The sequence below is a fragment of the Macaca nemestrina genome, chromosome 8 (genome assembly GCF_043159975.1).
Source record: "Macaca nemestrina isolate mMacNem1 chromosome 8, mMacNem.hap1, whole genome shotgun sequence".
Lineage (NCBI taxonomy): Eukaryota > Metazoa > Chordata > Mammalia > Primates > Cercopithecidae > Macaca > Macaca nemestrina.
Window position 1 is genome coordinate 136,568,141 of NC_092132.1, and position 576,716 is coordinate 137,144,856.

At 40.4% G+C, this 576,716-nt stretch overlaps 5 protein-coding genes and 1 pseudogene across 69 annotated transcripts; 3 read left to right on the forward strand and 3 right to left on the reverse strand.

Moving 5' to 3' along the window:
- Window positions 1-1,805: 1,805 nt before the first annotated feature.
- Window positions 1,806-108,568, reverse strand: LOC105463730 (pericentriolar material 1). Of its 40 annotated transcripts, none has more exons than XM_011710960.3 (45): window positions 108,431-108,568; window positions 106,850-106,917; window positions 97,139-97,287; window positions 96,679-96,855; window positions 96,296-96,413; window positions 94,627-94,872; window positions 93,003-93,272; window positions 92,144-92,314; window positions 91,842-91,958; window positions 90,185-90,373; window positions 84,675-84,852; window positions 84,423-84,512; window positions 81,032-81,141; window positions 78,606-78,822; window positions 76,175-76,358; window positions 75,057-75,230; window positions 74,399-74,556; window positions 74,043-74,281; window positions 71,616-71,767; window positions 71,337-71,466; window positions 69,627-69,767; window positions 68,492-68,682; window positions 66,997-67,197; window positions 65,559-65,778; window positions 65,304-65,449; window positions 64,610-64,800; window positions 61,983-62,154; window positions 58,958-59,316; window positions 50,767-50,931; window positions 48,247-48,303; window positions 45,731-45,903; window positions 45,264-45,392; window positions 41,414-41,534; window positions 39,703-39,861; window positions 37,844-37,980; window positions 22,169-22,315; window positions 19,284-19,481; window positions 18,374-18,433; window positions 17,299-17,428; window positions 16,841-17,001; window positions 14,701-14,773; window positions 13,909-14,165; window positions 3,316-3,408; window positions 3,111-3,225; window positions 1,806-2,155 (listed from the first exon to the last, which is right to left on the reverse strand). In XM_011710960.3, the coding sequence occupies exons 5-45, from the start codon at window positions 96,389-96,391 to the stop codon at window positions 2,130-2,132; spliced, it is 6,543 nt and encodes a 2,180-aa protein (XP_011709262.2). In that variant the 5' UTR covers window positions 96,392-96,413; window positions 96,679-96,855; window positions 97,139-97,287; window positions 106,850-106,917; window positions 108,431-108,568; the 3' UTR covers window positions 1,806-2,129. The 40 variants fall into 40 exon arrangements, with proteins under 40 accessions (XP_011709262.2, XP_011709274.2, XP_011709269.2 ...); XM_011710972.3 differs by having other exon boundaries at window positions 93,003-93,173; window positions 96,679-96,860; XM_011710967.3 differs by having other exon boundaries at window positions 74,043-74,278; window positions 96,679-96,860.
- Window positions 108,569-108,920: 352 nt separating this feature from the next.
- LOC105463732 (fibrinogen like 1) lies at window positions 108,921-175,731 on the forward strand. Of its 2 annotated transcripts, XM_071068575.1 has the most exons (9): window positions 108,921-109,167; window positions 111,121-111,245; window positions 145,967-146,046; window positions 148,568-148,748; window positions 164,662-164,821; window positions 165,067-165,164; window positions 171,110-171,198; window positions 171,380-171,567; window positions 175,374-175,731. In XM_071068575.1, exons 3-9 carry the CDS (start codon window positions 145,984-145,986, stop codon window positions 175,531-175,533), a joined length of 939 nt encoding a protein of 312 aa, XP_070924676.1. In that variant the 5' UTR covers window positions 108,921-109,167; window positions 111,121-111,245; window positions 145,967-145,983; the 3' UTR covers window positions 175,534-175,731. The 2 variants fall into 2 exon arrangements, with proteins under 2 accessions (XP_070924676.1, XP_011709288.1); XM_011710986.2 differs by lacking the exons at window positions 108,921-109,167; window positions 111,121-111,245 and adding an exon at window positions 135,962-136,069.
- Window positions 175,732-233,991: 58,260 nt separating this feature from the next.
- On the forward strand, window positions 233,992-400,460 carry LOC105463733 (microtubule associated scaffold protein 1). Of its 13 annotated transcripts, none has more exons than XM_071068583.1 (15): window positions 233,992-234,095; window positions 286,117-288,364; window positions 298,315-298,510; window positions 320,345-320,506; window positions 328,520-328,654; window positions 331,190-331,228; window positions 359,375-359,589; window positions 369,066-369,132; window positions 388,288-388,490; window positions 389,677-389,782; window positions 390,837-390,910; window positions 391,058-391,153; window positions 394,389-394,505; window positions 397,228-397,325; window positions 398,157-400,460. In XM_071068583.1, the coding sequence occupies exons 2-15, from the start codon at window positions 286,271-286,273 to the stop codon at window positions 398,368-398,370; spliced, it is 3,816 nt and encodes a 1,271-aa protein (XP_070924684.1). In that variant the 5' UTR covers window positions 233,992-234,095; window positions 286,117-286,270; the 3' UTR covers window positions 398,371-400,460. The 13 variants fall into 13 exon arrangements, with proteins under 13 accessions (XP_070924684.1, XP_011709290.2, XP_011709289.2 ...); XM_011710988.3 differs by lacking the exon at window positions 233,992-234,095 and adding an exon at window positions 238,773-238,839; XM_011710987.3 differs by lacking the exon at window positions 233,992-234,095 and adding an exon at window positions 239,092-239,240.
- Window positions 399,215-467,649, reverse strand: LOC105463734 (platelet derived growth factor receptor like). Its single transcript, XM_011710994.3, has 6 exons — window positions 467,484-467,649; window positions 453,479-453,776; window positions 422,762-422,913; window positions 415,778-416,071; window positions 408,986-409,125; window positions 399,215-401,667 (listed from the first exon to the last, which is right to left on the reverse strand). Exons 1-6 carry the CDS (start codon window positions 467,536-467,538, stop codon window positions 401,479-401,481), a joined length of 1,128 nt encoding a protein of 375 aa, XP_011709296.1. The 5' UTR covers window positions 467,539-467,649; the 3' UTR covers window positions 399,215-401,478.
- An 8,380-nt stretch (window positions 467,650-476,029) lies between these two features.
- LOC105463735 (solute carrier family 7 member 2) lies at window positions 476,030-548,856 on the reverse strand. Of its 13 annotated transcripts, none has more exons than XM_011711000.3 (14): window positions 548,705-548,842; window positions 543,789-543,832; window positions 526,030-526,141; window positions 502,644-503,041; window positions 501,769-501,924; window positions 497,474-497,639; window positions 495,873-496,006; window positions 494,283-494,505; window positions 491,552-491,691; window positions 487,492-487,594; window positions 485,354-485,559; window positions 483,779-483,945; window positions 482,266-482,374; window positions 476,030-480,056 (listed from the first exon to the last, which is right to left on the reverse strand). In XM_011711000.3, exons 4-14 carry the CDS (start codon window positions 503,017-503,019, stop codon window positions 479,860-479,862), a joined length of 1,977 nt encoding a protein of 658 aa, XP_011709302.1. In that variant the 5' UTR covers window positions 503,020-503,041; window positions 526,030-526,141; window positions 543,789-543,832; window positions 548,705-548,842; the 3' UTR covers window positions 476,030-479,859. The 13 variants fall into 13 exon arrangements, with proteins under 13 accessions (XP_011709302.1, XP_011709303.1, XP_011709305.1 ...); XM_011711001.3 differs by lacking the exon at window positions 526,030-526,141 and adding an exon at window positions 539,662-539,748; XM_011711003.3 differs by lacking the exon at window positions 548,705-548,842 and adding an exon at window positions 548,370-548,580 and having other exon boundaries at window positions 543,789-543,829.
- A 4,506-nt stretch (window positions 548,857-553,362) lies between these two features.
- Window positions 553,363-553,787, forward strand: LOC105463737 (large ribosomal subunit protein eL32-like; annotated as a pseudogene).
- Window positions 553,788-576,716: the final 22,929 nt, after the last annotated feature.

Here is a 576,716-nt window from a genome sequence, read left to right on the forward strand (position 1 = left end):
GAATAAATTCTGAAACATAAGTGAGTATGTGAATTTAAATGAAAATACAATTCAGAGTTGTATACAGGATATATATTTATTACCAGTGAAAAAGCATTTACCCAAAGTCAGTGTTACAAAATACAAAGAGTACCTCAACAGTCCGGCCAGCTCATTATTTTAGGCATTATCTCAACCTGCATAAAATTCTCTCTCACTCAGTTTGACCTTTTCTCCCTCTATCTGTAACCAAAATTTTTAACTTCAAAATTAGGACAAATAGGAATATTAAATGCCTAACCCTTCAGCAATAGTTTACTAAACAGATTAAATAAATATATCTGCTCTCAAACCCTAGGTATTTTAAAACTAAATTATCTACTAAAATAGAAAAACAATAGACTTAGATTAATAGCAGCTGTAACACAAGTCAAATAAGCAATTTTGATAAGGTTTGTAAGTACTATGGTAATAACTAAGATATAAATACAATTTTTTCACTTTAATATGCATGCAGAGAGAGAGACACACACAATATGTAAGGCTTGGCTTGAGTACCAAAACAAAGTATTTACCCTTTCCTCCTTAAAGTCTAGAAAATAAAGAATTTGAGTATGCATGTAACATAACTTATTGTTCCAATTTCCCTGAAGTTAGAGCACCTGGATAAGAACTTCTAATTCTGAATTGGTAATTTTCTGAATAGGTTTTATTAAAATTGAAGATACACTGTCTTCCATAATTTAAGTAGCAATACAGTAAATGTCCTCGTAGAGAAATCCTCATTTAATACTCCTTGAACGGACATTACACTGAGGTATACAGCAACTTTTTTTTTTTTTTTTTTTTTTTTTAAGATGATGGAGTCTCGCTCTGTCACCAGGCTGGAGTACAGTGGCATGATCTCGGCTCACTGCAACCTGCAACCTTCATCTCCCAGGTTCAACCTATTCTTCTGCCTCAGGCTCCCAAGTAGCTGGGACTACAGGTGTGCGCCACCTCTCCCAGCTAATTTTTGTATTTTCAGTAGAGATGGGGTTTCACCATGTTGGCCAAGATGGTCTCGATCTCTTGCCCTCATGATCTGCCCGCCTCAGCCTCCCAAAGTGCTGGGATTACAGGAGTGAGCCATGGTGCCTGGGCAGCAAGTAACAATTTTAAAGGAATACTCAACAAGTTCTTTTTTTATGGGGTATTTTAGTTGTTAACAAAGTTAAAATACTTCTTGGAACTAATTCTTCGTATTCAAGGAAGAATCTATAAGGTTGACTAATTCATTGTTATCTGGGTTTTTGAAGCTTTACTGGGTATATGGAGAATCTGGGATAAAAAGTAAATCACCTTTCAAAGCTGATTTACTTCAAGTCACATAAACTTTCAATACTTCACCTGCAAATGTGCTTCAACCTCACTACACACAAAAGAAACTGCTATGCTTTGGCTGTAAATTACCATCTCAATAGCCAAGTTTATCAGAAGACATATAGAATCTTACTATTTTATTATAGAAATTTAGTTCTACTTATTCCCACTTGAAAAATGAAAATCAATGGATTAATAAATATTCTGTAACTTCACAGGTATCCTGGATACCCTGATAATCTGCTCTATTCTTATACAGGAATAGGACCTGCAGGTATCTAAAAGAACATCAGACCCAACAGCAGCAACACTGGCATTATTTGGAAGACTGGCCTAATAGATGGGCTTTATAACAAATAATATATTTCTCTAACTCTTAACCACTGCTCTTTTCTGAGCAGCCTAAAATTATATAAAACATTGACTTGCTGTATAGAATTCAACATAATTTCCAAAAAAGATACTTTATAGATGAGTCCAAACTTTATTTAAAACTACATTTTAAATTCGTTACCAAACATCACAATGGGGAAAAAAATCAAGACCAAAGAAGGAAAAAAAAAAAAAAAAAAAAAAAAAAAAAAAAAACGCCACAGTGTGTCAAGGCTTAAATCTGTCCAGAATTCAGTTTCTGATGTTTTATACTGTGGGGAGAAATGACCATACCTATCAAAAAAGCAGTGTCAAACTAATTTACATTTTTATACAGATCAGATGTTTATTTAGTATTGTTTTCATATATGCATTGACTATGTAAGGACAGAGTTAGATGAGCCTCTGAAGACATCTCATATACTCTGGGCTCCCACCGTTTCTGAAAAACAGAATAATAATGCTTTATAAATTACTTATCAAATTACTAGAATTTAACATTGTGCTCTGCCATTAAAGTTTTTACTTTTAATATAAGGTTATTATAAAAGAAATCCTAATTTAGCTTGCTAATACAATTCCCTAATAGCACACGGTAAAAAAAGAATAGGTGAGGTTTCTGATTCAATATGGCAGAGTGAGTACATCCTGTCTCTCTAAAAACACTGCACTAGGAATAGAAAAGAACTATAGAATAGAATAAATCTAGACCAACAAAGAAGACTGGTTGGGAGAAAACAGAACAGGGGATATCAACAAATTACCAGAATGCTCAATGCAGACGGAAGCATACCCAAAGAGAGTGGAGGAAGCTGCAGCTCAAACACTTGCAATAGGCTGTAGCTGAGAAGGGTACCATATTCTAACAGGTAGAAGTGGACTGAAAACTCAGAAATTAACTGAAGGTCTGATACCTGAAGGGTCTTTCCTTCTCACTCCATTTCCAGGAAAAACAAAAACAACGAGATATCATGTGATTTTCATCAACTGATGAACTGATGGAGAACAACAAAAAGAAAAAACCCTTTGACCCTGATGCAAGAAACACTGAATGGCTCAAGAGCTGTGTTATTAGACTCATACAGAAAGAAATCTGAGGCTACTGAGACTATTGCTTGGCTCTACAATGAATGATATTTATATAGAAGCATCCTCAGAGAAAGTGCAGAACCATTTAATTCTATTACAAAAACAAAATATTAGTATATTTAATAGCCTTAGTAATGTAAGAATATGGGTAAAACTGAACAGAGAACCTGGAAGAAAGTACAGGAGCAGCAGCAAGGGATAATGACCAAAGTTGATGGAACAAAACGCACATATACTTAACCAAACTAAAAAGTAAAAAATAGAACAACCAAAAATAATATGGCAAGATTTAAATAGATAACTCTTACCGGGTTCTTTTAGTGTCTGAGAATTTCCAGCTAATTCTTCAGTCTGCAGTTCACATATTTCACCAGATAAATGGTTTTTCTGTTCTTCTTCTACCATTTTCTTCCTTATATCTGCCTTTGGAATGAAAATTAAAAATACAAATCATTTTTCATTTTAACAATATTTGTTATATAAAGACAAGTTTAATTAAAGACAGACAAATACCTCTGAATATATTGTCAGTTTCAGTGGTAAATCTTCAACTTTTACAAAATCTTCTTCATCAGACTTTTGACTTATATTACCAGATTCTGCTTCCTGTAATTTAATGGAAAAAAAAAATACGTACTCTAGATCCAAACCAAAGTCACCCATGTGAAGAAATAGTGAATTATTTTATCAGTAATTCTATCATATTTCGTTTTCTTCTACAATCAGCTCTATGAATAATTTGGAAATAAGGAGTTCATAGGAAAAGCTACATATCACAGCTGTGAAACATACTGTCAAGCTGTTACCATTTTGTCAAAAAAAAAAAAACACAAAAATGGTGGCGGGGAGGGGAGGGCAGTTTATACATGCCGAAGAAACAGCAGTTACAACCAGGACTCAAAACACTAGAAAGACAACTCTTGTTTCTTCATACGTTTACTGAACACATAAGAGCCATATCCGGCAGAATGTAAGTAACCACTTACAAACTTTTCAATGTATCAACTCTGATGGCGCTCAGTTAGAAAGCTGATGTATGAATTCAGTAAGTGTCTTTTGTGATCACCTCAAACTGTTTTTCCTAAACTTGAACTTTTTTTTTTCTCCTAGTTCTCCCTTCTCATTTTTAATAGTATCATAATTCTACCAATTATCCAAGTAGCAATCGTAGGTTTTTCTTCTTCTTGCGGTATTTTTCACTCATCATGCTCCTGTTCAGCTCATATTTCATATTTATACAATAGTAGATCCCCTAATCTAGCTTGACAATATATCCTATAGTCATCAGATTAATCTTCACAGTCCATAAATTTGACCATTTCACTTCTTTGCACAAAAACATTCAGTAGGATCCCTGACTAAAATTCAAAGTCAAGAGCTTTTATAACCTACCTCTGACTTAATTTCAATTAAATATCTTCTATGGCAACTCTACACAATGATCACATGAAAAGAATAAATCTAACCTGTAATTGAAATTTCAGAGTTTTAAATGTATAATTGTACTGGTAGTGAGGCAAACAAAAGAGTTAAAAGAGTTATTCTTTGTACTAATGTTTTCTAAAGATTATAAGGCCCCTAAAAATTATGAAGTCATAACTGTAAATGTATCTTTAAGAATTTTTTTTTTTTTTTTTTTTTTTAAGACACAGGGCCTCACTCTTACCCAGACTGGAATGCAGTGGGGGCAATCACAGTTCACCACAGCCTAGAACTCCTGGGCTCAAGTGATCCTCCCGCCTCAGCCTCCTGAGTAGCTAGGACCACAAGCAAGCACTATCATGCTTGGCTAATTTTTAATTTTTTGTAGAGACAGAGTCTTAGTATGTTGCCCAGGCTGCTCTCAAACTCCTTTTAGTTCTATCCAACAAAAGCATTGATTGGAAATCACCCAAGTTAAGTTTCACTTATGTTTGCAGTTTTAAAACAAGTCACACTGTTTTAAAGGCCTTTGTTTTATGGGGGTTTTGGTCAGGGATTTTTCAGGCCTGATCTCCATTTTAATTTTGCTTTAACAATTCCCCCCTTTTGGCTTGAGGGTGGCCAAATGGAGTAGCATTATCCTGTTACCACTACTGATGCAGATGCTGGGATGAAAAGTCAGGTAAAGTTGTTATCAAAAGGTATGTTGAGATTCAGTCATGCAGCCTCCATCAAGATTTACATAGTCAGTGTTAATTTCCCTGATGGCAGTCATGTGACGTGTCAGTGGTTGCTGGAAAGCATTTAAACCCCTTGTGGGGATATAACGCACAAGGGAAGAAAACACAGTAACTGTAGCAAGAACTGAAAAATCTAAGCAAAGATTCCCAGGGGCCAAAATTTAACCAACCGAATAAATCAATGGAGGAGGCCTTGCTTATCTGATTAAAAAAATGATTTATTAAGATCTTTTAAATTTGGGGCAACAATATCTGATTAACATAAAAACAATACTTTTCACCAAAGCTCATCCCTGTGAGCAGCTAAACTTCTACTGGAGTTCCAGAAAGGCCAAATCACTCATCTCAGATTGTACTGCTTGAAGAGTATCGAAAGTATCATTAAAACTTTTTTTCAAGAGTTGCTGAAATATTCATAAGCGATTTTTCCAATTCAGAGGCTGCCAGCTAAAGAAAAAAGGATCTTAGGAAATAACAAAATCTAGAACTCCTTCATATATTTGAGTTTGGGAGATCACAGGGAATTCTTTTTTAAGGGGTCACTTTATGTACACACAATCCCAGGTTAAGAATTTCACTACCATTTCATATCTGGTCAGTTTAGGTAGGAAATAGCCCAAACCACAGTGTCCAGATCATATAGGTGAAAACATTTATATATTTTGTTGCCATACAAGATGAATAACTCAGTATTACTGAGAGAAAGGGGCAAAGGAGATCCTATTACCCACCAACTGGGAATGATGTGATTGTCATGGTTATTCTTTGTCATATCTGCATCTGCACATTGCCAGGTAGAATGGTTATGATTCTATTAATGGAAGAGGAATAAAAAACACTTCTATGTATTACATATGGGTACCATCACCAAATAAGGATGACTTACTTCCTTTTCAAATACGCCCTCAATATTGATCTAAAAAACCCTATTGTACATAGTGAAACTATAGGGGTATTCCATTTGCCTCTAGAATTTGAACCAATGTCAGTTTCAGTCAGTTCTCTACTAATACAGTCAAGGGTATTATGGTGAAGTTCTGATTTTAAATATGTGTCATTATACAGGAGAGCAGTCTCCATAATTTGTGTTAAACCAAAAAGTTTGACTGCAGATAGGGAGACTGGAACCCTGGCTAGATTAGGCCCAGTTCTATTAAGGTTTTCTGTCCATGGTGATAAAATTACCAGCAATAAAATCAATAGTAGTTACAGAACATACCTTTGCTTCTAATAACTTCTTCCTAGTGCCAAGTCAGTCAATCATAAATATCAACCAACCTGCCAGGGGAAGGATACCAAACCTCTTCATAAAACCAGTTTCCTGAACTGCTCACCCAAGTGTGTACGGCAATAGATTTCAGTATTATTTGTGATTCCATTCATCTACATGACTACATGGCCAGCAACTGCTTTGGTTGAGAGTGGCTATGCTTTCAACATCAGACCTTAGAGGATATTCGGTTTGAGTAGGAAAAGTTCCTAACAAAGGTTTGAACATTATGTGTTAATGCAAAACCAAAACAAATCTTAATGAGAAAAGTTATATGTAGTCTTGTTCCACTGTGGTGGGAAGTTGTTTACTTCGTGATGCCACCTGCTCCTAGGGAAGGCTTTCCCTTAGATATCTTTAAGTTACCTATAGGTTGCCAAGTCCAAGAGTCTAAGGAAGCTCTCTCTACTTGAGAGAGATGGACCCAAGGCTCAAAACCCTGAAGTTTTGCTGCATCGTGAGTAGTAAGAATCGTCTGGTACAGTCCTTTCCAATGAGGCTCAAGGGCTGTTGTTTCCAAAAGATCCAATCTCCACATTCTAAGTTATGGAAGCCAGTCATGGATCATCATTGATACACAGTTCACAAAAAGCCTCCTTCAGCTGGTGGAAATAGACTTTTGCATAATCCATTAAGGTCTTGGAGTATTGAGTCATTTCAGAGCTAACAAATACAGGTGATACATGGGGTTCTACTACTAAAGGCATAGGTCTTCCAGTTATTTCATAAGGGGTCAAATTTGAGTTTTTCTGTAGGGGTTGATCTAATTGCCATTAGGGCCAGTGGTAACATTTTTGACCAAGGTAATCCAGTTGACAGTTTTGCTCATTTTAGTTTCAAGATATCATTTGTCCATTCAAGCTTTCCAGAAGAAAGAGGATAAGGGCAATGGTAGTGCCACCGACTTTGAAAATCTTGTTTATTCGATAACCTGTTCAGGAAAATCAGTTCCCTTATCACTGGAGATCTCTCCAGAAATACCCCATAAAGGAAATACATTTCCTAAAAACCTTTTGCTACTGTTGTGGCATCAGTCTTTTAAGTCCCAATCTATCCTGAAAACAGGTACACTAACACAAGAATATACTGATATCTCATTGTGGGTGGCAAATGAATGAAATCCATCTGCAGACCTACAAATGGTCTAGCAGGTGGTAGAAATCTTAAGGGTCTTTCCGGCTTTATGAGTTTGACAAGTCACACTGTTATAAGCCATTTCTGCTTTCATCATCTTTTTCATCATCTGAACCATTTTTCTTCACCATGATAGTTGGTAGAGTGCAGGGCCTTTAATAATAATGGCAGTTTGAAGGACTCAGGAAGGACCACCTGGCTGTCTGGGCCTTCAGTAAGTTCTTATTGAGCATTAAATTTGCTTCCTTTAAGATTCCATTTTTGTTGTTTCAACTCAGGTGCACAGCATTGTTTACTGAACAAATTATCCTGAGTGATCTGATCTTGGTCAGTTCTGTGGAGTTCATTCAAAATGCACATTTTGTCAATGTCAGACTTGGCCATAAAAGTCCACACAGGCATTTCCTTGATACTCAGATTTAGTCCTATGAGCATGAGCATCATTTTTATTAGCTACTTGTGAGGGCAGCAGAATAGCTGAAAGCAGCTCATCTGGCAGAGGTCCAGTACTGATGGAGGTTCCACTACAAGGTAGAAACCCTCTTTGTTTCCACAACATTCCAAAATCATCACTCACTCCAAAGGCATACCAGTTATCTGTATAAATGAAGACTGATTTGCGTTTTGCTATATGGTAAGGCTTAGATCACGTAATTCTTTGGGTTCTCCTGACTTAAGTTGAGGAAGAGTTCCCTTTTCTATTAGTTCATATTGAGTTGTTACAGCATGTCCTGCTCAGTATTTCTCCTCTACAGTTTTATCATAGGATCCAACAATAAAATGTATTTATTCAGAATCATCTAATGAAGTTTTCCATAAGTCAGTGTGAGGAGTCAATAGTTAGGACACCACACATACACACAGTTATGGTCTTCCTAATGTTCGGACAGAGGCAGCAAGTGGTAGGGTTAAGCAGATTCACGTCTGAGATAGAGATTAGAAGGTGACAGGAGAAGGATATCATAAAATGTTAGTCTACTTATTAAGACATGTTGGATCTGACTGGAATATAATAAGCTTTCAACTGCATGTGAAACCTGTAGGTAACATTTATTCCATAATACTAGGTCACGTAAAGTTTCTACCAATTTAGCTGCTGCTGTCACTGCTTTTAGATGGTTTAGATATGCTCTGACAATTCGATTTAACTGTAACCTATAATAAGTAATGGGTCAATAGCTTCCTCCACATTTCTGAGTAAAGACTCCTAAGGATGGATTATCACATTTGATAATCACAAAGTGAAAGGTTTTAAATAATTAGGGTGTCTTGAACTTGGAGGAGGTTATAAGGCCAGTTGTATTTTATTGAAAGCTTGTTCATCATTATCTTCCCATGGCAAAGCTGGGACAGAGATTTTTCTAAGTTCAGACAAGGGGGAAGCCAGCAGAGAAATTTGGGATTCAAGATCTACAGTATTCCATAAGACCAATGAACTCCCTTAACTGCCTTAGTTGGGGGCCAAGGGAACCCTTGGATTGTTTTTATTATTTCAGTTAAGAGGAAAATTCCCTCTGCAGTCAGATCATGTCCTATGTAATGGACCTTTACTCTAGAGCAGGGATCCCCAACCCCCAGTACTGGTCCAGGGTCTGTTAGTAACGAGGCCAAACAGCAGGAGGTGAGTGGTGGGGGAGAGCCAGCAAGCCTAGCTTCACCTTTATTTAAACCTACTCCCATCACTCACATTCTCGCCTGAGCTCCGCCTCCTGTCAGATCACTGGTGGCAACAGATTCTCGTAGGAGCTCGAACCCTATGGTGAACTGCGCATGCTAGAGATCTAGGTTGTGTGCTCCTTATGAGACTTTAATGCCTGATGCTGTGTCATTATCTCCCATCATCCCCAGATGTGACCATCTAGTTTCAGGAAGACAAGCTCAGGGCTCCCACTGATTCTACATTGTGGTGAGTTGTATACCAATTTCATTATATAACACAATAATAGAAATAAAGTATACAATAAAGGTGATGCGTTTCAGTCATCCTGAAACCATCCCCCTTACCCAGTCTATGGAAAAATTGTCTTCCATGAAACCAGTCCCTGGTACCAAAAAGGCTGGGGACAGCAGCTCTAAAGTTTTGCCATTGAGGCCTTATGTCCCTCGTAAGCTAAAAGTGTAAAAGATGATCTACATATAGACAGAATACAATTTCTAGAGAATTGTAAGGTTGACAGGTCTTGGTATAATGTCTGAGAAAAACAAGATAGAGCTTCAGCGAACCCCTGTGGCATTGCAGTCCAAGTATATTGCTGGTTTTTTCAGGTACAAGCAGAGAACTACTGGCTTACTGGAATACTAAAAAAGGCCAAGCAAAGATCTATCACACTGTGAACCATTTAGAATCTGTAGGCACGTTAGAAAACAAAGTGTTAGGATTTGGAACAGCAGGAAATCTTGGATTGACAATTTTATTTAATGCACGTTAAGTCTTGAACAAATGTCCAACTTTGTCATATATATATGTATATATGTGGGTATACATTATATATGTGTGTGTGTATATTATATATGTATATATGTGTATATATATTACATATGTATATACGTGTGTGTGTGTGTGTGTGTATATATATGTTTTGTTTTGAGACGGAATCTCGCTCTCTGGCCAGGCTGGAGTGCAGTGGTGCAATCTCGGATCACTGCAACCTCCACCTCCTGGGTTCAAGCATTTCTCCTGCCTCAGCCTCCTGAGTAGCTGGGACTACAGGCATGCATCACCACACCCAGCTAATTTTTATATTTTTAGTAGAGACGGGGTTTCACCATGTTGGTCAGGATGGTCTCAATCTCTTGACCTCATGATCAGCCTGCCTCAGCCTCCCAAAGTACTGGGATTACAGGCGTGATAGATTTTTTATCCGCAGGATTAGAGTATTATAGAGACAAGTACAAGGAATTGTTTTATTAAATCCTCTTTAATTGGGTAAAGCCTTTGGATTGCCTCTGACTCTAGGGGGCATTACGGCAATTTAGGCAATGGCTTAAAGTAATATATTTGGATTTTTATAGGCTTACCACTTTTAACCTTCCCTTTGTCAGCTGAGTAACAAGTCCACAAACATCTGGGTATTTCAGAAAGGTCTGGGTTGGTATAAGAGTGAGTTTCAATATGATCAATTCCTGCTTGTAGGAAACAGAGCAGTTCAGGTTTAGAAGGGTCAGGAAGCTCTAAAATTAACTTTCCTTCCAGAGAGAACTTTACGTGCCCTCTCAATTTATTGTCATACTGTAGGAAGGCATGCTTTTCTGAGATTGGTCCAAGCGTCATTTGGACTGGTTCACAGGGGATTCTCTGAACTTGATTGGAAACGTGACATACTTTCTTTCCTCCAAGGGATTGGCTGATTTACTAGGATGGGGTTGAAAGTGGATAAGGTATCCACCAACACTGTACACGACTCCCACTGATGCTGATCTTAGTTTCCCCATGTTTATTTAAGGTCTTATGGAGAATAACATACCAGAGAATCCCTTGATGTCCCATTGGTGTTACTGTCTTCAGAGTCAAGCCCTTGGGAACTTCTTTTTATTTTTTTGAGATGGACTTTTGCTCTTGTTGCCCAGGCTGGAGTGCAATGGCACGATCTTGGCTCATGACAACCTCCACCCACCAGGTTCAAGTGATTCTCCTGCCTCAGCCATCCAAGTAGCATGCACCACCATACCCAGCTAATTTTGTATTTTTAGCAGAGATGGGGTTTCTTCATGTTGGTTAGGCTGGTCTTGAACTCCTGACCTCAGGTGATCCGCCTGCCTTGGCCTTCCAAAGGGCTGGGATCACAGGTGTGAACCACTGTTCCTGACCAGCCTGGGAACTTCATCTAATGAGGAAATAGTCTGGCTCAAAACGGGTAGGTCCATTAGAGGACTGGTCAAGAGTGGACAATCTTTTCTTCAATGACCTGTTTACAGACACTGATTTTTTTCTAGTTCTAACATTCTCTCAAAATGTTCAGCTATAGTGACTAATTTAGCCGTATCAGTGACTTGCCATCCAATCTTGTGTTTTTTAATCAAGGGACCAGAGTCTAGTCAGAGACTATTAATGAATAAAACCATAAAAACCATTTCAATTCCCACAGGAAATACTCCCTGCTGTATTTCAAGACCAGAATGTTTAAAAAATGAGATTTCCAATCTAGCCGTGTAATCAGAAACAGACTGAACTTTTTGGACTAGTCAATCTTCTGTGGAAAGACCATGGGATAGCTTCTAGATGTTTTCCGGTTGTTGTAGTAGCATCTTTTGGGCTATCCACAGAAGTAGCTCTTAAAGGGTTGGCAATACTCTTCTGAGGCTTATGCCATCCTGCCATAGTCATCCATTAACCTGCTTCCGCAGCGGCTAATATCATGCGTATCAACTGACAGAAATCAGGAAGCCCAGGGTCATTCTAATTCTAAATTCCTCAGCAAACTGTTTTGGATTTTCCTTGGGATTTGGAAAATCTTTTGCTATGGCTCTGAGTTCAGCTTTTGACCCAGAAGTAAAAGTAGTTACAGGAGCCAGACCTCAGTGTGCTGGCTGAGGGTCTAAGTAAGCAAAGCATTAGCCCAACTTCCTTTCTGTCACATCATCCAGAGTGAAAGGGTAATTGTGCAAAAGAATTAAGATGACTGAACAAATGGGTTATTGGATTCAGAATAATTAGAGGAGGATAAGCAGAGTAACAGGTCAGAGTGAAGTCACTCCCTACATATAATTCATTTTATTTTTGTTGTCAATTCATTGCTTAAGCTTTTCATCTGTCTTATTTGCCTTTAGTAAGGAATCTTTTACAGAGGCAATTTTGGAATTATGTCTTTTAGAAGCCTCTATACACAAATCAAAAATTGCTTCCCACTGTTTCTGAGGCGTTTGGGATCCCTTCTTTTCTAATGTTCCCATAAACAATTTTACCTAGATTAAAACTTCTCCACTGTAACTTTAACTCTTCTCTGATAAAGTGTAACCATTTCTCTAGAAAGGCAGTTTCATGTTCATAATTTCTAAACATAAAATTTGCTAGAGTTCTAGAAAGAGGGGTCCCAGACTCCTCAGGTGTTAATTAACCCATAATACTCTATTTTTCTAAACTTCACCTACCTGAGGCTACCAACTGGACCCAGTCTAGTTACTGTCAAACATCTAGTTCGACCTCTGGATCCAGTAAAAAATAAAATTACTCGGCTGGGTATGGTGGTTCATGCCTGTAATCCCAGGACTTTCGGAGGCTGAGGCAGGCGGATCATAAGGTCAGGAGATCCAGACCATCCTGGCTAACACAGTGAAACCCTGTCTCTACTAAAAATAGAAAAAATTAGCCAGGCTTGGTGGCACGCAGCTGTAATCCCAGCAACTCGAGAGGCTAAGTCAGGAGAATCACTTGAACCCGGGAGGCAGAGGTTGCAGTGAGCCAAGATCGCGCCACTGCACTCCAGCCTGGGCAACAGAGCAAGACTCCGTCTCAAAAAAAAAATAAAATAAAATAAAATTACTCAAATAAACTCAGAGACCTCAGGACATAAACTGTGGAGCCTGAAATCCGAGAGGGACTTACTCAGGACCTCCAGATGCAGCGAGAAAGCAGTGAGCACAATGGGCACCTTTTGCCTGGTTCCTTGATGCTTCCAGAGGCCACAGGGGGTCTCTTTCAAATCCCACTCTGACACCAAACTGTAAAAGACAAATCTGAGGCACAATAAAATTTTAGAGTTCATTTGAGTAAGAAGCAATTCAGGAACTGGGAACACCAGACCAAAAGAGATTTAGTGTTCCATTGACAAAAATATCAGAGACAAGTATTTATTTGGAAAATGTGGAAGTAAAATAAATTATTTGCTTGGTTTGCAATTAGAAAACTGTCTTTTATCAGGTACCTTCTCAGAAAGTCCCTAGTCATATCCGTATGTTAGCTGGCTACTTATGAGAGGCTGGGGTTAAGCTTTGGTTCTAACATAAGCATCTATCAGAAATGACCCAAGTGAAGTTTCACTTATGATTGCAATTTCAGCAAGATTAATTATTTTTAAGGCATTTGCTTTTCTCTGCTCAAATATTTTTCAGACCTGGGCTCCACTTGAATTTTCATTTAATACTATCATGAGTACAGATTTCCTAGTCTTTTTTTCCTTTTTTAATCACTCACTGTATAAAGATTGTGTTGTCAAACTGTTTTATTTCCTATCTCAAGTGTAAACCTTTAGGTTTACTGAAAATTTGCAATATATTCTAAACAGTTGAGAAGAATAGGTAGTGTAAAGGATAAACGATGATTCATGTACCATTACCACTTCAGATCTGAACTTAAAATGAATTCTTTTTATCTCTTTGGTTCTCAAAATTATAAAACATAAAACAGCTCGTGGGTTTTGAGATGGTCATCTTAATTCACTCTTACCCTTCTGCTAAAGTTTAAGTGTGAATTAGAAAAATGTTCCAACATGTTCTAAACCTAAACACAAAATGGTTTACATGCTGAGAATGCTAATCTGAAAAATGAAGAAATACGCACAGAAATGAAAAGTAAAAATATTTGGAAATGTAAATGATACGTACATAGTCATTCACTAACACTGGAGATTCAGTATCAGGACTTCCAGCCAGAGAGCTTTCAGGAGTTTCCTGAGCAGATTTAACTTCTTTGACTCTAGGCACTAAAGGTTCCATTTCAGGTAAAGGTAACGGCAAAGGGTTAGGCTCTGGAGTTGAATCAACAGTAGCAGGTGAGTCCTTATGGGAAGCACTATTTAAAGGTTGCTCATCTTCCAAGATATTGAGGTAACAGGGTTTCACAGGAGAGTTATCTTGGTCATCTGTCATCAAAAGAAAGTCTTAATATTAATGTAATGCAAAAAATGTTAAATTTTACTCTCTATTTTACTAATAAAGACAATATGCATGAGTAAGAGCAATCAAGACACTTCAGACCAAAGAGAAAAGGCAACTACAAATTTTCCTTATCATTGGTTCCCAAATTTAGTTGGTCAAAATCACCTGGGAGCATTTTAAGAATCAAATTCCTGAAATCCACATTTCTAACAAATCAGGACTTTCAGGAACAAGGCCTACAAATGGCTTTTTAAAATCTCCCATATTTGTATCTAAAAATGCTCTTTACAGAATTTTTGTCTGTGCAGGTAAATACTTGTCACCTTTTCTTTATTGTTGTTTAGAGAAACAAATTCTTATGTTTTCTACAAAGGATTTATACGGAGAAGAAAAATATACATCAGGTCCAAAGTACTTTCAAACTAAGAATTTGGTGTTTTCTGTTTTGTTTTTTTTTTTTAGCTTTTAAGCAAATAAAGGAAATTATCTTAAAATCAAAGACTTATTTAGATTTGTTACCTTTACTAGTGGCTTCTTGTTCCAGTGGGACATTTTTGCTTTCTGCTGTCTTCTGAAAGTCATGTTGTAGGACCTAAAAGGGAAAAATGTTTTAATAGCAGGGCCTGAAATATATGGTCACTATAAAAGAGATGATTACCAGTGTGTAGTTTTTGTCCAACCCAAGAACTTCATACAAACAAATTTAAAAGTATCTTCTAAAACTATCTCAAGAAGGAGGCTTTGGTTGTGATTTCAAGATGGCTAAATTAAAGGGTTTCCTTCTTTTCTTAAAAAAACACACACAAAAAATAATACAGCTGAAATAAATAGACTGCATTGTTCATTTTTTTTCAGACTCTAAAAGACACTTAATGCAGCCAAAAAGGGAATGAAGGAGGAAGTGAGGACAGGAAGATGAACAAAGTTAAATGCCTTCAGCAGGGAGAGGAAACAAAAATTGAGATTCACCTCATAACTGTAAGTAACAGATCTAGAAAGGAAGGCATATGATGTTCGGGCAGGAGCTGGTGATGAAACGGTGGTGGTGGTGGTAGTCGTTTAAAACTAAGGAACATGTGACTACGTAGGTTCTCTCCTTCAACCTCAACAGAAAATGGCAGATTATATCTTAGAGAAATTAAACTAGTGAGCCGCAGACCTGGGGCTACTGGGAGTAGAGACACATGAGGACACAGTAAAGTATCGGATTGGTGTAAAAGTAATTGTGGGTTTTGCCATTGAAAAAACGACCAAAACCACAATTACTTCTGCACCAACCTAAATAGAATACTGAAAACAGAATAATCTAGTGCATGCCTGTAAAACGGTGGGACCTCAGCCCCATTCCCAATCTAGCTTCAGAATACCAGCAGCCAAGCTTATATACTCCAGGCAGGACAGTGAAGGATCCTAATTTGGAGAATCTAAACCACCTCAAAGAAAAGACCAATAGATACTGACATTTACAAGTTTCTAGGAATACGCTGGCTGTCTCCCCAAATGCCCTACCTACAGTGAAGCCCAAAAGAGCCTTAACGTGCTTTTTGGTATATCATTGTTTAATATAAACAACCAAGGTTCAGCAGACATTTGAAAACAGAAGATAATGCTTCTGTGAAATAACAGGGCACTACAAAAAAGTAATTAAAAAAAACTGTTTAGAAGTTAAAAATATGACAGCTGAAATAAAAATAATTTCATGCAAGTATTAAAGAAAATCTCTCAAGGTAAAACCAAAAGATAACGAAAAGAGGAGAAAATTAAAAGATTAATCCATGAGTACTAATAATATCTGATAATATTAAGTACAGAAGGAGAGAAAAGAGAAAATGGTGTGGCAGTAATAAACAGAATTTAAAAATTTACCAAGTTGAAAACAATCACTGAGTATCCACTGCAAATAATGAAAAAATACCCCAACAAGGCACATCACAGTAAAATGTCAAACTCCAGAGGAAAAGATCTAGACTAGGGAGGAAAATAACATAAAAAAGTACCCCTTCATCCATAGAATGTATGTTCCAAAACTGTGGATAGTACCAAACCCCATTTATACTGTTTTTCCCCATAAATACTTATCTATGATAAAGTTTAATTTATAAATTGAGCACAGTGAGAGATTAACAATAATAATAAAACAGAACAATTCTCTTGTGCTTTGGGGCCATTAATAAGGGCTGTTTGAACACTGTGATACTGCAAATCTATCTGCTTACCCTAGATGGCTATTAAGTGATTAACAAGCAGGTAGTGTACACAGTGTAGACATGTTGGATAATGGAATGACTCACAACTCAAATAGGAAGGAGTGGGCTGGTGTGAGATTTAATCACACCACTAAAAACAGTGTATAATTTAAAATGTATAAACTATTGGATGGGTGTGGTGGCTCACGTCTGTAATCCCCGAATTTTGGGGGGAGGCTGAGGTGGGAGGATCGCTTGAGCTCAGGAGTTTGAGGATATGAGCAGTGAGCTACAATTACACCACTGCACTCTAGCCCAGAAGACTGAGCAAGACCCTGCCTCTGAAAAACAATTATAAAAAAACCCCTGGTATTTCAGATTTTAATAAGCATATTAATCAGGCTTCCATTCATGAAAGCTGAAAATTTAGAAGGATCTACTTTGAATAGTTAAAATAAGGCTAATGGGAATACCTGTTCATCATGTTCATTTTCTTCGGTAGCTTCAGTGTTAGCCTGAAGGGAAGTCTGGACATCCACGGGGCCTTCTTCAAATTCTTCCATTTCTTCCTCCTCATTTTCATCTTCTCCACTTCCATAATTAGTTAAAGCCTGAGTTTCAGCTTTAGACAAATCTAAGTTGATTAACACACAATTTTTAGTAGATTTCAGCACATAATCTTAACAACGGCTACCATTTATTGCATTCCTGCCTGGCACAGATGCTTTATATACAGTATCTGAAATCTTCAAACAGTATGTATTAGAAAACGTACAGTGCAGAAAGGCCGGATAATTCAGGGTTACAGTGAAATTCAAAATCAGAGTTCTTTGACACTTAATTCTATACTTGTTATACTCCACCAAACTGTTCCAATAAATGACCTACAAAAAACTAAAATATAAAGATATTACAGAGCCTTTAAACTTACTAATAGACACTGGACATCCTTCACTTTCTTCATCTTCCTCTTGATCAGAAATATCAGATCTTATATTTTTGGGACCATCATACACCTCAGATGTTTGAGTCTGCTTAACTGTTTCAGTTTCATCCTTGTCCTAGACACAAATATATTTGAGTAGTTAATTCCTTAAAGTACATGTGTAAAAGCTATATAGTAAGTCTATCATATTAATAATGATCATTATCTAATAAAAAACACAAAGAACCATTTTTATTTATTTATTTATTTATTTATTTATTTTTTAAATTTATTTATTTATTTTTTTTTTTGAGACGGAGTCTCACTCTGTCGCCCGGGCTGGAGTACAGTGGCCGGATCTCAGCTCACTGCAAGCTCCGCCTCCCGGGTTTACGTCATTCTCCCGCCTCAGCCTCCCGAGTAGCTGGGACTATAGGCGCCTGCCACCTCGCCCGGCTAGTTTTTTTTTTTTTTTTTTGTATTTTTTTAGTAGAGACGGGGTTTCACTGTGTTAGCCAGGATGGTCTCGATCTCCTGGCCTCGTGATCCGCCCGTCTCGGCCTCCCAAAGTGCTGGGATTACAGGCTTGAGCCACCGCGCCCGGCCAAGAACCATTTTTAATAGTCTAGTTTTATTTTTAAAACAAAAAAATCTGTCAGAAAAAAGGTCATTTGATGATACAGTCTGCTTTCAAACATTAAGGTAAAAGCTGTTAAAATACTTTTATATTGTTTCAAAAGCATTATTTTTAGGCTTTTTTTTTTTCTTTTTGAGGCAGAGTCTTACTCTGTTGCCAAGGCTGGAATGCAGTGGCATGATCTCAGCTCAATACCACGTCCACCTCCCAGGTTCAAGTAATTCTCCTGCCTCAGCCTCCTGAGTAGCTGGTACTACAGGTGCGCACCACTACATCTGGCTAATTTTTGTATTTTTAGTAAGGACGGGGTTTCACCATGTTGGCCAGGCTGGTCTGGAACTCCTGACCTCATGATCCACCCGCCTTGGCCTCCCAAAGTGCTGGGGTTACAGGCTTCAGACACTGCCCGGCCATATTTTTAGGCAAAAATTAATTAGCACATACTTTGTCTTCATCATCAATCTCTCCAGCAGGTGAGCCATGATCTTCAAGAATCCTTTTGGCCTTTAAAACAAACCAATTACACAGAATTTAGCAATATACTTAGACACATACTTACATATTTAGCAGTTCTCATGTCTAGTACTGGGATTATAGACCTGAGCCTATCCTGTATTACTTTCTAATCATTTATTACAGTATCATGCTTTTATTTTCTTCAAGCTCTTAGCAATGTCTAAAATTTATTTATATCCAGAAAATAAATATCATGAAAAGTGTGAAATGGATAGCTTGATTTTGTCTACTTTAGATTGTAAGGAAAAAGAGCCATCTCTTTCTATTTGGGTCTTGGCTTATTTCCTTCTCATAAAAGAGGGTCAGGAAAAGGCTTCCTGGTATGCCTCAAGTTGAGGCAGAATAGTCATCCAATCTCACGTGATCAAAATTAATTTGACAAGGTAGAACAAACTACAGGGATGTAAAACCAAAGCCCTAACTAATAAGCATTTGTGTTAACTGGGAGTGACCTCTGGGTAATGCATATTCTCCAAGAATCTACAGGGATTGATAACAACCATGGCAGGCAGCTGGGTCTGGTCCAGGACCAGATCCCAGTCCTCCTCTCCTCTTTTGAGACCTGAATACAGGACAGTAATGTGAACTAGTTATCTGACAATTATCTGACAATGTACATTTAACATCAATTTCTGTCTGCATTCCTGATCTTGAGCAACTGCTGTTACTCCTCAAATTCCATAAGTGACTAGCATATGTAATGACTTATAATGTGATTAACTGGTATTACAAAAAACAACTACTTTTGCTGAGGTAAAATGTGATTTCAGTTAATAATAATGATTAAGAACTGTATTTATGTGCCAGTTATCCTAAAATCAAAATGAATGTGATCTACCTCTTTGGCGTAAGACTGTATCACTCCAGCTGCTTCTATTTTCCTTTTGCATCTCTGTTTAACAGTTATACTATTATTATCCAAATCTTGCATAAGCTTAAAGAAAGCCAATTCATTGAACAACACTTCAGATATCTCTACAAGAAGATCTTCTCCACAGTCTTTCAGTTTTCTGCCAGCAAATTTTGCCAGTGAATCCTATTTAAACATAAACCAAATAATTTAAAGATAGTGAACTTCAATTACTTTTAAGTACTGAAAAACTTAAAACTAATGTTTATGATTACTAAGGAAAGATAGGTTAGTATTAGTAAAGAATACTGCTATATTACTAAGTAGGAATGTTGTTAGTCCTGCTTAAAGAGTATATACAAGGGAAGGACATATATGGTCATCTATATTTAGTCACTATTTGATGTAACTGCTGGGCACAAATGTATTCAGACAGGGATTTCTGATACCAGAAAGCTCCCTGACAGTACAGGAGATACTATTTATTGCTGTAGTATATGTGTAAGTGCTATAAAAGGAAAAGACAAAATCTTCCACCTCTAAATGTACCATTAGTATACTTTTAAAGATTCCTTCTTTACTTAAGCCAACCATTCTAATTTAAATTTTTCTTCAAAAGTAAACTTAAGTTCTATTCAAGTTGATGTACAGGATCATGTAAAAGAAAACAGGATTTCAAGACCCTCTACATTTATATTATATCAAGGAGGAAATTAAGCCCTGGCAACTTGAACGTTGGTGATTTCTCCTTCTTAGACAATACATTAACTCTCTTCCTCGTTGTTCTTGTTCTGTAAATGACTAGGAGACATCAGAGACCAGACCTCCTGCCTTCTAACCACTGATCTTTGTTACAGATTAACTGCCTCCTTTACTATGCATTAAGCCTTATATAGAAAGATGATGAAATTCTGTTAAGCTTCCCTAAACTCTCTCCAGATAAATTAGCAGTCCCCAACCTTTCTGGCACCAGGACCTGGTTTCACGGAAGACAATGTTTCCCTCAAACATAGGTTGGGGGAAGGTTTCAGAATGATTCAAGCACATTACATTGAGGTGGAGCTCAGGCAGTAATGAGAGCCATGAGGAGCAACTGTAAATACAGACGAAGCTTTGCTCACTCGCCTGCTGCTCACCAGTCTGGGGGTTGGGGACCCCTGATATAATGATCCCAAACTGCTGATGTCTATTCTTTGGAATCTGTGCTTCCCAGGCAGCTATCCCTCACACACTGCGCTTGAATCAACTCTCTTTAAGTAGATTCTGACCCTTTTGATTATTTTAGGTTGAGAATCTTCAAATAAGTATACTCTAAACATTTTTAGTAAAACCACTCCTCTTTTTCTTTCTAAAAATATGGACTACACTATTTAGCAAACAGGCAAACAACTATGATGTTCAATGCCTAACCCTCTCTCCCACCAAAAGACTATCTTATCTAGTACAATTATGGTAAAAACGTACATATGCTGGGTGCTTTGTGGGAAAAAAAATCCTGAACGGGTTTCAGAAGGAAAAATGTAGAAGACGGTAATTTAAGCTCTAGCTCATAAAAATTTTTCAACACTCTGGGCAATATTTAATATAAATTTACTTTTATTCTTCATGTATGTCCTCTTGTGGAAAAATCAAGAATGGGATAAAAGAAAAGCAGTCAAACCTCAGACTGAGAAAAAAAGTCTTATTTCCAAATTAATGCTTTGGGATCTACCCACAATTATCACAGAAGGCAAAACTGAGGAAGGGCTACATGGATCTTAATAAAAAATATTTAAATGCTTATTTATCTTTTAGTGTTATTCTAAAATGGAGGTTCCTACAATGCACAACACCACTGATGTCTTATAGTCCTTATAAATTATCTATTAGTACTAATTACTAATTAGTACTAATGGGGCCAGGACAATTTATACTTTAGTCTTAATACTAACAAAATGGAAAATTACAGCGATATAAATTTGCATCAAGCCCAAGGAAAAAGTTAATACCGATTATCTAAAACCAGTTTAAACAAAGAAATAAGAAACAAGGCAAAGTTTCATTAGAAAATTTTGTAATAAAGACGAAAAGAAAAATGTGTCACCTAATGTAGAGTAAAAATACGTATCACTGAACTGTCTCAATGGGAAAATACTCGGGTAAACATAAAGATGTTTGTCATAAGGAATAAACAAGGTAATTTTATTAACACTAACATGGGATTTCTCAACCTTGGCCCTACTGACATTTAGGACCAGATAATACTTTGTTGTGGGGGACTGTCCCATGTACTGTCAAATGTTTATCAAGATTCTTCCTGGTCTCCACCCATTAGTTGCCAGTACCTGTCCTCCTCTCAGCCCTCCCTACCTTCTTCACACCACTTGCTCTGATAAACAAAATGTCTGCAGACACTGCTAAATGTCTCCCAGTAGGCAAATTCTCCCCCAGTTACTGACTTACTATAATTTAAGCGTACTGATACAGCCTAAAAAGTCTCTACAACCAGCTGGTCTCTGGCTTCCGAAATTTCCCAGATTAGTCAAATTACTTTACCAATTATTTTAGAAACAGTCACAGAATACTTTCTAAACATTTCAAACTAAAAACGTTTTCATTGAGAAGATGAACCAACCAATAAAAGCTTGTAAGAGATATGCCTTAGACATGACCAAATTAAATGAAGATACTAACAGGGCCTAATAATACAATATTATTTTAACCAAGTGACAACCTTAAAAGTATTAAAACATCATCCCAAATGGATGCTAGATTGGATGTCCACCTGAATAAATTGTACAATGCAAGAAAAGGCCTCACTGCGCGCCCCCGCCCCCCACAAAAACCTTACCACATAGTACATATTGGTAAATCATACAAGTATAAACTCTTACCTGTAATATACTTCCAAGTTGCTTATGAAAGAACTTTACAAACTCTTTGCTCTCATCATTTTGCTGGGTAAGGGTCAAAACCATGCGCCTTACTGAAGTTAAAAGTTGCGAGGAGCATACTTCATCCATGTGCTCCTGAGAAAAATCCTAGTTGGTTAGAATATAAACTTACCTATTGTTTAAAAAAAGAAAATCAATCCACATAATATAAAATGTTAATTTTTAATTTTCTTGCACAGATGCTCCTCAATTTTCAGATACCCGTTTAGAAATATTCATAAGAAAAGCCAAACTCCTACTTTATTCATACACATTGAGAGGTTTGGCAATTTTGACCCGTGAAAGCAGATGATAAGCCAGTAAAAGAACTGGCTGATCCAGTACTTTTCACCACTTCCTTTCTGTACCTTTCTATACCTTAAGGAGAACTATTCATGCTACAGCTTCCATTTTGCCAATCTTTCTGTTTTCAGTTAATTTCAAATACTCTTACAAGCATACTCACCTTCTACCCAATTCCCTATTATTTTCTAACTCAGGGTTTCTCAACCTTCGCATTATTGACATCCTGTGCATTGCAGGATATTTAGCATCATCCTGGCCTCTACCCACTAGATGCCAGTAACACCTCCTCCCTACACCACCTCAACAACTAAAAGTATCTTTCGACATTCTGAAATGTCTTGAGGGTTAACATCACCCCCTTGCTACTTTCTTAACAAATCGCTTTAGTCAAGTGTCTCTTCTTAAACTTTCTTAAGAAACAGGTGTGAGCTACAAAATAATATGAATCACGGTTAAGTTTCTGAGGTCAACCCCATAAATCATCCATATCAAGTAATCTCAAGGTTCTAATCCTTCTTCTTCTTGTAAATCCATTTAAGCAAATCCTATAATCTTTTTCAGTTCCGTTTTCTCCCCACCCCATAAAATTTACAAAATAAGGGAGCCAAACTAGATGATGTTCAAGGTCCCTTCTCAGACTTAAGCTCATTTAAAATAATGTATGTGTCAAGACAGGTGACTAAAAAAAAACAAACTGTGCCTGTCTTCAGAGAGTCAAATACTAATGCAGGAGTCAGATATGTACATAAATAATCACTATAAGCTCTGTGCTGTCTGGTAGATAACACTTTTTTAACTGCAGGGATTCTCATTTATCACAAAATACAGTGGCTCACAGAAGACATTACTTACTGAACAAATAAAAAAAATTTTTTTTTTTTTTTTTGAGACGGAGTCTTGCTCTGTCGCCCAGGCTGGAGTGCAGTGGCGCGATCTCGGCTCACTGCAAGCTCCGCCTCCCGGGTTCACGCCATTCTCCTGCCTCAGCCTCCTGAATAGCTGGGACTACAGGCACCCGCCACCTCGCCCGGCTAGTTTTTTCGTATTTTTTATTAGAGACGGGGTTTCACCGTGTTAGCCAGGATGGTCTCGATCTCCTGACCTCGTGATCCGGTCGTCTCGGCCTCCCAAAGTGCTGGGATTACAGGCTTGAGCCACCGCGCCCGGCCATAAATATTTTTTAAAAGCACCCACCAGGTGCTCTAAGGAGCTATAGGAGCATATTGGAGACAACAACAAATATTTTTGAAAAAATATTTCAGTCAGGCAGAAAAGAGTTAAAGTATTTTACATCTTGGATAGATAAGACAACTTGTACAAACGGCTAATATGTGAAAAAGTAAAAGTAGATACGGGAAATGCTGAATAATGTGAAGTGAATGTACCTAGATGGAGAGTAGCTAGGACGGGAAAGCACACCAGATCCAGCGGTGAAGCCGCTTGAAGACTAAGGAGTTTGGGTAGGATATGGCTTAGTAAAAATGCACTTCATGCCTACTTCATGCCTATTAAGACAGGTAGTCTAAGCAAAAGGTAAGAACATGAATTTAGGTTATGCTACTGGAAAGAAGAAAGTGAAGTGAAACTGATGACCCAAAGGAGAAGAACACATTTTTGACTCACTAGTAATGGCATAAAGAGAGTCAAGAAGTCTAACTCAGGTGACTGGGTATAATGCTGCCTGGGCATAATTAACAAAAAAAGTTCTACAGTCCTACAAAAAAACTCAAGATTTGAAGTGAAATGAGACATCATAAATAGTTAAAATCAGATTATTAGTTCTACTCTGTTTACTTGCCTCAGAAACTTTTTGAAATGCTAAATTATTTATTATTTCATTTCCTCATGAAACGAAATCACTTAAATCAGGGCTATACAGGTAAAGTGAGGAGGAACAATTTAGATTTTAAACAAGGTAACAAGATAAGTCTTGTGTTTTAGGTAACTCTAGAAATGCCAGTAGCGCTTAAAAGGTCAAGTGGAAAACCTATTAAAGAGTGTCACTAGCCAATTTAGCCAGCTAAAATACCATTCATTTCCTAACATCTTAGACATTTAAGAAAAATCACTTTAAAAAAAATGTAATGCTTTTAAATTCAAGACTTTTTAAACATTTCAGAAAATCAAGGTGATTTCTATTTTGCTCAAGTATTAAATATTTTATTATATGACAGTTTCTGAGCAGGTAATATGTAACTTACATAATTTTTCCATCAAATCAGACACAAAATAGTAAAAACAATCAATTTCCTAATTGAAGGCTACACTCCCTAAGCATAAAGATAAATCATTCAGTTTTTTTTAACCCTTATAAAATAACTGTATATATCAAATAAATATTACAATTATACCTAATTTAGTTTTTAAAAGACATGTTTACAAGTATTTATTGTACTATTAATGCTAAAATTTTGGCCTAAGATGAAAGCAAGCAACAACCGAGAAAATTTAAATCAATTCACTTGAGGCAATGGTTTCAAACTCTGAGATAAAAATCTATTTTAAAAATCTACATTCTTAAAATTTATTATGGAAGGTAAATATATACATAGATTTATAAGTAACAGGAAATAAATTCACAGAACAGTTGGTAAAACTGATATATTTATGCCTTATCCCTCAAATTCTTTTTATCCAGTATCTTAAGTACTTCTTGGCTGTAGGTACTATGAGATATTATTCTAGGGAGGAGATACAAGTAATTATGATCCTTTGTCATAAGCGCTATAATGAAGGCATGAACCCAGTATCTCAGGAAGAGTGAAGAGAGGAAGGAATTCTGCCTGTAAACGCATGCAACAACATTTGCACTGGCTCCTGAAAAACAGGAGAAACTGACAGAGGAAGAGGAGAAGGTCATTCTCCGTAAAAGACGCAATGTGGGTGATGTGCCTTTTTCAATCATGTCAAGTAGGACACAAGGTTTAAGAGACCAGACCATGCTGTAAAAGGTTTTGTGAGTGATACTGAACCTGGTCTTTATCCTATGGGTCAGCTGTTTTCACACTTACAGAGTCTAAAGAGCTCAACTACAGTTGAGGGTTGAAGAGTCCAGTCATTTATTAATTCATTAATGTTTACTGAGTGTCTACGATGTGCAGTTATTATTTTCGGACAGTGACCAAAAGAGATCAACATCTCAGACGTCATGGATCTTGTATTTTAGTATGGAGAGGCAGATAAATATTACATAGGTGAAAGGTGGCATGCAAGCATTATGAAGGTAAAGGAAAGCAGGTAAAGGATAAGGGAGAGGTTTACTCAGCAACAGTTAACATTTGACCAAACACTTGAGGAGTTCAAGAGAACAAGCCATGCAGGTAGGTATCTGAAGGAAGAGCATTCCAGGTAGAGTTATTAGCAAGTGCCAAGGCCTTAGAAGTGCTAACAACTCTACTAGGAGGGTTGAAAGGTTAGAAGCAGCAGCAAAAGGACAGTAAGGCCATTTAGGAACTATTGCAATTGCCCAGAACAAGGCTAAGTGTTTCTGTTTTTAGATGGAATAATCTGGACACTATCAGCTGACTTTTTCCTCTGTTGTAAAGTCAGATACTCTGCTGTATCTTCAGAGAAAGCAGTTTGTACATGTGCTTTCTCAAAGATCTCTCTTCTCTCAAAACATTTCAAAAAAAGCAATTACTTCTGCCGAGGGAAGAAATATAAGCACACTGAAAGCAATTCTCTGTGGTACATGTCTTACCAAGAGAAGTATGAGTACGTTATACGAAACTAGCCCAGTGACAATGTATTTTGTAGTTTACCATATCTGGATGAAAAGATAACAATTACTTTTCACTTCTAATTGTTAAAATTTCCATTTTAAATTAGAATGTAATGAGTGCCATCTCAGAAAGAAGTCCTGTCTTCCTATTCCATTTGTTGCACGTCTCCATCTGCCCTGATCAATGTTATTAAATAAAATTAACAGTACTGCTTACCAGTCTGACACTTTCAATGCTGATGGAAATATAAACTGGTTAGTTTCTCTGAAGGACAATTTAGCATGTCTCAAAAGCTTTAAAAATGTTTATGACCTTTGAACTAAAAATTTTGTGTCTAAAAATTGTTTCTAAAGAAACAAAAGTAAACAGATTGTCCTCAATCATTGAAGAAGTGTTTATAATAGTGGAAAAGAAACCAGAATAAACACAAATATTTAACAATAGGGACTGAAAAATTAATTAATAGAAAATTGTATTCTATGACTACTTGACCTCATAGCAGCCATCAACATAACTAACTCCTTGCAGTCCTTCTTGGTCAACTCTGGCTCTGCTTTTGTACAACTTACAAATGCTGAATCACGTGGTCCCACTTCCCAGTTGAAGGCCTCTGTCTATTCTCACATCAAATGACCTGGCTTTAGGCAGCAGCTACATGCTATGAAGTACCTTATGTCTATCTCCAGCTGTGCCTGGAATTCGCTGAGTAACCAAATGACTACTTGACTGCTCTCTGGTTGTCTAAAAGTTCAATTTTAAAGTCCAAAATAAAACTCTCGGCTGGCACGGTGGCTCGAGCCTATAATCCCAGCACTTTGGGAGGCCCAGGCGGGTGCATCACTTGAGGTCACAAGTTCAAGGCCAGCATGGTCAACATAGGGAAACACCATCTCTACTAAAAATACAAAAATAAGCCGGGCATGGTGGCACGCACCTGTAGTCCCAGCTACTTGGGAGGCTGAGGCAGGAGAATCACTTAAACCAAGGAGGCAGAGGTTACAGTAAGCCGAGGTCACGCCATTGCATTCCAGCCTGGGTAATAGAGTGAGCCTCTGTTTCAAACCACCGCCCCCCCCCCACCAAAAAAGAACTCTTCATCTCCCCCTTCTCCCAAGCCTTCTTCATTTCAGTAAATCGTATTTCCTCCCAGCCAGTTTTCTCTATCTCCCGACACTCTAACCATTAGTAGGACCTACTGATTTCCTAACTATATCCCAATTATGTATTTCTTTATACCACCCGAATCTAAGCCGTTATCATTTCTCTTCTGGTCTCACTGCGCTCCTGACCCCCTTATAATCAATTTTCTAAAAACAAAGCAGACTTAGTTTCTCTCCTGCTTAAAACCTTCTAGGAGTTTCCCTTCAAACTTTGAGCAAAGTCCAAACTTCTAATCATGGCCTGTAATACTTTACACAATTAGCCCTCGCCTCCCTTTCAACTTAGTCTCATACAAATATCCTCCAACCATATAGGCTTTCCCTCTACTTCCTTCAACATGTGAAGCTAATTCCTACCTTAAGGCCATTGCACTCTGTCTGGAATGATCCTAGTTTACACTGGCTCCTTAGTCATGTCTCTGCTTAAATGTTCCCTCATTAGAAGCTTTCTCTGATCACCCAATATAAAACAGACACCATCATATTGTCAAATTTTAATTATGTGCATGGCCCGTATCATTACCTGATATACAGTTACTTAAATGTCTTATATTTACTTATGTTACTTCAGTCTATATTCCTACTCTAGCATGCAAGCTCCATGAGAGCAAAGGCCTTGTTCACTGCTAGGTCTGCCAAACCTGGCATTAAGTAGGCATTTTATAAATATTTTGGAATGAATGTTGTGGAACCATTAAAAAAAAAAAAAAAGACGGGGCGGAGCAAGATGGCAGAACAGAAGCCTCTACCAATCATCTTCCCCTTCTGGAACACCAAATTTTAACAACTACACACCAAAAAAAGCACCATAATAAGAATAAAAACCAGGTGAGTAATGATGGTACTTGCTTTTAACGTCGTATTGCTGAAAGGGGCACTAAAGAGGGTAGGAAAGACTGTCTAGAATTGCTGACGCCACCCTTCCTCCAACCCCAGGCAGCACTGACTGCAGCAGTGCAAGTGACTCCTTCTGCTTCAGGAGACGAGAGCAAGGAATAAAAAGGACTTTGTGTTGCATCTTGCATACCAGGTCAGCTCCAGCTACAGCAGGACACAGGCAGAGTCGTGAGGTCCCCATTCCAGGCCCTAGCTCCAAGATGACATTTTTAGACACACTCTGGCCCAAAAGGAAATCCACTGCCTTAAAGGGAAGGACCCAGTCCTGGAAGGCTTAATCTTGGCTTAATCTTAACCTGCTGACTAAAGAGGCTTTGGACCTTGAATAACTGACAGTGACACCCATGTAGTATGCCACGGGCCTTGGGTGAGACTCAGAGATGTTCTGGCTTCAGGTGAGGCCCAACGTATACTGAGCTGTGGTGGCTATGGTGAAAGATTCCTTCTGCTTGAGAAAAGGAGAGGAAAAAGGGGACTTTGTCTGGCACCTGAGGTACCAGTGCGATCACACTGGGGTAGAGCACTAAGCAGGCTCTTGGGATCCACAATTCAAGAACTTGGCACCTGCCCTGGGCCAGAGGAGAGCCCACTGCCCTGAAGGGTGAGTCCCAGGCCTGGCAGCATTCACCACAAGCTGACTAAAAAGCCCTTGGGCTTTAAATGAATGTTAGCAGAACTCATGGGCCGGTGGTGGTGGTGGAAGCCACCAGGAGAGGCTCTGCTGCCTATGGAAAGCAGAGGTAAGAGTGGGAAGGACTTTGTCTTGTGGCTTTAAGGCCAGTTTAGCCACAGTAGGACAGAATACCAGGTAGATGTCTAAGCTCAAGGACGGAATCTGTGGACCCGATAGGGACCTGGGGGAACTCACTGCCCTGAAGGGAAAGACACAAACCTGGCTGGCTTCCCCACCCGCTAATGGTAGGAGCCCTAGGGCCTTGAGCGAATTTAGGCGGTAGCCAGGTAGCGGTTACAGAGGGTCTTGGGCAAGCCCCAGTGCTGTGCTGTGCTGGCTTTAGGTATGACCCAGCATAGTCCCAGGGGTAGTCACCATACAGGTGCCTCCATCACCCCATCTCCAGCTCCAGGCATTTCATAACAGAGATTCCATTTATTTGAGAAAAAATAAAGGAAGAGAACAAAAGTTTCCGCCTGGTAATTCAGAGAATTATTCTGGATCTTATCCAAAATCACCAAAGTGGTACACCTCTACGAGTCTGCAAAAACCACAGTGTTTTTGGGCTTGGGACCCAAGTCCCTTTGAATACCTGGAAAGCTTTCCCAAGAAGAATGGCACAAACAAGCCCAAACTGTGAGGCCTACAAAAAATATCTAACTCTCAATGCCCAGACATCGACAAACATCCACAAGCATCAAGGTCATACAGAAAATCATGACCTCAACAAAGGGACCAAATAAGGCACTAGTGGCCAATCCAGGAGAAACAGAGAGATGTGACCTTTCAGACAGAGAATTCAAAATAGCTGTTTTGAGGAAACTCAAAGAAATTCAAGATAGGAAGGGAATTCAGATTTTTTTTTTTTTCAGACGGAGCCTTGCTCTGTCACCCAGGCTAGAGTGCAGTGGCACAAGCTTGGCTCGCTGCAACCTCCACCTCCCGGGTTCAAGCGATTCTCCTGCCTCAGCCTCCCGAGTAGCCATCATTATAGGTGCGTACCACCATGTCCAGCTATTTTTTTTTTTTTGTATGTTGTGGTAGACGCGCGGTTTCACTGTGTTGACCAGGCTGCTCTCAAATTCCTGACCTCAAATAATCACCCGCCTCGGCCTCCCAAAGTGCTGGGATCACAGGTGTAAGCCATAGCACCTGGCTGGGAATTCAGAATTCTGTATTCATAGATAAATTTAACAAACAGATTGAAATAATTTAAAAGAATCAAGCAGAAATTCTAGACCTGAAAAACGCAACTGACATACTAAAGAATGCATCAATCTCTTAATAGAATTGATCAAGCTAAATAATTAGCTTGAAGATAGGCTCTTTGGAAACACAATTTGAGGAGACAAAAGAAAAAAATAAAAAACAATAAAGCACACCTACAGGATCTGGAAAATAACCTCTATAGGACAAATCTAAGTTATTGGCCTTAAAGAGGGGGTAGAGAGAGACAGGTAGAAAGATTAACAACATTCAAGTACAAGAAGGTTACAGAAAACCAAGATAGTTTAATTCAAACAAGACTATCTCATGGCATTTAATAATCAAACTCGCAAACATGAAGGATAAAGGTCCCTAAAAGCGGCAAGAGAAAAGAAACAACATATAATAGAGTTCCAATATATCTGACAGTAGACTTGTCACTAGAATCCTTACAGGTCAGGAGACAGTGTCATGACATATTTCCAGTGGTGAAGGAAGAAAACTTTTACCCTAGAATAGTACATCCAGAAAAAATATCCTTCAAACATGAAGGAGAAATACCTTCCCAGACAAAAGCTGAGGGGTTTCATCAACACCAGACTTGTCTGACAAGAAATACTAAATATTAAATACTTTCTTTCCGTCTAAAAGAAGACATTAATGAGCAATAAGTTATCATGTGAAGGTACAAAACTCACCAGTAATAGAAAGTACACAGAATATTATAACACTGTAATTGTGGTGTGTAAACTACTCTTAAGTGGAAAGACAAAATGATGATCAATATAAAATCAAATACATATATATCAATATAAAATATATATTATCAATATAAAACCAATCAAAAATAGTACTACAACAACTTTTCAAGACATAGTACAATAAGACATAAAGAGAAACAACAAAGTTAAAAAGCAGGGGAACAAAGTTAACATTTACATGAGTTTTCATTTTGTTAGCTTGTTTGTTTATGCAGTCAGTGTTATCAGTTTAAAATACTGGGTTACAAGACAGTATTTGCTATCCTCATGGTAACCTCAAATCCAAAAGAATATATGTAACAGACATGAAAACAATAATGCATGTTAAAAAACAAGAAAAGCATGAGCAAACCAAACCCAAAATAGAAGAAATAATAAAGATCAAAGCAGAAATAAATGAAATTGAAATAAAGAAAACACAAAAGAGCAACGAAACAAAAAGTTGGTATTTTAAAAGATACATAAAATTGGCAAACCATTAACCAGACTAAGAAATAAAAGATAAAAAACCCAAATAATATCAGAGATGAAAAGGGAGACATTACAACCAATACCTCGGAATTCAACAATACATTAAAAAGATGATCCATCATGACCAAGTGGGATTTATCCCAGGGATGCAAGGATGGTTCAACATAGGTAAATCAATCATTGTAATATATATTGTCAACAGAATGAAGGACAAAACCCATATGATCATTTTAACCGATGCTGAAAAACCATCTGATTCCTGATAAAAGCCCTCAAAAAACTGGGTATAGAAGAAACAAACCTCAACATACTAGAATCCATATACAACAGACCCACAGCTAATATTATACAAAATGGGGAAAAACTAAAACCCATTCCTTTATGATCTGGAACACAATAGGGATGCCCACTTTCACCACTGTTATTCAACATAGTCCTGCAAGTCCTAGCTAGAGTAATCAGACAAGAGAAAGAAATAAAGGGAATCCAAATTGGAAAGGAAGAATCAAATTATCCTTGTTTGTTTATAATATATATAATCTTATACTTGGAAAAGCCTAAAGACTCCACAAGAATACTATTAGAACCGATCAACAAATTCAGTAAAGTTGCAGCATATAAAGCCAACACACAAAAAATCAGCAGCATTTCCATATGCCAACAGTAATCTCATTTACAACAGACACAAATAAAATTAAATATCTAAGAATTAACCAAATAAGTGAAAGATCTCTACAATGAAAACTATAAAACACTGATGAAAAGAAATTTTAAAAGACACAAAAACGGAAAGATATTCCATGTTCATGGATTGGAAAATCAGTATTCTTAAAATGTCTGGGAATAGGAACAGCTCCAGCCTCCAGCTCCCAGCGTGAGCGACACAGAAGACAGGCGATTTCTGCATTTTCAACCGAGGTACCGGGTTCATCTCATTAGGGCATGTCGGACAGTTGGCCCCGGTCCATGGGTGCAGCCCCACCAGCGAGAGCTGAAGCAGGGCGAGGCATCGCCTCACCTGGGAAGCGCAAGGGGTAAGGGAATTCCTTTTCCTAACCAAAGGAAATTGAGACACACAACACCTGGAAAATCGGGTAACTCCCACCTGAATACCACGCCTTACCAAGGGTCTTAACAAACAGCGCACACCAGGAGATTATATCCCACACCTGGCCCAGAGGATCCCATGCCCACGGAGCCTCCCTCATTGCTAGCACAGCAATCTGAGATCTAACTGCAAGGCGGCAGTGAGGCTGGGGGAGGGGCGCCCGCCATTGCTGAGGCTTAAGTAGGTAAACAAAGCCACTGGGAAGCTCGAATTGGGTGGAGCCCACTGCAGCTCAAGGAGGCCGGCCTGCCTCTATAGACTCCTCCTCTGGGGACAGGGCATAGCTAAACAAAAAGCAGCAGAAACCTCGGCAGAGGTAAATGCCCCTGTCTGACAGCTTTTAAGACAGCAGTGGATATCCCAGCACAGAGGTTGAGATCTGAGAACAGACAGACTGCCTGCTCAAGTGGGTCCCTGACCCGAGTGGCCTAACTGGGAGACATGCCCCACTAGGTGCAGACCGACACCTCACACCTCACACGGCAGGGTACACCCCTGAGACGAAGATTCCAGAGCAACAATCAGACAGCAACACTCGCTGTTCAGCAATATTCTATCTTCTGCAGCCTCTGCTGCTGACACTCAGGCAAACAGGGTCTGGAGTGGACCTCAAGCAAACTCCAACAGACCTACAGCTGAGGGTCCTGACTGTTAGAAGGAAAACTAACAAACAGAAAGGACACCCACACCAAAAACCCATCAGTACATCACCATCGTCAAAGACCAAAGGCAGATAAAACCACAAAGATGGGGAAAAAGCAGGGCAGAAAAGCTGGAAATTCAAAAAATCAGAGCGCATCTCCCCCTCCAAAGGAATGCAGCTCATCACCAGCAATGGAACAAAGCTGGACGGAGAATGACTTTGACAAGTCGAGAGAAGAAGGCTTCAATCGATCAAACTTCTCAGAGCTAAAGGAGGAACTACGTAACCAGCGCAAAGAAACTAAACACCTTGAAAAAAGAATGGATGAATGGATAACTAATCAATGCAGAGAAGACCTTAAAAGAACTGATAGAGATGAAAACCATAACACAAGAACTACATGACAAATGCACAAGCTTCAGTAACCGACTCGATCAACTGGAAGAAAGAGTATCAGTAACTGAAGATCAAATGAATGAAATGAAGCGAGAAGAGAAGTGTAGAGAAAAAAGAGTAAAAAGAAATGAACAAAGCCTCCAAGAAATATGGGATTATGTGAAAAGACCAAATCTACGTCTGATTGGTGTGCCTGAAAGTGATGGGGAAAATGGAACCAAGTTGGAAAACACTCTGCAGGATATCATCCAGGAGAACTTCCTCAACCTAGTAAGGCAGGCCAACATTCAAATTCAGGAAATACAGAGAATGGCACAAAGATACTCCTCGAGAAGAGCAATTCCAAGACACACAATTGTCAGATTCACCGAAGTTGAAATGAAGGAAAAAATGTTAAGGGCAGCCAGAGAGAAAGGTCAGGTTACACACAAAGGGAAGCCCATCAGACTAACAGCAGATCTCTTGGCAGAAACTCTCCAAGCCAGAAGAGAGTGGGGGCCAATATTCAACATTCTTAAAGAAAAGAATTTTAAGCCCAGAATTTCATATCCAGCCAAACTAAGTATCATAAGTGACGGAGAAATAAAATCCTTTACAGATAAGCAAATGCTTAGAGATTTTGTCACCACCAGGCCTGCCCTACAAGAGATCCTGAAGGAAGCACTAAATATGGAAAGGAACAACAGGTACCAGCCATTGCAAAAACACGTCAAAATGTAAAGTCAATCAATGCTAGGAAGAAACTGCATCAACTAGCGAGCAAAATAACCAGCTAGTATCATAATGACAGGATCAAGTTCACACATAACAATATTAATCTTAAATGTGAATGGACTAAATGGTCCAATTAAAAGACACAGACTGGCAAATTGGATAAAGAGTCAAGACCCATCAGTTTGCTGCATTCAAGAGACCCATCTCACATGCAGAGACACACATAGGCTCAGAATAAAGGGATGGAGGAAGATCTACCAAGCAAATGGAAAACAAAAAAAGCAGGGGTTGCAATCCTAGTCTCTGATAAAACAGACTTTAAACCATCAAAGATCAAAAGAGACAAAGAAGACCGTTACATAATGGTAAAGCGATCAATTCATCAGGAAGAGTTAACTATCCTAAATATATATGCACCCAATACAGGAGCACCCAGATTCATAAAGGAAGTCCTTAGAGACTTACCAAGAGACTTAGAGACTCCCATACAATAATAATGGGAGACTTTAACACCCCACTGTCAACATTAGACAAGATCAACGAGACAGAAAGTTAACAAGGATATCCAGGAATTGAACTCAACTCTGCACCAAGCGGACCTAATAAGACATCTACAGAACCCTCCACCCCAAATCAACAGAATATACATTCTTCTCAGCACCACATCACACTTATTCCAAAATTGACCACATAGTTGGAAGTAAAGCACTCCTCAGCAAATGTAAAACAACAGAAATTATCACAAACTGTCTCTCAGACCACAGTGCAATCAAACCAGAACTCAGGACTAAGAAACTCAATCAAAACCGCTCAACTACATGGAAACTGAACAACCTGCTCCTGAATGACTACTGGGTACATAATGAAATGAAGGCAGAAATAAAGATGTTCTTTGAAACCAATAAGAACAAAGATACAACATACCAGAATCTCTGGGACACATTTAAAGCAGTGTGCAGAGGGAAATTTATTCCTCAAGGATCTAGAACAAGAAATACCATTTGACCCAGCCATCCCCTTACTGGGGATATACCCAGAGGATTGTAAGTCATGCTGCTATAAAGACACACGCACACTTATGTTTATTGCGGCACTATTCACAATAGCAAAGACTTGGAATCAACCCAAATGTCCATCAGTGACAGACTGGATTAAGAAAATGTGGCACATATACACCATGGAATACTATGCAGCCATAAAAAAGGATGAGTTCGTGTCCTTTGTAGGGACATGGATGCAGCTGGAAACCATCATTCTCAGCAAACTATCGCAAGAACAGAAAACCAAATACCGCATGTTCTCACTCATAGGTGGGAACTGAACAATGAGATCACTTGGACACAGGAAGGGGATCATCACACACTGGGTCCTATTGTGGGGAGGGTGTGGGGGAAGGGACAGCATTAGGAGATATACCTAATGCAAATGACGAGTTAATGGGTGCAGCACACCAACATGGCACATGTATACATATGTAACAAACCTGCACGCTGTGCGCATGTACCCTAGAACTTAAAGTATTAAAAAAAAAAAAAGGTCTGTACTCCCCAAAGCAATCTACAGATTCAATGCAATTGTGATCAAAATACCAATGACATTCTTCACAGAATTAGAAAAAAGAATCCTAAAATTTATATAGCACCACAAAAAAAGCTGAGAATAGCCAAAGCTATCCTGAGCAAAAAGAACAAAACTAGAAGAATCACGTTACCTGCCTTCAAATTATACTACACAGCTATAGTAACCAAAACAGCATGGTACTGGCATAAAAACAACAGACACATAGACCATAGAACAGAGAACTCAGAAACAAATGCACATACCTACAATAAACTCATTTTCAACAAAGGTGCCAAGAACATACACTGGGGAAAAGACAGTCTCTTCACAGTAAACAGTGTTGGGATAAATGGATATCCATAAGCAAAAGAATGAAACTAGACCTCTATCTCTCACCATATACAAAAGTCAAATCAAAATGGATTAAAGACATAAATCTAAGACCTCATACTATGAAACTACTATATGAAAACAGTGGGGAAACTCTGCAGGACATTGGTCTAGGCAAAAATTTCTTGAGTAATATCCCACAAGCACTGGCAACCAAAGCAAAAGAAGACAAACGGGATCACATCAAGTTAAAAAGCTTCTGCACAACAAAAGAAACAACAAAGTGAAAAGACAACCCACAGAATGAGAGAAAATATGTGTAAACCATCCATCTGACAAGGGATTAATAACCAGCATTATATAAAGAGTTCAAACAACTCTATAGGAAAAAATCTAATAATCTAATTTAAAAATGTGCAAAAGATCTGAATACACATTTCTCAAAAGTCCACATACAAATAGCAAACAGGCATATAAAAGGTTCTCAACATGATCACAGAAATGCAAATCAAAACTACAACGAGAAATCATCTCACCTGTTAAAATGGCACTTATCCCAAAGACAGGTAATAACAAATGCTGGTTAGGATGTGGAAACTCACCAGAAAAGGAAACTCTCATACACTGCTGGTGGGAATGTAAATTAGTACAACCCCTCTGAAGAACAGTTTAGAAGTTGCTCAAGAAACTAAAAATAGAGCTAGAGCTATCATATGATCCAGCAATCCCACTGCTGGGTATATACAGAAAAGAAAGGACATCAGTGTATTAAAGGGGTATCTGCACACCCATGTTAGTTGCAGTGCTGTTCACAACAACCAAGATTTGGAAGCAACCTAAGTGTCCATCAACAGATGAACGGATAAAGAAAATGTGGTACATACACACAAGAGTACTATTCAGTCATAAAAAATAATGAGACCTTGTCATCTGCAACAACGTGGATGGAACTGGAGGTCATTATGTTAAGTGAAGTTAGCCAGGCACAGAAAGACAAACTTCTTTCTGTTTGTCTTTGTTCTCACTTGTGGGAGCTAAAAATTAAAACAATTTAACTCATGGAGATGAAGTGTACAAGGATGGTTACCAGAGGCTATGAAGGGCAGTAGGGAATAGGGGAGATGGTTAATGGGTACAAAAAGTAGAACGAATGAATAAGATGCATTATTTAACAGCACAATAGGGTGACTACAGTCAATAATTTATACATTTAAAAATAACTAAGAGTATAACTGGATTGTATGCAACACAAAGGTTAAATGCTTGAGGGGATGGATACCCCATTTACCATGATGTGATTATTACATATTGCATGCCTATATCAAACTATTTCACATACCCCATAAATATATACATCTACTAAATACTCACAAAAATAAAAAATAAAATAAAATAAAAATAAAGGTAATAAATCCTGAAAAAATGCAGTAGAAAAATAATGATCTAGAAAGAAGTTTACGGTACAGTAAATGAAAAAAGCAGAATATGCACATGTGTACAAAATATTACTGAAAGGTTTACAGAATGTTGGTACGGCAAGCAAAATGTTGGCAGGGTAAAAAAATTATGGGTGATAGTTTTTTTTTCTTTTGTTTACCTATACCATTGAACTTTATCACAATAAGGTCTTTTGTACAAATTAAAAAACAAAACACAAAGTTTTGTTTATTTTTTAAAATAACTGCTTACCTTCAAAAAGGGAATGACTTCTTTCATAATTGCTTTAATTTGCCGGTCCAGCTGCTGAGTATCAATTCTAGGACATGGGACGGTAGAAACTTCACTTACAGGTTGTTGTGAACTATGATTTTCAATAATGGGAGTTTCTAATTTTTAAAAAGAAAATGATACATTAGCATAAAAAAGCCTATTATATATACATATATGCCTTAATGTTGAAATTTAAAGAATATTAAATTCTGATTTTATGCTAATACAAAGAAACATGTTTGTACTTTTAGCACCCCTATCAATTAAAGTAGTAAGAAAACGACTATATCACATATTTAAAATTTTTATACAGAATTAGTACTTCTAATCAATAAAACATATACCTTCTAAATCGAATAACTGAAATCACAAAAATTCTAGAAGATAACACTGGAAAAATCCTTCTAGACACTGACTTAGGCAAAGACGTCATGACCAAGAACCCAAAAGCAAATGCAATAAAAACAAAGATAAACAGATGGAACTTAAATTAAAAAGCTTCTGCACAGCAAAAGAAATAATCATCTGAGTAAACAGACAACCCACAAAGTGTGAGAAAGTCTTTGTAAACTATGCATCTGACAAAGGACTAATACCCAGAATCTACAAAGAACTCAAATCAGCAAAAAAAAAAAAAAAAGAAAAGAAAAGAAAAAAAAATCCCATCAAAAAGGGGGCTAAGGCCAGGTGTGGTGGCTCACAACTGTAATCCCAGCACATTGGGAGGCCGAGGTGGGCGGACCACTTGAGACCAGGAGTTCAAGACCAGCCTGGACAATATGCTGAAATCCCATCTCTACTAAAAAATACAAAACTTAGCTGGGCTTGGTGGCACATGCCTATAATCCCTGCTACTTGGGAGGCTGAGGCACGGTTCAGCCTGGCAGGCAGAAGATGCAGTGAGTTGAGGTTGTGTGACTGCACTCTAGCCTGGACAACAGAGCAAGACTGTGCTCAGATTAAAAAAAAAAATAAATAGTAGTAGTAGTAATAGTAGGCTAAGGATATAGACTATTCTCAAAAGAAGATATAGAAATGGCCATCAAACATATGAAAAAATGCTCAAAATCACTAATTATCAGGGAAATGAAAATCAAAGCACAAACTACAATGTGATACCATACTACTCCTGCAAGAATGGCCATAATTCAAAAATAAAAAAATAAGAGACGTTTAGTGTGGACATGGTAAAAAGGGAACACTTTGACAGTGCTGGTGGGCATGTAAACTAGTACAACCACTACGGAAAACAGTATGAAGATCTACCATTTGATCCAGCAATCCTACTACTAGGTATCTGCTGAGAAGAAGTCATTATATGAAAAAGATACTTGCATGAGCATGTTTATAGCAGCACAATCTGCAGTTGCAAAATATGGAACCAGCTCAAATGCCCATCAATCAACGAGCGGATAAAGAAAATGTGGTATATGTATGTATGTGTAGATATATACATATATTTATTTATACACCACAGCATACTACTTAACCATAAAAAGGAACAAAGTAATGGCATTCACAGCTATCTGGATAGAGTTGGAGACCATTAATCTAAGCGATGTAACTCAGGAATGGAAAACCAAACATTGCACATGCTTACTCATAAGTGGTAGCTAAGGTATGAGGATGCAAAGGCATAAGCAGGATACAATGGACTTTGGGGTTTCAGGGAAAAGGGTGGGAAGCGGATAAGGGATAAAAGACTACACACTGGTTACAGTGTATACTGCTCAGGTGATGGGTGCACCAAAATCTCAGAAATCACCACTAAAGAACTTATTCATGTAACCAAACACCACCTGTTCCCCCCAAAACCTACTGAAAACAAAAATATATACCTTCTAAATTATTAACTGTAGTACTTGCATCAGCACCATCTTCATCCTCAATAACCCTGCAGGTGCATCTCATATTTGAGTTACTTTCAGCCTCAGTCTTCATGCGCTCATATTCCCTCATTCTGGCTAATGCTTGATCTAAGTGAATCACGGTGTTACCTGTATTTGGAACAAAAATATTTTGAGTATGTAAAAGTGAACTTTTTCATATACTCCTCAAAATGCATTAATTAAAAAATGTCCAAACAAAAGGAAGGAAAATTAGCTTCAACAAGTTCTACACACTACACTACTTGAGTACTTCATATACATTATCAAACTTATTTAATCCTTAGAATAATCCTATAAAGTACATGACATTACTTTCATTCGCAGAAAACCTAAGTGAGTTGCTCAAGGTTTCACAGACAGTTCAATGTAGGAACAGGGCTTTAAACTTAGTTATCAAACTGTGAGGCCCATATTTATTTCACTACATTTTGCTGTTTCATTTAAACAATACAAGTAAATTCCAAAATGTCATGCAAATTCTGATGAAAACAATGCAACCTAAAACAAGCAAATTAGGTAAGAAAAAGGCCTATCAATGAAATTTCCCAATTCTATGTCTACTTCAGACACAGCTAGTGGTGCAGGGTTGTAAGAAGAAAAAAAAAAAAAATCAATAAATGAAAGAAAATACATAGGAGTCAAAGTATTCTGGCAACTCAGAAAGGGAGGGACAACCTAAGGGAAGAGGGTTGGCCAGCTATACAGTCATTTTTCTCTGTAATGGGATGAACTCAATGCAGACCCAAATAAGTATTTACTTAGAAGTCAGCTAAGGCTCAGAGTCCTCAATAATTACAATAAGCAAAAGGAATACTTTTGTTTGGGCAAACAGCAGAAATGTAATGACAGGGCAAGGCTAAGCCATTTTCTTTATAGTGGAAAAATACCTTTGAAATTATCTAAATCTTCTCCTCATCACGTGAACAAACACTAGGGTAACAGGACATTTACATTATTTTATGAACTAAGTGCCCCGGATGGCAGAATGATTGAATTCTCAGGTATCTTTTGATTGGCCACAGCCCAGAAATGTATCAAGTATCTATATATTTTTCTTTTCCTTAAATTTCCTTTCCAAGTCTAGGACTCGAGTTTTTTCTCCTTTGGGGTCTGGCAACCCTCTAAACCTCTTTTGTTTTACAGCTGATGGGAGAGGAAAAAAAAAAAAAAAAACAAAAACCAACCATGTGTTATGCCTGAGAGTTACTTGAGGTTTTCACTACAGGTTATTTAAGAAATTTGACTGATTACCTCAAATTACAAACTTAACATTTTTATTAAAAATATGATTAGATGAGGACTGCATTGTTCCCATGAATTAACTAGATGACCTTAAACGATGACCTTTCCTTTAAGGAAAAGGAAATTAACATTTTCTGAACTCAAGCAAGTAAGTTCCATTATATTTTCACAAAAACATAGCAAGGTAGGTAAGATTCCCATTTCCTTAGTAGATGCAGAGAGTCAAAAATGTCGGATGATTTGTCCACAGGGTTGAGTCAGAAGATTTTTGATTTTAGACTGACAGACAATTAAGTCCATATTCTTTCAACCACACACACTTCACCTTTCTAGACTTTTGTTTCCCTATCAATGCAATTCAAAGACTGGACCAGATAAACTTAAAGTTGTTTCTAAGATTATAAAAAACCCTGCTTACCTAGATCATCTGTTGCAAAAGGCTCAAAATTTGATGATACAGACACGACACTAGCATTATCAGCATCATTCTGCTCACTTATTTTATGTGTTTCTCTTTCAAAGTTCTTCTCAAAAGTTTCCTAAGTTACAGTAAAACAAACAAACAAAAATCACTAGTACTTCTTTTAAGAATTTCACATTAAGGATTTAACAGAGATAACTAAGTATTTACATAAAATTGTACACCTAAAAGATATTCATAAGTTTCCTCAGTATTCTGTCCAAACAAGATAATATAACCAAAGTTATTAAATGTTGAATATAGAGTCACAGAGAACAGTAACAGAAGTAGCCTTGCAGAGTATTTGTTATTATGTAGATAAACATACACAAAGACAGCTACTGATTAAATTCTAATTTGGCAAAGTTAACATTTTTAATTATTTCTCTACTCTCAGGGACATTCTCCTATCTCCAAACGCTAACAATGTCTGGTAGCTTACTCTACCTGGCTGTCTCACATCTCTAGGAAAAAATATCACAACATCATTTGCATTTTTTAAAATAAACTTTATTGAAATATAATTTATATGCAATGCACTCACTTTAAAAGTACAGTTTGATAAGTTTTGACAAATATATACACTCATGTAACCAGATTCCCTAAAGACCATTTCCATTGGCCCAGGATGTTTCTTCACACCCCTCTACAGTCAATCTCCACCACACCCTACTCATGATTTCTATCACTGTAGATCAGTTCTGCTGATTGTAGAACTTCATACAAATGGAACCAGCCAGTATACACTCTTCGTTGTCTTGACTTCTTTCACTTAGTATGTTTCTGAAATGATTCCATGCTGTGTGTTTCAGAAGTTCATTATTTTTTAATGGCTGCATATATTCCACTGTATAGAAATACCACAGTTTGTTTATCCATTTATCTCTTGATGCTTCAGTTTGAGGCTATCATGACTAAAGATGCTATGAACATTAACGTACAGTGTTTTTGTGACACATATTTTCATTTCTCTTGGATGAACACCTAGAAGAGAAATTGCTGGGTCACATGCCACGTTTATGTTTGTAAGAAACTGCCAAACTGCTTTCCAAGTGGTTGTGCAATTTTACATTCTCATAAGGACTGTGAGGGTTCCAACTGTTCCACATTCTCACCAATACTTCTTATTGTCAATCTTTTCATTTTAGCCATTCTCGATGTGAAGTGGTATTTTCTGTGGCTTTAATTTGCATACTAGCCATTCATATATCTTCTTTCATTAAGTGCCTGTTCAAATCTCTTGCCCAGTTTTTAATGAGTTGTCTTACAACTGAGTTGTAAGCTTTATATAGTCTAGATACCAGACAGTTGTCAGATGTACATACTGGGATTATTTTCCCATAAGAGTATCTTTTGAAAACCAGAAAATTCCTATTTTTGTCAAGTCTAATTTATTAATTTCTTCTTTTATAGTTAGTGCTTTCTGTGCCCTAAGAAAACTTGGCCTATGTCAAGGTCATAATTTTCTCCCATTTTCTTTTAAAAGTTTTAATAGTGTTGGCTTTTACAGGACTTTAGGTCATTTCAAATTAATTTTGTTTATAGTGGCAGGGTGTCTCACTTACATTTTGATTATGACATTTTACATTTGTGTTCTTTCCCTTAACTACTGATCTTTTTAAAGTTTCCTATCTTCAATTATGAAATCAAAGATTCGTCCCTGATTAAAGGAAATGTGGACATTAAGGAACATATTTTAGAAATAGGGAAACCATTTTTTTACTTCTTCAAGTAAGACTTGAAGACAGATGTGTTTTTACCATTTTATTATCATCAGGAGCAGGAGACGCAAAGTGTGTTCTTCTTCCTAAACCTCAATGTCTCCACTCCATCCTCCTTGACTTAAACTCCCAGACACCTAGTTTCACTTTCACTTCTCTCTTCCCTGGGCAAGACAGGTATCTCTTACACATCTTAATATATCTTTGTAAAAGCTTCAAAAATGGAGCTCAAGAAGCATAGAAGCATCTAGAGAATGAGGCTCTAAATCTGCCCAATACAAAAAACACCACATGGCTATTTAAATAAAATTTAAAATTTAGTTCCTCAGTCATAATAGCTACACTTCAAGTACTTGCTAGCATGTGGCTAATGACTACAGCATTAGAAAATGCAGACATAAAATAATTCCATCACTATAGAAAGTTCTACTGGATACTGCTGCTTCAGATCTGTGAGTGTCAACACTGGATGTTGTTGTGCTGCTGATTAACCGGCATTAGTAAAGGGAAGATGCTGACCTTAATGCTGAGTTTAAGTTTTGGAAGAAATATCAAAGAACTGATTTAGTTACTTAATTAAAGTAATACTAAACACAATTACTATCCCAAGTCCTTACTTGTCAAGTAGTATAGCATCTTTAAATTTCATTTGATTTTAAAACCTTCTTAGGTTAACTTTATCCTAAATTGTAGCTCAACTTTCAAAATGTGCTATCAATGGTGAAAACCAATGTGCTACAATCTCTTAAAATAAATCAAAGTAATGCTGCCTGTATGAAACTTGGATAAAAGTGAAAGCACTGGAATTAAGGATATAAAATTATTGAAAAATACATCTAGGAATGGAGACTGTTCATTCTCTCTCAAGTTATTTCAATGCCCAATAAACCTTAATATAATTTAACAACTATTTTTTATGTATTCAAGCAGATCGCATTTCATTTCCAACAAAAAGGAATACACAATTTTCAATTAGTTGTAATAACAATCCAAAGGAGCAAATACTTAAACACTACTTCACATTTCACATTGCAAAGTTAATTAAAACCATGTAGTTTTTAGACACAGGTTTATGTTATAGTACTAAAGAAGTTAGAGTCCAGTGGGAAAACATTTAAACACAAAAGATGAGCTAGGGAACTATTATTTTAAATATGAGAAGTTAAAGAGCAAAAATTCAGAAAAACTCAGAAAATTACTGTATCTGAAGAGGCAAGACAATCCTTTGAGGAAACACTGTCTTCAGAAAAAATTTAGTATTAACACTTCAACAAAAGGCAGAAACAGTAACTTCCAACTCTCTACCTATAGCCGATATTTGCTAATCAACTATGGAACTCTTACCAGGTGCTAGAGTTGTCATTAAAAAAAGGAACGTATTTGCTATCCCACGACCACATATAATATTTTACAATAAAAGCAAGGCCTAAACCTTGAAATAGGTGATTCCCAAACACCTAGCACATTATCTCCTCAGTATACTAGCAGTTTTCTCACGGTTATTCAATCAGTGATGTGCTAAGTGCTATTTGGAGGACACAGCTTACTAAATTTATACCATTCTCCTCAGCACTCTTCTCCATTTCCAGGTCCTTTTTATTCTATTCAAAATTTTCTCCATCAACTGGAATACATCAAATCACAAGTTTTTTCCTGGAGGACTTTCTTTTGTCTAGGCTTTTTTTTTTTTTTAACCCAAAGACCTGATTTATCCTGTATTTATTCATTCAAGGGTTTTTACTATAATCTCATTGCTGTCTGTTTTACTGAGTATCTTAAATAAATACAACATACATTTGTAAACGTCTTTTAAGAGTCAGCCTCTATACTGGGTAATAATGACATAAATATGGCTATCTTAGACCTCATAATCTATCATACATACCTAAATTTTGGTGTCTGCTACCATATTTTGATTGCATATTATAACTTGCCCTCAAAATAAAATAACACATTATACCCAGGTTTTTAAAAAAGCTGAAAAACAAGTATATTAGGTCTACCTACAATTTGACAATAACCTATTTAACTTTTATTTGCTGCATACTAAAATTATGTCTACAGTTCACTAATCATTATCAGCTTACATCATCAGTAGTAGCAAGGCTCTCACTAGGAGTAAGTTCTGAGTTTGACGCTATCCAAGTACCAGAGTTTACTGACTTTACATTTTCTCCTTTTTCATGGCTCTCAGAAATATGTCTGGATACTATGTCCTAAATAAGAAAATAAGATCATTATTTACATAAAACATACATGCTTAATCATTCATTTATATTACAGATTCAAAAGTAAAAGCAGATGGAAGGAAAAATGTACTGTTTCTACCCTCACAGGTTAAGTGTGAAGAAGTAGACAAAACACTGAAAAGGTACTCAAAAAAATACTTTAATGCTACTTAAGCTATACAAAAATTTTAAACAAAATGTCAAGAAAGCACACAGAGAACAGATCAAAATTCATATGGTACATGCTTCAGTCTAAGAAAGCAACCAGATGTAATCATGAAGAAGGTGATAATAGGGTAGGAAAAATTATGTTAGGTACCAGATACCTGCAATGCATATAAAGCCCTCTGTCTCAAGTAGTCTGTATTAAGTAGCTGAAGCTCATGGAAGAGTTCAATAAGAAAATGTGGACGAGATTCATTTTGAGAAATTAACGTAGCTACTTCAGAATAAATAGTATCTCGCAAAGCTTCAAACATGGAAAAATCACTCCCAGTTTCTGGAATACATAAAAGACCAGAAAGTTAATATTGATGAAATACCTTCATGACAACTTTTATTAGCTAACATCATTACTCTCAGCTTTAAATTACCTAAAAATTCTATTTTAGACAATTCTATTTCAGAGCTTTTAAAGAAGAAAAGAAGCTTAATATTACCAATATAAATAAAATCTTAAGATATCAAGATATGTATTTTATACTAAAAATAAAATGTTAATGCATGAATAATATTACCTAGCATTATTAGCATTAAGAATCATATTTATTTCTGGTCATATAAAATATACAGAAAATATTATACATTTTATAGGAAACATCAGTGAAAATCTTTCAACACTAAGAAATAACCTAAGTGCTCATTTCTTTTTTGCTTTTGCTAATATGAACTTCATTACAGAAAAGGAAGTTTGTATATTTTGTTAATGTTAAAAAGAATAAACTGAATGTTGCCAACTAAAACTACTAGATTAAGGTTTATCCAATATAGTCTAATTATCAAATCTCATACATCACAAAGAAAAGTGCTATGCTGATGAGTAACCAAATTTGTAACCTAACATAATAGGTCAATTTCACTACTGTGTCTTATTTACATACTCAGTGTATATTGGAGCAGGCAAGTAACCCAACTGAAGTTTTCAGTTTCACAGAATCTAGGCATCACTCTATTATTTAGCTACAATTTGGCTATATTTACTTGTTGATAACACAAAATTATCACACTCAAAGGTATCCAGTTATACCCTTAATTTTAAGAGGGCAAATTAGGAACTGTTCCCATTTTGAGTTGTCTGTGGTATAAAAAATCTCAAAGTAGTTCTAGCTATCAAATTCTGTAAACTCTAGTTCAACAAAAGAACCACAAATAGCTAGTAAAATATTCAAGTTCTGCAAAAATCAATGATAAGTTTCTAAGAAAGAGAATTTAAAATACTGAGTATTTTAATATATTGTGCTTTCAAATAAGTATATATACAAGATTATAAAAACTCATTTTTGTGAGAGGGATAAAAAAAATGCAGAAAGAATGTGCTCTAACAGAAAAATTTTCCACTACTCGGCTAATAATATCTTCAGGTCTCAATTTCCACAAGCATAAAATAATAACATAACTAATACAAGGTATTAACAGAAAATAATTATATATAACAAATATGCAACTTCCCTATTTTGCCTCAGTTACAGGTATAAAATGCAGTGATACACTAAGTTCTCCTAATAGTTTTAAAGTATGAACTGTTACAAAAATAACACTTATTATAATAAGCAGGAACCAAAACTATCTCCGTAAGAAATCTCTACTAATGGGAAAAATCCAGGTAAAAAGAATTTGATATGCAAACTTTCAACTTGTATACTATAGTGCAGTTTAATCATACTTAATTTAAAAAATTCATTTCAAAGCCACAAGAACTGTTTAATGACATAATGTTTAATGACCTCTGTATGTGATAAAATTATCAATCTAAATTGCATATTAAAAATTAAATTATTCTCAAATAATGAATATGCCAAACACAAGCTTCATTCCCCCACCACTTCTGCAGTCAAGAGGTGGAAAGTTTATGCCAGTTTCTCCTCCTGAACTGAAATTGATTAGCTTTGGCTAGAAAAATCCCTAATCTTAATCAGGTTTCTCTAATTCCATCCTGTTTTTATATCCTATTTTCAGAGTTCTTTCTTTTCAAAGTGCTACTGATATATTCAGCTTTGTCAGTTATGGGTCCTTGTTTTATATCTTTAGATTCCCCTAAAGGTTCCATTCAAACTGGCTTTTACATTTCATTCATGTAAAGCTGCAGGAGGAGTTAAAAAAAATTTACATCTCTAAATCATAAAGAACCATATTTAATGAGAATACTTATATTAAAGACTAAAATAGTATTTGGGAATCTTTGTAATTTCCATGATCTTTATTTATCACAGTCTTTGCATGTAATAAATAGTTGTTTTGTTTGATGACTTATTTTTCTAAGATGTTGACTGAAAAGGAAAAATAAACTATAAAACTGTATTTCTAGTTCTAAGAAATATTAATGCTTTGAAGAAGTACAAAATAACCTCAAATCAAGTACTAAACCATAAAAAAGGTTTCTATTACACTTATGTGTTAGGTTACATACACTAACAGAATATGAAAACAAAAGCAGCCAATTTTACCAAGAATTATAAATGAAAGGCTTCAGAATTTTATGAATATAAATTATCTTTTACAATAGTCACATAACATATATACTCTAAGCTAAATCTAAAAAAGAAAAAAATCAGAACAATAAAACTTTTAGGACCAATGGGAAAAAATTAACAAAAGTGGACACCAAAACTACGCAGATTGTTACCTGGCGGTTCATTGCATGCATTTCTGTTAGACTGCTGTAGTATTCTCCTAGCATGTGCTGTAGGAAAGGGCAGACATAAGGATGAACATAAAATGTGTATGAGTAGTAAAGACAGGGTCTATAACATGAATAAGTGAATGAAAAAAAGAAATAAGCAAATTTCTTTAAAATTGTTTGCCTGAACTAAGGCTTATGCTCTACTTAAAAATAATCTCAAGGAAAAAAATCTCAAAAGGTTTGCTATAAACCTATATTAAGGCAACTTATGATGACTATCATAATAAACTTCTATCATTCATTTTTAGAAGCATACACATCAAGGTGAACCTCCCACAACACCCACGGGAGAAGAGGACTGCGTAATTTAATACTAGCAGTCATATTATGCTATACTCTAATAATCATATGTTATGAGTAGAGTTACAAAAAGTAACATGTCTTACATGCTATAAAGAATTCTAGGTTAATGATTAAAACTAAAAATAAATCTTTTCAGGGCTGGGTGCAGTGGCTCACGCCTGTAATCCCAGCACTTTGGGAGGCCAAGGCGGACAGATCACGAGATCATGAGATCAGGAGATGGAGACCATCCTGGCTAACACAGTGAAACCCTGTCTCTACTAAAAATACAAAAAATTAGCCAGGCGTGGTGGCACGCGCCTGTAGTCCCAGCTATTCGGGAGGCTGAGGCAAGAGAATTGCTTGAACCTGGGAGGCAGAGATTGTAGTGAGCTGAGGTCGCACCACTGCACTCCAGCATGGGTGACAGGGCGAGACTCCGTCTCAAAAAATTTTTTTTTAAAAATCTTTTCAGAATGTAAATATGTAAACTTGTGCATATTTATACTATTCAAACATTTTTTAATTCACCAAAATTCAATCATTATATTTCTCTAAGTAACAGTAATAGGGCCTGAAGTACTATGACCAATTAAGACTTTCAGTTTAGTGTCCTTCTTCGACCTCTACCTGACTGTTTATTTTTTGAAGATATCACTATTTGGTAGAGAGAGTAAAAGGAGATGAAAATTATAAAATTTTAGTAAAATTCTGGGATCAGGAGAACAGGATTGATATTTTTGCAGAAAGGAACACAGACTTAACAGAAGCCCAGCTTCTAAGTTCAGCTTTACCACTTCCTAGCAATGTGAGCTTAAGAAATTCATTTCAAAATGCAAACAAATGTGATGTTTCTTTTCTGATTACAAAATGGTAAATGCTCATGAGTTTAAAGATGATAAAACCACTATTAACATTTTGATGCATTTTCTTCCAGCCTTTTTGCATTCAAATTTCCGTCTGTACATAGTTGAGATCATACTGTTGAGACAATGCTAAATCTTAATTTCTTTTTTTTTTCCCCTTTGGTTTTCTTAGGTTGGATTACTACAAGTACAATTACTGGATTAAGGGCATGACTTCTGAAACTTTCCAGAAAAGTTGTACCAGTTTATATTACTGAGCCTTTATGAGTACTGAAAAACAAAACAAAAAGTGCCCTCTCTTTGACTATGTTTCCTCCGAAAAATGGAAATCAAACCAACTCAGCGTTATGAGGCTCAAATGAGATTTGTTGGTAATTTGAAAATAATGGAGCATGGCACAAAAGATAGCTGCTATTATTTTTAAGCAAAAAACGCATGCATTTTACACTGATGCCAATGAAAGCTACTAGATTAAGGTCTACCCAGTATAGTCTACTGTCATGTTATTGCCTCTCTCTCTCCATATTTCTTTGGGATATTCTTTACAAATTAGGAAACTACTGGTGCTTAAACTTAAGTATTATTTACTGCCAAGGGACTCAAAAAGTGACAAACAGGGAAATACTATAATAATGTGATTAAGGCAACAAAGTAGGTTTATACAAGCTACAAGGAAAACAGGAGAAAGGGGAAACTATCCGAGCTTGGATTAGAATGGAGTTCCAGAATTAAAATTGTATTAAGAGTCCAGCAGAGAAATGAACTTACAAAAAAGGTAGAAAGGACTTGAGATAGAAAAATAGCTACCGAGGCAAGAAAGAATGTGATAGCTATACAAAAACTTCAGTTCAGTACCACACAAAGAAAAAAGTGCAAAGCAGAAGGTGTTGAGAAATGAGTCTGGAAAGGCAGGAAGCAATCAAATCCCTGATGGCCATGTATGTTCCGTGAAGGCATTCAGACTTTATCCTGTAGGCACAGTGAGCCAAAGGATTGAAGCAGGGGATGACATGATTTCCTATCTAATTCTTAATCAGATAAGATATTCAGAATTTGAAATGAGGAGTTCCACAACTGTAACTATCCTTTGTTTAGAATTTTATTAAAACGTGTTCAAAACTATTAAACAGTATAACAAAAAATATTTTCAGTTTCTATTTCTCAGTATCAAGGAATGTGCACTATAATTTCCACTATAAAACCTTCCACATGATAGATATGTGTGATACACCAATTTTAAAACCTGCTTTATTACAGCTTTTCAAATCTAAGCTGAAAACCTCCTTATATTAATGCAAACCAAAAAAGAACATACCTGAAGATATTTCTGTAGACCTATTACATTTTATTATTTTTTCCAGTTGCTCATGATTCTTTCTGCTGAATACTTTTGCTTGAACAGGCTCTTCAGTCTGGGCTGAATGTCTGTTCCTACTTTTGCAAGGTTCACATGTGCTAGACATACTGGCACTTTCATACCCTTGAGTAAAAAAAGTGACAACTGTTATCAGTTGCAACTAACTCACACTAAAAGGGAAATCGGTTTCCACAGTCAAACAGTACAGGTAACTCAATTTAGAATGCTAGGAAGGCCTGGTATAAACAGGACACAAAACAGTAAATATGTCTTGGAGGTATCTTTGCAATACCCTTTGGAAGCATGAGGTAACAGTAATAAATCTAACCTTCACTGTTCTTTGATACTCATCTTAATGAGTATATTCCAATTCGAAGTATATGGCAGACCTTAAATGACCCCAAATCTCTACTAGAATTCCAAGTTAGCAATTTTTAATATTAGGAAACATAAGAATTACATCTGATATATACAAATATCCATTATAGAGGGAGAGTAGTCAAATATATTTACCTTTCTTATCTTTTATGTGACATGACTTAAGAGGTCTTACCCATCAATAGGTTATACATATATTCTACAAAATGTTCAAGTTTTTAAAATATTTTGGTATATACACAAGGTAGAAATTCTTTTTTTTTTTTTTTTTTTTGGTTCCACATGGATAGGTGGCTATACCTACCCTCTTTCCACTGAATTAAAATATACATCGGTCAATATACTAAATTCCAATAATTGGGGTTTTATTTTTGGACATTTTATCTGTTCAACTTACCTATTCCAATGCCATTTTCATTCACTTAGAAACACAACTTATACGGTATGATCAAATATCTGCTAAGGCAAGTCCTACTAGCTTCACTTTTTTCTTGACTATTCTGGGGCACCTGTCCTTCCATATAAGCTTTGAGGTTTTTATTTGTATTTTTTCAACTTTAAAAACCATCTCTGGGGACTCAAAATGGAATCAAATTAAAAGTATGTGTTCATCTGGAGAGAACTGGAATTTAATAATCTTACGCATTTCCATCTTTTCCATCTTAAGAACATGGTTATGTTTTTATATTTGTTCAATCTTTCTGACGTTCTTCAAAAATACAGCTTTTTATAGACCTAGTACTTTCCTTGTTAAATCTGTTCCTTACGTTTTACCGCCCCCCACTCAAACACTTTTGACTACTACTGTGAGAAGGGCATTCCTCTCCACTTTCATCCTACTGGATATTACAATAGAGAAAAATATTCACACACTTATTCCACAACCAGTCACTTTTAACAGTTTACCTTGTAACTCTAGGAGTTACTTTCCAGTATCTCTTGGGCTTAGTATATAAAAATGCCACTAGAAAAAACACACAAAATTTGTTTCCTTCCTTTTCCAATATTTATTACAATTATAATTCCAATTATTTGACATAATGCTTCCCAAATAATGATAAATAATGATGGTGGTACAGAAGGAATCCCTGTTTAGTTCCTAATTGAGACAGAAATATCTCTGGAGTATTTTCATTTACAATGGTGCACACTGGCTAACAGTCTTTACTACACTTAAATAACTGCCTTTGTTTTCCTTTTTTTTAATTTTCTTTTGAGACTGAGTCTCATTCTGTTGCCCAGGCTCAAGTACAGTGGCACAATCTTGGCTCATTGCAACCTCCACCTACCAGGCTCAAGCAGTCCACCTGCCTCACCCTTCCAAAGTGCTGGGATTACAGACATAACTATCTTCTTATACCCATTTTACTTCAAATTCCCATGAGAATAGCTTCAAATTTTATCTAATCTGCTATGATTATGACTTTTGTCCCTTTGCTAGAATAAATTATGTTGACAGATTTCCTGGTAACAAATCATCATTACATGTCTGTAGATAGTCTAGTGTAGATTGTCTAGAATTCTTTTGATACAATGGCAGATTCAATGTGCTAATATTTTATTTTTACTTTTGAATTTATATTAGTGAGACTGATCTACTGTTTCCTTTATTAAACTGTTCTCTCTTGTCTTTATCTTCCCTTGTATAAAGATCTCTTATGATTCATAGGTTGTTTCTTCAGGTTTCCTCAAATAGGATCAACTAGTATCTCCTTTTCATTCTGACACGTGGAGGGTCCTTTGGCTGAATACAAGGTTCTTGAGTTGCAGTTCTTTGTCAACTGTGTAGCGTCATTCCACCTTTTTCTACTTCTACTTGTGTGGTAAGGAAGATTGCCTGGTGTTGCCCTGGTTCTTTTTCTTTGTATGCAACTTGGTCTTTCATGTGGAAGCTTAGAGGATTTTTACTTTTTCCTTGGAATTCAGGGATTTTTACCAGACTCTGCATAGGTGTTTGTGTGTTTCCCTCACTTCTCTCCTGGCTAGACAACTGTCAGCTGTTCTGATCTGCAGTCTCAAGTCTTTCTTCATCCCATCTATTATTTAGTTATTGCTTGTCCACCTGTTTTGTTTTGTTTTTTTTCTCCTTTAGAACTTCTTGTAAGCCTCTAATTGTTTTCTCTTGATTTTATCTGTTAGTACTTTCTTTCCATTTAATGACATATTCTTCCCCTTGATTTTCTAGGCCAGTAATTTGGAACTTAATAGCACGTGTCCTCTTTTTCAAATAATCTAAACATTAAAACTTAGTTATTTTTTCTCTAGTTCTAAAGAATTTGCTATAATTCAATCTGTTTATGTGCCCTTATTATTTTGTTCAAGCATATTTGTTCAATATTTTGTTCAATAATTCTATTTTCACTAGGTTTTGCCTGTTCCAGTGGTCTACTTCTGTTTTCTCTCTGGTAACTAGGTCCCTTTTATATGCACTGTTATCTTCATTGGCCTAGTCATGACTCTCACCTTCTCTTAAGGCTGGACCCAAATGCTGGATAGCTTTAATGATGGCAAGATGAGGGTGCATGGAAGTCTCATTGCTGTGGTCAAGCAACATTTTCGCTAGCAAGTTGTCAGTCCCTCATCAAGACTATGGGAGGAATCTTCTCTACTGCTTAGTTTCTTCAGCTGTGAAGACTAATGCTCTCCCATGTACAGGGTTAAGGAAGGCTGCCACCTACTCACTCAATAACCCTTCTACCAACTAGTAGCTTGAAGTAGCAAAACATTGCTACTCTTGGGGGTAAGGGGAAGGGTCAATAATAGGAGGAATTGCACGGATCTCCTCCATCATAGCTTTCTCCAAGAATCATGGAGATCGGACTACGCTCCTGACACTCTAGGAAAGAGCCAGCAGACCCTAAAGCCTTGCTTGCATCTTCCAGATCACTGCAGGTCGACTAATAACAAATAATTTCCCAAAACACTGTCAATTTATTATCTGTGATATCCCATCTAGATTCAACCCTCCCTCTCTGTTTCCAAGGTCATCACATAAGACTTCATCATCTCAAATTTAGGTTCCAAGTTTTTTCACTGGTCTCTCAGACTAAAGTTTAGCCTTTGCCACCCAGTCTCCATGAAATTTACTAAAAGGCCTCTTGATTATTATTGATCTTAATATAAAACCAGCAATAAAGGGTACGAGTGCCAAAAGTAATATGTAAAATGACATGACTGGTAGTATATTGCTCACTTAATAACATACAATGATTCTAAAGAAAAAAATTTTAAGTATGTTATTCTAACATGAACATTTATATAAGTGAAATGAAACATTTAAATGCTGTTACTATATCAGATGAAAAATGCTGAATAAATTTTAACCAAAATTAAAATACAGGTAATGTGGTATATACAACATTCTCACTGGGGAGTCACAATAGGTACTTTAAAAAGGCATACACACAGTCATCCTCCAAAATAGCTAAAACTGTGAAGAGAAGCAGGCTATAATTATTAAGATGCTACAAAAAGAGAAAAAAAGAAAAAAAAAACCATGGTTTTATATATGAGTCCCAAATTAAAAACATCAAAGGCTACATTTCCAAAGTTAAGGTACTAATGTGTGACTGAATTCTTTCTCTCCTGGATACCTTGATAGTAATCATCTGGGAAGAGTAGAATTAATGAAGGTTAATAATACTTCTGAGAAACACTGGCTAGGCCAGAAAGTATAACAATAGCAAGAGTAACACATGATGCTTATTACTGAGGGTAACTGTGATGAGAGATAAGGATGTTATCTCCTATGCCACTTCACTACTCTTTCCCTTTCTCATTCTGTTTTTCTCAGCATGGGGGGCTGACATTACTAGAAGAAACAGTACTTCTACTTGGGCCTCCACTGAAGGGAAACAGATCAGCCATGGCACTCTAGAGACCTTGCACATGTGCAGAGAGGTTAAGGTCTGAATCACAGTACAAGCTGTCTTGGCAGAAGGCCACAGAATCATCCTGGAACATGGGCAAGAGAGGCTTGTGAGAAGTTGCTATGTGGATGAACATTTTCCACTCACCTCCCTCTTGCCCTGAGATGCTTCTGTCAGGAGAGTTTCCCATCTCCTCTCAGGTTCTAATGAAACATTAGACCTTTCTTCCTCACCCTTGTACAGTACATTTGCAGACTAAGAACAGGCTTAGCTGCAGTACAGCAATGATTCCTCAGCAACACGGTGTCCCACCATCCAAGGGACAATCATTAGCCAGCCCCTTTTATTTTGGTGTCACTCTTTTCAAGTGTGAAACAAGGGACACAGAGAAATGGCCCCTTGGACTACTCTTTTCTCTGCCTAAGTAATTAATAAATGACTAAATTCAAAAAGTCTACTGGTTGTTTACCAGCCAAATCTGTCAGGCCTTGCCTTGCCTAATGTTTCACATCCGTTTCATGTCCATCTTCATTAGCGAGCAACAGGAAAGGGAGGAAGGAAGAAATGAAAAGATTCAAGGACAGTAAGAACCCAGAAGTCAGTACCTTAACAGTTCTATCCAATTTTCCAAGAAAAGAGTGAAGAAAATCTAGGCTCCTACTCTCTAATATCATCAGAAGAGTACAGTGTAACCGAATAATACGTCTGGTAACAGAAAAACTCAGTAAGGCAGGAAATCACCTTCTACTCATAAGGTCTAAGTCTGAACTCAAGTTTAAAAGATGATTATTACATAATTTATATATTCTTAGCTCACATGCAATATGTATTTTCACATATAAAGACCTTCTAAAGATTAAAACACATTTCCATCATGGGAAACAAAGTTAAATGAGATTTATGAAGCTACTTCTGAAAGAATGTGACCATGCACAAAAAACACATATATATTTGGATCACTCTAGTAAGTATGGGACAGTATAACTGGCTGTACTGTATCTCTCAGGACAGCAATGTAATTCCCACTATGCTGAAATATTTGTCATATCTGTTCCCAATTCCTCTCCTCCTGCTTCTTTCCCACTCTATATTTACTGTAGTAACAATTTGAAAGGCTTTCTACACTTTTCCCCACCCACCTCTATTTACCACTTCCTTTAAGATACAATAAAAATTGGCCAGGCACAGTGGCTCACATTTGTAATCCCAGCACTTTGGGAGGCCGTAGGGGGCAGATCACCTGAGGTTGGGAGTTCAAGACCAGCCTGACCAACATGGAGAAACCCCGTCTTTACTGAAAATACAAAATTAGCCAGGCATGGTGGCGCATGCCCGTAATCCCAGCTACTCAGGATGCTGAGGCAGGATAATTGCTTGAATACGGGAGGTGGAGGTTAAAGATGCGTAAAAATCCTTTTTTCTAACAAATCTTGACCATTCCTATAGCACAAAAGGAATAAAAACCACATAAACCAGTGGTCCAGTTCAGTACTTTTCAGACTTTCAAGTACATACCTTCGTATCAAAAATCTTGCTAAAATGCATACGGAAGAAAAATACATACTGATTTAGTTGGCCCAAAAGCATGCATTTCTAATAATCTCCCAGATGATGTAACGCTGCTTGTCCACGGTTCAGATTTTGAATAGCAAGGATTTAGCTAATTTGATTTTATCCCATATTACTTTGGCTCTGCTATGTATAGTTTGATTCTGCTATCAAGCCTTTTATTTGTGTGTGTGTGCCTTAAAGCAGGGCACTCACTAACAGGTGGTCTTGAATGCTTGCTGAGCAAACTGACTCTATGTTTCCAGCAGGTATTTTCATACCTCAATATGAAGGAAAAGAGCACGAAGATCAGAATGTCAATCTTTATCTTGAAGTTAAAAGGCTGAACTACGTATTTGGAAAAGTAATTCCCCAGAATAAAGGAGTTTCAGAAAACTAAAAACATACCAGCATTTTTAGGGTTAGGTGGTCATAACCATAAATTAGCTAAGGTTCCTCTAAAATCTGCTACTTGAAGTATAGTCCACAGACCAATATTGGCAACACAAGAGAGTCTGTTAGGAAGGCAGACTCTCACGTCCCTTCCAAGCCAAATGAATCAAGAATCTGCACTTAAACTGTATTCCTAAGGAGATTTGTGTCAAACACTCAAGTTTAAGAAGTGTTGCCCTATCAGATTCAAATTAACTATTTGAATGAGACGATGCTGAAATTTAAAATGTCAGTTTTTCTTCATTTATTTATATGACAAAGAGCATCTTTGTGGGGGCAAAGCACTAGGAAATAGAAAGTTCTGAGTTGCGTAACGGCCCTGTCTCAAAATGGCCATTATCTACTTAAATCTTCTCTGGTAGCACCAAGAGTAATCTTGGAAAAGCACAGTAACTTTCTGAATAGCTTCAGATTACCAATTAATTTACTAAACAAACCAGCTTCTCCTAAACCTTTATAACCAGAAAATTACTTCAAGGCTGATAATGTGCATGCTAAGAAAAATGTCACCCCTTTCACTACTGTTCAAATTTGCTTTTTAAACCATCAGTCAGATTCTTCACATGGGCTTCAAGGCAGGAGCCAAGGACTTCAAGGATAGATGAATTACTGAAATTTTTAAAAATGTGCCAACATTCTCTTTTATATCTGTGGTTTTCATTAGATTTTTCAAAGGTTTCATTATGCAAAAGTGATTAAGATGAAGGCTGCCAAAGTTTACAAGTGTATTTTTTTACTACAGGATTTCTCAGGGCCTTTACTATACTTGTATGTGTTGTGAACTCCCAAGAAAGGGAGTTAGCAGTGTGCAATGCATTTCAAACTTTCTGATTATAAGCCTGGAATACTTTGTTCTTAAACACCAATTTTTTTTTTCCAGAGTCTTGCTTTGTCACCCAGGCTGGGCGTACAGTGGCATGATGTTGGCTCACTGCAACCTCTGCCTCCCAGGTTCAAGCGATTCTTATGTCTCAGCCTCCTGAGTAGCTGGATTACAGGCACGCCCACCACACCCGGCTAATTTTTGTATTTTTAGTAGAGATGGGGTTTCACCATTTGGACAGGCTGGTCTCGAACTCCTCATCTAAGGTGATTCACTTGCCTCAGCTTCCCAACTTGCTGGGATTACAGGCATGAGCCACCGCACCTGGCCTTAAGCACCAAATATTATCTCCTTAAACTCAGAACAACATTTCAAGGCCACAGCCCATCCTTTGCAAACATAAAAAGAATATCCTTCAGCTGTAACACTGCAGATTTTAGCTAATAAAACTATTTTTAACCTAGTATACTTCAGTAAATAATTCAAAAATCACAGAAAATATATTTTTCTAAGAGGTATGAAGCTAACACCATAAAGAAAACTTCAAAAAAAATTTTAAAAGAACTTTGATACTCAATGGCAAGATTGAGTAAAATATAAGTTTAGCTCCAGGAGGACTAAAGCCAGCCTGTTTTGAAACTGTTTTATCTATATGATATTCAAAAACTACAATATATTTAAGAAGACCACTTTTCCTTAAACGCACCAATCAAGAATCCATCTAAAAGTCATGACCAAATAGTTGGATGCAGGATCCAATACAATAGCAAAAGAGAAAAAAGAGTAAAATGCGGGCATTTTGGCAATTTTTCAAGAACTTACAAAATTGAAGCTTTAAGAAGCACCAAAAATAAATGCCATGTTTTACAACATTAATCCAGAAAATTAAACCCTATTTCAAATATTATTTTGTAAAAAAAAAAAAATTACATATAAAGGTAACTAAAAATGACTGTTCAACTAAGTCTAGCACAGCACCTGCACATCTAGCCTTTCTGAAACTATATATATGTCAACATGTCAAAGTAAGATTACCAACATTTACACTGATCAACATTCAACAAATTTCAACACTTACTGATGTTTTTAACTCTGCTCTTCAGCTGAGTAGAATTCCTCTTCTTACTTTTTGACTTGGGAGTTTTATCTTTAGATGCCAGGCTGGCCTGTGCAGATGCTTTTCTTGTCTTGAATATTTTAGTCACTGTTGTTGGATCTACTGGATCAGGCATACTGCTAAAGCTTTCCAATGATTCTTCATCAAAATGGCGTCTTCTTCCGTTTGTATCTACTTGATTTTTGCGGTTACTATTTGTAGATTTTTCTACAGACACTGCAAATCCAGTCTTGATAAACGGTTTCTCTACTTCACCTTCTTGATCATATAACCATGGTGTCCTACTGCTTTCCACCTCCTCTTCAGGCAGTTTTTTATTCCTTACCAACGAAAACAAGTTTTTATAAGTTTACAATTACAGATTTCTTTATTTACAAAAACTCCAAATATACTGAATTTATAGTCTACTCTTGAGCAGATTTAGGTGAATGAAACTGTCAACAGGCCACAGAAATGTTTTCACAAACATACACTTTAAATATGCAAATACCACATAAGCTAAGGTACTAAATCAGTTTTAATTCTGGACCCATCTCACTAAACCACTTTTACTGGCAAAAGTTCCTTATCAAAGATCTAGCATTCACAATGGAAAACAGTGGGAAAGAAAAATCAGGCTAGCTGCAGTGGCTCACGCTTGTAATCCCAGCACTTTGGAAGGCCGAGGCAGGAGGACTGCTTGAGCCCAGGAGTTCAAGACCAGCCTGGGCAAGATGGTGAGACACCGTTTCTACAAAAAATTTTAAAAATGAGCCAGGCACAGAAGCATGTGCCTCCAGTCCTAGACATTCAGGAGGAGGTTGAGGCGGGAGGATCCCCTGAGCCCAGGAATTCAAGGAGGCAGCTAGCTATGATCATGCCAACTGCATTTCTGGCTGGGTAACAAAGTTAGACCCTGTCTCTAGAAAAAAACAACAAAAAGAAAAATCAAAGGAGATGGGACATAAAAGAACAAAAAGCTAGAAGAACGGCTCAGAAAGAGCTACAGGAGAGGGCTTGGGAACATACATGGATTTGTGTTCACCTAAAGCAGTTCAAGCAAAACAAGAATTTGGTGAAAACAATTGGTCATTCAACCAGTAATTTATTTCTCCACTCCTTAAGTCCATAGTTCTATTAGTCTACTGTCATTTCCCAAATTTTATCTGCTGAACACTAGCATCCCTTAATGTTTAATAGGTACTCATCGGTCATCTAGGCTGGGGAGAAAACACGTAAAACAAAGTTAAACAGGTCTGTAAAGTATCTCAGAACTTTTAATATGCCAACACGCTTTATAAATCTCTTAAGAGTGCTAGTGAGCAAGAAGTCCAAAACTTTATCACAGAACCTAGCGTGAACACCACCACTGCTCCTAAGAATAGTCTGGGAGACAGTGACCTATAGGATTTAACTCAAGACAAGGGTTAGAAACCTGTAACTTACAGGCCAAATTCAGCCTGCTGCCTGTTTCCACATGGCCTCTGAGAGCTAAAAATGGCTTTTATATTCTTAAATAGTTGGAAGAAAAAAATTAAAATAAAAAAGTTTGTGACAAATGAAAATTATATGAAATTAAAATTTCAGTGCCCATAAATAAAGTGTTTTTGGAGAACACAGCCATACTCATGTTTACATATTGTCTATGGTTGCTATTGTGCAAAACTGTCACAGATGAATGGCTTTGATAAACACCATATGGCCAGCAAGGCCTAAAATACTAACTAGTCTTTTATAGGAAAAGTTTTCTGACCCCTGAGTAAGACTACAGGATTTTATCTGACTTCTTATCTCTAGTCATTTAATTCCACGAAATTACAATAGTTGAGATTTTGGGAAAGGAGGTCTAATCTGAAGTAAGCCAAATATCTAAAATAATTAGACATTCAGATCCATCCTAAAAAAGACATAAGTAACTAATTTAAAACCAGAGTAATTTTTTACTATCAATTATATAAAAAACATGGAAAATAATGAAGTGGGGACATTTTGGTAGGAAGGTCTATTCACTGAAGCTCTGAATAAATGTTTACTGCTTGTGATGGATATTCATTCAACAATCATTTCTGAATAGCAACTGTGAGCTAACACTGTGTTAGGCTTCTGACAATAGAATACCTTTATAGAGCAACGTGAGATTTAACAGGAAAAAACAGAACAACTAAAAAAAGGAATCAACAAAGTAAGGGATGTTAATCACAGGATTCCTAGTGGTGAATATAAAGTTGGAGTTCTCAGAGTTATTGGTTAATCAAGTTAAAAAAAAAAAAAAAAATCCCAGTTAATGATTAGGTAATTAAACAGTATCAAAATGCTAATGGCAGAGCCTGAGACAGTCCTAATCACACAGCTAAAGACAACTATAATGTGAATTATATATATTTTTACAGAGTAGAAAAGACAATCAGAGAGATATATCTGAGAGATTAAGTTCAACTGAGCCAATCTTTCACATTGAGTCAAAAATTGTGTTTCAGAAGATTATAGCATTAAAAAATAATAAATGTAAGAAACAGAGGAAAAAGAAATCCTAACTATGATTAATACCATGCATCCTCAAAACTTATGAGGCAAAAGTTGTTTTTATAATCTAATAGTACTCAACAATGTATTTGAATAGGCTTTAGGAAGAGATTCTAATCAAGAGCTAGGAATCAAAAAAAGGGATCATCACTTAACAACTATCTTCTAGCAGTTAATATTAGTTTCCAGCCCTAAGTCAGTGAACAGCAAACTGGTTTAACCTTAAGACAGGTATCAAATCAGAGACTAAAGAAATCCTATGAGTTATGCCACATCCTTTCAAACTGAACTTTTCGTGTACCAGGGTTACAAGGAAGTATCTGGCATCTTATCTACTGATACATCAAAGTTTCATGTTTCCAACATCATCAAGCCAAATCATCACAAATGTCCTCCCTAGTTGCGTTTTCAAATTACATATAATTAGATGTAATCACAAAAGTGAATGTTTAAGCAATGAAAGACTATGTTTACAATCAGGTACCTTGCTTTCTCTGCTCCAATAGAGGAACTGCTTTCAAAAGGTTTTGGAAAAGCCATATATTCTGTTTTTCCTGAAGAATTCTGGGCTAAGGGTTGCTGCTGTTCACTGGGTGTAGAGATATTCTGAGAAAAATCTCCGAAATTAGAAGGAAATAAAGGGCTGAAATTCATACCTAATCAGTAAAATCAATGGGTAAGAGAAAAATAAAGAAATGTCTTTAGCTTTAAAATGAAATTAAAAAACAGTTTTAATTAAATATGCCATTCAAATCCACCAAAACAAAAAATTGTTAATTAAAAAAAAAAGCTAATATTTATCCAATCACTGTTTACAGCTCAGGCCACTATGTTTTAGGCATTGATCACAGACAACAAATAATCCCCACTCCCTTAAGAGCTAAAAGTTAGAAATAATAGTACCTGACATGTATCAATTACTGGGTGACACACACTACTGCAGGCACTTTACATGTTATTTGGTTTAATACTTAAAACGTTATAAAATAGATACTGCACTCATTTTACCATTGAGAAACTAGGGTTAGAGATCAAATGTCTAATAAATGAAAAAGACGGTTAGATCTCGGGTCTGTATTACTCCTATGCTTATGTTGTTTCTACTCTATTTTTACTGGGAAAGTAGAATATAATTAAATACTTACCAAATACTGTTATGAATCAGAGGTATTTACAAGAGGCTACTAACAACGTGGGGGGAAAGAGACTGGGAAGGTTTCACAAAAATTGTACTATTTACAAACAATGAAGAGCCTTTATATACAGTTGGTGTGGGTATGAAGTATATTTTAGTAAAAAGGAAGAGCATTTGCAATTTCTTATTGCTTAAAAGTCTACTCATGTGATGTTTGCTGCCAATATTGACACCCAAGAACTAAAAAGCCTGTTAAATTTTTTATGCCACACTGTCTTGAAAGTCTCATTAAGAAAAAAACACTATGGTATACATATATATACACACACACATATATATATACACACGCACACATATACATCCATATATATACACATTGCTGGGCATAACACTATAATATACATATATAAGAAGTATTGAGTACATACATATTGTGATATATACATACACACACACACACTCACATATTCACAAAGCCCTCTCAACCTTTTTTCTCCTCTTGTATTCCCTGTCAACACCTTTAACTCCTCCTCATGATTCACCTCATATAATCAGTCACTTAACCTATTCACTCTATCACTAAAATGTCTTTCAGTCACTCCTTTTTCTTGATCCCTACTGACAAGGCCTAAGGCCAGGCTATCATTCTTTCTATATTATTATGACAGTCTTCTGTTCACCAGCTATATCTTCCACTCCTTTCCTCCAACTTCTGAACACTTTCACCAGTGTAATCTTTCTAAAATATAAATTTCATGTTATCCCTTGCTCAGTCCTTCAATGGCACCCTCGTCTGCAATGTAAAACCTAAGCTTCTTTGCACATCATAACATGTCTCTGCCACTCTTCAACCACATCAATTACTCTTCCCCTAAATACTAGCCACGCTTAAATACCTCTAAATTCCCTGAGTGATGTACTATTTCATTGCTTTATAACTCTAAGTGGTTTTATTTATTAGAAAGCCCTTTCATTTCTAATCTCTCTGGAAATAAATTCTATTCATTCTTTAGTTTAAATATCACTTTTTTTGGGGGGGGGGGACTGATTTGGTGACACTCCCCAGCATTTGCACCACTGTTATGGCACCCATGGCACTGTACTGTAAGCATTCATTAATAGCATCCTCACTAGACCCTGAATTCCTTGAAGGATCAGTTACTCATCTTCAGATCCCAGTAACTCACATCATGTCTGGTATGTAATGAGTACAGAAAAAAAACATCCAAAGAAAAGCTTAAGCTAAATGTGCTCTCCTTTAGTCTATTACTATCTACCTAACAAGACATGGTACTCCTCTAGAAGAGCACTGTCTTACTCATCTTTACTCTCCCAGCGGTTTACATAGTGCCTAGTATACAGCAGCCAATGAACAGGTTAATTCTCTTTCCTCTTAATAAATAGTTGAAGCAATCATTCCTAAGTAGTTTACTTAATTTCATTAGAAATCATATTATTAAAGTTTGGTTTAAAAGAAACAAAGTAGGCTGGGCGCAGTGGCTCATGCCTGTAATCCCAGCACCATGGGAGGCCAAGGCAGGCAGATCACCTGAGGTCGGGAGTTTGAGACCAGCCTGACCAACATAGAGAAACCCCGTCTCTACTAAAAATACAAAATTAGCCAGGCGTGGTGGCATATGCCTGTAATCCCAGCTACTTGGGAGGCTGAGGCTGAGGCAGGAGAATCCCTTGAACCTGGGAGGCAGAGGTTGCCGTGAGCCAAGATCGCATCATTGTACTCCAGCCTGGGCAAGAAGAATGAAACTCCGCCTCAAAAAAAAAAATATATATATATATACACACACACACATATATATGTATATGTGTATATATATATATAGAAAAGAGTTTGCAACTTTCTTTGCAAACATTCCCTACCCCATTCCAAAAGAAAATGTTAAAACATCTATGCAAGAGACAAATTATGTTCTCAAACACTGCTTTTATTTATTTTCTCTTCAGGTTAAGTCACCTACCTGGTGCAAATGATGAAAAGTTAGTAAATGCAGGTATATTGAAGAGATTTACAGGCTGTGTTGGAAAGCTGAAAGGACAAAACAGACTGGGAGAAGGAGGGTGCGATGCACTACTGCCTCTTTCCTTGCTTCCAGGTTTTTCTGGATGCTGATTTTGTTGGCGCATAAGCTCATTTAACATTTGTTTCAACCTACAAAAATTTAAGTCAGTAATCTAAAAATCAGTTATATAACCATATGTAAAGTACATTCAGGAAGAATACATGTAAAAAATGATTCAAAAGCATGCAGACAAACTGCTCTGATACTATAATAATATGTGCTTGGTCTATAGGCTTAATTCAATAACCTTCCCTCTGGAACAAGAAATGAACTTAGTACTTCTGTCCGACAGTCAGTAAAACTCTAAGAAACTCACTTTTTTGTTTGTTTATAGCTTCACTGTAGTACAATTTATACACTATAAAATTTGCCAAAATGTAAGTGTAAAATTTAGTAACATAAATTTATAAAAACAGAAATCCATGGTATTAAAAGGAAACATAAGGCAAATCACCACTCATAAAATTCTCAAGGGACAGAGAACGTCCAAATATGCAATTTGGTCTTGCTCTTTTCTCCCAGAAGCTAATTGTAAAACATTTGCTCAATGTTAGCTCTTACACAGTCGCAATACTTCTAAGAAACAGATTACCTCTGAACATTATTCTGTTGCCATGTTAGCTGAGTGTAGCACTGGTTCAACTGGTGCATTATGAAGTGTACTTGAGGAGATGCAACATTGCTGGGCATAACACTGTAAGGACCCGTGAGAAGAGTTTGTAGCAGACAAGATAGAGTCTATTGAAAGAAAATATTTGTTAATAGTTACTGATGACTTGAGAAAAATTTGTATTGCTTCCACAGTTATAAAAATAGAAGAAAAATATACTTTCACAGCAAATTTTACCTGCTGGTCTTGCATCAAAGTCTGACAAATATTGACACTAAAATCAAGCTGTTTCTTCAGTTGATTGATTTGTTCTTGCCATTGTTCTTTCTCTTCTACGTAAGAGAGCTCTGACACCCAACGGAGGTTTTCTTGCCGTTGCATGCTGATATTCTGTTGCCTTGTCTTGGCTAAAGGACGATAATTTTCATCTGCTGAAAAAGGGCAATTGTTCTTCCACCTAACAAAAGATTGAAAGCATTAAGTCATCACACAGAATAATTTGGTTTTAAAAATACAGCAATAAACTCTGATACTCTGGCCTACGGGCCAATATTCTCTTTTAAATTCCAAGAATATATAAAGTATTAAAAAATATAGAGGGAGGAGAAAGTCCCAATCTTTAGCTTTGTACAATTATCAGTTTTCATTAGTTTCCAGTCTTTTTCATTAATGTTTTTACACAGAAGTGTCCATATAATTAAGTATTCTGCAAAATAAAAATATTCATTATGTCACAAGTACTTTTCCATTCTTCATGCTTTCAGTTCGACCACATAGCATTTCATCAAGTGGACTACCGTCTACTTCACCATCTTTAATTCACGAACAAATTTTCAGTTATAATTATTAGTAACAATGTGATAATATCTTTGTTGACAGACCCTTTTCACTATCTACAATTTATTTTTGGTTAATTCTCAATAACACAAGTGAAGACTGATCCAGTTTACCTGTATCTATTGGAACAACATTCTTGTAGAATAATAAAGTATCTATCTGTTCTTTGTGCCTGGTTCCTAGCACAGAGTTTGTAAAACCCTTGGAATCCTCCAAGTGACAGTGTCTTCTGTTATACAAAACAAGCCCCTTTCAACCAGATCTGAATTTTTGCTAATGAGACCAATCACCAACAGTCAACAATTTTTATCAATTGTGCCTAAGCAATGAAATCTCCTAAAAAACCCTAAACAGAGTTCGGCCAGCTTCTGGGTCAGTGAACACATCGAAGTGCTGGGGAGGGTGCGACACAGAGGAAAGCATGGAAGCTCTGCACACCTGCCCAAAACATACATTGTCCTAATGCACCTCTTCCATTTGGCTGTTAAGAATCCTTTATAAGAAATGAGAAAATATAAGTGTTTTCCTGTATTTTGTGAGTTGTTCTAGCAAATAAACCTGAAGGGGGTTGTAAGAACTCCCAAATTTCTAGCCACGTTGGACAGAAGTGTGGGTAACATGGGGACCAAGTACTTGAAACTGAAGTCTGAAGTGAGGGCAGTCTTACCGAACTGAGCCCCTTAACTTGTGGGGTCTGCACTAACTGAATAGTTAGTGTAAAAACTGAATTGAATTGTAGGACGTTCGGTTGGCTTGGAGAATTGCAGAAGTGCTTGCTGTCAGTCAAAAAGACCTGGACCTCTGAAATTAAGCACAAAATTAAAATACTGAAACTAACCTATTTTTAGTTTCCTTTCCACTGTAGGAGTTATGATTCACACTGTTAGAAGGATACACAGAAAAGTTATCGTTGGAACTGGCATCTTGCTCTTCTTCCTCCTCTTCATCTGTCCGAACAATTCCTTCAGAAAGGTAACCGTCTTCATCTCCTTCTTCATCTAGTGCACACTGGGTAGACCCTCCCCAAGTTGCCATTGTTCTAGTGATTAAGAGACATAAAACAGATGTCATTCTGGAGATAAGCTAAATACTCTGCCACCTACTATATGCCAAACATTGTTTCAAACATAAATATACATGTCTGTATATAAAATTTCACTTAATCACAGTAACTATGGTATGGGTGGCATTCTCCCTATTGCTGTTAAATAGAATATGTTTAGTTTGGCTACCTGAAAACAATTCTTCCAACAAATTTAAATAATCATCATATCCCCTGGGACTATTTCCCAAAGTTAAACTGCCCTTAACTTTTCCCTGAGGGAGTTTTCAAGATCAGTGCCATTCAGCAGATCTTTCTATAATTATGGCAATAATCTGTATCTGTGCTATCCAATACAGCAGCTGCTAGGTACACATGGCTACTGAGCACTTAAAATGTAGCTAGTATGACTGAGAAAATAAATTTTTAATTTCATTTGATTTAAATTTAAATAACCACATATAACTAGTGGCTGCCATACTGAACAGCAAAACTCCAGACCAATGATTCTGAAACCAGATGCTCATCAAAACTATCTGAAGAACTCTGCAGAGGAACACAGGTGTAGTACCCAGGACAGAATAAAATATTGAAGATACAGTCTCATCAGTAAAATGCATATTGGGACTCCAAGAATAGAAGTAGTTCATCTGAGAAGAGAGTAGGGCTTGGTGCAAAATTCCAGAAATTCCAGAAATGCCATCTGAGGATATCAAAAGGGAAGGTCATGAACACATCTAAATTTCAATATTTTAGATATGGGTATTACCATATAGCTAAATAATTCACTGATCTTACAGACGACCAACTCTTAGAAATATTCTAAATATGGACATTTTAAACTGAAATCCTAAAAACTAAATTATTATTATAATATAAAAACTATATTATTATTATAATAAAATGATCCTTAAGAACCTTACAAACAGCAGATACTCAATTTAAGCAAAAAACTGTTTATTTCTGGCTTGACAGAAAAGCACTACAAAATATCAAGTGTTTTCTTTTTATAAACTTAAGAAAATAAGGCTTATACATACAAGAAAATCTGTATCACCATTTGATCAAGTGCCATAGTAATTTAAGACAAAAGAGAAAGCTGATGCTACAAGAAGTCATAACAGAAAGTGGATGGATTCAGTTAACTTGGGTCACAAAGGTGGTAGTTAAATAGTAGCCTCACTGAAATAGATTTGTGCTGTCGTGTAGAGGATAAATGTGGCTGCCTAGCCTACAGGTCAATCTTCGGCAGGTGACATTTTTAGAAAAGTGATTTATGCAGCTCTCTTACTTTTCTGTTCTACTTTGCTGAGGAGTACATAGATTCTCAGATCCATCACTTCTCAATGACACAGCCACTGGAGATGCAGTTTCAGCTAGACCTTGCCTCCTCTGATGTTCAGCCATCAGAGCTTCAAGCTGCTTTCTTCTCTGTCGCAGCTCTTCCCTCAACATTTCATGTCTTCTCATTTCTGACCACAACTATTTTTTTTAAGAAACCAGAGTTAAGTAAATATTTGGATTTGCTGTAACCTAAAAGAGTAAAAGACTAATAATATTGTCAGTATCAACAAAGCTTTCTATTCTCATTCTCTCCTTTTCACACTAAGATGTCCATGAAGGTTAAAATAATAATTTAGTTATGAATACGAAAAAATTAGGCAATCTTTTTTTTTTTTTTTTTGAGACAGAGTCTTACTCTGTCACCTGGGCTAGAGTGCAGTGGCGTGATCTCGGCTCACTGCAACCTCTGCCTCTCAGATTCAAGTGATTCTCCTGCCTCAGCCTCCCAAGTTACTGGGATTACAGGTGCCCACCACTACGCCCAGCTAATTTTTTTGTATTTTTTAGTAGAGACAGGGTATTACCATGTTGGCCAGGCTGGTCTTGAATTCCTGACCTCATGATCTGCCCACCTCAGCCTCCCAAAGTGCTAGGATTATAGGTGTGAGTCACCACACCTGGCCTATTAATTCTTAATAGAAACAAGCAGAATTCAAATATACTTTAGAAACTATTTAGGAAAAATTATATTTTCTACAAATTACATATAAATAAAATGTCAAAGGACAGGTCTAACTGAAATGATTACTATTTGTTGCTACTACCCCCCTATACATTTCTGCCAAATATTTACTAATAAAGAACATGAATATTTTTAAAAGATAATTACTTTTTAGAAGTTATTAAAAACTTAATTTTCAATTAAAGTTTAAAAATCAAAATGTTTTGTCTCTTTTATATTCTTATAATCTACAATTACATTTCTGTGTCTACTAAAAAAGGCACAAAACAGACTACCATTTACAAACATGTTTCAAGGATATTCAGTTTCCTTTCTTAAGATGTGCCTTACTGAAGAACAAAAAAAAAAGGCGAAAAAAAAAAAGACTAACTCAGGAACAACAGAGTACAATTTACAATACCTCATTATCTACTATTGAAGAATCTTCAGGCTCAAAAACAGATTTGCTTGTACTGGTCTCGTGTTGATTAACAGTTGGGGTGGAAGTAACAGCTGGCATATATTTTTTGGTGGGACAATTACCCGCACTAGCAGCTGACAGCTAAAAAGGAATTCACAAAAAAAGTTACAAGGAATTAAAGCAATTATATTAATTTAATAAAAGCAGGTACTTTAAATATGGCACTAGGGCTCTAGTGCCATATTTAATCTGCTATCACACCCCAATTACCATCATCATCCAGATAACTTGAAATAAGAAAACAAAGATGAAAACACAAGCTGAGGCTGACAAACACAAGCCCTCAGGAACAACAGAAACAACAGGGATAAAACATAATGGAAAATTTTGTATACTCAACCCAACTTTGCAACTTATTTCTCTAGACATTATTTAGATTGGAGACAAGGAAAGAAAAAGGATTAAAGTAGGAAAAGCAAGGGTTTAGAAAATAAACACATTTGATGTGTTTTCCTTTCTTTGAAAACACAACCTAACTGAAGATAAAGCTACCCAATAAACTCTGGGAAAATATCAGAAGGAATTATTATCCCCTTCCCATATTATTGATTATCTGATATCATCAAAGATATTTTCTTTTTTGTTTTTTTTTTGTTTGTTTCTTTCTTTTTGAGACTGAGTCTCGCTCTGTCGCCCAGGGTAGAGTACAGTGGCGAGATCTTGGCTCACTGCAAGCTCTGCTTCCTGGGTTCAGGCCATTCTCCTGCCTCAGCCTCCCAAGTAGCTGGGACTACAGGCGCCTGCCACGACATCTGGCTAATTTTTTTTGTATTTTTAGTAGAGTCGGGGTTTCACCGTGTTAGCCAGGAAGGTCTTGATCTCCTGACCTCATGATCTGCCCACCTCAGCCTCCCAAAGTGCTGGGATTACAGGTGTGAGCCACTGTGCCCAGCCTCTTATTTTCTGTTCAATCTCAAGACCCATATATAGGGTACTAGTTAATAAGCAAAAGTATATACAACTTACTCTTTAAACCACATACAATTATTTTCCTTAGATAACTTACAGTGGTTTAAAGATTTTATTATATTATTTCAGGCCAGTAAAAGATGCAAATGCTGGTCCATAACTGCAAAAGTCAAACCAGTATATTTTAATATAATAAACAATTATGAGTACACATGTTCTGAATCTATGGCCAGCCAGCCCTATAAGAATGAAAATAATCAGAGAGTCAATTCCTATGTGCTATCTTTTATACTGTAAATGTATACCCCCAGCTCTTCATCAGTTCATCCACTTCATTAATCACAAAATTACTAGACATAATTCTGTCACCTTAATATTAGAAAAAAGAGTACTTTCTCACGCCTGTAATTCCAGCACTTTGGGAGGCTGAGGCAGGCAAATCACGAGGTCAGGAGATCGAGCCCATCCTGGCTAATACGGTGAAACCTGTCTCTACTAAAACTACAAATAATTAGCCGGGTGTGGTGGTGGGTGCCTGTAGTCCCAGCTACTCAGGAGGCTGAGGCAGGAGAATGACGCAAACCTGGGAGGCAGAGCTTGCAGTGAGCTGAGATCGCACCACTGCACTCCAGCCTGGGCAACAGAGCAAGACTCCGTCTCAAAAAAAAAAAGAGTACTTTCAGTTGACATCAGATTTTAAACATCTTTTTTCAGACAAGTAGAAATAAATTTCATAATTACCTGTAAGTCAGGGCATGCCATTTGCAATGCTTGAATTTTCTCCTGAATGTCAATCAGTTTCTTTCTTTCTTCCTGCAACTGTTTTAGCTCTCTCTGTTGCTGCTGTAGTTTAGCCTCATAAAATTTCTCTCTACAATTAAATTGACATTATATTTATGGACTCCAATAAAATCTGATGAAGCATTAGGCACAACGTAACATAGTACCTAGCTGAGTACCTTCTCCAAAACAGGCACTAAATTCTTACTATATTAAATGAAGGCCAAAAGCTTAACATACCTCGTCTTTTCATTTACTCCAGTATCTTTCTGTGTTTTATTGGCATTTCCTCTAGTGTTATTTGAATTTTGCTTGGTGTCTTCTTCTGCTGGGTAGAAGTCATCCAAATGTGACATATTGGCAGAGATAACTCCTTGAGCTGCATCATCATCCTGAAAGAGCATCTTTACATTAAAACAGTCTTGATACCTAAAGATATTATCCAATTCACACCTTAGTAAATACCACTGGTCTGTAAAATTTACGTTAAAATATTAAAGCAGTAAAGAAAGCATATTTGTATACATGTTTACACGTGTTCTATACACATTTGTTTACACACGTTTGTATTTGCATACATGTTTATCTCACCTCAACAACTCTTCTTATAATTGAGAAATTTGGAAAAGGCCAATTCCATTAATGGTTAAACAAGCTACAGTATATCAATAAAATAAAATGTAATCAATGTGTGGAGAAATGAACTCTCTTATAAAATATAAAAAATATGAAAAATGTAAAATATTTTTAAAAAATATTTAAAATTTTAAAATATAAAAAATATATATAGAAAAATATAAATACATATCAAAAATTCTGTACATATAGAAATATAAATACACATGGAAATACATATAGAAAATTGCTCTCTAGAAAAATAATTGTTCTAGAGACCAATTAAGTTGTGTCCTTTAAAATGTACACAAACTCTTGACATAGTAGTTCCACTTCCCCAAATCTTTCTTAAAAAACACAAATGCACAGAAGCTTGTGCAAGTATGTTTTTTGGTGCATTGTTTCTAAATAGTGAAAGACAGAAAAGTATATATTAACTAGATGCTATTACACATTAACTAAATTAAGGTTCTTCAATATACAGAAACTATACTGCAACTAAAAATAACTACATGTATTGTGTGTATATATATACAGTATTAACATTTTATAATTATCATATCTGTGTTTCTTAATTACTTATAATTATATAGAACTATATATACCGACATGAAAGTTCTCTGACAGGATGTGGAGTGGGGAAAAAAGCTACAATACTTAGTGTATTATACATACAATGTGTAAAAACAAAGAAACATAGCACAAAACATCAAGTATTTTTTAAAAAATAGGTGCATAGTAATGTACCTAACTGCACAGAAAAGACCTAGCAACTTCAGTGAAGAAGAATGGGATTATTAATGGAGGTGAAGAGGGAGTTTACTAGTATTATGTACTTTTTTTGCCTGTAATCTGAGCAATTTGGGAAGCCAAGGTGGGAGAAATGCTTGAGGCCAGGAGTTCAAGACCAGTGTGGCCAATATGGTGAAATTCCATCTGTACTAAAAATACAAAATTAGCCAGGTGTGGTGGTACATGTCTGTAATTCCAGCTACTTGGGAGGCTGAAGCAGAAGAATCGCTTGAACCCGGGAGATGGAGGTTGCAGTGAGCCAAAATCATGCCACTGCACTCCAACCTGGGTGACAGAGCAAGACCTTGTCCCCAACAAATAAATAAATAAAAATAAAAATACGTACTTTTTTTGAACTGAGAGAGCACACTCCCCTTTCACTTAAGTAATTCAAAGTATATAGCATTTCAAAAGAAACTGTTAATAAAACTTGAGTTTTTCATACACAAAAACTATTTTATATGATTTATATACACAACACCTTTATAATGTGCTAACAGTTATGTAATTAACTATAATTTTATTACTGCATATACAATTATAAGTGTATGCATATTTTGTGTTAATCGTTATGTAATTAACTATAACTGTATATTTTTACATTTGTATAAACATACAATAGCATATTTATACAATTATAGTTAACTGCATAACAATTAACACAAAATATGTATAAACTGCTTTTTAAAATTTATGATTAATAGTTCTAACTTTAACCTTACTGAATAACATATGGTTTTTCTTTTACATACAGTAGGTTAAGATCTCAGGCTCTGGTATCAGGAAGTCTGAATTCTGGCTTGGACAGTCATATAAACTTTGGCAATTAAGATCTCTTTAACCTATTTAATATCTACCTCATTGAGATGCTGCAAGTTCTACATGATAAAAGGCCAGAGTTGTCAGCAAAACAAAAACAACAAAACCTCTTCTGTTTCTGTAAATAAAAACAGCTATACTGTTTATAATAAAGCTATGTTGGCAAATAATCATTCTCATTTATGTATTATGTATGGCTGCTTTTGCATTGTGAAGTTGTGACACAGACTGTATTGCCGCAAAGCCTCAACTATCTAACCAACTCACTCTTAATTTAAAAAGGTTGCTGACCTCTGACGTACAGAGCGTAAAGTGCTAAAAATTTAAACCTCACATGTATGTGTATTAGTATAATTAAACCAAAGTAATTATCATACACACATTTTACTTAAGACTATACTATCTGACAAACAGGTTTTTAGAAGACCAAGCAGTATTTACCTGTACCATAGCAACAAGATCTTGTAACTGTCTAAGTTTCTGTTTTGCAGCCATAAGTCTGTTGATCTTCTGTTCAAATTCAGCATCTTCCGGATGCTCATCAACCAGACTGCTCCTGTGACTAGATAACGAAGCTCCACTGACTCCCTCCTCCTCTGCTTCTTCCTCCTCTTCCTCATCATCTTCACCTTGTGCAACATGAATCTCCTGTTCTCCTTCTCTATTATATCGACAATCTGCTGAAAACATGCATAATTAAAATTGGTAATTTAAAAAATAAATTTAAGAGCACACATGAACAAAAACCCACTTTGTAAGAACACAGCTAAATTATCTGTAAATACAGTCAGTCATACCTAAAGAAGGAGGCACATTTAGAGCCCTTATGTTGGCAGCAGATCTGTTGTTAATTTCACAATTAGAATTAACTGTTCTCCCATCTCTATTATTAGAAACACATTGTACATTACTATTACTATTTACTTCATTCCAAGTGGAAGCTACTTGTGGATTTCTAGAAGAAAGAAAACAGCCTGAAGTTATTTAAGGCACAAAAAAAGAGAGAAAAGAAATCAAAGTTTAGAACTGCTAATAAAATAACTCCAAACCAAGAACATGGTTGGCTATTCCATTAAAATTCAAATTGAATAATCGACTCCTGCTTTTCATTAACTTGTGCATATGTGATATTTAAGTAGAAAAACATCTGAAAAAAATGAAAATTACACCTAAAAATAAAGAGACAGCAAAATGCTAAGTTACAGACATCTCATGATTTACTCAAATTCAATCTAACAAACAGCAAATTTACTCAACAATTGTACTCCATACTTCTCTATTCATTTTTCTTCACAGGGCAAAGATGATTACACTGACCAAAATAGTAGACTTACAAGAAAAAAGCTTAAATAAAAGGCAAATAGTAAATACTCTAATGAAGTATTTTTGTTTCCACATTAAAAGTATCAAGATAGAATGAATATGCTGAAAAAACATCCCAAAAATAGTTCTTACCGAATGTTAGTAACAGGCTCAGAATTTTCATGCTCAGAATCATATTCTGACTCTTCAGTTTCTTCATCTTTCCTGTTTTCATTCACAGCATCTGTCATCATGTCTGATGTTTGTTCATAATAATGAACTAATTCTCTTAGCTCATTCAATCTCTTTCGAACTTCATTTAACTTTCTGATAAACAAAAAATTTATAAGATTTACACCCATTTTAACAAATTAATGCAGACATTATTTTCATATAATAGCAGCTAACACAAACAAAATTTAGACCTAATGAAATATCCACCTGGTGTACTATCCAGGGGGTATGACTTTAAAATAATGAGTTTAATGCCAAGTACAGCTTACTCAAAATCTCACATTTTTTTTTTTATGCTGTGGTAGGGACAAAAGCATAAGAAAATCAATTTCAATTTAATTGTTCATTTTAAGCAGGTGTAAATGTTAATAGCACAAAACTTGATGTCAAAAATATTTCTAGGTTTCTCAAGTATCAAAAGTGTGAAGTACTACTCAAACACTACCTCTCAGGCAAATCAGGTATACAGACATTACTGAGCATGTATAGAAGGTTCTTGATTTGTCTGCACATATGAGATTTATACACTACATACTACGTTTACCAAAAATAAGAATTAAGTTTGCTGAGTTCTGAATGTGCCAGGAACTGTGCCAACATTTTTTAATGAAAACATATTTCTGAACAGGTGTATTATTATTCCTATTTTGCAGATGAGGAAATACAGGCTTAGTAAGGCTAAGTTATTTGTACACGGTAACACAGCCTTGTGTGATACAATTTCAGGGCTGTCTCATTCTACAGCCTGGTCTCTAAACCATCTGAATACAGAAATATTCTAACTGTAGTCTTATTTTTTATCCTTTATTTGAAAAACAAGAAAGTAGTTATCTGTTCACAGAAACTGTGTTACATCACATCTCTTAGACAACTCAAATTATACACATACAACACACACACACCTCTTCTACCTATCACTTAAGAATGTTTACAAAATTAAATCTCGTTTTGCCAGAATTTTCAACACAAAGGAAAAAAAACATTTATCCCTATTATTTAACTTTAATCTATGTAAACAATGATTGTAAATGTTTTACTGGAGTTTTTCAGATGGATTGAGATGGACTTCATTTTCACTCTCATTCTGAGAGACTAAAGCAGCAGCAGGATAAGGACCAGATGATGTGAGGCTACTGGACTCTCCATTGACAACCGGTGCCAAGCCTACAGGAGCAGAGGGAGCTGAAGTACTTCTCTGATCCATACTCCTTTGTGGAGAGGCTGAAGAAGGCACACAAAAAAATTTTCTTTAAATCACCAGTTACTATACACAAACACTTACAGTTGGCTTTAATATCGAAAAATAAAAAGCAAAAATGATTAACAACTTAGTTTCTGCAGATTTAAATTTTAGAAACTTGTTTATTAACTTACTCCACAATTAAACACATCAAAATGCACACAGAAGACACGTTTACCTCTTTCTTCCAGAGACTCCATCACCTTTACATTATAACCACCGGGTTAAAACAGAAAGGAAAGAAGAAGAAAAGATGGAAATTGACAAGAATAATGATATTCTACCTTGGAAAACTAACTAGAGGAGAACTCTAGTTAGTTTTAACTAACGACTAAATTTGGTAACTAACTTGATAAACTTGGTTCTAGGTTAAGTTAAACAGGGCCACTATGAATGATGTGCAGTACTCAATCTGTAATTTTTATCAGGTAGTTGAAGCCGATTAGGTCTTCATTGGTTTTTCATACCCACAGACCAGAGAAGTTACATCTGGACACCAAGAAGGAACTTGTCTTGCTCCAGGAGAGAAAGAACAGTGTTAAAAAGACCATGGTACCTCAAACTATGAAATATTAAACAGCAATAAAAATCTGCTAATTAGACAATGGCTAATCCTCCATGGTCCTTGAACTAAATTTAATTACTTTCTATTTAACTTCTTTTACTATCAAATATAAATCATGCTTAAGAGGAATTAAAGATTAAGAATTTCTGCACTTCTCTACCTCCTACCATTTCAAAGATGCTGTCATTTACCAGTATCTTTCTCACAAGAATCATCATTATTTGTTGTTCACTTTAGTACCACAATTCCTGTGGGTGGTTTCCAGTAGTCTCCTCATTCTATTCCTTGACCATTCTACCTTTTGCTGCTGTTCTCACACTGCTTCCCAGTGAGGAAAAAAATGGCCTTTAAGAGTCATCAGCACACAGAGTGCTACTTTATGAATACAAAATTGACCACGAGGACTTAAGTGCAACTTTCACATGTTTTTTTTTTTTTCGAGACGGAGTTTTGCTCTTGTTGCCTAGGCTGGAGTGCAATGGCACAATCTCGGCTCACCACAACCTCCGCCTCCCAGATTCAAGTGATTCTCCTGCCTCAGCCTCCAGAGTAGCTGGGACTACAGGCATGCACCACCACGCCCAGCTAATTTTGTATTTTTAGTAGAGATGGGGTATCTCAATGTTGGTCAGGCTGGTCTCGAACTCCCAACCTCAGGTGATCCACCCACCTTGGCCTCCCAAAGTGCTAGGATTACAGGCATGAGCCACCGCGCCCGGCCCACATGTTAAGTTTTTCTTAGTTGTGTTCATGTGTTTGTGAAGGATAAAAACTGGGATTATACTCGAGAGGAGGAAGAGACTAGCAGAAGTCAGGGAAGAGAAAGGATATGTTTTAGGGCAGGAATATTAAGGTTCTTTTGTGGGTGGAAAAGAAAAAGGAGATATGTGGATAATAAGGACCAGAGGCTCCAGAGAAAATGGTTTTGTTGTTTCAAAATCCCTATTTTCTTTAATTAGACAACAGCTAGAATGTTTAAAGACTAGTTGGAAGTTGCCCCTTCAATTTCTAATGCTCGAGCCTCTATTATTATTTGGATAAGAGACAGGAGCCATGTTTGAAAAGGTTAAGGAACTGAAGACTAGATCTGATTTAGATGAAGAAGGTTAAGTATGTGTGGAACAAAAAAGATAGGTCCTGAAGTTACAGCTGTCTGAGATGATTATCTATATATTTTTAAAAAATGAATACAAGTTCAGCAGTTAGAAGTTCTGGACTCTCCATACTAAACCATATATACAAGTTTTTCACAGATTTTTTTTTTTTTAATCAACACTCTATGTTTCATAGTTTTGGGTTTTTAAATCAAAGTACTAACTGGATTAACTTTTAAGGCAAAATTCTGAATATGTTAAAAAAACAGTATTATTATGTGCACGTATCAAATATTACCTTCTCTTCTACCTTTCCCTTATTAAAATCCTACTAATTTTTCAAGGTCCAAATGTATTGCTTCCCTTTTCTGAATTATAAAACTGATTTACCACGTATTTCGCTTTTATATATATTGGCTTGTAACTTAAAAACTTCAAATATAGGTCTGAAGTCCCTACAAATATTTTTGAGGAGCTACGTGTTCATTCACCAAACGCTAAATTTATTATGTGACAGTATATATATTTCTGTGTCTTATACCCAACATTGCTGAACCAGATTTACTCACATGATGAATTGTTAAGATGCTGATCTCGAAGTGTATGAAGTTCTCCAAGCAATTTGTCCATTTTTTGTTTCTTTTCCTGCAGCACTCTCATTTTGCTAAACAATTGGACTTTCTCATCAGGTAAACGTTCTGAAGCTGATGGATTCCTGCTCTGGGAAACCTCCCTAGTTAATGAAAGACTTTCTGCCTGTCTTCTATTGTCTGGAACAGCTGGAGGCTTATTAAAAAAAACAATAAAAGAAGAAGAATAAAGACTAAGGCAATTAAATGTATTCTCACTTTTTAAATGCACAAATATCCTTTATAAAGAGAAAGAAATATTTGCTAGGTTGTGCTGGTAGGTAAGTATATACTCTTACTATTCCCAAATTAAATATGGTTTCCTGATATGCCACTATTAACACACGAAATCATCCCTCAGTATCGGTGAGGGATTGGTTCAAGGACCCCTGGGGACACCAAAAACAGCAGATACTCAAATCCCTTATATAAAATGGTACAGTATTTGCATATAATCTATACACATCCTCCTATATACTTTAAATCAGCTCTAGATTACTTATAATACCTAATACAATATAAACACTATGTAAATAGTTGTTAAATTTTTAAATTTGCATTTAAAGCATTGTTATTTTTCCCCCAAAAATATTGCCGATCCATGGTTGGTTGAATCCACAGATGTGGAACCCACAGATACTGAGAGCTGACTCTACATGGTTTTACATACACATAACCACACAGAGGTCTTGGATTCACTAGCCATCATTACTTGAATCAAAAGTAGTAACAATGCCACGTTATATAAAATAAACCTTCAAAAATCTCATTCTCTCTCTTGCCTTCTTTCTAGAACTACCACTGTAAACTTTAACTTCTAACCTATCAGTTTTTCCCATCACTTCTCTCTCATGGTTTTTTTTTTTTTTTTTTTTTGACAGAGTCTCACTTTGTGGCCCAGGCTAGAGTGTAGTGGTATGATCTCAGCTCACTGAAACCTCCGTCTCATGGGTTCAAGTGATTCTCCTGCCTCTCGAGTAGCTGGGATTACAGGTACCTGCCACCACGCCTGGCTAATTTTTCCATTTTTAGTTGAGACGGAACATTTTTAGTTCACTATGTTGGCCAGGCTGGTCTCAAACTCCTGACCTCAGGTGATCTACCCGCCTTGGCCTCCCAAAGTGCTGGGATTACAGGCGTAAGCAACTGCGTCCGGCCCTCTTTTTTTTTTTTTTAAATTATGAAACATTTCAAGAATCCATTAGGGCTTAGGAAATAATAAGAAAACCTCCCATTATGCTTAGTCAAATTTTAAGATTTTCCCATATTTGCATCAATTATTTTAAGAAAAATATAACATTACAGATTTAAGTAAAGCTCTGCTTGTACCCTTTCCAATGTCACTACCCACGCCAAAGGTAACTCCAACCTGGAATCAGGTATCTACCATTCTCATATGTTTTTATTTTCTAATGCCTATGTATACATACGCTCAAAATATAGACTTTTTAAAAAATAAGGTAAGTGGTATCCTTCTTAAACTTGAATTCTGTATTCATTAGCAATGGCTTATTTACTGTAACTGCTGTAAAGAATTTCACTCTAGATAAGAATTCATTAGCCCATTTGTGTTCATGGACATTTGGGCTGTTTCTGTTTTTTTTTTGCTATTAACACAGAGTTGCCATGAACATTCTTTTATCTATCTTCTCGTGAACATGTGATAGTTTCTCTAAAGTAGGCCCCAGGTCTACCAGAAAAAATTTACTAGGTACTGCTATATAACACTCCAAAGTGGTTGGGCCATATTCTCATTTTCACTTGGTCAGCAAGAAGACAAGAGACACTGCATCTTCAATCATACTCACTTCCAATGGAGAGGTATTAATTCATCCTTTCTTACCCAAGGCCCACATACTGAAAATCTGCATTTATATCACTTACAAAGTGCATCAAATTAAAACACTCACTAACTCTCAAATTAAGAACTTTCTTAAAATTGTTAGTAAATTATTCCTTCAAATGAGAATTCCAAGGTTGTATGGAGTCCCATGTATCTAGTCGAAGGACAGAGATTTAAAGCAGTCTTAATGGTTGTAGACTATTAAGTCTTGTAAAGGAAAAAACATGTCATCCAGTAGCATACAAAGAAAAACTTCACTAATCACTTCATTCAAAGAAAATTCTCCTCTAATTTAGTGATTCTTAAAGTATAGCCCCCAGACCACCTGCACTGGACTGAGACATGGAGAAACCCACCCCAAATCCATGAATCATAATTTTGGAGGTGGGGGGACCCCACCAATTAGAAACCTACACTGCTAAACAATCATGCCAGGTGATATGTATGCTCACTGAAGTTTCAGAATCACTGTTGTAAGTAACGTGATTTTTTAAACTCAACTATACTGAAACACCTAGGTTACCTGAGAATCACGAAGCTGATTATGAAAACGCTGAATTAAGTCATTCAGTTCTTCATTTAGTTCAGATGTGATACTGACGCCAGATAAGCTACCTGCGGTTTCTGCAACAACTGGAAAGAAATTAATAACTATTGATTAATATAAATAAAACACCTTTTTTAATCTCTGAGAAGCTAAAAATAACTTTAAAAAAAAAAACCTTGAAACTAGTTAACAATCCTATCTATCTGCCAACAATCATTTTATTAGAAGTTTCCATCTAACTTAAAAATGAAGGGATGGTCACAAAACTCTAGTAAAGTGATTCATCTTTTTCTGTCCCAACATACAAGGAGGGTTACTATTACATCCCAATAGCAGTGACTCAGTGGAGCAGGTCTGTCTAAGGTCAGTGGGGAGTGGAAGGGAAAGTGATAGTGTAAAAAAGCACAGCTGATTCTGACAGGTTTCCATCTCCATGTTCTTGAATAGAATCAATTCCCTGGTAGAGCAGCTGGCAAACTTTTCTTAAAGGTTCAAATAGTAAATATGTTAGGCTTTGTGGGAAATACAGTTTTTGTCTCAACCACCCAGATCTGCTTTTACAGGGTAAAAGCAACCACAGACAATGTAAACAAATGGGTATGGCTGTGTTCCCTAAAACTTTATTTCAGGGCCGGGCGCGGTGGCTCAAGCCTATAATCCCAGCACTTTGGGAGGCCGAGACGGGCGGATCACGAGGTCAGGAGATCGAGACCATCCTGGCGAACACGGTGAAACCCCGTCTCTACTAAAAAATACAAAAAAAACTAGCCGGGCGAGGTGGCGGGCGCCTGTAGTCCCAACTACTCGGGAGGCTGAGGCAGGAGAATGGCGTAAACCCGGGGGGCGGAGCTTGCAGTGAGCTGAGATCCGGCCACTGCACTCTAGCCCGGGCGACAGAGCCAGACTCCGTCTCAAAAAAAAAAAAAAAACAAACTTTATTTCAGGCAATGAGCCAAACTCAGCTGACAAAAGTTTGCTGACCCCTGCAATAAAATGGATAATTTATTGACGTGGCTGTTTGTGATACAAGTCATACTAAAAGACTGTGGTTTTTATCTTCTTAATTTAAAAATAATGTCCCCATATTCATAAAGCAGTTTTGTGACAATAATTTTCATAACAGTTACTGTTCTACTAATGAATAACTCCATCCTTATCCTCACTTGTAACTCTCCAACTCTACAATAGACATCGGTGGCGAGGTAGTGTCTCACACCTGTAATCCTGAAACTTTGGGAGGCCGAGGTGGGCAGATCACTTGAGCGCAGGAGTTCAAGACCAGCCTGGGCACCACAGTGAGACCCCATCTCTACAAAACTACAAAAATTAGCCCAGCGTGGTACACCACGCCTGTAGTCCTAGCTATTCAGGAGGCTTGGGTGAGAGATTCACCTGAGCCTGGGAGGCAGAGGCTGGAGTGAGTCAGGATCACGCCACTATATTCTAGCCTGGGTTGACACAGCAAGACTGTGTCTCACAAAAAAAAAAAAAAAAAAAAAAAAAAAGGAAAGAAAAAAGACAATTGGTTAAAAATTGCTCCTGTTTTAAAGGAAAACACTACCTTTTTTCCACTGAGAACTGAGAATATCAAGGCTATATGGAATCCTATATATCTAGTCAAATCTCTATGCTGAGAAGAAATTACAGTACTGATAACACATGTAACTTGCTAGTTAAGTGGTGAAAGGGACACGCTTTGAGGTAACATAATTATCCCAAGATAATATCTCATATACCAGATTAAATACTGTAACTGTAGCTTTTCATGGCTGTTCATTAGTATGCCCCTGCAAAATCTCACAAATACAAGACTAAATTTGTTTTAAAATTACTAAGCTAAAATTCTTTTTGAAACAGTATGAAATAAATTCAAACTCATGTGCATTCTACTCCTATTTTCTGACTCATAATAGTGTATTTTTTAAAAAGAAATTATCTGCTTACTTTCAAAAGTTCATATTCAGAAACAGAAACAAGACCCTTGACCTAGAATTCAACAAATGTAATTCTGCTAAAATTCTATATAAATCTAGGCAAGTCACAAACTCTGTAGAGTTCCTTCGCTACAGAACAGAAATAAGAATAAAAGCTCTGAGTAACCTAGAAATCTCTGATGATCAAAGGAGATTATGTAAGTTTAGAGATTAATAGAACTATCAAAGGAAAGCTTTTAAATCTGATATTTCAAACTCGAAAAATATTTAAAAGGTTAGTCATTAACTAAACTAGTATTAGTCATTATGTTAAAGTATTTTAATTATCATTTCCTAAATTATCTATTTTCTAAATATAAAAGCTAACGGTACTTTAAATTTTACAATGGAGAAATGGGGACAAAAATCTTTGTAATTATTACTATATACAGCTATGTAATTATTACAAAACAGTAAGTTATTGGCCAGGCAGGGTGGCTCACGCCTGTAATCCCAGCACTTTGGGAGGCCGAGGTGCGCAGATCACGAAGTCAGGAGTTCGAGACCACCCTGACCAACATGATAAAACGCTGACTCTACTAAAAATACAAAAATTAGCCAGGCATGATGGCAGGTGCCTGTAATGCCGGCTACTCAGGAGGCTGAGGCAGGAGAATCGCTTGAACCTGGGAGGCGGAGGTTGCAGTGAGCCAAGATCATGCCATTGCACTCCAGCCTGGGAAAAAGAGCAAGACTCTGTCTCAAAAAAAAACAAAAAGAGTTAAGTTATTTGAAAGTCATAACGTTCCTTATGAAAATGTAAACTTAAATTAAGTATAACAGGGATTAGACAGTTGAGTCAGTGGGCTAGGTTTGGACAGCAGAATAAACTGATGCACAACAGGGCAGCGTCAGTGAGAACCTAAACTGCCTTGCAAAAACAGAGTGCTCAAAGGAGAGAAATTATTATTAGAAGGGAATGGTGGGGAATAGACTACTAGAAAACATAACTTAGTTTTGTTGAGTTTCAATAACTAATCATCTTTTTTTTTCAATTTAATGAGACACTAAAATACCTAAGTTTGAAGGTGATGATAAACTTACAAAATCAGATTCAATACTAATCAATACAACTTTCATCTAAATCACACATGGCTATGAGGAAAAGAGGAAGAAAATTTCTCAGTCTCAGGAAGTATAGACTATAAATACAGTTCTAAAGAGCTAGTATATACAAAAGGATACCTAATTAAAATAACAGCTAATACCAACTTTGAAGACTAAAGATACTTTATAAATTTATTCACTGCCTCACTTAAGGTTTTAACCCTTTCTTGGGAAGCAAGCAAAGAATGACAATCCTAGCTGAATAAAATAGAAAAAAAGGAAATAAATGCATCACAAGCCTTATCAGTCTCAGGTACAAAAACAGAACTACAGCCTGTCTCTTTTACCTCTTAAGGGTACTCTCTGATGAAAAGAAGAGCGATCTGGCTGTCTGCATGGTATAGTATGATGGCCAGGAGTAGTCCCTGCAACCTTTTCTGCATAACCAGAGAAAAGCACAGGAAAGTATAAGCCTCATATAAAGGTTTCTAAACTAGACAACAATCAAGATCTGATTATGTAATAATCAGCATCCACCCTGCAATACAATTATGTATGAGTCTTCCTTGCAAAAAGAATATTCTCAGACTGTGACATACCAGAATCATCCATCACTGCAATAGCTTGCTCTGCTTTATGTTGCAGAGCTAGAAGCGCAGCCTGCCGTCCCTGTAGAGCTCTTAGTTGCTCCTGTTGTTGTAACATTCTTTTTAATAAATCATGTTGTTTCTTCAAATTTTCTATCTCTTCCATAGGCTCCTGCTGAGGATCTCTGGCCTGGAAAATAAGACCAACAATACTCGTATCTGACTATTAAAATCCACGTTGCTGTTTCAACTATCAATGGCAAAGTATACACATTGATAACAAATTATTAAATATACAACCCTAAATATAGTTTTAGCAGACATCAAGAAAAAAGAGTAAGAATAGAATGATGACACAGAGATACAGCCTGCCACTTAAGACTTAGGTAATTTCACAGTAAAAAGCTATATAATCAATGGCTTAGCAGGAATAGGAACGAACAAAAGGAAAAGAAAAAGACACACAAAACATAAAAAAGGCCAAGAGGGATGGGGACGGATACACACACACACACACAAACACACTGAAAAATCTAGGCCCCTACAGAAAAGTAGGAGCACATTATGCTGGGTTAATGACCTGAAAGTCTTGTAATCCCAGCACTTTGGGAGGCCGAGGAGGGCAGATCACAAGGTCAGGAGTTTGAGACCAGCCTGACCAACATATGAAACCCCATCTCTACTAAAAATACAAAAATTAGCTGGGTGTGGTGGTGTGCGCCTGTAATCCCAGCTACTCAGGAAGCTGAGGCAGGAGAATCGCTTGAACCCAGGAGGTGGAGATTGCAGTGAGCTGTGACTGACTGCCCAACTGACCGCCAGCCTGGGAGACAGAGCGAGACTCCGTCTCAAAGAAAAAAGAAAAAAAAAAGAACAAAGATTAGAAGTAAAATTTAAAAACAACCACCACCAACCTAGGAAACAGGCACACATACTATTTCTAACAAAGGACTGAAATTTCAAAAATACATTTTTTATTTGATAATCTTATATAAAAAGATTTTAATTTAATTGTATCACATTATCAGACATATAAGAAAATAACAAATTTTATATTATGTATCAAAGACATCATTATTTTACTCTTAAATTATGCTGATTCATCTGAGTCTGATGACATAAAATGGAAGTAAATACTTCCAAATTCCCTGAAAATGCTAGGAAGTTATCATCTAATCTAAAAGTAGAGGGGATGGATTAAATAAGTGGCACTTACAAAAAATGATGAAATTTTAAGTGTTAATCTTAAAACTGCTCAAAATGTAACCCAACAAGAAAATGGAAAAGCTAAGCAGAGACAAATTTAAATACAACTGGAAACAATATATTACAAGCTAAATTATATATTGAAATGTATACCATAATTGTATTTTTCATCACCAATTTACCTTTTTAAAAGTCTTTTATTTTAAAAGTTCAATGATTTTACCTAATATTTACATAAAATATATCACTTTTGTTTCACTTAGTCAATTTTAAATCTGCACTGCTAACAAATATTGGTTGGGGTTATGTAAATTTTAAATAAACAAATGACTAAAGAGAGCAAAGAAGTTCAAAGATTTCTTTTGAAAGTAAAAATGCACTGATCTACACTTGCTACGCACATTTGATTCCTGGAGAAATTATGGAGCACACAGACGGGCTCAAGAGAAACTCCCTTCTGGGTGACATCCTTTACCAATACTATATAAAAATTTCTTTACCTCCCCACGTAAAACTCATCAGTATTGTGAATAAGCATGAGTAACTGTGGTAGTATTTTACACTTTCACTTGGAAATCAATAAAATAAATAAGTAAACAAATAAGTACAAGGCAAAGAGTTAAATATTCAAGAAAGTTATGATCAAATAGGAAGTTGGCTATAATTAGATTATTTCATGTAAACATCAGAGGTGCCTAGTCAGTGCCTATATATCCTAGACCATCTCTAGACTTCATGAGCATGGGAAACAAATAGGCTACCTGGATTTTGGTAACCCAATATTTATTAGAGGTTTTTCTGTTGTCTTGAACCTCTAAAACTGAAACTTTTAATAAATTAAGTATTGTTTACTCAGTTCTCTCCTATCCTATGTAAGGGGAGTTACTTTATAAATATTTACATCCATTTCTGTGGAAATTCATCCTAGTATGGCTTATTTCCAGACAGTTTACATCTTTAGGAAAAAAAAACTTTGAAGGGTAACGATAATTATCAACAGCTAGCCCTCTCAGAATGCAGCAAAAATAATTTTATAATGATTTCATCAAAGTCAACGGTAAAATGTAAAACCAAACCCAACAGGTACAGATATCAAAGGAATGAGTAAAAAAAAAAATCCCCAGGTTGATCAAATACCCTCTAGCAAAGCATAAATTATAATTAGGAGAAAAAAATTATGCAAATGAGAAAAAAGCATACTTTTTAAAAAGTTCTTTAATCCTTATTAGTCACAAAACTGTGATAACCTAATTATAAAGAATTCTAAGCTATTAAACACAATTATCTTCAGATTTTTCACTAATGCAAAAATGAATTCTCAACAATTTTCAAAATTAGTGAAGTACTACTACTACATAACTTTCACATTCATATAAACATTTCAGACTGATGCTCAGAAAAACTGAGCCAATAGATGGGAGCCTATGATGAAATATACAGAAGAGGAAAAAATAAAAATATCTAGGTAGGAGTAAGAAGATACCAGGAAGATGGCACCTGGCATAGAAATCCAAAAAGGATGCTAGGTGTATATTAATGCTTCAAATACATACTTTTCTTTAAACTTTTTTTGAAAAAGTCACCTTCACCAACTACGTTTTTCGTTTACAGAATAAAAAAAAACTTAGGCATCAAATCCTGAGTTGTAAATATGTAACAGTGCAATTTCAGAGAAGCCTCAATCTTCCTTTCCTCTACTCAACTGAGGTTCCCCTAGTAATTATTAATGGACCCAAATGTATTTTTCCAGCTTCAGATAATTATGTACTTCAATTTCTTAACGTGAAGGGTGAGGAATTGTAAACCTAGAGAATATAAAGCTGTGACTTATTCAATGTCACAGTTAAGGGAAATCGGGTTCTTAGGCTCCAGTCTTCTTTACGTCATATTGTCTCCTCCATATTATGCGCTGGTTTCTAAATACAAAAGTATAAGACATCATATCTGAAGAACCATAGCTAGTTTACAAGACAGGGCAAGCTCACATGAAATAATGAGCAATGATTAAAATAATGGCAAAACACAGGTACAAGGTACAAAGAAAGCTTATAAATTTTAAGAGGTGAGATTAAGTTGGGGGCCATGAGTATAGGAAAATAATGAAGGCATGGCTACTCATAGAAGGCTTTCTTTTGTAAAATTATGCAAGATGTCATCATGTCTTAAAATACTCCGTAAAGTAGAACGTGCCGTTGGTAGGCAGCTCTAGAATATCAATCATTTCATAACATGTGTAAGTCTCAAGGTTGCTTTCAACCCTGAATCTCATGTAAGACCCTCAACTATGTTTTCCGCTATTCTAACAGAAAATACTACATTTTGAAAAGATTCTAAGGAGGAAAAGGGGGTGGGGTGGTGAGAATGACAGTTCCTGCACAGTAGAGAAAAAATAAACACAGGTGGTGGGAATTAAGATTTCTTTCCCTGAAGAAATTAAAATAATTTTGCAAACAGAACACTAACAGAACAACGAGACAGCCTTAAGAATCAACAAAGTCAAACTGGAATAAACACCATAAGCAAATTCAAGACAGAATAGTATTCACCTATAAGGATATTATTCAAAGAAACCTAAAAACAGAAAAGTGGTGTTTAAATTGTATGTAATGCCTTAAGAAAAAAAGAACTGGCAGATACTGTATTAACTGTTAACTCTTAAATTTTGCTTGTCACTATTCAGAAGGATTAAAGAGAAGAAACTTCCAAAGGTTACCGATTATGCTTCATGTTTATTTGCTCTTTTCCAATGCTACTAGTTTTTAAAATAATCAGCTACTTTCTTTACTGTTGAACTGGGGAAGCTTTTACTTGATACTTGATGTAGTAAGATTCCCGTAACTAATTTCAAACTGTGCTCCCAAATTCTTGTAGGAACCAGAATAAACAAACACAAAATGCCAAAATATCTAGAGGTTAAGTTTTATCATTTGTAAATAGCCACACACACCCAAAAAAAAAAAACAAACCATAAAATGAGCATGGGAAACAACTAGCCTATCTGGATCTTGGTAAGCCAATATGGGAAAGTGGGAGAGTGTAGTCCTAGGTAATAAACCAGTAATAAAACATATGAAATTAGTCTTACCTATACTCAATTATTAAAATAGTACCTTGCTCCTGCCAACAGATACATGCACTTTTATAAATGATATTTTTATTCAAACTTTTTTTTTTTTGGAGACGGAGTCTCGTTCTGTTGCCCAAGCTGGAGTGCAGTGGCGTGATCTCAGCTCACTGCAACCTCCGCCTCCAGGGTTCACGCGATTCTCCTGCCTCAGCCTCCTGAGTAGCTGGGATTACAGGCTCACACCACCATGCCTGGCTAATTTTTTGTGTATTTTTAGTAGAGACAGGGTTTCACTATGCTGGCCTGACTGGTCTCGATCTCCTGACCTCATGATCCGCCCGCCTCGGCCTCCCAAACTGCTGGGATTTACAGGCGTGAGCCACCTTGCCCGGCCTATTCAAACTCTTTTATGTGGAACTACAAATAGTTGTCTTTAACTCTATCTGGAATGCCATTATGCAAATAATGGAAAATTTAAAAACCTTTTAAAAGAAACACTGCAGAAAAAACAAACAAAACAGAGGCCACCAAGTCAGCTGGATAATCTTTCTATAAAAGCAAAGGAAAGGGGTTTCCAAAAACAAAAATATAAACCAAAAAATCCGATACTAAAGTACCACCTAAATTTCTTTATTTATTTTTATTTTTTTTTTTTGAGACAGTCTCACTCAGTCACCCATGCTGGAGTGCAGTGGCTCACTGCAACCTACACCTCCTAGGTTTAAGCGATTCTCCTGCCTCATCCTCCTGAGCAGCTGGGATTACAGGCGTGCGCCACCACGCCCGGCTAATTTTTGTGTTTTTAGTAGAGACAGGGTTTCGCCATGTTGGCCAGGCTGGTCCCGAACCCCTGACCTCAGGTGATCCGCCCGCCTCGGCCTCCCAAAGTGCTAGGATCACCACGCCTGGCCCCATCTAAATTTATGAACGCGAATATCAGAAACAAAGGGCAACTGACTGATGGCTGAGGTTTAAGAACATGTTATAAAAAAGGGAATAAATTACATTTCAAAACCTCTGTTAATGTAAATTAAAAACAGCTGTCAGATATAATCCATGGAGAGGTATATAAAAAAGTAGAAAAGAAAAACATTAAGGGACAGAAGTTTACTAAAGCAAATTACAGTATGACAACTATATTAACAATATGTAAGTAATAGCAACAACAGAAAAGCAAATAAAGAAGAAGAAATATGAACAAAAGAAGTGCTCATTTAAAGACTTCCCAAGTTAATATTGGAAAGTATACCTTTGAGGGAAATCCATGTTTTCGGCTATATTTCCTATTAGGCCTCAGTTCCCTGTCATTCTGAGGTCTGTCACCTTTCCCTTTCGGACTTGTAGTAACGTCAATGTCTGAAACCTGTTCTTGTGAAGCTGAATTCCCTAGTTTGTCCTCAATGCACGGCCGAACTCTCAGACTAAAAGATGCCTCCTCCTTTATTAAATAGTGTAGCATATTAATTTCTTAACACAAACTCCTGTTTAACATATAAGCCAGCCTTATAAAACAACTTAAAAAGTACTAGTCTACCTTTAAAAAAAAAAAAAATCAATCCACATCCCCCTCCAAGTGGCAGTAAACTTAGTCTTTTAGGTTTTCTGTAGACTAGACTGTTGCTTACTGTAATTAAGCAAGTACCACACCCTGGGTAATTACCACACTACACAACTGTTAAAGCACATTTTTAACATTTATTCTGCTACATGTTATTAGCCAACTTTCATATCATCATTTTATATTATGAAAGAAACTGTCATCACAATGAATACTTTATACAAATTACAATACATCTACACAAGTTCCCACCCCTTCCCAACAGAATTCCTTTACCCACATTGTCCTAACCCTTTCATTTCTGCTGGAATCTAAGGAAGAAATTATGCCTAGCACCACTGTAAATAGAAAAACAATTTCCCCACAGTAAAATCCATTCTTCAACAACTTTGGCTCTCCAAGTATCTCCTGTTGAAAATAATGTAAAGAAAAGAAATTCAAATTGCCTCTTCAAATTAGGAAGGTCCGGGAAGAGAAAGGAGGCAGGTAAGAACTATGCGGTCAATACTAATAGGAAACAAACCTTCAAATTCCTAATGCTGAATGGCATTTTCAATACCTCAAAACCCGAAGAGATACATGCTTATCCTCTCAAAACAAAAGCTTTACTAATCTGTAATAGGTGTTAAAAGTTTAATAATGCACGGTTATAGGCACACCTGTTTAAAATGCCTAGAAACACCCTAGCATTGAACCACAACAGGTTTTATAAATCTTTCCTCAAAGTTTTGTAAATTACTATTTTTCAGAAAAGCAGTACTTTACTTCAACAAATTTGATTTTGCAAAGTCAGCAATTATAGCATTTTTCTCATTGTGAATAAATCACAATGTAAATGCTATCCTGTCCCATTTACTAGTTTTTATCTCAATTTTTCAGTCATCTGGTTTTGCTCCAGTACTAGGATAGAGTCCAAGAAATGAAAAATTCTGATATCCTTAAGGAGTCCTCAGTGACAAATGAACTTGGTTATTTCCAAAAGACTATATGCTAAGTAATCACTAATGTTGCCTATTGCCCTTAATTCCACCATCAATTTTAACTTGTTTGATGCTTCTTAAAATTAGTGAAGCTTTGCTTAACAAAACAAACTACAAAAACAATGTTTCTATAAATTGAAGATCAAAAATTACATTTTCAAATCAACCATTAAAATTATTTTTAGCGTTAATAAATAAAACTTAACTTCCATGTTTAAATACAGAATACATGCAGCATTAACAATTTGAGGGTTTCTTCCCTGGAATACACTTTTCATTAAGGAACGCCTAGAAAATAACATCTTGAAAACTGGGAGAAAAGTTTAAACCTTCATTTCCAGCACTTTAATTACCAAAAGGCTGCTTACCGTGGTATCTGAAGCCTCAGACTGCACATCTATGTTTAGCGATGTGCTCTCAGCTACAGAACCAGATCCCACAGCTGAATCTATAGTCCGAACATCCTCCTCCTCATTTTCTCTAGCCTGAAATATTTTAGTGGTATAAATCATACAGCTATTAAAATGGGCAATAAAATGTTATAATGGATGGCACGATTTTTTGAAAATATGTTAACTCCTCTGGCGTGGCAACAGAATGTCATCAGTAAATATACACTGAGATACTACAGAAATAACTCAATATACTATTTTAAAAGTCTAATACTTACAAGGATTTTTTTAAGAAATTTCATATATGACTTCTCTTGTTCTTTAAGGTGATCTATTAGATGAGTAAGGCGCTCAACATTAGCAGATCTCTCATTTTTCTCTACAAGATCTTCCCGCATGGAACTAGCTTTAGTAATATAATCACGAATTTGAACAAGCCTGCTTACAATCTGCAGGGGAAATATTTAAAAAAAAAAAAGCATGAAAGCACACAATATATAAAACTGAGGATAATTAGTTCAACAGCAACAGTTTAATTTTTATTTCGAAGATAATGAAAGATACTTGGATTATTGTGTGAATTAATACATGCAAAAAATCGGAATCCAGCTTAGATTTTAATCAAAACATAATTAGTAACACTAAAAACTCCAATCGCTGTCAATTTAAAAATAAATTTAAAAATTTTAATCTACAGTATGTGAAAAATTTTACTTCTACAACTGCACACTAAACTATTTATATAAATTTTCCTAATGTTTACATAAGTTATAAATTATACGTATTATAGTTTTGCAACTACTTTCCAAAAGAATTATATTGCCATTTTTAAACATTCCTACAAAAATCTACTTATCACTTTGCTTCCAAACCCCCTTTACTAAAAACTGGCAATATGCTATATCGCAAATAAACAGAAGCCTTAATTAACCTGAATATGCCATTTCTAAAATTATTTTGGATAAACAGAAATTTACTCTATTTTAAGTAAATCTGGCAGACTAAGGAAGGGGATCAGTGAAGCACTTTAATTCCACCTAACTAAAATTCCTGTGTGCATAACCTAATTTTTTACATCTTAATGTTAGTATTTTGAGCTTTGTGAAAAGAACGAGCAAAAGAAAGAAATGTTATCACCTGGCTGCTCTCCATTGCAGGTTCTCCCCTCCCATCTTCTTCAGACACCTGACAGTTTTGCAAGAGGTCATTACTTAGAGCAGAAGCAAACAACTCTTTACATTGTGCTGATCCAATCGTTTCTCTGTTTGGGGGACTTGTAGATGCATCTTTGCTCTTGTTAGTATTAATCTGCATAGGCAAAAAGTTGAAGGGCTTTCGGTTTTCACTAAGCTGACGTTTGTTGTTAGCAGCTGTTGCTCTACCTTGAGAATCACTTCCAATGCTTCTCTACATATGAAAAAGAAATCAAATCACACAAACATTAATCTTATGACAAAATTTTGTTTTAACCCCAACGTTCTTAGTTTCACCATCAGATATTGATTCAGAAGGTGCGCACAAACAGCTTTGCAGTAAGAACTGAAAGAGTTTTGGCTCTGTAACAGTCTTTCACTAAAATATGAAAATTTGATTAGCATTTTCTAGACTTCATTTTGTTGAGACAATTCAACCGATGAATATGAACAAGATTAGTCTAAATGAAGTACAGGTTGAGTACTCCTTATCCAAAATACTTCGGACAAGAAGTGTTACGAATTTCACTTTTTTTCAAATTTTGGAATATATGCATAAACATGAGATACATCCTGGGAAAGAGACCTAAGTCTAAACATAAAATCCATTTATGTTTCATATGCACCTTATACACATAATCTGAAGGTAATTTTATACAATATTTTTAACAATTTTGTGCACGAAACAAAGTTTTGATTGTGTTTTCACTGTAGCCCGTCACACAAGGTCAGGTGTGAAATTTTCCACTCATATCGGCACTTAAAAAGTTTTGGATTCTGGAGCATTTCAGATTTTCGTGTTAGGGATGCTCAACATGTCCTAGGACCATGGATCACATTTTAACTCATACTGCTTTTTATTACTTGCTTATAGTATTTTTATAGGCTTTGGACCCAATGAATCAATGTAATTAAAGCTGTGTCTATATAAAGAACTGTCTGAAAAAGTATTCAGCTCAGTGCCTGACAGTTAACTGTTCAATAATTGATAGATACAAATAAATGATACATGATCATCACCAACATCATTATCCGACTTGAATCTACCTTTCTACATTTTTGGAAATGTGTGTGTCTGTATGACATAAAGATCTGACAGTAAAATATTTGTGAAGAATTTATTATCATTTTTACTTGCTTTTAAGATCTAAACTTTATTTTGGTGATCATAAATAGAAAATAGTTTCATTCTAAACTTGAGGTAACCCACCACATCCCACACTTAGCCAATGATATATATACTAAACTGGAACTTTCCATTACTTAATATCAATTTTATTCAGTTACTAAAAAGCAAAATTTAGTTTCATAGTAAAATCACTTGAGTTAATCATATAACATAGTATAAAGTCCAGAAATACATGTCTTTAGCAAGTTTAGAAATGAGACTTCATTTCCCTCTAAACAACACAGGACCATCCCCAGTGATGAAAATTCTTTTCATAGGCACAGACACTTTTTAAAAAAGTAACATAAAAACTCAATTTTCTATTCCTAAGACAAATTATTTAATCCATTTCAAGTATTTCTCACAGTAATAACTTGATTTTTAAAAATAATTCACAAACCTGATCTAAATCACTGAAGTTTATCCGCTGTTTCAGTTTCTCTAATTCTGCCTGCTCTGGGACAGACATCTGACTCATGTATCTACTGTGTGGGAATGTATGTGGAGTCTTCGTTCTTCGCCTTCCAACTCCCGGTGACGACTCCGGAGAAATATCATTAGTTACTCTTTTATCACTTTCTACACCAAACTTTTTCTTATTCTTTTCTGATGATCTATTTGCTTTCTTCTGTTGGCCACCCCAATCCTTTAAAAAAAAGTAAAAGAAAAAGTTAACCTGGTCTCTATCAAACCAGGAAAATAGTTAGGTATAATTAAAAAGTTTTGGTCAGTTTTAAAATTAAAAATGACAAAACATTTTTGACAGACTTACACTCCTAAAGACCATTATTTACTTCTATTAACCCATTTTTCCCTCATTACATCTACCCTAATTTTATAGCCCATCCTTCTGAAAATAGATTATTTTCTTATCAAGATCACTAACAAATACAAATCCTCAAATGCCAACCCTAAAATCAATCTGAGTATTTCCAAGAGGATTTTTTACACTGTTATTTTCTATTATAAATAGAGAAATAAATTAAATACCTTTACTGACCTCCTATAAACTCGGTATGTATCATAAAAAGATGTGAAATCCAATCAACCTAGGTTCTAAAACTAATTACTGTTTTCTGAAAAAACACTCCCCTGCGTGACCCTAGGCTATTTATTTCACTTCCTATAGTCTCAGTTTCCTAATCTCTAAAATAGTGTCACCTTCAAAACAGGATTAAAAAGAATTAGTACCTAGCATTTAGCAAGCAATAAATATAACTTTCATTTTTATAGATAAAAATGTACATGATAATAGCTAATACGGAATTACAAAAGTGCTTATAGTTTTAACTGGAAAACATTTTTATTTACTTCATTATACCCACATAACCTAATTCATTCAACAAAAAGGTCTGTAAATTCCCACTTTATCCAATTGGAAGACTCTTTTAGTTACTAGTATAGCAAACCACTTGGGATATTTTCCTTATTTTAACAAAACTCCCTTCTTTACGAATTGTCCTTCCACCCAATCTATGAGTGAATATTTCTGCCAACCTGTTACACTACTTACCTCACCCCATCCTCGCCACAGAAGACTGAAAAAAGAAACATATCTAATCCAAATTAGCATAATCATACTTTAAAATTTCAAATTGGAACTAAGAGATAACTAGTCAGTACATAACTGCAACCATAATTAAAAACTTTAGAACGACGGGACAGCCACAGTATATCACATGGACCAGAGGAGAGAAAACTGGTCTGTAAAGAGAAAGCTGTGTTAGGCAGATGCACTCAGAAGCAGAGTTAGGGTGGTGAAAATTCGTAACAACTTTCCAATTCCTTCTCCCAGTCCCTTCCTAAAACCCAGCTGCATGCCTTAAACATGATTTCCATAAAAAAACACTTTTACATCTTTATATAATAGTAAATCTTCTTTCTGGCTTAAAAGCTAACTCAATTTGATTTCTGTGTCTTCAATTAATATAGTAAACAGCCCAGGGACCCTTAATATCTTGGCCAGAAAGTGTTTACAAAGAGCATCGGTGAGCTAAATTTGGTCAGGGGGCAAACTGCATTTTAACATTAATAGCCAAGAACACACCATGAAGAGTAAGGTATCATACCATATTGTTGAGCCTGTCATCAACATTCTCATTGCTCCAATTTGGTAAATCCTGATCATTCATGCCATCTTCAAAAGGACCTCCTCCTGTGGCCATACTGGCTTTAACAATTAACTCTCTGCAAAACAAGTTAAGAACTGAGCTTTAACACATAAAAACAAACTCGTTTTTTAAATCACTCCAAGAAGTGTAGCAATACAATCATTGAAGCACTGATTTTATGAACTAAAATGAGGCACTGTCAACCACATCACAAACAAACTGATTTAGCTGCAATAGGCATATTATGATTAAAATGAGTTGGTAGTTGGAATGACAGAGAAAGGAAAATCCCTGAATATACCTTATGCGCACTAGTCTGCATACTAAGTAAGATTACTTACTTAATTCAACACAGTCCCAAAAGGTAGAACAATAAGGTAGGAAAAATGTCATAAACAGCTAGAACCAGAACTTCTCTCAGGAAAGAAAGTATCTCTGTTCTGACAATGGACTTGGGATGAAGATGATACTCTGAATACAGGCATTAGTTCTGTGCCAAAGATTCAAAGAGGGGAGAACTGCGCTGCAAGAAACAAGAAGAAAGTTTGGTTTTATCAGGAAGGAAGGTACGATACTAAGATGATAAGAAAGTGGGGAAAGAGAAGCAGGACTAGGGCCAAAAAATCCAAAAGTGCAGTGGCTAGAAGACATTTTAAGAATAGCAATGCTTACTACCCTACTTTAATTTGTATTAGTGCTTTCTCTAAATCTTGTTAAAGACTACCACACTCAAATCCTCCCCATAAAAATGGGGTTTTTGCTTGTATATGTGAAAATCAAGAAAGGGACTGAATTTCATACCTGGGTCAAAGAGATGAGAAAAAGCATCAGCAATGGTGGAAGTAGAGGTTCAAAGGCAGAGATGATCATCAGAAAATAATATTTCTGCATAATCTTGCGGAAGACTTTGGATTTCTACTAGCTGTGGAATTGTACAGGTTGAAGGGGTGCTAGTTGAAAGAGGAGAGGTTGAGATAATTTTATCTAAAATTCAAGGGACAGGAAAAGCCATTAAACTACAAACAAAAGCACTGACACTCGAAAGAGACAGTTTGGCCAAGGTCATTCAGCAAAAAATGGCAATAAAAAATATTAATAGGCTGGTTGCAGCGGCTCATGCCTGTAATTCCAGCACTTTGAGAGGCTGAGATGAGCAGATCACTTGAGATCAGGAGTTCAAGACCAGCCTGGCCAACATGGTGAAACCCCATCTCTACTAAAAATACAAAATTAGCCGGGCATGGTGGCAGGTGCCTCTAATCCCTGCTACTTGGGAGCCTGAGGCAGGAGAACAGAGGAAGCCAAGGTGTAGTGAGCCAAGATTGCGCCATTGTACTCCAGCCTGGGCAACGAGCGAAACTCCATCTCAAAAAAAAAAAAAAATTAAAAATTAAAAATTAAATAGTAATAATTATAAAAACCCAAGTTGCTTTAATTCTGAGATCTTAACTCATCCCATTCACTACAGAAAAAATATCAAAAGGATTATCAACTCTGAAAAAGTACAATTTGTCCCACAGATGTTTTCATGCTAGAATATCTATTAGAATAACACATTACATCAACAAATTATATAGCAAATTAAATTTTATCTCAAAAATGATAAAAATTCAACAAAATATTTATTTTAAAAATCTTAAAAATCACAAATACATTGACCATTCCATTATATTTTACTGTTCATTTTTTTAATGAGCATATATTACTTTAATAATTCTCTAAAGAGTTGAAAAGAAGTATATTTTAAACCAATAGTCAACATTATACTTAAAATAAGACATGAAGGACATCCCTAATAAAGACCAAAATAAAAATGCTACATATCAGTTATTTAGCATTCTTTCAGAAATTCTATCAAGCAGAAAAATATGAAACAAATATTAACATTGAAAAGAGAAAAGGTGGTATTCTTAAAGAGTGTTTTTAAAAATCTAGAGAACATCAAAATATCACCAATACCACTTAGAAAACATAATGGGGAAAAAACGATGCCACTCATAATGGTGACAAATATATAAAATGTCTACGAATAATAAATTGGCTTCATGTCAAGAAGCACTATTCAACTCTATAAAACAATATGGGAGAAAAAATGTGAATAAGTAGAAAAAGTATCTTCCATGATGGGAAAGTAAATATTACAATCAATCACTTTTTCTAAATGTATATTGGCTTAATTTAATTCTAATTAAGATTCCACTGGAATTCTCCTTAGAACTTGACAATTCTAAAATTTATCTGGAAGAATGAATAAGTCAGAAAAAAAGCTACCATCTGTAAAATAGAAGCAAGAATAGCAACAGAGGTCAGGAGGTTAGAAAGCTAATCCAAGTTAGCTGTCTATATAGTTTCAACAATGCCGTCTATATGGTTAAATTAGTACTAGCTGAGGAACAAAAACACTCAAATACATGCAATCAGAAAAATGTGGTTAAGAAAAATTAGTAACAGCTAACACATTTTATTTTGTTTACTATATGCCAAACACCATGCTAAAATATTTTATGTCCATTATGTCATTTAACCCTCACAACAATTCTATGATGTAGGAGTGAGCAATTTGCTAACAGATCTGAAAACCACACATTTAGAGCTTTAACAGTTTTTCTTAGTATTCTTCACCTCAGTCACAGAAGAGAGAAAAAAATGGTTTGAGTCACTACTTTCTCAATTCTCCCAAGGATAGTACATATCCAGAACCATCCATCCCAGACACATAGAAAAAAAGTGAATTCACAGTAAACAACAGATGCCTTAGGGTATTAGAGTTTAATTCTCTCCCAACTGAGAAAGGCTGCCTTATATCACACCATCAAAATAGTCAAAGATTAAAACAGAATTTTAAACATAAGATTTGTAAAAGACAAGAAAATGGAATGCTTTTTAAAACAGAGAACTTACTAAATTGAGAACACAAAGGAATAAAAAATAAAAAGTTCAACAGATTTTATTCATATAAAAGTAAATCCTAAGTGTGCTGAGAATAGTAAATGAGAGCTTGGGAGAAAAAAAATCTGAAAGAGACATGAAGTATAGTTAATACCTTTGTTATACAGAGAATTTGTTTTAAAAAAATAAAACTGGAGAAATACAAGCAAAACAAGTAGTTTGCAAAAAAAAAAAAAAAAACACGAATATATAAAGTCCAGTTGCAAATTAAAATAAACTATTAAATTTGCTAACTTTCATATAAATTACATATTATCTAATTCTCACGGTAGTAAAGGGAAAATGAAATTCTCTGACACTATATTGAGAATATAAACCAGAATAACATTTCTGGAAAGCATTTAGGCAATACTGTAGCAAGAACTAAAACTGAGTTTTTGACGTAGTAATTCTACCTCTTCATAAGTAATCTGAGAAAACAACCTTAAATGTGGTGGAAAGAACTATAATGAAGTTATTACGCTATAATTGTGATAAATTAAAATATAACACTAAACATCAAAGGACAAAAATCAATGCTTTTAGGCAAACTGTACTACACCTGCAGGGTAGAATACTAAGTACCCTTCAAAATATGTAATTATGAAGACTGGACAATATAACCTGTCGTTATATCATGGAAAAAGTAATATAAAAAAGTAAAACAGCTGTATGAAAAATTATATATAAATTTTTTTAAACAAAGCTAAGAAACTTTATTAAAATGCTTTCACAAAAGCAATTATTGGTTACAGGGTAGGCACTGGTGATCTTTCTTCTTTTTTCGGTCTCATGTATTTTCAGGAAACAGTTTACATAATTATTTATACTAGAAATATACTTTAAAACTTTAAAAAAGAATTAATATCCAGAGAAGTACACACAGTGAACCAAAATGACTAATTTAAATTAAATATTTTGCAACTACTGTTTTCTACATATCACATAATTTGTAATATTGAAGAATAAAACAAGCATGCAATAGAAGTGATGCCATATTTAAAAGTACTAAAAGCAATTGCTTTGAAACGTAAATTGGAAGGGAAAATTAAGACATTTAAGTCAAAATTATTACATATCATTTTTATCTTAAAAGAGTATGTTAGCTACACTTTCTATCAATAGAATAATGAAGCAACAGTAAAGTAAGATAAATGTATTAAGAATGTATCTCGGCCGAGGTGCGTGTATCAAGAGGTCAGGAGTTTGAGACCAGCCTGGCCAACATAATGAAATCCCATTTCTTCTAAAAATACAAAAATTAGCCAGGCACGGAGGCACATGCCTGCAGTCCTAGCTACTATGGAGGCTGAGGCAGAAGAATCAATTGAACCCGGGAGGCGGAGGTTGCAGTGTGCTGAGATCACGCCACTGCGCTCCAGCCTGGGCAAGAGCAAGACTCCATCTTAAAAAAAAAAAAAAACAAAAAAACTAGAAAGAATGTTTTACCTTCTATTTTCCTATTACAATAAATTCCCCCTAAAATGCAGAGCTTGTTCCAAAGACCTATTTCTGGTTAATGACTTTGAACACTACTAAAATAAGGTTTTAAAACAATTTTAAAACTGTACACTGTAATTCGTTTGAGAAAGATAGATTTTTTTTTTCAATTATTTTAAAAGAAAAATTAGTAAAATCTTATCTAGTAAGTTGGTAAAATAAACAATTTCATCCACTGTTACACTGTGACTGCCATGGGGGTAGAATACTTTATAACTTAATAATGATGATACCAAATGTGTTTAAAAGGCACGGTATTAGTATGCCTTTAAAAAGTAAAACTGTAAGTATGAAGCTAAAGAAATTATTGCATATGGATCAATTCTTAACGTATTAACATTCACAACATTTCCCAAAAATTTTAAGTATCTCCCTCATAAGAGGTAACAGCATGTTATTTCTCTCTTCTTTATGCTAACCTCTTTAACCACCTCAATGTCACCATTAAAAATACAGGATCTCTGCCTTCTAAATTTTATTCTGCAAACACATTAATGTAAACTAGTATTCAGAAGTACAGAAAGTATTCCAATAACAAAAAGACTAAGGATGTACAGAATACCAATTCAAGCAAAATTTCTGGGTAGCATCAACAGAACTTGGTGACTATAGTTCCCCCTTGCTGCAGTTTTGTATTGCAGGATTATAGTTACCCACACTCAACCATGGTCAGAAAACAGGTGAGTACAGTATAATACGTTATTCTCAGCGACAAAGACCACATTCTTATAACTTTTATTGCAGTATATTGTTGTGACTATTCTATCTTACTAGTTGTTAACCTTTTACTCTGCCTAATATATAAATTAAACTTTATCACAGTACATACATACAGGAAACAACATACACACAGAGTTTAGTACTACCCACAGTTTCAGGCATGCACTGGGGGTCTATGGAAGGTATCCCTACAGAAAACGGCAAACTACTGTATTATGACGTGGGCGTTAAGGAAGTGGAGTTAAAGGATAAACCCTAGGTCGCTAGAAACTGGGTATGTGACACACAGTTAAACTGATTAGAAAAGCAACAAGTTTTCTTTGTTGAGAGATGATAAGTTCAAGTTATAAAAATGCTGAGTTTGAGGTGCCTATAGTGCACCCAATTAAACTGTCTAGTTGACAAATAGTGACCTATCTCTCAAGAGAGAAATCAGGGCTGGAGAGTCATCCACTCAAAAAGTGGGACAGAGGACTCAGGGAGACAATAAAGAGTAAGAAAAGACCAGATCTTAAATACACTGGTATTAAATAGAGAGGCAGAGGAAAAGGACATACTAATATACTAATGAGGTACAGAAAGATAGGAGGGAAACCAGGAGAGCCTGTCAAAAGGGGAAAAGTATATCAAGGAGAATGTGATAAGAAACCAAACAGTTACCTTGCCAGATAAAAGAAGGACTGAGAAGTATCGTCCTGGATTTAGCAACACAGTTACTGTTGACCTTGGAGAGAAGTTTCAGCAGGGGTGGTGAGGGTTAATTCCGTAACTGGAATGTATTATTGGGAGGAAGGGGAATAATAAAGGAAGTAATTAGCTAACTTTTTTTTTTTTTTTTTTTTTTTTTTTTTGAGACGGAGTCTCACGCTGTTGCCCAGGCTGGAGTGCAGTGGCGCGATCTCGGCTCACTGCAAGCTCCACCTCCTGGGTTCACGCCATTCTCCTGCCTCAGCCTCCTGAGTAGCTAGGACTACAGGCGCCCGCCACCGCGCCCGGCTAATTTTTTATATTTTTAGTAGAGAGGGGTTTCACTGTGGCCTCGATCTCCTGACCCTGTGAACCGCCCGCCTCGGCCTCCCAAAGTGCTGGGATTACAGGCTTGAGCCACCGCGCCCGGCCGTAATTAGCTAACATTTTTAAGCAATCAGCCTATGATGAGAAGCAAGCAGAGACAGTCATAAAGAAAGTTTTATTAAAACGGAAGTATCTTGAGTATGTTTACAATTTGTCAGTAAGCAGGGAGATACTGGTCAGGTGTGGTGGCTCATGCTTGTAATCCCAGCACTTTGGGAGGCCGAGGCAGGTGGGTCACCTGAGCCAGGAGTTTGAGACCAGCCTGTCCAAAATGGCAAAACCCTATCTCCACTAAAAATACAAAAATTAGCCAGGTGTGGTGGCACATGCCTGTAACCCCAGCTACTCAGGAGGCTGAGGCAGGAGAATAGCTTGAACCCAGGAGGCGGAGGTTACAGTGAGCTGAGATTGTGCCACGGCACTCCAGCCCGGGCAAAAAGAGAGAAGTTCCATCTCACCAAAAAAAAAAAAAAAAAAAAAGAGGGAGATACTAAAAATGCAGAAGAGAAAGGAGATAAGCAACTAGCATGTGGGCTCTGAGAAACCGGGGGCCACTGGGATCCAGAGCAAAAGACAAATGATTAGCTTTAGACAGGAACAGGAACACCTCTTTAACTGAAAAAAACAAGAAAGGATGGAATCGGTTGTAGGCTGCCTAGCAGCTGTGGTGGCAGGAAACCAAGGGTGCTCCTAAGTGTTGTGAAGTAGGAAGGACTGTACATTAAGTGTGAGGGTGAGACAGCAGTGTCTGCGAGATCGTAGAAAAGTAGGAAAAGGAGAATGACTCTCAACAGCAGTACGGACTCAGGGAAGTGAGAGACTATTCACTGATGTAACAAGTACTACAAATATTTTTTTCCAGCAGTGCTCATAAGCTTCAATATAAACACTCCACTGAATTCATCCAAGGTTGAAATTTTGACAGGCAAGTTTAACAGAAAGACAGTAAGATAAGAAAGTTGAAGCTATAAGAAAACAATTGGTAGAAGTAATTGATGACAGTACTATGGGCAGCTGAATGGGGATAAAAATAAAATCGTTCTACTTTAAACACACACTTCTACTCATGCTATGCTTTACTAAACAAAGTTGAAACTATTATTTCCAAGTTTCATTTAGCTATTTTTGACAGCCTTAGTGGGCTTATCTTTTATACAAAGACACAAAAATGAAAATATACTATGGCAGTATTAAGCTACTTTCAATGACTAATTTTTTTTTTTTTTTCTAAAAAGAAAATCCTGTTAGACTGGGCGCAGTAGCTCACGCCTGTAATCCCAGCACTTTGGGAAGCCAAGGTGGGTGGATCACGAGGTCAGGAGTTGAAGACTAGCCTGACCAACATGGTGAAACCCTGTCTCTACTAAAAATACAAAAATTAGTCAGACGTGGTGGCATGTGCCTGTCATTCCAGCTACTTGGGAGGCTGAGGCAGAAGAATCCCCTGAACCTGGGAGGCAGAGGTTGCAGTGAGCCGAGACTGTGCCACTACACTCCAGCCTGAGTGACAAAGCAGACTCCATCACAAAAAAAAAGAATATCCTGTTGCAGGATTCCTACTACAGACATATTATTATAGAATATCACAGTATTAATTACCATGAAAATACCTACGACTACAGTTTACCTCTGAAATAAGAATATAAGGTAAAGAACAAATTCAAAGTAATCGAATAATCAGGCCAGATGCAGTGGCTCATGCCTGTGATTCCAGAACTTTGGGAAGCCAAGGCGGGCGGATCACTTGATTCGCCTGGTCAACGTGGCGAAACCCTGTCTCTACTAAAAATGCAAATATTAGCCATGTGTGGTGGGGCACACCTGTAATCCCAGCTGTTTGGAAGACTGAGTAAGGAGAATCAATTGCTTGAACTCAGGAGGAGGGGGTTGTAGTGAGCCAAGATGGCACCACTGCACTCCAGCCTGGACAACAGAGCAAGACTCTGTCTCCAAAAAAAAAAAAAAACCCAAAGTAATCAGTAAAGAAAAAAATTATTTTTTTCTCAAACGGCATTAAATTACTCATAGTCCCCTCTGAAAATATCTATCCAAGACATTCTTGTAATTTTCCTGACAGTAACTGGCTCATGGTTTCACACTCTACTTCATTCCTTGCTTTCATGACCTAAACACTTGCAATGACAAGACTCTGGCCTCAATTCCAATATCCATCTCATCTTCTCTATTCCAATACTGAACTGATCATTTGTTCGGGATCCTGAACTTCTGAAGTTCCTCTTTCTGATCATAAGTTTTTGCATTCTACTTCTCTCACTTTATTCCTGCTGAAACTGCTCTTAGCCTTCCTGAATACTAACAGCCCCTTAATCATTTCTCTCTCCCTAAATCCACCAATCCCTTGATTCCTTACTCAAACCCAAACCCAAGTAAGTCATTCCAAAAAAGCCTTGCTAGCTAGCAACCTTCACTTCCTCACCTACTTGCCTATTGTGTCAACTCAATTCTGGTTAAACCCCACCATCTGTTTTCTCTGCTACTATTCTTAAGCTGTCAAAAAGTGGGAAAATAGTCATAAAATGGCATTAACTGTGATCACTATTAAGGGATGCTACACTCCACATAACACATATACTTTTAAAATGTAAGTTTACTCCATGAGGTAAGGCACCCTGTTTTGCACACTGCTGTATCTCTAGTACTGTAGCTATTACACAGCACGCTGCAAGGCACTCAATCAAATCTGTAAAAATGAAAGTACTGCTATGTATCTCCGGTTGCCTTCTTAGTTCTCTACTGTGAATCTCACAGCCTTACTACTTTCTCCAAGTCTCAAATCCACTTTCCTCCTTCAGAAGAAAATGGCCAAATCTCCTATTGAAAAAACCCGGGTTTTCCAATTTAACTCAATTACCCTTTATTTTTATTCCTCTTATCCATCATCTTCCCCAATGTGCTAAAAGGAAAATTTTATAACTAATTTTATAATTATTGTTTATTTTACTAAAGCCTACCATACAGCAATCACTCTAGTATTAACTCTCATACACACTCACATGTAACCTTTCCCTTGAGTTCCATTTTTCTTGCCTTGTTTTGTTAGTCTTCCAATTTAAAAAAAACCCACTGAGAAGTATAAATAAGATACCCGTCAACTACCTATTTGTACTTTCTCATAAGTCTCATTTCATATCCTCACAGGAGAGCTATAAAATAAAAATCTGTCTGCTTTTGTGGAAAGTAAGAATATATATTAATTTCTACCATATTTTTTTTTTTTTAAGATGGAGTCTCGCTCTGTCGTCCAGGCTGGAGCGCAGTGGCACAATGTGAGCTCACTGCAACCTCCCCCTCCCAGGTTCACGCCATTTTCCTGCCTCTGCCTCCAGAGTAGCTGGGACTACAGGCGCCTGCCATCACGCCCGGCTACTCTTTTTTGTATTTTTAGTAGAGACGGGGTTTCACCATGTTAGTCAGGATAGTCTCAATCTCCTGACCTCCTCATTCGCCCACCTCAGCCTCCCAAAGTGCTGGGATTATAGGCGTAAGCCACCACGTCCAGCCGATTTCTACAAAATTTTCAAAATGAACTTTCTTAAAATTTTAACAGTAGTAGAATTAAATGTAGCTTATTTCTTTCTGAACTTTTTTATGAAGAGATATTATTTCTAAAAAGCTTTTAACAAACTTCTAATTATCTTTTAGTCATTTTTCCAAAATGTCCTTTGCAAACAATTATTTAACTTCTCCTAGTAAACTTAAATTCCACAGCGCTGACTTTATTCTACTGGACAGAGAATACCTTTATGTCACTTGCATGTGACTATGCACTAAAAGTAATGTTTAAAGTAATTTTATACCAGGAAAGTGAGATTGAAGTATAAAAAAGAATAATAAAGTAATTTCAAACAACTAAACTTCGGCCAAGGTATAACAAGTTCAAAAAGTAGAGTTCATGAAGAGCCAATTAATAGGAATGTTGTAGAAGAGAACCCGAGATTAAATGGATTTGGTAAGAGAGGCTATTCAGTTACAGGACAAATTCAAACAGGTTAAAAAATTCTGGGAAAACAAATAAATTTCAAACGGTACTGCAAAAACCATTCTAGTACTTAATAATTAGGAATGACACGGCCTTTCCTAACAAAGACATACGGGCAGGCCAAAGCAGCATGCCGAAAAGCAGAGCAAACAGGGCGGTGAACCCAGAATGTTTGTTTACTAAGCAGAGAGGGTCCTCAGTCATGCACTGTTATTTTGATAGCAGTGTCCACCATAAAGTCGTCTTCAACTCTAATACAAAGGATAATACAGATGATAATGTCAAATTACCTGTTTAGAAACTAGTTTTTGCAGCTCAGAAACTGCTCCTTTCCTGCTCCACACTTCAAAGCTGTTTCCTGCTTAGGATTAAAAATATGTATCACTTAAGTAAATTACTTACACTACGAAATATAGAATAACAAATACGACAGTTTTGGTCTAAAATAGGTTTAGAAAGATCAAAAGAAGGGAACAAATATAATTTATCCATATTTTAAAGTTACCTGAATTCTTTTGGAAAATAGTGTGATATGCATTAATGCTTAAATCCTCCAAACTTCTAAAATCCTACCAAACAGCAAAGTAATATCTACTTCGGAACAGTATAACAAAGATGGTTAGCCCTAATTATCCTTTAATAGTCTATACCAAAGTTTACTCCTTTGATTGATCGAGCTTCCTGTTACTCAAACTATTTAAGAACCTCGTATATCCGATGATTTTAAAATGCTCTTTTAAAAGCTATTGTACTTCACAATAAAATAACCTTTTCACTACATAAATACTAGGTTTACCTTCAATTCAAAAGCTCTGCATTATATTGGTGTTCAGTGGCCCTCACCAGGAAGGTGCTAGGGAAAGAAAGGAGCAGGTGCACCCGAGGCTCTGCAACACCCACTCCCGTAACCAGAGAACACCAGCAGGTGGAGTCTGGAAAGCAGTTATGGGGCGGGGGTGGTAGGGGCGCCCAGAAAGCCCGCTTCTTCCAGCGCCCAAACACGAACATTCACCCGTAAGACACACGATACGGACCTCAGCCCGGCCAAAAAAATAAAATAAAATAAACCAGGCGAGTTCCTGGGGAGTGGTCTGAGGGATGCAAAGTTGGCGCGCCCAGCCTCCCTGGCGTGGCCTAATCCCCAAACGTCAGTTTCTGCAAACCAAGCAACGTTTCCCCCAGTCCCACCTGGCATTTACTCTTTCCCGGTTCTAGGCCCAATTCTAACTAGATCTGCAGGAAAGGAGAAAAAAGGGGCAATAGTAACTACATTAACATTCCCAGGAACGCCTCCCCCGGCCCCTCGGCTCCTACAGCACCGAGACGGCGGAAATCCCGCAGCTCAAAACCCAACTGCAACTCTTCAGAGTCGCGTCGCTCCTCATCCGCCCTTCTGCACCCCAACTCTGGACACCGAGAGCTCCACAGAATAAAACAGGAGGGAACGCGGGGATGAACTATGGCCACCAAGGCCTGTTTCTCTGAGAACTCGACCCGGTTCCCCTGGCACCCAAACCAGAGCCCCTGCTCCGCTTCCTCCGCCCGCAAGGGGCATTCCCGGAGCCACTGGGACGCGGGGCGGCCTACCCGGCAGGGCCAGCAAGAGGGGCGAGGAGGCAAGAAGGGGGTCCTGCAGTCACCAACGCGTCCCGAGGTGCTCACCCGGGGATTCCGGCGGTCGGTCCTGAGGGAGGGGGCGGACTGTCCGCCTCGGGCACAGGAAGCCCAGGGCAGGAAGACCCGAGAGCCTAGCGAGGAGGCGTGGGCCCGTGGCCAGACCCAACAGGGCCAAGTGTCCCGGAGCCGTTACTCTCCCGCCCCTGGGGCGCGCCGCCCTCGGTTGCCAAGGGCTGGGGACGCGCAGGCATTACCTCTACAAGCAGCAGCCTCTCCCGTCAAGGGCGGAGCGGCGGTCAGCCCCCACGACCCGCCACCGGCAGCGGTCAGCCCTTGGAGACCGCAGCAGAGAGGCCCACACGTTTCCTGGCTGCCTTGGCCCCAATGGCCGCCTTTTCGACCTCAGCTACGCAGCGCCAACCGCCGCAGCCACCGCCATCTTAGGCTCTCATTGTGGTGGGAGAAGAGGGGCGGGGGGACTGCAGAGGGGGCAACGCGCGGCGGAACATGCGCCGTCTCCTCGGCAACGGCCGCGCGGGGGCGAGAACTCGCCCGGGCGGGAGCCGCAGTGCGCTCTACACGCTAGACTGGAGTCATGTGACCCGCCGGAGTCTGTGGTGTCGCTTTTGGCTCTTTAAGTCGAAAACAGATTAAACGAACGAATCCGCCCCCCACGTCCAGGAACTACGTATCCCAGAATGCCACCTAGACCCCGTGTTCTAAACGCCTGCCAACCACAGGTGAAGGACTACAGATCCCAGGATGCTGTGCGCTGCCGGCGCTGATCGCGGAACGTGGGGCCCTAGGCCTATGCGGAAGTGGATTGGTCCCTCAACCAGTGGAGAAAGAGCCGAGGCGCGGTGCAGTTTTTTCGTGGGGGTGTCAGCTCTGGCCGTACCGGAAGAAGGAGCCAAGACCGGGATCGCTCTTCTGCTCCTTCCTCACCCACAACCCGGTCACGAAGAGGTGGAAACAGAAGGACACTTACAATGTAGTCCAGCCTCTTGATTTTACATATGAGGGGATTGATCCACGGAAGTTAACAATTTGCCAAACGTTATATGTACTACTGAGTGGGAGAATCATAAATATTGTTGATATTTAATGCTAGTTTTGGTTAATGTCCTTTTTCCTTAAAAGAGCCAGATGATTTTAATCCAAACTTAATTTCAGTAAATTTTCTCTGAATTATCTTTTTATTTATACTCTCCTGTTACAGCTCTATTAAGATTAGTAAATTGGCAGATCCTGTCTTTAAAAAACAAACAAAAATCAATAAAGTGACAAGGCCTTCAATGTACCTGACTGGAAAGTTAAAACACGTGTCAGTTTTAGTTGAGCGCAAGGGCATTCTTCTAGTTTTACGCAGTTTAAAATTACGGGATAACTTTTTAAGCAAAATAAAGGTGAAAAGAGGAATTGCTTTCTGGGTCTCAACAACAAAAACAAATTGTTCCCAAAACAGTAGATCTGCATCTCGGTACACAATTCAGATAAAGCTCTTCTAACCCACTGCAATTTGCCACCGTAGGTTCAGTAGTGAGTGCATTGATCGTTTGCACTAATACTCGTTTGTCAGACACTGTTTCCTCATATTCTGTGCGTGTATCGTTAAGTACTGAGGTAGCAAAAATATAGTCCCTGCCGTTGAAGAGCTCATTTTAGTGAAGGACGGAAAAGTGGAGTGTGATGTAAATAAATTTCGTGTTGTAAAAAAAAGTGCTGTGGCAGCTCAGAACACAGAGCAGCTAAACGCTCAGGTGTTTATTGTAGTCCAGAATGCCCCATCCTAATTCCACCACTCCAGGATCCTGGACAAGCGACATGCCTTTCTGAGCCTTAATTGCGCCGTGTATGAAATGAGGGAGAAGGAATAATACTGTCTACCCTGAAGGGATTTTTTAAAGAATGTTCTTAGAGTTTATTTTATGCCAGGCACAATGTAAAGCCCTTCGGTTGTTGTGATTTTCTTAATCCTGACAGCTACCCTGAAGAGGCTGGTTCTGCATCTGACCTGTTTTAGCAATGAAAGGTTATATAAATCACACTTTTAGCACCTACAAGTGGTAGAGCCTAGATTTAAAAGGAGGTCTGCCTGATTCCTTAAAGATTTTTTTAATTAAATAAAATGCATATGAAAACACTAGTGTATGTTGAGGCCCAAAATATTAGCTATCATCGTTATTTTGTTTTATACATATGTATTATTATTAAACATATGTAGAAACTTATCATTAAAACAATTCTAATAAATTCAAAAGCGTGAAATTATAATACCTACTAGTCATTATGTTTTCTGAATTTATGAAGCCCCAGAATGTCAATACTATTGTTTGTTAGGAGGTAGGAGGAATCTGAGAAATATTTACGTTGAAATGTAGAAGCTGTTACCATTAAAATAATTCTAATAAATTCGAAAGCATGAAACTATAATATCTACTAGTCATTATGTTTTCTGAATGTATGAAGCCCCAGAATGTCAGTACTATTGTTTGTTAGGAGGTAGGAGAAATTTGAGAAATATTTACATTGAAAAAGGTTCTCAAACTCAAATATGAGCATTCCTGATCTTTGTAGTTCTCCTACAAAGGAAAAAAAAAAACCAGAAAGCGACAAAATTATCCCTGGCTTTCAGAAATTTAACATCTATTTTTAGAAACAAACTTTATCAAAATGAGTCAATTTAGTATTAATAGAGTGTCACTATGCCAAACATATGATGTAGACACTGACTGCTTTAGTGATTTAGATTTTTAAAATAGGGGTGTTCTGTCTCAGAGATAATGATAGCTCTAGGATTTATAGGTAAGATGAAATTAGGGGCAGCAGTCTGTGGAAATGTAGATAGGAAACAGAAGAATGGCCTCTAAGAGATAAACACTGAAACTGCATTTCAGTTTTCCACATTCAAGAGAACAACCTAACACATGTATTAAATATGCAGGGGGTGGAAGTTCCAAATCGCAGAATGATGTTCAAGGAAGTGGGATATACCAAGAACACAGACCACACATCCAGAATAAGCGATGGACAACAAGCAGACTGGCTGATGTAGAGGATTTACATATGGTAAGTGATGGGGAGGTGGGAGAAGGCAAGGTTTATTAGCAGGTTGGGGCCAAACTATAGAAAGTCAACTACTTATCTAAAGAGTTTGGGCTTTGTTCTTCAAGTAGTGTGAAACCATTTGAGACTTTGGAAGAGGGCAGTGCTGTAATGAAATGGTTATTTGAAGACTTCAATCTAGTGGCAATGTTTTGGAAAGACTAGGAAGAGAAGACAAGGAGAACAGGTGCCAACCTGTCATGAAGTAATGAAGGCTTGGCCTGAGGTAGTAGCAGGATGAATAAAGTAAGGGAGTTAAATTTTTATTAATGTAAACTAAATCAGTTGTTAAGATGTGAAAATACTATTTCTGTTTCTTGATATGTGGTAGGTGGTACTAACCAGGTGGTACTTACAAGATAACACAGCCGGGCACGGTGGCTCACGCCTGTAATCCCAGCACTTTGGGAGGCTGAGGCGGGCAGATCTTGAGGTCAGGAGTTCGAGACCAGCCTGACCAACATAGTGCAACCCCGTCTCTACTAAAAATACAAAAATTAGCCAGGCGTGGTGGCATGTGACTGTAATCCCAGCTACTCAGGAGGCTGAGGCAGGAGAATTGCTTGAACCTGGGAGGCGAAGGTAGCGGTGAACCCAGGTCATGCCATTGCACTCTGGCCTGAGCGAGACTCTGTCTCAAAAAAAAAAGCCAAAAACTTGGCGCTATATTGTTTATCTCTTTAATCTTTAGGCTCCTTCTCCACAGATGGATTGTAAGCATGTCTGTAACAGAAACCGAGCCTTTTGTACTTTTTATCCTTTGAAAAGCAAGTTTTCTGCAATACCTAATTTTAACCTGCAGATGGTGATAGAACTTAAAGGGAAGATCTTCAGGGACACTACACTGCTTTATAACTGGATGTTATTTGTTTTCATTATGTGATTTTTTGATACAGCCAAAAGAATATATAACATACATGTAAACTCTATAGTACAATATTGACAACCGGGTGCATTATACGCCTGTAATCCTAGCTATTTGGGAAGCTGAAGCTGGAAGATCACTTGAGGCCAGTAGCTCCAGAGCAGCCTGAGGAACTTAAGGAGACTGTTTCTACATACATACACAAATACATACATACATACATAAAGTATAATAATGAGCGAAACACTCAAGAACCCACAAACTAACCTTGAATAGAATTTAATCAAAATGTGTCCGGGCAAGGTGGCTCATGCGTGTAATCCCAGCACTTTGGGAGCCCGAGACAGTTGGATCATTTGAGGTCGGGAGTTTGAGACAAGGCAACATGGTGAAACCCCGCCTCTACTACAACTACAAAAATTAGCCTGACATGGTGGTGCAAACCTGTAATCCCAGTGAGGCTGAGGCAGGGCAATATCACTTGAGCCTGGGAGGCAGAGGTTGCAGTGAACGGAGATTGTGCCACTGCACTCCAGTCTGGTGACAGAGCAAGACTTCATGTCAAAAAAAAAAAAAAAAGAACTTAATCAAGATGTTTAAGGACTACTCCCTGCCGCATTTTCTTCAAACTGTTTCTTCTTCTTTGCAGACGTAAATACTATCCGGAATTCAATGTAATTCCTTCATTTTATTCATATGACTATGGATATCCCTAAATAACACGTTTGATTTTGCTTGTTTTCAAGCTTTATATAGATGATATCATACTGAATATATTTTTGCTTGACTTGCTTTTTTCATTCAACATTGTGTTTCTGCGATTCATCCATTTTAATGGGTATAAACCCCAAATTTATTAAAAGCAGAATGTAAAATTAATTTTTGAATATTCCTTAAAAATATGACTTGGCTTTCTGGGTAACTTAATGGAAGAAGAGATTGGTCATGCCAAACGAAGGACTCATTGGAGGCCTCTGACCCAGTTCTTACACCTTTTGGTTAAATTTTAGCACTGTTAATTTCTCTACCTTTTAATCTAGCGCAGAGTTTCTTAACCTTGGTACTATTGACAGTTTGGGCTGGGTGATTCTTGTTATGGGGTCAGTCCTGTGCATTCCAGGAGGTTTAGCAACATCCCTGGCCTCTACACACTGTTTACCTAGAGCAAACCCCTGCCCATTGTAAAAACCAAAAATGTCTCCTGGCATTGATTGCCAAGCATCCTCTGGAGTCTGGGGAGGGAAATTTTTTTCCATAACTCTTTTGCTCAGAAACTTAAAGGTTGATGTATATAATCTAATCAACCAGCCATTATATAATTATATCAACTAATTCTATCAAATCCACATGCATAAGTAATGTTTCAAGGCTCTTTTTGCCTTGCTCTGTTTCCCCTATATCTAATTACCAGAACATCTCTCATTACTGCCTAGTTTGGATTCTTTATTATTAAATTTAAAAATATCTAATTACTGCTGTCGACATACAATATTAACGTTTATAACAGTCTAAACTGCCCCTTCCTTCATAACCAGTTTATGTTCTTTTCTTTCAAAAGTCACTCATTTAATAAATATAACCCTTGTGATTCTGACAGTTTCATCTGTAGTTATATTTCATCAGTTGTAACATGGCTTTACTTCTACAGAGTTGTGATTAGTACCTGATTCTTTCTGTATTTTTCTTGTATGTAGGTTTTTATACTGTCTTCTCTATTCACTGAAAATGTGGTCAAAGCTGCAATCATGTAGTAAAATCTTGAGTAAACTGCTTCCTTCCCAAGACACACCAAGTTGGAGAGGTTTAAACAAAGAGATATGAGTAACAATTCTTAAAAACTACGAGGAAAATAATCTTTTTCCTTGTTTCCAACCAACCCTATACCAAAACAGTTAAACCAGAACTAGATAACTAGATATATGTTGGTAATTAAGTAGAAAAATTGGATAATTAGGTGAAGGAGTTCCAAAAATATGGAAATATGGGCTGATATGGATTTTGTTTCCCAATTCATAGGAAAAATGTTAGAAAGGCATGAAAATTAAACCTCAGCTTTTACTTTAAAAACGCTGTTAGTCAAAACAAAATGATATGAAATAAGGACTCACAATTGTCGTGGTTATAGGGGATAATCTTGAGTGACTTTATAAAAGATGGTTTCTGGGTCAAATAAGTTTTTATTCACAGAAATAAGGAGAGCTGCAGGTGACAACTAGATTGGCAATATGCATCCATATGGACTAGCAGAGGAGTATGCGGCATGATTGGGGTTGCAATGATCCACATTAAATTCATGGCATTGGCCGGGCACGGTGGCTCAAGCCTGTAATCCCAGCACTTTGGGAGGCCGAGACGGGCGGATCACGAGGTCAGGAGATCGAGACCATCCTGGCTAACACGGTGAAACCCCGTCTCTACTAAAAAATACAAAAAACTAGCCGGGCGCGGTGGCGGGCGCCTGTAGTCCCAACTACTCGGGAGGCTGAGGCAGGAGAATGGTGTGAACCCGGGAGGCGGAGCTTGCAGTGAACTGAGATCCGGCCACTGCACTCCAGTCTGGGCGGCAGAGCGAGACTCCGTCTCAAAAAAAAAAATAAATAAAAATAAAAAATAAATTCATGGCATTATGTAGGAAAGCTACAGCTGTATATATTATAATTTTTTTTTTTTTTTTGAGATGTAGTCTTACTCTGTTGCCCAAGCTGGAGTGCAGTGGCACAATCTCAGCTCACTACAACCTCTGCCTTCCGGGTTCAAGTGATTCTCCTGCCTCAGCCTCCCAAGTAGCTGAGATTACAGGCACGTGCCACAACACCCGGCTAATTTTTTGTATTTTTAGCAGAAACAGAGTCTCACCGTGTTAGCCAGGATGGTCTCGATCTCCTGACCTCGTGATCCACCCACCTCGGCCTTATACATTTTATTTTACTATAAAAAGGCTTCCACATTGCATTTCTCCTTCCATGAGAAAGATCCCAAAGTCAGGGAAGAACTAGCAAAACATGTGTGAATTCAGATTAACCAGGTAAGAGAGAATGCCCTCTCTTTACCAGAAGAACTAAATAATCTCAAGGGCTAAAAACCAAGGATGTTGGATGGCAGGCCGGTCTATCCAAGACTCTCCCCAGTCTAGATAAGGAAACAAGTAAAACCCTGACAGTGGGTGAAACACACTGGTATTGAGGAGAGGTTTGTGGGTTAAAAAAGGGCCTGGATGTGGGACCAGGTGGTCAAGGACCGGCCTACAGTGTGCCTGTTTAAGGAATAACAATATATGCTTTAGAATAGTGCTTTATTAATATAGTCATGAACCATAAGAATAGCTTGTGCTTAGTCCAACAATATAAGAATCAGGCGGTGAGCTTCCTTGACTGACCACTGAGTGGAACAAACAACCGCGGGAAGTGTGTGGAGCCTCTAAGCAAGAAAGCTTGCTTATTGCTCAGCCTCCCGCTTGAGTCCCTGAACAAAGGTCTCTTGGGAAGGGAAGCGACCCCTGATCCGTTCCCCAGAAGGGAACTGCAGGAGGCTGCTTGTAAAAGAGGAGAAGTCCTCAGCGGTAGAGATAAGGAGGAAGTCTTGTGTATCTCCCGCTCCTTCCCAGAGGCGGAGAGCTCTGCTGCTCTGCTGATGGTGCTTGGGAGTTGACCGCCCCTTTGATGCACAGGCCTGTGGTCTGACGGGCTGTCTGCTTTCACGTCCTGTTCTGTTCTGTTCTGTTAACTGCTTAGTTGGACTCTGATGATTATCTGTAAGTTAAACATAGAGTATTAGCTCACATAGTGGAATAGTAAATAATATTAACTTGCTGATGACGCACGCTACCCCCCTGCCACCTCTCCCCATGGTCACCTTATGATCAGCCCACCATCTGCCCACCCTCAGCCGATAGGATCAGAGGAATTGTACTCAATAAACATCAGGGGAATCCGGAGCTCAGGCCCTTCGCAGTTTCCGCGTTGCGATGGACCCCTAGACCCACTTTTGTTAACCCTTGAACTTTGTGTCTTTATCTTTATTTCTTCTCATTCCCTCATCTCCACCGGGAAGGGGAGAGCCCGCGTGTGGTGTAGCGGGCTGGTTCCCCTACATCTTTGGTGCCCAACGTGGGCTTCTTGTACCCAGGTGAAGTTACGCCTGAGCGTAGTCATTGCGGAGACCAGTCTGTGGAGGGACTGCCAAGAACGTGTGGTCGGTCTTGCGGTAAGCCTGTGCACTCGGAGTATTCCAGGGACACCGTGTGACAATCGGAAAGTAAGCACTCTGCTTACTTACACTTTATCAAACTCCTCTTAAAGACGGGGAAAATAAAGGCTAGCACAGAAAACTTGATTACTTTGTTTCATACAGTAGAGCAGTATCTTGGTTTCCTGAACAAGGTCCCGTGGATTTAAAAGATTGGGAACAGGTTGGAATTGCCTTAAAACAAGTTCATAAGGAAGGAAAACGTATTCCTCTAACGGTCTGGTCAGACTGTGCTATCGTTAAAGCAGCCTTGGAACCGTTTCAAACGGAAAACGAGGTTTATCCTCCAGCAGAAAGAATTCCAGCGGAGGAAGGCGGTGCTGCTGCCAATATAAATATAAAGGAAGACGAAGGAGGAGAGGATAGTGAAGAAGATTTTGTGGAAAGTACAGACAAACCTGGAGATGACTTAATTTCTTTTGAGGAGCATGTGGGACCTCCAGCTGCTCCTAAAATAGAGAAGCTATTTATGCCAATATGTTTAAAACAAAGAAGGGCCTTGAGGAGTCTTCGGCTCCTCATTGAGATCGTCTGGAATGGCCGCCTCCAATAAGGCAATGTAACCCGGAACCTTGGAGGTTTGAATCTCAAATTTACCCTGTTTCACGAATGGTTAAATTAGGGGCTCAGGAATCAAGAACACATTTTGCAGCACCAGAACAGCAAAAGGCTGCACTGCCACCTAATGTCAATGAATCACCATTACAAATGGTTATCGGCAGGCTAGGGCAGCTGGAGATTCCGATGCCCCGCAGTTTCCAGTAGTTTTGCAACCCCCACAGCAGCAGGGTGGTGCCCATCAGGTGGTATGGGAACCATATTCTTTCAAACTGCTTACAGATCTCAAAGCAGCTGTTGGTCAGTATGGTCCCAATTCGCCTTTTGTCTGGTCACTTTTACACTCAGTGACTTAGGAGAAGCAAATGGCCCCGGACGATTGGGAGATTGTAGCAAAAGCCACTCTTTCACCCTCACAATGTCTTCAATTTAGAACTTGGTGAACCGATGAGGCTCAAAATCAAGATCGAAAAAACCGTGCTGCTAATCCTGTTGTTGCCATTTCACTTGAACAACTGTTGGGAGTTGGGGGCCAATAGGAAACTGTACAACAGCAACTACTGCTTCAGGATGATGCCAGTGAACAAATTCACAGTTGTTGCTTGAGGGCATGCAAAAAAATTCAGGACCCGGGAACTATTTAAATCCTCTTTTAATTCTATCAGACAAGGCTCAAAAGAACCATATCCTGATTTTATTGCTCGTCTTCAAGATGCAGCTCAGAAGGCTCTTACAGATGAAAGTGCCAGGAAGGTGATTGTAGAATTACTGGCTTATGAAAATCCCAACCCTGAATGGCAATCAGCTATTTGCCTTGTGAAAGGAAAGTTTCCGGTGGGAACTGATATAACCAATGAATATATCAGGGCATGTGATGGAATTAGTGGAATCATGCATAAGGCTATGATAATGGCTCAAGCCATGGCAGGATTAAAGGTGGGAGGCCCAGTGAAAAACTTTTCAGGCAATTGTTATAACTGTGGTCAGTTTGGACATACAAAAAAGTAATGTAAGAACAAATCAAACAATCTAGATCTAATCAAACAAAGGAGCCACCTGGCTTATGTCCCAGGTGCCAGAAGGGTAAACATTGGGCTAAACAGTGTCACTCCAAATTTGATAAAAATGGCCAACCGTTGCAGCCCCATTCGGGAAATGGGAAGAGGGGCCAGCCTCAGGCCCCACTCCAAACGGGGGCATTCCCTCTCCAGCAGTTTGTCCCTCAGTCGGCACCAGTGCCTTTAATCCCTCCAGTGACACAAATACCTTTAGCCCAACCACCACAGTAACACAATTGGTGTCAGCTACAACAGGGAACGCCGGTTTAGATTTATGTTGCACCAGAGCTGTGTCTCTACTTCCAGGGGAACCACCTCAAAAGGTGCCCACTGGAGTATTTGGACCTTTACCTGAGGTAACAGTTGGACTTGTTTTAGGGAGATCTAGTCTAAATTTAAAAGGAATTCAAATTCATACTATAGTGATCGATTCAGATTTCATGGGAGAAATTCAGTTGGTTATTAGTTCTAGTATGCCTTGGAGTGCAAACCCGGGAAATAGAATTGCTCACTTGTTGTTATTACCTTATTATCTAATTGCTGTTATTACCTAAGTAGGAGAAAGTACAGTAAAAAGAGAAAGTGGTTTCGGCAGCACTGATAGCAAAGGAAAAGCAACTTATTGGGTAAATCAGGTTTCTGAAAATAGACCTTTGTGCACAATGACGATTCAGGGAAAACATTTTGAAGGACTTGTCGATACAGGCGCTGATATTTCTATTATAGCCATGGATCAGTGGCCAAAAACATGGCCCAAACAGAGAGCTTCTATGGCTTTCATTGGAATAGGCACGGCATCTGAGGTTTATCAGAGTGTTACAATTTTACACTGTTTAGGACCAGATGGACAGGAAGGCACCATTCAACCTATGATTAATGCCATTCCCATTAATTTGTGGGGAAAAGATTGTTACAACAGTGGGGTACAGAAGTCACCATTCCCTCCACGATTTACAGTTCAGAGAGTCAAAGCGTGATGACTAAGATGGGGTAATACTCCTGGAAAAAGATTAGGAAAGAGTGAGGATGGAATAACTCAGCCAATTGAAGCCTCAGTTAAATTTGACGGAAAAGGAATTGGGTACCCTTTTTAGGTGTGGTCACTGTTGAGCCTCCAAAGCCCATCCCATTGAAATGGAAAACTCAAAATCCTGGGTTGGTTGATCAGTAAAAACTGCTTCCTCAGCAAAAACTGGAGGCATTACATTCACTAGCAAAAGAGCAGTTAGACAAAGGACATATTGAACCTTCTTTCTCACCATGGAATTCCCAGTTTTTGTAATTCAGAAAAAATCCAATAGATGGTGCATGTTGACCAACCTACGAGCGGTTAATGCAGTCATTCAACTGATGGCGGCTCTCCAACCAGGGTTGCCATCCCTGGCCATGATTCCAAGAGAATGGCCAATGGTAATGATTGATTTGAAAGATGGTTTTTCACTATTCCTTTGGATCTGCAGGACTTTGAAAAATTTGCATTTACAATAGCTGCTATAAATAATAAGGAGCCAGCTACTGGGTATCAGTGGAAAGTTTTACCCCAAGGAATGTTAAAGAGTCCTACGATTTGTCAGACTTTCGTTGGGAAGATCATTCAGCCTGTCCGGGATCAGTTTCCTCATTGTTATATTATTCATTATGTTGATGACATTTTATGTGCTGCTACAAACAGGGACAGACTAATCAAATGTTTTTCTATGTTACAAGAAATGGTGGGGCTTACAGGTCTTGCTATAGTACCACATAAAATCCAAACTACCACACCCTATCATACCTAGGAATGAAGGTGGAGGAGAGAACATTTACACCTCAAAAGGTAGAAATTTGTAAGGAGTCCTTAAAAACTTTAAATGATTTTCAAAAATTATGAGAAGACATTAACTGGATAAGGCCAACCTTAGGAATCCCCACTTATGCAATGACTAACTTGTTTGCTTTGCTGAGAGGGGATCAAAATTTACATAGCAAAAGAACTCTGACGCCTGCGACAACTGAAGAGTTAAGAATAATTGAGGAAACAGTTCAAAGTGCTCAAGTCAGTAGAATAGATCCCAGTGTTCCATTACAGCTCTTGGTGTTCCTACTCTCTATTCTCCTACAGGAGTGATTATTCAAGATGCCGACTTGGTTGAATGGTCTTTTTTACCCCACAGTATGACTAGGACTTTTTCAATTTAAAATAGCTATTCTTATAGGCCAAGCCCGATTAAGAATAGACTCACTGGCACTGATCCAGATAAAATTGTAGTTCCTTTAAACAAAGCACAGGTTTGACAAGCCTTTATAAATTAATCAGAATGGCAGTCATTTAGCTGATTTTGCTGGCCACATAGATAATCATTACCCTAAAACAAAAATTTTTCAGGTCCTAAAATTGACTACCTGGATTTTACCTAAAATAACCAGCTCTATCTCCTTGGAGTGAGCTGTAACTGTCTTTACTGATGGCTCTCAGAATGGAAAAGCAGCTTATACAGGACCAGAAGAAGAGGTTATTCAAACCCACTTTCATTTTGCACAAAGAGCTGAGCTACCAGCAGTTATATCTGTATTGGAAGATTTTGATCAACCTGTTAATATTGTCTCTGACTGTGCCTATGTAGTTCAGGTGACAAAAATGGTAAAAACAGCTTTAATAAAATATATTTCTGATGATCAGCTAAATGTTTTGTTTAGTTCACTTCAACAAGCAGTTAGAGTTCGAAATTTTCCTTTTTATATTACACATATTCGAGCTCGCACAAATTTACCAGGACCTTTAACCCAATTAAATAATCAAGCAGATTTATTAGTGACACCTGTTTTAGCAGAGGCTCAAGAATTCCATTCCTTAACTCAGGTAAATGCTGCTGGATTTCATTGACCTGGAAACAAGCTAAAAACATAGTGCAACATTGTCCACAATGCCAGGTGCTACAGCTACCTACTCAAGAACCTGGAGTCAATCCTTGGGGACTTAAACCAAATGCTCTTTGGCAAATGGATGTGACTCATGTCCCATCATTCCGAAAACTTTCTCTTGTGCATGTTACTGTTGATACTTTCTCTCTGTTTATCTGGGCTACATGCCGAACCGGAGAAAGTACAGCTCATGTAAAATGACATTTATGATCTTGTTTTGCAGTCATGAGTGTGCCACAGAAAATGAAAACGGACAGTGGACAAGGATATTGCAGTAAAACTTTTGAAAGTTTTGTTCAGCAATGGAAAATTGTACACACTACAGGAATACCTTATAACTCCCAAGGTCAGGCCATAGTAGAAAGGGCTAATCGGACTCTTAAGACACAGTTAGAAAAACAAAAGGAAGGGGGAAGTAGTAAGGAGTATACCACACCCCATAGGCAGTTACAATTAGCCCTTTTGACTCTAAATTTTTTTAACATTTCCAGAGATCAGGTCTCCACAGCAGCTGAACAACACTTTTCTGGACAGAAAGTTAATTTACATGAAGGAAAAACGATCTGGTGGAAGGATACCAGAACTAAAAGTTGGGAATTATGATAAATTATCACCTGGGGATTTAGGCTAAATTATCACCTGGGGATTTAGGATAAATTATCACCTGGGGCAGGGGTTTTACTTGTGTTTCACCAAGAGACAATCAAACATCCACTTAGATACCCAATAGACGTTTGAAATTCAACAATGAACCCTACACCGACCGGACAGAAGAAAGGGAAGAATCGAAAGAGGAGGAAGACTGGTCCCTCCGACTTGTCCTTTCCGGAGCTGAGAAACATGGCGAAGCTGAGCGTCTCAGAGAAACAACAGAAGACGGAGAAGACTCGCCAGGCTACACCACCGACATGAGGACAGATAAAGAAGCTGACTCAAATGGCAGAGGACAGCCTAAAGGAGAAACAACTGGCAATTACCCCGGGTAATATGATCTTGGCTCCCTTGATGGTAATTACCACGGCGGTAAGTCTCCCCGCTGTCTGGGCTGAACAAAATTTTACATACTGGCTTATGTTCCACTTCCTCCTTTAATTAGGCCAGTTACTTGGATGCATTCCCCTATTGAAGTTTATACAAATGATAGTATTTGGATGCCTGGGCCGGCTGATGATCGCTGTCCTGCACAGCCTGAGGAGGAGGGCGTGTTGATGAATGTAACAGTGAGGTATGAATACGCTCCAATTTGTTTAGGAATTGCTCCTGGATGTTTACCATCGCAAATACAAAGGTGGATGATTTATGTACCTCCTCATAATCGTTCCCAACCTAGTTATCACGTAGTGAGTGGAATGTCTTTCCGACCTATCATGACTGTAAAAACTTATGGGGGTGGTTATTTTCGGTCAAATTTAAAAGTCAAAAATTACAAACCTAACGGACTGGCTGGTCCTAAAAGAAATCCAAAATGGTCAGAAAAACTAGAGATTCTTACTTGGGAGGGTTGTGTAGCAGATGGTGCAGTAGCTTTGCAAAATGATTCTTATGGAACAATTATAGATTGGGCCGCCAAAGGATCCTTGGCTACAAATTGCACCGGACAAAATGCTGGGTGTGCTGAGGATTCCTTCATTATAGATCATAGAGAAAGTCCCAATAATCCCCCCACTTTAGTTAGAAGATTGCAATGAGTATATCCATTGAAATGGGAAGATAAAGGTAATGCTCCTCCCCAGGCAAAGATAATTAGTCCAGTCATCGGTCCAGAATATCCAGATTTGTGGAAGTTGCTTATGGCGAATGAGAGTGTGGAAAGGGGAAGCATTATGTGGAACAAGAGGTAATAAGCTACTGTTTACCATGCTTCTTCAGTCTAATCAGTCTATTCCTCTTCAAAGTTGTGTTAAACCTCCTTACACGTTAGTTGTTGGAAAACTCATATTTAACTGGACTCTCAAAACATTACTTGTGACAACTGCCATCTGTTTACTTGTATTGATTCTTCTTTTGATATGAGGAATAGCATTTTGCTGGTCCGAGCGCGAGGGGGCGTTTGGATTCCAGTTACTCTTAACAGGCCTTGGGAGGCTTCTCCCTCTATTCATGTAATAACTGGAGTTTTAAAAGGGATTCTTCATCATACAATAAGATTTATTTTTACTTTAATTACTTAGTTGGACTCTGATGATTATCTGTAAGTTAAACATAGAGTATTAGCTCACATAGTGGAATAGTAAATAATATTAACTTGCTGATGACGCACGCTACCCCCCTGCCACCTCTCCCCATGGTCATCCTATGATCAGCCCACCATCTGCCCCCTCAGCCAATAGGATCAGAGGAATTGTACTCAATAAACATCAGTGGAATCCGGAGCTCAGGACCTTCGCAGTTTCTGCGTTGCGATGGACCCCTAGACCCACTTTTATTAACTCTTGAACTTTGTGTCTTTGTCTTTATTTCTTTTCTCATTCCCTCGTCTCCACCAGGAAGGGGAGAACCCGCGTGTGGTGTAGCGGGCTGGTTCCCCTACAAGGTCGACCAAACGTTTCCTGTAAAAGACCAGATATTAAATATTTTCAGCATTGTATGCTATACAGTCTGTTGCAACTTCTCAACTCTGCGGTTATAGAACGGAAGCAGCTACGGACAGTATATAAACAAATGAGCATGCCTATATTCCAATTAAACTATTTGTAGACACTGAAATTTAGATTTTATGTAATTTTCACAGGTCACAAGATATTGATCTTTTTGTGATTTTTTTCAACTACTTAAAAATATGAAAATGGACCGTGGGTCCAGTTTAGACAGCGGGTGGTACAATAGTTTGCTGACCTCTGATGTAGAGCACTAAACACTTAAGTTCTTAGATAATCAATGTTAGGTAAGAGGAGAAATTAGCAATGGAAGAAAATGCAGTTCCTTTACAGGATAGTTATTTTATGAGTACTATTTTGAACTAATAGAAAGGGAGGGTATAAAGCCAGCCAGTGAAACTGAATGATATTTGTAGGTGTTAGTTTGTACCATATATTTTCTTTCTTTCCTCCCTTTCTTTCTTTCTTTCTTTCTTTCCTTCCTTCCTTCCTTCCTTCCTTCTTTCCTTCCTTCCTTCCTTCCCTTCCTTCCTTCCTTCCTTCCTTCCTTCCTTCCCTCCCTCTTTCCTTCTTTCTTTCTTACTTCCTTTCTTTCTTTTCTTGACAGACTCTCACTCTGTCACCAGGCTGGGGTGCAATGGCACAATCACAGCTCACTTCAACCTCTGCCTCCCAGGTTCAAGCAATTCTCCTCCCTCAGCCTCCCGAGTAGCTGGGACTACAGGCATGCACCACCATGCCCAGCTAATTTTTCTATTTTTAGAAGAGACAGGATTTCACAGTGTTGGCCAGGATGATCTCGATATCTTGATCATGTGATCCATCCACCTCGGCCTCCCAAAGTTTTGGGATTACAGGCGCGAGCCACCGTGCCCAGCCACTGTACCATATATTTTCTTATATCCTGGATTTTGTTTTTCCCCATTCACACTAGAGGTAGGCATGCATTTCCTCCGAGGATTGCCACAGCCAGCAATACTAGAAACAACAGATGAAAAAGATTAAAATCAGAGCAGCTCCCACTCCTCACAATTTGCCTGGGTGGAAAGAGGATGAATTGGTGGGAAATCAAAAGAATGTGATGTTTTCCCTCACATTGCTGAAAAGGAAGAGGGGGAAGGTGCAGCAGCAATCTGTGTAGTCCCTGAGGCTGAGTGTCCCAGTGACTAGAGCAAGAATAGACAGTTGTAGTGACATTATACCAACTTCACACCACCCCAAACCCCAGAAATCATATGCAACCCCCAGACTGGAGACAGACTCTAAATTGTTTGATTTCATGCTGAAATGAGTGGAGAATTAGATTTCCCTCAGCCCATGGAATGGAGCCTTGAAATTCAATTAGAAAACAGAGTGACAGTTATTTCACATGTAAATTGTTGGAAGACACATACCCACTTTACTTACACAGTACAAGTGTCAGTTACCTGAATGCTCTAAAGCCTCGAAGTTGGTGGGGAAGCCATGTTTCCATCACATCTACAGTGGGAAACCTAACCTCCCTTGCTGGCACCTTCCAGGATCTCTGGAGTTAATGTTTTTCTATTAGTTCCTGCTTGTACTGACTTACTGTGATTTCTCTCAAGACTAGCCTCTTTTGGCTGCTCTTTTTCTCCACTCCGCATCATTCCCAAAGCAACAGCAACTTTCCCTTTTCTCAAAATGCCGCGGATACAAGGCATCTCTGCATAGTAGATTCTCACTGAAGATTCAGTGTTAACCATGGAAGGCAGGGGAAGAGGAAGAGGAATTTAGCCTGCAGCAAACACCTTAAAACTGACTATTTACTATTGTGAATAGTGCCACAATAAACATACATGTGCATGTGTGTTTATAGCAGCATGATTTATAATCCTTTGGGTATAAACCCAGTAATGAGATGGCTGGGTCAAATGGTATTTCTAGTTCTAGATCCTTGATGTGGCACCTATACACCATGGGATACTACGCAGCCATAAAAAAGAATGAGTTCATATCCTTTGTAGGGACATGGATGCAGCTGTAAACCATCATTCTCGGCAAACTATTGCAAGAACAGAAAACCAAACACCACATATTCTCACTCATAGGTGGGAATTGAACAATGAGATCACTTGGACACAGGAAGGGAAACATCACACACCGGGTCCTATTGTGGGGAGGGAGTGGGGGGATGGAGAGCATTAGGAGATATACCTAATGTAAATGACGAGTTAATGGGTGCAGCACACCAACATGGCACATGTATGCATATGTAACAAACCTGCATGTTGTGCACATGTACCCTAGAACTTAAAGTATAATAACAACAACAACAACAACAACAAAACTGACTATTTAAAGATCCTTGCTCTTTAAAGATCCTTGGCCATAGCCCAGAACTTCTCCCTGGCTGCCTCTTGCTCAGCTCCCTGGCATCTTGGTGCATTCCTTCCCCACATCCTCCTCCCCATTCTTATCTCATTCACTCTTCCTTTTTCACCCCTTTCTTCTTGGGTTACCTATGGAAACTCCAAATTCTTCATTAACTCTTCATTAACAGAATAATTTTGCCCTCCTGGTTTCACTGCTGGCCTGTTTCAGCCAGGCCTATTATTAAACGCTGTTCTTCCTCTGTGACTACACTAATGAGTACGACCTATTTCCTCACCATGGAGTTCTAAGAAATTATTTCTTCTTTGAATGCTAAAATTAATTGCACAAGGCCCTTAACAATCCTGATTAGCAGATATTATGAGAAGAGACATCTCCATTTTCCTGACATCCCCTCCCGTTATATTCAAGAGAAGAACAGGGCATGGCTAACTCAGTTCTCAGGGGCCAGTTTTCAGTCCAAACCCATAGTGCAGGGAGGAATTAGAGACCACATCCAGTTCTCTAGGAGGGTCCCATTTGTTGTTTGTTACATTCCCAACATTTTGTCATTTTTAAAAGCTTTGTCATGTCGTCTGGGGCCATCCATCGCTATCTTTGGCAGCAATAATTCCACTTCTGATCTGGTGAAAGCTTCTCATGGATTGTGTGCGTGTCTGTGTATGTGCTGGATGAGAGAACGGTAGAGGATTGGGAAGATGCGGAGGTAAAGATTCTGGGGATGTTACGCTCCAAGTTCAGGTTGCCCTCTGTGGCTTGGGCTTCCCCTCTGCTTCTGTCTTCCGCTCTTCACCTCTGGTTCATCTAGATCCCTGCACAGGCTGGAATTGTATTGTAAGGGGAGAACCCCACAGCCTCGGTGTAAAGCTAACAAAGCCCGTAGAAAATGGATAAGACCCTGCTTCTAGAACTGTCTGCTTCAAGCCAAATCGTGGCACATATGATGTTAAGCAAGTTGCTTGCTCTCTTTATGGCTCAGTCGCCTCATTGGGAAAATGGGAATTAAAAATAATAATATATGTCTCAAAGGGCTACTCTGGAGGTTACGTGAGTTAGTACGTAGGAAGTGTTCAGAGAGTACCTGGCTCGTGGTAAGTGATTTCTAAATGTTGACACTTATTTAAGTTTACAGAGAAGGCTCTGTGCCAATACTGACTTGGGACTACAAGGTTTCAGGATCCATTCCCACACTCAGATTTTAACCACTGATTTCAAAGCACCCACACCATGCCAGGTTGGCTGGCTCACGATGAGTTTAGCCATAGGGACTGCCTGAGCTGCTTCTGGATACTGACACTGGGACTAGCTAGATCACCACATAAAAGAAATCAGAGTATGGCTTGTTGATTGTCGACTTGAAGGAAAACTTCCAAGCCTTTTAAGTAGAGAAGTAATGTCTTTCTTTGCATCAAGATAATGTTTTATACTCTGTAGGAGATGGTCTGCATTGGGCAGAAACCGGAAGTAGATTGATCAACCAAGAGAAACCAGTAGATTATGCCAAGGTGATGAAGACATAAATTAAGGTGGCAGCGGCAATCGGGCTGATGGGGAGAGTTTAGTATTCAGAAGGTAGAATCAGCAGAACTTACTAACTAACTGGAAATGCAGGATGAGGAGGAGGAATGTTCTCTGATAATCCCAAGATTTTGAAGTGGGTAGGAGTAAGTGGCGGTTTTGCCAACTCACTATGTTCTGTCGAAGGCAAGCCTTTCTTCCCAAGGGTAGGGAAGGGGAAGGGGAAGAGAAGAGACTATAATAAATTAAGTCTGAGCTAGCAGGCTATTGGACAAACACTTCTGGAGTTACAGAGAGAAGTAATAGCTGGAATGAAATATTTGGGAGTTGTTAAACACTAACATTCTATAAACCAAAAAGGAAAGAATACTCCATAAAGGAAAGATGGAAAACTTGGAGGATACCCAGAGAACTAAGAGGGATGGGTTTTATAAAAGCCTGTGGAGGAAGTTCTGAGGAAGAAGGAGCAGCCTGAGAATTCAGTGAGAAACTCCCATGAGGAGTCTTGTGGCGTCATTGTAAGCAGCTGCAATTGCAGTAAAGGGGTCAGAAGTCACTGGCTTTAATTGAGGAGTTCATGGAAAGACAGACCGTGGAATCAGTGAGTGTGGATTGTCGTCTTAAAAAAATAAGCTTAGTAGAAATGGAGAGAAATAGGAAAGTTGCTAGAGGCAGGGATAAGAGAGGTTTTAGTTTTCTAAGGTTTAATAGACTTGGACTTGTTCATAGAGTGAAAAGGGGAAACGACTGGGGAAGGAAAGGGTAAAGTCAAAAGTGAAAAAGAGGAAGGTAATCAACCTAGCTCTAGAGAAGAAATGAGGAGCTGGGGGTTAAAGCACAGGTGGAAGGATTACACTGCAACAGGTGGAATCAATACTACAGAAGCAACCGTCAAGCACCATGGGCCTGCGGCTGGTGGATGTCTACCAACTCTTGATCTCCTGCCACCTGAGAGGAGAATTCTGATGTGGGGCTCTCAGAGGTTTCAGTAGGTTGGAACTTTAGTTGTCTATGAGTGTACCCCACTCATTAGATACTTTTTGGCTTTTCTCCCTGTTCCATCTCATTTGTTTATGCTCCCTGGAATCACCTCCCAAATAAACTACTTGCATCCGAATCTTTGTCTCAGGCTCTGCTTTCAGGGAATCCCAATTTAAATAGTTGTTGAGTAAGAACATCATCCCAGACTTTGTGAATCCAGGTCACAAAAATATTTTTCTTATATTTTATCTACTTTCCAACTTTCTTGGTAGCAATTTTGTTCTGCTACAAGGTCTTCCATTACAGATTAAAGAAGTTCCTTTCACCTTTCTTTACTGAAATGTACAACTCTTGTGCTAAAGCATGAATAAATTTGGGAATGTTAGGAAAATGATTTTAGGGGCATTGTGTTGTCTGCATCAACATTCACTGCATCCGCATTTCACAAATAGTTCTACATTATTAAGAATAACGTCAATGACTGCTTCCTTCGTTCTGTAAAGAATGAGGCAGCAGGCTGGGCATGGTGGCTTCCTCCTCTAACATCGGAATTATCTTTATAAGATGAGTTATTGTCTTTGTGTGTACATTGCTGCCTCACTTTTTTTTTTGAAACAGGGTCTCACTCTGTTGCCCAGGCTGGAGTGCAATGGTGTGATCTTGGCTCACTGCAACCTCCACCTCCCAAGTTCAAGTGACCCTCCTGCCTCAGCCTCCCAAGTAGTTGGGATTATAGGCACCCGCCACCACGGCTGGCTGTTTTTGTATTTTTAGTGGAGATGAGATTTCACCATGTTGGCCAGGCTGGTCTTGAACTCCTGACCTCAAGTGATCTGCTCGCCTTGGCCTCCTAAAGTGCTGGGATTACAGGTGTATGCCACCACAGCCAGCCTGCTGCCTTCTTCTTTACAGAATGAATTAAACAGTCATGATGTTGTGTCAAGACAGAAGGAAATGAACATTTGTTGCATATTTTCTATCAGGCATTGTCATAAGCACTTCATGTAAGTTATCAAGTTTAATCAAGTTACCAATTTTGGATATTTACATTATATGCTACTACAAATAGGCGATATTATTATTCCATGCATAATAAATGTTTCCGAGCTTCTATTGTGTGGTGTGCATATGCTGGGTGCTGCGGCTGTTGAAATAAGAAAAAACAAGCCTTGATCTCCCTGGAATGAAAAGAGAAGCTCCAGTACACAATACAGTGATGTGTGATATAAGAGAAGTAAATGCATAGGAGAACATCTAGCCTTGGTGGATGGGCTAGGAGAAGGGCTGGTGGCTAATTAAGACTTATTTCATTCAGAGAGGGTACATAGAAATGAGAATAGGCAAATAAAAAGGTAACAACAATATACATCACAGCAGTGGAAAAGGGTACATGTAATATGGCTAATTCATTGGTGAAAGAGTCATTGGAGATGAAATCTTAGGCTTGCCAAGCATCTTTATTGAACCAGGCAACCTTCCATTAAACTGGACAGATCCCCCCCTTTCATTTATCTTGAAATTTCCTAATTTTGTAGTATGAGAATGGCACATACTATGGAGCTTTTCTTGCTCACAACAGATCCCCCAGCAGCCACATTGACAAGAATTTGTGGGCCAGAGAGTAAAGCTGTGGCCTCAGTGTATGGGTGCCATATATCTAGGTGTACACTGAAATACAGATGGCTGGGCGTAGTGACTCATGCCTGTAATCCCAGCACTTTAGTAGGCCAAGGTGGGCAGATCACGACCATCCTGGCCAACATGGTGATACCCCGTCTCTACTAAAAATACAAAAATTAGCTGGTTATGGTGGTGCGTGCCCGAGTCCCAGCTACTCGGGAGGCTAAGGAAAGAAAATTGCTGAAACCCAGGAGGCGGAGGTTGCGGTGAGCTGAGATTGCACCACTGCACTCCAGCCTGGCAACAGAGCAAGACTCTGTCTCAAAAAAAAAGAAAAAAAAAGGAAGGAAAAGATAAAAGAAATACAGATGACTGGGCTAATTGGATTCTCCCTCTTAGGGATATGAGATTTGTATGGAAAGACACAGAGGCCAAAATTCCACTGAAACTAAAACATTTTAAGGGCTGCATACTACAGAATAAATCCAAGAACACATCTTTGAGAGATTTTTGGAGCTGTCCTTATTATACTGCCTTCCCTTGGCTTGTATCAGTCTGTCATTGATTCTATTACTTACTTCAGTCAGTATCCCTCCAACAAATCCAATTATTTTTGGTCTAGATGGCTGAAGTTCATTTCTTTAGATTATAAACAACAACAACAAATAAAACTAGTATGAGTGTATGACTCTTAAATGGGGCTTCAATATTTCACAATCTTTGATTGCTGGAGTCAGGCACACAATGTCTATTCTAAAAGTTCTAGAATTTTTCCACAATGTCTCTCTGAGGGGGAAGCAGGAAAAAACATTTCAGTCTTAGAGGAATCATTTTGTGGTGTACTCTTGGTCATGCCTATGGGAGTCAGGTACCTAGCCTTTGTTTTTGAGGGAGTTCTAGTTATTGGCAAAGTCATCCAAGTGCAAGTATAAATTTTTTTTTTTTTTTTTTTTTTTTGAGACGGAGTCTCGCTCTGTCGCCCAGGCTGGAGTACAGTGGCCGGATCTCAGCTCACTGCAAGCTCCGCCTCCCGGGTTCACGCCATTCTCCTGCCTCAGCCTCCGGAGTAGCTGGGACTATAGGCGCCCGCCACCTCGCCCGGCTAGATTTTTTTTTTTTTTTTTTTTGTATTTTTTAGTAGAAACTGGGTTTCACCGTGTTAGCCAGGATGGTCTCGATCTCCTGACCTCGTGATCCACCCGTCTTGGCTTCCCAAAGTGCTGGGATTACAGGCTTGAGCCGCCGCGCCCGGCCGCAAGTATAAATTTTTAAATATAAATTTTAAAGGTTTCATATGCCAGGTTATTGTCCCAAATGCACATGCAAAAAATAAGGTGTGTATGATGAACTAAATGTGGGCCAACAAATTAATCAGAAAGTGTGTGTAATTTTAGACAATGAATTTTTTTGCCTCTCAACCTAATGTACAGTTATTTCCAAGTGAAAGGAGGAAACTGTATCTCAGGGAATTATATTTAGATTGTCTTCCTTTTTCTAAGAAATAAAAACTGAGTTAAAAAAAGAGAAAATTTAAATTCAAATGGGCAAATATATTTTGTCAAATGTATATTTTTACATTTTCTGCTAGAGTTCAGAAGTTTTGTCAGAATAGCTTGCAACCCTGAGGATTCTACTTTCAGACATTGTCATAGTGGTAGGAATCACGCATTTTCCAATTAGTTGAATACTTCATGAAGAGATAATATTTTAAGAGTCTAAAAACTGAAGAGGCACATATAAAGACTGGATTTAGGCATCAGGATGAAAAGATGCATTGCAAATTCGTCAAAAAAAAAAAAAAAAAAAAAGCAGATACATCATCACTGAGAAGTAGAATGAAAGCAGGTATCTTGTGATACCTTCCATCTTCCGTGTTCCTAAAGGCATATTTTAAAAAGTGGTTTTACTTAACACGAGCTCTTGTTTTCTTTTTCCCCACATATTTTTATACAATATAGCTAAATTTCTTCTTCATGTGTTACGAGTAAAAAATCTGTTTTCTATTACAATTCAACGTGTATTTGGTTGAAATTGTTTTTTAAATGACATGTGACCTTCTGGGGAGATTCTTCTTTAATAAAAAAGATGCTATTATTGACAAGCATAAAATAAATGCCAGTCCACAGTCCTTGCATACACACAGAAAGAAAAACAAACATATTCCTTAGCAAGAATACTTTTTATTTTTTGTGGTAGAAAAAATAAATAAGAAAACATCTTTTGCTCTTTTCCTGCTAGGGAACCCATTTAAAATTAGTTTGATAATCAGAGGGGAAAAATTCAAACACATAGGTGAGAAAGCTCTGAAAAGATGAGTAGTGAATAAGCATTTCATTTTATCTTAACTGGTATGCAGGGGAGGACACAGGTTGTGTGGAACCTGAAGCTACGCATTTGGGGGGGATCTGCCAAATGTCTATCAGTAATACTTTTTACATGCCGAATGTAGCAGGCCTAGAGGGAGAGCAGTCCAGATATGAGCAAAAGAACAGAGGGCTCTGGGAAGGAAGAAACAATGGTACAGTGAGAAAATTCCTTCTGTGGCATTCAGCTTTCCTGTCCAGGAGCCTCAGTTACAGGCAGAGTTCAATCGGAGAAGCAGAGCTTGTAGGATAATAAAGAATTTGACTTAATACAACTGTGGGAGCTGGTTAAGTACTCTTTGAAAGGAAGCTGTCTCCACAGATGATGTTGGAGCTTGAAGTACGAATCGCAGTTAAGTGAGAGCGCAGATGAACGAAACAGAAGCAGGAGCTGGAATCTATGAGGACGGACTGAAACCTGTGTCAGTTCTTGTTGCCTCTGACCCTGGTTGATGTGGGTGTCCTGCAGAAGCCAGACCATTTGTTATGTGCTAAAGGAGGCTCCAAATTATATCGATAGGGAAGTGAAACAGCTGGAGGCTTAGCCACTATCCTAAAGCCAACGAGATACGTGACAGCATGAAGGAGCTACGAAGATGGCTGCCACTTCCTTTCTGCCCGCCAACTGCTCCTAACGGAAAACATCAGGCAAAAGGAATTCTGGGAAGTCTAGTTCAGCTTACCCAAGTTGACACATTACAAAGCACCTCACTTTTTCTTGGTTCCTTTTCTTCGTCTTTCTCTTTATCCACCTTTACCCTTATTTTTCTGATTCATATTGTCAGAATCTTTCCCAGAAAGTGTATGTGAATGTGGAACTATTTCTTGAGCATCTATTAATTTAAACTTTCTGCTAGTTACATCAACAATGGTAATATTTAGGTTAACTCACTAGTAAAATTGGTTTCGTTTTATTAATTTTAAAATGCTTCTCCATAGAAATTTCTGAGACCTATATTATGTGCAAATAAATTTTCTAGTTTTTCAGGACTCTGCCTGAGATCACATTGAAACCAACATTTTAGGAAGAATTTGATTACCTCCACCTGAGGAGGCTCTGCTAGTTGTGTGGAATGAAGACTGTTCTTAACAGCCCCTTTCGTTGATACCTACAACACACTCCATTCTAAATATTTTAATAAAAGGCACATTTGAAGTTTAAAATGTTATTGTCATCAGAGCATGGAGTTTTATAACTCCCATAAAAATGTGCCTCCTGAACTAGGAGTCAAGTTTGGAAAAAATAACCACCAGAAATTTATGCTAGTAGAATACAGTCAAGGATACAAGATTAGTTGTCTGAGTCTAGTTCCTCATGCAGCCTTAAGCAGACATGTTCCTCGCTGCAAGCTGGAGTGGACTGGAGGTGGGGAGATCTGGATTTAAACCTTCCCACGGGGACTGGGTCAAGTATCAAATAGTAGACAGGTGTTCAATCCGGCAGGCACAATACAGGGTCTAGAGGGTCTGGATGAAAATTGTGCTGTAACTGATGTATTAATTGAAGAGTTCTCTGAATAAGGTCTTCCAAAAGGAGAAGGGGAAAAAAAAAAATTGACAGTGTCCATTTAATCTGTTTGGGAGCCTCATCAGCCTGATCTTGATGGGACTGTACCTGTGGTCCTATTATATCATTCTTTTCTTGTACTTCTTTCAGCCAGTGATCTCAGGTCTCATTCTCATTTCATAGCTGTGGTGCAATTGTGCAAGGTCACAACTTTTTCTTTTCTTTCTTTCTTTATTTTTTTTAGACAGGGTCTTTCTCTGTCACCCAGGTTGGAGTGCAGTGGCATGACCTCGGCTCACTGCAACCTCCGCCTCTTGAGTTCAAGTAATTCTCCTGCCTCAGTCTCCCGTGTAGCTGGTACCACAGACGCCCACCACCACACCTGGATAATTTTTGTACTTTTAGTAGAAACTAAAAATACATGGGGTTTTGCCATGTTGGCCAAGCTGGTCTCAAACTCCTGACCTCAGGTGATCTACCTGCCGCAGCCTCCCAAAGTGTTGGGATTACAGGCGTGAGCCACCGCACCGGTCCATAATTTTGACCTTTCTTGGTGATACTTCTTCCACCATGTTATAGCAGTACATCCATGGAGTAATGTTACTCCAAGAAAATTTGGCTTTTGGAATTCCTCCACAAAATATTGGCCCTAGAGTAGTCCTTACTGTCTGATGAGCTTTTGCGAGTTTCTCCTGAGGCAATGATGCCAGCCCAGTTTCCGAAAGACAGCATAGTCTACCTTTAGTAGAGAAGAGCACAGATTCTGAGCAGGATTGCCTTTGAGCCCAGCTACACCTCTTGATAGCTGTGTGACCTCATGCAATTCACTTAAACCTCTGTACCTCAGTTTCCTCATTTGTGAAATGGAGATCATTAACAGTACCTACTCATAGGGCTGTATGGCTGAGTAAGTTGATATAATTACCATTTTTATCACATTATGAGTATACCACATGTTAGCTGCTGTTAGTATTATGTCCCTCCAGTGAGGAAGTAAACACAAGGCTAAATTATTGCTTGAATGGGGAGAAAGCTAAAGGCATACGAGAAGGAAAGGTAAGTTTGTATTTCAAAATATGTCATTTTACCACAGAGGTAATTATCGAATTAGCCAAATAATCCCATATTTTTGCTTTTGAAATTTAACATTAGCAGCTTCAATTCTCTACAATTATGAATGTATCATTTCCACTTGTGTGTGTGTGCAAATCACTTCAGCCTAATTGGCTTTTTCTTCTTCTTCTTCTTCTTTCCAGTAAATCAACAGGATTACGTTTCCCTTAATAATTTTCAAAATGTCCACATGAAGACAGGAAGATGTTTAACGGGAAGACCAAACATCATCAGTGCTCAAGTCCAGTAGATAACAAAGAACAGAAAGAAAACAAAACTTTGGTATTTTACTGGAATCTGAGTGAATAAATAGGGACCACAGGACAAACGGCAAACAACTGCTTGAGTTACATCAGAGGGAAAGAAGAAATGAGGAACTCGGATTTCCAGTATGAAACTGTTATACAATATGATTAATGGAGCTAACAGTTGCCTATTACACTTTAGAAAATCTTCTAGAGGATTTTAAAACAAAAGGAACACCTTGTCCAGAGTATAATTGATGCTTCCAGTTAAATTTCACAATTTTGCACCTCAGGGAATACTTTTGTTTTTCTTAGAGAGCAAATAAACTGACCATGTCACCTTGGCAATTATTAACCTGCCTCATTTTTCATAACTAGGAAAAATTTGGCTTATTTCCATATTTTAGTTGAGATGACATATTAATTCATATATTTATGGGTAAAATGTTATTATCCTTAATACAAAGCAAAGTTTCAGCTGGACTTTGGTTTTACTTAATCTTCAACGGAACAGTATTGATGTTAAAGTACAAAAATTCTCTGAACATAATAATAAGTTTTAAAATATATATATATGTTTATAAAGATATATTATTAGATCTTTCACAAAAAGTCATACAAATGGGGAAAAAAGAAAAATATCAGAGTATTGGAATTTGTCCTTGAATCTCCTCTTTTAGTTTTCTTTCAGTTAAACCAGTGTCCACATGTTTGTTTCTGGATTGAAGCCAGAATCAACATTGTCCCTATTTCTAATCAAATAATGGAGAAATAATGACAAATTCTGAATGCAGTCAGAGGATCCTGGGAAGCAGAGTGTCTGGACGGAGGCTGAGCTGGGTCTCTGACTCATTTCTGACTTTAGGCAAGTTATTTAATGTCTCTGCATTTTTGACATGCTTGTAATAATGCTAATTTATTTCACAGGTGTGATAGTAACCAAAACTCAAGTAACAACCACTGGCTTTTGCAAGAAGTCAGGTTGACTAGCAAGAAGTCTGCTTCTACAACTTGGAGAAGAGATTTAGAATTATGTATCTTTTCTATTTCCTTTACATTTTGAATGAATTGGATGGGAGTTTGATGTAAATGATAGGTTTGCAGTTTCAGTATAAAAAATTAAAAATAAAATGGACTATATGACAATTTTCACTTCAGAAGTAAAAACTTCAGAAACATTTTTCTTTATTGCATTTCTTGGGGGATCAAATATATTTAGCTTTGTAAGGCTTTCAGTGAGTATGGATTCTTAAGAAAAATGCAAAAGCACAGTTATATTCCATTTTCAGAAAGAGGAAAAAATTTGGAAGGAAATAGCTTAAAAGGAGTCTCTAAGCTTGTGTTTACGGGTAAATTTTTAACTCACTGACTTAGGTTATAGTCCATTTGTGAATGTTAACTTATTAAACATACTTCCTTCAATAACTTTTTCCTTCCTTATTGTTTCTTTTATGTATCCTATTATAATGGCTCATTTAAAACATACCAATTTTGAAATGTTTACATTCTACTAATGTACTTCTGTTTTGTAATTGTTTTTTAAAATTACATATTATCTGTAGAACTTTTCATTTACAAATTTAATGTCTTCATCTTTAAATTTAATGCTTTAATGCAGTGTAATTAATTATCTTCATCTTTAAATTTAATGCAGTGTAATTAATTAAATATTTTTTTAAATGTAGTGGGGAAGGAATTAGAATTTATAGCATTAAAATAATTTATGTCAAATAATATAGTCCACTAAAGAACAGCCATTTGAGAACAATTTTAATTTTATAATAATTAAAAGTCTCCAAACTGCCTAAAGCAAAAATATTATAAAAGAAATACAACTAATTGTGCAATAAATGAACAGAATAATTTGATACAACTTTATCATAAGCCAGATGTGCAGAATAAATAGTGGTTTACTATCATGAATGATGGAGACCAGAGTCTTGAAACAAATTCTTAATACCTAGCATTTCTTCAATATTACAGAGAATGTTGGCTAGAATTACAAATGAGGAAAATGGGAAATTTTAGAGAACTTAAGATAGTCTCAGGAATTATTCTAAAGCTAATCAAAGTAATATAATGACTTTCTAAATATATATAATTACATTTTGAAATACTTTATTGTTTATATGCTGCCAGACTAGGGGGTGCCTTTTTGATTTGATTATTGAATTATCTTAATGGCAATGAGATGAACATTTCTGGATATCAAGAAACAGAGGCCTGTCAAAAAAATTTCATTAGCGCTTTATTTTGTACTAAATCTAATGCTAAGCAACATTTATATACCTTATATAATTATATATAATATCTATAATATATACATAATTATTGTAATAATTTTATGTACATACGTACACATTTATACATACAGTGTGCATAGGTAAAATTATATGATATATAGGTGCATCACCCAGAGCATTTTCTTTTATTTATTTATTTGTTTATTTTTTGAGATGGATTCTTGCTTTGTTGCCCAGGCTGGAGTGCAGTGGCACGATCTCGGCTCACTGCAAGCTTCGCCTCCCGGGTTTACGCCATTCTCCTGCCTCAGGCTCCCGAGTAGCTAGGACTACAGGCGCCCGCCGCCATGCCCAGCTAATTTTTTTGTATTTTTAGTAGAGATGGGGTTTCACCGTGTTCACCAGGATGGTCTGGATCTCCTGACCTCATGATCCGCCCGCCTTGGCCTCCCAAGGTGCTGGGATTACAGGCATGAGCTACTGTGCCTGGCCACCCAGAGCATTTTCAAAACATACTTTCATTTATGCAACAGCCAGAATCAAACACTGGAATAAAAAAATTTTTTTTAAGCTCTAAGTGTTTTTTGTTGTTGTCATTTGTTTGTTTTTTGAGACGGAGTCTCACTCTGTCACCCAGTGCAGTGGTGTGATCTTGGCTCACTGCAACCTCTGCCTCCCAGGTTCAAGCGATTCTCATGCCTCAGCCAACAGAATAGCTGGGATTAAAGGTGTGTGCCCCCACACTTGGCTAATTTCTTTGTATTTTTAGTAGACTGGGTTTCGCTATGTTGGCCATGCTGGTCTCGAACTCCTGACCCAAGTGATCTGCCCTCCTCGGCCTCCCAAAGTGCTGGGATTACAGACGTCAGCCACCACACCTGGCTAAGCTCTAAGTTTTTAAGCTAATATATTCACTTCTGAAATAAAGTACTTGATCCCACAAATGCATAAGAAAACTCGAACCAAATAAAAAAAATTTCAACAAATAGCATTAAAGCAAAGTCTAAAAGATACAGACATTTCATGACTTTTCATTTTTGACTCCTGAATATGAACTGGGAGTGGATTAAAATAATGAAGATTTATTTCCTATCACATAAAAAAGAAGAGGACATCATTTTTATTTCTGATCCTTAGCAGTTTCATTTATCAAGGAAATATCCTAATCAGTAATCCATTAAATACATTGGCTATTTTCAGTCAGAAGAACAATTTGAGTTAGAGTCACAAATAAATGGTATTTATGTCATATCATTACACTGATTTCCCAGACTAGTGTAAATATAGTTAGTGAAAGTCTCTTTTATTTCTTTAGGCAAACAATTTTCCTTCTCTGAGCCTCGTTTCCTCTAGTGTTGATGATATTTGACTGAATGATGTCACTTCCTTTAATTATGTTTTGTGTGCATGTTCTAGCCTCAGGGAATAAGGCTATTTCTAAAATCTCTTTATATGTTTTTAAAAAATATTTTGTTTTCCATCTTTATTTTTTTTGCTTCCTTATAATAAAATGTTTTTGTTTCTTATTTTCTGTAACATGAAAAATACTTTATGATTTTATGTCTGTGACTATGCAGTTGATTGATTATGTTTAAGAAATCTCTATTTGCGTAAGGGCATTTATTGTTTTCCTTTTTGCTTCTTGAGTTTTGTGATAAATTTTAAAATTACATAGTTAAAGACACCAGGGTACGAATTTAAAAAGCAACATAGCTATTATAATTTTGCTCAAAAAATATATTTATTGCCAACTGAAAACATGAGTCAAACTAAAACCTTATTATGAGATAGCTATGGTAATGACCTTGGCCCACTGAGACAGCCAACTTTAAATATCTTAGGTATTATATTTTCAGTTATATATTTTCTTTCGGGATTTTATAAATCCAAATATCTTTTTTAAACCAAAATAAGCTATCACATATCAACATGACGTATTTGCAAATCACAAAAAACTTTATGAAAAGCATAGTTCATTAAGAGTTCTTAGTTATTTTTGTTGTTGTTGGAAGGGTGAAGAAGGAGGGAATCTGATAAAGACATAACAACAAACACAAAATAATTTGATCTGCGATAAGCAACTGTGAAATTACAATAACAGATCCTGGGAAGTTCTACAATCCTAATTTAGGTTTACAAGTTTTCTTCTCATCTATTCAATAGATATTTTGTTGAGTACCTGTGCTAGGTTCAGTTGTGCCCCCCAAAATATGTTCATTCCTAACTTTTATTACCTGTGAATGTGATCTCACTTGCAAATAGGGTCTTTGTAGATGTAACTAAGTTAAGATGAGGTCATACTGGATTAGGGCAGACCCTAATCCAATGACTGATGTCCTTATATGAGGAGGGAAATTTAGACACAGAGACACACAGAGGAAAGACAGCCACGTGAAGATGGTATCGGAGAATGGAGTGATACTGCCACAAGTCAAAGGATGTCAAGAATTGCTGGCAACCACTAAATGCTAGAAGAGGCCAGAAAGGATTTTCTCCTGTAGACTTTGAAGGAAGCATGGCCCTGCTCTTCTTGATTTTGGACTTGTATCCTCCAGAACTGTGAGATAATAACCTCCTCTTGCTTTAGGCCACTCAGTTTATGGTAGTTTGTTATGGCGGGCTCAAGAAACTAGTACAGTACCTAACTATCCACCCAGCATTAGGGCAGTATATATAATAGATGTAGCCCCTCGCCAGTTGGCACTTACATTGTAGATGGTGGTTGGAGTGGGTAGACAATAAACACATATATTATAATATTTCATTATATTTGATGATAAGTGCTAAGGAGAAACTTAACCCATTGTAATAAAGATATGGAGTGTCTGGGTGATGTTGTTTGCCTATGTCTCCACCCAAATCTCATCTTGAATTGTAGTTCTCATAATCCCACATGTTGTGGGACGGACCCGGTGGAAGGTAACTGAATCATGGGGGCAGCTACCTCCATGCTGCTGTTTTCGTGATAGTGAGTTCTCCCCAGATCTGATGGTTTTATAAGGGGCTTTTCCCCCTTTTGCTCGGCACTTCTCCTTCCTGCCATCATGTGAAGAAGGATATGTTTGCTTCCCCTTCCACCATGATTCTAAGTTTCCTGGGGCCTCCCCAGTCATGGCAAACTGTGAGTCAATTAAACCTCTTTCCTTTATAAATTACCCAGTCTCAGGTAGTTCTTTACTGGGTAAATTTATAACATGAGAATGGACTAAGACAACGGGGAACAGTTTTTATTTTATACGTAGTATCAGGGAAGGTATCTCTGGGAAGGGAATACCTGAGCAAAGACCTGAAGGATGTCATGGAGCAAACCACAGAGATTTTCAAAAGTGCATTCCAGGTAGAGAGAACAGCAAGCGCAATCGCCCTGAGAAGTCTGTGTATTTCAGGGTGTTTCAAGAATGCCAAAGAGGCATATGTGGCCAGAGCAGGCAAAAATGATGGGAAAGGAGGTATGCTGGGGAGATGAATGCTCGCAGATTATGTAAAGCTTTGCTGTTGGACGACCAAATATCCCGGTTTGCCCAGGAAAGGTTCAGTATAGAATGTTGTCTCATTGTAATTCTAAAAAAATATTCTGGCCGAGGTAGGCGGATCACGAGGTCAGCAGATCGAGACCATTGTGGCTAACACGGTGAAACCCTGCCTCTTCTAAAAATACAAAAAAAATTAGCTGGGCGTGGTGGCTGGACCTGTAGTCCCAGCTACTCAGGAGGCTGAGGCAGGAGAATGGTGTGAACGCAGGAGGCGGAGCTTGCAGTGAGCCGAGATCGTGCCACTGTACTTCAGCCTGGGTGATCGAGCGAGACTGGTTTGCAAAAATTGGAATCTTCCAATGGTACCTTGGGCCAGACAGTAGCAATAGAGGTGGTAAGAAGTGATTGGATGTTGTATAAATTTTGAACGTAGAGTCTTTTCTTAGGAAAGTTACTTTGCTTCACTATTTTTGCTTCCTTTAGTAAAAAGTAGACATAATTTCTCTTCTACAGGCATCATGAAGATTAGCTGGTGGCAAAACCATGAGATCCCATGTGTTGATGATGTGTTAGAAATTTTGTAAATATATTTTAAATGGCACACATTAATGTATTATCATGGGAGGCAGCACTGATATAAAAACAGCTTGTTGCCAATTTGTTGTCTCGTCAAGTAAGCCACAAACAGTGTATTTTGAACCTTTTTTTTTTTTTTTTGGCATTCATTGTAGTATAAATGGTTATAATGATTTCAGGTGTGTTCTTCCTAGTTAACCAATATGCATTAACTTGAAACAATGAAATTGCGATTTTTCTAAGTCTGAAATGTTCAAACATCTGCCATTTCTTATAGTTCAACCTAATATAGTAAGAAAGGATTAACCAGGCAATAAGGAAAGAGGTTCAGGAGATCTGGGAGGTATTCCCAGAGGATATGCCCAGAGGCTGAATGGTCCTGGGGAAATCGTAAGCATCCCTGTGCTTATTTTCTTATTTTCACTGTGAGGCTAACGAAATAAAATAAAATGGCCAGTTAAAATTTGGCAGTGTTTTGGGGTGTTGTTGCTGTTGTTGTTGTTGTTTGAGATGGAGTCTTGCTCTGTCACCCAGGCTGGAATGCAGTGACACAATCTCAGCTCACTGCAACCTCTGCCTCCCAGGTTCAAGTGATTCTCATGCTTCAACCTCCCGAGTAGCTGGTATTACAGGCATGCACCACCACACCCAGCTAATTTTTGTATTTTTAGTAGCGATGGAGTTTTGTCATGTTGGCCCGGCTGGTCTTGAACTCCTGACCTCTGGTGATCCTCCCACTTCATCCCCCCAAAGTGCTGAGATTACAGGCATGAGCCACCACACCCAGCCAAAGTTTGGCAGAGTGTTTAGTGACGTCCAAACACAAACACAATATGGTTTCAGATGAATATTCCTTATTTTTCCAATCCACATGTTAGACTTTGGGAAATAGCCCTTGGCCCCTTGATGGATCCTTCAATGTAAGTGCTATTGCAGCCTTGCAGAGCTACATTCTACTTGAAGGGCTAGTAAGTAAGATTGCAGTCTTGCAGAGCTACATTCTACTTGAAGGGCTAGCTCATCTTTATATAATGCCCCAGGCCATGCAGGCTGCTTGGCATCTTTGTGGAAATAGAGTAATTGTCCCAACAAGCTCGTTTAGCAATTACTCTTTGTCATTATTAAAATATTATTCTCTTATTGTGAAGAAAAGATACTAAAGCATGCTGTAGGTCAGTCATTTTCTGGTGACAGGGATTAGAGGACTAGAATCCATTCAATTTTTAAAACTTTACCTAAGAATAGGTAGAAAATATATGCTTGAAATAATCTTATTCTAGTTTATTGTTATTTTATTTTTTTCTAAGCCTTCTTTACAAATATATTTTCCTACTGTAATTCAGTTTAAATGGATGGTTTTTACGGCTTAGTAAAATTATTGACTGTTGATTTATAACTGATACAATCCTTTGTAGTATTCAACGCTCTCGTTGAAAAAATTCAGCCACAATGAATAAGGAGCGTTCCCAAGAACTCCCAGACAAAAAAAGAAAAACAAAAGAAAACATGAAACTACCCCCTGGATCAGAATGAAAATGTATTTGCTCCTAACATCAGATGTCTTTGGTTTAGAATATTTATTTCAACTTGAAATTTTCTTAATTTGTAGACATAATCTTGACATCAGCGAACACGAGATTTTGGACACTATTGCATTGCAAATGATGAGTCTTTAGTGCAGTCAATGTTTTTATCTTAAAGAAAATGATTTTATCTGTCATGATAATAATAAAGGTGACCTAGAAAAGTGTTCCTTAAATAATTCCAAGCTTATTATATTAATTAGCAAATATTAATTGATAGCAAACCTAATCATCTTTTCTTTTAATTTGTTCACTACTTCTGTTCCTTTGCAATCCTATTCTCACCTCATTTTATCTTTTATAAAAATACACAGAGGGTGTCTCTTTTTCACATTGGTAAACGTTTTCAATGTCACAAAGTCAATTTTCTCTATTTTTAATATAAGCAAATATTTTAATATATCCAGTATATTTAATAAGTTACATATTAAAATATCTACTATTTCTATCCCTGGGCCTAATGTAGGTACATACTCAATATATGATTGAATTTTAAAGAAAAAATATTTACTAAAATAAAGAGTGAAATGCCAGAGTTCTTTTAAATTGTTGCTACAAATTATATCATATGGTTAAAAGGATAACTTTACTAGAAAAATGGGTCTAGAGATACTTTTTTTTTTTTTTTTTTTGGGACGGAATCTTTCACTGTCATCTAGGCTGGAGTGCAGTGGCGGGATCTCGGCTCACTGCAACTTCCACCTCTTGGGTTCAAGCAAGTCTCCTGCCTCAGCCTCCCAAGTAGCTGGGATTACACACGTAGCTATTTTTTGTATTTTTAGTAGAAACAGGATTTCACCATGTTGGCCAGGCTGGTATCAAACTCCTGACCTCGTGATCCACCTGCCTTGGCCTCTTGAAGTGCTGAGATTACAGGCGTGAGCCACCACACCCGTCCCATCTTGATTATTTTGTTCACAATGTTGGATGAGAGGGTTAAGTCATGACTAATTGCTATCATATGAATTTCTGACCAGTGTTGTAATACAGAAATTTGGTGTTTCTCTTCAGACCGTTGGATGTGGACAGGGAATGAAATGTAAAATATGCCTGTCTTCAGAAAGGAAACTTACATTGAAAGAAACAAGCAAAATAGTGTGCCTATACCTTTTATACCTCTCCCAGGTGCATGAAGGAAGCCTGCCAACTGGTGGGCTTCTTTGGAGAGTGATCAGTCAAGGAAATGTCTCCTTTGATGGAAATCCCCCAATATCAGTCTCTGAAGATCTTTTCTGTGAAGTCTGCAGTTCCTCCAGTGAGGAATCCCATGTTCTCTGGCCTGGAAAGTGGTAGGAAGAGTGTAGAGCCGGTTGCCTGACTGCAAGAGAAGTAGCCTGGGAAAGCCTCACCCTTTTTGAACAGTGCCTCTCCCCTCCCCTTCAGTGCTTCTACTGTCATGCCACCTGGAGCATCTCTGGGCAGTCTTAATAGAAAGTAAATCTTCCATATTCTGAAAGAGTACGAGAAGCAGCGTTCACCTGGCTGCTCAGGGTTTAGGTGAGGATCTGACTGTCAGCCCATTTGCCTCTACCTTCACTTCCAAACTAGCAGTGCCTCCAATCCAGGATCCCCTAGAGTGCTACAATGTGACTTCTCTCGCTTCTCATGGTGCTCCTGTCTGCTGCTGCTTTGCCAATTCCCCTACTTCTCTTCTTTTCTCTCCTCTCCTCTCCTCTTCTTTTCTCTCGTTTCTTTTCTTTCTAGACAGGGACTCACTCTGTCACTCAGGCTGAAGTGCATTGGCATGATCTTGGCTCACTGCAACCTCCACCTCCTAGGTTCAAGCAATTCTCCTGCTTCAGCCTCCCGAGTAGCTGGGAATACAGGCGCCTGCCACCGCGTCCAGCTAATTTTTGTATTTTTAGTAGGGACAGGGTTTCTCCATGTTGGCCAGGCTGGTCTCGAGCTCCTGACCTCAAGTGATCTGCCCACCTCAACTTTCCGAAGTTCTGGGATTACAGGTGTGAGCCCCCGCACCAGGCCCTCCACATGCTTTTTATCATCTACCAGCTTGATGACGTTACACACTAGTTGTTCTTTACCTTTCTCTTTGACTTTGTCAATTCGCGTCTTTTACAGTTTTTCTTTACTCATTTTCTAGTGGGCTTTGTGAGAAGGAAAGAATTAAATTCATGTGTTCAATCCAACCAAAAGTCCCCAAGTCCTTCTTAACTCTTACCTTCAGAAATACACTTCGCCCATTGTTTTCCCGTAAAAGAGGAAAGTATGTCAGTATAAACAGACTGCAGTTTAAAGCAAGGAAATTACATTTTTCCCTCTGAGAAGGATTTTGCGTCCCGAGGAATAATTCTGTAGAGGCAACAACAGTTATTGGAGTCACCACATGAGTTAAATGCTGGGGATACCAAAATTAGCAAGGTGTGATCTTTGCTTTCAAAAATCTTATTCTAGGCAGTGGCTCATGCCTGTAATCCCAGCATTTTGGGAGGCCAAGGCGGGAGGATCACTTGAGCCCAGGAGTTTGAGACCAGCCTGGGCAACATAGGGAGAAAAAGACGCAAGCTCCGTAAGCAGAGAGACCTGCGTGCACATTTTGACTGAGCCCCTTCCTTGTTGTGTAGCATTAGGTAACTGATTAAAATGCTCCTGTGTCTTTCCACAGCATAACACAAACAGCACAATAGGACCGCGAAAAGAACCAGACTCCCTCCTCTGTTACTGTGATGGAACAGGTTCAATTCTAGTTAACACAGTGTCATTCTGAGTGGTGAGAGACTGGGAAAGTCTGGGAGAATTTCCTCGGCGACTCTAGGATTAGGGATGGCCCGTGGCATTATCTGACTTCCTGGAGCTACTTACGTCTGAACTCTGGTCTCATGAAAAATTCAAGGTTCATACATTTATAAAATTCTTTTTATTCTTGCAGTTTTTTCAAAGGGGGACATGGCAAAGATGTTCAGTTTCATCCTTGTTGTTACCGCTCTGATAATGGGCAGGGAAAGTTCGGTAAGCTTATTGTGAAAACTATTGTTATATTTATAATGCCTGCTTTTATCTGAATTTTCTTTCATTTTGCATTAAACCTATAGTGACTTGTCATTGAAAAAACTAAGGCGGAAAAGCAAAGAGGCTGGTGGAAACACTGGACCCGTAGTAAAGCAGCACTTCAAAGAGCTTTACATTTTTATTTTTTGGGAGTCTGAGGCGGGTGGATCACAAGGTCAGGAGTTGGAGACCAGCCTGGCCAATATGGTGAAACCCCATCTCTACTAAAAAAAAAAAAAAAAAAAAAAAATTAGCCGGGCATGATGGCACGCACCCGTAGTCCTAGCTACTCAGGAGGCTGAGGCAGGAGAATCTCTGGAACCCAGGAGGCTGAGATTGCAGTGAGCTGAGATCATGCCACTTCACTCTAGCCTGGGTGACACAGTGAGGCTCCATCTCCAAAAAAAAAAAAAAATGCTTTATATTTTTTAAAATAAAAAGTATTCACAATAAATAAGTAATTTTTAAAAATTCACTGGAGTTATTTGGTTGGAATAATAGAAATTTGAAACTGTCAATAGTAATTAAAATTAACCTTGGGCTTTTCAATATTGAAAAGTATAAAACTAACCAGATTATTTGAAAGTAATTACGTCGAATTTGTGTTGTCCTTCATTTGTGAATAAAAAAGACAAAACATTCATTCAAAGGTCTTAGAGAAAGAAAACTCCTAGATTTTAAATAAGCTTACTAAATATGTATATGCAGTCTTATAAAAATTGGACATACTTGAATCTGTTCAGTTATTTTAAAATTGCATAGTGTACTATGTTTAACAATATCACAGCTGATCCCCCACTATTGTGAAACAACACAGGACCCAGACACCATAAAATGTTCTTGCTGTTCAATTTTTAGCCTATGTGACTCAAGGTGCTAAGCAAATAACTCTCTCAGAGTGGATAAATCCGAGTGACAGGGAGAGAATAACAAGAGCAAGTAAGAAAGAATCCTAGAGAGGCTGGGCGGCGCCGTGCGTGGCTCACGCCTGTAATCCCAGCACTTTGAGGCCAAGGTGGGTGGATCTCTTGAGACCAGGAGTTGGAGACCAGCGTCTCTTCTAAAAATACAAAACTTAGCCAGGTGTCATGGCACACAACCTGCATAATCCCAGCTACTTACGAGGCTGAAGCACAAGAATCGCTTGAACCAGAGTGGCAGAGGTTGCAGTGAGCTGAGATTGCACCACTGCACTCCAGCCAGGGCAACAGAGCGAGACTCTGTCCAAAGAAAGAGAGAAAGAGAGAGAAGGAATCATCCTAGAAAAATGGCTAGGAGAGGTTCCGTGTCTTGGACCTAGGGATGGGAAGAAGGGAAAGAAAGAAAAGAAGAAACAAAAGTAAAGGGAAAGAAAGAAGGAAAGGAAGGAAGGAAGGAAGGAAGGAAGGAAGGAGGAAAGAAGGAAAGGAAGGAAGGGGCAGCAAGGAAAGGGAGGGAGGGAGGAAGGAAAGAAGGAAAGAAAGAAGGAAGGAAGGGAGGGAGGGAGGGAGGGAGAGAGGTAAGGGGAAAGAAAGGAAAAGAACAAAAGGAAAGAAAGAAAAGAAGATAAAGAAATCATCCTAGAAAAACTGTCTAGGAGAGCTTCTGAGAAAGGAAAGGAAAGAGGAAGGGGAAGGGGAAGGGGAAGGGAGAAATCATCCTAGAAAAATGGCTGGGAGAGGTTCCATGACTTCGACCTAGAGATGGGAGGTAGGGGAGACATAATATATACACACACACACAACACATATATGTATATATACTACAAATATATACACCATATGTATATGTATACCATATATAAATATAAATATATAAACATATATTTGATATAATATAATAAATATAATATAAATATATTATCTAAATTTATATATATAATATATAAATATGTTATATTAGAAATAGAAATATATTTTTATATATTATGTATATATTATATATATTATATATTTAAATTATATATTTTATATATTATATGTATATATTATATATAAAATACATATTTAAATGTATTTACACCAGAGGGCCATTCAAAAATGTCATTTATTATGGGGATTTACATGCCAACGGTACAATTAACTTCTGTAAAGCACATTGCTGTTTAGAAAACACATAAGCAATGTCATGTAGAGATTGAGAGCATGGTCCTTGAACTGAATTTGAATCCCACCTCCGCTTACCCACTGAGCCCTTTCCTACCTCATGGAATTGTTATGAGGATCAGATGAGACAACTATAAAGCTCCTAGCATGGTGATTCTGATTATTTTATATTATTTGATCTTTTGAGTCCAGGAGTTTTGGCATAAGCCATAATTTCCAATTCTTCAAATAGCAGGTAGTATTAGAATTTTTCAAACCACTTTTTGTATGGAATAATATTCTGAAATGGGAATTGGAGACAAAATGGAATCACTGATTTATCCAAATGTTTAAAAAGCACTTGTTTTCCATGAATATGAGATACATACTCATCTCATCTCATCTCACCTGTTTTGCAGGCGCTCGAGGACTGTGCCCAGGAGCAGGTGCGGCTCAGAGCCCAGGTGCGCCTGCTTGAGACCCGGGTCAAACAGCAACAGGTCAAGATCAAGCAGCTTTTGCAGGAGAATGAAGTCCAGTTTCTTGATAAAGGAGAGGAGAATAGTGTCATTGATCTTGGAAGCAAGAGGCAGTATGCAGGTCAGAATGGACTTTTCTTAAGTGTTTCAACAACTTACATTACACACCCATATGCAATGATGGTGCTAGTTATTTGTTTGCTTCAGGTTTTGCTAAAAAGCTTTTCCTATTTCAGTAACAAGCAATATGAAGCATTATATCATTTTTAAACGTCTTCTTTCACACACTACTTTTTTCTGTCTCTGCAGGGGCATTTAATGTGAAAGCTAAATATCTGAGAATTTACATTATTTAATAAGAAATCAGGACAATAGATTGAATACTGATGTACATGGCCAGGCACGGTGGCTCACACCTGTAATCCCAGCACTTTGGGAGGCCTAGGTGGGCGGATTACAAGGTCAGCAAATCCAGACCAGCCTGGCCAATATGGTGAAACCCTGTCTCTACTAAAAATACAAAAATTAGCTGGGCGTGGTGGTGGGTGCCAGTAGTCCCAGCTACCTGGGAGGCTGAGGCAGGAGAATCACTTGAACCTTGGAGGTGGAGTTTGCAGTGAGCTGAGATCGTGCCACTGCACTCCAGCCTGGGTGACACAGTGAGACTCCGTCTCAAAAAAAAAAAAAAAAAAAATCTAGTGTACACATGGCAGATTACAACTGGGAATTTTTGCATTTGAGCTTTGTGTTTGTGTATCTTTCCTTGTTACATGTATGCAGTTTTTCCTTCTGAAATCCTAATATGCATATTAGGGTGGCAAATAAGGTAAAAAATAAAGGAGCAGAGAAAGGAAAAAGAACCAGAATTACTAAGGAAAATGAAACAGTAGTTTTTTTATAGGTATATTTATTGGTGTCATAATGTTCCTTTTGATGAGGTCAGTATTTCTCCCGAGAAACTGAATGATTTTAAACTGGCAACACATTACACACATTGCTGCCCATATCATTATTGTCTATGGAAAACTGTTCATTTGAATTCCTCCAGAAGTAAAAGGCATCTTTTAAAGTAAACAAACAATGATTGCCAGAAACAAAAACAATGCTAGCTAGAGCACTTTGTCCATATGTCTACTCAAGCACTACCATGCTACATTGTAATTTCCGGTTATGAGTCTACTGTGGTCAATTAACTGGGCACTTTGTAAGGTCTAAGACGATGTTTAATGTACTTTTATCTCCGTGTTGACTATTAGAGTGCCTAGAACATAGTAGATCCTCATATTCATGAATGAAAGGAAGATAATATATAGGGAGAGGAATAGAAAGATAAGCAAATATAAATTGGGAAATCTATTTGACCGGAATTGAAAGACTGTAGAGGTCAAAGAGATGCCAGTCTTATGGGAAATAGAAACATCTTTATTTTCTGCTTCTAAACATACAATTGTCGGATATAGGAGTTGTGAGAAACTTAGAGCCTATGCTTCAGTAAAATACTTCAGGGCACCTGGCTAGCTCAGACTGCAGTGCATGAGGCTCTTAAAATGTTCCCTTTTTCGCTGGGCGCGGTGGCTCACGCCTGTAATCCCAGCACTTTGGGAGGCCGAGGCGGGCGGATCACGAGGTCAGGAGATCGAGACTATCTTGGCTAACACGGTGAAACCCCGTCTCTACTGAAAATACCAAAAAATTAGCCGGGCGCGGTGGCGGCGCCTGTAGTCCCAGCTACTCGGGAGGCTGAGGCAGGAGAATGGCGCGAACCCGGGAGGCGGAGCTTGCAGTGAGCCGAGATCACGCCACTGCACTCCAGCCTGGGGGACAAAGCGAGACTGTCTCAAAAAACAAAAAAAACAAACAAAAAAAAAAACACTCCCTTTTTCTCTACCAACATCCTTATCTCCCTCTGCTCAGACTCTTCGCCTTGGGCTCCTGCTTCTCTGTTGACCAGCATCTTGATCCAACCGTCCTACCTCTGGCCCTTAGAGATCAGAAAGAGGCCAGAGTCACTGGTCTGCAGTAATGGGGATGGCTATAGCATGAACATGGCCTGTGCCTCTGGAGCCAAGAGGAACCAGGGATAGTTCGGGTAAAAATGGGCTTGGGAAGCAAACGGACTATCATTCAACGGATGAGCATACAGATTAAGGGATCCCAAAAGTGCCTACAAAGCTGGTCTCAAGGGCAAGGAACTGGTAGAAGAAAGCAGAGCACCATTATTCCAAATGTCACACCAAGCCCAAGACTCAGGGTGTCTATTCGAATACATTCCGAGCAGGTTATTGACACGGACTCAAGGGCCAATCACGGCAGGAGACAGCTAATCAGGAGGCAGCTCATCAGATATTTCTTCCCAGGCCTCTACAACCAGTCACGGGAAGACTGAGGCTTAAGTGCTGTGTTAGTCCGTTCTCATACTGCTATAACGAAATACCTGAGGCTGGGTCATTTATAAAGACAAGACGTTTGATTGACTCCTGGTTCTGCAGGCTGTAAAAGAAGCATAGCAGCGTCTGCTTCTGGAGAGGCCTCAGGGAACTTACAAACACGGCAGAAGGCAAAGCAGAAGCAGGTACATCTTATGTGGTAGGAGCGGAAGAAAGAGAGAGAGGGAGGAGGTGCCACACTTTTTCAAACAACCAGATCTCACGAGAACTCACTCACTGTACAGTACCAAGGGGGATGGTGCTGAACTATTCCTGAGAACTCCACCCCCATGAGCCAATCGCCTCCCACCAGGCCTTCCCTTCAACACTGGGAATTACAACTCCACATGAGATTTGGTGGGGACACATCCAAATCATATCAAGAGCTGAAAATCCAGTCCTTGTGTTGACACTGCAGGGGAGCAGATTTGGGAAGCAAGGGGTCACCAAGGAATAAGGCAAGAAATCAGGTACTTGGAAATTACAATGCCAAGGTCAGAAGCATTAACTGTACAAGCAGGAGTTAGAAGAGTCCTACAGAGATGGTTCAGATAAAGCATTATAATTATTATAAATATAAGACTGTTATAATAAGACAGATGATAGGAATTCTAGATGACTGTTTTTTGATATAAAAGCCAAAAAAATCAGAATTTCAGTAGATTAACAATATTCTTCATATATTAAGCATGAAGGAGAAAAAGGGTGACTAAAATATGAAATATAAATATAGTTCAGTTGTTCCTTATTTTTAACATATAGGCAAATGCTACTAGAGAGCCTACTAACAACAGATAATAAACAAAATATATAACATAAAAATTGCAATAAAATATAATGTAATACATATTATATTATATAAAATATAAAAGAACTTGCTCACATCAAAGTTTATGTTTTTGGTGTCCTTAAATTTAAAACAATTAAATATTCATATATATAATCTGTAGAAATATAAATTTTTTGTTCTGAGTTACAAGTTGCTTTATTATTACTAAATTAGTTATTTTCTGAATTCCAATTTATCTGATGGTTGAAAACACCAATTACACACAACCTAGCAATTTGTGCAAACAATGCCCACACCACATGGTTTTATACAGCATATCATTAAACTGTATCTTTTTTTTTTTTGAAACAGAGTCTCCCTCTGTCACCCAGGCTGGAATGCAGTGGCCGAATCTCAGCTCACTGCAAACTCCGCCTCCCAGGTTCATGCCATTCTCCTGCCTCAGCCTCCCGAGTAGCTGGGACTACAGGCACCCACCACCACGCCCAGCTAATTTTTTTGTATTTTTTAGTAGAGACGGGGTTTTACCGTGTTAGCCAGGATGGTCTTGATCTCTTGACCTCGCGATCCGCCCGCCTCGGCCTCCCAAAGTGCTGGGATTGTTATGCCCAGACCGTTTATTCCCCGAAGAAGACCACCAGAGTCCAGAGTCAAAGCTAAGCAGCAAGGATCTTTATTACAGGTTCGAACCTGGAACTCTCACTCGCTCGCGAAACGAGACGTGCAGGAGAGCTCCCCCACTGAGCTCCGAGCAGTGTTATATAGTCTAAGAAAAGTGGGCATAGAGTTATTATACAAATCAGATATATGATTGGCTAGTGTTTGAACAAGGCGATTTGGCTAACTATGATTGGTTCCCGCCATTTCTGATATTTCAGTTCAACCTTTGAGGCGGGAGAGCAGGTTTATGGCAGCAAGAGTTTATCTTACTTAAACACGTCTTGTGACCTTGCCTCAGAACTTACAAAATCTCTGGTATGTGCAAAACAAAATCTCTGGTACGTGCAGAAAAACAGGTACTCACAGAACTTACGAAATCTCTGGTATGTGCAAAGATTAGAGAGCAGAACAAAGGGTGTAGTGGGGGGGGGGCGGGTACACATCTATCTTTGTGTCCTTTCATTTCCCCCTCTCATAAGTAACTGGATGTCCAATCTTGGATTTCCAGAGTCTTATAATGTAGCCTCACTTTCTGGGTGCAGGAGAGGCTGGTGATGGCTACGGAGGACCATTAGTTGGATGGTATCAAACCTTTCTCTGACAAATTGTAAAATCTTATTTACTACACAGGGGCCTATAGTGAATAGAAGCAGTAAAGACATTAGTGGGCCTAAAAGGGGTGCCAGAAGGGAAAACATTGAAGAGCTCCACCAATTGTTAGCGGCTGTAGTGAATTGTTGCTTTTTCATCTCTAAGCTTAGTTTGTGTAGGCGTTGGACTCTTTCCTCAACTAACCCTGACTCATTTATATAGAAACAGCATTCTTCTTTGAGGAACATACAGGTACCTCCTTTCTCAGCCGTGAGTAAGTCTAAGGCTCTGCGGTTTCGAAGGGTGACCTTTGCTAGGGAGGTGAGCTGCCGCTGAAGGGAGGCTAGGGAATAGGTGGAGTCTTCCATAGCAACAGAGAATTGTTGTAACAGCTTGTCGTTTTCTATCATGGAGTGTTGTAGGGCCCCTCCTGCTAACCCCGCTGCAACGACAGAGGTGGTTAAGGATATTCCGGCAATTAGTGGTAGAAAAACTGCTCGTCTATGTCACGCAGTTTCAGTTGGGGCGGTCCCTGCCCAGCCTATGAACTCTGCCGGGGTTAGCAGTGTCAGTCGGGGAACTAGGGTAACAGGGATACACAACTGTCCGTCAGAGATGCTTTTGGACAGAGTCTTTAACAGAGTCATATTACACCAGAAGAACACACCAGAGGGAGCATATATGGGACTATTAGGGTATGCAGCCGATTGGTTGCAAAGGCTGTTGCTAAATGCCGAATAACAGTAGGGATATTTCTCTTGGTATGGGTCACAGTACAGGGCCACATCGGGTATTGTGACTGTTGATGAATTAAAATCTGTATAGTTTGTGGGAGGGGAGGATAGGGGAACAGTAGTTAATGGTGGTCTTCCTAGGGTTGCACACATAAAGCAAGAGGACAGGTCGCCTAAACCGGTGAGGTTGGCGAATGCTAGCCCTTCCTGTAGTAGGGTTAGCCAGGAGAAGGGCTGTAAGTCTTGTGATAGCTTGGTTTCTTGCCTGTGGATTTGTGTATGGATTAAGGGTTGAATCTGGACTACACTTCTCCACAGATATAAGTGGCTACTGGGCCAGGTACTAGTTGATGAGTAATATACTCCTCCATGTTGCGGGGTTGTCCACCGAGAGTCCCATGGGTCTCTAATTATCCAAGTGTAAGTGACGGGAGACTCAGTTTGGTAAAAATACCACCCTTGTTGTTCTCTCCAGTATCGGACAGAGTGCGTCTTACAGTAGCTATATGGGCAACCTGCACTCTGGTGCCACCAATAATTTTTACAATTAGATTCAGTCTGATCATATTCAAAACAGATCATGGGTATTGCTGGTTGGGCAATCTGGAACTTAGTGAAATTGAGGTAAACTATAGTATTACACCCTGAGCGGGGGCAATCTGCACTAGCCAGCAGTTTACCCGCCTGGGGGGTTTCCCCAGGATGAGTTTTGTTTTCATAGAGCCAGAACCTCCAAACATAGGGATTAGAGGGCGCAGCAGTGAGGAGAATCAGATGCATAAAGCATAAAAGCATAGGTGAGCTAAACATGGTTACGGCCATGGGGATGACAGCGCAGGGTTAGCTTTAAGGGATTGTTCTTAGCTTTGTCTATAGTCCATGCAACCGGTGCTCCAGACGGCTCGAGAAGGTCGGATGATGGGTCCACCAGCTTGACGTGTGTGTAGTGGATCCACAAAGCGATGCCTTCTACCTTGAGAGCAGTGGGAGTAGTCAGGAGCACTTGCAGTGGTCCTTTCCACCTGGGTTGAAGAGTTTCTTGCCAGTGGCACTTGACTAGGACCCAGTCTCCTGGCTGGAACGGATGGGGTGTCGGCGGAGGTCCTGCTTCGTATAGTTCTCGTAGTCTGGGCCAAATTTCCTGGTGAATTTTCTGTAAGGCTTGTAAGGAGAACAAGAGCTCAGAGACATTTTCAGTTTCAGGTTTGAGTAAGTCATCTTTTAGACTGGGGACCAGGGGTGGGGGTCTGCCATACATGATTTCATATGGTGTGAGGCCCAGTCTATAAGGGGTATTTCGGGCCCGGAACAGAGCGTAGGGGAGAAGTCTACCCAATTAGTGCCAGTCTCCATGGTCAATTTAGTTAAAGTTTCTTTTAGAGTCCGATTCATCCTTTCTACCTGTCCTGAGCTTTGGGGTCTATAAGCACAATGTAATTTCCAATTTGCCCCAAGAATGGAAGCCAAATCCTGACTTACCTTAGCAACGAAGGCTGGTCCATTGTCTGACCCTATCTGGACGGGAAAGCCATACCTGGGGAGGATTTCTTCCAAAATTTTCTTTGCTACAACCTGAGCAGTTTCTCTCTTAGTTGGGAACGCTTCTGTCCATCCTGAAAAAGTATCTACAAAGACAAGTAAGTACTGATACCCATATTTTCCAGGCTTTATTTCAGTGAAGTCTATTTCCCAATAGACGCCAGGCTTAGTTCCTCTATACCTATTTCCTGCGGCGGTCTGGGTTTGGGGGCAAGCGTTGTTCAGTTGGCAGGCTTTGCAATTTGTTGTGACATCGCTGGCCAATTCAGTAATACGCCTGATTCTGAACTTGGCATGCCTGATTAAGTCTATCATTCGCCGGGCACCTAGGTGGGTTGTCCGGTGGATATGTTCCAACACCTGCCGTCCTAATTTTTCTGGTAGGATGGTTTGGTCATTTATATCAGTCCACCACCCATTTTGAACCTGTTTTAGGGGAAGCGTGTCCATCCATTCACGATCCTGTTTGGTATAGTCGGGAAAACATGGCAAATTTCTTGGGCCAGGATCAGGGAGCTGGAGTGCGAGTAGCTGACTGGGAGCTCTTGCTATGCTCCTTGCGGTTTGGTCGGCTAAGGAGTTGCCTCGAGCAATTGGCATAGTTGGTTTCTGATGCCCAGGGCAATGTACGATAGCCAATTTCTTTGGTTTCCACAAAGCAGTTAATAGAGCTAGGATCTCTTGTTTGTGTTTTATTTCTTTGCCTTCAGCTGTTAATAGTCCCCTCTCTCTGTAGATGGCACCATGTATGTGTGCAGTAGCGAAAGCATAGCGGCTATCCGTGTATACTGTTAGTTTTTTCTCTGCCCCTAGGGTGAGGGCCTGTGTGAGTGCTATCAGTTCGGCTCTTTGGGCCGATGTCCCTGGAGGCAAGGGTTCCGCCCAGATTACCTCAGTCTCTGATGTTACAGCCGCTCCTGCATACCGCTGGCCTTGGTGGACGTAGCTGCTGCCATCAGTGAACCAGATGAGTTCTGTGTCGGGGAGCGGACGATCTTGCAGGTCCTCCCGCACCCCATGCACTTGAGCCAGTATCTCAGTGCACTCATGGGACGGGGCGTCCAAGTCTGGATTTGGCAGCAGTGAAGCAGGATTTAAAGAGGTTGGGGGCAGAAAAGTTATTCTGAGGGGGTTTAACAGCAGTCCTTGATAGTGGGTGAGCGGGGCGTTACTTATCCATCGGTCCGGCGGCTGCCGGAGGATGCCTTCAATGGCATGCGGGGTGGTAACGCGCAACTCTTGCCCCATGATAAGCTTATCAGCGTCCTGGACCATTAGGGCGGTTGCCGCGATTATCCGGAGGCAGGTTGGCCAGCCGGCAGCCACTGAATCTAATTTCTTTGACAAATAGGCAACTGGCCTCTGCCAGGGGCCTAGGTACTGCGTTAACACGGCTTTTGCAACACCTTTACTTTCATCCACATATAAGTGGAAGGGCTTGGAGACATCAGGGAGCCCTAACGCGGGGGCTGACAACAAGGCAGTTTTGATCTGTTGAAAGGCCAGCTCAGCCTCTTCCGTCCAATTAAAGGGCTGCCGTTCCTTTGTTGCCTGGTATAGGGGCTTGGCTAACTCAGCAAATCCAGGTATCCATAACCTACAGAACCCTGCTGACCCCAGGAATTCTCTCACTTGCCGTGTCGACTGGGGTCTAGGGATACGTAGGACTGTTTCCTTTCGGGCTTTGGTTAGCCAGCGTTGCCCCCCTTTTAATAGGTACCCCAGATAAGTTACCTCCGACTTGCAGATCTGAGCCTTTGTTGCTGAGGCTCGGTAGCCTAGCTCCCCCAGAGTCTTCAAGAGGTCCTCAGTCCCTTGAACACAAGTTTCCGGGGACCTGGCCGCTATTAAGAGATCATCAACATATTGCAAAAGAGTTATTTCAGGGTGTTGCCGCCGGTACTCACCCAGATCTTCATGAAGGGCTTCATCGAACAGGGTTGGCGAGTTCTTGAACCCTTGTGGCAGCCTGGTCCATGTTAGCTGACCGTTGATGCCCCTCTCAGGATCCGTCCATTGAAATGCAAAGAGTTCTTGACTTTTGGGAGCCAGAGGAAGGCTGAAGAAAGCATCTTTTAGATCAAGAATGGTATACCACTGTTTTTCGGGATGTAAGGCACTCAGAAGGGTGTATGGATTGGGCACAGTGGGATGTATGTCCATGACCCTTTTATTAACTTCTCTTAAATCCTGTACTGGCCTGTAGTCTGTACTGTTGGGTTTACGTACAGGTAGCAGTGGAGTATTCCAGGATGAGTGGCAAGCCCTTAGGACTCCCTGGTCTAGGAGTCGGCGGATATGGGGCGTAATTCCTTCTCTTGCCTCCAGGGGCATAGGATATTGCCGAACCCGAACCGGGTCCGTCCCTGGCTTAACTTCCACAAATATGGCAGGTCGATGTTTAGCTAGCCCTAAGCCCTCAGTTTCTGCCCACGCTTCAGGGAAACGCTGGAGCCAATAGTCAATTTCCTGATCGGGGGGCTTTTGCTCTTGATGGAGTCTGTACTCATCTTCTAAGGTGACAGTCAGGATAGATATTGGCCTGTTTTGGGAATCGGTTATCTTGGGCCCTTCTGGCTCAAAGTGGATTTGGGCCCCCATTTTTGTCAGCAAGTCCCTCCCTAGTAGAGGGCAGGGGCTCTCTGGGATGACTAGGAAGGAATGGGAGACTTTTCCTGTTCCTAAGTCCACAGTCCTCTGGGTTGTCCAGGGGTATTTTTGATGCCTGTGGCCCCGTGCACCCAGGATGTTTTCTTAGACATTTTTCCAATTGGTTTGGTTAGGACTGAGCGTTCCGCCCCAGTATCGACCAAGAAATGAACTGGGGACCCCTCCACTTGCAAAGTTACCCTGGGTTCGGGGAGGGGGTCCGAACCCTGTCCTCCCTAGTCAGAGTCCTGGGTAACGAGTACAGAGGTAGGGTTAGCTGGTCTCCGTTTCTTTGGGCAGTCTTTAATCCAGTGGCCACGTTCCTTGCAATAAGCACACTGATCTTTTTTTAATCCTTGCCTAGAGCCTTGCTTTTTCTGCTCTCTGTTTTGGCCATTTCCTGCCTGGGGGAAAGCTGCTACTAAGACTTTGGTCATTTCTTTGGTTGTCTTGAACTGTTTTTCTTCTGGAGTATCCCTATTATTATAAACTCGCTGAGCCATCTGAAGGAGGTCCTGTATCTGCTTTCCTTCTAAACCTTCTAATTTCTGGAGTTTTCTTTTAACATCTGGTGCTGCCTGGTTTACAAAGGACATTACTACCGCACCCTGATTTTCCGATGCTTCTGGGTCCATAGGGGTAAACTGTCTGAAAGCTTCCATTAATCTCTCTAAATACACAGCGGGGCTTTCTGTCTTACCTTGTAACACAGAATATACTTTAGCCAAATTGGTGGGCTTGCGAGCTGCAGCCCGGAGACCCGCCATTAGAGTCTGGCAATAAATGGGCAGTCGTCCCCTACCTTCTGCCATGTTGTAGTCCCATCTGGGCCGGGTCAAAGGAAAAGCCGCGTTAATGAGGTCAGGATTTGCAGTTGGCTGGCCGTCATCTCCTGGAACCAGCTTTCTGGCCTCAACTTGGATTCTTTCCCGCTCCTCCGTTGTGAACAGGATTCGGAGGAGCTGTTGACAGTCATCCCAGATCGGCTGGTGAGTAAACATGACAGTGTCTAACAATGAGGTTAGATCTTTGGGATTATCGGAGAACCGAGCATTTTGGGACTTCCAATTGTATAAATCACTAGTGGAAAAAGGCCAATATATGAGACGGGAAAGCCCGGTATCATCGAGCGATCCTATTTCTCTGAGAGGCAGGGCTACGGTGGAGTCAGGGAGTCGGGAAGCTTGGTCCCGCAGTACGCGGCCTCGCGTTCGGCCGGCCGGCCCCCCCCGGGTTACTTTCGCTCTCGGCAGCTTCCGCTTCTCGGTTTCCCTCTATGGAAGCACCACCCTGGGGGAATGGGTCCTTCGGGACAAGGCGCGGATACGGTGGGGGAAGAGTGGGTTCTAACGTTAGGGGGTCCTGGCTGTCCAGCAGCACAGGGGGCGAGGGAGCAGAGGGAGTCCTTTGTCTTGTAGGTCGCGTTACTAGGACCTTGCAGGGCTCAGGGATGAATGGAGTTACCCAGGGCGGTGGGTTTTCCACAAGATCCTGCCACACTAGAATATAAGGAATTTGATCAGGATGTCCTGACTGCCCTGGCAGGAAAATCTTAGTTTTTACCTTAGTAATAATAGAGAGACAGAAAGTTCCTTCGGAGGGCCACCCTACGCCGAAAGAGGGCCACTCCGAATGGCAGAAAGTAACTAGCTTTCCTTTCTTTAGTTCTCCACTTAAGTTATGCCCCCGAGCCTTCACATCCTTGAAATTGGTAACAAGGAGTGAGAGCGGCATGCTCTGGTTGTTGCCCATCTTTGGACTGCTCCTACAAAGAGAAGGAGGGACGAAAATGAGTGTGAAGCAGAGGGAAGTATCCGACAGGTCCGGTCCTGGAAGGGGAAGAAAAGGTTTTATGTTTCGTTTTGGACTTAAACTCAACACTTAACAATAACGGACAGACAGTGACAAACGATGAGCCTTTGCGAGCGTGTGTCGGACTTCCGACCTGAGTCAGACGGGGCAACCAAGGATGGAGGCCCCCAGATGGGCACTGGGGGACATCTCCCACCAGTCCCGAGTGGCTGTCTTTTAGCGCATCCGCCAAGACCGTGCCACTTACAGAACAGACCAATACAGATTACGGATTACAGGTTTCGCGAAATTTCAGGGGGACAGACAGAGATAAAGACAGAGACAGTGACAAAGCCGGCTTACCCAGAGATTAAGATCCATTGACTTGGGGGTCTGGTGGGCTTGGGGGAAATCCCGGACGAGCCCCCATTTGTTATGCCCAGACCGTTTATTCCCCGAAGAAGACCACCAGAGTCCAGAGTCAAAGCTAAGCAGCAAGGATCTTTATTACAGGTTCGAACCTGGAACTCTCACTCGCTCGCGAAACGAGACGGGCAGGAGAGCTCCCCCACTGAGCTCCGAGCAGTGTTATATAGTCTAAGAAAAGTGGGCATAGAGTTATTATACAAATCAGATATATGATTGGCTAGTGTTTGAACAAGGCGATTTGGCTAACTATGATTGGTTCCCGCCATTTCTGATATTTCGGTTCAACCTTTGAGGCGGGAGAGCAGGTTTATGGCAGCAAGAGTTTATCTTAAACACGTCTTGTGACCTTGCCTCAGAACTTACAAAATCTCTGGTATGTGCAAAACAAAATCTCTGGTACGTGCAGAAAAACAGGTACTCACAGAACTTACGAAATCTCTGGTATGTGCAAAGATTAGAGAGCAGAACAAAGGGTGTAGCGGGGGGGGGGCGGGTACACATCTATCTTTGTGTCCTTTCAAGATTACAGGCTTGAGCCACTGCGCCCGGCCTAAACTATCTTTTTTTAAGCATGTGGATGCTAGTGAATTATGAATTCAAAGGTTACTGTATCAATTTCATATTAACTGGTGGCAATGACAAAAATCTGACATCACCACCACTGTTCAGTTGACAAGACCACTGCTCCACCGTCTCCCCTTCTGCAGGAGCCCCCAATCTGCATGAGTGTCTTGAGGCAGGATACAAAGTGGCCTAAGGTGTTTACTCTGAAGCTCGATTTCAAAGTCCACCTGCAAATCTTGCTAGCTGCAGCCTTTGGGCAAATTACGTAACCTCTGTGTTTCCCGTATTCCCCATCTGGAGAATGGGAGTGATAAGAATGCTATGTATTTGTTGTGAGGATTAAAATATATTAAAATTAGTAAATATATTTTGCCCAGGTGCCATGAATCATGCCTATAATCCCCGCACTTTGGGAGGCCAAGGTGGGAGGAACACTTGAGGCCAAGATTTCAAGAACAGCCTGGGCAACAGAGCGAGATCCTAATACTACAAACAACAACAGCAAATTGCCAGGCTCGGTGGGTTTGCAGGAGGAGTTTGGGGCTGCAGTGAGCTATGATTGCGCCACTCACAATCACTCTGTTACAGCCTGGGTAGCAATGAGACCGTGTCTCTCAAATTAATTAATTAATTAAATTAAATGAGTTAATATATTTAACACAGTAGAGCAAAAGAAGTACTCAATGAATGCCAGCTATCTATGGACGTTATTATATCCTTGTTTTCAAGGGAGAGAGCCCACTCCCTCTACCCTACAAGAGTATTGCATTCTGTCAATGTGCAATTAACTTAATTGCACATTTAAAAATAACAAAGAGAGCAAAACTGAATTGTTTGTAACACAAAGGATAAATGCTTGAGGGGATGAATACCTCATTTTCCATGATGTGATGATGATGCATTGCATGCCTGTATCAAAATATCACATGTACCCCAATAAATACATACACTTACTATGTACCCACCTTCCTTTATCCTTATATTTTTTTCCTTATGTTGCCTAGAGGTGAGGATGGCAGTAGCAGGGCCAGTTCTGGCATATCCCAGCATGCTCTGGGGAGTGGCAGCTGACCTCTTTTTGTGTTTAGAATGTGGGGTACTTCGTGCCTTCGGTTCTCAGTGTTGAGCCTCAGCCACCATCCTGAGACAACAGGAAAAAGCCCATTTGGCAGGTTGTCATGTCACTTTATGAGCTTAAACATTCAGCCTTCCAACATAGCTTGCTTTCTGCATGATCAGAGAAAGGAGGCACATCACCCAGTTTAATACAGTGTTCGTCAAAACAGAAGGCAGGACGCCTTGGCCTCACTCTAATATTATGTAAATATTCAAAATTCTTTTTCTTAAAAAAAAAACAAAAAAACTCCCATGAACACAAAGCTCTTTAACCTTGTTTTTCTTCTACTGATTCTACAGGGAGTTGAATGGGTCCGAACATTTTGAAAATCACCATTTTAAATATCAAGTTAATATCTTAAATTCTACGTTTTTCAAACTTTCTGCTGTTACAGTTTAAGTCACATTTCCCGAAGCAGGCTTCTTAACCTGTTAGCTATAAGCAAGTTGAACTACTGGTGCTTTTTTGCTTTTTTAATGTTTATTTACTTGTTGGGGGTTTTGTTGTTGTGTTACTGTTTTTATCAGTCAAAAGCTTTTCTTAAATTGTGTTTGGCATTTTCTTCTGGGGAGAAGGAAAATTTTAAAAACAAGACCAAAAAAATAACAAACTCGCAGTTAGCATAAAATAATAACAAGCAGAAAATGTTGGCTGAAACCTCTATATTCACTAAGTTTTCCAGAGGCAAATGTTATAGCTAATCACTTCCATATTTGCCTGGAAAAGAGTTTGACCTTTGTGAGTCTTTAGTATTCAGCTCTTCGGTAGGAAATTAAATGTAAGCAAAAAGCTTCTTCCAAACAGGGCTAAAATCTGCTTACTTTAATAAAAGTTTTGTGCTATACACTTGACTACATGATGTAAACCTTGTAACAGCATTGAACTAATTTTAGATAGTCATTTTCTCATTGTTTTGCTTCTTGTTTAATCGCCAAAACAGGATCCTTTTTGTAATTTAGCATGTATTTGAACACTTGTGCTTCTGAATGTTGAAAATAAATATATGAATAAAGTCTAAATCATTACAAAGGTAAACATCTCACCAAAGCAGTAGTATATGATCAGTCCCAGCCATGTGAAGGCTTTATGAAATGACCAAGGTTCTTTCTTTTCTTTTCTCTTCTGATTTCTATGGCCTATTCAACCTACTTAATGTGCAATATGGTTTATCTGTAACAAAACGAGAGAGTTATACATTCGGCAACTTAGTATCAAAACAATGAACATGAAAAAGAACTTTAAAATATACTACAAGAATGGAATTATCCAATCAGAAAAAAAATTTTTTAAAAGGAAATTCACAAAGCGACAGGAGTAAAAGTGTAAGTTGATGATGTCATAATATTTTTATTGAAATGTTTGTAGATGGCTCTTCTTAAGACTATCTGTTTATAGTGGCCACTACTTCATTCATCCTAAAACACAGTTTGCTATGCATCTAAACAATAGAGAAGTCTCTATTTGCCACATTCTCTAAGTCTGTACAGATCAACCTAGGTGAGACCCAATGGGTATTAATTTACATCACCCTCAGGTGGCTTAAGAAACAGGTATCACCTTTTGGCAGGGTGTGGTGGCTCACACCTGTAATCCTATCACTTTGGGAGGCCGAGGTAGGCGGATTGCCTGACCTCAGGAGTTTGAGACCAGCCTGGCCAACATGGCAAAATCCCATCCCTACTAAAAGTACAAAAAAATTACCTGGGTGTGGAGGCACATGCCTGTAATCCCAGCTACTCGGGAGGCTGAGGCAGGAGAATTGCTTGAACCTGGGAAGCAGAGGTTGTAGTGAGCCGAAATCGCACCACTGCACTCCAGCCTGGGTGAAAGAGCAAGACTCTGTCTCAAAGGAGAAAAAAAAAAAAAAAAAAAGAAAGAAACAGATACCACTCTTTGGTGACAAAGGGGTAGCATGTTTGCTTCAGTGTTCAAAGAAATACCACAGCAAAAAAGAATTAAGGGATGAAACAAATAGCAGAAGCTTGCCGTTTTTAGCAAAAACATCTAAGAATGTATGGACTTTTAGAAACTTCAGTGAGCTAATAAAAAATCTAATGAGGCTAAGAGGTTATAAGATTTTGAGAAGATTACTATTTCAGGTTCATTTTCAGATGTCCAGCATGGTTTCTCATGCTCTAAGTCAAGATAACCTGTAGTAACTTAGTTGTTTGGTGTTAATATTTCTGCTTTCATTTTTAGATTCATGGGTGACATAAATTTTACTATTCCGTCTGATAAAACTGTAAGTTCCACCTAAATATACTGTTGTTAACAGATTACACATAACTTGCTTTTTAACAAAACTCAGAAATTAGGGACTAGGCCAGGCGTGGTAGCTCACACCTGTAATCCCAGCACTTTGGAAGTCTGTGGTGGGAGAAGAGGATTGCTTGAAGCCAGGAGTTCAAGACCAGCCTGGGCAATATAGAGACACTCCCCATCTCTACCAAAAAAAAAAAAAAAAAAGTAAAAGAAAAAAGAAGAAACAAACAAAAAACTAGATTCTTACTTCACTCCCTTTTTTTCCTCCATGATTATATCACAGATTCAGGTGGTAACTAGTAGCCAAGAAAAGAAAACTTTCCTCATATCCACTGGAAGATGTACAAGATGCAATTTTAAAACGCTGATTTCTATACCATGTGTTATCCGTCTCCAGTGATATTGAATAGTCTCATTCAGAGGCTCCGCAAGGGGAAAAAAAGACATATAATGAATATTATATTACCTTGTTTTAAAAACAGATTGTTCAGAGATTTTCAATGATGGATATAAGCTCAGTGGATTTTACAAAATCAAACCTCTCCAGAGCCCAGCAGAATTTGCTGTTTATTGTGACATGTCCGATGGAGGAGGATGGACTGTAATTCAGAGACGATCTGATGGCAGCGAGAACTTTAACAGGTGTGCTCACTATGTCATAAGAATTTATTTGTAGCAGCAAATGTGAGATTTATAAGTCAAATGTTTTGATCATATCCTGAAGTCTATTAATAAGACAGAATTTCATTCTCTCTAAACAAGAATACTGAAAATGAATGAACAAATCAAGAAAATATTGGGGGTGGTGGTAGCATGGGGTGGGTGGTGCTCACTTTGGTACCACAAATGGAGTTTGCTAAAATCAGCTTCCACTTTACATTTTTTAGAGGATGGAATGACTATGAAAATGGCTTTGGAAATTTTGTCCAAAAACATGGTGAATATTGGCTGGGCAATAAAAATCTTCACTTCTTGACCACTCAAGGTAAGGTTTGAATGATGTCAAATTTATTTGGAATACAATAAAAACAACACTACAATTTTTTTTTTTACCAAATTATAGGCAATGGAACTAATTCAATAATTGCTATGATTTACAGATGGTAGTGATAACTTTTGGGCAATAATCCCAAATGTAAAATGTGGCTGCCTAAAATTAGCAACAGAAAAAAAAACTAGAATTAGGTTGGGGGAATTGTTTTCTCATATATATGTATGAGAAATATCTATATATATAGATATATAGATATTTATAGATAGTGATATAGTCTATATAGATATATATATCTATACTTTGTGAGAAGTAATAAATGGCTGTTGATTTTAAGCCAGTAGCTTAAATATATCAGATATATAGATATATATATCACTATATATATTAGATATATAGATATATATCACTATATATATTAGATATATAGATATATATCACTATATATATTAGATATATAGATATATATCACTATATATTAGATATATAGAGATATATCACTATATATATTAGATATATAGATATATATCACTATATATATTAGATATATAGATATATATCACTATATATTAGATATATAGATATATATCACTATATATTAGATATATAGATATATATCACTATATATTAGATATATAGATATATATCACTATATATTAGATGTATAGATATATATCACTATATATATTAGATGTATAGATATATATATCACTATATATATTAGATATATAGATATATATCACTATATGTATTAGATATATGGATATATATATCACTATATATTAGATATATAGATATATATCACTATATATTAGATATATAGATATATATATCACTATATATTAGATATATAGATATATATCACTATATATTAGATATATAGATATATATCACTATATATAAGATATATAGATATATATATCACTATATATAAGATATATAGATATATATATCACTATATATATAAGATATATAGATATATATATCACTATATATTAGATATATAGATATATATATCACTATATATATTAGATATATAGATATATATCACTATATATATTAGATATATAGATATATATCACTATATATATTAGATATATAGATATATATCACTATATATATTAGATATATAGATATATATCACTATATATTAGATATATAGATATATATATCACTATATATTAGATATATAGATATATATCACTATATATTAGATATATAGCTATATATCACTTTATATTATATATAGATATATATCACTATATAGATAATATATAATCTAATATATAGGTATATATCACTATATATTAGATATATAGATATATATCATATATATCACTATATATCTATATATCTATATAGAATATATAGATATTCTATTTCTGAAAAAGATACAAAATGTCATATACTTTTTTGATGCCTTGAGTTCCTGAAGATTATATATACTGTATCAGTTATCGAATGTCACAATAATACCGTGTAACAATCCCCTTTCAAAGCTAGTGGCTTAAAATCAACAGCCATTTATTACTTCTCACAAATCTGCAGGTTGGCTGGGTGATTTTGCTGATCAGGGCTGGGCTCTGCTGATCATGGCTGGGCTTGCTTATGAATGTGCAATCAACTTCCTGATTGAAGTTGCTGCTCTAGGATGGAAGGATTCCACCGGGCTCCATAGGGTCTCTCATCTTCCAGCTGGCTAGCCTGGACTTGGTCTTGTAGCACACGCAGGGTTCCAGAAAAAAGAGTGGATGTATGTAAATCTCTTGAGATCTAGGCTCAGAACTGGCACGGAATCATTTTTCTTCTATTGGTGAAAGCAAATTACAGGGGCAGCTCAGACTTTTTTTAAAAAGGAAATAAACAATGGGAGGAGTTACGAAGACATATTATGAGAGGGAGGTGAAAAATTGGGGAACTGGCGCTATTTTTCCAATAAAATACCATAATATATGAAATGTCCATGTTTCCACATACCTCTCATCTTTTATGTTGAAATTTTTTCAAAGATGCAATCAATTTGAAAGAAGTTTCAACCTATCACCTGTATCCTACATTAACATTTTACTTTGCTTGTTTTTATTACGTGTCTATCCATTTGCCCATTACTCAGTCCATCCATCAATACATCTTTTCTGTATATATATTTCAAAGTAAATAGCAGACATCTGGACAATTCTCCCTATATACTTTTAAATTCTTATCTTTAGAGTTTCATATTTGTCTAAAATGTCATTGCTTTGATAACAAATTTTCCAAGCTTCTGTCTCCCATGTTCTTTTGCTCCAATCCATTATCTTCCCTACCTCTGTTGTAGTCTGAGATTACCATCAGTCCCACTCAAGTCTTATCCTGAATCCTTCATAAAAGGCAACTGTAATGCCCAAGAAAGCATGCTAAGTTACACTGCAATTGCATTAAAAATAAAACAGCCGGGCATGGTGGCTCATACCTGTAATCCCAGCACTTTGGGAGGCCGAGGCAGGTGGACCCCATGAGTCCAGGAGTTTGAGACCAGCCTGGTCAATACAGTGAAACCCTGTCTCTACTAAAAATACAAAAATTAGCCAGGCATGGTGGCTCATCCCTGTAATCCCAGCCACTTAGGAGGCTGAGGCAAGAGAATTGCTTGAACCCAAGAGGCGGAGGTTGCAGTGAGCCGAGATTGTGCCAATACACTCTAGCCTGGATGACAGAGTGAGACTCCATCTCTAATAATAATAATAATAATAATAATAATAAATTAAAATAAAACAAGAGTTCATTTTTTCCACCCAAGTTCTGGGAAGCTATTGGTGTTTCTATATTTATAGTAGTAGGATTATGGTTATAAAGTTCTTTGAGACACTAGAATAATAAACATTAGACAGGATGAGTAATCCTAGAAACCTTATACTTTCTTTATATGTCCTTCTTATGATCAGTGCTCTCCAAATGTATATAAGGCTTCCTTTCCTTCAACATATCTATTATTCTAGTTTTAAGTGTTTTACGCCAGATACATAAAATTTGCCATACCAACTTCTGTTTAATTTGCACGTTGATATTTGTCTGGTTTCTTATTGAAACTATGAAAACCCCAGAGCAGTAACCCTTGGCTCTTTCTAAATATATGAAATTCAAACTTATTATTTTTCAAGGTATTATGATGTACATATTTGCCCAGAGGAACTTTGCCAACAAACCTGTTCCCGTTCATATTTCAACTTGGTACTCAGGCTGGCTAATCTCATGGCAGTAAAAATGTATTTTTCAGTACCTAGGCCCACAATCATGTAACCCAATAACCCAGACAATAGGCAGTGCTTTTGTCTCTGCATTCTTTAATTATGAGAGCATTATGGCTAATGAATTACCTCTGGGAATGGCTTTATCCCCACTACATAAATCTTGACTACAAGTAGTGGCCATAAAATTGATTTAGAAATGGTAAATGTAATTTGTTTACTTACTGAGCACAGAGACATTTAAATGGTTAGCCAAAAAACTGAGACTCTATGTCTCTTCTATAATAGAGGTTTTTTTGTTTTGTTTTGTTTTTTGTTTTTTTTGAGACAGATTCTTGCTCTGTCGCCCATGCTGGACTGCCTTGGCTCACTGCAACCCCTGCTTCTTGCTTCAAGCAATTCTCATGCCTCAGCCTCTTGAGTAGCTGGGATTATAGGCGCACACCACCACACCCAGCTAATTTTTGTATTTTTAGCAGAGACGGTGGTCTCACCATGTTGGCCAGGCTGGTTTCAAACTCCTGACTTCAAGTGATCTGCCTGCCTCAGCCTCCCAAAGTGCTAGAATTACAGGTGTGAACCACCGCATCTGGCCTGTAACAGAGTATTTTTAAAGACAGTTGACTTAGCCTGCCTTGCTGCTCTTATACACTCTACAGTCTTGTCTCACATGACCTTTACCACCTTGAGAGAGCTCCCTGGGGCAAGGAAATTGTGGTGCTAAATTAACAAGCCCAAGAGAGGCCCGAATCCCCTCTTAAAGGGACTCCAGTCACGAGGCATCCAGCATTCCCTGCCCCACAGCCTTTTTTTTTTAGATGGAGTCCCGCTCTGCCACTAGGCTGGAGTGCAGTGGCTCAATCTCGGTTTACTGCAACCTCTGCCTCCCGGGTTCAAGCAATTCTCCTGCCTCAGCCTCCTGAGTAGCTGGGATTACAGGCATGCACCACCATGCCCAGCTAATTTTTGTATTTTTAGTAGAGACGGGGTTTCACCATATTGGCCAGGATGGTCTCGATCCCCTGACCCTGTAATCCACCCACCTTGGGTGTGAATAGAGCTTGGATATGCAGCCTTGGATGTCCACAAGGGTATCCAAAGCCCTTTGCTATAAGTGATGGAGATGGGGATGGGAAGACAGAAGAGGCCAACCATAGATGCGACCTAGGTGGTAGGACTATTCAGGGACTCTCTTTCCCGGTGCCTCCATGGTCTGGCTTGAAACTCCAAGGAATGTGAGGCTCTAAATTCTAACCTGACCTTACAGGTCATTGTTATATCTTATTTATCAAAGTAGGAGGATAGAACACATATGATCTAATAATTTGATTTATAACCTTCAGTGCCCCAGACAAGAGTTCTGTTTCTGAAAAAGGCAGTCTTTGTTATTTCCAAACAATGGAACAACAACAACAAAAAGATTACTTGAAGGTAGCAACTATTTTAATCATTTTAAAAACGTAATGCTCTTTTATCACCTAGAATTTTTACAGTCATTAAAGTATATCTTTAATGTTTAGAGATTTGTTGTCATCATATATCATTCTTTAGCATATATAAAAGTGAATATATACCCAATACATTGTATTCTTTTTTTTTTTTTTTTTCCTGAGATGTAGTCTTGCTCTGTTGCCCAGGCTGGAGTGCAGTGGAGCAATCTTGGCTCACTGCAAGCTCTACCTCCCGGGTTCATGCCATTCTCCTGCCTCAGCCTCCCGAGTAGCTGGGACTACAGGTGCCTGCCACCACGCCCGGCTAATTTTTTATGTATTTTTGGTAGAGACGGGGTTTCACCATGTTAGCCACGATGGTCTTGATCTCCTGACCTCATGATCCGCCTGCCTTGGCCTCCCAAAGTGCTGGGATTACAGGCGTGAGCCACAGTGCCCGGCCCCATTGTATTCTTAAAATGCTTTTACACGTAGATATCAACTCTTCAGAAATACCTTTTTACTCAGAGTCATTGATGTTAGTGTATTTTCCAGTAATTATCATCATCTCCGCCATTGAGAATATTGGTGGTACAGCATTTCTCAAGAATGTTTCCTTGTTGTCTCTGAAATTCTCCAATGACATCCACTCTATAAACTTTGATGTTAGTCTCTTGATCTTATGAGCTATTATCAAAGGAAGGTTTTCAGATAACAATTAGGATTCGTATTTCTTCCTCAAATTATTCTTAAAGGGTTTGCTGGCTGATCTTTTATGCTATCAGGAAAATAACCAAGTTCGGGCATATGCAGGTAATGGCAACTACATTTTACAAACCTAGTGGCTCAGCTACAAAAAAATTACAGGATGTCATTAATAGTTGCCATTTACGTTCAAGATCAACATTCTTACTGAAATCAAGAAAAAGAGGACAAACTATTAAACGTAAAAACGTCAGTCCTTTCATTGTTAGATTGATTTAAGTAATGACTTATTTTTTCTGTTGTTCATTATTAAGAGAATTGCACTAGCTTTTACCTCTGAGAGATCTAGTAGACATTTTTTAAATTTAATATTGTATCCATCATTTTCTTACAATACATTACACGATAAAATGTTCATGTTATAAATACAATGGAGTCGCTGTTTAATCCTTGAAAACCGGTTCTTGGCCAAAGGAAATGGTAAAAGTAAAATAGAGCTGTGAATTATTTTTAATCCGCTGTAGTCCGTGTCATGTCACGCATTTTTAAAAATTATAATTTCTTGTTTCATTTTTAGAAGACTACACTTTAAAAATCGACCTTGCAGATTTTGAAAAAAATAGCCGTTATGCACAATATAAGAATTTCAAAGTTGGAGATGAAAAGGTACTACAATTTTCTAATAAGTAAAACCATAAATAAATGCTTAAAATGTGCAATAAAACCCTGGAGTCAGTGGAAATAAAAATACACAATAGAGCCTGTTCTTTTGTTTATGAAATAAACTTCATTTTAAAATGGCCATAGAGGAACTCTACTGACATTAGAAATTGCTCTTTTTCTTTAGAATTTCTATGAGCTGAATATTGGGGAATATTCTGGAACAGCTGGAGATTCCCTTGCGGGGAGTTTTCATCCTGAGGTGCAGTGGTGGGCTACTCACCAAAGAATGAAATTTAGCACGTGGGACAGAGATCATGACAACTATGACGGGAACTGCGCAGAAGAAGATCAGTCTGGCTGGTGGTTTAACAGGTTTGATGTCTTATGAGCATAGTCGTAATGGAGTTGATGATTTCTCATTGATGGGCATTAATTATCAATATAATATGTATGGTCATGTTGGTCTTTATTTATAATATTAGTATTACTAAGTAATCATTAGAATTCTTCAGCAATGAAGTAGTTTTGAGGATTTGTTCATTGTGAACATTAGTAAAGTTTAAATGTCATAGAAATAAATTATTAATTCTACAAAGATCATTTGCAAACTGAATTATGGATGAGTTATAAATAGAAGGCCACAAATTCACACAAAGAAAGAGAGAGCATCTATACATAAGGAGAATATTTGGCATCCTAATAACCAACTAGTTCTTCACCTGACCATATCACACAAAAGAGCCACTGTTATTGCTATAATGTTTCTGTAGAGTACTACTTTTCAATCACTATGGCTTTCATTAATTCATTGAATCCAAGCCTCTCCCAACACAAAAATTTCCTTAACAATAATCCTGAAACCTAATTCTACCCTCTGACTGAATACATTCGTGTTACTTTAGCAGCAAATTCATTCCATTTTTGATTGTACATATTTGCTTCTTTTTTTTCTGATACAAAATATTTTATATATTTCTGGGGTACATGGGCTAATTTTTCAATTTTTGGTAGAGATGGGGTTTTGCCATGTTGCCCAGGCAGGTCTCGAACTCCTGGCCTTATGTGATCCTCCCACCTTGGCCTCCCAAAGTGTTGGGATTACAGGCGTGAGCCACCGCACCCAGCCTAATTCATAAGTTTTAAATCGCACGTCATTCTGAGCAGAGATTCACACCATTGGATTCATTCTGCCCAGGAGGTGGGTCACCCCTTTGTCTGGCGTCTCCACACTGAAAGGCCTCCCTGCCCGAGACACTTAGTAGCAGTCTCAGTTATCAGATCCAGTGTTGCGATTTCAGAGTGCTTGTGTTCGAATCATGTTTATTTGATTTAATAATGGTCCCAAAGCCCAAGAGCTGTAATGCTGACATATTGCTATATAGTCATAATATTTTATTATTAGTTATTGTTAATCTCTTACTGTGCCTAATTTATAAATTAACTTTATTATAGGTAGTATATTACAGGAAAAAACAGAGAACTACTATAAATTTTTTTGCCCTTACTACACCCACAAGATTTTTCCCCCTAGTGTTCTGAAATTTTACAGTGACATACACTGTTGCAGTCTTCTTTTCATTTACTACAATTAGTACTCAATGGTTCTTTTCAATCTATATGATGTCCTTCAGTTTAGTAAATTTTATTTTCTTTATGTGCTCGTTAGTCACTTTGTAGCTGTTTCAGTTATCAGACTGAGAAAGCATAGTATCGGTATATAGAATTTGGTGTTATCCATAGTTTCAGGCATTCGCTAGGGGTCTTGGAATGTATTCCTTACAGATAAGGGAGTACTACTGCGGTTGTAAAAATAGTCATTTTTTTTTCTGTATTTTGCTTTTTTAAAAAAATTTTGAGTCCATTTAATATTTGATCATTTGTAAAGGAACTGGAGTATTTCCAATAGTGTGAAGGAGAGAAACAAATTTCTCTCTCCTGCTTTGCAAATTGGAGGTGATGATAGTCTTTTCCTTAGTGGTTTTCCTGTTATTTTAAAAAACCATCTTCTTCACCTGTTCCTACTCCTCCTTTCTTTCCCCCTTGTCCTTGTAAGTTACCATGACATAAAACTTACGTGTAATTCATGAAGTCGTCTGCAAGCATCAACAATGTTTGATTTTGAAAAGAATTCCATATACAGAAATAATTACTAATAGTATCATGAGATCAAACCCATGTACTTTATCCAGCTGACTGGCTTCTCAGGCATCTGAATGAAAACTACCATACATACTAACGTGGGCAAAGGAATGATTTACCTAACTTTAAAGATATGGGTTCAGGGAGAACAAAGAAAGGCAATTCATTGGCTGGAGCCACCCAAGGAGACTGCGTTATCCTTGGAATCAAAGGAGTTGATAAGGCTGTGCAATTGGAAAATCAGTAGGCATTAAGAAAGAGAAAGTAGATTGTTCTAGAAACTTGGTGCTACTTTTACCATGCCTACTATTAGTGAGTTTGACTATCATCTTTTCTTCCTTTTTACTCTTGCTTTTCTTCTGTTCCATAGTTCTTCTAATTTACATGAAATGTTGGCACTTCATAAATACCACCCACCTATAAGATGTTCTTTTTCCATATAGCAAACTAATCACTGTGTGTTGATGTCTTGTCTTTGTTAGCGTAGCATTTCACATGAGCATTCACAGCCACTCCTTCACCAAGGGAACCCCAATCATCCCCCAATCTAGTTTCAAATCCAGGCTGTTCTAAAAATTAAAGGATGCTGGAAAACTTGTCTCAGAATAGTGAAGGTTTCTTATGTTGATCACAGAGTTAGTTTCCTAATGGGATTCAAATCATAGACCAAATATAAAAATACAGTTAGCAGATATCTCTAGATAGACAAATATATGCCAAAATATATATTCTGGAGACTCAATTTACAGTATTTTCTTTTGTAACATTACTTTCCATGCTGTTTTAAAAACACAGTAGGCTTTGACATGTGCAGACTTAACGTACGTATTTTCAATTAATTACATCCATTTAAACTAGGAGGACTCTGAGAATACTCAGTAGGAGTGGATCGTTAGGCTGATAAGTGATTCAAGCCAGCCACTCAGCCTTTATGGGTAGATTATGTGCTTTTTTGATTCAATAATTTGGGTTTTTCCATAGATATTCAGAACTCTCTCGTGAATGTTCTCCTTCTATCCTAATTCTGACATCTTTTCATTAATTGTATCAATAAAGAAGTATATGGTAATTAATTTCATAATAACACACATAAACTTATTGCATACTCTTACATGTAAATTATACATATCAAGGACAAAATTTACAGACTCCAGAGGAGGAAAGAAACATTTTTTATTGTCGATAACCTAACCATTTTATCTAGATTGGTGCAATATATGTAAAAAATTAACTCAGCAACTAGGAAAAAATGATTATTGGTTGATGGGTGGGAAAACTTTAAATGGTGGTTTAGGTTTTGTTTGCTTACCCTTGAGATTAAAAGAATTGATATGCTAGCAATTTAAAGAAGAGGAGGGAGGGAGTTTGAATTACGAAAGCTAAGTCTTAGCAGCTGATGAACGAACGTGTGAGTGCAAATTATCCAGGAAAGCCAGCCGTAGAGTACCTTGCCCACGTCTTACTTTGCCGACACTCACCTTAGCTCTTGCTAAGTATGAGATTAACACTGTTCTGAGTCAGGAGGTCGTAAGGCTGGAGGTTACAAGGATTGGTTTTTGTTGGCTTGTTTTAATTTTTCATTTAAAGGCAATCAGAAATTGAAATGCTTATTTTTCAATGCACTGTGAGTGGCCTGGGTTGTTTTTTCAGATTTGTTATGGCAGTAAAACTCACCAGTTTAAAATACCCATCTCTGAGGCCAGGCACGGTGGCTCACACCTGTTGTCTCAGCATTTTGGAAGGCTGAGGCAGGAGGATTGCTCGAGCTCGGGAGTTCGAGACCAGTCGGGGCAACATAGAGAGCCCTTGTCTCTATTATTTAAAAAAATTAAAAAATAAAAAATAAAACACAATATCCATCTATTGTAGACATTTCTCAGCTTTTGGAAACTAGTAAATATTTACTTGTCTGAAAAATGGCAGAATTCGTAGTTCAAAAGTTTTGGGTATTTGCTAGCAAAATAAAAGAGTTTCTGAACAATATTTTTCCAGTCTGATTGTTGTTTTCTTTTTTTTTTCCTCTCCCCTCCTTCCACTAGGTGTCACTCTGCAAACCTGAATGGTTTATACTACACTGGCCCCTACACGGCTAAAACAGACAATGGGATTGTCTGGTACACTTGGCATGGGTGGTGGTATTCTCTGAAATCTGTGGTTATGAAAATTAGGCCGAATGATTTTATTCCAAATGTCATTTAATTGTTGCTGTTGGGCTTTCATTTCTGCAATTCAGCTTTGTTTAAAGTGATTTGAAAAATACTCATTCTGAACATACCATGCGCAATCATAACTGTTGTGATCATTCTTCTCGCTTGCCTTTGTTACTTAATGTACTTTCAGTACAGCAGATATGTTATATTCACCAAATAAACATAGATTGTATTAATATTTATTGAATCCCTGTGTGCAAAAGGCTCTGATACAAGCTTATGTCAGACAAAACACAAAAAGCATAGATTATATACCATGGCTTAGGATATATAAGCATAAATGAATAATAAATTAAGAATGCAATTGGCAAAACACATGACAAAATCTAGCAAATAATGGATTGCCGAATCAGCTGCAGAGACCGTTAATATTATGAGTTGGGATTTGAACTCAGGTTTTGGATTACAGAGTGGAAACTTTTAAGCACAAAATGGGATCTTAATCACTACAAAACACTACTTGTATTTTTAGGAAGTTTATGTAGGTTACACACTTCTCTCACAGGGCTCATTTTAATTCTTATGCCAATCCTGTGAGGTTATTATTATCTCCATTTAACAGAGCTGAGAATTAGTGGGTCTGAGTTTTTGTGACTGCTCAAAGTTACAAAGTAGGGGAACAAGACCTCAAATTCAAGTCTTCTGATGCGAAATCAAATGTTTTGCCACCATCCTATAGCTTCTTCTGGATAGATTTTGGATTGGTGCAGAGTAGGGAGAGAACATTTCAAATGAGAGTAAAAGATACTCCAAAAGGCTGGGCACGGTGGCTCACGCCTGTAATCCCAGCACTCGGGAAGGCTGAGGCAGGCGGATCACTTGAGGCCAGGAGTTTGAGACCAGCCTGGCCAATGTGATGAAATCCCATTTCTACTAAAAATACAAAAATTTGCTGGGTGTAGTGGTGTGAGCCTGTAATACCAGCTACTTGGGAGGCTGAGGCAGCAGAACGCTTGAACCTCGGAAGCAGAGGTTGTAGTGAGCTGAGATCGTGCCACTACACTCCAACCTGGCCAACGAAGTGAGACGTCATCTCAGGAAAAAAAAAAAAAGATACTCTAAAAAATATTTGTGTGCCAACTACGTGTCAAGCACAGAGAGTTCAAGTCCACACAAAATATACATAATTTTAAAAGTTGATACATATGAAGTAAAGGTATGTGCCTGGGAAATGTATACCAGGAGGATCTGACCTGGCTTTGGGGTAGGAGATCAGAAAAGCTTCCCAGAACAACTGACTTTTTGAGCTGAGACCTTTTAACAAGGTGTACGTGGGGAGATATTGCAGGCGGAGGGAATCACGTGTGTAAAGTACACAGAGCAGGAAAGTGCTTGGGAACAAAAGGTTAGACAGCCAATATAGTTAAGTGATCCTTAAATCCTTAAGCCAAGGATTCTGCCACTTAATAGCTATGTGACCTTGGGTAGGCAACTTGACTTCTCTGAGCCTTAGCTATCTCATCTACAAGATAGTGATTACAATAGTACCTGCCTCATAGGGTTGCTTTGAGAATCATAAAAGTGTAACACTTAGCATAATGCCTCGCACAGAGTGAGCGTTCAATAAGAACTAGGTGTGATGATTTGTGAAGCAGGCATTTGTGATACAGATGCCTTTGAAATCATAGACCACATAAGGATATTAAGGTTAGTTGTCCTTCATTCCCTAAATCAGCGTTTCCCATGCAGCACTTCTCAGATTTAATATCATACAAATCAACCTAAGACTTGTTAAAATGTAACTCTAATTCCAGGATGGAGCCTAATATTTGGGTTTTCTAACAAGGTTCCAGATGATGCAGATACTGCTGGTCTAGAAATTACACTTGGAAAAGCAAAAAGCTAGAGAGCCGTAGTTCTGTGAGACACTGGGAGTTTAGTACAGAAAAAAGAAAAGGGCTGCTTGATCGAATAAATTCAGGAGATGACATACTCAACAGAATTCCACAGGTTTCTTCTCTTGGGAATTTCGCAGTTCTCTAATTTTCTAATGTGCATTCTGAAGTTCCAAGAAGGACATACGGTTGTACCATTTTTATATCTAATTAAGAGTGTGCTCTGCTGCAAGGTGTAAATCGCCTGATGATGGAAGTCCAAACAAATAAGGATTCATTCATCTTACATAGTGAGAACTCAGGAGGTAAGCAGTTGCTGTCCTATGTTCAGGGCAGCGTGCAGTCTGATGCTGCAATTCATTTAGCCCATCCTTCAAAATTGCAAATTACCTACTGCAGTTCCCACTTTGAGTTCACGTTAAAAGCAGTAAGAAAAGCGAAGGGTCAACAGACTTCAGTTTATGCCTTGTTGGTCAGAATTGTTTCATATGTTCACTCCGTCTGGAAGTATGATCAGGAAAAAGAAGATTTATTTTTATGATGTCTATAGAATGTGCAGGCAAAGGAGAAATGTTTGCCAGGGTTCTTGATTGTTTTGCAGTGTGGTCTTGTGGAAACAGTGTTCCATAGAGCACATGTTGGTAAGCTATAAATAATGGATCATCAGTGACAATTTTAAATACGGACTTAATTGCTCAAGTAGTAGCCTGAAGAACTCACACAATTATGAGATCAAAAGAAGAAAAGATTTTAAAGGAGAAAAAAAAATGATTCCACAGAGAAGTGGGACGGGAGCTAAACAAATTATGGTGTCGAACCTCAGTATAATAGTTTTCAATGCAGAAGGAGTGATTTTAAAAATTTTAAATGCCATAAAATAATGGAAGAGAAGTTCTAATGAAAGATCATTGGAGTTAGTGATAACGTTATTTGTGTTCTTAAATCCATTTGGAATGGTAAGGAGCTCTAGGCCAGGAAATAAAAACAGTTAGAGAGAATAGATTAGGGCCTGGCGCAGTGGCTCACGCTTGTAATCCCGACACTTTCGGAAACGAAGGTGGGCGGATCACCTGAGGTCAGGAGTTGGAGACCGGCCTGGCCAATGTGGTGAAACCCCATCTCCACTAAAAATACAAAAATTAGCTGGGCATCATGATGCATACCTGTAGTCCCAGCTACTCGGGAGGCTGAGGCAGAAGAATTGCTTCAACTGGGGAGGTGGAGGTTGCAGGGAGCCGAGACTGGGCAACTACACTCCAGCCTGGGCGACAGAGTGAGACTCCTCCTCCTCCAAAAAAAAAAAAAAAGACAGAATGTAGATAGGTCTTTTGAGGAGTTTGGATGTAAAATAGAGAATTTGGACTGATTTTTTCTGAATTAGGAAGACTTCAGCCTAAAATAAATGTCTCCAAAATTTCACCATTAGTGAGTTATTTATTAGGCTTTATCACTTTTTGAAATGCAAAATGCTTTTAATTTGTATCAGCTGATTCCACTTTAAGGTCAACAAACTTATGAGTGTTTTGAATGCCTTGAATGCCTTTTTTTTTTTTTTTTTTTTTTTTTTTTTTTTTGATAGAGCAAAGTGTAGAAGAAATGCAAGAAGCCTTGCATGAACAGAGAATCCACTGGATTACAAACTCTTTATTTCAGAGGCTGCATTCATCTTGTTGACAGTTTTATCTCCAACTCTCCACACAGTGTCTGACACATGACAGGATCTCGAACGTTCTTTGACTGCCTGATTGAAGAACTAAGTAAAAAAGAAACCATGTGGCTAGGCGCGGTAGCTCACGCCTGTAATCCCAGTACTTTGGGAGGCTGAGGCAGGTGGATCACGAGGTCAGGAGATCGAGACCATCCTGGCTAACACAGTGAAACCCCGTTTCTACTAAAAACACAAAAAATTAGCCAGGCGTGGTGGTGGTCGCCTGTGGTCCCAGCTACTCGGGAGACTGAGGCAGGAGAATGGCGTGAACCCGGGAGGCGGAGCTTGCAGTGAGTTGAGATAGCGTCACTGCACTCCAGCCTGAGCAACAGAGCGAGACTCCGTCTCAAAAAAAAAAAAAAAAAAAGAAACCATAAAATGAATGTAAAGTGTATAGTCCATAGAAGAGTGCTACTTCATTTGATATTACAGAACTTATGGCCACTGGTTATTTCTATGAATATCAAAATATTGGAACCTACAAAATCAATGTCTAAAAATAGCATCAAAATCAAGATCCTATGTACTTACTTTTTCTTTTTCTTTCCTCATTGCTAGTAAAGAATTTACAAGGGTCGGGCGTGGTGGCTCACGCCTGTAATCGCAGCACGTTGGGAGGCCGAAGTGGCCTGATCACCTGAGGTCAGGAGTTCGAAACCAGCCTGGCCAACATGGTGAAACCCTGTCTCTACTAAAAGTACAAAAATTAGCCGGGCGTGATGGCATACGCTTGTAATCCCAGCTGCTCAGGGGGCTGAGGCAGGAGAATCGCTTGAACACGGGAGGTGGAGGTTGCAGTGAGCCGAGATTGTGCCATTGCACTCCAGCCTGGGCGACAGAGCAAGACTCTATCTCAAAAAAAAAAAATAAATAAATAAATAAAAGAAGAAGAAGAATTGACACATGAAAATATCCTATATAATCTTATGCATATAGCAAAGTTTTATCAGGTGTTTTATCAGGACTGTGAAAAGTAAGTTATGTCCTCATTGATACTTTAAAAAGATTACATATCTCATATATACGTGGAAAAAATCTGCATGTATATGTGATAGTGGTTACCTCAGGGCTTGGAGATGTAATGAAAGGACACTCCTTTTTATATTTCCTACCATTTAATGCTATGAAATATTTTGTCATTTGTACATAGTACATATTTAATAATAATACTTTTTATATAAGCAAAGTGAATAAAATAGGTTGTTGGTCCTGAAGAAACAAATCAAATGACATTAAGGATATGAGTCTATCAGGTATATTACACGTAGGTTTGGCAATTTAGTTCATTTCAAAAACAAAAACAAAAATCCTGAAGCTAAACTGTTATCAAACTGCGCTGTGAATACAGCAGTCACCAGTCACATGTGGTTCCTGCTTACTTGAAATAAGGCTAGTCCTTATTCAGACGAGCTATAAATATAAAATACACATTGGATTTTGAAGACATAGTATCCCAGAAAAAGAGAAAATACCTCCAAAAATAAGAATAATTTTTAGGTTGTTTACATTGTTAAATAATACTTTGGATGGATGAGGCTAAATAAAATATATTACTAAAACTAATTAGGCCTCTGTACTTTTTAAAAGTCATTATTAGACATGTTAAAATTATGTATATTGGCCAGACACGGTGGCTCACACCTGTAGTCTCAACACTTCGGGAGGCCGAGGCGGCCAGATCACTTGAGGTCGGGAGCTTGAGACCAGCCTGGCCAACATGGTGAAACCCCGTCTGTACCAAAACCACAAAAATTACCTGGGTGTGGTGGCGCACACCTGTAACTCTGGAGCCGGAGGCACGAGAATTGCTTGAACCTGGGAGGTGGAGGCTGCAGTGAGCTGAGACTGCACCGCTGCACACCAGCCTGAATGACAAAGCAAGACGGCCTCAAAAAAAAAAAAAAAAGAAAAAAATTTAAAATTACATATATTGCTGTCATTGCCAGCTTATCTTGTATTTTTATTTAAACAGTAATGCCAAAGAATTTTCATCCACCCTTTATACGGTGTGCCTACAATGTGCATAGATAGTATATGTCTGTTTACATGTGACTATTGAGTGAATTAATGTTTTTAAAAAACTAGATATACTTTTCTTTTTTAAAAAATATATCAAGGCTAGACACAGTGGCTCACGCCCGTAATCCCAACATTTTGGGAGGCCGACACAGGCAGATCACCTGAGGTCAGAAGTTCGAAACCAGCCTGGCCAACATGGCAAAATCCTGTCTCTACTAAAAATACATAAATTAGCTGGGCATGGTGGCGGGTGCCTATAGTCCCAGCTGCTTGGGAGGCTGAGGCAGGAGAATCACTTGCATCTGGAAGGTGGAAGTTGCAGTGAGCCGAGCCGTCATTGTACTCCAGCCTGGGCGACAGGAGTGAAACTCCGTCTCAAAAAAAAAAGAAAAGAAAAAAATCCGGTCCAACAGTTAAAAAAATAAAACATTTATCAAACACAGTGCCAAGTGTTGCAAATATAGCATACACAAACATGGTTTGCCTTTGAAGAACTTACACCCCATAGGGGAGATGTTTCCTTTATAAAATGCCATTTACAGAGCAATACTGAGCTATTGTAAGCCCCAGATGTCACTACAAACAGGGACTGCTATTGTAAAATCATGTCAAAATCGATTTACCTGGCTTATCAGAAAAAGGCTAAATATTCTTTCATCTTTAATTCATTCTCTTGTAAGGGGTTCCAAAGAGATTTTTTTTCAACTTTTATTTTAGCTTCTGGGGGTACATGTGCAGGTTTGTTACATGAGTAAATTGCATGTCACTGAGTGTTGGTGTATGAATGATCCCATTGCCCAAGTAGTGAGGAGACTACCTAATAGGTAGTTTTCCAACCTTCCCTCCTCTAGTAGTATGCACTGTCTATCGTTGCCATCTTTATGTCCATATGTATTCAATGTGTGTAGCTCCCACTTATAAGTGAGGATACCTGGTGTTTGGTTTTCCATTCCTGCTTAAATTTGCTTAGGACAGTGGCCTTCAGCTGCATCCACATTGCTGCAAATGACATAATTTCATTCCTTTTAATGGCTGTGTAGTATTCCATAGTGTACATGCACCAATTTTCTTTATCCCGTCTATCATTGATGGTCATCCAGGTGGGTTCCATACCTTTGCTATTGTGAACAGTGCTGTGATGAATATATGAGTGCACGTGTCTTTTTTGTAGAATGATTTATTTTCCTTTGGATATATACCCAGTAGTGGGATTGCTGGGTTGAATGGTAGTTATATTTCAAGTTCTTTAAGAAATCTCCAAACTGTAAGCCAGGCACAGTGACTCACACCTGTAATCTCAGCACTTTGGGAGGCCGAGGCGAGTGGATCACCTGAGGTCAGGAGTTCAAAACCAGCCTGGCCAACATGGTGAAACCCTGTTACTACTAAAATACAAAAGTTAGCCGGGTGTGGTAGCGCACACCTGTCGTCTCAGCTACTCAGGAGGCTGTGGCAGGATAGTTGCTTGAACCCAGGAGGCAGAGGTTGCAGTGAACCGAGATCATGCCACTGCACTCCAGTCTGGGCAAGAGTAAGACTCTGTCTCAAAAAAAAAAAAAAAAAAAAAAAGGAAAAGAAATAAATCTGCAAACCACTTACTGTTATCCACAGTAGAGGAACTAATTGACATTCCTAACAAAATTGTGTAAGTTCTCCCTTTTCTCCAAAACCTCATCAACATCTGTTGTATTTTATAAACACACACCACACACACACAGACACACACACACACACACACACAATGTGTAATGCAATAGCTTTTGGGGTACAAGTGGTTTTTGGTTGCATGGATGAATTGTGTAGTGGTGAATTCTGAGTTTTAGTACACCTATCGCCCGAGTAGTGTACATTGTACCCAATATCCCTCAATCCCCTTCCACTCTCCCCACTTCTGAGCCTCCAAAGGCCATTACATCACTCTACGTCCTTTTGCCTACTTATAGCCTAGCTCCTACTTATAACCAAGAGCATGTGGTATTTGGTTTTCCATTCCTGAGTTACTTCACTTAGAATAATAGCCTCCAGCTCCATCCAAGTTGCCATAAAAGACATTATTTCTTTCTGTTTTATGGCCGAGTAGTATGAGCAATATTCCACAGTGTATATATGCCACATTTTCTTTATCTACTCATCAATTGATGGGCACTTAACTTGGTTCCATATCTTTGCAATTACGCATTGTGCTGTGATAACCATATGTATGCAGTTATCTTTTTGATATAATGAACATTTGTTTCTTCAAATCTTTTTAACAATAGCCCTCCTGACTGATGTCAGGTGATATCTATTGTGATTTTGATTTGCATTTCTCTGATGATTAGTGATATTGAGGATTTGTTCATATATTTGTTGGCTGCATGCATGTCTTTCAGAAGAGATTTTTGAATGGTGGCTTCTAACCTCATCACACACATGTTCCTTAAAATGTACAGACACACACACATTCACACATGTACCAACCTGGTTTTGAGAACTCCTGATGGCTATGGGTTAGTGAGATTATAAGTTTCTGGTTGTGCATGCATGGCTTATCTGTATTCATTTCTTTTTATGTGGGTTTGAACACAAACTAGAAGAATTCTATGTTGGGCACACATTGTGCCATAAGACTATGCTGTTTGTTCACACGTTACAGTATGTGCCAATCATCAAACACTATAGAAGGCACTGATATGATAGAAATAAAAAACAAATAGGAAACAATAATTTTATTTATTTATTTAGAGACGGGGTCTTGCTTTGTTGCCCAGGTTGGAGTGCAGTGGCACACTCATAGCTCACTGCAGCCTCAAAGTCCTGGGCTTCAGTGACCCTCCCACCTCAGCCTCCTGAGTAGCTGGGACTACAGGTGTGTGGCACCACATCTGGCTATGAGAAAATAATTTTAGATGCAGATTCAATTATTGTTTTTCCAGTTACTAAGCCCTAGAGACTATTCCAACTTTAAACATGAGAATTGTTTTTATTATTAATTTTTATCATTTAAAAATTTTTTAAATAAATTTGTTTGTTGCTTTTTAGTTTTCTAATAGGATAAATGGTCTACTTCTGATACTATTAAAAGATTGTCAGGTGCTGAAGATCAGCATTCATAGCCCAAGAAACAACTTGAATTTGGAATGGTCACTTCTCCGAAAGTTAATTTCCTCATCTGTCAAGTGTGGACACTAAAACTGACTTGAAAAAGTTGTTATGTGAGTTGAATTAAGAAATACAGTGAAAAAGCATCTAGCACTGTGTCTGACAACATAGTAGGACGTATTGAATCTGACTGAAGAGGGATAAATGAAATTATAAGCAATAATTATGCATTTAATACGTTCTTGAGCCCACATATTTACCTCACCATCCAAATTCAAAAATTTTTTTGTTTGTTTTTTGAGGCAGAGTCTTGCTCTCTTGTCCAAGCTGTAGTGCAGTGGCATGATCTCAGCTCACTGCAACCTCCGCTTCCTGGGTTCAAGTGATTCTCCTGTCTCAGCCTCCTGAGTAGCTGGGACTACAGGCACGTGCCACGTCGCCTGGCTAATTTTTTGTATTTTTAGTAGAGATGTGGTTTCACCACATTGGCCAGGCTGGTCTGGAACTCCTGACCTCAAGTGATCTGCGCGCCTCAGCCTCCCAAAGTGCTGGGATTACAGGCGTGAGCGCCCGCACCTGGCCAACAACTTTCAATATTAGCAGAAACAACTGTAGAATAAAATAGGAGTAACATGGACATCATATCAATTCTTATTTCAGTAAATGCATCTTCTTAACTCCTGATACCTGGGGAACTGATTGTGTGTACGTGATACACTATGCGACACACAGTTATGCAATTTGACTCTAGGAATTAAACAACCAAGTTTGCTCCTGTAAAGGTTTTTTTATTTCATATGAGTTTCCTAAATCTAACCTAACCGATCTTGTGATACCAGATGGCTGCTCTTTAATAACACTTAAAAAAATAACCACATAGTTTATTTTTCATCTGATCATAGTATATTCTCACAGAAAAACTTAAAATGCAGAAATGTTTAAGGGGGAAAAAACAAACACTGTTCATCAACCAGAGCGAACCCAGGTTACCCTTTGGGCATTATTCTTTGTTTTTTTTCTTTTGCTTTGCTAACAACAGTTGGGGAAATGTATTTAATATGTACATTAAATACATTTAATCCTATATAATTTAGGATTACATTGTCCTTCTTTTACTTAATGTAGAACTGTGATTTAACTATGTCTGCAAGTTGTTAAAATATATTTTCATACATAATTTTGAAGTTTCTATAAAACATTATCATAAGGTTCTTCTTCTCATTGTTGACCAATCAAAAATCTTTTAATTATTTTTTAAATATTTAGGCTATTTCCAATTGTTTGTTATAACAATGTTGTAATAAATATATTTCTACACAATAACTTTATGTGTTTTGTTTTCTGAATTATTTGTAAGATAAACTTGCAGAAGTGGAATTGCTTAATTCCTTTCCCAAAAGTTGTGTCAGTTTGACTTTCTTGAGCAGAATAAGGATTTAGGCTTGGCCACCTAAGTAGCCTCATCCCAAATGTTCAAAGATTAGTGTTTTCTATTAGAAATAATTTTTTAAAATTTTTCATCATTTTAAACTTTATTCAACCGTAACTCTAATGTATTTAATATTTTACTCTTTTGAATAACCATAGGCAAATTGTTTTATCCTTTAAAGGAAACGTGTGCTAGTTTGATAATGTAACAATTATTAAGAACTACTCCGTGGGCAAGTATTGTTTTCATATGATGACTTCTTTTCCTCTGGGTAGATACCTAGTGTTAATCCGCATACCTACTATCAATCCCAGTAGTATGATTGCTATCAGTGAGTGGATAAAGAAATTGTGGTATATGTATACCATGGAATACTATTCAGCCATAAAAAGGAATGAAATAATGGCATTTGCAGCAACCTGGATGGGAATGGAGACCATTAGTCTAAGTGAAGTAACTCAGGAATGGAAAACCAAACACGGTATGTTCTCACTCATAACTGGGAGCTAAGGTATGAGGATGCAAAGGCATAAGAGTGATACAATGGACTTTGGGGACTTGGGAGAAAGGGTAGGAGGGGAAGTGAGGAATAAAAGACTACACATTGGATATAGCGTATACTGCCTGGGTGATGGGTGCACCAAAATCTCACAGATCACTACAAAAGAGCTTACTTATGTAACCAAACAACACCTGTTCCCCCAAAGCCTATGGGGGGAGAAAAAAGAACTACCATGTGTTAGACGCTGTGTGAGATCCCAGTGATGTAGCCATGAGCGTAATCGAGTTCCTGCTCTCAGGACACTGGCAGGTCTGGTTTTGGAGAAAGACAAGTAAACACATAAGCAGTTCCTCTACACCGAGTGATAAACAACATGATCTTGGGTTTTGCTATTGCCCAAGAAGATCTGAGTCAAGCTGTTTGGGGTTTACCTTTTGTCTTTGCCATTTCTTAGGTGGCCAATTCTTTCACATCTCTGTGTTGAATACTCTCATCTCTAAAATATGAATATTATTATAACTATCCCATGGTAGTGTTGAGAGGATTAAATGAGGTAATACCATGCTTGGCACAGAAGTATTTCATAAATATTTGCTATGATGATGATGATAGAGAAGAAGATAACAAAGGAATTTGAAATGGTAAATTGCAGTGCTGTGTGACTTTCATCAATAGTTGAACTTGTAAGACGAGAGGAGATGGTCAGAAGAGGTTTTCCAGAGGAGATAGCATATGAAATAAATTATCAGTCTGGGTAAACTATGTCTTCTAGAAGAGCCCAGCAGTGTGGGTTCTTAACATTACTGGTATTTATAATACTCAAAAATTAGGTATTAAAAATTGGTTTAGATATGATATGGTCCAGTGGGCTCAGGGGAGCCTTAGATTCTGACAACATTCCTCAGGGTTTTTACAAAGTCAAGGAAAATCTTTCCCTTTGTCCTTTTATTCAGCACAGCTCAGTTTTTAACCTATTTTATGTTGTTTCTTGTTGTTGTTGTTGTTATTTGTTTGTTTGTTTGAGATGGAGTCTTGCTCTGTTCCCCAAGGTGGAGTGCAGTGGCACGATCTTGGCTCAGTGCAACCTCCACCTCCCGGGTTCAAGCAATTCTCCTCTCTCTCTCTCGGCCTCCCAAGTAGTTGGGGCTACAGGTGCACACCACCACGCCTGGGTAATTTTTGTAATTTTAGGAGAGACAGGGTTTCACCATATTGGTCAGGCTGGTGTCATACGCCTGACCTCAGGTGATCCACCCGAAGTACTGCAATTACAGGCATGAGCCACCGCGCCCAGCCTATTTTACGTATTTTGATTCCACATAACACTTTACAGTTTATGAAAAAGAAAACCTTTCAATCCCTAAAAGAAGGTTAGACTTCTTCTTCATTTTATAGCTCAAGAAAATTTCTGTCCAGGCGTGGTGTCTCACACCTGTAATCCCAGTGCTTTGGGAGGCCAAGGCGGGAGGACAGCTTGAGGCAAGGAGTTTGACACCAGCCTGGCCAACAAAGCAAGAACCCCGTCTCTACAAAAACAATAACAAAAATTAGCTGGATATGGTGGTGTGCATTTATAGTCCTGAGAGTACTTGAGAGGTCAAAGAAGGAGGATCACTTGAGCCCAGTAGTTTGAGGCTGCAGCGAGCTCTGATTGTGCCACTGCATGCCAGCCTGGGCAAGAGAGTGAGACCCTGTCTCAAAACAAACAAACAAACAAACAAACAAAAACCAAAAAACAAAAAAACAAAAAAAAACTGCATTTTTGAGATGACAGGTATTTCTGGTAATGGAATTTCTTGGTCTCTTGACTCAGAACAATTAACAAGCATTGTAAACCCAAGACTATGTCCTGTGTTCTAATAAATGTCAGCACTTCATTCAAAACACTGCCTTAAAAAGCACATACACCCGGTAAAAACTATGCTGCTTGGTTGGCAAGTCCAAGACAAGCTTCAACCTTTTGAAGAGGATAAGAGCGAATGAAATATTCCATCATAGCAAGCTGACTGAGCCTCGGGAGAAAATGACACAGGGTATTGTCTCCTTAACTCCGGCGGTGTTGGCCCTACTTTCAGTTTCTAGGCCTTTCTAATTATAGATGTGCTGTGTAGCATTGCCTCCACTCGTACCTATAATAATAACAATATTCAGCAGTTAGCATTATCAAAGATCTTTCCAACTTGAACTAATTAATTCATACAATTCCAACCATCTGGGACAGACAGTATTATTATCCAGGTTTTATAGACACAGAAACACTTCAAAAGACATTTCTCCAAGGTCATACAGTAATTGGAACGGGGCCAGGGGCATATCTTAGAAGAACTAGAATTTTAAGTTTATTAGAAGGTAATAACCTTACCTAGACTGTCTAGATGTAGGGACAATTTGGTATTTTTCTTCAAGGTGCCAAACAGATGCCCCTTTGTTGGATACTACATCACTGGTTTCTGCTGCAGCTTCTCTCCCAGAGAGAATGATCACGCACGTCATGATTTTCTAGAATACCGGGTAATTTTGGAGCTCTTAAAGTTGGCTAACATGTGCCAGCCGTTTCATCTCTTTTACTTCCCTCCTTTATTCCACCTACAGTATCTCTGGACAGTTGAGTGATATTAGAACACAGAGCTCCCGAATTGTAAAATGAAACCTTAGAAAAGTCTGCCAGCTATAAAGCTTTCTCTGTCCTTTTCTGGTGACCAACTAATTGAGATTCTTAGGAATCGTATGTTCTTCAAAGAACATCCTTTATAGAGAATACTAGCTTTTTAATCACTAGGTTTTTTTTTGTTTAAAAAAAAAAAAAAGCTTAAAAATAGCCCATGCTTCCCTAGTTACAGGAAAATTACATTTGAAACTACAGTAAGTAGCTTTGGGGTGGAAAATCACCAATCCCTTTCAACTTGTGTCCTATGCTAATAATTGTGTTTGAAAGAATCTTAATATCCTCAAGCATTTACTCATGTTGAACAGATAGGAAATAAATAACATTTTCTATAAAATAATCTCTTTCTAAAAAGTCAGAAGCAGATAGACTTTTACATAGACAACGATTATGCAAAATAAAGCAATGCCAAATTAAAATAGTGTTTTAACAAGGGCTCCATGTTGACTCAGAGATCAGCAGGATCAGGAAAAAAGAAAACATTGAGAACTTTCGGAGTCTATTAGGAATACGGTGAATGTGATTGAGAATGCTTTCTAAATACGGATCTTCTGAAATCCTGGTTCAAAGAACATCTGTATCTTGTTCGTATGTGAGTCACCACGTGGTAGAATGAGTAACTCAGGGGAACTAGGAGTTTGGAGGAACTGAGTATTTTACTTTCAAGGCTGGTTTCATACCAAGTTTTAAGCCTGGGCTGCTTCATTTTTAACAAGTCCCATAAATAAATCTGATTCACCCCAGAGTTTAAAGATCATTTCTCAATACTTCCCATTCAGAGAAGCTGAGCAGTTTTGATGTATTCTTTTCAGTTCAAGGACAGTCTTTCAGATCAAACCTAAAAGCGATAAAAGTTTATGTGAAAAGTTTGGATTTCTATTCTCATATAGTTTTCTGAAACAGAGCAAGAAAAGAGTAATTCAATGATGCTGACTGTGTGCAGATGGCTATCGGACTTGCTCCCTAAATTCTTCAACAGCCAGATAAGTATCATTTACCTGGAACCAAGACGCTTAGACAGCTGGTAAGTTCCCACTCTCATTCCTCCAGTCAGCAAGCCCGGGCTGGACTACCTGCCAAGAGGCCATGAATGCCAGCTGCTTCATCATTTAATTAAAAATGAATCCCTGGAGCTCATTGATCACTTTAATTTTTTCACAGGAAAATAATGTGCATCAAAGCACAAGTGGCTGGGTGTGGTGGCTCATGCTTGTAATCCCAACACTTTGAGAGGCCAAGGTGGGCGGATCACTTGAGATCAGGAGTTCGAGACCAGCCTGGCCAACATGATGAAACCCCGTCTCTACTAAAACTACAAAAATTAGCCAGGCACAGTGGTGGGTGCCTGTAATCCCAGCTACTCAGGAGTCTAAGGCAAGAGAATCGCTTGAATCCAGGAGGTGGAGGTTACAGTGAGCCGAGATAGCACCACTGCACTCCAGCCTGGGCAACAGAGCATGACTCTGTCTCAAAAAAAAAAAAAAAAAAAAGCTCGAGTTAGGGTGGCACACCACTTTTCTTTACGCCGTCTTCATCAGCATCCAAAACTTCCTGAAACAGTCTGTTTAGAAGCTAAAACTTTTCCATGCCGGTCTCAGGCCCAGAGCAGAAAGAAAATAAAAGAAAGAAATTGGTAAGGTGTGGGCCAGTCTATTTAACCATTTTCGTTTTCAGATGCTCTTTTTTTTTTTATTTGTCTATAACCATAAATAAAACCTGCCAAAACACAGTGCCTTCAATACCGAGATCTGATGAGTCTCCCATTAAGAATACTTTCTGGGCCTGAGTGTATTTTGATGTGCAAATATTTAAAAACAAATATTTGTATATTTTACTTGAAAAAATATTATTTATTCAAATTTCCTAAAGTAAGAGAAAAAAAAAAGTAAGAAGCCTTCCTCTGCATGAAGGAGAAACTTCATGACGTGGTTCATCCAAGAAAGTTCCAACAGGGGTGGGAGATGAAGACACGCTTGTCAGCTTTTTCCAACTCGGGTGTTCATGAGTTTGGCAAGAAGGCAGTGGTGGGGGGGTGGGTGCCAGACCCGAGGCCCTTTAGAGGGTGGCTGTGACCTCTGTTCTGTCATCTTGGTGGGACACTGTGGCCACTGTTTGCAGAGTCAGCTGCAGTTATGTCTCTTTTCCCTGTCTGCACAGTGGGGTCTTACAGAGTGACCGCCTCTGTCTCAGGCAGGATGTTACTGGGAATTTATAGCATAGATGTCATTTGTTTTCCCTCCGAAGCTACAGTTGCAAAGGATGCCACTCATAAGCAACGCTCCTCACAGATCAAATCGTGGGTGAATCTAGGCTTCTTCTTTCCCTTCCTTTACCCCTTCCTCCCTAAGATGCTGGCCCAGTACACTGGGACACCCTTGACCTTGGCCTTGAGCCTTTGTGCCCCCTCAGCACTTGGCATTCTCTGCATCAGGCTGTTCAGTGTCTTCAGGAGGCTTCATAGGTGGGTCTGGGGCCACGTTCAGTCACTGCCCGCTCTCCCTCTCAGCACTGATGGTTTGGGATTTGTACAGTTTCAGGTGTTGATTCACCAGTGCCTCCTACGGTGCTAATAACGGTGAGCTAGAATGTCTTCCCTTCCTTCTCAGGTAGTGGAAATGCCCTTTAATAATAGTTTATAAAAAACAGCTTTATTTATTTTGGGCCTAACTTCACTGATGGGAATTATTGGGTAGAAAGGAAGGAAACTGTAGTTGGATGCACCTTATAAAGCATATCAAAGACATGGCCACCTACTTTTTCGGTACGTTCTACAAAACCTAGGCACACGGGACCTCATTGTCAGGAGAACTTGTTGCAATAGTTCCTGTTCCTTATCATTTGGAAATATTACTATCAAAGCTGAGCTGGAAATTGAATATTGGGTTTGCAAAATCCAGTAGAATGAAGGTCTAGAGGTGTGTTTGTTCCTCTGTGTTCAATACAGCAACCGTTAGCGAGGAATATGTATTAACCAAAGACCACTTAGGGAAGGATAGGCAGTATAAGTAGAACACAAACAACATAAACAGAACCATAATCTCTTAGGCCCCTAGTTTTCAGTTTAAGATCAGACTCATCGCGATCTCCTAAAAGGCATGCTTGTTCTCTAAATAAGTTTTCCTGTTCCAGGCTGCCAGATGAGATGTAACTGCCAAGGCAGCCGAATTCACTGCAAGTTTCCAGGATCAGGTTTCCTTGGAACAGGCTCGCACATGGCCTCTGCCTTCTAAAACTGATTGCTTTGCCATGGTGGGTGCTGACTCTGCAAAGTGATCTATCCACACTCTTGCATAATATTTCCAATGGTGGTATAGTTACAGGGGTACGTAGGGCATGCATTTGACTGAGCTACTGGGTTTAATAATTCTCTTTCCTGATGGCCATTAGACTTCCACTATACAAACCTTTAGCTTGATGGTTTAGGTATAAGCAGGACTCTAGAAAAGGAGATGGGGCTATCAATCTCTGTGGGCCTCTGATATCAAAATTTCCATGTGACATTACGGTGCAGTGGTCTTCGTTAACTAGAGTTACCTTAAAAAGCTCTATCAAGGGATTAGTTCAACATTTATTTGACAAACATGTTTTGAATAACAGATGGGTTATTAGTCACTGCAACAAAATAACAAAAAATTTAGCTATGCAGAGTTCATAGTCAAATGCAAGAACACAATAAAATAATTAGAATAAAAACATAATAAAATGACGTACAGTCATGTATCACTTAACAACAGGGATACATTCTACGAAACACATCATTAGGTGATTTTGTCATTGTGTGAATGTTGTAGAGTGTACTTACACAAATCTAGATGGCTACAAACCTGTACAACATTTACTGTATGGAATACTGTAGGAAATTATAACACAACGACAAGCATATGTGAATCTAAACATATCTAAATATACAAAGAGTACAGTAAAAATATGGTATTATAATCTTATGGGACCACATTGTACATGCGGTCCACCACTGACCAAAATGTTCTGATGCAGTGTATAACTGTAGGTAAACTTTTGGGTTTTGTTTTACAATAGGAATCCATACAAAGTGCTGTGGAGACTCCAAAGAATAAGGTGCTAGTTAGGTCTGTCTTAGGGCATGGAAAAAGTCATTTTGACAGAATTAATACAATATTATTCACAAAGATGATGTAGCTACCCAAAACAAGCTAAGAAGATCTTGGAGTTCACTAATAGAAGTATAACCATCTTGAAGCTAGAATAGTAGACATAGGTAGTAACTAATTTGGACTTACCCAACTATATATAGAGTACTGGGTTCAATCTGGGACCAATATTTAAAGGATATTAAGAAATCATAGCTCATTCAGAACAGACCATCCACATTGGAGAAGATGAGTAATATTTAGCTCGACTGGAATATCCAGAGAGGACTGCAGAAGAAACATGCTAGCAGTCAGCAAATATCTGGAGGGCTTTTAAATGGAATGATGTATAACATTTATTCCATAAGACTTCAAGAGTAAGTTAATAAATGAAAATACATAATGGATGGAAACTGCTAGTATATTAATTTTGACTAAAGTTAGAAAGAACTTCCAAAGAATCCGAGCTATCTAAAAGATAAAATAAACTGCTTCTTGAGTTGATAAGAGTATCCTGGCAGGGTAGACTTAATTGAGGCTGAACCTTCTGTAGAGAATATTGCAAATACACACAAGCATCACCTGGGTGGTTAGGCTGAGTGATCTTCCGTCTCTTCCAAACCTTAGGCTTTATGATTTGGAGTTGTGGTTTTAATATTATGCATTATTTCCAAAACAGAGCAATTAAAGTAGATGGCTGTTCTTTTCATCTGGGCCTTCCAATTGTCTTATGACTCGTGCATGATGGTATTGGGTAATGAATGAGTCACTTAGCAAGTGACAGTCTTCACGTACTACACCAAGGTCTTCGTAGGCATGTAATGAAGGTCAATAAGAATCTCCTCACTCTCAAGCTTGCAGTGAGCCGAGATCGTGCCACTGCACTCCAGCCTGGGCGACTGAGCGAGACTCCATCTCAAAAAAAAAAAAAAAAAAAAAAAGAATCTCCTCATTCTCCACCACCCAGATCTTAGGATTCAAAAACTTTTGAATAAACTATACCAAGAAATGAACAAAGTTGGCACGCTGATGTAGAGCAAAGCCTGGAGTTAAGACTGGGAAAGAAAAAGCATTAGCAAGAGCCAAGCCATGGGGTGAAAGATACAGGGGAGTCCCTCAGCAAGAACAGAGATAAAGTTGATCCTTAACGCAGTGTTTACTGTGTGCCAGATACTGTGCTAGGAGCTTTGTCTCTACTTACTCATCCATCTTACCAATGACCCTGTGAGCTAGGTTTTCTAATAATCACCCCCACCTTGTGACAAATGAAGAAACGGTCAGATAGAGGTTAAGTAATAATGCCTAAGATCATGCAGCTTGGAGGCTAGGGTCTGAATTTGGTTACCCTGGCTCTAGAATCTACACACTTAACACCTAATCACACTTTACAAAGTGTCTCTAAGCTGAGGAGAAAGAAATGAGTCATGGAGGAAAGAAATCAAGGCAAGCGTAAAGAAAATTGACTAAGGAATCATACACTAGCAATTTCAATTCTCGAAATTCTACTTTTCAAAGACACGTAAATAACTACCAACATGAAGGTTTTGTGTAAACCCAGTAAAAAAAATTTCTTAACACAATTTTAATTCTCTCTTAGAATCACTTTAATAAATTCACTTTAGAATATCCGTTAGCCAACTTGACATTCCTGTCTCATAGATCTGACCTGACACTCCGATGATAAAATCCTGAAAAGATTCATTTTGCAACCATCTGCAGGGACAAAGGGAAGAAAGTACTTCTTATCATCATTGTCTCTGTACCAAAACCCCAGCTCAGCCATGGATAAAGGAGGATTCAGGAATCCACAGACTCAGAGCAATTACAAACTATTATGTCCTGCACACGGCTGGATGAGCAGTGGGAGAGTATTTACAATCTCAGAATGATGTTTCACCACGTAAGCCCTTAGCCCTAATCTGCACCTGATACCGGACCTCAAGATAACGTAAGGCTCCATCTTCTCCAGATCCTGGATATTTTACTCCTTCTAATCTGGTATAGTTAGTGGTAAGTGAAGAAAGAGCTTGCAGACACTCTTTATCATTTCTAGTATGCTGTCCTTGCAGAAACCGCAAGTAAAGCTGCTACGCAGAAATTTCAGCCTCTCCTTTCTGCCTAGCCAGCAGGATGTATCCTTGAACTTGAAGGTAGGAGCTGACTGAATTCTACCTTTACCAATTATATTTGATATGTTCCAGTTAAGTTCTACAGAATGCAGCCTATGATATACCAACAGATTATTAACATGCATTAGGGACATCATAAAAATTTTATTTTGGTGGATGTCACCTTTCCAACAATTTCTACAATTTGTTTACTGAAATCCTACGGGCTAACCCTAACCAAATCCTACCTAGAGCCACTGGGACAATAGACAAATGAAAGTCCAAAGTAAAATTCCAACTATTGCCTGTGAATTCAAGTCCAAATGCCAGGAAGGTGGAGAACTGGCCCACAGGGAATTTTGGGAAACATCTAAAGGCATCTGCAAGCCCTAAGCATGTGTCATTTATTTATACATCGTGTGTTTTAGAACGTGGAAAACCATAAAATTGGACAGAAAACCTCTAATAAGACTCAAAGCCAAGGATTTGTGGTCAGTAGGGGCGCCAAGGGGAGAAGGGTGGGGAATGGTTCCACCCCCTCTTCCTCCAATTTCTGACTCACAAATTTAAAGCAATTAGAAGCAAGCATCTCCTAACAAAAAGCATATTCACTGGGTGAAAGTTATTCAGTATTCTCCCCCAAGTGTCCCACTGATGGAATCATTGCACACCACGGCAGGGGTAAAGCGGAATTTTTCCATACCAATTCCATATTTAGCAAAGGCAGTCAGACCCTTTTGACTAGATTAATACTCAGTACTTTTTCAGTCTTTTAATCTTTCAAAGCTGTAAACATTTAGCATGGAAATATGTATTTTATTATATTCATCAGAATGATTTTGTTTTCTTTTTTATTCAGGTGTAAAGTGTGTGAATCTTAACCTGATGAATTTTCATGTGCATTCATTTGAGCAGAACTACTTAAATCAAGATATAGAACATTCCAGCATCCCAAAGGCTCTGTCACATCTCTTCTCAGTTACTGTTCACTGCCCTTGAACATTGAAGTAATTAGTATTATACTATTCTAAATTTCATCACCATCGTTTTGCCTGTATTTGAACTTACACACACACACACACACAAACACACACGAGAGTAGGTACTTTTCTGCCTCGCCTCCTTTGCTAAACGTTTTTTCAGTGAGATTCACTCATTTTGTTACATGCAACAATTGTTTGTTTCTTCCTATTGCTTGTAGTATAATCCATTGTATGAATATACCCCAACTCATTTACCAACTCTACTATTGTTGAGCATTTGGGTTGTTTTTGGGTTTGGTTTATTATGAATATAGTTGCCATGAACATTCCTGGAACATTCTTGTATATTCCTTTTGGTGGACAAAAGCATTAGCTTCTCTTCTGTATGTACCTTGTATGCGGTATACAGATGTTTAGCTTTAGTTTAATCCTGCTAAACTATTTTTCAAAGTTACCTTTCCAGTTTATACCCCCATCAGCAACATATGAGAGTTCTAGTTGCTCCACATTGTCTCCAACGTTTGTATTGTCAGGCTTTTTGTTTTGTTTTGTTTTTAACTCATCATCTTGATAGGCATATCATGGCATCTCTATGTGGTTTTTTCATAGGCATTTCCCTGATAACTAAGAGACTGAGCACTTTTGCATATACTTATTCCATTACGCCCATTGGGTAACTTCTTTTGGGAAGAATCTATTCAAGTCTTTTGCCCATTTTAAAATTCAGTTGTTGTCTTTTTCTAAGGGTTTGTAGGTTTCCTTTATATATGGATATAAGCTCTGCAAGTATTTTCTCCCAGTCTGTGGCCTGCCTTCTCATTCTCTTTCGATGCGTAGTTCTTGAGTATTTATTAGTTTGGTTTTTGTGGTTAGTGTTTTTAATCACCAGTTGAAGAAATCTTCACCTAACCGCAGAAGGGGACGAATTAAGTACAAGATACATGAAGACTTATCCTATCATTCTGAAGTTATAGCGTTTGGTAGACTTGTCTGACATTCTTGATAATTAGTTTCATGTCTATACTAAGCAAACATTCTTAACCATACTATATGATTTGGATGAAAATATTTCTTCCTCCTTATATATTATTTGTATAAGAAAAACATATTAAAAATTACTGGGTTATGGCTGGGCGCAATAGCTCATGTCTGTAATCCCACCACTCTGGGAGGCCGAGCTGGGCAGATCACGTGAGGTCAGGAGTTCAAGACCAACTTGACCAACACTTGACCCGTCTCTACTTAAAATACTAAAATTAGCCGGTGTCATGGCGGGCACCTGTAATCCCAGCTGCTCGGGAAGCTGAGGCATGAGAATCTCTTGCTCTGAAGGTGGAGGTTGCAGTGAACTGAGATCATGCCACTGCACGCCACCCTGAACGACAGAGTGAGACCTTGTCTCAAAAAAAAAAAAAAAAGGAAAGAAAAAGAAAAAGAAAAATATTACTGGGTTATATGGGGAGAGGGGGTGAATAGGCAGAGCCCAGAGGATTTTTAGGGCAGTGAAATTATTCTGTATACTACAATGGAGGATATATGTCACTATGCATTTGTCAAAACTTGTAGAATATGCCGTATCAAGAATGAACCCAAAAGTATGGGCTTTGGGTGATAATGATGTGTCAACGTAGATTCATTGATTGTTAAGAAATGTGCCACTTGAGGGTGGAATGTTGATTATGGGAGAGATTATGCATGCGTGAAGGCAGGACATACCTCAGAACTCTGTGCTTTCTGCTTAATTTTGTTGTAAACTTAAAACTGCCCTAAAAAATAAAGTCTACTTTTATTTATTTAGTTTATCGTTTCAAAAAAACAATTTTTCCTTTCACCAATCCTTTTTATTGATTTTTTTTTCTCTACTTCATTTAGTTCTGCTCTGATCTTTATTATTTATTTTCTTCTACTAATTTTGGGTTTAGTTTGTTCTTGCTTTTTTTTAGCTCTTTTAGGTGCATTGCTGGATTGCTAATTTGTAACATTTCCACTTTTTTGATATAGGCATTTATTGACATAAACTTCCCTCTTATCACTTTTTTTGCTGAATCTTATAGGTTTTGATATGTTCTTTCCATTATTTGTTTCTATAAATTTTTTAATTTCCACCTTAATTTCTTTGTTGACCCAGCGGTCATTCAAGAGTTGTTTAATTTCCATATATTTACATATTTTCCAGAGTTCTCCTTGATTTTTTGTTTTTTTGAATTGTAGTCTCACTCTGTCTCCCAGACTGGACTGCAGTGATGCGATCATGGTTCATTGCAGCCTTGAATTCTTGGGCTCAAGCAATCCTCCCACCTCAATCTTCCTAGTGGCTGGGACTACAGGTGTGTGCCATTACACCCAGCTAACTTTTTTATTTTTTGTAGAGATGGGCTCTCACTATATTGCCCAGGCTGGTCATGAACTCCTCGGTTCAAGTGATCCTCCTGCCTCAGACTCCCAAAGTGTTGGGACTGATAGGCATATTGGTATTGATTTTTTGTTTTATTTATCTATTTATTTATTTATTTATTATTTTTTTGAGCCGGAGTCTCACTCTATCGCCCAGGCTGGAGTGCAGTGGCGAGATCTCGGCTCACTGCAAGCTCCACCTCCCGGGTTCACGCCATTCTCCTGCCTCAGCCTCCCGAGTAGCTGGGACTACAGGTGTCCGCCACCACGCCCAGCTACTTTTTCGTATATTTAGTAGAGATGGGATTTCACCATGTTGACCAGGCTGGTCTTGAACTTCTGATCTCAGGTGATCCACTCGCCTCGGCCTCCCAAAACGCTGGGATTACAGGAGTGAGCCACCATGCCCGGCCATTTTAATTTTATTCCATGTGGCCCAAGAATATTTTTTTAAAGTGTTGAGACTTGTTTTGTGGCCTAACATACATTCTATCCTAGAGAATGTTCCATGGGCTGATGAAGAGAATGTATATTTTGCAGTTGTTGGGAAGAATGCTCTGTCAATGTCTGTTGGGTCCACTTGATCTGAAGTCCAATTTAAATGCAATGTTTCTTTGTTGATTTTTCTGTCTAGATAATCTGTCTAATGCTGAGAGTGAGGTATTGACCAAGAAGTAAAAAGAGTATAATATTCAATGAACATTTGGTATATATCATTTGTAATTAAGCTATTACCTGAATTTTTTTTTTTTTTGAAATGAAGTTTCATTCTTGTCGCCCAGGCTGGAGTGCAATGGCACGATCTCGGCTCACTGCAACCTCTGCCTCCTGGGTTCAACCAGTTCTTCTGCCTCAGCCTCCCAAGTAGCTGGGATTACAGGTGCCCACCACCATGCCCAGCTACTTTTTGTATTTTTAGTAGAGATGGGGTTTCACCGTGTTGGCCATGTGAACTGGTCTCGAACTCCTGACCTCAGATGATCCATCCACTTCAGCCCCCCAAAGTGCTGGGATTATAGGCATGAGCCACCGCACCCAGCCAAGGTATTACCTGAACTTAACAGCCTTATATGCAATGGTCTAACACAAGTACTACATTGTGCGCACACAAAAAAACCGTATCATACAACCAGATAAGTACATGTGTTTTCTCCACATTTATAGAAACTTATATCAGGGCAATATGTTTTTAAAAGTACAAAGGCCCATTTATACAACCCACTAAAGATAGCTAAGGTGTCTGAGGTGAAAAAAGGTTTACCTTCATCTCCAACTTTTAAGAAAAGCAGCAAGCATGGTGATTATGGAAGGGACAGGTATTCAAATCCTGGCTCTATCATTTACTGGCCAACTAACCTTGGACATGTTTCTTAAACCTTTCTGAGCTTCTGTTTTCTCATCTGGAAAATGATAATAATAGTACATATCTCATAGGGTTGTTGGGAAGTGTGAATGAATTAATGCATGTAAATTATTAGTAAGTATTCAATAAATGTTAGATTTTGTTATCATCATAGAGTATCACATTTAGCATAGTTACAATTATACTCAGTTTTAGATAAAGAAACAGTTTGAGAAAAGTTAAGCTTACATAATGTTAGCAGTAAAGCTTGTCCTTCAACCCACATTTATTTTTTGTTTTGTTTTGTTATTTTTGAGACAAGGTCTCACTCTGTCACCCAGGCTGGAGTGGAGTGGCACAATCATAGCTGACTGCAGCCTTGACCTCCTGGGCTCAAGTGATCCCGCCACCTCAGCCTCCCGAGTAGCTGGAACTTCAGGTGCACCCACCTGGCTAATTTTTGTATTTTTGGTAGAGACAGGGTTTTGCCATGTTGCCCAGGCTGGTCTCAAACTCCTGGGCTCAAGCAATCCACCCGCCTCAGTCTCCCAAAGTGCTGGGATTGCAGATGTGAGCCACTGCGCCCAGCCCACACCTGTATTTTCATGAGCTTTCAATTCACCATGTGCAAATTGCAAATTGTTTACTCTTCACCAGGCATTGACAGGTCTCAATTTGGGTAAAAGTTAATGAGAAATAAATACAAGAGATACTAAAACTTCTCACAAAACTTCTTGAGCTACACCTTCTATGTATCTCAGTATTAAAACAAACATTTAAATTTATCATCTCTCAAAAAGGGAGTCATTGGTTTAAACTAGATTCAAAGCTCCTTGATGGCAGAGGAGAATCTTCTATGTCATTAGAGTAATCATAATAGCAGAGTGCTGGCCGTGGCGTTGATTTACCGATCACAGAGAAGACTTTATAAAGCAATTTATCTAGAGATGCTGCCTTCAAAACCTGTTACATTTTAGGTTTGTAAAGTTTTGCTTAAATTCTCTAGAGCCTACTGACTTTTTGTTTTCTTTTTTTTTCTTTGAGGTGGAGTTTTGCTCTTGTTGTCCAGGCTGGAGTGCAGTGGCGTGATCTTGGCTCACTGCAACCTCCGCTTCCCTGGTTCAAGTGATTCTCGTGCTTCAGCCTCCGGAGTAGCTGGGATTACAGGTGCCCGCCAGTATGCCCGGCTAATTTTTGTATTTTTAGTAGGGACGGGGTCTCGCCATCTTGGCCAGGCTGGTCTCAAATTCCTGACCTCAGGTGATCCGTCCACCTCGGCCTCCCAAGGTGCTGGGATTACAGGCATGAGCCACCGCGCCCAGCAGACTTCTAATTCATATACATTTTTATTTCTGCTATGGAATGTGAAGTGTTTTACAGCACCAGTGACTCATTGCTGATGTTACTGCTAGAACAGTGGTTCTCCGCTGGGCACGGTGGCTCATGCATGTAATCCCAGCACTTTGGGAGGCTGAGGCAGGTGGATCATCTGTGGTCTGGAGTTCAAGACCAGCCTGGCCAATATGGCGAAACCCCTTCTCTACTAAAAATACAAAAATTAGCTTGGCGTGGTGGCACGTGCCTGTAGTCTCAGCTACAACAGGGTCTGAGGCAGGAGGATTGCTTGAACCTAGGAGACAGAGGTTGCAGTGGGCCGAGATCATGCCACTGCACTCCAGCCTGGGCAACAGAGCAAGAAGACTCTGCTTCAAAAAAAAACAAACAACAACAACAACAACAAAACGTGGTTCTCAAATTTTGATCCCCATACAACCAGCCACAGCAGCACCTGGGAACTTGTTGAAACGAGAATTCCTGGGACTTGCCCCAGCCAGTCTGAGTCAGAAAATCTGGGGGATGAGGCCAAGCAATCTGTTTTTAACAGTCCCCAGGTGATTCTGATGCACACTAAAGAAGCTTGGGAAGAATGTGCTGGAAAAAGAGGATTATTATCTTACGCATCTGAGCATGTAGGGTAAGTTGACTTATTTATTAATAAAGTGAATTCAAACTCTAGAAACCACATCAAAGATAATCATTTTATTTGAGGTCATTTGATTTGTTTATCTGTTTATTGGACTACAAAATGTACTTATACAATTCAAACTTTAAACATTCAAAATGATATACAAAGAAATTTCTCGGCCAGGCGGGGTGGCTCACTCCTGTAATCCCAGCACTCTGAAAGGCTGAGGCGGGTGGATCACTTGTGGTCAGGAGTTCAAGATCAGCCTGGCCAACACGGTGAAACCCTGTCTCTACAAAAATACAGAAATTAGCTGGGTGTGGTGGTGGGCGCCTATTATCCCAGCTACTCGGGAGGCTGAGGCATGAGAATTGCTTGAACCCAGGAGGAAGAGGTTGCAATGAGCCGACATCACACCACTGCCCTCCAGCCTGGGCGACAGACTGAGATTCAGTCTCAAAAAAGAAAAAACAAAAATAACAAAAAATAAAAAACCTAAGAAATTTCTCCCTTTCATTCCTATGTCCTAGTGGCAAACCAAGATGACAGGTTTGTTTTCTATATTTCCAGGGTTATTTTATTTACATACTAACAAGTAGATGTATTCTTTCTTTTCTACACAAATTACAGCATGATATGCACTGTTCAAATGCAGGCATCTATAATAGCTCGCAAAGGTATATGGTTTCAACACTGGTGGGCTTTTCCACATTTTGCAAAAGGGATGTGCTTTCTGGAAACTTCTTAAAATAAAGATTTGCTTTGCACTTACATTCTTCCATTAAACAAATGCTAATACTGTATACTAACAATGTATTTTCTCTTTAGTTGACTTTCAGAAATCTCATTTAAATGATTGAATATATAGAATTATCACCATCACCAGGTATTATTTCCTCTATATTATGTTAAAAAAAAACAAACACCTTATTCTTCTACCAATGCCACACTTTCATCTTAGAGAGCTGGTTGAGCTTTTGGATTAAAATTTAAGCCATCATCCAATAAGGCTGGAATTTATACCAAGTTACCCTGAGGGCCATTGGCTTCTTGCCTCCAAGCATCAAGAGTTATATTGAAACTCCTTTCAAATTCATTTCTGTTTGCCCACATCTGGCATAGTGCCAATTCATTTTTCACTTAAAACAACAACCATGTTCTCTTCTTTACTCTTTTAGCAATATTACCATCCTGACACTTGATCTCTGCAAGCAATTACCTGATTTCTTCAAGTCACCCTTTAATATTCTTTAAAGGAGTCGAAGAATTTAAAATAGCCCTTTCATCTGTGCCAAAATGTTCCCAGCTGTCTCAAAATATGAACCAAATTATGTGCCAAGGGATTTATCTTTTGAAAATAACATCCATAGTAGTGATTCTGAATTTCCTAACATAGAATGCAAGGCCCACAATATCCTGCTTTTTCAGAGCTATCCCCCTTGATTGAGCTTTCCACCCCATAAAGATTGTCATTTTTAAAAATAACCTTCACATATTACTATTCCCAATCATAAAAAAAAAAGATTGTCATTTTTAGTTTCCTGTATCTTTGTGGTGTATTTCTTTTTCTGTGTCTTCATGAAGGCCATTCTGCTATGCTAGTCTATCAACTTGTTTTCTACCCCATCTCAAGGTTTTCCCATGTGATGGAGACCCCTCCGAGAATAAGATGCTTTCTCATTTGTATGTAGGTACATTTCATCTTATTGAGCTCTACAGCCGCCCTGTGATATAAAAGCATGAGCATGGTTGCCCATGTTACAGGTGAGGAAACGGAGGCCTAGAGGGCTCAATCATCCTGGATTCTTCTGCATTAACAAGCTGCTCTACTCACTTGGCAGTCTGTACTGCCTCATAATATTACCTTTGTACATATGCATGACTTGTCATCATAATTGCATCTCCAAGGCAGTTCATCTCATTGTTCCTTGTATTCTCCCCTGTGACTTGAAAGGAATTCAGTAAATACTAGCTGTTCGACTCAGTAGAATCCAAGAATCATAAAACTTTTGGCTCAAAGAGAGCCTTTGTGATTATTTAATGCATACTTGAGTTTGTCAAACTGGTTTGAAGTTTGTGTAGCCCTGGAGGTAATAGGTACAATGCCATTCATTTTGTTAGAAGACTTGAGATAAAATTATTTAAAACTTTTTTTTTTTTTTTTGAGACGGAGTCTTGCTCTGTTGCCCAGGCTGGAGTGCAGTGGCCGAATCTCAGCTCACGGCAAGCTCCGCCTCCCGGGTTTACACCATTCTCCTGCCTCAGCCTCCCAAGTAGCTGGGACTACAGGTGCCCACCACCTCGCCCGGCTAGTTTTTTTGTATTTTTTAGTAGAGACAGGGTTTCACCGGGTTAGCCAGGATGGTCTCGATCTCCTGACCTCGTGATCCACCCACCTCGGCCTCCCAAAGTGCTGGGATTACAGGCGTGAGCCACCGCGCCCGGCCAAAATTATTTTAAATTTAAATAAATACTGACATACAATGGTATGGAATATTAACATTAAAGTTGTAAAATGAATCATAAAACAAGTTTTTTAGACAAAACATGAAACTTCAAAGAAACACCAGAGAAATATCAGAACTGTAATTAGCTGTTTCAGGCTATTCCAGACTTCTGGAGGTGGGAGGAGGGGGGAAATATTGAAGTCTGGAGAGCTTGAGCAAATTGCCCCAAATCACACATTAATTCAATCAATATTGATTCAGCCCCTGCTACTAATTGTATAAACACCAAGGTTGCAATGACAAGCAAAAAGACATTGACCACATAAAGTTTGTATGCAAGCAGAGGTGAGACGAGGACAGGGTTGTTAAATTAATATTCAATATGCGTGAATTATACAAACTAGCCCCTCTCTTGGTCAGTCTAGCAGAAAAAAACTTTATTGCAACTCTTCAGAAAATACCCAAGAGAGTCCATCTTATTGCAAAACAGAAGAACTTTAACATCTTTTCCCTTGTCTTACACTCTCAATGTTTCCCTTTCCAGTTACTTAGTGATAAAAACGAATTTTCCAAGTTCTTCCTGACCCTTGGCCTGAGAAGTTCCTGGCTCTTTGACCTCTTACTCCTATCTTGTCCTCTTCTTCCATCTGTTCTATCCTCAATGCAAATGAAGCTACCTCCTGGCGAGAGTTTTCTTTAGTGATTGTGGTGGGGGAAAAAAACATGAAATCTCATGAATTGGTTTTCTATTCCTGTTATATTTTTTAGTGACACAGTACAGTAGATGTAACAATGCAGCGAACTTGACTTGGGCTGGGGATTAGGGAAGAATCCTTTGATGAAAGAACCTTTTAAGGGAGGCTTGGACAGTCAAATAAGAACCGCATTAACAAAGAAAATGACGTAAGACGATTTCAGGCATAGGGATCTTAGTCAAGGAGACTCTGAGGTAGGAAGACACAGGGAAATGACAAAAGGCCATTGTGGCTAGAATACAAGACAAGAAAAATGCCAGGAAGAAGCTGGAGAGGGAGAAAGGAGACCAGTGATCCAAAGCCTCGTGGACCACATTTAGGATTTTGTCTCCTTCTCTGAGAGTGTTGAGAAGCCATCAAAACGAAGCAGGGCCGGGCGCAGTGGCTCATGACTGTAATCCCAGCACTTTGGGAGGCCAAGGCGGGTGGATCGCTTGAGATCAGGAGTTCGAGACCAGCCTGGCCACGCATGGCGAAACCCCATCTCTACTATAAATGCAAAAAGTAGCTGGGCATGGTGGCGCACACCTGTAGTCCCAGCTATTCGGGAGGCAGAGGCACAAGGATCGCTTGAACCTGGGAGACCGAGATGCGGTGAGCCAAGAGCACGCCCTGCACTCCAGCCTGGATGACAGAGGGAGACTCTGTCTCATAAAAAGGAAAGCTGGGCAGTGACAGGACCAGATTTGCATTCTGATGCAAAGGACTGGTGAGGACTAGAAATTTGGGGAGAACAATTGATAGGTTTCTGTTGAATTGAGATCATGTCAGGGGAGATGGAAAGCAGAAAACTTCCGAAGTTCTTTGGGAAGAAATGGTCAGGACTTAGTGCCAGATTGGATATGGATGCCAAAGACAGAGAGGTCAAGGACAACTCCTAAAAACTCTGGCTTGAGTAACCGCATGGATGATGGTGACAGACATTGAGAGAGGGAAGTTGGAAGAGCACCAGAGTTTGCAGGGGAATTTTGAAAGTCAGATAGCTTAAAAATGAGACAGAAAGGAAAAAAACAAAAACAAAAAACAAAGGCAATAGTGATTTGCCCCAGCAAGTTGTGAAGCTTCCTTTTTTTTTTTTTTTTTAAATTCTTGCTTGAATGATTTTTTTTTTTTTTTTTTTTGAGATGGAGTCTCACTCTGTCACCCAGGCTGGAGTGCAGTGGTGTGATCTCAGCTCACTGCAAGTTCTGCCTCCCAGGTTCACTCCATTCTCCTGCCTCAGCCTCCCGAGTAGCTGGGACTACAGGCGCCCGCCACCACGCCTAGCTAATTTTTTGTATTTTCAGTAGAGACGGGGTTTCACCGTGTTAGCCAGGATGATCTCGATCTCCTGACCTTGTGATCCACCCGCCTCAGCCTCCCAAAGTGCTGGGATTACTGGCATGAGCCACCGCGCCCGGCTTGAATGGTTTTTTAAATCCATTTATCTCAATAGCAATCTAAAAGGCACAAAGACAGCACTTTGAATTTAATTTGTTATTTTTTTCAGTGAAATTCAAAGAATGACATATATATGGTATCATTTAGTTTAGTAAAATAGGAAGTGAGATCATTCTAAATTTTATATACTATATTATGAAACTGAAGTATCATGTATGTTCATAAAATGAGTAGGTAAGAGATATTCAGGGTATCTGTCATTGTATAACAAATCACTCCAAAACTTAGTGGCTTAGAACGAATATATTAATGTATTACTATTTCTCATGATTTTGAGGTTCAACGGAAAGAGTGGGAGTTATTCTCTAAAGCTTCCATAGTCACATATCTGGCTGGTGACGTTGATGCTATTGAACTTTTGCCTGGAACACCCACATAATGGAACACAGTTGCCTCTCCATGTGGCCTAAGTTTCCTCATAGTGTGGGAGTTGGGTTCCAAGAGTGATCGTCCTAAGAGAGCCAGGCAGGAGCTGTGTTAACTTGTAGGACCCAACCTTAGAAGTCGCATGGCTGAACTGCTGTATCACAGGCCTGCCTGGATTTGAAGAAAGGGAATATGGTCCCCATCTCTCAAAGTGAAGAGTGACAACGTGCATGATAAGATGAGCAGGTAGAATGGGAGGTGTTGTTATAACCATCTTGGCAAAAAGAATCTGCCATAACAGAGAAGAGCAAATGGAAATAGACTCTTCTTTGCGGACAGTATCTACAATAGCACTTGGGACTGAGTAAGCATTTGTTCAATGAATGACTAGGTAACTAGAATAGGATAGACTAGCTTCCAAATCTGATTATTGTTTATTACTTTTCATAGTTACTCTTTATCTAGAATCTTAAGTATAAAGAGAACTAAACTAATGGAAAAAACTTCAAATTGAATAGTCTTATGAAGTTTAGATATTATTATATTATATATTTATTTATAAATGATATATAAACAGTATATTCAGTGGCTCACACCTGTAATTCCAGCACTTTGGGAGGCTGATGCGGGAGGATCGCTTGAGCCCAGGAGTTCAAGACCAACCTGGGCAATATAGCAAGACCGCATCTGTAGGAAAAATTAAAAAAAATTAGCCGGTCATGGTGGCACGCACCTGTCGTTCCAGTTTCTCAGGACGCTGAGGTAGGAGAATTGTTCAAGCCCAAACGGTAGAGGCTGCAGTGAGTAGTGACTGTACCACTGCACTCTAGCCTGGGGGACAGAGCGAGACTCTGTCTCAAAAAAAAAAAAGGATATATAATTACTTATTAATGATAACTTTAGCCTTCATATTTTTAAATACTCTAATTCATATGAAATAAAATATTATAAATTCACCTTAAGAGTAAAATAATAAAAATATAAATTATTATAATGACAAATATTTTATTTTAGTGTTCTGGTGGAGAGAGACTAAATAGAATAATCAATGTGGTGGGCTTAATAATGGCCTCTTAAAATGTCCATGTTCTAATGCCCAGAAACCATGAGTGTGCCCTTATATGGCAAAGGAACTTCACAGATATGATGAAGTTAAAGATTTGGGGGTGAGCAGATTATACTAAATTAACCCCATGGGTCCTAAATACAATCACAGGTGTTCTTCGAAGAAAGAAACAGAGGGAAGAACTGGACTCTGTTAGAGCAGAAGGCAAAGCCAAAGACATATTGGAGAGAGGGAATGGGAAAGGCAAAGAAAGGATTCTCTCCAGGAGCCTCTCGATGGAACCAGCCCTGCTCATAGCTTCATTCTAGCCCTTTAAGACTTATGTTAGCCTCTGACCTCCAGAATGGTAACAGAATAAATATGTATTGTTTTCAGGCACTAAATCTGTGGTATTTTGTTACAACAGCCATAGAAAACCAATACAGCCAACAAAATGATAAAATGGGGAAAAAAGTTTGCATTTCAAATAATTCAAAGCCACATGTTCTTCAGCTGGCATAAATAGGAAATAGATATAGTGAATTTAAAATGCTGAATAAAGATTACAGGTATTAAAATGAGCATATATGATTGCAAAACCCTAAGCAATCTATGCTAGCATTTTTCCTTTTGAGGCTGGTAGTGTAGTAAACCACCTCCCTCCCTCCCTCCTGCCTCCTTTCCTTCTGTCCTTCCCTCCCTCCCTCCTCCCTTCCTCCTGTCATCCCTCCTGATATACTTTGGATATGACTCCCTTCCGACGTTCATGTTGAAATGTAATCTCCAGCGTTGGAGGTGAAACCTGGTGAGAGGCAACTGGGTTACAGGGGTGGATCCCTCACGAATGGCTCAGCGCCATCCCCTTGGTGATGAATGACTTCTTGCTCTGAGTTCACTCGAGATTTGGTGGTTTAAAAGTGTGTGGAACTGGAGATCATTATGTTAAGTGAAATAAGTCAGGCACAGAAAGACAAACATCACATGTTCTCACTTATATGTGGGATCTAAAAATCAAAACAATTGAACTTATGGACATAGAGAGTAGAAGGATGGCTACCAGAGGCTGGGAAGGGTGGGGCTGGGGGGGCGGTGGAGGGGAGGTGGGGATGGTTAATGGGTACAAAAAAAATGGAAAAAGTAAATAAGACCTACCATTTGATAGCAGAACAGGGTGACTATAGTCAGTAATAATTGTGCATTTGAAAATAACTGAAAGAGAGTATTTAGATTTTGTGTAACAAAGAATAAATGCTTGAGGGGATGGATACCCCATTCTCCATGATGTAGATTATTACATATTGCATGCTTGCATCAAAACATCTCATGTACCCCATAAATATATACACCGACTATGAACCCACAAACATCAAACATTTAAACATTTAAAAATAAATTTTAAAAAATTAAAATGAGAGTATGTAGCACCTCCCCCATCTCTCTCTTTCTTCCCCTCTCGCCACGTGAGACGCCTGTTCCCCCTTTGCCTTCTGTTATGACTGGAAGCTTCCTGAGGGCCTCACCATGAGCAGATTCAAGCACCACCTTTCTTTTTTTTGTCTTTTTTTTGAGACAGAGTCTCGCTCTTTTGCCCAGGCTGGAGTGCAGTGGCAGCATCTTGGGTCACTGCAACCTCCTCCTCCTGGGTTGAAGCAATTATCCTGCCTCAGCCTCCCAAGTAGCTAAGACTACAGGCATGTGCCACCAGGCCTGGTTAATTTTTGTATTTTTAGTAGAGATAGGATTTCACTATGTTGGTCAGGCTAGTCTCGAACTCCTGACCTAAGGTGATGTGCCCACCTCGGCCTCCCAAAGTGCTGGGATTACAGGCGTGAGCCACCACACCTGGCCCAGTACCACGCTTCTTGTACTGTCTGCAGAACCATGAGCCAATTAAACCTCTTTTCTTTATAAATTATCCAGTTTCAGGTTTTCCTTTATAGCAACGCAAAAATGGTCTAACATACTTCCCTCCCTCCTTTTTTTCCTTTTATTTATATCAGTATGCACTCATACATTCTAACTTTGCTTAACAGATTATAACCCAGTATTACTATTATTTGTATTAATGTGCAATTTTGCCAATTTGGGTTAGTGGGAACCACTTCAAGCCAACCCCTGTCCTTTTCGTATGTGGCTATCATATGTTGAGCATATCCTTACAGATACAGTAACATGTTCCTGATTCATCTTCCACTTTTCCTGCTCTAGTTTTGGAATCAGCATTTCTTCAATGAACCCAGGTTCCATGTATTAAAGATATTTAAGACAATGATCTGGGTAGCAGCTGTGTTCTTTGCTGAAGGCCCTTCTAGGTCCAATGAGTGGACAGATACAGGAATCATATACACTTACATAGACATATACATACATATATATACCTATCTATGTATTTCCATAACTATTGCTACCTCTGTCTACAAATCTTTATCTACATACTAAAAACCATTACTTCATATTTGTACCTCCGATTCCAATCTAACACCACAGCTTGGCTTCCCTTTTCAATGTTTCTAACTTTCTCCACGAACAATGGAAAACCTGGCTTTCATTATCCTCAATACATTCATGTATTTTTTCCAACCTAGAATACACAAAAACTCGTTTTGGAATTGCTAATCCACTGAGAAAACCAAATCTACTAGAGCTAATACTTGTTTTTGGTTATTTATCTTTGAGGCAAAATTTTAAAACCATGAAATTCACAAATCTTAAATGTGCAAGTTGATGAATTTTGACACATGCATATTCTGTATAACCCTCTATCAAAATTTAGAGCTTTTTTCTCACCCTAAAAGTTCCCTAATGCCTCTTCCTAATTAACACCCCTGGCAGAGGCAAACTCTGTTCTTCTTTTTTCCATTCCAGATTATTTTTCCACCATCGATTTTCAGCACATATTTTTTAACCTCTTTGAGAAATTTATATAAGTAGAATCATGGAACATACTCTTTGTGTCCAGCTTCCTTTACTCAGCACACCTGAGAGATTCATCCATATTTTGGATATATCAAGAGTTCTTTCCTGTGGGTAGTTTTTCGTTGTTTGAGTGTACAGTACCACAACTTGTTTATCCATTCACCTATTAATGGGCAATTCGGTTGTTTTCAGTTTTTGGTGACCATGAATGTCCTCATTCATGACTTTTGTAACCTATGTTTTAATCCCTCTTTGGTAAACATGTAGGAGTAGAATTTCTGGGTTTTAGAGCAGGTATATGTTCAACTTTATAAGAAATTACCAATCTTTTTTGTTTTGATTCCCATGAGCAATGTATGATAGTTCCACTTGCTTCACATCTTGGCCAATATTTGGTGTCATCAGTAGTTTTAATTTTAGCCGTTTTAGTTGGGTATAAGCTAGTATCTCATTGAAGTTTTAATTTGCATGTTTCCAATGACTAATAAAGAACTTGATCATGTGCTTATTGGACATGCATAATATTTCCTTTGTTGTGTGTCGATTACAGATTTTATTTACTTTATTTCTTGCACTGGTGTCATTCATGACTAATGAATTGCTGCAGTTATTTATATATTCTGGATCCAAGTCTTTTGTCAGATGTATACTTTACAAACATTTCCTCCTAGTCTGTGGCTTTCTGTTCATTCTTAAAGTGTCGTTTAATGAGAAGGTTTAAATTTTGATAAAGTTTAATTTATCTTTTAAAAACATTCTGGGGTTGTTTTTCTGTTTTAAGAAATCTTCACTTACCTGAGATTTTCACCATAGATTTAAGTTTTTTTTTTTTTTAAGACTATCTATAGTTTTAGCTTTTATATTTAGGTACATGGATGAATGAGGTAGAAGTTACGGTTCTTTTGTTTCCATATAGATATCTAGTTTTGCCATATAATGTATTGAACACTTTTCTTTCCTCACTGAATTGACTTGCCACCTTTGTTCAAAATGAAATAACCAGATAGACGTTGGTCTGTTTCTGCCTCATACTTTGCTTCATTGATCTATATGTCTATCCTGTTGCCAATATTACACATCTTATCATAATTTATGTTAAGTTTTGAAGTTCAATAATATAAATCCTCCAACTTTGTCCTTTTATTTCAAGGTTGTTTGGGCTATTCAAGGCCCTTTACATTTACAATAAGTCTTAGACTCAGATTGTCACCTTTACTAAAATCCTTGCTAGGATTATAGTTAAGACCATTGTGGGGAAAACTGACATGTTAATAATATTGAGTCTAGCAACATTTGAACATGGTGTATCTCTATCTGTGTTATTTAATTGCACTTATTAGTATTTGTAGCTTTGAACATTGACGTTTTACAGATCTTTTGCTGAATTTGTTCCTATTTTATGTCTTAAAGCTATTGTTAAAGTAATAACCTTTTAATTTTATTAAAAATGTGTTTACTGTTAGTATGTAGAAATGCAACTGATGTATTTTATATTGAACTTGTATCTTGAAATTTTGCTAAATGCACATGTTAGTTCCAGTAACTTTTTGTAGATTCCTTAAGATGTTCTATATAAAGAATTATATTATCTGCAAATAGGAATCAGTTCCTTCTTCTATCCAATTGTTCTGTTTTTTATTTCCATTTTTTGGCTTATCAAACTGGTTCAGACTACCAATAGAATAGAAGTTAAAGGAGAAGAGGCATCCTTGCCTGGTTTCCAATCATGTAAGAGGAGTTGCCCCTTTAACCATCAAGTGTGATATTGACTGATGCTCTATATCAAGTTGAGGAAGTTTCTTTCTTTCTTTCTTTCTTTTTTTTTTTTTTGAGACAGAGTTTCCCTCTTGTTGCCCAGGCTGGAGTGCAATGGCGCGATCTCTGCTCACTGCAACCACCGCCTCCTGGATTCAAGCAATTCCCTTGCCTCAGTCTCCCATGTAGCTGGGATTACAGGCATGTGCCACCACGCCTGGCTAATTTTTTATTTTTGTAGAGACAGGGTTTCTCCATGTTGGTCAGGCTGGTCTTGAACTCCTGACCTCAGGTGATCCGACTACCTTGGCCTTCCAGAGTGCTGGGATTATAGGCATGAGGCCTGGAAGTTTCTTTTTATTCTCGGTTTGTTGGGTGTTTTTATCACAAGTGCGTCTATTGAAATGATCATGTGGTTTTTTTTCTTTATTCTGTTAATACAGCAAATTACACTAATTTTCAAATATTGACCACCTTTGCATTTCTGGAAGAAGCCCCACTTGGTCATGATAAGTTACCTTTTTAACATATTATTGGATAAGTTGGTTAATACTTTGTTAATGATTATTGTGCTTGTATTAGGAACATTGGTCTCTAATTTCCTTTGTTCATGTCATTGTTAGAGTTACGCTGACAAAGTCAGATAACAGTATTTTGATGGCCTTGTAAAATGAATTGAGAAGTATTTATTTTTCCTGTTTTCTGAAAGAGCTTATGTGATAGATATACAGTTATTCAAATTTTCTATTTCATCTTGTATCAAGTGTGATAAGCGGTCTTCTGAGTAACTTCATTTCATCTAAGTTGTCACATTTATTGACATAAAGTAGATTATAATAGTCTCCTATTACCTCTTATTCCTCACATAGGTCATGTGTGTTCTTTCTCTTATGGTCTCTCGTCCCACTCCTCCATTTTATCAGTCTCACCAGGATATACCCATTTCATTAATTTTTGTAAAGAATCAACTTTGACTTTGTTAAGTTTCTCTATTGTGTCTGCTTTCTATATTGTTGGTTTTTACTCTTATTTATTTTATTCTCTTTTACTTACTGTAGATTTCATTTCTCCTCTTTTTTCTAGCTTTGTAAGTAGAAAGATCATTGATTTGAAAGTTTTATTTAATATAGCCACTTAAAGTTCTAAATTTTCTTCTAAACCATGCTTTAGCTGAGTCTCACAAACTTCTATTTGGGAATTTAGATTTTTGGAAGGAATGTACTTTTGTGATCATTCAGTTCCATTTTTTTTCCTAATTTTTCTTATGATTTCTTCTTCAACACATTTAAAAGCACACCGTTTAATTTCTAACTATTTGGAAGTTCTTTTAGATATTTACTTATAGTCTAGTTATAATCCTAGAATATATTCTGTAAGACTTCAACCTTTTGAAATTTACTAAGACTTATTTCAGGTCCTAATTTATGTTCTGTCTTGACGAATGTTCTATATGCAAATATAATATCCTGAAGTGGTTGGGTATAGCGCTCTATAAACGTCAGTTAGGCCAAGTTGTTCGATAATGTTTTTCAGACTTTCTCAATTCTTACTGATTTTTTGTTATCTGACTGTTTACTGAGAGGGCTGTGTTAAAGTCTCACTCAAAACTGTGAACTTGTCTGTTTCTCCCCTTAGTTCTGTCAATTTGGGCTTGTTATATTTTGATGGTCTATTATCAGGTACAAATACTTTCATGATAGTGACTCCTTGATTATGACCCTTTTATATTATTATACAACGTGTTTATTTCTGGTGAAACTCTTTCTCTTAAAGTGTATTTTTTTTTAATTGTTAAAAAAGCCTTTCCAGCTTTTTTATGGTTTCTGTTTACATGGTATATCCTTTCTATTCATTTACTTTTGAACTTTCAAACTATTTGTGTTTTATAATTAAAGTGCTTCTCTTGTAGACAACATATCTTTGATTCTTGCTTTTTAAAATTCATTCTGACAATCTCTACATTTTAACTTACATATAATATAATGATAAATACTTTAGGATTTAGGGCTGTCATTTTGTTATTTGTTTCTTATTTGTCCAGTCTGATATTTGTTTCTCTGCTCCTCTCTTTGTGCCTTCTTCTGTGTAATACAATATTTTAGTATTTCATTTCAATTCTCTATTGATTTTTTTTTTCTCTAGAGTCTCATTCTGTCGCCCAGCCCAGGCTGGAGTGTGGTGGTGTAATGATAGCTCACTGTAGCCTTGAAGTCCTGGGCTCAAGTGATTCTCCTGTCTCAGCCTTCCAAGCAACTAAGACTGCAGGTACATGCCACTGCACCCAACTATTTTTTTTTTTTTTAATTTTTTGTAGAGATGGAGTCTTGCTTTGTTGCCTAGGCTGGTGTTGAACCCTTGACCTCAAGTGATCCTTCCACCTCGGCCTCCCAAAGTGCTGAGATAATAGGTATAAACCACCATACCTGGCCCCTGAATTTTTAGTTCTACTTCTTTACATCAATTTTAGTGGTGATTCTAGAGACTGCAGTATGCATCCTTAATTGTAGTACAATCTGCTTAAAGTTAATATTACATCATTACATGTAAAATATGACTTGCAACTGCATAATTTTATCTGCCCAATTTTTGTGCTATTTTATCATATATATTACATCTGCTTATTTAGTAAATTCTACAATATAGTGTAATAATTTTTACTTTAACTCTTCATATGTCCTTTAAATAACAGAAGAAAAAATGTACCCATTTTTATATATCCACATATTTACCATTTCTGGTGGTCTTTATTCATTCTTGTAGATCCAAGTTACCATCTGCTATTATTTCCTTTGTCACCTGAAGAATCTTCTTTAGCATTTCTTGTAGTGCGTGTTGGCTGGTGACTCATTCTCTCACTTTCATTATTTGAGAATGTGTTTACTTCTCTTTTTTTTTTGAGACAGAGTCTGGCTCTGTCGCCCAGGCTGGAATGCAGTGGTGTGATCTTGGATCACTGCAAGCTCCGCCTCCCGGGTTCCCGCCATTCTCCTGCCTCAGCCTCCCGAGTAGCTGGGACTATAGGCGCCTACCACTGCGCCCGGCTAATTTTTTTTTTTTTTTTTTTTTTTTTTTTTTTTTTTTTTGTATTTTTAGTAGAGACGGGGTTTCACCGTGGTCTCCATCTCCTGACCTCGTGGTCCGCCCTCCTCAGCCTCCCAAAGTGCTGGGATTACAGGCGTGAGAGAGACACTGTGCCTGGGCCTTCTCTTTCATTTTTGAAGGTCATTTTCATTGGATGCGGAATTGGGTGGACAGGCTTTTCTTTCAGCACCTGAGAGATGTAATTCCATCGTCTCCTGGAACCTATTATTTCTCTTGACTTGTCAAAATTTGATTGATCAGTCCCCTTTTACTCATGTGTAGTTTATCTATGGATATTTTCAAGATTTTGTTGATCTTTTTAAAAAATTATTTTACTATGATGTATCTAGGCATAGTTTTCTGTACTTTTCTTTCTGCTTATGTTTGTTGAACTTCTTAGATCTGCACAATTATATTTTCACCAAATTTTGGGAAATTTTTAGCCACAATGTTTCAAATATTTTTCTTTTCTTTTTTTTTTTTTTTGAGACACAGTTTTGCTGTGTCACCCTGGCTGGAATGCAGTGGCATGATCTTGGTTCACTGCATCCTCTGTCTCCCAGGTTCAAGTGATTCTCCTGTCTCAGCCTCCCGAGTAGCTGGGATTACAAGTGTGTGCCACCATGCCTGGCTAATTTTTGTATTTTTAGTAGAGATGGGGTTTCATCATCTTGGCCAGCCTGGTCTTGAACTCCTGACCTCAGGTGATCCACCCACCTCAGCCTCCCAAAGTGCTGGAATTACAGGCATGAGCCACCGCACCTGGCTCATTTTTCAAATATTTTTCTACCCTGTTTTCTACCTCCTGTCTTTCTGGGACTCTAAGTATATCTGTGTTCATATGTTTGATGTTTCTTCATAGTTGCTTTACTCACTTTTCTCAATTTCTTTTTCTTCTCTGTTTTTCAGATTCGATAATTTCTGTTGATCTTTTATTTTTAAATTCACTAATCTGTTCTTTTACTGTTTCCAATCTGCTGTTAAGCTCATTTTAAAGACTTAGTTATTTTTTCATTCTAGAATTTACTTTGATTCTTTCTGTTTCTATTTTTCCACTGATATTATCTTTTAAGATCTTAAATATATTTAAAACAGTTTTAAAAAGATCTTTACTGTTAATTCCAACATTTGAGACATATTGGGATAGATTTCTATTGATTGAATTTTTCTTGACCCTGGGTCAAGAGATATGCTGTTTCTTTGCATGCCTGTCTAGTAAGTTTTGATTGCATCTGGTGCATTTGATGATACATTTTAAATAGTCTTGCTTTTCTTATTTTTTTGGCTGCGTGTTGAGTTCTGTTTTAGCAGGCAGTTACCTAGTTGGACTCAAATCCCAAATCTTATCACCCTTGTCAGGGCACTAGCTGAAATCTCTACTCAGTTTTTCAGCCTCCTGGTTGGGTTCCTTGGAGTTTCCTACGCACATACACAGTTCGGAGGTCTGCAGGAATGTGTGTAGAGAGTTTCCAAATGGATTTAGAGGCTCCCATATCTGTGATTACCATCTTTCAGAAATTTCTCCCCTCATAATCCAGTCATATTGGCAGTCCCAAATTCTGTCCTTTAACTCTTCAAGCAATTAAAATTGTGGTTTTAGCTTCAGTTCTAGCTTCTTTCTACCACAAGGTCGGGGGAGTATCCTCAACTGAAAAACCATATATAGTTCCCTTCTTTAAAGGATTCCCTTCTTGTTCCTGCCTGCTTCTAGACACTCTCCAGTGCCTTCAGATAGACCTTATTTACATTTTTTTCACAGTATATAATTTTGATCTGCAGGAGATCTAGTTTGATGCCAGCTACCCTACCACTGCCAAAAGTGGAACTCCAGTTGACTACTTTTTTTAAAGATAATCTGATCTTTTGGGACAGAGTCTCGCAGTGTCGCCCGGACTGGAGTGCAATGGTGCGATCTCCGCTCACTGCAAGTTCAGGTGATTCTCCTGCCTCAGCCTCCTGAGTAGCTGGGAGTATAGGTGCCCGCCACCACGCTCAGCTAATTTTTTGTATGTTTAGTAGAGATGGGAGTTCACTGTATTGACCAGGCTGGTCTTGAACTCCTGACCTCGTGATCCACCCACCTCGGCTCCCAAAGTGCTGGGATTACAGGCATGAGCCACTGTGCTTGGGCAATAATCTGATCTTCTAATCACTGGCATGTGTGAAGCAGAGAAAGAGAAGGAGGGCTTACCTAGAACCTCAGGTGATTACACTGAAATAATTTAGATAATTTAGTCACAGTTCTTGAATGATTAGCTCATGGTACATTAAGGACAATGTTTTTCAGTAAAATAATTTATTGTAGTTCTTAAGGGAAATGTAGTAATAAAGAAAAATAAATGACATTTCAAGGTTAATTGCTATTTCATATCACCATAGTAAGAAAAATGATATGTGGAGTCTAAATAATAAAAAACCAATTAGGCAGGGTGCAGTGGCTCACATCTGTAATCCCAACAGTTTGGGAGGCCAAGGTGGGCAGATCACCTGAGGTCAGGAGTTCAAGACCAGCCTGGCCAACAGGGTGAAACCCCATTTCTACTAAAACTACAAAAATTAGCTAGGCATGGTGGTGCTGCCTGTAATCCCAGCTAATGGAGAGGCTGAAGCAGGAGGCAGAGATTGCAGTGAGCCAAGACCACACTATTGCACTCCAGTCTGGGGTAGAGCAAGACTCTATCTCAAAAACATAAAATAAAATAAAATAACCAAATAAAAATTAAAAAAAAACCAAAAGGTTTTATATAAATTACAGATGATTAGGGCAGAGACTACATTGTATGCTTTGCTTTATACATCATATAATGGACTTTTTAGAGTATCTGTACATGCTACATATAGGAAGAAATAGTTCTGAAGATTCTTCAGGTGACAAAGGAAATAATAACAGATGGTAACTTGGATCTACAGGAATGAATGAGGACCACCTGAAATAGAAAATAAGTGGATAAATATAAATGATGTTTTTTCTTCTCTTAATTTATTTAAAGGACATATGAAGGGTTAAAGTATAAAGTACACATAAAAAGAAATAGTTTCTTTTTAGTAAATACTTTCAGATTAGCTATAAAACAGTAAATGACTATCAGGTATTTCAATGTATTTTTCATAACAATTGGCCTCTTATAAATTTATCACATCAAATGTATAACTGATAAGTCTGGTATAGCAGATTGCAGTCTTTCATTTGAGTCCGTTTTATGGAAGAAAAGACATATGTACGTGAACCAAAGGGAATTCTCATTGGATAAATCTCAAATTGGATAAATCTGTGACAACCATCCAATTAAAAGGGCACTGAGGCTGCTTGAATATATTCTATAAATTGCAAACTCAGGTTTAAAGCAGCTTTAAGTAATTCTTGATAAACGGCCTTTTTATTAAATAAAATGATTTAGTTCTTTCTTCAAAGAAAGCAAAAATACACCTGAAACCTTTAGCTTCAGGCCACTCCAAAGGCTCCATTTCTCATTGGTTGCATAACTTCCTTTTAAAGCAATTAAAATCGTGTCCGGTAAAAGCATGCACAGTTGCCCTCTTTATTATTTTCATATTCTTCTGAATAGATCAGTTACAGTTCAGAACAAGTGTCATTTGAGATCTTGATTAATAATGGCAGCACTGACTAGATTAAACAATAAAGACCTAAGCTGTAGTACTCTCTTATTGAAATAAAAAGAAGGAAGTATATTTGCCAATCACAGGGTAAATCTAAGTATCTTTCAAACCTATTAAACTTCCTGAAAGCTTTTCCTAAGGACAAGTCAGGAATCAATATAAAGTAGCAGAGTGGCTGCTTTCTTTGCCTTCCAGAGAGCACTGTGGAAAATAAATATTTAATGGTACGCAAACCAATATGCTGAGTATAAGACACAATAATGGCTTGGGACAGTAAATTGAAGTATTTTGTTACATTGAGAGATCAAGTGAATTACAATTATTCTAATGATAATACCTTTTAAGTCTTTGCTTTATGGTTATTGTCCTTGAAGCTCATCATATGCATGTAGATACTACAGACTCATAATTATGCATTCTGGATCCACAAGCCTGAGGTTGAATTTTACTTTCTTTTTCCCGGTTTATCGTTTTTACCTGGAGTACAAAATAGAAGACATGTCAACAGTCTAACATGTTTTTTAAAGGTCACTCACCTTGGTTTCTGTACTAAAGATAAGGAATAGTCAGATCAGGCATCAGCTAAGAAGTCTGACAGGTCAGCTTTACCTGGGAACAGTTGACCTAACAAAGATTTGGAATCAATTTCATTGAGAAAATTTCCTTCTTTAAAAGCAGCGAATTTGTTAGTTCACTTCCTGAGAAATGCAATGGATGCAAAGGAATTCGTTTATTCCCTCAGGGTTTTAACTTTTTTCTGTGCTTGATTTTCTAGAAACTTTAGGATTACTGGAGCCCAGTGGTTGTGTCTGTACAAATTATTGAGTAAGGGAATGCAGACAGACATGACTCTATGTGTGTAGAGGGGGAGGGAGGTGGTTATGAAAAGTCTCTCTTTTTAAATCACAGAACATGTTTACTACATCATTATTCCTTTTCAAAATATTTTTTAGAGCAGTTTTAGGTTCACAGCAAGATTGAGAGGAAGATACAGAGATTTCCAATATATCCCTCCCCTCATATATATATATATAGCCTCCCCCGTTATCAACATGCCTTCATTATTACTTCTATCTCACTAAACAAAATTCTTTTTTCAGTATGCGTCTATTTTCTCTTTCAAATTCTTTATTCAATAATTCCTTGTTTTGATTTCCTGGAATCCTCTTGAGATTTTCAGTTTTTTCCTTTTTTTTCACACTAGAGAAACGAATGGGGATGTAGACATGAGATGCAAGGAGCAGAATTTGGAAGCCAATTAAAGCAATTAGTAAATAGAAATTGCCTAAGCTATTAAGACAGATGCTGTCATATATATATATATTTTTATATATATATATATATGACAAACCAGGAAAAAGAAATATAAATGTCTGGGTCTTACTCAGTAGCCCAGACTGGAGTGCAGTGGTGTGATCATGGCTCAGCCATGATCCTGCCTCAGCCTCAATCCTGCCTCAGCCTCCCAAGTAGCTGGGACTACAGGCTTGTGCCAGCACACCTGGCAAATTTTTTTATTTTTTATTTTTGTAGAGACAGAGTTTCACCATGTTGCTCAGGCTGGTCTGGAACTACTGGACTCAAGCAATTCACCTGCCTTGGCCTCGCAAAGTGCTGGGATTACAGGTGGGAGCCACTGCACCTGGCCTACATTTATATGTATCTATATAATTGTATAAAGTGATCATGGATTCAAGTTGTTTACTTCACCTTGTTTCACATAAACATACCTATGTGTTACATCCTCCATTTACTTGTCATTTTAATTTGTATATGGTAATACACCATGGTTTACTTAAACATTTTAATACTATTGGGCGTTTCAACTGAAGCTAATTTTTCCCGTTATAGGTAAGGCTGCCATGAAAATTGCTTTATAAGTTAGTTTTCCTTTCTCAGGGGAAGGAATGGGTAATAGGTCGAAGAGCATGTTATAGATTACCCCCCAGAAATATGTAACCATTTTACATTTCTACCATTAACATATAAAATATACATCTGCCTTCCTCCCAAAGACTTGTCCAGGTTGGGTTTTACAAGTTAAAAAATGTCTTCCAGGCCGGGCGTGGTGGCTCAAGCATGTCATCCCAGCACTTTCAGAGGCCGAGACGGGTGGATCACATGAGGTCAGGAGTTTGAGACCAGCCTGGACAACATGGTAAAACCCCGTCTCTACTAAAAATACAAAAATAGGCTGGGTGTGGTGGCAGGTGCCTGTAACCCCAACTACTCATGAGGCTGAGGCAGGAGAATCGCTTGAACCTGGGAGGCGGAGGTCACAGTGAGCCAAGATCGCATCATTGCACGCCACCCTAGGCGACAGAGTGAGACTCCGTCTCAAAAAAAAAATAATAAAATAAAAAATAAAAAATGTCTTCCAGTTTAATGCATCTGTAAGGGGGTCTTCATGTGAGTTGAGTTTAATTAACCTTTATTTTCATTTTTTAATAAAACTCTGATTTTTAAAAACACAATGATGTAGTCTAAATTTTCTTAACTGCAAACTGTCCATTCATCAAGTGGAAAGTGTTGATTGACTTACATCATCATGTATTTTTTCATATATTTTTGAAGAAAGCTATTATCGGGTTATATTTGTAACATATCTATCCTATACTAGAAAGTTTTCTTTCTAGCATTTTTATTTTTATTTTGTTGCATGAATGTTAAAAAATTTAAATATGTTCAATTAATCCCCCCTGCTTCTGATAACAACCTTTGTTTTCTGCAGTGATTAGAAGTGTATGTTCTCCAGGTTGGGCAATATAGTGAGACTGTGTCTCCACAAACAATTAAAAAATTAGCCAGGCATGGTGACGCATGCCCGTAGTCACAGCTACTTGGGAGGCTGAGATGGGAGGACTGCTTGACCCCAGAAGATTGAGGTTGCAGTAAGCCATGATCGCACCACTGCAATCCATCCTGGGCAACAGAGTAAGACACTGTCTTTAAAAGAAAATAAAAATGCATGTTCTTTTTCGCATGTGAGATAGATAAACCACTCTTCCGTCTTTTAAAAAAGTGCTTTTACTTTTTGATACAGCTGGAATTTATTATACTGTTTGTTTCCGTGCATTTACGTATCTAACATGATTTTTGCTCCAGCCTGTTAGCCAACTATTTGGAAGACAATTTATTGTGTGGTTTTCCCTTGCCCTACAGGTTGGATTCTTTTTTCAGACTGTGATAACTCAAGACCGTATGATTTTGATCATTGTTGCAGTGTGTTCAGTTTTCCAAGTTTCCCGAGTTTACCCTTATTAACAATGAAAATGTTTTGATAATGTCATCTATTTATTTTTCACTATTGGTTCTCACAGGAATTTGTAACTGCAATAAATTTATGTATTAAACTTTTTTTTTTTTTTTTTTTTTTTGAGACAGAGTCCCACTCTGTTGCCCAGGCTGGAGTGCAGTGGCGTGATCTCGGCTCACCACAACCTCTGCCTCCCAGGTTCAAGCGATTCTCCTGCCTCAGCCTCCCGAGTAGCTGAGACTACAGGCATGCGCCACCATGCCCGGCTAACTTTTGTATTTTTAGTAGAGACGGGGTTTCACTACGTTGGCCTGGCTGGTCTCGAACTCCAGACCTTGTGATCCGCCCGCCTCGGCCTCCCAAAGTGCTGGGAATACAGGCATGAGCCACCACGTCCAGTCCATATTAAACATTTTTAATTGATGCTTTATTTAATCTCTCTTAAAAAGAACGTAGCATAGTTCTTTAGGTATATTTAACTTTTTTTTTCATTAGAATTTAATCAACTTATTTTTCTTCGACTTTTAGGTTCTGAATACCTGTGCAGGATGTGCAGGTTTGTTATGTAAGTAAACTTGTGCCATGGTGGTTTGCTACACAGATCTGCACAGATCAACCCATCCCCTAGGTACTAAGCCCAGCATCCATTAGCTATTCTTCCTGATGTTCTCTCTCCCACCATCCCACCTTCTTCGAGAGGCCCCAGTGTGTGTTGTTCCCATCCATGTGTGTATGTGTTCTCATGATTCAGCTCCCTCTTATAAGTGAGAACATGTGGTGACGGGCTTTCTGTTCCTGTGTTAGTTTGCTGAGGATAATGGCTTCCACCTCCATTCATGTCCCTGCAAAGGACGTGATCTCATTCCTTTCTATGGCTGCATAGTACTCCATGGTGTATACATACATTTTCTTTATCCAGTCTATTGTTGATGGGTGTCCAGGTTGATTCTATGTCTTTGCTATTGTGAATAGTGCCACAATGAACATACATGTGCATGTATCTTTTTATTTATTTTTACACGTGCACGTATCTTTATAACAGAACAATTTCTATTCCTTTGTGTATATACCCAATAATGGGATTGCTGAGTCCAACGGTATTTCTGCCTTTAAGTCTTTGAGGAATCACCACACTGTCTTCCACAATGGTTGAACTAATTTACACTGCCACCAACAGTGTAAAAGCTTTCCCATTCCTCCACATCCTCTCCAGCATCTGTTGTTTTTTGACTTTTTAATAATAGCCGTTCTGACTGGTGTGAGATGGTATCTCATTGTGGTTTTGATTTGCATTTCTCTAATAATCAGTGTGTTGAGCTTTCTCTTCTTATGTTTGTTGGCCGCATGTATGTCTTCTGAGAAGTGTCTGTTCGTATCCTTTGCCCACTTTTTAATGTGGTTGTTCATTTTTTTCTCGTAAATTGTTTAAATTCCTTGTAGATTCTGGATATTAGACCTTTGTCAGATGAATGGATTGCAAAATTTTTCTCCCATTCTGTAGGTTGTCTGTTCACTCTGATGATAGTTTCTTTTGCTGTGTAGAAGCACTTTAGTTTAATTAGATACCATTTGTCAATTTTTGCTTTTGTTGCAATTGCTTTTGGCATCTTTGTCAGGAAATCTTTGTCTGTGCCTTCAATCAATTTTTTTAAGAAACACATCTGTTTCATGTTAATTTTATTGCTAGGTATTTAATGTATTATTGATACAGTACATTCTGTCTTCTAGTTGTGTATAACTGTTTCTTGTTTGATTCTGCTGACATTTTAAGTATGCAACCATGTAATATGTAAAACACACTTAAATCTTCCTACATTATCTGTTTAGTGATAGTGGTGGCAGGGGTACCCTCTGTATGTTTCTGTTTTCTAAGTAAATTGGCTCAAGTGTTTCTGACTTGTAGTTTTTCATTATGAGATTTTTTTTTCCCTTGTTTTTTTGACGGAGTCTCGCTCTGTTGCCAGGCTGGAGTGCAGTGGTGCAATCTTGGCTTACTGCAACCTCTGCCTCCCGGGTTCAAACGATTCCCCTGCCTCAGACTCCCGAGTAGCTGGGACTACAGGTGTGCACCACCACGCCTGGCTAATTTTTTGTATTTTAGCAGAGATGGTGTTTCACCATGTTGGCCAGGAAGGTCTCGATTTCCTGACCTCGTGATCTGCCTGCCTTGGCCTCCCAAAGTGTTGTAATTACAGGCGTGAGCCACCGCACCTGGCCAAGAGATTTTTTTTAACAACAGATTATGCAATTAATTCTGGTTCTTTTCATTAAAAATTATCTTTATTTTTAAGGTTATATATTATTTTTGAACTATACATCTGGGGTTGAAACACAAAAGTAAATCAAATGTAGAACTCCAAAGAGCAGAGTTATAAGAAGGCAGTGTATTTGGTGGTTCAGAGGTCAGACTGGCCTGGATTACAATCCTAATCCTATTGTTTATTAGCTTCGTGACACTGGGCATATTTATAACTAGACTGGGTTTCAACTTCGTCACTTACAAAATGAATATAATAATAATATCTACCTGCTGGGCACCATGACTCTTAGTCCCAGCTACTCAGGAGGTCAAGGTGGGAGAATCACGTGAGTCCAGGGGTTTGAAGCCAGCAGCAGCCTGGGCAACATAGCAAGACCTGCCTGTTAAAAAACAAAAAGAAGAAGAATGCAATAATAATATCTACCAAATAGAGTTGTTACGAATATTTAAGTAATTAATACATGTAAAGTGTAAAATGCCTAAAATCATGCATGGTACATAATCAAGGTTTGGTATTACTTTTATTATAATTAATCTTAATATCTCACAGTTTTACTCAAGAAATCTTTGAATCCATGATATATATTAACGTGGTTAGGCTTTGTGTCCCCACCTAAATCTCATCTTGAATTGTCATCCCCAGGTGTTGAGGGAAGAACCCGCTAGGAGGTGATTGGATCATGGAGGCGGTTTCCTCCATGCTGTTTTTGAGAGAGTGAGTTCTCATGAGATATGATGGCATTTCCCCTGTTTGCACTTACTTCTCTCTTGCCTGCCACCATGTAAGACATGCCTGCTTCCCCTTCCACCACGATTGTAGGTTTCCTGAGGCCTCTGCAGCCATGCAGAACTATGAGTCAATTAAACCTCTTTCCTTTATAAATTCTAGCCCTGGGTAGTATCTTTACAGTAGTTTTGACAGACACTACAGGACTTCACGAAGTTCATTAGTGCTGACTCAGGTGCCTCTACTCTGTTGCACTTTAACCGATTCCTATTCCATCAGGGTGATTAAGTTTCTCACAATTCCATGTTGAATGAGCATAGGAGTTAAGAAGACCCGAAAATTCTACTTCAGAAGATTGGGGTGATTATTAGATTAAATCAATTCAAATAAAATATGTGGAAGCTGCTAGCAAAATATCTGGCACATAGATCTCAAATAAAAGCTGGTTGCCTTCTGCTCTTTTTTCCTCTCTATGGCACCCTCTTAGCATCTACAGGGACTTCTGCCAACCTGTTTGAGCATTTCATTCTTGGTGCTGTCGAGGAGTACTCACCATACATAGCTGGTGGCTACCAAGATCTATTTGATGGTGTTGGGACTCAAAACACACCCCCAAAATAAAGGCCTCAGAAACAGTCTTAGAAGCAAAACTTCTTTTTCTAATTTTCTCCCGTCTTCTTGTCTAAGACTAAGGTCCCATCCTCCTTCAGGCTTGCCATAGAAACTAGAATCCCTCTTCCCCAAGGCAGGTCATACAAATGAGAACCTCTTTGCCCCAAAGCCAGCCATAAAAACCTAAAAATATTACTCTAATTTTCCCTGCACCTTTCTGTTTAAAACCTGGTCATAAAAAAATTAACTGAGCTACCTTATTTAACTGTAGGCCATACGATCCCCATTCCAGAGAGGGTCCTGCCCTATGTGCAAAAGAAAAAAAATACATAGAGAGATGGGCTGATATGGTCTGGCTGTGTCCTCACCCCTATCTCACCTTGATTTGTAATAAACCCCACGTGTCAAGGGTGGGGCCAGGTTGAGATAATTGAATCATGGGGGCAGTTCTCCCATACTATTTTTGTAGCAGTTAATAAAACTCACGAGATCTGATGGTTTTATAAATGGGAGTTCCCCCTGCACAACCTGTCTTGCCTGCTGCGATGTAAGACATGCCTTTGCTTCTCTTTTGCCTTCTGCCATGATTGTGAGGCCTCCCCAGCCATGTGAAACTGTGAGTCCATTAAACCTCTTTTTTTACAAATTTCCCAGTCTCGGGTACATTTTTATTAGCAGCATGAGAACAGACTAATACGATCAGCGTTACTATCTGAGCTTACTGTCTAACCCAGGCCTTCCTGGGTTTCCCTACTTTGTCTATTAACATTAGATCGTGCCCAGTTATATTTCTACATGGCTGTCCATACTTTATTAAACCTAATATAAAAATAATTTCCAGGCTGGTTTCGAGGACTCATGCCTATAATCCCAGCACTTTAGGAGGCTGAGGTGGGTGAACCCTTTGAGCTCAGGAATTCGAGACTAGTCTGGGCAACATAGCTAGACCCAGTCTCTACTAAAAACAAAATAATTAGCAGGGTGTGGTTGTTCATTCCTGTGGTCCCAGCTACTTGGGAGGCTGAGGGAGGAAAATCCCTTGAGTCCAGGAGGTTGAGGCTGCAGTGAGCTGTGATTGCACCACTGCACTCCAGCCTGAGTGACAGAGAGACCCTGTGTCAAACAAAAACAAACAAAAAAAGATAATTTTCTCTATATCTTTGGGTCTTTATTCTAAAGGCTCTCATGTACACATTAATAAAATTTATATACGTTTACTCCAGTTAATCTGTCTTTTTATGAGTTGATTTTTAAGATCTTCAGAGGACAAAGGGGAAATCTTCAGAGGACAAAGGGGAAATTTTGCTTGTACCCCTACAATGGTCACCTGTATGGGGGGGGGCGGGCAGGGGTCATCGTTTTTTAACTTTAAAATTCTCCCGCAAAAATAGACAAAGGACAAAAGATAAAATAACAAACCCATGGACAACACCTGTAACAAAATTAGGTGATGAAGTGTCTCCAGGAACCCTAGAACACAAGGAATTGAGGAAAGCCACAGACAGATACAAGGGCTGGGTGGTATCAGCAACCGTATCGTAGAAAGTGGAGGGAAGTCATGACGCACTGATAAATCTGAGAATCTCTAAACAGCCAGCAGGCAATTGCTGGAAAGCTTGGAGGTTCCACTTGGGAACAGCAGCTGAAACTGGAAAAAGTTTTGCACACTCCAAAGTCAGGGCAATGCAAAGTGTCTGAGGGGCACAGTGAATGTTCAAAACTAACCACCCAAATTTCTACTCCTGGACAAGCACTGCACAGAGAAGAAACTTCTTGGGAAAGGATGGTCATTGCATGGAACTAGGACGATAGAGACCCATAAAGACGGGGTCCAGATGAAAGCAAGGAAGGAAAACAGAGCCTGACCATCTCGGAAAATAAGCCGCGACCGCCGGGCGCAGTGGCTCACGCCTGTAATCCCAGCACTTTGGGAGGCCGAGGCGGGCAGATCATGAGGTCAGGAGATTGAGACCATCCTGGCTAACACGGTGAAACCCCGTCTCTACTAAAAATACAAAAAATTAGCCGGGCGCGGTTGTGGGCGCCTGTAATCCCAGCTACTCAGGAGGCTGAGGCAGGCGAATGGCGTGAAGCCGGGAGGCGGAGCTTGCAGTGAGCGGAGATCGCGCCACCGCACTCCAGCCTGAGCGACAGAGCGAGACTCCGTCTCAAAAATAAATAAATAAATAAAGTAAGTAAGTAAGCCCCGATAGTTTTAAACACTACACAAATACAACAAAAAAGAGAGTGATCAGCTTGTGAAATTGGAAATGCTTTCCCAAATGCTAACTCCTCCTGAAAGTTTAAGAAAATTATTTCATATTTTTTAAATGAGAAAAAAAAATACCAAGATTAAATCTCATACAAAATTACTGTCAGGAAAAAAGAAGAAGTTGAAAAACATCCCTATAGACAATGCCAAAGATGCTAAAAAGACATACCTACAGAACAGATGCAAACCATTACTTATTATTTCAACATATGCTAAAAGAGATTAAAGAAATCAAGACATGAAAAAACAAGAAAAATGAGAATTGGGAAATAGCAGAAATGACATTATACTTAGGAAAAAGACGTAGAAACAATAGTCAAAAACCGAGACTAGGCCGGGCACAGCGGCTCATGCCTGTAATCCCAGGCACTTTGAGAGGCTGAGGCAGGAGGATCCTTTGAACCCAGTAGTTCAAGAACCCAATAGTTTAAGGCCAGCCTGAGCAACAAGCGAGACCCCATCTCTTAAAAAAAAAAAAAACAAAAAAAAAAACAAATAAAAACTACACTGAAAGTAATGGAAGAATAAATAAACACAGAGAATACCTTAAGAGAAGATGAAAGAGAAAAAAAAAATTTTTAATTGAAGGAAAGTAATAAAAGGGGCTTGAGAGAAAGAAACAAACTTAGAGACAGGCAAAAAAGATACACAAAAATATGTTTAACAAGAGTTTCTAAAGAAGAAAAACCAAAGCAAGGCACAGAAGGGCTACCAAGAAACTATAATCAAGAACATTTTCTTCAAATTAACAATATATGTATTTGCAGCTACATAGTGAAAGGTTATACTATATACCTGGAAAAACTGACCCAGGACCGGTAACACCAAAGCATAATAAAATGAAATTACTAGTTAAAACAAATATTTTTCAAGAGAGTGTCTCTCTCTGACCCCCAGGCTGAAGTGCAGTGGTATGATCACAGCTCACTGCAGCCTTGACCTCCTGAGCTCAAGTGATCTGCCCACCAAAATTACTCATTTTCAAGGGAAAAAATTATTTTGGGCTTCCAGGCAAAAAAATCCACTTATAAAGGAAAAAAAAAATCAGATTTGCCATCAAATTTTTTTAAGAGCAATGATTTAGATAGAAGAAAAATGGAGTAACATATTTAAGATATTCAGTGAAACAAAATGTGAGTCAGTAGCTTTCCAAGATAAAGGCAGCATACAAAATGCAATCACTGTGTACAAATTCAGGGAATATTGTTTCCATGAGTACCTCCTAAGGCATCTACTTGACAAAAACTTTCATAAGACAACCATATGTGGTGTATCACATTTATTGACCTGTATATGGTAAACCATCCCTGTATTCCCGGTATGAAATCAGCTTGATCATGGTATATTATCTTTTCGATATGGTATTGGATTTGGTTAGCTAGTATTTTATTGAGAATCCTTTTGTTGAGGATTTTTGCATCTGTGTTCATCAGGGATATTGGTCTATAGTTTTTTTTGTTATGTCCCTTCCTGGGTTTAGTATTAGGGTAATACTGGCTTTATAGAATGATTTAGGGAGGATTTTCTCTTTCTCTCTTTTGGAATAGCTTCAATAGTATTGGTACCAGTTTTTCTCTGAATGTCTGATAGAATGCAGCTGTGAATCCATCTGGTCCTAGATTATTTTTTCTTGGCAATTCTTCTTATTACTGTTTCAGCCTCACTACTTGTTATTGTTCTGTTCAGTTTCTGATTTCTTTTTATTTCTGGTTTAATATAGGAGGGTTGTATATTTCCAGGAATTTATCCATCTCCTCTAGATTTTCTACTTTGTCCACATAAAGGTGTTCGTAGTAACCTTGAATAATCTTTTGTCTTGGAAGACAAAATGGGGTGCGGGAGAGATGGTTTTGGCCTAAACTGTTTCAGCTCAGATCATCATGCATTAGTTAGATTTTCATAAGGAGCATGTAACCTAGATTCCTTGAATGTGCAGTCCACAATACAGTTCACACTCCTATGAGAATCTAATGCCACTATTGATCTGACTAGTGGTGGAACTCAGGTGCTAATGCTTGCTTGATGCTGCTCACCTCCTGCTGTGTGGCCGGGTGCCTGACAGGCCAAAGACCAGTGGCAGTCTGCAGTCCTGGGGTTGGGGACCTCTGATCTAAAGAACTAATTCTGCAAAAGAGAAACTGAGATCAAGTAAGGTCCAATCAATGAAAACATATCTAGGTGTCAAAGCTAAGTCTTCTCACTCCAATTTATGTCCTCCGTTCTGGAGGGATAATGATATGTTTATGTTTTATTCTCTATTTAAGATTTGCAGATAATCAGTTTGCCAATTAGTGAAGATTCACCATAATTTTGTAGGTACTTGATATGGTTTGGCTCTGTGCTCCCATCCAAATTCCATCTTGAATTGTCATTCCCACTTGTTGAGGGGCGGACAGGGGGAGGTGATTGGGTCATGGCGGTGGTTTCCCCCATGCTGCTTTTGTGACAGTGAGGGAGCTCTCACAAGATCTGACAGCTTCAAAGTGGCAGTTTCCCCTGCGCTCTCTGTCTTTTCTGCTGCCTTGGAAAGAAGGTACTTGCTTCTCCTTTGCCTTCTGCCATAACTGTAAGTTTCCTGAGGCCTCCCCAGCCATGCAGAACTCTGAGTCAATTAAACCTCTTTCCTTTATAAATTACCCAGTCTCAGGCAGTTCTTTGTAGCAGTGTGAAAATGTACTAATACAGTACTTAAAAAGAGATCACAAGTATACTTACCCAAAATAGATCAATCTTTGGCAGTATTAAGTTTCCATCCTGGATTTCTCAGTGTTCTAGATGCCTAAAAGTAAGATTGTTTTACTTTTAGGTAACCAATCGGGTATTAATTTACAATGTTGGCACACTGCAATGTGGTTTAGGCATAGTTAGTCTGTTTACTATACAGAAAAAATAACGAGGCTAATATTTTCAGTGGTCCTTTCCTGAATTGCCCGCCCATGTTTAGAAGCATGACTATATTTTGAGGAATGCTTATGTGACAGCATGAGGGCTAACGCCTGTTGTTCATTTAGTTTATGGTTCTCTTCCTACATTCTTATGATTTGCAAACATTTGTTAGAACATGGAGCGCTTTGGCCTACTTGACTGCATCCCACTTGCAAATGGAGAGGATTTCAGAGTCAATCATGAATCAGGAACTATGAATCAAGGCCAAAAATCGCAAAAGGAATGAACTGGAGATCAGTTAGTACATCAGGTCTGGATGTGGCCTGGTGTCAGCACAGAAAGACTGAACTCACTAGGCTTCCTGACTCTTTGCACTCTTTTTAGGTGATCACTGAACAATCAACAGGGCCCAAGGGGGAACAGAGTCAACTGGAAGGCTGCTGGGAGTGGAAGCTCTCTTAGGGCTTTTATTTGGTCAAGAGAACAAGGCCAGGGGCATAAATTAAAAGCAAATTCAAAAGGTCTAAAAAAAAAAAAAAAATGCTAAGTAGACTGTGGTAGTCTCAAAGGTATGAGGCCTCGAAGGCACAGACTTGTTATTAATATTTGTCATGAAGCAGTAAATACTTTGAAATTGAAAATATATCCCCTTTTTAAGGAAAGACTCAATCTGATTTGAGTAAAGCCTGACCAAGCCCAAATGTCACACAGTTATGAATCACTGTCCAGAGTGGATTATGCAGACGAGTAGTTTCTTTAGCCATGACATTTTAAGCAAAGTAAACATTTTCGAAGTGGTTGCATAACAAACTGGTGGTACTATATTTTTCTTAATTTCTTCCTAATATGTGGAGGCCCACAGCAGAATTACAGGACAACTTGTTTGTGTGTGAACTAAAATAATTTTGGCATCATGTTATAAGAACTGTTCCTTCTACAGAGTCTAAAAATGGAATAGGACTGTTGAAGATGCCGTCCATGGTATGGGGAGATGGAAGAGTTTTTCAAACTTCTGCAGGTCATTTTGATAAGAGGAAGCTATATTTCTTCATTTTTTCTACTGCTTTGAACTTGTAACAAAAAACTCCTTTTCTGAGATACTTAAAAATCTTCAGACTTTGCCATAAGAACCTTTTGTTTGTTTGTTTGTTTTTTGAGACGGAGTCTCGCTCTGTCGCCCAGGCTGGAGTGCAGTGGTGCGATCTGGGCTCACTGCAAGCTCCGCCTCCCGGGTTCACGTAATTCTCCTGCCTCAGCCTCCCGAGTAGCTGGGACTACAGGTGCCCTCCACCACGCTTGGCTAATTTTTTGTGTATTTAGTAGAGACGGGGTTTCACCGTGTTAGCCAGGATGGTCCCGATCTCCTGACCTCATGATCCGCCCGCCTCGGCCTCCCAAAGTGCTCGGATGACAGATGTGAGCCACTGCGCCCGGCCGCCTAAGAACATTTCTATTCTGTGAGTCACCTTCTGGAACATTAAGAAGAGAGTCCAGGGCCAGGCAGAGTGGCTCATGCCTGTAATCCCAGCACCTTGGAAGGCCGAGGTGGGCAGATAATTTGAGCTAAGAAGTTTGACACCAGCCTGAGCAACATGGTGAAATCCCATCTCTATAAAAAAATACAAAAAGGAGGTGGGCATGGTGGCACATGACTGCTTCCCTGCTATTTGGGAGAATCAATTGAGCCCAGGAGGTCGAGGCTGCAGTTGAGCCATCATGGCACCTCTGTACTCCAGCTTGGATGACAGAGCGAGATCCTGTCTCAAAAATAAGAAAATAAAAAAGGAGGCCAGGCACAGTGGCTCACGCTTGTAATCCCAGCACTTTGGGAGGCCGAGGCAGGTGCATCATGAGGTCAGGAGTTCGAGACCAGCCTGGCCAACACAGTGAAACTCCATCTCTACTAAAAATACAAAAATTAGCTGGGCATAGTGGCAGGCGCCTGTAATCCCAGCTACTTGACAGGCTGAGGCAGGAGAATTCCTTGAACCTGGGAGGGAGAGGTTGCAGTGAGCCGAGATCATGTCACTGCACTCCAGCATGGGCGACAGAGCTAGACACCGTCTCAAAAAAAAAAAAAAAAAAGAAAAAAAAAAAAAAGAAAGAAAGAAAGAAAAGAAAAGAAAAAATGAGGAGAGTCCAGTTGGGTCTTTAAGTCCACTGAGAAAAAAAACAGATAATCAAGAACCTGGGAGTTACTGGTAAATAAATCAGGACCATTCGCTGCTCTCACGTTCTCACTTTCTTGTTATGCAGCCACTGTTATAACTGGTCAGTTTGGGATCTTACCACGCATGTCTCACCATCTTTGGATAGAAGAATTAAAAGTCATAGGCCGGGCACGGCGGCTCATGCCTGTAATCCCAGCACTTTGAGAGGCTGAGGTGGGTGAATCACCTGAGGTTGGGAGTTCGAGACCAGCCTGACCAACATGGAGAAACCCCATCTCTACTAAAAATACAAAATAGCTGGGCTTGGTGTCGCATGTCTGTAGTCCCAGTTACTTGGGAGGCTGAGGCAGGAGAACTGCTTGAACCTGTGAGGTGGAGGTTGTGGTGAGCCGAGATCGTGCCATTGCCCTTCAGTCTGGGCAACAAGAGCGAAACTCTGTCTCAAAACAACAACAAAAATCATATGACTATGTGTAACATACATATTCTCTTCACAAAAACAAAGAAAAGGTCATCGACAGTATCACAAAATTCCAGCATTCAGGGACTTTGCCAGAGATTACCGCAACTTCTTACAATGCTTCAGCACCTATCTAATGAGTGCTCACAAGAAAATTTCTGGAATGTTGTATAAAGCAACTGTGTTTACCTCTGCACCAAGGGATTTGTGGAGATGTTCACATTTTACCGGGAGCATATTTGACTTTCAGAAGTTTATCCGAAGAAGCTGCTGTCTTTCTACACTTCTATTTACAGCCAATCCTTGATCTCATTATGCTGTTGTAAGACTGGTCCCTGTCTGGGTGAGTAACTTCCTCAAGTTGAGTTTTATTACAATGCTTTTGTTTTTTTGGCCAGGCACAGTGTGGCTCATGCCTGTAATCCCAGCACTTTGGGAGGCGAAGTCTGGAGAACTGCTTGAGCCCAGGAGTTCAAGACCAGGACAGGCAACATAGTGAGACCCCGTCTCTATTAAAAAAAAAAAAAAAAAGAAAGAAAGAAAAAAAGAAGAAAAAAACTTCTAGTTTTATTCACAGTCACCATGAAAAATAGCCACATGAAGTTCCTTATGGTATTTTGATAGTATACTGTCATTTTCCATTTTGTAGTCTTGAATTGAAAATGAGCGACAAAAATTTTTCTTAAAATTCAGTGCTAGGAAAAGCTTTTCTTCCTTTGAGAAACTATCAGCCTCTTTTGAAAATGACAGTTAGTAAGTGGTTAGCAAGCTCAGTGTTTTAATTTGTTGCTCAATACTATGTTTACTGTTACCTGTGTGCTTTTCCGGGAATCCCATTTTACACTAAAAATACCTACACTTTGAAGTATTTATTTTTAAAATGTACTGTGCCTGTCTAAATTAAAGACGTTCAACTCCCTTCTCAATGAGGTGGTGGTATGAGGAAACATAAATAACAAGAAAAGGGACCTGGATTGGGAACAAAGGCTCCATGGACTCCAGTGGAGTTCCCCTTGAGAATTAAGGCCTGGAATACTTTTTTCATTTCTGATTGAATGCAACTTTGGGAAAGTTAGCTGGAAGCTCTACCCTAGGGAGATGTCACTGCTAATAAAATTGTAAGGAATTTGCTAATTCATCGTTTTCACCACACTTGTGTTAGAGCTTTATGTACCAAAGTTGTCTTTTTTAGACGAACTAGAGAAGAAATAGGGTCGAAAGCATCTATTGAACTTTTTTTTTTTTTTTTTTTTGAGACAGAGTTTCGTTCTTGTTGCCCAGGCTGGAGTGCAATGGCGAGATCTTGGCTCACTGCAACCTCCGCCTCCTAGGTTCAAGTGATTCTCCCGCCTCAGTCTCCCCAGTAGCTGGGATTACAGGCATGCACCACCACGCCCAGCTAATTTTTGTATTTTCAGTAGAGACGGGGTTTTTTTGTTGGTCAGGCTGCTCTTGAACTTTCAACCTCAGGTGATCTGCCTACCTCGGCCTCCCGAAGTGCTGGAATTACAGATGTGAGCCACCATGCCTGGCCAATCATTTATTTTATCTATAAGTGAAATTCGTTCACAGAGAAACTTTCGTCATTCCTGATGGCAAAACTTCATGTGGGAAAACATTTTAAAATATTAGAATGGGTTCTGTTATTTATATGGCTCGAAATCCAAAAAAAGTACAAAACTGTATTTACTAACAAGTTTTTCTTCAAATGCTGCCCTTTATCCAACTCCCATCTCAAGACACAACTAATACTGTCTGCTTCTGGTATATCTCTTCAGATATTTTATGGGTTTTTGTTTTGTTTTCTTTTGACACAGGGTCTTGCTCTGTCACCAGATTGCAATGCAGTGGCACAATCATGGCTCATGGTAGCCTCAACCTCTTGGACTCAAGCCATCCTCCCACCTCAGCCTCCAGAGTAGCTGGGACTACAGGCACATGCCACCATGCCCAGCTAATTTTTGTATTTTTTATAGACAGGGTCTAAGTTGTCCAGGCTGGTCTCAAACTCTTGGGCTCAAGTGATCCTCTCCCTTAGACTTCCCAAAAAGCTGGGATTAAAGGTGCAAGCTACCATGCCTGGAAGCTTATGCTTATTTCATGCTTATACAAACATATCTATATAAGTATCCATACACGTGTGTATCATTGCCTCATTTTTAGTAGAAATTGTAGCATACTATTAGGTAATTGTTTTGTGTTAAAAAATGCACATGATATATATTGAAGATCATCTCATAATAGTACAAAGAGCTTTCTCATTCTTTTTAAAAGCTTTCATAGGATTTCATTTTATGCCTGTATCATGATTTACCAGTCCTTTACTAAAGAATATTTGTATTTAAAAAAATATTTTATTATAAACAACGCTGAAATAAACAAGGTTGTAGATACATACCATTTCTCATGTGCGTTGTAAGATAAACTTTTTTTTTTTTTGAGACAGAGTCACGCTGTGTTGCCCAGGCTGGAGTGCAGTGTCACAATCTCGGCTCACTGCAAAGTCCGCTTCCTAGGTTCAAGCGATTCTTCTGCCTCGGCCTCCCAAGTAGCTGGGATTACAGGCGCCTGCTGTCGTGCTGGGCTAATTTTTGTATTTTTAGTTGAGATGGGGTTTCACCATGTTGGCCAGGCTGGTCTCGAACTCCTGACGATCTGCCCGCCTCGGCCTCCCAAAGGGCTGGGATTGCAGGTGTGAGTCACCGTGCTACCACGCAGGGCCAAGATGAACTCTTACATGTTTATTTGCAATATTGTTAGGTATCCTGACCTAACCCCTATGGACGTCATGATAATTTACATTAATATTTTCATTGTGACTGCTTGTCTATATGTTTACTAACACTGTAGTTATCAAACTTTCTAATCTTTGACAATCTGATAAGTGAAAAAATGGTTTCTCAATATAGTTTTAATTTGCATTTTCTCATGGAGGAAAAAAATTGAGTTTTTTTTTTTTTTTTTTTTTTTTTTTAGGATAAAGGGCCACAAAGTTATGTGAGTTATTATTTTATCCTTAATATTGTTCCTGGAGTCTGTAGCAGGTCAGCATCAGAGTTCAGAGATCAGGAATATGGCAACATGCCCAGAACCAAGATGAAAAGAAAAGCCAATAGGCCCCATTTCATGAATATTTGCCTTGAGGAGTCCCTGAAGATGTCCTTAGAAGTTAACTTCTGTTTTTACGTGGAGACAATTAGAAGTTAAGTTTCAGATTCCCCAGTGCCTGCAAAAGTGGCTCTAATTACTTAGCAGAGGATAGTCTTTCTCCCCCTTCAAACCATCTGATACAAAAATGAAGTAAAACTGGTTCTATATTTATAGATATAACTAAGCCACACAATAGGATTGTGGGGTTTAGACCAAATCATCTAGGTCACATCAGGGTTACAAAGATTAAATGATATGTTTAACACAAGAAGTATTCTGCTTAGGGATGGAGGCTTGCTGCTAATTAGCATAATTGCCTCGTGACTTGCAGAAACTATGTCAGCGTTTTGTTTTGTTTCTGTGTGCTTTTTCATAGGGAGAATCATCTGGTGGTGTTTAATACTATATCTATTTAAAATTAATCACATGCCTTTCCTAACAACAGGGATCATGTTAGTTGCATCTATCTTTTTTTTTTTTTTTTTTTTTTTTTTGAGACGGAGTCTCGCTCTGTTGCCCAGGCTGGAGTGCAGTGGTGCAATCTCGGCTCACTGCAAGCTCCGCGTCCCGGGTTCACGCCATTCTCCTGCCTCAGCCTCCCGAGTAGCTGGGACTACAGGCGCCCACCACCACGCCCGGCTAATTTTTTTGTATTTTTAGTAGAGACGGGGTTTCACCGTGGTCTCGATCTCCTGACCTCGTGATCCACCCGCCTTGGCCTCCCAAAGTGCTGGGATTACAGGCAGTTGCATCTATCTTTACAACAGGGATTTCAAAAGCAAGTGAGAAGCGTCGTTATGTAATGGAATTAAAAAAGGAGATTAGGAGTTAGGCTTGCTGGGTTTGCACTTGCCCTCACTGGCTGTGTGACCTTACGCTAGTCACTTGACCTTTCTGAGCTTCAATTCCTCATTTGAATAATGGAGATAATCTGACCTTTATACCCCTGGGTTTTGTAGTCAGGAAAGAATGGATCATTGTACATGTGAAAAGGCTTTACAACTATCAACGGCAAGACATCTGTCAGTTATTCTAATATTCATGGTATAGAAAACTGTGAAATACAGCGTCCTTAGGTTTATTCTCCAAAAACGTTCACTTCTCTTTAAAAGCTTTTAGCAAACCACAATCCAGGTAACTAAGAAGAAATATTAAAAATTTGTTCTCAGGTTGTCTGACATTTCGTGGTTCAGTAATGTTACATCTCTCACAGGCAGAATAGCATCTTCGGACAAGTTTTCTATTAAAAATATGTTTTGTAGAAGAAAATATTTCACGGGCCTAAAAGACAGCCGTGGATGAAATTCGCTGAGTTTAGCAAAGAGCGAGGACTATGTTTGTGTTTAGAGAAAAGTGGGTCGGGCCTAGTTTCTCTCCCTGGGGTTCTAGACTCCTTTCCACGTTGTATCTGAAGCTCTAACAGCTGGGAAGCTCCTTTCTTTAACCTTTATTACACACTTGCTAGTAAACTTGCTAGAAGCATGAAGATAATACAGACTGCGAATCAGCCCTTCTAAGACACAATCACGACTCCTTCCTTGAACGTCTCCGCCCTAATAATTCTGCCACGGTCCCACCTTCTATCCGCCCCGCGGTGCGAGGCCCCTCGGCCTGCAGGTGGCCAGAGGGAAGCAGGAGGCAGATCCTCCACCTACGCCGGCCCGGCCTGGGCCCCAGCGCTGGGTGCGGCGGAGCCCTGGGCTCCTGCGGGGACGAGTGTGGTCCCGGGACGCGCGGTGCAGCCAGGTGCGCAGGCGGCAGTGGCAGCCGCGGCGCCCCGCGTCGCACGTGGCAACAGGTGCAGCGCTGTCCCGGCCTGGCGCCGCGGGGCGTGGGGCGCGTCCGCACTTAGCCCGGGAGCGCGCGGAGCGTCGGGATTGGGACCCGGGAGCGCGAGCGGAGGGCGGGAGCGGCCGAGCGGAGTCCAGCGCCCCAAGGTACGGCCTCGCACGTCATTCAGGTTCCCGGGACGGCCGCTCCCTGGGGCGGCGGCTGGCCTTGGTCTCCCGCCGCGAGCCGCTGGAGGGGAGCCTTCGGAGGGAGCCGCCGCGGGTTGGGGCGGGAGGCCCGAGTTCGGCTATTTACAAGTTTCCCGAACTCCCCGCCCTGTTCCACCCCCTGGCGGCCCCGGAGGCGGGGAGGCGAGGAGGCCGGGGCTCCGGGTCCCTCCTGGTAGCCGCCGCAGGGCTGGGGTGGTGCCGCGCCGCGCGCCCCCAGGTGCAGACGCCGCCCCCGAGACCTCCGGGGCGGGTCCGCGGCGACCCCGCCAGCGGTCCAAAGGGCGCCCGCGCTCCCCGCCGCTGCGTCTCTGCTCCCTGGGCGCTTGAAGGAGCTGCGGGTAAGTGCGGGCTGGGGACTGTTCCCGCTGCCCCGCGGCCGGGGTGGAGAGGAGACCGGTCCCCGGGGAGGGGAGGGGGCGTTCCGGGAGCTTGGGGGCTGAAGCTGGGGCGGGTAGGGGGGGAAGGGGGTGGCAGCGCTGGCGGAGCGGAGGCGGGTCTCACGTGGGCCAGCGCAGAGCCTGCGGAAGGGACGGATGCGGATCTCGTTGCTGTCACCTTGAAAGTGACCGAGGAGCTTGACAGTGGACTCCTTACGCCGCCCACCCGGGCCCGACGGTCCCAGCCTTCTCGCTGGGTCCCTTCTCAGCGGAAGCAAGCGGGGCCGAGAAAGCGGGTGGAATAGGGTTGCTGCAGGTCCCAAGACCCCTCCCCGCGCCTCGCTACTTTCTGCAGCTCGTTTGCACTTTTCACGCTCTAGAAAAATCCACTCTTAATTAAGGTGACCTTATTGACTACTCTGTAGTACTTAGTAGACTTAGGTGTTTACTGACGAACCTTTTTCTTTTTTGAAGACGTACTCCTTTCTACCAAATTGTTTGTTGATTTTGACTTGGAGTGATTTGGGCCTAGGAAGGAAGAGGTTAATTCTTCATTTAGCCTGCGTAGTTACACATACTCTGTTAAAGACTGTTGGTTTGAAATAGTGTTCTAAGGAAATCCAGTGTGTTTTGTTTGTTTCAATGAAACCAAAGTCTTAGGCAAAACGGTGGGTGAAAGCTTTCAAGTTTTACCAGGTGCAGGTGATTGGAAGTCAATCATCACTAAATCACAGCACTGGGGCTGGAGGGTGGGAGTGGGGGGGTTACGAGTGGATTTCAGGAGGAAGGGAGGGAATGCAGGAGGGGAGGGTATGAAAAAAGAGAGTCATTGCTTCCTGGGAACGAGTGACCTCTTTAAGGAGGCTATATAGAAGATAACAGTGCATAGATAACTTTAAAAGGAATTGCATAAACATACTTGCAATTCTGTAGACAAATTTCTTTTTCAGAGATGATTAGGGCAGGAAATGGACAATTTAAATTAAAAGGATGATGTCCTGTTAGTACAGTGCTTTGCAGTGTAGAAAGTGCTGTTACAGATTTTTTCTTCTTAGGCAGTATATTCCATTAAGAAAGCTATACACAGAAAACATTAGAACTACATGCTTATCCTTAAAACCAAAACTAAAATCCTTAGAAGTGGAATTTAGTTTAAAATAATATGTAGTTATTTATGTAGCTTGCACCAAGTTTTTTCATCTATTCTTTTTAAAATCAGGTTTATGAAGAGAAAATAGTTCTTGGTAGATCTGCTTGGTAGAAAATCATGCTTGGAACAAAACCTTTTAATTATATGTCAATAAGTCAAGGTTACATTTTGGAGTATAATAGGGTTAGAAAATTCTAGATAAATATCTTATAATTTTTGGAAACTAACCTGCAGTTATTAGACTCAAGCATTTAAAAAGCCTGTTACTTAATAGCCCTGGTCTGTTAACCCTGTTTATGATTTCAAAAGTAATCCATGCTTGCTGTATAAAAATAGGTAGATTGAGAAAAGTGAGTTAAGCAATGTCATCAAAGATAATCACAGTTAATATTTCAGAAAATACTTGTTAATATATAGAAAATACTTTTTTACAGTTATGTAGTTTACCTAAATATCCTATTGCATGCTAGGTTTTTTGCTGCTTAATATATCATGAAAAATTTTCCATGTCATTAAATCTTCAGAAATCTTAGTGGTTACTTAATATTACATTACATAGATGTATCAAACTTTTTCATTTATTTCCACTTACTATTACTAAATATACTTTTGCAACAAATACCTTCTCAAAACTTTATGTGCAAGGTTAATATCCTTAGAGCCTTTGAAATACAGTTGTTAGTTGGAAGATCTCATACATATTGATCACTTGCTTTCCAAAAAGTGTTTAACCAAATTATGTTCCCACCAGCACTCTGAGAATACTGGTGTTACCATATTCTTGTCATCATGGAGAATCATCCTTAAAAGGAAAAAAAAAAAAAAATCTTCCCAGTTTTATAGGTGAACAGTGCTTTCTGTATATTTGAACTTTGTTTGATTACAGATGATTTGAACACCAAAGAAATCTAGTTGTTTTCCATTTTGAAATTTAACATAGTGCCGGATTTTTCTCCTGGGATATTAGTTTTTTTCCATTAATTCATAAGAACCTTTTATGGATTGATAGTAAATCTTTGCCATTCATATTGCAGATACTTTTCCCTTTTTATCTTTGCTTTATATATTTACAGTGTTTTTGACATACACAAGTTTCTTTAATGTTGATAAATGTGTTGACTTTCTCAAAACAGAATTTTTAACACTTCTAAATCTTAGCTTCAGAACTATGTGTGACTGGTAGAAGATTTTTTAAAAAATTTCCAGCCGGGTGTGGTGGCTTACACCTCTAATCCCAGCACTTTGGGAGGCTGAAGCGGGTGGATCACAAGGTCAGGGGTTCGAGATCAGCCTGGGCAACATGGTGAAACCCCATCTCTACTAAAGATAGAAAAACTTAACTGGGTGTGGTGGTGTGCACCTGTAATCTCAGCTACTTGGGAGGCTGAGGCAGGAGAATCGCTTGAACCTGGGAGGCGGAGGGTGCAGTGAGCCAAAATCAGTCCAGTGCACTCCAGCCTGGGTGACAGGTCAAAACTCCATTTAAAAAAAAAAAAAAAAAAAAAAATTCCCCAAATTCTGAATTAGAATCTTTTGAAATTCATTACAAGAACTTCGATATCTTGGAGTAGAGACTGTTGCAAAACTAATTGCATTTGTTGATGAGAAACCATTGGGCTTGGTGTATACTATTAGGAACAGCATCCTTTGAAATCGGAGCAGAAAGTTTTAAATCCCAAAGATTGAATGTTTTCAGATCTGTTGTTCTGTGATTATACGAAGTAGGCTCACACTCCATTTATTTTCAGTAATCTATTTGTAGTATCATTTTGCCAGATTCTTCTTTTTATAGTCATTATTATGGTTTCATACGGACTTGTTGATGATGATTCTTGTGTTGATGTCCAGACAAATGTCCTGTATGTGTAGTTAAAAAATTTCCTGGATTAATTTCCAATACTGCTACTCAGCAAACTATTTATTTGGGGGGGGGGGGGGAACACAACTTCCTGATTTCTCAAAGTTGAGTTCTTTCTCTGTGTTGTAAAAGCTTAAATACACCCTGAAAGGCCTCACTGAAAGAAGTGTGTTCTCCATCAGAGCCTGAGTCCCTTTTATTCCCCAAGCTTACAGCTTAAGAGTAAGCAATAGGACCGTATGTGAGCCATAAGGATGAAATTGGAGTTCAGCTTAGTGAACTCCACATTTTTAAGTGGAGTTTTAAACTCCACATTTTAAGCACATTTTTAAGTGCCCCTAAGCACTTAAAAATGGCCTCAGACTTTCTCTGGAGGAAGGCAGGCCCGGGAGGGAGGCGACCACTTAGCAGCGGGTACAGTGGTGACTGTGGCCTCTTGAGAAGGAGGGTGAGTGATCCCACCCCGCAGGAAATGAAGGACTAGATGGGATGGTAGAACTCAGCTAGCTTGAAATCTGGCCCCAAAAAGCCTACTCTGACCAGGAAGTCTCTATACCTGGTTTAGGATGGTCCAGTCAGTATAACCAGGAGTTGAGTTTGACTTGTAATATCTTCTTTTTTTTTTTTTTTTGGAGATGGAGTCTCGCTCTGTCCCCCAGGCTGGAGTGCAGTGGTCGGATCTCAGCTCACTGCAAGCTCCGCCTCCCTGGTTTACGCCACTCTCCTGCCTCAGCCTCCCAAGTAGCTGGGACTACAGGCGCCTGCCATCTCTCCCAGCTAGCTTTTTGTATTTTTTTTTTTTTAGTAGAGACAGGGTTTCACCGCGTTAGCCAGGATGGTCTCGATCTCCTGACCTCGTGATCCGCCCGTCTTATTTTATTTTATTATTTTATTTTATTTCATTTTATTTTATTTTATTTTTTGAGACAGAATATTGCTCTGTCACCCAGACTGGAGTACAATATGATCATAGCTTACTGCAGCCTTCACATCCCAGGCTCAAGTAATCCTCCCACCTCTGCCTCCTGAGCATCTGGGACTACAGGTATGTGCCATCATGCCTGGCTAATTTTTGTATTTTTTTTTGTAGAGACAAAGTTTTGTCATGTTGCCCAGGCTGGAGTTGAATTGCTGGGGTCAAGCAAATCCTCCCACTTCAGCCTCCCGTAGTGCTAGGATTATAGGCATGAGCCACTGCTCCCAACCTAAAAATTTCTTTCTTTTTTTTTTTTTTTTTTAATTGAAATGGAGTCTCACTCTGTCACCCAGGTTGGAGTACAGTGGTGTGATCTCGGCTCACTGCAACCTCCACCTCCCAGGTTCAAGTGATTCTCCTGCCTCAGCCTCCTGAGTATCTGGGATTGCATGTGTGCGCCACCATGCCTGGCTAATTTTTGTATTTTTAGTAGAGACAGGGTTTCACCATGTTGGCCACGCTGGTCTCGAACTCCTGACCTCAGGTGATTGCCTACCTCAGCCTCCCAAAGTGCTGGGATTACGAGTGTGAGCCACTGTGTCCGGCCTCAAAATTTATTTCTAAACCAAGTTCTGTAGATGATTGCCCTGATGATGGTTATTTATTTATTTTCTTAGAGAAAATCCCTCAGTAATCTTTGAAATTACTCTTGGATCTGGGGCAGTTTTCCATGATGACATTAATGCATGACTTTTTCATGTTCACTCGGCCTTAGATGGTAAAAAAGACTTCCATTTTGGAGATGACAAATTTGGGGGCTCTTTGCTATGTGGATACACAGGATAAAACTTCATTTTCATACACTATAAGCAGATTGGCAACTGGTGATTGCCCTGATATATAAATGTTGCACAATCAAGGAAGAAAGGGTGGATTTTCTGAACAAATTTAGAGTGTAAACAAGGTCGAACTTGGAAGTGCTTCACTTAGGTAAATAGCTTTCAAGTACTTCAGAAGTACGTATTTGCATATAAATCTTGATTACAAAATGACTTGGTTCATTAAAGCTTAGACTTCAAGCTGTATATTGTAAAGTAGTAAAATTGTATTTATTCAAAGGTAAACTGCATTTAAATCTTGCTAGCAGGCCCCTGTCTAAATTAAGAATGTTCTTGTCGGCCGGGCGCGGTGGCTCAAGCCTGTAATCCCAGCACTTTGGGAGGCCGAGACGGGCGGATCACGAGGTCAGGAAATCGAGACCATCCTGGCGAACACGGTGAAACCCCGTCTCTACTAAAAAAATACAAAAAACTAGCTGGGCGAGGTGGCGGGTGCCTGTAGTCCCAGCTACACAGGAGGCTGAGGCAGGAGAATGGCGTAAACCTGGGAGGCGGAGCTTGCAGTGAGCTGAGATCCGGCCACTGCGCTCCAGCTCCGGCGACAGAGCGAGACTCCGTCTCAAAAAAAAAAAAAAAAAAAAAGAATGTTCTTGTCTGCACAGTAGTTGGATTTTTTCATTCTAACCTAGAAACCTTAATTTTGAAATTGTAAAATTAAGTAAAGATAATCTTAAGGTCACTTCAAGTTTCTCGTGAGGAAACATGTTTACTTTTGGAGTGGCGTAGATTAGAATCTTTTTGAGCAGTGAAAGAAGATGAAGTGCAGGTCCTGAGTTTCTCGGACTAGCTGGGAAGGGCAAAGGGTTGCAAGGAGGCCGCACCTCCTGGGAGCGGAGTTTGCCCTGAAGTTGCACTGATTTCACATTTCAGTGAGGTTGTGTGGAGTGGAAAGGGAGGCTTGACAAGCTCGTAGATTTTCCTTAGACTTTAAGCTCCATACTGAAGAGTATGTTCATTTATTTTAAAATGAACTACATTTAAGCCTTGCTAGCAGACCCATATCTAAATTAAGTATGTTCTCGGGGCTGGGCACGGTGGCTCATGCCTGTCATCCCAGCACTTTGGGAGGCCAAGCTGGGCGGATCATTTGAGGTCAGGAGTTCTAGACTACCCTAGCCAACATGACAAAACCCCATCTTTACTACTAATACAAAAAATTAGCTGGGTGTGGTCGCAGGTGCCTGTAATCCCAGCCACTGGGGAGGCCAAGGCAGGAGAATTGCTTGAACCCAGGAGGCGGAGGTTGCAGTGAGCCGAAATCATACCACTGCCTTCCAGCCTGGCCAACAGAGTGAGACCCTCTCAAAAAAAAAAAAAAAAAAAAGAATGTTCTTGGGCCTGGCTCAGTAGCTCACACTTCTAATCCCAGCAATTTGGGAGGCCAAGACAAGTGGATCACCTGAGGTCAGGAGTTTGAGACCAGCTTGGCTAACGTGGTGAAACCCCATCTCTATTAAAAATACAAAAGTAGCTGATGTGGTGGCGGGCACGCCTATATCCCAGCTACGTGGGAGACTGAGGCAGGAGAATCACTTGAGCCAGGGAGGCGGAGGTTGCAATGAGCCGAGATCACACCACTGCCCTCCAGCCTGGGTGACAGAGTGAGACTCTGTCTAAAAAGAAAAAAGAGTATTCTTTTATACACATTAGTTACATGAATAAAAGTAAGAAAAACCACACATTTTACCCTGATTCTAACCTAGAAGCTTTATTGGTAGGACACAGTGTGAACACAGCTACAGGGAAGAACAGACTAGGAACAGATCAGTCTTTCAGGTAAGACGTATTGGAAGAGGTTTTTAAACCATTAAATGACCTTATTCTTTTAAATGCAGAAATGTGTACCTTATAAGTAAATTGTATCTTAAGCTTCATGCAGAAGAAAATTAAATTTGAGGACTAATCAAATACAATTATTCTGATCTTCTGTTAACTAAAACATTGAAGGAGATTTTGTGTCCTAAAACGACATTGGGAAGGGAATCTTGAGAAAGACTCATACTTATCAGAAGAGTAGGAAGAAGAGGCATAACATAGATTCTTGTGTAAATAATGTTTGTGACAGTGTTCATTAAGTCTTGACTGTTGGATGGTTAGCTTATCTTTTGTGCTTTTTGTACATGGGAAACATGGTAATATTTAACTCGAGCATTATTTACACTCTACCAATCTGGATGAAAAGAATCAATATTTCTTCACCTTATTTCTGATAAGCAGTTCATGTGAGGTGTTCAGCAGTGTTCAATGACAAATTAGAGATTTCTTTTCCTTTATGTTCATTTTGTAGATTTTTGAATGATTGTTAGCAGTGAATGATATGAAGTTGAAACTGCATGTCCTCTTAAAACATAGTTCACTTGGCTAGCTTTATGGAACAAAAATAGAACCCAGCACAGATATGAGCAGTTTCTGAGATGACATTGAAACATAGACCTACCCCCCTTCCCGTGACCCCTGTGTCAAGGTGGCTGAGTCATATTTCCCAGAATTCTGATTAAATCACCTTGCACTATTAAAATGTTATTTCTTGTTATACAGTAAACTACTACACTGTAATGATTTCATTGATAGTCAAATTACAGAATTGAACCGTCTTTGCTTATTACTGTGACCCTAACCCAATAGGCTTTAACTGAAGTGAGGATGGCAGAAGTCCTTCTTGCCGGCGGTCAGGATCGGGTGGAGGGATATTGGAGAACGAGAAATGGATTTAAAAGGGCTGAGCCATGCCAGGACGTACCTACCAAGAAAAATTCACTTGTTTTATTAGATCCCCAGTCTAGGCCCCACATACAGAACAAAGTCATTTATACATAGTGTATGGTTAGGCTTATATTTTCATGTCAAATGATAAAAAGCATGAGTAAAAATCCTTGCTGTTAGAATATTATATTTGATTTTCTTTTTTCTTTTATCTTTTTTTTTTTGAGACGGACTTTTGCTCTTCTTGCCCAGGCTGGAGTGCAGTGGCACGATCTTGGCTCACTGCAATCTCTGCTTTCTGGGTCAAGTGATTCTCCTGCCTCAGCCTCCTGAGTAGCTGGGGATACAGGCATGTGCCACCATGCCCGTCTAATTTTGTATTTTTAGCAGAGACAAGGTTTCACCATGTTGGTCAGGCTGGTCTTGAACTCCTGACCTCAGGTAATCCACCCTCCTTGGCCTCCCAACGTGCTGGGACTACAGACGTGAGCCTCTGTGTCCGGTCTGTGTTTGGTTTTCATCAACCTCAGCCATTTTTGAACACTTTCTATGGGCGAAACACTGTGAGGTAGAAGACAAAAAAAAGAATTTGACCTCTTTTCTTGGAGGAGTCAGAGAAACCCCAATCATTGTGAAAAGTACAGTTTTGGAAATGTTAGTAAGTATTCGTGTTGCTTGAAATATTCTCCTAGGTTGTTAACATTGGGCCCTGCATTGAAAATTCCACCTGCTGTCTTGACCAAAGGTTGGTCACATAGGCTGTGTTAACATTCTTGGTTGTATAAAACATCCTTATCCTTAATCATGCTTACCCTTTTCCTTCTCACCAAAAGGATTGAGAAGGAAAATACTTAGCACAGAACTCTTTGGCATCTCTTAATTTCTCTCAGTGAGAATCTTTAGTTACCTTTTCCAGTATCTTTTTGCTACATCTTGTAAGCTTCTTAAGGATAGGGTCTAAATCTTCAGATGTTGAGTACATTTTTACTTTTATAATTATTTCTCCCAGATGTGGTCTGGAATAAAGCATCTCGAGCTCTGACGGCACGGGAATTTGAAATTATTTTTTCAGATAGTCACAGCTACTGGAAGGTCTTTTAAACCACAGGTATTAATTTCCTTACTGCTTTTCTCTGCCTTGCTCCTTGCCCTCTCCTCTTGCCCTCACCCCCTCATCCCGTGTTTCATACTCAGCAAGCAGAGGGAAGGTAGCTCACCCTCAGTCTTGTGTCTGACTGAAAGGCCACGGCTTTGGGAGCCAAGCATCAGAGCTAGAAGGTGCCAAGTTTCCTGTTCCTTCTGAGTTACTGTTTTTTTATGAAGAGTCAGTTTCAGAACATCTGGCATACCCATGTATTAATACATGTATGTAATTGATTCCACTCCTGATTTATTACATTCTCTATTCGTGCAGACGATCACAAGTTGACAATTTCTCTTGACTAGGGACTTAGGCTGTTTTCTGTTTGGAGAAATATGTATGTACAACTTGAAGAATTCAGGTAACTTTTCAGGCTAGGATTGTTCTTATTACATCTAATAAGATTTGTGTTTCAGAGTAGTTTTGCGTTTATGTAAAACTTCTCAGTAGTTCACTAGACTTGCTGGTTATTGAACTTGATTTAATGCTCTGAAGAAGTATTTTCTGTTTAATGTTAAAAAAATTGTTTTGCTTTCTAATTTTTTTTCTTTTTTTTTTTTTGGAGACAGAGTCTTTCTCTGTCACAGGCTGGAGGGCGGTGGTGTAATCTCGGCTCACTGCAACCTCCACCTCCCGGGTTTAAGCGATTCTCCTGCCACATCCTTTTGAGTACCTGGGACTACAGGTGTGTGCCACTATGCCCGGATGATTTTTGTATTTTTGGTAGAGACAGGATTTCCCCATGTTGGCCAGGCTGGTGGCGATCTCCTGGCCTCAAGCAATCTGCCCACCTCAGCCTCCCAGAGTGCTGGGATTACAGGTGTGAGCCTCCGTGCCCAGCCTGTGATGTTGCTTTATAGTGTTTTTAATGGCACCTGTGCAGAGGGGTTTACTTACTCTTCATTTGAATTTGAAAGAGTAGGGTCAGTCAATGAAAAAGGGGATAAGAAAAATCCTACATTTCTGTTTCTGTGAGGAAACCTAAACCATATTATATTGCAGATAAGACTATTTTGTTGGAAAGTGCTGGTTATAGCTTATTAAGCTGAGCATTTAAAAATGTATAACCTTGTAGATATATAATCAAATGAAAATGATTTTCTCCTTATATAGTATCAGTTGTTTTGATCTTGAATGAGTAGCCTTCCATCCTTCAGTGCTAGGGACTGCTTTTCTTCTCTCCTTCCTCCTGTTTTTATTGAATTTGGAATAATAAATAGAGATATTTTACCGTTTAGCTAGATTTTGCCCACCATGACATCCATTATGATACCCTGGGGACGTACTTTATTATAGCATTGGAAAAGTGTTATGGGTATCAAGAACATTTGGTGCAATAATGTCATAGAGAGTGCACAGACTCAACAGGCAAAATTGGGTTCATGTCTGAGATTTTCCTATTAACCATGTGACCTTGGGTGAAATTTCATTACCTTTGCTCCCTAGTTGGCTCATCAGGACACTAGGAGGTAGGGGTGGTAGTACCTTGTCTCCTGGGGTTATTCTGATACAGGTGCCAGGTATATAGAAGATGATGAGTTAGTGCTAATAACCATCCTTTGTCTCTAGTTTTAAATCTTTTGATTCATAGATAGGTGTTTCATTTAGTTTCTGCAGCTTAGCCTTGGTGGAGGTGTTGCTTGGATCTGCTGGTGCTGTCTGTTGGGAGTTAAATTCTAGGCTCAGGAGGCTGATAACTTTGCTTCTTCCTTAGGAAGAATGAATTTGTACCAAACATTGGAGATTGTTTATTCTCAGACTCCAGCTTTGTCACCTCTTGTTTTTCTTGAAAGTTTAAGTCTAGTGGGCTGCTGATACTCCATTTGCACTGTATTTTCAAAAAATTAAAGCAGATACTTTTATCTTTGGTAAAGTCTGTAAATTATGTTGCCCATTTGTTATCAATCAGCACAGTCAAAAAACAAGTGAGTCATCATTTTGAACTTATCTTGCACTTGTGGATATTACAGTACTAACATTCCCTGTTCCAATTTTTCACCTGTAACATAGTCCAGAGTATTTGTATTTTAGAGTTTCAGTTGTAAAATGTTACTATTAATATACAGTATTTAAATATAAAAGCAATTCTGTATTTTCATCTTTTAAGCATAGTGAAAAATTAATTCCCTATGTTTGTAGCAAGCACATTCTAAATATGATATTAAGAACTGATCACAATGGCCCTGTGGTTGGGCAGCGCACGTCATGAGTGCTCTCTTTTATACTCAAGGAGAGTGGGGACCACAACTATTTGGATAAATGTTTTATCTTATGGAGAGTAAGTTATGGAACTGGGACTGGACTTGTACCAGTCCATTTTCCACGCCCAATATGATACTGTTATTTGACTAGTTTTAATGCGAGTGGAAGTAATAGGTTTCTGTTGCCAGGTTTTTCTATACATTGGTGCTGAAATGGGATAAAAGTCATGCAGCAGTTCCCCCCACCCCCCCGATAGTTTGCTCTGTCACCCAGGTTGGAGTGCAGTGGTGCGATCTGGCTCACTGCAACCTCCACCTCCGGATTCAAGCAGTTCTCCTGCCTCAGCCTCCTGGGTAGCTGGGATTACAGGTGCCTGCCACCATGCCCGGCTAATTTTTGTATTTTTAGTAGAGATGGGGTTTCACCATGTAGGCCACGCTGGTCTCGAACTCGTGACCTCGAGTGATCCACCTGCCTTGGCCTCCCAAAGTGCTAGGATTACAGGAGTGAGCCACCGTGCCGGGCCAAGCCATGCAGTAGTTTTGGTATGTAAAATTTCAAATGGCATAGCTGAGAATTACGGTTTATTTTCCCATTTTCTAATCACAGAACATAAAACCGAATGTTAAATGTTGTAAACCATTAAGATTAGTAGCACAAGTGACAAATTGACAGAGATCATTACAATCATGTATTCCACTTACATAGGACTTTATAGCTTTCAGATTGCCTTTTTCAATAAGTCCTAATAGAACTCTATAGAAACAATCATTTGAATATTTAGATTTTTTTGTATCTCATCTTATAGATTAGCAGTCTGAAGTCTTATATGCTGGATAGAAACTAATATTTTTTTTCCTGAAACTTTTTTTTTTGAGACGGAGTCTTGCTCTGTCACCCAGGCTGGAGTGCAATGGCGCGATCTCGGCTCACTGCACCCTCCACCTCCCAGGTTCAAGCAGTTCTGCTACCTCAGCCTCCCAAGTAGCTGGGACTATAGGCGTGTGCTGTCATGTCTGGCTAATGTTTTGTATTATTAGTAGAGGCAGGGTTTCACCGTGTTAGCCAGGATGACCTTGATTTCCTGATCTTGTGATGATTCACCTGCCTCGACCTCCCAAAGTGCTGGGATTACAGGTGTGAGTCACCGTGTCCAGTGGAAACTTTTTTAAAAAGTAGAAATCTTGAATTCTGTTTCCTTATTGTAAGCGACAGAGAGGCAGGTAATTAGTGGAGGAAATGGAGGTAATCCCAGATGGAAATGGAAGTAGGAGGTGAGGCCAGTGTCAGAACTGGGAGTGGATGAATGCCCTCACAAAACCACAGTTTCGGCTGAATATCAGTCATGATTTTTAGCCCTAAAAGTCATCAGTTCTCTATTTCCAAATTGTCTTCTAAGGAGTATATAGGGTTGGGACTGTACAAGTAGGCCCCGTTTGGAGGTTGGCTCTCCTTGGGCCGCTGCTGTGAGTTAAATGTGTATATACAGTCACCTTCTGTTAAAGAACTCTTACTGGCCAGCAGAAAGCCTAACATAGGTAATCATTTTCAAGAAAAGAGTGCAGGAAGTCGATGTTTAATAAAGGTTGGGAGGTATAAGGTGAGGTGCCAACTTGCGTAACTGCGCACACATGAAGACATTTTCCATTTGGTGTTGGCATGATTCAAGTGGAAAATTATTTCCTTTTCACCAAGTGGACTTTGAAGGGGGATGACAACTCTGAAGTTTCTAAACAAGGAAATGTTCATGGTCATTTAACACTTTGGGGTAAAGATTTTATATTTCAGCTGTAAACTCTGCCCTGCCCATGCGATCTACCCGCCACATACCTCAAACAACCTGTGCTACCTTTTAGGTATTAAAAAAAAAACTAACTGCATATAATTTAAAATCCAAAAGCAGCCAGGTGCAGTGGCTGACACCTGTAATCCCAGCACTTTGGGAGGCCTAGGCAGGTGGATCACCTGAGGTTGGGAGTTGCAGACCAGCCTGACGAACATGGAGAAACCCTGTCTCTACTAACAATACAGAATTAGCCGGGCGTGGTGGCTCATTCCTGTAATCCCAGCTACTCAGGAGGCCGAGGCAGGAGAATTGCTTGAACCTGGGAGGCGGAGGTTGCAGTGAGCCAAGATCGCGCCATTGCACTCCAGCCTGGGCAACAAGAGTGAAACTCTGTCTCAAAAAACAAACAAACAAAACAGACTAAAAGCATGCATGGTCTGTACATCAAATCATTTCTTTAGCATAACTGTACAGTCCTTGAGAATGGCTTTGATAAGCTCTGGGTATAGATGGTGGTTTTAATTATTTACTTCTGTACAAACAGCTCATTGTGTGAAAGTAAATACTTTGGGCCCAGTACTATCCTGAAACTTACTGTTTTGCCTCTTGTTTACTGATTTTCATGAAAAAGGTTACTTTCTGATGGAATTTTGAAAATCATCTACAGTAAGATGTGATATCTAAGAGAGCAAGGACTTTATTTTGTTTCTTCCTCTGGGAGGAGTATTTAGAATTGTGCTTTTTATTTTTGTTCAATACATTGTGGAAGGAATGTTGACTCAGATTGAGAAATATGGTTGAGAGTCTCACAAGTCCGTTGGGTTAGGACTGCAGGCAACTGGCACATGATCCTTCCTGACCTGCTTTTCAAGGTAGTTGTTTAGTGTGTGGCTGTTGTACCCTACTGGGTTGTGGCCAGAGACCTACTTCAGTAGAAGGGTCTAGATAAGTATGTTCAGCATGTAACAGTAAAAGATGATATTCTGAGTAAAGAGACAAAAATGGTAACTAGTAGCTGTCGTTAACATTTAAGGGTTTCAGTTGGGTAGGAAGGATTAGTTGGCAAGCAGATTACAGAAAAAGAATGCGGAAAAAAGAATGCGGAAAAAAATCTGTAGATTCCAATAAGAATTCATAAATATGTTTCAGAATACACACTGCTGTTCACTACCACATGATCTTTGAAACAGTTTTTGAGATAAAATTAAGTATCATGAAATGCAGTGCACCTGACTTAAGTGTGCAATTATATAAGTTTTGACAAATACACATCGGTGTAACCATCACACCAATCAAGGTACAGAATGTGTCCATCACCCACACAGAATGCTTTTTTTTTTTTTTTTTTGAGTTGGAGTTTTGCTCTTGTTGCCCAGGCTGGAGTGCAGTGGTGCAATCTCGGCTCACTGCAACCTCCGCCTCCCGGGTTCAAGCCATTCTCCTGGCTCAGCCTCCTGAGTAGCTGGGATTACAGGCACCCGCCACCATGCCCAGCTAATTTTTTGTATTCTTGTAGTGATGGGCTTTCACCATGTTGACCAGGCTGGTCCTGACCTCGGGTGATCCGCCCGCCTCGGCCTCCCAAAGTGCTGGGATTACAGGCGTGAGCCACCGCGCCCGGCCAGAAAGTCTTCTTGACTGGATGAATAAGCTATTGAGCTTTGGTTGTCAGAAAAGTGAGGATGATAATAAGGCTTGTTTTACAAGGTTCTTGACATAACAGTAGCAACGTACAATTGTGCGTTAGAAAGTTTCAAAAATTTTATGTAACTGTAAAACAGCCCGATGAGATGGATTGTTAAATCCGTTTTTATCCATGAGGAAAATGAGGCAAGAATGTTTTTGGCTTATAACAGGTAACCCAGTTCCTGGTTCAATTTGGGAGCTCCTTGATGAAAGTATGCTCCCCATGTCAGGTGGCTATAGGGTCCATATATAGGTCCATAGCCGTGCAGACCTAGCAGGTGTTTAGGTGATTTGATTATTGTGAGAAGGAGGGTGGAAATAGATCAAGAGTACACATTGGAGTAGAGTTTACGGTCCATTGCTGCTATTTATTAACTCTGTTTTGAGCAAGGTACTCACCTTCTGGAAAGATCAGGTTTAGCATCTCAAAGGAGGAGGGATGGGGGAATGTGACTGTCATGTGACCTGTCTGTCCCATGGGACTGTCTACTGGGAGGATGACTGTGGGAACATTGTGGACTTTGAAGAGCTGTGCACTGATGTTGTTATCTTTACCCATGGTGGAGGCTGTGGGCTGTTCCTCATCCTGGCCTCACACACTGTGCTGGCCTGGAGTGGAGCAGTGGAATTGACAGGGTGTCGGAGAGTGGTGGCCCCTCTTTGTCAGTCCTTGGATGTGCCAAACACTGTGTTTACACAGCGCTTTCTCTCACCAGCCCTTCTGATGTCCAGAAGCTTCCAATCGCTTTTCAGCAATGAGGTCAGCCTCACTCTACAATGCTTGTCAAGTGTACTAGGAAAGAGTCTTTTTAAAAAAATTCTACTTTTATTTTCTTTCTGAAATGTATAGCCATGATACAAAACAGTATGTGCTGGTTTGAGGTGGATGAGTTCGTAAGGGATTCGAAGAACTGATGTGCTGTGGCCTGACCGAAATTCTTTTGTGATAAAGCTCTGCTCCTGTAGTCTGTTAAATGTTGGTTAACATAGCTCCTTAACTCTTAATACTAAACGTGGAACCCAGCTCCTTCATACAGCTCGGGTGGGTCCACTTCTTCCAGCCCCAGTCAGTCTCTCAACTACAGAAGCAGATGGGACGCTTACACATTGTGACCCCAAATGGAACTTTATTTCTTTATAACCCAACTGCCCCCCACATCCTCATTTCCCCTTACTTGTAGGGAACATATAATGTAGCAACCTGAAGATAACTCATTGTTTTTTGGTTTCAAACAGTCGCTTGCAGATAAATATCCACGTGAGGATGTTAAGTGTGGTCAGTTCACACTTCCTATCTGAGACTCTTCTCTCCTCTGAAGGATGGATTTCCTCCTTCCTCAGCGGCACACCCACTTCTGAGATGGTGCCTGGGTCCTTGAAGAGCTTTTATCTGAGATGGTGCCTGGGTCCTGGAGGAGCTTTTAGCATGGGGTGAGGGCTGTCTGGTGCCAGGCACTGCCTTCCAGACCTCGCTGGCCTCGACGGAAGCAGCTCATTGGGGTTAGTCTTTGGGTGCCTCTGTCCCAGGCTCGTGTGTGTGTTGGTGAATGTGGGCTCTGATGTGGCTTCCATTGCAAGAAGGGTCAGAATAGACTGACCCTTCCTGGATGTGTTCTAGGCCGCCTTTTTCTTGTTTGTTTGTGTTTTCCAGAGATGGGGTCTCGCTCTGTCACCCAGGCTGGAGTGCATTGGCATGATGGTGGCTCACCGCAGCCTGTAACTCCTGGGCTCCAGTGATCCTCTGGCGTCAGCATCCTGAGTAGCTGGGACTATGGGCATGTGGCCCCCACGGCTAATTTTTAAATTTTTTAGGGACAGGGTCGCACTGTGTTGCCCAGGCTGGTCTTAAACTGGGTTCAATAGATTATTTTGCCTTGGCCTCCCAAAGTGCTGGGATTACAGGCATGACCCACCGTACCTGGCCTTAGGCGTTTGCTGATCCATCGGCCCTCTCAGTACGTCCCTTGGTGTATTTCTTTCTCTCCTGGTGTGTTGCTTTGATCTTTGCAGAGGTGAGAAACTGCCCTCCAGATCTCACCACTGCCTTTCTCATCTACATCAGAGGTTCCAAATGTGCATCTGTGACCCTGGGGTGCCTGGTGACAGAATGTTGACTTGGACATGGTGAGATGGAATAAAAATACAGTGTACCAAGATTTTCCTAAGGCTATATGTATATTACTTAAACTAAAGGAATGTTTTTTATGCTGCAGTTTTGTATCCCCTTCACTTTTTGTGTTAAAAAAATGTCCTTTTATAATGGGTTGGCAGTAGTACAAATTTTGTCTGAAGTGCCCGTCATGGCGAAATGAAAGCTGACATCCCCATGCTGTCTCTGCAGAGGTTTGGAGTGGGGATGTCCTGGGTCCATAAAATCTGAGAGGCAGAGAAGCATTTCCCTGCCTATGCCTTCGTCTCAGCTCAAGCTTTATCTTCTTCTGGAAGTGACACTTCACTGTTTTCTCCGTATCTGTAACAATGGAGCCTATTCTCTGGGTCCCTTTAGCCTCCAGTCGTTTCTGTCTTCGCAGTTTCTGTAATTATTTCCTTGTCCATGTTTGTTTTCCTGGCTGAACTGTAGGCTCTTTGGAGGCTCTGTGAAGGCTGGGACCATCTTATTGAGCATTGTGTCCCCATCACCTAGCAAAGAAGCTGGCGCGTGATAGAAGACATCGGAATGTTTGTTGCATGAATAAAAGTTCTTGTTATAGGTGGGGCACAGAGGATCACACCTGTAATCCCAGCACTTTGGGAGGCCGAGGCAGGTGGATCACTTGAGGCCAGGAGTTCAAGACCAGCCTGGCCAACATAGAGAAACCCCATTTCTACAAAAAATACAAAAATTAGCCGGGCATGGTGGTGCACACTTACAATCCCAGCTACTCAGGCCGCCAAGGCCCGAGAATCTCTCGAAGCTGGGAGGCAGAGGTTGCAGTGAGCCAAGATTGCGCCACTGTACTCTAGCCTGGGTAATAGAGCAAGACTCTATGTCAAAAGAAAAAGTTCTTCTTGTTATAAAAAGGTCACTCGGTAGCGGGGATAAGGAAGCTGACAGAGTGGTGTGAGAAGTGCCCCCATTCTGTAGCCATGGAACTTCTCTGAGACTGTTCTGCTTGCTATTGTATACATTCCTCTTTTTGTAGCCAGTTGGAACTCTGAATATAGTAAAAATTACACAGGGATCATTTCATTCCTAAAAGTCTCTAATATGGTGGCTCATGCCTGTAATCTCAGCACTTTGGGAGGCTGAGGCGGGCAAATCACCTGAGATCAGGAGTTGGAAACTAGCCTGGTCAACATGGTGAAACTTCATCTCTACTAAAAATACAAAATTAGCCGGGCATGGTAGCATGTGCCTGTAATCCCAGCTACCTGGGAGGCTGATGCTGGAGAACCACTTCAATCTGGGAGGTGGAGGTTGCAGTGAGCCGAGATGGGGACATTGCACTCTGGCCTGGGCAACAAGAGTGAAACTCCATCTCAGAAAAAACAAAAACAAAAACAAAACAGTTGTAAGAAAATTAGCAGGGTTTAGATTGCCAACTAAAACATCTTACGTCGATGTCACAGCAGGGAATAGGAGTGTTCTCAACTGTAACTGTGGATTCAGTTAAATCACACTGCCATTTTGCCTAAAACAGCTAAGCTATAGGAAGTTAGTGTCAAAAGGAGAGATGTTATTTTATTTAACTTATGATTAAATACTTTATACAGAGTTGAAATCACTTGGAGAAAGGCATGAGTGGATACTGAACTATTTGCTTTTAAAACATTTGGGGGCTGTTGAATTCCACAAATCTCAATTGGGTGAGCGTGGGTAGAACATTTCTCTTCCATCTTTCAGTAGAAATCTTCATTGCGTTCATCTCTGCCTTTAAGCTCTGAGTGACCTTCATGTCATCGGGGCCCACAGGTCTGTGGGAATCGGAGTGGTGGTCCAGGCCTCGGTTACTAGCGTTTGTTGACCACAGCAGAGCCTCAGATTGCCGTTAAGGATGGAGTCTGTTACTGAGTTGTTTGTTGAGAAATTACTGCTGGGGGCACTTAGTTGGTGTCTGTCTTGCTTGAGCTTCAGATACCAGTGATTGTAAAGGCCCTCAGCAATAGCCTGTCAGACCCTTGGAAGTCAGACTCAAGGACTGTCTTCATGGAGCCTCAGGCTGAGCTGAACACATTAGCCCCAGGAATACAAAGCTAAACAATGTCCAACTTGTGAATTTCCACATTCTTCTCATAGCACAACAGCATGCACATTGCATATCTTTTTATTTAAAAAAAAATTACATCATCTCCTCCTCCATGTCTAGTGAGGACAGAGTCTGAGGCCTGGTGTGCTCCCTCTTCCTACACTCCCATCGAAGAAAGTCAAAAAGTGGCCAGTCCTGGAGCACTGAGACTTTGTTCTGCTTGTAAGGATAAGAGAGGGAACTTGGCTGGTCCATGTTGTATTCCTTTGTTTTCCTGGCACACCACCACCTTTAGCAGTCTCTGGAAAATTCCAACTCCAGAATGGATAGAATGGAGAGAACACCTCACTCACCTTCATAGCCGGAGACTCCACTAGGCAGGTGGTTGTTGTCAGAGCCAGGACCAGTGAGTGAATCCTCTTTATTTCTTGGAGCTGTAGCTCAGAGTCAAGCCAGGTTGCCTTCTGAAATACAACAGCCAACATGTTATCCTTACTGTGTTCTTAAGGGTGTTTTTGTTTGTGTGTGTGTGTGTTTTGTTTTGTTTTTGAGACAGTTTCACTCTTTTTGCCCAGGTTAGAGTGCAATGGCACAGTCTTGGCTCACTGCAAACTCCGCCTCCCAGGTTTAAGCAATTCTCCTGCTTCACCCTCCTGAATAGCTGGGATTACAGGTGCCCACCACCACGCCCGGCTAATTTTTGTATTTTTAGTAGAGATGGGTTTCACCATGTTGGCCAGGCTGGTCTCGACCTCCTGACCTCAGGTGATCCACCCACCTCTGTCTCCCAAAGTGCTAGGATTATAGGTGTGAGCCTCCACGCCTGGCCAGGTTTCATAAGGTCTTCATTTAATGTTACCAGTAGAAACCTGGGGATCAAACATTATTTACACCATAGACTTGCGGGTTCAGAAAAGATGTTACAATTCTTTACAAAATCCAAGTTAGGGATAAAGAAAAGGGATCAATTTTGATGTCATGATGGCCTTGGAGGAAAGGTGTGATATGAAATACATAAATGTATTTTCTCTGAATTTTTGATGTACTCTGCCATAAAACTTCACTGTTAAAACATTTAAACCTAATTTGAGGGTCTTATGCTTCATTTTAATAGTGAGATGGAAAAACCAATCCAATATTTATCTTGAATGTGTAGTTCTTAAAATTCAAGTTATTATAGCCTTCTTTTGTAGAGGCGTAGCAGAAGATAATGTATAGTTTTAGCATCGGGTGTATGTAGTGTTTCTGGTAGACCTTTTCCAATTAGAAATGATATAGTATATGGTTATATTTATAAATAGCACAAGGGAATGTTTAACTTACTACATCGTCTTGGTATGCTGTGCTTTTTTTGAAAGGTGACTAACATTTTCTTTGAATATTTTTATCAATACCTTTTCCCAAAGCTGTTACACACATCTGAAATCTCAGTGTTATGAATGGACACGACATTTAAGGGAATAAAAAAATCCCATCAGTGAGTTGTTTTAAATTTCCTGGCTCAAATCCACGTATGAGTAGTGTATCTGTGTCAGCTTTGATTTGTTGGCCCGATAAAACCACAGACATGCCCATTTGAAATGGGAGCCCAGCCTTGGGTCTGGCCGACCGAGGGCCATCAGGTTAGAGGGGGCTGTCCTTGGAGGGCCTTTGTAGGACTTAGGACCTGAGACTTGCTGTGTTAGCAGTGGAGTGTTGCTAATCCCACGGGGACCTGCCTGGCTTCTGACGGGTTGCTCTCTAAAGGCTGCCTCATGATTATCTAGGGCCAAGTTAGGAATCAGAGGGGCTGCCAGTCTAAAAATAGCCACAGCCTACAAAGAGGGACCTCATGGCACAGAGCCACCGCTGCCTTCCTGATGCCAGAAGTTGATCACATGAGGGGGGCAGGAGGCCGTCGAGTGGGAAAGGGGTGCTGGCTAAAGACAGGTGTGGCCCGTGCAGGGAGGAGCCAGCATTTCTTCTTGGCTTGTGTAGGGGGAGGTAGAAGTCTTAGTGGTTGATTGAAAAAATTTTAGAAATGAAAGTAAATATTGAAGTCAGTCTTTTTATGAGGCCAGGCTTACCGGGATATATTTCTGGATAATTCTAATTTGTAAGAAACTCTTGTGTTTAATGTGAATCACTGTCAGAGGAGTTGAAACAGTAACTTGTCTTGTTTCCTTATACTGCCTTTGAACACAAAGTGAAGCCTTGTTTCAAAACTTGCAGACAACAGGCCATTTAAACAAAGACTACACATTTTAAGTTGAAATTTAGGGGAGGATTATTTCACATTCTGAGTAATAACTCTTTGGATACAATATGGTACAGATTGTATGTTGAAGTCATATGGGCTAGAAGAAACTTGGATTGGAAATTGAGACAATCTTTTCAGAATGGTAGCTGTTTGCTGATTGGCTGTAAGATATTTGAAACATAGTATTTCTTTTCGAGACTCCTTGGTTCCATTTTAGGTGGAATCAGATCCCTTGAGTAGCTGTGCAAGTAAATAATCAGTGGTCAAAAACCAGGAGCACTCTTATCCCTTGAAGTCTTCAGGGTAAGTGTGGAGACCTGATTAGGTAAGAGGAGATAATTCTGTTTGAACACCTATTGATTGAGGAATGAAATGTCATTGATTTTCAGAGATTCTTCCACAGGCCCTCAGGATTGACTGTGACGTGTAGGCTGTGTCATCTGATTTGTGGTGGCAGTGAGCACTCCCTTGCCTTTGATGCTGCCTCATGTCACCTTTTGCAGAAAGGTTAGTCTGTTGCTAATTATTGTTTTAGGCCACTGGGTCCCTTTTTTGTATTAGGTGTGATACAAGAAGGCTTGGACCGAGGGATGGCAGGAACTGAGTACAATTCAGAGGGATGACTCTGGTCACTGTTTTGAGAATATATTGTAAGGAGGCAGGGGCTCACGATTTGTCTAGTAGTAGTCCCAGAGAGAGAGAGAGTGGTGGCTTGGGCCGGGGATAACAGTGAAGGGGAGGAATGGTTGCGTTTGAAATGTATTTTGAAGGCCGTGCCTATTGGAGGTGCTGCTGGGGACAGAGGGAAAGAGGCAGCTTATTGCTGACTCCTGGGTTTTTGGCTCGAGGTACATTCATGGTGTCTTTTATTGAAAACCAGGAACACTGGTACAAGAAGGAAATGGGCGGGGGTCTGGAAGCCCAGAGTTCCCTTTTAGACTTGAAGCTTGAGATTGTATCAGACTGTTCTTGCATTGCTAGAATGAAATACCTAAGGCTGGGTAATGTATATAGGAAAGAGGGTTAATTGTGCGGGCTGTACAGGAAGCATGTTGCTGGCATGTGCTTCTGATGAGGCCTCAGGCAGCTTCCAATCATGGCAGAAGGCAGCAGGGGCCTGGCATGTCACATGGTGAGAGCAGGAGCAAGGGGACAGGGGAGGTACCACACTTTTTTTTTTATGGCTGTCCCTTGCAGAGCAGGGCTAAGCCATAGGAAGTGTGCCCAGAGTCAGCTGCCACACGCTTTTCAACAACCATATGTTGCAAGAACTGACTCCCTCTTGTGGCCAGCTCCAGGCCTCTCGTGAGGGATCCGCCCCCATAACCCAGTCACCTCCCACCAGGCCCCACCTCTACCACTGGGGATCACATTTCAACATGAGATTTGGAGGGGACCCACATCCAACCCGTGTCAGAGATTCCTGGTAAACATGTAAATGGAGACGTGGCGTTGACAGTTGAGAAGTCCACCCTGGAGCTTTCGGGAAAGATCAGTGCCAGAGATGGGCTTGTGGGAATTGTTATCAGAGCATATTTGAAACAAGAGTGAGTGAAGGAAGAGAAGGAATGAGGGGCTGGGCCCTGCCCCCGCCCCCCTCCAACGCTAGAGGTTGATCAAAGAATCATCTCTCAGAAGCATTTGCCAAAGAGAAGTCTGTGCGTTCAGGAGGAAAACCAAGAGAGAGTAGGGCCTCTGAAGCCAGGTGAAGGGGGCCTTCCTCAAGCTGGCTTCCCGTAGTGTGAAGAGGTTTTAGTTTTGTCAAACCGGGACCATTTTGTCCAGTTTTTGGGTGAGAGAGAGAATGAGTGAGTGTGATTATCATTTAGAAACATTGACAAGCTTCAGGAAACCTTGTTAAATAAATCATGGCAAATTCAGCCAGAAGTAAGAACAAATACAACAGTCTTTTAAACACCAGAACATGGATTTTAGCTTACCCATAGGCAACCTCCTTTCAGGGAAATACATACATGTGTTGATCATTTTTGAAATATTGAGAAGGATTGGAGGAACCTACTCCTTGACGGTCCCTGAAATCCAAAACACATCATAACGTCTCCTGGTCACTGTCTGTAGACTGTTTTAAGACCTTCATTTGGCCGGGCGCGGTGGCTCAAGTCTGTAATCCCAGCACTTTGGGAGGCCGAGACGGGCGGATCACGAGGTCAGGAGATCGAGACCATCCTGGCTAACACGGTGAAACCCCGTCTCTACTAAAAAAAAAAAATACAAAAAACTAGCCGGCGCGGGGCGGCGGGCACCTGTAGTCCCAGCTACTTGGGAGGCTGAGGCAGGAGAATGGCGGGAACCCGGGAGGTGGAGCTTGCAGTGAGCTGAGATCCGGCCACTGCACTCCAGCCTGGGTGACAGAGCAAGACTCCGTCTCAAAAAAAAAAAAAAAAAAAAAAAGACCTTCATTTACTAGGGCTTTTTATGTAGGAGGCCCTAATCCTTATCGTAGCAAACTAGTAAACTGTAACCATGCCTCATGTGTTGAAACAGTTGAGTTGCTATTAACTACTGCTGTAATGACACATTTAGAAACCTTTCCAATCTCTGCCTTCTTACCTACTACTTGTTCCTGGGGTCTAAGCTTGTGTGACTTGTTCACAGAGGCCTTCCCTGACTGCTGCTCCCATAATAGCAATCAGAACATCCATGCTTTTCTGTGTGACCTGTAGTTTGTTTATGTAGTTGTGTCTATTTTTTTTGTCTATTTCGTTTACTCTGTACTATCTCATAGCAGAGCATTCAGCGTAAGATGGGCACTCAGTACATTTGATGAATGAATGTCATCCAGTATTATAAAACAGACACCTTACAGGTGCCTCAGTAGCTTTGGTTTGGTGTCTGAGCTCAGTGTCTTCTTTGTTTTTATTTTTATATGTTTTTGGAGATAGGGTCTTACTTGGCCACCCTGGCTGGAGTGCAGTGGTGCTGTCTCAGCTCACTGCAGCCTCCCGCTCCGGGGCCCAAACTATCATCCCACTTCACCCTCCCAAGTAGCTGGGACTACAGGCACCCACCACCACACCTGACTAATTTTTGTATTTTTTGGTAGAGACAGGGTTTCACCATGTTGCTGAGGCTGATCTCGAACCCCTGGGCTCCAGCGATCCACCTGCCTCCTCCCTCCAAAGTGCTGGGATTATAGGCATGAGCCACCACACCGGCCCTCCTCTTTATTTTTAAGTCTGGTTTATTGAGGTATAATTTACATGTAGCAAAATTTGCACTTTTTGGGTGTATAGTACAATGAATTTTGACAAACACATGTAGCCGTGCAACCACCAACCACAGTCAACGAAATAGATTTTCATTATTTCAAAGTTTCCTTGTGTCCCTTTCAGTCTTTGCCCATTCTTAGGCAAACACCAGTCCCGTTCCCTTAGATTGGCCTTTCCAGAATATTATATAAATGTAGTTGTACAGTGCGGAGCCTTTTGTGTGTGACATCTTTTGCTTAGCATATGTGTTTGAGATACATCTGTGTGGTTTGTGTGTCAGTGGTTTACCTTTCTGTTGTGGAGTGGTATTTCGTCATATGAATGTACCACAATTAGAAAAAAAAATCTACCAGTGATGGGCATTTGGGTTATTTCTAGTTTTTGGTGATTAGATTTTTCTTCCTAGTTTAATAACACAGACAAGATATTAAAATGGCGTCAGTAACCCACAGCTCCATACCCCCACCCACATCTGTTTTTATTTTCCTGTGTTGCTTTTTTTTTTTTTTTTACATATTTTACGTAGCAGTAATCATAAAACAGAAATAGTTTTCCTAGTTTTGTAAACTGCATAGTATATAAATAGTTGTATTTTATTGAATTACTGTAGTGTAATTTTCTAATTCCTTGTTGTCAACATTTTCATTTCTAAGTCTTCACAGATGTGGAAAATATACTGAAAATCTCAAATATTTCCTATAATAAATTTCTGACAGTAGTTTACTTAAGACTCTTAATCGAAAGTCATAAAAATTCAAGCAAATAGGGGCAAAAAGTGGATAGGTGTGATAAGGATATGGAGTCCTTTTAAGAACTCAGTGTCTGGCAGGTTCTCAGGAACCAAGTCAGTGAGGCAGTCTAACCCTCGCTGTTTTTCATTTCTGTTCCTCTTGGTACATTGGTCCCATCCATGTCTGTAGAGATTTGCTTTCTCTGCTTCTGGGTGTGTGGAGAAGGTGGCTGATGCACAGCCCCTGGATTTATGTTCTTTAGTTCCAGGGACACACTGTGCCTGACTACTTTTTTTTTTTTTTTTTAAACAGTGTCTCACTCTGTCACCCAAGCTGGAGTACAGTTGTGTGATCTCTGCTCACTGTAGCCTCTACCTCCTGGGTTCAAGCAATTCTCCTGCCTCAGCCTACAAGTACCTGGGATTACAGGTGTGTGCCACCACGCCTGGCTAATTTTTCTTTTTTTGTGCTTTTAGTAGAGACGGAATTTTGTCATGTTGGCCAGGCTGGTCTCGAACTCCTGACCTCAGGTTATCCAACCACCTTGGCCTCCCAAAGTGCTGGGATTACAAGCATGAGCCACTGTGCCTGGCCCTGACCACCTGTTTCAAATCCAAATGCGGGTGGTGGGAAAATCACATACTATTAGAGTTAAGTGTCTGCACGAGGGCTAATTCACTAGTTCATTTAGTGGAACCCACCTCAGTGAGTAGGAGGGGCTGTGTTCAGAGAAAGCGGGTTATTGTGAGCTAAGCCCACACCCAGGTTTTCCATTTTAAGTAAGATACCATGAAATCAAGTCTTACAGCTGTTGAAATTGCTCTCCAAAAGCGCAGTTAAAATTAGGTCTTAGGAGAGAGTCCAGGGAGTATTACACATTTATTTCCTTAAATTTGTATTTAGATATGAAAATAGTTGTTAGTAGTGATTAAATATCACTCATTGTCACCTATGAGTGATGTTTAATAGGAAAGAAAATCTAATTTACAGTCAACATTTATTGAATGCTTGCTTTATGTAAGCCTTGTATCTGAGATTTTTAATTTTTTTTTTTTTTTTTAAGACTGAGTCTCAGTCACCGAGGCAGAAGTGCCGTGGTGCAATCTCAGCTCACTACAACCTCCACCTCCCGAGTTCAAGTGATTCTGCTGCCTCAGCCTCCCAAGTAGCTGAGACTACAGACATGCGCCACAATGCCTGGCTAATTTTTGTATATTTAGTAGAGACAGAGTTTCACCATGTTGGACAGGCTGGTGAACTCCTGAGCTCAGGTGATCCACCCACCTTGGCCTCCCAAAATGCTGGGATTACAGGCGTGACTGCACCGGGCCTCCTATCTGAGACTTCTGTGTATTGTCCGTAGGTCTCTGCTGGGATTGTTACCAGGATCACCCTTGCCTCCACTGTCAATACCAAAGTCTGAGAATGCTCAAGTTTCTTATATAAAATATCGTACTATTTGCCTATAAAGGATACATCCTTCCAGACTGTAAATCATCTCTAGATTACTTTTAATACCTAATGTAAGTGCTATGTAAATACATTTATATTAGTTTTGTTATACTGTATTTTTTATTGTTACATTTCTTTTTCTCCCGACTATGTTCAATCTGCGGTTGACTGACTGCAAATACAAGCAAGTTTTAAAGACCGCTCAGCACCATGGCGCATTCTGAGGTTGGTTTGACCCTGCAGAAGGACCTCCTTATTAAGTGGGCCTTGCCTGGGAGTGTTCCGTGAAGAGGTAGTTGTGTCACTCTTTGCCTGCAAATGAGACCAGCACTGGTGCTGAATGGCTTGGTGGCCCAGTAGGAACCTAAGCACCTTGACTTAACCCTGAAATGCGTGCGTAGTCATGCAACTCAGTATCGGGCTGTGTGTCTTGTGGTCACTTTTATTTTTAGGCCCCTACTGGGGTCACTCAGGTTGCCCAGGCTGCCTCACCAGGAGTCTGTACCTGAGCTCTGTTTGCCCAATGTCTGGTGGCCATGGGTCCAGATGTTTGTCCTAGTAATGTATTCTAAAACATCTTTTACATCAAAAACATCTTTGTCAGCATACTGCTGTGGTTACTGTGATAATTTTACTCTTCTATGAAATAATGTCTCTTTTATGATACTTAATAGACTGAGAATTTTATTGAAGATTTGAACAACAGAACTTGTAAACTTAGGAAACTTGCTCATGTGTACGCATGGCTGCTTTCTGTGTGACCGTCTAGCTTAGAAAAACTTCCACCTGGCAGGTGTGTAGGGGGTGATGCTCGCTGTCCTGTGGTGGCTTTGCATTTGAGGATTTAGCATTTGAGGTCTACAGATACTCTGGGATTTCAAGATCCCAGAGGTGGTACGATATTTTTCTCCTATTCTGTAGTTTGCGAAAGTTGAGGTATTGTGAGGTGAAGCTGTTAGCTCTGACTCTTGTAGTTTGTGGTGTTGCTTGTTTTTTTTTTTTAAAGGTAAAAGAGATATAACGTAAAATTTACATTTTAAACCGTTTTTGAATGTACAGTTCAGTGGCATTAAGTACCATCGCAAAGTTGTGCATCTATCACCAATGTTTTCAGAACTTTTTCATCATCCCACACAGAAAGTGTACCCATTTAACAGTAGCTCCCCGTGTTCCCCTCCCGCAGCCCCTGTTAACCTCGAATTGACTTTCTGTCTTTATTCATTTGACTACTCCAGGTACTTTAAGTGGAATCATCCAATGTTTGTCCTTTTCTGTTTTTTTTGTTTTTGACTTATTATATTTTCAGGGTTCAGCCATGTTGCAGCATGTAACAGAATTTCTTTCCTTTTTATGGCTGAATAATATTCCATTTTATGTATAGATCACATTTTGTTTATCCACTCGTCTGTCAGTGGTGTCCACTTTTTGATTATTGTAAACACTGCTGCTGTGAACGTGGGTGTACAAATATCTCTTGGAGTTTCTATTTTCTAGTTTTGGGGGTGTAACAGTGGAATGCTTGATCAGATGGCAATTCTATGTTTATCTCTTTGAGGAACCACGGAATTATTTTCCACAGCTGCTGCACCATGTTACATTTCCACAAGCAATGCGAGGACATTCCAGTTTCTCCACATCCTCACCAGCATTTTGATCATAGGCGTTCTAACGAGTGTGAAGTGGTATCTTATTGTGGTTTTGATTTGCATCTTGCTAAAGACTGATGATGTTGAGCATCTTCTCATGAGATTCACCCCAGTGGCTGGTGGTGTCACCTCCCCTTTCTTTTCTTTACCTTTTAGAAAGTGCTAAACTAACTTTCATTTTCTTCCCCAGTCCTTACCCTCTTCTGATTTGATACTGAGGTGGTAGGAGCCAGAATCAAGTAGGAAAAGCAACACCTTTGATTCTTTTATCCACATCGAAACCAAGTCTTAACTGGTGTTCAGCTTTTAGGCCTTTATGCAGATGTTAAGGGCTATTTTTTTTCCCAAACTAGTAGTAGCTGCTTTGTGGTTTAAATGGGTTTCAGATTGGAGGGCAGCCTGGGAGCTTCTTAACAGAATGCTATTAAGAGAGAAATGCTGTTAGTAGCATTTATCTAGGAAAATGAGCTTTGAGTTAAATAAATCTCCAAGCAAACTTTGGAAGATTATGTGCTTGTGGGTTGGGGATTGCCTTTACCAGCAGGATTGTTAAGGTCACATAATGAGGTGAGGGAGCTGAAGGAGGGAATGTAGGTGTGAGGGCTGCACGACGGGGAAGAACATGGACGTTGGAATGGTTAGGTTTACCTCCTAGTCCTATTTACATATAGTGTGCTTTGGGCCCTAGCTTCCACCTCAGAAATGCTAGTCATTGATACATGCATGTGTAGATGTGTGTCCAAGCTGGTTGACATAGACAGGAGTGATGAGGGACGTGTCAGAGTTCTTCCTGGAAAGACCCTGTGGGATTTTGGTGCTCCATTGCTGTGATTTGAATGTGACTCCCAAATTTTATATGTTTGGAGGTGGAGTCTTTGGGAGGTAATTAGATTTAGATGAGTTCATCGGATGTGGCCCCCATGATGAGACTGGTGGCTTTGTAAGAAGAGAGACCTGAGTTGGCAGGCTTTTACTCTCTCACTGTATGATGCCCTTCGCCATGTTATGACACAGCAGGAGGGCCCTCACCAGACACCAGTTTTGTGCTCTTGGACTTTCAATCTGCAGAACCCTGACCTAAATGAACTTTGATGGCTTATAAGTTACCCAGTCTATGGTGTAGCGACAGAACACATACATATACATCAAAGTGAGGTATCTTACCCTAGATTTGCCTTTGTATAGGAAGGCCATTGATATAGACACTGGGCTTTTTGGCTTGTTTCAGTTAACCCCAGAGCATCTCTAGGCCACCTCTAATGACAGTGTGGCTAGCATGACTCTTGAAGACTCTTCCCCCATTGCTGCACTACATATGGCGATCTGAGACACTGCAAAATATTTGAAAAGTTCGATTCAGGGACATTGATTTGCAGTGATATTTAATACAATCTTTTATTTTCCTTGGGGCTCTGATTCGTAATCTTTATATTTTACTGTACAACTTTTTTTCCCTTGGATCCTCTCTGTCATACTAGGAGTAAAGAGAAATAATAGTTGTTCAGCCTAAGTTAACTTCTCATCCCAACTAGGTGAAAGTGAGGGGGAGGTTGTACGTGTGTGTATATTGCATGAACTGAGGAAACTAGCAGGATAATTTAGTTCATAGTAGCTTTTGTTCTGAATGTATCTTTGGGAGTGTAATCTCCTTTTGATTCTCTAATATGGATTACTCTGGTTATATAATCTTCAAGTCATTTCCATGCCAGTGCTTTTCAAGGGCACGTTATGTTCATATGGTTTCTCATTACCTTTTATTCCTTTGTGTTTTTTTGGTGCTGAATCACGGGTGGTGGTTTCAGAAATTAGAAGAACTGCTCTGGCTGTTTACAAAGTAATGATCTGAAATGCTTTTACTTAGTGCCTAGGTTTTCTTTCACATTGAATGATAGCAGGTTATAAAAAGAAGTTGAACATACTGTGTCTGGTTTTGGGCCTAGTTTCTCTTTGTAGGAAAAGTTAATCTGCTTTGCAACAGCCCACTAGAGTACTGAATGTACTGGTTTCTTATCTTAATTGGCATCAGTGATTGGAGCCAAAAGTGCTTCCTTGGTATGACATCAGTACAGAGTACACTGGCCTCTTCTACTGGGAAGCAGGGCCAGATAATTACGTTTTAGCAGATGTAATATGACAGTCATAATTATGAATCTCTTTATTTAAATCCTCTGTGGTACAGTCAGTAGGGATATTGAAAACAATAGGGATTCAAGTTTGGATAATACAAGTGAAATATTCTTGTTTTCACCTGTAGCTTTGGGACACAAAGTATTTAATATAGTGTATTGGTGTAGGACATCTTTAAATGTTTCAGTTATTTTGTTTTGTACGTGTGTGTCTCGTTTCTATAGGCATTCCTTTTAATATGATGTTCTGAAGGCAGGATTAGTCTGCGGTATTGATGCCATTTCACCTAAGGTGGCTAAATGCACAGGTTTTAAAAAGGATAAAAATTAGAGTTTTATCCTAAATGCTCTTGTATTTTGCTTTATTTCATACATTTATGAGGCAAGATGACGGTAAACTAAAGAAGAGATGGGAGATAATTCTGATCCTGATTCTGCCTCTAAATAATTGTGTGATCTTAAAAGTCATCTAGGCCGCTACCCTGCACAATTCTAGGGGCACGGTGGCAATCATCTTTAAATGGACCAGTGAAGTTTCTGTCCATAGAATGCGGTGTGAATGGTGACTCCTAGAGTTATGCAGTAGACACTACTAGAAATCGTAACTTCTTTTCTCTAGACCTCAGTTTTCTCACATGTAGATCTAGTAGATTGGGTTAAATGAACTCAGCCACTCTAAACACTGGAAGATGAATTATCCATGTGAGTCAATGTCTTTTCCACAAGTGGACCCTGTTTATAGGAAAATAGTAAAATTGTCTTTGTTGTAAGAGTTGTATTGAATTTCAAGCGAATCTATTGTAGGGTTTGTTTTCATGTGTAGACTGCCTGCTTGCAAGACTTCTTGGCATGCATTTCAGGTGTCTGGTTTAGACAATCTGTTGTTGGAATTTGAAAGACGTTTTATTTAGGGACTACACTGACTATTTTGTAAAGTAACAGCTTTGATGACACTAGTTATTCACATTGCTGAGAGCAGATATGCTGGCCCAAGATTCTGAATAAAAGATTTCCAGATCTTTGAATTGCGGTGTCTGTGAAAGGAATGTTGACTTGAAAAGTTCAGTCCATGAAGCATGTATTTGATTCCATTGGAGCATAAATATGTTTTAATGTTTTGATATTTGAATAAAATTCCAAAAGTAATTATAAATATTTAAATCATTATGTAAATGTGTAAAGCAAACTTACAATGCAGAAGATGCCCGTGCCTCTGATTCCTCATCACTGACCTGAGATGGTGAACCACTGCTAATGAGACGGTATGTATCTTTCAGGAACTTTTCCTTACGCAGATTATTGTATTTATTATTAACTTGAGAATTTTTGAGCAGTCTGAACTTCCTAAGTTTAAAGGATATGACACTCCTAAGAATTTATTGGTATAGGTAATTAGTCAAGGAAATGAGAAGTAAAATTGTAGCCAGGTTAATGAAGGTTTTTCCTTAAATCTAAATTCCAGTAATGTTATAGATGCAGACGTAACAACTTACCTTTAAAACTTTTTTTCTTAGGCCGGGCGCGGTGGCTCAAGCCTGTAATCCCAGCACTTTGGGAGGCCGAGACGGGCGGATCACGAGGTCAGGAGATCGAGACCATCCTGGCTAACACGGTGAAACCCTGTCTCTACTAAAAATACAAAAAACTAGCCGGGCGAGGTGGCGGGCGCCTGTAGTCCCAGCTACTCGGGAGGCTGAGGCAGGAGAATGGCGTGAACCTGGGAGACGGAGCTTGCAGTGAGCTGAGATCGGGCCACTGTACTCCAGCCTGGGTGACAGAGCGAGACTCCGTCTCAAAAACAAAAACAAAAAAAAAAACTTTTTTTCTTTTGTATTATCCAGATCACTGGAATATTCCAGTTTCTTTAATCCAGAAGCAGTCAGCCAGCCACAGTGAACGCTGATTTAATCTGACAGGCAAAAGTCCCTTCTGTTTTCAGACATGGTCTGAAAATTGCTTGAAGAGCTTGTCGTGTTTTTGTTTGTTTTCAGTTTTACTGTAAGTGATGTGTATAGTATAACCAAGAAACATCTGCGTACAAGTTTTCTGCCTATAAAGCGTCAGAGAAGTCTGTGATGTTTCAATGGCAGAGAGTCCAAGGAAAATTCTTCAGTTTGGAAGAAAAAAAAAAGTCATTACACTCAGCCCTATTACTGCTGCCAGGCTGAGCTGGTCTTTGAATAATCATAGTCCCCAGAGAGGCGTCGGTGTATGGTCTGGTGTTTGGATTTCCTTTAGTCTGGTTGTAGTTTCTGCATTGCTCCATGAAAAAGACAGTCTCTTAGGTGCAACCAAAGGCATTAAAAATGTTTGTTTGGACAGCTAACTTAAATAAGACGTATCTTAACGTTTATAGCAGTTGGTTCTGATACTCTGAGGACTGTAGGTAAGTTAGCTTGGTATGGTTGATTTGGGGCATTTAAATTAAAACCACTCAAGTTTCAAAAGTGATTTTTTTTTTAAAGCTGCTCGTTAAATCTTAGATGCTTTCCACCTGCTTATATTTTGTTTGTGGTATTTATCATACTTTATTGGGTTGCCCCTACTTCAGGCTAAATTTAGAATGTTTGAAAATGCAAAGATTATTATGCAGAAAAGTGAGTACACCCTTATGCACTTTTTGGAAAGGATGACAGTCAAATGTAGTGCTCTGCTTTGGGTTAAAGTATCCAGTACAAAAACTCTCATTAAGCAACATGTAAACATGTTGTATATTATTATACCTGACTATGGTTATTTTATGGTTACGCCAACAATTGTATGGAGTGCGGCGGAAATTATTATGTATTATATACTTATATGCCATCTGAAGTGTCTAGAACCTTGCTTATTTGTCACCTTTGCATTGTGATTCTGATTGTAGTGCTTCCCCCCCGTGTGTGTGTGTGTATCTGTGTGTGTGTGTATGTGTCTGTGTGTGTGTATGTGTCTGTGTGTGTGTGTGTATGTGTCTGTGTGTGTGTGTGTCTGTGTGTGTGTGTGTGTGTATGTGTCTGTGTGTGTGTGGATGTAAGCAAAGAGTGTGGCAATGGGTCTGCTGAGAGAGAAGAAAACTGAAACTACTTGAGTGCTTATGAATGAAAATGATCTGAGCATTTTAAACTTGGCAATTTGGCTTTCGTGCTGTCTTGTCAACAAGAGATGAGGATTGAGGGAAAGACAACTTTGTTATTTCTGCTGCTTTTATGATATGTTTAAAGAATATAGGATGCCCTGAAAATGTTCAACCATTTTCCTTGTTAAGATTACTGACTAAGCCTTCAGAAATGCAGTTTTAAGAGTTTGTGAATGTGTGGGGTCTTCCACATGCTGGCTTGGAGGTTTTAGGAAGTTGTTGAGAGAAAAAAAAATTGGAATGAAAGCATTTTTTGGAATGAACTTGAGGAATCAGAATTCTTGAACCTCAGTAGGTCAGTTAATTGACTTTGTCTTGTATCTTTATACTTCCTGCAGGCGTTGCTGGGAGCTTCTCCTTCAGGGGTGCTGTCCTTGTCCTCATCAACTGGGGGCTTGCTCTTGCAAAGGCTTTTTAATTGCATAGTGTGAATTATCTAAGACAAACTGACTATACCGTGCTGTTGACAGAGTAAGTCAGTTTTCCACTCCAATGCCCATTTAAATTGTAAACATATTAAAAAAACAAAAACAAAAAACCCCCGAAAACTCTACTCCAGAAGTGTAAACAAAATACCATTAATTGTTTAATCTTTATTTATTGGTGTAAAAATGATTTTTTGGATGGTTCTTTTACTTTTCTGGTGTGTTTGATAGCAGTTTTAGAGAACTGTGGAATGCCATCTGCCCACCAGGACTCTCTCTTCTCTGCTGGTGGTCTTGTAATGGTTTTTTTTGTTTGTTTGTTTTTTGTTTTTGTTTTTTATTTTGGAGGTAGGGGAATTCTATCTGCTTATAAGACACTTGGTAATTTTTGACTATATCTATAAAAAATATTCTAATTACTGCAAAAAGGCTCTTAAAGATGTTTTAAATACAAACCTCATGTGGCTTTGAGGGTGGGTAGGGAAAGGGGATGATACATGTTTGTTGAGGTCATTTTGATTTTTTTTTTTTTTTAACCATGGCATAAACAGAGTTTCTCTCATAGCTTTCTTTGTTGTATATGATTTTCTTTTAAAAAGTCTTAAATGTGTGTGTTTTAGAAAGAAGCAAATTACTTTTCCTTAGATAATTAAACTAGTATCTGTCTCTATGCTTAATAAATTATTCATTTTAACCCAGATCTCTTATTCATTCTTTGAACCTCTCTTTTATTTGTTTTGGATTGAGTAAAAGACCTTTGAGGCCCTAGAACATCCAGAATTAATATCCTACGCTCACAAATTAGTTTATTTGAAGAAAGAGAAGGGAGAACATTCTAAAACTCTCCTAGTTTATACTCAAAGCGTAAATCCTTTGTGTATCTCTCTAGAATGTGATAGATTATTTATACAGCTCTCCGATACTATCTGCTGTGGCTTCCTTCTTTAAATATTAATGAAAGTAAAGTAGTCTTTTAAAATAATGTTTAATTCAACAGACCTGTATTGGGCACATATTGTGTGCCAGCATCTCTGCTGCTCGGTGCAGAGGACACAGCAGTGGCCTTTTAAGCATGTCTGGCTTGTCCTCTCCCTTGCCTCTTGCTGCCACTGCCAGGGGTTCACATCTGCCCTAGCAGTTTCGTGCGTCCAGTCTCTCCTCACTAGGTCTTCCACCTTCAGCCAGTTTGAAGCATCCGTCTCCATCATAACTTCTTTGGCAGACTCACATTGCCTCAGAGTAGAAGCCAAACTCTTGAGCTGACCAAACTGTTGCCTTTTTTTATCTTCATGTTCCCCAACCCCCAAACTTGGAGCATCTTACTGCACTTCAGTCTCTTTCACACCTTTTTTTTTTCTTTTCTTTTAAGAAACAGGGTCTTGCTCTGTCACCCAGGCTGGAGTGCAGTGGCTTGGTCATGGCTCACTGCAACCTCGAACTCCTGGGTTCAGGCAGTCCTCCTGCCCTCAGCCTTCAGAGTAGCTGGGACCATAGGTGTGCACCACCATGCCTGGCTGATTTTTTTTTTTTTTTAAAGAGATGGGGGTCTTGCTGTGTTGCCCAGGCTAGTCTCGAACTCCAGGCCCTCAAGCATTGCTCCTGCCTTGGACTCCTAATGTTTTGGGATTGCAGCCATGAGCCACTGTACCCAGCCCCTTTCACCACCTTTCACTTTCTTTTTTTTTAACTGCTAGTAGAGAACTTTAATCACCGCATGTAGAAACAATACATTCATATATCAAAATTGGCCCCAAATCCTTATTATCAACAGTCTAGAAATGAAATGACACATTCGTATAAAACTTTGTTGTTTATAACTAAAAGATTTATGAAACTGTTTTTTATAAATACATGTTTTTTACCCTGAGGCTGATACCACCAAAGTGAAAACAGAAAAGTCATTATCAGCTGGAATGTATTCAATACAGAGTCTTAAAAACCATTTATCATTATTCTGGAGTGATTTCCGTTCACTCTCCCCACCCACACTATGTGATGATAACAGGAAAAGATGGCAAATGATTGTGTCCAGTCTTACTATATACTAGTCATCTAATTCTCAGATATACTGATCATATGATTCTCAATTCAGTCTACCTACTAAAACAAGAAAATAAAATTTTAGCATCCATTAGCTCTACACTGTCATACTTTAAAATATGATTATAATAGATACCGTATTTTAAAATATGCTGGTCATATAATTCTCAGATACACTGATAATATGATTCTCAATTCAATCTACCTACCAAGACAAAATAAAATTTTAACATCCATTAGCTCTGCACTATCATATTTTAAAATATGTGTCAAAATCAGTTCTCTCTTACAAAAGAGAGGTTAGCAGTACATTCTCAGACCAAACGACAACAAACCCCCAGAAAACCAGTATAATACTTTCTTACAAAGGCTCCTGCCGTGCATTCTGCATACTTTATATAAGCCACCAAGGTAAGTTTAGAGTTCGCATAGATTGCCTCACAAATACTTTGGGCTGTTAGTTACCTTGAGATAAGATCTGCAAATGTCTAAAAGAAAAATAACTCCCAAATGCTGCAACAGTTATTCCATTCAAGTGCTGAGAGAGGTGTGCATATTAGACTTGTAAAAAGATAGCCATGTTGAGTAGGAGGAGATCTCATGGAGGAATGAGGCTTGTGTGTGACCTTTGGGATGAGTGGGAATTAAACATTTTCTCATTCTCACCAAGGATGATGGTTACTTGTGTACTGGGTGTACTCGTATGTGATGCTCTGCAGACATTTAATTACCCATTGGTTGCCAAGTTTCTGTTCTTCTCTTTAAAATTGCATGGATACCGATAAAACTTGTTTCTGCTAATACTGTATGCTTTCAGTTTTATGATCTTTGACAGCTGTAACGAACTTGAACTTGGTGACAAAAATTCCCTAAATCGGCACCCAGTGTCAACTAGTCTTAAAATGCCTCTAAAGTCACAATTTGGCTTCTTTTTTTTTTTTTAAACAAAGGTAAACTAATGCTAACATAAAGATCTCTTAATTTGTAGTATATAATAATTTTATAGTATATAAAGTATATAATTTCATATAGTAAATAACTTAAATGATAATGGAGAGGATTTATGAAAACTAAGAACCAATTTTTGGTGCTATTTCTGTTTGTCGTGAGGTAATTTAGAAGCCCTGTGATATCTGATTTTGTGAGTGGCTATTTTTATGAAGAGATGTAGTAATGGACTTTACCAGAAAATTGAGAGTATACTGTCCTTGAATTGAGTTGACCTGTCTCTGAAAGAGCCAAGAAATAAAACCAAAGGAATTGTGTGTGTGTGTGTGTGTGTGTGTGTGTATGTATATGTATATATATCTGTGTGTGTGTGTTTGTATTTTAGTGATGGTGAAGTATACATGACAGCTAGTCTTTTTTTTTTTTTTTTTTTTTTTGAGACAGAGTCTTGCTCTGTGGCCCGGGCTAGAGTGCAGTGGCATAATCTCAGCTCACTGCAACTTGTGCCTCCCGGGTTCAAGCGATTCTTCTGCCTCAGCCGCCCTAGTAGCTGGAATTACAGGTGCATGCCACCATGCCCAGCTAATTTTTGTATATTTTGTAGAGACGGTTTTACCACGCTGGTCTCAAACTCCTGACCTCAGGCGATCTGCCTGCCTCGGTTTCCCGAAGTGCTGGGATTACAGCCGTGAGCCACTCCGCCCGGCCAATGACAGCTGGTTTTCCTTCTTTATGGCTGGCTTCCCCAATTCCTGGGCCACGGCCTGTTAGGAACTGGGCTGCACGGCAGGAGGTAGGCAGCAGGCGAGAGGGCAGAGCTTCATCTGTGTTCACAGCCACCCCCCATCGCTTGCATTACCGCCTGAGTTCCACCTCCTATCACATTAGTGGCAGCATCAGATTCTTCTGGGAGTGCAAACCCTATTGTGAACTGTACATGCGAGGTGTCTAGGTTGCGAGCTACTTATGAGAATCTAATGCTTAGTGATCTGTCACTGTCTCCCGTCACCCCCAGATAGAACTGTCTACTTACAGGAAAACAAACTCAGGGCTCCCACTGATTCTACATTCTGATGAATTGTATAATTATTTGATTATATATTACAATGTAATAATGATAGAAATAAAGTGTACAGTAAATGTAATATGCTTGAATCATCCTCCTCCCCCTGATCCGCAGAAAAATGGTCTCCCATGAAGCCAGTCCCTGGTGCCAAAAAGGTTGGAGACCTCTGGATTAGGGCATAGACTAGTTCAGGGATCAGGAAGCTACGGTCCATGGCCAAATCTGGCCCTCTGCCTGTTTTTTGTAAATCATTTTCCTGGGATGCAGTTGCGCTTGTTCATTTCCATATCATCTGTGGCGTCTTTGATTCTACAACAGCACACTTGAATAAATGCAGCACAGACTGCACGTCCCGTAAAGCCTAAGATATTTTATGTTGGCCTTTTTCAGAAATGGCTTGCCAGCCCTTGGACTAGATTAACGTGTGAAGACATCTTAAAAGAAGCAGACCTGGGGAATATTTAAAGATGAAACAGAACAGGGAAATTGTTCAGTGTGTAGGGGATGCGTTATTAAAAACTATTGTTTAATGGGTTTTCTTTCATAAAACTGCAGGTACAGAGAAATTGCTTTTTTTTTTTTTTTTTTTGCAGTGTTCTGTCATAAAAATGCAAGTGCATAGAAATTACCACTTTCCTTGGCAAACAGAACCTATTAGCTTGGATTTCTGAACAATATCAGTGAGTAAGAGGATAGGTCAGATGTCATCAGCTACCCTGATTCTCCGTATCCCCAAGGATTTGTAGATCATATGGTGTTTTCATATTAAGTAAGCGCAGGCCTGTAACATCTTTATTTTGACGAAACAAAAGATGACTAAAATGACATAGTTGTTAACTACTGTTCGCTTCTTTCAAAGTAGTTACAGTATTTAAGAATGTATCTATCATCACGCTTCTTTCCCCCTCAAAAAACCCTTTAAAACAGTCAGCTTCACATACAATAATTTATTTCTTGCTCGCTGAGATCTAGATGGGTATTTATGATTTGTGGTCACTAATCCTCCAAGGAGGGATTCAGGGATCCAGGCTTGTTCCATCTTGTGGTTCCATCTTGAACATGTTTCCACACTTGGCTTGCTTTGTTCATCTGTGTAGTCACATAAGAAAGAGCGCGAAGGATTATGTGTGAGTTCTGTGGTCCAGACTCAAGAGGTGGTACCTATGATGTCCACTCACATTCTGCTGGCTGGAATACACAGCATTACCTGCAAAACACATAGAAACATATTATCTGTGTGCTAGAAAGAAGAGGAGATGAGTTAGGTAACCAGCCAGCCGCAGTTACTAGTGTTTCCCTTTGCCCCGGGCTCCAGGATGGCTGTTAATCGTGTTGTGTTAAATTCAATGCCTCCAGCAAGTATCTCCCTCACTGCACCCTCGTCCTGGCCCTGGTGGGCAGCTCATTCCCAAGAGAAAAAAAAAAAGGTTGGGCCATTCTGAGTTTGTGCAGCTAATTCTTAATAAATTTACAAAAATCCACTAAGTCACTTCACTTCTCCTGGATGAAGTGAATCAAAAGTCAGGAGTGTTACACAAATTAAGTTCCTTCCACAGGGAAGGAATAAGCTGAAGTGGTATGGAAGCAACATTCCCAGTTATCTTCTAGATGCAAAATATGAGCTGTCTTGAGAGGAGCATTCAAAAGCATAAATTAAGAGTCCTAATGTAGGGAAAGTCTGTATCTACTTTAAGAAGTGGCACTGGCTGGGCGCGGTGGCTCACGCCTGTAATCCCAGCACTTTGGAAGGCCGAGGTATGTGGATCGCAAGGTCAGGAGTTCAAGACCAGCCTGGCCAAGATGGTGAAACCTTGCCTCTACTAAAAACACAAAAAATTAGCTGGGTGTCGTGGTGGGCGCCTGTAATCCCAGCTACTCAGGAGGCTGAGGCAGAGAATTGAACATGGGAGGTGGAGGTTTCAGTGAGCCAAGATCGCGCGATTGCACTCCAGCCTGGGCAACAGAGCAAGACTTCATCTCAAAAAAAAAAAAAAAAAAAAAAAAAAGGTACCATTGGATGTGAAAGCAGCCAGCCCTGACAGCCACTGTTGTTATTGATCTGGTCAGCTGGACAGGTATTTCTCAAAGCTCTTGACCACATCTTTGGTAATCCAAGGTGGCCCATGGACCAGAAGGATCGGTATCACCAGGGAGAAGGATAGAAATGTAGAATCTCAGGCCCCACCCTTGCCTTCTGAATCAGTCAGTTGACCAGCCAAAGGCCCAGTTGATTTGTAGGCACATTAAAGTCAGAGAAATGCTGTTTCAGAATAAAACGATGTAATTTCAAATTTATACTTGTTTTCTAAATCATTTAAGGTATAACTTGTGTTACTTCATAGTCTTCCATTTTGAAATGCATTAAATCAACTCTAGTTTCCTGCTGTTTATTTAAACAACTTCATGGGAAATCATTATGCTTTTAGGAAAGTGACCATCAGGTACTCGGCTACTTGGTTCCTAGGTGGTAGACATGCTCCGTTAAACCCAGTGCTTGAGGTGGTTATTGAGTTTGATGAAAGGTAGGCTGCAAGAGCAAATTTAAGAATGTAAGCTTGAATTATGAAAAATAGTAGTAAGTTGAGGCTTAGAGTAGAACTATTAGCTACCTTGAATGGTTTTAACAGGAGGTGGAGACTTATGAATATATTTTTTATAATACATGCTGCTGATGGCATTTTGTTCAGCTGCTTAATTTTTGTTTTTGTTATGTTTTGTTTTTGAGACGAAGCCTCGCTCTGTCACCCAGGCTGGAGTGCGGTGGCGTGATCTCGGCTCACTGCAACCTCCGACTCCTGGGTTCCAGCGATTCTTGTGCCTCGGCCTCCTGAGTAGCTGGGATTACAGGCACCTGCCACCACACCTGGCTAATTTTTGTATTTTTGGTAGAGACGCGGTTTTCACCATGTTTGCCAGGCTGGTCTCAAACTCCTGGCCTCAAGTGATCCGCCCACCTCGGCCTCCTGAAGTTTTGGTATTACAGGCTTGAGCCACTACACTAGGCCTCAACTGCTTAATTTTTAATGACATAAAATGATAGCTTAGATGTGCCAATGTCATCTTTTTCATTCAAGGGAGGTTGAAGATCAGGTAATATTTTGACTTTTAAAGCCTACAGAAGTAAACTACTATTGTGACTTGTGAGTTCTTAAAAACTTTTAAGAAGATTGATAATTACTTTATGATTTGGGAAGGTATAAATTATAACTGTATTTGTGTTGACGTCTTAAAGGACTGGCGTGCCGTATATTGACATAAATAAAGAGTAAAATTAAGTTCTGTGTGGTTATAAAGTAATGAAACCAGCTTTTATGTTTTACTTTTGGAAACATTCTTGACTTTATAATGATAATATGGTGTTACAAGGTTAACTATATTAAGTCCAAATTATCAAGCTAGACACTGTGGGTAATAGGAAGGTATAGAAGACATCTACTCTTCTATAGGCCTCTAGTGAGTTTCTAGTTCAGTTGGTGAAATAAGGCACACAACTGTTGTATCATCTGCCGTTGACAGCTGATTTGGCCACGTCATGCAGTTTATTTCTCAGAGGTTTCCTCATTTGTAAAATGAGGTTTGAATTGGATCTCTAAAATTTCTTTTAGCATTAATATGGTAATGATAATGAATTCTATTATATGATAGTAATTGTAATTAATATAATGATTCAGTTCTTCAGGTGTGTCTCTTCACATGAGGAAATAATGGAATTTTTTGTCTATGGGGAATAAACAATCACTTTTAAGCTAAGATATAGAAAGTAGATTTAGAAACTTTTTTCCCCAAAGGCATTGGAATTTTTCCTCAAAGCTTGTCCTAGTAGTTCTTTGACCATCTTTCAGCACATGTTTACTAATTTTTAACCTTATAAATCCTTAGGGAAATACATATTTTGGTAACCGTTTAAGAGGACCTGCTTCTTTACATTCCCAAATCTTAATAAGTGGGGAATTTGTTCTCTGTGGTCCAAAATGTTGTCTGAAAAAGATCTCATTTTCCCAAATGATTCTCTTAGAAAGGAAACTTGATCATTCTGCTTTGTTCTGGAGTGTTATATAAGTGTTATACCTTTGTTCTGGTGTTACACCTTTGTTCTGGTAGGTAGTGCTACCAAAAGAGAACTTGACAAATTATCCCTTTGGGTGAGGATGGTATGTTTCAAGTTTGTTCGTTCGTTTTTTTTCCTCCAGCACACACTCTCTTTTTATTTTTTAACTTTCTGCATCTAAAAATTAACATTTTTATTAGAAATAAAAATATTTCTAAGATGGTAACTTTGAAGGCTTTACAAATAGCAACTACAGGAATATGAAGACTTTGCTTATGAGTCAGGTGAGATTACGTCTAAGAATGTATGTGTCTAGCAAGTGGTGGAAGGTTAGGACCCATTCTTAAAGTTGGGGAGAAGTAAAATAGGCAGTAAACAAAATGGCCAACTTTTAACTCTTGACGAACTCCTGAGCTAAGGCTGGTCACCCCTTTTCTGTCCGTGGCTTTGTCTGCGTGGTGGTGGTGGTGGCTGAAAGCCATTGTTTTCTTTTCATGAATGGTGAGGTGGATCTTCCAGCTTCCCGGAACTGAGGAGCTTAAGTACAGAACCTTTTTGGTCTCCAAATCTCTGAACCACTCATTTTTTACTCTTGTCTACAAAGTAGAAGAGATGCCAGTACATTTATGTTATATCAAAACACTCCTTACGTATTGATGAACACAATTTTTGGGTTTTTTCGTCTCTTTGCTCACCAATTTGAAATTTGTTTTGTTTTGTTTTAATAGTAATAGGATCTCTGTCACCCAGCCTGAAGTGTGGTGGTACTCCTGGGCCCAGGTGATCCTTTCTCCCCAGCCTTCTGAGCAGCTGGGACGGCAGGTGTGCACCACCACACCCTACTAATTAAAAAAAAATTGTAGAGGTAAGGTCCTGCTGTGTTGCCCAGGCTAGTCTTGAACTCCTGGGCTCAAATGTTGCTCCTGCCTCGGCCTCCCAAAGTGCTCAGATGACAGGCATGAGCCACCACACCCAACCTCTTTCTGTGAATTAAAAAAAAAATCATAAACTCAAGTGTACTAAAAAGTTACGTGAAAGTTGAATGGTTAATGCCTTCTTTATTTTTCTATTACTCTTGTAAACCACTAGCTTGTAAATCTAAAACATTTAACCTTTAGTGGCGTTTCACAACCATTAACAATGTTTTTATACTATAATGACATGGGAAAATGCCTCGAAGGCAATGCTGACCACAATATGAGAGTCTTAAAAGTAAAACTCAGTATATAATATATATAATATATTTTATAATATATTTTTATATATAAATATATAAAGATAACATATATATATAAAATATACATATATAGTAACATGCACATTATAGAGAATCCTGCCCCCTTTTTAAATATAGCAATTTGGCAAATGATCAGATGTCAAAGATTGTGAAGATTTCGGTTTAGTATTATTTATAAATGAGAAAAGCTGGACCTCTTTTCTACAAAAGGTTTTTTTAAAAAATTAGCTCGGCATGCTGGCACATACCTGTAGTCACAGCTACTCGGAAGGCTGAGGTGGGAAGATCACTTGAGCCTAGGAGATTGAGGCTGCAGTAAGCTGTAGTCATATCACTGCACTGCAGCTTGGGTGACAAAGTGAGACCTTGTCTCAAAAGAAAGAAAAATAAAAAAAAGACAACTGGTAAAAACAAACATAGGACTAGTGATACAGTTATTTATCCTCTTATATACGTATTTATAAAATAACTTTGGGTCCGAGCATGGTGGCTCACGCCTGTAATCCCAGCACTTTGGGAGGCTGAGGTGGGCGTATCACGAAGTCAGGAGTTCGAGACCATCCTGGCTAACACGGTGAAACCCCGTCTCTACTAAAAATACAAAAAATTAGCTGGGCGTCGTGGCGGGTGCCTGTAATCCCAGCTACTTGGGAGGCTGAGGCAGGAGAATCACTTGAACCCGGGAGGTGGACGTTGCAGTGAGTCAAGATCGCGCCACTGCCCTCCAGCCCCGGGCGACAGTGCCAGACTCCGTCTCAAAATAAATAAATAAAAAATAACTTTGACATATGAGCCCTTTATTCAATTTATATGAACTTTAAAAATCATCTTTTATGTGCTTCAGAAGAGGGAACTTGGGTAATAAAAATTACGTTAATTGAAGCTAATAATTATTTACAAAGACAGTTCCCACGATCTATGCTAAGTGCATGTTTGCAGTGCACTTTGCATATATTTGCTTATGCCACAATCTGTTAAAACTGAGTATTAGCTGTTAGGGAAGCAGAAAGGTATAGCATATTTAAGTGCTTTTGGAAAATATATCCCATATATGTAAGCCTAAACATGAATAAATATATTTCTTGATTTAAACATTTAGCTTGGATATATTTTATACTGGAGGATTAAAAATGTTAATTTATGTTTCATAAAAGCTTTTATTGAGGCTCTTGCCAATAAACCATTCAGTGATTTCACCGCGGAGTTATATGGTAAAAAGAGTTCACAAATTTACACTTTCCATTAGGATATAAATCATGCAGCCCTCATTTTTGGATTCAAAATCGCCTTTTGGATGTGTGTGTATGTGCACATGCTGTTGAAATCAACTTTGCAGCCTTTCTTTATTCCATTAAAGGCTGGTATCAGGATGCTTGGCCAGAAACACACAGAGCCCTGTTAGCGAAGAAAACTGATCGTTTCGGTTTTAACATAGTTCCTATTCTGGTTTTATTCAGGCCACTGAAGTTTGAATACAGAGAAAACGTTGCAAGGTAGAAAAATGAGACCTACTCTTCATTCAGCAATTCGAATTAACACACGGAATGGCATTTTTTCGCTCCCACATGGATATATTTTTTTTCTTTACAACAGTACTGTGACATCGGATTGACGTTGAATACTAGGATTGGAAAATCAGTTCAAGTGTGTGTGTATCTGTTCGCGGTAGTAAAAAGAGTTAACAAATTTACACTTTCCATCAGTATATGAATCACGCAGCCTTCATTGTAGATCTCAGAATGACCTGTTTGTAGTCCTAGCTTGAACATTTGGACCTTTCTTAGGCACTGCAGTTTGACCAAAAGCATAATAAAATTTAAGTTATTTCCCAAAGGTGGCCAGGCATGGTGGCTCACGTCTGTAATCCCAGTGCTTTGGGAGGCTGAGGTCAGGAGTTCGAGACCAGCCTGGCCAGCGTGGTGAAACCCCATCTCTACTAAAAATACAAAAATCAGCCACACATGATGGTGTACACCTGTAGTCCCTGCTACTTAGGAGGCTGAGGCAGGAGAATTGCCTGAAACCAGGAGATGGAGGTTTCAGCGAGCCGAGATTGTACCACTGCACTCCAGCCTAGGTGACAGAGCGAGACTCCATCTCAAAAAAGCAAAAAGTTTTAGATTTGAATGCTTTCGTGGGTGTTTTTAAAGGTTTCATTTTTAAGTGTACAATTCAGTAGTTTTCAGTATATAACATTGTACAACCATCATCATTATATAGTTTTAGAACATACTCGCAAAAGAAACATCATCCCAATTAGCAGCCACTTTAGGTTTGCCTGTTCTGGACGTTTCATGTAAATAGTGTTGTATAGTATGTAGACCTTTATGACTGACTTCTTTCATTTGATATAACATTTTCATGTGTAATATTATATGCACATTGTACCATGTGTCAGTATTGCGTTGCTGAAGAATATTTTGTTGAATGCATAACAACACATTTTGCTTTCTGCTCTTCAGTTGATGGACACGTGGGTTTCTACTTTATGAGTATTATCAATAGTGCTTCTAGGCTGGAGTGCAATGGCACGAAATTGGCTCACCACAGCTGTGCTCCGCCCCCCAGGTTCAAGCAATTCTCCTGCCTCACCCTCCTGAGTAGCTGGGATTACAGGCATGCACCACCATGCCCGGCTAATTTTGTGTTTTTAGTAGAGACAGGGTTTCTCCATGTTGAGGCTGGTTTCGAACTCCTGACCTCAGGTAATCTGCCTGCCTTGGCCTCCCAAAGTGCTGGGATTACAGGCTTGAGCCACTGCGCCCGACCTGAATAGTGCTTCTATTAAGAATCATGCATATTTGTGTGCAAGTTCCCGTGTTGACATGTTTTCATTTTCTTCAGTAGATTCTTAGGAGTAGAATTGCTGAGTCATGTGGTACTTAAGTCGTCTTTGGCCACCATAACAAATTATCATACACTGGATGGCTTAAGCAACAAAAACTTATTTTCTCACAGTTCTGGAGGCTGGAAAGTTCAAGATTAAGGTTCTTTTCAGGGTTTGGTTTCTGGTGAGAGCTCTCCTCCTCTTCTCAGTGTACCCTAATTTTGTAGAGAGAGGGGATGAATCAAAGGTGGGAGAGCATTCTGGTGTCACTTCCCTTTCTTCTAAGGGCACCAGCTCTGTTGGATCAGCACTCCACCCTTATGACTGCATTTAACCTTAATCACCTCCTTAAAGGCTCTGTCTCCAACATGGTTAACATGAGGAGGGGGTTGGGCTTCACATATGAATTGGAGAGGGGGCGGGGAACAGTTTCGTCCATAACATATGGTAACTGTCTCACATTTCGAGGGACTTCCACCAGGGTACCACTTTAGCCTTTAAGAATCGACAGCTTTTTTTTTCCTTCAATTTGGAAATGGCATATGTTTTAGATAAGAATAAAAACAAAGGAGAAACGTGAGTTCTTGATTGATCTTCAGCTCATTTGCTGGGCTTTCATGGTCTAATATTCACTTTGCGTGGAAATAATAGGGGGCCCTTCTGAGAATGAAAGGGACATGATTACTAATCATCCTGGGACAACAGACATATTTTGGGACAGAGCCTTTAAGGAGGTGATTAAGGTTAAATGCAGTCGTAAGGGTGGAGTGCTGATCCAATAGAGCTGGTGCCCTTAGAAGAAGGGGAAGTGACATCGTAAGCAAATATGGGTGAATTGTCACTCTATCAGCCAAGAAGAAGGAAAAACTATTGCCAGTTTTAGATCCTCTCTATGACAAGTCCCTAGGAGTGGGGAAGAGGCATATCAGTTATAAAGTCAGGGAGAGGGTTAACGAGAAATGACCCATCTTCCAGTCTGCCCCATTCCCTCACATGTAAAAAGTGTCTTGAAAAGGGGTGATAGATTGCGTAATTATATCTCAGTTACCCACATCAATAGTTGTGGGTTCTAAATGTGAACATAAAGTGGTTGAAACTAATCACTTAGTGATTGAAACTAAGGGGTGGCCTGTTAATTTTTCTGATAGTTACTTGAGTTAAACATTTTATTTCTTCCAGGAAACAACAAACCATTTAATCTTCAGAGCAACTTAGACTAAAAAACTTTCAACTGTGCTGAAAAACCTAGAAGACAGACCATTTTTCCCACCCTCTCATTTAAAAGGAATTGAAGAAGACATAAAATGGCAGAGGTTTAAGGTTACTATTCAGGATGACTGATGATAATTCAGATGGTAAAATAGAAGATGAATCGCAAACCTTCTTTACCAGTGATGAAGATGGAAATACACATGCATACAACCCAAAATCACCACCTACACAAAACTCTTCAGCCAGCAGTGTGGATTGGAATTCTGCCAACCCAGATGACATGGTGGTTGATTATGAAACTGACCCTGCTGTGGTTACTGGTGAAAATATTCCTTTAAGCCTTCAGGGTGTTGAAGTATTTGATCCTGAAAAGTCTTCTAGTGATTTCTTTAGTAAGCAGGTGTTAGATATGCATAAAGATTCCATTTGTCAGTCTCCTGCACTTGTAGGTACCGAGAAGCCCAAATATCTGCAACACAGTTGTCATTCCCTAGAAGCAGTTCAGGGCCAGAGTGTTGAGCCATGTTTGCCTTTTGTGTGGAAGCCTAATGACGATTTGAACTGTACAGGCTACTCTGCTGCCTTGGAACTAAACCAGACATTTGATATGACAGTGGATAAAGTTAACTGCACCTTTATATCACGTCATGCCATCGGAAAGATTCAGTCCTTCCACACCACTGGAAGCCTGCCACCAGCTGGTAGGAGAAGTGGAAATACATCTTCTTTATCCTATTCCACTTGGACATCTTCCCATTCTGATAAGATGCATGCAAGAGAGACTACTTACGACAGAGAAAGCTTTGAAAACCCTCAAGCCACACCATCAGAAGCCCAAGACATGACTTACACAGCGTTTTCTGATGTGGTGATGCAAAGTGAGGTTTTTGTTTCAGATATTGCAAATCGGTGTCCACGTTCTTCAGGAAAGGTCACCAGTGAGTACACAGATGGATCACAGCAAGGACTCGTTGGAGAAAAAGAGACACAAGCTCTAACACCAGTTTCTGATGGCATGGAAGTCCCCAATGGTTCTGCCTTACAAGAGTTCTTTTGTTTATCCCAAGATGAATCCAATAGCGAACCACATTCACAGAGCTCATACAGGCAAAAGGAAATGGGCCAAAATCTGAGAGAGACAGTGTCCCATTGTCTTATTGATGATGAATGCCCTTTAATGGTGCCAGCTTTTGATAAAAGCGAAGCCCAAGTGCTGAACCCAGAGCATAAAGTCACTGAGACTGAAGACACACAAATGGCCTCCAAAGGAAAGGATTTGGAAACCCAAAATCGTACCTCAGAATTGATTCTAAGTAGCCCGCCAGGACAAAAGGTGGGCTTGTCATGTGGACTGACCTGGGATGCAAATGATATGGTCATTAGCACAGACAACACGATATGCATGTCAACACCAGTCCTAGAACCCACAAAAGTAACCTTTTCTGTTTCACCGATTGAAGCAACCGAGAAATCTAAGAAAGTGGAGAAGAGTAATCGAGGGCTTAAAAACATACCAAACTCGAAGGAGGCACCTGTGAACCTGTGTAAACCTAGTTTAGGAAAATCAGCAACCAAAACGAATACCCCAATAGGTTGCAAAGTTAGAAAAACTGAAATTATAAGTTATCCAAGACCAAACTTCAAGAATGTCAAAGCAAAAGTTATGTCTAGACCAGTGTTGCAGTCCAGAGATGCTGCTTTATCTAAGGTCACACCCAGACCTCAGCTGACCAGTGCCTCATCACCCTCATCAGTGGTTTCCTTAAGACAGCCAACGGTCTTGAGCAGAACACCAAGAGCTGACTTGAATGCAGACAAAAAAGCAGAAATTCTAATTAACAAGACGCACAAGCAGCAGTTTAATAAACTCATTACTGGCCAGGCTGTGCGTGTTACAACTCATGCTAAAAATGCTTCACACAGGGTTCCAAGAACAACATCTGCCGTGAAATCGAATCAGGAAGATGTTGACAAAGCCAGTTCTTCTAACTCAGCATGCGAGACCGGGTCCGTTTCTGCGTTGTTTCAGAAGATCAAAGGCATACTCCCTGTTAAAATGGAAAGTACAGAATGTTTGGAAATGACATACGTTCCCCACATTGATAGGAATAGCCCTGAAAAGAAGGGTGAAAAAGAAAATGGGACATCTATGGAAAAACAAGAGCTGAAACAAGAGATTATGAATGAGACTTTTGAATATGGTTCTCTGTTTTTGGTAAGTAATATATACATTTTTTTGCAAGCTTCAGAGAACTGTGGAGAAAACCGAGATGTATTAACAATTAGTTATCTGTTAGTCAATAATATTGCAGAACTAGGTGGGCGGATGTACATTTAGTTGTTAATTCATTGTCTTGTCAGTATGTATTAGGGTGTTAATAGGTTTCAATATAACAAACCTGCATATGGGGAAAAAAATCCTCAATGTCAGTATTTTGTATCAAGTATCACCGTTCTTTTTAATAGTGTGCTGAAAAAATGAAGCTACTTTAATATTTTAGTATAATTAGTAGTTTAAATGCCTAATACAATCAGGTTGTATTTTATTTTTCTGAAAACGTTGGGTTGTCAACTTTAAAATGTGTTGGACAACATTTAAGAAAGGGCTTGGGAGTGCTGGTAAACATGTCAACATAAAAATAACCCCTGGACTCTTGTGGAGGTGGCAGCTCCGGGAAGTAGAGCCCTCTTGTATGAGCAAGAGCGTTCTTGATTTTTCCTCTGACCAGCTAAGAATGATTTTGGACAAGTGATTTTTTGAGACCCAAAGATGAAAGGATTGGACCTAGTGGATGTGTGAAACCTCTTGTACTCTTAATGTATTAATTCTTGGTACATAAAATAAAATATCTTTTACTCATGTATAATGAAAAACTAGTATGTTTTCCATAGCACCTGTCTAAAATATTTGGGGAGCACCTAGAGACTGCTATGTAAAGAATAAAGAATTCACATGCAGTGTAAAGGTGATTTTCCTTTAAACATGCATATATTTTTGAGAATAGTGTGAAGAAGTTGGTTTTCTGAGTTTTAAAAACATTTGACAGGCCACTGTTGGCCATTGGGTGTGTGTCCTCGGCCCTATTTTTGGCAGTGGGGACTTAGGTGTATTTTCAGCCCCAGACAGGCTGTCCTTGGGTGCCTGTCCTCTGGGTCAGGAAGGGAGGTAGGTGCCAGGGGAGAAAGGCAGGTGTGACACAGCCAGCCTGTCCCTCAGAGGGCTCATGGCAAGAGGAATGAAGCACGTGGAATAGCAAGTGCGGAAGGGCTGACTTAGGTGTGTGTCTTCAGGGTGCATAGGGGCCACACAGGGAGGGAATTGTCAGGTTCCTTTAGAAGACAAGGTTAGGAAAGACTGAAGATATTCTTGATTCTCTAAAACATCAGTTTAGACATGTTTGGGCTTTAACAACCAGTCTTCTCTGTTTGGAAGAAGGGTATACCACAGTGATTTCTAAACTAATAAGTTCATAGTTTCAAAACTCAGGTTTCGTTTTTAAGTTATCTTGAAGTCAAACTTAGAAAACTCATTTATAATTTTAATTTTTTTGCAAAATTAAATTACAACATGCTCTTAATTCTAATCAACTTTCTTAGTTTGGCATTTATAGGTATACGCAGAGACACGATGTTTATTCTCTTGATGTATGGGAGACGTTTTTTGGTGTGTCAGTCCCCAGCTACCAAAAACGCATAAAGTTTTTTTTTTTTAAAATGACATTTGTCTTGAGTTTAAATTGGTTGTGTAATTGTGTAATTTTGAAACTAAAAGTTTTCCTGATTTGTGTATTTAGTCTTAGGGTTATATAGCCCCTGTGAAACTTGAAAGCCTGTTCTTCAGGCTCCTGATGTGGTATTGAAGTAAGGTGATAGAATCATCAGGTTGAAATGGATCCTAGTGCATCTTGGAGAAGCAGCACTTTTCGCCTTAGGAATCTGGCAATTAGGATGCGTAATTAGATATGAAATACTTTGTAAGTCCTGAAAGGTTGTCCCATATTCGCAGTGCTGTCACTTTTGCTTGACAACTGGCATAAAGGACTTACTCTTTTTTTCTTTTGTTTTTCCTTAAAGACGGAGTCTTGTTCTTACTCTGTCCCCAGGCTGGAGTGCAGTGGCACAATCTTGGCTCACTGCAACCTCCGCCTCCTGGGTTCAAGCAATTCTCCTGCCTCAGCCTCTGAAGTAGCTGGGACTACGGGCGTGCACCACCACATTCAGCTAATTTTTGTATTTTTAATAGAGACGAGGTTTCACCGTGTTGTCCAGGTTGGTCTCGATCCCTTGACCTCATGATCCGCCTGCCTTAGCCTCCCAAAGTGCCAGGACCACAGTCGTGAGTCACCGCGCCCGGCCTACTCTTTTTTCATGGTCATGTCTGAAGCATGGTGCTCTCTGATTTTGCTAGTTTCTCTCTTTCACATTTCCATGACTCTGGGAAGGAGGATGGGAAAGTGTCTGGGAGACCCTCATAGGCCACTGGGCTTTGCACTTACTGTAGAGAGCTGAATGAATTCACTGAGTGTTTTTCTGAAAAGTGAACGTCTGTTGGTAACTTCAGCAGCACTCAGAGGCTCTTGTTGCCCCGGATTGATGAGGAGACCATCCTGGAGGGATGTTAATTTTCTTTGAGATGGAGTCTTGCTCTGTCACCCAGGCTGGAGTGCGGTGATGCAGTCTCAGTTCACTGCAACCTCTGCCTCCCAGGTTCGAGGAATTCTCTCACCTCAGTCTCCCGAGTAGCTGGGACTACAGGCGCATATGCCTGGCTAATTTTTTGTATTTTTGTTATAGATGGGGTTTCACCATGTTCGCCAGGCTGGTCTCAAACTCCTGACCTCAAGTGATCCGCCCGCATTGGCCTCCCAAAGTGCTGGGATTACAGGTGTGAGCCACCACACCCAGCCGGATGTTCATTTTTATTGTTGCTCCGTTGACCTACCTTCGACCTTGAATTTACTGAATCCCTAGGCTGCCGGCAGCTTCACAGCTCTTTGGTGGTCAGGGTTTATCTGAATAGTTAGAAAAGTTTTTATTTGGAAGAAGGAACTTGATTTTTATTTGAAACAGGGGGCTAGATGTAGCTTCTCACAACAGAGGTTATGTATTCATGATAGCGTGTGAGATAAAGAGAGTGGAGACTTACCTAAAAGGAAAGGAATTGATGTTTATTCAGTCCTTGCTCTGGGTCGGGCACTTTGCTCAGGTGCCTTAGGTATATTAGGTCGTTTAATAGTCCTGTAACGTTCAGGTGCTTTACATACATTGTTATTTATTCTTCCCAGTAACAACAGGGCAATTGTTGTCGACATTTTAATACTTCAGCTAGGCCACTTAAAACTCACACAGCTGGTAAGTAGTAAAATTGGACTTCACATGCAGAGCCCTCGCTTGAATCCTGGCCTTTTCTGCTCCATACACCGTAGGGTTTCAAAATTTTTGGAATGTTGGCTCTGAAAGGCAAAATAAGTGATTTGCTGAAGATTCACTTTTGTAAATTGGTGAGAAGTTTGCATTACTTTTTAAAAGAAGGTTTTCTCTGGGAGATTAACTTTTGGGTTACTTTTTAAAAGAAGATTTTTCTCTGGGGGATGAATTTAGCCAGCTTTCATTGAACCTAGCCAGAGACAGAAGATCTTTGTTAGTTTGTGTACAGTCGCTTGCTTTTCTTGGCCAATTCTGTATTGTTCTCCAGTGCCAAAACATGACCTCCAGCTGTTCTCATGGGTGACTGGCCTGCTAAGTTATTGTTGAATTCACCTAATGTATGAATTCTGCCATCAGCATTGGGCTTTATGTATCTCTATTGGAAATTAACACTTGTGCTTTATTAAAGAAAGAAAAGTGATGGTGGGGAATATGCTGCTTTACAAGCACGGATTTTGGAGTAGTTTCAATTTGTAGCTCCACCATTTACTGAGCAAAGTGACCTCAAGCAGGTTACTAAGTCTCTGTTGGGCTCATTTGTTCTTTGTGTCAAAAAAAAGCGTCAAACTCTGCAATATATTTGAAGAGATTTATTCTGAGCCAAATATGAATGACCAATGGCCCATGACACAGCCTTTAGGAGATCCTGAGAAGACGTGCCTAAGGTGATCCAGGTACAGCTCGGTTTTACACATTTTAGGGAGACATGGGACATCAATCAGTACATGTAAGGTATACATTGGTTCTGTCTAGAAAGGAGAGACAACTGGAAGTAGAGGCAGTTTCCAGGTCACAGGCAGATTTAAATATTTTCTTTCTTTCTTTTTTTTTTTTTTTGGAGACAGATTCTCTGTTGCCCAGGCTGGAGTGCAGTGGTGTGATGTCTCGGCTCACTGCAGTCTCTGCCTCCCGGGTTCAAGTGATTCTCTTGCCTCAGCCTTTTGAGTAGCTGGTTTTATAGGTGAGAACCACCACACCCAGCTAATTTTTTTGTATTTTTAGTAGAGACGGGGTTTTGTCATGTTGGCCTGGCTGGTCTTGAACTTGTGGCCTCATGTGATCTGCCCGCCTTGGCCTCTCAAAGTGCTGGGATTACAGGTTTGAGCCACTGCCCCCAGCCTAAAGATTTTCTAATTGGCAGTTGGTTCAAAGAGTTGAAGACCTGGAATCAACAAAAAAGAATGTCTGGGTTAAGGTAAGGAGCTGTGGAGACCAAGGTTTTATCATGCAGATGAAACCTTCAGGTAGCCTGCTTCAGGGGGAGTTGATAGTAAATTTTTCTTATCAGACTTAAAAGAGTCTGTTCTGTCAGTCTTAAGGTCTATGTTGATGTTAATGCTGGTCAGCTGTGCCTGAATTCCAACCTGGGAGGAGAGTATAATTATGTCTGACTCCCCCTTCCTTTCATATCCTGACCTAGTTTTTAAGGTTAACCTTGGAATGCCCTTGGCCAAAAGAAGTGGTCCTTTCAGATGGTTGGGGGGCTTAGAATTTTATTATTGCTTTACATTAATGTAAAGGGAGAATACAAATTATAGTTTGATGTTGGCATTCACACTGTAAGGCTCAGGCTCCCATTTCCTCTATGTAGAATAGAAACATTTATTGGGTGCCTACTGTGTATTATGTATATGGTGATGATTGTTAGGGTATAGGGAAAAAAGAGACCCTGTCTAAATGTAATGCCTAGTGCAGTGGGTAATACTGATGCAGGAGTTTTTCTCAACCCCTTTGTAAAACTTGCAGTGGGGGCACCCCATTTATTTAGCCCACCATGCTCAACCTCTTGCAGGCAGGAGTGTTTGGGCAAGTGAGTACAGGATCCAACCAGCCACTTTGAGTGCCAGCAGGAGCAGGCTCTGTGTGGGCCCCACAGTGGTGCCCAGGTGGTGGTGTCTGTGACCCCCAAAGCCCCAGAGGGCATGTTACAGTGCTCTCTTGGCTCCACCATCCATGGACAGCGGTGTGTCATCAGCTCAGTGGGCCCTTTGCCTCATGGTGTGGGAGAGCTGCCCTCCAGCAGTGAGGGCAAAGGGTCATTGTGACAACCTTTTTTGGGTACCCAAACTTGGTCCCAAGCTCTTGTCTGCTGTCCAAAAAGAATTGGGTCACATGGACACTTGAAGGATGGTGGAGGTGGATAATTTTATTTAGCGATGGAAGTGGCTCTCAGCAGAGAGGGAAGCTGAAGAGGCGACAGGATGGGCAGATAATCTTCTCTGAAGTCTGGCCGTCTCCAGTCAGCTTTTCTCCAAAGTTAAGCCATCTCTCCTCCAAAGTCCAGCTGTCGGTCTGCCATCCAAGTACTAACCAGGCCTGACCCTGCTTAGCTTCCAAGATCAGACGAGATTGGGTATGTTCAGGATGATATGATGGTAGACTGAGCTGTTTTCTGAAGTCTCCAGTTGATACGGTTTGGTTGTGACCCCACCCAAGTCTCATCTTGAATTCCCACATGTTGTGGGAAGGACCCAGTGGAAGGGAAATGAATCATGGGGGGCAGGTCTTTCCCATGCTGTTTTCATAATAGTGATTAAGTCTCAGGAGATCCGATGGTTATTATAAGGGGGAGTTGTCTTGCACGAGCTCTCTTTGCTGCTGTCCATGTAAGACATGTCTTGCTCCTCCTTGCCTTCTGCCATGATTGTGAGGCTTCTCCAGCCATGTGGAACTCTAAGTCCAATTAAACCTCTTTCTTTTGTAAGTTGCCCAGTCTCATATATGTCTTTATTAGCAGCGTAAAAATGGACTAATACATCAGTCAAGCCGCTTGTGTCCTCTACCGAGTGAGTCTGGGGTCTTTACGGGAATGGGATGTGGGGGCGGGGCAGGCCATAGATAGTTTTGGAAAAGGCAACATTCGATTGGTAAAAAGACATGATTCAGAAAGAACTAATTAGGAGAGAGTGGGTAAACAGGGATAGAAGTTCTCACTTTGAGCCGCGGGTTTCAGGGGTTTTGCCTTGAAGGTGGGGTTTTGCTGGGGAGCTGCCCCTGTCTGCCTAGAATTTCTCTGCCTCCTGCCTCTATGAATAGGAGAAAGTAAACCAGCAAGGGTGTGTTGATTGCTAAGTTGGGAGTGTGAGTAGACGGCTGTGCTGCAGGAGGGGGAAAAAAGTGTGGTGATGGGTATAGTTGTCAAGGAAGGCTTATAGGGGACATCACATGTTGTCACTAGCTGGAACTTGAAGGGCAAGTATTCTGGGTAGAGGAATACCACGTACAAAGATGAAGAAATATGAGAACATTTTCTCATTTAGGGGACTCTAGGTAGTAGGTGTGAAGGGAGCTGGGTGTATAGAACCCTGAGCAGTAGGGAATAAGGTGAAGAGGATGGCAGGGCCTCTCATGTGCAAAAGGATTGCTGGGCCTTGTGCAGAAGAGATGTCATCTGAAAGACAGACGGAAGATGTCTAACCCTATTTGAGTTAGAGAGAGATTGCCCTAGCAGGCAGATAAAAGATGAATTGAAAGCTGGAGAGACCAGAAAGATCCTGATGACATGGTTTCAGTAATCTTGGTGAGGAATAACAGCAGATGGAAAAGAGAAATAGCTTTCATTGTTGAAGCTGGGTGCCTGGGTATGTTGTGGTGAACATGGGAAGAGATAAGTTTTGAGGTAGATAGGAAAGTAAGTTTAATTTTAGAAAATGCTTCACGTTCTTGTTTTGTAAACTGGGGTACAATAAACCTACCAACTTCACAGGATTCTTATGAGGGTTAAGTGAGTTGATAAATATACTTAGAATTTAGAATAGTATTCTATAAGGGCTATAGGTTAGTGAGTTAAGTAGAGTGATATGGTTTGGCTATGTCCCCACCCAAATCTCATCTTGAATTGTAGCTCCCATAATTCCCACGTATTGTGGGAGGGACCTGGTGGGAGATAATTGAATCATGGGGGTAGTTTCCCCCATACTGTTATTGTGGTAATGAATAAGTCTCATGAAATCTGATGGTTGTATAAGGGGAAACCCCTTTTGCTTGGCTCTCATTCTCTCTTGTCTGCTGCCATGTAAGATGAAACTTTCACCTTCCACCATGATTGTGAAGCCTCCCCAGCCACGTGGAACTATGAGTCCATTAAACCTCTTTTTCTTTATAAACTACGCAGTCTCAGATGCGACTTTATCAGCATTGTGAAAATAGACTAATTCATAGAGGTACTTAAAGGATGCTGAGTTGGAAGGTGAAGAGGAAGTTAGGTATATGGGAAACTCAGGAGAGAGTACTGGTTGGACATGTGGATTTGGATGTACCAGTGTACGCGTGGCAATTGAAAGAGCAGCCAGAATCATGTAGGAAGAGTACATGGTGAGGAAAGAGAACAGGGCCGAGGCTAAGTCTTCATGAAGACTAGCTGTAATAGTCTGTTCTCACATTGCTATATAAAGAACTACCTGAGACTGGGTAATTTATAAAGAAAAGAGGTTTAATTGACTCACAGTTCCACAGGCTGTACAGGAAGCAAGGCTGCAGAAGCCTCAGGAAACTTACAGTCCAGGCCCAAAGGCAAAGGGGAAGCAGACATGTCTTGCATGACTGGAGAAGGAGGAATAGAATGAGGGGGAAGGTGACACATACTTGTAAACAAGCAAATCTTGTAAGAACTCACTATTAGGAGAACAACAAGGGAGAAATCTGCTTCCATGATCCAGTCACCTCCCACCAGGCCCCTCCTCCAACACTGGGGATTGCAGTTCCATACAAGATTTGGGTGGGGACACAGATCCAAATTCTATCACTAGCCTCCAAAAGTAAAGAAGAATAGGACCCAGAAAAGGAATGCCCAGACAGGTAGAAGGAAAACCAGGAAAGAGCTTTGTCAGGAAACCAGAGAATGGAGTTGTTAGCGCTGGATGCTGTAGAGAGAGCGCCCAGGGAAAGGATTGAAAACTAGCTTGAATTTAACTTGTGATACTGGCAATCTTGAGTACATTCTCACTAATGGGTACAAAGGCAGAATACGGTGAATTAAAGAGTAAGCCATGAAGAGTTTTAATGGCTTCATAGTAAAAATGAAAATTGAATACAGTCAGCCCTCTGTATCTGTGGGTTCCACATCTGTGGATTGAGCCAACCTTGCATTGAAAATACTCAGAAAAAAAATTTGCAATGTTTCAAAAAGCAAAACTTGAACTTCCTACATGCTGAATACTATGTTGTAAGTAATGTAGAGATGATTTACAGTACATGGGAGGATGTGCATAGGTTATATGCAAACCCTACACTATTTCATATAAGTGATTTATTTGAGTGTCCATGGATTTTGATATCTGCAAGGGTCCTGGAACCAATCATTTTTGATACCAATGGACAACTGTACACGTCCACTTAGAAATTGTTCCCTTCACATAGCTAATACCACAGGGAAGTGATATGGGGAAGGTATGATCTGGATTAAAATTTTATTAATGAAAAAAGCCAAACTCTAAAATATGTGAAGAGACTTATTCTGAGTCAAATATGAGGGCCATGGCTGATGACACATCCTCAAGAGGTCCTGAGAACATGTGCGTAGGTGGTTGGGTTACAGCTTGATTTTATCCATTTTAGGGAGACAAAAGACATCAGTCCATACATTTGAGATATAGATTAGTTTGGTCTGGAAAGATGAGACATCTTGAAGTAGGGACTTACAGATCATAGGTGGATTCAGAGATTTACTGATTGGCAATTGGTTGAAAGAGTTAAGTTATTGGCTCACGCCTGTAATCCCAGCACTTTGGGAGGCCGAGGCAGGCAGATCACGAAGTCTGGGGTTTGAGACCAGCCTGACCAACACGGTGAAACCTCGTCTCTACTAAAAATACAAAAAACACACATACACACACACACACACACAAAGAAAACATGGTGAAACCCCATGTCTACTAAAAAGAAAATACCAAAAAAAAAAAAATAGCTACAAAAATACAAAAATTAGCCGTCTCTACTAAAAGTAAAAAGATTGATGGTGGTATGTGCCTGTAATCCCAGCTACTCAGGAGGCTGAAGCGGTAGAATCACTTGAACCCAGGAGGCAGAGGTGGCAGTGAGCCGGGATCATGCCACTGCACTCCAGCCTGGGCCACAGAGTGAGACTATGTCTCCAAAAAAAAAAAAAAAGAAATTATCTAAAGACCTGGAATCAATAGAAAGCAGGGTCTCGGTTAAGATAAGGGGGTAAGGGGGTGTGGAGACCAAGGTTCTTATTACGTAGATGAAACCTCAGGTGGCCGCCTTTAGAGGCCATAGATGGCAAATATTACCTATTTACACTTTTGAAAGGTGCTAGACTCTCAGCTAATTTCTTTGGGACCAGACAAAGATTGGGGAAAGGAAGAAGATTCTCTACGGAATGTAAATTTGCCCCCACAAGAGACAGCTTTGCAGGGCCTTTTCATAATGTGTTAAAGAAAAATATTTTGGGGTAATATACTTCAGTTTCCTTCAGGGCTCGCTGTCTGTCATGTGATGCTATACCAGAGTCAGGCTGGAATTTGGTGTCTTTTTGCTATAAAGAGTCTGTTTTGTCTAACTTAAGGTCTCTGTTTTAATGGTATTGCTGGTCAGTTGTGCCTGAATTCTAAAGGGAGGAGAGTGTAATGAGGCATGTCTGACCGCTTTCCCATCATGGCCTGAACTTGTGTTGTAGGTTTCTTTGGAATCCGCTTGGCCTAGAGGAGGGGTCCATTCAATCAACTGGGGGCTTAGAATTTTATTTTCGGTTGACAGTCTTAACTGTTATTTTCACAGGGCTCTGCTTCAAAAACGACGACCACCTCAGGCAGGAATATATCCAAGCCTGACTCCTGCGGTTTGAGGCAAATAGCTGCTCCAAAAGCCAAAGTGGGGCCCCCTGTTTCCTGTTTGAGGCGGAACAGCGACAGTAGAAATCTCAGTGCTGATCGAGCCGTCTCTCCTCAGAGGATCAGGCGTGTGTCCAGTTCTGGTAAGAATAAAATAGTTCAGTAGTTTATGAGTTGTTTGAATGTAAAATTTGACAGTCATGATTATAGGTTTAATGCATTCTGTCACTAAAGCATTTAGCCTTTTGTGGACCAGCATCCTGAGCAGAGAAGGTCGAAAAACAAGATGACAGCACGTCCCTTTGAGCAAGGCAGAGGCTAGTTGAGGAGAGAGGTATAGGGGTATAAACCATCTTATAAGCTATTCAGAAGGATGTGTACGTAAATATACAATTGGGTGGCTGTTGTCAATTTGAATCATTTCATTCATTTTTTTCAAATGGTTAAGTGCTTAACAATACCAAAATGTTGTACTGTAGGTCCATAATATGCTGTCAATACAGGTGAAGAGATTAATTTTTAAAAAATTTTACTGAAAGATGTATTATAGATTTAGGGGGATATGAGGGTGACTAAAAAGTTAAAATTTTTCTAATCTGAACTTTTATTTATGTTGGCTTGTATCTTGTAATTTGTAATTTTAAAGTCATGTAAGGCCAATGAAATCTGAGCGCCTCAAGAGTAGCTATTAAGTATCATACTGCATTTGGCAGATGTACGGATTTGTGTTGATAAGAAATGGGAAAGTCAGCCCTGTGTCACAGGGATGGAAAGCCTGCTAGCCATTGCAGGTGACTGAGAACAGGTTGCAGAGAACGCACCTTATTGCTGCAGGTGCAACCCTGAACACATTAAAGTCATGTCAAATCAATTTAGAAGTAGGTTCCCTTATAAAAATAGTGATGTGCCCACACATGTGAGAATGTTTTACGGACACTAGTGAAAGCCAGCAAATCCCAGAAGATCTCTGTATCTCCCTCCCATTTAGTATTTGTAGGTTTCATTTTTTCAGCCCTATCATGAAGCCTCAAGCGTGAAAGCCTGTAATGCACAGAAATGTTTTACGGGCTGTTTATTTAGATTCAGGCCTGGCGTCAAGGTCAAGGAGAGATGACCACAGAGGTGTGAGTGGAAGAAGAGGGATTTGCAGCACATGTCCATCCCCAGAGGAACTAGCTGGAAAGAGGAATTCATTAGTTCGGAGTGTTCATCATTTGGGAGAAAAACAAGCCAAAAGCCACTGGGAGAAACAGTGATTCTTATTTGGGATATTGCCACACTTGGGGAGTCAAGGCTGAGTGAGATAAAAGCTCTGGTCCTGGCTGGGTGCGGTGGTTTATGCCTGAAATCCTAGTGCTTTGGGAGGCCGAGGTGGGAGGACCACTTGAGGCCAGGAGTTGAAGACCAGCCTGGGCAAGAAAGCAAGACCCTGTCTCTACGAAAAATAAACAAATAAATGTATTTTAGCTGGGTATGATGGTGTGCGCCTGTCATTCCAGCTATTCAGGAGGCTGAGGCAGGAAGATCACTTGAGACCAGAAGTTCAAAGCTGCAGTGAGCTATGATCATGCCACTGTACTCCAGCCTGGGCAGCAGGGCAAAACCCTGTCCCTTGGTGGGGAAGAAAAAGCTCTGGTCCTTACTGTAGTTGTCCAGTAAGGCTCATGGTGTTTGCAGAGACTGTGGAGCTCCCCTCCTCCTCTGTGAGGAACACCTGTAGCTTGGTGGCATAGGAGTGTGGTCCCTGGCGCCTGGCCTGCTGTTAGGAGCCCCATGTTTTGGTTCCACTCTGGCCCCAATACACTGCCTGAGCAAGTCTTTCACTCTCCCTAGGCTTTGGCTTCACATCTGGAAAGTGTAAGTGTCTGAGAATCAAAGACTCTGTCAGCTTTTCCAGTCCTTGCCTTTCTAGGGACAATTTGGAGCTCACCTCGTTTTCTGAGTAACTGCTGTTCCTGGTATGATTCTCTGAATTTCGTGGCACTTGAATTCCAGAAAACCTACGTGCACATACTTTTAAGAAACGAGGCCAATACCCAGGATACATTGAGAAAGAGAATCCTTTTATGTAGGCAGTCAGTCCCACCCAGCCGGGAAGCGGTTGTTAAGTCCTTTCACCCTGCGTTGCCTAATGTATCTTAGAGAAAAGTGGATCTGTTTAGTCTTAGCGAAAAGACAGGGCACGTTGTTGAGCGTTTATCATCCTGTGTCAATGAGCTTGATAACTGAGGTATGCATCCAGATTTTTCAGTCTAAGTTAACGACTAAATTACCTTTTTATACTGACTGGTTTTGTGTATCTGAATGGAAAAATGTAATGTAACCAGAAACATTCTGGATTTGAATTTGAGTTTTATATTTGACTGGTTAGAAGACTTTTATGGTCTGAATATTTGGGTCACTCTACATTAATAGGTTGAAACCCCAACCCATAATTTGATTGTGTGTGGAGATAGGGCTGGTGAGGAGGTGATAAAGGTTAAACGGGGTCCTAAAAGTGGGATCCTAATCCAGGAGAGGTGGTGCCCTTAGAAAAAGAGGAAGAGATGCCCTAGGCATGGTGGCTCACACCTGTAATCCCAGCACTTTGGGAGGCCAAGGCAGGTGGATCACCTGAGGTCAGGAGTTTGAGACCAGCCTGGCCAACATGGTAAAACCCCGTCTCTACTAAAAATACGGAAAACAATTAGCCGAGGGTGGTTGCAGGTGCCTGTAGTCTCAGCTACTCAGGAGGCTGAGGCAGGAGAATCCCTTGAACCTGGGAAAGAGGAGTTGCAGTGAGCCAAGATCATACCATTGCACTCCAGCCTGGGCAACAAGAGCGAAACTCTTTCAAAAAAAAAAAAAAAAAGAGGAAGAGACACTGGAACTGTCCTCACTATGTGAGGTACAATGAGAATATGGCCATCTGGATGCCAGGAAGAGGGCCCTTGCTGGGAAGCAGATCAGCTGGCACCTCTGTCTTGGACATTCCAGCCTGCAGAACAGTGAGAAAACAAATTTCTGTTGTTCAAGACACCCCATCTGGTATTACTACTATTATGGCAGCCCGAGCTAAGAAGACTAATTTGATTCTACTGTATTATGTTTTACAGAAAACTTAATAGCAACTAATTTTTTGGGATGCTCTCGATAAATTGAGAGATGTGTCTTGAGGGGGACAAGAAACTTAATCTCCACAGAGTTAGAAGTAGAACAGAAAAATCAAGGAGCAGAAACAATGTGCTTTTAGATCACTGTGATCCTGTTGCCATTGATTGTACAATGAAGTGTTTGTGTGTATTAGCAAATTGAAACCAAATGGATATCCACCATACTGACTCACAGTTACTCTGCTGAAAGGTAAGCAGCAGGAATGTTCCAGCCAATTTGGGGTTTTCAATAAATCCTTTCAGAACACTTAAGTAGAAAACCAGACCCAGTGTTGAAACAGCCATTTTCTTGAAGCTTTAAAATGAATGTGAGAAGGAATTGTAATTAAACCCAATGGAGCTGTTCCTTTTTCCTTTTTTTTTTTTTTTCTTTTTTTTTTCCCCGAGACGGAGTCTTGCTCTGTTGATCAGGTTGGAGTGCAATGGTGCAATCTCGGCTCACTGCAACCTCCGCCTCCCGGGTTCAAGCGATTCTCCTGCCTCAGCCTCCCGAGTAGCTGCGATTTACAGGCACCCACTACCACGCCCAGCTAATTTTTTGTATTTTTAGTAGAGATAGGGTTTCACCATGTTGGCCAGGCTGGTCTTGAACTTCTGACGTCAGGTGATCCACCCACCTTGGCCTCCCAAAGAGCTGTTCCATTTTACTTGTCAAAATGCAGATATTTATATGATACCAAATTATAAGAGATTATAACAAACCAAATCTAAAGTGCCTTTGCTTCTTTGGAAATGTACTGAAATAAGATGAGATAGTGATGAAAATTATTTCTAATAGTAATTATTATAATGTGAATGATAGCAGCTCACACTGTTAAGTGTATGTCAAGTTTCAGGCTCAGTTTTAGTAATTTCATCTGTAAATTCATTTAATCCTGGCAATAACTTTGTGAGGCTTATCCCTGTTCTATAGACAAGGAATCTTCCACAGAAAAGTTACATAATTTGTCTAATGTTAAACAGCTGGAAAGTGGCAGAGGTGGGATTCAGACCAGCCAGTGATGCTATTAATTGTCACATTATTAATCTCAATACTATTAGTATGACCATGAGTTTTGTTTTATTTATTTATTTATTTTTGAGATGGAGTTTCATTCTTGTTGCCTAGGCTGGAATGCAAATGATGCAATCGTGGCTCACCACAACCTCCCCTTCCCTGGTTCAAGCAGTTCTCCTGCCTCAGCCTCCCGAGTAGCTGAGATTGCAGACACGAATCACCACACCTGGCTAATTTAGTATTTTTAGTAGAGATGGGAGTTTCTCCATGTTGGTCAGGCTAGTCTCGAACTCCCGACCTCAGGTGATCCACCCGCCTCGGCCTCCCAAAGTGCGGGGATTACAATCATGAGCCACCGTGCCTGGCCTGAGTTTTATTTTTGATAATAAAATAAAGTCTAACTTTTTTTTGTTTTGTTTTCTGTTTGTTTTTTGAGACAGTGTCACTCTGTTGTCAAGGCCAGAGTGCAGTGGCTGCACTATAGATCACAGCAGCCTTGAATTCCTGGGCTCAAGCAATCCTTCTGTCTCAGCCTTCCGCGTAGCTGGGACCACAGGTGTGCCTCAGCATGCTTAGCTGATTTTTATTTTTTCTTACAGAGATGCAGTGGGGTCTCGCTTTGTTGCCAGGCTGGTCTCGAACTCCTGGGCTTAAGTGATTCTCTCACCTAGGCCTCCCAAAGCACCAAGATTACAGGCATGAACCACCACACCAGGCTAACATTTAATTTCTTAAAAATTAAGATTCTTGTTGCCCAGCTGAGTGGTTTAGAAACTGTGGCACTTTTCAGGCCTTGGTTTAAAGCTTGATGTCAGTTTACTCTGATGTAAATGATTTTATGTGGTTATGGGAAATTAATGCTGCTTCAGGAAAAATCGCTAATGCATGCCGGGCTTAATACCTAGGTTGCTAGGTGAAGCCAACCACCATGGCCCACGTTTACGTATGGTACAAACCTGCACAGCCTGCACATGTACCCTGGAACTTAAAACAATAAAACATACAGTAATCATAAAATTAATGCTGCTGAATAAATAACTGTTCAGTAAATCCTTCATGACCAATCCAGACGTCTTCAGAGAGACCCGCCGTCACTCTGTTTTGGAGGCAATATCAGCTCTTCCCAGGTTTTAGATGATAAATATCTGTGTTCTTCTCTGCACACATGCGGTTGCCGTTTCAGTGGCCAGCCTGAGCCAGGTAGGGTTCCAGAAGTAGCACAGGATTCCCTCCCTGCCCCATGACTCCGGAGAGCTAACTGAGGAGGGAGAGTGCGTGTTTGTGCAGGAAACACAAAGCCGCACAAAGAATGGTGATGGGTGGGGAAAAGGCCCCGTAAGAAGAATGTCCAGGGGCGGGTCGGTGAAGAAAGGCCTCCTGAAAGAGATGGGTTTTAGTTTTCTTCTAGAGAAAGAGAAACCACATTTCCAAAGGGCAACTCTTTGTTTCCATTGAGTTTATTGTGGGTTAATAGAGTAAATTCCTTTCAAGACAGTAGTTAGTCCGAAACTTGCAGTGACTTGCCTATCATCACAGGTTGCTCTTCTTTCTTGCTAAGGTATTTCCTTCGTGGTTTATGTAAACTGATTTTTTTTTTTCATTCATTTCGTGTTAAAGAGAATTTAAAATCTTCTTCAAATTACTTTTATATCCTTTTAAACTTTTCTAGGTGAGAGTTTGAGAGAGATAGTAAGCAAAATTACGAGAGACTTTTCACATACTTGAATAAAGTAATTACTAAAAATCAGAAGTTATTACTCAATAAGTTATTCTAAAAGCCACCTTGAGGACGGCCATGGTGGCTCCCATCTGTAATCCCAGCAGTCGGGGAGGATGAGCTGGGAGGATTACTTGAGCCCAGGAAGTTGAGACCAACCTGGGCAACAGAGTAAGACCCTGTCTTAACAAAAAATAAAGTTAGCTGGGCAAGTGTCACATACCTGTAGTCCTTGCTCCTCAGGAGGCTGAGGTGGGAGGATCACTGGCCAGGAGGTTGGGGGTTCAGTGAGCTATAATTGCACCACTGCACTCCCAGTGGGGTGACAGAGCAAGACCCTGTCTCTAAAATGTGAATAAAATTTAACATTAATGTGTCACTAATAGGTGTTTGTATATTTTTATGTGATTAAATCACTTTCTTTAGAGTATGTCTCAGGATCTCTTTTCATAAAAATAGTATTAATTGCTAACATGTTTTGAGTGCCTGTGTCCGCCAAGCACAGCCTTGTTTTAAATGCATAGTCTCATTTAATTCTCACAACTCCTAGTAGGGATACTGTGATTATCCCCATTCTACAGATGAGGAATTTGAGGGTCTGAAAGCCTCAGTAACTTGTCCAAAGTTACACAGTGGGGTAATTGGTGTAGATGGGAAATGGGCCAGGTATTCTGGCCCCACAGTCTGTGCTCTTGACCCTGGTTCTTTACGTGCATGCAGGAATCCTGACGCACTCGTGTCTTCTTTCATGGACGTGAGTGAATTCTTCATTAAACCACGTGTGTGTGAAGGAGAATGTGGGGAAGGCTGGCTTGTGCTAAGACTCTTCTAAGTACTGGAATGAAGCGCACAGAAGAAACCCATTCCTTCCATTAAGAACCTTAAATTCTAATAAGGGGATTAAGAAATAAATGCATTTTGGGATTCATGATGATAGAAAAGATCAAGCATTTACAAGTGGTGATTCATGATGATGAATCCGCAAATAAAGGAGAAACGGCCGAGCACAGTGGCTCACGCCTGTAATCCCAGCACTCTGGGAGGCCGAGGCGGGTGGATCACTTGAGGTCAGAAGTTCTAGACCAGCCTGGCCAACATGGTGAAACCCCATCTCTACTAAAAATACAAAAATTAGCTGGGTGTGGTGGCACGTGCCTGTAGTCTCAGCTACTTGGGAGGCTGAGGCCGGAGAATCTCTTGAACCTGGGAGGTGGAGGTTGCAGCGAGCTGAGGTTGCACCACTGCTCTCCAGCCTGGGTGACAGAGCAAGACCCTATCTCAAAAAAAGGAGGAGAAAAAGAAAAAGAAAGCAGTGACGGAAATTAGATTTTTAAACGGGTGATCAAGAAAGGCCTCACTGAGAGGGTGACATTTGGGCAAACACTTGCAAGGAGGGGAGGAGGGAGGCTTTTGGAGGTCAGGTGGGAGGACTTTCCAGGCACAGGGACCAGCCATGCAGAGACCCCGAGGTGAGGCAGGGTGTGGGGTGCGCAAGGAACAGTGAACCACCCACTGTGTGTGGTGTGGGCTGGAGGATGTGGGTGGGCGGAGGAGGTCAGGACCGACCAAGCAGGGCCATGCGGGTGCCTGTGAGGCACATGTCCTCTTCATCCTCACAAACATCATTGCTTGTAAATGCTTGATCTTTTCCAGGCATTTCACACAATTCTCACTTGGCAGTAATTATGGTGAAGATTGCTTTGTGGAATGACTCATGAGTAGGCTTAATATGTCATAGTGCAGGCTTGCCCATTCATTCAAGAAGTGCTTAGGGTCCCTGCTCTGTGTTGGGCAGTGTACTAGATTCTGAGACTACAAACAGGATTAAGCAAATGTGCCCTCTTAAAGAGCTTACTGGTTGGAGGGTGAGGGGATAAGGGGGTGTCTGAGCAAATCATTCCAATGAAAACTCTTGGCTCTTCAGATTCCAGCTCAGCTGTCCTGGCCTCTCTGCTACTTTGCATTTATAGTGCTGTATGCTGATTATTTCCTTACATGTCTGTCTCCTTCTAGACAGTGAAATCCATAAGGATAGAGTTCAGCTCTTAGTTATTTTCGTATTTTCCAGTGCACAGTGTACTGGTTACACAAAAGGTGTTTAAAAACATTGCTTGGCTTGATTTGAATGGAGACCTGTGCGAAGCACTGTGTATCCACAGTAAAGGAGCAACACTAACTCATTGTGAGGGAGAACTGGAGGAGAGGCGGTGACATTTGAACTGTTTGGAATGCCCTGCAGGAGTTTGGAATGCGCCTTGCCAGTAGAGGAGGCTGCTGGGGTTCCCGAAGGTGCAGATGTGGTGTTCTCAAAAGATACCGTGTGCTTGAGGAACATCAAGGCCAGGGTCAGCATGCCCTGCTGGACACAGCAGACGTGTCCCGGGGTCAATGAGATGAGCCTCTGCCTCAAGGGAGATTGAGGCTGATGAGTTCTAATACTCTAGACACAAACTTGCACGAGTGCTACACGTTTTTTGGGAACAGATGGTAGAGTACATATTTAAAATAATTTGGAGAAAGTGTCTGGTCACTTCTGTTAGTGGTGAGCAGTCCCAGGTGTCTACCCACCACTTCATGGTGGGTCATGAAGTGAAATGTGGAATAGAGTAGCAAGAAGTTTTCTGGAGGAGAATAGTGAGTTTAGTTCGGGGTGTGTGAAATTGGAGGAGGCTACAAACTGGGAAGCACCTCAAAGGGGTATGTGCAAGCTTGAAGTTTAAGAGTAAAAATACGGAGAGACCAAGGAAACCATCAGAAAAGAGCTGACATAAAAATATAAGGACAGGCTAGGCCAGTGGCTTCTGCCTGTAGTCTCAGCTACTAGCTACTTGGGAGGCTGAGACAGGAGGATCTCTTGAGCTCGAGTTTGAGTCTACAGTGAGGTATGATTGTACCACTGTACTGCTGCCTGGGTGACAGAGCGAGACCCTCTGAAAAGAAAAGAAAAGAAAGATGGTGTGAAGTTTTGAGGTCTCAATGATCTCACCATCTCATTGCTCAATGCAGCTCTGCTCATAAACCTTGACTCCTAATGAGCCAGGAGGCTCACTGTGCACCTTCTTTTGTTCTTATGAGGCATTATTAGCATGAGTGTCAGATGGTAAATAAATTTGCTGGTGTACATGTGAAGACCCTTGTTCATCTCCTTTGCATGGCAGCTGGGAAAAGGAAGCAACGCCTCTAAGTCTTTGATTTATTCCCCTCTGAATTTAAATGTTCCTATAGTTATGGGACACGTGTTCCAGGCCTGTGACTAAGGCAGTTATTTTTGTTTAATCCCCACCTGAAGCCACAGACATCTTGTGAACATACTTGCAGAGGCAGGTACTGACAGCATCACCGAGAATGCTGCGCTTCTCTGCAGCTCAGGGCATCGTGAGAACCTTGCTTTGTGGGACTTTTTGCTTCTTTGTCAAATTACTGCACTCTTCAGACTTGCTGTGTTTTTGTTGTGACTTGCCTGTGTTGCTGTGCCGTTGTCTGGGGAGCTTACCCTTGAATTTAAGCAAACGAAGATAGTTATACGGAGTCCTGTGGCCTTGAGGAACTCTAGAAGGTGGAATACTAAAATCACATTTGCAAGATATAAATGTAGAGTGTTACTGAAATACACTGTGTTCTGCAACATGTTTACTTAATAGATGGAGAGCGTATGCTAGATAAGTCATGTATCAGACACTGAGGGATTGTGGGATGCGTAAGACATGGTTTTTGCCTTCTTGGTATTAACTGCCAAACAGAAGAGCTGACAAGTTCTTCTCTCATCACATTTGTTCTTATAATAGTAAAATTTAATAAAAAGAACTATAGGATTTTGAATGAGGGTGTAATTACAAATACCAAAGTTGGCTTTATTTTTTTCTTTCTGTAAGATAGGAGATTATATAGTGTAACAGAGTTACACTCTTAAATAGGTAGGGGCCAGACTTGGTTTAATGTTGATGCTTTGTGCTGTTTAACTTTTGCCCCCCGAGATCTGAAAAATAAGGAGGATGTACATGGATTGAGATATTTTTCTCTCAGTACTCTGAGTTACGGCTCATAGTATAGAATGTAGAGATTGCGGTCAAAGTAAGTACAGATGGAGTGAAAATACAGAGGAGGGCCAGCAGGTGATTAGAACACAACAGATTGGCTTTCTGGCAGTCAACGAAGAAGAGGCTGACCGAGAGCCCCTTGTCAATGTCAATATCAAGAAAGGGATGCGGGGCCCTGTTTTATTCTTTACTTCTTGTGTCTTGAATTTGACCAGGCAAATTGGATAGTTTGTCAAGTTTACTCTCATCCCAGTAGGCTATTTTAAAGGTATAGCATTTTAAATTAAAAGTGAGAAAATAAACACCTGTCATCTTACCACCACCAAATAGCTTTTAGCTTAAAAATTTATGACTATTTGGTACCTTTTTTTTGGCATATTCTCATGCACATATGTTTATGTATATAATGGAGACAGTGTCTGTTGTTTATTTTTTTGAGACGAAGTCTTACTCTTTCACCCAGGCTAGAGTGCAATGGCACGATCTCAGCTCACTGCAACCTCTGCCTCCGGGTTTAAGCGATTCTTCTGTCTCAGCCTCCCGAGTAACTGAGATTATAGGTGCCTGCCACCATGGCCAGCTAGTTTTTGTATTTTTAGTAGAGATAGGGTTTCACCATGTTGTTCAGGCCGGTCTCGTGCTCCTGACCTCAGGTGATCCACCCACCTCAGCCTCCCAAAGTGCTGGGATTACAGGCGTGAGGCACCGTGCCCAGCATGGATCATATATAGTCTTGAAAATCATAATTAGGATTTTGACTTTGAACTGGAGTGACTTAAATGTTAATGGGATCACTCTGATAGTTGTGTTGGGAGTAGACTGGATGTGGGTGGGGTAGGAACAGGGAGATCAGTTAGGAGGGGTTGCTGTGATGACAGCAGGAGGTTATGGTTTCTGGGGACCCAGGTTGTGGCAGTGGGGCCTGGTCAGATTCTAGGTGTGTGCTTGAAGGGAAAGCCAGTGAGGTTTGCTTAGATTGGATTGAGGGTGAGAGCAAAGGGAGGAGTCACGGATGACCATGACCATGTTGGTGTGAGCAGTGGAAGAATGCCGCAGCCTTTACCTGAGAATGAGACTGGATGGTGGAAACATAGATGTTGGGAAGGGGAGATCTGAAACTCAGTTACATTGAAATGATTGATAAGAGGCCCTGTGGAGTAGAAAGCTGGATATGCAAGTTTGAAGTGCATGGGAGAAATCTGGTCTACGGATATAAATTTAGGATTCAGCACCATATAGAGGATATTTAAAGTCACCAGACTGGGTGAGATCCCCAAGGCAGTAAGTGTAGAGAGCACAGGTCAAGGATAGCTCTGGGATGCTCCCTAGACTCTCCAAAGTCAAGAAGGAACAGCAGGAAGGTAGGGGCATCCCAGAAGCCGAATAAGGAAAGCCTTTCAACGAGAAAGGAAGAACCACAACTGCATCCAATACTGCTGGCAGGAGAATGGCGCAGTTAAGAACACAATTTGCAGCAGGCGACAGAAACCCAACTGGTGGACGTCAACCAGAGGCTGTGTGTGTTTATTCTTCGGGAGGGCTAGAGGCAGGCCAGGTTTGACGATTCAGAAATGTCCTCTCTCTGCCTCTCCGCTTGTCTCACGTGAGCGTGTGGCTTTGTCATTGGCTTTTCAGTTAAAATATGGCTGCTGAGAGTTCCGTGTGCATGCCACCACTTCCTGTGACTGTGTTCAAAGGCTGGAAGCAAAGGGCGGCATCTCGGGGCAGGGACCTCCTCCTCTCTTCGTTTATTGGGGACACACATTCAACAGCTCCCCGCTCGCCCTCTCATCCTTATGTCTGATTGGCACAGACCAGATCTGGCTCTTGCCCCTACTGGCATGAAAGATGGGGAAGCAAGTATTTGACTTTTTAAACTTTTCTATGAGGTTAAGCAATGGAGATGGGGATTAGGAATGACAGTTGGCTCACCAGGAAAGGTGTTAGACACAGTGAGCTTGAAAAAACAAAAGTTATCAACTCTTTTTATTCATTCTTTTGAGAGCTTTTGCTCGCTTACCTTTAGGGGCATAGGATTTTTTGTTGATCTGCTGCTGTTCATTTCCTTGCTTGTTGTTTTTATGTCTTTTTATTTTGCATATGGTGATTTCTTAATTTTTTTTCACTTTTGTGTTGTCAAATATCTTGTTTTCTTTATCTTTTCCTGTGTTTTTATGCATAATAAGATGCTTCCTACTCAAAAAGAAGACTGACCTATATTTAATTATTGTGTTTTATGGTTTCATCTTAAGCCCTTTGCTTTGTAATCCAATTTAATTTATTTTGGTGGATGGTGAGCACTAATAGCTAATATTTGTATGGTACTTTGTGCCAGATGCTATTCTAAGCATTTTTTTTTTTTTTTTTTGAGACGGAGTCTCGCTGTGTTGCCCACGCTGGTGTGCAGTGGCGCGATCTCCACTCACTGAAGGCTCCCCCTCCCAGGTTCACGCCATTCTCCTGCCTCAGCCTCCCGAGTAGCTGGGACTACAGGCGCCCGCCACCGCACCCGGCTAATTTTTTTTTGTATTTTTAGTTGAGACGGGGTTTCACCATGTTAGCCAGGATGGTCTCGATCTCCTGACCTTGTGATCCGCCCGTCTCGGCCTCCCGAAGTATTGGAATTACAGGTGTGAGCCACTGCACCCGGCCTAAGCATTTTAAAATTATAAATTTATTTAATTCTCACAAGAACCTGTGAGATAAGGACTACTCCTGTCAACCCCATTCTTACATATGAGAAAACAGAAGTGCAGAGTGGTAAGGAACCTGCTCACTAGGCAGTGTGAGGTGGCGCCGGGTTTGAACCTAGACGATCTGCCTTGAGATTGTTAGCTTTTAACCACTATACTGTTCTGCTTCTCAAATTTTAATTTGATAATTCACATATCTTAATATCACCAATAAGTGTTTTTGCTGGTTTAAGATACCTCCTTTATCCTTTTTTTTTTTTTTTTTTTTTTTTTGAGACACAGTCTCGCTCTGTCGCCCAGGCTGGAGTGCAGGAGTGCGATCTTGGGTCACTGCAAGCTCCGCCTTCTGGGTCCACACCATTCTCCTGCCTCAGCCTCCCAAGTAGCTGGGACTACAGGCGCCCGCCACCATGCCCAGCTAATTTTTTGTGTTTTAAGTAGTGACGGGGTTTCACCGTGTTAGCCAGAATGGTCTCATCTCCTGACCTCATGATCCGCCTGCCTCGGCCTCCCAGAGTGCTGGGATTACAGGTGTGAGCTACCGTGCCCGGCCCCTATCCTGAATTTTTATATTTCTGAGATTTATATACCACCTTATTAATGGTGTCAGTATGGTTTTATTCCAGTAAGACTTTTGTTTTTTTAATATCGTACTCTACTTGCATAAGTTCCTTTTTTTTTTTTAACTTAAAAATTGTGGCAAAACATACATTGCACAGAACGTGCCACTTGAACAATTTTTTTAAATGTACAATTCTGTGGCATTAAGTACATTCATGTTTTTGTGCAGCCATCCTCCGTATCCATCTCCAGAACTTTGTTTTCCCTTTGGAATCCTGTGTCCATTTTACTAACCCTCAGTTCTCTGTTTCTTTCAGCGCCTGGCACTCATCATTCTATGTTCTGTGTATATGCGTTTGACTATTCTAGTAATCATGAAGGAGAATCATACATTATTTGTAACTGGCTGATTTCAGTTAGCACCGTGTCTTCAATGTTATCCATGTTGTATCATGTGTCAACTTCCTTTTTAAGGCAGGAGAATATTCCATGGCGTAGCTGTACCACCTTCTGTTCATTCATTCACCTGCCTGTGAAAGTTGTGTTGCTTCCACATTTTGGCTATTGTGAATGATGCTGCTGTGAAGATAGTTGTACAGATACCTGCTCGGGTCTTTCACTTTTTTTTTTTTTTTTTTAAAAGACAGAGTCTTGCTCTCTCGCCCAGGCCAGAGTACAGTGGCACGATCTCAGCTCACTGTAACCTCCACCTTCCAGCCTCAAGTGATTTTCCTGTCTCAGCCTCCCAAGTTGCTGTAATTACAAGTGCCCACCACCACGCTCAGATAATGTTTTATGTATTTTTAGTAGAGATGCAGTTTTACCATGTTTGCCAGACCGATCTCAAACTCCTGGCCTGGTCTCAGGTGATCCCCTGCCTCCACCCCCCAAAGTGCTGGGACTACAGGCGCGAGCCACCACGTCCGGCTTGCTTTCACATCTTTTGGATCTGTACCTAGACATGCGGTTGTTGGATTATGTGGTAACTTCAGGTTTAATTTTTGGAGGAACCACCATACCATTTCCACAGTGGCTACACCATGTTACATTCCCCCTAGCAGTGCACAAGGGTTCCAGTTTCTCCATTTCCTTGCCAACACTTGTTAATGTTTTGTTTTGCTGTTTGTTTTGATGATATCATCCTGGTAGGTACTAAGTGGTATCTTACAGAGATCGTGATTGTGATTCGCATTTCCCTAGTGACTAGTGGTGTTGAGCATCTTTGCATGTACCTAGGAGCTATTTGTTATCTTCTTTGGAGAAAAGCCTATTTGAGTCCTTTGTCCACTTTTTAAATTGGGTTGTTTGGTATTTTTGTTGTTGAATTGTAGTCTTAATGTTTTTCTGTTGTAAATTTTTTTTGGCTATTCTTAATTATTCTAGATGACTTTAACATGTTTTAAAAATTCAATTTCCCCCATTTAAAAGCAATCACATACAGGTTCAGATTGGAATGGTATTCCATAAAATATCCATTCATGGAAGAATTCACATGTGTACACTTGTTCAGAACTTTTTCTCATTTTTATAATTTTCACAACAGAATAGCACTTTTTGATAAATTTATTCATAGAAACAGTGCGTATGTGTGTGTGTCTATGTGTGCAATTCCTTTTTGTGACTAAGGGAATTCTTTTTCTGTTTTTTCCTGGCACATAGGAAATATATGGATTTTGTGTAATACTTACTTGGTAAGAAGCCCATCAGGTTTACTTAATACTTATACAGTGGTTACCATTGAAGCTAAATTCTTAAACGTGTATATTTAGTGTTGAGAGAATTTGGTCCCTTAAGCTTAATTGGAAGTGGACCTGCAAACACGGTTTTGAGTATGTATAATTTGTTTCTCTTGTAACTTACTGTTAACTTGTTTGTCACTTTTAGGTTTCCCCTGTTTTTGTAATAATTGCTAGTTACTGTAGATAATTACTCTTCAGGTAACTGTCCCTATGTAGTTGAGTTGTGTTTAAGAAACCCAAGTTATAATGATAGCTGGAAACATTCTCTGAATTAACTGGAAAAAAAATACATATTCTCATGTCTTGTATTTTGACTGTGTCTGTTAATTTGGCATTTTCTGTTTCTGACCTTAGTAGTTAGTGGCCTTGCAACTTGCATGCCTTACTGATATATTTCAAATGGACCTCAATAATCTTTTCATTTTCTAGTTAAAATTCTCACTTCTCTAACCCTGGCAGGTGCCGGTATACTAGCTTCCTTTTTCCCTGATTTCAGTCTTCAGTCAGTTCTGCACACTGCTACCACACAATCAAGTTCTGATGTAAATGCTAAGAAAGCCTCAGTCTCCCCCACCCCTGCAACACACATCTTCCCACCATATCCATCCCTAACAATTAAGGTCTAAAATTATGAGTCTGGCATTCAGTGCCATATCTCACCCAGCTGTAAACTACCTACTTCTTCAGCCTCATTTTCTTCTTCTTCCCCATGATACCTGTGTTCCTACTAAGCCGTATAAACTACAGAACAACATGTCTTATGATGAGACCTGATGTTTTCTCTAGTTTACAGTTTTTACTGAGAACATCTGGTAGTTAATTCTATGGCAGGATGTCAGGTGTTTCTGGCTCTGTGTATGTTTGAACTTTGTGATTACTTGCAGTTGCCTTACTAGGTAAGCACATAAATACTTGGGTAACACACATCTTCATGTGAATCTGTTGTCCAGATTTTTATTAAGATGATCTGTTTTGGCCAGGCGCAGTGGCTCATACCTGTAATCCTAGCACTTTGGGAGGCCAAGGCAGGTGGCTCACTTAAGGTCAGGAGCTTGAGACAAGCCTGGTGAAACCCCGTCTCTACTGAACATACAAAAACATGAGCCAGGTGTGGTGGTGTGTGCATGTAATGCCAGCTTACTCAGGAGGCTGAGGCAGGGGAATCGCTTGAACCTGGGAGGCAGAGGTTACAGTGAGCCATAATGGCACCACTGCACCCCAGCCTGGGTGAAGGAGTGAGACTCTGTCTCAAAAAAAAAAAAAAAAAAAAAAAAAAAAAAAGGATATGTGTCTTTTGATATAGATAATATAGTAGTCAGTGTTTCTTTGTTAACTAATTAAAACTCGTCTTCAGAATCCATAAATTGTTACCAAATGTATAAACAATAAGTCACCTTTTCAATGTTGAATAGTCTTGTAAAAAATATATTAAGCCCTGGCACGGTGGCTCACACTTGTAATCCCAGCAATTTGGGAGGCCAAGGCAGGAGAATCACTTGAGCCCAGGAGTTTGAGACCAGCCTAGGCAACATAGTGAGACCCCACCTCTACAAAAATTTAAAAATATGTGTATGTTAGTGCTGAATTCCTTTGCATCTAGGCGATAGTTGAGAGATGAGAAGTTGCTTTGGTAGATGTTGCTGTGGCTCTGGAAATTGCTGTCATGATATTAAAGGTGATCTGTGAGTGGTGTGGGACCCACCTTCTTCCCTAGGCCTTCCTTCAAGAATGGAGAAGGCCAAATTATTGCTAAGAGATTACACTACATACCTGTGAGGGCGCTGGGAACTCTCTCCTGGCGACTGAATCATTTAACATGAGGGTCGAGACAAAGGACACCCTTCAGGAGTTCATTCTTGGGCTTTAATGTCCAGTCCTAGGAAACATCCCATGAGGGTAACATGATGAACTTTCCAGTAGTAAAGCGACTGTTTTTATGATAGCCATTACGAAGCATCAGTTAAAATATTGATTCTGTTTTTTCTTTTAGTACTGTAAAATAAAAAAAGATTGAAGAATAACTAATGATTACAGATGACCAGAAATAAAAATGATTATTAAAATCAACTTACTTTATCAATCCAGTTTTATCCTTTCTTGATTTCTTTGTCTTAGGTGTCTTATCTGATTAAATTTGACCCCATTGACTTTAATAATATTTAATAGTTTCATTATAAAATATGCTCATTGTAAAATTAAAATTCATGTGGACTAATGTATTTGCGTATAAAGTATGAAGGAAAAGTTATCATTTCTGCACCTTCCCTGTTCTTCCTTGTCTGACTCTGCTGTACCTCTTACTAGTCTCACAAAATTGTGGTACGGCCTTTTGGACTTTTTCAACATACAGGTAAATACAAACTTAAAATATGTTTTTTCTTTTTGCAGGAGGTTTGCAAAATGGAACTTTATTTCTATAATTTTATTTTTGCCTTGGAACCCCCTCAGCCGGGTTAGTTCTGAGTTTTTCTCTAGCCAATATGATAATTTCTCAGTGTTCATGTATAATTTGGTCTCCTTCCTTTATTTCCCACATCTCATAGCTATCACTGCTCCCTCCAAGTCCTGTTTGTTTCTTCTCTTCGTTTTCATTTCTTCTCTTCTTTACTTTTTTCTTTTTCTTTTTTTTTTTGAATTGGAGTCTTGCTCTGTCACCCAGGCTGGAGTGCGGTGGTGTGATCTCGGCTCACTGCAGCCTGTGCCTCCTGGGTTCAAGCGATCCCCTGCCTCAGCCTCCCGAGTAGATGGGACTACAGGTACACGCCACCACACCCAGCCAGTGTTTTGTATTTTAGTAGAGACGAGGTTTCACCGTGTTGGCCAGGATGGTCTCGATCTCCTGACCTCACAACCTGCCCACCTCAGCCTCCCAAAGTGCTGGGATTAAAGGCGTGAGCCCCTGCGCCCAGCCTCTTCTTTCTTTTCCTTCTTTCTTAGAAGACCTAACGAGATCTACCCTTTAACACATTTTTAAGTGCGCAGTGCAGTGTTGTTAAACATAGGCAGTGTGTTATACAGCACATCTGCAGGACGTATTCATCTTGCATAACTGGAACTTTATATCCGTTGAACAACTCCCCATTTCCCTTCCCCACCAGCTCCTGGCAAGCACCATTCTACCATCTTGTTTTACAGAATAGAATAATATTAATATTAACACTATCCTGTTGTTCACTTTATCTTTCCATTGAAATTTTAGTTTTGCTAGGCGTCTTTTACTGATTTTTATTGTTGTTAAATATGGTACACTTACTCAGGTTTTCTGAGGTGAGTGTTCTAGTAAATTGGTTGATGAATGAAAATTTGCTTCAAATCCAGTAGACTGTCTGTGTTACTATCTAAGGCAAAGTGGAAGTATTATTCCTTCCAGATTTTCCCTACATAAAAGATGGTTATAATTACAGAATAAAAACAAATCTGTTGTCTATACGTAAGTCTATGCTAAGTGCATGAGCTTAAAATAAACTGCTGAGGTCAATAGTATCCTGGCAAGTAGATCTTAAATCTTTATCTTTCACATCTGGGATAAGTTACACAATACGATATGAGGTGGTAAATGTCATCTTTTCAGGACTGTAATTCAGAGAAGTCCTGTATTGATTTCACTGTTTAAGAATTTAGTGCCTGGGTTACTTGCAGTCTCTCAGTTAACCTAATATTGCTATGTTTGACTTTTAATATTGCTTATGATGTGCATATTTTATTGCTTGGTATGAAATCCAATTAAAACGACTTTAGGTCATCTTTACTGTTGGTGAAATAGTTAAATGTCTTTGTTGCATGCGCACTGTTTTCCCCATTCCGCTGTAGGAGCTCCTGTCTAGTAAGAGCTCCAGTCTGAACTCTGCCTGCCTCCAAGCCTCACACTTCTTTAACTGAGATGCTTGTATTCTGTGGCATGGCCCAGGGAACCCTGGGCGGGTGGTTAGACACTTGGATTCTAGGCCTTACTGTCACCGGCTGGGTATGTGACCCAGGTACACCATTTAACCACCTAAGTAGTTTTCTCAGCTATAAACTGGGTTAGTAATAGTCACACACTGTTAGGATTATTCTCACTATCAAAGGAACTAATCTTTTGGTGAAATCGGCATTTATTTTGTTCTCCTCAGTGCTCATTAGTCAAGAGTCATGGTGGGATTGGGAAGGGAAGACTTTGGCGAGGACTGGCTGCCGTTAGGTGTAGGGGGTGGGCCTGGATGGGGGTGCCAGTGAGATAGGGGAGGTCAGGGAAATGATATTTGGGTGCAGAGCTTTCCTCTAGTGCAGCTGTGTGAAGGTACAGGTGTTCTGTAGTAGTTCCAAGGCGCACACAGTAATGTCTGCAAACCTAAGGTGTGTTTAGAAACAAAGCTACGAGGCATGTATTTCTGAAGAATAAGCGGATTTCCAAAATGTAGGAAGCCTTGGCTGCCCTGTGGCTGTGGCCCAGTCATTTTGATCTGTTCCTTGCCCACCCTTGTTTATCAGTTGTGATGATGATGACTCATCATTGTTTCTCCTGAAAGGGCAGCAATTTGGTAAATTTATATTCTAAAAATCCGTTTTTCTGTTCCTCCTAAAGCAAGTAAAACTGGTGGCTAAACATAAATTTTTAAAATGGGTATTTGCCATCTCACAGTTGCTAATTATTGTAAAGGGTGTAAAGAAAAAAGTCTCCAATAGACTGAAGAGACACATAAACTTGTGAAAATGGGTTAAGCACTGAATGCTTCAATGCAGGTGATGGGCGAACACATTTTCAAAATACATCATTTACTCTTGGCGTTAAAAAAACGAATTTGTTGAGGAAACATTTATTAAGGCTCACTCCATGCTAGACCTTTGCCAGTTCCTGAGGACCCGAATTGAATCAGGTGCTCTTCCTGATCTCAGGAACCTTAGAGATGGTCCAAGAGGAATGTGGGGGCAAATGCTGTGATAGAAGCAAGTACGTGGTGTGAGCAGAAAGCAAGGTGTAGTCCATGGCACACAGAAGACGGTGTCCTGGCAGGATAAGCTCACAAAGAGGTCCTGATTCTCAACAGTGCTTCAGAAACTCCATGTGCATTTTAATCACCTGGGGATCTTGTGAAACTGCAGGTGGTGATTCAGTAGGCCTAGGGTGGAGCTGCAAATGAGTAGCAAGGGTTTAAAAGAGAAGCTTGAGCTGACTTTGCATTCACTGGACAGAAATAGGGGAGGGGATAGAAAGGAGGCCATTCAGTCGGAAGAATGTACATAAGCAGAAGAATAGAGTGAAATGACTGGAGAGAAACCACTAAGGGATGTGTGTGTATGAAGGGGTGGAGGCATGGCCTAAGCGGGAAGAAGTGGGTAGGGATCAACCCTACATTGCCTTTTAAGCCTGTGAAATTAATGTTAAATAAAAGGATTGAAACTAAGATCACCATCCTGTAGATCGGGGTGTCCAATCTTTTGGCTTCCGGGCCACACTGGAAGAAGAATTGTCTTGGGCCACACATAAAATACGCTAATGATAGCTGATGAGCTAACAAAAAAAAATAGCAAAAAAAACTCATAATGTTCTAAGAAAATTGATGAACTTGTATCGGGTCAGCATTCAAAGCTGTCCTGGGCCACATGCTGTGCATAGTGGAGAATCCCAAATTTTAGATTGGGTCATGACCTTCATTTTCACATTCAGGAGATTAACACGATGGAGTTGGGAGGGATGGAAGGACAGGATTTTAGTAGTCTAGTACAGTTTAGACAGTGATATAAAGGGTTAAATAAGTATTCAAAAAGAGGAGGAAGAAGAGCTCTTTGAAAAGAAATGATGCGCCTGTTGGAATATTAATAGAATAGCACACGGTGTGCCCTGGTGTCAGAGAGAAAGCTAGGTTGATTGGAGCAGAGCACACGTGGATGTTGAAGAGCAATACAAGAGTGAGGCTGGAGCTGAAATGGGAGCTTAATGCGGTCACTTCACATGCCAGGCCTGAGGAGCTTCAGCATCTTTTTCTCCATTAGGATGAGGTTTTTATGAGCGAAATCGCTGGAACAAAGCAATGGGCATGACTTTCTGGCAGCATTACCTGACTCACTTACGGGATCCTTAGTGATACGCAACAATATCATTTTCGTCAAAGGTCCTTTTCAACTTCTGTTAGGTGGTACTGGTCGCACTGGGAGACAGTGCTAGAATATACGGGGATCTGTGGAAGAAAAGATGATTTCAATGGTTTGAAGCTAGAAAAAAAAAATTAAAAATAGGGCTGTATGGCTGGGTGGGGTGGATTGCACATGTAATTCCAGCAGTTTGGGAGGCTGAGGCAGGAGAACTGCTTAAGGCCAGAAGTTTGAGACCAGCCTGGGCAACAAAGTGAGATTAAAAAAAAAAATAATAAAACAATGGCGCTATAATCAGCATAAACAGGACCATGTCGGTCCAAGATGAAAACTTAAAGTACTCAATAAGTACTTTAAAACACGAGTAGCCTTGAGATTCAGAAGGAAGACAGGACTGCGGGTGAGAATAAATAAACTGTGGAGAATAAAGAAGAAAAGGTGAGAGTAAAAAAAAGAATCTTAATAGTATAGCACCACCTGGTGTTAGAACAGTAGGCATTTTTCAAATGAAGTTTTTTTCTTATCAAGTTGCATTTTTCTTTCTGCTTGGGTGATTTTAAAATTTTCCACTTATTTATTTCTTATATGATAGCCTATTGTGCTAATGGAATTTTTTTTTTTTTTTAGTCAACAGTGTGGGAGGTCATATCAGTTTGTTTATTCTTTGATTTCAGTTTTGCCAAAATCTGCTTTCTCACGATTCTTCTGATTGATCTTCTCCTTCAGAGAACATGTGTGAGTTAATTACTTTAGGAGACAGGGTTACTGCCACACTTCTCATATCCTAATTGCCTCATCATTTCTGCTCTCCTGCCTCTAAATGATCAAAAATAAACACGTCTGCATGAAGCTTTCATCTTTCGTCTGAAGTTACATGATCGTGAATATTCATTTTGTGTTTTGACTTTGTTGTTAGTGCAGAAGTTTGAGTTTACAGGCTTAAAAAGTGCCGGCTTTCAGGATGAATAGCAGTGGAAACTTTTTTTTGTTGTTTGTTTTAAACCCCAAGGAAAACCTGCATCCTTGAAAACTGCACAGTCGTCATGGGTGAATTTGTCTAGACCACTTCCTAAATCCAAAGCATCTTTGAAAAGTTCTGCGCTGCGGAGGACAGGAAGCACCCCCTCAATAGCCAGCACCCACAGTGAGCTGAGCACTTACAGCAACAATTGTAAGTCAACTTTATATCACACTTCGGGGGTTGTGGAAACAGTCATTGCAAGAAAAGCGAATGCTCTGCGTATAATTAGAATTTTTGTTTCTAGGGTTTCAGGAAAAATATGCATACTGCTTCCTTGGAGTTGCTCTGAAAGTTTGGCAGAAAAAAAAACAAATTCTTTGAAAAACTCTCTTGAAATAATTGTGTGTTAAAGTATATTTTTGCATGAAGGATTCTAAAGTGCATCATCTGAAGTAATGGTGTTTTGGAGGGTTAAGAGTAGCAACTCAGGGGATTTGGAATCTAACTGGAATCAGGAAAAAGATTGCTATAGTTTCATTTACTTTGCAAAAGACTATCTCTTGTGGTATCTTTGGATGCTAGATTTTGTGTAATATGACTAATATAACTTGAATCCTCATTCTAAAAATTTTAAACTCAGGAGACTTTTGTTAAAGTTTTCAGTTAACCTGAGTTCTATTTTCTGTGTATAAATGAGTGAACTTACTGAGATACCTCTTTCATTCCAAAGATGTATTTGGGCTTGGTTCTTATTTTCTCATTTCCTTTTTTATACTTCCCCACGAAATAATTCATAAATTTAATGTTGAAGTGCCTGCTGTGCACAGACACCATGATAGGTGCAGTGAGGGACATAGGATGTAAAAGAAATGGCCCTTATTCTAAAAAAAATAGTGGAGGAGAAAAAGAAGGTATTTTTCATGGATGATGAGAATACTAATAAAACCAGACACAAGGGTATGGAGAGGAGCAGCAATTTGATCTCCCCAGTTTGACAGATCAGTTTCTTCTTTTGGGTGAGGAGATGGGGACAAAGTGTAATAATGCTCACTCACAAGGTTCCTCTGGGTGTGGAGCAGTGTTTTAGGATGTCCATATTTGCTTTTATCTTTTCCTCTCAAGTGCCTTCTACTGTTATCCTGATTTTTATATGTGAGGGGATTGAGGCTCAGAGATACTGTCACTGGTCCAAAATCACGCAGCAGGTATGTGAGGGAATTGAGAAAGCATTTTTTGTAGAGAAGGCATTGAATTAATGAGCATATTTCCGATGGGTCACCTAGCAGCAGTAGCTGGACTCAGAGTAAGTAGCTGCATACCCTGTCCCTTCAGAAATACTGGGATATGTGACTTGAAATTAAACAGGATTATTATCAGCTTTATTGTTTGAATTTTGAAGTTGTGGCACAAAATCAGGCTTGCATGTAAGAGAGAACTCTGAATTTGAAAAGGTAATTCACACATGTATTATTTTAAGCTCTCTTTGTCTTGCAAAGCAATTTTAAAAACAAACTGCCAAAACAGAATCACCGGCATGCTCTAGAAAAACTGTTGTGGCAACAGAATTTGTGGCACTTGAAACAGACACAATCTGCAGTGCCATAGCGCCGCGTTTTCCGTCGACATCCACATTGACTTGGCCACCATTTCAGTACCATGTCTGATGCTCCTAAGGAGGTTGTAAAATGCTTTTGTCCATTCCTTTTTGTCTTTTAACAAAGGGGTTTACCATACACCCACAGAGCCTGTCTAGTGGCGATGTGTTCCTGTTGGCGGATTAAGCATTCAGATCAATGAGTCTCTTTCTTAGTTTGATTTGCTAGCTGGTTTAATCTGTTTTGTGTAGTGCCTTGGAGCTTACACATTTTTTTTTTTTTCCTCCATTCGAATTCACTAAGAGCAAGCATGAGGGATATGAGAGGGAGCATGGCTGCAGTGTTTCCTGCTTAAGCTTGCTTTGATCCTTTTAAATGACTGTACCAGGAGGATTTCGCAGTTGTACAGAAACTGATATTTCTTCCAAAATCTTTATCAATTCTACCCTCACCCCACCGCCTGGTTCAGAGAGGCACTATGATGCTACCTTATTGACTCTGCTGCTCGTGGGATCGTACAGCCTTTGTGTAATTCCTTTGTTAGCCACGTTTACTGGGAAAAAAAGTAGGTTGACGATTTCTGGTTTCTTTTCTTCGTAAGCATGCTTAAATTTTTATTCAATAAATGGATTTAGGATCTCTTGACTGTTATTTTTGTAACTTGCAATTTATGGTAATTGTAGTATTTGGGGGGCATTTTGAATGTATATTTAAGATGTGAATGCTTCTATGTAGGACCAATTTTATTGTCTCTTTTATGGGTTTTGGCACTCTTGATATAATTCGGCAGTATCGTTCATGCTCTGGCACATGAAATTATCCTATTATCAAAGACTTTTTGATGGTTTAGTTTCTTATTAAATAACTAGTTTTTGTGTGTATGTAGCTGGTAGTTGTGCAAGTGTAGAAAAACACTTTTCTGAAATTAAAATGGAAACATCATATCTTTGATTGTTTTCCTGAGTTGTAACTGAAAGTATTAAACATGTATACATTTAAAGGCTACCTCAAAACATGAAAAAATCATTTTGCGCTGAAAATTTCCTGCTTCTGATAATGGATGGTCATGTGAAGAATTAACTTTCTCTTTTGATCGGTGTTCTGATTTATACTGGCTTAAGTATCTGAATCCCTTTCACGAATAGTGGTTTCTTGCTTTGTCTGCTTGTTTCTTTGTGATGTGATATTGTTAGTGGCATCATTTAAGAACTTCTGATACAATATAGTGCTGTTGTAAAATTAGCATTGGGTTCTCGGAACTTTGGGATCCTATAGAAATAACGTTACTAAGTTTTTTAAACGACCGAATCAAAATACGTAAGACAGTACGTTTTTCTTATTTGGGAATTTTAGCAGGTTCTTTGTGTGTGTTCTTTTAAGTGTAGAAAATTTCAAAGTTATGATCTTGATCCTTTTGGATATTAGTGTAAAAACATTTCACAATGGTGTTTATACCAAATGTACTCATTTATAGAAGCTAAAGATTATAAGCTGTTTCGTGCTCAGATACCTAACATCCAGTTTTTAAGATCATTAAAGTCACTGGATAAAAATAAATGATATATTGTTTGTCATGAACAGAGTTGAAGGTTTGGGGACTGTTGTGCAATTTAGAAGGGGCTCTTGGGAGAGTGTATAATTTTGCCATGTTAGCAGGAAAATAAGTTTCAAAGACATTACTTCCTCTTCCACTTTGGCCACAAAACCATGTTTATATTTGAGAGCCAGATGGTAGGGGAAATGTAAGAGGTGCAGACCAAAGCTATTTGCATTCTCCTGGAAATGCAAGGAACAGAAGGAGACTGAATAAAAGAAATGGAGTGTTCTTTCCCTTCACCTTCACTGCCAGCCCTGGCTGAGAGGGGTGTGACATGTAGAAAAGGGCACTAACCTTGGGCCCACCTTAGTTTGTTTGTTTGTTTTAAATGGAGTTTTGCTCTTGTCGCCCAGGCTGGAGTGCAGTGGTGTGATCTCAGCTCACTGCAACCTCTGCCTCCCGGGTTCAAGCAGTTCTCCTGCCTGAACCTCCCAATTAGCTGGGATTATAGGCATGCACTCCCATGCCCGGCTAATTTTTGTATTTTTAGTAGAGATGGGGTTTCACCATGTTGGCCAGGATGGTCTCGAACTCCTAACCACAAGTGATATGCCTGCATCTGCCTCCCAAAGCGCTGGGATTACAGGCATGTGCCACCCACCACGCCCGGTCCCACCTTAGTTTTCCTACTAACTCATGTTAAGTTGGACAATCTTTCTCTTCTCTTAGCCTCCGGCCTCCATACTCTCCTCTGATCAATGACAAGGGAGGACTGGGTCATCTTCAAAGTCCTTGCAGCAATAAATATCTCTGACCCTTTTCACTGCAATAAAACAGGGCCTCACTGTTTGGCAGGACCGTGTTTTGAGTTGTTCAAGTGAATAAGCTGATAAAGAATAGGGTGGGGCTTATTTACCCTTAGTTTTTTTGTTTTTTTTTTTTCTTCTCTCACGACAGGAATGGCAAGAGAATATTGTCTCACCTGCCAACACTGGTTAGTGGCCAACACCAGTTAGTGGATAAGAATTCGCCTGTAGGATAGTGTCAGTGGTTTCTCAGGGTGCCTCCAGGTTCAGAGGGAAAGTTTTGTGTTCAACTAGTGATGTCTGTCATGGGTGAGGCTAAGATGAGGAACAGGCAGTCGATTCATTAGGCTCTACATCACAAAACATGTTAGTACTTGCACACTTCTGAATGGACTATTGAAGAAGGAAATACTATCCAAACCACTGTTAACTTTGTTCTCATTCTTTCTCTGTTCATGTTTTTCTAGGGTATATGTGAGACGTTCTTGTTATGATATAGTTGAGTGATTTTGCTTTTGAAATTCAAGAGCTTAGATTTCAGTAGTACTTGGATTTTAAGCCAGGTGGGCAGATGATCTGGCACAGTGGGGAGTGTTAAACTGATTCACATAAAATTCAAGAAATGAACAGAATGTTGGCTCTGTGTGTATATACATAATGTAATAAAAGCGAATTTTCACTAGATGTTAGAATGTAGTATGAATGGTAGTTTGCAGATAAAAGTCTGGAACAATGAGAAGCCGTTTTTTTTTTTTTTGAGATGGAGTCTCACTCTATCACCCAGGCTGGAGTGCAGTGGCGCAATCTTGGCTCACTGCAACCTCTGCCTCCTGGGTTCAAGCAGTTCTCCCACCTCAGCCTCCTGAGTAGCTGGGATTACAGGCACCTGCCACCATGTCCAGCTAATATTTGTGTTTTCAGTAGAGACAGGGTTTTGCCATATTGGCCAGGCTGGTCTTGAACTCCTGGCCTCAAGTGACCTGCCCACTTTGGCCTCCTAAAGTGCTAGGATTGCAGTTGTGAGCCACTGTGCCAAGCCTGAAAAGCCCTTTTCTTTTTCTTTTTTCTTTTCTTTTTTTTTTTTTTTTTTTTGAGACGGAGTCTTGCTCTGTCACCCAGGCTGGAGTATAGTGGTGCGATCTCAGCTCACTGCAAGCTCCACCTCCCGGGTTCACGCCATTCTCCTGCCTCAGCCTCCCGAGTAGCTGGGACTATAGGTGCCCACCACCGCGCCTGGCTAATTTTTTTGTATTTTTAGTAGAGACTGGGTTTCACCTTGTTAATTGGGATGGTTTGATCTCCTGACCTCGTGATCCACCCACCTCGGCCTCCCAAAGTGCTGGGATTACAGGCGCGAGCCACCGTGCCCGGCCGAGAAGCACTTTTCTAATAGGAAAATCATTTCTTCTGCTTGGGCTTTTCTGAGAATATCCCTTCATTTTTCCTTTTAGTCTCACCAGCTCCTTTATTTCACTTGAAACACACTTTGGCCATGGGAGAAATGAAGATAGGATTCCAGAGAATCTATTATTCTGGCATAATTGAGACAGTTGGGACCAAAGATGACAAAGGGGCAGTTTTAAACTACATACTAGATCAGGTTGAGAAGTGTGTGGCCACATGGAAAATTTTATGTATTGTCTCTTCAAGCCAGCAGTGTTTAGTGTCCATGGCTCTCTAGAACACTGTCTTTAGGATGATTCTGAGGATGCTTCCAGCCTCAGTGGGACTGAATACCACAGTCAGTTAGTAGGGCCCCTGTGAAAGTGAATGTGCTGTCTATTCCCATACCCGATATTCAGACCCTTCTTATTCATAGATAGGTGATTCAGCACAGCTAGGCAGTGGCCAAGTCAGCACCAGAACTTGGGTATTTTACATCCTGTTCCATTGCTCGAAACTATTATGCATCTCTTATATTGGAACTGTTGCCGCTGAGGACTTTATTGTTTGGATATAATGACTCTGGCTGAGGGAAAATTTAGATAGCATCAGGATACCCAGTCAGTTGCCATGTTAGGATCAGAAATAGAGGGCCGGGGAAATATTTGAAGAGCATTATGCCTCATGTTGGGGTTTACTAGAAAGCAGTGGGCCAGCCTAGAGTACAGTGAGTAGAGATTGAAAGAAAGATATTAAGTGTCAGTCATAAAATTATATTCAGCTCAGTACAGTTTGTGCCTGCCATTAGTAAGGCAGAAAGCATGTACGATCGTTGATCATAGAGTATATGAATATATATTTTGTATATATAGCTTTCATGTAAATATGTGTAAAACATAAATGCGTGTATGTTTGTACCTGAGTCACATGCAGACATTTTATCCTTGCAGTATAGATTCCGACTTCATGTTGTGTGTTACGAAGTTGGTGCCAGGTGGATCTAGTGTCGTATTGAGTCTGAAAAGTGGCAGTGAGACAGCTGATTTCCAGCACACCACCTCCTATTCTACGTGTGACAGCCAAGGGACAGGAGTATCATTCCTCATGAGGAACGTGTCCTTTACTTTAGTGAAAATCTTTTTACTGATCTCTTTGTGAACCGTGAGCCTTTGTGTCTAAAGTTTAGAAAGGAAAAGCAAGAATTTAGAATCACACAATTTCATATTAGGTTTGTAAATTGAACTCAGTTTAATTTTTTAAAATATGAATAAGTGACTTATTTGTTGCTGAATATAATCAAATATAGCTTCAAGAAAAGTAAGACTAAAATCCAGATTGTTACAATTCCTTGGTTAAGACTCTCGTTTTCTTTGTTGGATTTGATTCACAAAAGCTAAAATGCTCATTGAAACCCAATATCCATTTTATATGAACATCTAAAAAGGATTCTGTTGAATGTTATAATAGCAGTATCTTTAATACTGTCACTCCCATTTGGCTTCCTGTCAACTTTCGAAAAGCCAAATCTCTAGGTTCTCGAGGAGGTGAGAATTGGAAAAAAAGAACAGGAAATTGACAGAATTTTCTCAGCAGGAGGGAAGGCTCTGTGTCGATTTGACCTAATATTAGGAATGTTATTTGGGCACAAGAACAATTAACAGATGGCTCATTGTACAGGGACCGAGTGTGGATTAGGGGAAAATAATAGCATGCCTGTACAAAGTTTGAATGTGATGTGTATAAGCACTGTTGTAGCAGTTGGAATAGTTTAGCCGAGTGAAAAATTTCTAGCTGTCCTCACATTTAGAATGTGTTTGTAAACAAGGTAGCTATCTTAACCCTTTGCTAAATGAGTAAAGTGAGAAAAGGGATCAAAGTTGGTAATAAAGAAATTTATAAGTGTTGAATAGTAGAATACAATTGGGTGCCTAGAATTGGATATTGATGATTATTAAGAAACAGGTTGGGCGCTGTGGCTCACGCCTGTAATCCCGGCACTTTGGGAGGCTGAGGTGGGAGGATCACGAGGTCAGGAGATCGAGACTATCCTGGCTAACACGGTGAAACCCCGTCTCTACTAAAAATAGAAAAAATAAGCCGGGTGTGGAGGCGGGCACCTGTAGTCTCAGCTACTCGGGAGGCTGAGGCAGGAGAATGGCGTGAACCCGGGAAGTGGAGCTTGCAGTGAGCTGACATCACGCCACTGCACTCCAGCCTGGGCGACAGAGTGAGACTCCATTTCAAAAAAAAAAAAAGAGAAACAGTAAAAAATCCAGTCTGGGTTGGTGGAGGGGAAATTTTTACACATAATACAGAAGACGGTTTTTGTTATTTAGGTGAGATTCCCTTTTCTGCTTTTGCTTTGGAGTAAAACATGAAGTTTGCTTTGGAACAAACTTCCTTTGTTCAGGGCAGAAGTTGGCGTTTTAACTCCTTGCTGTAGCAGCGAGGATTTGAACCAGATCTCATCCTTATAGCTACCAAAGAGTCTGTATGTTACTGTTCTTGTGTCATTAACTAGCTGGCTGCGTGAATTCTTTCTTGTCCCCGTGGAGATGGATGCTCTTTCTAGCTGCACCTGGGGCATTCTTGTTACATGGCATGAATGGCTGTATTATTTCTTTTCCAACTTTTGTCTGGAATGAAAGCTGAACTAGACAAGATGCATAAACTTGGACCGTGCCCAGCTAACCAGGATGCGTGGTCACTCTGATTACAGCCTTTATTTCGCATCCCTGAGGACACAAGCTACCTGTTATCCACACTGTATTCCCAGTGTTCAGTAATGACTGGCATGTCATAGGTGCTTATTGAGCATTTGTTGATTCAAGAACAAAGGAATAAATGTGGAAGTTTGAAACCGTATTTATAGGATAAAGTGTCCTTTTCTGTTTTGTTACAGCTGGTAATGCCGCTGTCATCAAATATGAGGAGAAACCTCCAAAACCAGCATTTCAAAATGGTTCCTCAGGAGCCTTTTATTTGAAGCCTTTGGTATCCAGGGCTCATGTTCACTTGCTGAAAACTCCTCCAAAAGGTATGGTTCTCACTGTGGTTAGAAGAGGGAGGGCAAGACGCTTAAAGTCTTTGGCTTGTAGAAAGTTAAATTTTGACAGGTTTATAGTATATTTAACAATGATTAAAAATGTGTTGAGAAAGGAGATATAATACATTTTCACACTGAAGAAATCGTTGTTTTGAGAGTTGGTAGGTTCTGTAGTTAAAAATCACTACATGTAAATCAGCAGGCAGAACAAAGGTATAAGGTCAAAATAACAAAACTTGTAGAGTTAAATAATTCTAAACTAGTGCCGTAGAAGAGTGAGATAGAAAGGAGTAGAAATGCATGATGACTTTTCATCAGGGTAGAGGTTTTGTGTTTATTACTGTACTTGTGTCTTCATGTCTTTGGTCCAACACACTGTTCTTCCTCTAAATGTTGTTTATCTCTATTTCTTCTCATATCACTCACCCTGTATTTGCTGTGACTATTAAAAGTAATTTTCAGGTTTACAAAATATGTGGTATATACTTAATGTGCAATGTTTTCATGCAACTTTGTCTCAGTGGACCCAAAGCACATCAGGAGCCTTCTTTGTGCCACACGCAGTGACTCATGCCTGTAATCTCGGCACTTTGAGAGGCCAAGATGGGTGGACCACTTGAGGTCAGGAGCTCGAGACCAGCCGAGCCAACATGGCAAAACGCCATCTCTACCAAAAATACAAAATTAGCTGGGCATGGTGGTGTGTACCTGTAGTCCCAGCTACTCGGGTGGCTGAGGCACGAGAATTGCTTGAACCCAGGAGGCGGAGCTTGCAGTGAGCCGAAATCGCGCCACTGCGCTCCAGCCTGGGTGACAGAGCGAGACTCCATCTCAAAAAAAAAAAAAAAAAAAAAAAAAGCCTTCTGTGTGCTTAGTGAACTGAAGCTTAACCGAAGCCTGAGAGAATAATTGTGAATGAGAAACTTGACCTATAAAATGAGACCCACATTTATGTGAGAGAATTTGGAAAACACAGAAACAAAGAGTCTTCCTTAATTCTGTCAACCACCAATTGCTGTCACATTTCCTTCTGACTTTTTTCCTCGGAATGTGTGTGTTGTTTTGTTTTTATTCCAGCAAAACTGGGGTAATAATGAATACACTCTTCTGTATCTTGCTTTTTATTAAGTTAGTATATCATGAGAGCTTCTTCACTTTAAACGGCCGTGCAACAGTCCACTGTTGCCAAATTCTGTGGTTGCCCGGTTTAGTTTATGCTGGACAACTTCTGACTTTTACTGGGGTGTATTAATACTTAGATGAAACTCTTGAAATATGAGTCATAGTTCATTGTTTCAGATTCTGGTTACTTCTGAATGTCCCAGAAGGAGGAATTACTGGGTTAACCTGCCCGAAACTCTTTGGATTGTTAACATCTATTAGGAACTTTCTAAAAGGTGTTGCTCTGTCACAGTATCCTCATTAACGTGTGTCTCTGTGTGTGTTTAAAGGATCATATGGTAACTTGAGGCTGGTAAATGTATGTCAATACCTTTTCTTTGTACTGAATTGAAGAGAAAATAGGCATGAATTTTAGGAGTGGGTTGAATTCTTTGGTGTGCAGCAGGTTGTCATCTGTCTAGGGATTTAATCAAATTTCAGAGGCACCAGATGACCTCGTGCTGGGTTGACATCAGGATGGAAAACTGTGGTTTTTTATTGATGATGATAAAGCCCCATGATCCACACAGCAGTAACGAAGTTAATGCCGTGGAACTTTGATACTAAAATGACTTTCAGAGGATGAGATTTCATAGACAGCTTTGTAGAACAGGAGACTCAGAATTCTAAAATGCCTCACTATGGAATTGATAGGTTCTTGTGTTGCAGTGGTTTTACTTGAGTGGGAATCAGTTCTTTCCTTTGATAACAGCCACATATTTTAAGAGATGATCATCTGTGTAAAATTTCAGATAGAATCTGGTAGCTGTTGTAACTAATCTGTAGATGATGATGTGCTGGAAACAACTATTTCATGTTAAGTAGAAGTGTGCATAGGTTTTCGTGACTTACAGCTCGGTACCTATTACCACTCCTGATTTTATATTGTATCAGTTTGGAGGAAAACGGATACAGTAATATTTCTATTTTTCTTCATAGCTGAATAGAAACGGGTAGATTCAGAAAGCACACAGGAGTGACTGTCCTTCATCAAGTCTGGCCTCTGCTCTCCTGGCAGCAGAAGAGCATATGTGCACAGTCAGTGTGTGAATTCAGCACTGTTAAAACTTGAACTTCAGCTGTTCTTGACTGAAAAAACACTGGCTTTTCATATTAAAACTGATGCTATTTAATTTGTGGTGACGACTTGCATATCATTCTGAAACCTTTGGATGTTATGTGGAATATCATCTTATATTTAAAATGCGCTTGATAAAAGTTGGTTGAATCTCACTAATATTTCCCACCTGGAACCTGGAATTTAGAGATTGATTGTTTTTGAAAATAATTCTTATCAGCATGGTTTGTTTTTGTGTGATATGTCAAATAAACGTGTATATTTTACATGTTTCTTTTATATCTTAGGTCCTTCGAGAAAAAATTTATTTACAGCTCTTAATGCAGGTGAGTGACCACTTTATGGATGGGGATAAAAAGAATCTTTTTGTAAAGTTATGTTACTACAACTATTTACAGTGATTTTTTTACTGGGGTGCTTATAAATAGAATTTCCAATTTGAGGTATAAACATGACTTTTTATGATGGGTCACATAGCATTAAAATACGGTAAGCATGATTGGCGTTCTGAATGGTAAAAGGACATTTTATTGCTAACAGTTAATTATCGTCTGTTAAAAACTGATTTTGTTAATGTGGTCTAAATGAGATGGAAAATGTACTTCTCCCAAGATAAATGCTAGTTTGAAATTGGATATTCCTTAATTGCTAAGTGGTCTCAAGATTTGGTTTTAGCACCTTTTCCCAGTTCAGCAGCCTATATTTTTATGTTCTTTTTTACACTTTCACTGGACTTACATTCCCAAGACAGCCTGCAGCCTCCGCTATTTGAACCACAGCTGAGAATCTAAAACTTTGTGTCTCTCAAGAAGCCATAAAAGGTTTCACAAAATATCTTCACTGCGATTCCTGTACTTTGGATGGATGGATGGATGGATGGATGGATGGATGGATGGATGGACGGACGGACGGACGGACAGGCAGACAGACTGGTTGCAGTGACTCACACCTGTAATCCCAGCACTTTGGGAGGCCAAGGCGGGTGGATCACTTGAGGTCAGGAGTTCGAGACCAGCCTGGCCAATGTGGTGAAACCCCATCTCTACTTAAAATACAAAAAAATTAGCCAGACGTGGTGGTACGCTCCTGGAGTCCCAGCTACTCAGGAGGCTGAGGCAGGATAATTGCTTGAACCTGGGAGGCAGAGGTTGCAGCGAACCTAGATTATGCCACTGCACTCCAGCCTGGGTGACACTGTAAGTGCCTGTCTCAAAAAAAAAAATATAGATGGATTGATCTCTCTAGATAGATAGATAAGGTCTCCCATACACTGCCTACATTGTCTTATTTTGTGTACAGTGATAAAACAGTTATGTGGCTTCTGAATCCCTGGCAGATTAGAACACCAAATCAGAAGAAATGAAGGTATAAGCATCGCTCATTTTCTTGAGCTTTGCCAATACTGTATTTTTCACGAGTCTTTCAGCATCATTTTTCCCAACAGCAGTTGCTCACTTCATGTCTGTGTGTCACATTTTGGTAATTCTCACACTATTTCAAGCTTTTTCGTTATTATTATATCTGTTATGGTGATCTGCGATCGGTGATCTTTGATATTACTATTGCGATTGTTTCGGGACACCACAGACCATGCCCATGTAAGACAGCGAACCCAGCTGATGCGTGTGCATTTCGACTGCTCCATTGACTGGTCCCTCTTCCATCCCCTTCCCTCTCCTTGATCCTCCTTTTTCCCTGAGACACAATAATATTGAAAATAACTAATTAATAACCCTATAATGACCTGTAAATATTCAAGTGAAAGAAAAGTCGCATGTCTCTCACTTTAAATCGAAAGATAGAAATGATTAAGTTTAATGAGGAGGGCACATTGAAAGCCAAGATAGGCCAGAAGCCAGGTCTTTTGTGCCAAGCAGTTAGCCAAGTTGTAAGTGAAAAGTTCTTGAAGAATATTAAAAGGGCTACTCTAGTGAACCCACAAATAAGAAAGCAAAACAGACTCCCGGCATAGAGAAAGTTTGAGAGATCTGACCAGAAGATTAAGCCAGCTGCAACTTTCGCTTTAGTCAAAGCCTAATCCAGGATGAGACCCTAACTCTCCTCAATTGAAGGCTGAGAGAGGTGAGGAAGCTGCAGAAAAAAAGTTGGAAGCTAGTAGAGGTTGGTTCATGAGGTTTAAAGTAACTCTTCATAACATGAAAGTACAAGGTGAAGTAGCAAGTTATTCAGAAGATCTAGCTGGGATCATTGATAAAGGTGGCTACACAAAACAACAGACTTTCAGTGTGGGTGAAACAGCTTCATATTGAAAGAAGATGCTGTTTAAGACTTGCACAGGTAGACAGGAGAAGTCAGTGCCTGGCTTCAGAGGACAAGCTGTCTTATTAGAAGCGAATGCATCTGGTAATTTTAAGTTGAAGCCGATGCTGACTTACCATTCTGAAAATTCTAGGGCAGTTAAGAATTATGCTAAATCTACTCTGCCTGTGCTCTACAAATGAAACAACAAAGCCTGGATGACAGCGTATTTGTTTACAGCCTGGTTTGCTGAATATTAAGCCCATTGTTAAGACCTACAACTCAGAAAGATACTTCTTTCAAAATATTACTTGTGACTGACAATGCACCTGTTCACCCAAGAACTCTGATGGAGATGTACAGGAAGATGAATTTTTTCACACTTGCTAACATAGCAGCCATTTTGCAGCCCACGGATCAAGGAGTAATTTTGACTTTCAGGTCTTACTATTTAAGAAGTACATTGTGTAAGACTGTAACTGCCGTAGATACCGATTCTTCTGATGGAACTGGGCAAAGTCAGTTGAAAACCTTCTGAAAAGGGTTTGCTCTTCTAGATGCCATTAAGAACATTCATGATTCATGGAAGGAGATCGAAGCACCAACTGAATAGGAGTTTGAAAGAAGTTGACCTGACCCTCATGGATGACTTTGAGGGGTTCAGTGCTTCAGTGGAGGAAGTCACTGCAGATGTGGTAGAAATAGGATGAGAACTAGAATGAGAAGTGAAGCCTACAGCTGTGACTGCATTGCTGTTGATCTCTGGTGAAATTTGAGCAGAATGAGGAATTGCTTCTTATGAATGAGCAAATAAAGTATCTTGTTGAGATGGAATCTACTCCTGATGAAGATGCTGTGAACATTGTTGAAATGACAAAGGAGTCAGAATATTCCATAAACTTAAAGCAGCGATGGGTTTGAGAGGATTGGCTCCAATTGTGAAAGACGTTCTGCTGTAGGTAAAATGCTATGAAACAGCATCACATGCTACAGAGAAATCTTTCATGAAAGAGTCAGTTGATGTTGCAAACTTCATTGCTGTCTTATTTTAAATTGCCATAGCCACCCAAACCTTCAGCAACCACCACCCTAATCAGTCAGTCAGCAGCCATCAGCACTGAGGCAAGACCTTCCGCCAGCAAAAGAATTCCTGCTTACTAAAAGCTCAGATGATCATCAGCATTTTTTTTTTTAGCAATGAAATATTTTTAAATTAAGGCATATTGTTTTTTAGACATAATGCTATTGCACACTTAGCAGACTATAGTGTAGTGTAAATATAAGTTTTACATGCACTGAGAAACCAGACAATTTTTGTGATTTGCCTTATTATGACATGTGTCTTATGGGGTGATCTGTATCTCCCAGGTATGCCTGTACTGTTACAGAATGTCGACTACAGTTTCTTTATACATTGTGAGTGTCAGGTGTTAAGGATGCAGTCCTGAGCGAAAAATGAGCAGGGGCCTTGTCTCTGGGGAGCTAACAGGATAGTAAAAGCAAACAAACAAACAAAAAACCTGCTCAAATAAACATGAATCACACATGCACTAAGTTCTAGGAAGGAGGGCTGGCTTGTCCTAGAAGAGAGGTCCGGGATTGAAGGCTGTGATGTGAGGGAAACCTGGGCAGGAGGTATAAATTTCTGAGCCTCTTGTGCAAAGAAAATAGGATGGATAACATTACATCATGAATAACAAATATCCTTGATGCCCCATCAGGTGTATTCAGTTTCCTCAGCGTAATAAGCAGGGAAGTGTGGGGGAATTATCACAGAATTCTTAACCTTTTGTAGGCTCTTAAAGCTGGGAAGACAGCCATGCAGAATGATCTAAGTTCTAAAGATCCCCAGGATGCTCAGTGTGAATATCTATGGCTACTAAAGCCTTTATAGTCTAAAAATGCAGAAGAAATTCTATGTTATGCACATTTAGGCTTTTATTTCAAGTTTCTGGTACATCCTAATATCTGGGGAAAAAAGATAGCTGATATTCTGTGGAATGGTTTTGTTTAAAATTTAGTTAACCATAATCAGAAAACTGGCTCAAATGGTAGCTCTGTGTTTAACACTTTAAGAAACCTCCAGGCTATTTTCCAAAGTGGCTGGACAATTTTATATCCTCACCAAGAGTGTAGGAAGAATCCCGTTTTTCCACATCCTTGTCAGCACTTGGCTTTGTCTGTCTTTTTTGTTAACAGCTATCCTACTGGGTATGAAGTGATGTCTCGTTTCAATTTGCGTTCTGACAACCAGTGACATTGAGTGCCGCTTTGCATGCTATTGGCCGTTTGTATATCTTCTTTGGAGAAGTTTCTATTCAAATCATTTGCCAATTTTAAACTGGATTTTTTTAATTGAATTTTAGGAGTTCTTATATAGTCTGATATTAGACCCTTGTCAGAGTTATCATTTGCAAATATTTTCTCCCAGTTCTTGGGCTGTGTTTTCACTTTCTTGATAGTGTCCTTGGAAACACAAATGTTTTAAATTTTGACAAGGTCCAGTTTTATCAATTTTTTTTCTTTTGTTGCTTCTGCTTTTGGTATTGTATCTCAGAAACAGTTGCCTCATCCAGGGTTGTGAAGATTTATGCCTGTGTTTTCTTTTAAGATTTTTTTTGCTATTCTAGCTGTTACATTTCGGTTTCTGATTCATTTTGAGTTATATTTTTATATGGTATGAGGTAGAAAGTCTAACTGTTTTTCGCACATGGACATCCAGGTGTTGAAAACATTATTCTTTCCCCCATCGATATGCCTTGGCACCTTTGTTAAAAATAATTGGTTAAGAATGTGAGAGTTTATTTCTGGTTTCTAAATTGTGTTATTTGCGTGTATACGTCTACCTTTGCCAGTACTACACTGTCTTGATTAGTAAGTTTTGAAATCAGGATGTGAGTCATTCAACGTTTTTCTTTTATTTCAAGATCGTTATGGCTATTCTGGGTCTCTTGATTTTCTGTATGAATTTTAGGATCAGCTTTTGTCAATCTCTGTAATGAAGTCACGTGAGATTTTAGGAACATAATAAATCGAATACTAATTCTAATTATTCCTGTTACATTGAATCTGTATATGACTCTGTAGAGTATATAGAATGTATTCTAAGGGGTCAACATTGCATTTAATCTAGTTTGTGTGGTACGCCTGTGTATTTTCCCAAAACCATAAGCATGACTTTCCCAGGTTCTTCTTCTTGATGGTTAGTTATTATCATGACTTCAGACTAACCTGGCATTATGAGGAGCCTAGTGAGAAGTTACTTTGTGGACAGAGGACCACAACAAAGTGTGTTCACTTTGGGAGGACAACTTTGATGCTGAAAAATGTTGTCCAGACAGTCAGTGACTTTGGATGGATCATTGAACCTCTTTGATAATAGTTTTCTATGTAACTGAAAGGGCAGATTTCTAGATTTCTCCCCACTGTGATATTCTGTGACTGCAGATCACCTTGACTTTTTTCATATTCTGCTGGAAATTAGTCATATTTTAGCTGATATAGAAGACATTGCCTCCACACATAGACGTGTTCCTCTGAGTGTTAAATTTTTAATTGCTCTACTATGGCTTTGAGGTATTTTTATTTTAAAGCAGTAAATAGTGGTGGAGATTACAGTTGAGTTGACCAACTTCGTATTCCTTAGTTCTAGTAACATAGTCACTTTTAATTATAGCAGTTTGCCACACTTCAAAAAGTTTAGCATGTAGTTTAGGAATCACCCTTTAGCTTTTTTAAATTTGTGATTTTAAATGAAATTTAGATAAGTTTATATCCTGCTTTGTCATTTAATATATAGTAATCACTTTTACATTTAGCAGATACAGTAACATTTAACTACTTTTGAATATTTTTAGTGCTTCTGTATCACATTCATACATGATTCTATGTTGAACATCTGTACAATTAGCACTTTCAACTTTGGGGGAAATTTCTTGTGATAGATTCTTAGAAGTAGTATCAGGAAATCAAAATATGTACCTGTTTACAGTCACTTCACTCAAATAGCCAAATTGTTTTCCAAAAGCTTCATGTCAGTTTATACCGTGGTTGACATAAAAGACAGCTGGCTTCATCATACCTTGGTCAGCATTGGATATTATTTTTAAATTTTTTTGACTAACATAATAGTTTAAAATGTTACGTCATTGTTTTAGCTTGACCTTTATCAATTAAAGAAATTTCATTATCTCATAAGACAACGTAGAAGACCAGGAGGAGAACAAACTTTTAAGGCACAGGATATTGGTTTAAACCTTGGTCCTGCCACTTTCTATTTGTGTCCTGACCTTGGGCTAGTTGCTAAGCCTCTCCAAGTCTCAAATTTCTCATTTGGAAACATGGGAATATTGGGGGAATGATTCCCAGAAAGGGAATAATTTGACATCATAGAATTGTTTTATAAAAGGTTCTCAAATAATAGTTGATTCAGCTGCTGGGAACGGTAACGATGATGATCTTTTACATTGTTTTTATAATTCTAGTGGCTTATTTTTAGAGTTCTTTTCCAGGAAGTTGAATTATTTTAAATCCGTGAAGCAAGCAGGAGAGACTACGTAAAGTCAAGAACCAACCTCTTGGGGTCTAACCGTTGCAATTTATTTAAAGGTTATGATGCTACAGGATTCTAGTTGACATTGACTCTAAAAAAAATCTGGGCTTACTGTTGATAAGGAAGATGTCACACATACCACAGCATACTATTATTACTTTGGTTCTGCCACACATTAAAGCCATTGGGATACCAGAGCTGTATTTATCCAGCACCCTGCTTGTTTTACACAAGATCATCAGTCTCAGGTGCCAGGGTGTCTGCCTTGGAAGGTAGAAAATGCACTGTTCCTTCCACAGTTACTTAGTAAAGACAGCACAGGAGAACAGGGCGGCTTTCTTGCCTTCTTTGGCCAAGTGCTAGGAAGTAGTTGCAAGCTGCAAGCCTGCTGATGAGGTGATGCCAAGGGTGCCAGGGTTTCTTCTGGTGAGAGCAGAGAGAAGGCTGTTTTTCACTGTTGTTTTATGATTATCGTAACTCTCCCCTTATACTTAAAAAGCAGTTGCTCTTTTGATATGGGATACATTTGCTGTTTCCAGTTGGTGTTGGGGTTGGGAGAAGTGGATCCTTTAGTAAATCTTCTTGAGACAGTGGCTACCTTTTTAGCAGGAGCTAGATCTTTTTCATATATATCCAAAGTATTCCAGATAAATTAGTTTTAAACACACAAAGTAATTAAAACACTAAGAATATGGACTTAAGTAGAAAAGATCTTTCCAGGAACACTAGTATAATAGAAACGATTAATAATTAGAACAACAAAAGCTTTAAAAAACCTTAGAAACAGGCCGTGTGTAGTGGCTTATGCTTGTAATCCCAACACTTTAGGAGTCAAAGACAGGTGGATTGTTTGAGGCCAGGAGTTCAAGACCAGCCTGGGCAACGTAGCGACACCCCATCTCTACCAAAAATACAAAAAATTAGCTGCGCGTGGTGGCACGCACTTGTAGTCCCGGCACTCAGAAGCCTGAGGCAGAAGAATCGTTGAACACAGGAGGCAGAGGTTGCAGTGAGCTGAGATTGCACCATGGCACTCCAGCCTGGATGACAGAGTGAGACTCTGTCTCAGAAAAATTAAAAAATGAGAATAAAAACCATAGAAACAGTATTTATAAGCAAAGAACAAACTGAGATAATATTAGCACATACTCTTTGTAGAGCTCTGTCAAATCAGCAAGAGAAAGACAACTCTATAATAGAGGCTAAATGGACATACCACCCAAAGAGATCTACAGATACAATGCAACCCCTATCAAAATCCCAGTGTCATTTTTTTTTTTTTGCAGAAATAGAAAAGCAATTCCAAAATTCATATAGAATGACAAAGGACTGCAAATAGCCAAAACAATCTTGACAAAGAACAAAGCTGGAGGCATCATAGTTCCTGATTTCAAAGTATATTACAACACACAGTAATTAAAACAGTATGGAACTGGCATAAAGACAGAAACATAGACTGATGAAATAAAATAGTCCAGAAATAAATCCATGCGTATATGGTCAGCTAATCTTCAACAAACATGCCAAGAATACACAATAGGGAAAGGATAGTCGCTTTGTAAATGGTACTGGGAAAACTGGTCATCCACAAGCAAAATAATGAAGTAGGACCCTTATCTCACACAGTACACAAAAATCAACTCGAAATGGATTAAAAACTTAAATATAAGATCTGAAAGTGTAAAACACCTCAAAGAACACATGGGACAAAACTTCATGAGATTTTTCTTGGTATGACACCAAAAGCCCAGGTAATAAAAGCAAAAATAGGCAGGTGGGAGTACATAAAATAAAAATCTGCAGAGCAAAGCAATCATTTAATAGCATGAAAAGGCAGCTTATGAGATAAGAGAAAATATTTGCAAACCATACATCTGATAAGGGGTTATTTACCAAAATAATTGAAATCAAGATGTTGAAGAGATATTTGCATTCCCATGGTCTATTGGGGGAACCCGCCCCCTGTATTTCTATTTTCCTGAAGTGGCAGCTGGTCTGAGAAATAAAGAGAAAGAGTACAAAGAGGGGAATTTTACAGCTAGGTCACTGGGGGTAACATCACATACGGGTAAGTCCTGAGCCGCAAAACCAGCAAGTTTTTATTAGGGATTTCAAAAAGGGAGGGGATAATGAACAAAGAGTAGGTCACAAAGATCACATGCTTCAAAGGGCAGAAGGCAGAGCAGAGATCACATGCTTCTGAGGAAACAGGACCAGAGCACAACCAGAAACTCCTGATAAGGGTCTGTGTTCAGCGGTGCACGTATTGTCTTGATAAACATCTTAACAGAAAATGGGGTTTGGGAGCAGAGAACCTGTCTGACCACAAATTTACCAGGGCAGAGATTTTTCCCCACCCTAGTAAGACTGAGGGTACTGCAGGAGACCAGGGCATAGCTCAGTCCTTATCTCAACCACATAGGACACTCCCAGAGTGACCATTTATAGACTTCCCCCCAGGAATGCAGTTCTTTTCCTAGGGTCTTAATATTATATTCCTTGCTAGGAAAAGAATTTAGCAATATCTCTCCTCCTTGCATGTCTGTTTATAGGCTCCCTGCAAGAAGACAAATATGGCTCTGTTCTGCCCGACCCCACAGGCAGTCAGACCTTATGGTTGTCTTCCCTTGTTCCCTAAAATCGCTGTTACTCTGTTTATTTTCAAGGTGCACTGATTTCATATTGTTCAAACACACGTTTTACAATCAGTTTGTTCAGTTAACGCAATCATCACAGGGTCTTCAGGTGACATACATCCTCAGCTTACAAAGATAACTGGATTAAGAGATTAAAGTAAGACAGGTGTAAGAAATTATAAGAGTATTATTAGGGAAGTGGTAAATGTCCATGAAATCTTCACAATTTATGTCTCCTCTGCTGCGGCTCAAGCCGGCCCCTCCATTCAGAGTCCCTGACTTCCCACAACAGTGGACATTGCCACATTATGATAGCCAGGATGTGGGAACAACCTAAATGTCCATAGGGTAAAGCAAATATGGCATATATGTGCAATGGAGTATTATGCAGCCCCTAAAAAGAAGAAAGTCCTGCCATATGCAATGATACAGATAAAGCTGGAGGACACCATGCTAAATGAAATAAGCCAGTCATGGGGCAAATACTGTATGATTCTACTTATAGGAGGCATCTAACATAGTCAAAGTCAGAAGCAGAGTAGAATGGTGGTTGCCGGGGAATGGGAACTTACTGTTCAATGGTACAAGGTTTGTTATGCAAGGGCAAAAAAGTTTTCAAGATATTTGTTACAGCATTGTGCCTATAGTTAACAATATTGTATTGTTCCCTTAAAATTTTATTGTGAAGGTAGATCTCATATTAAGTGTTCTTGCCACAATTTTAAAAAACTAAACAAAAAGAAAGGGAAAAATAAGTGGATGGACAGAAAAAAAGAAATGTATGAAGGACTAAGGAATATATGAAAAATGTTTACCAAATATGAGTTAAAATAACGTGCTCTCAGTTCTTGCTTATTTCTTAATGCTAGTACCTGGTACTGGCAAAGAGTAAGAAACAGCACTCACATGTACAGCTCCTTAAGTGTGAATTACAGCAGCTGCAGCAGAGAGCAAACACCTACCCAGGAATTCTGTTTTTCAGAATTGGGTCTAGGAAAATAATTCATTTACTTATTTACTGCTTTTCAGAATTATTTACAATGGGGGAGAATTGGAAACAACCTATATACCTTATAGGAATTAAGTTCGTTGACATTTTAAAGATTTTTTGAAGCCATTAAAATAACAATATAAAGGCTTATTTAATCCCATGGAAAGATAAGTGTGAAATTTTTAAGTTTAATAAGTTTATTAAGCTTATAGTAAGTTTAAAAACAAATTGCAGAGCAGTCTGATGTGTAAGTAATTTAAATTAAAAAAAAAAATTCTTGCTGGGTGCGGTGGCTCACGCCTGTAATCCCAGCACTGTGGGATGCCAAGGTGGGCATATCATGAGGTCAGGAGATTGAGACCATCCTGGCTAACATGGTGAAACCCCGTCTCTACTAAAAATACAAAAAAAAAATAATTAACCGGGCGTGGTGGCGGGTACCTGTAGTCCCAGCTACTCGGGAGGCTGAGGCAGGAGAATGGCGTGAACCCGGGAGGCGGAGCTTGCAGTGAGCCGAGATCGCGCCACTGCACTCCAGCCTGGGGCACAGAGCAAGACTCCGTCTCAAAAAAAAAAAAAAAATCTACAATGAACATATGGTTTTTGTTTTTTAAAAACAAACATTGTACATGAATTCAAAGGATTACTGCTTTTAATTTAAACTCTTATTTTGCTTATTGCAAAATAAAAGGCAATATCACTGTTCTTTGAGAGCTTATCAATGGAAATTGATCAGTGGTTGGAAGTTGATTGTTTTTCTAATTGCTTTGTGTTAATTTTTTGATAATTACAATATATCTTCGTACCGAGGAAGAGGATAGTGTGGAAAAATTGGGCCTTAAGTTGAAGTTTATACAACTGGAATAGAGAATTGAACTTATTACATTAAAGACTATGAGGAGTAAAATGAAGAAAATGTTGCAGTTAATGCTGTGTTAGGAAAAGTAAGGAAATAAATATTAAGATTAATGTTCCATATTAGGCTAAAGAAGATTGATTGGATAGAGATGCTTGAATCTCTGAACAAGCCACTTGGTTTAAATTTTAATCTTCCTCATTCTTTATGATAATTAACAATAACAGACAAATTGAGTGCATTTTGTAGCATCTAAGCATACTATACAGATTATGCTAGAATCTTGTCTAGAATCATGACATTGTTTTCTAAATCCCTGATTTAAAAAACCACATTTCTATGTAGCTTTCGGTGGAATTTCTGTGTGTTTGAATATACTGTGATATTACAACATATTGACTTACCAAACATTTTGTATCATCATCTTTTGTTATTTAAGCCTTAGTATAGACTTTACACATCATTTATTTTTCTTTGTGTCATTATGAAAACTTGGGTCATTTTGTAAGCTTTCTATAAAATTATTCTAACACTTAAATTTCTTAATTTTTTTCTGGCTCCAGGATTTTTGAAAAAAAAAGGAAAATACAAACACATATAATAAAGAAAAATAGAAGTCTTGCCTCTTCCACCTCCCAGAGCATTGCTGACATTTTGGCATGTGTGCTCCAATATGCTTTATCCTTTTTGTTTGAAGTTGAGATCCTACATTGCATAAAATTTTAAATCATGGTTTTGTTTTCCACTGACATCCTAACACAGGCTCTGCTTCATAGAGACTCATCTTTTTTTTTTTTTTTTTTTTTTTTTTTTTTTTTTTGTGAAGAGGAGTTTTGCTCTTGTTGCCCAGCCTGGAGTGCAGTAGTGCAATCTCTGCTCATTGCAACCTCCATCTCCTGGATTCAAGCGGTTCTTACCTTGTCATCATGCCCAGCTAATTTTTTATATTTTTAGTACAGACGGGGTTTCACCATGTTGTCCAGGCTGGTCTTGAACTCCTGACCTCAGGTGATCCCACCCGCCTTGGCCTCTCAAAGTGCTGAGATTACAGGCATGTAATCTCACCACCACACCCAGCTCATAAAGACTCGTAGCTAACGTTTTACCAACTACAAAGTGTTCTACCTTAGGCACTAAAATTTCCTTATTTTTTCCTCTCTTGTCCTCAAGTGATGCCTATCTTTTCCTCTTAAATTAAGACTTTTAAAAATAACAAAGACACTTTTTTTTTTAGTTTCTTCTCTTACATTCGTTCTATTTCAGAAAATACAGAGTGCCTAAGTGGTAACAGACGATCAAATAATCAAAGAATTTTTTTGAACCAGTTTTTTTTATCTTGGCTCCCCCCAGAGGCATATATAGTATAAAAATAGTTGTGACCTGAAAGTACTTGCTTATCCGGTTACTTAAATGAGCAAACATAAAGTGTGTAAGAGAGTGCTTGGAGCAGTAGATTGTTAAGTGATGGCCATTCGTGTTTAGGGATTGCCAGGGCAGCTCCCTTGCTTTGGTGCACTTGTGCTGCATGGCCACCAGGAGGCAGATTATGTTTGGGAAAGAATCGAAACCTAGTTTGTGTAGTTCTGTCATGTATCTAATACACCTTGCTATGTTTGTGTGTGTATTTCACTGTACAAATGAGTGACTTTTGGCTTTTCCTCCTCACTGGCACTGTTTTCGTTTATTCCTGCAGCTTCTTACTCTGCTGTTAAGAGATACCATTAACAACGTTTATTTTTAATATGTGTGGTTATAGCTTAATGTAATTCAAGTAAAAATGTTAATGAATGTGATTAATTGGTGATTAGATTGCTAATTTCTTCTTTTAGGGAGTCTAAAGAACTTCCCTTTTAACAAGGATAATTTAAGGCCGGGCGCGGCAGCCCACGCCTGTAATCCCAGCACTTTGGAGGCCGAGGTGTGTGGATCACCTGAGGTCAGGAGTTCAAGACCAGCCTGGCCAACATGGTGAAACCCCGTCTCTACTAAACATACAAAAATCAGCCAGGCATGGTGGCGGGCACCTGTAATCCCATCTACTTGGGAGACTGAGGCAGGATAATCACTTGAACCCGGCAGGTGGAGGTTGCCGTGAGCAGAAACCGTGCCGTTGCACTCCAGCCTGGGCAACAAAAGTGAAACTCCATCTGAAAAAAAAGAAAAAGGATAATTTAGAATTTACTATTACTGAATAAACAACAGACACAACCAAAATAAAGAAAGGACGCCTCCTACTGTATGGAGTGGTGGCATATCTGTTTTTAATCATATCAAAATTTGACTCCGTTCTTCTATTTATGTTTTTAATGCTGACTGATTTCTTGGTTTTTACAAGGTTTTGGGGGGTAGAGGAAAAGGTTCTGGTATATTTTTAGTATGTAGAATCTGGAAAGAAAAGGTGTTTAGGTTTTTTAATAATAAACTGGGATAAAGTAAAAGGCAACCCCTAAAAGCAGCTTGCCTTGACTTTAGTTCCTTGATCATTTGGCTTCAGTTGCCATGGTGCAGTGTATTTAGCGGGTTTTCCGTCAGTGTATGAACTAGGTGTATCTTTCTCACAGGAGCCCTGGACGGGTTGGTTATTGGATCTGTCTCCCTTGCTGACAGCCTCTAAAATGGCAAGTTGGGGGCTTGAGTAAAGAGGGAGGGGATCTGAGGGAAGAGGACTTACTTAAATTTTCCCTTCCTCCCTCTCTCCTCCCCGCTTCTTAACCTACTCTATAGAATTTCTAAAAGAACTGCTTCCTGCCGGTTTTAGTAGCACTTACTAGTGTTATTTATGGTAACAATTCTGCATTTATTTCTGAGTCTTATTTTCTAGGAAATCTTGGAAACTGGCATAGGACATTTTTAAAACATTGTTTTGTTGTACTTTATAACATTTTTAAAAAATGTTAAGAGCTGAGGCTATTTGTGGTTTGTTGGAATTAGCTTAAGTGGGCATATTGTTGTTAATTCTTAGATCCATATCTTTGTTTTACAAGTTCTTTTGGTTTTTGCCATCGTGTTTTAACATGCTTTTACAAGCCACTCTGCTGAAATAAAAATTAGTAGATAACTGGCAAAAGATACTGATAACTGTGCCCTCCTCACACTCCTAGTGTTTAAAGAGCGCTGTAAGAGACCACTTGATGTTCTAAATTACTCACACAATAAATGTAGTCTTTAGAATATGCCAATCAGATAGACTATTCCTCTGGAACTCTGATAGTACCTCTGGTAGAGAAACCGTATTCATCTTTCGTTGTTGACTATTTGTGAGGTCCTCAGCGTGTGGGAATTAAAGTTGAACTTTAACCTTTTGACAATCTGTCATTAATATATTAGAATAGAAATTTTCTTAAAATATTTTAGTTGGGAACATTTATTGCCTGAAGTCTTAAAAAAACAAAAACAAAAACAAAAAAAACAAAAACAAAATTTTTCCAAAATACCAGGCTTAAATATAGGCTTACATGAAAAATATCTAGAGAAAAAAATACTCCTGTTATTAGTGCAAATATAAGAAGAGAAAAATGTTAAAATCAGGACACAGTGTACTTTCAGGAAATCTTAATTTTTTTCTAATTATGAGATAAACACTAGGCATTTGAAGTAATTTCCCCTAGCGATCTTTCAAGTGGTCACAGGATCTGTGACATTATTGGTTGTTTTCTAAAGCTCCTGAGACCACCCACTTTCTCCTCCCCTTTACCATCTCGGATGAAAACCGTGACAACTCCGCAAGCGTGCACATTGTGATGTGGTTCAGAGGCGGCTTCTGGACCTCAGGAAGGAGATTTTATTCAGAGGAAGAGCATCGTTTTGGTAACATCTGGAAGTGAAAACGGAAGCCAGAAACACTTGGCTAGCCCTGGGGGATTTTTTTTCTTCTTTGCCTCTCTGGTGGAATGACATTTGCTGTGTAGGCATGTTTCCTCTCACTGTATTTCTTGGCCGTGAAGAGTACTGAGTTTAAAAAGACAGTATGTGACAGTGCATGGACATCGCCTCTTCTGTGAAATCTCGCCACCTGCTCCGAAGACATGTTGTTGTCTCCCAAATTCTCCTTATCCACCATTCACGTACGACTGACAGCCAAAGGATTGCTTCGAAACCTTCGACTTCCTTCAGGGTTTAGGAGAAGCACTGTTGTTTTCCACACAGGTCTGTCTTGCGTACATCTCTGCTTAGTGTTGCATGGGGAACGTCTTCATTAATTTGCAGATGTTTATCAGAGGTTTTTCCAAGGAGACGGATAATTGGAGAGATGAGGCTTAATTTAAAAATTGTTTTCTGTTGCTTCAGCACAAGTGCATAATACTTTTACTTTTAGCAGCAGATTGTGTTGTTTGTGTTGACGGAAGTCAGAATTGTTGCCTTGGTGTTCCCTAGCTCTTTCTCTGTCACCAGCCAAATGTGTGAAAATCAGCACCTGTTAAATTATATTTTACTTCCAGTGGTTGGGAAATAGGACATAGGTAAATTTAGAAGAATATTTCTTTTCCCCCTGTGTAGATGAGAAGGTTTCCATCGTTTTTCATTGGATAGTTTCTCAGTCAGATGAGACAGTTAATTGTAATATGCTGAAAGATTTCCCTATTCTAAACTCTTCTGACAGAAAACATCCTAATGGTTTGGGGGAAGTGGTAAGTGAATCGCAAATCTCCTTTTCCAGTCTTCATAGTAATAACGTGTACAATCTCAAAATACTTCCCCTGAGGTTTATGTTTGTATCTGCTTTTCATTCTCTGTGCCTAAGATGAAAACAAATTTAGTATATATTTTAGGCACATGGTGACCTGTCTGCTCACTTTTAGGGGATTGGGTTGGCCTACATTGCTACTTTTGTTCTAGATTATTTTTACAACCACAGTGAATTAAATCAGTTTTCTTCTGTAAAATATGTTAGCTGGGGTGCTGTTACATTTGTTTTGGGCTGGTTGGTGTTAGGTGTTGCAGGATTGTTTGATGAGGATGTAAATAGATTTTTTTTTTTTTCTGCTTCATGTGCATGTGACCCCTCGTGTGTCTTGTTTTGCACTTGGCTCATCTCTGCCCCTGGGGAGTTTTTTTCAGCTGACTGTTTTTAGTTTTCCCAGAAGCATCTCCCTTCTCTGTGGGAGAATTCTGATTTTTTCCAGCACCTCTCTCTGGTGTTTCATAACTCCCCTTGACCTGTCATTTGAGTTTGCCAGCCTCTCCCTTTCAGTCTGAGCTGCCAGCTGAAGGTAAATGGGGGAGGCAGCGAGGAGGTGGTCAGCAGTGGCACTCCTCTCCCAGCCCAGGGCCGCTGCAGCCCTTCCAACTGGAAAAATTAATAGGTGGGGGGGAAAAAAAATTAAAGGGTACCCTATATTCTCTATATTTGCAATAATTTGTCTGATCGAAAGTAGCTCCACATCGCTTTTAATTTTAACGAGCTTTTTAAAAAAATACTACAATCCACACCCCAAGTTAAAAATAAAATCAAACAGTGTGGAAGGTTGTGCAGTCCTGGGCAAGCCTCTCTCTAACCCTGGGTCCCTGCCTGCACTCCGTGGAGACAGCCACTCTCAGGCTGCTTGTATAGTGTCCTTGCACGTTTCCATTCACGTGTAAATCTGTGTAGGTCTTTTGTATTCTTTTTTTGTTATACAGAAATAAAAGCGTACTATATATTCTATACCTTTTTAAAGCTAATGTATTTTAGATTTGCATGTGATCACGTTTATTTGCCTCATTAAAAAAAATTAGTTCTGTAACATTCCATTGTTGGATAAGTCATAATTTACTTAACCAGTGCTCTGGTAGTAGACATTCTAAGTTGTTTGTAGTGTTGTTGTGAAGCAGGTAGCTTTCCAAGACAGCTTAAGCAAAAGACAGAAGGCTTCTGTTACCAGAGTTTGATTAATAGTGATGTATTGGGTACATTTTATTTTCTAAACTTATGTAAAACTATTTTTTGTTGATTTGCAATCATAATTTTTTGAGCTAGAGTTCACATAGAGGTGATCTAATCTATCTTATACCAGGAAGTCTCAGGCCCAGAGAGGTGAATTCACTTGCCCAAAGGCACACAGTAAGTGGCAGAGATAAGACTAAAACCTGGGACCTCTATGTAGAATTTTTGGCGTGCATATTTTCTGGCTGAGAATTTTGCTGTAATGTTGTTAGATCCAAGGATGGAGAAAGTGTTTTGTTTGTGTGTTGGAGGCTTTTTAAAATCCTGTAAGGAATATAATTCTGCTTACTCCCAATATCGGTCTTTTGTGGGCTTATCCGTATTATGTCATTTTAATGTCCCAGAAATCGTCCGTCAGGTGGGTTTTGACACCGTCGCAGTGACTCTTATCTGAACGGACTGTCAGCAGTACCTTGGGTTTGTATCCTTAGTGAAGGAAGTGGTGTTGGTTGCCTCTGTGCAGTAGTGTTGACCTGGATTCCAAGAGGCCTGGATTATAGCCTTGATTCTGCTAGTGACCAAGTGAATAGCCCTGTGCACCTAACCTCACAGAGCTACAAAATAAGGAAATCACATGAGATGACTTTCGGGTTCCCCTTAGCCTCAAAATCTGTGAATTTTCTGACTGAAGATTTGAAAACCCTCAGTGTATTATTCTGCTTGGAAATTCATCTTATCTAAATGAATTGTCTCCTTATTTTTACCTCCTAAATTCAGTTAATACTCCTGAATTATCTGTTTCTTTTCATGACACCCTGTGTCTGCTCATCAGAACCCACCTTTGTTTTCTGTTGTTGTTTGTTTGTTTGTTTTAGATGGAGTCTCGCTCTGTCGCCTAGGCTGGAGTGCGCTGGTGCCATCTCGGCTCGCTGCAACCTCCACCTCCCAGGTTCAAACAGTTCTCCTGCCTCAGCCTCCCGAGTAGCTGGGATTACAGGCGCCCATCACCACGCCCAGCTAACTTTTTTGTGTTTTTAATAGAGATGGGGTTTCACCACGTTGGCTAGACTGGTCTGGAACTCCTGACCTCAGCCTCCCAAAGTGATGGGATTATAGGCATGAGCCACCGTGCCTGGCCATACCCCACCTTTGATTCATTACTTGTCCTGATTTATCCACGATCAATTGGTTGTCATACTCTTAAGACTCCATCATTTGAAATCTCTATTTGTTTTTACCCCCTGCCATTACCCTAGTTCAGGCACTATTATGTTGAAGCATTGAAATTGCTCTTCTTGGCTGGTGCCAGTGGCTCACACCTGTAATCCCAGCACTTTGGGAGGCCAAGGCAAGAGGATCACTTAAGGCTAGGAGTTTGAGACCAGCCTTGGAGAGTTAGCGAGACCCTGTCTCTATTTAAAAAACCACACACACAAAATTACTCTTCTAATAAGTAAAATGTGGTCAAATATGAACAGTTTTGTATAATCCAGACTAAGATGTTGACTGGGCTTTCTGAAAAGCTTTCTGTTTGGTCTGTGCTTCCAGCCTTTCCCTTGCTTCTAAACTGTCTTTCGCATTACAGATTAATGCATTCATTTCATAAGGAAGTACCTGTTAGACGTGTACTGTGTACCAGGCATGATGGTAGGTGCTGAAAGTATGGCTGGGAGTAAGCCAAATGGACCCTGCCTTCACACAGCCCACTGTTTAACAGAAGGAGACAGAGCACCAGGTGATAATACAGGGTGTGGACCGGTGCCCAGCCAGCTCTTAGCAGGTGGAGGTACCTTTAATCCAGGTCCTCCAGTAGAAGTGCCTTTTAAGTTGCGTTCTCAGGAAATGGAGAATTAACCAAGAAACCAAGTGTTTCAGACAGAGAAAAAAGCATGTAAAAGCCTAGAGGAGTTTGAGGAAGGGCTCCTTCAAGGAAACAAAAGAGTTGTAATATTTTTGAGCATAGAATGTGGTGGGACAGGGGCTGGCCATTATAGAGATCCAGCCAGAATAAGCTTTCTCACTGATCCCACGTAGCGGTCACTGCAATAGGACTCTTAACATTTTATACCTATCTGTGGGACAGAGACTAGAGAAGTCACAGGCTCTATTTCCCAGCCTCCCTTCCAGGTAGATACAGTCATGTGACTGAGACCCGGCCAATGAGACGGAAGCTTAAGTGACCTGGCACCTGGGCACTGGGCACTGTGATATATTATTACTGGGTGGTGTCCACCACTGGTGAAGCGTGCTGTTGGATCGAGGTTATCTTTCCTCTGTAAATAGGGGAGAGGAGGGAATTTGTCAGGAACTGTACATGATGTTGCAGGACATCAGGCGCAGATGAAAATCTGAGAAGTCCAGTGATGACTTCACTGACGTGGGGAAAGGTCAGCAATAGTCTTTCTTACCAAAGTATTAAACTCCGTCTCTTTCAGAATTTTACCTCAGCTTACTAGTTCTATTTTTATAATGAGGCAGGGGAAGGAAAAGACTTTGCTAAGAATTTATTCCCTGCCACTTAGCATTCAGTTTTTCTATGAAGCTGGAAATTCTTGTATTAATTACTATGAAGAGTGTCATTTGAACCTCACAGGGTAATTTCCTTCTTAACTCCAGTGAAGGCAATTCAGTGCACTAAGGACAGAATTCTTTCTGCTGAGCTAGTGACATTAAACGTGATTACTGCAGCGCAAAGGAGGAGGAACACGTGTACATACATATCGAGGAATGGCAGAGTTAGTATCAGGACAAAATATTTCCATTTACTTTTGCTATTATATTATATTTTGAACTTTTAGGTTCAGGGATACATGTAAAGGTTTGTTACACAGGTAAACTCATGTCACAGAGTTTGTTGTACAATAAATAGTTTATTGTACAGATGATTTCATCACCCAGGAATTAAGGCCAGTACCTGAGTTATTTTTTTCTGCTCCTCTCCCTCCTCCTACCCTGCACCCTCACGTAGACCCCCGTGTCTGTTTCCCTTCTTTGTGTTCATGAAGAGAACCGTTTTAAACAGGTGTTCAGTAAGAGGCAGGCAGAATGTGAATGCGTTTGTTTACAATGAAATTGATCAAATTATGTTCTCACATTTGGTATTCACTTTCGACTCCTTTTAGATGGAATTAATAGCTTCACTAAGAAACAACTTGTCCCCCCTGAAGAAAAGCAGCTTTGAGGTTGTTTAGTGGCTCCACCATGTCGGAATCCTCATCTCTGCTGTCTTCTCAGCCCTGTCTTCATGATTGTTGCCTCATGGTCTCACAGTGGCTGCTCCAGAAAGGAAGAAAAAGAAATGAGGAAGGGGTGGTGCCAGGTCGCTTAAGCTTCCGTCTCATTGGCCGGGTCTCAGTCACATGACTGTATCTACCTGGAAGGGAGGCTGGGAAATAGAGCCTGTGACTTCTCTAGTCTCTGTCGCACAGATAGGTATAAAATGTTAAGATCCCTATTGCAGTATCTGCCACAGAGAAGGCAGAACAGGTATTTCTCAAGTGGATGTTGGCTGATTATAAATGAGGGGAGTATATTATTTAACAAGTTGGACCTTGCAACAGGCCTTGCTGTTTCTTCTATGCATTTTGGAGGGGCATTGATTACGTATTTGTAATGATTCCAGTTAAACTTTCAAGTTGTTTTATTGTTTGGATGTAAGTCTTAATATTTGATTTTTGATCTCTTGAATGAATTTTCAGTTATAAAATACATTGGGAAGGAATGTGCTCAACTTTAAGTATGGCTTTTGTATGCTTAGTATCTTATTGTTGCATTTATGGATGTATTATGGATTAGGAGGGCATTTATTCATGTACCGTTAGGGTGACAGTAAATAAACTTCAGTTTCTCTTGTGTTTTTTGTACCACAAAATGTAGACATCAGTAAGACCATATTAGAAAGCTTCCATTAAAATACCACATATGTTAGAATTTGCATGTGAAAAGATAACATTTAGGCTTTTGTAGAATGCAGAAGAAATCAAAAGGACCAAGATGAAGAAGAATGTGAGATGTAGCCTTTCCCTGCCCCTTAGTTATCTTACTGTGAATCCAGATTCTTCCTTTCAGCCTCCTTGAAGGCAGTCATGAAGGATTTTGCTGGACTCTTGCCACATAGACAAGCATTAGCTAAAAACTGGTATTACGAATGGTATGATGCTGAAATCATTTTGCTGTGGATTGATTCCAAGCTTCAGTAGCCGTGGCAGTTTTAGAGCTGTAGCATTGCCGTGACATGAAGATCTGCACTTTTGTAGTTACAGCTTTCTGTTGAAGAAGACAATAAAGTGTTAAATGGCAAGTTTTGTTCACAATAGGTAAGATTTTGGAAAGGTTTTTTTTTTTTTTTTTTGACCGAGTCTCGCTCTGTCGCCCAGGCTGGAGTGCAGTGGCCGGATCTCAGCTCACTGCAAGCTCCCCCTCCCGGGTTCACACCATTCTCCTGCCTCAGCCTCCCAAGTAGCTGGGACTACAGGCGCCCACCACCTCACCCGGCTAGTTTTTGTATTTTTGGTAGAGACGGAGTTTCACTGTGTTAGCCAGGATGGTCTCGATCTCCTGACCTCGTGATCCTCCCGCCTCAGCCTCCCAAAGTGCTGGGATTACAAGCTTGAGCCACCGTGCCCGGCCGATTTTGGTAAGTTTTTAGAAGTGAGATGTTGAAAGAGACCGTATGTCCTAATCTGACAAGTTTCAGATAATTAGAGTTTTATTACACTAAATTACATTTTAACGTGGTATCCACTTTCACACACAAATGGAAAGGAAATAATTATGGTTTGGAGTTGCATTCATAATGGGAAGGACAGCAGTGTTTTTCATCAAGAGACATTGGAGGAACATGGCAAGCTGTATATAATAAATAGTTGTTTCATTAGAACAATTTATTCTGGTTAATTGAGAATTACCCTATAAATAAAGTAATATACTTTTTATGAGCTTTAAAACATCTTTCAGAGCTATGAATAATATTTTATTAATAATGTATGCATATTATTTTCCTAGGTAGAAACACAACAGGTGTGATTTTAAAGATATCTAATACTGAATGTCATATTTCTGTGTTTAAGGCAATACTTTGGGTTATTTTAGTACACAAGGGTCCTTTTTATAAACATCAGCAATTATGTGGCTCTGTGGAAAATTAAGACTAATAGAGCTTTCTTTTTGGGTGAGAGATTTGCCTTTTTTCTCCCTGGTGACCTGAGTCCTAGGCACCTCTCTTCCAAATTGCTTGTCCTTAACTGCTTAGTATTTTGAGAATGATGTTCTCTTTTTATTTATTGCCTGTATTACAAATATTTCTAGTATTTAACTGGCTATTTTAATTTTCGTTTCTGTTGTAAGATAGTCTGTTTTTTTTTCTTTTCCTTTGGGAAGACACCGGGTAGTGGGATTGCTGGGTTGAATGGTAGTTCTTTTTTTAGTTCTTTGAGGAATCTCCATACTGTTTTCCATAGAGATTGTACTAATTCACATTCCCACCAACAGTGTATAAGCATTGCCTTCTCTCCACATCCTTGCCAACATCTGTGATTTTTTGACTTTTTAGTAATAGCCATTCTGATATGAGATGGTATCTCATTGTGGTTTTAATTTGCATTTCTCTGATGATTAGTGATGTTGAACATTTTTTCTAATGTTCTGCTTTTGCATATGTTGGCTGCTTCTCTGTCTTCTTTTGAGAAGTCTCTACATGTCCTTTGCCCATTTTTTATTGGGGTTGTATTTTTTCTTGTTGAGTTGTTGGTTTTCCTTATAAATTCTGAATATTAGATATTTGTCAAATGCATAGTTTGCAAATATTTTCTCCCATTCTATAGGTTGTCTGTTTCCTCTGTTGACTGTTTCTTTTACTGTGCAGAAGCTTTTTAGTTTAAGTCCCATTCGTCTAGTTTTGTTTTTGTTGCATTTGCTTTGGAGATCTTAGTGATGAATTCTTTGCCTTGGCCAGTGTTTTTTCTAGTCCGCCCCTGCCTAGGAATTTTTATTGTTTCAGGTCTTACGTTGTAAGTCTTCAATCTGTCTTGAGTTCATTTTTGCATGTGATAAGAGACAGGGCTGCAGTATCTCTCTTCTCATTTTCCCAGGACCGTTTTTTGAATAGGATGTCCTTTCTCCGTTGTATGTATTTTTGCTGACTTTGTCAAAGATCAGTTAGCTGTAAGCATGTGGCTTTATATCTGGGTTCTCTGTTCTCTTCCATTGATCTATGTGTCTATTTTTAGACCAGTGTCATGCTTTTTTGGTTGCTATAGGAGGGAGGCAGTGCCTTCTTAAAAGTATTTCTGAATGTGGTGAATTTGTGTTAACTCTTCTTTGAGTTAGTAGTCCATTTTAGGTCCATAAGAGTATGAGAAATTTGCTTTTTTCCTGCCAGCTATGTGAAAAATAGTTAAGGGCAAGTTTGGACTGTTGCTTCAGGAAAAAATTTTATAAGCATAATTAACCCAAACAGGAATTTTTTATATGAGTATGCTTTCTGTTCTCTAATCTGCTTTTAATGTGAAGAAAAGAAGTAGAACCCTTTTTCATATAATATGAGCTATTGCAACAAATTCTACCAATATAGTAATGAAAAGTTTAAATGCTGAGGCATCATAAGTCCTTCTCCCACCCCCCAAAAATAATTGGCTTGGGTAATTTTTTTTTTTTTTGTCGAGATGGAGTCTTGCTCTGTCACCCAGGCTGGAGTGCCGTGGCACGATCTCAGCTCACTGGTATCTCCGCCTCCCGGGTTCCCGCCATTCTCCTGCCTCAGCCTCCCGAGTAGCTGGGACTACAGGCGCCCACCACCACGCCCGGCTAATTTTTTGTATTTTCAGTAGAGACAGGGTTTCACCGTGTTAGCCAGGATGGTCTCGATCTCCTGACCTCGTGATCCACCCGCCTCAGCCTCCCAAAGTGCTGTGATTATAGGCATGAACCACCGCGCCCGGCCTGGCTTGGGTAATTTTAAATGTCTAAACACTGTGCTTTGCTGAGCTTAAAATTGTCCATTTTCAGTAAATGCCGTATCTACCTAGAAATAGAAAAATATTGTGTGTCTCCTGAATTATTACTGTTAACTCTTTTAGAGTAAACAGCTAATGAAGGGAACACTGGAAAACTTTATACGAACGTAAGCTAATAGTTAACATGAACGATAACTTTAAAAAACGATATGTAAGATTGCATAGGCAGGATAAGCACCTGCCACCAGATGCTGGGGAAACCCTGACTGAAGGAACTTGTGTGTCGGTGTCCCTATGAGGACTTTTAGATGTGTATGATTAGATTAGGCAGAAGGAAGGGAGTTTTCTGTCTGTCCACGCTGCTAGCAGGGATGAAGAGACCCCTCACCAGCCTCTGAGTTCATAACCTATGTCTTGTCAACCCCACAAACATCAGTTTTTAATGCAATACGTTGTGGAAAGCACATACCATCCGGTCAGTGACTGTCACCTTTATACAGATAGGTTGAGATTTGGAGTTGAAGAGGTGAGCACTAGGGAAACATGAGTCAGCAGAGATCTTTGGTGTCTTTGTGGCTCTCTGAGCAATACCACCCTCTTATGTGATACTTCTCCCATCCCCCAGAGCACCAGAGCAGGTGCACACCCACCACAGCAGCGCCCTCATGGTAGATTTTAATAAATATATTTCATGAGTGAGTGAGTAGGTCAATGAGTATACACAAAAGTAGACAACATTCGTTTCCAAATTCTGTGTTTAGTTTGTGTTTCATGGAACCCAAGGCAATCTCCCTCAGTAGGTCTTCTCTCTAACTGGATTTTATTAATGTGAAAAGCCAGCAGATTGTAGAAATGTGTGGCTTGTTTGACCTAGAACGGATGTGTCCTGAGCTGCTAGTATGTGGTGATGGTTAGTCCGTGTCTGAATGGGTAGGTTTTTTTTCTCAAAATTGTTTTTGGTCTTGGGATATGGAGGACTGTTTGCCTAAGTGACTTGAGCCTGAGAAATGGGCATCTTCCTCTTTAACCAACTACTTTCTTTAAGAAGATGATACATGACTTCATTGCACTAGTTTTAAATTTTATTGAATTGAGGTTTCTGAGTAGAAAGAACAAAGAGAGCCAACAGTGTTACCCAGCTGTTTTCCAGATGAGATAATATCTTTGGTTCTGGCCTTTGTTTTCCTGATGGAGGTCCCCATTTCATTAGAATGAGTCCCAGTAAGGCTGGATCACAGCTGACGGTGGTCATTATCTTGTTGAGAGAAATCTGAATCCATGTAGAAGTTAACATTTAATTTTAAGATTTCTGATTAAATTGATCCTTTGAAATCAGAGCGTGTTCTGTTAATAGGTACAATAAACAAAATAATTTATACTTTTGTATAAAAGCTTTATTATCAAAACAGTAACATGCTGATAAACGAGGGTAAGGGCAAAGTTTGGCTGATATTATGCTAATTTCATGTAAGTAATGAATCCTGCAGGATTTAAGGGAAACCCCTGGCTTTTCAGTACTGTGAAGTACCTGTTGGTGAGCCTTGGGACTTTGAGCATCGTTGGAGATTCTTGCATCATCTCTGATCTGCAGCTGAGCCAGGAGTGGGGCGAGAGTGGGAAGCATGTGGAAACTGGGTCATCGGCTGGCTGCCGTGTGGTCACACTTCATCCTTAGGGAGCACAGTATATGGAGCGGAAGATTGAGTGCACGGCGCGCATTTCCAGCTCCACAGAGAGGACAGTCTGTTTGCTCATTTGCTCTCATTTTAAAATTTGAAGACACGTACTCTTAGACGAATACATAGTGTGTTCTTTCCTCCTTAATCATAAAGCTATTCTGAGTAATCACTAACAAACCCTGTGTAATGTTTAGATTCCTGTGTAATTTCCCCAAGGAAAGATTCTACATAGACTATTTCCTTGATAGCTAAGTAGTACATAAAAAATGTATGTCCTCGAATTTCACTTTAACTGTCTTTTAAAAGTAATTTTGTTTACTTCTTATATTTAACTTTTGAAGAGGTAATATATTTATCCCATGGTTAAAAAGTATAAAAAATACTTAAGGATACTTTTTAGCTATCTGATTCCTATTACCTTCTCTTCAAAAGTAAACAATGTGAGTACAATTTCATGTATTCTGTGATATTTTTGTTACGGATTTATGATCAAAAAGCAAGAATCTTGAATATTTCTCCAAAATATTACTATAAAAGATTCACCTGTCAGATTTTGTAAATAATTTTAAACTGACAGTTTTAAAGCTCTGAAATGGTGTTTAAAATAACATTCATTAGCATAGAAATTCTAGAGAGAGCCAAATGTTATTCAGGAGTCAGGAAGTGATAAAGCAGTTATCAATAAATGAATTTTTAAGTAAGTTTTAGTGGGACATATACAAATGATATCAGGAGAATGAACTTGTGTCTGTATTTGTTGCGGTGAATTCTAGATAGTAAAGGATCTAAAAATGTTTATAAAATTATATAACACATAGATGTTTATATGTGGCTTTGTTAAAATGAGTTATCAGATAGATAACGGGCTTATGTGTATTAAAGCAAGATATTATTACATTTGTTGCATAAATATTTATTTTTATATATATCATATATTACGTCACCACCTAATCCACTTTCCAAAATGTGTGGGAACAGCAGAGGCTTGGCATTAGAGGCCTGGGTTCTGACTTTGAATCTGGATTCCCATAGGAGTTGTTTACACCCAGGGAAGACCATTCACACTTGTGAGCCCCCTTGTCCCCCCTGGGGTCATTGGGAGGATGAAAAGAGAGGGAAAGTGAGAACACGCTGTGATCAGTGAAACACTGTGGGATTATTATTACCTGTTACGTGACAATTTCTAAAAACATCTAGGAAATGACATAAAGAATACTAATCTCATGGTCAAATATTTAGATTCTTTTTTCATCAATAAGTGACTAGTAATTTGTTCGCCCTTCAGGACTGTAATATATTAACTTGGCTATTTTCTGCATCTATGGAAGTGACAATTATTCATAAGCTACTATTAATTGCTAATAATAAAGAGTAATGGATAAATACTTCCTCTCATCAAGTATTACAAAGACACAGTGAAATAATGGATATTTTAGTCATTTTAGGACAGAGAATTATCAATATTAATACAAATATGACTTATTTAACCATGTAATGCAGCCATAGAAAATAAGAGCCTTTTTTCCTGTTTTTAACTTAGAGTTTATTCAATATATTTAGCCATTTGTTCTTAGAACATGAGTACTGATGTTTCTTTATTTTTCTTTAAGCAATCACTGTAATAGTTTGCCTCTTCCCAAAAAATTAGAGAAAATAATTACTAAATTTCTTTACAAGTTGTCTTAGATTTATTACCACAAAATGTGGATGCCATAATGAAAGACTGTTAGAATAAGGAAACTTTTTTTTTTTTTAGTTTCTTTTGTCTTTTTTTCCAAATTTACATTTGTTTGGATTACTTGGCTTATTTCAAGAAGCTAAGCAATTCATTTCTTATTTTTCCAATTCTGTTTGATATTCAGAATGACTGACACATTTGAAATGGTTCCAAGACTGAACAGTTTTTTATGTAAAACAGGGTAATTCCCAGGGCACTATAGCGCAGAAAGGGAATAATCACTTAGCGTGGCATTTGGGTTGGATTTGGAGTGTTAGCATGCGCTTTAAAAAAAAAAACTGTGGGAGCCATTATCACTACTTGGGAAAAAAGACCGACAAAGCTTGTGTTTGGCAGAAAATGGAATAGTATAGTCAAGAGTATAGTACTCGTAGCAGTGAACTTAAAGAGGCAAAATCTGAGTGTTTTCAATGTATGTTATGATTTATTAGAGATTAGGAAATGACTCATCTGCAGTATAAATCTGTGTAATGACTAGGCCATCATCAGGGAAAAGATGAGGGATTTGTAGAAAATGTATGGGAGGAGAGAAAGGCATTTAATTAAATGTCCAGTGATTTGTGTGTTTCTTTTGGCATATGAGATCAGAAAAGTCAGGCTTCTCGTCAGCCAAGGTTTCGCTACCAGTTTAACTGGAAAATGAGAAGCTAGGAGAACAGAATCATTTTGCACACAGTTTTTGTGTTTCTGGGTTGCCAAATCTATTTACGTCGTGTTCCTAATTCTCTGTTCCGCATAAATCTTTTAAAGTCATAACTGGTGGCCACTGTGTTCGAGAATTCCACCATCTAGATCTCCGATTCATTCCACCTCTCATCCGTATCCATTCCTTACAGGAACATAAATGCGTTTCCATGGCTTATCTGGTTGTTTTTGAACCCATGTGGTGGTGATTTTAAAAATTAACCTCACCTGTCTTTGTATCTATGTTAATTCCTTTTGCAGTTGAAAAGAGCAGGCAGAAGAATCCCCGAAGCTTATGTATCCAGACGCAGACGGCTCCCGATGCACTGCCCTCTGAGAAAACACGTGAATTGGCGCAATATAAAACAAAATGTGAAAACCAAAGTGGATTTATCCTGCAGCTCAAGCAGCTTCTTGCCTGTGGTAATACCAAGTTTGAGGCATTGACAGTTGTGATTCAGCACCTGCTGTCTGAGGTAAGGATGTGCATCCTAGAAAGAGCCTTTCTCCTCTAAGTCGGGGGAGCACGGGGAGGACTTGCTCATGCGCTCGCCTTGGGAATATCTAGGTAAATGATGGGAAAGATCAGGTGTGATTCATCACATTACATTTTTGTCAGTTCACCAGATAACCTGAGTCGGTCTCTAGAACCTTGGCATGGAAACATTTTCTCGCTTCCTTTTTTTACCCCTAGAGTCTGTTGGTTAGAATGGCAACAGCAAGAACATAATTTCCTGTTACACTGCTGTGTGCCTCTAGACCTAAACTAGCATTAGCATTTTTTTCACTTAATTTTTCTGTTTGTCTATGTGTAGCTTTTCATATCACACTTAGTTGAATGCTTTGAAAAATGAGGTTTGTTATATTTATGGATTAAAGAGCACTTTTCAGAAAGAATCCCCAGGTACGATTCTGGGAGTTAACTCAAAAGTGAGTTAAATGGAACTTTCAGAAAGAATCTGGGGATTCTTTCTGAAAGTTCCATTGATTCCTAAATAGTCCCTGTGGTGCAGCAAAAGCAAAGCAGATTGCGGTGTTGTTACTCTTCCCTAATATTCTTCAGGGATGTTACTTCACGAACTGGCTGAAATTCATTGAGAAAACCAAGTTTATATCAAGATGTTACTGACATAGCAATAAAAGCTGTAATTATTTCAGGGGGAAACTGATCAGAGAATATAACTTGAGCTCCTTAGTTTTTAATCACAGTTTTCAAGACGGATATACATGATAACACAAAGGAAAAGGAAAAAACAAACACAAAAACTGTCCACGTACTGTGGCTCATGCCTGGAGTCCCAGCATTTTGGGAAGACGAGGAGGGAGGATCGCTTGTGGCCAGGAGTTCAAGACCAGCCTGAGCAACATAGGGAAAACATAAAAATTAAAAGCAAAAAGAAAACTCTTCAGTTTGGCTGTTCTGTAGTTTCGTTCAGATCAACAAACCTGTCCTTGTTTCATACAGAGGCCCCTGTGATATGGCTGCCTGTTTAGGAAGCAGGGAGAGAGAGAAGTGGATGAGACTTGGTCTGTGCCTTGGAGAAACTATCAGACTAGTAGACAGTTTCAATGAATTCTTTTTTTTTTTTTTTTTGAGGGAATCTCGCTCTGTCCCCCAGGCTAGAGCGCAGTAGTGCGATCTCGGCTCACTACAACCTCCGCCTCCCAGGTTCACGCCATTCTCCTGCCTCAGCCTCCTGAGTAGCTGGGACTACAGGCGCCCACCACCACGCCCAGCTTATTTTTTGTATTTTTGGTAGAGACAGGGTTTCGCTGTGTTAGCCAGGGTGATCTTGATCTCCTGACCTCATGACATGCCCACCTCGGCCTCCCAAAGTCCTGGGATTACAGACATGCGCCACCACAATTGGCCTCAGTGAATTCTTGATGAGTATTTTACAGCTTTCTCCAGATGTTTTTTTGTTTTTGTTTTTGTTTTTGAGGGGAAGATGGGGACTACTTAGATTTTTAGTTATGGTAATAGTATATGGTATTTTTGTCTTTCGTTTGTAAGAAAGGAACTCAAGAGTGTGTTTATATAACCAAGTAAGCTAACTAGAAACTGTATACTATCAAATGTGGGGAATAATTAGTTTTTATATTTAGAAGTAAACCAATTATTTTACTATGTCCAGCCTAATAGCTCCCATCCTCAACTATTTTCTCTCCTTTATCCTCCTCATGATGTCAGTCAAGTCCCGTGAACTCTCATTCCACAGTGTTTCTCCCCATTCTATGTCTTCATGATCCCCACTCGTGCCCTCCTTGCTCCGACCCTGGATAGCTGTCCACTAGATTATAATAGCAAGTTTGGTTTTTTTTTGTTTTTGTTTTTGATTGGTATGGAGTCTCGCTCTTTCGCCCAGGCTGGAATGCAATGGCATGATCTGGGCTCACTGCAACCTCTGCTTCCCGGGTTCAAGCGATTCTCCTTCCTCAGTCTCCTGAATAGCTGGGATTACAGGCACCCACCACCATGCCCAGCTAATTTTTGTATTTTTTTAGTAGAGACGGGGTTTCGCCATGTGGGCCAGGCTGGTCTTGAGCTCCTGACCTCAGGTGATCCGCTCACCTTGGCCTCCCAAAGTTCTGGGATTACAGGCATGAGTCACCACGCCCAACCTGTGATAGCAACTTTTTACCAATCATTAGGCTTGCACTGTTTCTCCCCTATAATCCATCCCAAGCACTGCTGACAGCTTCCTCTTACGAAAGCATCCCATGCTGCTGATTAAATCTTCCAGTGGTTCTCCCTTATCTATAGCTCATCTGTCCAGTGTGGTAGCCACTAGCCGTATGAGACTGAGCATTCGAAATGTAATCCATTGAAATGAGATGTGTGGTACGTGTAAAATACACTTGGATTCCAAAAACTTAGAATGAAAACAAAGGATATAGACTATCTCATTAACAATTTTTATATTGAATATATTGAAATATTATTTTGTATATATTTGAGTTAAAATATGAAAATTAGCTTCATCTTTTTCAACTTTTTTCAATGTGGCTACTAGGAAATTTATACTTACGTAACTCACATTGTTATTTTGTTTGGGGGAGACTCTGGTTTTTAACTGGGACTATAAGGTTTTTTATCATTTGGTAACTACTGCCCTTTTTAATGTTATTCTCATGCCCAGATGCTGTAGCCGTACATAAAGAGATGGAGGAGAAGCAAGAGGGATTTGTTGAATACTAGGTCGGTGCAAAAGTAATTGAGGTTTTGCCATCGTGCCAAAAGCCGCAATTACTTTTGCACCAACCTAATATTTACTAAGTGCCAGATACTCTTACTTACCTTATTTAAATCCTCACCAAAGACACGAGTTGGAAGTTATAAATAAGAAAATTGAGGAATAGAGTTAAGTAATTTACCTGCTATCAGACAGCTAGCAAGAGGAGAACCAGGACATAAACCTAGGTCTAGGACGCTATCAACTAAAAATGTCCTGTAAACTTCCTGTACTTCATCCTTTGTTCACATATCATTACTGGGCTACTGTCCTTGCCCCCAATACTTACATGTTCAGATCAGTTTTACAGCAGCATCACATCACCACTTGTATTTAATTTACATAGATCAGTATACAAACAACTAAAATAAGAAAAATGCAGGCCAGGCACAGTGGCTCACACCTGTAATCCCAGCACTTTGGGAGGCCAAGGCAAGTGGATCACCTGAGGTCAGAAGTTCAAGACCAGCCTGACCAATATGGTGAAACCCCATCTCTACTAAAACTACAAACATTAGCCGTGCATGGTGGCATGTGCCTATAGTCCCAGCTACTCGGGAGGCTGAGGTAGAAGAATCGCTTTACTTTGAGAGATGGAGGTTGCAGTGAGCCAAGATCGCGCCGCTGCACTCCAGCCTGGGCGACAGAGCGAGATTCCATCTTAAAACAAAAAGCAAATTAAATGAAGAACACAAGTCCACCTTGTATGCCCCCCACCCCCAGTGAACGAAGAAGGCCCAAGAGTCAATTTGAGATAAAAGTCAGGAGTCCACCCTTCCTTCAGGTGTCTTCTCAGTCCCTGAACACCTCTTGTGGCGTGAGCATTCTATACTCTCCGCGATCTTAGTGTTTAAAGACACTTTTCCCTCATACAACCTGGCCTCTAAACACAAGCTGAGGCCTTTATCAGGTGCTCAGAGAGAGAGTAGATCCAACACTAGAGGAAAAAAAATTCACTGGGTTGGATCTACAGAGAGATGCATTGTCCACAACATGACAGGCTCCTAGTGACTTTCCCAGACATTCGTACTGTATGTGAATTTCACCTTATACCAAAATTCAGGTCCTGAAACCCAAGGAATTGTGACTGCACTGAATATAGCTCCAGAACCTGCTTTTTTTTTTTTTTTTTTTTTTTTTTTTTGAAGACAGTGGCTTGCTCTGTCACCCAGGCTGGAGTGCAGTGGTGCAATCTCAGCTCACTGCAACCTCCACCACCCAGGTTCAAGCAGTTCTCCTGACTCAGCCTCCTGAGTAGTTGGGATTACAGATGCCCACCCCCATACCCGGATAATTTTTGTGGTTTTAGTAGAGATGAGGTTTCACCATGTTGGCCAGGCCGGTCTTAAACTCCTCGCTTCAAGTGATCCACCTGCCTCAGCCTCCCAAATGCCTGCTGGGATTACAGGCATGAGCCACCATGCCCAGTCCAGAACCCAGTCTTTAGTGAATGATTTCCTGGCCTTCTAGATCTGCATTCTGTCCACCTCTGGATTCCAGGAGCATATGTGCTTCTCTTTCATTCTCTGCACTATATTAGAGATACCGGTTTAATGCTTGTTTTTGCATTTTAAGATAGGAAATTTACTGAGGGCAGGATCTGCCTCTAGTTCTTTATTATGAAAGCATCCTAGCAGCTTTAATAAACAACACAGTGTATAGGTGAGTGAACATGTGAACAGAGAGGATGGAATTCCAGATGTAGGATGAGCATAAAGTCTTATGTAAATGTTCTTTGTTCTCTTTATTTTATAATCAGCAAATATTTACTGATGGTGTAGTGTGTACTGAGTACTATTATAAAACAGTTGGAGGCTAGGCATGGTGGCTCACACCTGTAATCCCAACACTTTGGGACGCTGAGGTGGGCATATCACTTGAGGTGCGGAGTTCGAGACCAGCCTGGCCAACATGGTGAAACCCTGTCTCTACCAAGAAATACAAAAATTAGCCAGGCACGGTGGCACGTGCCTGTAGTCCCAGCTACTTGAGAGGCTGAGGCACAAGAATCGCTTAACCCAAGAGGCGGAGGTTGCAGTGAGCGAAGATGGCGCCATTGCACTCCAGCCTGGGTGACAGAGTGAGACCCTGTCTCAAAAAAAAAAAAAAAATATATATATATATATATATATAATAAAAATAGTTGGAGAACAAAAATCTTGGGCAAAGTTAAACAATTTTAAAAACTCCGTTAACCTTTTAGTTCCCATTCCCATTACAGAAGTATATATACTGTGTTTATACACAGACACACACACACACATATATAAAATACATATAGATACACATTGTATACATATGTAATGTGTATGCATTTTGCATACATGATATGCCTATACATTGTAAGTCTATGTATTTTTATATATGTATAATATATAGGTATTGTGTGTGTGTGTATATATATTTTGTTTTTGCTAATCTTTTGTAAATGGCATTAGAGCCTTAGATTGTGGGTGAAAATGATGGATTAAGAGAATCTTGCAACTATCATGCTTTTGTTGCAAGTCTACTTAATAACTCTAAGTTTCCCACTGTAGTAGCAGACATATTTCATTACATATCAGACATTCTGATGTCTCATGAATCGGAGAACTAATGTCACACTCTCTGTTCCTCAAAAGACACACTAACGTTACTTTAAGTTTTTTTCTAATTCTTGGTTTATCCTTGCTTAGACAGTATTCTGCGCAGACAGCCAAAGTGAACAACAGTAGTGATGGTAGTAATTAAGCTTCTTCATGAAAGGGTCTTTTGGGTGGGTTTCTAGGTAAACTTGAACTGGTCACCCTCCCCAAACCTCTCATTCTTCAAAATGCCTCCAAATCTTTTTTTTTTTTTGCAAGTGGAATTTTACCTAAAGTAGCACCTAAACAAAGTTGAATTTTGAATGACACTAGCAGTAAAGTTGTCTCGGAACAAAAAAACGTAGATGCATTGAGCAAATTCGCGGTGTGGGTGATGGGGAGGAGGTCAGATGCAGCATACGTCTGAGCCATCTAATGTGGCTTTTCTCTGCAAGATCCTGTGGGCTGTTGATGCTACTCAGTGGCTAGCAAAAATGTAGGCACGCTGATGGGACGACAGCCAGAGACTAAGTGCCTGTGTCCCAGGGACTCCTAATTCAATTATGGTGAATCCATTTTTTTTTTCTTGGAACATTTCGTATATTTAATGCATGAGCATAAAGGCATCTTTATATCCAGATTTCCACCTTTCTCTTTTTTTCACATTGTGTGAAATTCTGCATGTTACAATACAAAGAGAATTGAATCAACCTGTTATCTGGACGATTAAGAGTTTATTCTCTAAGACAGAAACACTGATCTAGGAGCAGCTGAGTAAAAAGAAACAGTAAATCAGTATCTAAGGGACATATGATGTATTTTATCATCTACAAGTAAAGGGTAAGTACATGTAAAGGCCAAGCTATCAGGGAGAGTCAGGCAGAAACTAACATGTAGCATGTGTCTGTTACAGTATGGGCACGGGGGTCAGCATTTCACCTACGGATTGTATATAAAGCCCTTGGTTTTCTTCATTACTGCTTCCCATCCGATGAGGTCATCTGCTTTGATCAATGACCAAAAGAACTGAGCCTGGATGTTCTAGCTCTAGGTAGGCCCCGTGCTTCTTGAAGGCAGGGACCATGTCTTAAATTTCTTTTATATTTTCACAGCATCTGCTATGAAAAATGCTAGATTAATTAGTTCGAAGTAATAAGTTACCAACCGATTTAGAAGGGTAAATGGTCTTTCTGTTCATTTGGGGGAGGGGGATATATTGTCTATGATATTTAGCATTCCTAGAAGGTTTATATAATGAGTCAGTAAAGAAAGTCCTGCATTCCAGAGAAGGTGGTGTTGACAAGCATGTGGAGGTGAGATATGCGTGGTCCGGGTGACTTGCACAGGAGAGAGGCTGGGAGGCTGAAGGGGAGGCTGGATGCTTCAAGTCCACAGATCTATGGTGAAGTAGTTCATTTGTTTCGAATGCACTCAACGAGGCTTGTTGTGAGCAAGGGAGTTTATATATACAAAGAATATGGACTAATAATCTACCAGCCCTCTGAAAGGTGAAGGGATACTTCCGATAGTCCAGGAACGGGCTAGGATCAGGACTAGTGTGGAGATAGCACTAAAAGAAAAAGTGCAATGGATTCAAGACACATTACAAGGGAAGAACTGACTGACTTTTGCACAACCCATTTAGACAAAGAGTGAAAGATGACCTCAAGGTTTTCCTGTTGCTGTTACTGTGCCTGCCAGAGGTTGGAAGATGTCAGTAGTTTCTGGGGCATTAAGGACAGGATCGTGGAGTGCAGTGGAGTTGAAGTTTGGGGAAATGTCGACGTGTTTGGTGAAACTCGCTTTCCCAAAACCCCCTTTAATAAGTAAAAAATCACCTGGTGTATTTTTGCAACAGAACATAATGTTTCCACAAAATTGTTCTTTGAAATTATACTAACTGTAATTTTTAATTTTTTTCATCTTCCCATAGTTTCCATAAATTTGAAAAATGATTTAATTTTCTTGCCATCTCTTCCTTCTGTTAGCAACTTGGCTAGTACTGAAGGGTGAATTTTAAGCAAGTTCACCAAATGAGTTTCAGGATTGCTTGTGGGGAGTTAGTAAAGCTGTCTTGTTTTTCCTGTTACTTGAGTGGCAAAGCTTCCTGGTATTTACTTGAAGTAAATTACTCAACAAAATTAAGTCTTAAATTTCTGACATGAGGAGAAGTATATATGATACATATTTTTATGTTTTTCTTCCATTATTATGCAGGCTGATTTTCCTCACTTAAATTTCTGCATCAGAAAACCAATTACTTGTTAATTTAAAAAACTCAGACTCATTGGTGATTTCAGAACAACTTAATACCATATTTTTAAAAACCCAAACATTTAGAATACCATTGAGGCCAGAAGGTACTCAGTGAAAAGTGTCTCTTAAATCCCAGTCCCTGCTGACCACGCTTCAGTGCTGGCGTTTAGACTTGATGTCCTGAGCTGTTACTGAGAGGTGAGAACGAAGTAAAAGTTAAAAATACATGGGATCTCCAACTCTGCAGTGAGCACTTCGGACTTACTCTGAAACACCGCTCATTTCATAATGCCATTTAAAATTCTAAACGACAGCACGCCCCTTTCCTTGCTCTTCACCTAGTTCATAACCTCATTTAGTATACGCGTTCTGAAGAACAAGTTTCCCTTTTCTATTAGTAAGTGTCATCATCTAATGACCCCAATTAGAGAGGGGAGGAAAAAGGCTCACAAGTCTCAAAATAACTCCATTATCCATGCAGAGGGGGTCAGTGTTTCTTCCCCCCGTTGCAGCTGATATTTAACTAAATGGCAATCGATCAGTCTAATGCCTGCCTCTCGTTTTTCATAAATGAAAGGCTGTGGCTTTAAGTAATCGCAGGCTGCCTGTGCCAAAGGCAGAAGCTGCAGTATCAGCTTCTGTGAGTGAGGAATCCGAGGCGCCCGGTAACCTGCAGGACATGAAGTAAGACGCCCGAGGGCCAATGGCACGCCTCCTGCTAGAGCTTTGAATGTAGACAGACCCCACTGGTGGGTGGCGCGGCCACCTGTATGCTTCTTGGACAGTGCGAGGGGTGGGGGGACTTGGAGACAGAAGCTGGAAAATGGGCTGCCCGAGCAGCAAAATGTGCCTCTATTCTCCATGTGCAGCACCAAGGGTAATTAGTATTTGTTTATAGTGCTTTTCTGGAAGAATGTCAGGACTACTGCAGAGGCTGTCTGGAATTCGGGGAAAATGCTTGGAATGACAAGCAACTCTTGCCTGCAAAGGCCGGGTCTCATGATCTCTGCAACGCTGTGATCAAGATGCGGTGGGAGCTCCGTCTTGGGTGATCCTCGTGAGGGCTTTTTTCAGTGAGCTTTGAAATTCTTCATTTTTTTTTTTAGTTACTCCCTGGTGCTAGGGAATCTACCTTTTAAGGAACTGTATGTAATTACTGTATTTGTGTAAGTATGTGTGTGTGTGATTGCCGTGAGTTGCTGGTAACTTGAAAATGATTCTTTAGCTCAAGGTTGATAATTGCTTCTCTAATACTAAAAACAGCCATCTGGTTTTCTTTGGTTTGTTTCTCTAACATCGATTTAGAATTATCACTGATCCAAAATATCGTAATCCTTAGAAAATGGTATGTAGCTGAAAAAAATTACTTTAATTTTGTCTTTAAAGGATTATCTTTCTGCCGCAGCTTTCTAACAAACTTTTTATCTTTCTTTTAGAAGGATTGGCATTGTAACGAAACTTTTTTATTTGCAAATATAGGACAAAGTGCATATATGTGCCTGCGTTTAGAACATTAAATATTTATCTTAAACTGATTAGATGTTTATTGCCCTTGGAGGAGGAGAACGCATTACGTCTTAAGTACAGTATGCATTAGCCGAAAGGTTCTATGGATCAGCAGTGAAGCACTGGCTCAAAGTAAATATTTCTAAATGGGCCATTCACTGCCTCAAACCAGAGTTGCACTGGGACCTGCAAAAATACAGATTTTTGAGTTACGAATTTCCTTAACAACTAAGGGACGACTGTGTTTCTTTTAACAACACAAATTGTTAGTCTAAATGATTCATATCTTGGCTTCCCAATAGTGGGTCTCATTTTCCTAGTGATAACAAATGTGTACCTTACTGAAAGGGACCCTCTTGAAAACATGAGTAACTTGATGTGTGTTTTCCGCAGCGGGAGGAAGCGCTGAAACAACACAAAACCCTATCTCAAGAACTTGTTAACCTCCGGGGAGAGCTAGGTAAGAGCTTTTCGTTGTTGTTGTTGTTGTTAAATTTTATGGGACAAGGGGAACACTGGAAAATGTGGTTGTCCTGTCTGCATTGTGGCTGGAGTTGCATGCTGGGAGCTGTTGGCACTCCCTGTCTGCTATCTGGGCAAACACTTACTATCGACATTTCTTTTGAATCTTGGCAGCTTGACCTTCAGTTCACAGAATTCCTGGCACTGATCTGACTAAGCCTAGCAGAACTTCTGATGAGCAAAACATTTCTCTTGCTGAAGAGAGGGACAGAATTACTTTGTAATTGTGTGAATTCCTGTTAAATAATGTTGTCATTTTTTTTTTTTCTGAACCACTTTTCATATGACAGTAGTGAAAGTTTCCCCTCTTGATAAACAGTAAATCCATTGTGCTTCCACCCGTTGGTTTGTGAGTAGTGAGGATGAAGTTGAAAGGATACTGTCCATTAGGGCAACCTGGCTGAAAAAGGTACGTTCTGTGTTAATCTTACTATTTGGAGGGGGCTGATGGTGAACCACGTCTCCGCTCCACAGGAAGCCCCAGGTCTCAACACCTGCCACCCAGCCCTGCAATTTCCAGGTTGCACTCTTATTTTAGTTCCAGTCTTTCCTGGAAGTCCTTAGGGTTCATGGAACAGACACGACACTGCCTTTGCTTTGCTTTGCTTTTCTCTTTTCTTTTTCTTTTTTTTTTTTTTTTTTTTTGAGACGGAGTCTTGCTCCGTCGGGAGTGCAGTGGTGCGATCTCGGCTCACTGCAACCTCTGCCTCCCGGGTTCAAGCGATTCTTTTGCCTCAGCCTCCCGAGTAGCTGGGACTACAGGCGCACGCCACCATGCCCAGCTCATTTTTGTATTTTTAGTAGAGATGGGGTTTCGCCATGTTGGCCAGGATGGTCTCGATCTCTTGACCTCGGCCTCCCAAAGTACTGGGATTACAGGTGTGAGCCACCGCGCCCAGCCGACACTGCCTTTTCTATGTCAACTCCTATCTTGGAGTGAACTGACCACTTTGGGGTTCCTCTTTCTGCCCTGGGCTCCTCAGACTAGAGAATCAGCTTCCTGCTTCAGCTTCAGCCAGATCTCGAGCTGATCATTCTAGGACTGATTTCCTTGCCCTTTGCGGTTTTCTGTGTGTGTTACAGTCTCCATCAAAATATGCCCAGGTATGTTGTATGAATAATGCAAGGTAACAACCAGAGAAGCAAATTGTGTTCACCCAACTCTAGGAGAAACTGCCCATTTTTCTTTTGGACAAGACCACACTGCCAACCTGATTTGCTGGATTTGAACACTTAACTCTCCCACCTTCACCAGAGCGAAAATCAGAGGGCAGTGAGTGTGGGGTCAGGACTTCCTCTGGGCTGGGTGTGGTAGCTGACACCTGTAATCCCAGCGCTTTGGGAGGCTGATGTGGGAGGATCACTTGAGGCCAGTAGTTTGAGAGCAGCTTGAGCAATATAGCAAGACCCTGACTCTACAAAAAAATAATTTAAAAATCAGCCAAGCATGGTGGTGTGTGCCTGTTGTCCCAGCTACTCGGGAGTCTGAGGTGGGAAGACTGCTTGAGCCCAGGACTTCGAGGCTGTAGTGAGCTGTCACTGTGCCACTGCACTCCAGCCTGGCCAGCAGAGCAAGACTCTGTAAAAGACTTTTCTACATTCCTATTCCCTTTTCCCCTTCTAGTGGGAGGTGAGGCCAAATCCCTGACTAACCATCCAGACTCTTAATACCTAGCCAAGACATCAGTCCTGACTTTGTTTTAGGCTGTGCAAATGAAGGCCTCTTTATGGAAAAGTAATTTTAAGACAGATGGAAACTTCAGAATCCCAAAGACTTGAGAGTTCTGGTGAAAGAGTTCAAGGAAACCCCAGCTGAGAGACAGCCCAGCTCTCAGAGTTTGCAGGCTTTGTGCCATGTTACTTTACAGTCACCCTTATGATTACCTAAATGACCAACCCAATTTGCTTTTGTCCATGCCTTAAATAATGTAATTAACAGAGTTAGAAGATCAGGAAAGAGGCCTTTGTGTGTGTGTGTTTCAGAGTTCATTATAACCCAGTGGAAGTGGAGGTGAGCCTACCTAGAGGTTCACGTTTCAGCCTCTCTCCCAACACAAGGCAGCAGGGAGAATGGGACACTGTGCCCATTCATGCTGCTTGAATGAAGGATGCTGTTTTTACATTTTAGTGGACAGAACAATTAATCAACTGCAATTGGGGCCCAGGGATTCAGCACCTCCAGTGAGTCAGGTAGCGTGACAGGAAATAGCCGTAACGGTGTGTGCCCACTGTCACCTTTGTATCCGTGATAAGGAGGCTGCCCTGGTGCGCTGCTTCTGCTGCCTCCAGAGTGTTGGTACAGTGGGTGGCCTGTCCAGATCCTCAGTCACCCAGTGCTGGCCTCTCAGGGAATGTGTCGTGGCTGCTGTTGCAGCAGGCATACATCTGATGGTAGCCCTTCTCTGCTTGGAGAAGGGTTTTGGTTCTGTAAGTGGAGAGAAGCGAAAGCTATAAACACTTGTGATGAAGCGGTCCAGGAAGAACACTCTCAAGGCTACCAGTGGGATTGTTAGTTTCAGTATGAGTTGAGATGGGTTTCCATAGTAAAGTTGGGAACCCAGTTTTGAATTTGGAGGCAGTCAAGTGGTTAGGCTCATGTTGTCACACTGTCCGGGGCCACATCTGTGGTCACTGAGTGACTTAGGACAAGTCGCTTTGTATCTCTTCAGTCCCAATTTCATCCTTGGTGAAAATGGCGGTGCCAATCATCTGCCCCGAGGGTGGTTGTGAGGATTACATGAGGTAATGCATTGTGAAGCATCTAGAACCAAGTGTTAACTGCTAGTAAATAATAGGTATTAGGATGTATGCAGCTTGACAGCTGTATAGTCATGAACCACAGGGGCCGTTTTGTGAGGTCGTCATCTATGCCACAGAAAGGAATAGTCATTAGACTCAATATTACCAGAAATCCCGAACGACAGGCTCTTCAGACTCAAGTGGAAATGAGACCTCATCAGCGTATTCTCCTGATCCAGTAGAGTTTGGTGTGTGGAGTCAAAGCCTAAGTTTTTGTCCATCCGCTCCTAGTTGGATGTTACCTAACTTCTTTGAGTATGGTTTTTTCACTGGTGATATGAAATCAGTATATATTGGCCGGGCGCGGTGGCTCAAGCCTGTAATCCCAGCACTTTGGGAGGCCGAGACGGGCGGATCACGAGGTCAGGAGTTCAAGACCATCCGGGCTAACACGGTGAAACCCCGTCTCTACTAAAAATACAAAAAACTAGCCGGGCGAGGTGGCGGGCGCCTGTAGTCCCAGCTACTCGGGAGGCTGAGGCAGGAGAATGGCGTAAACCCGGGAGGCGGAGCTTGCAGTGAGCTGAGATCCGGCCACTGTACTCCAGCCTGGGTGACAGAGCGAGACTCCGTCTCAAAAAAAAAAAAAAAAAAAAAGAAATCAGTATATATTTTGCTGGGTTATTGTGGGGCTTGAATAAAATAGTAACACATGTAAAGCAGTGACGTAGTGCCTGGCCCATCACAGCAACTCAAGGAAAGAGAGCTGCCACTATCGCCGTCATCAAAGCACCCACTTTTCCCCTGCAAAATAATGGGGGTGGGGCGATGGGAGTTAGTGTCACTCTCCCATTGGGTAATGTTTCTTCACCTTCTCTACGAAAGTTGAGACAAGGCACCCAAACTATTAAGAACTGCAAAGAAAGAGGACAGCTGATAAACTCAGGGCCACTGAAACCCAGGTAGAGTCTGTGCTTTCCACTTTTCCAATCTAGCAGCCTGCCGCTGTCCCCGCATCCGCTGACTTCCCCATTGTCCTCTCACTCTCACCGTGCCAGCATCCAAAGCGGCCTGCGTGTTTCCAGCGTCTGAGCCTCCCTCCCCTCATGGAAGCCCTGGTACTTAGCTTCTGCAGAAACTCTTACAAGTGCCCCCTTGGTCCAGTGATTCTTTGATACTCCACGTTGATATCTTTACTGTCTCTTGTGTTTTCTTGTTACCTTCAGGTATAAAGTCCATAATTGTAGCGATTCTTTTCTGTTTCCTATGGAAACATAATATAATATGCTTTCTATTTTCCTGGGTCATTGATAAATATTTTTAGGCATTTGAAGTTTTAAAGTTCTTTTTTTTTTTTTAAGAACAGTGTATGAAAATTAAAATTTTTAAATGGAAAGAAAACAGCCCGTAGCTCCACTGCCCTGACATAACTTTATTTGCATATTCCCTTTTCTTAGTTTATATGAATATATACAACTTCATACTATGATTTTTTTAAATTAAGGTATAATTTTCATACAATGGAATACTAATTATTCCATCAGTTTTGACAGACATGTACTCCTAAAACCTACATCCTTATCAAGCATGGACTGTTTCTGTCAATCCAGAAAATTCCCTCATGCCATTTCACAGTGGAACACCCCTCCCCCGAGAAGCAAACACTGATTTAACCTTTATCATCAGAGGTTTTGTCTGAACTAGATTCTCATTTAAATGGAAAGATATAGTATGCTGTTTTTTGTCTCTGGCTTCTTTCATAATACTTTTGAGATTTGTGTATGTTAAATGCCTACTCTGATCTTTTTTTTTTTTTTATTAAAGACAGGGTCTTGCTCTGTTGCCCAGGCTGGAGTGCAGTGGCACTGTCTCGGCTCACTGCATCCTCCATCTCCTGGATTCAAGCAATTCTCCTACCTAGCCTCCCGAATAGCTGGGATTACAGGTGCACATCACCATGCTGGGCTAATTTTTGTATTTTTAGTAGAGACAGGGTTTCACCATATTGGCCAGGCTGGTCTCGAATGCTCAATTCAAGTGATCCACCCGCCTCAGCCTCCCAAAGTGCTGGGATTACAGATGTGAGCCATTGCACCTGGTCAGATGTCTGCTGTGATCTTTTTAACTGGACAGGTCAAGCACTTTTCTACATTGCCTCGCGGTCTTCATTGTGATCACCTTTAATGGGCTGGGGGAATGTCTATCAAGTGGCTGTCCCGTAAGTTCACTTACCCATTAAATAGTGTCATAGTATATAGCAAGGGTTTCATTGCCAGCTGTTTTCTCATCCATTCCCATGGTTTCCACTACTACCTATACAAGAATGACTCAGATTTGTTTTTCTGGTCCTCTCCTTCCCAAGCTGCAGATGCTTCTCAGTGAGGTGCTGCCCCCAGGTGAGCCAGTCCAGTATCATCAGACCTTCCTGATGACCCAGCCCCTTCCTTCCTGGCCATGCAGCGTCTCCTCATTCACCCCTGTTCCTCAGCTTTGATGATGGTGATATGATTCACTTAACACCCAAGCTAACAACTGAAATCACACTCCTGTTCCCCCAACCTCCATGTGCATGTCATTCTGTGTCCTAAATGCCACTTGGATCCATCCCTGCTCAGCATTCTGGCTGCTGCCAGTTTAAGTCCCACAATTTCTCACCTGGAAGTTACTGCAACAGCTACCCCACAGGCCACCTTGCCTCCTGGCCTGTGATCTGCTCTCCACTTGCGGCCAGAATTAATTATACTTAGAGTAAAGCTGACATGTGTCTCTACTGGACATTTTGTGTTTTGGGTTTTTTTTTTGGAAGGAGTTTTTACCCCGTCACCCAGGATGGAATGCAGTGGCTTCATCCTGGGTCACTGCAACGTCCACCTCCTGTATTCAAGTGATTGTCCTGCTCAGCCTCCCGAGTAGCTGGGATGACAGGTGTGCACCACCATTCCTGGCGACTTTTTGTGTTTTTAGTAGAGACGAGGTTTCACCATGTTGGCCAGACTGGTCTCGAACTCTCCTGACCTCAGGTGGTCCACCTGCCTTGGCCTCCCAAAGTGTTGGGATTACAGGCTTGAGCCACTGCGCCCAGCCTCTACTGGACATTTTTAACAAACACAAAAGACTCCAGTTTGGCCTTGGGGGAAAAAATCCAGACATACTAAGCACACCATTGTGATTTGACTGACTGAAATCTTCCAGTCCAAATTCCAGTGCCAAGAGTCTAGGCACTCTTTCCCCTTTATTCACGCCTCCTTTCCCCTCCCAGGCCCCAGCCGTGGGTTCATTAGCACCTCTTGTCCACATCTTTTGCATGGTATCCTCTCTGCCTGGAGTGCACGCTCCTTTTTCCACTCCCCTCCCATCATGGACCCCTCAAGCTCCTTCTCATTTACTCAGTTTTTAAGTCGTAGCTAAAATATCTTCAGTTGAATTTTGCCCACATCTTTCAAGCAAGTTAATTGTGCCTTCTAATATGCCTTTCAAGGCACCTTGTACACATTTAAGGTTTTGTTTCTTCCAGTGATTTGTTTATAGACCTCTTCTTGCCATCTGGAATTAGGAACTCTTCAAGGGCAGGGCCAGTAGCTCCTTATTTTTATAGCTCTCCCACCTTGTGCTTGGCGCTTACCAGGTGCTTAGACTTCAACGAATGAATGATTTTATTACCAATGATGGTAGCTAGGGAAAGGTAGTTTTCTTCGTAAAATATGCTAATACTCAGTGTTTTCTTAATGCACAAATGTTTTTCTATAAACTGTTTAACATTTCTATGACAAACACATACGGACACAAAGAGGGGAACAACAGACACTGGGGCCTCCTTGAGGGTGGAGGGCGGGAGGAGGGAGAGGAGCAGAAAAAATAACTATCGGGTGCTGGGCTTAGTACCTGGGTGATGAAATAATCTGTACAGCAAACTCCTGTGACTCAAGTTCACCTGTATAACAAACCTGCACGTGTACCCCGAACGTCAAGTAAAAGTTTAAATAAAGCAGAGTCAGAATAATTAAAAAATACAATCCACATCTTGCAAAGAAAAAATTATTGTCCTTTAGGAATGCATGGTCATAAAGGAGAGCTATAATTCTCTTGGATGCATTGTAGATTATGTCCGACCATCCCAGTTAATCAGAGCATTTTGAAAGTGTCAGTCTTTGAGATAGATTATAGTTAAATTTAAAACGGTCTACATCTGAAGCAGACATTTTGCCTCTAGGATAAGCTTCTTTCTAGAGTCATGTTGAATAAAAACTGGTGCAATAGAGGACCATGATTATGATCTTTTGGGTTCTTTTTGCTTTTTATTAATGTTACTCCTTGGAATCAGACTTTGCATCTAAATCAGGGGTGTCCAATCTTTTTGCTTCCCTGGGGCACATTGGAAGAAGAAGAATTGTCTAGTGCCACACATAAAATACACTAACACTAGCAATAGCTGATGACTAAAAGAAAAAAAGAATCACAAATCTCATGTTTTAAGAACGTTTACAAATTTGTGTTGGGCCACATTCAAAGCTGTCTTGGGCCACATGCAGGCTGGGAGTCGGACAAGCTTGATCTAAATTAATGAAGAAAGAGTTATTTCGTATTTCAAAATTACTTTGAGCCATGGCAATTAACAGGTAACTCTCATCTTTTTATACATTAGTCCTGATTATTTCTATTTTGTGCAACAAGATTTTAATCCTTAATTCTCTAAAAATGCCTGGCCTTCCCATAATAGTATAAAAAGACCAGTTGATTTTTTATGCATGAAAATTATGAGCTAAGTATAACAGCATTGTGTATTTGGTGCCTACTCATCCCTAACAAACAATGTTCAGCTCTGTCTGTTCATCTGCACTGTATTAAAAAAAAAAAAAAATTGAGGCTCAGAGGTTAAGTAACTTCCCAAGGGAAGCTAGAAATCATAGAGCTTGCCTAAGAACCCAAGATGGCTAGACCACCAATCTTCTGGTAGTCACCACAGGGAAAGTCTGATGAAATGATTTGAAAGATTGGAAAATTATATGAAATAAACACTAGTTTGCATGGATAGCTACTTTTGGAATAATTTTCTTCTAATCAAGAGTTTAAGAAATATTGTTAAAATATATCTTACTGAGGAAAGTAGCTTGCAAAAAACAGTGTATTGCCAAAAGCAGTATACACATTGTCTAATCAGCACTTCCCCAGTGTCCGTGAACTTCGGACTGCCCCACACCATATGGAATGTGTTGATTCATTCACTGTTCCGTTCTTATCTACAGTTTTGGTTTAACAAGGCTATGTATTTAAAATACATTTCAAACTCTTTACAGGTAAGTCGCTTCTGAGTTGTAAAATTCCAGAAGTGATTTTTCTTGAAGTAGGCTTTAATGAAAAAATCTATTAATATACTGAAAACCAAGTGTACACCAAAACAGGGCTGTTTATGTCCCTGACTTGTTTGAAGACTGAGTTGATAGCCACCTCAAACTTAGCTCATTCTCTTCCTGTCCACATCTGCCCTCAGTTTGGACTTTGGTCGGCTGTCTTTATAAGTAGAAGGCCATGTTTTTTCACCTGCGGATACGCAGTTTTACTGATGGTACCTGTGTTTGAAACCCACTGAGTGTTCCTCCTTGTCCTGTTCCTTGTCCTAACTCCAGTCTCTCAACTTGTGATTTTCCTGATTTAATACCTTATCGTGTAGAATAGTGGTTCCCAAACTTTATTGTGTACGAAAATGGACCTGGTTGAAATACAGATCCTCAATTCTCATGCCCGTTGCTTCTGACTCCGTTGGCTGGGGATGAAGTCCAGGAATCTGCACTTTTTTTTTTTTTAATGCCAACATCTCCTATATCCATCATCCTACTAACCCCGCTGTGGGCTTTAAGGAATAGTAATAGGTGCTTTACAATTATAGAAGGAGAGGCAGCACGTCTAGAAAGATGTGTTGATGGGGACAGTGGTCCCTCTTCCTGACCTCTGGCCCTAGTGTCCTCAGGTTAACAGGAGACCAGTGTTTCTTCCCCATTAGCAATATCTGAGTACAGCCTTGGCTACCTACGAAGAAAAATAAAGCAGAACCTCTCCCTTAATGGAAATTGAGGAGGAGTCTGCACTTTTAATGATCATCCGGGTGGTTCTCATGTAGGTGCCCCAGGACTACCCTTTGACACTGCTCTAGCTCTCTAGAATATTGTTTCTTTTATGTAAAAAAAAATGTATATATGTATATTTATTTGATACATATATTTATATATATATGTGAGAGAGATATATATATATATCAAATAAGCATAGTAAGGACAATATGAAGTAACTCCAACTGAATTGAGTACATTCTTACAAACAAGCTTTCAAATGTTACACATGCCAAGGGCTTATAGCAGCCTTTTTGGCCCTTGCACCCTAAAAAGTGATCCGTCAGGGAGGAGGAGAGGCAGAACAGTACCTGACTCGAAATCGCCCTTTTTTTTTTTTTTTTTTTACATTGAAACTCTTGATGGAAATAGGATTCCTTTAAAGTCTGCCTCACTTCTCTCAGGGCTGAGTCTTAGAACAGATTGTCCGTTATTCAGCTGTGCTCTCGCCTCCAGCCCACTTTTATTCCTAAATGTTTTCGTTTGTACATGGAGTGTTTGCTGTTGTGATTTAAAAAAAAAAAAGAGAGAGCATCTGTTCTGCAGCATGTTGGCCAGTGAATGAGCTGAAAAACAGCAAGGCCTTTGCAGGCTTCTCTTCAAGGCTGGGAGGCGGAACATTGGCAGGGAGAGGCGAGAAGCTTAGGGGAGGCCCAGCTGGTACCTAGGCGCCAAGATGGAGATGGAAGACAGGCTGGCTGAGTGGAATTCTCTTCCCACCTGAGAGTCACACTTGGTCAGCACTAACCAATAGAGCGAGAAAAAGGTCATTTTTTTACCTGCCTTATCTTGGAGTCTTTTCAGCAGTGCTTCCACAGGAGAATTAAGCCCTGCTACCCCCAGGCGTCCATGGTACGTGTGAATTAACTTCTCTCTACTCAATCTCAGGCTGGGAAAAGGAGCCAGTCAGATCTCGTTGGGTGTTCTGTGCTTAGGCTCTCAAAGAGGCTGGAGTTCTAGGGCTGGGCACGGTGGCTCAAGCCTGTAATCCCAGCACTTTGGGAGGCTGAGGTGGGCAGATCGCTTGAGGCCAGGAGTTAGAGAGCAGCCTTGCCAACATGGTGAAACCCCGTATCTACTCAAAACACAACAACAGCAACAAAAAAGAGGCTGGAGTTGTAGATCCAGCTCTGCCATTTCCATTCTTCTTTAGTAAAATGGGATGTATGATAATACCTATTTTATTCATTCAGAGCATTGTTACATTACATGAAACAAATATGAGAGCACCTTGTAAAGTATGAACTGAGTTTTAAAGGTGAAGTGGCATTTATGGGAGGAATGATTTGATAGTGCAGGCCTTCTGTAAAAAGTAAGTTCCTAATAATTTATGATTTATGGAAGACTTTGAAATGAGCTCTTATTGATTCGTTGATTTAATGCCCAAGAGCAATCAGAAAGCCATTTGGAGATAATTTTGAAATTCAGAAAAAGAACCTTGTCTACCACTTGTCTGCAAAATTTCATGGTCATTTGACAAAGTATCTTTAGAGACGGAAACCCTGGCACTCTGGGAGTAGCGGAGTATTCCACAGGCTGGGGAGACTTTTTCTACCAGGCGTAATAGTAACTCTGTTTCACTTTACTCTCACCAATCTATACGGTTGGCCGAACAGGTGGTATTAGTTCCTACCTTCCATATCAGGACACGGAGACCCAGGAAACTGGACATGCCTATTTGTGGGATAGTCTAGGTCCCACCTTTTTCTTCTTTCGGCCACTGCCTGTCCACAAAGCATCAACTTGATGTTTAAAAACAACTTCTTGGTTACCTGTTCGGTGATATTACTACCTCCACTTTCAAACCAGGTTAGACCCTGGCTTAAGAGAGTCACCAGCATAGTCACTTGCCATGGACGTGTGTGGTGATCGGATTTCCCCTCGTAGAATGTTATGACATTATCACACTCTACAGTAGAAGGTAGCGTCGCCTCCTGGTTCTGGGGGCACAAGAGAAGTGAGAGTTTAGCCTGAGAAGTGTATTGGGTATGTGCTGTTGAAGAAAGAAGTCAAGGAGCCCAGAACTGAGAGGAGGAGGCCAGTTTCCCAGGCGGCCAAGAGAGAGTGCGGGGCCCACTGCAGGCAGAGCTGGAGGCAGGCTGCTCTTCTCCATCCTAGCTGGTGCAGAGGTGGGGATTTCGAGGTGGGGTGGGCGAGAGTTGCCGCCCACAGCAGGCTGGCCGGAGTGTCCGGGAAAGGTGCATGTATGCAACTTGGGAATGGAATCATCTCTTTTTCCTGTTCGTCTCTTCTTTCTATCATAATCTCTTATGTGGCACTATGAAAATTTGCCTGGCACTTTTCTTTTTATATTTTAGGTCTGATTTACATAAAACCTCCTCCAAATTAGGAAAATTCTATTGCATATAATGTCGAGAACAATAATAGTGGAAGGTGAATACTTGAAGTGAGTGTATACTCCACCGTAATACCTATGTGTGTGCGTGCATATGCATCAAATTCGAATACTAGGCCAGCAATGCTGCTTGTTAACTGTTAAATTTCTGTTACTTAACCCCAAGCCTGTCTACCAGGAATCTTCAAACACATTGGAATCAGTGGACTCTTGCAAGCTATAACAGTTATACAGTTTATCTGCAGTTACTGTGGCCAAGCACTGGGGTGAGTGCTTCACCTGTGCTATTTCATCCTATAGAGAAGGGACTAATATTATCTCCATTTTAAAAATGAAGAAATGTAGGCTTAGGCAAGGTACGGTGGCTCATGCCTGTAATCCCAGCACTTTGGGAGGCCGAAGCAAGCGGATCATTTGAGGTCAGCAGTTCTAGAGCAGCCTGGCCAACATAGTGAAACCCTGTCTCTACTAAAAATATAAAAATTAGCCGGGTATGGTGGTGCATGCCTGTAATCCCAGCTATTCAAGGGGCTGAGGCAAGAGAATCGCTTAAACCCGGGAGGCAGAGGTTGCAGTGAGCAGAGATTGCGCCACTACGTTCTAGCCTGGGTGATAGAGGAAGACTCCATCTCAAAAGAAAAAAAAAAATGTAGGCTTAGAAAGTTTAAGTAATTTGCTCGAGTGATGTAGCAGCTAAGTGGTGTGACTGAGATTTGAACCCAAGTAATTTTGGCTCTATTCTACTAGGACGTTTATTTATGTTCTTGAGCATTAAAATATTTTTGGTCATCTCATAGTGAAGCGTGCTACTCAGATATAAAAACTAGGAAAGCGCTGTATCATTTCAAAAGAATATTAACAATGTCAGGCCATGGCTATGTAATGCTTTTCTCTGTGAACAGTACATTTATCAATTAACAAAGGGAAATGAGTCTCTATGAGATGGAAATAATAGAAGTCTGACCTTCCCCTCTGAGAAAAAGCCATGAGGACTAATTAAGTAATGGCTTCACTCCTGCTCTGCAGGGCTCAGTGCTGAAGGACCTGGGAGGACTCCAGCTCTGTTTTCCAGAGATTATGTTTGACTGTGGCACTGGACATTTTCCACATATCATCCTGATAATTATTTGAAAAGCAAAACTTAGCATTTCACTTGTTACGATTTTTTTTTTTCTTGCTCAGCTATCCATGATTTAAACTGTCAGGGAGGGCCACTGGCCTAGAATTCTCGGGTGGTTCATTACAGAGTGAAAATACTGACTTCTAATCTCAATATGGCCTTATACTTTAGAGATGATTTTGTACATGAGTCTGCCTTTTCTTCTCCTTTCCTCCCTTCCCCCCTTCTCCTTTCTTCCTTTCTCTTTTCTTTTTCCTGAAATCCTGAGAACTGTATTTCCTCTTTTAAGCTAGATTGCTGGAGATAGCTTTCATGGTTTACAAACGTGTATACAAAAGTTGCCCAACAGTTCTCCTACAAGCAGTGGTTTGTTGGTGTTCTTAATCATATACATGCTTTAAAAACAAAATCAACTAATGGAACGATTAAAACAACAGAGGCTGGGCGCAGTATCTCACACCTGTAATTCCAGCACTTGAGAGGCTGAGGTGGGCAGATCACAAGGTCAGGAGTTCGACACCAGTCTGCCCAACATAGTGAAACCCTGTCTCTACTAAAAAATCAAAAAATTAGCCAAGTGTGGTGGCGGGCACCTGTAGTCCCAGCTACTCGGGAGGCTGAGGCAGGAGAATCGCGTGAACCCAGGAGGAGGAGGTTGCAGTGAGCCGAGATCGCGCCACTGCACTCTAGCCCAGGCAACAGTGCAAGACTCTGTCTCAAAAAAAAAAAAAAAAAAAGGGACAAAAGGACTACTTTACCTTTGTGTTTGTGTAATACCTACTTTTAAACAGTCGCATGTATCACTGGGGGAAAGTTCCATGCTCACTTGATGTAAATTCAGAACCATTTAATGTTTGGTTTTGGCTTTGTTGGGCAGACGTCTGATTAATTGAAAGTGAGTGGAATTCTGGAGAATAAGCAAGAAGAGACTACACTGAGGATAGGGGCTAGAGCACACACAGGTGGTACCATAAATCTCCCCTAAGCTGTAGTCAGTGCATAGGAAAGTCCACGGCCTCAAATCAGGGTTATGCACGCCCCCCACCGCCACACACACACATTATGTCACAGCTGTCGAGGAGCGCTCTGAGAACCTTTAACACAGTGTTTACACGTGCATCCTTTAAAAAGTTCTTCTTGAGTTCTTTATGCCAAATAAATGTTTCCTTCAGAGCCCAGGCCAGGTTTTTCAAACTAAAGCCATTAGTGTGAGCGATGACTGCAGCCCAGCTGTTCCCCAGCAGCACACCAGGCCAGTAAACAGAGCAAAGGTCTGTGCACAGCTGCAGGCTGATGTCACCGTCTGGGGCTGGGCCTGCCGCTTTGGACTGTCGCAATAACAGCAGTGAACCTCCCGTTCTCCCATGTGACCCATTTTCTCCCTTTCTCCTTCCCGTTTCTTCCCATGTGTCCTCTCTTCACCTCACTTATGGTGGCCAACAAAACTTCAGAGCTGCCTTTTTTTTTTTTGGTAAACAGAGAAACAGCCCTGTCCCATGGCTAATGGGAAAGGACTTTTGTGTATCCTATTTGGTTTTAAAGGCTGATGTGCCATAATTATATATTCAGGCCAACAGTATTTTTATTATAAACAGATGCGTTAAAATCAGCCAGGGTAGCCTGCTGTTAACGTCTGCTTCAAGGCTCTTCTAGCCCAGGGCTTGAAGGCAGTCTCTTGTGTGTTGCTGAGTCCCTGAATTCACTTAGATGTTTCTGTCCCGGATATGAGCTTCCAGATGGGTTCAGATCATGTTCTTACTTTTCTTTTTCTAACTTGGGGAATATCTGAAATTTTAAGAAAAGCAAGTGAAAAGGCTGCATGAAACTAGAATTTCTCTGACTGGAAACTTATTTGATGATTTCACCAGTGGCTTGTGAAGTTGTAGGTTTTCATAGAAAGTTCTAGTATGAGATTCACACGAGGAGCCTTCAGAGTCGGAAAGTTACTTGGCAGAAGGTAATGCTGTGTTTACTCGTTTGACTAACATTGGACGTCTTGAGTCATTTTTTCTTCTGTGGTTACTAGTGTAATAGAAGGAAAAGTGAATGTGAAGAGAATGTTCTTCAGCAGTCAAGACCATCACTATCTTTTACTGAATTCTTTTAAATGAAAAAAAGAAAAAAACTTCCAACAGTCAGGACCATCACTCTCTTTTACTAAATTCTTTTAAAGGAAAAAAAAAAAAAAAAAACTTCCAGCAATCAAGACTGTCACTATCTTTTACTAAATTCTTTTAAAGGAAAAAAAAAACTTTTAATGTTCAGTCCTAAAGGCTTGAGTTCCATGCGATGGCCCCTGTAATCTGGCCTCCGTCTGTCTTTATGGGTTCTATCTTTTCTGCTTTGTGAGTTTCTTAGTCACCAAGGCTCACCATTCCGTCTCCCACCATTGCTCATGCTGGGATAGGATTTTCACCCTTGATGCCAGAATTTAATTTCTATCACATGGCTCAATTTGAAAATCTACTGACCAAATCATAACCACAGTGATGTACTCATTAGGATGGCTGTTATATATATTTGAAAAACTAAAATAGGCCGGGCGCGGTGGCTCAAGCCTGTAATCCCAGCACTTTGGGAGGCCGAGACGGGTGGATTATGAGGTCAGGAGATCGAGACCATCCTGGCTAACACGGTGAAACCCCGTCTCTACTAAAAAATACAAAAAACTAGCCGGGCGAGGTGGCGGGCGCCTGTATCCCAGCTATTCAGGAGGCTGAGGCAGGAGAATGGCGGAAACCCGGGAGGCGGAGCTTGCAGTGAGCTGAGATCCGGCCATTACACTCCAGCCTGGGCGACAGAGTGAGACTCCATCTCAAAAAAAAAAAAGAAAAGAAAAACTAAAATAGGTTCTGGTGAAGATGTGGAGAGATTGGAACCCTTGTGTGTGGTACTGCTGATGGGAATGTAGAATGGTTCAACCACTATGGAAAAGACTACCATAGTCCTTCAAATAGTTAATAATAGAATTGCCATATGAGTCATCAATTCCTTCTGGGTATGTACACCAAAGAATTGAAAGCAGGGACTCAGGCATGTATTTGTCCCCTGGCGTTCATAGCAGCATTACTCACAATAGCCAAAGGTGGAGGCAACCCAAGTGTCCGTGTATGGTCAGTGGATGCACAGATGTCATCTGTAGGTACAATGGAATATTATCATTATTATTATTATTATTTGACACAGAGTCTTGCTCTGTCGCCCAGGCCGGAGTGCAGTGGTGTCATCTTGGCTCACTGCAACCGCCACCTCTTGGGTTCAAGCAATTCTCCTGCCTCAGCCTCCCCAGTAGCTGGGACTATAGATGTGCACCATCATGCTGGGATAATTTTTGTATTTTTAGTGGAGATGGGGTTTCGCCACGTTGGCCAGGCTGGTCTCGAACTCCTGAACTCAAGCGATCTGCTTGCCTTGGCCTCCCAAAGTGCTGGGATTACAGGCATGAGCCACTGCACCTGGCCAACAATGGAATACTGTTGAGCCTTCAAAAGGAAGGAAATTGTGACACATCCCACATCTTGGATGAGCCTTGAGGACATATGCTCAATGAAATAAACAGTCACAACAGGACAAGTACTATATGAGTCCAGGTATATGAGGTACTGAGTGGTCAGATTCATAGAGAAAGAAAGTAAAATGGTCGCTGCCAGGGCCTTGGGGAAGGGGAGGGGATGGGTTGTTGCTGTTTAATTGGTATGGAGTTTCAGGTTGGGGGGTAACGTTCTGGAGAACGGATCATGGCAAAGCTTACACAACGATGTGAGGGTATTTAATGCCACTGAATTGTACACTTAAAAATAATTAAAATTGTTAATTTGATGTCAGCTTCATCACAGTTTGTTTTTGCTTTTGAGATGAAGTTTCTCCCTGTCGCCAGGCTGGAGTGCAGTGGCGTGATCTTGGCTCACTGGAACCTCTGCCTCCCAGGTTCAAGCGATTCTCCTGCCTCACCCTCCCGAGTAGCTGGGATTGCAAGCACGCGTCACCATGCCCAGCTAATTTTTGTATTTTTAGTAGAGACAGGGTTTCACCATGTTGTCCTCCTTCTCGATTTTTTGACCTCATGATCTGCCCACCTTGACCTCCCAAAGTGCTGGGATTACAGGCGTGAGTCACTGTGCCCAGCCCTCATCACAGTTTTTATTTTTGGTTTTTATTTTAATTGTTTTAAAAATCAGACCAAACCTTTGGTCCACCCTGACTGGATGTAAACTATCCTGAGTGCCACTCCCTGGGCCCTCAGGTCTGGCCTGGTCCCGCCACTTCTCTGTCTGTGTCTCTTCCAGTAGAGGCCCCGTGATGCTGCATTCCAGCCCTGGCACAAGAGACAGCTTGGTGGGAAAGAAGGGACCCAGGCTTTGGGTGCAGACAGAATCAGAATTCAGACTGCTCACCGAAACCCATCCTCTCACACTTGCCAGCTCTGTGCCTGGGCAGATGATTTAGCCTCTCTGTGGCAGTTTCCTTATTTATATGTTGCGGAAGGTCCTCTGTGAGGGTTAAACAAGATAAGGAGCCCCATTCTGTGCCAGGCACCGAGAAATAGTTTTTGTTTTGGGGATTTTTTTTTTAATGTTCATTCTTTGCCCTTCAATAAACATTTGTGGATTTATTTAATTTTTAAGGGTTCTCTTTAGCAGACACTATTCCTGCCATTATTTCAATGTGGCCTCCTTTTCCTCTGAAAGAATTCTGATATGGGCCATGTGACTTGGGTATTTCTACCACCACATGGCAGGTTCCTGAGATAACAAGTCGACACCATTGTAGGAAATTTTCCTAAGAACCTGCCATTTTTCACATTCCTTAGGTCACATAATTACTGATCTAAATTATCCTTTTCTCTGTCCTAAAATAATCTTCCTTCAACAACTCCTGATATGTTATTCCTTTCCAAAAGAGAGGTAAGGGTTAATTTAACAGATTTGCCAGCAACCGTGTTGTATTAATCCACGGGCACTCTGGGGGTGTGGACAGCATGTGTACCCCTGACAATTACAGTAGTACCCTGTCTGCTTGTATTTACATCTCGATGACGGAAGACTGGGAACGTCCAAAGTCAGACTTCCTCAGGAATTCACGATTTGCTAGGATTTATTGTAGTGTGTGTACATATATCTTTTGGTGTGTTCTGCCATGTATTATATTGTTAGTCATTCTGTTTTTGGTAGTTGTAGGGAAGAGATAAGATGCTCTAATTTTCTAGTATGTTTATCAGATTACTTTGCCCTTCTAAAATATATTAACCAGAAGGCCAAGGCAGGCGGATCACGAGGTCAGGAGTTCAAGACCAGCCTGAGCAACATGGTGAAACCACGTGTCTACTAAAAATACAAAAATTAGCTGGGTGTGGTGGCGTGCACCTGTAATCCCAGGTACTCAGGAGGCTGAGGCAGGAGAATCACTTGAACCTGGGAGTCAGAGGTTGCAGTGAGCCAAGATCGTGCCATTGCACTCCAACCTGGGTGTTAGAGCAAGACTCGTCTCTCTCTCTTTCTCTCTGTGTCTGTCTCTCTCTCTCTCTCTCTCTCTCTCTCTCTCTCGCCCTGTCTCTCTCTCTCTCTCTCTCTCTCTCTCTATACATATATAAAGTTTTTTTAACCTTTCATTTTATAATTTTTTTTTTTTGAGATAGGGTCTCACTCTGTTGCCCAACAGTTGTGCAATCATGGCTCACTGCAGCCTCAACCTCCTGAGCTCAAGTGATCCTCCCACCTCAGCCTCCTTGGTAGCACGGACTACAGGCTCACACCATCATGCCTGGATAATTTTTTTTTTTTTTTAATTTTAAGAGATGGGGTTTTCCTGTGTTGTACGGGCTGGTCATGAACTCCTGGGCGCAAATGATTCTCCTGCATCAGCTTCTTAAAATACTTGAATTATAGGCATAAACCACCATGCCTGGCCTGTGTGGGTGCTTTTAAGATGTGTTTTTATTTCCTAAGATATTTGTGCTCTGGTGATTTGTGTTTAATAGAGACTAATATTTCATTTTAATTAGTTTTGAAATCACAAATTATAATCAGCTGAAATTAAGCACAAGCTTAAGGTCCACTCGTTTGTTCTCCCTGGTCTTTCTTGCTCTTGTATGAGCTTCTGCCACACTGGCTGGCTGGGAGACGGAGGAGTCGCTTGTCCTAAGAAATGTCTCGGCCTGGCTGAGGCTCTTTTCTTGACCACTGCATTGACTGGTCACCGCATGAGAGGGGATCTTCCCTTGGAAACCTGGCTCTTCTGAAGTACTTCTCTTACTGCTTGGGCGTCACTTTTTTGAGTGTGTGTGTGTTGGTTGGGTGGGGGAGGGGGGGGCGGTTTCCAGATGGAGTCTCAGTCTGTCACCCAGGCTGTAGTGCAGTGGCGTGATCTTGGCTCACTACAACCTCCGCCTCCCGGGTTCAAGCAGTTCTGCATCACTCTCCCAAATAGCTGGGATTACAGGCACCTGCTACCATGCTGGCTAATTTTTGTAGTTTTAAGAGGGACAGGGTTTCGCCATGTTGACCAGGCTGGTCTTGAACTCCTGACCTCAGGTGATTCCCCCACCTCGGCCTCTCAAAGTGCTGGGATTACAGGTGTAAGCCACCATGCCCTGCCCTCGTGTTCCTTTTTACAATTCAGTTCCATACTGTTACGTTTGAACATAGGGTCACCAGAGACCCGAGACATCATGGGTTTATGCTTCAGGTGTCATCACAGCTGTGTGTGACTGCAGTGAATATAGGACATTTCACAAATAAAATGACCTCTTCCCTCTTCTTTCTCATCTGTTTTCAGTCACTGCTTCAACCACCTGTGAGAAGTTAGAAAAAGCCAGGAATGAGTTACAAACAGCGTATGAAGCATTTGTCCAGCAGCACCAGGCTGAAAAAACAGAACGAGAGAATCGGCTTAAGGAATTTTACACCAGGGAGTATGAAAAGCTTCGGGACACTTACGTTGAAGAAGCAGAGAAGTACAAAATGCAACTGCAAGAGCAGGTCTGTGCTTTTGCAGCCAGAGCTTGTCTGAGGCCTCTGCTGCTTGCTTGAATCCTGATTGCTATTCACATCCTTGATGAGCTTCTCTTTGTTTTTTAGTCTAATAGGTATAAAAAGTGTGTTACTGTTGTTTATTTAAGACAGAGTCTCACTCTGTTGCCTAGGCTAGAGACTGGAGTAGAGTGGCTTGATCTTGGCTCGCTGCACCCTCCGCGCCTCCTGGGTTCAAGTGATTCTCCTGCCTCAGCCTCCTGAGTAGCTGGGACTGTAGGCACCCACCACCATGCCCAGCTAATTTTTGTGTTTTTAGTAGAGACAGGGTTTCACCATGTTGGCCAGGCTGGTCTCGTACTCCCAACCTCAGATGATCCACCCACCTCTGAAACAATGTCTTTTTAATTGAAGAGTTTTCCTATGAGCAAAGCAATGTATGTATGTTAAGTGAAAGAAGGGAAGAAAAGGAGGAGGAAAAGATAAAATTGAGAAACAACCCTTTCTTTCTACCCAGAAATAATCCCTTATAAACATCCTGGTGTTGTGCTGCCAAACTATTGTTCTGCATTTTTTTTTTTTTAGTGGCATTTGTTTAAATACCCTATTTTTTTTCACTGAATAGAGTATCAAACCTTTCTGATTTCATAGCTCCCTTTTTAACTCAGTTTTTCATTTAGTAATTATCTGCAGAGTGTCTACTCCAGGCCAGGTACATGCTAGGGCCTGAGTGGTCAAATGACAGGCGCAGAGCATGTGGCCCTGTCACTGTAAAACATATCCTCATTCCTGGTCCTCCCTTGTGGCTGATGCAGCCATTTCCATCCATCACTCTGGAGAGCCTCTGTGTCTGTGTTCCTGAGGGTAGGGAAGGAGACAGAGGAGAGCTGAGTGGTGAACCCCAGTTGGGTTGCTCTTTATGCATTCTTTGTGTGTGTCTAGAGACCGAGTCTTGTGACATTGCCCAGGCTGGACTTGAACTGCTGGGCTCAAGTGATCCTCCACCTCTGCCTCCCGAGTGCTGAGGTTACAGGTGTGAACCACTGCCCTGGCCTTTGTATGTGTTGGGGAGCCTTTAAACTAGACCCCAAGCTTACCTGGGAAGCTGTGAAGTCTCTTAATGTGGTTGCTTTGCTTATTCCACTTAGGACATTTGGTTTTACTGTTAAACCACGGTTTTGTTTGTTTCTTATAGTTTGACAACTTAAATGCTGCCCATGAAACCTCTAAGTTGGAAATTGAAGCTAGCCACTCCGAGAAAGTTGAATTGCTCAAGAAGGCCTATGAAGCCTCCCTTTCAGGCAAGGATGCTTTTTTTCTTCTTTAAACAGAATAAAATCTGAAGGAACCACCTGATATGTTTTAAGATGGAAATGAGTCTTAACTTTCTGCTTCAGCAAATGCCCTGTGGTGTTCAGGGTGGGGTGTTCTTGGTTCCTTTTTGCATTGTTCATTGTTAACAGATGCCTTTTCCCACTAAAGATGCAAATAATAGTGACAAATGCCAGCCTTGTGTTAAATAGAATGGGCTTCGAAAGATTGTAAAGGCTATTTTGGGGATGGTGGTTGCCGGCTTAGGTTCCTGGGAAGTTGAAAGTAAAAGTTTCTATCTTGTGATCCACGGTAAAGGATCCACCCCAAGTGCTCCCACACAGCAATGGAGCTGTGAAATGTCGGTGTCACTTACTGAATAGAAAAAGAGTCTTTTCTATTTTTCGTCTTTCATCAGTGCAAGGGTGTAAGCCACTGCTTTCAGAACAGAATCGGCAGTGTCGCTCACAGTCTTTCTGCTAAACCAGTTGCACCTTACAGGGCAGCGTGGACGTGTGCTGGGAACCGGCTGTGTGACCATCAGCAAGGACTTTCTCCCCAGAGAAATAAGAGTTGCCCAAAGTCAGGCAGAGATGATAATGTGTAAAAGTGACTGGCTCCGGGCACACTTTTAGGAAACATTGTTTTTCTTCCTTCCTGCTAGAAATGAGTGTAATTATAGACTTACGTTTAGGTCATGAAGAGGAAATTCAAGAGAGCACGGGGTTTCCAGACCAGGAGTCTAGAGTGGCATTTATGAGAGCCTGCCCTGAAATGGCACGCAGTGTTTTCCTAAGGTCGCATGGCCTCTGTGGGCCTTGGTGGGCCTCAGTGCTGTCAGTCATAAAATGGGAATTCTACCCTGCCCACCTCTCAAGGCTACTTTGAGAACAGATGGCCAGTTTACATAAAAGCATACCATAGATGTAAAGTAACATCATATGGCTTCCTCGTCAACCCCTGCATCTATATGCTTTCACCGTTGTGGAATACATTGATCTTATAGAATGTTATTGTCTCAAAAATATCCTTTTATCTTCCCAGAAATTAAGAAAGGCCATGAAATAGAAAAGAAATCACTTGAAGATTTACTTTCTGAGAAGCAGGAATCGCTAGAGGTGGGTGAATGCCAATATCCCAGCATCCCCCACAAAAAAATTATCCTTTTTGATTTTGTTTGGTTTTAATGTTTCTGTGTACGTACGCTGAGTTTCTGGGGTCTTCTTGTTAACTTATGTTCCCCATCTCATTGTTTTGTGTTTTAGAAGCAAATCAGTGATCTGAAGAGTGAAAATGATGCTTTAAATGAAAAACTGAAATCAGAAGAACAAAAAAGAATAGCAAGAGAGAAAGCAAATTTAGTAAGTTGTGTGTGCTCCTTTATCAGGATGGAATTTTTCTTCTTAATTGCCTTTTAGAGTCATTGAAGTACTCAGCAGCCAGAGAAATAACACAGGTTTGGAATCCTTTTCATGTCTGGCAACGTGCTTTCTAAGGTGTGTAAAAGAGCTTCTTTGCTTACTGGTGTCTTGTTTTACCATCCTAAAAGCTGACATACAGATGAAGTCCAGGATGTTTCTGGTGTTCTAAGCTAATACTACAGAAAAGGAAGGAAACTGAAACTGCCAATTAGGATTAGGGTTTTATGTCAACACTTTTTTTTTTTTTTAAATCACTGTATTGAGATATAATTTACAAACTACAAAGTTCACTCTTTTTTTTTCTTTTTTCTTTTTTTTTTTGAGATGGAGTCTCACTCTGTCACCTAAGCTGGAGTGCAGTGGCACAATCTTGGTTCACTGCAACCTCCGACTCCCTAGTTCAAGTGATTCTCCTGCCTCACCCTCCCGAGTAGCTGGGATTACAAGCATGCGTCACCATGCCCAGCTAATTTTTGTATTTTTAATAGAAACGGGGTTTCACCACGTTGGCCAGGAAAAGTTCACTCTTTTAAAATGTAAAATTCAGTGGCTTTTAGTATATTCATAAAGTTGTCCATTGGTCACCAGTACTTCATTCTAGAACATTTTTATCACCCCAAAAGGAACCCTGGACCTGTTAGCAGTCACTCCCCATTTCCCCCAAATTCCCCAGCACCAGACTATCCCCAGTCTACTTTCTATCTCTATGGATTTACTTATTCTGAGGAATTAATACAAAAGGTTGATTGTACAACATGTGGTCCTTTAAGACTGGTATCTTTTACTTATTATAAAGTTTCCAAGGTTCATCTGTGGTTTAGCCTATCTCAGTATTTCATTTCTTTTTATGGATGAATAATATTTCATCATATGGATAAATGTCACTTCTGAAAAGTACAAATCTCTTGGAAGCTGAAATTTCTGTTGGCACATTTGTCCTTTCTCCCCTGCCTTCCTCCAACCTTTTTTTGTCTTTTTGAAAAAAATTTTTTTCCTGGCTGCTTCTGCCTTTAGTACCACCATTTTCATTCCATGTTTATGCTCTGGGACTGCTGAAGCAAGCTTTTCTCCACTTAAATCTCTGGCCAGGTCTGAAAGTACATATGTGGATCTCTCAGTGAGACCTTCTGCTAATAATCTCATTGGGAGACCCTCTAGCTATTTGATAACATTAGATGAGCTTATAGTCAAAGAAACTTCAAAGATTCTAGAAGATTCTTAGGAAGAGTCAGTGATTTCAGACGAAATCTAGACTTACATATATGCAGGGATATGCAGGGTGTAAACCTTACTGATGGCTCAGGAAACAGGTTTGAAAGAGCCTCCGGTACACAGAGGGGATTCTTCTACTGCAGCTGCTTTTGAAAAGCTAAGGCAGAGTCAGACTGAGGAACACAGAACCAGCCAACTGCTTCTGCCACGTAAGCATGCTGAGGCTGCGGAAAAAGAGAGTGCGTCTGACTGTAGTCCAGGAGAAAGGGACGGGCTGGCAGACGAGGCGGAGAAAATGCAGAGGGTACAAGTCTTGTAAATGCTCTAATTCTAAAACTGACGGTAAGTTATGCCTTTCCCTCTAACAAAAATGAGGTAGGATTCACTATTTTCAAGGTTAAAAAAAAAATCCTATGTACGAGGATAACACTGTATAAAATGTATGAAATTTTAAAATTGATACTTAGTATTTGTATGTATTTACGGGGTACATGTGATGTGCTGAGACAATCATAGACTGTGTAATGCCCAAGTCAGGATGTTTAGGGTATCCGTCATCTGTATCATTTCTTTGTTTGGAACATTTCCTATCTTCTCTTGTAGCTATTTGAAATACACAATATATTAACTATAGTCACCCTGCTATGTTATTGAACACAGAACCTACTCCTCTAACTGTATGTTTGTATGCATTCACCAGCCTCTCCTCATCCCACTCCCACACCTACACACGCATACCTCTCCCAGCCTCAGGGAACTATCTAAAGAACCTAGAGGTGAAGATCTGAGTATTAGTCCCTGCCCTGACCCTTTCCAGCTCTGGAAGCTTTCCTGATCTTTCCTGAGTAGGTCACTTAACCCGTGCAACATGTTTCCTCTTTCTGTGTGAAGTAAGGGGTTTGGATTAAGTAATCCCCGAAGGCCCCTTCCTGGATTCTCCCTAAGGATTTGTCCAGAGCAGGAACCACTGCCCCGGCAGATAAGCTGGATGATCCACACCACTGACTCTTATCTAAGACGTTCCTTCGTTAAACATATCTGATCAGTGGACCTTAGCTGTTCTTCTGTAGCATACATTTTGGCTGGTTTAGTTGAATTTCCATTAATGAAGCAAGGAGTGGGTGGGCGGTGGTGAGGAATCCACGTTAATGGTGTGCTCTCAAAGGACGCCTCCCCTGATGTAGCGTTTATTTTGGAGAGTTTCGTGTTTTTGAGACAGGGTCTTGTTCTGCCACCAGGCTGGAATGCAGTGGTGCATTCACAGTTCACTGCAGCCTTGACCTTCCGGCTCAGTTGATCCTCCCGCCTCAGCCTCCTGAGTAGCTGGGACTGTAGGCGTATGCCACTATGCCTGGCAAACTTTGGTAATTCTTGGAGAGAAATTTTAGTAGGCTATGTACTCCATGCCGTGTAGGTACTGGGGTGTCGCAATATAAAATGATAGTAGTATGTCTGCCCTAGAAGTATGGCCTGGTCAGCGTAGCTCCATCATAACAAAAATCCACAGACTCAGGATGTCGTTATCTCTGTTGTTTTCCAGAGAGCGGTATAATGCACTGCTTTTTCTTTCCTGATCAGTTTGTTTGGTAGGAGAGAACTGTTGTTCCCTTTCCTCCTGGCAAATGCCAGTAACTGTCTTACAGATAGCCTTATCTCCAACCAAGATTCTGTTTTGTATGTAAGCAATAGTTTTTCTCTTGACTACAATAACATGTTTGATGCAACTCACGTTTTTGCATATTAACCTACTGATAAATGAGTGAAATGTTTGTTTTCAGTATTAGGACCAGTCTTTGACTTCAGGTGCTCTTCTTTTTCACCTCTTTCTTTGAAATTCCTCTAAGATGAGGAACATCTGTCTCTTACTGCTTGTCTAATGTCTAAATCTAATCAAAGATTCTTTAAGAATTTGAACTATGTAAGTGTGTGGAATAAGAGCAGTATCTTGCTGTGTCCTTTCCAGAAAAATCCTCAGATCATGTATCTGGAACAGGAGTTAGAAAGCCTGAAAGCTGTGTTGGAGATCAAGAATGAGAAACTGCACCAACAGGACATCAAGTTAATGAAAATGGAGAAACTGGTATGTTTCCTTCAGAATGAGTGAGGATCTTACAAATCGGGTAATATCTATGAAATTGTGCCCTGCATTTTAGAACTATGGAGTTAACTGCTCCTGAAGATATTTAGAAATTAGACGAAAGATAAAGTTTACATTTTCTTTGCCAAGTTTGTTCAATATTTATTCATGGCTGCCTCCTAGAATGTTTTCTTTTTCAAGGAACATGTAAAACAGCGCCCAGTCCTTGGAAAAACTACAACAAACAAATCAGGCTTATAGTTCAGTGGTATGTTGAATCTTCACCTGCTTAAGAAAAGTGTTTAAATATCTATGTAAAATCAGTACTTTAATATGCCACCCACCCTGGACAGGTTTCTTAGGTCCAAAGCAGTTGGATATGTTTAATAGAAATCAATCCCAGTGAAGCAATACGATCAAAATTCTTCATCTTGCTTCTTGTGAATTAGCATGTGATCAAAGAATTATGGGCTGGGCACAGTGGCTCATTCCTGTAATCCCGCAGTTTAGGGAGGTTGAGGCGGGCAGGTCACTTGAGGTCAGGAGTTCAAGACCAGCCTGGCCAACATGGTGAAACCCTGTCTCTACTAAAAATATAAAAATTAGCAGGGTGTGGTGGTGGGTGCCTGTAATCCCAGCTACTGGGGAGGTGGCGCCACTGCATTCCAGCCTGGGTGACATAGCAAGACTCAGTCTAAAAAAAAAAAAAAAAAAAATTGTACTATAATAAGATTAATCCATTTGAACAAGTAGCAAGTGTTACCAAAACTATGAATAACATTCAGTTTGCAGTCTCTAGGACAGAGAATGATGTTAGTGTATGAGGAGTCTGCCCAGAACCGTGTGCACGCATGGCATGTTCAGTGTTCAGCATCAGTCTTGGTCCGGCCCTGAAACACAACTGCTGCCAGCCAGGACTCTAACCAAGCTGGCAGAGCTTGGCAAGTCAGCTTAAGTGATCCCAGCCCTCGCGGTGCCTTGCTGTTGACCGTGCAACTGCCACGTGCTGCTGGCCTCTGCTCCCCACATGATGAGTGACTCAGGCTTCAAGTGCCTCATTCAAACCCAAACCAGCCCTGGACAGTAGGGGGCACGGGGAACCTCTCTACTGTTTGGTTTGTGTTGGTTTGGGGTTTGGTTTTCTCCTGGAGACTATGATTTCTGTTGAGGGAGGTAACAGCCAAGCCCCTGTGTGGATATACAAGCACTTTGAATTACCAGGAAATTTTTGTAAAGGAAGGAAAGGAACTCATGGTTGTTAATGGGCCCAACCTAGTATACATACCAGTTCCTGCCAGAGGTCGTCCTGTTCCAGCGAGTCTGGTATCTTCTAAATGGTAGTCAGAGGTGGCTCAGATAATCCTGTTAATAGTCGCTCCATATGCCATTCATGCCTCAAAACTTTCAAAAAATCATGTGCAATAGAACAGACTATGCTGTAAACTTAACGACACATTTAATTTGTGTTGATCTAGTATTTGTTTCTTGCCATGCCCCAGAGGTATCCTGATAATCTCTGTCAGCCTTGCATTGTGGATGTGTGGAAGAATGGGTTGCAACAATGACAGGGAAACCCACCGTTCCCTTCATATTTGTAAATGACAGGCCTCTGATGAAATGAAGAGAGCAGCACAGGAAGTTTTCTAAGATGACTTTCCCATGACACTAGCACTGCCCATCATCAGCTCAGTGACGTGATCAGGACTGGTTTCCCTAGGATGAGATAATAAAGGACAATACCTCCCAGTCTCGAATTCCAGGGTTTTCCCACATTGTTTTATCTGGGATTCCTGCATCATTACTCAATGTTTAGGCTCATTTTCTGGAAAGTCATTTCACCCGAACGGCTTGCGGTGCGCTGCTTCTGGATAATAGGATGTCTTAAGAACAACCGGGCTCCGAACTAAGCACCACACTCAAAGTGCGTTAGTCCTGCTACAAGGACAAGGGGCTTAGACTGAATTCTGATGGACCTATAATATCGCCTCTTCATAAAACCTTACCTTTAGAAAGTGAGTGGGGGACGGAGGCAGGTCTTCATCATGTTAAGTGATTCAATGTCCTCAGGCATCTTATCCTTTCATCTCTCAGCTGATCAATCTGTTTGCCTTGAAAGTTCAGCCTGCACAGGCCAGCAGGAGAACAGACCTATCTTCAGCTGACCTGACCTGTTACTTCTTTGATGGGATGCTCTAAGAGCTCTGTCCAATTACAGCTTTGTGTGGCCACTCAGAGGCAAATGCTGAAGAATTACCATGAAACTGAGTTCAAGTCCATAGTAAACATTGCCAGGGACGTTGAATTGTTGGCCTGTGAGTTTTCATCAGACATGGGAATCTCTTTTTTTTTCTTTCTGCAAAATTCACTTCATAAGAAGATACATAAGCTTTGATAAGTGTGGGCAGTGTGGCTGCAAGTTTATTTCACATTGAAACACAAAGAGGCACCAATTCTTAGAGAATTCCAAAACAATGTGGCCTGGAACAAATCTGTTCCCCACTTGTATCAATATTGAAGTGGCTTGGCATACATGTTTTAAAAATACCCAGCTGCTCTGTTTTGCTGTTTCAAAATCTTTTTCAGTATGTTAGTGTATAAATATTTTAATATGGTGTTGCATTTTCCTTAATTAAATCTCCCAAGTGTGCTTATGTCATGAGGTGCCTTAAGAAATGAGATGTTTTTTTAATATTGTATAAATGTGGGAATTCTTGTTTGTGCCAAGGTGGACAACAACACAGCATTGGTTGACAAATTGAAGCGATTCCAGCAGGAGAATGAAGAATTAAAAGCTCGGATGGACAAGCACATGGAAATTTCAAGGTAAAAAGAAAACAATGCCGTTTCTCCTGAGCTCCCCCCTCCCTTGCACATCCAGTGTACTTTCTGGACACGCTCTACCCCTGCACCTCCTGGAAATAGGATGGAAGCAGATGGTTGAAGGGGCATTGATTTCTCTCTGGAAAATGTGATGGTAATGGTTCATGCTTTTACCAAAGCGGCCTGGACTATACACTGAGACCCAGGCCAGCAGGCCTGCTGCCACGGCCTCTGGCTGCCTCTGAGAATGCTTTCAGACAAAAAGCAATACAAAACCAAATAGAAAACAGCCCCCAGCATAAGACAGTCATAAAACATGTTGAATATTTGCAAAAGTGGCACTCAGCCTACTATGAAATTGCCCAAAAAGTAGAGTTATTATATTTTTTTGAGATGAGGTCTCACTCTATTGCTCAGGCTGTAGTACGGTGGTGAACTTAGCTTCCTGCAGCCTCCACCTCCTGGGCTCAAACAATCCTCCCCCCTCAGCCTCCTGAGTAGCTGGGACTACAGGCACATGTCACCATGCTTGGCTAATTTTTGTATTTTTAATAGAGACAGAGTTTTGCCATGTTGCCCAAGTTGGTCTCGAACTCCTGGCCTCAAGTTATCCACCCACCTTGGCCTCCCAAGGTGCCGGGATTACAGGCATGAGCCACCAAGTCCAGCCTGTGTTTGTGTTTCTTAGCCAGCCAAATACCTGTGACCTTGTGCAGGATTCTGTTTTATCCCAAAGGAATAATTTTGGACTTCAAAATTTCAAATGCTAAGAAAAGTTTTTCAAGTTATTTTTTTACATAGACGTATATGGTTTCTGGCTTTTTTTTCTCCAAGGCAACTTTCCACGGAGCAGGCTGTTCTGCAAGAGTCTCTAGAGAAGGAGTCGAAAGTCAACAAGCGACTCTCCATGGAAAACGAGGAGCTTCTGTGGAAGCTGCACAATGGGGACCTGTGTAGCCCCAAGAGATCCCCCACGTCCTCTGCCATCCCTTTCCAGTCACCAAGGAATTCGGGCTCTTTCCCCAGCCCCAGCATTTCACCCAGATGATGCCTCCCCAAAGTCCACAGACTCTCTGAAAGCATTTTGATACAGGTCTGCAGGACTGACCCCAATGAGGAACGTGGGCACAGAGGTATATCAGCACACGTGTGATCACCGTAGGATAACTGGAGCGTCACTGCCGCCGGAATCAGCAGCTTCTGAGACTGGAACTCTGGAGGAAGGCTTTTGCCTCCATCCAAAAGATTTCCTCCAAAAAAAGATTTCGGCGTCGACACGGACGTTGTTGCACAAAGCACTTAAAGAACGAGAGCATCTTGTTCATTGCCTTGTTCACCTAAGCATAGGGGGAAAAACTCTCAGGGGCCTATTAAGATAAAGATTTATAACCTTTGTAATGTCCTTCACCACAGACACCTTCTTGTGAGTTTTTAGTCTGACTGTGGGGGTGGGGGGGTGTGAATGAAATGGATGTCACAGAGTGTCATGTGTCTGATGCAGCCGCCTCTGCTGTGTATTAAATGTCAAAATCTGAATATATCTGGATATGTACTAATCAAATAATCAGCATATACATTTCAGCCAAAGCCATAGAAGAAAAAGCAATAGTTGCTTGAATTATGATCATCTACCACCAACTCTGCTCAGCCCTGTAACAGGGCAGGGAGAGGGTATAACAGGGAAAGCAGGGAAAGCTTTGACTTGTCCCTATCTATACATTCTCTGTATCTTTTGGGGGTAACTTCTTGGCAGTTTTTCAGTGTTCAGCCATGTCAGTTGAAACTAGATTTTTCTGTAGAGTTTTTACTTACCCATGTGAGCCTAACAAACACTATCCTATTATTCGTTTTCTCAGGCTATGTGTAAATGTAGAATCCTAATTTTTCTATTAAAAAAAAAATGTAAAAAGAAAAAGGGCAGTACCAATGGGTTTTTCCGCCTTATTTTTACCTTGATCGATCCTTGCAGATTTAACCTGTCTTCTTCTCTCCCATTATTTTCATTTTCCTTTTTACCTTTCTCCACCATCCAGAGCCACAAAAGCAAACCTTCTACCTCCTACGTACGTTTCTCTGGGATAAGGATAAAGGAATATGATTTTCCAGAGCCCCAGAGCCAGCTCATCTTCCAGGTGCTGAAACCACTTTCCAAATAAACTAAAGCCTGGATTTGATACTACAGATTTTGGGAAATCTTAGAATAAAGAATGAGAAAAAGGAAGTCATTGGGCTAGTATAATTAAGGTAGGATTCAGTGCTTACCGATGATGCAGTATTTGATAGAAGAAAACAGTCTGGGAGGATCACACTCATTTTTCAGGTACCCTTTGAGGAGTCCCTCTGTCTTTAGTAGCAGAATGGCCCGCTGACGAGCGGAAAATGTGGCTTGTCCAACTCTCCTCCCAGTTGCATTTCAGTTTCTTTCCAGAACTTATTACCTCCCCTAATCGTGAGACTTTGGAAAAGGTGGAAGGAAGAACTGTTGCTTTATCTCCCACTCCCTGCATGTGTCAACATTGTGATGTCAGTATTTACTAATCAACCTTCAGTGGCTGTACAAATAACCGTTGTAGGAAGAAGAGATCCGGGATACTAGAGGTGGATATTTGGGTCATTTACTTGTACACTACATAGCAAGTTGATACTCACGTTGCATGTTCTTTTAAATTAGTGGCTGTGTGTCTTAAGTCTTTAACTTCCAATAGTTTATCATGTATGTAACCTTCCATGTTTGCTTCTGATAAATGGAAATGTAGAGTCACTGCCACTTCCTGGGATATTTCTGCTCACGCTTCCAAGTTCTCAATGACATTAGCCAAAGTTGGGTTTGCCATTCATCCCCTACACATGGTAAATCTTGTGTTGTTCCCTGCCATCCTCCGTATTATGTGACTGGGAAATAAATCTCATAGCAGTTAATATAAGACGTCTTCCAAGGATGGCAGAGAACAGGAGAGAAGATAGGAAACAAAATAGAGAATTTTTAAGATTTTGTTTAAACCAAATGTTTCATGTAGAATACAAAATGTTGGCACGTCAAAAATATGGATGTGTAGACAACTGTAGTTGTGCTCAGTTTGTAGTGATGGAAAGTGTATTTTACTTTGATCAAATAAATAATGCTGGAATACTCAAGAATTGCATCCTCTGACCTACTTCATTCTTCAAATTCTTCAGTTTTACATTCTTCAAATTTATAGCCCTTTGACAGCACAGTAAAGATGGTATCTCCTCTTAGTTTATTTCCCGGAATTTCCACTGCAACCACATAATTGGTCATGGGTTGAAACTTGGCTCACAGAGCTAGAGTTAGGGCTAAGCTCTTCTTTTCTAAATTCAAAGCTATCTGTGTGTGTTTGAGAAATAAATTTTGGCTGATTTTAACAATTTCTGCTATGTAAGAAAATTGGACAAACTTGGTAAATATTTTTGAATATGGTAAAAAAAAGTCTAAAAGTTGAATGTTCTCAACCTATGCATCTATTTCTAAAAAAAAGCTAAACTTCTAAAAACATGCTGTACTTATTGAATAGACTAATCTAGAATTAGTACCCTTGAGTGCAGCAGTTTAAAAAGATGAAGCATACATGATTTTTTTCAATACCTTCATAAATTAACTCACGTTTGCTTTAAAGTTGCTACTAAGACAAAATGACATTTCTAAGCATTTGAATCTGGAGTTGTTGCTTGTGGATAAGTAGTTGAACTGTATCTAGAACATTTTAAAATTCTAATACATTGTGGTGGTGATACAAAAGAGAATACTTGGTAATGACCCACGTATCGCCACCACCAAGTCTTTTTGGATATACTTTAAGCCAACTTAACAAACACTTATCCCACTTTGTATTCTTTACAAAAGCTTGTTCATTTAATAGAAATGAGTATATAAAATTGTTTACACATGTATAAAAACTAGGAACACATATGTTGGTAAGCAATCAAAATACATGCTTTCTGTTAGAAAAGTTAACACTTCTGTGAATAGACTGGATGACTTCCTTTTAGTTTGGATGTCAGGGTCGGACTCAAGATGCTGGGGTTGGGGTTTGGTGCTTGACATCAGCCTCTGGCAAAGCACTAATAAAAAGAACCCCAAAGCTGACTGTGTACACAAATGGGCTTTCCATAAGTTCATTACGCTTCCTTTTCCAAGTCAGGAAAACTCAACAGTGGTAGCTACTGTGGTCTGTCCTTGAAGATTCTGAGCAGTGCAAATGTAATATCCTGCATCAATGGTCTCAAAGTCTTCCACTGTAATGACGCTCTGGGAGAGTCTCGTGGTGTGTCCCAGTCCTCTGTGGATCAGCCTCCAAGTGTCTTGGATCGTCACAGGCCTTTCATCCTGTTTAACGACACCCACACAGACTGAAGCACGAGGGACAAGCTGCTATAAACAGCTCCCACTCGCCCAACACTGTTGAGTGTTCCTTTCAAAGAGCAAAGCACATGCTTATAAAAGACTTTAGTATGCATAGCTCATAAGCTGTGGAAGCTTCTACACTGGAATCATTTTAGGCTGCATTTTTTCCAAACAGAGCCTTGAATTTCATTACGCTGTTTGGCACTGACTGTCTGTCCTTTTCTTCTATAAGTTTTTACTTAATCTAAAATGTATGCTTTTAGAACTCCAAGAAAGTGGAACTGGCATTAAGCACAAGCAAGGACACAATTTTCCACTGGCCTCGTTCTTCACATTGCCCATTTTCTTTTCCTAAGTGGTTCTTATCTACAGAATAGAAAGTCAGTAGCCTGAAAACGCACCCACTGTATAAATGACTAGGAGCTCCCAATTGCTCAGATTTGGGAGAGGAAGAACTATGATTAGGTCAATGTGCCTTAGGACTCCAGTGGGAGAAAAGTTGTACCAAGGATGGGTAAGATAATGTACTAGATGACATGACCCCTATTTCTAGAAAGTGAGATGGTCACTTTTGAGATGTTCAGCCAACTCTGGTGATAAGAACATAGTATTACTCGGTGAATACCTTTTCTCATAAAATACCAAATAGCAATGTAGGAGCGGGGGAAAAAAACAAAAACCAGAAAAAACACCTCTACTGAAAATCATCTATGTCCTGTAAGTATGACCAACACTTTTGATAAGTACCTGGTACCAGGAAGCTGGAAAACACTATTCCCAGGGACAGTTATTTTCTACCAATCACAGCCTGTAGGCCAGAAGGATGTCAGCTACTGAATGTGTCTTGTAGAGGCCAAATCTCTTCTGGCAACAAAGGGATTATTCCATGCTGGTAGCAGAGCTGTTATTTTAGCAAGCAAAACATGCACAAGGGCTAAATATGCTGCAATTGCTTTTATGAGAAGTCTACTTTAAAATTATCTCTGGCCTCACAGCACCTTTTCGGCATGGTCTATTTCTATGCTCACTTGGGGGATGTCTGCTTACAGCAGCTTGCCATAGGCACAGCTTGTATAGAGAACACTCGAGCCAAGTGAAACACAGCGGTAGAAAGCAGCAGCAGGAAGAGCCCTGTGGGCTGTCTCAGTCCCCAGCATTTCTCACTTTGTCTCACAGAGGTCCTTGAAGAGGGCTACCAGAGAAACTGGCTACCAGAGAAACTGGGAAGAGACCACAGGGAGAAGGAAACTTCTAGCTGAACTTTCTAACAATTTTGACCAAACACAAAGTTTCCTGGACAGAACTCGGGTGAGGGACTGAAGCAGTAGTGCAGACATAGCACAGAAACTGTGGCAGGTAGCAGGTGTGAAACCTGAAAGCCCTGTATGCTTTCTTAGCCGGGAGGCTGGTAGCCTGGGACAAGTTCTCAACCCTGCTCCTCCACTGCCTAGAAACAAACTCTGTGCTGTTGGCGGAGACAGAGGGAGTGAGACCAGCCCTTTGGGCTACATGGGAGCTGGGTGAGGCCTGTAACTGCTGGCTTTGTCCCACTTCCCTGGCGACCTGCACAACACAGCAGAGCAGCCCTAATACCCTGGGGAACATAAGTCCATTGGCCTGAGAACCACACCCCCATTCCCAACAGCAGCTATAGCAAGACCCGCCCAAGGAGAGTGAGCTCAGACACACCTACCCCGCCACCACCTAATGGTCTTTTTCTACCCACCCTGGTAGCCGAAGACAAAGGACATAATCTCTTGGAAGCTCTAGGGTCCTGCCCACCACCTGATCCTCCCTATACTACTGCAGCTAATGCTCTCTTTAAAGTGCTGCCTCCTGGCAGGAGACCAACCAACACAAAACTAGTGCAATAAACAAAACTACAACTAAGGACCCTAACAGAGTTCATCCATTTCACTTCCCTGCCACCTCCATCAGAGCAGGTGCTGGTATCCATGGCTGAGAGACCTGAGACATCATAGGACTCTGTGCAGGCACTACCCAGTACCAGCCCAGAGCCCAGTAACTCTGCTGGGTGAAGAGAAATAACAATCACTGCAGTTTGGCTTTCAGGAAGCCACACACATAGGGCAATGGGGAGAGCACTACAACAAGAGAGCACCCCATGGACAGCAGCCCTTGAGCCCCAGATCTTCCCTCTACCATAGTCTACCAAATGAGAAGGAACCAGTAAAACAATTCTGGTAATATTTCAAAACAAGTTTCTTTAACACCCCAGAAGATCACACTAGCTCACCAGCAATTGATCCAAACCAAAAAGAAATCCCTGAATTGCCAGAAAAAGAATTCAGAAGGTCAGTTACTAAGCTAGTCAAGGAGGCATCAGAGAAAGGTAAACTCCAATTTAATTAAATCAAAAAAGACACAGGGTATGAAGGGAAAAATCTTCAGTGAAATAGATAGCAAAAACAGAAATTTCTGGAAATGAAGGACACACTTAGAGAAATGCAAAATACACTGGAAAATCTCAGCAATAGAAGTGAACAAGCAGAAGAAAGAATTTCAGAACTCGAACATCAGATTTTTTAATTAACCCAATCAAAGACAAAGAAAAAAGAATTTAAAAGAATGAACAAAGCCTCCAAGAAGCTTGGGATTATATTAAACAACCAAACCTAAGAATAATTGGTGTTCCTGAAGAAGAGAAATCTAAAAGTTTGGAAGACATATTTGAGGGAATAAACAAAGAAAACTTCCCCAGCCTTGCTAGAGAGCTAGACATCTGAATACAAGAAGCTCAAAGAACACCTGGGAAATTCACCACAAAAAGATCATCCTAGGCACATAGTCATCAGGTTATCTAAAGTCAAGACAAAGGAAAGAATCTTAAGAGCTGTAAGGCAAAAGCACCAGGTAACCTATAAAGGAAAACATACCAGATTAACAGCAGATTCCTCAGCAGAAACCCTACAAGCTAGAAGAAATTGAGGCCCTACCTTCAGCCTCCTTAAACAAAAGACTTATCAGCCAAGAATTTTGTGTCCAGTGAAACCAAGCTTCATAAATCAAGGAGAGATAGTCTTTTTCAGACAAACAAATGCTGAGAGAATTCACCACTACCAACCTGGCACTACAGGAACTGCTAAAAGGAGCTCTAAATATTGAAACAAATCCTTGAAATACACCAAAAGAGAACCTCCTTAAAGCATAAATCTCACAGGACCTATAAAACAAAAGCACAATAATAAAAATAAAAATTAAAATTAAAATTAAAAAAAAAAAGCGTATTCAGGCAACAAATAGCACAATGAATACAATAGTACCTCACATCTCAATACTAATGTTGAATGTAAATGGCCTAAATGCTCCACTTAAAAGATAGAGAATGGCAGAATGGGTAAGAAGTCACCAGCCAAGTATCTGCTGTTCTGAAGACACTCACCTAACAAATAGGACTCATATAAATCTATCGTAAAGGGGGGGGAAAAGGTATTCCATGAAAAGGGACACCAAAGTGAGCAGGAGTAGTTATTCTTTTTGTTTGTTTTGTCTTTTTGAGACAGAGTCTCACTCTGTTGCCCAGGCTGGAGTGCAACGGCACAATCTTGGCTCACTGCAACCTCCACCTCCCAGGTTCAAGCGATTCTTGTGCCTCAGCCTCCTGAGCAGCTGGGATTACAGGTGAAGGCCTGTCTTATAGAGGAGTAGCTGTTCTTATATCAGACAGAACAAACTTTAAAGAAACAGAAGTTTAAAAAGACAAAGAGGGACATTATGTAATGATAAAAGGACTTGTCCAACAGGAAAATATCACAATCATATATATATATATACACACACACACATATACACACACGTACATATATATGTGTACAGATGGATTCACAAATGAATTCTATCAGACATTCAAAGAACTGGTATCAATTCTATCAGCACTATTTCACAAGATAGAGAAAGAAGGAATCCTCCCTAAATCATTCTGTGAAGCCAGTATCACCCTAATACCAAAACCAGGAAAGGACATAACAAAAAAGAGAAAAATATAGACCAACATGTTTGATGAATATAGATGCAAAAATCCATAACAAAATACTAGCTAACCAAATCCAACAGCATATCAAAAAGATAGTCCACCATGATCAAATGGGTTTCATACTGGAGTGGTTTAACATACACAAGTCGTTAATGTGATACACCACAGAGAATTAAAAACAAAAAATCACATCATCATCTCAACAGACACAGAAAAAGCACTTGACAAAATCCAGCATCCCTTTATGATTAAACCCTCAGCAAAATTGGCATAGAAGGGACATACCTTAAGGTAATGAAAACCATCTATACTGAATGGAGAAAACTTGAAAGCATTTCCCCTGAGAACTGCAGCAAGACAAGGATGCCCACTTTTATTTAACATAGTACTGGAAGTCCTAGCCAGAGCAATCAGACAAGAAAAAGAAATAAAGGCATCCAAATCGATAAAGAGAAGTCAAACTGTCACTGTTTGCTGATGATATAATCATATACCTAGAAAACCCTAAAGACTCCTCCAAAAAGCTGATATAACTGATAAATGAATTTAGCAAAGTTTCAGGATACAAAATTAATGTAAACAAATCAGTAGCTCTGCTATCCACCAACAACGACCAAGCTTAGAATCAAATCAATAACTCAACCCCTTCTATAATAGCTGCAAAAAAACAAAAAACAAAAAACAACTCAGGAATACACCTAACCAAGGAGGTGAAAGACCTCTACAAGGAAAACTAAAAAACACTGCTGAAAGAAATCATGGATGACACAAGTGGAAACACATCGCATGCCATGGATGGGTAGAATCAATATTGTGAAAATGACTATACTGCCAAAAGCAATCTACAAATTCAATACAATTCCCACCAAAATACCACCACCATTCTTCACAGAACTAGAAAAAACAATCCTAAAATTCATACGGAACCAAAAAAGAGTCCGCATAGCCAAAACAAGACTAAGCGAAAAGAACAAATCTAGAGGCATCACATTACCTGACTTCAAACTATACTATAAGGCCATAGTCACCCAAACAGCATGGTACTGGTATAAAAATAGCACACAGACCAGTGGAACAGAATAGAGAACCCAGAAATAAACCCAAATACTTACAATTGATCTTTGACAAAGCAAAAGAAAACATAAAATGGGGAAAGGACACCCTATTCAACAAATGGTGCTAGGATAATTGGCAAGCCAGATGTAGATGAATAAAACTGAATCCTTATCTTTCACCTTATACAAAAATCAACTCAAGGTGGATCAAATACTTAAATCTAAGACCTGAAACCATAAAAGATCTAGAAGATAACATTGGAAAAACTTTTCTGGACATAAGCTTAGGCAAAGAGTTCATGACCAAGAACCAAAAAGCAAATTCAACAAAAACAAAGACAGATGGGGCTTAATTAAACTAAAAACCTTCTGCACAGCAAAAGAAATAATCAGCAGAATAAACAGACAACCCATAGAGTGGGATAACATTTTTTGCAATCTATACATCTGACAAAGGACTAACACCCAGAATCTACAAGGAACTCAAACAAATCAGCAAGAAAATAACAATCCCATCAAAACTTGGGCTAAGGACATAAATAGACAATTCTCAAAATATATACCAAAGTCCAACAAACATATGAAAAACTGCTCAACATCACTAATGATTAAGGAAATGCAAATCAAAACTACAATGTGATACCACCTTACTCCTGCAAGAATGGCCATAATTTAAAAATCAAAAAACAGCAGATGTTGGCATGGATGTGGTGAAAAGGGAACACTTTTACACTGCTGGTGGGAATGTAAACTAGTACAACCACTATGGAAAACTGTGGAGAATCCTTAAAGAACTAAAAGTAGAACTACTATTTGATCCAGCAATCTCATTACTGGGTACCTACCCAGAGGAAAAGAAGTCATTATATGAAAAAGATACTTGTACACATGTTTATAGCAGTACAATTCACAAGCGCAAAAAATGGAACCAGCTCAAATGCCCATCAATCAATGAGTGGATAAAGAAAATGTAGTATATATACCATGGAATACTACTGTGCCATAAAAAGGAATGAAATAATGGCATTTGCAGCAACCTGGATGGAATTGGAGACCATCATTCTAATTGAAGTAACTCACAAATGGAAAACCAAATATGGTATGTCCTCACTGTTAAATGTGAGCTAAGCTATGAGGATGCAAAGACATAAGAATGACACAATTAACTTTGGGGACTCGGGGGGAAAGGGTGGGAGCGGGGTGAGAGATAAAAGCCTGTACATTTGGTATAGTGTACACTGCTCAGGTGATGGATACACCAAAATCTCAGAAATCATCTAAAGAACTTATTCATGTAACCCAACACCTACTGTTCTCAAAAACCTACTGAAATAAAAAAATGACAAAACATATTAAAAACAAAGAGAACACTCTGAAGGACCCCAGGAGGAGGTGAGATTCTAGTTGACCCAGAAGATGGGACTGAAGATTGAGGTGGGGGCAGGAGAAAAGAGTGAGATACTTCATTTCCCTTTCCTCCAGTGTCCTTTTATTTTTTAAAAAACTTTTATTTAGGTTCAGGGGTATATGTGCAAGTTTGTTATAGAGGTAAACTCATGTCATGAAATGAAAGATCATTTCTTCACCCAGGTATTAATATTCAGCCTGGTACCCCTTAGTTATTTTGCCTGATCCACTCTCTCCTCCCACCCTTTACCCCCAGGTAGGCCCCAGTGTGTGTTGTTCCCTTCTTGTCCATGTATTCTCATCATTTAGCTCCCACTTATAAGTGAGAACATGAAGTATTTGTTTTTCTGTCTCTGTGTTAGTTTGCTAAGGATAATGGCCTCCAGCTCCATTCGTGTTCCTGCAAAGGACATGATCTCATTCTTTTTCATGGCTGCATAGTATTCTGTGGTGTATATGTACTACGTTTTCTTTATCCAATCTACCACTGAAGGGCATTTAGGTTGATTCTATGTCTTTGGTATTGTGAATGGCACTGCGATGAGCATTACTGTCCCTTCTTAGTTAAGGGTTTAAAAAAAAAAACCCTGCATATGAAGAGGGTACACTGAGCAAACTGACTAATGAAACTCAAATCTTTTATTTCCTGTCCTTAAAAAAATTTTTTTTAATATACTGAAACATCTTCAAAGAAAACAAACAAGCCTTGGCCCCCAACAAAGTCCCACATGTTTCTTGCACTTCTTAAGCTATGGCATGTAGCACTGGGTGGGGACAAAGCTGAGAATTAAAATGGCTGGCTGAGATGCAGTGCTGAGATGCAGGTGCTGAGTATGACACTTACCTTCTGCCCTGGGAAGATCCACGTGAATTCCACCTCCACGTCGGGCTCTCCCAGGACAGTGCAGAGCACACTGACGTCGTCCCCACTTTTCACTTTGTTTGAAGAGGCCAAGATGGTTGTTGAGGGAGGGCCACTGGGAACTGGAAGCAAGCAGGAGACAGGGAGAGTGAGACCCTGAGCGTAACCTCAAAAACAAACCTACACATGCATTCTTTTCTATGGAGACAGATGGACTTTTCTGCCTTTCTCACAACTTCCCGTCCAGCGCCAAGACGGTGTGAGCACACCACTTGGGGCTTCCTTTGAAGCCACCTTTTACCTGTTGACCTTGGTGGTCTGGAATGGGATTGGCACCAGGACTCCCAGGACAGCCTCCAAGCCTGTGATTAGGTGAGGAGGCTCAGAGGTCCGTCAGGGGTCATGTGACGAGAATAAAGAGGTGAGGGGGAACAAGTCCTTAGGGAAGAAGCATGTAGGAAGTACTGGGTGGTGGCGTCCACGGGGGTGGCAGGGAGCAGATAAGTGTGTGGCTGTCTATCCGCACAAGAGGAGGAGAAAATCTAAATATACAGATGTGAAAGATGTTTGGGCACAACTGCTACCTGGGTTTGCAGTGCCTTTGCCTCATCATGTTTCAGAAACAAATTTCTTCATTTATGGAGAATTCACTCAACAAGCTATTTATTTAGAAATGGTGTCTCTGCACTTCCCAAAAGAAGACATTTATACAGCCAACAGACCCATGAAAAAGTGCTCATCATCACTGGCCATCAGGGAAATGCAAATCAAAACCACAATGAGATACCATCTTACACCATTTAGAATGGCGATCATTAAAAAGTCAGGAAACAACAGGTGCTGGAGAGGATGTGGAGAAATAGGAACACTTTTACACTGTTGGTGGGACTGTAAACTAGTTCAACCATTGTGGAAGACAGTGTGGCGATTCCTCAAGGATCTAGAACTGAAATACTATTTGACCCAGCCATCCCATTACTGGGTATATACCCAAAGGATTATAAATCATGCTACTATAAAGACACATGCACACATATGTTTATTGTGGCACTATTCACAATAGCAAAGACTTGGAACCAACCCAAATGTCCATCAATGACAGACTGGTTAAAGAAAATGTGGCACATATACACCATGGAATACTATGCAGCCATAAAAAAGGATGAGTTCATGTCCTTTGTAGGGACGTGGATGAAGCTGGAAACCATCATCCTCAGCAAACTATCGCAAGGACAGAAAACCAAACACTGCATGTTCTCAATCATAGGTGGGAAGTGAACAATGAAAATGTAAATGACGAGTTAATGGGTACAGCACACCAACATGGCACATGTATACATATGTAACAAACCTGCACGTTGTGCACATGTATACATATGTAACAAACCTGCACGTTGTGCACATGTAACCTAGAACTTAAAGTATAATAATAATTAAAAGAAAGAAAGAAAGAAAAAAAAAGGGTCTGTCACCCAGGCTGGAGTGCAGTGGCGTGATCTTGGCTCACTACAAGCTCTGCCTCCCGGGTTCACACCATTCTCCTGCCTCAGCCTCCCGAGTAGCTGGGAGTACAGGAACCTGCCAACAGTGGTGCAGTCTTAGCTCTCTGCAGCCTCGAACTCCTGCATCCTGGAGGAAAGCTGAAGCCATCCTCCCATCTTAGCCTTCTGAGTAGGTAGGATTACAGGTATGAGCCACTGCACCTGGCTAATTTTTCAGTTTTTTTGGTCTATGTTGCCCAGGCTGATCTCCAACTCATAGCCTCAAGCAATCCTCATGCCCTGGCCTCCCATAGTGCTGGGAGCACAGGTGTGTCAACGAGCAATTTTGATGGTAGCCTTGAGCAAGGTTGTGTGCTAGCAGGTGGGTCTAGACCAGGGAGGGAGATGGACCTGATCTCTGAGCCCCTGGAACCTGTATTCTAAGGGAGGGGCCAGACACTGAGTGAGTCATTATATGGTTAGTTTTTGTTTGTTTTTTTGTTTGTTTGTTTGAGACGGAGTCTCGCTCTGTTGCCCAGGCTGGAGTGCAGTGGCCAGATCTCAGCTCACTGCAAGCTCCGCCTCCGGGGTTTACGCCATTCTCCTGCCTCAGCCTCCCGAGTAGCTGGGACTATAAGCGCCCGCCACCTCGCCCGGCTAGTTTTTTTGTAATTTTTAGTAGAGACGGGGTTTCACCATGTTAGCCAGGATGGTCTCGATCTCCTGACCTCGTGATCCGCCCGTCTCGGCCTCCCAAAGTGCTGGGATTACAGGCTTGAGCCACCGTGCCCGGCCTATATGGTTAGTTTAAAATGCTGTGTTAAAAGCTATGAAGCAGAAGCCCAGTGTACTCCGAAAGGCCAGAATAGAACAGTCTGAGAGCCAGGAAGGGCTTCCTTGAGGAAGTACTGTTTGAACTACAATCTCAAGACTGAGCTTCAAAGACATGAACAGGAGAAGCAGGGAGGCACCAGCAGGCTGGCAGTGCTCATGGGCGTGGCCCTGGGTGAGAGGTGGTGGCGGAGTGAGGAGGGCTGGGGAGAGGAGGGAAGGGAGGAGTGAGACCTGGATGGGGAGGACAGGGGTGAGTCCATGCGAGGCCATTCACGCCACACAGAGGATTTGGACTTTGGTTCTGGGAGAAGTGGGAACCTACTGAATGGTTTAATTAAAATCAGGGGCCGGGTGCAGTGGCTCACTCCTGTAATCCCACCACTTTGGGAGGCCGAGGTGGGCAGATCACCTGAGGTCAGGAGTTCGAGACCAGCCTGGCCAACATGGTGAAACCCCATCTCAACTAAAAACACAAAATTCGCTGGGCATGCTGGCACATGCCTGTAATCCCAGATACTGAGGGTGAGACAGGAGAATCGCTTGAGCCCAGGTGGTGGAGGTTGCTGTGAGCCGAGATCACACCACTGCACTCCAGTCTGGGCAACAGAGCAAGATTTTGCCTTAAAAAAAAAATCAACTGCAGTGTGGAAAACAGAGTGGAGAAAGAAAAGGTGGACATAGGGGAGATGGATGAGAAGATATTCACGTAAGACCAGGGCAGAGACAATGCTAGCTTGATCCCTTTTTTGTAGTGAGGATGGAGAGAAACAGTAAGATTTGAAAGTGATTTAATGAAAAAAGTACAAAGGATTGGGAGGAGAAGGGAGATGAGCTTGACTTCCAGCCACAGGCCTGTCCCCTGGATGAAGGTAGTGCCGTCACCAAAGCAGAGGAGGAGGAAGAACCAGTCCAGGGAGGATGGCGCTGAGTCCAGGGATGGCATACAGAGGATGGACGGTCCCGAAGCATCTCAGTGCACGCTCGAGGTGGACGGCGGACACGTGGATCTGGTGCTTCCAGATCTGGCCACTTCCACCCACTTGGGAGTTCCCAGTGTACACATGTGAAGCAGGCCCAGGGAGAGAACAAGGAGTGGGAAAGAAGGGTGACTGGGGGAGCACCAGCATTTCAGAGTTGATAGATTGCTAAGAGCTGACCAAGAAGAGTGAGAAAGCTGAAGGGGAGGTGGTGGAAGCTGGAAAAAATGGAACCAGGGCAGAGGCCGTTCCATGCAGGGGAGGCGGAATCCAGTGGGACGGGGACAGATTTTAACGGCATGGGGTTCCCAGAGTACCTTGGCAACAGCCATTTCGGTGGAAGTCAAGGGAGAAGGCCAGATGGGAGTGGGCAGAGGAGTGTGTGGGAGGAAAGGAAGTGGAGATGGGACATGGAGAGCTCTTTCATTCAGGGACTTGGTTCTAGTGGGGAAGAGTGGTGGGCTCAGCGCAGCACGCGGGGAGGTGAAGCAGGGCCGTGAGAGGGATTTGGTAACAGGGCGTGAGGGGCATGGCCTGCTGAATAAGCACCATGGCTGAGAACACGAGGCATGACAGAGCCCAATTTTTAACTTCAGAGAGCAGCTCACTCTTGGGGCTACTGATCCCCCGACAGGGCTGCCTGAGAAGCTCCACTGCAGGGGACGGACCCTGCCCACACACACCACTTGCCCCTGGTCAAGGTGAGAGTTCTCCGAGAGACGAAAGTCACCTGTGAGGGACTACAGTGCCTAAAGAGAAACGACTTCCCCTCCTCCCTTGCAAAGCTGGCAAGGGGGTGCTTCACTCCAGAAAGGTGAGGGAGGGGCCTCAGAGAACTGCTTGTCAAGGAAGGTGGGTGCTGTGGCGTTCTGCAACAGAACTGCTCCTAGCCGGCCCCTATGCCATCAGCCCGGGGCAAAAGAGCCCTGGACAAGATGGCAGAGTGGGGGACTTCCAGAAGGAAAGAGGGCCCAGACTGTGTCTCCACAGTATGTTCTGGTGGCCACCTGCTCCGGAGTCAGGTGATCAGATGGACACAGGGACGTCAAGACTCCAGGCTTTCTCAGTCGTGCTGCACCTAACAGCAAAGAAGTTCATACAAGCAGAGGCAGCCTCCAGCTGAGGGTCCAGGAGGAGGCGAGGCTGCATGGGACAGGGCCTAGGACACTAAAGGGGCTTGTGACAAGCGAGTCCCTATCACCTGTGACAAAGCACTGGAGTCACTATCTGCTCCCATCAGGCTCACAGACAGCAAGCCAGGTCAGCATTTATCACCAGGGGTAGCCAGCTCTTGGGCTCTGACCTCTGTCTCTTACTTCCCCTAACCTGGTGTCCCAGCAGGGAGGGGAGGGGAGGGGAGCAGAGGGGACTGTGGCCTCTGACTCAGAGCTGCTGGACTCAGCATGGAGCCTGCATGTGGAAGGAAGAGCAGAAAGCAGGCTTGGATCAATTGTCGGGACTGAAGTTTTTTTTTTTTTTTTGAGACGGAGTCTCGCTGTGTCTCCCAGGCTGGAGTGCAGTGGCGTGATCTCGGCTCACTGCAAGCTCCGCCTCCCGGGTTCATGCCATTCTCCCACCTCAGCCTCCCAAGTAGCTGAGACTACAGGCGCCCGCCACCACGCCCGGCTAGTTTTTTTTTGTATTTTTAGTAGAGACGGGGTTTCACCATGTTAGCCAGGATAGTCTCGATCTCCTGACCTCGTGATCCACCCGCCTCGGCCTCCCAAAGTGCTGGGATTACAGGCTTGAGCCACCGCGCCCGGCCGGGACTGAAGATTTTAAACAAACGGCCTTAGAAATCAGAACGAGACTGTCTTACCCACCCAGCGAGCCTCCTGGATGTCAAAGGGAAACTCAACACGACTAACAGATCTCCCTACCCTCAGGAAAAGGGGGATTTAACACAGTGGAATGGCTGGCAGTTACCAGGGAAAAACGTATTTCATGTATAAACGCCCTGAAATGAAACTCCTCACTAAAATGGCCACATTAAAAGAAGTAGTTCCAATTTTAACTGGGAGACTGATCATGTTTCAGATCTGTCAAGAGGAAGGGAGTAAGGCCAGTTGGAAGAGAATGAGGTGGGAGTTTGAGGACTCCAAGTGTTCTGTGCACATTGGGGAAAGCAGAAGAAAGACGGAACAAAACGCAGAGGACGCCAGGCAGGGTGGACAAGAGATGGGGGATTCGAGGCCATGCCCTCTACCCACCCATGGGAGTGTCCCAACAGCTCTTAACTCTGGGTACAGGTACGAGGAGAAGGTTAGCTGTGTTCATCCAGGATGGTTCTTTCCTGGACAGGAGAGGGGAGTACAGAGATGAGGGCGTGCAGGGCGTGGGTAGTGAGTAGAGATGTGCTGGAAGCCAGAATCTAAGCCTCGTGGGTGGGGAGGGCAGAAAGCCCTGGGGAACAGGGGGTGCAGGTGAGGATTGTGGTTGAGGGAGTCATTAAACACAGAATCCTGGGAAAGTACAAGCCTGTGTCACTGGAGCTGGGGTCAGCCCCAGTGATTGCTGTCACAGCGGTTGTGGTTGACATGTTCACATTGTGATGAGGGTAGGAATATCCGAGGTGGAGCAGATGAGGGGTCCATGAACCTGACCAGTGGGTTCCAAGTCAATATCAAAGTCACCCTAAAAATGGAGCGACAAGCAGGACCATGAACGAAGTGCCAAAATGTTCGATGCACTCAGGGGAGTGACAGGAAAGGAAATGAGAATGCTGGTGGAGCCCCCAAAGAGCAGAGGTTCCCAACAGAAGGGCAGAGAATGAGGGTTGGGGGGTGGGAATGGGTACAAGAAGGATGCCAGCCTTGAGGTGGGAACGAACGGTGTCCTTAGGAGACAGCAGATTCGGGTTAAGACCAAGAGGCTGGGAGGATGCTCTAAAGGAGTTTGGGGACTTAGAAGACCTGCTCATCAAACAGAGAGGCAGCACCAGAGTGAATGATGGAAGGATTTGGCTGGAAGGGGGACGGGGGGGTTTCGGTCAGAGTCATAGCAAGGAAGGAGAACATCCTAGAAGCGGTGGGGCAGAAGGGAAGCCTTTAAGAACAGCGTAAGTGGGCCGAGCATGGTGGCTCACACCTGGAATCTCGGCACTCTGGGAAGCTGAGATTGAAGGATTGTTTAAGCTCAGGAGTTCGAGACCAGTCCAGGCAAGGCAGGAAGACCTCTTCTGTACGAGAGGGCGTGGTGGCGCACGCCTGTGGTTCCAGCTACTCAGGAGGCTAAGGAGGGAGGATCGCTTGAGCCCAGGGCTTTAACGCTGCAGTGAGAAAATGGTTGTGCCACGGCATTCCAACCTGGGCAGCAAAAAGGGACACTGTTTCAGGAAAAAAGGAAAAGAAAAAAAAAACCCAACAACAATGAAACAAAAGGCACTCATGGTGCTTCCTTATTCCATCTGCAGGCAGGGAACAGCAGTACCTGAAACTGACCAGCGGAGTGACTAGAATCTAGACAGGGGCGGCCCAGCTTACCTGCCACGTAGAGCAGCTGGTACTTGACGGAGATCTGAGATCTGCCCCCGGCCTCCGCCCTGCAGTAAACTACGCCCTGGTGCTCGGAATGAGGTTGCAGATACACAAAACCCCGCTTCATGTCATAAACAATGTCCGTTCCATTGGCTGGGATCTCCTTGGCTGGGAATTCCCTGTGGAGCGTGACTTTGGCCGACAGCACAGTCACCCGACAAGGAACCACAGCCTGTCTGTCCGGGTTCAAGTAGACAACATCGAAGTAGCTGGGAGAAGGCACAAAGAATTCTCCTTTCTCTGCAAAGGGAAGACACAGGCTTATTCACTCTGGAGAAGCAAAGTAAAAGCATCCTTAAGGATTCTGGCAACATCCTCCAAATACTGAATCCTTAGGAGTAGCAAAAGCTGGGGTTTTTTTTTATTTTAATGCTTTTCATTTTTTGGAAGAATGATTTTCCTTCCCGTCTCCTTAAAGAAAACAGAAAAGGTATCAGTTCAAGCCCAAATGAGGCCCACGGATCACAGCCATGAAGCAGCAAGGAACAAGATTTAAGATTTAACAAATAAACCTTTAACACGTTAAGGTTTAACAGGCCCAGCCTTACTTCTTATCCTTTAATACATACTTTGAAGTAAGTGACGACACTACTTGCTTTAAAAATATATTTGCAATCTGGCCAGGTGTAGTGGCTCATGCCTGTAATCCTAGCACTTTGGGAGGCTGAGGCGGGTGGATCGCCTGAGCTCAGGAGTTCGAGACCAGCCTGGGCAACATGGTGAAACCCCATCTCTACTAGAAATACAAAAAAAAAAAAAAAAAAAAAATTAGCTGAGTGTGGTGGCATGCGCCTGTAGTCCCAGCTACATGGGAGGCTGAGGCATGAGAATTGCCTGAACCCAGGAGGTGGCAGAGGTTGCAGTTAGCCGAGATCATGCTACTGTACTCCAGCCAGGGCAACAAAGTAAGATTGTGTCTCAAAAAAAAAAAAAAAAAATTGCAATCAGTAGCTTCCATCAAGAAAAAAATGTGTTAAAGTTCATTTTAATAATTATAGATTACATATGTCTCCTGCAAATGTATTTATATCCACTCATGTAGATGACACACATATTTCTCAAAGACGACTAAGCACATTGGTTTTTAGATTTCCAGAAAAAATCAAGTTAATAAGCTGTAAACTACATCCAAATTACAGCAAACTCAGTATTTAGGAAAGCACTTATTAATGTGATTTTATGATTGTAAGTTTTAAACCCTTAGCAATTGTAAAAGCTTGAAGCTATCTGTTGCTTGTGTGTGGAGAAATCAACCCCACAGCCATGGTCAGTAACTGCCAGCCAGGAAGCATTTCCCGGCACATCAGAGCTCCCTACACAGCCCAGAGGACCTGGTGCCTGCCAAAGTTAGTGGAGGGGAATGTTGCTGGTTTGAAGGAGGAACCCATCAGTCTCAGGTCTGCTCTCGGCTTGGCCAGCACCTGGCTGGGAATCTTCAGCCAGTCTCTTACATCCCCTCATTTCCCCTGAAATTACTCTGCCTGGTTCTTTAAGCTCAGATGATGGCATTTTTATCTTACCGAAATGGGAGAAATGAGGACTGACTCTGTCCTTAGGACAGGCAAGAAACTCTGGACTGGGCTTTTGGGGGTAATTTTTGTTGGTGCTGGTGGCTTTTCTTTTTTGGAATGGTACATTAAATCCTTTGTTTTTCTGGATCATTCTGTGAGGGAATATTATAGTAATTGCAAAGGGAAATATTTGGAGCTAGTGATACCCTAATACGTATTACATCCTTTCTTGTGTTTTCCCCACAATGTTCCTGAAATAAATAATTTTTCTTGCCTTTCTCCCCAACTTGCCTTCTTTGCGTCAGAGTTAGATGGTGTTTTAGGTTGGGGGCAGAATTCCTGGACACATCACCGAATGGTTCATGAGCCAAGAGTTCTTGGGCTATAAGTACCAAGTTCACTAACGTGCAGATCCTTCCTCTTGGCTCTAAGACGAGGGAAGAGCATATCATGGCTCAGAGAGTCTCCGTGTTTTACATGGGTTTCCATCAGGCTGGGAGATCCGTTCTACTTTATGAGAAATTGGCTTTCAGGCTTAGGTAAGGAGCACCTCTGTCAAAGTTGTGCCCAACGTTCACGTGTTCACACAGTCCATCTACATGGCCTTGGAGGCATTACTTAATTTCCTCATGCTTCAGTGTCCACATTTATCAAGAGAAGAATCTGGAGTGGATAATATTAAAGATGTTTTCTTAGCAGTAACACTTTAGGATTGCATGATTGCAAGATTTAGAGGCAACTTTTGTTTTACGAGTGTGTAGAATAATCTGAATCAATAAGCAAAGTCGTTAGTTGAATAAGTGAACCATGTGAATTTAAGAACATAAAAATATCATCTTTTTTTTTTTTTTTTTTTGAGACAGGGTCTCACTCTGTTGCCCAGGCTGGAGTGCAGTGACATGATCATGACTTACTGCCGTTTCAACATCCAGGGCTCAAGTGATCCTCCCACCTCAGCCTCTTGAGTAGCTGGGACTACAGGCACGTGCCACCAAGCCTAATTTTTTATTGTTTGGTTTTTGTAGAGTCAGGGTCTCACTATGTTGCCCAGGCTGGTCTCAAACTGCTGGACTTAAGCAATCCTCCTGCCTTGGCCTCCCAAAGTGCTGAGATTACAGGGGTGAGCCAATGTGCCCAGCCTTACTTCTTATACTATAATACATACTTTGAAGTAAGTGACCACACCAGTTGCTTTAAAAAATATATTTGCAATTTGTAGCTTCCATCAACAACCAAAACTGTTGAAGTTAATTTTAATAATTATAGATTACATGTCCCCTGCAAATGTATTTATGTTCACTAATCTAGATGACAAATGTATTACTTAAAGAAAACTAAGCACATGGGACTTTACATTAAAAAAAAAAAAAATTGGCCACGCGGGGTGGCTCACACTTGTAATCCCAGCACTTTGGGAGGCCGAGGTGGGCGGATCATGAGGTCAGGAGATTGAGACCCTCCTGGACAACATGGTGAAACTCCGTCTTTACTAAAAATACAAAAATTAGATGGGCGTGGTGGCATGTGCCTGTAATCCCAGTTACTTGGGAGGCTGAGGCAGGAGTATTGCTTGAACCAGGAGAGTCGGAGGTTGCAGTGAGCCGAGACAGAGTCTCACAAAAAAAAAAAAAAAAAAAGTGAAGTTAACAAGCTATACACTAAATCCAAATTATAGCAAATTCAATATTTAGAAGAGTCTTTTTTTTGAGACAGTCTCACTCCATCACCCAGGCTGGAGTGTAGTGGTGCAATCTTGGCTCACTGCAACTTTGGCTCACTGCCTCCTGGGTATAAGCGATTCTTGTGCCTCAGCCTCCTGAGTAGCTGAAACTACAGGTGTGTGCCACCATATCCAGCTAATTTTTGTATTTTCAGTCGAGATAGGGTTTCACCATGTGGATCAGGCTGGTCTCAAACTCCTGACCTCAAGTGATCCACCTCCCTCAGCTTCCCAAAGTGCTGGGGGATTACAAACATGAGCCACTGTGCCCAGCCAGGAAAGTACTTATTAATGTAGTTTTCCTACATATAAAAATGAGAGCCCCAGCCTTTCACGATGAGAAAGCCCTGCCGCTGGTAATGTTCTCATCCTTGACCTGGGTGGGAGTCACATGTGCCTGTTTGGTTGACGACAATTTATTGAGCTGTATACTGAGAATTTGAATGTTTTTCTTTACATATGTTATACTCCAATAAAAAGTGAGAGAGAAGGGAGAAAAACCTTCCAAGAGCCTCCTGGATAAAGACGAAAGAGGAAACATATATGGCAATTGTTTATCACAGATTGCACACTAACAACAGTCAGTCCCCCAAAAGAAGCTTCAATCAAACTCTAGGAAACATACAAACATAATGAATGACAGACGTTTCTCCACATGGGTAGCCAGGAAACATGTTCTGAAAGAATCCTGAGCCAGCAGTGGGAACCTCAGCTTCTGTAACTGCCCATCTTGATTTTTCAAACCCACCCATGCTTGAAAAGACAAATTGATAAACCCTACAGTGAAAATCCAACTGGACTCCTACCTTAGTGTTGAGAAATAAGAAAAAAAAAAAAAAGAGAGAAATAAGAACAAAAAACTCATTAGGTCACCTCCCTTTTTGATCAAAGTTTCTTGATAGTTGGAATAAATATATTTTAGCCTTTCTTTGGTTCCCAAAAGGAGTTCAGTAAATTAAAAAAAAAAAAAGGATCTGCCTCCAAAACTCAAAGTGAGCCCATAATTTTTTTCGTAATTTTTTTTTTTGAGACAAAGTCTTGCTCTGTCATCCATGTTGGAAGTGCAGTGGCACAATCTTGGCTCACTGCAACCACCGCCTCCCAGATTCAGGTGATTCTCCTGCCTCAGCCTCCTGAGTAGCTGGGACTACAGGTGTGCGCTACCACGCCCAGCTAGTTTTTGTATTTTTGTAGAGATGGGATTTCTCCATGTTGGCCAGGATGGTCTCGAACTCCTGACCTCAAGTGATCCACCCACCTCGGCCTCCCAAAGTGCTAGGATTACAGGTGTGAGCCACCATGGTTGGCCAAGACCCCATAACATTAATAGAACATTATGCCCAAGCTAAGCCTTCAGTTCAAAACCTCGACTGATACTTTGGGAAGACACAACAGTGCTAATTATGGCAAAAAATCTTCCTTCTGCAACTTGAAATGTGGAATCAGTCGTTGTCTGGAATAACAGACTTTTATTCATCTTAATTAGTTGCCTTTTCCACTGTTGCTTCACAGCATGGTATAATACAAAGGGCACACAGACAGTCTTGGGTAGCGAGTTCCAAAATGAAGATCCAAAGAGAGTGCCTATGAACAATTATTAACAATTCTCCTGACAACACCAGTTATGCTAGCTAGAATCTGGCTATCAGTCCATCCTTCACCTTGTCCTAGAAAAGGTTCAAGGCAGTAAAAACACTGGATCCTGGGTCAGAAAAAAAGATTTCACTCCTTATTGTGCCACTACAAGTCCTGGAACATTATGGCTCAGCATGAGCATTAGTACTTGTGGTATTTTGGAGATAATAAAATAGCTTTTGCTTATTTCCCAGGGATGTTGTGGAAATGAAATTGATAGAGGCAGGAGGCAGAGAAATCTCCTAAGCAGATATGGGAGGGTCCTTAGAGAACCTCTGACCTACCACGGTCTTTGTGCTCAGGAGTCTCGCCTAAACATGCCCCTAGTGAAAAATTCCATCCCTTAACACACGTGCAGTAAGGGAAATAAATCAACGTGGAGTGACTCAGATTAAGGGCCCGCATGTGCACTGAAAGGAAGGGGTGGAGCCGCTAGGAATTCACGCCTTTTACAAACAGGGAACCCAGTCCTACCAGGGGAACATAGAAGCCCTTGTATTCAGCCGTGTAGAGGGCAACCTGCAACCTGCTTTCAGGACCCCTCTTTTTGCTGAGAGCTTTCGCATACTAAATTCTACTCCACTCACTCTTTTAAGTGTCTGTGTGCCTAAGTTTTCCTGGCATGAGACAAAAACTCGGATCTAGCTGAACTAAGGAGTAAAAAGTCTCCTTCAAAATGAGATACATGTGCTTCCAGAACTGCAGCGTACCCTACTAATACATCTTCTTGCCAGAGGGGAGTTATTTGGGCAGGAAAGGACAAATACATAAAATTGTACTAAAACATTCTTTACTGGTCAGGTCATAACATCATTTGGGTCATAGGTCTAAGTCTACGTCTAGGCCTATTTAGGTCTAGGTCTGAAAGGTAGATGGATTCAGGGCATAGAGAAATCTCATGAAAGTCCCTGGCCAGGCACTAAGAAAGGATTCTGGTTTCACCTGAAATGTCTTGGACAACAATAGGACTGGGGTGGATTTGGAAGATTCCTGAAAGCTGTTACTGACCTCTGAACCTTGTTGGAGAACTTCATCCCCTAAACTTCAGAACTTAGAGAACATTACAGAAGAAAGAGGCTGAGCAGTTATTCTGCACACCTGTTTCTCAAAATGCAAGCTCCACCTTCCAGAAACATACTTTGCACTGCAGAGTTCTCCACTCTGACTTGAACATTTTCAGGCAGTCCACTGAGGCTTAGGGACAGGGACTGGAGACACAAGAGCCACAATCTTTGGGAATCTTGCCTCTGAAATCCCAGCTCATAGTACTCCCAAGAACAAATGGGGCTGAGCACTGTGGTTCATGCCTGTAACTACAGCACTTTGGGAGACCAAAGCAGGAGGATAGCTTGAGCTCAGGAGTTTGAGACCAGCCTGGGCAACACAGTGAGACCTCATTTCTATGGAAAAATCAAAAAATAAAATAATAAAAATGACAAATGGGAGGAGGTCTTTAGCAAAGCATCCTATGGAGTTTCCAGAGAGGAGATGGTCATAGGTTCTGAGAACACAGTGATGAAAGTCAACAGCAGCACTGTCCAATAGAACTTTCTGTGATAAAGGGAATGTTCTCTCTCTGTGCTGTCTAGTACAATAGCCATTAGCTACATGCCACAGTTGAGCACTTGAAACCTGGCAAGTGCACTGAGAAACTGTTTTGAATTTTATTTCATTTTGATTAATTTTCATTTAAATTTAAGTAGCCACACGTATCTAGTGGTCACTATATTGGCAAGTGCAGGGACAGACCCTGGAACCAAACGGTTTGTGTTGAAATCTTGTTACCACCACTTACTTGCTGTGTGACCTTAAGGACTTATTTAACCTCAACTTTCCCATCTGAAAAATAATAATAATAATCATAACAATAATATTAGTATATGCCCTGAAGGGTTATGGTAAGACTTACATGAAATAACTGATGTAAAGCATTTAGCCCAGAGCCTGGCAAACAAGAAGTGCTCTGATGTCATTATTTGCTATTCAGCATGCAGTAGGGAAACCTTCAGCTCTCAGCCAAGTCCAGAAGTTTGAAGAGTTCCATGAATGCACCAAGTATTTTACCTGTAAAAAAGATGTAGGTGGAGCCTGTTTTGGTCTCGTCCTTCCTGCAGATGTAGCCGCTGCAGAGCTGCCCCCAGCAGCTGAATTCACCCGTGTCCGCCGAGGTAGAGTTGACCAGAGTCAACTGGCCATAGCGCTCATTCTGCTTGACACTAGGAATAAAAGAGACATGAACTCAAAGGAGGTCAGACCTGGGCTGAGGCCCTCCAGCTGTCACACTTGGCTCCACGGTTCTCTGGGAGACTTGCCCCAGTCTTTCTCCAATGTCACAAAGAATGTGTCTGGCTTGTCGAACACCCCTAGAATTTAAAGTATAATAATAAAAAATAATAATGCAAAAAAAAACTGAAAAAAAAAGAAATCAGGAAAAAAATGACATTTTTCCATTTTAAAGTTCATTCTGTAACAATTTGAGCAATATGATGGATTGTTCGGCTTTTCAGTATAATACAACGAGGTAAATATTTTTTGCAACCATTCAAAAAATTTTATTCATAACCATATTTCTGGATTTTACTACTTTTTTTCAGATTTTATGCAGTGATAAAATACCCAGAAATGTTAATCGTGAAAACGCAACTTTATACACTTGTCAAAACTCAAAGAATGAGCAATACAAGATGTGAACCCTAACTTAAACTATGGACTAGCTAATGATAACGTATCAATATTGGTACATCAGTTGTCAAAAATGTACCACATTAATGTAAGAAATTAATAATGGGAAAACTGTGTGCAGGAGGGGAGGAGGTAAATGGGCACCCTGTATCTTTTTCTCCATTTCTCTGAAACCTAAAACCACCCTAAAAAACAAAATCTATCACTAAAAACTGCAATATTCTGTTTTAAGAAAATAAAATATGAACATTATTTTCACCATACATTGCTACATATTTTAATAAACCGATGTGTCACCACTTAAAAAAAAGAAAAAGAAAAAGAAAAAAACAACGTGTTTGGCAGTGGTTCACAGCTATAATCCCAGTGTTTTCAGAGGCCAAGATGGGAGGATAACTTGAGGCCAGGAATTTGAAACCAACCTGGGCAACATAGCAAGACCCCATTTTTACAAAAATTAAACAATGAGCCTGGCATGATGGCTGACTCCTGGAGTCCTAGCTACTTGGTATGCTCAGGCAGGAAGATGGCTTGAGCACAAGAATTTGAGATGCCAGCGAGTCATGATCATACCACTGCACTCCAGCCTGGGTGACAGAGCAAGACCCTGTCTCTAAAAAATAAAGAATATGTTTCTGATAAATGGGTGTGTGGGGGAAGCAGAGAGAAAAGCCTCTCCTCAAAGGAAATAATAAACGTCAAAGAGAATTCCTCTTCTTGGAGAACATAATTGTCCTCAGACCTGCGGTTTCATTAAGTAAAATCCTTGGTGCAAAAGCTACGCAGCCTCAGAAGCTCAGCCAGAAAGCCTTGGGCTCGTGTTTTGCTTTCAGTCTGTGTCTCATGAATTCGTTTCTAAGCAGTCAACATGAATGAAAGTACACAGCATTATCCAATACCCAAAATCCCTTTCATCGATAAAGGTAAGTCTCCGCATTAACTCTTGGAATCTTAGACACGTTACATTATCATGTTAAAACCAAAAACTTTCTTTTAGGAAAAAAATGCATTGGCTGATAAGATCCTGAGCCCAAAGCATGCATGCAGCCCACTTCTAATAAAGTATTTAAAGCCTTTGGGCATTTGGACTTTTCCTCTGACCTTACTCAATTATTTCTTCTTTTATTTTTCTTCCTTATCTCTTGTATTTTGTATCTTGTTGCATTGCAAATATATTTGCAACCCCCTTCAGTTTCTTTCTGAAATGAAGAGGGGCATATATATTTATTATTAAACACAAGCATTAGCCCATTTCAATGGTAATTAATTCTATTATATTGTGGCAGAAATCCAGATGTATCAGATTTATCATCCCCACACTGGAGGTTCCCCTGAGGCCGAGAGACTCAGCATATGGGGACGCCAAAATAAGCAGTTTTAATCTGGGGACTCATCTCAAATATCCAAATGCTTCACTCTTCTGAGATCCACATACTTTTATGATGTAGTTGAGATTCTCCAGTTTATCTTGCAGCAGTATCGATACGGTGACCAGTTTACATTTAGCATAGGGCAAAATGTCAGCTGAGTTGGTCCTGAACGCAGCCCTGTTCTGGTTCACTGCTGAATAGCTTGTTTTGTCCACCAGTTCTGTCAAGAGGTGATTCTGTACTCCCACGCCATCAACTGCCTCCTTTACCCTGAACGGAAATCTCTCCTCCTTCAGGAAGCTTCTAATTAGAATCGACTCTCAGGAATCTCCCCACTTTCGCCCGACATAATTGACTTCCCTGTTCTCTACCCCTCGGATACCCCTGGCTTCCTGTCATTGCACTAGATGGTACAAACTTTGACGCAGGGACTGAACTGCATTTGTTTTATATTCTCTAAGAAACAAATCTGTGCAGAGTACACAGCAAGGACTCCTAAACACAAGTGAATTGAGTTAAACCAGTGATGAAAAAGGAAAGAACCTGGAGAGGCAGGCATCCAGCTCCCTATTTTGCAGAGGGGAAAACTGAGTCTGAGACAGCAGAAATGGCTTCCCTGAAACCCACAGCTTGTGAACCACTTGTGAGCAAGTCTTCCTTAAGTCAATTAAGTATGTTCTAAATGCCACTCATTAGACAAGAAAATACATACAAAGCCCTTCATGCAATGCCTGGTTCATTGTATTATCCCAGTTATATGTTAATTACAGATGAGTAGTAGTAATCATGAATATTACTATAGCGATGACAAATAGTACACATGCAGCATTGGGGACAGTTAGCACAGCCAAAAAAAAAAAAAAAAAAAAGGTCAGGTGCGGTGGTTCATGCCTATAATCCCAACACACTTTGGGAGGCTGAGGTAGGAGGATCGTTTGAGCTCAGGAGTTCACGACCAGCCTGGGCAACATAGTAACACCCCATATCTACAAAAAATTAAACATTAGCCAGGCATGGTAGTGTGCATGTTGTCCTAGCTACTCAGGAGGCTGATGTGGGAGGATCTCTGGAGTCCAAGAGGTTGAGGCTGCAGTGAGCTATGATCCCACCACTATACTCCAGCCTAAACGACAGAGCAAAACCCTGTCTTAAAAAAATAATAAATAAATAAGTAAGTTTAAAAAAATCAATGCTAGTTTTAGTTTTAAGGATGAAGCTGGATTTCAGCACATTAAAAAAGTGGAAAAGGGAAGGGAAAATGGAGGTGGTTGTCTCCCCATGTAGACAATATCTGGCCATATTCCTGTAGAGCTCAGAATCAGGGTACAAAATCAGCAGGCAATCAACAAATTCAGTACGCATCTTCTCTGGGCCCAGCATTTGCTAGCACTGTAGTGCTAGAAAGTATTAGATGCCATTTCTACTGGGAAAGTAATTAGGTACGTAAAAAATTAACACTTAGGAATAACCCTACCATCAGCGTGCAAAGAAGCATGCTGTATCTTTAGTAGGTTTGGGGGTGGAAGGAAGGAAATGCACTGGAAAACAGTTCTGCATTTTTCCACCCCCTCTTCTAAGCAAACAATATAAAACAGGAAACAAATTATTTAGTAGGATTACAGTTTAAATGCCTGGATTTAGAATGTCCATTTCTACCAATGGTATCTCACCGTCCAGGCAGCAGGCTATGCAAGGGCTTGGAAGTGACCGAAGGCCTCTGGAGGCTGAGTCCATGTCATGAAAGGGAGACAAGGATTCCTTGAGCCCTTCAGAGCCACTGTATAAAGACGCTTCATCAAAGACCCTTCCTTTCTGTGTAACCACTGAACACCGCCCCCAGGGATGGAGGAAGTGGAGAACGGGGAGTTTAAGTGGAGCAAAAAGGAGGTGTTATGACCAAGTGCCAGGAAAAAAGTGTTCTAAGAGAAGCAGAATTCACATTAACAGGAATCATCTCTGAACACGCCAACACATCAGCTTGCCTCTGGCCTTTTCTTTCCAAACTAGGAGTTCTAGCCCTGACCCACAGAGATCTCAGTGATGGCCAAGTCCATGTTTCAAAGTGAATGTGTTCAAATGTTAAGACCCTGTGTATTTATATGTGTGTGTATGTCTTCTAACACGCTCTCCCAGCCTTCACACACACAGAGTCTTGCTCTCATCAGTGGAGGCCTGAAGCTTCCTGCATTTAGCCCAGGCTGCTCTCTCCTGGGGGTGGTCTAAGTCATGAGATGGTGTAGAGGAGGGAGCTGACAGCCCTCAGATATAGTGACCAGTGCATCTTACCTGGGGCAGTGGCCAGGTAATAGAAGTGGGGTTCATTTACTGTCCGCCCCCGTCAAGACTCTGCAAGCCAAGGGCAGAGGGTGAGCCCTGCGTTACAAGATAATGATTCATTGGTCTTATACCCATACATACTTAATGAGTACAAAATAAATGGGAGGTGCTGGAGAGGACAGGAGGGATGCAACGATGTCTAGAGAGGTCCCTGCTCTCGAGTTCTCCTACACAACATGTCATGAGAACTCCGAGGAGAGTAACCAGCAAGACCCTCCAGGCCTAAAGGGTCTTGGTAGAAAGGAAGGATGTCAACATGCACAAATCAAGGGCACACATTCCGAGGGAAGGAGATCTCCAGAGAGAAGAAAAAAGGCAGGTTTGTGCAGAACAAAGACATGTTTTTCTGGACCACAAGTTGGCTGAAGACCATGGTCAAAGGCATACAATCATGGACTTGGGCCGGGCGCGGTGGCTCATGCCTGTAATCCCAGCACTTTGGGAGTCCAAGGCGGCTGGATCATGAGGTCAAGAGATCAAGACCATCCTGGCCAACATGGTGAAACCCCATCTCTACTGAAAATATAAAAATTAGCTGGGCGCGGTGGTGCATGCCTATAGTCACAGCTACTGGGGAGGCTGAGGCAGGACAATCACTTGAACCCGGGAGGTGGAGGTTGCCGTGAGCTGAGATTGTGCCTCTGCACTCTGGCCTGGTGACAGAGCAAGGCTCTGTCTCAAAAACAAATAAATAAAAAATAATCACAATAATAAAATAAAATCATGGACTTTGTAACCCTACTGGCCAGATTCAAATCCCGGCTTCACCATGACCTTCAGAGTCCTTAGCAACAGCTCGTCTTCCACAATCTGGCTTCATCTACTCTTCAGACTTGCAGTAAAAACAATGATGCTTATTGAGGGCAGGCATGGTGCCAAGCTCTGTAAACAAGTTCAGGACTTAGAACAGCATCTGCCACAGAGAAGTGCTCAATACATCCTACTTATTTACTTACTTACTTATTTATTTATTTATTTATTTATTTAGAGATAGGGTCTTGCTCTGTTGCCCAGGCTTTGAGTACAGTGGTGCAATCACAGCTCACTACAGCCTCAAACTCCTGGGCTTAAGGGAGCCTCCCACCTTGGCCTCCTGAGTAGCTGGGACTACAGGCATGTGCCACCACATCCGGCTAATTTTTTAGATTTTTTTTTTTGTAGAGACAGGGTCTTGCTGTGTTGCCCAGGCTAGTCTTAAATTCCTGGCCTCAAGCAATTTCCCACCACAGCCTCCCAAAGTGCTGGGATCACAGGCATGAGCCACCACGCCCAGACTCAATACATTTTAGAAACTGTCATTGTGGTCCCCCTGGTTCTTACAGCCACATTAACTTGGAGGTACTATTTTTCCCCTTTTACTGATGAGGGCACCGAAACATAGAGAAGCAACTTGTCCAAGTTACTCAGCTATTGGGTGGCAGAGCATCTAAACTAGTGTCACACAGACTCAAGTTACAAATGCTTATAAATGAAGAGGGCATGGATTTTCATCCCACAGAAATGAAATGAAGCAATTTTGACAGAGTGATGGGGCCTTAAATAGCTTACAAAATCTGCTAAATATAGCCATGCACACACACACACACTCCCACGTCACAAACAAAAACATGAGAGATCCAGTTAATTGTGCTCAGAATTTTAAATCCCATAATAGAAATGGTACACTGTTTTCTGTTAAGTCAACACTAAGCCATCCGGTAATTAATTTAAGGAAACAAGAACGGGACACCCATCAGTTATTAAGCATCTACTTCATAACTGGCGATACCCAAGAGACACGACTTTTTCTCAACCCCACGAGATGGCAATGATGAAACTAATAATAATAACAACAGAAACTTAAGCAGTGTTTAATATGTGCTAAGCAATGCTGTAAGCCCTTTACCCATTTTGACTTATTTGATCCTCAGGAAGCCCTGAGAGATAGGTGCTATTATTAACCCCATGTGTCAGGTGAACAAACAGGGTGGAGAGGCTAGGTAACTTTCCCAAGGCTACACAGGAAGTGCTGGAGCCACCAGAGAAGAATTTGAAGCTCAGTTTACACAACTTTCCCAGGGCGCCTCGGCTAGCTACACAAAGATTTTCTGCTTTGGACGCTCTCTGCTGCCTTTGTTGGAAACAGAGAGACCCCCATCTCTACAAAAATTTTAAAATTAGCTGGTTGTCATGATGCCTGCCTGTAGTCCCAGCTACTTGGGAGGCTGAGGTGGGAGGATCACTTGAGCCTGGGAGCTGGAGGCTGCAGTGTGCTAGGATTGTGCCACTGCACTCCAGCCTGGGCAACACAGGGACACCTTGCCTCTAAACAAGTTTACAAAGTACAAAATAAATATTCTCCTTATTCTACATTCATGTGAAAAATTGTTAGGCCTCTACCACACACAAGGAACTGTGCCAAGAATCAAGAGCGATAAAGACTCATTGGTATTTGCTTGTCTGTGTTTCAAGTGTTTACACAGGGCCTGTGCTTCCTCTAAGTCTCCGTCTCAGCATGTGTCAGAGAAGAATGGCTGCATAATATGCAGGAAATGTGCCATATGAACAGAGTACAGATCCTGGGAAACAGACAGCTGGGTAAAACATATTGAAACTGTCACTGTTTGTGTTTCTTTAAAAAGGAAAGAAGAAATATGCATGACGATCTCAGGGAAACAAATAGTCAATCTAAAGGACTTCAGACTGAATACAGTCAACACTAAACCATCCGGTAATTAATTAAAGGAAACAAGAACGGGACACCCATCAGTTATTAAGCATCTACTTCATAACTGGTGATACCCAAGAGACACGACTTTTTCTCAATCCCACAAGATGGCAATGATGAAACTAATAATAATAACTGAAACTTACGCAGTGTTTAACATGTGCTAAGCAATGCTGTAAGCCCTTTACCCATTTTGACTTATTTGATCCTCATGAAGCCCCTGTATCAGAAATTAGGCTGGAATAGATCTATCCCTCTATCATCTATCTTGTATCACATGTTCTTGTATCAGAAATTAGGCTGGAATAGCTCTATCCCTCTATCATCTATCAATCTATCTATTGTCAATCAATCTATCATGTATCAGCCTATCATCTACTGATCTATCATCTATCAATTTATCTATCATCTGTCAATCTGTCTGTTGTCCATCTACCATCTCTCTATCATCTATCTCCATGTGTGCCTACTGTCCAAGGAACTATTCAAAATCCTTGCGATGTGATACAATATGTCCATCTCAACAACCGGTTACATTGTGAAACGTGGCTCAGGCCTCTCTACTACAATGACTTATGCCAGATTCCTCTGTATTATTATTTTTATATTATTTTTAAGGTAGCTTTTCTTTTTTGAGATGTGGTCTCACTCTGGTACCAGGCTGGAGTGCGGTGGTGTGACCTCCGTGGGGTTCAAGCCATCCTCCCACCTCAGCCTTCCGAGTAGCTTGGACTACAGGTGCCCACTACCATGCCTGGCTAATTTTGCACGTTTCTGTAGAGACAGGGGTTCCCTACGTTGCCCAGGCTGGTCTTGAACTCCTGAGCTCAAGCAGTCCACCTGCCTTGGCCTCCCAAAGTACTGGTATTACAGGCATGAGCCACTGTGCCTGGCCTCCTCTGGATTATTGAAAAAGAAGTCACCCTAAGCACTTCTCCACCACTTCACAGGAGATTGCACATGCTACGTCCCTCCAGCCCTGCCAGCGTCACTCTCACCCCTGCAGGTCCTTTCCTTGGCACTGCCTGGATTCTGCCTGCCACGCTGCAAAATCCCGCTTCCCTTTTCATTTCTCCTCTGCCACCTGCTGGGGTCCTCATTCTTTTTGACCCTCTGTCCAGCACATCCAGGTCGTTTACAAAGGAAAAGCTCCTCTGCCTCCTTCGGATATTCCCTGGACTCTGAGAAGATGAGAAGTGGCTATCCCTTTGACACCACAAAACATAACCATACCTGACACACCAGCGATCCGCCCCACGGAAAATCCCCTCAAACCACCTGGAATAAAGGCCTTAAAACAACCCCAACAAATCCACCCAGAAGAACAGATCATTGCTACCTAGATGTTAGCTGCAGCAATGAGTGATCATAAAAAATGGGGCATGATCTAAGAGACGGAGAGACCCAAGAGATTTAGCTAAACCTACTACAGTATCATAGCCATAACTCACGAAAAATATTCATAGTAGATTACGCAAAAAGTTAATCATGAAAGAGTTTGAATATTTTGATAATTTTACACATAAAAATATTCACAATAGATTAGGGGAAAAGTTAATCATAAAAGAGTTTGTATATTTTGATACCTTTTTTACACATAAAAAATATTCACAATAGACTGGGGGGAAAGTTAGTCATTAAAGAGTTTGTGGCCAGGCTCAGGGGCTTACGCCTGTAATCCCAGCACTTTGGCAGGCCGAGGTAGGTGGATCATGAGGTCAGGAGATTGAGACCATCCTGGTTAACACGGTGAAACTCCATCTCTACTAAAAAAATACAAAAAAAAAAAGTTAGCTGGGCGAGGTGGTGGGCGCCTGTAGTCCCAGCTACTCGGGAAGCTGAGGCAGGAGAATGGCATGAACCCAGGAGGCGGAGCTTGCAGTGAGCAGAGATCACGCCACTGCACTCCAGCCTGGGCAACAGAGCGAGACTCCGTCTTAAAAAAAAAAAAAGAAAAAAAAGAGTTTGTATATTTTGATACCTTTTTTATACTAAAAATAAAACTAGAAGATTCAACACTACTGTGTTAACCATGTATCTTGGGATTTTCAGTGATCTTTCTTCTTTTTGCTTATATGTAGTTTTTAAGCTTCTAAATCAAATGAGTATGTGTTATTTTATAATAAGAAAAGAAAAACTGGACTGGGCACGGTGGCTCACATCTGTAATCTCAGCACTTTGAGAGACCAAGGTAGGTGGATTACCTGAGGTCAGGAGTTCGAGACCAGCCTGGCCAACATGGTGAAACCATGTATTTACTAAAAATACAAAAATTACCCGGGTATGGTGGCAGGTGCTTGTAATTCCAGCTAGTCAGAAGGCTGAGGCAGTAGAATCGCTTGAATCAGGGAGGCAGAGGTTGCAGTGAGCCAAGATCATGCCACCGCACTCCAGCCTGGGTGACAGAGCGAGACCCTGTCTCAGAAAAAGAAGACAGAGGAGAGGGAAGAGGGAAAAGAAAAGAAAAACTATAATAAAAGCAAAACAAGTAAAACTACTTATAAAGTACAAAACAGATGCTGCATAAATGCATAAGCACAATGGCTCGTGTGTATTTAAATACTTGGAGGTTAGTTTTACAACGCGTTGCCTTTTTAAAATGTGAATTTCCAACAGGAAATTCCTTTAGAGGCCTAAAACTAGTGTGTATTATTTTGTTAAGATTAAGGGAAACACTGTCGATTGGAGTATAACATATCATTTGGAGTGCAGCATGGCTGTTTCTTAACCATTCTGCTCGCCTGTCTGTGTGGACCTGCCAAGGCTGTGCCACTTCCCCGGAGTTTAACCCAGGCTCCCCGATCTTACCAAGCCTTCCTTCTTGGTTCCCACTCTTGGCATCTCTAGTTCTTTTCACACAGCTGCAACTCCACCTGTGACCCAGGCTGCTATCACCACTCACTCTCTCATGTCTACTCTGTCTGCTGAAAAATCTATCTTTCTGGAGAAATGTCTCCTCCATCCCCCTCAGATGCCTTTCATCAAGTATCAGATATACTCTCCTGAAAACCATTGTATCATTACCTCCAGTTCTAAATATCAGCTTCTCCCACTGCACACAGAATTGCACGTAACCACCTCTGCCTGGTATTCCAGCTCCTTTGCTCTCCCAGTCCTTAAGCCGAGTAACCTTGTGTCTTTAGCCATTAGCTCCTCACCAAACCCAGACACATCGGCTCATTTCCACCTCTGAGTCCTCCACCCATCTCTTTCCCTCTGAAGGGCTCTCTTCTATCTGATCAAAACATGCTTACTCTTCAGGGTGCTATTCCCAAGGAGGCCAATCACGTCCAGTGGCCTTTATAAAACAGCGGTTAAGAGCATGCACTCAGGAGTCGGCTTTCCTTGGTTCAAATCCTGCCTCCACTACTTACTGGCTGTGTGACCTTGAACTGCAGTTTAAGGTGACAGTGTACAGAACACAACAGAATTCAATGAGTGAAAGCAGGCTGAATAACTTATCTAAGAGTCCTTACTTTTTGCCCCCCTTTTATCCAATGTGAGTTAAGTACAAGTGCCAAGAGTAATTTCGGAACTGGGAAGGACCTTAAAGATCATCTGGTTGGATGTCTCACTTTACAGGGATGAACTGACTCATCCAAGGTTACAAGGCCAGCTAGAGGCAGAGCTGGGAATGAAATCCCTGGGGACTCCTGAGAAAAGAGAGTCTGGCATGCTTCCCACTGAGCAGGGGAAAAGTAACATGAGTTGACTGTTTAAAATACGTAAGTAAATCCTAATGAAATGCTGACTTGGAGGAAATTCGCAGATGATAACTTTCCAGATAGGCACTCACCATGTAGAGAAACGCATAGAAATAACAACGAAATCATCCTTCTTGCGTAATTTTTGTTGAGACAGAGTCTCACTGTCCCCCAGGCTGGAGTGCGGTGGCGTGATGTTGGCTCACTGAAAGCTCTGCCTCCTGGGTTCAAGGGACTCTCCTGCCTCAGCCCCTCCTGAGTAGCTGGGATTACAGGCATGCGCCACCATGCCGGCTAATTTTGGTGTGTTTAATAGTGACGGGGTTTCACCATATTGGCCAGGCTGGTCTTGAATTCCCGATCTCAAGGGATCCTGCCACCTCAGCCTCCCAAAGTGCTCAGATTACAGGCGTGAGCCACCGTGCCTGGCCCTTCTCTTGTAATTCTGACAACAAGGTCATCTTTGAATTGTGACCATATGATTCCGATGTATACGGGTGACTCACATTACAGGTTGAGAATCCCTTATCCAAAATGCTTGGAACCAGAGGGGTTTGGATTTCAGATTTTTTCCAGATTTTGGAGTATCTGCATCCTACTTACTAGTTAAGCATCCCTAATTTGAAAATCTGAAATCTGAAATGCTCCAATGAGCATTTCCTTTCAATGTCATAGTGCTCTAAAAGTTTCAGATTGTGTAGCATTTCGGATTCTGGATTTTTGGATTAGGGATGCCCAACCCTTACTATAAATCTGGCAATTCTAATCTTACCATGTAGCAGAAGCTCATCAGCATTTCTCTGTGGGTAACATGAGAAAAAGATGCCCTAGCTCTGCTTAGCTGAATGCTCACAGCCATGTATTCGGGAAGAATAGGCCCTGGAAGATGAATGAGGACAGAGGACAATGGAGCAAGCCTCTGCCACCCTTGCTAGGAGAACAAGCTGTGAATTACCAATGGACAGGCACACAGGCACAGTGAGTGTATTATGGCCAAGTCAGAATAGTGAATGCAACAGCCGTGGGGCCTGGACCCATTCGCACCCAGCACAATGAATTCACTGCAGGAAAATCCACCAAATCTCCCTCCTGCCAACATTTTTAAGGTAATCGCTCATAATAACGCCACACTGATGGTAAATCTTCTGAATAACATCAGAAACCTAAATAAACAAACTGTTTTCTTGGTGTAGAGACTACAGAGATGTTGAAAATACAGCTTGCTTTGAGTTTACTTTACTAAAAGCTGTGTAACACGAGCAAGTCTCTTTCCCCTCTGTGGCTTTAATGTAGTCACCTTGTAAAATGTAGGGTCCAAGCCACATCAGCGGTTCTCCAAGCTGGCTGCAAATCACAATCTTTCAGGGGAGGTTTGATGCTATTCGCTTTGGCTGTTTTTTTTGTTTTGTTTTGTTTTTGTTGTTGTTTTTTTTTTTGGTACAGTCTCTCCCTCTGTCACCCAGGCTGGAGTGCAGTGGCGTGATCTCAGCTCACTGCAACCTCCACCTCCCAGGTTCAAACGATTCTCCTGCCTCAGCCTCCTGAATAGCTGGGATTACAGGTGCATGCCACCATACCTAGGTAATTTTTTTTTCTTTTTTTGAGGTGGAGTCTCGCTCTGTCGCCCAGGTTGGAGTTCAGTGGTGTGATCTCGGCTCACTGCAACCTCCGCCTCCTGAGTAGCTGGGACTACAGGTGCCCGCCACCACACCCGGCTAATTTTTGTATTTTTAGTAGAGACAGGGTTTCACCATATGGACCAGGCTGGTCTTGAACTCCCAACCTCAGGTGATCCACCAGCCTCGGCCACCCAAAGGGGTAGCATTACAGGTGTGAGCCACTGTGCCCCGCCGGCTCTTCTTTATTACTACTACCTGAGACAGAGTCGTGCTCTGTCACCTAGGCTGGAGTGCAGCGGTGTGACCATGGCTCACTGCAGCCTCAATCACCCACCCCAGCCTCCCAAGTAGCCAGAATCACAGATGTGTACCACTATATCCAGCTAGAATTTTTTGGTTTTGTTTTAAGAGATGGGGTCTCACTATTTTGCTCAGGCTGGTCTCAAACTCCCGGGCTCATGTGATCCTCCTGCCTCGGCCTGCCAAGGTGCTGGGATTATAGGCGTGAGCTGCTGTGCCTGGCCCCTCCCTGGCTCTGCTTTGCACAAGTCTCCATCTTCTCTTCAAGGCCTGGTCTCCTACAGTTAGGTCATCACTCACTCAATGATTCCATTTGCCTCACCAATGCCTGCTCACGGCTGCCTTCTCTCCTTCCCATCAGCTGCTCCACACTCACACTTGACCACGCGCTGTCTTCTGTTGCTCTGTCCTTGTATCCGGTTTGTCTTTTATCTCACTAGTTCTTAAGCTGCTTGTCATTGGGACTATTTCTGTTTTTTTTTCCCCCTCATATGCCATTCTGACTTAGTAGACTGTCTTTATATATGCATTAAGCAAACGATAATGCATTTAGCGTGCACTCTCCTCAGTGGACGAACACTTAACTGAAGGCTGTAACACACTCGCTCTGGTCACCCCTCTGGCTCTTGTAGGGGACATTTCCTCCCTCTGCCTCTTTCCCCAGGATGCCTACCAGGGGATGTGATGTATTGTGCCACTTGCATGAGCCACTTGGGTAAATAAATACACGAGGGCACGTTTAACATTGATTCACTTCTATCAATGTTGGTTAACTCACAGGGCTCCAAACCCCCTACCTTTTCCCAGCTTTGAAGTCAAGTTCACAAACGACAGCGCTGTTACAGGGAAGGGTGAGCTGGTGCTTTCTGACCTCTGCTCCAATGTAAGTGAGACACCGGATCTCACCTGGGTTCTAGGCAGTGGGATGGGGACAGAGCAGTGCTTTGGACAGTAGGATGTGATCTGAAAGGCAGAGACTAGGGGCAAATCAGGATGAACTCCCAAACGCAATCCAAGCAAAGTCTTTGAGCAGGAAGGATTCAAGCGAGGCAGGAGACAGGCCCCTGAGGCCCCAAGACAAAATGGACAAATTGGGAATGCAGGATGGGAAGTGACACGAGAAGGTTCTGGGCTGACTTCCCAGGGCAGCAACTTAGCAGCTGCCCACCTGCAGCCAGCTGTGTGGGTGGGATGGAGCTGCCAAGGGAGCCAAGCCCGGACACTGCAGGAACACCTCTGACATCTTCATTTTGCTTTTTTATAAACGTGCCATTCCACACAATTATTGACTAGTGGACACACAATTTCCCATTTTACATCTATCCTTTATTCCTCTTTTCTTGCTCCTTCCTTTGACATACCTTTCAAAACTATTTTATTTATGTTACATGTTCAAGTACTTGGTCAACAATGATGCTACTAACACACCAATGTGCACTTTTGAGCATTAAATCCCAGACATCATCCACATGTACACGTATTTGTCAAAGCAAGGTTTCACTCATAAAATACATGCAATCACTGGTACTATCAGCAAAGCTCCATCTTACAAGATGCTCCAAAATTATCATCTAACATAGTTTGTGATATTCCTACAGTGTCTTGGTTTGATGCACTAACTTGACTGTATTGTCATTTTCTTACTGTATTTTAATGCTGTGAAACACATCCGGGATAATCAATCCTAGACTTAACAGAAATGCCCAAGAAATGAAAGGTGTTGTTGAATGAAACTCTTTTTTGGTTTTAAATACATATTCGGTGTAGGAAGGAACATTATTTTTAAATAAGAGTTAGCAGAAGACGTTTTCCCCAAAACTATAGAATGTGCTTCAAGCAATTTCCCCCACCCAAATGACTAGGTCGACGAGCAATGGGTGATCCAGAGAACCTTGAGACCATTAGTATGAGTATCAGTGAGCCCTCCACAATGCTATGGACACAAAAATTTGTAGGGGATTGAGACACACATCTAAAACATTTCTTAAAACGAAACTCCCAGGCTGAGGCAGGTGGATCACTTGAGGTCAGGAGTTTGAGACCAGCCTGGCCAACATGGCAAAACCCGGTTTCCACTAAAAATACAAAAATTAGGGCATGCACCTGTAATCCCAGCTACTCAGGAGCCCGAGGCAGGAGAATTGCTTGAACCTGGGAGGTGGAGGTTGCAGGGAGCCCAGATTGCGCCACTGCACTCCAGCCTGGGTGACAGAGCAAGACTTCATCTCAAAAAAAAAGAAAAGAAACAATCTGAAAAACTGGCTGTTTTCTTATGAGTTACCTCCTTTGGGTACAGCATGGTGAACAGAAATAACTCACCGATATTGAGATGGCTTACTATGTGTGCCAAGAGCTCTACATGCATGACCCCATTCTATCCTGAGAACAGCACAATGAGCCTAGTTCTATTATTACCTGCCCCCCACCCATGTCCTGAACGGAACATAGCTGTGTTTTTCTGCAACCTGAACACTGTCAGAACACTGAGTACACTGGGGGAAGTCTTGTATCCTGCTGCCTCCACCCACCAATCTCTGGGGAAATACGGGAGGGCCTGGAGCTGGTGCCAGTGAGTCTGGAAAGAGAACGCTGTACCTTCAGCATTGGTTAAGTTATGTATTTGTCATTTCTGGGGTGGAGGACCATTCGAGGACAAGTATTAGAGCTTGGGGGTGGCGTTTCCTTTTGACTGGCCACTGCAAACTAGACCCCAATTGGATCCATGCTCCAGATAAGAACGAAGGCAAAGTGAGAGCCTCGTCATCTTCATTTGTTCTGCTCGGAAAATAAAACGAGCTTTGGAGGAAAGTGAGTTCGAATATAAAAGACACCTGCAGAACGATATGAATGCACTTAAGTGTACTGAACTGTCTACTTAAAAATAGTTAATATGGTAAATTGTATGTTCTGTGTATTTTCCAAAATTATAAATTATTTGGAAAAAAAAACCAAAAATACCTTCCTCAGTATAACACCAGAGTACTGTCCATAACATTTACCAAAGTCTGTGCAGATTCCTTCTCAACGGTGGGATTCTTCTGTTGATAACCACTTAAGATCTTTCTCTTTTTCTTTTAAAATGTCTCCCAGACTCTCCCTCCAGATGCTGGATGACATGATGAGCCTGGCCGGGAGCCCACTCTTAGCTCCATCGGCCCACCCTCCCTTTGTGTTGTCTGTGGGTGGAGTAAGCTGTTGCCAACCGTGGCCAAATGAAAAGCCCGATGCCCTCCCTTCTCTCTAAAAGCTATTTATTGTTTTCAGAGGAGCCAGCCATCAAAGAGATCTCCTGTGCCCCACGCACTCCTCCCAACTCCCAGTTCTTGACTGAAAAAATGCTAACATCCGACCAGATACCAAAGAAACATACTGAGAGACAATGCCTGGACTAGATTTCCTAGGGAGCAGGACCAGGGCCTATTACCACATCAGCCTGTCTTGTTTTTACTGCTGCGATGTTGCTGACAACATAGCTGAAATCTCCAACATCTCCTTGTTCCTACCTGCATTGATTGATTATATTTAAGCCTTTGTCCAGACCCACCTATTCTCAGTTTCTTCTCATTTTCTTCCCTGAATCAGCGCGGTGCCAATCGTTCTCTGGCTCTACAACCTGGGAATGTGTTATGATGACATTCAAGAAACAAAATGTGTGCAGAGAAGATGGAAATGGGTCATGTTGATCTCCCAGCAGGGGTTATTCAGATAATCCAGAATATTCTTGTACGAATGTTTTAATACTATCAACAAAATGAAAGCAAACATTTAAAAAATTATTGCAAAGAAACCTGATGTCCAGGAATACATCTACAGACCCCAGTCTGAGCGAAATAGGCATGGGGCACGGGGAGGAAGAATGAAGACAATTGACACAGGAAGAGATGCCGTCTTTCTTCTGAAGGCAATGAGGAGTGCTAACCCTCACACTATGCTTTATATGACTCTGCATTTTCTTTCTGTCTCTCTCCCTCCTCCTCCTTTCTCTCTCTCTCTCTCTCTCTCTCTCTCTCTCTCTCTCTCTCTCTCTCTCCTTTCATTCTTTCTGAGACAGAGTCTCACTCTGTTGCCCAAGCTGGAGTGCACTGGCATGATCTCAGCTCACTGCAGCCTCCACCTCCCAGGCTCAAGCAATCCTCCCACCTCAGCCTCCCAGGTAGCTGGGATATAGGCACACGCCACCATGCTCTGCTAATTTTTGTATCTTTTTTTTCGTAGAGATGAGGTCTTGCCATGTTGCCCAGGCTGGTCTCAAACTCCTGAGCTCAAGTGATCCACCCCCCTCAGCCTCCCAAAGTAAGGAATTACAGGTGTGAGCCACCATGCCCACTCATGCATTTTCTGTGCATACATATTTAGAAAGGCCTTAAATCCTCGACCCATAATTGCCCTAAATTTTACTCTAAATTTCTTTATGTGGCCAACAAGGCCCTCCATGGTCTGCCTCACCTCCCATCATCATCTCTTCTCCTAACCTCCTTCCCACTCCCTTGCCTCTGACCTCCCCGTCTTACCCACCTGCCCTCCATGCTCCAAGTTCTACACTCATTCCCACTTCTAGGTACTTCCTTCAAACACTTCTCTCCGGAATTTCCTTATATTCTTCTATACCTTTCCTTACCCAGGGAACTCTCAACTTTCAGGTATGAGCTTGAGTTTCCTCCTCCTAGACACCATACATCTGTTAACAAGGCACTTGCTAACAGATTTTAATATTTTATTAAAATTGCTTGTCTTCCATGAGATTAAAAGATCTATGGGATACAGAGGTTATATCTATTTTGCTCGCCATCTTATATCCAGCATCTGCCTAGCAGGGACCATAAACATAGTAGATGCTTATAAAAAAACTGTTGGCAGAAAGGAACAGGGCAGAGGAGTCGAGAAACAGAGCGTTCGACCAATGATAATTACTGTTGTCAGGAACAGTACCTTTGCTGTTTCCAATCTCAAAGAGAGGAGATGTCTATGGGATCTGGGATGGACTGAGTCTGGAAGTAAAACCCGAATCAATTTCAGCACCTGAAAATACAGTCATCAGCATGTTTCTATCAGCCTCGAAGGGACGAACTACACTGTTCAAGGGGGCCACTGTTCCTGAAAGACACAGCAGGGCACAGGGGCACGACTGAATTTGTCCCTGTGTGGGTACGTACACTTACAAATGTCTACTCCCTTTTTAAAAAATGTGTTTGTTGGGCCGGGCGTGGTGCCTTATGCTTGTAATCCCAGCACTTAGGGAGGCCCAGGTGGTGGGTGGATCACTTGAGGTCAGGAGTTCAAGACAAGCCTGGCCAACATGGCAAAACCCTGTCTCTACTAAAAATACAAAAAATTAGCCAGGCGTGGTGGCACACGCCTATAATCCCAGCTACTTGAGAGGCTGAGGCATGAGAGTTGCCTGAACCCAGGAGGCAGAGGTTGCAGTGAGCTGAGATCGTTCACTGCACTCCAGGCTGGGCAAGAGAAAAGACTGTCTCCAAAAATACATAAATTAAAATACAATTTGTTTGTTGGTAAATTGAATTCTACACTGTTTAAAATACAACTTGAAACTGTGCCCACTGCGTAGCCTAGAAGGCTGAAAGGACCATAGGTTTAAGTGTGCAGGTATTGTATCCACTCAGTTCTCATTTGGAATGTTTCTTCATTTACTGGTGATAGGAAGACAGTTGTAGCACAGCTGAAACCTGCCATCTAGTGGACTTTCTCATGACAGGGTTTTGCAAGGCAAAGGAAACAAGCATTGCAGTGTAGGAGACCAGAACTCCAAGAGCATCCCTCAGTTACGCTCTTCCGACAGAGTTCTCCTTTCCAAATAGCCCAGTGTCAGGTTTTCACGCTCTGGCATCCAAAGAGTTATCCTAAATCAATGTGGAATTTCAACCACTTTCCATGCAAAGCTATTTCAGCAAGAAAAATCGATGCTTCCTTCTGGGTAAGTATATACTTTTCATTTCTGTTTTGAATCTTTAGAAATCGGATTAGTTTAGTCTATAACTTAAAAAAAAAGTCGATGATTAATCTATCTTGCCTGAAGCTACCTCCATCAGACCGAGAGTGTACTGTGATGTAAATTTATCCCAACAGACGTACCACAGAGCTCTGGAGTAGGGCAGCCACTCTGCCTCGGGAACTAGGGCGCCCAAGTTCTGGGACCCACGCAGCCACTTGCCAGCTTGTCCCTCTGGACCAGCCACCTCTCCTCTATGACTCTCAGTTCCCTTATCTGTCAAAAAGCGAGGCTTCCTTGAAGACATACACATGGCCAATATGCATATGAAAAATCCCAACATGACTTACCGTTAAAGAAATCCAAACCAGAACCACAATGAGACATACTCTCACACCGGTCAGAATGGCTATTAACCAAAGCCAAAAATAACAGATGCCATCAACGTCGTGTAGGAAAGGGAATGTTTACACACTGCAGGTGGGAATGTGGATTTGTTCAGCCACTGTGCAAAGCAGTTTGGAGATTTCTCAAAGAACTTAGAGCTACCATGTGGGCCAGCAATCCCATTACTGAGTATATATCCAAAGGAATATAGATTGTTCTACCACAAAGGCACAAGAATTCATACGTTCATTGCAGTTCTCATCACAATAGCAAAGACATGGAATCAACCTAGATGCCCATCAATAGTAGACTGGATAAAGAAAATGCGGTACATACACACCATGGAATACCACACAATAAAAAAGAATGAAATCATGTCCTTTGCAGCAAAATGGCCATTATCCTAAGTAAACCAACACAGGGATGGAAAACCAAATACCACATGCTCTCCCTTTTAAGGGGGAGCTAAACACTGAGTACACCTGGACACAAAGATAGGAACAATAGACACAGGGGCCCACTTGAAGGTGGAGGGCGGGAAGAGGGTGAGGACTGAGAAACTACCTATTGGGTACTAAGTTTATTACCTGGGTAATGAAATAATCTGCACACCAAACCCTCGTGACATGCAATTTATCCATGTAACAAATCTGCACATATACACGCTCAACCTAAAAGTTGGAAAGAAGAAAAAGAACAGGGGTGTAAGATAAATAATCAGAAGGTCCCTTTTAGGTCTAAAGTTCTTTGAGCTTGTTCCCAGAGTCTCAGGTCACATGATCTTAGGGGTCTGACTTTAGATCCCCTCCAGGCTCAGTGCCGCCGGCACCACTCATTCATGGAAACACACATGGAGGACCGACAGCATGCTGGAGACTGTGCTGGGTGCGCGGAAAACATCAGGAATAAACAGACACCCTCTATGGTTAGAGACTAGAGTCATTGCTGCTGTGAGAGGAAGAAGTGGGAAAATCCAAGAACGACTTAGACAGTAGCATCACTGTTTGGATGCGGGAGTGAATAAGGAAAGTGGTATTCAGAGTGACTCCTGGGCCTCTGGTCAAGAGCAACTGGATGGATTTAGTGCCATTCTCTGAACTGAAGGACACAGGAGGATGACCAGGTGTGGAGAAAGACCATGAGCTGAGTTTGTTTATTATTTCTTTAGAGATGGGCCTCGCCCTGTCTCCCAGGCTGGAGAGCAGTGGCGCAATCATAGCTCACAGCAGTCTCAAGCTCCTGGGCCCAAACTATCTTACCATGTCAGCCTCCCAAGTAGCTGGGACTACAGGTGTGCACCACTATGCCTGGCTCATTTTTAAAGTTTTTTTTTTTTATATTTTTAAATTTTTTTTTATTTTTAGAGATGGGGTCTTGCTCTATTGCCCAGGCTGGAGTGCAGTCATGGATCATAGTTCACTATGGCCTCAAATCCCTGGGCTCAAGTGATCTTCTCACCTCAGCATCCTGAGTAGCTGCAACTACAGGCATGTATCACCACACCTGTAATTTAAAACAAATTTTTTAGAGATGGGGGTCTTGCTATGTTGCCCAGGCTGGTCTTAAATTCCTGGCCTCCCCTGTTGCTGGGATAGATGGTTCAGCTTAAATAAAAGCTCATGAAATATCCAAGCAGATATTGTGAGCAGGCAGCTGGATAGCTCAGTCTGAAGCTCAGAAGAAACATTTAACATAATATAGGACAAATTGAGGGCATTTGCCAGCATGTAGAGAGGAGTATACAGAGCCAACATTCAATGTCTGGAAGAGTGGAGGATGCAGAGCTGGTGAAGAGGACTCCGGAAGAGCTATGAGACAGAGAGAAAACCAGAGGGACACAGGACTGTGGAAGCCAAGACAAGATGCTTCACTCGGCTAAACGGAGTTGGTGCAGGAAATCTCAAGGCATGGAAAAGGGAACTCTGGATTTAGCGCCCTTGTTGACCTTGGTGAAGTAATGGGGCCAGGAGTCAGATAGTTATTGAAGAGTGAATAGGAAAAAGAAAAAAAGTGAATACAGTGGGAACAGACACTCCTCCCAGGGAACTGGCTGTGAAGGTTATGACAGAGGAAGATGGCTGGAGGGTGCATGGGGGTCAAGGCAGAATTTCTTAATTTGGTGAATATTGATGAAAAGGACCCATAAATCCTTTTCAAGGAGATGTTGACGACCCAGAATGAAGAGGCAATAAGGGACATGTTGAGGTTCCTGAGAAAGTAGGTAGAGATGAGATCCAGGGCACAGATAGTGCTTTGGCCTTAGGAGGGAAAATCCTCATCCTTCTTCCCCTGTCACTGGTAGAGCAGGGAAGGAGGACATGTAAGATAAAGCGAAGGCGATTGGAGCTCCAATTTCTCAATAAATTAGGGGATGACTTCATTAGCTGAAAGTGAGAGCGAGAGAGATCAGACGTTTAAGAAGAGAGAAAAAGTGACCTTTCTAGATAAATGTATTCAGTTTTGCCAGGCAGAAGTGAGGTGGCCACAACTACTGGCAGCCACGGCCACGTGGCCAGTCGTATGGCTCCTTCCAGCAGTGCTCAGGGTCCATGTGCAGACAAGAGAAAGGAGATGAACAGGGTCATTTAGGTCAGAAGTTTCCAAGTGAATATGAAGGAAGAACAGAGAGCAAAGGAACTTAGGACATGTTCAAGAGTTCAGTAGAAATGACAGAAACCAGAATTGGAGACTATTATTCTAAGTGAAGTAACTCAGGAATAGAAAACCAAACATGGTATGTTCTCACTGATATGTGGAATTAAGCTATGAGGATGCAAAGGCCTAAGAATGATACAGTGGACTTTGGGGACTTGGGGGGAAGAGTCTGGGGCGGGGGGGCGAGGGATAAAAGATAACAAATGTGGTGCAGTGTATACCGCTCAGGTGATGACGGGTACACCAGGATCTCACCAATCACCACTAAAGAACTTAGGTAACCAAATACCACCTGTACCTCAGTAACTTATGGAAAAATAACATTTTTAAAAAGAGAGAGAAATAAAGACATACAGGGGCAAAATGTGGATAAAGAGGGAGAAGGGAGAGTCAATGGATTAATGGCTCTATGAGGTCAAGGAACAAGAGGTTCTGTATTAGTCTGTTCTCACATTGCTAATAAACACATACCTGAAACTGGGTAATGTGTAAAGGAAAGAGGTTTAATGGACTCACAGTTCCACATGACTGGGGAGGCCTCACAATCCTGGCGGAAGAGCAAGGGATGTATTACATGGCAGCAGGCGAGAGAGAGAATAAGCACCAAGAGAAAGGGGTTTCCCCTTAGAAAACCATGTGATCTCGTGAGACTTATTCACCACCATGAGAACAGCATGGCGGAACTGCCCCCATGATTCAATTATCTCGCACTGGGTCCCTCCCACAACATGTGGGAATTACAGGAGCTACAATTCAAGATGAGATTTTGGAGGGGAAACAGCCAAACCATATCAGGCTCTGAGCCAATGGGGATGGATCCAGGTGACACAGCACCATAGATATGAAATATATTAATACTTTGTTGTTTGCCTAGCAGACCCACCTCCCAATACACGCAGTGTATACACATCAGTACTCAGTAATTATCTTTAAATGTTGAATGAATGAATGACTAGGAACTGACTTCTGACATGTCCCCTAAACCCCTGGGGAAGCCAAAACATACTTCCTGAGCTCTGGTATGTGTCAGACATTGTTCTAGGTGCTAGGAATCTGATGATAAACCACAGATGTGCTCTTTGCCTCAAGGGGTTTATTCTTTCAGGAGGGAAGAAGGACACAGACCCCAGATTATAAAGAAGTAATCAATGGAATAAACACATCAGCAATAATATATTCATATTCCAGATCAGGAAGCTGGGTGCTAGGGAAATTACTGATCACAGACCACTTTGCTGGTTAGTTATAAAGGGATAATTCAAATCTAGCTGTGCCTCAGCCTCTGGCTTCTCTGTTCCATAACATTCTTTGTCTTTATTCTCATTGAAGGAAACATAGAGAATAACACATTTATCCTTATTGAGTAAATTGAATGCTTTCTCTGTGTTACACATATGAACCATGAAAGTTATTTATATAATAATGTTTATAACTGCACTATTTATGATAGTAAAAAATCAAAGCCACAAGCTGGGAACCCCATAAGATGACAACGCAATGTTACATTGATGGAATACCATATTGTCATCAACATCGTAAGTAGATCTACATAAAAATCCATATGAAACTACTGCAGGTTAGAACACATTAACTTACTGCAATATTGCTTTAAACACTTATTTTCCCAAATCCCAAATTCATAGTTGAGTGGGTCCTTAGAGACCACCTTGTTTTACAGGCCAAAGAAACTGACGCAGCATCCTTGCTAAAACACCACCATGAATAATCAGTAAGAAGAGATGGATTTCTGCGTCCTCCAATCCTAGAGAGATGCCAAATTATATTTGGGTGCCGTGAATGTTCCTTTCTTTATATTGTGTTTTAATCATTTACCAAAATCATTGATGAATAAAGCCAGATACATTAACTCATTAAAGTCTTAAATAAGCAACTACGACACTCCCAGCACTTTGGGGAAAGCAAACATATATTGCATTTTTCTCTACTTGGGCATTTTACTTCCTAGAGCTCTAAAGTTTGTTAGACCTTTTTCTTCTTCGTTAATTGCTCTCTCTGTTGACCTGCTTTTGTAGGTGAGTGTGAAGAACATTTCACGATTTAGTAGGAAAAGATGAAGTAGTCAGAAGGTTACATTCAGATAAATGTGGTCACGCTTCTAGAAAGCCACCAATATTGGTTAAAACTACAAGACTTGGCTGGGTGAGGTGGCTCATGCCTGTCATCTCAGGACTTTGAGAGACCAAGGTGGACGGATCACTTGAGGCCAAGAGGCAGAGACCAGCCTGGCCAACATAGTGAAAGCTCGTGTCTACTAAAATACAAAAATTAGACAGATGTGGCAGCTAATGCCTGTAGTATCAGCTATCCAGGAGGTTGGGGCACTAGAATTGCTTGAATATGGGAGGCGGAGGTTGCAGTGAGCTGAGATAGTGCCACTGCACCCCAACCTAGGTGACAGAGTAAGACTTTGCCAAAAAAACAAACAAACCAAAAAAATGAAAAACTACAAGACTTTGTTGGATGAACACCTGGGGAGCTTCCAAACTCAACACTGTCACAGCCCTGGAAAGAACTCTTTCTACGGAAAAAAGAAATCACACAACGAATACTTCGCCATCCAAAGGCACCACGTTCTGGGAACGATGTCAAGAGTCCATTTCTTGAATCTCTGGTGTGAAATAAATCGTGGGTTTTTTTTTTATCGTTGGTTGATATAGCTATGACTAGATGTTTTTCACATTTTTTCACGTTTCGTAAGTTTTTGGAAGCCCACATCCGTCATTAGTTTCTTCTAAGGCTCTTGCTGTGCTTCGGATGAACAGTATTTAATGTTAAAGAGTCAAAATTTGTTTCTTCAGATGCTGAATATCTCTCTTCAGATTAATGCTTACTCTGAGTCTTTAAAATGTTTTCAAATGTATTTTAATATATAATTTAGATATATGTGAAAATACTGTTAGAAAACACTAAAATTTCAAGCATGGAATCCTCTAAGCTTAAGATGCTTTGTGTAAGTCAAAGACTAAATGTTCAGAATAATTTAAATTATGTCAATTCTGTTTTTTTTAATAAAAAGTGTATGAATCCGACTTTGGTGAATCAGGTCGTTTAAAATGGATGTGGTACTGGAGGCGGGGCCGGTCCTGCAGGTGCGCTGGCTTCTTCCCACGGAGTTACATGCAGCCCGTGCACCTGTGAGTAGCCCAGCGGCCAATCTGGCCAACGGGCCATTTTACAGGAACTGAGGTCCAAAGAGGACATGGACACCCCAGCCCGGTCACAGTCACATGGGGCTCAGTGGACAGCCTTGGATTGAACGTGGGCTCCTAACTGCCTCCGGCCACTTCGCACCAACTGGGATGGCCCAGGTCCCCCAGCAAGGGTAGCTCCGGGGCTTCCTGGCTGGGTGCTTCCCATTGGCTGCCAGCTGTGTGACACCACAGGGCAGAGTCTGTGGAGGCCCCACCCACCTCCTGTCAATGGTCCCATCTGCCAGGAAGGATGAGGACTCGCAGGTTTCACCCACTGGAGGCTCAACCTGAGGAACGCTGGCCATGATGGGTGGGTTCACCTTGGGCTGACCACCCACTGGGCCTGCCTGCCCCTCCCTCAAAAGGCCCCTCGAGTTGTACGGGCTGTTGGGAGTTGGCTCAGCCTCGAACGACAGACAGCACACCTGTTGACCTAACCTCACTGGACAGACTCCAGGTGGACACCAACTCCTCAAGAGCCCCATGACTTCAGCTCTACCTGGGGCACCCAGCACCCCCACCCCCCCACAGGGCTAGAGGCCCTGAGATCCTGAAAAAGGGGCAGAAAGTAGGGAAGGTGGAGGCACCCTCCTCTCCTGTTGGACAGTTGAGTTCTGAGGGCAAGCCCTGGGCCCAGACACGCAGAGACCCTGGCTGCCCCGGCTCTTGTTTGTTTAGGCCCAGGTTCTGCCCAGACCAAGGCCCAGGAGAGCTCTCAGGAGGCTGAGAAACCTCCAGGCCAGACAGAAAGTTGGGGCCAGAGCTGGGTTTTAGAGATCCTACAGGATCCCAATGGGACGGCTACCTAGGTGGGGCACGGCCTGTACCCAAGAACAGGAGGGTCCTCCAGAGAATGTGCCACCACCAGGGATATGAGCCGGGCCTGCCCAGAGCCTGGGCACCTTTGGGAGCAAGAAAAGTAAGGTGGAACTTGGAAAGGCTTTCAACGCCAGGCTGACGCTTGAGGGGACGGTGGGCAGGGAGGGAGGGCGAGAAGGCTCCCTCTGGCATTTGGGAGCAGGTGGGTGGAGGGAGAGGTCCCTGGAGGTGGCTGCAGTCCCTTAATGGGGGGCCTTGCTCGGGGCATGTGGGGCTCTCCCTCCATCCAGAGCTGGCCCAAGACCCTTAGAGTGCTGGCAAATCTCACTGCTCCTGACCCGGCCTGTGTATTCAAAACAAAAACAGTAAAACCAACATCAGGATGTCCATCAGAAAAAAAAAAAAATGTATGTGGCAAATCCCACTTTTGGGTATATATCCATAAGAATTAAAAGCAGAAACTCAAAGAAATATATGCACATCCATGTTCATTGTGGCATTCACAATAGCCAGAAGGTGGAAGGAGCCTAAATGCCTATCGCTGGATGATGGATTATAAAAATGTAGTCTAGGCCAGGCACAGTGGCTCACACCTGGAATCCCAGCACTATGGGAGGCCAAAGTGGGCAGACTGCCTGAGGTCAGGAGTTCGAGACCACCCTGGTCAACATGGTAAAACCTCATCTCTACTAAAAATACAAAAATTAGCCAGGCACGGCGGTGCGTGCCTGTAATCCTAGCTACTCTGGAAGCTGAGGCAGAAGAGTCGCTTGAACCTGGGAGGTGGAGATTGCAGTGAGCTGAGATTGCACCACTGCACTCCATCCTGGGTGAAAGAGCAAGACTCCATCTCAAAACAAAACAAACAAAACAAATGTAGTATAGGCCAGGCATGGTGGCTCACGCCTGTAATCCCAGCACTTAGGGGAGGCCGAGGTCAGGAATTCGAGACCAGCCTGGCCATCATAGTGAAACCCTGTCTCTACTAAAGATACAAAAATTAGCTAAGTGTGGTGGTGTGTGCCTGTAATCCCAGCTAGTTGGGAGGCTGAGGCAGGAGAATCACTTGAACCTGGGAGGCAGAAACTGTAGTGAGCCGAGATCGTCCCACTGCACTCCAGCCTGGGTGACAGAGCAAGACTCCATCTCAAACATAAAATGTGGTATATATATACAATATAATATTACTCAGCCTTAAACAAAAAGGAAACCATATCATATGCTGTGACATCAAAGAACTTTGAGGACATCATGCTGTGGGAAATAAGTCAGCAACAATAACAAAAATATGCTGCATATTCCATTTATATGGGGTACCTAGAGTTGTCAAACTCATAGAAACAGCCAGTAGCAAGGTGATTGCCAGGAAAGAGTGCTAGGAGAGGAGGAGTCCAGTGGGCAGAGTTTTGGCCATGCAAGATGAAAACGGTCTAGAGGTCTATTACACAACAATGTGCCTATAGGTAACAATACTGTACACTTCAAAATTATTTTTTCTTTCTTTTTTTTTCTGAGACAGTCTCACTCCCATTGCCCAGGCTGGATTGCAGTGGTATGATCATGGCTCACTGCAGCGTTGACTTCCTGGGCTCAGGTGATCCCACCCCCTTAGCCTCTCAAGTAGCTGGGACTACAGGAATGCACTCCAAAGCCAGGTTAAATTTTTTTTTCTCGTAATTTTAGTAGAGATGGTTTCGCCATGTTGCCCAAGCTGGTCTTGAACTCCTGGGCTCAAGCCCGCCCACCTTGGCCTCCCAAAGTGCTGGGATTATAGGTGTGGGCCATCATGCCTGGCCTTCAAAATCATTAAGAGGGTAAATCTATGTTATGTGTTTTTTACCGCACATAAACATATATAGTGGTAAGCCTTTCCATATATCTTCCAAGCAGAATATCCATATGTTCTCTCTTACACACATGCACTTCAAGTGTAGAAAGAGAAACAGGAAGAATGGATTCACTTTCTCCATTTCCACTCCCCATCCAGCCCACTCAGCCTTAAGAAGGACCCTATCCTGTTTTATCCACGATGCTAGAAGGTAGAGTCAGAATAAAAATGTGAAAGATGTCTTAACACAAGAGGATAACGGAGATAAGTAGACAGTTTACTATAACTTATACATGTATTTTATTTATTTTCCAAGTCGTGTGTATAGGGGAGTGTGTGTGTGTGTGTGTGTGTGTGTGTGTGTGTGTGTGTGTCTGTGTGTGTGTGTGTGTGTGTAAGAAGGACAAATGTATCAGGGAGGCTTGTCAGTCAAGCATTAAGTAGGGAAAGCTAAATGCCAACCACTCAGCTAAGTCTCAGTGAAAAACAAAGATGTTGAAAGTAGTTTTCAGTGTGAAGAGAGCCGGGAAGATGCAACAGCAAGTGCTGTGGGAACACACAGCTTGGGGGGCCTGCCATGGGTTTCCCAGAGAAAGTGATGCCTGAGGTTAGCCTGGTGCTGAGGGGCCCAAGAGTGTTCCTGGCTATGAAAGCAGCAAACTTGAAGGCCCCAGGAGCCTGGTGCTTTTGAGAATCTTACAGGAGCCCAGGGCAGCGAGAGCAGAGTGACCCATCCAGATTAGAGGTGACTCCAGAGAGACGGCAGAGGTCAGGGAGGGCCTCACTGCCGTGTGAGGATGTTGGACTTTATCCTCAAGGGCACCCACCGAGTGGTTAGCAGGGGAGCCACACGCTGCACTCTGACTTCTAAGTGTTGGTCCAGCTGCAGTGAGCAGCACTAGCCTGGGTGTGGTCACCGCAGTATCAGAGATGGCAGAGAACAGCAGCTCAGACAGGGGACAGTGACTCCAGCAACACAAATGGACAGATGCCCATTCCTGGAAGAAGGCTCAATTGCTATGAAGAGGGAATTGAGTCATATATTAGGTTGGTGCAAAAGCAATAGCGGTTTGCCATCATTACGTTTCATGGCAAGAACCGCTATTACATTTACACCAAACTCATAGAATTTTGAAATGTTAAAATGAAGGCTGAACTGGCTTAACCTGGCGACTGACTGGATGTGGAGAGTGTGGGAGAGAGGGAGGAAGCATGGATGCCTCCCAGTCTTCTGGTTGGGTAACCAAGTGGATAATGATGTCCTCGAGGGAGATGAATTTCTGCAGAAACACAGTTTGTGTGGAAATATGAATCTGTTATGAACATGCAGAGTCTGAGATACCTGCCCTCTGCAGTCTTTTTTTTTTTCTTTTGAGATGGAGTATTGCTATGTTGCCAGGCTGGAGTCCAGTGATGCAATCTCGGCTCACTGCAACCTCCGCCTCCCAGGTTCAAGCGATTCTCCTGCCTCAGCCTCCCAAATAGCTGGGACTAGAGGCATGCACCACGCCCAGTTTATTTTTATATTTTTAGTAGAGACGGGGTTTCACAATGTTGGCCAGGATGGTATTGATCTCTTGACATCATGACAATCTGCCCGCCTTGGCCTCCCAAAGCGCTGGGATTACAGGCATGAGCCACCGTGCCCAGCCTGCCTGCAGCCTTTCTTTCTCCCACTCTTGTCATCTCAAACAACGTCTGGTATCTCTCCATTGTAAATCGATCCTATTTCTCCATCATATATGGAAATAGGGTCAGAAAGAATCTTAGAAATCATGTCATCCCCCACCCTCATTCTACACATAATGAAACAGGCCTGGTGGAGTTTAGGAGACTTCGCCAAGGTGCACAGGACTCTAACCCCATACACACCCCCTGACTCACAGCCCGTGCTCAGGTTCCTCCCAGCATCGCAGAAAGTATGTGTTTCTTTCTTGCTTCTCACACTTGCCGCCGTCACCACCATAACCACTCTTCCTGGTCTAGAAAGCCCAGCCTCCTGAAGGTATTCATTTAAACATGAGAAATCACTGGCCTTCTTACCAGTTGAGGCCTCTGAATGTAACAGTCATAGATTTATGAACGTAAAAATAATCAGAAGCTACCGGGCGCGGCGGCTCACGCATGTAATCCCAGCACTTTGGGAGGCCGAGGCGGGAGGATCACGAGGTCAGGAGATCGAGACCATCCTGGCTAACATGGTGAAACCCCATCTCTACTAAAAATGCAAAAACTTAGCTGGGCATGGTGGCAGGTGCCTGTAGTCCCAGCTACTCGGGAGGCTGAGGCAGGAGAATGGCATGAACCCGGGAGGCGGAGCTTGCAGTGAACCGAGATCGCACCACTGCACTCCAGCCTGCGTGACAGAGCGAGACTGTCTAAAAAAAATAAATATATAATAATAAAAATAATAATCAGAAGCAGTTGAAAAGTAATTGAAGTTGATATCTAGTCAAGTTGCTCACAGGAATCTCCTGTTAGATCATTTCAGTTTTCATTATGATTATTTAAGAAATAACATAAAACATGTCCATTAATTTACACAGTATGTTTTTTTAATATTTTTTTTGAGACGGAGTCTCCCTCTGTCACCCAGGCTGGAGTGTGATGGTGCGATCGTGGTTCACTGTAACCTCCACCTCTGGGGTTCAAGCGACTCTCCTGCCCCAGCCTCCTGGGTAGCTGGGATTACAGGCACATGCTACCACATCTGGCTAATTCATATTTCTTGTAGAGACAGGGTTTCACCATGTTGGCCAGGCTAGTCTCCAACTCCTGGCCTCAAGTGATCTGCCTGCTTTGGCCTCCCAAAGGGCTGGGATTACAGGCATGAGCCACTGCACCTGGCCACACAATATGAATTTTTAAACATCCATCTCTACGCAAAATAGTTTTCTATAAAATTTTGGTTTCCTATAAAATGTCACTCACCATACATTTTCAAATAAAATTGTCATATGGTTTTGTTACATGGTTTCCTATACAATTTCACTCTTTCAACAAATGTTGGTAGGATTTGCAGTTGTTTTTATTAACTGGGTAAAGAAATAAAATCTGTGACTTTCGTTCTTTGAGTTTCTATTCTAATGATCTATTAGGGTAAAATGCAACATGTCAGAAACAATGTATAATAACAGTTAAGAAGGAATTTTGTTAACTATTACAATTACAAATACTCAACCCTACACAGTTAAAAAAAAAAAATGCTTACCTGATGCGAGAGTCCTTAAAGGTGTCAAGATATGCAGGGTAGCTCCATCCAATTCTACTCCCCTTACATCGAAGCTCTACACTTTGCCCTGCCAGCAGACTCAGGGTAGCGGCGGGTTTCTGGAAGCGACCTTTATCCAGCACCTGCATCATGATAGACTGCATCTTTGGTGTTGAATCGGCTGAGTCCCTGTCCTTTATTTTAGGAATTTTGGGCTTCACCTTCTTGTTGGTAGGTTTGATTCTATTCTCCCCTGGTTCCTTTGGACGCTTGTTCTTGGGAAGGTGTTGGCCAGTAACTGCACAAACCAAGGAGAGAGAAATGCACTATAGTAACGGCATCCTCGGAATATTTGAGGCTGATAACTTTTTCTTCTTCTTCTTCTTCTTTTTTTTTTTTTTTTTTGAGACAGATTCTCACTATGTTGCCTAGGCCGGAGTACAGTGGCATGATCTCAGCTCACTGCAACCTCCGCCTCCCAGTGATTCTCTTGCCTCAGCGTCCTAAGTAGCTGAGATTACAGGTGCCCGCCGCCGCACCCAACTCATTTTTGTATTTTTAGTAGAGACATGGAGACAGGGTCTCACCATGTTGGCCAGGCTGGTCTCAAACTCCTGACCTCAGGTGATCCGCCTGCCTTGGCCTCCCAAAGTGCTGGAATTACAGGAGTAAGCCACCATGCCCAGCCCTGTTAACTTTTAGATAACTCTAGAGAAGATAACTTTTTAATCCTCCCCTCCTCATATCTCAATATTGTTTTCAGTAAAAGTCATGTAATAATCATTTTTTGATTCTATAGTTTTAAAACAATCATTAAAAAGGAAAATATTTCAGCTCCAAAGATACTCAAATTCAGCAAAATAGTTCATGTATGAGCTAAAATTTGCCCTTAGAAAACAAAAATATTATTGCCTATAGTTCACACTGTTGCACAGTCTCTAAGTGGTCACACAAAACAGCCGAACTGAAGCCATTCAAGGCTGTTTCTTTACTTTGCAGTCTCTATGTTGTCACTGTTTTGATTCTACTGTTTAAACACAGAAATATGTAGTTCCACAGAGACTGGGGGCATAAACTGTGCTGAAATTGCATGCAAAATATTTTGTGTTTATTGTTAGAATCTCACTCTATCACCCAGGCTGGAATGCAATGGCATGATCCTAGCTCACTGCAGCCTTGAACTCCTGGGCTCAAGTGATCCTCCTGCCTCAGCCTCCTGACTAGCTAGGTCCACAGGTATGTGAGACCACGCTGAACAATTTTTTTTTTTAGAGTTGGGGTCTTGCTATATTGCCCAGGCTTGTATCTAACTCCTAGCCTCAAGCAACACTCCCACCTAGGCCTCCCAAAGTGCTACAATTATAGGTGTGAGCCACTCTGCCCTGCCAAGATTTTGAACCATGATGAACTTTCTCTCAAAACAAATGGTAAAGTGGAGATTACATTTGTCAGGGGCTGGTGATGTCTAGTTGGAATAAAATGTTTATTATTAAAGAGTAAATATTAAATGTATACTAATCTGAAACTTACATATAAATGATCAAAACTCAACTGTAACTGTAGCAATGATTTAGAATTTCACCAACAAAATATCTTTGGGGAAGGAGTATTTTATCACCAACATTGTTGAGAGTTGCTGGCAAATAGTGATAATAAAAAGCTAACTGACTTTAAGTTGCTTTTATGGTTGTTTTTGTCTTCTCTATAAATAAGGCACCCTTACTGACTACACCCAGGGAAGAGTCCCCCCTCACTGTTCTGCCTGTGGTGGGCCACCAGACTCCTAAAATCTCAGCTAAGCCCCTTGCAGCCACACAGTTGTGTCCACGCAACAAGAAAGAAAAGCGGACTGTAGGCCAGGTGTGGGGAGACAGAGGTTGCAGTGAAAACAATGTTGACATATGAGGAGGGGAGGATTAAAAATTTATCTTCTCTAGAGTTATCTAAAAGTTTTCAGGACTGGGCATGGTGGATTACTCCTGTAATCCCAGCACTTTGGGAGCCAAGGCAGGTGGATCACTTGAGGTCAGGAGTTTGAGACAAGCCTGGGCAACACGGCAAAACCCTGTCTCTACTAAAAATACAAAATTAGCCAGGCATGGTGGTGCATGCCTGTAGTCACAGCTGCTAGGGAGGCTGAGGCACGAGAATTGCTTGAACCTGGGAGGCGGAGGTTTCAGTGAACCGAGATCATGCCACCACACTCCAGCCTGGGTGACAGTGAGACCCTGTCTCAAAAAAAAAAAAAGAAAGAAAAAGGTACTGTAGAGTTTCAGTTTGACCATCTGTCCGCACAAGCTCAAAGGCCACCTCAATAGATACCCACAGAATTATAAAATTTTCAAACTTACGACATCCTTAGAGATCATTTAGGTCAAGTCCTCATGTTGTACATTTAAAAACTAAAGGAGGCCCTCCCTGAAAAGCTGAATAAACTGTACAGAGTCACTCAGCTGGTTAGTGGCAGAATGTGGAGCAGAAGTCAGGCCTCCTATTCCCATTCCAGAGAGCTCATTTCACTATGTGGAGATAAACATTCTGTACATATTTTGAACAACCACACAGCCCTTGGCCAATTGAGAGAACGACAGGGCATTTATAGAACATGTGGTAGATTAGGAGAAAAGTATAATAAAAAACACAATTGATTTGGACTCAACTGTGTAATGATGAATTTGGTTTCCTTTGTGTGTTGCCCTTTGAAACGGGAGCCATGGGGCCTCCCCTCTTAGTTCAGTGTGGCCCTGAGTCTAGAACCAATCCTGCCCTTGGGATCTCTTGGCTCAGTGTCAAGATCGAAGCCTCACTCTTTGGGCTTCTATGCCTCAACCCCTGAGCCCTGCTCTATTTTCTGTGACTTCATGTCCAGCTGTGACCTGTTTCTTCTCTTAGGCCTGAGTCTCTTATTTCCCTTCCTTCCCCTACTAAGGTTCCTCTTGGTTACAGGCCTTACGGAGCATCCTCTATCCTTCCAGGGAGTAGAGCTGTGACCTTGAACCCTAGTCTCCAAGGCGGAACCCCCAACACCTGCTGCTGAATCTGCTGTTTGCCCATTATTCTGCTCACCCTGGACATGTGGTTTATCACTCCTGGTTTTAATGATAGGTGGGGGTAGACAATGGCTCCCATGCACACGCTCCCAGCCTCCTAGAAGGAAAAGCACTGCAATGGCTGGGAATGTGTCAGACCAACAAAAGTACATTGATCCAGCAACATCAATTGTGAAGCATAAGCCTCAGCTCTGCAATAAGGTAGAAATTACAGTTTTCTTCTTAAGATAGACAATAATAGGCCAGGCATGGTTGCTCACACATGTAATCCCACCACTTTGGGAGGCCAAGTTGCAAGTTGGGAGGTTTGCTTGAGGCCAGGAGTTCAAGACCAGCCCGGGCAACATGGTACATGGCTACAAAATTAAGGAAAAAAAAAAAAAGCTGAATGTGGTAACACATGCCTGGAGGCTGAGGCAGGAGGATCACTTGAGCCCATGAGTCTAAGTTTATGGTGAGCTATGATTGCACCACTGCACTCCAGTCTGGTTGACAGAGCAAGACTCTGTCTCAAAGAAAAAAAAAAGAAAAAAAAAGAAAAGAAAAGAAAGCCTACCATTACAATGTCCAAGTAATCTGTGCCCTGTAAATATTTTAATGCCTGTGAGATTAAGAAAACTCTGGATTAATGTCTAATTTGGTGTTCTGTGTATCATGGAACAGGAATTCAAGCTATCAGAAATGACAATAACCATATGTAAATCCTATGGAATTTAGACAAACAGAGCTACTTGTCTGACTTCTAAGCTGTAATACGTTGTTATCTATGTTACTCAGGAACATCAGATTACCTGATTATGGAGATTATGTATCCAAATATTTGCTATCTATGCAAAATAATTTGACCTTCTGACCAAACAGCCCCACCAGCTGATCTAACTATATAGTTGGTGCAGCTGCCTGACCACAAAATTGGCCTGTGGTTTGAGGGTAATGATGCTAACTTAAAGGACCAGCCTAGTGGCCCCACAGATACCCAGACATTCCTGGAAATGAGTGACTCCCAAATCCCATGTCTAACTTTTTAAAAGATATGACTCTTCAGCCTAACTATGTCAACTGGTTATTTTTGAAAGACCTAAAAAATATAAGAATTCATCCCATAGATAAATAAAAGTTAAAGTCCATTACCATTGCATTTTTGAGACTATTACATTGTATATTTTATAGAGAAACAGGTGGCAAAATTCAAGAACGATTAAATAGCATTACTAACTTCAGGTCCAGGCCTGCCACTTACTCGTTGTGTGAACTTGGGAAGCTACTTACCCTCTTCTGTTTCCGTTTCCTCATCTGTAAATTGAGAATGATATGGTAACAACTACCTCATAATAACTATAATAGTTACTGTGGGAGTTAAATGAGTTAATATGTCGAAAATGGTGAAATTAGCATCTGGCCCATAGTGAGTGATTGCTGGCTAAGTGCTATTTGTTTTTCTGTGGTTGTCACATGAGATCTCTATGAAAAACTTGTGGTGGAGGCTAAGCAGATATTATTCTTTTTAATGTATAGATGCCAAGTAGTTCACTCCAGGTCATCAAGAAGGTAATGAAAAACCAGACCCTCTGACTCCAAGTCTAGAGCTTTCTCTGGCTCATGCCATTGCCTCTCCTTCCACATAGAGATTAGCATGTTGTTGCTTTTACACTTTGTTTGCACAAGTCTCTTGCACCGTGAGATTCTTTGTTTGATGTGACATGGAGTGCCAAGCCACACAGAACTTGACGCTGGGGATAAGAGCCTCGTCTTCCTGGAAGAGCTGGAGATACTTTTCCAAGGCACACGTTGGATCCCCCCAGTGAGGAGATGCTGATCAAAACCTCATCTCCAGCCTGGTGCGGTGGCTCATGCCTATCATCCCAGCACTTTGGGAGGCCAAGTAGGGTGGATCACTTGAGGCCAGGAGTTCAAGACCAGGCTAGCCAACATGGTGAAACCCCATCTCTTCCAAAAAATACAAAAAAATTAGCCAGGCATGGTGGTACATGCCTGTAGTCTCAGCTACTCGGGAGGCTGAGGCATGAGAATTGCTTGATCCTGGGAGATGGAGGTTGCAGTGAGCTGAGATTGCGCCACTGCCACCGCACTGCAGCCTGGGCAAGAGAGTGAGACTCTGTCTCAAAAAAACAAGAAAACAAACAAAACCCCAAAAACCCTTATATCCAAAATAAATAAACAGATGTTACAAAGCGAGAAGGAAGCAGGACAAAGGACCAAGGTTATTCAGCATCAACTGAGACCCACAATCAAATCTTACTCATCAACAGTAACCTATTAGCCTCTCTAATAGAACTGTGCTGGAAGAGAAAATAAATTAATTAGAAGAATCGTTGACTGCAGCTTGGATGAGAGTTCTTGTTAAGCATAGTCATTAACATCAAAGCATAAAGTTGTTTGGTTTTCTTCTCCCTGATGGGCAGTAAAGGGGAAATGCCATCCTTAAAAGTAGCACCCCAGTAACCACGCCATACATTTTTCTGAGCCGCTCAGTTGCTTCCCAATTAGTTACACAAACCGAGAGAGGCCACCCTCATTTTTCCACTTTTCATGAAACACCCTGCAGGAACACACATACTTTTCCAGCAACAAAGCTGAGAAGGTGGGAAAGCGACCCTATGGAGAGGAAAATGTAGCAAGATGTAGTGAGCCCTTCCTTTCTCTATTCCTTTCGAGAACCCCACTCCAAAACACCCTCCTACTGTCAGAGATTCGAACCAGAGAGACTCCAATCTTGAATAGGGGCTGGGTAAAATAAGGCTGAGAACCACTGGGTGGCATTCCCAGGAGATTAAGTCATTTGTCACAGGATGAGACAGGGGGTTGGCTCAAGATACAGGTCACAGACACCTTGCTGATAAAACAGGTTGCGGTAAAGAAGCTGGCCAAATCCCACCAAAACCAAGATGGCAACAAACATGACCTATAGTCATCCTCACTGATCGTTATATGCTAATTATAATGCATTAGCATGCTAGAAGATACGCCCACCAGTGCGATGACAATTTACAAAAGCCATGGCAACATTACGAAGTTACCCTATATGGTCTAAAAAAGAGAGGAACCCTCAGTTCCAGGAATTTCCCATCCCTTTCCTGAAAACTCATGAATAATCCACCCCTTGTTTGGCATATAATCCAGAAGTAACAGTAAGTATAAGCAGCTGAGCAGACCATGCCACTGCTCTGCCTAGGGAGAAGCCATTCTTTCATTCCTTTACTTTCTTAATAAATTGGCTTTCACTTTATGGACTCACTCCGAATTCTTTCTTGCACGAGATCTAAGAACTCTTTCTTGTGGTCTGCATCAGGATCCCTTTCCGGTAACACTACCACTGTTTAAAGTATCATTTAAAAAACAAATAGCAGTTTCTGAGAATGAGTTCCTTCGATGCCAGGATAAAGACCTCAATTTGAAGTATTTTCCAGAACACCTGTTAGAACACAGCTGATGACTCTCTTCTTGAACAACTCGATTCACATGGCTCGCGGGACCCTCTGCTGCCTTGATTTTCCTCCTGTGTCATTGACAACTCTCCAGTCTCCGGCAGCTCTTCCTCATTTTCCTTACCTGCCTGGTCATTCCTCTCTAACTACCTTTCACTCTCTAAGTGACCTCACACAGTTCCATGACCCTTGCAGCATTTATATGCTGAAAGCTGCCCTAGCTCCTGTCCTGACCCCGCCTCTACACTCCGGATCTCAATATCCTGTTGCTTATTCAGCACAGCCACTTGAAAGACTAGTAGGCATGTCTAAGTTAGCATGTCCAAAATTTAGCATCTCAAAGTTAGCATGTCTGACCTCTGAATGCTTCCCTCATGCTCCCTTTATCAGCAAATGACAATTGCTCAGGACAAAAACTTCCAAGTCTCACTTTTTAAAAATTTTCCTCTCCAATCCAGCAACAAATTATTTTGACTTCATCTTGAAATATACCCTGAACCCAGCCTCTTTTCCTTCCATCCACTGACACCACCCTGGGCCAAGCCATGTACCATCCAGACATTTATACTATCTCCTAAGCAGCCCCTGGCCTCCACTGTATCACTCCTTCAGCCATCTGTGTTGCTAGAAAGGGACAGCTGAGGCTGAATCATTTATGCAGGAAAGAGGTTTAGGGAGCTCACAGTTCTACTGGCCAGAAGATTCAAGACAGGGCATCTGGTGAGGGCCTCAAGCTGCTTCCACTGGTGGCAGAGGTGAAGGAGAATGGGTGTATGTAGAGATCACATGGAGAGAGATGAAGCAAGAGAGAGAGGGGGAGGTGCCAGGCTCCTTTTAGCCAGCTGTTACGTGAATTAATGGAGCAAGAACTCATGCTATTAGTTCTATTACCTCGGGGAGGGCAACAAGCCATTCATCAGGGATCTGCCCCCAAGACTCAAACACCTCCCATTAGGCCCCACCCCTAACGCTGGGGATCAAATTTCAACATGAGGTTTGAGGAGGTCAAATAGCCAAACCATAGCATTGCACCTCTGGCCCCCCAAAACCCATGTCTTTCAAAGACTGCAAACTACAAGCATCCCTTCCCAAGAGTCCCCCAGATCTTAACTTGTTTCAGCATCAACTCAAAAGTCCAAAGTTTCATCTGAGACTTGAGGCAAGTTCCTTACAGCTATGAGCCTGGAAAATCAAAAACAAGCCTTGGCCATCCCCACCCCTATAACTTTGCTGTGTGAAGCCCACATGGCTGATCAGTTAGGTTGGAGTTGAATGTCTGTGTCTTTTCCAAGCTGAGGGTGCATACTGCTAATGGCTCTCTAATTCTGGGATCCCCACATCAGCCCCGTTACCATGGCTCCCCTAGGCAGTGCCCCGTGGGGGTCTCTCTATGGTAGTTCTTGCCCCTGTAGCAGGCTTCTGCCCACACACTCAGACTTTCTGATACATCCTCTGAAATCTAGGTGGAAGCTAAGCCTCCATCACGCTTGCATTCTGGGCACATGCAGACTTGACATGTGGAAGCCTCCAAGGCTTATGGCTTGTGCCCTCTGGAGCAGCATCTGGAGCCACACCTGGGGCCTTTTAAGTCAAGTGTAGAGCTGGTGCACCTGGGATAGGGGCAGTAGCATCCCGAGGCAGGGCAGGAGGGCAGCAGGGGCTGCCCCCCAAAACCACTCTATTCTCCCGAGTCTCTGGGCCTGTGATGCGAGGGGCTCCTCAAAGATTTGCAAAATGGCTTCAAGGCCTTTCTCTTATTTTCTTGACTACTAGCACATGATTCTCTTTTACTCGTGCTAATTACTTTACCAAACAGTCTCTCAGCTGTACCCCTGGATTCTTCTCCCAAAAATGCTCTTTCATTCTCTGCCATATGGCCAGCCTTCAGATTTTCCAAACTTTTACTCTGTGCTTCCCTTTTCATAATAAATTCTACCTTTAGGTCATTTCTTTGCTGCTGTAATTGATCTTGAGCCTAAGCTTTTTTTTTTTTTTTTTTTGAGATGGAGTCTAACTGTCACCAGGCTGGAGTGCAATGGCACAATCTCATTCACTGCAAGCTCTGCCTCCCGAGTTCAATCAATTCCCCTGCCTCAGCCTCCCAAGTAGCTGGGACTAAAGGTGCACACCACCACACCTGGCTAATTTTTTGTATTTTAGTAGAGATGGGGTTTCACCATGTTGGCCAGGCTGGTCTGGATCTCCTGACCTCGTGATCCGCCTGCCTCAGCCTCCCAAAGTGCTGGGATTACAGGTGTGAGTCACTGCGCCCGGCTGATACTAAGCTTTTAAAACCAGCCATACCCCCCACTACTAGAGCACTTTGCTGCTTAGATATTTCTTCTTTTGGACACCCCAGGACATCACTCTTAAGTCTGGCCTTCCGCAAATTCCTAGGGCATGAACACAATGCAGCCAAGTTCTTTGCTAAGGCCTAACATGGGTGACTTTTCTCCAGTTCCCAATAAGTTATCTGTTTCCATTTGAGACCTTGTCAGCATGAACTTTACTGTCTATATTTCTATGAACAGTTTAGTCACGACCGTATAACCAATCTCTAAGAAATTCCAAACTTTCCCTCCTCTTCCTATTTTCTTCTGAGCCTTTCAAACTCCTCCAATTCTCTGCCCAGTACCAAGTTCCAAAGCTGCTTCCACACTTTCAGGTATCTTTAGAGCAATATCCCACTCCTTGGTACCAATTTTCTGCATTAGTTCATTTTGCATCGTTACAGAGGAATACCTAGGGCTGGGTTGTTTATAAAGAAAAGAGGTTTATTTAGCTCATCGTTCTACAGGCTGTACAAGAAGCATGGAACCAACGTCTGCTTCAAATGAAGGCCTCAGGCTGCTTCCACTCAGGGCAGAGGACAAGGATAACTAGCAGTGCAGAGATAACCGGGTGAGGTGGGAGGAGGAGGGAACAGAATCTCTTTAACAAGCAGTTCTTGCCAGTAATAATAGAGAATGCACACATCCCCAAGGGAATGCATTAATCTATTCATGAAGGAACTACCCCCAAGGCCCAAACACCTCCTACGAGGCCCTACCTCCCACCACCATCACATGGGGAATCAAAATTCAACATAAGATGTGGTGGGGACATGCCATATACAAACCATAGCACCTGCCTTTGAAAACATAAATCAAATTACAGGTACTTCTCCATTCAGAAGCCTCCAGTGATTTTCATCTCATCTAGAAGCAAGCCCTAAATCTTCCCACGCCCTACAAGGCTTGGCCATCTCCTGTCCCACATATCACAGCCACACTGGCAACCGGTACAAGCCCATCTTGAAGCTGTTGCACTTGTGGCACCCCTGGAGCGCACAGCTTTGCTTTCAGCCACCTCTGGGGTTTGCTTCCTTGCTTCAGGCAGGCTTATGGCTCTCCATCCAAACAGCAACCTCACACCCCACCTCAGTCCTCTCCATGTCTCACCCTGTCTTACTGGTTAAATTGTGTCCCCTAAAAAGATATGCTAAAGTCCTAACTCCCACGTATCTGTGAATGTAACCTCATTCGGGAACGGAGTCTTTGCAAATGCAATCACATTAGCATGAGGTCATTAGGGTAGGTTCTCCTCCAATAGAACTGATGTTCTTAGGAGACAGACACACACACACACACACACACACACACACACACACACACGAAAATGCCACGTACAGACAGACACAGGGAGAAGATGGTCACATGGCAACAGAGGCAGAGATTGGAGTGGTGCAGCTGCAAGCCAAAAAATGCCAAGGGATTGCTGACCACAACCAGAAGCTAGTGGAGGCACAGAAGGATTCTACCCCCATCTTAGAAGCTGTGTGGCCCTGCTGACACTGACTTTGGACTTCAAGCCTCTGGACCATGAGCAAACAAACTTCTGTGGTTTTAAACCTCCTATTCTATGGTACTTTGTTATGGCAGCCCTAGGAACCTAACAGACCCTGATTAATGATTCTCGATGCCACTTACCACTTCCTGAAATTGTATCTTTACTTCTTTATTTTCCTCTGCATTCGATTATGAGCACCACAAAGAAAGCGTTTTAGAACCTTGTCTAGGTTTGAAAACCATCCATCTTCTGACCACCGCATCTCTCTCATGCCCTCAAACTTTTCTCTTTCTGAGTTTTAAGGATCAGAAATTGTTTTTTGTATGTCAAACATGCCAGCCAAGATCCTGAATGCTTCAAAGCATTCATTATTTGCATCAAAAACAATAAGGAATTTTAGAATTCTTTTTTCATTAAAATATTTCTGTACTCATTTTTACTCTGTTTTTTTTTTTTCTCAAGAATAAATGAAGACATGAAAGTGTCACAGGCTCCTGGTTAGAGAATCATCCTCATTGTGTCTCTGTCCTTACCTTCTTGAGATCTGGCTATATTGCCCTCAGACCATAATGAATGTCTTTAGTCCTCCCAGAAAGAAACCCCTTTCACCAGATATGAAATAAACCCAGGTTACTGAAGATCAGATTAGCATGGATCAAGGTTCTCATGTTGTTCAACAAAACAGCAGTGACAAATCAATATTAACACTTCAGTGTTTGCTCCTGACATTCAATAAAAATATGTAGGTAATCAAAAGTCAGAAAATGCTTGTGATTTTATACTTTTTAATGTGAAAATAGAAGCACCCTGTTAATAAACTCTGTGGCATGTATTCTATATAAATGCTGAAAATCAGGTGCTATGATCGACGTCTCAAAGTGGAATCTTGGATTATTACCTGTTTTCATCCCTCATTTTTATGCCACAGAATATTATAGGCCCTTTCAGCTACCCCTCTTCATGAGGAGAAAGAATATTACTTCCAAAAAAGTAAAGAATTTTGTAATTGGGAACGCAAACTTCACTGGGTCAGGCCAGATGTTCACCCCCATACACACTTGTAGGGAAGTCTTTTTCTCTTAGAAGGCTGTCTCTGGCTAGGTGTGGTGGCTCACACCTGTAATCCCAGCACTTTGGGAGGCCAAGGTGGGTGGATCACTTGAGGTCAGGAGTTTGAGACTAGCCTGGCCAACATGGCGAAACACTGTCTCCACTAAACATATAAAAATTAGCTGGGCATGGTGGCGCATGTCTGTAGTCCCAGCTACTCAGGAGGCTGAGGCATGAGAATTGCATGATCTGGGAAGTGGAAGTTACAGTGAGCTGAGATTGTGCCACAGCACTCCGGCCTGGGTGACAAAGCGAGACTCCATCTCAAATAGTAATAATAATAATAATAATAACAACAATAATAACTGTCTTTTAGATGTGATCAGAAAAACTAAAAGGCAGTGACACAGTTGAGTCGTGGGCCTTGTGTCTGGAGTTTGTGCTTTGGGATGGCCCTGAAGGCAGGATATTCCCAACCTGCCAATCAGAAACCAGCACTGGAAGGGCCTCCTGTGTAATCCACTCTCCTTAGTAGCTCCTGGCCACAACTCACAACACAACTAAAAACCAAAAACCATTCTTACTAGGTTTAGCCAAATGCTTACGTAACTTAATGAGGCACTATGTGTTCACTATTTCATCCATAAATGGTCCATACATTATAGATATGTGTACTTTCGTTTCATATTTATTTTTATTTTTTTGAGATGGAGTCTCACGCTGTCGCCTGGCTGGAGTGCAGTGGTGCGATCTCAGCTCACTGCAACCTCTGCCTCCCGGGTTCAAGCAGTTCTCTGCCTCAACCTCCCAAGCAGCTGGGACTACACGCACCCACCACTACGCCCGGCTAATTTTTGTCTTTTTAGTAGAGACGAGGTTTCACCATCTTGGCCAGCCTAGTCTTGAACTCCTGACCTCGTGATCCACCTGCCTTGGCCTCCCAAAGTGCTGGGATTACAGGCATGAGCCACTGTGCCAGGCCAGATGTGTGTACTTTTATAAACAAAATCTCAGTGCTATTATCACCTGAAATTTATCAACGATTTCTTATAGTCTGTATTCCGCTTTCTCCAATTGTCTCATAAATGCTTATTGTTTATATGGATTACACTTAAAGAAATGGTAATTTATTTAGGCAGATGTTTGTAATAAACTCACATGGACTGGGCGAGATCCAGGAGGCAGAATGGAAGCCACTTCCTGAGCCTCTAAGACCGGCAAGTTGGGTATAAACAAAAGAACAGCTGATTTGAAAATATTTTGCCTGGCCATCTCTTGTCCTATTCAAAAAATGATACTACAAATTACATTTCTGCTTTTTCAGCAGTGGCATACAAGGGCCTGCCAGGAGCATTTTAATATTGCATTTTACAAACTGAACTCATGCCAACTTCTCTCTGAGCAGAATTAAGTGTTACTCTCCCAACAGAAGCTCTGCCTACGTTTTATTAAGCCAGGCTCCAGGCTGAAGGATCCCCATTCTCAACTTCAAGTCCCGCAACTATCTTGGATTTTGGAAACTACAATGCGGTATTTTTTTGGCAAATGTTGTAGTTTCCTAGGAAAGAAAGAAACTCGTCAGGATGAAGGAGTGGATAGAAATGTGACCCAGGTTGAGCTGGCTCCAGCATGAAGTTGCATAACAGCAAAAGCTACTTTTCCACTAAATCTAAGCAAAAATTGTGCTGTAGCCCAGGAATTTCAAGAAAGGCTTGAGGATACCAGGATGTACCCAGATGAAACATGTGCTGTACAAATAACACCCACGGAGTGAATAGAACAAACAAAACACTTAAATGCTAACAATAATGTATAATATACACCACAGTAATACACACCCAGACATACAGAAAAACGGCACCTGACCCTGTGGTCACGAGTGTGCACGATGGTGCACATGGTGGACCCAGGGCAGGTACAGATTCAAAAATGCGCAGCGGTCATGGTCGCATACGCTGTACCAAAAAAAAAAAAAAAAAAAAAAAAAAAAAAAAAAAAAAAGCATTTTCTTCCCCCCTTTCCCATCCAATTAGATAAATATAACAAGCCATGGGGTTTTCATTCATTTTGAAGTTTCATACACTGACATTTTTGTTCGAAGATCTAGGCAGATCTTGCAGGATTCACTCCCAAAGTGGTAGACGGAACTCACCCAGGACTTCGAGGGGAGGGGGAGGTCACCTGGAACACTACAACGGAATCAGCGACTGCCGTGCTTAGGTGGCACCCGCTCTCAGCAGCAGAGGTCTCGGCCACGCCGCTGGGAAGTGGAAGCCATCCGAGGCTCCCGCGCCACCTCCCGGACCGACACGTTGACAGTGGGGGCTGGACCAGGCGCTGGCTAGGGATGCTTGATTCGCCCGGAGGTGGGGGGCTTGGAGAGGTCCTGGTGGGCTCCTAAGGGTCGGGGTAGCTGCCACCTCCCCTAGAGGGCTCTCCGGGAAGGGAAAGAGTGGGAGGAAAGGCGACCCCACTAGAAGAGGGCAGGTGCACCGGGCAGGCAGTGGCGCGGGGACTGAGCCACCGAAGGCCGAACGTTAGAGCAAGAGCTGGCAGCAGGGCGGCGGGGGCTTCGGGTCCCGGCTAAAGTCAGGGCACAAGCTAGGTGGCTCAGCGCCCAGAGTCACTTACCATCCTCCAGCGCTTCGTGCACCAGCAGTAGACCGAGCAGCAGCCAGACCTTCATCTCGCGGACCTCGGAGCGTAGGAGCGCGGCGGCTGCGCGGGACCGGGGCGCGGGGGAGGCGGCGGGCGAGGGGCGGGCTCCTGGGACGCTGCAGCGGGAGGATTCGGTTTCTTGAGGAGGCACACAGTTTGGGGGGAAAAGTTGGGAAATTTTTAAAAAAACATTCCCAGACTTCTCCTGCCCCCTGGCGGAGCCACGGTGCTCAGCGCTTCGTCCCAGCGCGAAGACGAAAGGCTAAGGGCGAAATGTGAATTACAACAGCCACTCCTTGAATTTCTCCAACGCTGGGCGTTTTCACCGAGGTTATCAAGTTCAAGAAGGACCAGCGGGTGCTGACGGGATCACGTTTAACCACGACTTTCCAAATGTCACCAGCCCTCGCCCCCACCTCCTCAGGCACAGCCTGAGCCCTCTGTAAAAAGTGCTTCCTAAATATTTCTGTTCATTCCGTTTCTCTCTCCCACGTGCATTCCACTCACAGGCCCGTTGCCCTGGGTTCTTGCTGCTCCTCTGTGGCCCGAGTTGGGCTCTGCATCCAGCCCCGTAACTGCTAGTGGGGGTGGGAGGACGGAATCATTACAGGAATAACGTGGAAAATGAGACTGCACAGATAACTTGGGCTGTGGTGGGGAGGCAGGAGAATAGGGAATTAGAGTAAGCACGGCTAGGATAGAAGCAGGAGAACAGCAGGTGCAGCCAGTTCGCAGAAGCAAAAGATCGGCAGGTGCAGACAGTTCTAGGCACGATTAGGCGGCACACAGGCCACATCCTTGCTCCTCTGATATCAAGGCAAAAGTTTCCACTTTAGCCTCTGATTGGTGGCAGGCCAATCCTTCGTAGGGTGTAACCAGTTGGAGGCCTCTAAAGGGAACCCAGGGGTGTTGCCAAGTTCTTTTCGCTTTATAAAATCCCTGGGGACCATCGGCTTCCTGCAGCGCACTCTGAATTGTCTTCTATAAATCTACGCTTTCCTTCCTCCCTTCTGTTGCTTTGTTTTTCCTTGCTTCTTTCTTTTGTTACTCTGCATTTTGTTCAATTCTTTGTTCAACAGGCCAAGAACCTGGACAACTCTGTCAGGTAACAGTGGGGCAGAGGATTCAGGCTTTCACGAGCCCCTCTGCAGAGAGCCATCCTGCGTTTCTGAGCTTGCAGACTCACATGATCAAAGCAGTTTGCTAGCGGGGGAGATGCCGGTGTGTGCTCCCCCTGGTGAGAAGCAGCCCATCTCATCCTGATCTTCAGTACCAGGCACCGCTATTAAAGAGAGATCAATTCTGAGTATCAGGAAAGGGATTTGTCCCTCAACACCCAAGGAAAGAAGTGCTGCCATTTACAATAAACTAATGCTTCTCAGTCACTTCTGCAGGAGGAACCAAGAATTCTACATTCTGTTGCCACCTCTAGCCCGAGCTTTGCCACTCGCTTTGTGATGCAGAGAACAATTGCCTGGTAATAAAGACCAAAGTTCAGATCTTGACACTGGCGCAAACTCTGAAAGCCTCTCACAATTCACTTAACCTTCTGGGTTTTAGCATCTCTTGTTTATTAAGAGAAGGAACTAGACGATTATTTCAACAAGAGTTTGCTATGTGATTAACCTTATGGCTATGAAGGTTAAGACATCATCTATTATGGCAGCTTTTAAGGAGTAGACAAGAATTTAGACCACTACAATGTGGCATGTCACGTTCTGGGGAGAATTCTGAGCAAAGGACTTGGAGGGTGCACACAGAGGGTAAATCTGCCTAAGTTGCCCCATCCTGAGATTTCTTTTCGTTCTGACCCCGTGAAATGACTGCTTCACTCTCGCTCCCTATTGGAGCCTGGGGTTGGGTCTAGATTACTCCTCTCGGTCCCAGTCTCCCCACCATGCTAACTGTGCATGTTCCAGGTCCGCCTCTCTTATGCCATCTTTGTCAAGTTTCACTGCCCTGGCTCAGCTACATTTAGCTTAGAGTGGTACCTCTTTCTCTTGCCACTTAGAGGTTCTTCTTGAGAGGCTGAGGCGCGAGAGTCATTTGATCCTGGGAAACGAGATTGCAGTGAGCTGAGATGGTGCCACTGCACTCCAGCCTGGGCAATAGAAAGAGACTCTGTCTCAAAATAAATAATTAATAAATAAATAAAAGCAGAGGAGAGAGGCCTCAGAGAATACCCATTCTTCTGCCACCTTGCTCTCAGATTTCTACCATTCAGAACGATAAGATAATACATTTCTGTTCTTTAAACCACCCAGTCTGTGGCTCTTTGTTATGGTAGCTCCAGGAAACTAATACAGGGTCTGTATTAGGATGGGAACAGAATTCATAAGAAGTATAGGGGCTTCCCGAGACATGTAGCTATTTCATCACAAGGCTTATTATCCTTGAATGAGACAATCTCAAGATGATTTTAAATTTGAAAACGAAAACTGCCAAAGCTGTATTTTTCATGGGTCTTATTTCACTATAAAAATCCACGTGCTTTGTCTCTACGGTGAGAAAGAATTTTATTATTAAAATCTGTTGTGTTGATCTTTTCCATTCCTTTTTCAACAATTACTATAATGTTAGCCAATTAAAATAAGCATTATCTTGCAGCTCTAAATCAAATACAACTTGAAGCCTGCTTTCCCAAGGCCTGATTAATTTTTTTGTGCATTTAGCTTCTATCTGGTCACCTTAATGGACCTTCTTAGTAGCCTAAATAGTTTTCAGTTGATCTCTTGGGTTTTTAGATAAATGATCACATTACCTGTAACACCCACTTTTCTTTATTTTCTTTTCTTTTTTGTTAGATAAGTCTTACTCTGTCGCTTAGGCTGGAGTACACTGGCACAATCTCAGCTCACTGCAACCTCCACCTCTTGGGTTCAAGTGATTCTCCTGCCTCAGCCTCCTGCGTAGCTGGGACTACAGGTGTGCGCCACCATGGCTGGCTAATTTTTATATTTTCAGTAGAGCTGGGGTTTCACTATGTTGGCCAGGCTGGTCTCAACCTCCTGACTTCAAGTGATCCTCCTGCCTCAGCCTCCCCAAGTGCTGGGATTACAGGTGTCAGCCACCATGCCCGGCCATTTTCATTGTCTATTTTAATTAATGGTAGTTTTCTATGCCTACCCACGAAATCCCCCTACTCTATTGCCTTCCATGCTTTTTATATGCCCCTTTGAAGTGGTGAATACCATTAGGAATTTGTTAGGTAAGAAAAAATCAGCCAACATTTTGGGCATCCCTTCTCCATCCCCAAGATAAGGACATGTAAATTCTTTAACTAGTCTTCATTAACTACAGACATACAACCAAGACGATTTTTTCACAAAAATCTATTGGGGGATCTCACCCCCAATATTTCAACATAGGTTCTTTTTATTTTCCATAAGTGTCAGCCGGCTGAGAAATAAACAGAAAGAGTGCAAAGAGGAATTTTACAACTGGGCCGCTGGGGGTGACAACACATATTGGTAGTACCGTGATGCCTACTTGAGCTTCAAACCAGCAAGTTTTTTATTAAGGGCTTCAAAAGGGGAGGGGGTGTAAGAACAGAGAGTAGGTACAAAGATCACATGCTTCGAAGGGCAGAAAGCAGAACAAAGATCACATGCTTCTGAGGGAACAGGACAAAGGGCAAAAGCAGAACTACTGATAAGGATCCAACAAAGATCACAAGGCAAAGGGCAAAAGCAGAACGACTGATAAGGGTCTATGATCAGTGGTGAACGTATTGTCTTGATAAACATCTTAAACAACAGAAAACAGGGTTCAAGAGCAGAGAACTGGTCTGACCACAAATTTACCAGGGCGGAGTTTTTTCCCCACCCTAGTAAGCCTGAGGGTACTGCAGGAGACCAGGGCGTCTCTCAGTCCTTACCTCAACCACATAAGACAGACACTCCCAGAGTGGCCATTTATAGACCTCCCCCCAGGAATGCATTAGTTTCCCAGGGTATTAATATTAATATTCCTTGCTAGGAAAAGAATTTAGCGATATCTCTCCTACTTGCACGTCTGTTTATAGGCTGTCTGCAAGATGAAAAGTATGGCTCTTTTTGCTCAACCCTGCAGGCAGTCAGACCTTATGGTTATCTTCCCTTGTTCCATAAAAATTACGTTCTTTTTCAGGGTGCACTGATTTCGTATTGTTCAAACACACATTTTACAATCAATTTGTGCAGTTAACACAGTTGTCACAGTGGTCCTGAGGTGACATACATCCTCAGCTTATGAAGATAACAGGATTAAGAGATTAAAGACAGGCATAAGAAATTATAAAAGTATTATTTGGGAAATGATAAATGTCCATGAAATCTTCACAATTTATGTTCTTCTGCCACAGCTCCAGCCGCTCCCTCCGTTCTGGGCCCCTGACTTCCCACAATGAAAATCAATGCTTCCAGGTTTTAGCAGTAACAAAATTTAGTGGTTTTAAATATGGGACTCCCTGAAAACTTCATTCTGATAGAAATGCCAGACATTTTTGACGCTCCCAGAGCCACTCATCAAGAGACATCTTAGGGTAGGGTAAGGTAAGGATCCCAGAAGCTTAGTCTACTTAAAACCAATGAAGCACAAGTAATGACCTTCCTAGCTCCAGGATGTAGCATGTTATAAAGATGCATCACCTGTTCATTAGTTGTGAGAGCCTCTAAGTGGCAAGGGAAAGAGGGACCACTCTAAGCCAAAACGTAGAATAGGAAACTTGTGACTTGAAAGCTTTGGCCTCTTTTTTCTTTGCTCTTTTTTTTTTTTTTTTTTTGAGACAGAGTCTCGCTCTGTCACCCAGGCTGGAGTGTAGTGGCACAATCTCTGCTCACTGCAAGCTCCGCCTCCTGGGTTTACGCCATTCTCCTGCCTCAGCCTCCCAAGTAGCTGGGACCACAGGCGCCCGCCACCTCGCCCCGCTAGTTTTTTCTATTTTTTAGTAGAGACTGGGTTTCACTGTGTTCGCCAGGATGGTCTCGATCTCCTGAGCTCGTGATCCGCCCATCTTGGCCTCCCAAAGTGCTGGGATTACCGCGCCTGGCCTCCTCTTTCTCTTAATAGTGTCTTCCCTCCTCTTTCAACTGTCTCTGCCTATTTGCCTTCTCTTGCTTATTTGCTCTAGATGCTCTTTTTGAAAAGTATCTATTATCAGTCATTTATACTTGCGTGCCAACTAAAGTCAATGGTTCTGTTTTAAGAACAATGGCATGCCAAGCCTGATTTCTACCAGAGCAGTGAAATTGTTGGTCCTTCCGTGAAACTATCAGACGTCAGTGAGCAGGTAGGAAAGATTCCGGTGACTTGGAGACTTAGCCACTGGGGATGCCCAGAATCTTGAACTTTGACAATGTTGTAGTATTTGTGGGTTAAGGGACTCAGAACTCAGAAACTGGCTTGGAGATTGGGGCCCACCTGGGCTATACACTACTCCTGGGTAGTGCGGTCTCTATCCTGTGGGTTTCTCTTCCTCTTGACTGCTCCAGTCTTAATAGAGCAATAACAACTCTTTGCCCAGAGTTTATGACATCTGATACTGTGATACCTACAACTATTTAAGAGGTGGCTATCAATCTGTTACTAGGAAGGTTTATATAAGTGAGTGTTGAGCCGAGTCTCTTTCTAGTTTCACTCACACTTTGATCTACGTTCATTCATTTGATTTTAGAGATAGATTCTCACTCTGTCACCCAGACTAGAGTGCAATGGTGCCATCATGGATCACTGAAGCCTCAACCTCCTGGACTCAAGTGATCCTCCCCTCTTAGCCGCCTGAGTAGCTGGGACTACAGGCACTCAGCTAATTAAAAAAAGACTGGAGTCTCTGCTTTGTTGACCAGGCTGGTCTTGAACTTCTGGCCTCAAGCAATCCTCCCACCTTGGCTTCCCAAAGTGCTGGGGTTACAAGTGTGAACCACTGTGCCCAGCCACTTTGACACACTTTAAAAGACAAGCTGAGATAATGTGATAGTGAGAGTTATTTTTGTTATGTCTTTGATAATTTTTTGAGATAGTTCATGGGATGAAATAATTTACTCTTTCCACACAGATGAGGACTTCTCAGCACAATCTCTTTGCAATCCATGGCTTTGAACCCTCAGCCCCCAAAGGAAGCCTATCTGTGTCCTTTAAACACTAAGGAGATCATGTTCTTACCTCCAGGAGCTTCTGGCTGGACCTACAGCCCAGAGACAACTATTGGGGGATAATTTCATGTGATCTCATGGTGGCAAAACAGAGGTAGGGCACAACTGTCTCACAGCAACCCTAATCAAACAAAAATTAAATTGTTTGAGGCTTCTACTTGGCAAGTAGTTTGCTATTTTAGCTTGGTTTTTAATGCTTTCTAAATTGATAGTAAAGTTTTTTAAATTCAACATGTTCCCTCCAATTTACTACAAACAATAGGAACTGCATACACAAATGTTTCAAAATTAAACAAGCTAACTCAAGAGATTTGTAGTTTTAAGCAATTTAGAAACATATTTTAAAAATCCGCTTTGAATTCTCCCTCTCTATCAAAGAGTAAAAAGTTGATAATTATTTACCATATTTAAAAAGTATCCTAGTTACATACAACTGATCACTAATGATTAAAGGCTATGATTGGTGGAAAGAACACTGATGAACTTCTTGCAGATCAAAGCAATGTCAAAGTGATTGGCTCATTAAATGGCAGCTGTAGTGGCAGGATCCCAGATGTGTGACTCTGGGGTAGCATGCTTCAAAAGCAACTGATATTTTTTGGAATGTGCCATGAGGATTGAGGATATGTGAAGACATCTCTCATCTCACAGGACTTGGCAGTCAGTCATACAGCAGGCCCTAGGCTGTCAGCTTAGTATTCTTCAATTGTTTCAATGTAGATTGCTTATATTTCTGAGCTTTAAAGATTTCCAAATAAATAAGGAGTTTAACTTAGGTCAGTATGAAATGTGTGCTTTTGGTATGGGTGACATCTGCATTCTATATTATTACATATTAAAATTTATTTTAAAAATACACTCACATCAGAAAGCATATTTTACAGTGGTAAAGCAGCAGTTTTTATTTATTACAAATTCTAAAAAAGAATCCAACTTTGTAAGTAAAAAGAACACTGATGATCACTTAAGACATTTAAATTTAAAATTACTACTAAAAAAACCCTTTACATTCACACAAGTCCAATGCCTTTGTTGGTTTTTACAGACATAGAATTTCTGTAGGGTTTTGGGCCCTATCAACAATTTTTAGTAAGTACTGCAATAACAGAATAAAGCAATAAAACAACGGGACACTCCTAGGGGACACCAAAGATAAAGGGCCCATTAATCAGGTGTAGGCCAGAGAAACCCAACCTGTTGGCAACCTGAGGCTCTTTCCCACCTGGGTCTTGGTGAGACACGTGGCACAGCAAGGCTGTCAGTGCATGTGCATAAATTGTAGACCAGGTCCCACTAAGCTACTTCCGGAAACAGCCAGCCCTTCCATGAGTCACAGAGGTCCCTTGGTCCTTATTCATCTTGATATACTCATGGGACGTTTGGAATTAAGGAGCCCAAGCTACCTTACTTGCATTTGAAGGCTTTCACTTCATATCCTACCCCATCAGTCTAAGAGCCCACCCAACAAGGGTAGCCACAGATAGAGAGATGCTCATGCTCTACAGGCTGCCTGACCCTGGAACCAGCCTGGGGCCCTGACAATGACCTCCACCGGGCTGTCAGTGGCTAGGGAAAGCTCTTTAAGACCCAGCGATCATGGCAGTGGCATCAGCCATGGTGAATCAAAGTTAAGTATAGTGCTCCCAGCAAACAGGGTTACCAACTGGGTTGAGCAATAACAAAATGCATTTGAAATCAGTAAGACTAAACTGTGTATATATAAACAATCATGAACATTACAAATACCAACAACCACAACAATAACAGATCAGGCTTCTCAAAATCCAGAAACCGGAAGGCTAAAGTGTTTAAATACAATCATGTAAGGAAAAAAAAAAAATCTCCCCAAAACCATAAAGTCAAGCAACCTTATTTTCACATCTATATGACTAAAAAATGAAAATGACCTTTGCTGGCATTACTTGCCATGCAAATATCCATCCTTTCCCCCTTGATATTTAAGGACATGTGGGATAACTTTATAAAAAAGTAAAGTGTACAGAGAAGGCACTGTTTTGGCACTAGCAAAAAGGACAGTTAATTTTCACACGAATCACGTGAACTTTAATAACCCATGATACACATGCTAAACTCAATCCTTTAAAGCCCTGTGGAAACTGTATTTTTCGTGGTAAGTAACAGTTGCTTGAAGCGTATTAGGAGAAATCATGAGCCACATCACCGGAAAGGGAGAGTCAGAATCTTGGCATGATTTCATCATGTGGTTTGTAATGTCAGAACACGCCCTGATTTAAGAGGAGGGAAAGCAAGGCTCAAGTGCTCCCTCTGTCATCATGGGTACTGGAGGCCGATGGCTTTTCCTTATGCTCCCTGCTAAGCATTTAAATAAATTTAGAAAATAGATAAAAATAGATTCTAATTAAAGTGTTTTAAATTTTTTTTTTTTTTTTTTTTGAGGCAGGGTCTCACTGTTGCCCAGGCTGGAGTGAAGTGGCGTAATCTCAGCTCAGCGCAGCCTCACTCTCCTGGGCTCAAGCGATCCTCCCACCTCAGCACCCCCAATAGCTGGGACGACAGGTGTGCGCCACCACGCCCAGCTAATTTTTGTATTTTTTGTAGAGACGGGGTCTTGCTATGCTGCTCAGGCTGGTCTTAAACTCCTGGGCTCAAGCGATCAGCTTGCCTCGACCTCCCAGGGTCCTAGAATTATAGGAGTGAGCCACCATGCCTGGCCTTAAAAAATTTTTTAAAACTACCTGTAAGCACTCAGGACTTTAAAAGTATTTTGACTAATATTTAAAATGTAAAAGTTTTAAAAAAATTTTTATTCATAGAAATTAAAAGAAGACAGTCTCTTATTTTTTAAAGGAGGATAATTCTGAAACTAATATTTTCTATCAACCATGGCTGGTAATGGTAAAGTTCTATATATTAATGTTACTTTTTCATATATATCTCTCTCAAATGACACTATGGCTTTAGTTCTCTCAATGTTTATCTCTGGGGAAAATGTGATTCAGATAATCGGTATTTTAGTATATATCAAAGGTTCTAATATAAATTTTCCTCACAGTTTTTAATAGAGTTTGCATAGCTCTATTCTTAAATGTAGGACTGCCATTGCCCTCTGGTGGTAAGTCACAAATTATTCTTTTTTTTAAGAGTATAAAATTGAGGTGCCATTAGAAGAAATTCTCACTGAAAATGCTGAGAATATATTTCTTAGGGTAGAAAAGTAATTGAAGCTGCTTTTACTTAATCATGAAAGAATTTGCATATGTATTTCTTCATTACTGGAGAAGACTTTATATAATTTTGATTGATTACTAGTCAAAACTCCACAAAACATTTAGGTAATTCTGAGACATTAAAAAAAAAATGTAGTTGAAAACATTATGAATTCAAATGTAGAAACAGAAAGGTGCCAAACAGCTGGTGATACTGACTTGCTAATAAACACCTACCAGGACAGATCTGTCGGAAAAGGTGTGGCAGGAACAAGTAAACAGGAATCCCCAAATGCCCCCACCTCCTCTCCATTCCAGATTACAAAGCACCTGCTATAATGCACTAGAGCTGAGTGACTTCGTATTAGAAACATTATAAATACTTCTTAAAGGGTCTATCTATAGGAAATATACATATAAAATCATAGTATATTTTAAAATAGTTTAAAAACTAAAAATTAGGTATAAGCATATCTATCAACATCAAACATTAATTTTTCTCCACAGCAGTTGGGTTTGGTACCCACATAATGATATAGCCAAAGCCCACCATAAACCCAACTTACTGATACACTGACGTTTGAAATACACACACACAGATATCTATACACTCACATACATACGTAACTGTTAACATAGAAACACACACATCCATTGAGTCTTCACAGAAAAAAAGGCACAGTGGCTGACAAAGCATTTTTTCATATATATTTGTGTCTGCAAAGTGTTTCAATGTGGAAAAATAATTTTTCACCGAATTCCGCTTCAAATTGAGCACAGTGGGCCTAACAGTTTTAGCTGCCTATCACATTCTAAACAAGTTTCTTGATTGCATTACAGTAAAAGATTTGAGTGTTCATATATAAAAATTGTTCACATTTCCTGCGTGAAGGGCCTACTCTAGATTGAGTATAGAATCAAACGTGTTTTCAGTGTACTGTGACAACAGCAAGGATTTCTGAGCATGCCTACAGTTCCTACCAAAATATCCGATCCTGTGCTTATCCAACTCCTTCTCTCCAGTAAAACATGCAGCTTGAGAGAAAATTCTGGGCTTCAGATTTTACCATGTGCACCCTGGAAGTTGTGGAATGTCCGTAATGAGTTCTGTGTCACGGATGCTGTAACACTAGCAGCCAGAAACCCAGGCTTTCTACCTGTTTGATGTTTAATCACAATAAACTCTTGGCTATACAAAACCACTGCAACTTGCTTTCTAATGGCAACAATAAAATAGCTGATTTCTTGGAAGACCCATGAGGAAAACAAATGTTTTCCTTGCCTTTGGATTATGTGGGCCAGCTAGCATGCTTGGTAATGTTCGCCACGGTGTCCCGGGAAATGTCACCCAGCCTCATCCAATTAACTGTTTAATGATTTGTACAAAAAATAGTTCATGAGAAGCAAAACACACTGCAAATAAATAGTCCGCTATTAGGGAAGCCTAAAAAGTAAAATATAACAATGAGAGAATCTTACACGGAAAAATTTATTTGCTCATTTACAAGGGTAACTGTGGTTATATAGCTTTAATTCAATTTAATTTTTTTTTAGTTTAGAGTTTTAAATAACCGTGTTTTTTTAACCAAAATATTTGATTCCCCAATCACTGATGGGTTATTATATTTAACACGGGAGCTTGTATTAACGGGCTTAGTGTGGTCATTTGAAAGCAAATGGAATAAAAAGTGCTAAACAATTTATGGAGTAGGGGGAGGAAAACATTCCTAAATGTTTCCAAAAGAAACATCAGAGGCAAATTGAATCCAAAGTCCTTAAATTGGGCCAGATGCCATTTAATACTGGAATAGGCATGTTCATATCACAACAGGGGGATTTTCTCTTCTTTCCCTTTGTCTTTCCCTCTTTGCATGATGCTGCTGTAGGCCCCTCATCTCTAGGAAAAGACAAAAGAAACAGAAACAAAGAAGCGAACTCTGTGCCTGACAAGGATAAGAAAAAAACTAAATTGTGATTAAGGAAGTAATGGAAAAAGGATGAATCATTCCACAAGTTGTGTGGTCTGGGAGAGTCTGTTGGCTTATTTTAAGTGACTTTTTAGAAACGGATGCTTGGGGTTTGCTTATTCAAGCATTGGTCTAACTCTCTGATCTTCAAACATATTCTCATTACAGCCACTCCATGAGCTTTCTGGCCATGGTGACCATCTTCACCTTTTAATTGCAAGGGTCCCAAGTAAGTCACAGTGCCTCTCTTAAGTCCCTGACTGGGGATATGTCATTCACATCAAGTGAAGACCTCATATTTTAGGACCACTGTTTGCAAAGGAGACAAAGTTCAAAGGGAGGCCAGCTAGTGACATGGAATGCCACTCCTGGCCTGTGCAGTGCAGCAGAAGCTGACACCCTATTGGCTGAGGTGTGAGCAAACTGTCATACCTCACAGGAAAAAAAAAAAAAAAAAAAAAAAACTGCATTAAACCCACTGTTGGCACTCACAACTTATTGAAAAGGCTCTTTCCTTATCCCCTCATCTTACCCCTAACCAGTGACAGACACCATGATGAGTAACTGCATTTCTGGCATCCCCTAAACTGACATTAATGAAGTCAAACAAGGTGAAGCTACTAGTATTTCCCCAACTGCAGGGGGCAGAGACGAAACCTCTTTACATTCAGTGATTTACCTCTATTTCAGTATGTGCAGTATATGCCACCGATTAATGACGACACCGGAAAAATGTAACACAGTAATAGTAAAATACCAGCTAACTTTTAACACTCATGTTCCCAAGCATATACATAGATACATACATACACACAAACGTACACATACTCCCACTGTTTGGGGGCTGTTCATTACTGATGAATGAAACCTCCACTCAGAAGGTTTCCTCGGGCATGTAATTCACCATCTGAGGAGATGCTGTCCAGGTAAGTAAGTATAAATTAGTGTGAACTATGTATGCAGCAAACCCATGTTAAACTAGCATGCTGATGACATCCGGTCACGGTTTACTCAGCGTAGGATATGTATGCTAACACGATGACCAGCTCTGCTCCTGCAAGTGTTAGAATTCGCTTGTCTTTTCATGGAATATGAAAGGTAAACTAACATTTCTTGGGTGATGGTCATGTGCTTGAATGGCAGATTTTTCTTCTGTTGCTGCATGAATGTTGTCTGGATAAGCATCTTCTTCATCATTTTCATCTCTCAGACGACCCTCCAGGCTGTGTCTAATGCCATAAGCAAAGTAAATCAGGAAGCCTGTTGGGGTGGGGAAAAAAAAATCAAGGTTTCAGGTATGTCAGAAAATGACTTTTAAGTTATAGAGGTGGAGAATTAAACACAGAACTTCAGAGTTTTTCTCTTTCTTTTCTGTAGTACTTTAGAACAGGAGTCCCCAAACCCCAGGCCACAGACCACTATTGTTAGGAACCAGGCCAAGCAGCAGGAGGTGAGCGAGCAAAGTCTCATCTGTATTTACAGTCACTCCCCATTGCTAACATTACCACCTGAGCTCCGCCTCCTGTCAGAGCAGGGAGCATTAGATTCTCATAGAAGGGACTGCACATGTGAGGGATCTAGGCTGCGTGCTCTTTATGAGAATCCATCTAATCCCTGATGATCTGAGGTGGAACAGTTTCATCCCAAACCCACCCCCAACCCTGTCCATGGAAAAACTGTCTTCCACAAAACCTGTCCCTGGTGCCAAAAAGGTTGGAGACCGCTGCTTTAGAAGAATGAAATGCAAATACAACATACCCCACAGAAGATGTCCTTGATCAATATTTTCCTGGTAGAATGTGCCTCTCGATTGTTAAGACCCAAACTTTATAGATTGTATTTTGCTCTCAACAAGTTTTTCAATGTTTATATGGAAAAATTTTAATTTATGTTTTTTTTTTAATTTCCTGATTTGCCTTTATTAAGAAGAATCAAATTAGAAGAAATGAGGCTGATTCCAGAATATTTCGGATATGTAAATCATGAAATGTCATTCACACTACAACTCATTGAATACATATTTGGGATTACTTGTTTTTTCTCCTAACTTTGCGTTTACTTTTGCTTTTCATTTTTATTTTTGTTTTTGAGACAGAGTCTCACTCCGTCGTCCAGGCTGGAGTGCAGTCGTGCAATCCTGGCTCCCTACATCCTCCGCCTCCTGGGCTCAAGCGATTCTCCTGCCTCAGCCTCCTGAGCAGCCGGAACCACAGGCGCCTGTCACCACACCCAGTTAATCTCTGTATTTTCAGTAGAGACGGGGTTTCGCCATGTTGGCCATGCTGTCCTCGAACTCCTGACCTCAGGTGATCCGCCCATCTCAGCCTCCCAAAGCGCTGGGATTACAGGTGTGAGCCACCGCGTTTGGCCCTCACTTTGCATTTTAAAGGCGCAAATGAAACCAGTCCCAATAATTTCCTGAGTTCCCTAATTTAGTAATAATGAGAGTCTAACAATATGGATGTGATCCCTACGATTACCAGCCTAACTTCTGGTAGGGGTAAGTGGGTTTTCCATGCCCAGGCCTCACTCTATTGTAGCAGAGTGGATTCCTTCCATGTGGTTCTCAAAAGGAGCCACTGTGTCCCTGAGTCCTAAATCTCCTGGTGACAGGGAAATGCTAGGAGACTGTACAAGTTCACCCAGTAATTTTTTTTTTTTTTTTTTTAGATGGCGGCTCGCTCTGTTGCCCAGGCTGGAGTGCAGTGGTACAATCTCGGCTCCCTGTGACCTTGCCTGCCAGGTTCAATGTTTCTCCAGCCTCAGCCTCCAGAGTAGCTGGGATTACAGATGTGCGCCACCACATCCGACTAATTTTTGTATTTTTAGTAGAGACAAGGTTTCACCATATTGGCCAGGCTGGTTTCGAATTTATGTTCTTAAAAGTCAATACTGTAAACAAAATGATATGTGGAATAAAGTCTCAAATTATACCCTAAATACAAGTGATGAATTATCAGAGTCAAGGTCAGGTATTTTGGAAAGTACGCCCTGTATTAACTAAGGGGACACGGATATGCCTTACACGTGTCACTGTCACCAGGAGAATCCAAAGAACTGTCTGCAAAGCAACTGTTTATTAACAGCCACACTGTGTGGGGATCAGGAGGCAATGTTTTAAGTACCCTCCTAAGATCACTGCAGACATGTAGGCATTTTGCTGTTTTAGTTCTATTTTACAAAATTCATTGTGAGTTTTTGGTTGATGTAAAATGACTTTTTCTGGGTTTCATTTTTTTCACCCGTAAGTTGAAAGAAATAGAGCCGACATGGTTCTACTGGGTTAGTGGGAGATACTGATTTAAAAAGGCATCTGAAAACATCTGGAAAAGCACTCAGACATCCCTAAGAATCAGGAAAGAAAGAAATGGGGGGAAAAAAGCTTTTATTCCCAGGCTGGGGGAGAGGGTGCATTTCTCTCATCACAGCACATAAAATAGGAAAGAGAACCCAACATTAAAAGACCTACCAATTGCCATCCAAATGCTGAATCTGATCCAAGTGTCTGCACTCAACTGGACCATCAAGTAAATGTTCACCAGGATGCTGAACGCTGGCAAAAATGGTAAGAATGGAACCTAAGGGGGAAAACAATCCTTTTGAACATACTCATATTTTGAAGCATATTTCAACAGTGCGGCAATTAATTCGGCATATATACTTTCACACTACCTTAGTCACAGTTAAAACCACGCTTCTAGAGACCATAAAAGGAGAATCACATCTTAGAGTATTTACTAAAGCTCAAGGCAACAGGGGATTTGTAAGATTCAGTAACACCTGCACCGTCAAAATAATTTAGACACACACAGGGGATACCTCTGAAATGCGGGATACATATGGTTATCCCAGGTACATCCTTCCAGGAAGCCCTTTACAAGCCCAAGCCAGTATACTGTTAGCGCCAATGGGACAGGATAGTTTAACTCGCAGTGGAGGAGCTTATCTTTTTAATGTTTAATTTAGTTTTATTTTATTTTTAGAGACAGTGTCTCACTCTGTCACCCAAGCTAGAGTGCAGTGATACTATGACAGCTCACTGCAGCCATGAACTCCTGGGTTCAAGTGATCCTCCCACTTCAGCCTCCTGACTAGCTAGGACTACAGGAATGAGCCACTACACGCAGCTAATGTGTTTGTTTTGTAGAGATGGGGTCTCACTATGTTGCCCAGGCTGCACTTGAACTCCTGGCCTCAAGCAATCCTCCTGCCTTGGCCTTTCAAAGTGCTGGGATTACAGGTGTGAGATGCCACACCCGGCCCCAGAGGAAGGGCTTTTGGTGGGAACAAAGTCCTTAGGAGAGGGCAGTGAATTTCTAAAAATATTCACCCTACTTTTCTGATATTACAACTTCTTTTAACATGAAATTTGTTTACTATTATATATAATAATATTGTGATAGGAACATACCCAAGTTTTTGAAAAGGCAGTAAGAGGACCAATGTAGAAGGAATTCTGCACAAAAAGGAACATATCGAAGGATTCTGACACTCTCATTCACTGGCTAACCACATTAGGAGTTGCTGAGGCAGGTCTCAAACACCTGAGGTCAGGAGTTTGAGACCAGCCGGGCCAATGTGGCAAAACCCCATCACCACAAAAACACAAAAATAAGCAGGGCAGGGTGGCTCACACGTAAAATCCCAGCACCTCTGGAGGCGGAGGTGGGTGGATTATTTGAGGTCAGGAGTTTGAGACCATCCTGGCTAACATGGTGAAATCCGGTCTCTACTAAAAATACAAACATTAGCTGAGTGTGGTGGCATGTGCCTGTAATTCCAGCTACTGGGGAGGCTGAGGCAGGAGAAGTGCTTGAACGCGGGAGGCAGAGGAGGCCGAGATCGCTCCACTGCACACCACCCTGGGCGACAGAGAGATTCCATCTCCAAGAAAAAAAAAGAAAAAAGAAAAAACACATCAAACTAATTATACAGAGAAAATGAACACAGTATTTTGGGTCTCTAATCCTCATTACACATACCATGAAGGCTACTTTCTGCTGATTCTGGGGCTGCCTCCAGATGGTGAGAATGATGGCAACATAGAGAACAAGAAACAGCACGAGGAGAGCGAGGCTCCAGGCCTCCAGCCTGGTGATGGCGTGAACTCCGTAAGTGGTCAAGACACTCAGGCCCAACACGAGAAAAGCTGCAGGGGGATGTGTAGATAACACAGTCAGCATCCGCGCTCCACCCAGATTGTTTGGTGCAATACAGTATGTTCTGATAAAACATTGAGTTCTGTACACATCTACTTAGCTAAATACAGAGTCTTCGCCTTGCTCTTTCTTCTTTTTCATGGAGAAGAGAGATGTCCAGTTGCATGGATTTAAGAACCATTGCTTATTTACTCATTACTTTCCCCTCTTTAGAAGCCAACCGCCCCTCTTGGTGTTACTGACTTGCATTATCTGCCCACGTGCCATCTGTGTCCTCATTGGTTACTTTCAGACTAGGATGCTATCAGGGGTGGATATTTCCCTTTTTTCAAATGGGAAATGGCACATCTGGTTATTTTAAGCTGTTGCAAACATGGACTGTGATATGGGTTGGCTGTGTCCCCACCCAAATCTCATCTTGAATTGTAGCTCCCATAATTTCCATGTGTTGTGGGAGGGACCCGGTGCAAGATAATTGAACAGTATGTAGTTTCCCTCATGCTGTTCTCATGGCAGTGAGTAAGTCTCATGAGATCTGATGGTTTTATAAGGAGAAACCCCTTTTGCGTGGTTATCATTCTCTTGCCTGCTGCCCTGTAAGATGTGCCTTTCACCTTCCACCATGATTGTGAGGCCTCCCCAACCATGTGGAACTGTGAGTCCATTAAGCCTCTTTTTCTTTATAATTTACCCAGTCTCAGGTATGTCTTTATTAGCAGCATGAGAACAGACTAATACAGACTGTTCACGTACACAAATAATATATCATCTGCATCTTTTCTCCTTGTTTCGGAGAATGACATCACCACCCCATCTCTGACCATCAAGTCTGCTCTAGGGGCACCTCTTATTTGCTCTGAGAAGCCTGTGCTTTCCTACTTGCCACCAATCATCCTGTCCTGTAAAGCCCAGTGAGAGTATGGACCGCCTCTCTTGGCATCCCAGGTGCCCAGTGGAGTACCCGGCACACAGGCGACATTTTATAAATGTCACTGAAAACACGAATGATTACGTAACTGTGTGTTACATAAAACAAGGATGTCCTATATTATTGGACAATTCCATCAGGTTCCAGTCAGTCAAGTTACTGGCACGGGTACGTAGCCTGATGCTTTCACCCAGAGGGCATCCTAACCTCTAACGTATGTGCCAGTTTGTACTTCTGTCACTCTCGTCTTGAAGTATTCCTTCCTCTTTTGTTCGATTATCAAGATGCAATAAATATATACAGGTAATATAAAGATGATCTCGACGACTGGTGATGCTTTAGGTGAAAATTTCAGGGTGGTTGCTAATATATTCTAGGGCAATGTGAGGCTCTCTGTTCTCTTTCACATCACGCCAGCTCTACCCACACACATCTGGGTCTGTACAATGTGAGCAGAGAAGACAACTTACCCAGGAATCCTACCAGAAAGCTCACGAGAGAAGCTGACTGCTGTGTCGGCAGAAGGGAGGGGCAGAAGAGGGTCCGCACACTGAAGCCCTGTCTCTGCAGCATGGTGACCTGGGACTCACTCTTCGAGGTTACCCTGGGAGACGATTCCAGACCATCTTTCTCGGGAGAAAATTTGGGCTGCTCGTAAGATAAGCCAGGCTGGTACCTATTCCCAAACAGACATCTGTGTCTTTATTCTCAAACAGACATTTGGCCCAAGTGAAACCAGCACCTAAAGCCTTAAGGAAGACATCATACAGAGTGATAGTGTGTAAAGTAAATCAACACTTATGACTCCAGTCCCAGAGCATGCTGAGTCAGGCCACAAACCTTTTCGAGAAAACATCTGCAGCAAAATACCCAAATTTCCCCCAGGAGTTACCTAATCAGAGTCATATATTAGACGGCAAAAGAAAGTGAAACTGTAAAGTAAGGCAATCACAATAAAAGGATGATTATTCTGAAATTATCTATGTCCAAAGGAAATGCGGTTCATGAAAACAGCACAGAAACTCTGGGTAAATTTCAGCTATAAAATAATGCAGTCACCAGTTTGGCTTTCAAAGGCCTCATCACAATCTGTCTTTCTGGCCTCATCCTTCCCTACTGATTCTTCTAGCTAAACCAAGACAAGCTCATCTGACCATCCTGCCACGTCTACACCCATTGCATGCCATTGTCCTTTATTATTTTATCCTCCTCCTGTATAGCCTATATCAAGACATCAGCCTTGACATGGTTTGGCTGTGTCCCCACCCAAATCTCACCTTGAATTGTAGTTCCCACAATCCCCAGGTGCTGTGGGAGGGACCCAGTGGGAGGTAATTCAAAAATCATGGCAGTGGTTACTCTCATGCCGTTCTTGTGATAGCAAGTGAGTTCTCATGAGATCTGATGGTTTTTCATGTTTTGTTTTGTTATTTTTTTTTGAGACCGAGTTTCGCTCTTATTGCCCAGGCTGGAGTGCAGTGGTGTGATCTCAGCTCACTGCAACCTCTGCCTCCTGGGTTCAAGTGATTCTCCTGCCTCAACCTCCTGAGTAGCTAGGACAACAGGTGTCCCCCACCACGCCCTAAGGGGCTTTTCCCCTTTTTGCTCAGCACTTCGCCTTCCTCCCATCATGGGAAGAAGGACATGTTTGCTTCCCCTTCCACCATGATTGTAAGTTTTCTGAGGCCTCTCCAGCCCTGCGGAACCATGAGTCAATTAAACTTCTTTCCTTTATAAATTACCCAGTCTTGGGTATGTCTTTACTAGCAGTGTGAGAATGGACTAATACAAGCCTACTTCTCCTCCTAGTGTCTGCCCCAGGCTTTTCAGTGTGGCCTCTTCTCCTTCTGGGCAGCCTTTACTTATATTTGAAAGTAACATTTTCCCTCCATATAAAGAAATATGCTCACTGAGAAAAAATGCACAAAAGCATACAGGAGAAATTCAAAACCAGCCATAATACTAACAGCCAGTGTTAATCACTGTTAGCACTTTGGTACAATTTCACCCAGGCATATAACGGCTATACAGGCATATATGATTTCTCCATGTAAATTTATTATTTGAGACAGTTCAGACACTACATATACTGTAGTTTTATGTCCTCAAATGGATATATTTCTCCATAAAATTAAATACCATTCTATTTGCTGTAGAAGAGTTCAGTGAATAAATGTAGCCTCATTTATTTAACCATTCCTCTAGTGATATTCAGGTTAGTTTCATTTTTTCACTGTCGTAAATTACCTTTTCCAAAAACATCCTCTACATACATCTATGTGCGCCTCTGGTTAAATCTTTAGCACAAAAATTTTAACAACTGAATTAATGGAACAAAAAGCACAGCATTTTTAAGTGTCTTTAGACATTATGAGAAATGGCCTTTCACGTAGATTAGGCCAACCTATCACTCGTGGTCAACTTGCATATGATTCTTTGCTACAGACCAGATAGGCTTCTTCTATTTTTCATTACTATTTTGATAGATGTGACCTCTCCCCTTGGTGAGACTGCTGGCTCCCAGGAAGCCAGGAGAGCGAGGGCTCATTTTCTCACTCCCAGAGTCCCCCATGCATGGTACACCCCGTAGAACCACCGGGTGACTCACCTGAGGATGAGAACACAGGCTGCCACCAAAGAGTAGGCCATGAGTGTGCCAATGGACATCATGTCCACAAGTGCCTTCAGGTCAAACAGAAAGGCCATCAAAGCTAGGGGGAGAAGAAAAGAATGGTGGAGTAAACGGCCCAGGAGGAAATTCCAGACAGTTACTAATGTTCAAGTCAGGGACAGCTGACTGCCACTTCGTTTTAGTCCCAATGATAAGCCAACCACAGTGTAGAAAATATATCTCTCACAGTTAATAAGATGTTCTTTAGGTCATATAAACTGCTGATAGGACTTCAAAAACCCTCAGCTCTCTAGCCACTACATGGCACATTCTACTTAGATTACATAAGAAATATTTGGCCTGACAAAGACTGAAAACATTACATGACAGAACACTGTCTTTGGTGTTTCAGAAGAAAAATACTGCTAGGAAGCACTGGCTAGCTCCTTTTTAAAACCACAAAAAACATTCACACAGAAGGAGCTTTCATTACAGATATTATATAACCACTTTAGTTTCCATACACATTGAGTTACATCATATACAACTCAATTTTTTTTTTTTTTTTTGAGACAGGGTCTCACTTTGTCACCCAGGATGGAGTGCAGTGGTATGATCTCGGCTTACTGCAATCTCCACCTCCCTGGTCCAAGTGATTCTCATATCTCAGCCTCCTGAGTAGCTGGGACTACAGGTGTGTGCCACCACACCTGGATAATTTTCGTATTTTTTGTAGAGGCAGGGTTTCACCATGTTGGTCAGGCTGGTCTCGAACTGGCCTCAAATGATCCACTGGCCTCAGTCTCCCAAGACGCTGGGATTACAGGTGTGACAGTGACCCCCCCTGACTGAAAATTATTTTAGTAATTCTGATAAAATAAAATAAAATAATTTTCAATTCAATTATGTTTCTGAAACAGGCTAAATTCCACTACGATTAAAGCCATGCATTGCAGGTAGACTTACTAGATCTGAGCAATCAATTTCTGGTCCTGCATACCAAATCCCAAAATATTAAGAGGCAAAACATACTGTAAACAGTTAAATAGTTTAACTTCCACTAAGCAACAGTTTTCTCCACTGAAACATCAAGATAGTGACAATATTAACTTGAATTTAGCACATAGTTTTCCCTGTTAGAGTAAGTAGATAACAACACACTCCGTTTATATGATGTTTCAGATCCCTGTACAAGATTTAAATCTCTGTGATCTCATTTTACCTTCGAGTCAATGATCCTATGAGATGGGAAATCATTTAGGTTTAGGCATATAAAATGGCTGGATTTGACAATTTTTGACCCCAAACTCAGCAACTGTGAGTGGTTTTTCTAACAGGATTATCCCCATCTTAGAGACAGGCTAACTTAGCAAGGCCACGACTACCCGTCGGGGCAGAGTTTCCCTCATTCAACAGCCCCATGTTCCTTCTACAAGATCACACTGTTTCTTTTAACACACTGCATGCGTCACTTTGAAAATTCTTTGCTGGGCACAGAAGTTCACACCTGTAATCCCTGCACTTTGGGAGGCCGGGCCAGGCAGATCACTTGAGGTCAGGAGGTTGAGACCAGCCTGGCCAACATGGTGAAACCCCATCTCTACTTAAAAAAAAAAAATCAGCTGGGTGTGGTGGCACGTGACTGTAATCAGAGCTACTCAGGAGGCTGAGGCAGGAGAATTGCTTGAACCCGGGAGGCGGAGGTTGCAATGAGCCAAGATTGTGCCACTAAACTCCAGCCTGGGGGACAGAGTGAGACTATGTCTCAAAAAAAAAACAAAAAAAAAAAAAAAAAAGGAAGAAAATTCTTCATTGCTCATATACTTATACGTCAGATTATTACAATTTCAGTATATTTAAAAATCACAGAGAGCCAAATAAGGTAGCCAAGAGAGAAGAAAATGATAAATTGTCCACACAAGCTCTCTAATCCAAGTTAAAAATAAGCAAAGTAAGGTATGGGAGTATAAAATAACAAAAACATTTTAAAGCATTTTAAAAAGTGGTATATTATAATCATCTTCTTGTAATTATTAATTTTAGTATCTTAACATGCCACCAAATTCAATTCTTCCTGAATGGAGAAGGATAAACTTTTAAAAATTCTGGATCATTACTGGGCAAGTATTTTACTGGAAAGAGAAAATTTTTTATGAGTCAAATAAAATGTATGACTGTCAAAAATATTTACAAACTATGTTTAACATGTGTTGTTTAAAAATAAAATAGGCTTCACATCGTCTAGGGCAAACCTTCATTTTAGCGGGGCAGAAACCTAGGCCTGAGAAAATAAGTGGCTTGACTGTCTAACATATGTTTAAGAAAGGGCCAGATTTGCTAGGAGCGGTGGCTCCCACGCCTGTAATCCCAGCACTTTCAGAGGCTGAGGCTGGCGGATCACGAGGTCAGGAGATCGAGACCATCCTGGCGAACACGGTGAAACCCTGTCTCTGCTAAAAATACAAAAAAATTAGCCGGGTGTGGTGGCCGGTGCCTGTAGTCCCAGCTTCTCGGGAGGCTGAGGCAGGAGAATGGCGGGAACCCGGGAGGTGGAGTTTGCAGTGAGCCGAGATAGCGCCACTGCACTCCAGCCTGGGCGACAGAGTGAGACTACATCTCAAAAAAAAAAAAAAAAAAAAAAGAAAGGGCCAGATTTATAAGAAAATGTTTACAGTGAAAGTGTTTAAACAAATACATTCTGATCCTGAAAAAAAAAATCCATTTTACACAGAATGAAGCAGTAGCGTATTCTAACCTGATTTCCCAACAATTCAGAGCCTCAACGAAATTGTCACTTTGGTTTGAATTTCTAGTGCCAAGATTGTTCGTTATTTTACGTATAAAGTTTGCTAAAGTCTTTCTTTTGCTTCCTGTAACAGTACCTTTAAGGTCATTGTCTGGATCTAGAATCTCACTGAAATTTTCTGCATGAGATAAGAATCTGGCCAAAGGTATTTTACGTGGATATTAAGATGTGCCAAAAGACTAGTAATCTGGATTTTCTGAACATAATTTAAGTACCAAAACTGTTGAAAGGGAAAATAGATTCCTGATGGAGTTGGAGAGGATATACACATTCGTAACTGTTAGACGGCTACGATGGTCCTGGGAGCAAGGATGCCCACCATAGTGAGGACGGTGATCACAACACCCAAGCATAAATTATCTTGGACATTTCTTATTAATAACAGGTAAAGCTTAGCAGTTAAAAAATCCTGTGGTCCTTTAGCAATATTCAACGTATATCCTAGACCAAACAATCATTATTTTAAAATTAATATTTCAAAAATTAAGCCAGAATTCCTTAATCGAAACTTTAGGTATCAATGATATAATTTTGTGTGCTAGTTCATCAGAAAAGCAATTCATGATATTTAGTGGAGAGCCATTATAACCCTTTGTACATTTGTTCGAGCCCCAAATATTAAAATAACAAAATAGTAAAAAATATATATATATATCCCAAAGGGTCAATTAAGAATGAACTTCAGTATACCACCGCCACCACAATTTTCAATGTTAATCCCAATGCCCGTACGCTAATTTACCAGTGATTTTGGTTTTTTTTTTTTTAACTTACATGCACAGCATGCAGACCCTCTTTCTAAGTCCATGCATGCGAATTAAATGTTCCAGTCCAATGCTCAAGAAGCCTAAGTCTGTAAAGCTTACCAGAAATGACCCCTGCAGTCAACGTGGCAGCAACCGGTGACTGCCTCTTACTCACTCTGGCAAGAAATCTAAACAGTAAGCCATCCCGGGCCATGGCAAACAGAATTCGGGGTAAAGGGAACATAGAGCCCAGAAGACTAGAACAGAAAAATTCAAAATTCACACATGAGTTATTTTAAGGATTATTCTAGACAGGTACGCACAGGTAAAGACTGGACACACGAAAATGCAGAACCAAAATAATTCAAAATAGGAAACATTCACAAAAAAAGTGACTGAACTTCTTGTAAATCAAAACAGAAAACCACCTAGCTTTGTATTTTTAACGCAGAGTCCTTGACGAAAAAGATCCCCCGTTTCTTAAGAAAAGTCAACTCTCTCTCACCTGCCACCGCACCCGATGACAAAGTAGCAATTATTGGTGTCTTCGTTTTGGAATTGATTTGAGCTAGACATTTGAAAAGCAACCCATCCTCCGCCATAGCATAGATTACACGAGGCATTGGGAAAATGGATCCAAGAAGACTGAATAAAAAGCAAACACATGCAGTATGGCAAACATTCATGCAAGATTACATCCCCGAACGGAAATAAAATTGTATAATATTCAGCATGACAGTTGTAATTACAAAGTCATATTATTTATATTAATAATTATGTCACATTGTTTTTAAATGCACTATGATAGGGCATTTAAAAAAATTTGCTAATATTTACCATTGTGCTATTCATTATTCTGTTACAGATAAGTAGTACCCAGCAAAATTACCAGACTAAAAACAATATTGCAAGGAATTTGTATGTACCCACAATTATTACCAAATTAAAACTAAGTAATTAAGACTTAACCAAACCAATATTATTAAGACATTTTTAGCAGCAACAACTTAGAAAATAAAATTATTAATTTGATATGTAATTAAAGAAAAGACTAAGTAATTTTATTTCATAAGCAATAGTTGCAACCTTTATTCAATAATGATGTATTTTTTGCAATTATTGTACCAGTATTTTTTCTCACACACCCTGATATTGGATCAAGTTAGTAATAATCCCCAGCATCATAAGATAATCAAGGTAGAAAAAGGCAAAGAAGATCAATTTACGTGAATGTAGTATACAGAGGGGACCACAATGAAAAGTTAGCAACTGAAGCTTAGTAAGACAGTTTTTGCTTGAGATGCTCGGAATTACTTTTGTCTACTAGCTGCACCATTGCACACATTACTTAGTTGTGAAAAATAACCATGTAAGAGAAAACAAAAAAAAGTATTTTATTTAAAAATCCTTCTTATTTATTTATTTTATTTGCAACAGGGTCTCACTCTGTCACCCAGGCTGGAATGCAGTAGTACAGTCACAGCTCACTGTGCCCTGAAGCTCCTGGGCTCAAGCGAGCCTCCCACCTCAGTCTCTCAAGTAACTGCGACTGGGACTAAAGGCACATGTCACCTGCTCAGCTAATTGACTGAATTTTTTGAGGAGACCAAGCCTTGCTATGTTGCCCAGGCTGGTCCTGAACTCTTTGCCTTAAGTGATCCTCCCGCCTCGGTGTCCCAAAGTACTGGGACTACAAGAGTGAACCACTATGCCTGGCCCTTCTTTATCTTTAATAAGGCTCTGTTGAGCTTGGCCACAGATGAATCTTTGCCCATCCCTTCTAAGGCCATGGGGGCGTGGTATCTTCAGAATTCAGACTTCGGAAATTACTTGAAGCTATTCAAAATAAACCTCAAGGCCAGGTGTGGTGGCTCATGCCTGTAACCCCAACACTTTGGGAGGCTGAGGTGGGAGGATCGCTTGAGCCCAGAAGTTCAAGACCAGCCTGGGGAACTTAGCGAGACCTCGTCTCTGTAAAAAATAAAAAATTAACCAGGTGTGGTGTTACGTGCCTGTATCCTAGCTACTCAGGAGGCTGAGCTGGGGAGATCACCTGAACCCAGGAGTTCGAGCCTCAGTGAACTATGATCATGCTCCGCACTTCAGCCTGCTTGACAGAGCGAGACCCTGTCTCAAATAAATAAATAAACCTCAACACTAGCAGATGGCTGAGAAACCAAGAGCGTCTAATTGCTACTTAATATTGTCTTAATGATATGTAATTAAAGAAAAGACTATCTGTAGGAAGTTCAAATTTCAGTTTAAAATTTTACATGAAATTTCCTCTATTCTTGAAGGTACTTTCTTATTACATAGAAAATAAAAGGGAGTTTGAAGGGGAAAAATAAAGCTAGGCTGGTGAATTACACTAAAAGACTTCTTTTTCTAGTTTCAGACTTTTAGAAGCTTATTTTCAGTTAAAAAATTACTAATCTGGTAAAAAGGATTAATTTTCTCTTTGCAAGACTCTTCCACTGTATGACATGATAAAAAACGAGAATGAAATATCTTACGCATAATCATATGTTAATTGAAATGAGGGCAGCTCAGGAAACCTGGGAAATGAGTTCTAAAGTATTCAAACAAGCAGCTACTGAGAATCTGAAAACTTGGGATTCAATGACCCTTTTCTCTTCACATATTTATATGAATTGCCACCATTTATTTAAGAATGATAATTTCTATTTCCAGACCAACTGCACTCTGATTGGTGCTAAGAAAAAGTCTCCATGTTTCACAATAAAAAGCACACTATATTTTTAAAAGACAGAGCATAAGTGTTCACTCACATAGGCTCAGTATTACTCAAACAGAGTGTAGCAAACGCAAGGTCTGTACATACATTCTCAGATGTCTAAAGAACTACTAGTATCACCAAAGCCAATGGAGAAACATTTTAGGACAAGAATCCTGAAGTTTCATAATGCCTATATACATGACTACGTGTCACAGATACGTGTGTGTGTGTGTGTGTGTGTGTGTATCAATGCCACATATATTTCTACTGAAGCCTGGACCATCACTGTCTTCAAAAACTGACTCTGAACTAACAGCAGGGGAGTTTATCCTTTAAGATTTTTATCTGGAAATTCAGAGCAAGCTAATCAATAAATACAAAGTTGCACAATATTTTGTTTCTATTAGGATACTTTTTAAATAGACAAAAGCAAATTTTTAGACACTGACTACTTTGTAGAATCCCAAACAGCCCCTGCCCCAAAGGCCACGCAATGTACCTTGTTGACAAGGCGCAGAGAGAACCAGCTGCCACAACGTATTTGGCAGGACCCCATCCCACATATTCAAATGCTACCGGAAGGGGGCTTTTTTCATCGAGGAGGTAGTAAGGCATCATAAGTGTTAAAGCTGCAGAGACCCCAAAATAGGCCATAAAGCAAACAAGCAAAGACGTCACAATTCCAATGGGAATAGCTCTCTGGGGATTCCGAACTTCTTCACCTAAGGAAATATAAACAAAAGATGTGTATGCTTAATAAAACATTCATAGGTAAAGAAATTAAATTGTGCAAAATTCTTCCTTTCCTCCAGGGTAATTCTTCTCTGTTTTTGTCCCTTTTCTTTTCTTATCTTGGTCCATCTATTTTATTTTATTTTATTTTATTTTACTTTATTTTATTTTTTTGAGACAGAGTCTTGCTCTGTTGCCCAAGTTGGAGTGCAGCCAATGATCTTGGCTCATGGCAACCTCTGCTTCCCAGGTTCAAGCAAATCTCTTGCTTCAGCCTCCTGAGTAGCTGGGACCACAGGTGTGCGCCACCACACCTGGTTAATTTTTGTATTTTAGGAGAGATGGTTTGCACCATGTTGGCCAATCTAGTCTCTAATTCCCGGCCTCAAGTAATTCCTGGCCTCAAGTGATCCACTCTCCTCAACGTCACAAAGGATTGGGATTACAGGTGTGAGCCACTGCGCCCGGCCGATCCATCTGTTTTACACGAAATTTCCTCTATTCTTGAAGGTACTTTCTTATTACATAAAAAACCAATTCCCAGAGGGAGAAAAGGAGAAGTCATGCCAGTCAGTTTCCTATCTCCAGGAAAGAAAAAAACCAACCAATCAACCAAAATCCATAACATATCAGCACTGTTAAGTGTTTAGAGACAGAATAGCAGTCTTAATCCATTTGGAAAATGATTCATCCACAGAGATTAAATGACTGCCGTGCCATTCCGTAGGCCTTTAAATATGAAAGCTTCAGATGAAGTTATTTCATCTATTTGTATGAAGTTCTAATTTCAATTTAAAAAACAGTATACTTTGTACACTAATGAGATTGAATACTCAAAACGTGGTCAATTGTACGGCCATACCAAGATATAAAAATAGAGGAGACATTTAGAGAGTGACTCTGGCATGATGATGATGTTGTATAAGATAACACAGAAAGAACAGGCACAATATTTTTTCTCCCACTAATGAAGAGACCATTTAAGAACATGATCATCATGTATGGCCCACGTGACAGCACTTCTGGACAGAAGGTTAGGGATGGTAATAATGACTAACATTTATAAAGTAATCCAACAGCTTGCAAAGTATTTTTCATATGCATTATTTTAGGGAATCTTCCTACTATCTGAGGAATAGGAATTGCTCTCCGAAACTTACCAACTGGAAACCAAGGGCAGAGAGGTGCATTCTTTCTTTTTATCATTAGCAGCACGTGTCACAGCTGGGTCTGGAACTAGTGCCCTTCTTATCCCAAATCCATCTCTCTTTCCTGGACCCTCTGCTGCCACACACGGGTACTCGTGCACGACAAGGAACACCCATTCTTCTACACTGAGCCAAGACACTGCTCTTACCAGTTGTTGCAATGCAGTCAAATCCCACAAAGGCATAAAAGCAAGTTGCAGCACCAGCCAACATTCCTGTAAAGCCATAAGGCATAAAGCCACCAGCCCCATAGATACTTGTTCCGTTTTCAGAAGGTGGCTCTCTAAGAAAGAGAACAAACACAGTAGAAAGTCACTTTGACAGAAAACTCTCCTTCCGGTAACTTGTCTCAGACTATATCCTTGGAAGGTGGTTGTGCTTATCAGCTCTTTGAAGCTGATATACATAAAACTAAAACCTTACTCTCTTCACCTTGTGCTACAGAATGTGGTGGTGCCCCTAACAATGGTACCTAAAAATGACCTTCCTGCATCACTGACACCGAATTACAGGCTGACTGACAGCATATGTAGAAGCCCCAGACCAGCTCCAGCTGAACCCACAGCCAGGGAGGATGCTGAGAGCAGAGACTCCACATATGAGCCATGCTCTGGGATGACAAAGACCAGAAACCTCCTCTTCTCATGGATGCTTATACTTAGGAGAATCCATTCTTCAACTCATAAAGCATCAAGTACGGCAGAGTACATGTCTCTAACATTCCCTAACGAGACATTTAAAAACATGAAACAAAACATCCTCATCTTGATTGATAATAATGAAACTGAATATTTTATTATATGTTAAAAAACTATGTAAGTTTATAGGATACCAATTTTTTCCCTTATTGGAAAGACTAAACAACAAACAACATATATCAAGAAAAACATACAGGTGTACCTCATTCCATGCAATAGGTATTTTTGTAATCTTATGTTTGTTTGTGCAACTAAAAACATTCTCCAAAAAACAAGGTCTAAAGATTACTAAAGCATTAAAAGAATACAATAAAACTGAATGGTGGTCCTGAAGGAAGAACTAAAGGATGCAGGAGTCAAAAATACTCGTTGTTATTTAGCAGTGGCAAACTGCTAGGGGGAAAGATCAAGTTTTCCCAATGGTTAGGATCTTCCCTTGCTCTTCCCCTAAACCCGGAGCAGAGCTTGAGGCTCAGCAGGTGCATAGGTTCACAGAGTTGCTCCATAGGGAGCACACCTATACCTTTAAGTTTGAAGGGAGTCTGGGAAGAGTGGTCTTGGAATGGAACAGCCTCTCAGAAGGGTCTCAGAAGCAAGAAATTTGAGAACCATTGCTCTAGAAGAAAACTCACATATGCCCTCTGGTATGGTTTGGCTATGTCCCCATCCAATCTCATCTTGGATTGCCGTTCCCACAATTCCCACGTGTTGTGGGAGGGACCTAGTGGGAGGTGGTGAATCATGGGGGCAGGTCCTTGCTGTTCTTGTGATGGTGAGTGGGTCTCACAAGATCTGATGGTTTTATAAGGGAAAGTTTCCCCGCACAAGTTCTCTCCCCTTGTCTGCCGCCAGGTAAGACATGCCTTTTACCTTCTGCCACGATTATGAGGCCTCCCCAGACATGTGGAATTGTGAGTCCATTAAACCTCTTTTTCCTTATAAATTACCCAGTCTTAGGTATATCTTTATTAGCAGAGTAAAAATGACCTAATATACCCACTTAAAATATTGTCTTAAACAAGAAGGAGAAAAAAAAATCTCAAATATTCTACCTGGCACTTGCTGATATATTTTTGAGAAACTCTTCACTAATCTTCCAGTTTGCCACATTTCCTTTCACAAATCCAGCAACCATCACAAACAGAAGGACCAGAATATTAACAGCTGTGAAGACTTTATTTACCCAAGCAGACTCTTTTACTCCAAAAGACAAAAGACCTATGGAAGAAGAAAGGGCATTTCCATGTTTATTTATCTTTAGGAAAGGCAATGGCATTTTGAGGCAAATACAGGGCTGTAGGATATTCTTTCACCAGTATTCATATCTTTAATTTCCATCTATCCACTTCTACTGCTAGTTCTTACTCATTAGTTAATTACCTAATCCTGAAAGGTCTTCTGAATGCAACCAACTCAATTTTGGAGGCAGGTCGTGCTCATAGAAGACACCACACTTTCTAAGAAACATAAATCTAGTAACTTTGGCCATCTTTGCCAATGATAGGTAAAGTAACATCTAATTGCAAGGTAAATGGCTGCAAACTATTTTTGCTTTTTTTGAGACAGAGTCTCGCTCAGTTTCCCTGGCTGAAGTGCAGTGGTATTATCTCGGCTCACTGCAACCTCTGCCACCTGTGCTCAAACAAGTCTCCCACTCAGCCACCTGAGTAGCTGGGAATACAGGTGTGTGCCACCATATCCGGCTAATTTTTGTATTTTTTGTAGGGTTGCGGCTTTGCCATGTTGGCCAGGCTAGTCTCGAACTCCAGACCTCAAGTGATCCGCCTGTCTCAGCCTCCCAAAGTGCTGGGATTACAGGCACTTAAGCCACAACAACCGGCCCAGTTGTGAACTTTTTAAAAGTAAACGCTAAAACATATATCTGCCATGCACACAAAATACATAAAGATAATTCTTCAACTGTGCCAACAAAGTACTTTGTTAAACCTATTCTCATTTTAATACTTTATATTCTGATTGTAAAAGTGATCAATTTCCTATTCAAGTACTTTGAAGACACAGAAAAAAAACAAAGAAGATCAACTATGCTTTTCCCTCCCACACACACAAACACACACATATACACACACTCTTCTGTGCCAGTAAATATATAATCTCATTTTTAACAGCTGCATAATCTTAGACTATATTGAGGTACTGCACTTTTAATTCATCCCTTATTTATAGACAATTAGATCACTCTTTGTTTGTTACAATTATAAATAGCACTGACATAATAATTCTTTTATAACTATCTTTCTACACTTTCCATTTACTTCTTTACAATAATTTTCTGCAAGGTAATACTGCATCAAAGGTCTGTACTATTGGTTCCTATTATCAAAATATTCTCTGGAAAGTTTGGCTCAATTTAAAGGGTCTGTTTTTTCTATTAGGGTATTCTATTCATACTGATCGATATGGTTTGGCTGTGTTCCCACCCAAATCTCGTCTTGAATTGTAACTCCCATAATCCCCATGTGTCAAGGGAGGGACCCAGTGGGAGCTAACTGAATCACGGGGGCAGGTTCCCCGGGCTGTTCTCGTGATAGTGAATACACCTCACGAGATCTGATGGTTTTAGAAAGGGCAGTTCCCCTGCACCTGCTCTCTTGCCTGACACCATGTAAGACGTTCTTTCACTACTCTGTCACCTTCCACCACGATTGTGAGGCCTCCCCAACCATGTGGAATGTGAGTCCATTACACCTCTTTTTCTTCATAAATTACCAAGTCTTGGGTATTTCTTCATATCAGTATGAAAATGGAGTAATACACTGATTTATAAAATTTATGTATATATCAATGCCATAAGCTCTCTGCCTGTCATGTATAACACATATTTTTCCCAGTTTGTTTTTGCCTTTAATCTTACTGATTATATACATGTAGAAAAGTTATTAGAATAAAAAATAAATTTTCCCTTTTTAGTTTCTACCTTGAAAAAAAATCTCTTAAACATTAACCCAAAACATCTACTTTGTTTCCTTCCAGTATTTTTCTAATTATATTTATCATATGTATATCTTTAACCCATCTGGTATAAGATTTGAATTATGGACCTAAGAAAATTTATCTTTTACTATTGAGCAAATGATTGCTGTGAAAAGACGATGTCACAGATTTACTTGTTTCTTCCCCATATCTATACCACCCAGCAACAAATAAGCAAATTTTTCTAAGCAGAGATGAAAGAACTTGAATTTTGTTCTTCTACCTGTGTAATTCCTAGAATCATATATTAACCATATAAAGGAAAGCTGTATGGCCAGTACAGTTCCCAACTCCATAATTGTAAGCTAGGTTAGGAACCGCTGCTATATACCTCGGAGAATAACAAAGCCACCTTTATATTTCACGTAAGTTTCCCAACAGCGCATGTGCACTGTCTTACTCTGAGGTCTCATCTCCCACTGGCAGATTACACACCAATGAATATCTCATCTAAACGGAGCATACACTTCCCGTGTATATTTAGTAAAACAACTGCTTCATGTCACAAGACATTTGGTGTTACAATATGAATAGGGATTTCCAATAGGGGGTTTTGATCTTCAAAGATTCTAAGGACAGAGTTTAAAACATAAGCTTCACCTATAATTAAAGGAAAGATATGATGGTGAATGAACATGGGACAAATGAGCCAAGGCCTGAGTCTTGCCGTGGAATTAAACTATGTGCTGATTGTGTCATAGCTTCATGCTTTTTCATCATTTAGAGATTAGAGTTGAATATTTTAAGTTCATTAAAATGATCAAATATGATGTAAATAAATAAAATATGATGTAAATAAATAAAATACAATGTAAATAATTTAACACTAGACCAGTTTCTATTTCTAAGCTAGACTGCTTAGAAACCAAAACAAAAATCAATCTTTGTTGAAAAACAATTGATGCAATTTCTCTTGACATTAGAATCAAAATGCAAAACATTTTAGACCTATACACTTTGTTCATGTTCTTATCCCTAACCCTATATAAAACATTTAATTAATGATTCACTTTTTAAAAGGTAAAGCTGTTTTCAAAATTATATAATTTTCTAGTAAACGTTTCAAAAGAGAAAGATATTTCTGTCTCACTCTTCTAACAAGGGAGAAAGCAGAGATAAAGTCGGACAAGAAAGCATGACGCAGATTGCTCAGGGTAAAGCAAGTAAGAAGTAGGAACAGACACGATTTTTACTCTTAGTGTAATCCTTGATAGGTATAAGCAGGATTGCAGGTAAGAATGAGACTCAAAATAGAAAACGTGGCCAGGCATGGTGGCTCACGCCCGTAATCCCAGCACTTTGGGAGGCTGAGGTGAGGGGATCACTTGAGGTCAGGAGTTTGAGACCACCCTGGCCAACATGGTGAAACCCTGTCTCTACTAAAAATACAAAAATTAGCCAGGTGTGGTGGCCGGCACCTGTAGTCCCAGTTACTCGGGAGGCTGAGGCAGAAGAATTGCTTGAACCCGGGAGAAAGAGGTTGTAGTACCACTGCACTCCAGCCTGAGTGACACAGTCAGATTCCATCTCAAAAAAAAAAAAAAAAGAAAATGTTTAAACAGTTAAAGCAAATATAAGGAGACAGAGCAGGGATTAGCTATGCCTATGAAATAAAACTGACCACCATGTGAGTGCTTACTAGGAACCAGATGAGAAGGCTGAAGGAGGCAGACACTGATGCCTCCTTTTATGTATGAGCAAACTGAGTGAGGGGAAGATTATATAAATTGTTCTATGTTCTAAAGGCAGTGAGTGGCACAGCAATCTGTTTGAAATCTGGTTATTCGAAATCCTGTGCCTCTTAAAACCACTATGCTACCATACTGACAAAAACTGAAAAATCCTAGTACTAAGTATGTTTGTCTATATAATGTCAACATTACAAAATGACAGGTGATTTGAACTTGCTTCCTTTACAACCAAAGGCCTACGTTATATAGATGAAGGCATGTCAGAAAAACAGAATTTGTTCTAGAAATTGCAAATATCCCTAGTTGTATGTAGTAAGATGAAACAATGCTAAGAAAGTATACATTCCTCCTTACTGAAACCACCGCTATTCCTGCAAACCTGCAATTAATTATTAAAAAAATCAATGTCCTCATCCTATTATTTAGTGTGTGCCAGGTGCCATTTACTCAGAAGCGCTATTTTTACCACTGCACACAATTTAGACTTAGGTTAAAATGTGATTCCAGCTAGTGATAAACCCCACAGATGTCTAACAGTAACATAAATGTATAAATATACTGACCTTGTCTTGGGAACTCAGGCCCCAAATTCAGAAGTAACCTATTTTCCTGAGACAAATAGTGTGGTTCATCCTGGGGAGAGGCATAACTGGTTTTCTTACCTGCTAGAAGTAATATAAGGCACACAGCAAAAAAATCAGGATATTCTGCAAGACCGGTGTAATTCATTCTGAAGTATGTCCTCAAAAACTGACCAATCTGTTTGCTAAGAAGTTCATCAAAGGTGCCACTCCAAGCTCTTGCAACACTTGACGTACCTTCCCAAAACGGAACAGAGGATACGAAGTCACTGGGGGCAAATTAACATAGCATTGTTTGCTACTCTATTACAGGATAAACATGAGTTCACAAAAGATTGAAAATTTTAATCACATATACAGTATCTGGATATTTATAATCATGCAATAGTCATCAAATGTTCAAATCCATAACTGTGGAATGTGGTAACTTTATTTGCAATAAAGAATTGTAACTAAAAAAGTCTGCAAGTCCATTAAGAGGCATAGTCAAAGATGAAGCAAAAATCACAGAATTGTGTGGCTGGGTGCCGTGGCTCACACCTGCAATCCCAGCACTTTGGGAGACCAAGGTGAGTGGATCATCTGAGGTCAGGAGTTCGAGACCAGCTTGGTCAACATGGTGAAACCCCGTCTTTACTAAAAATGCAAAAAATTAGCCAGGCATGGTGGCAGGTGCCTGTAATCCCAGCTACTCAGGAGAATCGCTTGAACCCTGGAGGCGGAGGTTGCAGTGAGCCGAGTTCACGCCACCGCACTTCAGCCCGGGTGACAGAGTGAGACTGTCTTAAAAAAACCCCAGGAAATTCTGTAATTAGGAGGAGACATTTTAGAGATGACAAAAATGAGACACACAGACATCAAGTGATGTACCCAACACCTACAACTGAACCTAAGGGCTGTGACACAGGGCTGCGAATTCTTCCATTCCACACGTTTGACTTCTTTTTGAAACATACCTATCACATATGATAAAATGAGATTCCAGCCAGTGATGAAGGCCCACAGCTCTCCCACAGTCACATAGGTGTACAAATACGCAGACCCCGTCTTGGGGACACGGGCCCCAAATTCAGCATAGCAGAGGCCAGCCATCACCGAAGCCAGGGCGGCAATGAGGAAGGATACCACGATGCTGGGGCCCGAGTCTGCCTTGGCCACCTCCCCAGCGAGGACGTAAACCCCAGCACCAAGGGTGCTTCCAACGCCCAGGGCAATGAGGTCCATGGTGGATAAGCAGCGGCATAATTTAGTGTCTTCTAGATTGTCCAGGGTCACGATTTTTCTCCGGATCAGACATCGGGCAAAGGTCAGCGCGGCTCTGCAGGGAATCATTCTGACGTCTGATGAAGGCAACCTGAGCGGAAGGGAGGAGGTTAGAAGCTGATCTGGAATCATCATCCCTCCCTTTGGTGACCCAGCTTCCAGGCACAATTAGAGCGAGGCTGTGTGTGCGTTTCGCTTGTTAGAAGAGATGCAGTGACCCAGAGCAGTCAGAAGGAAGGTTTAATAACCAGAGCCTCGAATTTCCTGCAGTTCAATTTCCTGTAGATACATGTCCGTTTATAAGAGACTGCAATAAATGGCTTATGTGGCAAGCAAAGGAATATAGCAGCCTTGGGTGATTAAAAAGATTTGCCATTCTTGTTCTCATATTATAATTTCGTGTTTTTGTTTTTGTTTGGAGACAGGATCTCACTCTGTTGCCCAGGCTGGAGGGCAGTGGCACAATCTTGGCTCACTGCAGCCTCAACCTCCTGGGCTCAAACAGTCCTCCCATCTCAGCCTCTGGAGTAGCTCAGCCTCGGGATTATGGGTGTGAGCCACCATGTCCAAGCTAAAAATTTTCAAAGGATATGCTGATAGAAATATGTTTCAGAGATGGCTAATTTCGTTCTCCACTACAAGGAAGGGAGTGAATTGCCTCATCTTTTAGGTTCTGTCCATCTGTACTTCAACTATCCATTTAACTCAGGTTCTTTTTTTTTTTTTTTTTTTGACAGGGTCTCACTCTGTCAGCCAGGCTGGAGTGCAGTAGCATGAACATAGCTCACTGAAGTCTCAACTTCCTGGGCTCAATCAATCCTCCCACCTTAGTCTACTGAGTAGCTGGGTCCACAGGCATGTGCCACCATGCTCAGGTAACTTTTTTATTTTCTGTAGAGATGGGGTCTCACTATGTTGCCCATGCTGGTCTTAAATTCATGGGCTCATGCAATCCTACCTCCTTGGCCTCCCAAAGTGCTGGGATTACAGGCATGAACCACCATGCCTGGCCCAGATTTTTCAGGCCTTACTAAATCCCAGGAATTGTGCTGAGAATATGTGTAGAATGATGTCTTACACAGATAGGGTCTCTAGCCTTACAGGACTTAGCTATCGTCTAAAAGCACATAAAAACTTAATCATTTCGTATTCTCCGGATTTATCAAGCATGTGTGAGCTTCTCTGTTTTCATTTTAAATAATGAATGTGAAGCAAATGTGAACTTTTAGAATTTTTTAAAAATCACCTCTCAAAGTCTGCTGAAATCTAAAACTGCCATTCAACCATGCTTTAAGTATGAATTTGTACTAAAATACACAAGCTTATTATATTTCAGATTTCTAAATAAATAAGTCCAAAGTCCATGCCAAATATTATTCTACGTTCTTTTAAAAATGGAATGAATAAAGTAGACAAAAAGTCACACTCCCCACCTCCTGCAAGCCTAAACAATCTAACACTGAAAAAGCATCAGGTTACAAAACAAGATAAGAATATTAGTTAAGAAAAAATACATAGGCATATATTACAGTAAAAAGGCTTAAAGCAAAACATATCAAAATATTAAGAGTAATTATATTTAGAAGATGGGTTCATCTCTGTATTTCATATATTATATTGCTAATACCTATTTCTAATTTGTCTCCAATGAATATGTACAACTTATATGCAAAAGAAATATTAAAAATGAAAGAGCTGTACATGCAATTGTCTACCAAAACTTACCAGATTAGGAAATAACTGAGGAACATTATCCACACATCAATATAAATATAAATACAAGCTTCCAATAGTGAAAGCAGGTAAGTCAAAGAATATGAAGAAAAGCCTAAGGAGAAATTAACAAATAGGTGACACATTCCTCGATGATAAAAATAAACTTTGACACATCTTCAGTATCTTCTGTGCCACCCGACAGAGTGCCAAAGCGTGACACTTCACAAACGCTTGTGGGAAAATCTGCAAATATGTTGACACCTCCAGTTTTACCAATAGTCAGGTTTTCAAAGTCAAAACTATCAATACTTCCGTAAATCAAATGTATATCAATTTCTACCACTGGCTAGCCCTTAAATAGCCCATTCTCATATAGATAGAAGATAAGCGTTCTGCTTAAAAAGAACTGAGAAGTAAAAAGTGGAAGTTACATAAAGGCCAACCGAGGGGGTCAGGAGGGATGGGAAAGGTAGTTACTAAATGCTGAGCTTCTGTAATATCTAAGCATTTTTATACAGAGATGCACAAAGACCAAGGATTAGGGACCACGACCAACTGAAAAGTGCTCAGAAACAAAGACACACTGAAGTTCACTAATGATTTAAGATCACGTGAAAATGGGACATGTCATATACAACTTTGGGAACACAATTGATAAACAAAGTGCAGCATATCCATTTGTCATTTAACCAGATAAAACATGCCTATGGTGGAGGACTGAATTAACCTTGACTTTTATGAGTAAAAGACATAAATTCTACCACTATTGCATATTTAAAGAGAAAGGATCTGGAAGGAAGCAAGGAAAACCAAGGAAAGATTCGGGGGCTAACAGCATTGTGGGTAAACTTTTTTCAAATCCTTTTTTCCTGGTACTATGATTATGATGTTATTTGTGAAATTTCTAAAGAAAAAACAGCATAAAAAGAAAAGAATAAGCAAGTCGACCAATAAAAAAACCTCCTTTGAAAATGTTTTATTATTAAGTTACCCAAAATGAATAAATTAGTGATGGTCATCTCTTCAATATGAAATTGAATTTAATTCACTCCAGATTACACAGGAAGCAGGACTGCTTATAGAAATGCACAGCTTTAATCAGATAAGATATGATTTCTACTGATTCTTTCCTATTTTTTTTTTTCTTTTTTGGAGGGGTTGCGGGGAGGTCTGTGTAGGCAAAATACTTCTTTCCCATTAAAGATGAAAAATATTTTATGTGTAGTCAGGTTTTCTATGTTGCTCTGGGGAAAAAAGACAACGATCCCATTTGTCAAGCATTCATTTGCTTTTGAGTAATTAGAAAAGCATACGTCAGAAACTTCTCAGAACTGGCAGGTTACTCAATGTCCTCTGCAAACAATCTCAACTACGCACAGCCTGGTAAAACACGGATTGCAAAAGCCACAACACAGAACTAATTTTGTAGGACTATAATGGGATGGGAGAAAAGTAAGGAACAAACATATTGGGTCAATTTAATGAGTCACTATTAAACAAACATTTATTGAGTTCTAGCAGGTGTATCATGCAGTGCTTCGTAGACGACGAAAGTGAATCTCGTACTTTTGTAAAATACGCTTTTGTCGAGACACACCGATATATGAAAATAGTGTGGCAACAAGAGAATGAGAAAAAAATTTGTGTCTAATATTAGTGATATAATGTGGTATGTACATATTTTTGAAGTTTTTATAACTTATTCAACATTTTAAAAAAGATACGTTCCCTATGTGAAATGGTTATGACCATCTTACTCTCATTTTTACAGAGGACTTTCACTGCCCAAAAAAAAAATCCCTCCCACTTATACAACAAATACAAACGCAGCGATAAAATGCAGGGGTTTTGGAGGTGATTCCTTTACTCTGGAGGGCACAGACTTTGTTTTTCCAGGAGATGATCTGCACTGTTGGAACCACTGTCAGTTATTGCTACTGTGACCAAGGACTCATGTTTAATAAGAAACCTACATGCATGTAGTAGAAGAAAAATGATGCAGATTTTGGGAACAGGCCCGTACAAAACTCACACCCATATCCTTGGCCTTAGAATATAAGGCTCTAATCAATATCCCTATGAGGTCACAAGTGATTCTGGCAATCCCAGAAATATATATCTTTCTTCAATAAGCAAGTATTTTATTAATTACTGAGACAGTGGCGTCTCTTGAGGAAGACAAGTATGTGCATATTAGCTTAGATCAGAAAACAGAATTAGCGAAGGGAGGGCTGGAAGGAACTAGCAATATGCTGTGCTGCAGAAAAGTCTCTGAATGATTTTCATGAGCCCAATGATACATGTGGATCGTTCTTAGCCCCCACCCCCATTCTGCCCCAAACTTAAGTATGACCATTTCTAGGCACCTTATTCCTTGATAAAGCCCTATTAATTCTTGCCAAAAAGCTAAATTCCTTCCTCAGCAACTTGAAATTACCTCCTTCTAAAACTTCTTCAGCCCAGGCCATCAACTTGACAGCACAGAATTTTAGGTCTAGTAAATCCCTAACCCTGATGACATTAACAGAGCAAACTTCCTTTCAACGACCCCCAGAAATCTTTTCAAATCTGCCAATCATAGTCACAAGTTGATCCTGGATTCTCACTGTAGTTCAAAAGTTTGATGTTGCATTGAGTCACTTAGAAACGAATCTTTCCCTTCCTCCCCTAAGTAAAGGTTGACATTTCAAACTTAATCTTCTATATCAGTATCCCAGGCCCTGACAATAAATCTTACAGGAGAAACTAGCTGGCACAAGCCAGTGGGGCAGGTGTTCCAATAAACCCTCAACAAATTAGTTTGTCCAAATTATAACCAATTTTTTCTTTCTTCATTCCATTTGCTAGTTTCGTGGTGAGACATCTGCTCTTTCTGTTTTAGGACTGATGGGAAAAAAAGTAATTACATCACATAGATAAGTAGGGATCTTTACTGCATTGTTTTTGCCCTAGATTTTTTTTTTTCTTCAATCTACAACGTTAAAGTTCCGAGATAAATTTTCAAATTATAATGTGGGTTAAATAATGCAGTAAAGGGGAAAAGATATAGCCATAATACCATGGATTTATTGACTTTTATTGTTTTTGCTAAGTTTTGAGAGATTAATTTCTTTAAAAATTCATCAGAAGTATAATGTAGGATAAAAGACTATCACAAGTGGTAACTGTTCAGCCTTGATTAGCAAAAACAGAAACCACAAACCTTTGCATTCAACACTTAAGCCTGAATTTTTCTGGAAAAACAAAACACTCTACCATATTCACTTCACTTTTATTGGGTCTAAAACTTACCTTTTCTCCAAATCAAGTTTTCTGAACCATTTCTTCCTCCAGGGTTTTCTCCAGGGAAGTGCATGCGAGTGTAGACATAGGTAAAAACGAAAAACGCAACTGAAGCCACTACAAAGTTACAACCACTGTAGTAATAACATTGATATTTTCTCCCCTTTTATACCAAATCAGTATTGCCAGGAAGTTAGACTAAAAACATATTATTTCAAATTTTCTGATATAGAATCCAGACACAGGCAAGCATTTTTCCTAAAGACATTCAACAAATAAAGGGCTGATAGAGAATTCTGGGAAGTCTATGTAAAGACAGCTGGTGCTTCCAAATATGTGACTCCATTTCACTTTAGTAAAAGCAACATTACAGTGGGAATAAGGCATACGTAGTTAGCTCAAAGAGATGCAGAAAAAAAAATTAAATGAAGCATCCAACTTTTGTGTTTAGGCTTGGGGAACAGAAGCAGCAAAAACCGAAGAAGGCAAAGCCCTTGGCACCTTGGTAACCGGAGTCCCTGCCCAGTCAGCACTCTGCATTCCCGACCAGAGCTCGGTGGCAGGCTTGGGCACCAGGCGGATGCCCATGCCCACAAAGTCTTCAGCAATCTTTGGCTAGTATGTCACTCTGACTGCCAGTGGGTACAACCTGTTCCCTCTCCCCAAGCTGCTAGGACCTGTCACCTTCTATGTGCCATGGCAAACATGAGGAATGGCCCTTTCCTTAATTTTTTACCTTACCTGGGATTCCACCACTGCCTCCTACACTCCCCATAGCACTGTCTTCACACCCCCAAGCCACAGATCACTGGACCAGAGAGACACCTGACTCAGGGTTAAACAGTCAAAGGCTGGGAATGCTCAATTAGATGTTCTTAAAGCTCTTAAGCACAAAATAACTGAGTTGGTCAAATGGTCCAGTGCAGGCTGAAGTCACACACACTGGGGACCAGCTTGACAAGGTGCAGAAACCCACAAGCTGGCAGTAGAAGCCACAGAGAGGGGACTGGGCACAGCGGTTCATGCCTGTAATCCCAGCACTTTGGGAGGCTTGAGGAGCACTTGAGGTCAGGAGTTTGAGATCAGCCTGACCAATATGGTGAAACCCCATCTCTACTAAAAATACAAAAATTAGCCAGGCATGGTATTGCGTGCCTGTAGTCCCAGCTACTCGGGAGGCTGAGGCAGAAGAATTGCTTGAACCCGGGAGGCAGAGGTTGCAGTGAGAACCGTGCCACTGCACTCCAGCCTGGGTGACAGAGCGAGACTCCATCTGAAAACAAATAAATAAATACAATAAGCCATACCATGGTCATTCAGAGTAGGGCAGAGTTGGGAAAGGCAGCTGCCCCAGCAGGGAGGCAGGGAAAGACGAGCCTGGGGAGCTTCTCTGTCCCCCCGGGCCTTGCTGCGCTTCTAATGCTGTGTGTGCGAGATTCCCTGACATGGTTTGGACACACCTCCTGTGCACTTCAGCTATTTAGAGTGGTCTCTGTTCCTTGAAACCAGAAGCTACTGGCGAAGGTCAAGATGGTACTAAGTGAGCCTGCTTCACCCCACTCTACTCCCACTGTCAACTCTTCCAAACTGCTACCTTCGGCCATTTCTGCTACATTTCCTGAGAATTCCTCTTCTTTCCAAAAGGTGGTTTCCATGGTAGAATAACTCAAATTTGTTCACTTTCCAATACGGTACTTAAGGTGTTTAACCTGCATTAGTTCTGCCCTTTACCCACAGATGTATGTACTCTCTCCTTGAAAAAAATAGCTTGACATAAGGTAGAATTTTTTCTTTTTTTTTTTTTTTTTTTGCGGGGGGCAGGGGACGGGGCGCAGGCTAGAGTGCAGTGGTACAATCTTGGCTCACTGCAACCTCCGCCTCCCGGGTTCAAGTGATTCTCCTGCCTCAGCCTCCCAAGTAGTTACAGGCACCCACCACCACACCCAGCTACTTTTTTTTTTTTTTTTTGTATTTTTGGTAGAGACAGGTTTTCGCCATGTTGGCCAGGCTGATCTCGAACTCCTGATCTCAAGTGATCCTCCTTCCTTGGCCTCCCAATGTGCTGGGGTTACAAGCGTGAGCCACTGCACCCGGCCAGAAAATCTTTTCTTTTTAGATATACACACAACCAATCTGGATTATCGGTAACGCCATTTCTCCCAATGCCCACTATTGGAATGAGAAGGAGGTAAGAGCTAGTTAAGGCCCCAGGAATAGGAAACAAGGGCTCTATAGTACTTATTAAAAACATTTAAATTTTTTTTTTTTTTTTTTTTTTGGCCAATGAATTATAGAAGTAAGCTAGTGGCAGAGCGATAATTCACCTAATGGAGGAAAGCATATCAAGGGAAGCACTGGGAATATTTTACCATATTGGAGAAGGTTTTTTAAAATTCCTCAATCACAGAAGTCTCGACAACACTTAAGACTTGAATGTTAGTGGGTTATCTTTTGTTAAAAAATGTAAAAAAAAAATTTTTTTGAGATGGAGTCTCCCTCTTTCACCCAGGCTGCAGCGCAGTGGCGTGATCTCGGCTCACTGCCATCTCTGCCTCCCGAGTTCAAGCGATTCTCCTGCCTCAGCCTCCCAAGTAGCTGGGACTACAGCACCCGCCACCACACTCAGCTAATTTTTGTATTTTAGCAGAGACAGGGTTTCATCATGTTGGCCAGGCTGGTTTCGAACTCCCTACCTCAAGTGATCCACCTGTCTTGGCCTTCCAAAGTGCTGGGATTACAGGCATGAGCCACCGTGCCCGGCCAAAAAAGTAAATTTCTTATAAATACTTCCACTACTTTATTCGTTACCCCAAATACTTGAGGCACCCTATCAGGCCCTGAAACAACCATAAATAGGCTGCCCCAATTCTTCCCTCGTGCCACCCGCAGTTGCACAGGCACACACATGATGGCCATTGCAATATGAGACAGCTATGCTTGTGCATACGGGAGGCAAAGCACTGCAAGGGCTCCTAACTCTGACTGTGACAGGGATTCAGGTAGTTAGAGAGGCCTTCCTGGAGACAGCTATGTTTGGATGAGTTAAATTTAGGCATCTGAAAGCTCAGTGAGAAGGAGGGCGGGAGGGAGTGGTGGGGATACAAGTGTTCTAAGCAGAGTTCCCGGCAAGAGTAAAACTCCACATAGAGCTTAGGGATGGGGAAGCCAGAGGTAAGCAGAGCTAAGCAGGAGGGTCCCTAGGCTGTGCAAGGAGCTGGAAGTTGACCCTGGGGGCAGTAGGAAATCACTGAGAACTTTTAAGCCTGACGTAGAATTTGAGAAACATCATTCTGACTGTTATTATAAACAGGGGATGAGAAAGATCAAGACAGGAGATAAGGAAAAAGCTAAACAGGCTACTGGAATAATCTAGGCACAAGGGACTCTGAGCTGCTCTAGGGGAAGGGCAGTAGGGTGAAGAGATACGGGTGGACAACAGAGCTTAGCTTTTCCACCTTGAGAGTCAAGGAAGAGGATGAGTGGGAAGGGACACATGGATTTGTAAGCTGGGTGATAAGACTATTGAGCTCCTATTTCACTCTGAAGTTAAAACGTTAACTTTACATGTCATATAGTTTACAGATAACAGAGAATCAACAAATTATGTCAGATTGACTTCAGTATAACTCTGTGCAAGGAGGGTTCTGTTTTCTCTTTGTTTTGTTTTGTTTTTTTTTCCATTTGAAGCTTGCATGCCTGTTCTAAAACTGAAAAAGCAAACACATACAGACTTTAAATATATGCCTCTAGAATACAGCTAAAATTTCCACATCGAGCTCCTTGAATTGTCAGAGTTCCAAACAGAGAAATATTCGGCATATTTTCATGGAACAAAGTAAATGAGTGAGTTTACGTGAGTGGGTTTTCTAGCTTACTGAAGATTCAATCTCTAAGTCTTTGACACTGTCCATCAAATCTTGCCACAATTCAGTGATCCTCCGCTAAATGCTGTTGAATTTCAGGGTAGTTATCTGCGGTGATGACAGAGGTCCGAACTGCTCATCCTTACAAACGGGTAACCACTTCCCAGAGAAACTGTTTAAGAAGATGAGCACAACTGTTGTTTAAAAAGCAAACCACTCAATATTACCTTAATTCCACTTTGAATCCACTGTCCACATAAATTAGAGATAACTCAAGGATGCCAAGGAAATCCTGAAGACCTGGATGGAACCATGTTCCTGCTGCCCTTTTTAAATAGCCTGCGCCCATCAATAATAGACTGGATAAAGAAAATGTGGTATATATACACTATGGAATACTATGCAGCCATCAAAAGGAACGCGATCATGTCCTTTGCAGGGACACGGATGAAGCTGGAAGCCATGATCCTCAGCAAAATAATGCAGGAACAGAAAATCAAACAGCACATGTTTTCACTTATAAGTGGGAGCTGAGCAATGGGAACACATGGACACAGGGAGGGGAACAACACACACTGGGGCCTGTCAGGGGGTGGTGTGAGGGGAGGGAGAACATCAGGATAAACAGCTGATGTATGTGGGACTTAATACCTAGGTGATGGGTTAGTAGGTGCAGCAAACCACCATGACACACGTTTACATACGGAACAAACCTGCCCATCCTGCCCATATACTCTGGAACTAAAAATTAAATAAATAGCCTGTGTTTGGGAAGCGAGCTTCACTTTTCTCTGGATTAGTAGCTGACTTTCAGATCAAAGATACCAGAAGTATGTGCACGGACCAGGAGGGTAGTGGAGTATAAGAAAGCTTTTTGTCTAAAAGCCAAGAGCTGAGAAATACTTTAGAACACTGGTTTCCTCTAATTATTCTCTTTCCAAACAGAGCCAAAGTGCATCCCTTTCAAATCACCACCCTGCACCCACCCCGTAAAAGTTACCTAATTTAATTAATTGTTAGAATTCAACCACTTTTGTCTCAATGCTAGGCAAAATTCCTTCAACTGTGGCAGAAATGGAATTTAACCAGATTTCACATTCATTTTTACTTCAAGTTCAAGAAATATAGAGGGATACTGTGTTGGGATTTACGGTTTTGCGGAAAAGTCACTTATTGAAATAAAATGGTCACTTTTGAAACTATATTTTGAATTTTGAAAAACACATTCTGATTTGGTTCTTCTTAAAACATAGCAACAACGCATGAGCATAGATTTTTATCGTTAGCTTCTCGATAGACTGTTGAAATGCTGCTATTGGCTCAGAGAAGTTTGCAAGTTCATACTGGCTTCAAATAAATCTGAATAAAATACTCCCATTGTGTGCTCAGAGAAAGCAATGAAAAGGGTGCTGGTTTTTCATGATTCAGAGCCTCTAAAATTTCTATCTAGAACATGCAAACCAAGAACAATTTAAAACATTAAAACAACTGGAAGGAATGTGGTCCTTAAAACTGAAGACTGATATGCTTATCGCATTTCTGTTCTACTTATTAATATGCCATAAATGTAAACAATTTCTCCAATTAAGTTTTCTCCAGACTTTGCTTTAAATTTTATATTATTGCGTAGACTGAATTCAACTTATCAACTGTTCAACAAACTGTCAGTTTCTCTAAAAGATCAAGCCTTAGACATTTCAAAAAAAGAAAAAAAATAATCTAAATGCAATTTCCAAACAAAATTCCAGGAGGCAAGGGGATACAGGTACTAAAGTAAACTGGCCATTACCGTAAAGCTAGATGTCTGTGGGTAAAGGAAATCCAGGGTACTACTGGGGACACAGAGGAGGGGTTCCATGCTCACACTGGGATTGGGGTCAGGGAGCAGCAGGGACGCTTTCCTGGGGAAAGCCATGACTAATCTGATTCTTCAGCCATGATTCCACTCTAGAATTGCTGGGTTTTTTTCTGTGTGTGTGTGTGTGCGCACGCGTGTGTGTTTGTTGTTGTTTCTGAGATGGAGTCTTACTCTGTTGCCTAACCTGGAGTGCAGCGGCGTGATCTCAGCTCACTCCAACCTCCGCCTCCTGGGTTCAAGTGATTCTACCTCAGCCTCCCCAGTAGCTGGGATAACAGGTGCCCACCTCCATGCCAGGCTAATTTTTGTAGTTTTCTTAGTAGAGATGGGGTTTCACCATGTTGGCCAGGCTGATCTCGAACTCCTGACCTCAGGTGATCCGCCCACTTCAGCCTCCCAAAGTGCTAGGATTATAGGCGTGAGCCACTGTCCCCGGCCACATTTTTTTATTAACTAAGAAATATCCATAATCTTTAAGACTCATTTTGAAATTTTGATAATTTATTTAATCATTCACTTCTTAAGCTCAATTAGAAGTCCAAATTTTCCTCTCTGTTACTTTATTTGAAACAATTCCTTCCTTGGAAAAAGATCTTGAATTTTTGCATAAATACTTAACAGCAACTATAGTTATTTCCCTGCTAAACAGAAAAAAAAAAAAAAAAAAAAACCCTTTAAATAATCATATTAGTCTATAAAGTCTTAATCAGAAATTTCTGGAAACATGTATTTTGATTTTTAATTCTGATTAATAATAGCTTAATTACTATAAAATTTAAAATTCAAACCATCTCATAAATATAAAAACTATTTTGGAATCATTGATCATATAGGAATTTTAAAATATTCAAATAAAGTGTGAAAAGTAGGTTTTACAAGGAATATAATTCATAAAAACCATTGCAAGCCCTGCAATCTAAGCAAAAAATTTAAAAATACATCCATATACACGTATATCGTACACGGACTTTCTCAAACTTCTTTCTAACAGCACAAATTTTTAATCTTTTGTTACCCCAAAACAAAACTTAAACTATAACTTTTCCGTCCTCTAAAACCTTTATAGTGGCCTTGTATTACATGCAATATACGGCCATTGTACAGCTGCAGTATTTTCAAAGAAGAAGACTCTAAGAAAAGAGATAAACTCCCTTCCTCCCCACTCTTGCTGCTGCTTTATCAAGAGCAGTTTCATCTGCCCTTCAGGGTTTTCAGCACTAAGATGCAGAGACAGAGAGAGTGAGCCTATCTTGGGCTCTGAAATACACCATTTCCAGGAAACCAGCCCTGTTATTTCCCAGCCCTGACTTTCAATGGCACCCAGAAGAGGAGGCAAATATTTGAAGCCACACTGTATGGAGATTTGTAAATGAATTTGGCTTCCTTCATTTTAAATATGCTTAGAAATATTTAGAAATATCAGCATACTTTAAAATAACAATTAATTCTTATTAAATTTAAATATTATATAAAGAATGAGATTTCAGTTTGAAAGCTTTGAATCTATTTACTTGCTGGGTGCAGTAGCTCACGCCTGTCATCCCAGCACTTTGGGAGGCCAAGGAGGGAGGATCACTTGAGGTCAGGAGTTCAAGACCAGCCTGACCAACATGCCGAAACCCATCTCTACTAAAAGTCCAAAAGTTAGCCGGGCATGGTGGCATGTGCCTGTAGTCCCAGCTATTCAAGAGGCTGAGGCAGGAGAAACGCATGAACCTAGGAGACACAGGTTGCAGTGAGTCGAGATTGTGCCACCGCACGCTAGCCTGGACATCAGAGAGAGACTCTGTCTCAAAAAAAAGAAAAAATCTACTTACTCACACTTGTATCTAATTTGTCCTCTGCCAACTAACTTCAGCAAGTTAGTTGGTTTCCAAACCATCCCCCCAGCCCAGCCTTCTAGCCCTGCATGGTGCTATTCTCCAACGAGTACTGTAGCCCAGTTTGTCCTCCTACTACCCATAGCACATGAGCCTTCTGGTCCACGCAAAGGTGAAAATGTTTTGACCGAACTGCGTGTATCCAGCTGCCCCCACCTAGCCCCCTTGCCCTCTCCCTCTGTCCCGGCTCCCAGGCCGTCTGAGCTACTGCATGGACACAGCAAGAAGGTTCTTTCTTGTCCTCTGTCAGCTCCTGAGCTTTCCTTCTGACTCAAAGAAGCGGCAGGGGTGGGTTGGGAAATGTAGAAAATTAAAGTCAAGAAACTAAGCTGATTTATGTAACACGCGGTGGGAGGCAGGGAAGAAGCCAGCAGCCTCAAAAATGAGAACCTCCCGCTCATCCACCTGCCAAGAGAAGCCGGCTGGAGAGAGAAGGGGGTATAGAGAAGTGCTGGTGTTGAATGCAAATGGGGTCTCCTTCAAGAGGTATTAGGTTGGTGCAAAAGTAATCATGGTTTTTGCTACTGCTTTTAATGGCAAAACAGCAATTACTTCTGCACCCACCAACCTTCAAAGGAAGGTTGAAACTCCTTTTCAAGGGACTTTCCGCAGCTTCTTTGAAAATGTCCCTCTAGGCCAGGCGCGGTGACTCACACCTGTAATCCCAGCACACTGGAAGGCCAAGGCAGGCGGATCACTCGAGGTCAGGAGTTCAAGACCAGCTTGGCTAACACGGTGAAGTGCCATCGTTACTAAAAATACAAAAATTAGCCGGGCATGGTGGCGGGCGCATATAATCCCAGCTAATGGAGAGGCTGAGGCGGGAGAATCACTTGAACCCGGGAGGTGGAGTGGGCGGAGATCACGTCACTGCACTCCAGCCTGGGCGACAGAGCGAGACTCCATCTCTCAAAAAAAAAAAAAAAAACAAACAGCAACCACCAAAAACAAAAACAAAGGAAATGTCCCTCTGGGGAGACCGAGTCCCATGGCACTTGAGTAGGACTGACACTTGCTTATACAATGTGTCCTCTTGCTCCCCTCACCCCCAATGAAGGGAAAACTGCTTGTCTGGTGAAAACCTGAAAGTACACATTTATATACCATCACTTCTAAATAGGATTGATTTAGCTGGCCGTAAATGACTGGCAATTGAGCCCTAAAAACGAGCTTGATAGAACAAGTCAACTAAGGGCAGCAGAGAGAACATTAAGAAAAGGGAAAAGATGGTGGTCCGTACACAAGACGTGCGGTTAAGGACAATTACTGCAAGTGCGGCCGAGTGTAAGGAGAACCAGCGCTACTGAACAGAGCGCAGCAGAGGTGTCTAAATACTTCTGCAAAGGTTTTTAAATGAATTTCAATTATTTAACAATCCCCCAGTGACATTTAATGTTAAAGCCTTTACAATGCTCTTAACTTTTTACTATAAAGTACATGTAAATATATTTTAGAAATCTTAGTATCACATTTGAAACTCCAGTGGATGCTTTTTGTGGGGACCCTAGAGGAAACCGGTCCCCTCTCATTTTCACTTCAGAATTCCTTTCATCCCTGACAGGCGGCCATGTTGTATGGGCCCAGAGGGTCCCGAGCTTCAAGGACATCCTGTCTTCTCCTTATGCAGCTCTCAATGCTTCTATTTCATGGAGCTCTCCTCCTATAATCTTACCCATTAGTCTAACTCTGCCCTAAGAACAAATAAAGAAAAGTCTTCTCCTTCAAGTAATTCCAAATAGCTACCATCCCAAGATTTCTCTCCCCTCATATAAATATATTAATTCAAAGTGTAATGACCAGGCCAGGGGGCAGTGGCTCAGACCTGTAATCCAAGCACTTGGGGAGGCGGAGGCAGACAAAGTTAACCTCCTCAGAACTCTAAGCCTTTGACTGCCCCAGAAGTTCCAGACCAGCCTGAACAACAGAGCAAAACCCTGTTTCTACAAAAATTACAAAAATTAGCCAGACATGGTGAGGCGCACCTATAGTGCCAGCTCCCTGTGGGGAGGCTCAAGTGGGAGGACCCCTTGAGTCCAGGAGGTAGAGGCTAAAGTGAGCCATAATCATGCCACTGCACTCCAGCCTGGGCAACAGAATGAGACCCTATCTCTAAAAAAACAAATAAACAAAAAAAGTGTAATGGCCACACTGAAAAACAATCATTAGCTTAAAATATGACCCTCTCAAGAACACAAAAGGTTCCATATGTAGGGAAGCAAATATAGAGCCCGATTAGCTTACGATAGCCCTCCATTTTGTCTACTTCTATTAATTCTTTCTGCTTTGTTCTCAAAAACCACTTCGACAGTGTACGGAGCTGTGCTGGGCCTGCTCCTCACCATCTCCTCCGCTGTCTTCTGCTTCCTCCTCCTCCACCTGAGCTGTCCTGGGCTCCTTTAACTTCCTCAGAACATGAAGCCTCTGACTGCCCCAGCGCTTTCTGCACATTGTTTCTTCTTCCTGGAAAGTGACTCCTTCTCCTCTCCGCCTGGATAGCTCCCAATCACCCCTGATACTCCCTTGAGCTAAATTAGGTCACCCTGTTCTCACAGCACTCTGTATTTTTACGTTACTTAAAAAAAATCCTAATTAGTCAACTACTTGGATAAAGATAGATTTTACTCCTTGTTATGGACTGAACTGTGTCCTCCATCCAGAAAGACACGCTGAAGTCCTAAAACCTGGTACTTTATTTGGTGACCTTACTGGGAAACAGGGTCTTTGCAGGCATTATCAAGTTAAGTCACTAATCCAATAAGACTGGGGTGTCCTTATAAGAAGAGGAAAGTGCCACGTGAAACACACGAAGAATGCCATGTAATGACAGAGGCAGAAATTACAGTGACGCAGCTGTGAGCCAAGTTACGCCAAAGATGAATGGCCACGACCAGAAGCTAGAAGAGGCAAGGAAGGACCCTCCCCTGCGGGTTTCAGAAGGAGCACAGACAGTCCAGCTGCCACCTTGAGTTTGGACTTCAAGCTTCCAGAACTGTAAGACAAACTATTTGTTATTTTAAGCTACCCAGTTTGTGGTACCTTTGAATGGTAACCCTGCGAAATTAATATATTCCTTTAGACTATTCGTTTTTTGAAATCAAGGTCTATATTTATTCATCTGTCGCATCCCCAGTGTTTTCCCAGTGACTGAAACATGGATAGGAGTAAACATTTGTCCAATGAATGAATGAGGGAGTGAATGATTCATATTTGGTCTGTAGTCAACTAAAACCCTCAGGTCTTTTTTCTCAAATATTTCTATATCGTGTGGTCCTCTTGGTTCCATTTTGTTTCACTGATTATTTTAAAACCTAAATTCAGCATTGCAAGTTTCATATTATTTGACGTCATATTATAACCCAAGTCTGTCAATCATGCATTAAGTACCCTACCTAACTGTGTGTCACTGCAAATTTAAAAAGCAGGTCTTCTATGCTAATCCAAATGAATGATTTTAAAAAGTTAAACCTGACAGAGCCAAGGACAGAGTATCATGGCATGCCACCAAGATGTCCCTTCAGGTTGATATTGACCCATTGATCAACACTCTGGATATATCATGCAAGCAACTAGAAATCCGCATTTCTCTCCAACTTATCCCACGGTTATCACAATATATTAAGTGCTTTGCTGAAATCCTAATACGTTATGTTTAAACTTTCCAAACTCACCAGTACAATAACCGTGGAGAAAGAGGGCATGCAGTTCGTTAGGCGTAACATGTTCTTAGTGAACTCATGATGCTTTCTGGAGATCAGCTACCCCTTTTCCAACTAGATACCACACACTGCTAAATTGTTTCTGGTGGATGGTCTTCAGCTCCCTGATTCATGGTTTCCAGCATCTACATTGGCTTCCAGTCTGAAAATAAGGGTAATTGCCTCTTTCCTTTCTTCTTGTCTCTTTCTCATACTTCAGGGCATCTCCAAGATGATCTCTATTCACTCCACACACACATCTAAAAATTCTTCCAACATCATGAGATATAATTCATTCAGATCTGAAATTGTGAACTAGTTTTAACAGTGAGGTTCTCTCTCACCAACTCGGGCTTCAGGTTCCCTTTCCATCATTTGTCTTGTTCTCCTAGTCAGGTGTCCCCTCTTCTTGTAAAGACAAAAGCAAAACAGAGATTTGGGAGCTCTGCCTCTGCTGCCACCACACCAGGCTTCTCCTTTCTTGTTTGCCGTCCTATTTCGCAAGCTTCCAATCAAACATTTCTTTGCCATTTTTCACAAACCCATACTTTTTACTTTATTCTTCCACCTTTTAAATCTGAATCCCTCAAACGAATTCCCATGGCAGCTACAATGAAACATTCTGGTATCCGCCCCTCTTGTTCGTAACTCTAAGCTTTCATTATCAGATTAGGATTTTGATTGTATTTGTCTTTTCTTCTTGCCAAAAAGTATCACCTTTTAGGGTTACAGAAATATCTTCATATTTTCTCTGGGTATTTAGAAATCTGCTTTTTAAAAATCTAAGGTATTGAGATTGAGTCTACTAGCTAGTCATGAGGGAATGTTCTAAGGTATATGCAAATTACTTCCCCATCATCAAAAGACGAACATTCTATGAATATTACCAAAAAGTAAAGCTTGTGTAAATTTTTTGAACTTCCCAAACTCTCAGTATTCAGCCTCTGTATTTCATTTATCTTACATCAACAATGACCAAGTTTGTTTAAGAATCTTTCACAGGAAGGTTTCAACAAATCCAGCTTGCAGGAATGTGCTGGTTTGCAAGCAACAAAACAGTATTTCATCATCTACCTCTCTAGCACCATCCAGTTGCTCAATGTGCCTTGAGTGCAAACTCATACATAGCCAATCACTGTCAAGGCACGTAGGATTCTACCATGATAATTTAAAAGTAACCAGTTCATTGTCAAATTAAAACCCTAGCAAACAAATCCTCCCGGATTATCACCTGTGCCTCCCTCAGGACTCGCCACTCCTACTGTTCAGACACCCAAACCCATATCTGTATAGTGTCCTTTTTCTAGGACATCTTGCTGTGAATGCAAAGATAACTTGTTGAGAAATAAAAAGAAAATACAACAAATAGTAATAATTGCAACTATGATTTTTGGCCACTTTCGATTCTAGAGTTTGTTTGTTTCTTATTGCATTATATTTAAGGTCTACATCATGATGTTTTAATATACATAGTGAAATGGTTACGACAGACAAGCAAATTAGCATATCCATCTGATCACAGTTAACCCCTTTTTAAAAACTAAGACTTCTAAACACTCTATTTTCTTCAAGTAGAGAAATAACCATAATGAAGATAAGCCTTCTAATGAGGGAGAAGAAGAGCCCAACATCTCTAAGACACCAGAAAGAAACCCATTATTCAAGTTAAAAAGTCAAGGCAAACTAATCTGGTGGGCTGAAAGGATCCTTTTACTAGATAGGATGTGATGTAGAGAATGGGGGAAATATGTGGAAAAATGGTTCTGTGTTAGATTGCAACTTTGTCTAGACGCAGGGAGAGAGCTGAGCTCTGAGTCATCCCTGACCCTTGCCCCAGTCAATAATTTTTGGTAATTTCTCCACTTCCAAAAGTTAAAGTGCGATCACTATAAGCAGCAAGTGAGCACAGGGAAATTCATCAAGTATGCTAAGAACTTGTTCCTGATTGCATACGGTGGCTCTGTATTTTAATCCCTGCTACAAACAAGCTAAAAAAAAATATCAGGATTAGATGCAGAAGTCACAACTATGTATATAAACACATAAGTTCTTCAGCAGTGATTTCTGAGAAGTTGGTGCACGCAACACCCAAGTAGTGTACCCTGTACCCAGTGTGTAGTATTTTATCCCTCACCACCCCCCACCATTTCCTCTGATTCTCCAAAATCCAATGTATCATTCTTATGCCTTTGTGTCCTCATAGCTTAGCTCCCACATGTGACTGAGAACATCTGGGTTTCCATTCCTGAATTACTTCACTTAGAATGATAGTATCCAATTCCATCCAGGTTGCTGCAAATACCATTATTTCATTCCTGTTTATGGCTGAGTAGTATTCCATGGTGTGCGTGCGTGCGTGTGTGTGTGTGTGTGTGTGTGTGTATCTCACATTTTCTTTCTCCACTTGTTGATGGGATTTTTGGGCCGATTCCATATTTTTGCAATTGCAAATTGTGCTACTATAAATATGCATGTGCAAGTATCTTTTTCACATAATGACTTCTTTTTCCTTTGGTAGATACATAGTAGTGGGATTACTGGATCAAATGGTAGATCTACTTTTAATTCTTTAAGGAATCTCCACACTGTTTTCCATAGTGGTTGTACTAGTTTACATTCCCACCAACAGTGTAAAAGTATTCCCCTTTCACTGCATCCATGCCAACATCTATTCTTTTCTGATTTCTTGATTATGGCCATTCTTGCAGGAGTGAAGTGGTGTTGCATGATGGTTTTGATTTGCATTTCCCTGATAATTAATGATGTTGAACATTTTTCCATATGCTTGTTGGCCATTATTTTATCTTCTGAGAATTTTATCTTCTTGAGAATTGTCTATTCATGTCCTTAACCTACTTTTTGATTAGATCATTTGTTTTCTTCTTGCTGATTTCTTTGAGTTCTTTGTAGATTCTGGATATTAGTCCTTCATCGGATGTATAGACTGAAAATTTTCTCCCACTCTATGGGTTGTCTGTTAATTCTGCTGATTATTTCTTTTGCTGTGGAGAAGCTTTTTAGTTTAATCAAGTCCATCTAGTTATCTTTTTGTTGCATTTGCTTTTGAGTTGTTGGTCACGAAGTCTTTGCCTAAGCCAATGTCTAGAAGGGTTTCTCCAATGTTATCTTTTAGAATTTTTATGATTTCAGGTCTTAGATTTAAGTCTTTGATCCATCTTGAGCTGATTTTTGTATAAGGTGAGAGATGAGGATCCAGTTTCACTCTTCTACATGTAGCTAGCCAATTATCCCAGCAACATTTGTTGAAAAGGGTGTTCTTTCCCCCACTTTATGCCATGTTTACTTTGTTGAAGTTCAGTTGGCTGTAAGTATTTGGGTTTATTTCTAGGTTCTCTATTCTGTTCCACTGGTCTGTGTGCTATTCTTATACCAGCACCATGCTGTTTTGCTGACCATGGCCTTACAGTATAGTTTGAAATCAGGTAATGTGATGCCTCCAGATTTGTTCTTTTTGCTTAGTCTTGCTTTGGCTATGTGAGCTCTTTTTTGGTTCTATTAGGATTGCTTTTTTCTAGTTCTGTGAAGAATGATGGTGGTATTTTCATGGGAGTTGCACTGCATTTGTAGATTACTTTTGGCTGTATGGTCATTTTCTTTCTTTTTTTCTCCCTCTTTTTTTATTTACATTCCGGGATACATGTGCGGAATATGCAGGTTTGTTACACAGGTATACGTGTGCCACAGTGGTTTGCTGCACCTCTCAACCTGTCATCTAGGTTTTTATTTTTATTTTTTGATACAAGGTCTCCCTCTGTCACCCTGGTTGGAGTGCAGTGGTGTGATCCTGGGTCACTGCAGCCTTGACTTCTTGGGCTCAAGCAATCCTCCCACTTCAGCCTCCCAAGTAGCTAGGATACAGGGGCACCCTCCTTGCCCAGCTAATATTTTTATTTTTTTGTAGAGATAGGGTCTCACTGTGTTGCCCAGGCTGGTCCCAAACTCCTGGGCTGAAGTGAGCCTCATATCTCAGCTTCCCAAAGTTTTGAGATTACAGGGATGAGCCACTGTACCCAGCCAACGCCCTTTTTAAAACTATACTTCCTAAAAGTCACAAAGGATGCTTTCCCTCACTTGCTATTGGCTAGAATTTGACCCTAGTATGCTTCAGGGGAGACACAGGACCTAGGCTTTATTTCAGGTGCTCTTGTAGATGCCCAGCTAAATCTGAGAAGCAGATGTTAAAGACAAGCAGCATCCCCTATTATATTCTCTGAGAAAATGTAATAAAATGTAGTAAGAATCCTCCCCAGTTTCTGCCCTCGGCTACTTATCAGGGTGGTACAAACAAGTGCACAATCTACTCAACCCCAGGATGCAGGTTCAGCCCTGCTTCTTGTGACCAGTAAGGCCAAGCTGATATGGTTTGGCTGTGTTCCCAACCAAATCTCATCTTGAATTGAAGCTCCCATAATTCCTATGTGTTGTGGGAGGGACCTAGTGGGAGATAATTGAATCATGGGGGCAGTTTCCCCCACACTGTTCTCGTGGTAGGGAATAAGTCTCACGAGATCTGATGGTTTTATAAGGGGATATCCCTTTTGCTTGATTCTCATTCTCTCGTCTGCCACCCTGTAAGACGTGCCTTTTGCCATCTGCCATGATTGTGAGGCCACCCTAGCTACATGGAACTGTGAGTCCATTAAACGTCTTTTTTTAAAATAAACTATCCAATCTCAGGTATGTCTTTATCAGCAGTGTGAAAACAAACGAATGCATGCATATAACCTGGGTCATTTTCCTCCTCTTACCTAGGAGGTTGTGTTGCCAGACAGCCACTACAGTCATTAAGGACACAGTCTCAGTAAGATTCTGTAGCGTCTGTTAAAAGAACTTTCCAAATACAATTTTTTTAAGCATTAGCCACTGGGTATCAGCTCCCTGTGGAAGCGGCTTGACAGAAAACTTTAAACAGAGAAACAAGGGCATTAAGAAACTTGCTTCCACATTTGGGTCTGATTTCTTCCTTTTGCAGCTGGCTGTATGCTAGCAATGCATCATTCTGGGCATAGACACAAGAGCTGGATTTTCTTCAAGGCTTCGGCTCTTGAGATTTCCTCCTTAGCCAAGCATACTTCAGCACCCCATGCTAATGAGAGGCTTGTTGCCGGAAAGCTGAAAAGAGGCCACAGCCCAGCGCCACGTCTCCCTGTGAGGAGTCCCTCTCCGGGGCTACTGGCCCCAACCTGGCTCCTGCCACGGTTGTCTTCACAGGGTGGTCTGATCCAGGCATGGAATTCCAGAAGCACTTGATGGATGGCAGGCAGGGATAAGTGAGGATGAAACAGCAGAACTCCCTCAGTGTAATTCCTTAACGAAGACGTGTATAAAAATTAATGAGACAGAGACAGTGTGCCTAGAATTAAGTATCAAGGAACTCCTTCCAAATTAATCTGACGTAAATTCTTAACAATCCTACACTCTGTTTTCTTGCCATCAGTTCCAAAGAACCAACATAGGCCATTTACATGCTTTTTTGTCTGTGGGGAAAACACAAGGTATATCAAGCATTGCCTAAGCTCTACAAGTATTTCCCTTCATTTTTTTGAAATATAAATATTTATTTGACCTCCCTCTATCAAAATATACAATTTCATATTTTAAATATATTCTTTTTAGAAAGCAATATCCTAAAATGGCTCAAGGACTACCAAAAAAAATAGCAGAAGAAAATGTAGTTACCTTATATAAATTAGCCTAATCAATAATATCAACAAATCAGCAAGAGTAACTATCATTATGACACTATGTGTTTTCTTTTTAAATGAAATCACAACTAAGAAATGCTAAGCCTGAAAAAGATTTATAAAAGGTCATTTCAGTAACATATATCTTAGCTGTAGGTAAAAAAACCTAAATAACTTTAAAGCAATTAACAGAACTGATTTGCTTTTAAGATACTTAAATATCTTTTTTTGTGTAGTCACAAATCAATACTGGAGTATAAAATAAAAAAGTCGCTCTATTTAAAAATATCCTCTGCTTAAGCTCATCTCTACTTACACATACCCTTTTATTCTCTCAAAGTCCTTCTCATCTCTCATTTCCTCCATGAAACTGTTTTGTAATGAAAGTAAATTTCTGTTTGGAAAAGTCCCCCTTTTATTTTTTTTTTTTAAGGACAGAGTCTCACTCTGTTGCCCAGGCTGGAGTGCAGTGGTGCCATCTTGGCTCACTGTAACCTTCACCTCCCAGGTGCAAGCAATTCTCGTGCCTCAGCTTCCTGAGTGGCTGGGATTACAGACGTCTGCTACCACACTTGGCTAATTTTTGTATTTTTAGTATACATGGGGTTTCACCATGTTGGCCAGACTGGTATCAAATTCCCAACCTCAGGTGATCCGCCCACCTCGGCCTCCCAAAGTGCTGAGATTACAGGCATAAGCCACTGCACCCAGCCATGATATTTTTTATAAAAGGATGTGTGTGCGGATTACATATATATATATATACCCACAAACACAAATATTCTCATGAACCCCTATGCTTCAGATAACTGTCTTAAAATATATTTTGTTGGAACATATGCCACAATAAAAAAGTTTCTCCCTTTAATAATTCTTCCCTGAAATATATTTGTAATTGGTTACACATAGCCTATGTTTTAAGATTTAAAACGCTTTTATCACTTATCGAAATCTCAAAATGCCCCAAATTCTACAATCAGTACCAAAGAGCATTCAAAACTAATATAGCTTTAACATGTATGTTTCACTCTGATCACCACTAATTCTTTCTCATAGAAAACTCTTCTTTTCTCAACTCACTGTTGGGGAATAAGATGTTTCAATCAATCAGATGGTCTACTGGTAGACAACAAAATTGAATCCATTCTCAGGGTTTAAAGCAGCAGCAGCAGGGTGCTCTTCGTGGATCATTCTAGAAGGTTTTATGGAGGAGAGATCATAAAGAATATTTTAGGTAATCAGAAAAGTCTGCTTGGCAAGATGAATGTTAAGATTTAGGAACCCGGCCACCTTTATTCAGAAGCCCCAAAGAAACTTTCATCCTCTTTATGTAAGTGACCCCGAAGTAAACGAAGGAGATGATGATATGGCATGGAGAAAAGTTAGAGAAAAAGTGTGAAGGGTTTGAAGCAAAGACTAGGGAGCCACAGGCAATGAGAAACAAGCACCTAAGTATATGGCAAGGTCACAGTGAGAAGAACCCAAAACTCCACAGCCTCAGGGAAGGCTGACCTGGAGGGACAGGGCTGAAGGGAACAGGATTCAGATACAGGAAGCTCACATTTAGCCTAGGAAGAGAAAATGGTGACAGAAATATGGACGAAAATAGAGATTCTCATTACTATCGCTTAAAAAGAATTCAATCATCAATTTATAATTTCAGAAGAGTTCTGGTAAGTTCCTGGAATGAGACATGCTCCTAAAATACACTACCATCGTTATGAGTTACTTCTGGTGTTACTACTGAGAGCTAGCATTTATCAAGCATGTACTAGGTTTTGGGAACTAGGCTAAGTGTATTACATATATTAACCTAACTGAATTACCTACCAACCCTATGAGGTAAGTACTTTTATTATCTTTAGTTTGTAGGTCAGAAAACCAATGCTTAAAGAGGATAAGTACTAGCTGGTTGTTACAGACTAAATGTTTGTGTTCCCCCAAAATTCCTATGAAGTTCTGACTTGTAATGTGATAGTATTTGGAGGTAGGACCTTTAGAAGGTAATTAGGGCTAGATGAGATCATGTGGGTGGGGCACCCATGATGGAATTAGCGTCCTTATAAAAAGAGGAAGAGCCTGGAGCTGGTGTTTTCTCTCCACCAAGTGAGGACACAGGGAGAAGGCTGCCATCTGCAGGCCAGGAAAGGAGCCCTCCCCAGAGCTCAACCATGCTGGCACCATAATCTCAACTCCTAGCCTCCAGAACAATGAAAAATAAATGTCTGTTGTTTAAGCCCCCAGTCTATGGTATTTTATTACGACAGCTCAAGCTGACTAAGATGCTAGTACAGACCAATGTCAGGACAATGTCAGACAAAATGAATGTCTGACTCTCCATAAATGAATATAATATGCATTAGCATTTCAGAAGCAATGTAATGAAGTTCTACAATTAAAAACAAAACTTCTTTGTTTTTTGCTAATGGTGTTGTTTTGCTTCTGATTAGTCTGCACCATCCAAAGAGACAAGCATAAAGTTTACATTTTTCCAGAGCTCAAAGTTTCCCATGATGAACACTAGGCTGAGGAAGCAGAGCGCTCTGATGAGCAAAGTGTTAACTGGCACATCCCAGAAAGTGAAGCACAGGCAGTTCCTACCAATAAATAGTCCAGTTATGAAGTACACATTCTAAACTGAGATGAAACACTATTCCAGAATGTGCCTTAAGGAAAGAAACTTGTCACCACAGCTTGGTGAAAAGCCAATGTTAGCTGATGATGACATCATCTAGCTGAATATAGCATACCGAAGAGAAACTCAGAATCGATGGAGTTGCAGAATATTGTTTCCTTTACTTTTGGATGTTGGGGGGGAAAGAAAAGAAAAGAAAAGAAAAGAAAAGAAAGAAAGAAAAAGAAAGGAGGGAGGGAGGGAGGGAGGGAAGGAGGGAAGGAAGGAAGGAAGGAAGGAAGGAAGGAAGGAAGGAAGGAAGAAAGGAAGAAAAGAAAGGAAGAAAGGAAGAAAAGAAAGGAAGAAAGGAAGAAAAGAAAGAAAGAAAAGAAAGAAAAGAAAGAAAGAAAAGAAAGAAAAAAGAAAGAAAGAAAGAAAGAAAGAAAGAAAGAAAGAAAGAAAGAAAGAAAGAAAGAGAAAGAAAGAAAAGAAAAGAAAAATGAATAAATATTTGAGACTATCACATGGGGAGGAAAAGTAATTCAAAGGAAAGGGGATTCCATTTTTAAGCAAGGCCATTGTACCCCAGACTTTGATATACACAAATAAAAATTAATAATAGAGACTATCATTGCTCTCCTATTATGTCTTGGGCTCTTGATACGCTTTATTTAACCCTCCCAACCACCTCGGGAGAAATATCCTATCTTTGGATGATGAAACTAAGGCTCAGAGATGTTAAGGAACTTCTCAAAATCACAGAGCTAGATTTGAACCTCAGGTCTGTGTGGCTCCAAACTCCATGCCCTCTCTTCTATGCTGCATAACCCAGAAGCAGTGAGACGCACAATGCTAGCGGCTCCCAGGCTCTTGGCAACCCTCTAATACTCAGTTGATGAAAGAAAATTTGAAGGTCATCAAGATGTTACCAAAAATATATTTGAAAGACGTCAGAATTTTAAAACTTCATCTCCAATAGATTTTAACTTTTCAAATTCATGAACTATTACTGCCTTAAAACTGAAAATGTAATAGTTATTAAATGTAAGCAATAGAGGAAAATCAATGTTTAACGACAAAGAAAGATACTAGATACGCATCAGGACTTAAGTCTGTATTAAAAATTCCAACATACATTAAAACTTATACCTCTAAGCTAGAAAAACCTCCCATAATTTAATATAAGAAGGTTACCTACAAGAAGCAGCTGAAGATTTTCACAGCCTTCACTGAAACCATATAAGATTTTCTAATACACTTGTGTGCATTTTACAGTTTATCTAGTTCACTTATAACCCATCTCTCGGCTTCTCAATCTCTAATATTCTTGATTCTCTTCATATTCTTGAATTCAAAACGTATTTCAGAGCAAGCAAAGTCTTCTGGCCCTACAAATCACATCTTTTGTGTTTTCATTTTGCCTGGATTTTATTTCAAATGACCTCTGATAACATCAAGAACCTCTTCCTTCTATTGCCAAGTTTTTGTTTAGTCTCATTTTGTGCCTAGAAATAAATGAGTATAAATCAGTTAAAGTCAACATTATTTTCTGAATCCATGCAAGGAATGTGTGTTTAAAGTGATGCAAAGGGAAGTGAGCAGAGATACTGGATCCATATTTAATACATCATTTGAACTTTTCGTATAGAATTCCCACCTTAACGCCTTGATAGCACAAACCCGCTCCTGCAACTTTTCTGTCCCTTGTTTCAAAGTCCTCTTCAGTGTTGACTGTGGGGACAGGGACTAAGCCACAACATAAACCCTCAGTGTATAATGCACGAAGGCAGGGATTTGCTTGACTGTTCTACTCACTGGTATAACCCAAATATCTGGAGTGCTTGGCACGTGGCAGATACTCAAATATTTCCTGAATCAATGGATGCTTGGCATCCATCTTTTTCTTAAGTGCTGACCAGGTATGTTCAGTGAAGAATAATATGGATGGGATGAGGGGTCCTAGGAGACCATGTCATCACTTAAAGAGCAATGAAAGAAACTGCAGGTGTTCAGGTATAATAAGTGAGGGTACAGCTGTGGCCCAAAGAGGGAACAAGCTCTGAGCTAGCTAATAATCTCTAGGAGTTACCACCCATGTGTCTTTGGACAAGTCACTGGCATCTCGGTCTTCTCATCTTTAACACAGACAACACACAGGCCAGGTGTGGTGGCTCACGTCTGTCATCCCAGCTCTTTGGGTGGCCAAGGTTGGTGTATCACCTGAGGTTAGGAGTTCGAGACCAGCCTGGCCAACATGGCAAAACCCCGTCTCTACCAAAAGTACAAAAATTAGCCGGGTGCGGTGGTGCACCTGTAATCCCAGCTACTTGGGAGGCTGAGGCAGGAGAATCACTTGAGACCAGAAGACAGAGGTTGCAGTGAGCTGAGATCACACCACTGCACTCCAGCCTGGGCAACAGAGCGAGACTCCATCTCAAAAAAAAATTTAATTAATTTAATTTAATAAAACAGATATCTCAGAACTATCACAAGGAATAAGTGAACAAGCAAAGTATCTGACAAATAGCAAAAAGTTTTAGAATCATAAATAGGTATTACTGCTATATTTAGTTTCTTTCATTCTTAGGGAAAAAGAAAAGAGATGAACACTTTCTTTAAATACGTGAATGGCAAGATGTAGGAAGGCAATGATCCTATGTATTCACTTCAGAAAACAAAACGACGAATAAAGGATATCACATAAAAAGAGTAAGATATCACATAAAAAGGGTCATTTTATTGACCCAATAAAATGCATATCTCCCTAACAAAAAGTGTTCCTACCCACAGGAAGCTGCGACCTCTAAAGGTAGCAGATGTCTGTCATTACCTAAAACAGGACAGTTGATTCAGGAATTTTGTGGAACCAGTTTTAGTTAGAAGGGTATTACACAAGATTATCTAACTCAGATTCTAAGATTTAATGATAGGATTTTTATTTTGTAGCTGAAAAAATAAGACTTAGCCCATGGTTCTCTGTATTGTATAAACCAACAGTCAGATATGGGTAGATAGATTTCAGCAATGCACACATTGCCAAAAACCTGCCACCCCACTCAACATCCCCATCCTTCAAAAAAGTGGCAATCAGGCCTGGCACAGTGGCTCAAGCCTGTAATCCTAGCACTATGGAGGTCAAGGCAGGCGGATGACGAGGTCAGGAGATCAAAACCATCCTGGCCAACATGGTGAAACCACGCATCCACTAAAAATACAAGAAATAGCTAGGTGTGGTGGCATGCGCCCGTAATCCCAGCTACTCAGGAGGCTGAGGCAGGAGAATCGCTTGAACCTGGGAGGTGGAGGTTGCAGAGAGCCAAGATCACGACACTACACTCCAGTCTGGAGACAGAGCGAGACTCCGGCCAAAAAACGGAAAAACAAATGTGGCAATCAAAGGCAATCAAATAAATTCATAGGGACTGAAAAATGAACAACCACAAGGTACGCCCTCATTATTGACGACTTTGGAAGAGTACCAGGGGTATTACACCATTACATACTGACTATTTAGATCAAATAAATATTGAGTTGGTAAACGTTTCCTAAGTTTAAAGGTTCATCTGATGCAACCAATCTTTTTTCAGGGTTAGCAACTATAAAGTCCCTCCCCTTTTCCTGGTACCCTTGCAAGGAATATTTAATTCAGCATAGCAGACACAACCTTTACCAATATAGCTCTACCAGTGTCCCTCCTCGTTACATAAACCAATTTCCTACAAGATCAGGAAAGAAATGCTGTTTTACCCACTTGGCCCAGACAATGACAATGTCAATTACTGGAAATATTCATATTCTAAACTAAGAAGATTTTATCTTTCTCATTTCAGTAAAACTTATCACAAGGTCTCCACTGCCTTTATGCTCATTACTGCTATGATTCTAAGACTTAAGGTAGTTGTAACTCATAAACTGGAACAAGTAGAATCTGCTTAGAGGTGAGACCTTTATTGAACATTTTTAAAAGACATCATTTTTGGCTGAATCAAATGATAGTGAAGCTAGCCTAAGAAATCACTGTGGAATCTAAGAAGCGAGGCAAGGACCTTCTACCAAGCAAAATTGAATTTCCATCCTACTCAGAGCAGCTATAAAAGGGAAACCCGGACAACATAAATTTTTAAGTTATTCTAGAATTAGCTTCCAGGGTCAACTTCCACCAGTGGCTGCTATGCATTTCCCCATCTCTTTCTTTCTAGATATATTTTTGAGAAGGGGAAAATATTGTATTCTGATGTACTTAAAGAAATCTAAAATGAAAACACAGATTTTCTGGGCTCATTCTACTTCTCTTCTTTCCACAATGTCAAGGACTCCACAGGGTTCTCTAAAAATGTTGAATCAGTCACTGCTCCCAACTCAAATGCGCATTTTGGGACACATTGTATTTTTTTTTTAATTGATTCCTCTTTGGTTTAACACAGTTTGCCACCATCCCTTTCTATTTTGCCCTAGCCTGTTTCATTCATTTCTGTTAATTACCTGGATCCAGGGAACTGGGACCAAATTACTGAGAGACTCTGTGAGGTCAAGGAAGCCTCACTAATGTGCACAGGTGTTTTTACTCCCAATAAGGGCTGAGCATATACCCTTGTAGAGAAGAACTAAGACTATTACATGTCATTGATATTTACATGCTATTTGCAGTTGAAATTTGCCCAGATTATTTTTAAATCCATGCCATTATACACATGAATACAGAAGATAACTGATCCTCAGAATAAACAGAACTTGACTGCCACTTTTTTAGAGGTAGAAACGTTGAGTGGGATGGCAGGGTTTTGGCAATATGTGCTCTGGTGTAAACTACTCACCTATAACTTAATCTGAGAATGAATGAAACTTTCCCTCTTAGAGCTGCTATAAGTGGGACAAAAAGTCAATTTTGCTTGGTCCAATGTCCTTGCCCTGCTTCTTAGATTCCACAGTCATTTCTTAGGCTAGCTTCACTATCATTTGATTCAGCCAAAAATGATGTCTGATAAAAATGATCAATTAAGGCCTCATCTCAGCAGATTCTACTAGTTCAAATTTATGAATCACAACTACCTCAAATCTTAGAATCGTAACAGTAATCAGCATAAAGGCACTGGAGATCCTGTGATAAGTTTCACCGAAATGAGAAAGACAAAATCTTCTCTTTTAAAATAAATGGAACTTTTTCTATCTTTTAAAATCATAGAAACATAACCAGGCAGGTTTTAAACCTTTTGTGTGAATGGAGGTAAAGTGGATGATTTTGTGTTTTGTTTCAGTTTAGAGCAAACTTGTAATTATAATTAGTATCCCTAAGGATGACTACTAAAAAAAAAAAAGAAAAAAAAAACAGAAAATAACATGTATTGATGAGGATATGGAGAAACTGGAATCCTTGTGTCCGCAGTACTGTAAAACAGCCACTGCTGTGGGGAACAATATGGCAGCTCCTCAAAAAATTAAAAACAGAATTAGCATATGATCTGGCAATTCTACTACTGGCTACATGATCAAAAAAATCTGAAATCAGGGTCTTGAAGAGGTATTTGCACACTCACGTTCACCGTAGCATCGTTCATGACAGCAATTACAAAAGGCATTCTACAAAAAGGTGAAAGCAACGCAAGTGTCTATCATGGATAAATGGATTAATAAAATGTGCTTTATACATACAACGGACTATTATTCAGCCTTAAAATGGATGGAAATTCTGACACATGCTGCAACACGGATGAACCTCGAGGACATCATGCTCAGTGAAATAATCCAGCCACAAAAAGGCAAAACACTGTCTGATTCCACATGTATAAGGTTACTAGAGCAGTCAAATTCATAGAGACAGAAAGTAGAATGGTGGTTGCCCAGGGCTGAAGGAAAGGGGAAACGGGAAACTGATTAAAGGGTACAGAGTTTCAGTTTCGCAAGATTAAAAAGTTCTAGAAATCTGTTGCACAACGATGTGAATGTACTTAATGCTACTGAACCCTTAAAAATGGCTAAGATGGTAAATTTTGTGTTATGTCTACTAACCGGGATTTTAAAAATACAGGGAAAAAACCCACCATGAAGGATAAGAAAGGTTATATATTTTTTACCCCACTCCACTTGGGGTTCTATGTGTTTGTTTGTTTTGGGATGGAGTCTCACTCTGTCACCTAGGCTGGAGTGCAGTAGCATGATCTCGGCTCACTGCAGTCTCCACCTCCCTGGTTCAAGCAATTCTCCTGCCTCAGCCTCCCAAGTAGCTGGCATTACAAGCATGCGCCACCATGCCCAGCTAATTTTTGTATTTTTAGTAGAGATAGGGTTTCACCATGGTTGTCAAGCTGGCCTTGAACTCCTGACCTCAGGTGATCCACCCTCCTTGACCTCCCAAAGTGCTGGGATTACAGGGGTGAGCTGTGCCTGGCGTAGGGTTCTGTTTTAATGTTGGATTTCGGCCTGTGTGTCTCCAGGGCCTTGAAAAAAAGCTGTATCTTTTGTTACTCCACGTAGACAGACAAACACTAATAAGCGTGACGTAGAATATATGTTCTAAGATCTCACAGCACAGGCATGCCCTTTTTGTATATGTCTCTACCTAAGTACAAAGAGAAGTTCTGCACTGCAGAAGCATTCCATAGCACTGAACAACCACGTCTTTAAAGGAGGAAGAAGCAAAGTTTAGAATTTATCTTCATGCAAGTACGCCAAAGATTTCCAAAGGAGATTATTTTCTGAAAGAATGACAGATTACGTTGTGAAATCACCAGCATCATAGTATCAGTGTGTTAGGAGGTGGGTGTAGAAAGAACATAAACTTTGGTGGCCAGCCCTAGCTTGGGTTCCAACCCTCTAAATTTTAACTTTCAGAGTCTAAATTTTAAATGGAAATTTTTTTCAAGTGGGAAGGTTTTTGTTTAGAATTGTAAAGCCCCCAGTTTATTACCTTCTAACAGTAATTATAAAATGATCATTATCCTTGAAAAATCTCACCTTCAGTTATTTCTGCCAGTAGCTTTTTTATACTCAATATTTTAATGTATAATGTTTAATGGTTTAGCGACACATTATATCACTTGAATAAGAACTGAACTCACTGAATTCTATCTATTCTGTGAATAATTTGTACAACAAATGTAATAACAGGATGTCAAAAAGCAGTAACTGTATTAGTCTAATTCAAATCACGCACTGAGCCCTCCCTAGCTCTATTTAAAAACTTGTAAAACAATGACTACAACCAGCGACTGAGAAAGAGGCAAGGCCTTAGGGTTCTTCTGATTCCCTAACAACTCCTACCTCTTCCTAGGCACTGAAATAAAAGTGTTGGAAACATCAACACTGCAGGACTAGGGATGAAGAAGTTAAGAAGAAAATGCTTAACTGTTTTCTACAGATTTTTTTTTTTTAGTTTTACTTTAAGTTCCGGGATAGAAGTGGAGAATGTGCAGGTTTGTTACGTAGGTATACGTATGCAATAGTGGTTTGCCGCACCTATCAACCCGTCATCTAGGTTTTAAGCTCCGCATGCATTAGCTGTTTGTCCTAATGCTCTCCCTCCCATCACCCCCAACTCCTCAACTGGCCCCAGTGTGTGTTGTTCCCCTCTAGGTGTCCATGTGTTCTCACTGTTCAACTCCGACTTATGAGTGAGAACATGGAGTGTTTGGTTTTCTGTTCCTGTGTTAGTTTGTTGAGGATAATGGCTTCCAGCTTCATCCACATCCCTGCAAAGGACATGATCTCATTCCTTTTTATGGCTGAATAGTATTCCACGGTGTACATGTGCCACGTTTTCTTTACCCAGTCTCTCACTGATGAGCATTTGGGTTGGTTCCACGTCTTTGCTATTGTAAACAGTGCTGCAATACACATACGTGTGGATGCGTTTTCATGGTAGAATGATTTCTTTTCCTTTGGGTATATACCCCATGATGCGACTGCTGGGCCAAATGGTATTTCCGGTTCTAGATCCTTGAGGAATCACCACACTGTCTTCCATCAAAAAGAGGGCAAAGGATATGAACAGACACTTATCAAAGGAAAACATTCATGCAACCAACATATGAAAAAAAGCTCAACATCACTGATCATTAGAGAAATGCAAATCAAAACCACAGTGAGATACCATCGCACACCAGTCAGAATGGTGACTATTAAAAAGTCAAGAAACAACAGATGCTGACAAAGCTGTGGAGAAATAGGAACACTTTTACACTATTGGTGGGAATGTAAATTAGTTCAGCCAATGTGGGTGACAGTGTGCTGATTCTACAGCTGTTTTTCCTAGTTATAGTCTCAACATTTTACTGTTTTTAAATACGGAAGTACTGTCATTTATGTTACCAGTTAGGCAATTTTGACTTTTCTGCAGATACTTCCATACACATAAAAAGGCCAGTTCACTCTTTTATTATTTATTTATTTATTTATTTATTTATTTATTTATTTATTTTGAGACAGAGTCTTGCTCTGTCACCCAGGCTGGAGTGCAGCAGTGCTATCTTGGCTCGCTGCAACCTCCGCCTCCCAGGTTCAAGCGATGCTCCTGCCTCAGCCCTCCAAGTAGCTGGGATTATAGTCACCTGCTATCATGCCCGGCTAATTTTTGTATGTTTAGCAGAGACGTGGTTTCACCATGTTGTTCAGGTTGGTCTCGAACTTCTGATCTCAACTGATCCACCTGCCTTGGCCTCCAAAGTGCTGGGATTACAGGCATGAGCCACTACACCGGGCCTCAATTCACTCTTACATACATAAGGCACACACCAGTGAGAAATAGGTAGATACGGTTCTGCTTGAAATGAAACACATAGGCTTATTCCGAGCCCAGAATCTTATGATTTATTAAATCTATTCATACTGCATATCATGTTTTTAGAGACGTGGAAGATTCCATTCAGCAAATAATTTCAGTAGATGTTTTAGAGAAATGAACACTAGAAAAAAATTACTTTTCTCTACCATAAAACACTGTTCTGCATACTTCACTTTGTTGGAGGTGAAAAGAAAAAAAAAATTATTGCATTCTTGTTTCTCTCTTTATTGTACTTAAAAAGTTGCCGGGCGTGGTAGCTCACACCTGTATTCCCAGCACTTTGGGAGGCCAACGCGGGTGGACCACTTGAGGTCAGGAGTTCAGGACGACCCTGGCTATCATGGCGAAACCCTGTCTTTACTAAAAATACAAAAATTAGCCAGGTCTGGTGGTGGGCACCTGTAATTAATCCCAGCTACTTGGGAGGGTGAGGCAGAAGAATCCCTTGAACCAGGGAGGCAGGGGTTGCAATGAGCCAAGATCGTACCACTGCACTCCAACGGGCGACAGAGCGAGACTCTGTCTCAAAAGAATAATGATAATAATAAAAGGGAAATTAAACTTAGTTCACTAAAATGAGCACTTCTCTTCCAATTCTTGAAAATAGCCTGAATTCTGATTCACGCATAAAACGTTAGATTTCAGATTTTATAGTTCAACTTTACTGATTTCTCTGGTCCAATATGCAATGAATTAAAATGACATGATGACGTAAAGGCCCATTCTTTAAACAGATGACTCGAACTTTCAATTACCGTTGGTACCAACGACTACAGCTGGTGTCTACAGCCCCCACTCCCAGAGCTGCCTACACTTTAGTGATATCATTCGCCTGCCTTATAAACCAGCATCTCCATCATCACCAACACACACCACAGGAGCTCGCCACCAAAAGGTGGCACCGACCAATCAACTGAAAGTCAAAAAAAAAAAATAAAAATTTCAATTCCACTAAATACTTTCAAAACTGAGAGAAATAACGTGGGTCCCTCAGGGTTTTTAAAATCCTTATAAAAATTAATATATTAATATACTACCATTACCAGTGGTTCAATGAGATAAATTGGGCTTTCAGTTTTCAGTCACCTGACTAAATTATCATTTTTACTATTTGTTTATTTTTATTTTTATTTTTTTTGAGACAGAGTCTTGCTCTGTCTCTCAGGCTGGAGTGCAGTGGTGCAATCTCACCTCACTGCAACCTCCACCTCCTGGGTTCAAGTGATTCTCCTACTGCAGCCTCCTGAGCAGCTGGGATTACAGGCGCCCGCCACCACACCCAGCTGATTTTTGTATTTTTATTAGAGATGTGGTTTTGCCATGTTGGCCAGGCTGGTCTTGAACTCCTGATCTCAGGTGATCTGCCTGCCTTGGCGTCCCAAAGTGCTGGGATTACAGGCATGAGCCACTGCGCCTGGCCCAATTTATCCTTTTTAAAAGTAGACAGGACATCCAACAATACCTAGAGTTAGCAATGTAGGAAGAATACAAAAATATTTTACATAATTTACAAGAGTAACAATAAGGTTGTATGTCCTTCACATTTCTCTCATACTTTGTAGCAAAAAAGACCAGAATAATGTAAATATGTTATTCATTATTCAAAAAGTACATGTGATCCATTTCAGTACAGATGAAATGCACTATCAACAGAAATGTTCTGCCAAGTCTGCTCTTTTTTTGTTTGGTTCACTGAACTAAGTGCAAACCATCTGTTACCTATGATAATTAGAAAAAGTAAAAAATTCAAAGAGCTTTTTATTAAAAAAAAAAAAAAAACACAATAGCACTCCAAACAGAACTTACTTGTTTAAAAGCACCATTTATGAGGTTCAAACCCTAATGACTTTAAAAGACTTAGAACTCATATTTAAAGTCTTTTTATTTTTAGATTAAGACTATATTTTCCCATTTTCTGGTAAAAGTATGCCATTTAATAAACTTGTTCATACCATAAGAATGTCACTCTACTAAAATATCTTATCCAAATATATTAATTTCCAAGAAATTTTAAAAACTAAAAACTTTCTTTTCCACTCTTCCTTAACACTTACAATTTTCTAAATGCACTTCATTAGCTTCAAATATCTCTTTGAAAAATAATTTAATAGCTTATGAAATCTTTAGGGCATATTTCTATTACATGTTATCACTAAATTAAGAGTTTCTTAAATTTATTCATTTGTATTTTTTCTTTTTTCACTGAGATGTAATAATTGTACATATTTATGGGATACAGGATATTTCAATATGTATATACTATATGTAATGATCAAATCAGGGTAATTTGCATATCCATCACTTCAAATATTTTTCATCTCTCTGCATTGTGGACATTCAAAATCCTTTCTTCAAAAAACTTAAAAAGGCCAGGTACAGTAGCTTATGCCTATAATTCCTGCACTTTGGGAGGTGAAGGTGAGAAGATCGTTTGAGGCCACGAGTTCAAAACCAACCTATGCAACACAGTGAGATCTCCGTCTCCACACACACAAAAATAATATTAATGCACACACACACACACACACATTTAAATCACTTCCAGCTTTTTAATATTATATAATAAATTATAGTTAACCATTAAAATCTAAAAATTTTAAGTTAAAATTGTACTGATTCCCAATTTAAAAATTCCACATAGGCCAGGCATGGTGGCTCATGCCCGTAATCCCAGCACTTTGGGAGGCCAAGGCAGGTACATCACAAGGTCAGGGGATCGAGACCATCCTGGCCAACACAGTAAAACCCAGTCTCTACTAAAATATAAAAAAAACTAGCCAGGCGCGGTGGTACGCGACTACAGGAGGCTGAGGCAGGGGAATCGCTTGAACCCGGGAGGCAGAGGTTGCAGTGAGCCAAGATTGCGCCGTTGCACTCCAGCCTGGTGACACAGTGACAGTCTGCCTCAAAAAAAAAAAAAACAAAAAACAAAAAAAAAATCCACAAATAAGTAGTGCATTCTAGTAATTATTTGTTTTCACAAAACATAATGGTCTGATTTTTCAACATGCTTGGACTCTAGTCTTCACTCTACCCCTAGCTGTCTAACCTCACATGAGCTGAGATTGCGCCACTGCACTCCAGCCAGGTGACAAAGCAAGAGTCTGTCTCAAAAAAAAAAAAAAAATTCCACATAAGTAGTGTATTCTAGTAATTATTATTTGTTTTCACAAAAACAGAATGGTCTGATTTTTCAATATGCTAGGACTCTAGTCTTCACTCTATCCCTAGCTGTCTAACCTCAGATGAGTTACACCTCTCAAGACCTCAGTCTCTTAACCTATAAAAAGAGCACTCTAAAATGTCATTCTGAGGCACTTACTTCTCTTCCGTATTTGTCTAGCACTGCGCCAGAAACTTGATAACTGTCCACAGCGAAGGAGGCTAGAGAGGAACATGTCCGAAGCCTCTGAAATTTCATACAGGACAGTTTTAAATGTACTGTGAAGTTTAGGCTTTAAAACACAAAATCAACTACCACAACAGTGTCTCATCATTTTTATAGTGATATAAGCAAACAAATTTCCAGGACACAAAGCGTTACTCATGTTATCAATCCTCTTTAAAGAAAACAGTGATTTTAGTTATAAAAATGAAATTCTGCTAAGTTTCAAGAGAGTTTAAAGCAGGCACCAGCCCAGCACTTGTTTTCACAGCTCTACTACTACAAATTTTATCAACACCCACTATTGTCTCTGAATGGCATGTAAAAGCGCTCTGTGCCATGCTCTTGATGAATTGTACAGACACAAGTCCTACTCCACCTACACAACCACTATGCCACAAATGCAATGCCTTTAAAAAAGGGCTCTCTTTTGCAATAAAACATTACAAATCCTAGCTACAAGTAAAGCAAATGTTGCAAGAGATAATTTCAGTAGCTAAATCAGCATTAATATTCCTCACTTCGTCTCACTACTACTCATTAAGCATGTTATTGAACAAACATAACTATAAAAGGAAAAGCTAAGGGTTATTTTACATTGTAAAAACGGATAAGGCCCTGCAAGGATGCTTCCATTGATCTTTAGTATGATTCAGTTCTATTCAACTGTGAGTTTACTAAATCTCAGAGATTTCTACAAGAACATCCATATCAGACTGACATTGAGCTGGCAAGATTAGATTTCAAACATCACACTAAAGATGCTCCAATTTTAGATAAGAAAAGAGGGCATTGACTATTCTTATCCATTTTTTTTTTTCCTGTTTATGTCATACATTTACAAATACTCAATTTAAATGATCTCAGCAAAAACTCAAGCAAATTTGTTTCTGGCCCATAGGAAGACATTGAAATCTATGAAACTAAGAATTTGGAGGAAAAAAAGATGGTGAGGCTGGAGATCACTGAAGTCAAGTATATCCTTGAGGCCAGGGAACGGCGTCCACTATGGCACTAGTGAGAACGGTCATTGCTGTGTTACTGTCACAGCTCTGCGACTCACAGAGTGCCCCCGACTGCCGCATCTACTTCTGAGCCAGTTCTCAGCACCAACTTGGAGGTCATAAGCAGTCTTCTTCAGCAAGAGGAAAGGACGCATGACCAAGAAGGCCCCATCCTGCCCACAGGATTCTCTCTTAAGATATTTCTCCAAGAAGTTGAAATGGTTTCTGCATTCCAGGGTTCTTATCTTGGGTTTCTGAAACCCTGGTAGCCCACTGGTTGGAATGCAGGAAGTCTTGACCTTCCAGAAATCTTACACAAAATTGCCGGAGGGAGGAGGCACAGTTTACATACAGATGTGCATTCTTTTTTACAGCGAAGTGAATTGGATGGGATCAGGGGGTACATGCTTCCATCACTTAATATCCTTAACTCCCCTAAAACATCAAGGGAGTCACTGCTGTACAAAACAGCTGCTATGATCTTAAGAGTTATTCTTTCCCCCAGAGGCATGAATGTAAACAGAATGGCCAACATATCTGAGTAAAGGAGGAGGAGCTCCTTCTCTGTGTATCAGGGAACTATGGGAATCATTCATTCAAATGCCTTTCATTAGAAAAAACCGTAAACGTCACCCAATCTTTTCTTTTTCTTTACCTGAATTTCTTTAGTTCTCCTGTTTGAGTCACTTATTCAATCTTTTAAGAGTTGCAGTTAAATTTCAGAGACTGCTCAAACAGTACGGCCCTCAAGTTGTAAATATTAATACAATACTACTTAAAAAGAGTATGACCTTTAACTTCTCCAAATTTGTTAATAAAAGGTGGTAATATAGATGAAAACCAGAGAGAAGACGACATGGTAGAAGAGTAACTGTGAACATATATGGGTTCTCTAAGGAATGCATACAGAAATACAATCGATAAACTTGATAGAATTAATTGTTACTCTGGTCATTCAACATGACCTCAATTTTATCCCATAATAAGAACCACTGGCAATTCTATCACGTTTGTGCTCTGCCAATTAGAATTACATAAACATTTAAAAATATCACTGCAATTCAAGACTTTAAAATGTGAAATAATTTAAAGAGCAACTAATTCAAAGGTAGGGGCTTCAATCCCTTAGAAACTGAACTCTGTACGAAACTGACTAGTGGTCCAGGAGAGCCACAAGATCTCATTTACCACCTGCCTCAATCTCACTGAGCACCTGGCACATTCTCACAGGGCACACAGCCAATGCTCGATACTTACTCCACACTGAGACTCACTAAACACTCAACAGTCCCCTTTCGTTTCAAGATGATCAATAAACTGAATTCTTAGTAGTTTGTTATTCTTCTATCAATGCCTTCAAGAAAGTCCAGATCAATGCAAAATGCCAGGCCTCTGAGTTGAAATCGAAACCTCACTTCGCTTGGTAAATCACAGCCAATGTGATTTCACTTTCTTGCCATAGGCTGCCGTGGAACAAAGGTAAATTCCTCATGTGGCCAAAATACACCTGAGTGTTTCTGAGGCCTAAGGATGGAGGGTCAAAGCTCACCCCAGGCTCCTTCTAGGTCTCCCCAGAACCCAAGAGCAAAGATGTCTCCCAAACAATTGCTTAAATCACAACTGAATGAAAAAAACCACTTAAAACTTGCTGGTGAATTCAAATATAAATATAAAATTGGATTGTTTCATATGATCATTAAAGCAAATAGAAAGTCCATCCAGAGTAGCCTAAAGTTTTGAGCTCAGGCTTTTCCCACAGGAATTCATACCCACATTGATACAAATTATCACAAAGAGTTTCCATTTGAATTTTTATCAGGACAAGTACCTTGGAAAGTTGCAAATATTCTGTGAACTATGAGCGTCATGGATGAATAATAAGTACCCTTTGCTAGAACAGACAAGGAACATCGTGGGAGTGAATATAAAGTAAATTTCAGGAAGGAAAAAAGGCACGATCCAAAGAAACAGCCACCCTTCTGAAGGGGAAAATTTCTTTCAATAAAGGTGTTTTTTGTCGGGCGCGGTGGCTCACGCCTGTAATCCCAGCACTTTGGGAGGCCGAGGCGGGCAGATCACGAAGTCAGGAGATCAGAATCATCCTGGCTAACACGGTGAAACCCCGTCTCTACTAAAAACACAAAAAATTAGCCGGGTTGCGGGCGCCTGTAGTCCCAACTACTCGGGAGGCTGAGGCAGGAGAATGGCGTGAACCCGGGAGGCGGAGCTTGCAGTGAGCCAAAACTGCGCCACTGCACTCCAGCCTGGGCGACAGAGGGAGACTCTGTCTCAAAAAATAAATAAATAAATAAAAATAAAAATAAAGATGTTTTCTACTTGAAGAAAAACCACAAAGAAGAAATTTGTGAAATTTTTATTTACTAATTGATTTATGGAAAGTTCATTTAAAATTTTATTAACTTATACAACATTTTAAAATAATAATATAATGAACATGCACTCACCACCCAACCCAAGACCTAAAATGAATACTATTTACTGCCCATGTAAGAACCAATCATGATATTCTAGCAGTACGTGGTGAAGAACTATGATTAAAGAATTTGGAGCACCTGAGGTCCACTGAACAAAAACCTTGTGAAGTGATTCCCCTAGAAGAAATGGACTCATTCCAGGATTCCTTTAAATAATCTGCCTGAGTAGACTAAAAAATGTGAATCAATTACTTGTCCAAACCCCCCTCCACCCAACCTCTCAGGAATGAGTATCAAAAATTTTCTAAAGGGTACATTCACAAGAACCAGGAACCTGGAAAGTGAACTAGTGATACTCAACTCCGTACTTCGATGGAAATCTTCCTTGTACAACAGAAGAGCAGTATCTTATAGGAATTGAAGTCTCCAGTAAACATTCTTTTAAAGTATTTTTTTCTTCTACTAGGCCAATGGTAGGACACGAAACTCAATGTGTTTCTTCTAACAGAAGAACTCTTCCCTCTCTAATATGGAATAGGCACAAATCTTTCCACTGTCAACATTTTTTTTTAATCAGTCCTTTTTCCATTCCAACGTGCAAGCCAAGATTGAAATCAACACTAACCTGTAAAGGCTCACTGCTTTCCTGCTGGTCTTCAGAGTCTCCTGCTGGGAGAAGCAATGATGGGAATGGTAACTAAAAGGCTCATGTGATTTCTCCATTCTTTTTTTTTAAGCCTCCACCTCCCAGATTCAAGCGATCCTCCCACCTTAGCCACAGATATACTCCCAACATATATATATACACACACTTGTAGGAAGACTTAGGGAGACTTGATGAAGCCAAAATGGGTTAAAGAAAGAAGAGAATTTTCCCCACAACTGTGGGAAAAACTAGTAAGAATCAACAAGGGACATAAAAATTCTTTGTTGTGTATTGTTCACCAAATATTCCAAAAATGAATATAACACAGTCGGGGCTTTTTTTTTTTTAAGCTCCTGTTACAAAGGTCATGGAATGTTCTCGCATCACTCGCCTTCCCAATACTGAATCCCAGATTAGGCTCAGTTCTGCAGAGGGGGGTTAGTACACAGCAGTGCCAGAATGGGTGTGCGGGTGTTACTTTCATTTTTTATCTCATTTTACAAATTTTATATTTTATTTTTTGCAGGAGGATGGGGATACAGCGAAAAATTAAATTCATGACATTTGCAGCACTAGAACGCTCTAGTTTCATGATTCAGTCTTGGATATATAAAGTCCTGTATCAAGAAATTCCAAGATTTTCCACAACACATCACATCCATACACACCCAGAATAACAGGGAGCCACAACTCTGAAGAGAGAGGTTCAAACTAAGTCTAAATAAGAACAGCAGAGACGTGACCCACATATTCGAATTCAGCCTTTAAAATAGCCTCATTAACTCAAATCTTTTCTTAAGTCAATACTAATTATACTCACCAGTGAGGTCAACATAATGGCAGCAGAGGCCTTTCTCAGAAATATTTAAAGTTTGTAAGAGTCCACAGGAGGCCGAGTGCAGTTGCTCATGCCTGTAATCCCAGAACTTTGGAAAGCCGAGGCGGCCGGATCACTTGAGGCCAGGAGATCGAAACCAACCTGGGCAACATGGCGAAACCCCATCTATACTAAAATCATAAAAATTAGCCGAGCATGGTGGCACACGCCCGTAATCCCAGCTACTAAGGAGGCTGAGGCATGAGAATCGCTTCAACCCATGAGGTGGAGGTTGCCATGAGCAAAGATTGTACCACTGCACTCCAGCCTGGGCGAGAGAACGACAGAACGAGACTGTCTCAAAAAAGAAAAAAAAAAAAAGAGTCCATAAGAATGTGAAAAGTAACAGTATACTGCTTGTTTCCATAGATTGATATGTAACAGTTTCCATTACTAAGATGGACAAGAAAAATTAATAGGTGACTCATGCTGTGATTATCTTAACTAGCTGGAGCCTGACAGAAATGAACCCCTAATTGGCTGGGGTGTGTGTGTGTGTGTGTGTGTGTGTGTGTGTGTGTGTGAGACAAACTCTGTCGCCCAGGCTGGAGTGCAGTAGCACAATCTCGGCTCACTGCAACCTCCATCTCCCGGGTTCAAGCGATTCTCCTGCCTCAGCCTCCCGAGTAGCCGGGATTATAGGCGCCTGCCACCGCACCTGACTAATTTTTGTATTTTTATTTTTTATTTTACTTTAAGTTTTTGGATACATGTGCAGAACACACAGGTTTGTTACATAGGTATGCATGTGCCATGCTGGTTTGCTGCACCTATTAACCCAATTTTTGTATTTTTAGTAGAGACGAGGTATCACCATGTTGGCGAGGTTGGTCTTGAACTCCTGGCCTCAAGTGATCTGCCCGAATTGGCTGGGTTTTGTCTATGGCATCCACAACATTTCCACAGCCACAAGCACCCCTTCTAAAACAAGAGCTAGAAAGTCAAGTAAAAGGGAAATATAAGAGGAGTGCAGACAAATTTGTTACTACTAGTGAAATAAAAATGTCCAGCACATGTGCTTTTAATGATGCAATAGTAGCATCACCTTCATGTATTAGAGAGAGCATGTAAATTACTTGCTTTGTGGCACAGACAGTTCTGAAATTGCCTGCTTAGAAGTGGTGGTATTTTTCAATACAGTACAGCAAAATAAAAAACTACTCTTAAAATCCACCAATGGAGTTCCCCAAATGTAAACATAATTAAAGAATCCCTCTAAAACCAGAGTTACACATTGCTTTTTTGATTTTCCAGTGTACAGAGTAGAAACTCAGTTTTCAATGAAGGAATAAATACATTTGAAGACATATAAAACATCTTTTCTCAAACTGTTGAAATCAGTGGCATTCAGTCAACAATAAAGACATACTAAACATGTGTTATGTGACAGATACTGTATTAGGTACTAAAATGAAAAGTTATTAAAACAGTAGACAATGACAAGAACAATTGTTTTCTGTTGTCATTCAAGGCTGTATCTATATAGTTTTGAATATTCAGATTAAAGATTTAGAAATGAGTTAACAGCTTCCATTTTCAAGCCCATTTAGACAAGTGCTATCACTTAAGAGAAATCTTAGTTAACTAAGTTTTTCAGGATTCAGTTGGATGACAAAGCATTCAAATGATGTACCCAATACTAAACATGTGACTATTTAGAAATATATTCCACTGAAAGTTTTTTGATTTTGTTCTAAATGTTTGGCATCTAGTAGGTAGTCTGTAAGAGTCTTTAAAATCAATGTATTCATATCTACATGTTTGGGAAAATAAAGCAAAAAGCAACATGAAGGTGCTTTCAACATTCTGTTCTGAAAGTTGTTCACCAAAGGGCATCAAAGTAAAACCAGCAGATGGCTCTGAACACACAGAGAGAGAAGCGGGGAGAGAGAATGGAGGGAAGAGGTTGAGAGAAGTGAGGGAGAGAGGGAGGGAGAGAAAGAGAGAGACAGGAAGAGAGAAGGGAGGGAGAGAGGTAGGGAGAAGGAGGGAAGGAGGGAAAGAGGGAAAGAGGGGGAATGAGGGAGAGAGAGAGGGAAAAATAAAACAAGAGAAGACAGAGGCTAGGCTAAATAGAGAAGCTGCCAGAGGACTTCTGGGAAAAAACATTTGAAAAGGAAGGACTGAAAAGAGAAGAAATGGGCACAACGAGGACTCCGGGTCTGGCCATAACAGCCAGGAGAAACGAGGGCTTAAGCCAGGAGGTCTGAAAAGAGAACAGAAGGTAGACCGCCTAGAATGGGGACGAGGTACTTCTACTTTGCAAAGGTGAGTGTGTTTGCAGTGCAAAGCAAGAAACGAGAACTTTAAAATTCTTCAGGCACATGTGTTCAAATGGCAAAGATATATGGGAATACAAGATGAAAAACTCCATTGTAAAATCAGGCTTTTTAAATTGCCACAGCTCCCCTGTCTCCCCGGCTAGCTTCTATTCGCCTTCACAGTCTCCTAAGCCCAGTGACAGGAGAGCTCTGGAATGATTAGAGATTCTGGAATGAAAAGAGCTATGCCCACTGCTTATGAGGCCAAGGATTCTGCAAACTGGATCCCTGCAGATACCACAGCGCTTTACTCTGGTCTCCAAGGCCATGGCACACCCTAAAAGATTAAAATGCCTTAAGGTAAATGACCATTCCCAGATGAAGGCACAGCATGGAAACAAAGTGTGGGCCAAGGGAGGAAACTTCAAAAATCACAATAAAGTGCGATTCAATCCAGAGCGGGCAACTAGCAACTTTGTAGTAAAAGGAGGGGGGAAAAGTCGTGTGTTCTGCAGAGAGATCATTTCATGTGACGCTTCAGTGCAATTAAAAAAAAAAAAAAGGATTTATTAATTACAAAGCAATCCTAACAAGGTACATAACTAATATATAATATTCACATCCTATACATCTACTAGAGAAAGATTACAAACACGAAATGTTTCACCTTCCGGAGGAGATAATTATTAAGTTTTAAAGACTGGTTCAGGCAAGAATGAAAAGTATCAAGTCAAGGCCACATACATTCTAATTTTATAACCCAGGCGGCCCTGGACAGGATTCAGAGAGCTCTTATTTGAATAAGATCTGACGATATCCCCTCATTAAAAGGATTAGCGCTTCCGCACAAACGTCCAGATAAATCTTATTACTGGTCCAAAATTAGTCACCTAAAGGCTTTAAACAGTTTTGCATAAATATTTACAACTCTGAAGAGGCTGAGTACTTTTTCTCTTGAAATCCAGGCACTATATCCACTTCAAAAGCCACGTATGATTGTGACTTTTGCTGAGCATATTGCTTTTCATCGAGTTGAAGACACAATCTCTCAATACCTTACTCCATAGATTAGATGTAAGCGTCAGAAGCGGATCGAAAGAAAGTTTTCCGGGTGCACAGGTACTCTGGGGTGAGGGGTACGGAGATTCTCTAAGCCTCAAGAACAGCGTTTCATGAAATGGGCTTCATGAAACAGGCTTAAAAATACTGCCCAAGTCAAACGGATTTTAAAAGGCACCTAGTTACTTTAAAATACCCAATACAAACACCAAGATGGGCCATTTTACCAGGTCCCCTGCAGAATGTGAAGGGGCTTCCAGCGCCCCAAGCCGGGTTTCTAATTTAAGCCAAGAACCCCAAGGGAGCGATGGCGACTTCGGGGACCCCGGCAGCGTGCAGGTCCGGGAGGTTCAGCCTACCCACCTGGAGAGGGGTGCGCCGAGCCCCTCTGGAAAGAGTGACTCAAGGGTCCCCGCGAAGTCGCCGTACCAGCCCCTCTCCCAGTTTCAGCAGTCACCGAAGCCCCCGAGCAAAGCCGACTGCACAGGGACCAGACGAGCCGAGGCGCACCCCGGGGCGCAGCCCGGTGGACGAGGGTCCGCGGCTTCAGCCCCAGCCCACGGCCCCGGGACTCCGCGCCGAAAAGTCGCTGGAGTGCGGCCTCCGCGCAGCTGCGCGCAGCTGGACCCGTCCCTGGGCGCCCGCGCCCCGCTTCTTCCCCGCCGCCTCTCGGCGGGGCGGGAGACCTGGCAACTTACTGGGGCTGCGCTGGGGGCCGCGCCGAGAAGGCGGCGGTGGGCTGGCGGCTGGAACGCGTCGGGGGCCCGCGGCTAGGGGAGGCTGGAGCAGCGGCCGCCGCCTCGCTGGTCCCGCGAACAGGAGCGCCCGCCGGCCGCGCTGAGCAGAAGGCGGGTTGGGCACGTGGGCGCCACTCCGTGTAGCCGCCCGGGGCGGGGGCGGGGGCGGGGCGTGGGGCCGGGCGGCGCCGCCTCCTCCAGCCTCCCCCGCGCTCCCGGAACGCGACCCGGAGCCCGCCTCCCGCAGGGCCCCGGCCGCGCTGGCCAATCCCCGGGGTGGGCGGTGTGCGGCTCCGCTGGGTTTGCCTGGAGCCGGGCACACGTGGGCGGGCGCTGGCCCCGGGCTAGGCCGGCGGGCGCGGGCCGGAGAAGCGGGGCTGCGCGCGAGGACAAAATTCGTCCTCTCCTGGGAGGACCAAACCTCGAGGGCATTTCCGAATCTTCTAAGCAGAGTTCTAAGTGGGGTTTTGGTCCCCGCGTTTACTGTTCATTCTAGACAGATTTTGGAAATAAGAAAATAATAATAAAATACAGTAATGGCAATGATAAATAGAAGCCCAGATGGATGTGCCTTGTCAAATGCAACCTAAACGTTGATAAATAATGTGCAGTTGCTATTTTGGAAGACTCCAGTAGCATGAATAGGTAGTCACGACTGTTTGGGGGTGGGTTTATAGGATATGACGTTATTTCCAGGGGAGCAAGAGCAGAAGTTACACAATCAGGGTTTCTCCTACTGTGCTATTGTTTACTTTAGGAGTCTCTGATAAGATAAAGTCACAATGTGAAAGCCTGTTAATTTTAATCCAATACGAAGCGAAACACGCACTGAATTGAACAATGTGTGTGTGTCTGTGTGTGTGTGTGGTTTGTCTTTAGAGACAGGTTCTCTGTCGCCCAGGCTGGAGGGCAGTGACACGATCGTGGCTCACTGGAGCCTCGACCTCCTGGGCTCAAGCGATCCTCTCGCCTCAGCCTCCCGAAGTGCTGAGAATTACAGGCTTGAGCCACCACGCCCGGCCTATTACTATTTTTGTTTGACAGAAAGGCCCACCTTACTTTGCTTAGTATTGGGGTAAACGTCCCTTTAACCCACCTACTAGTAATAACTTTAGCAAAGTGCCAGGTTCGTATTGCTGCCTCACAGTACATATACAATTTTAATGTGGTATTCTAAATCATTCTTAACTTCAAGACATATTTCCCCAAGATAATCTAATAAATGGTGTGGGACTTCATTCCAGAAGATAGCACACACACACAAAATCCCAATTATTATCTTCAGAGCTCGTGTACCTCAGGAAGCCATCCACGGACTTCATCAAAAACTGGAAGTGTAGGCCGGGCGTGGTGTCTCACGCCTGTAATCCCAGCACTTTGGGACGCCGAGGCGGGTGGATCACCTGAGGTCAGGAGTTCGAGACCAGTCTGGCCAACACGGTGAAACTCCATCTCTACAAAAAATACAAAAATTACCCGGGCGCGGTGGCGGGCGCCTCTAACCCCAGCTACTTGGGAGGTTGAGGCAGGAGAATCGCTTGAGCCCAGGAGGCAGAGGTTGCAGTGAGTGGAGATAGCGCCACTACCGTCCAGCTTGGGCAACAGAGTGAGATTCCGTTTCAAAAACATAAACAAATGAACAAAAAAACTGAAAGTTTAAACAGCACTGTGATTACAAAGATATTATGTGATAGACTAAATGTCTTAAGTAATAGAGACTGTCAAAGTAAACTTATTTTTACAGTCAAAAAAATTCCTTATGCAAATTATCATTAATAACATTAAGAGAAATGACGCATGTGGACTTTTAACACCAGATTCCTCCTCAATCCCACAGCTAGGAGGCGTTGTTCAAGGGAGTGATGACTGAAGATACTTTGTCTAATTTCTTTTTTTTTTTAATTTTTTTTACTGTGTCTAATTTCTAAGGGTGAGTAATCTGATCTAAAATTTTTCCACAGGTTTTAAAAAAAATAGAGATTCCTTGGAGCTGCGGTGGCTCAGGCCGGTTGCCCTGGCACTCGGGGAGGCGAGGCTACACGTTTGAGGCCAACCTGGTCAACACTAATTGAAAAGTAATAAAAATAAAAAAATAAAAAAAGAGATTCCTATTATTAGACTTAAGCAATTATTTCCCCCACATATTTTTACTTAAAGGCTCTGTGTTTAAATCTGTTTAATTGGTGATTAAGTTACAACACAATGAGTTGGGATAAACAAATTTATTTGACATTTGGAAACTGCCAATTTTGTCAGAATACCGATCTCTGAGTTTACCTAATCTGCCTGCCGGAGCACTTCCAGAAGCAAGAACATGCTGTGTTCATGTGTGTGAATAAGAAAAACAATTTCATCTCTAGGCAAAAAAAGAGCAAGTTCTTTCAAACAACTTTCCAACAAGATTGCTGAATATCTTGACACACTAGTTCTTGACTTAATATATTCCATTTCCTGTTTGAAATTATTGATTAACCCTGAATCCTGTCTCACAAACTTTGGTTATTTCTCACCTTTAAAAATGTGTTTAGATGTGGAAAGAATAGGATATCCACAGATTTAGTATGAGTCTGTAAGACAGACCATGAGACAAGAGAAAATAGAATCGAATTTTTAGAAATGAAATATTTTTTTTTGTTGTTGTTGTTTTTTGAGACGGAGTCTGGCTCTGTCCCCCAGGCTGGAGTGCAGTGGCCGGATCTCAGCTCACTGCAAGCCCCGCCTCCCGGGTTCCCGCCATTCTCCTGCCTCAGCCTCCCGAGTAGCTGGGACCACAGGCGCCCGCCACCTCGCCCGGCTAATTTTTTTTGTATTTTAGTAGAGACAGGGTTTCACTGTGTTAGCCAGGATGGTCTCGATCTCCTGAACTCGTGATCCGCCCGTCTCGGCCTCCCAAAGTGCTGGGATTACAGGCTTGAGCCACCGCGCCCGGCCATATTTGAAACAGGTTTAGCTATTTTGACTTCATCTTCGTTGGCATTTTCTCTTGCTGCTGCCCGGGGTTGAATTAGCATCTTTTTCCCAGTTGAGTAAAGTTTTCACCCACATTCTACTTTGCCCTTCCTGGTTTACTGCCATCACTTTTCACTTTCACCAGTCAAGTTTCCTCCTTAGGAATGAAGCAGAAAATCCAACTTAGTCATTTTCAGCAGACAGAGTAACCTAGGTTGTCATCTTCCAAAGATTTCACAAACATTTGTGCGTGTCTGAACTCTTAAGGCTTTATGAGATCATGGGGAATTTTAAGGGACTTCTGTAGCTGAATAAATTCCACACCCTGTACTCCCACACTTGCCAAATACAACCTAAAGTAAATCTCATGTCCACAAATAAGGGATTTACTTCAACTAGCAGGACTGAAGGAATGGATTCCTACCAGTTCTAATTCGTGACTCTATTATCGCCAAGCTATTTTAGTGAAGACAAGCCAAAATCCTCCAATTTTTTTCCAATGGTTGAATACTGGATACTAATGCTTGTGCTGTCACTGAATCAACTCAAAAGGGAAAAAGAGTTGGACCAGAGTCAGAGCACTAGCTGTTTGTTTTTTGAGACGGAGTTTCACTCTGTCGCCAGGCTGGTGTGTAATGGCGCGAACTTGGCTCACTGCAACCTCCGCCTCCCAGGTTCAAGCGGTTCTCCTGCCTCAGCCTCCGGAGTAGCTGAGATTACAGGCGCTAACCACGACGCCCTGCTAATTTTTTTGTATTTTCATAGAGACGTGGTTTTAACCATGTTGGCCAGGCTGGTCTCGAACTCCTGACCTCAGATGGTCTCGCCTGCCTTGACCTCCCAAAGTGTTGGGATTATAGGCCTGAGCCACCGTGCTGACCCAGAGCACTAGTTTTAAGAGATTTCAGGCCACCGCTGTTCTCCACTCCCCTTTCAAAAATGTGTGAAAACCTAGAGGCGGCTTTCCACTGGACACAGTCTGTATCTGCCCATCCCTTAAAGCAAGCAACAAGATATTGAAAAAATGGTTGGAAAAAATACAGCAAGTCCTGTAAATGACAAGTAATCTTTCAAATTCATCTTTTTCTACTTGTCTTTTAGCCAAGACCAAATCATCATGTTGCAACGATTTTCACTCCTACATTGCTCTTCCTATGAATTTCCCTGCATCCTGTCACTTGGTGTCTTTCTGGAGTTTCTTTATGTTGGCCATTAATCAGGAATGGCCCCGAGCTCCACCTGCTCCGTGCTAGTCTCTGACTCTGTCTGCCAGAAATCCTGCTGGGACTCTTATCTGCTGGAAAAAGTCAGTTTTCTTAATCTAAACATCAGTTAGCCTGTTCCTCTAAGGACTGAAAACCAGGGATTCAGGAGGCAGTTCAGATAATGTAAATCCTCTCTTTTCTTTAACCTTCACGAGGGTCCTAATTGCTCCAGAAATCTCTTCCTAATCATATTCAATGGACCTTTCCGGTTCTCCTGGGCCTCAAACTCGCTCCTGCTTTGTTTCTTTCTTTCTCGAAACTGTCTCCTCCTTGGCTTCCACGATCTCTTGCTTTTCCTCTTACTATCCTGACAACTTTTTGTCTTGCTTGCTAACTAAGGCACTCTTAAGATTAAATTGCCCTTCTCTCTTCCTCGGCGCTGCCTACGGAGGTGGCAGCCATCTCCTCCTCGAAGGCATCATGGCCGCCCTCAGACCCCCTGTGAAGCCCAAGATCGTCAAAAAAAGAACCAAGAAGTTCATCCGGCACCAGTCAGACCGATATGTCAAAATTAAGCGTAACTGGCGGAAACCCAGAGGCATTGACAACAGGGTTCGTAGAAGATTCAAGGGCCAGATCTTGATGCCCAACATTGGTTATGGGAGCAACAAAAAAAACAAAGCACATGCTGCCCAGTGGCTTCCGGAAGTTCCTGGTCCACAACGTCAAGGAGTTGGAAGTGCTGCTGATGTGCAACAAATCTTACTGTGCCGAGATTGCTCACAATGTTTCTTCCAAGAACCGCAAAGCCATCGTGGAAAGAGCTGCCCAGCTGGCCATCAGAGTCACCAACCCCAACGCCAGGCTGCGCAGTGAAGAAAATGAGTAGACAGCTCATGTGCACGTTTTCTGTTTAAATAAATGTAAAAACTGCAAAAAAAAAAAAAAAAAAAGGATTAAATTATTGAATCTTTTTTATCTCCATTAATTTTCACAATCTAGGTTGTTATGCTTTCTTTTTTTTTTTTTTTTTTTTTTTGAGGCGGAGTCTCATTTTGTCGCCCAGGCTGGAGCACAGTGGTGCAATCTCGGTTCACTGCAATCTCCGCCTCCGCCTCCTGGGTTCAAGTGATTCTCCTGCCTCAGCCTCCCAAAGAGCTGGTATTACAGGCGCCTGCCACCACGCTTGGCTAATTTTTTTGTATTTTTAGTAGAGACAGGGTTTCACTGCATTAGCCAGGATGGTCTCAATCTCCTGACCTTGTGATCTGCTTGCCTCGGCCTCCCAAAGTGCTGGGTTTACAGGCGTCAGCCAGAGCACCCAGTCAAGAGAGTAACTTTTACCTCCTTTTCTACAAAAGAAAAAAATTAAGAACCACTAATCATGCTGAGGCAGAGACAGACAGAGATCGATCCACTGCACTCCAGCCTGGGCGAAAGAGAGAGACTCAGCCTCTTAAAAAAAAAAAAAGGTAATCCCCTTTTATCTGCGGGAAGTTGCGGGGGATATGTTCCAAGACCCTCAGTGGATGCCTGAAATCATGGATAGCACTAAACCCTATATATACAATTTTTTTTCTATGCATACGTTCTGTGATAAAGTTTAATTTATAAACTAGACAGAGAGATAACAATAAAATAGAATAATTATAACAATATACTGTAATGAAAGTTATGTGAATATGGTGACTCTCTTGAAATACCTGATATTAACAAAAATAACTATGATTTACTGTGGATAACTGAAAACACAGAAAAGTAAACCGTGGATAAGGGGCTGGTGCTGTTGTACTCGTGTGAAAATATTACTGTTTAGCACCCTCCAGGGCTTCTCTGTAGCCACATCAGAACGTTAAATTCATTGAACGCAAACAATGACAAGTAAAATTACCCTCTGGCAGGAGGGAAAAGGAGGAAGGACTGTTGGTTTCTTGCTTTTAAAAGAGAAACTTCAGCCAAATTAAATTTAAAGGAGTTTAATGGAACGATGAACAATTCACAAATCAGACAGCCCCCCAGAATCACAGCAGATTTAGAGAGATTTCAGCACAGCCACGTGGTGGAAGAAGATTTATAGACAAAACAACAACAACAACAACAAAAGAAACAGGAATTGATGTACAGAAATCGGAAGGGAGGGACAGAAACAGCTGGCTTGGTTACAGGTTGGCATTTGCCTAATTTGAACACCGTTGGAACAGTTGGTTACATTTGATTGGCCAAAACTCACTGACTGGCACATGTGTGGACGGTCAGTTTACACCCCTGCTTATTATAGTTCACAATGTACAGAAAAACCTTTAGGCTGAACTTAAATATGTAAGGAGGCAGCTTTAGGCTAAACTTGGTTAACATTGTCCACCATGACTTTGATGTCTTTAATTGTCTGGCTTAGGCTCACCCAACGCATCCTTTAAAATGCTTTATGAGTTAGTATCATGTCCTAATGTATGAGTGCTTCAGAGAGTACGTTTTTAAAGGTTCCACCTGTTTTATCTTTATGTTTGGATTGGCACTAATTGATGCCCTTCAGCAAATTAAGCAGTCTTTTTTCCCTTTTGTGACCCAGACAAGAAGGCAAAGTGCATTTTAATGATAGGTAGTCTGGTCCACCAGCTTCTTTAACAAGTCGATGCTAGCCCACTCAGTCAGAAGGAGAACGTCTGGGGTTCTTCCTCAATTATACAGAAGAATTGAAACTGCTGGATCTGATGGGGCTTGTCTGCTAGTCTTAACTACCCAATTAAACTACACTGTGCAAGGTAACTGTGCATTTTCTCCAGAATTTTGGAGGAAACTTGCTCTTTTGTGCTTTTACTGGGTGCTATGGTTTGGATATAGTCTGGCCCAGCCAAAACTCATGTTGAAATCTGATCCCTAATATGTAGTGTTGGGAGGTGGTGCTTGATGGGAGATGTTTGGGTCACAGGGCAGAGCAGATTCCTTATGAATAGATGCTCATGCAGGAGTGAGTTCTCACTCTGTGGGAATGGATTAGTTCCTGCGAAAGCAAGAGCAGGATGTTAGAAAGAGTGTGGCTTCCACAGTTGCTCTTTTTTTTTTTTTTTTTTTTTTTTTTTTTTTTTTTTTTTGAGACAGAGTCTCGCTTAGTCGCCCAGACTGGAGTGCAGTGGCGCGATCTCGGCTCACTGCAAGCTCCGCCTCCCGGGTTCACGCCATTCTCCTGCCTCAGCCTCCCGAGTAGCTGGGACTACAGGCGCCGCCGCCTCGCCCGGCTAATTTTTTGCATTTTTAGTAGAGACGGGGTTTCACAGTGTTAGCCAGGATGGTCTCGATCTCCTGACCTTGTGATCCGCCCGTCTCGGCCTCCCAAAGTGCTGGGATTACAGGCGTGAGCCACCGCGCCCGGCCCCACAGTTGCTCTTGTTTCCTCTCTCACCATGTGATCTCTTTGCATACACCACTCACCTTTCACTTTCCACCACGAAAGGAAGCAATTGAGGCCTTCCCCAGATGCAGCTGTCTAGTTTTGAATTTTCCAGCCACCAGAATCATAAGCCAAATACCCCTCTTTTCCTGATGAATCACCCAGTCTCAGGTATTCTGTTATAGCAATGCTAAATGGACTAAGATGCCTGGAAATGGGGAGATTGAGCTCTTACAGCCAGGCTAAATCTGAATAAGATCCTGGCCTAACCTGGAGGGCACTTCAGTTCTGCTTAGGTTTTTGTTTTGGTCTTTCCTAAGATTCAATTCTGGACAGGAGATTATAAAATAAAAAGATAGGATTTCATATAAGTGTGTAGTACAATAAAAAACAAATTAATCCTACTGGATGCTAACTTAATGTATGATTTTGAGCAAAAAATTCCTCACTTCCATTTTTTTTAAGTTTCTTTTTCCTGTGAAGTAGGGACAATAATAGTTAATTTCTACAGAAGATTGTAAGGAGATACACAAGGGAATGAAAACACTGAGCAAGTTAATCACTAAGTTTTTACTCGTACATCCGTTTATACCCTCATCAGTCTAAAATTTGGTTCCAAATACAATTTAAAGTTAAAAATCTAGCTCTTCTCAGGTTACAGGTGTAAATCATGTAATGAGGGATTATCTTTATCCATTACATGAAGACAAATAAACTAATGCTTAAAAAAAACTGACATTTTTAAACCAGATTGCTCTATCCAAGGAGTTGTTCAACACTAGTTCCATCTATGAGGCCACCTCTGTGTGTCAACAGCGGTGATTGCCAGAGCGTGACCCGTGAGCGTTAACTGGCAGAAAGGTCTTCAGCATGCTGCTCTTGCTGTTTCCCTTCTGCCCTGCTGACCCTGTATCTATCTGCTTCCTGGCATACTTGGAGATCAGAGACTACTGGTACAAAAAATAACGAGAAGAAGAAAAATAGGAGAGGGGAGATACATCATGAAATTATAATGTTTTAATTTTAAATGCTCAATCATGTCACAGCCTATGTAGGTGTCAGAGGTGTTTGAAGCAGAGCAACTTCAGTTTAAATAAGAGCTGGGTAAAATGAAGCTGAGATCTACTGGGCTGCATTCCCAGATGGTTAAGGCATTGTAAGACACAGGATGACATAGGAGGTCAGCACAAGATACAGATCACAAAGACCTTGCTGATAAACAGGTTGCAGTAACGAAGCAGGCCAAAACCTACTAAAAGTAAAATGGTAATGAGAGTGATCTCTGGTTGTCCTCACTGCTACACTCCCTCCAGCACCATGACAGTTTACAAATGCCATGGCAATGACAGGAAGTTACCCTACATGGTCTAAAAAGGGGAGGCATGAATAATCCAACCCTTGTTTAGCGTATAATCAAGAAATAACCATAAAAATGGGTAACCAGCAGCCCTGAGGGCTGCTTTGTCTGTGGAGTACCCATTCTTTTATTCCTTTACTTTCTTGGTAAACTTGCTTTTGCTTTGCACTCTGTGGACTTGCCCTGAATTCTTTCCTGTGAGAGATCCAGGAATCCTCTCTTGAGGTCTGGATCAGGACCCCTTTCCCCTAACATAGGCATGTGATCATTATAAAAATACATAAAAATATGTTCAAATATATTATTAAATGCATCTAAGTATGGGTCTCAGAACAATCCACTGGGTCCCCTGTTTTAATGCAGAGGTTAAAATCTCAGCCTCCTTGCGAGACCTGGCAGGTAATACCAAAGTTTGAATTTAGTTGAGTACCAGACAATAGTGAGGTACTGAGAGAGTGGCTATGGAACTGAGAAAGTATTTGAAATGCAAAACTTGAAAAAAAACAGGCAGACAGGTAATATGCAACGGACGCTGAAAATGTTCAACATCTTCTCTAAAGTTTACCCATATAATCATGTGGTCAATGGAAATCACTTATGAAACTGATTTTTAAAACCTCAAAAGCTGACTTCCTCATTTGTAACAGGCTTTGTAGATATTTAATTTTCTGTAATATTCCAGTAGTGTATTCCCTTTAAGGTACTGTTTTGCTGATTTTTAAAACAAATAGAAAGCTTAGTGTATATTTCAAAAAAACAACAAAAGTGTATTTCCCATGAGAAACTCTACTTGTTTGTGTGGGAAACTATACAAAGGAGTTTATTAGCAATAAGATTGTGCACGATCATCAAAATGGCAAAGTAATCTTTTTTAACTGAGTGCATATTCTAATCCTCCTGTATGATTTACGTGAATAAAATGTTTGAAGTATTGTTGAGGAGGTAATCTTGACTAAATTGAACTTGACAGGAGCCCTTTATCCAGTTCCAATGTGCTTAGACTTTGAGGCGCATATAGAATCGGAGAGAACACTGGTTTAAAATATGACTCAGTGGGTACATTCCAGCAGTACATAAAGTGCCTCGGGGCAACGAAAACGGCATTGAATAAAATTAGCTTCAACATCCATAGTCTAACATTTCTTTTGGGGCTGGGGAGCACTTGAGTTTGATGGACTGGCTCACTTCATTTTGTATCGTGGTGATGATGTCTAAGGAGATAGATAACCATTTGCAAATGCATGTTGTAAATCCAGTTGTGCCAGAATTCCAGAAGGTTCCAGAAGATGTGGGCTACAGGTTGCAAGTCACCCTTGAGCTATGGAGAATACAACTTAGACAGCCTTATAAGCAGCCTCATCCAGGATCTAAGACTTAGATGAGCTGATCTACATAGGGAAGATTCTCAAAGAAATTTGTCCTTCTAAGTATCCAAATTTAAAATGGCTGTGTGTGTGTGTGTGTGTGTGTGTGTGTGTGTATGCAAATGTGTTTTAAATGGATTTTAAAGTTTAGTGTACAATTTGAGCCCTCTCAAAGAACATTTTCTTGCATCATTTGCAGAACATTTGCTTGCATCTTTCATTCATGACTATGAGCATGTAAGCAAGTAGACCACTGCTTTGTAGGATGTTATCCCAGCAGTTATTGAAGCGTGTGTGGTGGCTGGGCACTACAACAGTGTTTTTAAAATGGTAACATGCTTTTTAAAGAGAAAACAAAATTTCAAGGACCCTGCCTTAGTTTGGGTATTCATAGAGACACTGAAACAAGGATTTGAGTGCAAGAACTTTATTTGGAAGGTGTAAGGGAGCAGGTAACAAAGACGGAGAAGGGAGGGAAGCTCACTCAGGAGTAAGAGTCTGTTTTCAAGAAAAGCACTGCAAGGACAACTGGAGCTTAACCCTTCTTGAGAACTTTGGAAAACAGTGTGGATCATGTGTCTCGGAGTTAAGTAAGGGTGAGAAAAATGAGATGTTTATACAACAAATTCCATCAGCTTTGGATCAGAGCTTCTTCTGGGAGGTGTTAACTTCTCCAGAACATGGACAAGCGTGCTTTAGTGGCCAGAGAAAGTCCCTAGCAAAGGGTCACAGGACACAGTCTTCCCCGCCCTTATAATATCATAGCAACCGTGTATCCTCATTAATCAGGGCTTCTTTATTGCATCTTGGTCAACTGCAATAAGAAGCTGAAAATGCCAAGGGAGAAGATATAACTTTAAATTTGGTGGAAACTTTATTCTAGAAGGATCCCTCTCCCTACCAGGAACCAGAACCTCTGGCCTAGCATGGCCAAAAGTTGTGGAAATGAGAAGCACAAGTTCTCCAAGTGGTTCCTTGACCTGTGCCTTTAAAATACGGACACTATGGTGGGCTAACTTGTTAAATTAACTTAAAATGGGGTATGAAGGGGACCATAGCCCTTGTGTCTGATCATCCTGCCCAAGATGTGATATTACTTTTGTTATTGTGGATGGTGGGGGCATTTTCAGGTGGCTTCCATTTGGCCTTTCATACTATATAGACCAGGGACTAGTGTGAGGTTTGCCAGCTATAAATATAGCCATTTTGATTACGCATTTGGGCAACAGAGAAATTTCTCCTTGGCAGTTCCATAGATCTGCTGGATCTACTGTAAGATGAACTTAGGTCAGGACTTCAGACTTCATTTGTCCTCGAGCTGCTGTGTATCCCTTCTTTAAAAAGGGGCCCTGATTTGCCTTAGGTCCACTGCATAACTGTCCTGCATCCAACAAATGGAGCTGCATCCTGCTGAGGAAATGTAGGCAACAGCGTAAATGTGTACCTCAGAATTATTTCACTCACCTGGAGGAAGAGCTGAGGTATTTACACTCCAATTCCCTTCAGTCGTAGATTGAGGACTGCTGCCACGAGGGTTAATTCTTTTCAGCTTATCTGGCCTGCTATGTGCACGGTGGCAAAAAAAAACAACGGCCTCAGTTGGAGGCATTGGTAGTTGGAAATTAGTACTGTGTGCACTACTAAAACAGTAAGAGCCAGGGAGATACGCGTGGAACACTGTCATTACCTGCTATTTTTAATCAATTAAAAAAATTTTTTATTTGAATTTTATTCATTATATTTAAAAAATACCTTGTAAACATAAAACTAATTATTAGCTCTTTTGTTTATATCTCTTAGAAAACTGTAAAACCTACCTACATCATAAATTAAGAGCAAATAAAATTGCAAACCAAGAAATTAACATTAATTTAACGTGAAATCATGGTTTGCTAAAACTAAAATGCCATATAAAATTATGGATATGATACTGACTACTAAGACTTTTCTTAGTTTGTGTGCTTTCATTATATATGAAGACTCAACTTTTCCTGCCATTTTTCTTTTCTTTTTTTCCCTAACAACTAAAGAACTCTTGTTCTGTAGTGAACCATAAAATCATTTACTTTCACTTGGCTTGAATGCATTATTTATATATTAAGCCCTTCTCTGTTCTTTTCTTCTCCAACAATTAAGGTATTAGAATAACATAAATATAAATTCAAACACTGGAAGAGAAATTTAATAAAAATATGGAAGTTTTACATTTTTATAGATAACTTGCATACTCTAATATGAGAAACAGTGTTGAGTTGAATTGTTAGTGAGAATTATATCCATTCTAAGAATTCTAAGTTGGTCACTATGGAAATTATGGTTACAGAATATAATATGAACGGTATACTTCTTGACTATATATAACATACATATTATATAATACAACATACAAATTTATTTTAAAATATGTAAATATGAAAACCATTTTTCATATTAAGAATCTAAAGTTATCTTTAGGTATCTAAAAGTATCTAAATATTAATAAATAAATAATAAGTTATAAATAAGATATCTAAAGATTCCAAGAATATCATAATAATACCATGAAGTTGAATATTACTCAAACCTCTTAAAGATTTTATTGTTGGCCAGATGCAGTGGCTCATGCCTGTAATCCCAGCACTTTGGGAGGCCAAGGCAGGCGGATCATTGGGTCCAGAGATCGAGACCATTCTGGCCAACATGGTGAAACTCCGTCTCTACTAAAAATACAAAAATTAGCCGAGTGTGGTGACTCACACCTGTAGTCCCAACTACTCAGGAGGCTGAGGCAGGAGAATTGCTTGAACCCAGGAGGTGGAGGTTGCCGTGAGCCAAGATAGAGCTACTGCACTCCAGCCTGGCGACAGAGTGAGACTCCATCTAAAAAAAAAAAAAAAGAAGAAAGATTTTATTGTTTTTCTTAATTTTTGCATGATTTTTAAGGAGACATGTTTTACAATAAAGAAATATTAATCTCAAATTTGTTTTTGTTTTTTTTTTTTTTTTTTGAGACGGAGTCTCGCTGTGTCTCCTAGGCTGGAGTGCAGTGGCGTGATCTCGGCTCACTGCAAGCTCCGCCTCCCGGGTTCACGCCATTCTCCCGCCTCAGCCTCCCAAGTAGCTGAGACTACAGGCGCCCGCCACCGCGCCCGGCTAATTTTTTGTATTTTTAGTAGAGACGGGGTTTCACCATGTTAGCCAGGATAGTCTTGATCTCCTGACCTCGTGATCCACCTGCCTCGGCCTCCCAAAGTGCTGGGATTACAGGCTTGAGCCACCGCGCCCGGCCTCAAATTTGTTAATCCCTTCCGTTTTACTTCAGTATCTTTTTCATTGATGGAATTAAAATTAAATTGAATAATATTAATTTTGAAATAACAGGTACACTGTGATCCCTGGTTTTTGAAAATTTTTTTGTCTTCCTTCCTTCCTTCGTTCCTTCCTTTTTTTGTTTTGGCTGAAATTATATTTACTTCAGGCTATTACTGTTTTGTAATGATGAGAATTGGGGGAATTTTAAATTTTCTTCAGTTTTTATTATTAACACATATTTTTACAAAAATTGGAAAAAGTGTTAGAAAATATAGTGCAATTAAACTTAATTTTCATTATTTTAAAAAATACTTCGCAGCCTCTGTACTAATCTAAAGATCTAGACATAGTTTTAAATGAATCTGCCTTATCAACCAATCTGATTTCTAGAAACCAGCTGTTCCAGACACAAGCGATATTGCAAAATACATATCTATTTTATGTATTATGTATATACTTTACATATTTAAAGTAAATATATATATATATGTATTTTGCAAGGGTCAAGAAGGAGGTGTTTAATTAATTGAGAGTTTCTCTCTTCAACCTAAATAAATGGAAGAGTTTCCTTATTATTCTCTACCCATTTATGTTTAAAATCTATAACACCTTTATGGTTAAACCCATGGTTTAGGTCCCTGAAATTTAGGGTTATTATTAGTGCATTTCGAATTAACAAACAAGAGCCAGTGTGACCATGTGACAAGGTGATTATATTAGAAGGCACAGGAAACTAAGAAGTTAATCCTCTGTGTAGTTCTTGAAGTGAAATGGAATGAAAATCAAAACCATAGAGAGAAAAAAGAAACTTTTAGGAAAAATATGACCTAAAACCTTAGATACTAATGATTTCTATTCCATGGGAAATTAACTGCCTTTGAAGTAAGGTTGATGTAAAAGTAATCACGGTTTTTGCATAATGGCAAACCCACAATTACTTTTGCACCAACCTAATATAATGTCCTAATTATTTGCTAATAAATAGGCAACAAGGATCAGGAAACCTTCAACTGACCAACACCTAAAAACTCCATATAACTAAAAGATTATTTTACTCAAAATCTAATGCCAACCTCAGCAACAACTGCAATTCCATCCCTTGGTTCAGCTGATTATGCTAGGTGATATTTAGCCACTGATGTTCACATGTTAGAGCTTACTAAGATTCAGGCCTATTAAAAACAGGCTGGACAGGTTGTCTTGAGTCCGGGAGTTCAAGACCAGCCTTGGTAACACAGAAAGACCCTATCTCAAAAAGCACTCTTTTTTTTTTTCCTGAGCAGTAGGTCTCAACGCTGGGCTTAAAATATATATTCGGTAAACCATGCTGTAAGTAGATGTGTTTCACTTAGGCTTTATTGTTCCACGAACAGCACAGGCAGAGTAGATTTAAGCATAATTCTTAAGGGCCCTAGAATTTTTGAAATGGTCAATGAGCACTGGCTTCAACTTTAAATCTCCAGCCGCTTTAGCCCCTAACAAGACAGCCTATCCTTTCCAGCTTTGAAGCTAGGCATTGATTTCTATCCATGAAAGTTCTGGATGGCATAGTTTTCCAATAGAAGGCTGTTTCATCTACCTTGAAAATCTGTTGTTTAGTGTAGCCACCTTCATCAGTGGTGATAGCTAGATCTTCTGGAGAACTTACTGTAGCTTCTATATCAGCACTTGCTCTTCACCTTGCACTTTAATGTTATGGCGATGACTTCTTTCCTTAAACCTCACGAACCAGCCTCTGCTAGCTTCCAACTTTTCTCGTGTAGCTTCCTCACCTCTCTCAACCTTCATACAACTAAGGAGAGTTAGGGTGCTTCTGTGGATTAGGCTGTGGCTTAAGAGAATGCTGTAGCTGGTTTGATCTATCCAGACTGCTACAACTTTCTCCATTTCAGCAATAAGGCTGTTTTGCTTTCTTGTCCTTTGTGTGTTCACAGGAGTATCACTTTTAATTTCGTTCGAGAACCTTTTCTTTATATTCGAAACTTGGCTAGCTGACACAAGAGGCCTACTTTCGTCCTATCTTGCCTTTCGACATGCTGTCCTCACTAAGTTTAATCATTTCTAGCTTTTGATTTAAAATGGAAGATGTGTGACTCTTCCTTTCACCGGAACGCTTAGAGGCCATGGTAGGGTTATTAAATGGCCTAATTCCAGTATTGTTGTATCTCAGGGAATAGGGAGGCCAAGGAGAGGGAGAAAGATGGGAGAATGGCTGGTTGGTGGAGCATTCAGTACATACATGTATCGATTAAGTTCTCCGCTTTACATGGTTGCCCAAAACAACTACAATAGTGACGTCAAAGATCCCTGATTAGAGACCACCATAACAGATATATTACAATAAAAAAGTTTGAAATATTGAGAGAATTACCAAAATGTGACACAGAGACACAAAGTGAGCAAATGTTGGAAAAATGGTACTGATTGACTTTTTCAATGTAGAGTTGCCAAAACCCTTCAATTTGTAAAAATGTAGTACCTGTGAAGCACAATAAATCACAGTGTAACAATACAAGATATGCCTGTGTTGATACACACATCATCATGGATGAATCTCAGAAATACGCTTTGTGAAAAAAGCCAGATCAAAAAGATGCCTGCATGCCGTACATGGAAAGGAGGGTGTGGATAGGGGTAGGAGTAAGGAACTACAAGGTGAGAGGAAATTTTTTTTCTTTAATTTTTGAGACAGAGCTTCACTCTGTGGTCCAGGCTGAAGTGCAGTGGTGTGATCATGCTCACCGCAGCCTCAACCTTCTGGGCTCAAGTGATCCTCCCACCTCAGCCTCCACAGTAGCTGAAACTATAGGCACGTGCCACCATGTCTGGATTATGTTTTAAAAATTATTTTATAGAGATGAGATCATACTATGTGGCCCAGGCTGGTCTCAAACTCCTGAGCTCAAGCAATCCTGTCCCCTCGGCCTCCCAAAGTTGTTGGGATTACAGGCATGAGCCACCACACTCGACCTAAGAAGAAACTTTGGAGGGTGATGAATCTATGAAACTATCACCACAATGAAGATAATGAACACCACTCTTTTCAATGTGGTCAGAATATCATGGATGTTTGCACGTGTCAAAGTGTACCAAACCACACACTTTAAACATATGCAGTGCACCATATGCCAATAATACCTCAATACGATGAACCAGACTGAGGCTATAAGGAATGAAATAAAACTGATCTAGTAAGCAAAGTTATTGAAAAGTTATGGGATTAAATTGAGAGAGAGTTAGGAAAGTCCTTTGGGCAGGAATGTGGTGAACTAAGGAATACAGTAAGAGCAATCATTATTCATCGTGCTCTAGTGAGTTGAGACTTCACAATGTATCGGTTACAAGAGTAGCCACTCACCTGCAATCAACAAATGCCGTTGCCAACCCAGGAGTTTCATTATCTTTACATGCTATCTTGATTACCAAGTGTGAGTTCCACTAGTGCATTGTAAAGTCTCCTGGCTAAAGCATCATGTGCTTGGGCTTAAGAATTAATCTCATTTCCTTTCCCTCAGAATTCTGAGCCGACTGAGAAATAGACACAGATGTCGGTTGAGTATTAGCTTTGACTTACTGCAACTGATTGGCAGACTTAGAGTCCAACACCTTCTCTTAGGATATAAATGTATCCTACCACCACCTGGATGACTGCAGTTCTTCCCACAGCTCTCCAAAGCAGGGACGGTTGCAGCAAACTCACATTTTAAAAGTAGGTTCAGGCCGGGCGCGGTGGCTCAAGCCTGTAATCCCAGCACTTTGGGAGGCCGAGGCGGGCGGATCACAAGGTCAGGAGATCGAGACCACAGTGAAACCCCGTCTCTACTAAAAATACAAAAAATTAGCCGGGCGCGGTGGCGGGCGCCTGTAGTCCCAGCTACTCAGGAGGCTGAGGCAGGAGAATGGCGGGAACCCGGGAGGCGGAGCTTGCAGTGAGCCGAGATCGCGCCACTGCACTCCAGCCTGGGCAACAGCATGAGACTCCATCTCAAAAAAAAAAAAAAAAAAAGTAGGTTCAGAGGGAGAGTGACGGAGTCTGTCTGTTCAAGCAGCAAAAATGTCACTGAGAGAGCTGCTTGAAAAAATGTTTGGAATGGTAGGAGTTTATTGTCATTATAGACAGGAAGCTAATGATGAACTAGAAATACTTAGAAAGCACCACTATAGGAAGTGTACTCTAGTGAAAAGAGTTTTACCTTGATTCCTTTTCCTTCACACAGACAGAAAAGTCACACATTGAGTGATCACTTCAACACTGAACCAAGATTAGGAGGCATAGTTTTGAATCACCAACTGTTCTCTGTAAATAAATTGGTGAATTAGTATTCAGGTGCAAGTCCTTTCTTTCTTTCTTTCTTTCTTTTTTCTACACTGGTACCAACACTAATCTCAGTACAGTTTTTTCTTTTGATACCTGTTTATAAAATCGTCTTTAACAAACTGAATTGCATCTTCTCCTGTATTTGCAGGACAAATAAAGATGACAAAACTAATTAAACACATATTATGTATTTACTTTTCTTTTCTTTTTTTTTTTGAGACAGAGTCTCACTCTGTCACTGGAGCTGGAGTGCAACGGTGCGATCTTGGCTCACTGCAACCTCCACCTCCAGGTTCAAGCAATTCTCGTGCCTTAGCCTCCTGAGTAGCTGAGACTACAGGCATGCGCCACCATGCCCAGTTAATTTTTGTATTTTTAAGAGAGCCGGGTTTCACCAGGTTAGCCAAGCTGGTCTTAAACTCCTGACCTCAAGTGATCCACTCACCTTGGCCTCCCAAAGTGCTGGGATTACAGGCATGAGCCACTGCACCCAGACCTCACATATTATATACTTCAATTTAAAAATGAGTGTTATGTTTCTGTTTCATAATACAGTGGGATACTTTTGCGTGTCTGCTTATTTTTCCTTAGTAATACTATTCTGATGATAATCATACTCAATGCATCTAAAAAAGCAGGAAAGATAACAGAAAAAATATCAGGCTGGGCGTCGTGGCTCATTCCTGTATTCCTAGCACTTTGAGAGGCTGAGGTGGGTGGATCACTTGAGGCCAGGAGTTCAGGACCAGCCTGGCCAACATGGCAAAACCCTGTCTCTGCTAAAAATACAAAAATTAGCCGGGCTTGATGGCATTACAGCCTGGGCAACAGAGCAAGACTCTGCTTCAAAAACAAAAACAACAAGAAAAAGAACAGATGAAAAATATTAAAAACATTAAACAAGATAGAAAGTTGTTTAAATGATCCATATAAAAGGCAGAGATTATAAATTAGATTAAAATTAAGTCCCAACTATGTGCCGTCTACAAAAAAAATCTACTTTAAATGTGAAAATTCACATATGCTAAAAGTAAAAAGATGAAAAATAATACAGTACATAAACACAAATGACCAAAATATCCAGAATGGCTAGTAATATCAGGATAGAAAGAACAAAAAAATTAGCAGCCATAAGACACGTTCCATAATGAAAACGATGACAGTTTACAAAGAGAGCATAAAACTCCTATGAGCATAATAAAGAGTGTCAAAATACACAAAGCATAAAACCAAGGAGCTGAAAAGTAAAGTACGTAAGTCCATAGTTACAGCTGGATATTTCAGCCCTCATTATCTTAAAGAGCAAATAGACAACAAAATCAATAAAGACATAAAAAATTTGAACAAAGCTATAACCTGACCTCAACAACTTTGATGGAATACTCTACCCACAAATTGCAAAGTACACATTCTTTTCCAAGGTACCCAGATATTTTCAAAGATGTGCCGTATTGAAACCATACACATTACATTCTCTGTTAGCAATATAATTAAATCAGTAATAAAGATAAAAATATCTAGAAAATCTTCAAATGTGAAAATTAAAGAGCACAATCATAACTGTAGGTTGAAGAAAAATATCACACAGGAAATTAGAAAGTATTTTTGAATTGTATGAAAATGAAAATACCTGTTAAAAATCATGTGACACAGTTTAGAAAATGCTCAGAGATAAATTCATAGAATTAAATTCTTATATCAGAAAAGAAGAAAGATGTCATACCAAAATTCTATGCCTTTACTACAATAAACTAGAAAATGAAGAAATTAAATTCAAATAATAAAAAATAGAATAATAAAGATAATAGAAGAAACCAATAAAATGAAATTTAGAAAAGAGCAAAAAATAAGAAATAAAACCCAAACTGGCTCTTTGAAAACATAAAAAAATCATTAGTTACAATTATTAGAATAGAGAAGATGGAGAGGGAAAGCAATGGGAAGATAGAAACTGAATACATGATCGCAAATATTAGAAATGAACAAGAGATCAATTCCTACAAATTATAAAATGTTAAAACGATAAGGGACTATTATGAACAACCATATGCCAATAAATTTGTCAGTTTAGCTGTAATAGAATATTTTATATAAGGATTCAAAGTACTGCATGTAAGCAAGACGGCAGACCAGGAGGTCCCAGCCCTTGTAACCCCCAACCTAAAAACAACTTTACAACCATCCACAGATGAGAATCAGTCTGTGAGAGCTCTGGAGTCCAGTAAAGAAGCTGCAGCAACCAGTGAAGCAGAAAAAATTGAGGATAACTGCAGAGAAAGGGGTAGAAAGAACAGTCTAATTTTACTTGTATTACTCCATTCTTCAGACTAACAAAGCTCAGCACTGAGAGGAACCCACCGGCTGCAGGTTCCCCAGTGGGAGAAAAGCAGAGCAAGAAAATCACTGAGGACCTCATCTGGCTTAGCCGTTGCCACTGTGTCCAGAGTTGATTCCTTCCAGTGGGTTCATGGTCTTGTTGACTTCAAGAATGAAACTGCAGATCATCGTGGTGAGTGTTACAGCTCTTAGAAGTGGCAAGGACCCAAGGAGTGAGCAGCAGCAAGATTTGTTGTGAAGAGCAAAAGAACATAGCTCCCACAGCACAAAAGGGGACCCCAGCAGGTTGCCACTGCTGGCTTGGGTGGCCAGCTTTTATTCCCTTATTTGTCCCCATCTGTGTCCCGCTGATAGGTCCATTTGACAAAGTGCTGATTGGTCCATTTTACAGAGAGTTGATTGGCTCATTTTACAGAGTGCTAATTGGTCTATTTTACAAACCTCTAGCTATCCACAGAGCACTGATTTGTGCGTTTTTACAGAGCACTGACTGGCGCATTTTACAAACCTCTAGCTAGCCACAGAGTGCTGATTGGTGTGTTTTTACAGAGCACTGATTGGTGCATTTTACAAACCTCTTGCTAGCTACAGAGCACTGATTGGTGCATTTTACAATCCCCTTGTTAGACAGAAAAGTTCTCCAAGCCCCCACTGGACCCAGGAAATCCAGCTGGTTCACCTCTCACCATGGTTCCAGATCCCTGCAGCCCTCACTGCTGAGGGTGCAGTCTTTGCTGATGTGAGCTTAGCTGCTGGAGTCACTCAAAACCCATGTTGCTGCACTTCCCTGACACTGAAGCTCTTGACCTCTCCCTAATTTTGACAGCTGGCACCACTGTACAACCCCAGAACTACTGACCTTGTGCACCCACTGAACTACCATTGCCATGCCTCTCTGAACCTGCCATCACCACAAAACTTACATAACCTGTGCCCTCAAGTCCATCACAGGTTAAGGTCTTTCTCTACTGAAACTATCTGTAAAGTCTGAAAGAAATGCTTGCTTCTTCTTCATATGTGCAGACACCAACACAAGGCTATAAGTAACACTAAAAATCAGGGAAACATGAAACCACTGAAGGAACATAATACATTTTCAGTAACCAACCTCAAAGAAATGGAGATATATGAATTGCCTGCCTGACAAATAATTCAAAATAATTGTTTTAAAGTTCACCAAGCTGCAATAGAACACAAATAGATAAATCAGCCATTTAAGGGAAACAGTATGTGAACAAAATGATAACTTCTACAAGTTCCAAAAAGAATTTTTTGGAAAAAAGTTCCAAACAGAATTTCTGGAACTAAAAAATACAATGACTGAAATGAAAAATGCAATGGAGCTTCTAAAGCAATCAAGCAGAAGAAAGAAATAGTAAACTTAAAGGCAGGTCATTTGAAATTACTCAGAGAAGAAACAAAAAAATAAAAAAGAGGAAAGAAAGCCTATGGGAGTTAGGTGACATGATAAATAAAATCAGTATATGAATAATGGAGTTCCCAAAGGAGAAGAGAGAGAAAGGAGCAGAAAGCTTATTGAAAGAAATAATGAGGCCGGGCGCGGTGGCTCAAGCCTGTAATCCCAGCACTTTGGGAGGCCGAGACGGGCGGATCATGAGGTCAGGAGATCGACACCATCCTGGCTAACACGGTGAAACCCCGTCTCTACTAAAAAATACAAAAAACTAGCCGGGCAAGGTGGCGGGCGCCTGTAGTCCCAGCTACTCGGGAGGCTGAGGCAGGAGAATGGCGTGAACCCGGGAGGCGGAGCTTGCAGTGAGCCGAGATCGGCCACTGCACTCCAGCCTGGGCTACAGAGTCTCCCTCTGTCTCAAAAAAAAAAAAAAAAAAAAAAAAAAAAGAAATAATGACTGAGAACTTCTCAAATTTGGAGAAAGAAATAGACATTCAGATTCAGAAGCCCAAAGGACCCCACACAGGGTTTTTGAATTTTGAAAGCAACAAGAGAAAAGCAACTCCTCATATAGGAAGGAACCGCCATAAGATTATCAGTGTATTTCTCCTGAGAAAGTGGGAGAGAGTTCAAGAGACAGTGGGATGATATATTCAAAGTACTGAATGAAAAACAACCTGCCATCCAAAAGTACTATACCTGGAAAAGCTATCCTTTTAAAATTAAAGAGAAAGAAAATCTTTCCCAGACAACAAAAACGGATGGAATTCATCACCCCTAAACCTTCCTTACAACCTAAGCTGAAGAGAGTTCTTAAAATTGAAATAAAAATATGCTAAATATCATATATGTAAGCATATGAAAGCATACATCTCACAGGTAAAGGTAAATATATAGTAACATAACACTGTAAAAATGGTGCATAAACTAATGTTAACTCTAATATAGAAGTTAAAAGACAAAAGTATTACAAATAACTATAAAATTAATTCACGGATATGCGATATAAAAGGAAGTGAACTCTAACTGCAATAACACAGACTGGGTGGGTGAAGTGGAAATGTAGAGTTTTTTAACGTGATTGAAGTTGTTATAAATTTATATAGGTGGTTATAATGTAATTACAAGATATTTATGCAAACCTCATGCTAACCACAAAAAACTGTGACATATACACAAATGATAATGAGACAAAAGGAAAATCATTACATATATCATCAAATAGGAAAGGAAGACAACGAGAGAAGAAACCTAACCGCTGCAAAACAACTGAATGACACTAGTAAGTCCTTATATATTAATAATTAATTTAAATGTAAATATATTAAACTTCCCAATCAAAAAGCATAGTGTCTGTAAATGGATAAAATACAAGATCAAGAGATACACTTTCTATGCGACTCACGTTAGGTGTAGGCACACACAAGCTGACAGTGAAAAAATGGAAAAAGATCTCCTATGCCATTGGTAACCAAAATAAAGCAGGAGTGGCTATATTTGTATCATAGAAAATAGACTTTCCCTCAAAAACTGTTACTAGAGACAAAAAAATTATATGGTGATAAAAGGGTCAAATCAGCAGGAAGATATAATAATGTATATACACCCAGTATCAGAACACCTAAAAATATAAAGCAAAGATTGATAGATCTGAAGGGAGTAATAGAAAAACAATAATGTGAGACTACTTCAATACTCCACTTATAATAATGGATAATCTATCTAGACTCAAAAAAATCAGAAATGAAAGAAAAGACATTACAATGGATACCTCAGAAATTAAAAAGATCATAAGGAGCTATTATGAATTATACATCAATAATTTAGACAACCTAGAAAAAAATGGATAAATTGCAAGAAATATGAAACATACCAAGACTGAATCAAGAAGAACTGGAAAGTTGGAAGATACCAATAACAAATAAGGAGTTTGAATGAGTAATCAAAAAGCTTTCATAACAAAGAAAAGCCTAGGACCAGGTGGCTTCACTGATAAATTCCATGAAACATTTAAAATATTAACAGCAATCCTTCTCAAACTCTTCCAGAACATGAAAAAAGAAGGATCACTTCCAAACTCATTTTATGAGACTGGCATTACCCTTATACCAAAGACAAACAAAGCCACCACAAGAAAAGAATGCTACAGGCTAGTATCTCCAATGAACTTACATGTAAAAATCCTCAATAAAATACCGCCAATTCCAATTCATCACCATTTTAAAAGAATCATACACTCTAACCAAGTGTGATTCATTGCTAAGATGCAAGGATAGTTCAACTTATGCAAATCAATCAATGTGATATATCGCATTAACGGAGTGAAGGATAAAAATCACATGATCATCTTGATAGATGCAGAAAAAGCTTTTGACAAAATTCAACACCGTTTCATGATAAAACCTCTCAACACACCATATATAGAAGGAATTTACCTAAACATAATAAAGGCCATATAAGAAAAAACTGGAACTCGTGTTACACTTAATGATGAAAGATGGCAACTTGTTTTCTAAAATTAGAAACAAGAAAAGGATGTTCACACTGTTCATTTCTATTCAACATAGTACTGGAAGTCCTTGCCAGTGCAATTAGACAAGAAAAAGAAATGAAAGCCTTCTGAATTGTAAAGGAGGAATTAAAATAATCTCTCTTTGCAGACAACATGATCATATATGTACAAAACTCAAAAATTAAACACATATATACACACAGGTTAGAACTAATGAATAAATTCCTCACTGACTCAAGAAGTTTAAACACAGCTTCTTATCAAATGCATGCTATACAAAAAGCCACCTTCAGTATTAATGAAGAGACAGAAATTGTATGTATCAAAGAACTAAATGGAAATTCCTAAAATTAAAAGTATAGTAACCAAAGTAAAAAGTTTCATAGAGGAGAATAGAATATTTGAACAGACAGAAGAAAGAATAAACAAACTTGAAGACAAGTTATTAGAGAGGACACAACGTGGAGAAGGGAAAGAAAAGAAAAATAAAAATTTAAAGTGCCTCTGAGAAATATGTGGCCCACTATCATGCAGTGAATGGCAATATTTTCTCCCTTTTGAAAAAATTGCCAACAAACAGCTGTTTGAATATTATTTCTATTTAGTTATCTCTTTTTGCTTTCTCTGGAACTCCAACATTAGGATTGTTAGAACTGTTCATGTATTCCATACACTTCTTGCTTTCTTATTTCTATGCTTTTTTTCTGTGTGCTTTGGAGTGGGGATTTTTCCACTGGCCTGTCTTCCAGTTAAATTCTGTAATTTGACCTGTACAATCTACGGTTCATCTACTGAGTTCTTATAATAAATTGTGATTTCTAGTTCCAAAATATCCATTTGATAATTTCCAATTCACTGAGGAAACTCTACATTCTCTTTTACATTTTGTACATTTTTCTCTTATTTTAAAATGTATTTATCATAGTCATTTTTTCATGTGTCTGGATTGTCTCGACACTATTAAAAATTTCTCCTTTTTTTCCCTTTTCTCTAATTACAAGTAATAATTATTTTACTCTTAACATGAATATAAGTGTTTTATTGTATGCAGGAAATTGTGTAGAAAAAAACTGTAGAAGCTCTAGGTGTCTTCACTAGAGATTTTCTCGTCTTTCTTCTGTTAGAAAGATATCATGAGGAGATGATTACCTAAACCAGTCATGGACCGAACTAGGTCACCAGTAAATGAGTTTTCTATTAAGTCTTGGACTAATTCTCTTTTATTAATACTTCTCAGGCCTGGGTCTGCTAGACCCTCATCTAGGAGTCTACCTGACTCTATTTCCTCAGCTTTGAAAGATGATGGGGATGAATCACTATCGCTCAAAGGTTTCCACCTCAGCTGTCCAGCCTTTTGCTACATGAAAGTTCAAAATCAGGTAAGCATCTTAAAGAGACAGTACGTATGCTGGAGACAAACCTATGCCTTTTGTCCAAAATATAACATGATTTTAGTGAACTATTCTTTTTGAGAAAATGTAAGCTAGCTCACCTGCATCCCACAACATCCTTAAATTCAACAAATGGGACTTGGGGGGAAATCGTTGCAAATTGAAGGTTCCAAAATGTCTAGTGTATGAATTTAATCCTGTGTAGTAATTAAGAGGATTGGTGGGTTCTTTTCTCGGCAGAGGTCCTCCGATTGAGCTAAGCCTAATCCTCACTTCACATCCAACATCAGCAAGCAAACCGGAGGAAGAAACAGCTGGCACACTCAACTCATTTCGCAATTGCTTTCTATGCCTGAAATTTAGTTTATCTAGTCCTCCTTGTTGCTACAGCTCTCTGATGGCTTTAAAATATGATTTTTAAAGTTTAATTGGGATTTCCCAGTTTTTTTTTCACCCTAGAGGAAACAGGATTTGCTAAAATTTATTACATCCTACATAGAACTGTAAGCATCTTCTTTATCCTATTTTATAATCAAAGTTGCAAAGGAGTTGAGTGGCAAGTGTTAATAGGCTCTTTTTAGATTTTGAAGAAATAGAAGGGGATGGTGGGAAAAATTCCAAACTTTCTGATGTCTGCCTCCTTCCTCTGTTCTCTGCTGTACCAACGTAGGTACTGTATCACGTAGAGTTCAGACACAAAATGGCAAACCACACCACTGAGATAGCCACGGATTACTAACAAGCTGTAGCTCTCATGACTAGAGTGGAGATCAAATGGAAGAGATTGGAGTTACTGGAACCTAAAGCTTTGGAAAAGGTCCCCTGGTTCTAGGACTCCAACCTTGGAGGAGAGGATCCAGCCAACTTGGGGTTGTAACCTTTGAAATTTGGTGTAGGGCTCAAAGGCCTGGGACTCAGAACTCTGAGTGTAAATTGTTTGTAGCTGTGCTGGTATCTCTGGAGCTGGCAATACTGTTGGTTCTGGGAGTTCCTAAATACATACAAAAAATAATGCACAGACTGAAAGCTCCTGCTGCTGCCAAGGTGAAAGCTGTTACTGTGGCAATACTGACATAAACAGGAATCAAACCGTTCGCTTAGGTTTCCAGTCTCTCTTGTTCCTCTGTTGGCAGAAATGAATACGAAGAGGACTGGCAAAGAATTGCGATTTGTGGGTTCCCATTTTCCATGGGGCGAAGCATGGTAGGGACAGGAAAAGGGCTTAGAATTGAGACCTAGCAAGTTCACACACACACACACGTGCGCGCACACACACACACACCCTCCGCATCCACAAGCCGTGTCTTTGCTCAGAAAAAACAAAGAGACAAGTTCCAAGAAAATTGTTTAAAATGATGAAAACTAGAAATACACTGGGAATTACCTTTCTTTAATGGAGATTGTTAATCCTGAAACATAATAGATCTCTGGGTTTTTCCGTCGGTGGCCTCTGGCATGGGCAATAACATTTCTACTGCCAGGACACTAAAAATTAATACACGGGATATTTCATTAGGGATTGAGTTTCTTTTCTGAAATTGTAAAAATTTCCTATTCTGTCTCAGATGGAGTCTGAATGCTTTTCTTTCTCAGGTGAAGTATGAACATTTTGCTCTCCTTTCTGATGCGGTTTTTGCCTCCTACTAAGCAATATTAACAAATGTAAACACATACAGGAATTAATAAAAGTAGTATCAACAAAATTTTCTTGTGCAACCATAAGTTTTTTCTTTTTCCTAGGGGATGGCATGGCACTGTCAACACTTCCTCCTGTGCCTTTTAACAGGCAGTAGGGTGGGGCCCACTTACAGTTGCGATGAGACTGATGTTTATTGTTGCAGATGCCTCTCATATTACGGATCTTAGGCAAGCAAGTACTTTCCTCAAATGGCAGAGGGACACACTTCCTACGTGTACACACAAGTTTTGAACCACAGTCTGTGCCATCTTTCCCTTCACCAATATCAGGTATGGTCATTTCAAAATGGTAGTCAGTACTCCAGCAGTTGATGCCATTGAAGTGAGCCCAGTGCATAGTAGAATGAGCTCTCAACATGGGAATCTCTGTCACATTCTCACACTGAACTCTCCCACACAAGATATCTGAAATATTACATCTTACATATTTAGTGTTATCGAAACCATAGTGGCCAAACGGTCACCGTGGGTGTTCACCCTGTAGCAACTCTGATTTGCACTCTTGGCTACCTTGCCAAAAATGTGTCTACACTGTCCATCACGGTTCTTACATCCCTTTTGATAGCAGTAGCCACTGTCTATGCAGTTGAGGCCATCCTGCACACACACATCTTCTGGACAATTATGCGAAGTTCCCTTGTACCATTCTGGAAGATCACGTTCATTGTGCTTTTCTCTACACAAGTGGCCTGATGGAAGGAACTGGCAGTCTTTGCAACAAAGCCCAAAAGCGCAAGCAGCCGCAGGTT

Coding starts and splice junctions, on each gene's coding strand:
- LOC105463730 (XM_011710966.3), bottom strand. CDS start 96,391: ATGGCCACAGGAGGAGGTCCTTTTGAAGATGGCATGAATGATCAGGAT. Junction 68,683..69,626: donor CTTCAATAGTAGATAATGAG/GTATTGTAAATT, acceptor TAAAAAAAATAG/TTGTGGTCAGAAATGAGAAG. Junction 65,450..65,558: donor CTTTGATGCAAGACCAGCAG/GTAAAATTTGCT, acceptor TTCTTTCAATAG/ACTCTATCTTGTCTGCTACA.
- LOC105463732 (XM_011710986.2), top strand. CDS start 135,979: ATGACAAATTCTGAATGCAGTCAGAGGATCCTGGGAAGCAGAGTGTCT. Junction 146,047..148,567: donor TAATGGGCAGGGAAAGTTCG/GTAAGCTTATTG, acceptor CCTGTTTTGCAG/GCGCTCGAGGACTGTGCCCA. Junction 165,165..171,109: donor TCACTTCTTGACCACTCAAG/GTAAGGTTTGAA, acceptor TTTCATTTTTAG/AAGACTACACTTTAAAAATC.
- LOC105463733 (XM_071068583.1), top strand. CDS start 286,271: ATGACTGATGATAATTCAGATGGTAAAATAGAAGATGAATCGCAAACC. Junction 288,365..298,314: donor AATATGGTTCTCTGTTTTTG/GTAAGTAATATA, acceptor TTATTTTCACAG/GGCTCTGCTTCAAAAACGAC. Junction 369,133..388,287: donor TAACCTCCGGGGAGAGCTAG/GTAAGAGCTTTT, acceptor ATCTGTTTTCAG/TCACTGCTTCAACCACCTGT.
- LOC105463734 (XM_011710994.3), bottom strand. CDS start 467,538: ATGAAGGTCTGGCTGCTGCTCGGTCTACTGCTGGTGCACGAAGCGCTG. Junction 422,914..453,478: donor TTTAAGGACTCTCGCATCAG/GTAAGCATTTTT, acceptor TTTTATTCCTAG/TGTCAAGCAGAATGAGCGCT. Junction 416,072..422,761: donor CACCTACATCTTTTTTACAG/GTAAAATACTTG, acceptor TTCCCTTTGCAG/AGAAAGGAGAATTCTTTGTG.
- LOC105463735 (XM_011711004.2), bottom strand. CDS start 503,019: ATGATTCCCTGCAGAGCCGCGCTGACCTTTGCCCGATGTCTGATCCGG. Junction 497,640..501,768: donor CCTTATATTACTTCTAGCAG/GTAAGAAAACCA, acceptor CTTCTTCCATAG/GTCTTTTGTCTTTTGGAGTA. Junction 483,946..485,353: donor CTTTCTGGTAGGATTCCTGG/GTAAGTTGTCTT, acceptor ATCCCCCTGCAG/CTTTTCTCGTGTTGGGCCTG.